Consider the following 576,716-nt stretch of genomic DNA (forward strand, 5'->3'; position numbering starts at 1 on the left):
GTTTCAGTGCAGAATCATTAATGGATTTGGGTAAGTTGTTGAACGCTGTGCTGACTGCCTATTTTTTGGGGGGGGGTGAGGGGTAGGGCTTGGCACTCCTTCCATGAATATAGATAGCCAAAGGAGAAACAGTCCGCTGAGGAGCACTTCTTTTCCATCCAGTCCAAGTACCGTAAAGAATTCAATATTTTTCCCCCTCTTTTCTGGGTATTTCATAATTCTTAAAGTGGTAACACTGCTTGGATCCATGGAGATGAGCCAAGACTTGGGACCGTCCTCCGTTTACAAGGGAAGCCAGTATCTTAAAGCTGGAAAAATATAAACTGGGCTTCTTTGTTTAAAAACATTTTAATTTCCCTGAAGATGAGTGTATGAACTGCAAACTAGTTTTTAGGTGCATTTCTATATATTTACTTCAGATACATTTTAGAAATCTACCTCTAAATCCAGCTCACCTTATCCAGTTTTTCCAACATTGGGTTTCTCCTAGGTAGACAGAAAAGTAAAAGAGACTTGGGTTTGTCGTGCATCTTCCAGCAAGGGCAGCTTCTTTAAGGTACAAGCTTGAAAGTCTCGTTCTCTTTTCTGTATAAAGTTGTTGTCACCCTAAAACTTGGGAACCAAAGTACAGTGACAATAGCTACGATTGATTAACGCTGTTCCAAATTAAAAGTCTGTGACTCCTTTAATCTCCACAACGTATGAGTTAGATACCTTTATTATTGTTCCCATTTTATAGATGAAGAAGATAAGGCACAGAGGGGTAAGTACCTTGCCTCAGACCTCAGTGCTAATTAGGGGCCAGACTGGGACATCCTCCAGGCAGTCTGGTTTCAGAGCCCAGAGTCCCACTTACTCTTTCTCCACACTAGACTTGCTCTCCAGTACAACAGAAAAATGCTGTGTGGCCACAGGCACGTTTCTAGCAAGTTTGTTGTGCTGTCAGTCATTTGCCAGCTTCATGAAATAATGAATAAATCCTTTGCTTGTCCAAGTTTGCTCGTTTCCCCCCCCTGGTTATTTATGTAACCAGGTGTAATTCTATTTGGGAATGAGTTGAAGTCTTTCGTTTTGGCGAAATCAGCCTTAACTACCTGATGCTTTTGTTTTGGTTCTTGGTGCTGGACTAAATGTTTGAGTTCTTTTCGGTTTGAATGGTTCATCCAGGTTGAGAGATAGAGAGGGGCTTCAGATTGCCAGCTCCCAACATCAGATAATTACGAGTTAGTGGAGGGCTCGTTCCAAACGTATGTGGGCGTCAGGAAGATAACACTGTACAGAAGGAATGTAATTTTAAGGTGCACGAATAGAATAATTTTTATAAGTAATCATTCAGATACACCAAGACCGTAGCTTGTATAGGTATAGGTATGTGTATGTATGTATATATATATATATTTGAGGCATAACTCACTGTCCTTTTATAAGCAAACATATCATTTTGGGTTTGTTCTGTATATAGCTGTGTTTGCGATTTAGACTGAGATTTCCCTTTCTCGTCATGGCGACGTTATAACATGTGTCTTCTGTACCAAATCACGCACCTAACATTTATGTCCATCACGAACTAATGCCTTTTAGTGGTTCATCACTTGTATCGTGATCTTCTAAAATACACTTGTGGGAAGGGGAGGGAAAACATTAAATGTCAGTAGTTATAGCAAGACAGTCTCAGCGAAGAGGGCAAAGAGTCTCTGTCTAGTTGCACGTTCCTGCGGCCCTAGTGGAAATGTAAAAGTGCTGGGTTTGCATTGGAATGAGAATGGGGTCACCTACCCTTTGTAGTCATCATCAAGGAAGCAGAACTTCCTTCCAGAGAGAGAGAGACCATAGGAAATCAATGATCACACTTTGCCACTGGAGAGGTAAATGTGGACAGCAGACGGCATTAAATGAAAGGGCAGCAGAAAAGTGATTTACTCAAGACGGCAGTGTGACTTTTTGGTCCCTTCAAAGAATTCACATTTTTGACATAATTATATTAACATCTTTCTTTCTTTTGGATTATATTTTTTTAAAAAAATGGGGAAGAGAAAGTACCGTTGGGTGCTGTTACTGTCTTTCACCTGAAGATAGTTACTTAAGGAAAGCAGTGTCTGGGATGTGGAACCACATCTACCCTCCCCTTCTTTTTTGGTTAATAAGAATCGACCTGATTTATTAAAGTTACCGGACTTCTGTTTGTTTGTTTATTCCATGTATTCCCTGACATAGAGGGGAAGCTTGCCAACCTCACCTTGACAAGAAGGTGCTGCAGAGGGGTGCTTATATGGGAGAGGCACGGAGAAGGGGGGCTATCGCTGGGGTAAAGGGCAGTGTGGGCGTGGAAGCTTAACGACATACGTAGATGCAGGCGTGCGGTTCTAATACCCTGGCCCTTTTTAGGGTGCGCTTCTGATTTGGTGCGCTTCTGATTTCTTTGTGAGCACATCTTCCTGTAGATTTGAAATATCCAGCTGCAGGTCGTAGCTATGGGGCAAAGAACGTCTGGCTTATATCTGGGAGAAGACAAAAAATCCATGTAATCTCTTGCCTGAAAGCGTGTTAGAAAGTGTGTTAATTGTGTGACGACGAAACCAAACAAGCCAAAAAAGCACAAACAAAAAGAAAAAGGACTTTAACCATCACCCCCTACCACATTTTGCTCCAATTTATTATTTCCAGTAGCAGTTCAGTCCCTAAAGTTAACAATGAATGATTATGATTCTGTAGTTTTGTTTACAGCATAAATTAGCATTTTGTTTTCTGTTACAGCTTTTGAATGAGGAATTATAATGTATAATTTGCTGAAAATAGATGTTATCATCTCTTAGGATGAGAACAACCCCATAAACTTGAACAAATGATAAAAATGGAATCAATTACATTTCAAATGGAAGTAGTTTACAAACCTCCAAATACAAAGTGGCAGTAGTAGCTGGTTATTGTAACAAATAATTAGTTTTTTTAAACAACATTTATTGAATTCCATTGATGATTTGGTAATTGTTCACAGTCGACTGTAGCCCTCCCTCTTCCAAAATGAAATGTGGCGTGGAATGACTGCATCTTATGGACTGCAGGTTGCTTCATTATTCAGTGTTGCAACCAGAATGTATGTTTATTTGCAGATGTAACCTTTCTGAGTAATAAGAAGACATCAAATTGACAAAAATGATGCCACCAAGGCTGGTTGGTGGCTTAAGATAAACACCCAAGGGCTCATGAGTGAGAGTGTTTTCAGGTTGCAAAGAAAGAAAAGAAGTATATTGTCAAAATGGGTGTGTGTGAGTGTGTTCTGAAGGGGGCAACATTTTAAATAATTTATCAAATAGATGAGTCGTATTTTTACATCAGCAAGAATTCATTTCTCTGTCCCACTCCCATGACTGTCTTTCCCATAATCCTTTCCATCCTGAGTTGTCATCGTTAATGTGTAAGTTTCACCTCCCCTTCCTACCACTTAGGAAGCTCCCTGTGGGAAGGAAGAGTGCCTTCTTCAGTTCAAGATCCCTCATCATGCCTGGCCTGTAGTAGACAGACAGAGGTGTTGGAAAATGTCTGAAATTTCAGAAAACTTTTATACCGTTATATGTGTCCCTTCGTTTATTCTTATTTGTTCCATCTCTTAGGATGATGAGGACAATTCTACAGTGTCATTTTTGAAAATGGGAATTTGACTTGGAGAGTAAATGAATCCTGCTTTCATTTAAGTGTCCCCAGGGAAGAAGATGATTGGTTTACTGTAGGCTCACTAGACCTCTTAATTTTTAAAATGAAAAATTATGAAGTGTATACTTAAATTAATAAATTCAGAAAGGATAAAGGAGGAAAAGTGGGAATCTGAGGGGTTGTAATTTTAATTTTAACTTTTTATTTTTTGGTAACTTCTACATGCTGAGTGGATCATTCATTTTTGATTATTTCTAAAAGATTAATCTATTTCTTTAAAGTTAATATGCAAAGAAATATGTTCAACATCACTTTATTTTTAGATCCCACGATTTAGTCTGAAACAAATCAGTGGTGCATTATAAACACACAAGAATGTATCTAATGACAGGAGTCAGGCTGAACAGATGCTAAAAAGGATGCTTCTGGTGAAGTTGAGGGAGCTGCAGGAGGGGACGGAAAAAAATCTCTAGAAGTTGGAGGGCTTGTGAGGTGAACACTATAGAGACTTTTCACCCATCAAATATGTGTTCGTGCAGTTCAGAGCAGAAGGGACTCCATTTGCTTCTGCATAAAAGTAGGAATGATGACATCCATCCCCTAGAATGGTTGTTAAGATCAAGTGAGACCTTGGACCTGGGAAGACCTTTGCTCTTGACTAATAAAGAGCTGAGTCAGTGTTAGGTCTTCTCCATCAATCCTCAAATATTTATAGAGTACCTACTGATGTGGCAGTCCAGCAGTGTGCCTGGTGCATAGTAGTCTCAATACATTAGACTGAGTCGATAATAATAGAGTTCTTGCATTGAACACTTACTATAACATTCCAGAAACCTTTTAAAGTGCTTTACATAGAACAACTCATTTTGTCATCAGAATAACCCTAGAGGTAGGTACTGTTATCAGTGTTGCATATTACCCTTTACGAATGGGCCGAGGCACAGAGAGGTGAACTGACAACCAAGGTCACACAGTCAGTAAGTGGTACAGTCAGGATCTGTATCTATCATGTCTGGCTTCCGAGCCCGTGTTTTAATATTAGCCACCATGCTAGGCTGCCTTCAGGTGGACGAACCGATGGGTGACAGGGAAATCAAAGATGGATAAAACCTGCTGCCTTCAACATGGGTGTGGGTTTCAAGTGGAACCTCACCTCTATGCAGAGAAGGTTAGAAAATGGGTAGTGCTTTAAGAAAGCAGTGGGTAACAGTGCAGTGGTCATTTGGATGATGGGGAGTTTCCTTTTGGCTGGAAGAATCACAGAAGATTTTAAAGAGGCAGTGACATTTGCTTTGGGCTTTGGAAAATGGGAAGAATTCGGGTAGATGAGAATGAGGCAGAGGGGGCATTCCAGGCAGAAGGAAAGCGCAGAAGGAATTTGTCAAGGAGTAGTTGTCAAAGATTGTTCTTTTTTTTTTTTGTCGATTTGTTTTTCATTCAACCAAATTTATTGAGTACCTACAATTTATTGTGCTTATCCCCACCCTCAAGGAGCTTTAATTTAGTGGGAGAGACATAGATCACATGACATATATATAATATATATTATATATAAATTCATTTGTATCCGTCTCCATGTGTTTATACATATCGTCAATCTATCATCTATTTGTCTGTCCTTCCTTCCTTCCATCCGTCCAGCCATCCATCCATCCATCGATCTATCCATCATCTCGTTCAAATTGTGTGAAGTACCAAGAAAGAAAAATAAAAAATGTTATATAGAGAGAAGAACAGGTGAGGGGGCAGGGTCTGCCCTACTCATTGTTTCAACTTTGGAAGTTTATAAAGGGTCTTCCAGGGGACGAGTTTACAGTCCTCCCACCAGCAGTCCCCCTCCCTCTCTCTTGCTTAGCATAGGGACAGAGCTAGCAGAGGTGGGATCATGTGAGTTAGTAATCTAAATAGGGGAGTTGCTTTCAAACTTAGTTGAGAGTTAAGATCTTTGCATCATTTAAAATCTGCTCTGTTGACAATGTCAAGAGAACAGTTTAATTAGTAAATCAAACGTAAAGTTTTATTTTGGATCTTATTGCACTTTAATGGATTGCTAAACATTTTCTGGATTAAAATTAGTCATCCGAGCTAGAAAGTGACATAGCCTCTGAAGTTGGGGACACGCTCTGAGGCCTGTGCAGCAGTGCTAATGAAATTATTTACTTCTTTCTTTTCGTGATGTCAGACTAAAAGGGTTACATAGCGTTGGGAAAAGAGCCAAAAAAAAAATTGTAAAGGGGAATGGAATCATCTTTACAATGTTTGTCGAATGCTTGTTTTTTAGGAAGTAGGACTCCATTGCTAATTGATTTTGTGACCCTGCTAGTAACAGTTGCATTAGAAATAGTTTTAGGATTATTTTCCCCAATGAAACTGGCCTTAAAGAACAAGTTTCTAAAACAAAACAAAACAAAACCAAACAGCAACCCCTACCCCCTCCAAAAACCAATAGGTTGACTCCTGTTTATGTGCATTAAAATAAATACTGGTTCATTTCCCCCAAATTTTGGCCATATTCATTCTTTTACTGTAGTAGTAAAATCGAGTATGATGATATTTTGGGGAATGTTTATAAAGTGCTCTCTTAGTCACTATCATTATGGTGGAAGGAGAGCTTGCCTTCTGAAACCATTTTTTTTTTACTACAGTAGCATCGAATACCCACCGGAAATAAAGTAAATGTTAAATAAATATGCATTATACTCATTTAGGTAGTTCTTTTTTAAATGCTTGTGACAGTGATATTAAACATTTGCATTGTGGGGTTGACGAAATCTTTATTAAATCTCTGCCTCCTCTGTAACTGATTCTGTCAAGTGACCTCTGAGAGCATCTCAAAAAAGCATTAAAAAAAAAAAAGCATAGACTGAGGTTATTTTAGGCTAATAAGTCTTCCCCAAGCATTACTTAATTGTTTAAATAAAGTAATTAGAGAATGTCCTGTAATATGAGAGCCTTTGAAGATACTTGAATATCCCTCTTTTTGGGAGAATTTTGGGAAAATGCCTGATCTTATATTTGGGTATATATGGTATTTAAGAAGTCGTCATAAATAGAAAGCGCTCCTTGAATGCTGTTGTTCTTATTAGTTCTTTTATATCTGTTGTATTTAAATAGTTACAGCTTTTTCTTAGTTGATTTATAAATGCCTTGAGGTTTTTTTTAAACATCATTTGCATGACTCACATTAAATACAGTGCAGGGAACAAAATAGGTGCTAAAATCTTTATTGATCATTTGAAAAGAAAAATAACGTTTGACTCCTTCTGGGAATACACAGGTATCAGCAGCCCCTGTTTCAAAAAGGATTAGAACATAGAGGTAGGAACATTCCTTTAAGCACCAACCCAAAAAGGACTTTTGCTAAAAAGGGAGTTTTCTCTTCAAAATTAGGACAAATACTTCTTTTGTTCTGCATTTTTAAGAATAGGGAATACTTTCTTCTTTTATACTTTACTACTTAATTTAAAAAATATATTTAAACCTGATTTCTAAGGTACTGTTTTGGAATATCATATACTAGGAAACTGATAAAAGCATATTATTAATTTTTCTTATTATAGATATGATACATTTTCATTTTGGAGACTTTTCTTAGAAAGGCTCAGAAAAAAGAGGAAAATCAAAACCATACATAATGCAAACATCTAAAGGTAATCACAGATACCACTCTAATGGATATCTTTCGGGTCTTTGTTTTAGGCCTACATAGTATTTCATTTTTACATTGCAATCACGTGTAAGCAATTTTATAACCTGATCTTAGCCCAATAAATCATAACTAACTTGCCACGTAATATTTCATATGCTTCTATATTCCTTTTAATGTCTCTGCAGTATTCCATTGTATGATTATAGGACCATTTATTTAACCATCCTCCTAAATGTTGGGTGTTTAGGTTGTCACCAATTATGACTAAACCTGGGGCATATCTGTGATTATTTCTTCAGGATCATACCCAGTAATAGAACTGCTGAGTTAAAGGGCATACAAATTTTTACGACTTTTGTGTTAATTGTTTCTTAGAAGAGATGTACCAACTTATACTCCCAGCAGCTACATGTCAGATGGAGGCTATTAGGAGACGAACCTCGTATTACAGTCTTTTCTTTGTCCATTTGAAAACTTCAAAATAAACCTTTATAATGACCTTATCAGTCAAGAGGTCATGCTTATATCAATTATGACCTTCTTTCGTCTTTAGTTTTTCAAATTCTTTGGGCCGCTAGAATAAAACGCTAGATCCAAGCAAATAGTTTACGTCAAGAGTTTAACTCTGGTTATCAAATGAGCATTTTTTTCCTCTCTTTCCAGGGCGTATTATCTCTACAAAACCTCCTGGCTTATGTTCTGTTGAGACCTATGGAGAGAAAAATCTTTCTTGTTCCACTCACAGAACTACTTAAACTTCAAACCAAGGAGTAAGTCTGGACTCTAAGCAGTATCTCTGGTCATTCCTGAGATACTTCCAAGGGAAGAGGAATGTTAACTATATAATAAGGCATCGTTATTGCTGGTCTGGTCTGGACCCAGATCTGACAAATCTTAGAGATATTTGTGCAAATAAAAACTTATACAAAAGTAATAATGATTCAATTCCACAATGAAGGGCATTCTCTTTTCTCACTGGCTTGCCCCACTTCCTTTCTCTGTTGACCTCCTCACAGCTTTTTCCATAATGCCTCTGGACCTTTGGTTTATTAACAGTATAAACTCCCTTTTCCCAAATCTTGCCTTTACTACAGTTTGATTCCTCCTTAGGAAGATACAGTGGGGCAGTGGCTGTTCATTTGTCCATACCCCTTAGACCCAGAGGAGCTGTGGTCATTGTTGCTTCCAGAACATTACTTGGCCACTATCACACAAAACCATGTGATTCCTGTAGCCCCCGGTGAAATTCCCAGAGACTGTATCCTACCCTTCCTCCTGGTCATCTTATCAGCTCCCTGTCACTTCCCCTTTTCCCCTGAGGGCCCAGACACTTGGCTTATGCCTCCCCTCTCCCCCAGCTGTCATCACCAGGGTGATCTTCAGCATTTGTGCATGGAGGATGGACCCAGTGGCTTAGTCTCCGAGTTGCAACACTTCACCTCCCACAGTGGCCCAGTCACCAGCTGACCTTATCTTTTGGAATGGCTCTGCTCCTGGAACCTTAAACTCCAGTGTCATCGTACATGACTACAGCCTCATAGCCTTTCTGCTCCCTCACCTATGTATTTCCAAGATCCCTGGTCCTTATACTGCTCTCCCTTTTTTCGCAGCTCATCAGTCATACTTTCCTCCTTGCTTTTTTAGCCAGCGGAGAACCTGATACATCACTTTAACCACTCTCTTGCCAAAACCTCAAAGCCCTTATTAATCCTTTGCCCTTTAATATCTGTCCACAGAATCCCAGTCTTGGGTCAGTCCAACCAACTGCCTTGTTTGCTTCTACATGCAAGCTGTTGCCTGCTGTTGGAAAAACCCAGTCATGCTAAAGAATGCCACTGTGATTTTATTGTCCCCAAACTCAGTGCCATTCACCAAGCTCTGTAGGGGTCATCAAGCTCACTCACTGTTCGTATCTGCAACTCCAGACATTGCCCACTGTCCTCAACTCCTCTGCCCACCACTGGCTCCCTTCCCAGGTGAGGATTCATGGTCACCCAGTGTGAATTCCCTTAATCTTTTGTCTCATATCTGGAAATCTCCATCTTTTCACCTCCGGCTTTTTCTTGCACCTGTGAATATCGTCCCCTCTCAACCTCTCCAGGACTTTGATCCATCATCATGGCTTCGTGACTCCATACACTTAGGAATAAGTGTTCCACTCCCATCTTGAAAAATTCCTCCATCAACCTTTTACTTCCCTTTAGAGGGTGCCTGTCTCCTTCTTTAGTTGGATGGCATGAAAAAGCCCAGCTGATGTGACTGTACATTTCAGAGTCAAGAATCTGCATGACTGTGAGGCTGGTCTCTCTCAGTGGCTCAAAGATTTCTGGAGCAAAGGGGCAGATAGTGATCCAGGCAGGTGACCTCTGTGCCAACCTCAGCAGGAAACTTGTAGATACTCACCGTTTACAAATCCTCCCCTCCCACTCGCTTTTTAATGAGCTGTAAGAAGGGTTCGCCCATCACCACCTTGCTGAAACTCTCCTGGCAATGGCTTCCTAATACCCAAAGGCTGGGACTCTTACTAGTTCTATTTTTTTTTTTTTTTTTTTTTTAGGTATTTCTGTGACTCTGTTGAGGAATTGCTTTGACTTCTGTGGCATCTTCCTATCTTTCATCACATCTCCTCTCCCTCATTGACTCTTGCTTTGCTTGACCTTAAATGTGATGTTCCTGGGGTCCCCACTCTGATCTCCTTTCCTTTTACTGTATTCCTGCTCTCCTGTGGCAGTCTCTTCACACATGGAAATCAGTCTTTCAGATTTGTATTTCCAGGCAAGATCTCCTTCCTGAATTCCAAACCAACTGGCTACTTGACAGTCCCATTGATATTTTAAGCACAGTGTGTCAAAAGACAGACTTCCTCATGCGTTGCTCTTGAATTCCTTATCTGGATGAAAGGCAACAATACTCGTCCTGCATATCAGTTAACATTTGCAGTATACCAAACCACCCAAAACCCTGTGGCTTCAAACAACAACCATTTTTAAGGACATAATTATACGGATCAGGAATGTGGGCTAGGATCAGCTGGGTGGTTCTTCTGCCGGTTCAACTAGGTTCACTTAGGTCTGCAGTCAGCTGGCCGTGGATGGCCTCACTCATACATCTGGCAGATGGCTGGCTGTTGGCTGGGGATATGGGGTTAACTGAGCCATGTATCCATGCATCCAGCAGGCTAACCCAGGCTCATTCACATAGTAGTGACCACAGGCTTCCCAAGAAAAGCAAGAGAGAGGAAGCTGCAAGGTCTCCTGAGGCCTAGGCTTAGAACTTGTAAAACGTTACTTCTGTCTTATTCTATTGGTCAGAGCAAGTCAGAAGGCCAGCCCAGATTCAGGGAGTGGAGAAGTATATTCTGCCTCTTGATGGGAGGAGCTGCAAGGCCACACCACAAGAACATGCATGTGTGTGCTGGGTGTGGGAGGTGGGGTGGGTGGGAGGGAATCAGGGGCCACTTTCATAATTAACTATACTCATGACCCAAGTCAGCCAGTATCTCTTGCTTTCCTTCTCCTATCACTTCAAGTCAGCCATCAAGTTAGGCTGGTTATGCCTTCATGTGAACTCTCTTATTCCTATCATCAGCCACTGGTCTGCATAATTCGTAAGCTTAACCTCTGTATGAGTTTGCTAGGGCTGCTGTAACAAAGTACCATGGGCTGGGTGGCTTAAGCAATGGAAACTTACTTTCTCACAGTTTTAGAAGTCCAAGGTCAAGCTGCAAGCAGGTTTGGTTCTTTCTGAGGGCCAGGAGGGAAGGACCCATTCTAGGCCTTTCTCCTAGGCTTCTAGATGACTGTCTTCTCTCTGTGTCTCTTCACGTTGTCTTCCCTCTGTTTGTGTCTGTGTCCAGCTTTTCCTTTTCTTATAAGGACACAAGTCATATTGGATTAGGCCCCATCCTAAGGGCCTCATTTTAACATAATCACACTGCAAAGACCCTGTCGTCAACTATGGTCACATTCTGAGGTCCTGGGGGTTAGGATTTCATCATGAACTTTTTTGGGGTGGGGGGGACACAATTCAACCCATGGTGATTCCCCCCAGCATCCTCTACCTCATCCTAAAACTATTATGATAGTGGTAGGATTGAAATCTCAGGCCCTTTTTTAGTGTTGTTAGTGCCAAGTGATAGTATATTTTTTGTCATTTTTTCATGTCTACCTTCCTAGACTGTAAGCTTCGTGAGGGCAGCACACTTTGTGTGTCCAGCACTTGGAACAGTAGACCCCCAATCAACAGTGGTTAATTTGAATGTATGACTTCCAGCTTATGAAAAAAATAAGTAAATTATCTTTTTACTTGAGGCCCTGGGGAAATGGTCCTCCAGAAACAGTGATCTCAGGATTTGTGATTTAGAAAATAGTGGCGAGTGATGTGGCCTTAGTGCCTTTTGGCTGACCATGAGCAAGGAAGTGAGAAAATTCTAGCCTTCACCCATTCCAAGTCATAACTAGTGCAGAATGACTGAAGGACGTGGTTGAGAGACTAGAACTTGTTAGACCCACGTGTGCAATTATAATACATTCTGCTAACTAAAGAAAGAAGCTGAGACTGTGATACAAATGACAGCAATGTTAGACGTTTCCGAAACAGCCTGTTTTAGGGTTTTCCAGAGAAACAGAACAGACATACTGTGTGCTTGTGCGTGTGTGTGTGTGTTGAGAGAGAGAGAGAGAGAGAAGTATTTTAAGAAATGGTTCATGCAAGTGTAGAGGCCGGGTAAGCCCAAACATTGCAGAGTAGGTCAGCAGGCTGGAGACCCAGTAAAGAGTCACCATTGGAGCCCCAAAGCCATCTGATGGCAGAATTCTTGCTCAGGAAGGTCAGTTTTTGGTCTATTAAGGCCTTCAATTGATTGGATAAGACCTACCCACATTATGCTTTACTCACAGTCACCAATTTAACTGTTAATCTCATCCAAAAAACACCTTCACAGAAACATCCAGAATAATGTTTGACCAAATATCTGGGTCCCATGGCCCAGCCAAGTTGACACATAAAACTAACCATCACCCGGTTCAACCCTCATGGTCCCATGAGGCACTTCATGGTATAGAATATAATGACTGAAATGTAGGCAGAAGGAATGGACGAAAATAAATAAGTAACTGACCTATGTACATATGTAGGAGGGACTCTTTGTTGAAAATGCCATTAGGGTCTTGCCTGATTTAGATGTTAGCCAGCATTTTCAAAAGATGTTCTGTAGTCTAAAAAGGAATAGTCATATGATTTTCTGTAGCTCGAGTAGAAAATATGATGAGCCCTGAGTGTTTAAGAAAACTTTAAAATCCTTATTTTATGGTGAACTTAATTTCAGTCGATAAACACCACACAAGTATGAGTACTGTATTCATTTTTATGCAAACATGAAATCAAAGTTTATGGTATATGCTGGGAAGGGGTGTTATAGATGAAACAAAGTCATGAAAATCAAAGAATTATTTGATTAGGGAGCCAAGCTGAAGTGCTGATTATTATAGCTTAGTTATCATCCTTACTGTTACTCTTAGATCTATTTGTACTGTAATCAAATTCCCTGTAGTTTCTTATCTTTAAGCAGACTCAGAAGCGTGATGAAAAGAAATAATTGTTTTCTTAGACAGTTTTTGGATTCTGAGAAAGTCTTTCACAACGGAAGAGGCCTTGTGGGTGGTCATTTGAGAGGTAATAACAGGTACGAAGCTGTATTTCTATTAAGTCTTAAAAACATTTACAAGGGTGAGGAATTTGGAACAAGCTATGTTTTTTCTTCAAATGGCCGAATATTCAGATGATAAAATACTGTCTTCAAAGATGTCTGTAGGCATCTGGCCCAGACTTAATATGCAGTGTTTATGAAATCAAGGGAAGCGAGAAAGGTTACTTGTAATGATGAATTCCACACAGCAGTTATTAATTCTGTCATCATTTTTACTAGTGAGTATAATTCAGCCTTCAGATTTCTCCATGTTTACTGGGAAGGAAAGAATCTCTGCAACATTTACATCTTCTCAGGCAGATTTGTATAAGAATTCCAGGTTGCTTCAGAGGTTTGACCTCTCCAAATTGAAATCTATCCATGTAGAAGTTCTAGAAGGAAATCCATGTATAGTGTGATGGTGAAGGTCTGGTGTTTTATAGTCAGCTCTGCAAGTTATTAACTTTCAGTTTTCTGATCTGTAAAATGGACATTGTAACATCTACTTTCTGAGGTTATTCTAGGAGTTAAATGAGATAATACAAGGGAAAAGCTTAGAACAGTGCTTGGAGTGTGGAAAGCAAACAGAAGCTTTAATGATGATGTTAGTATAAAAGGAAAAGAGGGAGACGGATGCAGCATATGTGAACAGATGCTAACCAGGCTTACAAGAGACAATTTTGGGGAAACCGTAATATCTATTAGACCCCATTTTCTCCACCCCCTTCTGTATTTGTTCCCACAGAACATGTTGGTAATGAGGTAAGCTTCAATAAAATATTTTCTAGGAAGAAACACGTTTAGTCTTTTGCTGAGAAGCCGTATGCCCTAATATATACTAGTCACGTCATTTCTAGAAGTTCTGTTGTCTGCTTCAGATTTTAATATTTTTTTTCTGGTTTGCAAACAAAATGGAAAAAATTGCCCATTTATTTGCAGGGAATAAAAGCATAATACCAAAGAAAATTAGAAGGTAAAACTCAAGAATAATGTGATTCTTCAGAAAATGCAGTCAAATTATAGGAGATGGGTAATAGCCAGTTCTTTTTTGGTTGACCTATAATAAATGCAGATTGCGTAGGTATTTAACATAGAGTGGTATTTCAAAACCAGATGGTGACTATTATTTCCATTATCAGTGGAAAAAGTAATGTTAAGGTAGAAATTAGTATTTTGGGCTTGTAAATGGGAAAAAAGTCTTTTGAGCCAAACTACCTGAAAAACTAACTCTTTCAATCTCAAGTTAGAGGATTGTTCTTTCCACAAATATTTTTGGAGGCTTGATAATGTTCCAGACACCGTTTTAGAACCTGAATAGACAGCAGTGAGCAAGAAAAAAAGGCCTGGGCTTTGGTGGCATTTATCGTCTTGCAGGCGGAGACAAAATAAAAACAGTACAATTAAATGCAGGCACAAGGTAATTTCTGAAAGCGATAAGTGCTATGAAGATGATAAAAAAGGATGATGTGATGGGATTGACAGTGATGAGGATGGGGTGTGTGGAGGGGGTGTACATGCTGGGGTGGTCAAGGGAAGACCCTGTGTAGGTCTTGTTGGAGCTTCTGTGGTCTGGCCGGAAGTGGACAGCACTAACGGTGTGGCTGCAACTGGGTGAGTGAGGGGATGTGGCTGGACATCAGGATAGAAGTAGAAGAGCCCAGATCCCACCAGACTGCAGCTGAAAGGTGAGGAATTTGGAGTTTAGAATCCATCCTCAGTGTTGCGAGAATTCATTGGAAATTTGTAAGCAGGGGAGAGACATGGCGTGATTTATGTTTTTTTTTTTTTTTTTTTTTGCGGTACGCGGGCCTCACTGTTGTGGCCTCTCCTGTTGCGGAGCACAGGATCCGGACGCGCAGGCTCAGCAGCCATGGCTCACGGGCCCAGTCGCTCTGCGGCATGTGGGATCTTCCCGGACCGGGGCACGAACCCACGTCCCCTGCATCGGCAGGCGGACTCTCAACCACAGCGCCACCAGGGAAGCCCGTGATTTATGTTTTTTAAAAGATCACTCTGGCTTCTTCGAGGAGGAGGATGGCAGAGGCGGGGGTGAATCAGGGGAAGAATAAACAGTTGGGGGCTCTTGTGTAAAATAGATGTGAGAGATGGTGGAGGCAGGGACTCAAGATGGAGAGTCATTACCTTAAACAAAGAAGAGTTTGGGCAGCTGCCTCTGTTTCCCAACGGTGTAAGGATGTCCGAGTGTCTGGTAATAGTGCAAATGACAAACCTGAAGTGGGCTCCTCAAACATTACATGGCGTACAAAGGTTAAGTAGCACATTCAGGGCAGATGCCCGTGGATCTCTGTGATTGGCTGGATTCCGGTGGGAGATGAGAAGGGTACAACTCCAGTGGGCACACTCTGTACCCTTGTGAACCCTCTGGGGTTTTTAGAAACAAGTGTTTAAAATGTTTAAAGGAGCAGCCCTCCGTTTTGTTGGTTTCTGTAAAGAGCAATCGCCCAGTTTAAAGAATGGCTTGACGCTGAAGTCTTTAGAAGCTGGTCATTGCCTCGGATATTCTGTGGCGAAGGATATCTTCTGGGTCTGTTTCATGCCAATGTTTCCTCCTTTTGTTTGCAAGGAAGAAAGCTCACTAAGAAAGCACACACACACATGCACAGACACACACACGGCTTTGATGGTTAGCAGATGTGTGGCAAGGATCCAGACACATCATGGGATTCAAGGTCAGAAAGTGAAGTGAAGCGATGTGTCACGTGAAGTAGGACTGGGTGCTGTAGAGTTGGGACAAGGGCTACATGCCCTCACTGTCTTAGGAGCCTCTTTGCTCCTGACTTATGTGGCCTAAGATTCAACCTAAATGGCTGCCGGTCCTGATTCCATGTCATCACTGCTCAGCCCCAGTGCCCCATCCCAACTGATGTTCCTTCTCTGTCTCTTTGTTTGGTTTCCCAGTGGGCAGTTCTGTTTGGCTCAGGCCCTGGAGTCACCTGCTTGGTCCTGGTTTGTGGTGGAGGCCAGGGTCTGGCTAAGATGGCCCCTCGTCCATCCACTCAGCGGTGCTGGGCAGGACAATGACGGGTGGGTCCAGTGTAGCATTTTTGTGAAGAAGAGCCATCTTTGGTTTCTCCACAGCCTTGGGCCACTTGGCAGTGGAGGGAGGAGAGTGTTTCTGGTCATGTGTTGGAGCGGGTGAGAAGGCATTCCTGGTTCTGGGATGGGCGGCTGCCTGTGGAGGTTCGGGATTGTCTCCAGGCAAGAGCTGGAGGAAGGTTATGGTGGAGTAGCCGCAGGCAGAGAAGAGACGCTGCCAGTGGCTGAAGGACCTGCTCTAGACGGAGGTGTTTTACATGCACTGGTCAGATTTTCACTTGTAAAGTAAGACAAAGATGTGAGATGGCTTTCTAGTAAGTTCAGCATCTCCCACCTGTTGTAGTGAGTTTGGGTTGCTATAATGAAGTACCATACACTGCATGACTTATAAATGACAGAGATTCATCTCTTACAGTTCTGGAGGCTGGAAGTCACAGATCAGGGTGCCACAAGGTTGGGTTCTGGTGAGAGGCCTCTTCTGGTCACAGACAGCTGACTTCTCAGTGTATCCTCACATGCCTGAAAGACACAGAACTCTGGTCTCTTCCTCTAGTTATAAGAGCACTAATCCCATCATGGGGGGCTTCACCCTCATGACCTAATTACCTCCCAAAGGCCCCACCTCCTCATACGGTCACACTGGGAATTATATTTCAGCAGATGAATTTCGAGGGGACACAAACATTCAGTCCATAACACCACCTTGTCTATTCTGAGAGTTTCACCTTCGCTTCTGGCAATACCGCCCTCTCCTTAGCACTCCTCTGTGTGATTATTATGTTAAAAGTGTCTTTGTCTCTTCCCTCTTCTTGAGGGAATTAAAATGTGTAAGGAACTCCTACAACTCCATAGCAAAAAACTGATAAGCAGATTTTAAAAAATGGGTTAAAGACTTGAACTGACATTTCCCCAAAGAAAACATACAAATGGTTAACAGGTACATCGGCATCACTAATCATCAGAGAAATGCAAATCAAAACAACAATTAGATGTTATAACACACTTTGTAGGATGACTGTTATTAAAAAAAAAAAAAGTGTTGGTGAGGATGTGAAGAAATTCAACTGTTTCCTTCCTTATCCTGTCTTTGGTTTATGGCAGATTCCAGAACCAGGTGTTGTTGGGTGATAGAAAGTATGTAAGAAGAAACTGTTTCATCAGTGCCATAGTCCATTCAGGCGGCAATAACAAAAATATCACAGAAAGGGGGGCTTAAACAATAAACATTTATTTCTTACAATTTTGGAGGCTGAAAGTCCAAGGTCAAGGTGCTGGCAGGTCAGTGTCTGGTGAGGGTCAGCTTCCTGATTCATAGATGGCCATGCTCTTGACATGTCCTCATGGGGTGAAAAAAGTGAGCGAGCTCTCTTTTATAAGGGCACTAATCCCATTCATGAGGGCTCCACTCTTATGACCTAATCACCTCCCAAAGACCCGAGCTCCAAACAACATCACGTTGGGGGTTAGCATTTCAATCTATGAATTTTGGGGAGACACATTCACATCATAACGATATGGACTCAGTCATTTCAGTGACACTGAACTAATATCGTTTAACCAGCAATGTTCTCCAGATTATCAGAATATATTTGGTAAAGGTAGGCAATCTTTTCCTGCCCAGTAAACTCAGAAATGCATAATGGCGGATTTTCTGATAGTTTCATGTCCCTTTTGCTCACCCAGATTTGAGGACTTTGGAAGACCTACAGATATGCTTTGACCTCTGAAACGCTTTAAGTTCAAGGCTTAACAAATACCCACACATGTCTTGAGAGGTTTGGAAGAATTGAATCCTGTGGTTGCAAATTGTTGTATGATTTTATAATAATAAAACCCACTGCTGGTATTTTGAACAGAGTCCCCATAAAACACAGTCGTCTAGTACCGACAGTCTGGTTGTGTTATCAGAGAAAAAAAGGAATTGTGGAGATATTGATTTTATATCAGCATGGGCCTACCGACACATGATTTAGGAAACATTTAAATAAACAGCTAGTGAGAGAAACGGGATTATGTGAATCTTCAAGCCAGAGAGACATTCAGTCTTGAGATCTTATTTAACGTTCACACCTGTGACTGCCACTGTCTGCACAGGGTCTGGGCCTAGACAATCGGGGTGAATGTCTTAACATGTATGGGGTTCTTGTGTAGAGCTGGTCATTTGGTCATGGGATGTTTTCTGGAGGGATTCTTCGTGGAGGCTTGCTGAGCTGACTGTTCTCTTGCATGCCTTGCTGCGGCCCCCCAGGACCCGGTTGGGTGGCCTGAACATTCCCTTCCCACCTCTCCCCACCTCTGCACTGGCTCTTCCCCAGTGCCAGAGCTGTTTTTTACTATTCCGGTGCAATGTGATCTCTTATTCCACTGAGCCTTTGCTTTTACTAGTCCCTAACCCAGACCTTCCTTTCCAACTCTTACTGTTCTGTAATTTTTAGCATATTATAAAAAAATGAAGTGCACTTTGCAAACTAAAATAGTGACATTAAAACTGAGGAAGAGAGGCAAAGAATGTATGTAATAATGAACATTATTTGACCAACCAGACAAATATATAATTTGTGCAGGTTAAAAAAGCATATTAATAACTTCATGAGGTTAACCAATTTAGGACTCAATTGGAAATGTGATCCCAGGAACTACATACAAATTATTATAATTATGGTGACAGGAAATGGCACTCCTAGGAAATGGAAGGAGGCAGAAATTTAAAGGGGGAATATATTATTTAAAAGTCAGGCAGCTTGTCTTTGCAGCCCTAAGAGTTGAATTGGGAAAATGAAAGATCTCAGATCATAAAACTACCAGCAGAATGAAGTACTAAGCTAATCCACTCAGCAGAAAGCAGTTCACCACCATAATTGGAAATACAGGCTTGTGGTTACTTAATAGAAGTGAACATTTAATCATGTCAGGGCCACTGTGTGCCATAGATTTAACATACCATCACTAACATATTTTGCAGCTTAGACAATTAATTCCACACCTGTACTGTCCCGTATCCAGCTTTATAAAACATGTCCTCCCCATAAAAATAAATGTATGTGGCAAATAGCCCTCTCCCTTGTTTGCCAAAAAACAGATTACTGACAGGAAGACCGGAATTATCACCTGCTGTCAACAAACGGATTACCTAAGTTAAGGTCATTATCACTGCTGTCATTACCTTACGTATTAAAGCTGTTATGGCTGAACGTAGGAACGAAACGGATGATCTGGAATTGGTCTGGGGTTTCCAGTAGACCTCTCTGAACTTTATTTTGCATGCTCGTAAGATTATGAATGAAAACTGTCCATGCAGCCCCACATTCTTTTAAAAGAGAAACTGCCTCTTTAAATAAAGCATTTTTTTCTTTACCTCTCACGTTTTTAGAGGAACTCAGCCTCCCATGAACCTTTTCATGTTGTCGTCTACTGACATTTTTCTTTCTGGATTTTTAGAAACATAATGCAAGATAAAAATTCACGTGGAGGGGAAACAAGAGGTAGAGATAACAAGAATACGTATTAAGTTTACTCTTCTGCTTTTATTTTTCCCTTATTATTTATGTAATTTGTTTGTACTCTTTTTCACCTCTAAAGTCTGTTTTTTTTTAACGTTGACTTCCATGATTCTCTTTTATTTAATTAAACTTTTGGAAGACTTTTTTTTCCACTCCATTTAAATGAAACATGACTGAGGAGAGAGTGAATATAAACATCTTTGCATAACTGATACGTTGAAAAATGCATGACCGCTTAAATGTCACAGCTCCGCCAAGCAGTTCTTTTTTGTTCTGGGGCTACTGAATTTTAAGGACCAGCTGAATTTTGCATTTGTAGCTTTGCTAAAATCAGGTAGCACCACACTCCTGGGCTCAGAGCTGTGTCTATGATGAGTATGTTTTTGGCATCTCAGAGTTTCTCCCTCCCCTCTCCTCCTCTTTCCTCACCTCTCACCTCCCTCCTTCCTTCCCTCCCTCCCTCCTTTCCTCCTTCTTCGCTTCTTTCCTTCCTTCTTTTCTTTGGCAAATAGCTAGGGCTGTGGGCATGACAGATGTGAGGCCGGCCTTGGGCTGAGGCAGCAAAATCCACGTTCAGGGCGGCTGTCCCTCCTCCCCTTTCCGCGGCCTCCTGGGCCTGTGATTGAGTAAGGCTCTGGTTCTGCCAGGTCCATCAAGCCTTAGGAATTAATTTTCTTCTGGGTGGTGTAGCTCTTCCCTGACTGGACTGCTCATTTGCTTGTGCTCCAGCAGTCAGGCTGCAGTAGCTTAGACTCCAAGAATGAGGTAAGGTCTGATTCCAGTGTCCTAGCAGCAGGATCCCACAGGCAGAAAGGGGCAGGGGAATACAAATCTGAAAGGGAAATAAAAGGGCACAGAGAAACGATTAGGTTGTTGAAAGAATAAATCAGAGCTAGAAGAGGAGCATAGGGGCAGGGGAAGTGGGGCGGGAAAACTGCTGTTTCCGAAGCACCTACTAGAGGTGAGACACACACGTGCCAGCGCCAGGGAGGGAAGCACATGAATGAAGTGCGCTGGGTGGGTGGTGACTGGGTGTGTCCTTGTCACACAGTCCCTACCGTTCCACAGTGCTCTGACAAACAAGCGATGACTGTTTTTAAGAAACAGGAATTTTTATGTTGTCTCAAATCTCCACTTAATGTTGTGTTAACTAGCTTGGGAATGGTGAGGACGTTGTGAACCAGAAAAATCTGTGCTTCTCCAGAGGAGACAGCTGCTCCCTAAGGCCCATCCATTGTTGCCAGGTAGGGATGCTTGTAGAGTGATGAGCTCTGATTTTTCAACAAAAGTAGGTGTTCCAAGTTTAATTGCTAGTGTGTGTGTGTGTATATGTGTGTGTTTGTGTGACATCTCCTGATTTTTCACTGTTGACAACAAAATTTTAAAATTTAAAATAAAAATTTAAATGTGTCTATGAGGTGAACGTGTCTGGGGCTGGTAGTTTCTGACTTGTGACCTGTGCTGTGCTTGAGCTGGCCGACTCACTCCTCGGCCCGGCCCCACCAGGTGCGTACTGCTCTTCCCTTTCACAGGAGTTAAAGGAAACTGGCAGTAAGCTTGGAAGCACATGGAATTCAGCAAATCTCTCCTGGGCACTTCCTGTGTGCCAAGTGCCGTGTTGTTCCCCGTGGGAAGATGAAAAATAGTTCCTGCCCTGCAGATACTTCTGGTCTACCTCGGGATACTGGAAGGACATATGAAGTTTACCACCATCACAGTAACCGTTGAGGTCAACAGTACAAGGTCTCTCAGGATTAATTGTCAGATAAATCTCACAGATAATCGTTGTTCTAGGAACTCCTAGGAGGAGAGAGACCTCTCTTTGCGTTTGCTATAGGGCAAGGAATTTGAACAGGGATCAGAAGATTGGGAGTATGCTCCAAAACAGGCTGGATGAGGAGGAGAGAAAGTCAGAGTGAGACACTGAAGCAACTCCTCTTTTAGAAGAATTCCTTCTGGGTAAAAAGTCTCCATGGAGGTATGGGATTTGACCCAGAGGGTTGGGTCACTTGCCAATGACTGGTTGGTAAATCCACAGCAAATCCAGGGTTAGAAACTCCAGGGTCTGTTGGAGTAAATGGGTCATTTTATTGGGATCATCTTGGACCTTTGATGGGAAAGATCAGAGCAATTACAACAGGAGTCTCTACAGAGTGACTGCGGGGTCCTTGTGCCTGCTGATGAGAAGCTATTTAACCCTGTCTTGGAATGTTTTCTATCTTCTTCTGGAAGTCTTTTTTTTTTCACGTGAAAGCATTTGTGGGAACACCCAGATTGTGGCCAGATCGTCTCTAGGTTTGAGTGTCTACTGATACCAGTTGAATCGTCATTGGAGGCTGCTTTAATGACTTCTAGCCTGGAACTTGGAAGAAGTCAAGAAGAAAACAGGAAGAAATTACAGCAAGTACAGAGAATGGAAAGGAGCACACGGATAACTTCTAACTGGTGTGCCCAAGGAGCCCTAGCTGCTCTGTGGAGTGGCGCTTCTCAAGCTTGATTTTATGAACAAGTCCCTTTGTTCAGTTAAACTTCTCACTCAAAAATCCCCCAATTTAAAATGGATGAAGCCGGTCCTTCCGCATCCCCTGCACCTAAGCCTTCCCTTAGGGTGCTGCATTTAGCCCTAGGGGGTGGAAATCCATGGTCAAATCAGTTCCCTCAAACAATGAGAAAGATGCATATGAATCAGAGACGGGGGGCGGGGGCTTGGGGGAGGACAGTATTCCAGGCCCATTCTTTCCAAACTGCTGGGCTTTTACTCAGGTGTTGAGGGCAGCGGGGAAAGGGAAGAAGATGTTAGAATTTCAATGTCTTTTTGTTTTGTGTCTCATCCTCTTAAGTTCTTTTTGGTTCATAGGCTATAATGCATATAATATATTAGTGCAGTAGAAATAATATATAATATGTATTATATATATATAATTAAATTATATTAAATTATATCACATATTAAATTAAATTATATCATATTTTATTATAAATTAAAAAAACATTCTGGGGATTTGTGCTTGGTTTTATTTTACTAATGAAGTACAGGATCAAAAATGTTTGGCAACCTCAGTTCTGGACTGTGAGTTTCAACCATTAGTATTTTAATTATCTTCTACTAAAGGGCCTAGATCCTACCGTGATACAAACATGATGCCCAGCTTTTCCAAGAAGAGAGATTAACTGCTCACAGGCACTCTGCAGTTTGTCATTTATGGCAGGTTTTGAGGACATCAACATTGCAGTGGTATTTTTGAGAGGAACTTTTTATCATTATAGCTCCAAAACACATCACAAGCAGAAACAATAATTTCATTAGCAGTCAAAAATTGTAATAATGCTCTTGAATATAAATTTCACTGCTCTGATAATTCTAAAACACAAGTATGATGAATTAAAAAATTGCAGCAGTATTATTGGGAATAAACTTTACTGCCATGAGTAAGACACAAGTGGGAGGATTGATGGAGACTAAAATCTTGGGTGACTGTTTTCAGCCAGTGGTATGGGTATTATCAGTAGGAATGTAGGTTTTTTTCTCCAGTATCATACCCTCATCTCTGGTGGAAAATCCCTGCTCCATAGAGAATGGGATAATGCTCCCTTCACTCCAACTCCAACTCACATCTGTTTCTTACTCAGTCTTTTATTACCTCAGTCATTCTATCCTGCTGCTTAAGCCAAAACCCAAGAATTGTCCTCTCTTCCCCTGTCCCTCCACATCAAATCCATCACCAAGTGCTATCAGTTCTACCTCTGAGTCAGTTTGTTCGTCTCCATCTTTGCCTCCCCCTGATCCCATCTTGGACCTCCTACTGAATCTACCCACCCTCTGTGCTGTTCCCTTCCAACCAGCTCATTAGCTGGGACCAGAGTGAACATTGACATATGGTCATTGGATCAACCATCTTCCAGCTAACTTCCTCTTGTGGCTTTCCTTTATTTACAGATTTCAATCCAAAGTCCTTACCATGGTCTTCAAAGTCCTACAGGATGTCCAGCCTCATCCCCTGCAGTCTTCTCCCTGGGTCACTATGTCTAACTACTCATGTCTTTCTTCTAATTGTTGGATGCTACTCTGGACTGAATTGGGCCCCCATGCCCCATGCCCGAACTCATATGTTGAAGCTCTAAACCCCCAAATATGATGGGGCCTTTGGGAAGTAATTAGGATTAGGTGAAGTCATGAGGCTGGGGTCCTCATGATGGAATTAATGTCCTTATTTAAAGAGACACCAGAGAGCCTGCTTCTTTCTCTCTCTGCCATGTGAGGACACAGCAAGAAGATGCCCTGCTAAAAGCCAGGAAGAGTGTCCTCATCAGGAACTGGTCAGCCAGCTCCTTGATTTTGGACTTCTCAGCCTCCAGAACTGAGAAGTACATGCCTGTTGTTGAAGTCAGCCAGTCTGTGGTATTTTGTTATGGCAGTCCGAGCTAAGACAGACACCAAGCGCTTGCCAGCCCTGGGGCCTTAGTTCCCTCAGCTCTGAGCTGACTACATGCACTCTTCAGGTTCTATATGTCCCTTCCTTAGAGACCTCCACCCTGACCACACCAGCTAAAGTGGCCACTCTGGGCCTCCGTTACTGTCCCTCTGCACACCTGAGCTGTGGCCTCCACTCCTCCAGGGGGAACTGTTCACACAGAATATGGGGCAAGAGGTGGCCCCGGAAGCTGTGTAGCAAAAAGGTCCTTCCTCATCTCCTTTCTTTCCTTCACAAGATATTGAGGCAATCTGACATCATCTCTCATGTTTGTTTATTGCTTTGCTAAACAAAAGCCCAGTCTTGAAATGCAAATCAAAATTACAATGAGGTACCACCATCATATCAGTCAGAATGGCCATCATTAAAAAGCCTACAAATAACAAATCCTGGAGAGGGTGTGGAGAAAAGCAAACACTCCTGTGCTGTTGGTGGGAAAGTAAATTGGTACAGCCACTATGAAGAAGGGTATGGAGGTTCCTTAGAAAACTAAAAATAGAGTTGTCATATGATCCTGCAATCCCACTCTTGGGCATATATCTGGAGAAAACTCTAATTCAAAAAGATACATGCACCCCAGTGTTCATTGCAGCACTATTTATATTTTTATTTATTTATTTTTTTGCTGTATGCGGGCCTCTCACTGTTGTGGCCTCTCCTGTTGCGGAGCACGGGCTCCGAACGTGCAGGCTCAGCGACCATGGCTCACGGGCCCAGCAGCTCCGTGGCATGTGGGATCTTCCCGGACCGGGGCACGAACCCGTGTCCCCTGCATCGGCAGGCAGACTCTCAACCACTGCGCCACCAGGGAAGCCCTGCAGCACTATTTACAATAGCCAAGACATGGAAACAACCTAAATGTCCATCAACAGATGAATGGATAAAGATGTGGTACATATATATGATGGAATACTACTCAGCCATAAAAAAGAATGAAGTAATGCCATTTGCAGCAACGTGGTTGGACCTAGAGATTATCATACTAAGTGAAGTAAGTCGGAAAGAGAAAGACAAATACCATATGATATCACTTACATGTGGAATCTAAACTATGATACAAATGAACAGATCTACAAAACAGAAACAGACTCACAGAGAGAACAGACTTGTTCTGCCAAGGGGGAGGGGGGAGAGGGGGAGGGAAGGATTGGGAGTTTGGGATTATCAGATGCAAACTATTATTTATAGAATGAATAAAGAACAAGGTCCTACTGTATAGCACAGGGAACTATATTCAATATCCTGGGATAAACCATAATGGAGAAGAATATGAAAAAGAATATATATATGTATAACTGAATCACTTTGCTGTATAGTAGAAATTAACACAACGTTGTAAATTAACTATACTTCAATAAAATAAATTTTAAAAAGGAGTCCAGTCTTTTAAGAGAGGAAGCTCTTATAACTTTCAGGTTTGTAGTTCCACATCTGATGGGGAAGACAGACACCATCGCTTATTGACAAACAAAATACCCATGTGTTCACGTTGCTCTGCTGAGTTCTCCGTAAAGCAAGTCAGGCAGACATTCCTCACCAGGCAGACACACTGGAGTGGCAAAGAGGTGTCAACTCGTCTGCCACCTCTGCTTACCTGTGAGAGTTGCAGTGAGCACTGCCTTGCCAAGCCACACTAGAGCCTAAGGTGGGAGAAAAATCAGTAATGCCCATCCCGCCTTGACTTAAGATTTTGACGTTCTGCTCGTCATCAATTTTTTTTGTGTCAGTTTTTTAACATATTGCATTAAAATATCTTGGTTAATGAGATTTTGATGTGTCCTTAACTTTGGCACCCAAGGCAAGTGCCTCGCTGGCCCTGCCCTAGTCATGGCCCTGTCTGGGAATGTCATATTGCTCATGAATATATAGGCACAGGTAAGGAATGGAAGGCTTTATGTTGCTCAGTAGAAGAGTGATTGATTTGTACCATGGGCTGTGGTGTGCATGGGGTTGGGTGGATGCACCCCAGGTGCCCACCCTGCTAAACTGACAACAGACACGTCAGGAGCTAGGAAATCACGTGGACTCTTTCACAGCCTAGCGTTGACTGAGACCTGGGAGCAAGGTCGTATAAAATGATGGGAAAGAGCAGGGCTTGGGAGCCTCATGGCCTTGGGTTCCAGCCTTGCTTTTGCCAACTTATTAGCTGTGTGGTTTGGGTCGAGTGATTTATCTTCTCGGAGCCTCCGCGTCCTCCTTAGTAAAGTGGAGATTTAAAAAAGCATCGGGTTGTTGTGAATGTTAAATGAGGTCATGGATTCATGGGACACATAACTTCTGAGGTGCCCACCATGTGGCAGCTCTGTGCTCAGTGCTGGGTGTGGAGGTGAGGAAGAGGAACAAGGATGCTGTCTTGCCCCCGTGGGAGTCTGGGGTCCAGAGTGGGAGGTGGACCTTAACCCGGGGCGTACATGTCAGTGGTCGTGCCGTGACAGGGCTAGTTGCCCTCCTCAGGGAGAGTAGGGGAGAAGCGGTGATGTGGGTGAGATCTGAGGAAAACACAGGTGTTCAGGAGGCATAGCAAGTGGGAAGGGCTTCCAAGGAGAGGAAACATCTCGTTCAAAGACCCAGTGTGGGGAAGGGCTTGGGCTGCATGCGGAAATGAACAAATGCTAGGATTGCCGCAGTACAGGACATTCCTTTATGTAATTTATGTTGTCATTTTTACCAGTATCAGCCGCTCTGCTGGCTCTGGGTGATACAGGGAGTATGGGATCCGGAAGATTCACTGGCCTACCCATGCCATCGGCAGAAAGGACCGTGCTGCCTACAAAGGCAGGAATTGAGCTCTGGGTCTGTGGCTGTACTTCTAGAGAAGGTTCCAGTGAGGGACAGGAGGAGGACGACATCTCAGTGAGGGTGAAGAAAGAGGGCAAAGAGTTAAACCCAAAAGAGCCAATCTTAGGATGGACAGTGGATAAACAAGAAGGGACGTTTCTGTGTCACCAGCCATATTACTTTGGAAATAAGAATTATTTTTCCAGAAATAACTTCAGTATTCAGCAAGAAAAGGTCCTGAGCTGTAAAGCACCCGTGCTGAGAAAATTCCCTGGTGAGTTAACATTTCTGAGCAGAATGTACAGGCAGTTCTCACGGGCTCTGCCCATTTCCCCCACGTCAGAGTTGAATTTTGGGGGAATCTTAAAAGTTTCAACTGCTAACCTGTGTCCACCAGCCTGTTATGAGTGGACAAAAATTAGGTGAGAGTAAAACTGTTGAACTTTAAAGTAATTTCAAAAATGCGTTGAGGGGGAATTTGCATTTATGATCATTTTGGTGGTGTTGGCAAAGTTCACAGAACAGGTGGAAAAGGGCTGCTATAGCCTCAGCTTTCCCAAGCCCGGTATGACCTCGGAGAGCGTGAGTTTCCAAGCTCTTCCTGAGATGCTGTGCAGTGAGTGTTTGTCACGCGAGCATCATTTGTGGCAGCTGATAGCGCCTGAAAACTTTCCCAGAGTCCACGGGAAGATAATGGCTCTCCATGGCCTTTTGCATTTGAACTAGTGACCTGGAGGTGAGAAATTCTGTATTCCTTTACTGACTCACTCAGCAATCCCGGGCACCCTGATGTAGCCTCGACACTTAGAGTAACGTGTGGCATGCTGCATCGGCTCATGATGAAAAACTACACCGATTGAAAGTGAGTCATCCATGCAGATCCCACGAGGCCAGCTTAGCAATTAACAGCTCTGACTTTTCCTGAGAGGGGCTGCCGAAAGCTTCATCATTGCCAAACTGTTCAAAATCCTGAAAGGGGCGGCGAATTCCTAGCAAAACTCCCTCTGTAGTCTGTTGTTTATGCTTCTCATTAGCTTTAGCCCTTGCTTTGGCTTTCTTTCCTTTTTGGGGAGAGAGAGCAGTTCTCATCAGTGCCCTGCAAGGGATCGGAGGGACCCAAGTGAAGATTCAGAGCAATTCGGAGTTCAAGAGATGTTTTGACAATGATGACAAGAATAGCAATCAACAGGTCATCCTCCCCATCTAGGGTCTACCGTGGGTGGGAAAAGCAGTCATTATGGAGGCCAGTGAGGCTTGGTGTCATTTTGTTAATAAAGGCTTTATAAGAACCAGGAGAACACCATCTGGTCCCGGGGCTCTGCCAGGTTGAGGAGACTTTAATAGCTTCTTGAGTTTCAGCAGTAAAAATTGGGCAATCCAGGGAACAGAACACGTGCTTGGGAATGGGAGGAGTTAGAGCTTATTTAAAAAGTGACGGGAGGTGGGGGGGGGGGTGCTTCCCTGGTGGTGCAGTGGTTGAGAGTCCACCTGCCGATGCAGGGGACACGGGTTCGTGCCCCGGTCCGGGAAGATCCCACATGCTGCGGAGCGGCTGGGCCCGTGAGCCATGGCCGCTGAGCCTGCGCATCCGGAGCCTGTGCTCCGCAACGGGAGAGGCCACAACAGTGAGAGGCCTGCGTACCGCAAAAAAAAAAAAAAAAAAAAAAAAAGTGACGGGGGTCTAAGATCACCCTCTACGTTGGAACAGGAGAGAGCTGGACTGTGTGGCCAGAGCAGCTGCTCCAGTCATGCAAAAAGGAATAATTTATGGCCGCAACTTAGCATCCCAGGTGACCCCATTGTCTGGGATCTGCGAATCAACAGAGGAGGAGACTCGTTATATAAAAGGCTATCCAGGGCTTCCCTGGTGGCGCAGTGGTTGAGAGTCCGCCTGCCGATGCAGGGGACACGGGTTCGTGCCCCGGTCTGGGAAGATCCCACATGCCACGGAGCGGCCGTGCCCGTGAGCCATGGCCGCTGAGCCTGCGCGTCCGGAGCCTGTGCTCCGCAACGGGAGAGGCCACAACAGTGAGAGGCCCGCGTACCGCAAAAAAAAAAAAACAAAAACAAAAACAAAAAGGCTATCCAATAATCCTTTAGGCAAGAGACCTCATTCATAAACTCAGTGCCTGTGGACAGATGCATTTAAGGTGAGGGTTTATAGGTCCCTTCTGCAGATGATGGTAATTAACACTGGTTAAAGGAGATGTGGGTTTTCCTAGTTTATGAAACTTATGGACCACACTGAAACCTAGAAACCTATTTCATGAAGTAAACTGTCAGAGTTGACGCTAACCCTCCAGAGAATCGCTTGTCCCCTCTAGAGAGAAGGCAGATAATATTTATTCATGGTATTAAAAAATTTAAATTAAGTTATCCAGTAGCAGTCTCCTGAGGAAGAAATAAAAATGTACAGGGACAATGGTTAGAAATGTTGCTATAGATTAAGACTATGGACGCAATTAATATTGAAAAAAAGTCAACGTAGCAAGGTAAGAACCTGAAACATTCATATAAAAAGTTAAAAAAAAAAATCCCACGAGCTGTTACCCAGGTGGACAGATCTCCATGTAATTATGGAGTCCGCTAACAAAAGCAAATTTCTCTCTCCTTGGTTCCATCTCTAAGGCATTAGAGTTGGCAGAAGTTCTTTTCATGGAGAAGCAATTTAAATAGATACTGAATGAATTAAGGGTCTCCTATGTAAATTGTCCTTATTCTGTAGGTCAAAAATGTGATTCTCATGGGGCAAGGGGAATAGTTGGAGAGAAGGAGACTGCCAGGTGCCTAGTAGGTGTTCAATACATCCTGGCACAACTGTATTAAAAAAAGATGGTACAAGACTTGTTTGGGAAAGCAGCAAGGTGGGTGACCTCAGTAGTACTTAGGAGTTGGCAAAAGTCATTCAAATAAATTGTCCTATTTGGGCCCCCGCATAAGTCAGTGAGACTAGAACAATATTAGGATCCACAGTTATTGGTAAGAAGCTCATAGAGTTATGATGACACGCTCAGGACCCAGCAACCTTGGTGGGACAGTGTTGCTAAGACAGGGACTACCTGCTCTTATTGGTGGAGAAGGAGGGTAGGCTTTCTTCCAGGACAATCCTCGTTAGACCACACTGTGGATGCATGGTAAACCCATTTTGTTTTTCTGCTTCTGCTCTGGGCTTTCAGTATCACTAAAGGGAGCTCCATAACCATGCTGATGGACACCACCATAACATTATGGTTTCCAGTTTTGGTTAGATCCTCAGTGCTTCTTGAAATCTCTTTGCTTTCCCCTAATTAGCCACCTTTGGATTCCCCATGGCAGCCCATTCAAAACAAGCTACTCCTCACCTTATGCAGGTTATGCAGGTAATTTTTCCTCATCTTTCACAAAGGAAAAATGAATCCATCAGCTGGGGATTCCTTCATTTTCCTTGCAAATATCAGAACATTTACCCATGACAATCCACTCCTCTCCTTTTCTGTAACAGACAAAGCTTATTAAAGTCAACTTTTGCTGTGGTCTGAATGTTTGTGTCCCCTCAAAATTCACATATTGAAATCCTAAAACCACTATGGTAGTATTAGGAGGGGGGACCTTTGGGAGGTGATTTGGTCAGGAGGGTGGGGCCCCCATGAATGGGATTGGAGCCCTTGTACCTGAGACCCCAGAGAGATCCCTCGCTCCTCCCACCATGTGAGGTCAGAGCTAGAAGGTGCTGTCTGTGAACCAGAAAGTGGGCTCTCACCACACAGTGAACCTGCTGGTACCTTAATCTGAAACTTCCTAGACTTCAGCACTGTGTGAAATAAATTTCTGTTGTTTATAAGCCACCCAGATTATGGCATTTTATTATAGCAGCTGGAATGAGCTAAGACAACCTCTTCACTTGTATGCTGGCCTCCCTAACCCTTTCTACCCTTTTCACTGGCTTATTCCATTGCTTTTCCCCTTCTTTATCTTCAGTTTCTTTCCTCAGGCTTATTCATCTAAGCCTATATGTGATATCAGATTGCGTTCATCTCTCCTCTCCCAGATTAACCTTCTCTTGACATTGCCTCCTATTCCCTTGCAATGAGTGCCCTCACCCCCATTTTCTTTGAAGTCATACCAATTTAGCTTTTGTCCCAACACTTTATCAAAAGGACTCTTGCTAAGGTTACCAATGACCTAATTTTCAAAACTAATGACCTATTTTCAGTCTTCTTCTTTCTTGATTCTTTTACGCAGTTGCCTGTGTTGACAACTCCCATATTCTGAGATCCTTTCCTTCCTTGGCTTGCATTCCTTTCTTTATTCATTCACTCACTCAGCAAATATTTCTTCAGTCCTACTATGTGCTGAGGGCACTCTTCTAGGTTCTGGAGATGCAGAAGTGTATCATATTTTAGTGGAGAGGCAGGCAATAAATAAATATGGAAATGAACATAAAGTATCATGTTGGATAATGATGAGGCCATGATGATGGCCAGCCTTCCATTGGTGGCCACTGATCTCTCTTCCATTGCCTTTGACAGTCTCTCTGGTTCTTCTGTCTGGTTCTTCAGTTTGGTGTTTCCATGTCTATTTCTCCTCTTTGCTGTTTCTATATGACCCTCTAGGAGAACGCATCCACCCCAAGGCTTTAATGATCATATCTCTGCTAATTACATCTCCATCCATGTTTCCCTCTTTAGACATATCTTCTGAAATTTGGAGTCATCTTTACTGGACACTTCCATTGGGGGGGATCATCCCATCAACCTTTCAATCTAGAAGCTTTTCCTTCGTTCCTGCTGTAATAAGTCACCCAGGGTGGTTGATTCTGTGACTTAAAGGCTCTAGAGCTTTGCCCTACTTTCCATCTTCAGGGTCATTACCTTAGTGCAGACTCAGATCATGTCTGTTATGGACTCTGGCTTCTAGCAGGCTTCCCTAATCCCAGGGTGCCCAACTCCAGTCCACCTCTCACCTTGCTGCCCAAATTATCATCCTAAAAATACCTGATTTTGTCAGTTCCCAATTTAAAAAATTCTCTTGCTTCCCTGTGGCTTGTAGCAGGGTTTAAAAACTGTAGGATAAAACTGATATGTGGCTCATGAAATCATTTTACGCAGTTTGCAACAAGCATTCAAAAATATGAAGAGGAACAGAATGAATTTCACGTAGAAAAGGTGAGTGTTATCTTGTAAAACATTTGTTTCAGCTGCAAATCTGGTCAGGAAGCGCTCAGTTATAATGGAAAATGTGTATCTTATCTGGGTAGCCCCTGAAAAGTTAAAAGGAAGCGCAGGCTTCTGGGGTATCTTCTGAACGCCTTCGCTTGGCATATAAAGCGTTTCTCAGTCTGATTTCCGTCTCCCCGTACAGGTTCTCACACAGGGCCTGTCACGAGAAAACCCTCCTCAAGTCATATGTAAGGAAAAATACATCTCACTGTTGCTGAGCAGGTCTGATTCTGTTGATATCATGCCTTTGCCCACGCTGTCTCTGTGCTGCTCCCCTTTCCCACAGGCAAACCTCTCCTTGTTTTTTTGTCCCAGCTTCCGTGTCACCTTCCCTAGGCAGGGCCACTTACTGCTTCCTCTGTGGGTTGATCCCCAAGCTTCCAGTGTGGCACTGGTCTCTTGGGAATGTGATTCACCTGTTGATATGTCTTGTTTCCCTTACTAGACCCTGTAGAGGATGACTGTCAGGCCAATTCATCTTTGTCTCTTTGCTACCCAGCACAGGGCCTGGGACACAGAAGAACTTGGGAGATGGAGGAAAACACATGTGTTTATTAGTTTTACGGCAGTTATGAATACATGTGTGTGCGCGCCCACAGCTGACTTTCCAGTTCTTTGATTATTATTATCTTTTTATATTTACCGCCTCGGCCCAGTGCCCCTGAGGCCAGACACCGACCAAAGGTGTACTGTGCCGCTTATCCAGGCTCAACAGTTGGGGATTTGCAGTGAAATTCCACGTGTATTTTGTCATGTCCGGCAGCAGTATGACACTAGGCTCTGCCCTTGTGTTGGGCCTCTCCTCACTGATGAGGTCAGTGGCTTGTGGCACTGGGTCCCATGTCAGTTATGCTTGGATCTCGTAAAGCCTGGGATTACCCATGGCCCGAGGCTCTTAAAATAAGGCATTTGTATAGCTAATGATAAGGAGGATACACTTCCATTTTTCAGCACCTGAATGCCTTTGGCTTACAGCCATCACAGGACAGAGGGGGGAGATGCTGGTCTGAAAGTGAAGTTTGTCTATTTCCTGTTACATCATTCTTACTGGCCAACTACTTAGGAATATTTTGGAGTTCATTTTAGAACATGGGTCAGCCACCTCCTTGCAGCACAAGCAGGTAATATCCCAGCCCGTCCTTTGCCAGGAGAGAACTCTTGGCCCTGGAGCTGGACGCACATCCGGTCTCTCCTTTACAGTGTAGTAACTTGGGTGACTTTGGACCAATTGCTTATATTGTGTGAGCTTCGGTTTCACCCTGTATTGAGTAAGGATGTAATATTTCCCTTGTGTTGTTTTGGAGATCACATAGGCTAAGCTCCTCGGAAACTGTGAAGCACTCTCCAAATGTAGCCTTTTGAAGGCAAAGAGAAAGAACAGAGAGTAGAAAAAGAGAGGGGGAATGGGACAATAGTAAAAGAGAAAGAGACCGAAAGAAGAAAATGGAAGACACTAGGACATCAGGTGGGATGGGGAAGTCAGGCCCACCCCTCTGCTCTCTTACCATGGACTGCCTGCATTTCCACCAGCACGGATTGAGGACCTTCTGTGAGCTCGATGCCGGGGAAGTACCGGGGATGCAGGGTTGAGTCGGGGGACACCTGTTCTAGACAGCAAGGCATCTAGACCTGGGTTTCTCAACCTGGGGACTGTGGACATTTGGGGCTGGGTAATTCTTTTTTTTTTTAAGATTTTTTTTTTTAATGTGGACCATTTTTGAACTCTTTTTTGAATTTGTTACAATATTGCTTCTGTTTTATGTTTTAGTTTTTTTTGGCTCTGAGACATGTGGGATCTTAGCTCCCTGACCAGGGATTGAACCTGTACCCCCTGCATTAGAAGGCAAAGTCTTAGCCACTGGACCACGAGGGAAGTCCCTGGGGCTGGATAATTCTTTGTTGTGTGTGTGTGTGTATGTGTGTGTGTTTTCCATGTGTTCCTTGGCCTCTACCCACTTGATGCCAAGAATCAAGCCCCCCCATCCCCCCAGTTATGACAACTCAAAATGTCTCTAGACATGGATCAATGTTCCTGGGGAACAGAGTCACCCCTGTTGAGAACCACTGTCCTAGACAGGTATTTGCCCACCTAGCTATGGCCTGTTCAGCTGTGAGGCAGCTCCGATGATGTTGGGCTGATCACCACTGGCATCGGCAGAGATCCTGAGCTCTCCCCCTGGAAAGATGAAGCCAATACATCTTCGAAAGAAAGTTGCCTCTCAGCTTCTTCAGTAAAGACCCCACCAAAAATCAGTTGAGTGAGATTGTTTTCCAGGTGGGCAAGGAGAGGATGAGAATGCTGGTAGTAAGAAAACTTGGAAAAGAAGGTTCCTGTGTTTAATTAGTGAGCCGGTTCTCAGCTTTAGACATGAACTTGTGATCAAGGCGTGAGAACTGTGGCCCAAAGGAACCCAGGCAGATGTCCACTCTGGAGGAACTAGCTCATTGGAGTAATGAAAAAGAGGAAGGAAGCTGGGGTCACTGTTTTCCTTCTTTTGTGTTTTAAACAACTGGAAAAAAAAAAGTAGCTGTAACTGGCTTCATTTCATCTGTATTCTAGGAAGTGCCCAATTTTCTGTACTCTCCCCGCTACTGCTTTGCCAAGAAATAACCAATGGTAATTCTTGATAAAGCAGTGGAACTCTTTTCTCGAGTCTTGGAATGGAATGTCCAAGAAAGCTTTAGTTAGACCAAGCATGGCTCCCAGACTGTACAGTTTCTTCCATGTTGGCCAGAGATGCATTTGCAAAGATTATTTGATGTTAAAAAAAAAATGGTTGAGCAGAAAAATTACAAAGAAGAAAACAGATGCAACATTCCCTGTACATTTGAAAAAAAAGTTTTTTAATGTGCGCAATCCCCTAGTTTACAGGAGATGGGAAAGAAATACAAATAGATTTGTGATGAAGGAATTTGAAAATTGTAAAGAATTTACCTTAATGTAGGAACCCAGGCCTGCCCTACAGAGAGGTTAATTTTCAGAGCCATTACCTTGCTTCCTCCCATAACAGGCCATTTGGTTTACCTGGGCCTCACTGTTTTGACCTGCAGAATGGGAATATTAATATTATACCATTTCGCAGAGGGGATTTATAAATTAACCAAGATCCCTGCAGCTTTCCTGACAGCTGAGGCTTAAAAAGGTCAGAATGTTCTCTCCGAGGCTTCGTGTTATAAAACATTCACCTGCATTACAGGAAAGCTGCTTTCTGTGTGTGTTTTCGATTACATCGGTCTGGGTATTTATCTTTTCAGTATAGCACTATTACCCTAGGTACATATTTTTCAGATCATTATAAGATTCCTGGTGTGATAATGCTGGGGAGGGAAAAAAATCCATGCATGCAAGCAGCCTTGGAACGGTTTGAGCATTTACTGTTTATTTTTAAGCTACACATCTGCAATGAGCACTAGACCATACTTTAACCATAATGTACGGTTTGAAGGTCACTGCCGGTTATTATCTGACCGGTAATGACCGCAGAAGTATACATTATTGCTATTAGGAGCCATTTTTGTACTATTTTCAGTTTTCCTTTTTATTGAGTAGATGCTGACACCCCCAGAGTTTCACAGAGTTGGATTTTGGTAGCTGAAATTCTCAGTCATTTCACTGGGTTTTGTTTTGGGGAGAAGCTGGTATATAGCTGCTCTTTTTGTTTGTATGCTGTCAGGGGGATTGAAGTTTATTTGAAGTGTTCCTTTTATTTTGGAATGGCACTTGGGACTTCTGATTCTATGAAGCCGTGTTTTCTGCTCCTTTAAATTAGGGATTAAGGTTGGAGGAGGAGTTGGATTGGTTTATTTTCTTGCTTTTTCTGAATAATTAGTGATTATGTCTCCAAAACAATCACAATGTCAATATTATATATTCTGGAATCATAAAGCATTATATTAGGGGCTTTACTTCTCTAGAAGACATAAGAATGGAGTCCAAAGTTAACTGACTGTGTTTCCCCAGAGTTGTAATTTTATTTTATTTTATTTTATTTTTTGGATGAATCTATGGGGTAGAATTTTATTTTAGATAGGAAAATGGGGTACAAAGAAGTTAAATCATTTGTGCAACATCATACAATGGTCATGTGTAGTAGAATTGCCAAAATGCTAAGACTGTGCTTTAAATATTGACGCCAGAGTTGTAATTTTAAATCATATTTATGATTGTTTGTGTTACGATCTTACTGAGAAAACTGTAGTTCTGGAGTTTGAACCAGTGACATCTTTATTTTTCCAATGCTTAAGCATTCCTTTTTGAAATATTTACCGTTAGAGAAAACACCACAGAGTGGCTTTTCTGCGTGTAAAAGCTTGTTATTTTGCAGTTAGCTTCAGTCAACTTTCATTTTCTGTGGAGATTCAAATAATTATTCAGAAAGTAATACCAGGGGAAGGAATCAGGAATGCGGCACCATGACAATTTCATCCCAGATGTGAATCCTCTCCCTGAAAGTACACAAGTGATATGAAAGATTTTATGCAGCCGAACAGTTGGATATAAAGCTCTTAATAATAAAACCTCATTTTGACAGCTTTTACTGTTCGACAGCAGGCTTCATTATATTTGCCATGTTGATTTATTATTTTAACTTCTTTTACATATGTATGCATGCTGTGTAGCAATTTCATCTTTATTTTTTTCCGCCATCACTATGTGGCCTTGTGAAGGGATATATTAACATTTTTAATGAGAAATTTTATGTAGGAATAAGAAATAACAAACTAACATTAATCATTATACTTGTCTAAAGTGGAGAGGAATCTCTACCATATATCTTTGTCTATTTATGTAACTGTCTAATGGTGGATAAATTATACCCTCGTTGCTGCAGTAAATTAAAAAATAGTAATAATCCGAGCTAGAGAAGCAGTTTTATAAATCTGAAATATTTCAGGAGATGATGAAGCTTCCCCAAGACTTTGTTATTATGTCATGTACAAACCTTTGCTAATGGGTGTCACTGTGGTCCAGTTATTGAGACAATAATTATGGTCTATGATATTTTAAGGTATCATTTATAACCTTAGCATCATAGCTTTTTCTTCCATGAGAGAAATCAGAGGGGTGGAAAGTTATGCTCTCTGTGATTCTTTGCCAAACTAGAGCATTTCTGAGTGTTCGGATGATGACAGAATGATCTCTTTTATACTCTTAAATACATAATCCCAAGAAGGTTTAAATTAGTGTGTTAATTGGTAAGTGATACTGTAATTATATGCATAATCAGGGAAATTTTGAAGCCAGATTATTTACTTGCTCTCAGGAAATTAATCTGCAGAGGTCATGTATTAGATTGCTTGTTTATTAAGTGGAACCCCTGTAGTTACAAAGTGCCGACTGGCTCTGCCCTTCGTGAAGCATTCTAGATGTTCCCAGCAGGTGTCGACGGCACAGAGCCTCGAGTGCTTATTGATCCAGATCCAAACAGTTCATTAATCTAAACGTGCGTTCTATAGATTTTTCAATGTAATTTTGAAAGGGTTGAAAAACTGTATTGAATGATGAGAGCTGATACTCATATTATGCTTTTTAGAGCACTTCTCCTTTGGGATGGTGGCATTCTAACTGGGATAGATACTGGAACACATGGTATATAGTTCCCTCTGGATTTAACATTTCTTCCGCTCCCCTATTACTAGGTGTTTACTTAAACGGTTTGCTCAGCCAGCACAGCTCTTTCGTAGTTTTTTTCTCTCCTTCCTTTCCTATTTGGCATAATCAGTGAGGCTTCTCCCAAAATACCCAAATTAAAAAAACCAGCTATAGACATGTAAAGGCTAGAAAAATCACATAGAGAACAAACGTTTTTTAGGATGTTTTTGTCTTTCTCATGAATACAGTAAAATTTTCCTTGAAGTTTTTCACTTCGGCTCCAGGTCTCTACTTCTAAACATGTACCACACAGTTGCAAATAATATATTATTATGTTCTGAAATAAACAAAGTGACTCTAAGATCTGGAAAGGATGCTAAAAATAATCATTGTATGTATTTCAATCCCCACCATTACTGCCGCCATTTTGTACATCTCTATTTGAGCCAAGGTAACTTTCCATCCCAACAGTCTTGACTTGTAGGCAGAGTTGGGTTGTGTTTGATGTTTTCCTTGGCCTGTTGCACATCCTTCTGGTTCCTTTAATTTGGGATAATGACTTTACTGCCTCTATTAGAACTGAGAGAGGTAACTGGGAGAGGTAACTAATTATCTTATTCATACTAATGTGCAAATGACTGATGCTGGCTTATTTTCTAAGAGAAAAAGAGCAGCAGTAGGCAGATGATAAGAACTTGACAGGAAGAGAAAGCATAGAAAATGGGAAAGGCTAGAGGTCATTGATCCACCCCTCCCCCAACACTACTCATTGTATGTCTTGCCGTGATAGGCATAACTTGTTAACCAAACTGGGTTACAAACAGAACGTTTCTTTGATTAGTACAGAAACATTTACTTAGTTTTGTTTTATTCTGCTACTTGTCATATTCTCCTTGGATCTCATTTGGAGCAACTTTGAGTGTTTCATCACTTCTTTTTGCCAAAACTTAACTAGCCCTGTCATGTGTTAGGCTAGAGAAAGCAAGTCAAACATAGGCCTGGGTTTAGAGGCAACCAGGTCAGTGACTTGTCACCAGGTACACAGTTATGGCATGTTGGTGACTACTGGACTTTCAAGAGCAACCAGAGTCAATAGATATTCAGAGGGAAGGGCAACAAATTTTGTCTGGGCCAGCTTGGAAAGGTTTATCAAGGAGATGACGTTGAGCTGGAATCCACATATCTATCTATCTATCTATCTGGTGTTTTCCAAGGCTGGGAAAATTTCTAGATATATTCAATGACTGTAACAGCACAATAGGGGCTGTATTTTAATTTTATTTTAAACCTAAGGTGTCTGTGTCTTCCCATCTTAGTGAATTGGCTTGAGATGCTGCAGTATTGCTGACCTGTGGGATCAGAATGCTATCATGCTTAAGGATGTTTAACTAGCGGGGTGCAATTATGCTTACTCAGACGTTTGCGGCTGATTAAAGCTTTATTTCCAGAGCCTAACCATTGTTTCAGAAGTAATTTGTGCATGATTATGGAAGTTACTGTGTTACCTATTTATGCTAACTTTAACATATTCTGTACTAAAGTATTGAGTTGTTTTGTTATTAAAAAGGCTTTGCCTCATATGGCCATACTTCTCTATAAGTACAGATTTTTTTTTTTCTTTTTGTATTTTTAAAGAGAACTCGATAAAAGCATGTTGGTGTATTTCACTTACTATCACCTAGTTCAGGGTGTAGGTGGATCTGAGTTAATAAGGGAAGGCTTACTGGAAGAAGCAGATATTATTCTGAATCTTAAGCATGAGAATGAAGGATGAAAGCCTCAGCAGATGCAGGCATGGGAAGGAGGTTAACAAAAAGAATCTGAAATGGGAAATGGAGGACCATTTCGGCTTTAGGCTGGGTTGTCCAAAAATATCTCTGTCATGGGGACTTTCAAAGTTCTATCTTTTCCTTTGACTAGCTTGGATGAGTGATGCTTTAGGTCAGGGGTCAGGAAACTTGTTTTTTTGTAAAGGGCCAGAGAGTAAATATTTTAGGCCTTGTGAGTCCTATGATCTCTTTTGCAACTACTCAGCTCTGCTGTTGTTGCATGAAAGCAGCCATAAGCAATACATAAACGCATGGTTGTGGCCATGTCCCAATAAAACTTTATTTACAAAAATGGGTGGGGGGCCAGATTTGGTCTGTGGGCTTTAGGTCATTGTTTCCTAAACGTCAGTCCTTGTGGTGCCACTGTCATGATAATCACTTTATCTGAGTAGCATCTGTGCTATTGTTTACTTACTTTTCTCCCTTATATTGATTCACCTTTTTTTTTTTTAAAAAAAACACTTAAATTTATTTTAAAATAAATTTAAAAATAAATTTATATCACTACCATAAATGGGAAAGCAGTAGTGTTATTAATGAGTAGAAAGTGTTATTATTGATCACCAAAAAAAAAAAATACAGTGAAAACAAAACAACAAAAAATAACAAAAGAATTCAGTCATGTACTACTAATTGCGCACACGCCATGTTTTGGGAACTATTGATTAAGGCTGTTGTCAGTTCCAAGAAAGAGAGCTTAACATTAGTCTCTCTGATTTGATGACTGGTCACTTGGACATCTGAAAAGAATGTAGACAGGTAGGCTTCATTATGGAGTCAGTGGCTCAGAAACGGATGGGAAAAAGACTCTTGCATTGAAGACCAGATCACCATGTGACACCCCAAGAGGGTTCCTAAGCTGGAGTTGTTGGATCAAATACAGAACACCCGTTACAGTTGAACTTCAGGTAAACAACACGTGAGTTTTTAGTATAAGTATGCCCCTATGCAATATTTGGGTCATACTGATGCTAAAATTTATTTGTTGTTTACCTGAAATTCAAATTTAACTGAATGTCTTACCCTTCTTTCCTTTTCCTTTTTTTTTTTTTTTTTCTGAATCTGACAGCCCTACTCTGGTCCAAAGCAAGGGGTCAGTGCAAGGCCATCCATGTGAGTGGTGGGGGATCGAAGGTGCCGGTGGATGCAGAAAGAGGGCAGGAAATCAGCAACTCATCCTACTTAGAATTTGGTCTGTTGTAGGTCTCAGCAGGGGACAGTGAGTAGGCCTGAGCAGGAGGTATGGGTCAGAAATTAAGTCAAGTTCTTGTGGGTTGGAGTCCCAGCTAAGAGTTTTACCCGATTCATCTCTGTACCAGAAAACCACTGGAGGGTTATAACAAAGAACACGTGAGCTACGACAGAAAATAGTCTTTCAAAGAACTTTATTGTTAGCTTATTTCTCTAGCTATATCATGCCTTCAGTGCTCGGGAAAAATAATCAAAGGAGAATTTAGAACTGTTTTTGGATTGTCAGTTTTTCATCTAAAAATGTTAATGTACATTAAATTTTTAATTAAAAAAAGCATACCCCATCACAAACTATTTTTAATATGGAATACTTAGCAGCAGTGCACACATTCTGTTCTGAGCTCCACCAGGCTATTAACTGGAATAATTTGGGTTTAAAATGAACTGAATTAGGTTGTATACCCCCAGGTTAAGTCCTAAACAAATTATGTTAGTTAAACTGCCATCTTTACAATGTACAGGCATGTTTTTGGTTGTTCTCTGCAGGATAAAGTTGCAATTCAGTTGTCAGTTTCTTATGACATCAAAAATGCCAGCAAGTGGACAGAGCAATTTGTGGAAAATAGAAAAGAGGAATCTCATTACAGGTCTTTAGAGACCTATTTTTCATCTTCCTTTTTGTTTTAAAAAGACTTTATGTATATAATTGCAGGCCTTGAAGACTTTACAGGCCACAAAGATGCCTGGATTTAGACTAAATATTTGTGTAAGTTTGTGAGTTTGTATGAGGATGCATTTGGACATGAAAATCTAATGATAGCAGGAATTTTCTATTCTCTTGTCTCTTCTCAGTGATTTGGATGTGATTATAATCAGGAAATAATTTGAATATGATAGAACCGTGGTGATTCCTAATTCTAGCTGTCGTGTGTAGCAACCACTTTTGTTTCTCTTTGGAAAGGATGGAAGTTGCTTTTTCACATCGATGAGAATGAGCGTACGCCTTGCTCACCTGGCCACTAGGTGGCGCTGCAGCCATAAGGAAGTGTGGTCACAGTTACATAGTTTGGCTGTGGCATTAAGGAAGTTCCCCGAGGCTGGAAGTGGGAGAGAATAGCCTTGGTACCTCTGGCTTCTCTGGGTTGTAGGGCACTTTAGGTTCTACTGCATACTTTGTGTATCTAGGATGCTGCTGAAAGGGGAGAGGAATTTTTTTTTTCTTTTTTTTTTTGATTAGGATGCAATGTTTCCTGAATTTGTGTTGTAACACACACACACACACACACACACATATACACAGTTGAAGATTTGTTAGAGATTGGTGTTGGCTGGGGAGTAGGAAGTGAAGGGAAATATCACACTTCCATGGTATCTAAGCAGTATGGTCTGTTCCAACTGAGCAACAGATGGTGTCCTGACTGATGGTCCCTGAGTGAGAAGGAATGCCCTTTTCTTTGGTGTTTATCTGCCTTAAGGGGGCCGTGGGAAGTGTTCTCATAGCAGAGACAACCCAACTTCTGGATGATGGCGAGTCTCATGGCATCTCTCTTTATACCAGCCTCCTCTTTTGGCTCTTTTCCCTCTGTTTTTAACCACTGGGGAAAAGAAATCATTGTCCAAAGGAATATTTTTTTGTTTTTCCTTTTCCAACAGAAGCCAAGTATTTGAAATCTAGACACCCTACGGCTGCCTCAAAGAAGAAAAGAAATCCTGGATGAATGTCAAAGAGTGAAAATTGAATAATACAACCCAATGCTCTCTAAATATAAGAATTCTGGCAAAGAATTAGCAAAACTATTTCCTACGTAGTAAAAGGTGTGGCATTGATCAGAATTGAAGTGCGTCTGGTGAAATAAAATTTGCTATTGAATGACTTAAAGAAAAATTTGCTCATGGTATATTGGCAGTTAAATCAGCAAACAATGGGATTCATAATGAAATAATAGCTATGTTTACTGAGGTCCTACTATGTGCCGGGTCCTGTGCCAGACACTTTTGTATAATCGCTTAATCTTTAGCACAGGTTTTTGAAATGGATATTAGAATAGGTTTTTGAGATGGATATTATCACCCTTATTTGGCACATAAAGGGTGGTGTGGATAGGTTAAGTACCTGACTTGGGTCCTAACACCTTTAAGAGCTCTAATTAGAATTAGGTCTGTTGGGCTCCAGCACTGTGTCTTGGTGTTTAGGGAATGACTCGATAATGGCACATAAAGGTGGACAGAATGTCTATGTCACTTCCCATTGCATCCCCAGGACCTGCCACAGTGCCTGGCACATAGTAGGACTTTCGAATACATTTGCTCAATGAATAGATAAATGCCAGAGGACTGAAAGTAGTCCATGGTGTTTAATTAGAAAACTATGTGTCCCTTGAAGTCCAGAATGTAATAATAACTTCCTATTTGGGTGGCCCTTTACAGTTCAGGGCTGGGTTGGTTCACAACCTTGGGAGATTCCCGTGGTGAAATCTGAAACTGGCCCTATATGCAGAGGGCGAGGAGTGATTGAAGAAAGAGGAGCCCACCCCAGATTGATGAGTGGAGGGTTTAATAAGCAAGGAAACTTACAAACGAAGCTTGTCTTGGGCAGTACAAGATGAGTAGATTTCTGCCCCCCACCCATCAGAATCTTAAAAGTTTACAAACAGGCCTTAATGGGGTTCTGTCACATACCCAGTCCAGAGGGTCTCAATGGCACCTTACCTTCTCAAGGCTGCATCCTTGAAACATCTCCCAGTGTGGGAATGGTGGGTGGAATGTATGTTCCAAGGACAGGGGAGGGAGTGAGGAATCTCTGATTGCCTGGGTCCAGCTCCAGGGTCAACCAGCAACACATCCTCTCAATGACCTCCTCCAACAGCCTGGCACATATTTTATTTCGCTCAGCTAATCTCAGACTCTGAGTTCACTGGGGTAGGAAGCATCATCAAATTTTACAAGATGGAGAAGCTGGATCCTTGGGGTTAAGAAAACTTCTTCTTGAGTTCAGGTTTTCTGCTTGTAGACTGAAGGATCTTGACTACAACTGCACACTCAACGGATGGCCACATAAGTTATTATAAATTAAAATCAAGTATAAGGAATAACATTTCTATTATTTTTTGTTATGTATATATGGTAAGCATTCATACAGAAAAACTGAAGAGAGTAGTCTGAGGGAGAAGGGTAGTGTTATAGCCATATAGAGGCCATTTCACTTGAAAAAATATGTTTTTTAAAAACTTTTATCTATAATAAATGTTTAGTCTAGAAAACTTAGAAAATACAGATAAGTAAAATGAAATATGGTGAAAATCATCCATCATTTCTCTACTTTAGAGACAGAGACAAACATTTATGTCATCTATACTTTTTTCTATGCATATGTTTTTAAAAAAGACATCATAATCTCATAATTTGCTTTTGAAGTTGAATATATTGTACACCCCTTTATGTGTCAATAAATTATTTCTATATCATAGCTTTTAACAGCTATGAAGTGATCTGCTGTATGAACAGACCATCATTTATTTAACCAATTCCTTATTGTTGGACATTTGGGTTGTTTCCAAATTTTTACCGTAACAAAGCAATACTACGAGGAATACCCTTGACTATATATCTTTGTGCAATTGATCTTGACTCATCATTTTATAGATGAATCTACAGAGACCCAGAGAAGTTATGAAATTTATCTGAGAGGCAGAATTTGGATCAGATATCAGGGCTTTTAGGTCCCTGACTAGGGGGGACCTGTTTTCCTATTACATCAGTGGAGGCCACTGACCTTGTCTGGTGTCTGTGGCTACACCCTCCTGTGGAAAGGGAGGAATCTGCCGCTTGTGTTGGGAGTCATCCAGCACCAGAGCTAAGCTACCCACAGAAAGAAAACGTCAAATTAAAAACCAACAGATAATGTTATTTTATTGCTTTAACACTGTTAGTACAATTCTTTCTTTAAATCCTGTCTTCCTTTTCTTCTGTAATGTTGTATTCCCTTAGTTTCTTTCCTTCTTCTCTAATCTTCAGTCTCCCTTCCTCTCTCCCTCTCTCCCTCCCTCCCTCCCTCCCTTCCTTCCTCCCTTCCTTTCTTCTTTCCTTCCTTTACCCCCATCTGCCAATTGTCAATATTACTCAAGTTTCTGTTTTCACATTTCTTTTCTCTCTACTATTTCCCTATTTTAATGGCTTCCAGACAAATCACTCAGAAATCTGAAACTGCACTCTTGATGTCTCTCCCATAGGCCAGTTCTGTACTTCCTACCGACTGTTAGAACTTTGCATTCCTGGAACCTGCACTACTGATGAATGCCACTCGTTTCCTCAGCCTGGAACCTTGAGCCATCCAATTCCTCCCTTGCCTTTGTCTAATTTCCCACATCCTGCCAAGTCTAGTCAGTTCTGTTTCTGGCACTTAGCCTCCCTCTGCATTCCCACTACCTCTGCCCTAATTCTGACGCGCATTACCTCTTGCCTGGACTGTGGCTGTGACATATTACGTGGTCCCCCTTCCTCTCTTCTCTCCCTGGCTAATTCCTTTTGCTTGGGCTTGGCAAATTAATCTTCCGAGGTCACTGCTCTGACCCACACTGTCTACTGAATAGATCCAAAACTGTTAGCCTGGCCTTCCAGACTTTTTGTAATTTGACCCTAAACTACCTCCCCAGCCTCATCTACCCTCTTTCTCTCGCACAGACATTGTGTTTCAGTCCAACTGGACTCCTTGTCAACACACCCACCTCGTAACTGCCTTTCAGCCTTGATCAGGGAAGTTCCTGGACCTGAAGTGCCTGTCCCCGTTGGCCTTTTGGGATCTTAAAACATGAATGCCACCTCTTCCGTGAAGCCTTCCCTGGTTCCTTAAGCCAAAGGTGATCTTGTCCTTCTTTGGTTGACCACAACCCTTTGCAGGCAGCACTGAGCGTCCACTATAGCTATTCGTGTACATGTTATATCCCACTCAGATTTTCACCTCCTCGTGGGGAAGAACACGTGTCTTTCTGTAAACCCTGCAAACTCTTTCTCAAACCCTTTTTCTGTAAAATTAGTGTCTCTTCCATACTAGGTTCTCAGAAAGTATTTGTTGAGTAAATAGATTAAAAGAATTTGGGATTTAAGAAATTTTACATAAATTTATCAGGAATACAACCACAGTATAAAGGAAATTTTAAGGGCATGCTGTTCTTAAAGCAAAATAAACTTCATATGTATTCGTAAGAGCTGCTACTTATCATATCTTCTCCTTGTTCAATGTTCTGGCAATACATATGAAAGGGATTCAAAAATAGGTGGTCAGAATGTCAGTAGAGTTGTCTGGGAAGATACACGTTTGTTAGTGAGAACCCTTTTCTCTGTCCGTAAAATATACTCTGCCCCATTCCTTCTAGCAGAAAGGTCGTAGGATTGGAGTCAGAACATTTGACTTCTGTTACTTAGAAACTGTGGGACTCTGAGCAACTTTTCTCATTTGTAACATAGTGATGCCAACTGTATTACTTAAAAATTGCATTTGGCTGTTGGTAACAGACATTTGGTGTGGTGGCTTGAAAAAAGAAAGATTTTTCTTCCTTGTTGATAAAAATCTATAGATATTCCATGGCTTTATAGCTGTTGATGACCCCAGCTTCTACTCTTTGTTTTCCCTCTTGGTGTGTGGTTTTCATCTTCAAGGTAGCCTCAGAGACCAAAATGGCTGCTTGAGCTCCAGCTCTCATGTCAGCATTCCCAGAAAGAAGGAGGAAGGGCCCAAGGCCACCTCCTCCTAGCTGAGTAAGCTCCCTTTACATAGTTCAAAATAATTTTTCCCGAAGTTACACCCAACAACTTTGGTTTAGAGCTGGTACAGTACTTTTAGGCTGCAGCTGCATATTTGAAACACATGAGGACTTTTTTTTTTTGCAGTACGCGGGCCTCTCACTGCTGTGGCCTCTCCCGTTGCAGAGCACAGGCTCCGGATGCGCAGGCTCAGCGGCCATGGCTCACAGGCCCAGCCGCTCCACGGCATGTGGGATCTTCCCGGACTGGGGTACGAACCCGCATCCCCTGCATCGGCAGGCGGACTCTCAACCACTGCGCCACCAGGGAAGCCCCACATGAGGACTTTTAAAACATACCTATGCTAGGGCCTCACTGCAAATAAATCAAACCAGAATCTACATGGTTGGGGTCGGACTCAGTATTTTAAAATAATCTCAGGTGATCCAGTTGCATAGCTGAGGTTGAGGATCCCTGAGCTGGGGTCACTATAGAATTGATAATTCAAATGGGCACTCTTGAGAGTGAAAGAGGGACAACGGACCTAAACTGGGCCTGCCTTGGGCAAACCCAGAGGTACAGTGATGCATATTATAGTTTATTCTCTACTCCTCTCCGTCAGGTGGCTAGGCACGTAGTTTTCTGCTGATCTGGAAGGAGATAATAGAAGGGGAGAAAAGATATTGGTTAAAGGCACTTAGGGTTTCCTTCTGTTCGTACTCAAGTTTTGGGGCAGAATTAAATTAAAGAGGTGTTTATAAATAACATTTTCATAATTTAGTACAAATAAGTATGCCTGATGGCCAGAAGGAACACAGTTTGGATTCGCTCAGAACATGTTTGATTGATTTAGTGCCTAAGGTAATTTTCTTAGCTCACTGGGAGCCGGTGCCTCATGGAGGTTTTAGAGTGTGGACTTTGGAGACTGATAAAGTCACTGTGGGTTCGAAGCCCAGCTTCTTCCCAGCCTTGTCGTTTGACTTCTCTAAACCTCTTCAAAGTCTCCAGAATATTACTTAGCTCAAAGGGTTGTTACAGGGATTAAAGAAGTTAATACGTGGAAAGGATTGAATTTGGGGCCTGGTTTATAGTAAACATTCAATAATTGACCATTCTTTATTATTCATAAGATTACTTTGGGGATGCAAGGGGAAAAAAAAGAGACTCATGTTTTCTGCCTTTCAAGAGCCTAAAGTATCAGGGGTGTTTTCAGGCTGACACTGGCCCTGAGTCCTTTCTCCCCTTTCCTCTGTCTGGGAAGTGAGCGACAGAAGGAAGGAATTGCAGATGCAAAATGTCTTTCCCCTCCCTGTGTTCCCCTGTTCTAACTGACCGCCCAGCAAGGGTCTGGGTTGAAATACCAGCAGGGCTCCCAGCCGACTAGAGAAGCTAATCGCCAGGATTAAATTCATTATTTCAGTGACTTGATCCACACGTTGGGAGATCTGTGCATTTGAAATAACCTTTGCCTGTGGCGATTTTGTCTCCAGTGATTCTTCCTTCTGGCCACTGTGTTCCAGGTGTAATCTCTCTTTCCATCCACTCAGTTGCTAACTTGTAAACTTTCTTCCCTGGGGCTCACTCCTCTAATCTTGCCTTCTCTGTGTTTTGCTGTAGCCTTGTCTTCCTTTATTCATTCTGCATTGCTTTATCTCCTTACCTTTCCTCCTGCTGAGTGTAAACAAACCTTAAGGCAAAAAAAAAAAAAAAAAAAAAAAAAAAAAGGGAGGCCAGGCAGGATGTTGCTCTCTCTCTCCTTTTTTTAATAAATTTATTTATTTATTTTTTAATTTTTGGCTGCATTGGTTCTTCTTTACTGCACACGGGCTTTCTGTAGTTGCGGTGAGCAGGGGCTACTCTTTGTCGTGGTACACGGACTTCTCATTGCGGTGGCTTCTCGTTGTGGAGCACGGGCTCTAGGTTTCGGTAGTTGTGGCACGCAGGCTCAGTAGTTGTGGAGCACGGGCTTAGTTACTCCGCGGCATGTAGAATCTTCCCGGACCAGGGCTCGAACCCGTGTCCCCTGAATTGGCAGGCGGATTCTTAACTACTGCGCCACCAGGGAAGTCCCCAGAATGTTGCTCTCTTGAAGGGAAAAGAGCCTAAATCTTAGAGACGGTGCACTTTACTGTTGGCAGTCAAAATTCAATACTTTCTACGTGGAGCATCACCACCTATACAATGCTAAGATGTCCGGAAAAAGTAGCAAGGAGAGTTCTATAAGGAGGGGAGCTGCATATAGAAACTACTTTTGTAAAAAAAATGGTACATATGAACTTATTTACAAAACTGAAACAGACTCACAGACTTAGAGAACTAACTTATGGTTACCAGGGGGGAAGGGTGGGGAGGGGCGGGATAGTTTGGGATTGACATGTACACACTGCTATATTTAAAATGGATAACCAACAAGGACCTACTGTATAGCACAAGGAACTCTGCTCAATATTCTGTAACAACCTAATTGGGAAAAGAATTTGAAAAGGAACACATACATGTATATGTATGACCGAGTCACTTTGTTGTACACCTGAAACTAACACAACATTGTTGATCAACCATGCTCCAATATAAAATAAAAAGTTAAAAAAAAACACTACTTTTGAATACATTTTTGAGTTTGTTGATAGAAAACCTTTACAAAGCCTGATTATCTTCATAGAGATGATACTTCTAATTGGGTCTGATTCTTCTGGGCAGAGCTTGGCAAGCTCTTTCTGTAAAGTGCCAGCTAGTAAATATTTTAGGCTCTGCAGGCCATATTCTCTCTCTGGCAACTACTTGACTCTGCTGGCAAGGCACAAAAGCAGCCACAGATAGGGGAAAACAATAGGCGTGGCTGTGTGCCAATAAAACTTTATTAAATAGACACTGAAATTGGAATTCCATGTAATTTTCACAGGTGATGATATTCTTCTTTTGACTTTTTCCCCCTAATTATTTGAAAATGTGAAAACTATTCTTAGCTCACAGGTTGTAGAGCAACAGGTGGCGGGTGGGATTTGGCCCTGGGGGTTAGCTTTTAGACTCCTGCTCCAGTGAATTGTAAAAAGCACAATGATTGTACTTGTGCTTGGTTCCAGTCACTTCATTTGGAGTCTAGACTCAGTTTCTTCATTAAAAAATCAGGTTAAGGGCTTCCTGGTGGCGCAGTGGTTGAGAGTCCGCCTGCTGATGCAGGGGACACGGGTTCGTGCCCCGGTCCGGGGAGATCCCACATGCCGCGGAGCGGCTGGACCCGTGAGCCATGGCCGCTGAGCCTGCGCGTCCGGAGCCTGTGCTCCGCAACAGGAGAGGCCACAGCAGTGAGAGGCCCGCGTACCACAAAAATAAATAAATAAATAAATAAATGAATAAATAAATAAAAAATAAAAATCAGGTTAAATGATACCACCTGCTAGAGAGGATGTGGGGCAACAGGAGCTCTCACTCATGAGAATGCAAGATGGTACAACCATTTAAGAAGGCGGTTTGGGCTTGTCCCAGCACGGCTGCTGGGTTCCAAGAGGGACTGTCCCAAGGCTCGTCATTCAAAAACCACCACCAAATACAAAACCTGATTAAGGTTGTTCAACCCAGCATTTCCCAAACACACACACTACTCCAGAGACCATTAACCAATCCAACACCAATAAAATTAGGTGGTGTGGGGATCTGCAGACATTCTTTGGGAAATGCTAGTCTAAGGCATTTCAGTTGATGCCATATGAAAGCTAAATACACAAAAAATTTACCTTCACAAAGCTTCAAATCTAGTAGAGGAAAAAAGGCAAGGAGTTGTCTTATAATAACATTTGTTTTATTGCTATTTTATATTACCTAACATGTTTATATTTTATTAGCAAGTTATGAGCCATTGGCAAATGTGTGGATTTAAGCTGCCTTTTAAAGTTAGATTTCATTAATTTTTTTCACAATTTATTTCAATAGCAACAGATCGTTGAAATGGAAAGCCGAGTTAACAGAGGAATCTGCTTCAGTTACAATATTTGGTTTCCTCCATATTCACTACGTAAAGAGAGATGTACATTGAATTCTATCTCAAGATAGCAGCACACATACTCGTGGATTAATTTATTAGTGGAGTTAATGACTTGTTAGCTTCTCTCGTGTTGTTTGGGAGAATAACCAACCGTCCTAAAATCGTTTCTGAACCGCTCACTCTGCAGGATGCTCTCTGGAGTTGCCCATAGCAAGAAGCAATTTGGTTGACCTGTCTTTTGCTGTACACCCGATTTTCTGCTCCAAGCATAGCACCACGTTTCTGATGCCCTAGGCGATGAATGCATATCTCTTCAAGATGTACCCCACCCCCAAAATGAACCTTACATACTCTGCATGACTTCTATTTTAACCAAATGCATCCTCCAGCATGAAGAAAGGTCTGTTCAGCTCTTGAATGTGTGATAAAAGAACAGAAATTTAATGTCATTTACGCTGGTGTGCAGATGATCTCTAGTGATGTAATATTGTCAAGACCTTGAGAATAATGATTTCCATCACAGCTGGCAACAATAATATCTATACTTTTATAGCACTTTATAGGGTACATTGCCCCTTTAACTGTTTAAGAATTGGGCAACTTCATTAGGAGAAGTGGTTTTTTTTGCGGAGCACAGGCTCCGGACGCGCAGGCTCAGCGGCCATGGCTCACGAGGGCCCAGCCGCTCCGCGGCATGTGGGATCTTCCTGGACCGGGGCACGACCCCGTGTCCCTGTATTGGCAGGCGGACTCTCAACCACTGTGCCACCAGGGAAGCCCCAGGAGAAGTGTTTTGCACGTGAAAGAGTGAAGCCCAGAAATACTGAAGAGCATGCCCAAGGACTCCCAGGAGGAGGTGGAGCTGGGATTGGAATTCCACTCTTGACTCCAGGTTATTTCAACTCTTCTGCCTTCTGAGAGATGGATGTCCTGTAGATGGACAGGTAACAATGAACTTATCAACACTACACGTTTAAATGGCATCTGTGATGCCTACCACATAGAATCACCTAATAGCTAATATTCTTTCCCCCTGTAGTCTCGGAACTGTCTTGATAAATCCAGAGCTCTTAAAAAAAAAACTTTCATTAGAAAACATTTCAAAAAAATTCAGAAGTAGAAAGAAGAGTATAATTACTCCCTATGATCCAATTTTTCCGTTTTAATAATTAGCAACACATGGGGCAAGCTCATTTCAACTATTCCCCCCACCTCAACTGGATTAAATGGAAAATCCTAGGTATCATATCATTTCTTCTGTAAATACTGAAGGGTACGTCTCCAAGAGATAAAGTTTTCTGATTTTTTTACTGCATAACAAACCACTTCTAAACTAGATGTCTTAAAACAATAGTTTATTGTTGTCTCTCACAATTCTATGGGCTCATTGGGTTTATTTAGCTGGGCAGTTTTCCTTTGGGGTGTCTAATGCCATTATAATCAGATCTTAGTTGGCTGCAGTTGTCTGAAGATCCGACTGGGCTGCATATGCAGGGTGGCTCACTCATATGACTGTCAGCTGGGGACTCAGGTGGGGCTGTTGATGCCCTCGTTTCTTTAGATGGTCTCTCCACGTGGCTTGGGCTTCTCCTAGCATGGCTGCTGGGTTCCAAGAAGGAATATCCGAAGAGTAAGAGTTTCAAGACACTTGAAAAGAAGCTGTAAGGCTTCTTATGATCTACCATCCGAGCTTACTGCCATTGCTTCCATCACGTTCCGTTGAAGAAGGGAGTCACTAGGGCCAGGGTCAATGGAGGGGAATTAGACTCTACCTCTCAGTGGGAGGAGCCGCTAAAAAATTCAGAATAATTCCTGAATGTCACAAATATGCAGTTAGCATTCAGATTGCCCCATTTGAAGTACTGGTATTTTACATGTGGTTTGTCCAAAGCAGGATCGAAATGAAGTCCACACACTGTACCTGGTGGATATGACTTTTATGTTTCTTTTCATTTAAGATGCTCCTCTTTTTATTCTTTGCTTGAAATGTATTTGTTGAATTTATTTGTCCTATTGAGTTTGCTACAGTTTGGATTTTGTTGCTTGCAACCTGATGTTCCTCTGTCGTTTTTGTTTTTCTCTTGGACGCTGTTAGATCCAGAGGCTTGATCAAGTTCAGGTTCACAATTTTGGTAGAAACACTTCATAGGTGGTGATGTGTACCTCTGATTGCATCACACCAGGAGACGCAAAATCAGTTTCACTCTGGTGGTGTCGAAATTAACTTGTGGGTTCAGGTGTTAAGCCCAGAGCACCTTACTCCAATTGAGCCTTTTTAGAAAAAGCTTTTAAATAGTTGCCTCTTGTTTTGCAGGCTCAGGAAAGGTAACGTCTACGTTTCTGTATCTATGTCTGCATTTACCGTGTGCTAACCATGTGCTGGACATCATATCAGATACTTTCTATGAATCAACTGATTTATTTTTCATAACAACCCTATAAAAGAGGTATTACGAGTACCCCTGTTTTCCAGAGATAGAAGCTGAGGCATATACCACGAGTGCCTGACATCCAGACAATGAATGCCTCTGATTAATTTCATTCTCAGGATTCCTGGGGGAAACCAACTTAGATCCATGAGAAAGAGAAAGGGATCAACGGGAGGACAAAATTAGGGAGTCACACATTTACTTGCTTCCTCTTAAAACCCAGAGTCCCCAGACTGAATTCTGAAGCTTGTGAGGCAAATTCTGACCCAGCTTCCCAATGTAGGAGAACGATTTATCGAACAATAACATTTCCCCCTTTTGCATTATTCACTGTGCAATAGGGTCAGCAGGGCGTGGCCTGCTACCTCCGTGAAGCATATGCCGAATGACGCCCCGCTTCATTTGCGCTACTTGCTTGACCCAGACACTAGATGCCTGCAGGAGGCTCAGAAATGACAATTTTATTTTAAAGAAAATATTTTCAAATGCAATTTGCAGTTTGTACATGAAGAGTAATGAGCAAAATGGATGCAGCTGTCTTTTAAATTAACCCTGCAGTGCCACCCGATTTGCTTTCCAACTGAAGTGATAATGTAGGCAGCTTTTGTGCCTTTTGTCGGGACGTTGGAGCCTTCCAGAGCTTCAAAGGGAGTGGAGTTGGGCTACAAGATAGGTGCGTGCCTAGTGATGCCCGGTATCTAGGGCTGCTGTAGCTGAAAAAAAGAGAAAGACCTCAAAAGTACAGAACCCAAGGAAAACGTAAAGAAATGGCTACCTGAGAATGACCCGCCAGGGCCGGACCACGGAGCCCTGTCGGGGAGCGGGAATGCTTCCCTTTGGGAACATTCCTGAAGGACACAGCAGCATTTCTTGCATCTCTCTGGAGATATTTAGAGCTGTCTTAGAGCAGCCTCACGTAGTCTAAAGCAGATTCCACTCTCCATCTACTTGGAGAGGTGTCCTCCACCACGTCAAGCAGGTACCCCTGCTCTACTGGGGGCTAAATGGAGCCCGCTCTGTCCTCCCTGGAGGACCCAACATTCCGGAGACTCTGACCCTCCCCTGTGGTCATGTATGCACCCAGCTGTTTGGGTCTGTAGGCTCATGGACAATGCACACTGACAAAGCCAATTTCTTAATAGTGCTTGAAAGGGGGAAACTGGTTCCAATTTAGAAGATACAATTTCTTGGCGTTCCTGGCATTGTGCTTGGTTATTTTAAAGGCTCCTGAGCGACTTAAATCAGGGTAAGTTCACACCCAGTTATAAAGAGACACAGGCACACATGCAGACAAACCCACAGTTTAATTTTTTGATATCCTGGCATCTTCCCAGGCAGACACAATGAGGGTGTGTTTGACTCAGAGAAAGAAGGAGGACACCTCAGATGTAACACAGGGATGCGGATTTCCAAGAAGTTTCTATGGTCCGAGGAAGGAGCTAGGATTCATTTTGAGGAATATAATGGCTTTACTCGTCTGCAGTGTAATTTCTTTCTGTGGGGTGAGGGCTGATGCTGCCGTGTGGTGATTTCAGGTTAAATTAGCCACTCAGGGCCAGGGTATTTTTAATGACCAAGCAGTTGTCTCATTAAGAGCGTGATGACATGTTATGTAAAGCCCTGTGGTGGTTGCTTATTTTTAAAACACTTTTCTGTCCATGTGCCTTTCCCATGGACAAAAAGCCCTTGAATAGCATTTCCTTGCCTGGTGACTTATGACTCAGGAATAGAGGCTTGTTCTCTGTATGAGAACAGCAGGGAGGGAAAGGAAGAGAGGAAGAGAGGAATGAAGGAGGAAAGGAAAGAGGGAAGGAAGGAAGAAAAGGAGGAAGAGAGGAAGGGAAGGAAGGAAGAAGGAAGGAAGGAGGAAGGAAGGAAGGAAAAGAAAACAGGCAGAAACCTTACAGTAACCCTAAGACTGGGCAGTTCATTAGAGTTGAGTTGAATAAATCACTGTGGAAAGATTTGTTTTTCCGCTCATGTTTTTTATCCAAACTAAGGGGATTGGCCACACTGGCTGGTTGGAGGCCACCATTAGGTCTGTCGTCATCCATCTCAGGGTCGTGGTGCAGAGTCTCTGGTGGGGCAGCAACCTCAGCCATGATGTAAGGAGAGTTTCTACCTCACACTTGTATGTCATTCACACAAGTGGAGCATCATGGGAGCTGGACTAGATTGATGTCCCCTCCAAGAATAGCACTGATTATAGAACAGATTTTCCCATATACAGAGCCATTTTTAATTCACTCCTACCACAGCTGCCAGGCTGCAGAGATAATTCCTTCTAGCAGAATAGCTCTAGATTATTATAGGGAAATCAAATTTGCATAAAAGAGCCCTCTCTCTCTCTGTCTTTCTCTCTCAAGTTACTAAACAGGTACAGTCACTTTTGTTGGGAGAGCTTTTTTGGAGGGAGGGAAAAATACATTGTTTCTTTGGAAAATGCCACATATAAACTTTCCGTACAATTTTATAAGATTTTGATGACTAGTATTTAGTGTGAAAGTTGATATTTGATAGATGTTTCACAGTTTTCAATGTACTTTTCAGTTCAACAGACTTTTAATATATATTTTATTTCGATTGGGCACAGGCCCCAGGGACATAAAAATAAAATGACCCTTGCTTTTGAAAAGCTTATTTTATTTGATTCATGGAAAATTATGTGAAATAAATAAGGGAGACATCCTTAGGTCCATTTTGCAGATGAGGAAACTGAGGCCCAGAGAAGTTTCAGTGACCTTTTGAAAGTGTGCGTAACTGGGAAGTGAAGAGCAGGTCTTCAGGGTCTCGTTTGGACTTGTTGTGGGGTACCATGATGTCACTCAGGAGGGGAAAGGTTGCAGTTGAAAATCTTGGCCAAAACTTTTAATTTGTCATTGAAAAGTCAGAAGGTTTTGCTCCAGCTCCTCCCACCCCCGTAAAGAAAGGACTTCCGGCTTCTTTTTAAAAATATCAATAAAATCTGGCAACACTAAGCCTGTATTCCATCAAGGTAAGACCGCTCCATCAGACTGGGTACAGCCCACATCCTTATGCCCAAGTCACTCATGTAAGTTGCCAGCTTTGGGCCCAGAAAGCTTTGAGTTGCCCCCTCTGCTGAATCTGGGAGAGACTAAGGATGTGGGTGCTCTGCCCTGGGAGCATCATTCTTGCACCTGGTTTTAAAATAATCTTTTCGTTTTTGCATTGCCTCAATTTTTCAGCTTTTAAAGAAAAGTTGGCAATTTTTCAGCCTTTTATAAAAAGATTGTCTTCTGTAGGTCCCCAATCCTGATGGTTTAGGATTCGGAGACTCACTAGAGATTTTTACTCTGCTAGCCGGTGTAGGCTGACATTCTACTTGTGTTCTTAAAAAGGCTTTTGTGGCTATTACTTGATTCAGTTGTGTTCTATTTTCTGATCAGATCTGTTTTAAGCCATCTTTTGGGGGATAAAGAGTGTGAAGAAAGAAGTCTATCTAGCCTTCAGTTTTGCATGTGGGCTTCAATTTTGTTGGGCAAATTTCTATGCTGAATATAGTTTCTTCTTATTAGGGAAATGATGATAAGGCTACTGTAAAAAATAAATGAAGACGTGACATGGTGTTGTACACTCCTTAGATATAAGGTGTTGCTAAATTCTAATTTACTGCAGAAGTGTAATTAAATCATTTGATTTAACCATGGAGGTTACAGGTTAGATGGATCACCCAGGAATCTAAAAACATCTCTGGCGCATGAGACCTTCAGGGAAGGGATTATATGCAGCAGGCTGAATAAATGCAGTGGGTTCTGAGCCACACCCCCAGTATACCTCTTCCTGCTGTGATGCTGTCACTTTTTTGTTCTATCATAGTTGAGGTGACAATCTGTTGAGGGTCCTGCATTGGGGAGAAGGCTGTTTGGGTGCCCTTTGCATAATTTTGCAACTCTGCAATTCCAAATCTGGGGATTCTGCTCACCGCCTACCTCCTGAGAAGGTGGCCGTGCGCATGCAGTGTGGTTGGATTTTAAAGCTAGCGACAGCTCTCTTGTCTCTCAAATACACCCATTTCTTCTCACTGCTTAAAATTCCACTTACATTGTGCTGTTTTGGCTTTAGGCTTTGATTCTGTGTTAAAATCAGTTATCAACCTTCTCAAGTGCAGAGTTTGCAAAACACACTCATTACACCTTATCCATTTGACCTTCACAATAGCCCTGTGGGGTAGGAGAGTGGCATTGTCTCCTCTGGGGAAAAAGAAATGCAGAGGAAAGACTATGATTTGGGAGCCAGAGATGCTGGGTTTGAGTCTCAGCTATAACTCAGAAACTGTGTGGCCTTGAACAGGAGTACGACATCTCTGAAATTAATTTCTTTCCCTATATTCAGAGGATTAAAATTTTACTTTACAGAGTGGTTATAAGGATTAGAGAGAAGATTTTCATCCATCCATCCATCATTTATTCATTCTGCAAATATTTTTCCGGCCCCTACTGATAGCCAGGCACCGTGCTGTTTCTGGGGATACCTTAGTAAATGCGACAGACCCCATTCCTGCCCTCACGGGGCTTACAATCTAACACTGAGCACAATGTGGGGCACATAGTAATTTCTCAATAAATGGTGGTGGTTACAAACAGTCGGTCCAAAGTTCCTTAGTGAGTGCAGAGCAGAGGAGGAGCTGAGCTCAGATTTTGGGGTCTTTGGCTCCAAAATCTTTGACTAGTGGGCTCTATCCACCAGTCCTCCGGGGAAAGGAGGCTCGTTGGGGCTGCAACCTGAGCCATTTTATTGCAGTCATCTCCCTGGTGTGCACTGTTGGAGCAGAGTGTCCTACTCTGTTTGGGCTGCTATAACAGAATACCATTAGAGCGGGTGGCTTCAACAACTGACATTTACTTCTCCCAGTGTTGGAAGCTGGGAAGTCTAGGATCAAGGCACTGGCAGATTGGATGTTTGGTAAGAGCCCACTTCCTAGTTCATAGACAGCCTTTCTGGCTGAGTCCTCACATCGCAGAAGGGATGAGGGAGCTCTCTGAGGTCTTTTATGATCTCATTCATGAGGGCTCCACTCTTATGACCTCCCAAAGGCTCACCTCCTAATACCATCAGTTTTCAACATATGAATTTCAGGGGTGGGGTCACAGACATTCAGTCTACAGCAGAGTGTAGTTAGATGGGTTATGACCGGCTCTGGGCTGAGCCTGGCTCTGCTGTTTAACTCTGTGCCCTCAGGCAATTTACTTGATCTCCAGAATCCTCAAGTTCCTCATCTGCAGAGAGGACAACGTGACAGCACCTGCCTCAGGAGGTTGTCATGGGGATCAGATGAAGTTCCTGGGAAGTACCCAGCTCGGTACCTGCCACATCCGGAAGTGTTTGTTAAACAGTGGATATTACTGTTGGTTGGGCTCTCAAACAGCATATGCATTGGTGGGGAAGACATACCCACTCCCGCCTCTCATTCTTGGCCGCCCTTTCTGTGGCTGGGGAATCAGAACACAGCAGCAGATGCTGAGTTTGAGAGGCTTGTGGCTTCTCTCTCTCCACCTCTCAGCTGTTTGTCCACATCGTCCGTTTTAAAACTGTGCTGGGCCGAGGCCGGTCAGGAGTGGGGCAGGCCAGGGGGACAGGCCTTCCCTTGGTCTATTCTGTTCCCTCTCAGCCAGATAGAGTTGTATTTGGCAGTCCTTCCCTTGGCTGCAGTGGGGTGAGACCACTTATGTTTGGGGAAAAGGCTTCAGAGCTGCCATGGAAAGGGTACGTACATCAAGCTTCTGCTTTTTGTCAAGTGTCTAAAAGTCAGGCTGCCTGGGTTCAAGTCCCAGCTCTTCCTCTTACGAGCCAAATAATTTGACTGCTGTCAACCCCAGTTTCTTCATCTGGAAAGTAGGTATAATAATAGCTAAGACTTACATAACATTTACTATGTTCTAGGCACTTCCCATATAGCAATTCATCCATCCCCACACCAGCTCTATGAGTACAGAGCTGTTTGAAGACCAGGAGGCTGTTTGCCTGTTTGAAGACCAGGAGGCTGAGGCTTAGAGAGATTAATTAACTAGCTTTGCTCAAGGTAAATGACGGAGCTGGGGTTCAGGCCCAGGCAGACAGATCCCAGAGATCCGTGCTCTTAACCACTCTACTATCTCCTTCCCTAACGGGAAGCATCAAGCTCGGCACATAGTATGTGCTTAGTAAATATATTTTTTTCAAGTGAAAAGTTTAATTTTGTGTTGTCAAGTATGCACTTCTTTACAATTTTTTCGTATCATTTAAGCTTATAAATCCATCACCCTTTTGCATTTCAGCTATATTAAAACATTTTTCCTAATATTTAAATCATGTGAATATTTATATTTAATTATTTTGGCCACAAAAATATATTAAAATTTTAATTATTTATGTGTTACTTTATAGTGGTAAGCACACTTAACCTAAGATCTACCCACTTAACAAACTTTTACGTGTGCAATATGTTATGGTTGACTCTAGGTACAGTGCTGTAGAGGAGATCTCTAGAGCTTAGTCATCATGCTTGACTGAGACTTTATGCCCATTGATTAGCAACTCCCCATTCCCTCCTACCCCACTCCCTGGTAACAGTATATGAAGAGTAGATAATAACCATCATTCTCAGCTGTGAAGGTGAGTATGGATCTCTCTTTCTGGAGCAGTAAGGAGCAGGGCCTTAGAACACTGGTTGAGGGGTATTCTTCAGAGATCTCAGACTCATGGGTACATGTGTCCATCTTGGCCTCATGCTAGAAATTTGAAACCTAATGCTCATGAGTTGCCTTCATGAGACGGTGATACCCTTACAGCAACACGAACATTTACCATAAAGATGGAATATTTATTAAGTATCTACTTAGACCTGATTCATTTTCAGATGCTCTGGATACAGATAAACAACTCTGAAGCATGCCCCTATTGAGGTTTTAAGACCAAAACAAAGAATGTTCCACTTGCTCTGCATTGATTTTAGTTTTCAGTCAGTTGGTGTATCTCCCTCACATTTTACATTGATGCTTTTTAAAATCATTACCACCATCATCATCCCCCCAACCATCATTGTAACAAACTCTTATTTTGTGCTAAGTGCTGTGCGCTTTGCCTGAATCATCGCATTTAATTCTCACGTTAGAACATAAAATGAAGATTTCTGTACCTACAAATTAAGGCAAATGTTGTGGAAATATTATTGCTTAGCGATGGTTACAATAGAAGGAAGGGAAGAGAAATGTATCTCAGCTTTTTGAATATTTAAGAATTGATCCATAGAATATTTGAAGAAATTCCTTTGATGTAAATATCTATATGCTTTAAAAAATGGGATATGGTAAATATAAAATTATTGACAAAACTTTGCTAGTACCCATTTCTAAAATACTGCCTAGTAGACATGGGTATTTTTATTTTATTAATATAATTATTTAATGAGCACCTACTATATTCTGGCACCTTGATGTTCTCTTGTACCTTGCTTTCTCTGCTCACCTGAGGAAGTTCTCGACTTGTATATAATGTCCTTTTATTTTGGTAATGAATTAACGTTAATTTCAGTCTCATCAAGGTGCAGAGATTTTCCTAGAGCTGCATCTCAGTGCTGAATAATTTTTAGCAACTTCCCCTGTAAGGGAAGTTTTCAGGATAGTCAATAGGCAAGACTCTCCCCATTTTATAGGGATAGGTTATTTTGTACTGAAATTTTTTTTTTTTTTTGATTATAAAAGTAATATCAGCCCATACTTCCAATTCTGGGTACATGGCAGGTAGACCAGATACTCTAATAAACCTTCCTGCTCAAATAATCTAAGAATGCTGGATAAAGTATAACTAACATCTTTTAATGATATCTGCAAAACAGGGAGTGGAGTTTCCAGGGCATAAAAATAAAGAGGGAAATGGAAAGTGGGTGTGAAGGAGAAACTGAGACTCTGCCCTGAGGGTGTTTGCTGAGAGCAGAAACTTAGATTCTTAAGCTCTGACTACTGTGCTGGGGACAAGAAACCAGTCTTTGGGCCCGTGCAATGTGGGAAGTTGAAAATGAGACCCTACTGTAAAGCTAGGGCATTCAAAGTACTACACTTTCCATGAAAAAGGGAGTTAGGTAAAAAAAAAAAAAAAAAAATCATCCTTTTGGCCAAGAGAGATATCTTAGACTTAGCTCTCATTGGGGGGAAAAATGTCTTCTTACCCAAATTTTAACAAGAGTTCTGCCCTCCTTTGGCTTTGGGGTTTGAATTTAGACTCCCTGAGTGATCTAGATGAGATCTTAACTTTAGAGGTCCTGGGCTGGTGGTGCTCAGAGTGCCTGGAAGATGTGGAGGCAGATGCTCTCTGGAGAAATGGACCTTCATCCTAGACCTTGTGGCATCGTCACAGTTTCAGGTTAGTCTCATGTGATCTCACAATCCAGAATTACAAACACATGAAGAATGTAGTTGTATTTAAGAGTCAAGGGAAACAACAGATAGCAGAATGAGACCCTCAAGTGCTTCAAATATTGGAGTTATGATGATACAGAAAAGATACAGAGATAAGTTAAAAATGTTCAAGGAAATAGTAGAACTGAAAACATGAGCAAAAGAATCAACTAATCCCAAATCATATACAATTATCCCCCCATCTATGGGGGATACATTCTAAGACCCCTCAGTGAATGCCTGAAGCTGCAAATAGTACTGAACCCTATATACACTATGTTTTTCCTATACTAACGAGCAGGAATCCTATACAGTGTGAATATGCTGGACAAAGGAATGATTCATGTTCTGAGCAGGACGGAGCTGGATGGTGCAGGATTTCATCAGGCTGCTTGGAAAGGCATGCGATTTAAAACTTACGAATTGTTTATTTCTGAAATTTTTCATTTAATATTTTTGGAGCATGTTTGACAGTGGATAACTAAAACCATGGAAAGTGAAACTGCAGATAAGGAGGGACTACTGTATCAAAAGTTTATTGGAAAGCCTAGAAATATTCAAAAAAGGCCCAAGTAGAACTTCTAGAAATAAAAATAGAATTATTGAAATTAAAAGTAAAACATGCTCTTTGTAAGAAATTTGGAAAGAATAAAGGACCCCCCATAAATTAACCATTATTCAGTCAGTAAGGGGCAAGTAATATTAGTACTCTTTATGTAATTCATTGAAGTCTTATTTTCTATGCATTTTTACAAAGTAGACATCATATTCCATATGAGTATAATTTTATGCTATCATTTTCTTTCTATAGGATAAGCATTTTCTCAATCATTGTGCTGTATAATATATACAAAGAGTAAAGAAATGCCATAATGTAGATGTTCCCCTATAGTGGGATTTATTTATTTATTTCCTATTTTTATTTATTTGCAAAGAACATCTTGGCAGAAGCTGCCAGGCTTTCTTAATGCTTAGGCAAGGAGCTGGCACAGTGTCACTTTCTCCACTTTCTGTTTGTTTAAGTGAGTCATATAGCAAGTTCAGACTCAATGTGGGAAGGGTCTATGTAAGGGTATGGATAATGGGAGGCATGGTTCTTTAGGGAGCTAGCTTCCACATACATAATGTTTTTGCTTTCCTTTCTTATACAATGGTAGCATAGTACACACTGCTCTGCATCTTTTTTCAATCAAATATTTTGCTGTACATTCAGTATTAATGCATATATTATTTGGGATTAGGATTGGCTGCAAGTAAAACTCCAAATTAGAGTGGCTTAAACAAAATAGAATTTTATTTGTCTTCTGAATTTAAAAAGTTTGGTAGTGATTTGTCCAGCTGTTTCTATTTTGTTGCTCCACCACATGTGACTTCCATTCTCAAACCGCCACAATATCTAAAATGACTGCTGGAGTTCCAGCCATCCAGCTGCATTCCAGACTGTAGGAAAGAAGGAAAAGAGAGGAAGAAAGTAAGCCTTTACTTGGAATTTGCATCAGTCATTTCCACTTCCATTTCTTAGGCTAGAATATATTTGCAGGACCACACCTAGCTGCAAGGGATGCTAGGAAATATAATCTTTATTACAAATGGACATATGCCCAGCTAAAAAAACTGGAGATTCCATTCCTAAAGAGGAAGGGGAGAAAGGATATCAGAGGACCACTGTACCTTAAGAATTTCCTCATGTTTTGTACATACGAGTCCCAACAAGACTTTTGATATATTCTGCTATATTGTTTTCAGGATGATTGTACCAATTACAGTATACTGAAATGCCCATCTTATGTCACCCTCATCAGCACTGGGAATAGTGAATTTTATAATATTGGCAGTCAGTTGTCATGTTTTAATTTATTCTTCTTTGATAACTAGTGTGGATTGGCATTTTATTTTATTATTTATTAGCGGTTTATATTTTATCTTTCCTGAACTTTTTGTTTATGTTCCAAGTCCAAGGAGTGATTTGGTTGTTTGTTTTTAACTGTTTATTAATCATTTATATTAAGTTATTGACCCTTTATCATGTTAATTATAAAGCAGAAATAATGTTTCTGGCAGTCCTGGAATAGGGGATATATGAGAATGCATGTGGTGGGTAGTCAAGAGCTCTCTTCATTATACTATATGGGGACTAGGATTTGCACAAGTTCCATGTTTGAGTTAATATCATTCTTCTGCAGTGTTTTAATTGCAGAAATTAGAGTATCTTTCTATGAAGGAATCAGAAGAACCAGAAAGGGCATGGAGAAAGGGGTGACACAGAGAAGAGTCACATGCAGTGTGTTTGAAGCACGAGCTGTGGGGAGCAGTGCAATGCTCTTTGACCTCTAAAACGATTGCCAGGGCTTCCTGAATCCTGCTTTGTCAGGACTCAGAGGGAAAAATATGAGACTTATACTAAGATATGTATTCTCTTGTTATTTCAAGATAGAGAAGGCTGTGATGATACCACCTATCCATTAGAGGGCGCGCTACAGACAGCCGTCTCGGCTCTCTATCAGTTGAGAGCATTTTGTAAACACTGTCTCGTTTAAACCTGCACAGGCACTTCACACTTAGTAAGAACGCTATCAGGGCTCTTTAGCGCTAGACTGTAAAGGTCCTGAGTCAACAACTGTTAAAGAGGGGTCTGCTCTTAGAGATTACTAGATCACCTAACAGGGGAAGCAAGTTGCCTAACATTCCCCAGCTTGTTGGCTGAGGAAGCAAATCTAGAATTCGTGGGTGCAATTCCCACATAAGCGACCACATTCTCCATGCCTAGCTGCCTCTGAGCCTTCACCATCGTCCTGCACTTGCCCTAAGGCTTTGGACTGTACCCTCGTTCTCTCCCAGGAATTCCAGGCGTGGCTGCATCCTTCGTCACCCTGCCCCCGTGTGGCTCTACCTGAGAACAGCAGTCTCCTGCACGCTTGTGACAAAGGTCCCAGTGTCTGCCCGACTCAGCCCCAGAAAGTGCGGGCACGATGAAGGGTTGAGTCTCCCAGAAACTTGTTTCATCTCAACGACACTGACAAGAGGTCAGCAAGAGATTTAGGGCTAGTGTGAGAGCTTGGAGGACCGGTGAAGAACAAGTACCGAGCCAGAAACGAGGAGATAGAATGTGGATGAACAGCAAAATGGTGTAATTACTTAAAAAAAATGTTTTTATGATGTGGAAGCATGGAGTGAGTGGAACATTTGGAGCCAGATTTGGGCTTCCTTCCATCTCCATTACTCACAATGGTGTGACCTTGGGCAAATCCTGTCGTGACCTCTCTGAGTCTCAATTTTGACTTCCATGATTTGCAGCAATAACGCCTGTCCTGTTTAAAGCCCAGGCTTGGTACAAGGCTCAGATTGTATCGTAGTGTGAAAGCACCTAGTACAGGTAACACACAAACTAAGGAGATGCTCCTCTGACAACAGGAGAAGCAGCTTGCTTTTCCCAGGGGTTGCACTGGGGTAGATCATTCCACATTTTATCTTCAGGACAATTCACATTGATAGACTTGTTAGTGTCCAGGAGGAGCCTTGGAACAGAAAGTCACAAGGAACTGGAATCTGAGGTGGTAAGTTGACCAACTCAAAGGAACCCACCTCTACGGGGTCTAACTCTATTTGTGACTGACTAGTCTTCAGGTACTATCCTATGTAAGTGAGCATTAGTAAAGCATGCAGTGATGATCTAAAACTAGTTGGCACTGTGGTTCTTTGGGTCTAAAAAATAAAAGAGGAAAAAAATTTTACTAACTATACTGCACTGGTACTAGTAGTTACAAATGATACTTAGCTTTCATTAAAAATCAGTTCTGACAGATCTGGGCAGGAAAATACCCAAGGTTCTTTTTTAGTTTTCCACTGGGGAAATGTTTAAATATTGAAAATACATGGAGTAATTTACAGATGAACCAATGGAGTTTGTTAGTCATTTAATGTGCCACTTCTAGTAAGTGACAGAAGCACGATTTGAACCCAGGGTCTTCCAGGCTCTGCTCTGAATCACTGTTCTATATTGTCTTGTCCTAAAAGGATGACAATTTACTATTCTAGTTATATCAAGTAGGACATTACACCAGATACACTTTTTCATTGTTTTCTGAAAACCAGTTAACTTCCAAGCTCTATGTTATTTGCTTCTAAGCAACAGTGATTAATAATGTGTCTCACTGATTCCAAAACAAGCATTTCCCCGCCACATTTTAACATCTCTGAAATTAGATGCTTCTTATAAGTGATGGTGTATCACAATTTAATTGGCAGCATTTTTCTTTCTTAATGGCACATAAAATAATGGTGCATCTCATAATTGATATTAACTTAGATTTGATGAAATGCAGTAATAATGACTTAGTTTATATAAAGGATAGTGTGATAGGGAGAAATATATATGTAATACCATGGTGCTTATTAGGGTGGGGTAAGGTCTTTGATCTATTTCAGTATTTCCCAGAGTGTAGGCCAATGATTCAGAATGACTTTAGGTTGTACCCTAACATGGCCTTGAAAACCCTGAGTTACCCCATGAGTGATTTTTTCAGAATTTAGAATTTTGAAGAATTTAGGGTTCTCTCTCAACCCTTCAGAGAACCCTTGAGGAGAAAGTCTTTGTTTGATGTTGGGATTTCTTCAGCATCTTGCCCCACTAGCTCCCCTTTGTGATAATGAGAGGGCAGGCTCCAACAGTATTTAGCTAGAATTTCATTGTTTCGTTTTCATTTATTTGCTTTTATAGTTATGTGGTGCTTGGGGCAAGCAACACTGGATTTCCATTTATAGTAGTGACAGAAATTTTTCCTTTGAAAAACTAAATTTATTTCAGTAAAAATGGAGCCAATTAAAGAAAGAATGTTAAGCAAATACTAGTACAGATGGTGTGTGGCTATAGCAAGAATTGTGAATGCAGTCCTCACATGACAAAAATGTGCGCAGGAGCCATCTCTTCTGATGACTTTACTTCTGTGTGAGTCTGTGCATGCTGTTCCTTAATTGTAAGTGCTCTTTTCCCTACGCACTAATAATGGATCTCCTTTGCTTTCTCCTCTTTGAAGCCTTCCCTGATTTCTGTAGTCACAGTTAATTGTGCATGCCCATAAGACTTTGCTTAAAACATGATTTAGTATTTTTGTTATTTTAATCTTGTCATAGATATTCACATGACCATCTCTGTTATAACTGGAAGACTTATGGGCAGGAACCACTTCTCAATTCATCTCCATGGTATCTTCAATGTCTTACATGTGGTTATAGGAAAGAATGAATGGATAGATTTGAAATTCAGGTTAGCAATTATTTTATGCAATTTCCCCCCCATTCTGCAGAGACCTTGCCTGGTTAGACAGCTCCTTTGTTCGGCCTACCTGTCGGCTTCACTGTACGTAGTAGTTACTGAGGCACTTGTAGAACCTGAATTGTTTTTCAGCATAAATATTTTGCAAGGAAGATCATAGCATCATCTGAAACTATTCATGAGGAAGTTAACCCTAGGGTAAAGCCAAAGGCTGGAAGGAGGCGTGCCTGTGTGTGTGTGTGTGTGTGTGTGTGTGTGTGTGTGTGTGTGTGTGTGTGTGTGTGTGTGTGTATGTGAGCCTCTGTGTGTATGTGTCTGTGTGTGTACGAGTGCTGATGGAGCAGTATTCCATTGGGTTTAGAGCTGTACCTTCTGGTTGACTTCGCTCTCCATTTGAAGCCCCAAAGACAAAATTCAGTGACCAGAGATAATGGTAATCTAAGCAGAAAGAAAGATAAATAAAGTACTTGCAGTTTTTATACTTGAGCAGTCCTGTTATCCTTTTCAGAGTCTTAGATAAGAAGCTTTGCTCAGCCTGCTTGAGCCAAGGCGATGGGAAAGTGTACAGAATTACAAAGATAGGTGCTGTTTCTGGAAAGAAGTCCAATTCTGCTACCAATGTTGTCTTCTGGAAAGAGAAAGCAGAAAAAGACCTGGTACCACTACACCATCAATTAAGTTGGATTAATGGTGTTCTAAACAGCTCCTAATAAAGCCCACTGTTTACTAATCTTGTCCCTGTGAAGGAGGAATGAGGTCGGAGTGCATCTGAGGAAGGGGAGGTCGATAAAAATGGGAGGCAGCTCTATGGCAACACACCTTTTATCTTCTAAGACTTTCAAAGCATACCTGGCTGTTTCCGTCAACAACAGCTCTGCTCAGTTCCTAGTATATTGTTAAAGAGTATCACGAGGGGGATCACAGGCCTCCTGGTTAGCCATCTGGCTTTTCTTTTCCTCCCCTTAGGCTTCAAAGGCATTGAGGTGCAATCAACATGATAGTTTAATTGTGCTCCAAGGAATGTTCTAGTACAATCAAGACGGACACATGATGGTCTGTGGAGTGAGAATCTTTATTAAAAAACAAAACTTCCTCTAGCTGTCAGTCATTTACAAAAGAGAGTCCGGTTTTCGGGATGGATGGCAATTGGACACATCTGACTGTCCTTCCTCTGCTGACTTTTCCTTGGGTTTTAGCTGGCAGATCTAGGGAAGAAGGGAATGGCCAAAAAAAAAACCTCTTATGCTATCAGGTTTTCCTAGGGTATCCCTAGTGCTCTGGCAAACCGAATTGGAATAGTAATTAATTGGATCAATTTTACATTAAAAGCTAATATCTGCTTGTATCTTCTGTATCCTTTGCCAGGGTACGACCCTGTGGCCTGCTGTTCTTTGAACGAATTTACAGCAGATCTGTTTCAGAGTCCATTGAAAGCAATTTACTATTCACACGTTAAATATATGGGACAGTTGGTCTTGCTACAGCAATACAATTATTCTGGAAAAGAATTTTCAATGATGAAAATGAAAAAAAGTTAAAACAGTCATAATTTACTACTCCGGAGTGCCGGGCAGCTGTTTTCTGCCTCGATCTGTATTCTAATAAGTCTTTTAAATGAAGAGATTTATGAGATTATTTTAATTTTGATGTCTTTTTAATGCTTCATGCATTTTAAATACAACCTTTTAATAGTTTTTGAGATTGAAGAATTTAATTTTGCTTTATACTGCAGAAATAAATATATTCTCAGGAGACCACATCATTATTGTAGTTCTTTTTCTTTCTTTTTTAAAAATCAGCATATCTACTACACACAGCTCGAATGCCAACCAGAACCGGCAAAGCCTTTCTTTAGTTGGGGAGCTAGCAAATTGGAAGAAAAGTGTTCATCATTGTGTTACAACATAACTGGTGCTAATAGAATTTTTGTGGGTTTAGATGTGTGTTTACCCCCTCCAGGGAAACGATTTCTTGGTGAAGGTGACCCAACTTTATTTGGATGAGTAGTCGGAGATATGTATGAACTGAATACCTGTGTAATGCCCCTCTTGTGATGAGGTATGGCCAAGTCAAACTCAGAGTTTAGAGAGATCATTGTTTTGTGTATATACCTGTTCACTGGTTTCACAGTACAATATTATGGACAATATTCACCTGGACACATATTTTTAGAAAAGTGGTAACAGTCTGGTGCAATTAATTTTTTAAGGCATTCAAGAAGACATAGAGAGATGGATTGAGAAGTGGTCTCTGCCCTTAACAAGGCTTCCAGTCACAATAGATAAGGGCATATGAACTTCATAATAATTTTTTACTTTTACCTTTACTTTCTAGGCAGGGAAAATCATAAAGCTAAGGAAAGCTGTTCTAGCCAAAAGATTTGAGGTACCCAAAAGAGGTCTGTTAAAATGCAAACACGAGGAGTTACCCCGAACTAAAAGCTTTTCCCTGATATTTTAAGGTAAAATTATTAAATTCCTAAGTTGCTTTAGATAATTTAACATGTGTTAACTGGAGTTAGCAGGGGGTCATGAAACTTCGATCTCTATATTATGTCATAGAGTTTTGAGTTGCAGAACATTCTTGAATCTATGTGCTATTTTTAAAAGGCGAGGTATCCAAATCTAAAAAGGCAGGAAAAATACCTTTTCAAACCATGTTTAATAACATGGGAAATGCTCTTGATATAATGTTAAATGAAAGGCAAGCCAGACAAAACTGCATATATAGTATCCCAACAACAGAAGAAGTGGTGTTTGTGTGACATTAAGAAGTTATGAGCTGCAAGAAGTTGGAAATAAAATTTTATATTGGGGGCATGTAAATAAGCGGTTGTACACATACACATATGACACATCTACAAAACATTACAACATTATTTATTTTGAAGTTTGTGGAATTTAGGATGATGTTTTCGCTTTCTTTTTCATAATTCTTCACGGTAAACATACGTTTTTATGTGAGACCAAAACTAATAAAAATACATCTGGTTGTGTAAAGTAATACATCAAAGGAGCCAGTATTATATAAATCGCTAAAAATCCCACCTTCTTGTTGCAAGCATGGGTATTTTCAAACAGCAGTCTTGTCTTAATTTTAATTTGAGGGGAAAAAGTGTGCTTACTTCCTGTCTTGTGACTCTGATCTTACTTTGAAGCTGGACTTGTCTGAGGCATAATCGTAGTCTGTGAACTCTTAGGATATTGCTGCTAAAATACAGTTTTTGTAGTGCTACTTTTGGCAGCTCTTTCGTTTTTCTGAAAAAATAAGGTACTTGTAATTCATACTGTGGGTCGTGATTAGTCAAGTTTTACTATACCGTTTAAAACTCCAAACCTATCCAAATTGCTTTGTCAGCAAAAAGGAAGGCCATAAACTCTTAACCAATCCTCAACCCCTCCCCCCACACCCCACCCCCTCCCCGGGTCCTGTCGTGAGGGTTGACACTTCTAATCCGTAGCTTTAGAGCAAAACCTACCTCAACCCTTACTAACGTCCTATTTGTGGGCAATCCGTCAATTGCATTGCTCTCCTGGACCTCAGTTGCTTGAGCTATATAATGTGTCTAAAACCTGTCTTACAGAGTCAGAGTGAAATCAGAAGAGTTAATACATGGAAATGATGACATGCCTGCGAAAGGTATAATAGTAGTTACCATTATGCTTATTTATGTCATTATTATTAATGTTAATAAATGCAGGCTCCCTCAAGGCCAGAGCGTTGATGCTTCTGTGTATCATTGCAATATCTAATAATAATAACAGCTCCCATTATCTGTGTGCTTATTATGTTCCAGGCATATCTCTAAGGACTCTACATACATTAATCTCACTTAATACTCACAAGACCTCATGAGAGAGATACTAATTTCATCCCCATTTTGTAAATGAGGAACCAGTGGCACAGAGCATTCTGGGAACTCACTGAGGGTCTCCAAGCTAATAATGTTGGAGCTGGAATGCAAACCCCTCTGACTTTGGAGTCCCCCTTCTAACTATTACAGGCCTTTGAAATTGTAAGCAAAATAACTAATTGTTTCCTGAAGCATTATTATAGACGTTAAGAAGTTCAGTTCTCATGGCAATGTTGAGAAGTAGCCTTCGTTAATCTAAATTGCTTAAAATTGAAGCAAGGCCTGTTAGCTACTTGAGGTTAACCCGATTCTATCTTAGTGTTGTTATTTGAGCATATTCAAAATTTTACTGAAAATATTTAAAAAATAAAATTAAGTTTGTTGTAAATAATATTCAACTAAGAATACAGAGAAACCTGAAAACTTCAGCACTACACCAACAGTTTACTTATGCTGGAACTGTCTGCCATCTTTATTTCTTTGTTTTCAGTAAACTCGGTCAAAAAAATATATTTAACATTAATAGATTCTGACTGTAGTGATGACAGGGTACTCGTCTGTATCATTTAAATGAGCCATACGTGCAAGTGGGTAACTCCGTTTAACCTTGTATCAGTTCTAGACAGGACTTCAGAATCTGCAAGTGAGTCACAGTCAACAAATAGTTTGCAAGTATGTCAACATACATTTTAGAATTCTTTTTTTCTCTTTTAGGACTTTTCTTTGCACTGGTTTTGATCTTCAGTTATGTTCTCCTCTTCCTTCTTCCTTCCTTCCTTTTTCCTCCCTCCCTCTCTCCCCTGTCTTCCTTTCTCTTAACTTCTGAAAGTTCTTATAGGAACGTTAAAAGAAAGTTTGAAAAAAGAAACAAAAATCTTTCTTATTTCTACAGCATAGCTGTGTGTGTGTATGTGTGTGTATTATATTACCTTTAAGAATTTTTTGGTTTGCACACATAATTTATAATTATATGATTGCAGTCAAAGTGAACAATCTTATTCAGCTTTGTTTCACGCAATTAATGACCGTATATGCTTCCATTAAGTAAATGTCTGTAATTGATGTGGTTTTCTCCCCATTGTTGAATTTTTAGGTTGTTTCCATGTTTTTGTTCTTCTGGATAATATCGTAGTGAACACATCTGTGCAAATAGCATTTTTCCCCTATTATATCATAGGATAAATTCCTAAGAGCAGAATTATTGGGTTAGAAATAATGAATCGTGAATCTTTGTGTGGATCTTACACATGGAGTGAATTTGATATTTTTAGGTGAATTGAAGGAAAGAATGGTATAGACTTTGACCCCAATATGGGTTAAAGTTCCTAACATTCAATTAACTAGCCCAGTAAGAACCACAACAAAAATGAAGTTCCTTAAATTTCTATGCAAACTTCTTCAACTAGTTTATACTAGACAAATGGATTTTTACCTAATCAAGCTTAGGTCTACTTAGTGTTGAAAGAGTTATTCAGTTAATTCAAAACAACTTTGTCATTCAGTAGATAATTTAGCCCCAAATGAATTCATTGCTGGTCCCAAATTATTTATAGCTATCAATTGTATTCCTCATATTAGCAAACTCTTTCAATGACCTGAGTAACAGAAAAATTTAAGGTGAGACTTTGGAAATGGAATCTCAGGATTTTTTCACACTGACAAAAGATATCTCCAGTGTGAATTTTAGCTGAATAATGTTGATGTTTTAGAGCAAACATTTGGACATGTGTTGTCATATCTTTGTTTTGTGGCTGTATGTCTATATATTTATTTATTAAAACAAATTTTTATTGACGTATAGTTGATTTACAATAGCGTGTAAGCTTCAGGTGTACAGCACAGTGATTCAGTTTTATATATATATATATATATTCCTTTTCAGATTCTTTTCCCTTATAGGTCATTACATAATATTGAGTATAGTTCCCTGTGCAATACAGTAGGTCCTTGTTGGTTATCTATTTTATACATAGTAGTGTGTATATGTTAATCCTAGCCTCCTAATTTATCCATCCCTTCACCCCCCTTTCCCCTTTAGTAACCATAAATTTGTTTTCTGCGTCTGTGAGTCTCTTTCTGTTTTGGAAATAAGTTCATTTGTGTCTTTTTTTTTCCTTTTAGATTCCACATATAAGTGATATCATATGATATTTGTCTTTCTCTTTCTGATTTATTTCACTTAGTATGATGATCTCTAGGTCTATCCATGTTGCTACAAATGGCATTATTTCATTCTTTTTTATGGCTGGGAAATATTCTGTTGTGAAAGTGTACTGCATATTCTTTATCTATTCATCTGTCCATGGACATTTAGGTTGCTTCCATGTCTTGTAGAGCTGCAATGAACACTGGGGTTCATGTATCTTTTCAAAGTATGATTTCCTCCAGATACATGCCCAGGAGTAGGAATGCAGGATCATATGGCAGCTCTATTTTTAGTTTTAGTTTCGTTTTTTTTTTTGCGGTACGCGGGCCTCTCACTGTTGTGGCCTCTCCCGTTGCGGAGCACAGGCTCCGAACGCGCAGGCTCAGCGGCCATGGCTCACGGGCCCAGCCACTCCGCAGCATGTGGGATCTTCCCGGACCGGGGCACGAACCCGTGTCCCCTGCATCGGCAGGTGGACTCTCAACCACTGCGCCACCAGGGAAGCCCTATTTTTAGTTTTTTAAGGAACCTCCATACTGTTCTCCATAGTGGCTGCACAAATTTACATTCCCACCAACAGTGTAGGAGGGTCCCTTTCTCTCCACACCCTCTCCAGCATTTATTATTTGTAGACTTTCTGATGTTGGCCGTTCTGACCAGTGTGAGGTGATACCTCATTGTGGTTTTGATTTGCATTTCTCTAATAATTAGCCATGTTGAGTATCTTTTCATGTGTCTTTTGGCCATCTGTATACGTATGACTATATGTTTATTAGGCGAAAAAAGGTGACTGTATTTCATGGGTAGTCATTACTGCGATTGTTGCCGGTCACCTATCCATAAATCATCAATGCCCTTCTTTTCTAGTTCTACGTTCATCTCTAATTTTAGTGCTTCCTTTCTTCTTCAGTTCATAGCTAAGTTTGTGGAAGGAGTCCTATGCTCAGGTTCCCCTTAAATCTGAATCATTCCGTGATCTCTTATAAGCTTCTGTTCATACCACCCACTGAAACTGCTGCAGCAGTTGTCAAATGAGCATTCTTATTGTCAGACCTAAATGATGCATTTTGGCCTTTATCTGTTTGACCTCCATAGCCTTTCACTCCCTCTTGAAAATCTGTGCTTCTCAGCTTCCATGACCGTTCCATCTTGGTTATTTTTGCTGGCTCTTTGTGCCTGTCCCCAAGTATGTGATGTTTCCCCAATTTCCAGGCTCCTCACTTTGCCCAGTCTTCTAGGGTGATTCCACCCATTTCTAATCTTTTAAGCACGGAGCTATAAGCTGAGTGTTCTCAAGTCTGTTCTTCTGTCCTTCACCTATGACTTGTGTACGAATCCATGGAGGCTTCTGTGTATTCTTATCTGAATATCTGGAGTCTCCTTTAATTCCACATGTCCCAAATCAAACTCACTGGCTTTGTGCCCAGATCCACTTTATTAAGATAATGGTACCACTCACTTATTCCATCTAGAGTCCTGGGAGTTACCTTGGACACTTTTTTTTCATTCATTCACATCTATCTGGCTACTAAATTATATTGATTCTATTTCCTCACTCTCTGTAGAACCCCTTCTCTCCTTTCTTCTCCACTGTTCTTTGAGGGAAAATCCTATCAGGATCTCCTACCCCGGATCCCTGGCTCTAGTATTGCCTTCCTCCAATTGTTTGCTTGCTGCAGCCAGTGACATAAAGAACTCCTCTCTTCTTATTGCTTTCTTTTTTTTTTTTTTTTTTTTTTGCAGTATGCGGGCCTCTCACTGTTGTGGCCTCTCCCGTTGCGGAGCGCAGGCTCCGGACGCGCAGGCTCAGCGGCCGTGGCTCACGGGCCCAGCCGCTCCGCGGCATGTGGGATCTTCCCAGACTGGGGCACGAACAGGTGTCCCCTGCATCCGCAGGCGGACTCTCAACCACTGCACCACCAGGGAAGCCCGTTATTGCTTTCTTGACTTAACCCCTCTCCACATCCCCTTTTCCAGCAGGGTCTACCCATTGTGTGTAAAGATTGAAGTCAGATCCTTTTCCATAATATGCAAGGTCTTCTATGATCTAGCATGTGCCATCACCGGCAGCATCTTCTATGATTCCTGTCCATATTCTTTGCCCCAGGAAAGCTCTTTATTTTTCTTGTTGTGTCCATGTGTCTCATACATGGGCCTTTGTATATGTTCTGTCTAGACTGCTCTCTCTGTTATTATTAAATACCTGCTTACCTTGCAAAACCCAGTTCAAAGTTCTCCTTCTATTCTGAACCTCTGCCTTGGGCTACTCCCATGGTCCTCTGAGCTCTCACTCTCAAAGAGATTATCACACTGACGGACATTTTCTACCTCTCCAGTAGAGTGTGAGTTCTTGAAGCCAAGGATTGTGGTTTTGTTTTCCTTTAAATAACATATATGTCCCATTAAAATATATATCTTATTGTCAAAAATTTAAATAATAAAGTCCAAGGAAGGAAATAAAATCACAATGCCCTATTACCCATATTTATTTCATCCAATTTGCTTGTGTGCCTATATATAATTATTTCTTTTATAAAATTGGCATGATAGGATATAGATAATCTTGTAGCCCTTAAAAAACTAATATATTGCACAGATTTCCTCATGTATTTAAATATTCTTCAAAAACATAATGTTTAATGGCTGTATTATATTTGAGAATATTATATCACATAAACATACCATAATTTAGTTAACCATTCTTCATGATGTGTTTAATTTTTTTTCAATTTTATCGTGATAAAGCTTTGTTGAACATCACTTTTTACTGATATTTAACAGATTTCATGAACTAGAAGAAGGGGACAAAGAAGATCTACCATAATACAAGTCTAATTTCTTCAAATTTATAAATTCCATAAAAGGGAGATTTTTATGGATAGTAATAGCTGCCTGGTATAGTGAAAGCTCTGTTAACCCTTTAGATGGTTTTGTTAACAGTATTTATAATGAAACATGTTTTAAATACATAACCTTTGTTGTAGATTAAACATATAGAATGTGTGAGAGTGACTGTTACTAGGAGAACCTTAGCTTTTCCATTTTCTGATTTTGCAGTAATATAGTTTTTTATGTAACTAGTTCATATTTGTGAAGTGCTTTGAAGATGAAAGCTATTATGTAACGGCAAAATCACTTCATAAAAATGTTACATATAAAATACGAAAATCCATAGACATACTTCAAGAATTTCAAAGTAACATCAGCCTCTTTCATGTAATCATTTATAACCACCATCTTTAGACTGGTAATCCAGGATTCATTTATAGATTATTCTTGGAGTATTTCAGTGCTATCTGTTATGGTGAAATTGTTTTTATAGTCAAAGGCAGTGGTTAGGAATGACATTATTCTTTTTAACCATGGCTATTGAAGTTGTAGCCCAATTTATAAATAGATGAGAATAAATAAAAATTGGCCATAAATATAAATCTTTCTTTCTGCCATCCAGCGTTGCAACCACACAGATGGATATTCTAAAGAAATAGATTTCATCACGTGTTGTTAAGGTTTTAAAGGTGTAACAATCATAAATTACAGATCATCTGATTCCTGTAGCTTATTTAAAGAAAGAATATACACACTGCTGTATTTAAAATGGATATAGCAAGAAGGATCTACTGTATAGCACAGGGAACTCTGCTCAATATTCTGTAACAACCTAATTGGGAAAAGAATTTGAAAAAGAATAGATACATGTATATGTATAACTGAATCACATTGTTGTACACCTGAAACTAACACGACATTGTTAATCAACTGTACTTCAACACAGAATAAAAAGTTAAAAAAAAATAGAGTGTACAGACTGTGTGAGAATTGGACCTGGAGAGTTAGCCAGGATTTTCCCCGTGTGCATCTTGAAACAATATTCCACATGAACAGCGTGTCCTGCCTAAACTCACGGTGTCCTGATATTAACATTTGACACTTTTATTCACACAATGATTTTTATTTCAAAATCTTGCCTGTAAATTTCTCTGGATCTCCCTATCCCTTCCTAAATACTTATTACTAAAATGAATTATTACTGCCAGTTCTGCAGCTGAAGCTGTAGATGTCCAGTGACTGCTTCCAATAGTAGTCCTCTTCACGTAGACACATCTCAACTGACTGAGTCCAAATGCTCACCAAACCATCCTATGAGACATGTTCTCTTTGGCCAGAATTGAAGTACAGTTATGCTGAGGTTAAGAACAGGAGCCCAGGACTGTAACAGTGCAAAGAACCAAGAATCAGACTGAGCTTTGGGTAGTACGGGCATGTCATGGTTGAAGTCCGGTACTTTTGCTTTTGCTTTTATGCCTTTCTGCTGGTGTTGATGTGTGTTGATGGAGTATGACTTCAACTTTGGAAATTGAAAACAAATGAAATATTTTCTATCTGACTTCTTTCCGTTACTCTTAGTTCTTACTTTTTCCTGTTCTGGGCTGCTTCTTCCTACCTTTCCCGTGCATCCCCACCACTCCCCGCATCTGGGTCTGGCTGGTTTCTAGGGCAATTTAAGCTCAGGCATACATGAGGTGTAAGAAAAGTAATGTTGTTCCTGAGATCTTTTTTTTTGGCTTCTTTCATTTTTGTGCACTTGAAATTGCATTTAATATTTCATTACTACAGGTCTTTCCATTTAATTTCCTGGAGTTTTTTCTACTTGAAAAAAATCAACAAATTTGGTTTTGCACTACAGAATTATGGGGTCTAATAATTCTCCAGGCTATGACAGTTTGCTAACAGGTACCCTCCAGCATTTTTATTGCATACAGTTTCATTGCTAAAAAGTTAGGCCATTTGACTATTTTTAAAAGACGTATCCATCAAACATTATTCAGAGAGAACTAAAATCATGCACAATTTAAAATGTAACCAACATTTAGTCATTTCTTTGAAAGGGTATCCTTAAATTCATTATAAGAAGAACCCCCCCTACCTAGGAACGTAACCCATGGGTTCGTGAACATGGAAGGGAGGGTAAGGATGTAGCACGTGTGTGTCTAGCACCTCGTGTAACTAACTGTGCAATAGTGAGGGTAATGAAAAAGAATTTCCCTAATAGTCTTCCCCTTTTAGTCACCCATAAATACTTCTAGAACATTGACCTTTAGTCATATGGTGAATTCTTTCAACCTGACATGACAAGGAAAGATCACTGAGCTAGTTAGGAAAACTCTCCTGCAATCCATTTTATTTTCCAAATAGCTTAAAAGCAATCAAGAGAACTATAAGATTGGAATTTCATAAAATTTACAACTTTTCTGGTGACTGGGAAATGGAAGGTTCTTTGTATAATCGGGCACATCCTTTTATCTCTCTGCGGATTGACCTGTATCCACGGAGCAGATTGGGTACATCTCGAATGTGACAAGCTTTCATGGAGATCCGATGGCTTCTGCAGCCCTACAGGGCTGAAGTACCCAAGAGCTATTTGCTCCGCAGGCCATGCAGTAGATACCTGACTGCTTTTGGAGTTAACTGATTTGACGGAGGACTCTTCCATTTTCTGTGGTGGGAAGTTTATATGCTTAGGTGCTAAATGCATTAAAGGGCTACGTATCACACTTAAAAGTTCCTTAGGGAGGCTGATGATAATATTTAATAGTGGTAATTTTCTAAAGAAAGTGAAATGTATGAGCTGTTAGGCATTATTTAATGTGTGAATGGAAAACACTTAAAGAGAAGAAAGGCAAAATGCATAGTTTCCTTTCAGGCACAATGTCTCCCATTTTGCATAATCCACACAAATGATTCTGACAGTGTTAACGTTGTTTTGTCTTTTTTGGCCGAGCGACCTGCGGAATCTTAGTTCCCCAACCAGGGTTCAAACCCGGGCTCCTGGCAGTGAGAGTGCCAAGTCCTAACCACTGGACCACCAGGGAATTCCCAGACAGTGTTACTCTTAATACCACTAGTAATCATTTAACATTGCGAGTCATGGTGGGCTTGCTCTGCCTCTCCTCCTCACCCTCCCATCCTTAGTCTGTCCATGACCACGACAGGTCCTACTTAAGACCTTGGGGTTTGCTGTTTCTTTTGTGTGGAGCACTCTTCCTGGGCTCTTAACGTGGCTGCTTCCATCCCATCCTTCCATGTCAACCTAAATACGTCCCTTTGGAGGAGGCTTCCCTGCAACCCTGTCTAAAGTAGGCTTTCCTTATTTTTCTCTATCATACCTTCCTTCTTAGTTCCATGATGGCTCTAATCTCAGTTTTTAGTGATTTTATTTAATTATTCCCTTACCTCCCCACCATAATGTAAGGTCTACAAGGGCAAAGACTTTGCCCTGTGATTTGCATATCCCTGGCTTTTCCTGTAGTACGTGACATAAAGTAGGTGCTCAATAAATATTTGCTAAATGAATGAGTAGACACAAAAATGAATTTTAATTTAAGCACAATTTAAGAACAATTCCTGCTTCAAATAGATGACATAACATTTTCCTTTTTAACTGTCTGTTTGGTCTATCCTGTGTTCAGCTGTTGAGGATGCTAACTGATTTTGATGAAACTAGGTATACTGCTCAGTATAAGTGTCATCTTGAATTGGATTTATAACTCTGTCTGTCATCTTGAATCCAAATGCTGGCAGATGAAACTTGACAAATGGGACTTGGAGCAGATTTCAGTACAGTTTGGTACATGGGTCAATGTACCATTTAATTGAAATGTGTGGAGTCTGAATTTCATGAACCCTTAAGCCTAACCTTAACCTCCCCCAACTCTATTTTCTTTTTTAATGAGACTGTTTTCTTCAAAACCTAACATATGAGGCTAGATTAGAAGTGTCTTGGGAGAGAAAATTCACAAGGAGTTTTTGTTGTTGTTTTTTTGGGGGTAATTATGAGTTATTTTTATTTTCTTCTTATTGGTTTTCTGTAGTGAGCAAATTATTTATAATACTGTTAATATGAACATGGTATATTTAAAAATTGTATTTCACTGTTAGAATTTATTCATGTTAAGAATACTTAACACGAGACTTTAAAATATATCGAGATTGGTTCAAGATGGCAGAGTAGAAGGATGTGCACTCAGTCCCTCTTGCAAGAGCACCAAATCACAACTAACTGCTGAAGAGTTTTCAACAGGAAGACACTGGAATTCACCAAAGAAGATACCCCACATCCAAAGGAGAAGCCGCAATAAGATGGTAGGAGGGGTGCAATCACAATAAAATCAAATCCCATAACCACTGGGTGAGTGACTCACAAACTGGAGAACAATTATACCACAGAAGTCCACCCACTGGAGTGAAGATTCTGAGCCCCACGTCAGGCTTCCCAACCTGGGGGTCCGGCAACGGGAGGGGGAATTCCTAGAGAATCAGACTTTGAAGGCTAGCGAGATTTGATTGCAGGACTTCGACAGGTCTGGGAGACAAGAGAGACTCCACTCTTGGAGAGCACACACAAAGCAGTGTGTGCATCAGGACCCAGGGGGAAGGAGCAGTGACCCCATAGGAAACTGAACCAGACTTACCTGCTAGTGTTGGAGGGTCTCCTGCAGAGGCAAGGGGTGGCTATAGCTGACTGTGGGGACAAGGACACTGGCAGCAGAAGTTGTGGGAAGTACTCCTTGGCATGAGCCCTCCTGGAGTCCGCCATTAGCCCCACCAAAGAGCCTGTAGCCCCCAGTGCTAGGTTGCCTTAGGCCAAACAACCAACAGGGAGGGAACTCAGCCTCACCCATAAGCAGACAAGCAGATTAAAGTTTTACTGAGCTCTGCCCGCCAGAGCAACACCCAGCTCTACCCACCACCAGTCCCTCCCATCAGGAAGCTTGTGCAAGCCTCTTAGATAGCCTCATCCACCAGAGGGCAGACAGCAGAAGCAAGAAGAACTACAGCCCTGCAGCCTGTGGAGCGAAACCAGCATTCACAGAAAGATAGATAAAATGAAAAGGCAGAGGATTATATACCAGATGAAGGAACAAGATAAAACCCCAGAAAAACAATTAAATGAAGTGGAGATAGGCAACCTTCTAGAAAAAGAATTCAGACTAATGATAGTGAAGATGATCCAGGACCTTGGAAAAAGAATGGAGGCAAAGATGGAGAGGATGCAAGAAGTGTTTAACAAAGACCTAGAAGAATTAAAGAACAAACACCTAGAAGAATTAAAGAAGAAAAAAACCAGAGATGAACAATTCAATAACTGAAATGAAAAATACACTAGAAGGAATCAATAGCAGAATAAGTGAGGCAGAAGAACGAATAAGTGATCTGGAAGACAGAATGGTGGAATTCACTGCTGTGGGACAGAATAAAGAAAAAAGAATGAAAAGAAATGAAGACAGCCTAAGAGACCTCTGGGACAATACTAAACGCACGAACATTTGCATTATAGGGGTTCCAGAAGGAGAAGAGGGAGAGAAAGGACCCAAGAAAATATTTGAAGAGATTATAGTTGAAAACTTCCCTAACATGGGAAAGGAAATAGCCACCCAAGTCCAGGAAGTGCAGAGAGTCCCAGGCAGGATAAATCCAAGGAGAAACACCCCAAGACACATAGTAATCATTGACAGAAATTGAAGACAAAGAAAAATGATTAAAAGCAGCAAGAGAAAAATGACAAACAACATACAAGGGAACTCCCATAAGGTTAACAGCTGATTTCTCAGCAGAAACTCGATATGCCAGAAGGGAATGGCATAATATATTTAAAGTGATGAAAGGGAAGAAACTACAACCAAGATGACGCTACCTGACAAGTATCTCATTCAGATTCAACAGAGAACTCAAAAGCTTTACAGACAAGTAAAAGCTAAGAGAATGCTGCACCACCAAACCCGGTCTACAACAAATGCTAAAGGAACTTCTCTAAGTGGGAAACACAAGAGAAGAAAATGACCTGCAAAAACAAACCCAAAACAATTAAGAAAACAGTAATAAGAACATACTTAATCTATAATTACCTTAAATGTGAATGGATTAAAGGCTCCAACGAAAAACACACAGGCTCACCGGATGGATACAAAAACAAGACCCATATATATGCTGTCTACAAGAGACCCACTTCAGACCTAGGGACACATACAGACTGAAAGTAAGGGGATGGAAAAAGATTTTCCATGCAAATGGAAGTCAAAAGAAAATTGGAGTAGCAATACTCATATCAGTTAAAATAGACTTTAGAATAAAGAATGTTACAAGAGACAAGGAAGGACACTACACAATGATCAAGGGATCAATCCAAGAAGAAGATATAACAATTATATGCAGCCAACATAGGAGCACCTCAATACATAAGACAAGTGCTAACAGCTGTAAAAGAGGAAATCGATAGTAACACAATAATAATGAGGGATTTTAACACCTCACTTACACCAATGGACAGATCATCCAGACAGAAAATTAATAAGGAAACACAAGCCTTAAATGACACAATAGACCAGATAGATTTACTTGATATTTATAGGACATACCATCCGAAAACAAGAGACTACACTTTCTTCTCAAGTGCACACAGAACATTCTCCAGAATAGATCACATTGTGGGTCACAAATCAAGCCTTGGTAATTTTAAGAAAATTGAAATCATATCAAGCATATTTTCTGACCACAATGCTATGAGATTAGAAATCAATTACAGGGAAAAAAACGTAAAAAACACAAACACATGGAAGCTTAACATCACATTACTAAATAACCAAGAGATCTCTGAAGAAATCAAAGAGGAAGTAAAAAAATACCTAGAGACAAATGGCAATGAAAAAATGATGATCCAAAATGTATGGGATGCAGCAAAAGCAGTTCTAAGAGGGAAGTTCATAGCTATACAATCCTACCTGAAGAAACAAGAAAAATCTCAAATAAACAATCTAACCTTGCACATAAAGGAACTAGAGAAAGAAGAACAAACAAAACCCAGTTAGTAGAAGGAAAGAAATCATAAAGATCAGAGCAGAAATAAATGAAATAGAAACAAAACAATAGCAAAGATCAATACAACTAAAAGCTCGTTCTTTGAGAAGATAAACAAAATTGATAAACCTTTAGCCATACTCATCAAGAAAAAGAGAGGACTCAAATCAGTAATATTAGAAATGAAAAAGGAGAAGTTACAATAGACACCGCAGAAATACAAAGCATCATATGGGACTACTACAAGCAACTCTATGCCAATAAAATGGACAACCTGGAAGAAATGGACAAATTCTTAGAAAGGTATAACCTTCCAAGACTGAACCAGGAAGAAATAGAAAATATGAACAGACCTATCACAAGTAATGAACTTGAAACTGTGATTAAAAATCTTCCAACAAACAAAAGTCCAGGACCAGACAGCTTCACAGGTGAATTCTATCAAACATTTAGAGAAGAGCTAACACCCATCCTTCTCAAACTCTTCCAAAAAATTGCAGAGGAAGGAACACTCCCAAACTCATTCTAAGAGGCCACCATCACCCTGATACCAAAACCAGACAAAGATCCTACAAAGAAAGAAAATTGTAGAACAATATCACTGATGAACATAGATGCAAAAATCCTCAACAAAATACCAGCAAACAGAATCCAACAACACATTAAAAGGATCATACACCATGATCAAGTGGAATTTATCCCAGGGATGCAAGGATTCTTCAATATATGCAAATCAATCAATGTGATACACCATATTAACAAACTGAAGAATAAAAACCACATGATCATCTCAATAGATGAAGAAAAAGTTTTTGACAAAATTCAACACCCATTTATGATAAAAAACTCTCCAGAAAGTGGGCACCGAGGGAACCTACCTCAACATAATAAAGGCCATATATGACAAACCCACAGCAAACATCATTCTCAATGGTGAAAAACTGAAAACATTTCCTCTAAGATTAGGAATAAGACAAGGAGGTCCACTCTCGCCACTCTTATTCAACGTAGTTTTGGAAGTCCTAGCCACGGCAACCAGAGAAGAAAAAGAAATAAAAGGAATACAAATTGGAAAAGAAGAAGTAAAGCTGTCACTGTTTGCAGATGACATGATACTATATGTAGAGAATCCTAAAGATGCCACCAGAAAACTACTAGAGCTAATCAATGAATTTGGTGAAGTTGCAGGATACAAAATTAATGCACAGAAATCTCTTACATTCCTATACAGTAACAATGAAAGATCAGAATGAGAATTTAAGGAAACAATCCCATTCACCACTGCAACAAAAAGAGTAAAATACCTAGGAATAAACCTACCTAAGGAGGTAAAAGACCTGTACTCAGAAAACTATAAGACATTGATGAAAGAAATCAAAGATGACACAAACAGATGGAGAGAAATACCATGTTCTTGGATTGGAAGAATCAATATTCTGAAAATGACTGTACTACACAAAGCAATCTACAGATCCAATACAATCCCTATCAAATTACCAATGGCATTATTTTTACAGAACTAGAACATAAAATCTTAAAATTTGTATGGAGACGCAAAAGACCCCGAATAGCCAAAGCAATCTTGAGGGAAAAAAATGGAGCTGGAGGAATCAGACTCTCTGATCTCAGACTATACTACAGAGCTACAGTAATCAAGACAATATGGTACTGGCACAAAAACAGAAATACAGATCAATGGAACAGGATAGAAAGCCCAGAGATAAACCCACACACCCATGGTCAACTAATCTATGACAAAGGAGGCAAGGATATACAATGGAGAAAAGACAGTCTCTTAAATAAGTGGTGCTGGGAAAACTGGACAGCTACATGTAAAAGAATGAAATTAGAACACTCCCTAACACCATACACAAAAATAAACTCAAAATGGATTAGAGACCTAAATGTAAGACTGGACACTATAAAACTCTTAAAGTAAAACATAGGAAGAACACTCTTCGACATAAATCACAGCAAGATCTTTTTTGGCCCACCTCCTAGAGTAATGGAAATAAAAACAAAAATAAACAAATGGGACCTAATGAAACTTAGAAAACTTTTGCACTGCAAAGGAAACTATAACAAGATGAAAAGAGAACCCTCAGAATGGAAGAAAATATTTGCAGATGAATCCACGGACAAAGGATTAATCTCCAAAATATATTAACAGCTCATGCAGCTGAATATTAAAAAAACAACCCAGTCAAAAAATGGGCAGAAGAGCTAAATATTTCTCCAAAAAAGACATATGGAGGGCCAAGAGGCACATGAAAAGCTGCTCAGCATCACTAATTATTAGAGAAATGCAAATCAAAACTACAATGAGGTATCACCTTACACCAGTTAGAATAGACATCATCAGAAAATCTACAAACAACAAATGCCAGAGAGGGTGTGGAGAAAAGGGAACCCTCTTGCACTGTTGGTGGGAATGTAAATTGATACAGCCACTATGGAGAACAGTATGGAGGTTCCTTGAAAAACTAAAAATAGAACTACCATACGACCCAGCAGTCCCACTCCTGGGCATGTACCCGGAGAAAACCATGATTCAAAATGACACGTGCACCCTAACGTTCATTGCAGCACTATTTACAATAGCCAGGTCACGGAAGCAACCTAAATGCCCATCGACAGACAGATGGATAAAGAAGATGTGGTACATATATACAATGGAGTATTATGCAGCCATAAAAAGGAAGAAAATCGGGTCATTTGTAGAGACGTGGATGGACCTAGAGACTGTCATGCAGAGTGAAATAAGTCAGAGAGAGAAAAACAAATATCGTATATTAACACACATATGTGGAACCTAGAAAAATGATACAGATGAACTGGTTTGCAAGGCAGAAATAGAGACACAGATGTAGAGGACAAACGTATGGACACCAAGGGGGGAAGGCAGTGGGGGGTGGTGGTGGTGGTGTGCTGAATTGGGAGATTGGGATTGACATGTATACACTAATATGTATAAAATAGATAACTAGTAAGAAAAAAAATAACCCATATTTATGGAATTTGTGGGAAAATTTTAAAAAGTAAATGATTTAAACAGAGATGGTAAGACTGGATTAAAAAACAAGACCCAGGGCTTCCCTGGTGGCGCAGTGGTTGAGAGTCCGCCTGCCGATGCAGGGGACACAGGTTCGTGCCCCAGTCCGGGAAGATCCCACATGCCGCGGAGCGGCTGGGCCCGTGAGCCATGGCTGCTGAGCCTGCGCGTCCGGAGCCTGTGCTCGGCAACGGGAGAGGCCAAAACAGTGAGAGGCCCACGTACCGCAAAAAAAAAAAAAAAAAAAAAAAAGCAAGACCCAACCATATGCTGCTAAAAAAAAATATATATATATATATATATACACACACACACATACATATATATTTAGTTTGTTACTGTTTTTAAAAAAATAGAATACTTAACACGAGATCTAACCTATTAATAGTTTTTTATTGAAGTACAGTGGCTGTACAATGCTGTATAAGTTACAGGTGTACAATGTAGTTCACAATTTTTAAAGGTTATGCTCCATTTATAGTTATTATAAAATATTGGCTATATTCACAAGGAGTTTTAATGGTAACTGTTTAGCTGTTTTGTCTAAAAGTCCCACATCCCCTAACTGGACAGAGTTGATGATAGATTTCTTCATGACAGGTTTCTTGTGGCAGCCAGGCCCCATCAGAAGACCTCTAAGGATAAAGCAACAGGGTGCGATTGCTATTCTGTGATCCCTGAGTGGGTCTGTGCCAGCAGACCAGAGGTAGAGGCAGACAGAAGAAAAGAAACACTGACCTTGGCCTAGTGAAAGCGGAGGCTTTCCTGCATGGAAAGCCTGTCCTTCCCCAGGGGTGTTAACTGTCATAGTTTTGCCATAGGAAGCATTTTGAACGTTGTAGGAAAATTTTAACTCTGACATCTGGGATCGCCTCTTCGAAATCCATGACATCCTGTATGAGGTTGCATGTATTTTTAGATTGGAAAAATACTGACAAGTGATGTTTTATGAAATATAAGCACCTCCTTGGTTTTGTTTTGGTTTCTGTAGGTCTGTGCTCAAAGCTAGGTTCTTTTGCTAGAGCATTTGCATCAACATTCCTTAGTGATTTATTTGTGTTTGCTATCACATAGCAATTCCCAGGCTCCAAAACACTGGAAAAGCCAGTGTCAACATTGCAAGCAAAAAAGGTTAAAATATAGACTGCAGCCTTGTTTGCTATTTGCAGTGGCAAATTCTGACCCCAGTCTCCTAGGAAATAGGGTCTCATGAATGGTTAACCCACCAAATTTTCATTTGCTCTCTTCTTAAAAACACAGCTCTCTTCTAAAAAATTAAAAAAAAAAATTATACAATTTTTAAAGGTTACTTTCCATTTACAGTTATTACAAAATATTGGCTATATTCCCCGTGTCATACCATACATCCTTGAGCCTGTCTTACACCCCAAAGTTGGTACCTCTCACTCCCCAGCCCTTATATCGCCCCTCCCCCCTCCTCACTGGTAACCACTGGTTAGTTTTCTGTATCTGTGAGTCGCTTCTTTTCTGTCGTATTTGCTAGTTAAAAACACAGTTCTCTTTTTTGATCATCTCATGTCCACCCCCACCCCTACCCCGTGCCTCTTTCCTTTTTTTCCCTGTCTGTCATTATAAACTTGTAGGACATGCTTCATTTATTCCTTCCATTTGTTTCCCTGAAAATAAAAGACATTCCTATTCATTACAGATTTGCAATCTGCAGACATGTATATGGAAGAGACTAGAAATGACCAACAAGTTTACTACTTCGAGACAAACCCTACTAACATTTTTGTGTTTCCTTCCAGTCTTTTTCCTCTGCCACGTACGCATGGGGAGGGTAAAGCTAATTTTTCACAGCAACCTTACTTACAGCAGCGCCGAATGTTTCCCTAGCTGTTTATTCTCAGGGATCTGGGAAATGTATTCCCTGGCCCTGCCAACGCTGCAAAGGGCAACTATCTTTTCTTTTTCTCATCTTTTTCCTCTTCCATCTGTTGCGGACGGCTCTTTGCCCCAGTATCAGTAGACTCCACTGTTTCCTCATTACATTCCTTTGACGGTTGCCTCTCTCTTCCTGCGCTTTTGGCGGCAGGAGTCCAGGACTGGCCTACTTATCTCATGGCCTGCAGTTCTGTTAGTTCACACTTGTAGCTTCCCCCTTCCAGGGCGATGAACCGGATTGTTTCTGCTTTTCTGCAGCTAACGGGAGGGAGGACGTTGCGGCTCATGGTGGGAGGACGTTGTGGCTCGTGGGAGGCCGGGCTTTGAAGCTCTAAGTGTCTCTCTGGCAGGTGTTGATCTGCTCAGCCAAAGACTGCTCTTGGGGTTCTGGAAATTCAGACTGGCCTTCATCCAGCTCTTTCCTCTGTGAGCACAGAACCCCCTGTCACCTCCAAATTTCAGGGAAGGAGGGGTAACTGACACTTATTCAGTGTTTACATCCTGTGTGCTTTATATATACATTCATTCCTCACAACCGTCCATGAAAGAGGTATTATCATCCCCATGTTGGAGATGAGAAGGCTGGGGCTTAGTGAGATTAAGAAGCTTGCTCAAGGCCACCACAGTAGGATTCAAAATCGAGTCTGCATAGCTGCAAAGCCAGTTTTCCACCAAAGTACAAAGTCCCTTTTGGGAGAAGAATAAACTTCACCTCTTTGGTGTTGGCAGTTCTCCCGATAAGGTTAAGAACTGCAATTATAGCAAAGGCAAAAGTGTTTATAGATAAAGGCTAGGTAGTGCCAATGGAAACCAGAAAAGGCCGCCAGCCCCTAAATGAGGTTCAGGGACTCCAAGAATGTCAGAGCTGGGATGGGCCCTCAGGGAAGCTCCATGCCAGGAATCCTGTAATAGAACCCCAAGGGCAGCTTTACAAATGCAAATGCATGGCGCAGTGCTAACCCGTTAAACACTTTCCAGGTGTGGGCCTGATTGGGCATTGTTTTTGAAGCTCTGCAGGTGGTTCGATTCTAATATGGAGCCAACTTTGAGAACCACTGATTTAAGTGCCAAGCTTGCTCCACTTACTGTGAGGCAGCAGCTACACTAAGGACACAAGCTACAGTCTCCTTCCCAGTCTTTTCCCCACCAACTTGGTGACCTTGGCCATGTCACCTTTGGCACTTAAGTAAACCCAAAGCCGACAGGTTCAGTGACGTGGCCAAGGTCACCAAGTTGGTGGGGAAAAGACTGGGAAGGAGACTGTAGCTTGTGTCCTTAGTGTAACTGCTGCCTCACAGTAAGTGGAGCAAGCTTGGAGCTTTGCATTAAAATGTGCTCCTCCCAAACTCTGGAGGCTGAAAGGGAGATGTAACTTTCTTAGGTTTCATAAGTAGCACCAGTGAGTTTCTGAAGAGAGGCAGCCGTTCGTAAAAATGAGCCCATCCTACTGACTTTCCGTGGTCTCCATATGAAAGGTGCAGGCTCCCGTGTTCACCCCTGACTCATGGATTCTCCCCCTTCCCCTTCCTTTTCCTTTTCCTTTTCCTCATGAACTTTTGAGATTCCTTCTTCCAGAGATGTTCCATAGCTTCTCCTTTGGAGAAGGCAGTGGGTGGGGGTTGGGGACAGTGCAGGTAAGGGTAGGTACCATCACTCGAAACTCTTTTCAGGACTCTAAGCAACTTGATTATTCTGGAGGAAGCATAGTAGGGACAGAAGAGTGTGTAAGGCATGGAGGCAGGATGAAATTGTTTCTGATAGATGAAAGGTGGTCTGTCTGTTTCATGGTGGTTTAACATAATTTCCATATTGGAGATGAGGGAAGGCAAGAGGAAGGTGATGAGAGAGAGTGGGTCGGGATGTCCTGTAGTCTTGTTTCTTCTGCTCTTTGGCTCATCTGCAGCACATGCTTCTCCATTGTGGCTGGCCCTGGGCCACAGTGAGGTCCAGTCTAAGTGAAACCAGAAGGACTTTGATTGGATCAAAAGCCACATTGTCATGGATTAAGGGTATTGCTATAGAAAAATGAGATTCCAACCTAATACGATGATGGTCCTAATAACAAGGCTTCTCAAGTTGAAGTCATTCATCTACTATAATTTTCAGTCATATCTAAATATGTCTCTATATATGTCATCTCTCTCTAAGTATATCTATATATTTGTCATATCTATAAACAATCACTATCATTTACTACCCATCTATCATATGCTATCCATTAGGCTAAATCATATGAAAGGGCCAATTTTTGACCATTTTTGATCTAAAAAAATGCCCCCAGTGGTTTCACATGGTTTAACCTAATATGTTTATCTCACTTTTTTGTTTACCTCCAGAAATGTATTCCTAGAAGAAATTTTATGTTACCATTTATATGGAAAACCAGTATCACTTGCTATAAACAGAAGGATACCTAATAAAGGTTAAGGGAACACCAAAAAGTTAATATATTTAGCTAGACACTGTTGCCCAAGGAAGGTTATGAGTCTGAAACCTGTTTTTCTTTTGTTAAAAAGCGGTAGTAGTCTGGGAGGGCTGAGGAAGGTGGTAAAGGTTTATTATCTCCAAGCCAAGACTTTCTCTTTGGTGGAATCACAGTGATTGAAAACAGGATTGAAAAGGAACTAGCACATTGTTTAATGCTGCGCTCGCCCAACTAACAACATCAGCCATCTCGCACAGGGGGTACCTTGAGCCATAGCACAGTCCCGCCTCGCTAAGCCCCTGCTAATTCGGTGGGTGGGCGGCCACAAAAGACGAAGTCTTGACTGCCTTTCTTCATTGTGACTGAATCGAAGGTGTTGACAGGGCACTTGTACCTTCTTGAATAATTATGCGACAGCAAATATGCCAAAATTATTCTTGCTGCATTTATAGCTACAGCTTTGCAGGGTGTTAAAAAAGCATGGCGTGCTACCAGCTATGGTGTTTTTAAAAAGTGAATGAGTTGGATGTTTTATATTTCTTTCTCTGTGTGACCCTGAGCAGTTTTTCTGTTTCCTCTGAGCTTCAGTTTTCTCATATATGACTTGGGGCTGATACGACTTCTCTTAACTACCTCCTAGGATTATAATTCGGACAAATGGGATAGTGATTGAAAAGTGCATCCAAGATGTAAGGTATTGGCATTATCTAACTCAAATTAATTTACTTGTAACTTTCATGTCACTGACAACATTCCCCCCACCGCCTGCCCTTATCAGTGAAAAGGAACTGTTAGAGGGAAACTGTTTCCTCCATCCCTATCTCAGAGTTTGAACAGGAGGTGGGGTGCTGTTAGATTTTCATTCTGTTTTTTTAAAATAAGTTTGATGGCTTTTTGTCTTGAGTGTAACAGGGATGTGCGTGTTCAATTAAAAGATTTACAGAACAGAAATATGCAAAAAGAAGGAAGTGACGATTATCTGTGCTCTGACCATGCCCTTTCGGACCTTTTTCTCCATCGATGCTGATATCAAATTACCATATATCTTTAAACTCAGTGGCCTAAGGAAGAGGTAATAAGCTTGGCCTGGCTTCAGTCCTCTTCTGAAATTGTGCTTGTCAGAGCCAGCTGGGGTGCTAGCGGGAGGTTGAAGATATGGCAGAGTGAGGACCAGGAATAAAGGCTCATCTCCAGTCCATCGCTGGAGAGTTTGCCCAGCTTCTCATTTCAAAGGAAAGAATAAAACTGTTTGAAAGAAACCGAGTTAACAGGCTACGAGAAAATTGCCATCTCCTGACTGTTCCCTTTCTGTTTCTTGTGCATCTCCTGGTGTATATGCTTCCTTCTAATTTTTGTTCCAGGAAAAGTTCTTCCTTTCATACATATTAAGTTTCAACTGCCTCCCTTTAGCTTAATGTTCAAGAAATTCATTATAATATGAATCAGTTTATTGCACAGCCTGTTGGGAACAGGACACTTAAAGGTCTTTTCAACATTTTGTGTGGTGTAAATTATATGATACGAATGCATACAGTAATATATGGATATTTTAAACGCCCTTGTTCAGAGGATCTGCCTTAAAATTACCAAGTTCCATGTTGAAGAGAGAAACTCAAAAATTAGATTCCATTATTGTTGGAATCTTAGTTACCCAGCTTCAGATAAGAATATAGAAAAAAGAAAACTAGAAGTGATATTGGGAGAAAGGGGAGAGAAGTCTTTTAAAATAAATGTTCTAAATTTGCATGCAGGTTACCATGACTACAAAATATCTTTATCACTTATTGGAAGTATCTGTTAACCTTCTGTGGCTGTCCCACCCATAGCGATATTTCAGGATTTCTACCCTCAAATTGCGCAGAACTTCGAAACTGTCCCTTTAACAGATTGCTGAGTCGAAGTTGGCCTGATTATTCAGTGTACATTTCTCTGATGATGGAAATCCAGGGTTCTCCTCTTTCCTTGTGATTTTCCAGAGGACTCCCCATTTCTTCCTCAGATGCCCACTTTTCCTTCCACAGGAGTAGTTACTAACCCTTGGGCTCTTACCACTGATTACCAACCATTAACGCAAATGCTTCTCTGGACAGCAATTGCTTTCTAAAAGGACTAAAGCCACATTTCAACAATTTTATCCATTATGACCTATTTTGAATGGCCACACCAGAAGAGAGCAGGGATCTAACACCTACAACCCTGTTGTTTTTCCACAAGTGTGCACATCAACTAATGATCCCTCAGGCACTGATTTCTCTCCCCTCCTAAAATGTTCCTGGATGGAATCCCAACATAGTTGTCATCTTGTGAACATGATCAGAGTTGGAAGGTAACAGAAAAGGGAGGAAAATACTTACTTTTATTTCAGAGGACAGAAGGTCCTACCCATGGCTGGTGCCAGTGGAATTCTCCTGTGAATGACCTCTAAGAAAGGCCTGCCCAAGTTAGGTTTTGCTGGCTCCTAATTCATCACAATGGGATGTTGACTGAAACTAGATCTGGGGGAGGGCAGAGCAGACTGCCTTGAATCAGGGTCAAAGTCTTTGGAGTAGCATCTGCTTGAGTAGGCATGGCCTTTGGCTCTTCCCAAACATTTAATGCTGCTGGTTTCATTGATAAGAGTTTTGTGTCACCCAGTTTTCCTGAAAACAGGAGAAAGATGTGTGCTGTTGGTTGTGGTGTGAGGAGGCTTAAAAAAGAAGTTAAGGGCAGTAAAACAAAATAGAACCAACAAGCTCCTTTTCTTAGCTCGATCTCTAGTAGTTGAGTCTAATGTTATAGTGGGAACTCATCAATCAATCCTTTCCGGGATAGAAAGCCTTCAGGTAAATATCAACTGTCACATAAATTGTGCAGAGTCAATAAAACTTGGGCTAATCATTTCAATAAACATGACATGATTTCTTTTCTCATTAAAGATTTAAGGAGTAATGCTACATAAATGATAACTCTCTTCAATGAATGAAACTGAATAAAATATGGAAAAGAATATTTTGGCTGACTCTAGAAAGGAGAGGCTGGTGTTTTGGTTTAAATGCTGAAGAATCATATTTTCAACTTCATGTTTTGATGGTGTGAATTTCAACTCTTGGTGAGGTGATTTCTGACTGATGGCTTTTTCAGACTGGTTCAAGCCCAGTGGTTTTCATCCAGGAGATCAGAGAGTGAGGAAATGTTCAGACCTGTTCTCTCCCTTCCCCCTCTCCCTCCCAAGTTGATGATTATGAGAGAAGCCAAATTGGAAAAGGGTAGCATACTAAGTGATCTGGGTGTTCTGAATTTTTCATTGTATATTCTCTAATTTTGAACCTGTCAAGTATTATCTGTCAATCATCTGCATATAGCTTGTTAAGATTACAGAGTCGTGAATGTGCATAAGAGACTGACTAAATCTTGTGATTAGCAACAAAACTTATAAGAAAAAAAGTTGAAGCATAGGTTAAAAAAATAAAAAAACCTATCGCTAATAAAGACCTCAGTGTTTACTTATGAGAAATAGAAAATAAGTGATTGGGGAGAAAAAAGTATATTGGAGAATGCAGCACAACTGAATTTATCTGATGTACATTTAATAATATAATAACAATGCTGTGTACCCACAATGCTTAAGAACAAGAGGGATTATTAGATTTGTGCATGGGAGGTAAAATGACTGCAAAGAATTGCTTTGGGGAATATATAAGATACAGGAAATGAAAGGAAATAAAATAAATACAGGACAGATGACTGGTTTCTCAGTATTGCTGGAGAGATTTAATTAATTGCTCATATAGCACTGAGCTATGAATTACTCAGTCATTGCCATTGTTTCACTTTTGGAATTTTCCTCTTAAGTACAGATTCATTAGAAAGAAGAAAATGTCACTGGGCAGGGAATAAGTTTACGATTTTGAGTGTTAAAACTTTTCGTAGTCATCTGTATAACATTGAGAAATCTTGTGAAATATTTTAAAATAAATTAGAAGATCCCTTTTCTTTATTTTGGTGGGAAGGTTTATCTTGTTTGAAGTCCCATTGAAATCTGAAATAGATCAATGAACTTTTCAATTATTCAATGCCATCTCTGCATTAGTTTGTTATCGTAGGTATTTGAGAATCAGCAGGATGTAGTGAAAAGGGCCAGGGTTTTAGACTCAAACAAATCTGATTCAAATCCTAGATTTAGTGTTTGTCAGAGGTGTGACCCTGCACAAGCTACATAACTTCTGTGAGCCTTAGACTTCTGTTATGTAGAGGCATACTACGAGGATTAGTAATTATTCATTCATCTGCTATATTTGAGGACTCACAGTGTACCAAGCATTGTGCTCTGGATATAATCCAAGGATTGTAATTGTGGCTAACATTTATTGAGAGCTTAGGTATTGGATATTGTGGTAATTATTTCATGTATACTATCTAATCCTCACAGCAACTCTATAATACGTGCATGTATATAGGTACATACATACACACATATATACAAAATATATAAGTAAATAATTACATAATAGGCCTGGAATGCTTTGCTCTCAGGAAGGATCAGTTTCCTTATCAGAGGGATGTTCGAAATTCTTCTTTGATTTTTCTATCTTCTTTTCTTATTATTCTTATAAAGAAAAAACTCTCAAATATTACTCACCTGAACAATTAGAGACAAAATATGTAAGAACATGATGTCATAAGAGTCGGGGAGAAGCCAGAGACCTTCACCTCTTGCAGAATTGGAGGGCGGTGGCGGGGGGCAGCTCTTGAGGCCACCTAACCTCCCTGCAAGCAACATCACAAGAATATATGGTTTAAGTGCTTGCAACTTTTAATGTTGCACTTTGTGTCTGAACATCCTTTCTGCTAAGGGTTTTGCCATTTGAAATGTTATGCAAACCAAAGTTTGCCATGTATTAATTCATAGAGAAAAGGGATGGTGTAATTGCCCACAGGAAACCCCTTCATAGAGTATGAATGTCTTTATTATAAATAAGCCTCAAGCACCTTCACTGGAAACACTTTATATTCATCTGAATGGCCTTCTTCCCTTTCCATTCCTGAAAGCTAGGAATGATGGATCATCCACTGTTGATATTTGCAAGCTGATTATTTTGCAGTTGTGGTGGTGGTTAAAAGAGGTGGACTTATTCTGGCGATCTTGGGCCTCTAAAGCTTAATCTTATACGAAAATCTTGAGCCAAGTCAGGTTTTTAATCGCTGTGTTAGTCATCCTACTGATTACATAAGGAACACGGTAGGAGCATTTCAAATGCCATCAGCTCTTGGCAGCAGGATGACAGTGAGGATGAAGTATTAAAAACTAGGTACCCATAAAGGCAGACATGGAGAGAGTGCCTCTAATTCCCTGCTCCTGAATATGCCTCCACATTAATTCCCCTCCTTTATAAGAGAACCCACTGGAAGGAAAGCATAATTTGAATTAATTATTTGCACATATGGTGTGTTCCTGATGTCAGCTAATGCTACATTAAGGACAGACATGCTGGGCACCCATTAAATAATCAAGTAAATATTTGTATTGTTTATGATAAACTGCTTCCTTCTGTGGGTATTTTCTGGATCTTTGTAAACATTCCTTTAGTAGGCAGACTTTGTTTGTTGGGGCTTCAGACCAGGCTCAAATCTGACAAAGAGCACTGTTTAAATTCCAAATCTGACCAAGAAACCTCACACCCACTGTGTTTTTGTTGGAGCTAAGTGAATATTTATAACACTTTAATATAATAGCCAGATCATTATGGTATATTACTGAACTGAATGCTGTGTTAATAACATTAATCACATGGGCTCATTCTTGTCCTAGTCTGAATGTTATAAGTACTCCTATATGATTTCCACTATAATTCAATAGTAATTAGTGATATGGTTACTTCAGGCTGGCACCAGATATTTATATTGAACCACCACGAATGTTAGGTCTAAACATATAAGGGAGCCCAGCCTCTGAATAAAAGATTGGGGCCGAGATAAGTCAACCCAATTTTTCTTTGGCAAAAAGTGTTATATAATTGGAATGTACAAAAGGTTTATACATGCTCTGAGTACGTGAATGAGATTGACTTTCACACTTTTCACCAAAAAGACATTCAAACTCTGTGAAGGGGTTTCCTGTGGGAAATAAAGGCATTGTCCCTGGTCACATTTCCTGAAAAGAATCCAGTGTTTCAGAAAAGCTTGAAGTGAGAGTGGGAAAGAATGACATCCAGGTGAGGAGATGCCCTAGGATCTGTACTCGGCAGTTGGCTGAATAGAAATTCCTAATGATTATTGGGGTCTTTTGGAATAAGGTCCTACATTGATTCTTTTTCAGTGAGCTTTGGGACATCTTGAGGTTTTTTTTTGCAGGCATGATATTTCAAAAGGGCCTCTGTGTGTGCTCTCTAGTGCCTCACTTTGTCTCATAAAAGGAAGGTCATCATATGCTGGGCATCGTTCTACTGAAATCCAAGTGTGGAAGTGAGCGGTAGTTGTTTAACCAGGATTCTTGGGAACAGACTGTGCCTGACTATGTCGGCTAAGGGAGATGAGTGTAACTGTTTGGATGAAGAGACTTGCAAACCACCTCTAGACATTTCTTGGAAAGTTAGAAGCAAGGATTGAGATTGCTTTCTGGATTGAGATTTCTGGAAGTGAGGAGAAAGGGACCAATAAGTACTTCTCTTTACTTTAAGGCAATGCAGCTTGTCATTGGCTACCTCTTGGCTGTGGAATTTAATTTGTGGAGGGAAAAAACCTAATCATTTCATCTTCCTCTGCACCCTGCTTAAAAAAAAAAAAAAAAAAACGCTCAGTGAATTTACTTATTTACTTCTTTACCCCAAGAAAAGCAGATCTTTGATCTTTTGATCATGAATGAATCCATTCATTCATTCACCAGTTCAGCACACTTCTGTTGATTGCCTGCTAGGTCTCAGGGATTGTGCTTGAGCTGGAATTGGCCTAGGAGTCTGGAACGACCAAATGAGATGGTAGGAGATATATATTAAAAAGAAAAAAGAAGATGATCATATCCAGTATCTGAAGTGGGTGAGCTCAAAGGTAGGCACTGGTGGGTGGGGACCCATGACTGGAGTCTCTTCAGAATACGACACCAGGGATAGGTCTGTGAAGAATATTCTGGGTAAATTGCAACCCTGAAGGAATATGAGTTTCACATGGGACTTGGTCTTACTAGTCTTAAAGTTTTATTATGACAGAAAAACTCCTTCAGAATGTCAGGGTTGGGCTGAAGTCCAGCTTATTGTTTTGTCTTTATTCCCAAGTGGGAAATTCTTCTGGACAACGCATTTGTGTTTGAGGAGACTGGTCCAAGGGAAGGGACATGCTTTATGTTCTTGCCACGAGCTTGCTGCCCCTTTCCCTCTTCTGCTGTCTTGACTTTCCAACAGGTCAGAACAGGGTTTCTCTAGCTGATGGTGTGGTCTTTGCCCGCTTAACAACAGGAGGTGGGCGTTGTTACATGGGATTGGATTCTGCTTCTTTCTTTTTGTTGGGGCCCTGGGTATACATTTCTCTAGCCTTCACCTGGGTTTCTTGCACTAAAAAATACTAGATTTTTCTCTTTGATCTTTTAAGCCGAAAAGGCATTCAAACAGAGGCATTCAAACAGGAAATGATCCAACTCAGGGTGTCACATGCACAGCCCATCTACAGAATAGTATATTGAGACAGAGAGGGAGAGACAGAGAGATAGATAGAGACAGAAAAAGAGAGAGACAGAGACAGAATGAATGAATCTCCTTTGGGGAAAGTTTATGAGATTCTTGCTGATACTGGTTGTGAAAGGAAAAAAAAAGTCTCCCTTTCAGGCCTTAGTGACTATATTGCTGTGGGAACTTAGCAGTTCGACTCTCAGAGGTAAACTGGGGAGTTTTAGGGTCTCTGAATCCCTGATGTATTTCGTATAAACTGTTTTCCCGTTTGTCATTTAAATCAGATTTTGTCTTTCCCCTAGAAAGCCTTTTGGGCTCTGGCGCCGGCTACATCTCTCATCGGCTGCCGCCTGCCCCCCACCTCCGTCTCTTCCTGTCCCTCCCTAGCTGCCTGCCGTGCTTCACTTGTGTTCCAGCCACACTAACTACTGGCAGGTGGTTGCCTGCACACTTCATGCAGGTCCCCGCCTCATTGCCCGCAATTCCTGCACTCCTCACCCACCAAGAGCTAGTTCGAGGGCTACCTCCTTCGTGAAGCCCTTGCATTCTATTGAATTCTTATCCTGCACTAGACACTGCCCACTAGACACTCCTTATCTGTATTTAAGCTCTATATAAGATATGTATTTATATATCCATATTTAAGCTATGTAATATAGCTGATTTCAACTGTGCTGTGGCTTATGCTATATTTAAGCATTGCATTATCCCAGGGGATAGATATTATTATTATTCTTCCCTTTTTAGAGGTGAAAAGAAAAACGGAGCTCTAGGGTGGAACTAGGTCCTGCCCCTTTGACACCACAGCTGCTGGGTCTACGCCCTCTCCAGCACTTTCCTGCTTCAACAGATGTACTGAAAGTCTTTGATGCACAGGGTACTGTTCCAGTGCCTGGAAAAGAGCCGTGCTGAAACACCACGCCCCTCTTCTAGGGAGGGAGCTAGACAATACACAGGCACATACCTAACAGCCAGGTGATGGTAATGGTGGTCAGCGCTCAGAGGACAAATAAGCAGGAACAGAGAGTGAGAGGGGTGCCATATAGATGGCCTCTGATCACATAGGACGTCAGTGTGGCTGGAGCAGAGCAAGGGATGGATAGAGGTGAGGATGTGTTCCAGGAGGGGATGGTGGGACCACGAGGAGGGCTTGTGAGCTATAGAATGGAGCTTGGATTTTATTCTGGAGTCATAGGATGGTTGAGCAAGGAGTGAAATGATCTGATCTACGTTTTTAGAAATGCATTCCAGCAGCACATATTCCAGTGTGGAGAATGGCCTGTGGCTGCCTCAGGGTGGCAGCAGGGAGGCCAGTTAGGTGGTCTTTGCTCTGATCCAGGGGAGAGTTGATGGTGGCCTGAATGAGTGGCAGCTGTGCCGGTAGCGAGATGGCGGATTCTGGATGTATTTGAATGTTGACATTCCTGACGGATTGAATGTGAGCTGTGAGAGGGAAAGAAGTGGAGAATCGGCCTGATCAATGGGAGGAATGGATTGACCTTCCACTCAGATGGAAGGTGTGTGTTTTGGGGGTGTGTATTCATTTCCTAGGGGAAGTTTTGTAAAGACACCAGGCATCCGTGATGAAAGGAGATGGTATAATTGAGGGGGCAGGAGTGTGGCCTTTGGCATCAGCTACCTTGGGTTTGGTTTCAGCCACGCCATTTACTGGTGATATGGCCTTGGACAAATATTGTAGGTTGGCTTCTCCCAGAAGCTGACCCCAAGTCTTAGACTTGAGTTGCAGTTACTTATCTGGGTGCACATTTATTTGGAGACCCTTGACTGTCTTGGGGGAGAGGGTCAGGAAGCCAGTGCAAGGTGTGTTAATGACCAGGAGACAGCTGTGGGCACCAGAAACCCAGTTCTGCTGGGACCTCTGGATAACCATACAGACCTTCCTCAGCCTGTCCCACCTGAGGAGCAAGGAAGCTCAAGTATTACCCACCAACTCCCATTTGTCTTTGTTTGAGGGATGCTCCTGGGACAGGGAACATCAACTCCTTGGCACTTGCATACTGCCCTACTAGTAAGGCCAGGTGCTCTTGTGAATAGAGAAAGCCCTGGGGCAGAGTCTGGGCTTTAGGAATAAGCTAAGGATGCTAACCTGTGAGTATGGAGGGTGTCTTAGTCAGCTCAGCTGCTATAACAAAGTACCATAGACTGGGCGGCTTATAAACAACGGAAATTTATTTCTCACAGGTCTGGAGGCTGGAAGTCCGAGATCAGGGTGCCAGCATGGTCAGGATCTGGTGAGGGCCCTCTGCTCGCTTGCTGACTTCTTGTATCCTCACATGGTAGAAAGAGGTCAGGAGAGCTCTCTAGGGTCCCTTTTATAAGGGCACTAATCCCACTCATGTGGGCACCACCCTCCCACCTGCTAGTTCCATTACCTTGGAGGTTAGGATTTCAACATATGTATTTGTTGGGGGGACACAAATATTCAGTCCATTGCAGAGCAGATATGGATGGATACTAACAGTATAGGCCAAGACAAGTCACTTGAACTCCCTAAACCTCGTTTCCTCTTCTATAAAATGGGCATGATAATACCGTATACCTCATAGTTCTTTGTGGGGATTCAGGGTGACAATGAACATACAATGTTTAGCTTAGACTGCTTGGAAAGCCAGCAAGGGTAGCTGTTACTGTTATAAAGGAGAAATGTATGAAAAAGGAGACTGTGCCTTTCAAAAGAGTGGTGCCCATAGACTCTACTGAGGAAATAAATTAGTAGAGGCAGTTTGTGTCCATTTAATTTGCTTGGAGAAATGCCCCTAATAGAATCTTTTACACTTGGTCACTTAAAAGAATTAGGTGTGGCTGACACACTGAAGTCACATTTATCCTCTTGGACAGAAGGTTCATCTTGAGAATAGAGCCTGTAATTTACTTACAGGTGTATATGGTGGGATAACTCAGGTTAATGTCTGTGAACAGAGACCAACAATTAGCAAGTTAATTAGGGCCTGATTTTAGTAGCAAAGGATAATCATTTATTAGCTTAGGTCAGACCCTGGGCCTTCCCGTGAAGTGACTTTCTATGAAAATATTGACTGAGAGGGACTCCCTGTAGCTTGCCTAGTACAATTCACACATGCTTGGGAAACTCATTATCTCTTACAGAGATAGTAGTGAGGATTGCAATAAGTTTAGGATGCCTTGCTGCAGCTGGCCTTAATTTGATGGCCAAAATATAAATAGGATTCTAATATAACAACAGGAATATCAGTTCTTCCCCACCCCACCCACGCTGTTCCAGTGCTGCTTTGCTGGTGCGTGACTGCCAGGTGCTGGCGCTTGCTCTTTTCTAGCCAATAATCTCAGATATGTTAACATTGTCATCTCATATGAGGCATTTGTTGAAAAAAATATAAAAGGTACTATTGTGCTTTGGGGCTAAAAAGCATTAGGAAGTGGTAAGCTTTTCTATTTCTTGTTTTTCACAATGACCGTCATTGACCCGTACCAGGGATTCTGTATCAGGGGCTGGAGATGATAAATCCAATTTGGAGAAGGGGAGAGGGCATGGATCGAAGGGGCATCTTGCCATGGATGAAGATATGAGTGGCAGGCAGCTCCTCTTTTTTTTGCCAATAAAAGGCACGGGGTTCATTGGGTTCGTTTTGTCTTCTCACTCGCCCCTTCTTGCCTTTTTCCGGCACCCACGCCTATTTAGCTGGGTTGGAAAGTTACTTAGAAGGTCCCTTGACTAATGAGGTGGAGGCTTGGCCATGCCTCAGAAGCTGTAGAAAGGATGATGGACACGGCTTTTCAAATCTGTTTGCCTCCCGTGTCCCATGCCATCAGTCACGAATTGTGAGTTGTTTCTGTGTGTTGTAAATAGAAGCAGAGATGAGGTCACGACAAATGTAGCTTTGGTAAGTCACTGCAGCCTTCTGAGGGAAGCTGATCCCGGGTGACGAAAACAGTTCCTGGCTTTTCGTTGCTGGGGGCAGATTCCCTGAACACTTTTTCCCATTTTGGTTTAAGCTGAACCTGCCTCCTGTGAAAAGTCCAAGTCAACAACAAAGGAACGCTTCTAAATGATAGGTTAGTGTTGTTTTTTCTTAACACGATCTGGGGAAACGTCATTTTAGCTAATTAGAAGAGAACTAAGTGGTAGAAATACCCACCAATAACCTTCCCTGACCAAGGTCCCGGCATTCTAGGTGTAAACTGGTGCACACTTTAATGAATTATGTTCAGCAAGTAGCCTGGGAGGCAAAATAAGGCTCCCGTCCCTCCAAATGTTCACGTCCCGACCCGCCAGAGTCTGTGAATGTTACCTGACATGGCCAGAGGCACTTTGCAGATATGATTAAGGTTACAGACCTTGAGATGGAGAGATTCTCTTGGATTATCCGAGTGGACCCAATCTAATCATGTGAGTCTTTAAAATCGGAGAACTTTTCCTGGCTGTGGTGAGAGGGAAAGGAGGATATGATGCCCTGGTGCTGGTCCCGAGGTGCAGGGGCTGTGTGCCAGGAACTAAATTCTGCCAACAACCCCACTGCATGAGGAAACGGTCCTCCCCAGAGCCTCCAGAAAGGAAGTCAGACCTGCCACTGCCTTGATTTTAGCCTGGCGAGACCAGAATTCTGATGGACAGAACTGTAAGGTAATACATTTGTATCACTTTAAATCACAGGGTTTGAGGTAATTTGTTGTAGCAGCAATAGCAGACCAATATATCTCAGTTTCTCTGGTCTAGAGTTTTCCTAATGATGAGGTACTTTCTGAACCCGGTCAGGAAGGGCCGTATCATTTCTTTTCAAAATCAAACGCTCTAGCTCCAGTGCTTCAACAAATTTCCACCTGTGGTCCTGGGTTTCTAGAATGTCAGAAGACTTGGGTGATGGAGAGACAAGAGGAGGTGAGTGAAGATTAATAGAGCATCTCCAGTGTTCCAAGGATATTGATTAACCTACTTAACCTTATTTCAATCTGTGCAGTACGTAACATAATATTGTACAGATAAGAGAGGTTCAACAACTTTTCTGAGCTTAAAGCAGTAGTAAGTGACATAGTGAGGTTCTGAACCTCCAAAAAATATGTTTTTTTTCATCTTCTGCCCCACTCTTGCATTGTCCTTAGCAAACCTCACGAGTCAGGAAACCAAAATTGTACTGGCCGAGTCCTCTACCCCAGTGAACGAGAGAATAGAACCACTTGGCCAGTTTCTGCTCTAGAAAACAAGAGAATAGAGCCACTTGTTTCTTTGGCTGATACAATATTGATGAAGATGGAGGACATCGTCCCTGACTTTTTAAAAAAAACCCCACAGTGGGACGGGGGGACCCAGACCGATTGGCTCATCTCTCAGTCTCCACTCAGGTTCCCACCTGTATACTTGGCTTCTCTGATTACTCATCGGCACTGCTTTGTGGCTTGCAGAATACACACCTAGTTTCTTAGGAAAGAATCAGGGTGGTATTTAAGAATGAGACAAAGGAATTGGCAAAGAAATCAGGTTGGTATTTAAGACAAAAGAGTATTTGAGAAAACGATTATTTTAAAGGGTCACTTGGCTTTGCCGATCCTACCGCACTAAGCCAGATTTTGGTTCTACTGCTGGCGATGCCGGTTGGATTAGACATGTGCAGCATGGCCCTGAAATCCCAAGATCCTCTGCCAGCCTTTGAACAGCCCTACACGTTGTCCGGAGAGAACACTGACTATCAGCTAATGAACCCCTGCCCCACCTGTGCTGGGAGACGGCTTCTTTCAATTCAGCCTTAAGGCTGGTGGAGACCTCCAGACAGGATTTGTTTAATGGGTGGTTTTAAAGCACTCACACGGCAGCATTAAGTTCCACAAGAGCAGGAAGGAAGCGTACAAAGTGCTACCTGCTTCTGAGGAGCATTCGGTCTAGAGGGAGGAGGAGGCTGTTTAAAAAGACCAACAGGGGCTTCCCTGGTGGCGCAGTAGTTGAGAGTCTGCCTGCCGATGCAGGGGACACGGGTTCGTGCCGCGGTCCAGGAAGATCCCACATTACGCGGAGCGGCTGGGCCCGTGAGCCATGGCCGCTGGGCCTGCGCATCCGGAGCCCGTGCTCTGCAACGGGAGAGACCACAACAGTGAGAGGCCCGCGTACCGCAAAAAAAAAAAAAAAAAAAAAGACCAACAGGTTTTGGTAAACAAGGAGTTCCGTGCTCCATAGGTAGGGGGAAAACTCCAAGGTCACCGGGCACATGCCCAGGTTTGGGGCTGGCAGTCGGATGTTGGTGACATGTAGTTGCTTATGGGTTGGTTGGGGAGAATGCCCAGCACCCTTTGCAGCTTGAGAATCAAGTCCTTAGACCTTGAGGGCTACAGCTCAGTGTGTGTGCCTGGCTAGACCTGCCGCTGAGATCTGGGGGGTGAAACTGGCACCTCTGATCACCCCTGCCCACAGGATGTAGAATCCTAGCTAGTCCGTTAACTCTTCTGAATTCCCTTCCCTAGAGCTTGCTTCTAGAACTTCCTCTTCTGTCACCTGCTGGAGTTCTGCCCACTCGTGTTGGCCATTCCTATCCTAGCTGCCCCCTCACCTAGTTCCTGGTTGGGGCCAGTGCCTGATATCTCTCTGCTTTCTGTCGGATTGATGTCTTTGTGTTATTTTCCCCAGCTTGTAACTTGCTCTGCAGATGCCGGGCTCTCTCCCCCTACCCAGTTCTGCCTCTGGGTCAGCTTCCATTCCCCCCGTCCCTCATATCCCAGGCTTCTCCTGACCTCTCCCCTCTACTCTCTGGTGACTCTGTATTGTTAAAGTCCCAGGGTACCTCATCTGGGAGTTGGAATAGCAACACAATGGACCCCAAATTCATCCCTCTGGGGCCTCCTTGATTTACGCCCATCAGGTTTATAACACCCTTCGAGGCTTTGACTTCGACCCTAGAGCCCAACCAATACAGTACCCAGCTCTGCAGCTCTGCACAGAAACTGCTTCCCAGGATAGAATAAACTCCTTACTGAAATAAAAAAAATTGAAAACCTCTTTCTTCTTTGTTGACTACAGGAGGGCTTCTTTTTAGAAGACCATATTAAAAAAAGAAAAAAAAACAACTGTGATTTTTTGGTTAGAAAATAGTCTCAGAGTACACTATGCCCTAAATCAGGATGCTGTATGTTTTCTGTACCATGAAAGCTTTTTTTTTTTGCCCCTCTCAGCTCAATTCTTACAATAAAATAATTTTAAATACTTAAGACTAAACACTTCTTACATTGGGTAGTTAGTGTCTTTTTTTGGAAAGAGTTTTGGATTATATCTGGGCTTATTTCTGTTAACTAATTTTTTATATTGAATTATTTAATGTGCATTGTGATGGCTTTTTATAAACACTCCATATCAAGCAAAACATCTGTACTCAGAATAATTTGCCTTAAATACTGCTTTCAGCACATCACAACTCTGCTCAGGAATTCTGGGTTTTTTCCTAAGCTCTTTGTCTTCTAACCTAAATTTGAGCATCTGAGTCTCCAGGTCTACTTGCTCCTGACCCCACCTGATCTGTTCTTTTCTAACAGCTCTTTTTGTTGTCCTCTCTCCATGTTCTGCTCATAATGAACTAGAGGCTGTGTTGTAGTTGGTGACAAAGGCCCTGAAGCCAGGGTTTCTGGGTTCAAGTCATATCTATTAGCTGTGAAACTTTGGCAAGTTGCCTAACTTGCCTGTTTCAGTTTCCTCATCTGTAAAATGGGATAATAATATGACCTGCCTATAGGGTTGATAGGAAGATTAAATATGTTCTCATGAAAGCATGCTTTCCAGCACCCAGGAAGTGCCTACTAAGTGTGAGCTATTATTATGTTACACCTTCTCCTGAGGGAATTGGTGATTTAGATAAGGGAACTGTTTTTGTCCCGTTCCTCCTTTTTTCCTTACATCTCAGGTGTAGATATCCTTGCTCTTGGTTTAACCTGAAATTGGTGTTTTAATCATTTGGAACATTTCATTATTTTTTCTTTATTTTTTCAGAGACAGGGCAGATTTCAGGACAGCTTTGCTTGTTCAGAATGTACAGACTAAATAGTTTTCCTAAAAGGTAGCATCGAATCTCTACCCACAGCCCTAACTATTTGCATATACATACAAGGCGTTATCTTTAATCCAGGCAGTCAAATAAGTTTTAGGTTTGCATCACTTTTTCTGTGTTTGCTGCCGTAGCGTTGAAACTTGCATGGGAGGTAAAGATACAGGATAATTCATCTGTGAATAAAGGTTTGGTTTGAATCAGGAGACTCTAGAAGCAGAGTGTTTTCATGGTGGTTTTTGCTATTTTGAAACTTTCTATTCTGGTTGCCTGGCCCCCCTTCCTCCAAATGAATCCCAGAAGCCAGTTGACCTTCAGAGCTCAGTTTGAAGTTCATTGACAGGATCAGAAAATGAGAATGCCACAGTGGGTCAGAGTCCTAGTCTCTCTAGCCCAGTTTTCTGTCACCAGTATGGGGGGAAGTGTTGTTTTTTAGGAAAGCATGTCAGAGTTCTACCACAAAATGATCTTCAGGAAGTCAGGGGCTTACTCTAGCAGCCCACAAAGCAAGGCGTCCCAGTGGATCAAACTGGGTTGGATGCCCATGAGGAAACCCAAAGAAATCAAGGCTCTGAGTCACGGAGTCTGTAAAGCTTTTGAATTGTTCCCAAACCTAGTGTAATTGGAAGAAATCTGCTTCACCCATTTACTTTAAAGAACAATCCTCTTCATTTTACCGTGCCCACATGAAGAAAATACATTTTGCGTCACACATTTAAATCTTGGTAATATAATAAAGGAAAGACTCCCTTATGTATCATCCGGTAGCCATTATGTATATTTCTCTTTGAAGGAGAAATCAGTGGAGTTGTCACCTCTAGAGTCTGGTTGAGGGAGGCAGCATAGGGTGATAGATAAGAGAACAGATTCTAGAGGTGAAAGATCTGGTGATCGTTAGCAGCGTGATCCCGGGCAAGCTCCCTAACCTTCTGTTAAGCCTTAGTTTTCTCACTTGCAATTGGAAACAAAAATAAGGAAAACCTCTCTCTCTTTTATGCACGTGCACACACGCACACACACTTACTGCAGATATTTTTGAAACTTGAGTGAGCTAATGCATACAAAGTGCTTAGGACACTACCTGATCTCTACCAAGGACTCCATGCATGGACTTTCAGTCATTAAGTACTCAGGTGCCTTTTATTCCACGCGTTTTATTCCATGCAAGTCACAGGGGCCACCAAAATGAGTAAGACATGGTCTCTGCCTTTGAAAACCACGCAATAAGTGAGTATTACAAGGCATAGGAAGTCCGTGGGTTTGATCAGTAAAGGAGGAAACAAGTTGCCTCTGGGTTTGTTGGGTGTTGTGAAGCAGTGGAGCTGTCTTCAACATGTTGGCAGTGCCCTCCATGATGTGGCTTCTGCCCGGGTGAACAGCCTCATCTCAGGCCGCTCCCCTTGTTGCGCACTAAACTCCAGGAACACTGGCCACATCTACTCACTTAACAACCATTTAGTAGATAGTCCGTGAGCGCCTTCTATGAACAAGACACTTCTGTGAGCAAGTGGTAACTAAAATGGATTTGAACCCAGCTTTCCTGGTACATGTGTACTGCCAGCGTGTCAAACACACTAAGCTCTTTCTCACCTCAGGGCCTTGAATCATGTGTCTCTTCTACCTAGAATGTTGTTTCTTTGATGCCTTCCTCAACCTAACTTCTATACGTCCTCATGTCTTAAATTTTGCTTCCTTAGACAAGCTGATCTCCTGTCTCCAATCCAATCTAAAGTAAATACTGCTGTTATTTTTTCTCAACGTACTCTTAACTTTTATTTCAAAACACTTATCACAGTTTATTTGTATCACTGTTTGTTTACTGCCTCGTCCACTAGACTGTAAGTTTCATAAGGTACCAGAGACTGTGTTGATTTTTTATTTCATTTTTTTTTTTTTTTTTGCGGTACGCAGGCCTCTCACTGTTGTGGCCTCTCCCGTTGCGGAGCACAGGCTCCGGACGCACAGGCTCAGCGGCCATGGCTCACGGGCCCAGCTGCTCCGCGGCATGTGGGATCTTCCCAGACTGGGGCACGAACCCGTGTCCCCTGCATCGGCAGGCGGACTCTCAACCACTGCGCCACCAGGGAAGCCCTGTGTTGATTTTTAAAAAAAATTTATTGAAGTACAGTTGATTTACAAAGTTGTAAATTTTTCTTCTGTACAGCAAAGTGATTCTGTTATACATATATATATATATTCTTTTTCATAATCTTTTCCATTGTGGTTTATCACAGGAGATTGAATATAGTTCCCTGTGCTATACAGTAGGACCTTGTTGTTTATCCATCCTATATATAATAGTTTGCATCTGCTAATCCCAAACTCCCAACCCTTTCCTCCCCCTCCTTCCTCCTCCCCCTTGGCAACCACAAGTCTGTCTCTGTAGTCTGTGTTGATTTTGTTTACTGTTTTATCTACCACATCTAGGACTTAGCTGGTTCACAATAGGTTCTTAAAATATATTTGTTGATTTAATAAAAGAATCATCTTAGTATTAAACCCTATTTTCATTTTTCAAGCACTGTTAGAAAAATCTGTGCAGATTTTTAGCGGTGATAATGCATTTAGATCAGTAGGCTTATTTTAGTTCTGCTGATTGTACGTGTATATGTATATATAATTTTTTAATTGCTAAATTATGATCCTGGGGAGCTATTCTTTATATTTGCAAAGCTTTCAAATAGTTTTCTTTTCCTCCCCACAGGATTAGCTTTTCGAGTGAATTTTTCTTGGGATTTTGTCATGTTCTTTAATCTCTGTAATAGCACGGGTTACTCAGTATGAACGTCCTTGGGTGTTTCACAGGCTCGTTCTTCCGATGGAAAATGTAAATCTGCTCCCTTGATTGCCTGTGCTGTCAGTGTAAGCCCAAATCTCTGGAGATAATGTTTAGAAGGAAATGAAGAAATGGATAATGCATCCAACAAATGTTACCTCTTTGTTTGCCTGCTGGGGTGAGGAGTAAATGAGAAAGGAAGTGGGGTGGTCTCTGGTTTTAAATGCCTACAGTTGATATTAGCCTGAAGCGTTGGTCAAACACAAACCTCTTCTTCTGGTAAAGTTGACTAAGTCAGCCCACCGTGTTCTCATCTATTTGAAAAGCGTTAGTTCAAGTTTCAATACTGCTACGAAAAAAAAAAATCTGCCATCACAGCAAATGATACTGTTGGACGTGGACAGAAATCCCATAAAATTGTATGGGTGATATTAATTTAGTCACCTAGGGCTTAATAGTCATTTTATGGACATTAAGAAACAGTTTTGTAGCCATAATGTTTTATCTATCTTTATGGTCTCTTATGCTGTGTTTAATCAGTGTAATTATGGCAGAAGATAATTAAATATAGTACTGTACAGTTCTTAAGATTTTAATGCTGTTATTACTAATTTAACCACACAAAAAAAGATATATAAAATCTGCGCCATTGTAAATCTTAAAGAGAAATATCCAGTCAGAATTTTCAGGAAGCAGTTTAAATAATAGAGGTGCAGTTGTTAAAAAAAAAGAGAGGTGCAGTTGTGACTTCTTTTTTTGTCAGTTTATTGATACCATTTAATATATTTTAATCTATAACTTGGAAGGGAAATCAAGAGGAGAAAATACTTGTACTATTCTTTGAACAAAAGTGATATCTGTCTTCAGTTCAAACCGGTTACATTAGAAATAGTCTACTGCCCCCAAAGGCTATTCAGGACTACATTGAAACACTGAGACTATACATGCAATATATTTTATTGTATATGTGTATTCAGTACACATTAGCCATATTATTACCTGGCATAAATAAGAAACGTTAAAAAATTTTTTTAACAAAAAGAGGGACTACCAAAGAATTGACGCATGTATTCTGAACTCTCTTGCTTTCAGGAAGGTACTTGAACTTCCATTTGCTGTTGTGAAAGCACACATTTTACAGCTGGTCTGACTGTAATTGAAGGGTCCTTAAGCTTAGTGGGTGCTTAATAGATCTCTCTTGATCCGTGCTCCCGTGGGTCTTTGTGGTGGAGCCGGTGTTGAATCGAGCTCATGCAACCACCAGGATTTAGAGTAGAGAAAGCCGGGTGTGGGGTGTGCTGGGATGGGGAACCAGTGTGAGCAAAGGGGAAGAGACTTGAAATTCCTGGGGAAGAGGCAAGGAACTCCTGACTAATCTTTTCTGCCCCAGAGTGCACAGAGCTATGTAACGGAAAATAAGTACGAAGAAGAAAAAGAAAAAAAAAAAAATCAGACCAGGATGTGGAGGCTTAAAATGGCATGCAAAAAATACTGGACTGAATACATGGTATATTATTTAGCCTTAAAAAGGAATGAAATTCTGATACATACATAACATGGATAAACCTTGAAGATATTAAGCTAAGGGAATAAGCCAGACCCAGAAGGATAAATATTGTGTGGTTCCACTTATATGAGGGATCTGGAATAGTCAAATGCCTAGAGACAGAAAGGAGAATGGAAGTTTCCAGGGGCTGGGAGGAGGGGGCATGAGGAATTATTTTTTCATGGGTACAGGATGGTGGTGATGGGCGCACAGCAATGTGGATGCATTTAATGCCACTGAGCTGCACACTTTGGTAAAAATGGAAAATTTTACGTTATGTATATTATTTCTATATATGTTTTACTATAATAGGAAAAAGTTTAGAAGTACTGGATTGAATTCTGAAAACAATGGGAGGCATTGAAGGTTCTTGTGGATGGGAGGATATGATCCAAGTGGCATCTTTGGAATTAAGCTATTGGCTCTCTTTTTTGTAAGCTTTGTACTTTTGTTGACAGGCTATGTTTGAGACCATTTTTGTTGCCATCACATAGAAAGATGAGTATTGAGTCTCTCTAATTTCATGAGAAAACTAACAGGGTTGATGGATGGAAGTTTCTAATGGAGAATGTATGGTTGACAGTGAAATTAAGGCAGCAATAAATGACTTGCAGCCGGAGTTGTACTCCATATTTGAAAGACTTCTTGGCAAACCCAAAGAAAGTCTGATTTGCCTGTGTGCTTCTAGGAAGCTTGAGTTGGATGAAGCACCGGGGCCTAACGCTGAAAGTTATCAGCCTGGAATTAATGAAAAACGTGAGACCAGCCCTTAGGTTTGAGAGTAGTTCTGTGCACTAAATTGATGTTGTGTTCTTTTCATTCTCCGGCAAATATATTCTCATTGTTGTGCTTGGGAGGAAATGATTAAAAAAATCATTAAAGCACTTCTCTTCCTTTCTTCTTCATTGGAAGAGGCCACAAGTGTCTGCCTTTTCAATTTGAACCAAACCCTCGCTTTTGCATTCTAATAGTGGCTATAAATGCTGATGGTGTGGTTCAGTGGCTCGTGGAATTTTACACCATGAGACTAGCAAAAGGGCTCACACATCATCATTTTTTATTTCTTTATAGATAAGAGTTTTTAAACATTTATTTTATTTATTGTCATTTTTGTTTTGGCTGCATTGGGTCTTCGTTGCTGAGCGCGGGCTTTCTCTAGTTGCGGTGAGTGGGGGCTACTCTTCGTTGTGGTGCGCGGGCTTCTCACTGTGGTGGCTTCTCTTGTTGCGGAGCACGGGCTGTAGGCGCACAGGCTTCAGTAGTTGTGGCATGTGGGCTCAGTAGTTGTGGCTCACAGGCTATAGAGAGCAGTCTCCGTAGTTGTGGCGCACGGGCTTAGTTGCTCCGTGGCATGTGGGATCTTCCCGGACCAGGGCTCGAACCCGTATCCCCTGCATTGGCAGGTGGATTGTTAACCACTGCGCCACCAGGGAAGCCCCACTCATCATCATTTTTTAAAAACATCTTTATTGGAGTATAATTGCTTTACAATGGTGTGTTAGTTTCTGCTTTATAACAAAGTGTATCAGCTATACATATACATATATCCCCATATCTCCTCCCTCTTGTGTCTCTCCCACCCTCCCTATCCCACCCCTCTAGGTGGTCACAAAGCACAGAGCTGATCTCCCTGTGCTATGCGGCTGCTTCCCACTAGCTGTCTATTTTATGTTTGGTAGTGTAGATGTGTCCCTGCCACTCTCTCACTTCGTCCCAGCTTACCCTTCCTCCTCCCCGGGTCCTCAAGTACATTCTCTATGTCTGCGTCTTTATTCCTGTCCTGCCCCTAGGTTCTTCAGGACCTTTTTTTTTTTTTTTAGATTCCATATATATGTGTTAGCATACAGTATTTGTTTTTCTCTTTCTGACTTACTTCACTCTGTATGACAGACTCTACATCCATCCACCTCAATACAAATAACTCAATTTCGTTTCTTTTTGTGGCTGAGTAATATTCCATTGTATATATGTGCCACATCTTCTTTATCCATTCATCTGTCGATGGACACTTAGGTTGCTTCCATGTCCTGGCTATTGTAAATAGAGCTGCAATGAACATCGTGGTTCATGACTCTTGTTTTTTTTTTTTTTTAAATTTTTTTAACATCTTTATTGGAGTATAATTGCTTTACAATGGTGTGTTAGTTTCTGCTGTATAACAAAGTGAATCAGCTCTACATATACATATATCCCCATATCTCCTCCCTCTTGCGTCTCCCTCCCACCCTCCCGATCCCACCCCTCTAGGTGGTCACAAAGCACCGAGCTGATCTCCCTGTGCTGTGCAGCTGCTTCCGACTAGCTACATGACCCTTTTTGAATTATCGTTTTCTCGGGGTATATGCCCAGTAGTGGGATTGCTGTGTTGTATGGTAGTTCTGTTTTTAGTTTTTTAAGGAACCTCCATAACATTTTCCATAGTGGATGTACCAATTCACATTCCCACCAACAGAGCAAGAGGGTCCCCTTTTCTTCACACCCTCTCCAGCATTTATTGTTTGTAGATTTTTTGATGATGGCCATTCTGACTGGTGTGAGGTGATACTTAATTGTAGTTTTGATTTGCAGTTCTCTAATGATTAGTGATGTTGAGCATTCTTTCATGTGTTTGTTGGCCATCTGTATATCTTCTTTGGAGAAATGTCTATCTAAGTCTTCTGCCCATTTTTGGATTGGGTTGTTTGTTTTTTTGATATTGAGCTGCATGAGCTGCTTGTAGATTGGAGATTAATCCTTTATCAGTTGCTTCATTTGCAAATATTTTCTCCCATTCTGAGGGTTGTCCTTTTGCCTTGTTTATGTTTCCTTTGCTGTACAAAAGCTTTTAAGTTTCCTTAGGTCCCATTTGTTTGTTTTTGTTTTCATTTCCTTTCTCTAGGAGGTGGGTCAAAAAGGATCTTGCTGTGATTTATGTCATAGAGTGTTCTGCCTGTTTTCCTCTAAGAGGTTTATAGTGTCTGGCCTTACATTTAAGTCTTTAATCCATTTTGAGTTTATTTTTGTGTATGGTGTAGGGAGTGTTCTAATTTCATTCTTTTACATGTAGCTGTCCAGTTTTCCCAGCACCACTTGTTGAAGAGGCTGTCTTTTCTTCATTGTATATTCTTGCCGCCTTTATCAAAAATAAGGTGACCATATGTGTGTGGGTTTATCTCTGGGTTTTCTATCCTGTTCCATTGATCTATATTTCTGTTTTTGTGCCAGTACCATACTGTCTTGATTACTGCAGCTTTGTAGTATAGTTGGAAGTCAGGGAGTCTGATTCCTCCCACTCCATTTTTCTTTCTCAAGATTGGTTTGGCTATTTGGAGTCTTTTGTGTTTCCATACAAATTGTGAAATTTTTTGTTCTAGTTCTGTGAAAAATGGCTTTGGTAGTTTGATAGGGATTGCATTGAATCTGTAGATTGCTTTGGGTAGGATAGTCATTTTCACAATGTTGATTCTTCCAATCCAAGAACATGGTATTTCTCTTCATCTGTTTGTATCATCTTTAATTTCTTTCATCAGTGTCTTGTAGTTTTCTGCATACAGGTCTTTTGTCTCCTTAGGTAGGTTTATTCCTAAGTATTTTTTTTAAGTTTTATTTTTATTAAAAAAATTTTTATACAGCAGGTCTTATTAGTCATCAGTTTTGTACACATCAGTGTATACATGTCAACCCCAATTGCCCAATTCATCACACCCCCCCCCCACCACTCCTATTCCTAGGTATTTTATTCTTTTTGTTGCAGTGGTAAATGGGAGGGTTTCCTTAATTTCTCTTTCAGATTTTTCATCATTAGTGTATAGGAATGCAAGAGATTTCTGTTCATTAATTTTGTATCCTGCTACTTTACCAAGTTCATTGATTAGCTCTAGTAGTTTTCTGGTTGCATCTTTAGGATTCTGTATTTATAGCATCATGTCATCTGCAAACAGTGACAGCTTTACTTCTTCTTCTCCAGTTTAGATTCCTTTTATTTCTTTTTCTTGTCTGATTGCTGTGGCTAAAACTTCCAAAACAATTTGAATAATAGTGGTGACAGTGGACAACCTTGTCTTGTTCCTGATCTTAGAGGAAATGGTTTCAGTTTTTCACCATTGAGAACGATGTTGGCTGTGGGTTTGTCATATATGGCCTTTATTATGTTGAGGTAAGTTCCCTCTATACCTACGTTCTGAAGAGTCTTTATCATAAATGGGTGTTGAGTTTTGTCAAAGGCTTTTTCTGCATCTACTGAGATAATCATATGGTTTTTCTCCTTCAGTTTGTTAATATGTTGTATCACATTGATTGATTTGCGTATATTTAAGAATCCTTGCATTCTGGGGTTAAACCCCACTTGATCATGGTGTATGATCCTTTTAATGTGTTGTTGGATTCTGTTTGCTAGTATTTTGTTGAGGATTTTTGCATCTATGTTCATCAGTGATATTGGCCTGTAGTTTTCTTTCTTTGTGATGTATTTTTCTGGTTTTGGTATCGGGGTGATGGTGGCCTCATAGAATGAGTTTGGGAGTGTTCCTCCCTCTGCTATATTTTGGAAGAATTTGAGGATAGGTGTTAGCTCTTCTCTAAATGTTTGATAGAATTCGCCTGTGAAGCCATCTGGTCCTGGGCTTTTTTTCATTGGAAGATTTTTAATCACAGTCTCAATTTCAGTGCTTGTGATCACATCATCATTTTTGATCTCCTTGCTTTAGAGACAGAGAAGCTGGGGTCCAGAGGGTCATCACTGATCCTTTTCTCATTCCATCGGTTTTCTGCAGTTAGAACAAATTTATACCCTAATGGCCAGGCTGGGCAAAGAGAGGAATTTTAGTTGCACCTAGCTTAAAAGAAAACGAAAGTCCTCCTGGGTGATAAGAGAGCTAAGGAGAGGACAGAGCAAGGGAGGTTGCCTGGGAGAAGGCAAGTTGGGGGGAAGGCACCTCAATCTGTCTTCACAGATGGAACCACGGAGTTGGAGCTCACGTCTCAGGAGCTTTATTTGGGCTGATGGAGAGTTTGTAGTGAGCCATGGATCAGCTTGATGTAGAGCTTTTTTTTTTTTTATTTGTGATCATTCCAAATTTATTTTAACTTGTTTACTTTTTTATGTTAACTTTGAGTACAACTTTCATTTCTTTTTAAAAATTGAGGTATAGTTGATTTACAATGTTGTGTTAATTTCTGTTGTACAGCAAAATGATTCAGTTATACATATATATATTCTTTTCATATCCTTTTCCATTATTATTTATCACAGGAGATTGTATATAGTTCCCTGTGCTGTACAGTAGGACCTTGTTGTTTATCCATTCTATATTTAATAGTTTGCATTTGATGTAAAGGTTTGAAGTTATGTCTAGCATCACATTTGGCTTCACCCTTTATTAGCTCTGTGATCTTGGACAAGTTATTTGTCCAAGATCACATTTGTGAAATTTGTGAAAGAGCAATAGTATCTCTTTAATGGAGGTGATCTGAGGATAAATGAGGAAATGCCTGTAAGTACAAAAGGAAGTGCTCAGAAAGAGTAACTATTATTACGTTGTTGGGGGAATGGTCAGGTGTCATCCCCACCAGGAGGTCTTTCTGACTCCCCCTCTCCCCCGCCCCCTACAGATGCCCTTGTGGGAGCACTGGGGCACCCAGGCCCACCTCTGTGGAGCCCTTGTCTCGTGGTGCTCTCATTCATTTACATGTCTGTCTGCCCCAAAACACCACTGTTCCTATAGGTTAGGGATGAAGTTCTGTTCCTCTTTATGTCCTCAGCACCTGGCACAGGGTCTGGCAAATAACGGCTCAACTACTCAACTAACGGTTCAACTGTTGGTCGGATGAATGAATAAGAGAATGGCTTCATTTGACTTGTCTTGCAAAAAACCTAGAGGGCAGAAGCTGTTGACCCTCTGTAGGTGGTGGGCGGAGAGCAGCTGGTGAGTCAGAGTGAAGATGGACCTGGATTTTTTGGGCCTTCTCCCAGATGACAATTCAGGAGGTGATTATTTTCTTTGTAAAACTTCTTTCTAAAATTTATAAAAAGGAATTTAGAGAGAGCACACATTTTTTGGACTGCAGTTAAACAATATAAAGAATCTTAAAAATGCTTATAACCTTTGATCCAACAATTTTACTTTTAAAATTATTTCCTAAGGTAATAATTGAAATGTTCAGAAAGAACTTTTTGCACAAAGTTGTTCATGGGAGCATTTATTTAGAACAGCAGAAAATTGAAAATAAAAAGCCAACTATTTTTCTTTGATGATTAAGTTATTTAGCATCAAAGGAGTATGATTCAGTATATTTTGGTATAAACATATATTGGAATAAGATGTAGCCATTAAAAATAATGTTGAGAATTGTAATAGCATGGACAATGTAGGTATATAAGTAAAATTAGTGATATATGCAAATTTATGATATGTGTTGAAATGCAGGAATAAAATATATGCACGTTTAACAATAATTGCTTCCATACTGCAATAATGCTGAGTGATTACTTTCTCCATACTTTTCTGTACTTTGAATAAATGTTTATTAATTTTATAATTAGAAAGACAGAACCCCTAAAAAAATCTGTTTCCGTAATCCATTTAAAGAGAGACGCTGGGCACAATTTTCAGAGTGATTTTCAGGAGGAAATAGCCTACGCCTGGACCATCCCCTTCTCCTGGGGGCAGGAGAAGCTGATAGATCAATGCGTCTGAAATGACACAGTGACACAAAGCTCTTGCCAACAGGGGGGTGGAAATGCTGCCACTCGGATATCTCCTCTTGGAACCAGACACAAAATACCAGGGAAAAGGCACTCAGGAGATGAGGACGAAAGAGTCCTCGAAGAGAGGGCCAAAAGGACAGATTGAGAGAAAGACAGATTGTGGAAAACAGAAACCATTAAGAGGCAAGAGGGATGGTGGTATAGGAATGGAAAAAAAATGGGAAAAAACAGAAGAGAAAGACAACTGGTGTTTTGGGGGGAATATAGAGAAAGTCCTCAATTAGTCCCTGTATTGCTCTGGACCTACATGTGTTCTGATCAACTAATAAATCAGTAGGTGCTTTACTTTTATTTATTTACTTATTTTTATATAGCGTGGTATCATTAGGTAATAAATAAATGGGCATATCCACCTGACTTCTTTCTCCAGGAAGCATTGGTGATTCAAATTGGAAACAAGACCAGTTTTTCCTGCCATGCATCTCTGTCACCTTGAGCAGCTTGTTCATACTGAGCTGGGAATCTCAGCCCTGGGTGATGGACTGTCGTGTGACTGTTGTCTACAAACAAGCACTTTGTTTTCCTAAATACAGGATCCTCTGAAAGTTACCCTAGTGCTTATGGCTGAGCACTGAGGGATCAGATTCAGAAATGCATTCCATATTTTATTCTGAGACCTTTCAGGGATGGCTTTGAGGGATCGCTTTTTTCCTACTATGAACCAATCCATGAAACGGGAATGGCTTGCTAGCATTTGTCACTGGCTGGCATTTACAGAGACTTCTGGTCTCTGTGAGAGGAACTTGATAGAGGTCAGGAGACAAAAAGGGAAGAAGGATAGAAGCAAGGAAGGAAATGGCTGAGTGTAGTGGAAAGAAAATTATTTTTGGCTTCAAGCACCTGTGGGCTTGCAGCTTAACTCACCTACTTACCTAATGAACTGGTGAAATCAGTTAACTTTTATGAGTCTCAGTTTCCTCATCTACACATGAACATAGTCATACCAAATTCAGGGGCCATAATGAAGACCACATGACGTAACATGTACAAACACCTAACACATACTAGGTGTTCATTTACGTGACTCCTGTTCCATTTATTGACTGCCTACCTTATGCCAAGAATTATGCTAAGTGATTTCCAGGGCCCCTGTCTAGTAATTTAGACAGACAGCTCCCATTATTTCCTCCGAACGCAATAAAGTTGTTTTGAGTATATCCTGATAAGTAATTGCTTCCCTTAATGATACTCTAGTGGAATACAATATGGAAATCTCTGAAGGTTCTTATTCTTGAAACTAATTTTTAAGTACAAGTGCTTACAATTAATCTTGCCTCAGCATGATTTGCAGCATACCAAAAAGCCCTGGATTTCTAAATATAGAAATCAAATACCTTGAATCCTCTGAAAGCCAAATCAGAAAACCTTATACAAAAGGAGGATATGCTCATACTATTCTTCAACATAACTGCGTGTCACAACCCAGGAAACATTGACTGTTCAGTAAAGAAGTGTCTTGGGGAAGTGTCCAATTTGTATATATAATATATACAAATTATATTATATAATGTATATATAATGTATAATAACTAACCCCCCATCCATGGCCCCCCACCCCCACACCCATTACAGCAGATAAAGAAATTTCTTGGAAAAACAAATTCAGTAATTAAAAAAAAAAAAAAACCAAACCCTGTGGATGGAAATGCTTGGATGGTGGAGTACTTTGTCAAACTGGTGGTTAAAAATTTCCCACGCAAATAGAAAATAGAGATTCCTGGAATTCTACCTTAGTTATTCTCCAGCAGGTCAAGTCCTGTGATAGAGGAGCTTTCAGGAACTGCACCTGCTTTTGACTTTGCTAAACACTTCTTAGACATCATGTCTTTTTAATCTTCACAAGATCTCAGGTAATATTTTTTCAGTAATTGAAAAATATGGGCCATGGAGAGGTTAATTGACCTTGAGAAGGCTACACTGATTTGGTTAATCAACAAGCTGGAATTAGAGCCAAGCTTATACTTGGGGCCTCAGTTTCCTAATACAGAAAATGGGTATAATTACATTTACCTTGGACCAGCAGCATCAGCATCATCTGGGAACTTGTTAGTGATGCAAAATCCTGGACCTCATCCCAGACATCGTGAATCAGAGACTCTGGGGGTGAAGTGCAGTGATCTGTGGTTTAACAAGTCCTCCAGGTGATTTTGATTCCCCCTGCACCTCCCCCCACCATCGCCTTGAGGACCACTAGGCCAGTTTCTTTCGTGCTGACTTCTCTCTTGGTGACTATTTGGTAGGCCCAGTGGCTTTCAGCTCTATAATGCAACCCACAGACTAGACGCTCAAGAGTTTTGACTTTTGTTTTGCTATTCTCACTTATCCTCAGCCTCTGGTAAGATTGAGAAGCTCTCTGTATCATAGGATCCTTTGCAGAAAAATGGGGAAAACAGAATCAAAGTATTTGTGAAGACTTATAAAAGGATTAGGAAAAATTTTGCTGACGGAACATTTGGAACAAACGTGTAATTGTCATTTGTGAGTGGATCGTGAAACTTAGAGAAAGCACATAATACATTAAATTGATTTTTAATATTTCAAAGGTATTTGAAGTCTTTGAAAAGTCAGGAAGATGAGGAGACAGGACACGTCATAAGCTCGTATCCCTACCACACTTTTAACTCTGCAAAGTATTTGTTTATCTATTATTTTATGTTAGACTCATTATGAATATTTCAGGTTGGTAGATAGGCAAGAGATGGTCTTCAGTGTACAGATGAGGAAACTGAGTCTCAGTGAAACTAGGCTAATTTCTGAACTTTACACTTGAGAAAGTTAATTGATGTTAACAGAGTGGCACATCTACTAGCCCCCCAGGCTACAGCCTGTCCTCTATAGACTTCACCGTCTGCACATTATGTCTTTTGGGTAGTATAGATGATAATTTATATTTCAGTTTTGCCTTGTGCCAATTAGTGTAAATAGTTTTACAACTCTTTAGCTACTATTCTTTGGTAGGTTTCACGTACACAAAATAAGAGATGCACTGTCGGTTCTTGTACATATTGAAATAATAAGTGGTAAGCGATAAAATACAAGGCAAAAATATTTCATTCATTCATTCATTCAGCAAGTGTTTATTGAGAGTTTACTGAGCGTTTACTCTGCTCCCGATACTGGGTTGAATCTCTGTGTTTACAGTTGTAAGCACAGCCAACCTCCATTGGGTTTAATATTGTCATGTCATCATCTCCAGTTATGTGGCCTTTACTAATGCATGAAGTGATGTGAAGTCGGTCTGCTCAGCCTCCCTCTCTCCTTGGAATCATCCTAGAGACACCTCTGAGGACTGGCTTTAAAGCCACTGATCCCCAGAGAGCCTCAGTCATACAGGATGGTCAGTGGTGGCTTGGATAACAAAGCATCATGTGAGCTACTGCCCAAAATCAACATCTGGCTAAACGTGGAGTTTACCTTAGGGCCACGTGGAGGTGCTTCTTAAATGAGAAATGGAAGGATGTATGTTATAGTAGAGATGCAACTGAAATGTTAGGGGAAAGTGCTTCATATACATTAGGAAGCCTGCTTCCTGATGGAATTTCCTGAGAAATGAAGATTAAGTAAACAAATATTTATTCACTCATTCAGCAAATATTTTTTTTGAGATGCTGTCCTAGTGTCGGGAACTACAGCAACGAGCAAGATGGGCAAGTTCATTGTCCTTCTGGAACTTGTTCTCTTCATAAGAAAAGGAATACATAACTACATAATACACTGCAGCGTTAGGAGATGGTGCGTGACCGTCTGGGAGTGGGGAAGGGTGACTCGTTTAGATAGGGGTGTCAGGGGAGGCCTCTTGAGGACGAGGGGAGATAGGAGCCGGGATGGGAATGCTGTAAAGGAACAGCTCAGGCTGACAGCCAAGAGAGAACGTTCCAAGTAAAGAGAATTGTAAATGCAGAGGCTACCGGAAGGCAATGGGCTTGGGCAGTGTGGCTGAAGAATGTCCTATCGTGTGTACATTGTGCTGGGCAGTGTGAGGATGGGCAAAGTTCTGTTGAAAGATGGGCAAAAACCAAAGACTTGGTTTCGGCCTTCAAGGAGAGTATGTAGCAGGAAGAGTAGTACCAGAGCAATGAAAGATGAGGCTACATGCTGTCTTGAAATGTGGCAAAGAACTTGGAGGAAGAGAACATCAGTGGAGGACTCAGAGAGGGGATCATGACGGAGGAAGGGGATTAGATAGGCGGGCAGAAGAAAAGGCAAGGGGACCCTTACAGAGGGGGGGGCAGCTGGAGACTATATCTAGCAGTCAATTGGAGAAGGTGGGTCGCTGTGGAGTGGTGTGGCGTCATGGAAAAGCACCCAGGGTCTGAAGCCAGGCTGCCCGGCTTGGACTCCCAGCCCCACTCCTTACCAACGGTGTGATTGTAGGCTTGGGTGTCTCACTGTCCTCACTTGTCGAGGAAGGGTCGTAATAGTATTCATGTGTTCTTGTTATCTATTTCTGTATGGCAGTCTTCCCCTAAACACGGTGGCTCAAGACATCAAATAATTATTCCCTCTCACAATTTTGTGGGCTCAGTGGGATCTGCTGAGGCAGGAGTCAAGTGAAGGCTCCACTGAGTTGAATGTGCAAGATGTCATCTTCATTTGGTTGTCTGGTACCTGCACTGGGATGAATGCAACAGCTGATGGCTGGCTGCGCATTCTCTCCCCAGGACCTCTTCCTGTGACCAGCTAGGGTTTCCTCCCTGCATGACAATTCTCAGGGGACTCAAACTTCTCACATGACAGCTAGCTTCCCCCAGAGTGAGCATTCCAAGACAGGAACTGGAAAGATGCATGACATCATTTCCCGTGCACTCTATTGGTCAAAACAGTCACATGCCCGCTCAGCTGTAAGGGGACAGAGACCCCACCTCTCAATGGGAGGCATGTTAAAGAATCTGTAGCCATCTGGAGTCATCTTTCATCTGCCACACTATTTTATGGACTGTGGTGAGGAGTGACTAGGTTAGGAGAGAGCACTTACCAATGCACATGGCACATAGAACACACTCAGTGTTAACTATTGTGGTGATGGTGGTAAAGGAGGGTCTTGAAAGCCAGGCAGCAGATTTGATAGGACAACCCTGATGGAATGGCGGGGTCATCTGAAATTCTTGTGTTGAAATGGAGGGAGGAGGAGGGGTTGGAGAGAAAACTCACTCCATAGCTTGTGCACACTTAAAATGAAGATTTTGTTTGGCTGTCTTTTTTTTGTTTCTTTTTGTTTTTTTTTAGTGGTACGCAGGCCTCTCACTGTTGTGGCCTCTCCCGTTGTGGAGCACGGGCTCTGGACGCGCAGGCTCAGCGGCCATGGCTCAGGGGCCCAGTCACTCCGCGGCATGTGGGATCTTCCCAGACCGGGGCACGAACTCATGTCCCCTGCATCGGCAGGCAGACTCTCAACCACTGCGCCACCAGGGAAGCCCTCGGCTGTTTTTTTTTTTGCTAGGTTCTCTCATAGGCAATCAGTAGCTCTTGCGCAACGACTTCACTCATTCATTCATTTGACCTTGGCGAGCATTCAGAACTTGAGCATTCAAATTTCTGTGTTGCACTGAGTGCTAGGTGAATAGGACACAGTCCTTTCCAATGGAGGAGCAAAATTTCAAACCGATAGTCACCAATAATTAATTATTTGTGATTGGGCTAAGGACCCCAGGAGATCATAATGGGGGACCTAGCCAAGTCTCTGCAGATAACATTCAATCTGGAACAAGAAGGATAAGGAGAAATTGCCAGGTAAGAGCCCCAGGAGGAAGGCCCAGCATCAGCTAAGGCAGGAAGTGGAGTGGAGCTCGGGTCACTCAGAAACCTGAGTGGCAGCCCTTGTGGTTGATGCAGTAGGTTGCGGGGACCAGTGGCAACAGTTGGAGCTGGCGAGGTGGGTAGGACCCCATCGTGCAGGGCGTCAAAGTCTGGTTAAGGACTGCAGATTTTATCCTAAGGGTAATGGGGTTCACTGGAATGATGGTATTTGAAGAGTTCCCAAAATTGCAAAGTCTTTTTGCCTGAAAAAATATCTTAAAGAGAGATGGGAGATGGTGTTGAAGGATGAACTTGGCTGGTTTCACTTGAACAAATAAATCACCGGTTGCCATTTATCCCCAATCAGCAGTAATCCTAGCATGCTCACCCGGGGTCACTCTGGACAAAAGCTGCCCACTCTGCTCCTTTCCACATTTGTCAGCCTGTAATAGCATCCTTATCTTAGGAAATCTCTAGATTGCTCCCCAATATAAACTGTTTGCTGGGCAGCCAGGGTTAGCTGTGCCTGCTAAGCTCGCAGCCTGACCCAGGTGCCCTGTTTGAACTGCCAAGGGTCCAGTGGAATTGTAGCGAACAGCCCGAGGCGGTGGTGTTTACTGATACAGGTTTGGGTCTGGGACTGTAATTTCCCAGTGCCCGTGAAAACCACCTGCTCTAACCAGTTCATGGGCCGAATGGCCAAGCAATGCAGGTAGCCAAAAGGATATTCCTCCCCCCGCGACTGCCCTCAAAGAGTCAGACCATTTAAAATAAGCTCCATTCATGCAAGGAGCGGGATTTCTCATAGATTGGGGTGGGTGGTGTGGAAAAAAATCCCTCGAATTACAACATAAAACCAAACAAAAGAACCTATACATGACCCTCACGTTTTCTTTTGTCAACACTGGAACACAAAAAGCCTCCCCTGGGAAGGGAGGTGATTTTAGTAGGTAAACTCCTGTAAACTCCTAGCTAGGGTTTAAAAGCTTTGAATATTGCTAATGAGAAGTCTGGGATGAAAAAAATCCTCCTTGCCCAAAGGGGTTAAAAACGTGCACCATGTTTCCTTGTGCCTCTTTTGTTAATGGGAACTGACGTTTCCTACAATCACATGGGACTGAGTCTAGTCATATTCTCCATGACAGAGGAAGTTAAGGTCTGTGGTAGAAGACATTGTAATCCTGGCAGAATTTTCATGCTCTCCAAAAGCCCAAATTACTCTGTTTACTAAAATCGCATGTTGGCAGATCTTTGTTTTAATGCTCTGATTTGGGGGACCTGCTAATTTCCATTTTGTGGGGAGGGGGAGTCTTCTGTGTTGTCAGTAACCTCCCATCATTTATCTTTCGATGTGCTTGAGCAGATGAGTGCTGCATTCGTTGACTAGAAAATCTCCCCCATGCTGGATGACTCCAGGGTTTGGGCTGGCCAAAGGCAGCAGTGAGAACTGACTCATTTTGTTTTTCTCTAAGGCCCAGCATGGTTTCTTCCTTCCCAAATGATCTGTTTGGGATCTACCAGCAGTTAAGCCGTCCAGAATTTATTCGACAATTACCTGAGGTCCAACCCCATGCTCAAATATATATATATATATATATATATATATATATATATATGTATATATTTCTGATAATGGATGCTGTGAGAGTATGAGCTGCTTTTCAATGATTACATCCAAAGAAAAAGTAGTCATTGCAACATTATTTGGTTACACGTGTATGAGGGTGATATTAAAAATGCTGAGTGTGGGCTTCCCTGGTGGGGCAGTGGTTGAGAATCCGCCTGCCGATGCAGGGGACATGGGTTCATGCCCCGGTCTGGGAATGATCCCACATGTCGCGGAGCGGCTGGGCCCGTGAGCCATGGCCGCTGAGCCTGCGCGTTCGGAGCCTGTGCTCCGCAACGGGAAAGGCCACAACAGTGAGAGGCCCGCGTACCGCAAAAAAAAAAAAAAAAAAAAAAAAAAAAAATGCTGGGTGTGACCAAAGTGGACACTGTAGTGGGTCAGGATGGATGCCTATGTAAACAACGGGCATAGCAGTGGTCAGAGGTGGGCTGGTGCATGTTTAACAACTGACTGTCCCTCCAAAAACTCCCAGGTTTTTGGAAGTTTTTGGAGGGAGCCCTGACTAAGTGCTGACTCATAGTGCATGTCGATTTCTGTAGTGTAAATACTCCCACCACAGTCAATTTCAAGCCACCCATATGATGTCAAGGGACTTGCAGAGTTCCTGCAAATTTAACAATCTGCTCTTGCAAAAGCGAACATACGCCAGTATACCGCAGTCTGAAGCAAGTACATGCCAGTTTAATATTATCTCTGCACACGCGCGTGCACACACACACTCACCCACACACACACACACAGTTACACATGCATCCAAGAGATCCTTTTCTCCCTCCAAAAACATGTGAAGTTAAAAATGACGTATAAGAACAAGTCAGCTGGGAATAAAGGGTCTGAAGTGTCACCAGATGAGCCGTCAGGGTTGTCAAGAGGAAAGCTGCAGTTTGATTATTTTCTGCTTCTCCATTGTAGTGAAGCTACCGCTCAAGCTTCGTTTTCAAAATGCATTTCTCACCAAATGTTTTTTTTTTAATACGCTTCACCTGAGGGGAGAAAATAATTTTGTACCCCGAACACCGGCGAAGCAAGCCCCAAAGTCACCAATTTAAAGAACCATTTGCAGATTTGGTATGTGGACAAAATAAGCGGAGGCTATAATCAGGAAATTCTGCATTAAGAGCAACTGGATTTGAGCTGATTTTAACTCAGTGGGTAAGGAGTTCTACAGCATTATAGTTGGAATAATTCCTTGTAAGGCTTCTTGGGGCAGCTATGTTCTAAAAATGGTTGATGCTCCTATTAGGTCATTGTTCTCCATTAATCCACCATCTATTTTAGAAGCAGAAACAATCCCGTGCAGGCCGTGAAATTTTTGATTTGAGCACTTTGTTGCTCTTTCTTTTATGGACAAGTCCAGAGTTGCTCCTTACAAAGAATTCTAATAGGCTTCCTGCTGAGTGTTGTCTGTTCTGAAGTCTCTTTTCATTTGAATTGGAGAGGAATAGCAGTCAGTTGAAATACTGGTCTCTTTGGCAGTGGCCTTTGTAGAGCTAAACAATACAAACCGACGTCCATCATCATACATTAAGACTAAATCATTTCAGTCAAGTTGTATGTAGCAGATAGAGGTGATTTTTACATTGTACAGCTGACAAATATTTCCCTATCCGTCCATAAACATCTTTATTGGTGCCTCTCTGGGTTCTGGAATAGTGGTTCCAGCAGGGTACTGCTGTGAAAAAAGTAAAGTCAGAGATGTACTTGTGTCATTCTTTTTGCTTTGACTTCTTTATATATTGAGATTAGTTTCTGTTTCCCACTTGGGAGAAAATAATACAGTAGTTCCTAGTGGAAAAACTATCTTCAGTTAAATTTAGCAGGAACATGAGTCAAACTACTGAGGGGCTGCCAGCTTCGTCATTATAGGATTATGCATTTTAATTGGACACAAGTTCGAAGAAGGCCTTTGGGTTTGATGGTTGCATCACACACATTTTAGTTTTCCAAGCATTCTGAGGCCTGGAATCTCCCCAGTTTTTAAAAGCCAGGTGTTGGGTGACCTCTGTTTCTTTTTGCTTCATTTTAATCACTTGATCCTTCTTACACAGTATCGTTTAGGATGAGGGAATCGACACCAGCAAATTTATTTCGAAGGGCACCTCTATTTTGGAAGCTTTACATGATGACTTAGCAGAGAAATGAATTTCCTCTTCTTCAGAGCTTGCTTAGATAATTCAGGCTTGCACAAAGAGGAGTCAGGCCCTACATTTGGCAACTCTTTGTTGGTACAGCTGGGACTAGGGGAGAGAAAATGGGGGCCCGGATGTCTTGGTGGCCTTGTAAGGCTGATTTCTGGAAACTGCTGGAATAGCGTTGTAATTTTAGAGGACTCTAAGGGTTGGCTCACTGGAAGTCATTTTCCGGCTACTGATACTGTTTGCCCAAGTGCAATTTTTGTCAAAATAGCAAACAGGTATTCAGAAGTTTATTACCTAGCTTCTATAGTTGTCTGTGCATGTTCCTCTTGGCTGCAATCTGTAAAATCTGGATGATCTCCACTACACGCTGAGACACATTCTTATGCAAAGCCTTTACACATATTCCCAGGAGCTCCTCTGAGCTTTGTGCAATGGAGACACATGTTCACCAGCCTGAGCATCAAACCCCATCTCTGTTTTTATATGAGAAGGCCTATAGCTTTCAAAGGATGTTCATTACCCGGCAAAATATTTTCAAGTTCCTAATGCTTAAATATACTTCAGGAATGTCAAAAAGAGTGAAAACCAAGTCTTCATTTTAAATGCATTGCTTTATGGAGAAAAGAAAGGGAGAAAGGGAAGGAGCGTATATATTGTGACTAATATTGAATGCTAAGGTTGTCTATTTTCCGTCAGAACTAAGGAAATGTAGATTGAGTAGAGTAGAATCTATGAGGCATATTAGTTATGGTGTTGTATTTATTTTTTGTGAAAACTATATTATTCATTCTAGAAGGTAAAAAAAATGCAATGTTTTCTTCCTTTTTATGATGTTGAAGATAGAGGATAATTTCAGAGAACATTGCTTAAACTTGCCAGAAACAAGATGTCTCAAGAAGGCTGGAGAGAGCTAGTGGCAGTGGTTCACGGCAAGTAAACATTTTCTAAGGAAAGCCATCATTTAGAAATTTAAGTTTACCAACTAAGTGAAGAGAAGTCCGCTCTAGTGTTCTGATGCCTTTTCCTGGTCCTCCTGCCATTCAGCATTAATCATTCCAGGTGTCTTGTGTTGGTATTTTCTGGAAGCCTTGCCTTACATGTGAGACACACCCGGGTCCAGAATGACTCTTAGAGAGCAATTGTCTCTCTCTTTTTTTTTTTTTTTTTTTGTGGTACGCGGGCCTCTCACTGTTGTGGCCTCTCCCGTTGCGGAACACAGGCTCCGGACGCATAGGCTCAGTGGCCATGGATCAGGGGCCCAGCCGCTCCGTGCCATGTGGGATCTTCCCGGACCGGGGCACGAACCCGTGTCCCCTGCATCGGCAGGCGGACTCTCAACCACTGCGCCACCAGGGAAGCCCCTGTCTCTCTTTTTGATGAGCCAGCTTTTTGGGCAACAAACATGAAAAAGTAACCGAGAAAAGAAAAAAAAAAAAAAGAATTGCTGTGAAATCAGAGACAGCCCTGTGGATAGAAACAGGTATTTTAGAGAGAAGTAACATATCCTTCTTGGAGTGCATTCAACTCATTTGGCAACAATTTAATGTGAGGGAAAAATTTCTTCTTGAACCCAAATGTCTGCCTTGAGTTATGAGTATTAATAACATTAGCCATAAGTGCAGATAGAACTCTTACTGGTGTGAACATATAATTCTATTAAAAATAAAGCTCACTAAGCTACTTGGGGAAGAAAGTTCCTATAGCAGTGAATCCCCAGAGCTAATTGTGTGATGTTAAAAGCGCTTCCTCAACCCATTAATTTTTTTTTTTCTCTTTAATTTCATGGAGTGTTTCCTTGGTCTTGCATTGTGGCACAAGGTAACTAAGAATGTCCATCTGGCATATTCATGAACCCTCATCTATTAATTACTTCATTTGTACTTTTTTTTTTTTAAATTTTTGGCTGCATTCGGTCTTCGTTGCTGTGCGTGGGCTTTCTCTAGTTGTGGCGAGCGGGGGCTACTCTTCGTTGCGGTGCGTGGGCTTCTCATTGCCGTGGCTTCCCTTGTTGTGGAGCACGGGCTCCAGGTGCGTGGGCTTCAGTAGTTGTGGCGTGTGGGCTCAGTAGTTGTGGCTTGCGGGCTCTAGAGCACAGGCTCAGTAGTTGTGGTGCATGGGCTGGGTTGCTCCGCGGCATGTGGGATCTTCCTAGACCAGGGATGGGACCCATGTCCCCTGCATTGGCAGGAGGATTCTTAACCACTGCGCCACCAGGTAAGTCCCTTCATTTGTACTTTTTATCTTTCCTGACACTTCTCTATTTTCACAACAATGTTAACTCTTATCTCAGGACAAACTAAGTCTTTTCTCAAATCAATGGCTTCATTTCTGATCTCTTCTTTTTACTTCTCTGCTCCAGATTTTTTTTTTTTTTTTTAAATCTAGAATGATCTCCCCGTTCCTCTCCATTCTCAGAAATAGTATTTATCCTTGAAGGTGATGCTCACATCCTACCTTATCTGGGAAGTTCTTCAAACTTTATTGGCTGGATTATCAATGTGGCAACAGCTAGTGATAACTTCTGAGTCATCTCTTTTGTGTTTGTAAATTCATCAACCAGATTGCAGTTTCTGGAGAGTAGGGATTCAGAGGCTCTCCAAATTACACATCCTCGGTGTAACCAGTAGTTGTTGTTTGGGCTGATTTAGGCCATAGCCTAATAATACTTTTCTGTGTATCTCTCAGTGCTTAAAAAAAAAAAATGCTGCATACAGTTTATTGGCACTTTTGATGATGCCGGACTAAGAATAGGCATTCTCATGAAGCTGTCCACTGGGATGCGCACAGCCTTCTGTGAAGAAGTTATCACTTATTCTGGACCAATCAAGACACAAAAATAGCAGGGCGAAAATGTTTCCTTTGCCTTTTCTGATGCTCCTTTTGATCATGGATTGCTCAACCTTTTTAATTCTCTTTTTTCCTTCTGGTTCGACCTTAACTTCAAGTTGAAGGGTTTTAACTATTTTCACAGGTCTAAGAGCCCTTAGGCCATATCATGTGTAATCTCATCATTTCACAGATAAAGAAATTGAGGCCCAGAGAATAGTACTAAGAGGTCCAGGCTGGGCCAGGCTCCCTAATACTCTACAAGCTGGGTGCTTTCTCTAATCTACCGTGCACTCTCTTGTCATTAGCCACCTGCATTTTTCTATTTACTGTACTTCATTTGACAAATCATTAAAAATAGATAGCACAAAGCTGGCCCCAGGACTAATCTTTGAGCAGCCCCATTATTTTTAGCATCCCATGTGGAGAATTGGCTATTTATTCCTGCTCTTTGTTTCCCCTAGCTTAAGAAGCCTTTAATCACAACAGAACTTTACCTTTCACCCTGTAGTTACCGACTTGCCTGCCTGGCCTTAATAGCCTCCTATCAGAGAGACCTTCTTCACAGCCTTTAGAAAATCTAAATAAATTATGCCCACAGATTCCTTTTTATCTGCTGTTTTTAGCACACAATTTTCCCAAACAAAAAACCAGGCCAGAGTGCACGTTCGTCTTGGTAGGTGCTTTGAAATGCTGTCCTGTGGAATTTATTCTTCTCTTGTACTTGGCTAAAGATGGGTGCTTGTCCGGGGCTGGGCTGGGGGCTGTGGAGTGTGGCAGCCAGCTCTGAAGGGAAAAGTCCAGCCAAACAACTGGTTTCTCTGTCTACAGGGTGCCAAGTAGCCATCTACCTGCAGGTTTTTCAGGGATAATTCTTTTGATGTTTGTTGTCTCCTCTTCTTGCTTAAGTCCTGCTAAAACTGGACTTCTCAAAGTCCCCTCTGCTATGAAGCCTTTCTGGACCACCATTCTTTCATCCCCTTCCCTTCTATCATGGAGCCACAGCACTTCTGGACATTTGATTTCACTCCACCAGACTGGCCATACTTCCTGCTGAATGTCAGGGCCTTGCTCAGTCAATACCCACTGAATGAATGACTTCTGTATCCCCAGAGCCTAGAATAGGGTTGGAATATAGCTAGATTCAGTACATGCTTATTAACCAACAAATAAATGAATGAATAGAGGTGAGCAGCTGTGGTTAAAGGCTACCCAACTAGCTGAGTGACCACGGGTGAGCTACTTACATAACCTTTTTAAGCCACATCTTCCTCATCTGTAAAATGGGGATAATATTACTTATCTGTAGGGTGATGGTGAGGATTAAGGCACAAAGTGCTTGGAACAGTCCTCAGCTACAGCTTGATACCTCTATTTCTTTTTTTTTCTGAATAAAAGTAAAGTAACTTTCTTCTCCCCCAATGTGCACGCATAGCAGAAATGAATGTGTGTTCTGCTGGAGGGTTATGGAAATGGTAGGAATGTTTGCAGTCATAACTGTACTGAATTAGCCCAAGACATGGTAGCTTAATGAAAGCCTACCTTTCCAGAAGACTTTTAAAAATTAATTTCCATTTTCAGAGTTCTTACAGTGTGTCAGGCAAGGTATATATGTGATCTCATTTCACTCTGAAAGCCAGTCCTTAAAGGTAGGCTCTGTTATTACCATTTTGCAGAAGATGAAATGGAAGCTCAGAGACATCAAAGGCAAGATCTTGCATGAGTAAATGGCAGAGCCAAGTGTGGACTTTGGATCTTGCCACTGCCCCTGTGGGAAGACACCGTTACAGAAACTGACATGGAGGGTTTCTGAAAAGTAGCCTTAGATTGGTGTTTGTGGAACAAGCTCATTTGCAGCGAAGGCCCCTCAGCAGCATAATCATGCCTCTTTCCTTTTGCTTCAAGAGGGTGACAGGACTACAGGTTATTGAATTATAGCTCACTAAATAACTATTGAAAGTAAAGCATTGGGACTTTATGCTAACTGGTTTAGCATCTTGACACGGATGCTAAGCTGACTCAACAGCTACAGAGATGTGGTTGGTTCATCTGGCCCTGGTATCTGTCTCTCCTTAGCCCTGCTATAGGTGTCTCTGCCCATCCAAGATGAAACCCCTTGTGGCAGAAACATTTGGTCTTGACAAGTGCAGCATCACCTTGGTTGACCCCTTGCTTTGGAAGAAATTGTGATCTTCGAGCTAGACCAAGACAGGTGAGAGCATTGATGATCCTGAAAATCATTCTGGATCCAACAGAAGGGACAAATGGAGCAAAGCCCCCAACCTCAAGGGTCGGAATGAAAAGTGCTGGCTTCAGAAGCTGCTCCCTTGGCCTGGCCTCTGGGGCATTGGGTGCATGCTGGCCTATGGCTCTTCATGCAGGCCAGAGCCCTTGGATATGAAGTGTCCTTTCTGAAGAGCAGGTCCAGGATGGAACCTTTAGAATGCCCCACTTTTGTCTGGCTTTGAATGCCCAGCAAGGCCCTGGCAGTGTAACCTGCAAATGTTCTGACCTTCAGGGAAGAGTTTCTCAACTGTGGCACTATTGACAATTTGGGCTGGATAATTCCTTTGGGGACTGTCCTGTGCATTGCACTGTATGATGTTTTCCAGAATCCTTAACCTCTACCCACTAGATGCCAGTTGCATCGTCCTAGTTGTGACAACCACAGTGTCTCCAGACATTGCTAGATGTCCCCTGGGAGTGCAGTAAAACTGGCCCTGGTTGAGAACCACTGCTGCAGGGTCATTGGCATGTGAAGACTTGGCCTGAGCCCAGCTGGTCAGTGAAGAAAGCCTTGGTTTATTGATGTATCTCGTATCCCAGGTGTACTTTTGAATGTTCAGCAGCTTATGCACTCTTGGGTGGAATTCTGTAAGATATTTGGGGCCTAATACCATAAAACACCATGCATTTTCAGTTTTAGCCTATCCAAGGCCATTTTCTTCAAGTGGCTAAACCTGGGAGAGCAGATGCTTGGTTTACAACCCCTCTTCCCCCACTCCTGTGCTCATGCAGACATTGCAAATCCATCATGACACTTTCCTACTGACCTTAGTGGCATCAGCATCCTTTCAACATAAGGTCCAGGAACCTATCATTGTTCAGAAGTAGTATGCAAGATGTCAGCTGTTTGTCATCTCTGGGCTTGACTCTATGAACTCAATTCAAAGAGAACTGCCAAATATTAAACATAGTGGTGGGAAGAAAGTCTTTTGGGCATAAGGGGGTCTGGACCCCTGAGTTCTAGTTTGTTTTGATTTCTTTTCTTTCCTTAACACCTAAGGCCTCTGTTGATTAGTCTTTAAAATGGAGTCAAACTTTCTGGAAAAAATGGAATGCCATAGAGCTGTTAATTATTCTTCATGAATTCTTGGATGGTGGAAAACAGGCAGCCTTAGGGACTGAAGAGATGCTGACTATAGTATCATGATCTAAGTTAGCAGAAGAGAATGTTTCTGCCTTCACCTTAGATTTCCAAGGCAAATTTTGAGTTTAGGTTAGTAATAGCTCTCAGTACATTCAGTAGTAAGCAATTGAATAAAGTTAAGCTTTGTACCCAGGTGATAGACAGAACACTTTTTTTTTTCTTGAAAATTAAAAAGAAAGAAAGAAAAGAAAAAAAGTGCTATAACAAAAATTCTATTACCACCACCCAGAATTGATAATTGCTAATATTTTGTCATATTTTTCTCAAATTTTTTATTAAAGAAATAGATCTTCAAAAGATAAAGTGAAATATTCACTCCGTCCCTAGTTCCATGACCCTCCCAAAAGGCCTCTGGAAAGCCAGAGGCATCCCATAATATGAATTTGTTGTATATCTTACTAGTGTATTTGTTTACTTACCTAAAATATGAATATGTAAAAAATGTATTCTATAATTTTAGGTGTTATTGACTTGCTTTTTTCACTCAGTGTTGTGATATTGAAGTATGTAAGCAGATACATATAGATCTAGTTAATTAGGAGTTGAAAACATCCTTTTGTATTTCATTGTATGAATATACTTTGTTTATCCATTCATCCATTTATGAACATTTATATTGTTACCAATTTTTCACCTCTAGAAATAATCTTTCAGTGAGTAATCTTGTAATTTCTCCTAGAGTTTCTTTAGCATTTGCACCTAATGTGAAATTGGTGCTTCATTTCGCATATACATTTTAAACTTTATTAGATATTACAAATGTTCTCCAAAGCTGCTGGTACCAGTTTATCCTCCTACTAGACATATATGACAATTTCCATTTCCATACATTCTGAGATGGGCTGGATTAAAGCTCCAGAATCTTGTTTAACTTCTGATCAACCAGCCAGTTGAGTTATAATATACTGGCTGGGTATTTTGCTGTTTGGAGATCACTCTACCACAGAAATCAAGTATATTTTCCAACCATGGTAGAGTGTAACTTGCCTTCCAGTTCACTGCAGTATGAATGAAGCCTTTTAAATGTTAAATGGTAAAGCTATAAGGAATCAGAGATTACAAACATTTTGCACTTCTGGATTCTCTGGTGAATGCCTCCTGCTTTGGCTGGAACATGGCAATACCTTCTTTTACTGTTTCATTAACTCATGGTTCTTTTTGATGTCTCAATCTAAGCTGGGCCTCTCTTTCACATAATAAGGTTTTTCCTCCCTTTCCTCTATTGCTTTATTCTCCAGTGTGAAAACGGATGCAAATTCATTATTTAGTTTCCCTGCAATCTCCTTATCCTTTTGAATATCTCCTTTGTGCACTGCTTGTCTAGCCAATTCACTGATCCCTTTGCAGCAGTCTTATTTCTGATGTGTTTAAAGAATTTAATATTATTTGTTGTTATCATTGGCTGTTTGTTTTCAAACACCATTTTTAATCCTCTCTAATCTTCACTTTACATCTCACCTGCTAAAGTTTGTTCTTCTGTAAGCCTCACACTGGAATGGATTTCAATTTCTTGAAATATCCGTTTTCTTTGGTCTCAATAAGCTTCTGAACCTTGCTGGTTTTCTGATTTTTTTTTTTTTTTTTTTTGGTCACTGTTTTAACTTTTGTGTGGTGTGAATTTTGTTCTGATTATGGATTAAAATTTGGAATCTCTTTTTCAGGGGATTTTTCATGGTCGAGTTCCTGGATGAATGTTATCCACAGTTTTATTGTGAGATGAAGCAGTAAACAAACTAAAAAAAAAACTTCTAGGAAAGTAAATTCCTTTGTGCTTTAACAAATCACTGTAGTTCACACTACTGGTTAGGTCTTAGTAACAGAGTAGAGACAGAGGTATTGGTAGTGTCAGTAAGTTGCAACTTCGGTAGATGAAAGTCCGTCCCCGCATCTGACTTGTTTTGGTTGCTGTATTTGTAGATATAAGACAAAGAGAAAAGCAAAACATCAAAGTGGATTTTCTGATAGATAAGAAAATTAAAGCATTTCTTCTCCATCTTCTTTGTTGATTCTTTCTACGATGGAACCCCCTCAGGGCATATTCCTTGGACCCCCCCTCCTTTTCTCTGTCCTCCTAGGTGATATTATTTAACATTTCTATTTATACATATGTTAGAGCTTTTGATATTGCCCCATTGAGGCTCTGTTCAAAAAAAAAAATTTCCCCCTCTGTTCTTCAGATTGTATAGTACCTATTTATCTATATTCAAGTTCATTGAATCATTCGTCTGGTCTGTTAAGCCCATCTAATGATTTTTTTAAAAAGAATTTCAGATATTCATTTTTAGTTCTAGAAATTCCATTTGATTTTTTTAAAATTTAATTTATTTTTTTATACAGCAGGTTCTTATTAGTCATCCATTTTATACACATCAGTGTATACATGTCAATCCCAATCTCCCACTCCCCGCCGCTTTCCCCCTTGGTGTCCATACGTTTGTTCTCTACATCTGTGTCTCAATTTCTGTCCTGCAAACCGGTTCATCTGTACCATTTTCCAGATTCCACAGATATGCGTTAATATACGATATTTATTTTTCTCTATCTGACTTACTTCACTCTGTATGACAGTCTCTAGAACCATCCACGTCTCTACAAATGACCCAGTTTTGTTCCCTTTTATGGCTGAGTAATACTCCATTGTATATATGTACCACATCTTCTTTATTCATTTGTCTGTCGTCGGGCATTAGGTTGCTTCCATGACCTGGCTGTTGTAAAGAGTGCTGCAATGAACATTGGGGTGCATATGTCATTTTGAATCATGATTTTCTCTGGATATATGCCCAGTAGTGGGATTGCTGGATCATATGGTAACTCTATTTTTAGCTTTTTAAGGAACCTCCATACTGTTCTCCATAGTGGCTGTATCAATCTACATTCCCACCAACAGTGCAAGAGGGTTCCCTTTTCTCCTCACCCTCTCCAGCATTTGTTGTTTGCAGATTTTCTGATGATGCCCATTCTAACTGCTGTGAGGTGATACCTCATTGTAGTTTTGATTTGCATTTCTCTAGTAATTAGTGATGTTGAGCAGCTTTTCATGTGCTTCTTGGCCATCTGTATGTCTTCTTTGGAGAAATGTCTATTTAGGTCTTCTGCCTACTTTTGGATTGGGTTGTTTGTTTCTTTAATATTGAGCTGCATGAGCTGTTTATATATTTTGGAGACTAATCCTTTGTCTGTTGATTCGTTTGCAAATATTTTCTCCCATTCTGAGGGTTGTCTTTTTGTTTTGTTTATGGTTTCCTATGCTGTGCAAAAGCTTTGAAGTTTCATTAGGTCCCATTTGTTTATTTTTCTTTTTATTTCCATTACTCTAGGAGGTGGATCAAAAAAGATCTTGCTGTGATTTGTGTCAAAGAGTGTTCTTCCTATGTTTTCCTCTAAGAGTTTTATAGTGTCCGGTCTTACATTTCGGTCTCTAATCGACTTTGAGTTAATTTTGTGTATGGTGTTAGGGAGTGTTCTAATTTCATTCTTTTACATGTAGCTGTCCAGATTTCCCAGCACCACTTATTTAAGAGACTGTCTTTTCTCCATTGTATATCCTTGCCACCTTTGTCATAGATTAGTTGACCATAGGTGCATGGGTTTATCTCTGGGCTTTCTATCTTGTTCCATTGATCTGTGTTTCTGTTTTTGTGCCAGTTTGTCTTGATTGTACCATATTGTGTTGATTACTGTAGCTTTATAGTACCATATTGTGTTGATTACTGTAGCTTTGTAGTATAGTCTGAAGTCAGGGAGTCTGATTCCTCCAGCTCAGTTTTTTTTCCCTCAAGACTGCTTTGGCTATTCGGGGTCTTTTTTGTCTCCATACAAATTTTAAGATTTTTTGTTCTAGTTCCGTAAGAAACACCATTGGTAATTTGATAGGAATTGCATTGAACCTGTAGATTACTTTGGGTAGTAGAGTCATTTTCACAGTATTTATTCTTCCAATTCAAGAACATGGTATATCTCTCCATCTGTTGGTATCATCTTTAAATTCTTTCATCACTGTCTTATAGTTTTCTGCATACAGGTCTTTTGTCTCCCTAGGTAGGTTTATTCCTAGGTATTTTATTCTTCTTGTTGCAATGGTAAATGGGAGTGTTTCCTTAATTTCTCTTCCATATTTTTCACCATTAGTGTATAGGAATGCAAGAGATTTCTGTGCATTATCAAGAGATTTCTGTGCATTAATTTTGTATCCTGCAACTTTACCAAATTAATTGATTAGCTCTAGTAGTTTTCTGTTGGCATCTTTAGGATTCTCAATGTATAGTATCATGTCATCTGCAAACAGAGACAGTTTTACTCCTTCTTTTCCAATCTGTATTCCTTTTATTTCTTTTTCTTCTCTGATTGCCATGGCTAGGACTTCCAAAACTATGTTGAATAATAGTGGTGAGAGTGGACATTCTTGTCTTTTTCCTGATCTTAGAGGAAATGCTTTCAGTTTTTCACCATTGAGAATGATGTTTGCTGTGGGTTTGTCATATATGGCTTTTATTATGTTGAGGTAACTCTCCACTTTCTGGAGAGTTTTTATCATAAATGGGTGTTGAATTTTGTCAAAAGCTTTTTTGCATCTATTGAGATGATCATATAGTTTTTATTCTTCAATTTGTTAATATGGTTTATCACACTGATTGATTGACGTATACTGAAGAATCCTTGCATCCCTGGGATAAATCCCACTTGATCATGGTGTATGATTCTTTTAATGTGTTGCTGGATTCTGTTTGCTAGTATTTTGTTGAGGATTTTTGCATCTATATTCATCAGTGATGTTGGTCTGTAATTTTCTTTTTTTGTAGTACCTTTGTCTGGTTTTGGTATCAGGGTGATGGTGGCCTCTTAGAATGAGTTTGGGAGTGTTCCTTCCTCTGCAGTTTTTTAGAAGAGTTTGAGAAGATTGGGGGTTATTTCTTCTCTAAATGTTTGATAGAATTCACCTGTGAAGCCATCTGGTCCTGGACTTTTGTTTGTTGGAAGTTTTTTTTTTTTTTTTTTTGCGGTACGTGGGCCTCTCACTGTTGTGGCCTCTCCCATTGCGGAGCACAGGCTCCAGATGCACAGGCTCAGCGGCCATGGCTCACAGGCCCAGCCGCTCCGGACCATGTGGGATCTTCCTGGACCGGGGCACAAACCCGTGTCCCCTGCATTGGCAGTCGGACTCTCAACCACTGCGCCACCAGGGAAGCCCTCCCTCTTTTTCTTGATGAGTCTGGCTAATTGTTTATCAATTTTGTTTATCTTCTCCAAGAACCAGCTTTTAGTTTTATTGATCTTTGCTATTGTTTTCTTTGTTTGTATTTCATTTATTTCTGCTCTGATCTTTATGATTTCTTTCCTTCTACTAACTTTGGGTTTTGTTTGTTCTTCTTTCTCTAGTTCCTTTAGGTGGAAGGTTAGATTGTTTATTTGACATTTTTCTTGTTTCTTGAGGTAGGCTTGAATAGCTATAAACTTCCCTCTTAGAACTGCTTTTGCTGCAGCCCATAGGTTTTGAATCGTCGTGTTTTCATTGTCCTTTGTCTCTAGGTATTTCTGATTTCCTCTTTGATTTCTTCAGTGATTTCTTGGTTATTTGGTAACGTTATTGTTTAGCCTCCATGTGTTTGTGTTATTTATGTTTTTTTCCCTGTAATTCATTTCTAATCTCATATCGTTGTGGTCAGAAAAGATGCTTGATATGATTTCAGTTTTCTTAAATTTACTGAGGCTTGATTTGTGAACTAAGATGTGATCTATCCTGGAGAATGTTCCATGCGCACTTGAGAAGAAAGTGTAATCTGCTGTTTTGGGATGGAATGTCCTATAAATATCAATTAAATCTATGTGGTCTATTGTGTCATTTAAAGCTTCTGTTTCCTTATTTATTTTCATTTTGGATGATCTGTCCATTGGTGTAAGTGAGGTGTTAAAAGTCCCGCACTATTACTGTGTTACTGTCGATTTCCTCTTTTATAGCTGTTAGCAGTTGCCTTATGTATTGAGGTGCTCCTATGTTGGGTGCATATATATTTATAATTGTTATGTATTCTTCTTGGATTGATCCCTTGATCATTTTGTAGTGTCCTTCCTTGTCTCTTGTAACATTCCTTATTTTAAAGCCTATTTTATCTGATATGAGTATTGCCAGCTTTCTTTTGATTCCCATTTGCATGGAATATCTTTTTCCATCCCCTCACTTTTAGTCTGTATGTGTCCCTAGGTCTGAAGTGGGTCTCTTGTAGACAGCATATAGATGGGTCTTGTTTTTGTATCCATTCAGCAAGCCTGTGTCTTTTGGATGGAGCAGTTAATCCATTCATGTTTACGGTAAGTGTTGCTATGTATGTTCCTATGACCGTTTTCTTAATTGTTTTGGGTTTTTTTTGTAGGTCCTTTTCTTCTCTTGTGTTTCCCACTTAGAGAAGTTCCTTTAGCATTTGTTGTAGACCTGGTTTGGTGGTGCTGAATTCTCTTAGCTTTTTCTAGTCTGTAAATCTTTTGATTTCTCCATGGAACCTGAATGAGATCCTTGCCAGGTAGAGTAATCTTGGTTGTAGGTTCTTCCCTTTCATCGCTTTAAGTATATCATGCCACTCCCTTCTAGCTTGCAGAGTTTCTGCTGAGAATCCAGCTGTTAACCTTATGGGAGTTCTCTTGTATGTTATTTGTCATTTTTCCCTTGCTGCTTTCAATAACTTTTCTTTGTCTTTAATTTTTGCCAGTTTGATTACTATGTGTCTCGGCATGTTTCTCCTTGGGTTTATCCTGTATGGGACTCTCTGTGCTTCCTGAACTTGGGTGGCTATTTCCTTTCCCATGTTAGGGAAGTTTTCGACTATAATCTCTTCAAATATTTTCTCAGGTCCTTTCTTTCTCACTTCTCTTTCTGGGACCCCTATAATGTGAATGTTGTTGCGTTTAATGTTGTCCCAGAGGTCTCTTAGGCTGTCTTCCTTTCTTTTCATTCTTTTTTCTTTATTCTGTTCCTCAGCAGTGAATTCCACCATTCTGTCTTCCAGGTCACTTATCCATTCTTCTGCCTCAGTTATTCTGCTATTGATTCCTTCTAGTGTAGTTTTCTTTTCAGTTATTGTATTGTTCATTTCTGTTTGTTTGTTCTTTAATTCTTCTAGGTCTTTGTTAAACATTTCTTGCATCTTCTTGATCTTTGCCTCCATTCTTTTTCTGAGGTCCTGGATTATCTTCACTATCATTATTCTGAATTCTTTTTCTGGAAGGTTGCCTATCTCCACTTCATTTAATTGCTTTCCTGGGGTTTTATCTTGTTCCTTCATCTGGTACATAGCCCTCTGCCTTTTCATCTTATCTATCTTTCTGTGAATGTGGTTTTTGTTCCACAGGCTGCAGGATTGTAGATCTTCTTGCTTTTGCTGTCTGCCCTCTGGTGGATGAAGCTATCTAAGAGGCTTGTGCAAGTTTCCTGATGGGAGGGACTGGTGGTGGGTAGAGCTGACTGTTGCTCTGGTGGGCAGAGCTCAGTAAAACTTTAATCTGCTTGACTGCTGATGGGTGGGGCTGGGTTCCCTCCCTGTTGGTTGTTTGGCCTGAGGCAACCCAACACTGGAGCCTACCTGGGCTCTTTGGTGGGGCTAATTGCAGACTCTGGGAGGGCTAATGCCAAGGAGTACTTCCCAGAACTTCTGCTGCCAGTGTCCTTGTCCCCACGGTGAGACACAGTCACCGCCCACCTGTGCAGGAAACCCTCCAGCACTAGAAGGTAGGTCTGGTTCAGTCTCCCCTGGGGTCACTGCTCCTTCCCCTGGGTCCCAATGTGCGCAGTACTTTGTGTGTACCCTCCAAGAGTGGAGTCTCTGTTTTCCCCAGTCCTGTCGAAGTCCTGCGGTCAAATCCCACTAGCCTTCAAAGTCTGATTCTCTAGGAATTCCTCCTCCTGTTTCCAGACCCCTAGGTTGGGAACCTGACATGCGGCTCAGAACCTTCACTCCAGTTGGTGGACTTCTGTGGTATAAGCATTCTCCAGTCTGTGAGTTACCCACCCAGCAGTTATGGGATTTGTTTTTACTGTGATTGCACCCCTCCTACAATCTCATTGTGGCTTCTCCTTTGTCTTTGGATGTGGGGTATCTTTTTTGGTGAGTTCCAGTGTCTTCCTGTTGATGATTGTCCAGCAGCTCGTTGTGATTCTGGTGTTCTTGCAAGAGGGAGTGAGAGCACATCCTTCTACTCTGCCATCTTGGTTTCTAATCTCCATTTGATTTTTTGGGGGTAGTATTTATTTTTCTTTGTGAGATTCCTATCTACACATTCATTACAAATATTTTTTCTTTTACATCATTGGTCAAATTTCTTTCTTTTTAAAAATTTTTATTGGAGTATAGTTGATTTACAGTGTTGTATTAGTTTCAGGTGTACAGCAAAGTGAATCAGTTGTACGAATACATATAGCCACTCTTTTTTTTTTTAAGATTCTTTTTCCATAAAGGCCATTACAGAGTACTGAGTAGAGCTCCCTGTGCTATACAGCAGGTTGTTATTAGTTATCTATTTTATATATAGTAGTGTGTATATGTCAATCCCAGTCTCCCAATTTATCCCTCCCTACATTATCCACTTCAAATTTCTAATAGTTGTTCTAAAATCATAGTCTGCTAATGCTAGCATCTGGGTTATCTTGTGGTTATTCTCCATTGATCGTTTTTCTTTTAATACTGGTCACAGTTGCCTAGATTTTGGTATGTTGAGTAATTTTATTTATTTTTAATTAATTTATTTTTTACATCTTTATTGGTGTATAATTGCTTTACAATGGTGTGTTTCTGCTTTATAACAAAGTGAATCAGTTTTACATATACTTTTTTTTAAATTTCTATTTTTTTTAAACATCTTTATTGGAGTATAGTTACTTTACAATGGTGTGTCAGTTTCTGCTTCATAACACAGTGAATCAGTTATACATATACATATGTCCCCATATCTCTTCCCTCTTGCATGTGTTGAGTAATTTTAGATTGTATCCCAGATATTGCAGATTTTGTCATGGAGATTCTGGATTCTGTTACAGTTTTCAAAGAGTTGATTTTTTTTGTTTTGTTTTAGTAGGCAGTTAATTTGTTTGAACTCAGAAAACTCTATTTCTTGGATAGCAGCAGCTAAAATCTCAGTTCAGGTATTTTATCTTTAGCTGAGGAGCTTTCAGTTGGCCTCATCAGTTGTGGTTCAGGGTCACAGAGATTTGCTGTCCTCTGATTTCTCAGGCCAGAAAGACAGGTTCCCCACCGCCCGCCCCCCCCAGCCCCAAATAAGCTAAAACCCATAAAAATGGGAAACGCATCTATGACAATATCTTTTTCCAAATATCAATTCCTTTCTAAAATCTAAAAATTCCTTTCTAGAATCTGTCTACTTTTGTTTACTTTGCAGAGCCTTATGTAGCTGTTTCTGGTATTTTGTCTGGAGTTTATAGCTCTTATCTGTGGGATGGTCAGTCTGACAGGAGCATTTTCAGCCATACTGGAGGTGAATCTCCCCAACTTTAAGTTTTTAAATACCATCTCCAAGTTACAGATGCCACATTTTCAACTTCATCCCTCAACACTCTCTTGAGCTCTATATGTGTATAGCCAAAGTCCTACTCATCATCTCCATTTGGATATGCAGTATACATCTCAAATACAATATACCTGAAATGAATACTTTGACTTCTCTATGCAAAATATCCCTCCCCTCAATCTCAATAAATGGAAATACCATCCCCCCTGATGTTCAGCTGGGAGCCACTCAGCACAATTTTCCGTGCTACTCCTCCCCATTCAGTTCATCAGCAAATCCTATTGGCTTTATATGGAACATATCCTTTGAATTCATACACTTCTCTCTGTCTTTAATATTACCACCTTTACCTTTACCTTTACCACCATTATCTCTTTCCTTGACTAATGCAATCGCCTCTCATTATTAGTCTTCCTTGCATTTACCCTATATCCCCTACAAACTAGGCATCACACACCAGCCAGAGTATTCTTCAGATATAAGTCAGATTATATGACTCTTTGTCTAAAAACTCTTCAGTGATTTAGATTCTTTGCTCTTAGCATAAAATCTAAGTATTTCACCATGGTCCACCTGGTCATATGTGATCTGGTTTCTGTTCACCTCTCCAACCTCATGTTGGCCACTGTCTCCACCAGGTTCCAGCCACACTGTCCCCTTATCTGTTTCTTGAATGAGTCCCAGTCTTTCTCACTTCTGGGATTTTTCACTTAGAGTTCTTTTTATCTGGAATGTTCTCTCTAACCCTTTTGTATTACTGGCTCCTTCTTTTCCTGCTGCTTAAATTCAGGTTATCAGCTCATTAAAGTGACCTTTCGTAACCAATCTGTAGACTTACCTACTACCTCGTCTTGTATATTTCCCTTGTGGCATGTATCACATCTGTAATTATTTTGTTTATTTATTGGTTTGTAATCTTTTCCTTTTCTTTCACACTGGAGTGTGAGCTCCTAGAAGACATCCTTTTCTATCTTGAATGTGGTTCTTCCTCAGTGCTTGGCACAGTATCTGATATATAGAAGGTACTCAATAATATTTGTTGAATAAATGAATGAAACCAGGAGTACTGGGCTTTTTTCTTCTTTATTATACTAACTCCTCAAGTCTTTTCCATTTTCTGATACCTCATGCTGAAAGGTTGAAAGAAGTCACTGATGTGACTGTGATTTTCTCTGTTTGTATCAGTCCTCTTAGAAATTTCACCTTCATTCCATTACCAGTTAGCTGGGTGATCCTGGGAAAGTCTCCCATTTTCTTGGGACCCCTTTTATTCCATCTGTGAAATGAGCAAATAGAATGAGAATCAGTGGTTTACAATTTTTTTTAAGCTACAGGAAACCTTCCCCTGTTTTATTTCCAATGAAATATTATGCAGAACCTCAAATAGCTCTGTTTAAAGTGAGATGGTCTACAGCCCTCCCTCTCGCTCTCACACTTGACCCCTGAGACACCTTGGTAGAACCCGAGGTCTTTGGATGCAGCTTGCAAGCCATTGTCTGTTCAGCTCAAGCAGCCTTTTACTAACACAGTCAATTTTTCTGAGATGAACTCCAAGGCAAATACATGGCAAACAAATCCCATACTGTCCATGTGGTAAAGAGTATAATTAATCCCTCCGTACTACATAAATCAAAAAACATTTGTGCTTTTTAAAAAATTAAGGCAAGAGAATATGACCCTAAACCTAGCAAATTGAAAAAAATTAACCTGATTTATTTTATTTTATTTTTTACATCTTTATTGGAGTATAATTGCTTTACAATGGTGTGTTAGTTTCTGCTTTATAACAAAGTGAATCAGCTATACATATACATATATCCCCATATCTCCTCCCTCTTGCATCTCCCTCCCTCCCACCCTCCCTACCCCACCCCTCTAGGTGGACACAAAGCACTGAGCTGATCTCCCTGTGCTATGTGGCTGCTTCCCAATAGCTATCTGTTTTACATTTGGTAGTGTATATATGTCCATGCCACTCTCTCGCTTCGTCCCAGCTTACCCTTTCCCCTCCCCGTGTCCTCAAGTCCATTCTCTACGTCTGCGTCTTTATTCCTGTCCTGCCCCTCGGTTCTTCAGAACCATTTTTTTTTTTTTTTAGATTCCATATATATGTGTTAGCATATGGTATTTGTTTTTCTCTTTCTGACTTACTTCACTCTGTATGACAGACTCTAGGTCCATCCACCTCACTACAAATAACTCAATTTCATTTCTTTTTATGGCTGAGTAATGTTCCATTGTATATATGTGCCACATCTTCTTTATCCATTCATCTGTCGATGGACACTTAGGTTGCTTCCATGTCCTGGCTATTGTAAATAGTGCTGCAATGAATATTGTGGTACATGACTCTTTTTGAATTATGGTTTTCTCAGGGTATATGCCCAGTAGTGGGATTGCTGGGTCATATCCAGTTCTATTTTTAGTTTTTTAAGGATCCTCCATACTGTCTCCATAGTGACTGTATCAATTTACATTCCCACCAACAGTGCAAGAGGGTTCCCTTTCCTTCACACCCTCTCCAGCATTTACTGTTTGTAGATGTTTTGATCGTGGCCATTCTGACTGCTGTGAGGTGATACCTCATTGTAGTTTTGATTTGCATTTCTCTAATGATTAGTTATGTTGAGCATCCTTTCATGTGTTTAGTTAACCTGATTTAAATGTAGCTTAGAGAAGACATGCTTTCAAAGTAACTTTTCTTTTTTCCTGGGGGAATAGCTGTACTCCCTGTTAGTTGGGAAAGGCAGGGAATTTGGGCATTGGAGCTCTGGAACCAGGGTCTGTGTCGTATCCACTCTCTAAAGAATGAGGCAGGGGATAGCACTGCTAGAGTACTGTCTTGGCTATTTGTTAAAACAGGCAGGGCAGGCTAGTGAAAAATGCCAGAACTGGAAATGAGGGTGAGCTCATGAGTCAGCTGTGGCTCTGGTCACTGTTAATTAATGGCTCCAACAACTTCATCTTCTGAACCAGCTCCTCTGCTGGTATTAAATCAAGACTTCCTTTTCCTCTTCTGTACCTGGGCTCCTCAGAGAATCTGCCTTTATCAACTCATGCTCCTTGTACTCTTGTGTTTCTCAATGACTCTTAACTCTCCTGATTTTTTTTTTTTTGAACCATGTCCAGTAGCAAAATAGAATTGTTTTCAGCTTCTTCCTTGCTTCCCCTTATTTTGGGGGAGAGTATAAGCTTCTTGAGACCAAGGACAGGTATTAGAATTAATTGCCTCAAATTCACAAGAGTGCCTACCCCAATGCCAGGCATATAGCATGTGCCTTTGACATCATTCAGTTCAAACAAATGTTTGGAGAAGACATTTTTCCTCTTTTTGAAAGTAATATATATTTATTGTAGAAAATTTAATATAAGCAGAAAGAAAGAACTGTATCCAAGTGTCAAATGGGGAGAGCTGCCTCCAGTGTCTTGACAGATTGGGTGAAACCCCACTATACAAGTTGTGGGAACTTGACACCCTTTTCATGGAACCACTGCCTCTGGATCATGGAGATGCCTCATGGGTGTCTTCCTACTTTAACTATATAGACCTGGAAGTGAACCTTTTGTTCCTTGACTCAATTTTCTCTCCCCTTTTCAATAAACAAACAAACAAACAAACAAACCCACATCCATGAATGCAAGGCATTTGTATATATAACAAACTTTACTTAAGGGTTTGGGAGATGGAAGATGCTTAAGTTAGAGCAAAACAAATCACCTCAAATTGAAGATAGAAATGCCTATTCTTATCAGCCATTTGACAGCCTTGCATATTACTTGACCATTTTCTTGATTCTTCTCTACCGCCACCTCTTTTTCTCTTTCCTAGGTCCCAGATTTCTCTCTTTTTTTTTCCAATGCAGAGCACACTTAACTAGGTTTTTTCCCCCTGTGTTTCCTACCATGGATGTAGTCTGAAAGGGGTCTTTCAAAATGAGGGTCATGAAATAAATTTTGATTATTTGGTGAGGCAGCATAAGGCATGGCCAGATAAAAGTTTTCTTGAAACTTTCAAGAAACAACTTTCAGGGGTGTGTGTGTGTGTGTGTGTACGTGTGTACTAGGTCACTGTACCAGTCAGACTCCCAAGAGGAAACAGAAGTCACACTTGGGTTAGACTAATTTGAGCAAGGTTTAATAGAGAGACTATTTACAAAGGTGGGAAGAGGGAAGCCACGAATGTCAGACCCGAGGCTAGCCGCAGCAGAGCTATTATTAACTGGTCCTTTTGATTTTGGGGGTCTTGCTTGTGCAAACCCTCCATGTCTCCTCTCCATCCCAAGAGACTTATCTAGAAATAGTCCCAAATGAAAACAGGACTCTTTCTAAAAGGAATCTTGAAAGTATTTTTTTCTACCTTGCTACAGAAGAAAATAAAACCCTCACAGAGTATCACCACTTGAATAGCCACTAACGTTTTGGCGTAGATCTTTTTTAGTCCTTCTTTTATAACTTTTTTTTTTAAGTAAAAGCAACAAAAATTTTAAGCACCTACCATGTGTGCATCATATTTGTTTTACAGTGTGGAAAAATGAATAAGGCAGTGCTTGAAAGCAGCTTTTGATTTGATAAGATGTATAACTGGGTAGAAAAAATGATAGCATAAGCCTGAAAATCATTCAGCACGTGCTACTGTATTAGTTTCCTATTGCTGTTGTACAAATTACCATAAACTTGATGGCTTAGGACAACACAAATGTATTACCTTACAGTTGTGTAGGTCAGAAGTCTGAGATGGGTCTCATGGGGCTAAAATCGAGGTTTTGGTGGGACTGTGTTCCTTTTGAAGGCTCTAGATCAGAATCTCTTCCCTTGCCTTTTCAAGTTTCTGGAGGCTGTCTGCATTCCTTGGTTTGTGACCCCGTTCTGTCTTTAAATCCAGTGACATCCAGCTGAGTCCTTCTCATGCTGCCATTTCTCTGGTTCTCTCTTCTGAATACCTCTTCCACTGTGATGAGTGATTAACCACAACCATATATATATAAAACCATTATATATAACCAGTATAATCTCTCTATTTTAAGGTTAGCTGATTAGCACTCTGAATTCCCTCCGAAGCCTTCATTTCCCTCTGCTGTGTAACCTCGCATATTCACATGTTCTGGGCATTAGGACGTTGACATCTTTGGGGGACCACTTTTCTGCCACCGTAGCCATAGTCACAGCTGTTGAGTAAGACTCTGAGGGACGTAGCTTGGATGCTACAACAACCAGAAGCTACAGCGTGCTATGACCAGTGAGCCTCAGTTGGGGGAAGGAGGTTGTTCTTAAAGGGAAAAGCAAGAGAAGTTGAACTCTGGGCCAACTTCCTGATCTACCTCTGGATGATGATGAAGAGATACACTTATTGCCTGGGGCAGGTATGGGCAAAGAGGAAGCCAATCCCCTCATTTCTATTTATTTTGCCATCAAAGGCAATGACCTTCAAACTGAAACTGGGTGCTCAGTGGTTTCAAAGTTAGGGTGAGTCATAGGGGTGACCCAGCCCTGAGCCACCCGCAGTACTGCAGGGACTTGGGTATATATCACGGGACCACTGTTGGTGGTTGTATGCATATTCCACAGAAAGGGAGCCAGGCCGGAGAGAGCATTGGAAAGTTATAGATGACTTAATTTTTAAGAAAGAATTAGATGGATTTTAGACATCCTACAAGCCAGTGACTACCAATCTTCAGAGAAATTCTAGTACAGTTTGAGAGAAGTAAATAGCTGGTTATTGAACATAGAGAAAAAAGAAAGACCACTAAAGTCAATGAAAAAGAAGCCAAGCTAACCTCTTTTCTGGTGGACTGTTAGACTAATAAATCAGCACATGTGCAGATACTGTGAATACTGATTTCATCAGTGTGTTTGACTAAGACTGAAGGTTATTTTTCTTCTGTTGGGAGATGGTAGCTAAGCTGAAGAACTGGGTGGGGGTGGGGAGGGTGACACTTAGTTGTTGATCAGTGATAAATTCTCCTATGTTCCAGATTTTGACATGTCAAATTTAACATGGTCACCATGTTATCACTCCCACCCCATAAGCCTTCTCTTGTTACTACCATCATTGTCATTCAAGATGCTAACACGTAACACCACAGGGTATCTTTAGTGTAAACTTCCTTCTTATTGTCTGTGTTCAATCCTGTCGATTCTATTTCTAAAATGTTTTTACTTTGTACTCTTCAACATCACTGCCACCACCCTAGTATAGGCCCTGGTTCCTTTTTGCCTGGATAGTCTCCCTGTTTTTAAGCGTGCTTCCCTCTTGTAATATATCAATACCTAAGAGTATTCTTTCCTTAATACTGACCTGATCGTATCACACCCCTCCTCAGAAGGTTTGCTAGCTTCCCACTCCCTATTTGACTCATACTTACCTTTTTATTGCTAGTGCTAAGTCCTGCTGACTCCTCTCTCTTGCTCTTTTCTCCATCATTAACCTGAAAATACCAACACTACTCAAAATAGTGTTACTGAGAGCTTCAACTTTGCTTTATGATTCATTTATTCACTCACTTATTCGTTCATTCAATGAGTTTGATTAAGCACCGAGTGAGATGTTGGGGAGATAATGATGATAAGACATAGTCCTAGTTTTCAGAGATCCTGCAGCCAGATTTTAAATGTATTGTCTTCGACTGCTTTTCTGCTACAATGACAGATTTGAGTAGTTGCAGCAGAGACTGTGTAGCCTGTAAAGCCTCAACTGTTTACTATCAAGCGCTTTTTAGAAGTTTGCCATCCTCTGGTCTAGATCATCACTCAGAAGTTGCAGATAAGGGAGCTAGAATATGGATGTTCACTATGTTGACCAAGGTCTTGGGGTAAATCTGTGACCCAGTCAAGAACCCAACGAGCATACTGCCCTTGTTCCCTTCTTGGTCATCTGCTCCTGTGATGACAGGAGTTCTCTTAACTTATGGGTACTGATTATTCTTCACCTCGTCCATTTTTGTGTCATTCGGATTTCTTCCATAGGTTGAGGACACATCCCTGATTTCACCATGCTTATCTCCTTTAGGCCCTTCAAATGTTGTACAAATTCAGCCAGCTAAGTATCCTTTAAATTCTCTATGCTTGTTGCGTTTTGAATCTACTCCAGTGTACAAGGACCCAGAAGACATCCCAGTAATGATGATGGCTACCATGTTTTAAGTGGTGGCAAACATTGCGGAAGGCATGTAACATACATTAAATACAGTTCTTACTGCCACTTTGCGATGAAGATATTGTTATTTACATTTTATAGATAGAGAAATGGAGACTCAGAGTGGTTTGTTAATGTGCCCAAGGTCACAAAGACAGTTAAGTGGTAAAGGCCAAATTAGAATCCAGGTCTATTTTACTCCCCAATTCTTATTCTTTCCACCTTAATGCCCTGCTTCTTAGTGATAGCTGGGTGTCCAGTTGATCCTTGAACAACATAGAAATTAGGGGCTCTGACTCCCTCCCCCTTTCCCGGGCAGTTGAAAATCCGACTTTAGCTTTACAGTTGGCCCTCTGTATCCTCAGTTCTGCATCCGTGGATTCAACCAACTGCAGATAGTGTAGAACTGTAGTATGTATTTATTGAAAACAATCCACGTATAAGTGGACCTGCCCGGTTCAAACCCATGTTGTTCAAGGGTCTGCTGTGTATTCCACTTCAGTGTGCCCTCAAACCACTGTTCTTGTGCATATTATCTCATTGAATTGATTTTGAACCTCACAACATCCTACTAGAATGTAAACCTCAAGGGGACAACGACCTTGTCTGACTTATTCTCAGCCATAATCTTAGCACCTAGCACAGTGCTTGACATAGAGCAGGGGCTTAATAGTTTCTAGAATGAGTGGGTCAGCTCACTATCCCCCTTTCTTAAAAGCCAGTAACACAGGACTTTTGCTAAAGTCTTCCTTTATCATTCAAACTCTCTTTATAACATGTGTACCTTCTTCACAATTAAGGGGGCTGTGTTCACCTATTTGCCAAGGACAGTTCCAGCTTGCTTCTGTTTTGGCACAATTATTAATAGAATCCCTTTTCGCTTTTAAAAGTGTTCTGATTTGGTCGATGAATCATATGGTCATCCACTTAGAACACTTAAAACATTGCTGAGCCCAGGAGGGTTGAATTTGGAAGTCTCGCGGGGAGATGGCTGCAAGGACCGACTCTGGAGTCAGACTACCTGGGCTTGGATCCCAGCCCAGCCATATTCTTGCTGTGCAAGTCGGACAGGTACTTAATCTCTCGGTGCCTCCATCCACTTACGGAGATAAGACTGAGACCTATCTTACGGGGTTGCTGGCGAGGATTAAATGAAATAATTGCGCAGAGTACTTGCAGCAGTGCCTGCGTCATAGTTCAGACTCTAAGTAGTAGCTGTTGGGAGTGCTTTGTCCTGTAACAAGCTATAATAAGTTTGGGGGCCCATTATTGGAAATCACTACCCTTCGGCATTTATTAGGAGCCAAGTAAAATGTAAAAAGCTCCCCTCCAAAAGGCTGTCCCATTGCAACACAAGCCGGTAACCAGCAAGCGTTTATAGATCAAAATACCCTTGTACTGAGTGAGCAATTTACTTCAAGCTCTCTCAGTCATCCCAGATTCGTCAACTTGTCCTCTGGTTGACTGAATCTTCCAGAACAGAAACTTGTCTTTCCTGATTCTCCTTACATTTCAGGGGGAGCTGGGGTGGGGCTTGTGGAAGGGTGTCCCCTCTCAAGGTCTGCCACTAGAACTGATTCATATTCCTTATGTACATTTCTTATTGGAACTAACGCCACCGCAGACAGCATCTCGCTTGTGCATTTCCCCACTTTCTGACATTTGATTTTAAAGTGAAAGCATCAGAACAATACAGGGTTCAATTAAGCTGGACATGAAGAGTCTCTGGTTTAAAAGGCACCAGAAACAAACAACAACCAATTTCAGCTCTCTTCCCTTCTTCTGTACAACACTGTTTATTAGACCAGATGATGTACTCGACTCCAAAACATTCATATGGAAAAAAATTGAAGAATTGTGATTAAAATTGATTTTTTCCCTTTGGGAAGTTGGAATCAAAAATGGTTACCTGCTCATTTATGAAACAGATTTATTCTGTTGACATGGAGGCTTGTTTGAAATGTAATTGAATTTCTGTTACCTAATGGAAAGTGACAGTTAACAGTATTTATTTTCCATTTGTGTCTCAGCAGATAACATAACACAATTTTGATTTGTAGTTAGCTTCGGAATCTGAGATTGTTCTATCTCTGTAATTGAAAAGATGGGAGTGTGATGGACCCAATACAATCCTTTTTTGTTTTTATACAACCAGTAAAGGTAGCTTTAATACAGTAAACAGCCTCTCTTCCAGGCTGCTAATGGTTATATTCAGTTGTACTGCGTGAAGCATGTGTTTCTTATTAGGCTCTAACACATATTTCTATGTTGATCATCTCTCCATTTAGAGTCCCATTTTTTTTTCTCTGCAACTAATTTCTGTAAATAACCTCTCCTCTGTCTTCTCCCCCTCCCTTTTGTGCAAAAATAACTTCTGTCTTGGAAATAGAGTGACGATTCTCCAAGAGGATTGCAACCGCTCCGTCTAGCTGACATTTCTGGGTGTCTGGTGGACGGGAGATGGAAGTTGTGGAGGAAGGGTGACTTTCGAATGTGGCAGGAGTTCAACCCAGGGGTCTGGGTTTTCATGGCAGGAAAAGGGAACCTTCCTTTGACTTGATGTTATTACTCTTTTTCTTTATCTGAGTCTAGACCGAGAGGTACAAGAATATAATGATTTCTGAAGTAGACTGAAAATGGGAAATAATGTTCATTAAGACGGTTTTCTTCTTCATTTGGAGGAGTTGGAATCCGATCTTGAGCCTGTGTCCCCAGGCAGAGATACATTTCTCTCGCCGTAACTGTATTCCTCCGACCCCCTGTTTTCCCAGAAACCCCTTTGGATAGATAATTCCTGACTGCTCTTTAAGAAACACTGAGTGTGCATGACAAATGGCAGAAGTGGAGGTTTCACAGCCACTGGACTTGATTATGGAATGCCCTGCCTGGCCCTTGACTTTTTAAGTGACCATGGGAAGTTCACTTCATCCACCTGCTGTAAATGAGGGCCTCAAAGGCCTTCAACAGTGGTTGGATGAAAGGTCTTCAGCGAAGCTACAGCATTTTGATTCAATAAGACCAGCCTTCTGCCTCAGGGCCACCTCCATCAAACACCCTGTCAAATTGCTCAAGTTTAAGACAAGTAGCCAAGATGGCCTGGAGGGCAGGGGCAAAGAAGAGATTGGCCAGATGTGACCGTTCATAACAGCGACCTGGAAGGGGAGAACAGACGTTTCAGCTCCTGCTAACTTAAAAGTGGCCCATCAGTCTCTGTGGGCAGTGCAGCTCTCCTCTAGAAATAAAGTATTCCAGCAAGGGTATTACTCGGGACATATATATATATATTTGTGTGTGTGTGTGTGTGTGTATATGATGTTTTGTAAAAAGTTCTGCAGCAGTGAAATCAAACCTTTTATACAACATCAGATATCATAACCATCAATTATTACTCTATAATCAAACCATTGCATTGTTCATGCTGAAGAATGAATCAAGAAGGAAGATGGATTTTCAGAGGTGGCCTGAATTTAGAGTGGTGAGGGACCCATGAGAATGCTGTGTCTGCCTCGAGAGGGACAACTTGGGGGCAGGGGGCATGAAGAGAATAGGGAGGGCTGCCTCTAATGTCGGAATAGCGTTGATTCAAAGTGAAGGTTGAATTTCACAAGTAGCGTGACCTACAGGATGATTTTAGAAAATAGCAATTCGTTCAGTAAGCATTTTTGGGGCACGTTTCATGTGCCCAGCCCTGTGCTAGGTTAAGGGGACAAGAAATGATAAAAAGACTTCAAGATCTTTGCATTTGAGGCAGTCACTGGTTCTAAGAACCAAGAAACCTTGGCTGCCTGCTTTGAACACATGCACATACTTCTTTTTTTGGATAATGATGGGTATGGGGAGGGTGCATTTTCAGTGTTTCATTAAATGCTGACCCTTAAAGAATCCTCTTTGATGGCCTAAAAACTAACTACAGTCTCTCTCAACTGATGTTGCTTATTTACTAAATAGACCCCAGGCTATTTTATGACTTGATGACTCAGTTTCTCTGTCAATAAAATTATGTCAGTAATTTTACCTACCCCATAGAGCTATTTGCAATTTGCTACAAATTTTAGGGATGAAAAGCTCTAAATCACTACTGGTGTTATTATTTACTTAACAGCTAGAGTTCAGTTCTCATCAACATGAACCTCATTAACCCTGGACTTGGTTGGTTTTGCCAGATAAAATCCTTCCAAATTATGGGGTCTGAAAGATCTTATGCTTCTTTTTAATGATAAATATTGAAAAATTAACCAGCTTTTATTAAGGTAAAATTTGAATTGTATTCATTTATTTGCCATTCATTGGCTCATAAATTATTATTTTGACTTTTAGTGTGGTGTCCTTTATACATACTGAATTAAGTCATAAATAAACAAATTAAGGGTGGGATTTTTCTCTTTATGAATGAAGACCAGAAATAGGCCCTTTAACACTGACATGGTAGCTCCAAAAATGTATTAGGGACCCAGGTCTTTCTGTCTTTCTATTCTTTCAGTAGTAGTGCATGGGTTTTCATCTTCAAGATGAAAGACAGTGGCTGAATTATTATTCCATGATGATGATGATTATGATGATGATGATTACTTCCATGTTTCGGACAGAAAAGCAAGGGCAAGGGCAAGGGCAAAAAAGGGGTGTGTTCCAGTTTAAAACTCCTTAAACTTCTTTTAAGGAGTTTCTTGGACATCTCAGTCAATGACCTCTGCTTGTGTTTCATTGGCCAGAACTTACCTCTCCACACGTAGCTACAAGGGAAGCTATGAAATGTAGACTCAACTGGGCACCTTGGTCCTCCAAATGAAACTGGGGCTTTATTATTAAGCAGGATGGGAGAATGAATTTTAGGTTAGGCAGCCTCCCTAACCGATATTAGGTAGACATTCTCTGTGGCATACGTATACCAGTTTATAAGCTGATGGGTCCATTTAATAACCAGTTTATTGCAGATGTCAGGTTACTGCCTGATGCAAAAGGTAAATAAATTTATCTAGCTGGAAATTTATATTGTGCATTTGTAGTTATGTGTTTGTGTGTATATACATACTTATTTTTATACAATCATGTATTTTGATATATGCTTTTGTCATGTTTCACACGAGTACGTATATATGCCAATATGCCTATACCCTGTGTTTTTAACTTATGCAAAAAATGCTATTGTTTAGAAAACTACCATTGCTTAAAGGAGAAAAAACCCATAAAAGCAGTAGTTAGTTTTGTCTTATTTCTAGATAATGAGGTCCTATATAGCAAAATGTGGCAAATTAAACAGTGGTATAAAAATATGAGGAAGAGGACTTCCCTGGTGGCGCAGTGGTTGAGAGTCCGCCTGCCGATGCAGAGGACATGGGTTCGTGCCCCGGTCTGGGAAGATCCCACATGCCGTGGAGCAGCTGGGCCCGTGAGCCATGGTCGCTGAGCCTGCGCGTCCGGAGCCTGTGCGCCGCAACGGGAGAGGCCGCGACAGTGAGAGGCCCACGTACCGAAAAAAAAGAAAAAAATATATATATATGAGGAAGATTCAAATAATTGATGTAAACTGTTCCTGAAGAAGGAGGTGGGAGTAGATACTGAAGGCAGGAACTCCAGAGTCCTCACCTAATCAGACCTGACCTTTAGAAGGCCTTGATGTGTGGGACCCTCATCAGATTGGAAATGATGAATTAAGTAAAAGCTTAAATTGCAAATATGAAAATGTTTAATTTTCACATCACAAATAAAAAGCCACATGATTTTGGATGCAGACTCTAATTTCAACACACATGGTTCTTATAGAGGAGGTTAACTGATATACAATTAACCTACAACGACTTTATATTTCTCAAAAAGGAATTTCTGGCCTGGATCTTGCCTCTAGTGATGCTATTCATATTCTAGTGTAAGATGTGTCTTTCCTGAAGGATGAAAACAGCCTAGTTAAATAGGCTTGTGATAGTCCCTAGGACTGAAATTACTTATGTGTTGGGTTGGGATGTCCTTTGTTTGTCTTGCTCTGTGCCACAGAGACTTGATTGGCAGTCCATATTCATGATCATAAATAAGAGTCGTATTCAGACTTATTTGGAGAAGGAAATAAATTGTAGCCCACGTTTTCCAAACAGTGAGCTAGCTCTTTAACCTCACCAGGGTTGAGCAAGGTGGTTAACCATTTTGGCCCCCTGAAGGGGCTTTATTGAGTAAAATAGTGCTCCGGGACACTGTGGAATCTTAAAAAATCCCATATACTTACTTCTGTGAACAAGCCTACACCCCAGATAGAGCTAAAAGTCCCTTCTGTTACAACTGCTTAGGCAATAATGCTCACGCACAAGACATAGACTTTTAACATTGTAATGTCCATATATTTTTTATTCCACTGGAAATTATGGCTTGAGTGAATAATTTTTAATAGCAAAAGTCCCATTTGTCAACTAGGTTCTGTGGTCGGCTGTGGCAATCCATGCTGACAAATGAGGAAATCAGTGACTGGATTTAAAATCAGGTCCTTAGAGAAGTTGTGTAATAAAGAGCATAAAATTTTCACCACAGCTTTCTTTGTGTTCAGTCTGTATATTTGGCTGTGACTTCTGGCAGCATTTGTGCATTGGTTTTGGTATAGAATATTTTATCCCCTTCTTGGTAATGAGACCTATGGATTTAGTTGACTCAATTCTGTACTTCTTTTTACTGCCCAGTCCACCAGTGGCCTATTAGCTGTTCTATTCCTGTAGTGAGAGGAGTTGTTTAGGTTCTCATCATTAAACATTCAGTAAGCACAGTTATTAAACACATATGTAGTATAAATGCTGTTTCACAGAAGGGAGGCATAGGTGCTTCTAGATGTTTACATTTTGAGAAGAGTAAATTTGTATGCGAGATACCAGTAAAACCCAGAACTTTATAGGAACTGTGTCTCTTGGACATCTGTTTCTAGGTTTTGTTTTTGGTGTGGAATTGAGCATAGTAAAAGCCATGTTTAATAGAGACACTATACATTTCCTGCTACATTTTTAAGCTCAGATAGTTCCTTTTTCTGAGTGTTCAATGCCAAACTCAGAATCTGATATGTGTAGGTGCTTAGTAGGTGTTGGTTGAAATGGACTAAACCGTTATGAAGGTGGAATCCCATATTAGTCAGGATAAGGTAGGTGAAGCTGCATTAACAAACAATCCTCAAATCATAGTGGTCAAGATCAGTTGTGTAGATCAATGATAAGAATGATGACCAACATTTATTGAGTAGTTACAACATAGTAAACACTATTGCAAATAGTTTACTTGGATTAACTCTTTGAATCCTCACAACTAAATGGGATATGTTCTATTATCATTAGCATTTTATAGTCAAGAAGACAGAGAAACAGCATGGTTAAACAACTTATCCAAGGTTACACAGTAAGTCTAGGAGCCAGGATTCTTACTTTGGGAAGTCTGATTTCATTGTCTGCACCTGTAACCGCTACATAATGTTTTTGTAACCATTTGATGTTTTTGCCTTCCAAAGCAGAAACATTATGTTTTCCCTGACCACCTCTCCTTTTTTTTTTATGGTAATAGCACATGGATTTTGCTTTTTTCTCTCCCAGGAATTGGAATATTGACTATAATTGGAGCTAAAATATGTCTCCATGGAGGTGGCTCCCTGCTCTCTGGGTCCCCTGTTATCTAGGTCTGTGTTCATTCTGAAGCCTGACTCCGTAGTCTTTCAGTTGGTCCTGTGGGTTATCATACGTCCTCTTATTCTCTCTTTGTAAAAAATTATTTGGACTTACATTAGCCAAAGCTGGTTTCTGTTGCTTACAACCAAAGGACCCTGATTGACCCAGAACATAGCTGACCGTAGAGTGGTTACATCTTAGTGACACATTTCTCTTTTGTCTCCATGTCTCTTGGCATGGAGCAGTAGAGGCTTTGGATGCAGGCAAACTAGGCTGTTTTGGCCACTTTTTTTTTCCTGTGTACAAATGGGATGCTCATTCGATGGTGACTGAATGGAATCAAAATATGAGGGGGGGGGCTCACTTCCTTTACTTCCCTCAAAGCTCATGATGAGCTCCAGGTGTTAGTTATTTTATGATTCCTGGGATGGGAACAAATGCTTGAGGCTGGCTTTTGTTGACCTTATGGTAATGAATCGTATTTTTGCAGTGACCCTTTTCTTCTAGATACAAAGATTACATATGGATGATTGAAATCTGTTCATTGGCTTTTATGGAGTATTTACATCCCCTTGATGGCCCATGAGGGTAAATTGTATGTTTGTGTTTTGCAGTGAGCTGAAAGCTGTGAGAAGCTCATGAAAAGAAAGGAGAGGCTTTTTAAAGTGCATTTCTGAGAAGAATTATATCAAAGCATCACAGCCTAGTGGTTTAGAGTATGGGCTTTGTGGGAGAGTGATCATAGGGATGTGGGTTTAATTCTATTAGCTCTACTACTTGGCATCTCTGGGAAAGCTATGCAGCCTTTGCCTCACTTTCCCATTTATACTGGTAAGGTTGTAATGCCTACCTTGTGCCTGGTATTTAACAGGTGTTTATTAAATGATGCTCATTATTAGTAATATTGATTTGATCCCCAGGACCCTTCTAGTTTCAAGTGAGAGTCACTTTGACAGTTGTTTACTGTCTTTTATTAATTGTACTTCAATGCATTTGTCTTGTCTTCTTAACAATACTCCAGTCTCTTGTCTTCTGTCTATTTCCCTTGCCATCAACCAGAATCAATCCCTAGTATTTAAGGCAGTCCTCCACGCATTGCACATTTGCAACTGAAAAAAAAATACTGTGTTGATTTGATTGGTGAGATAGGAGAACATATGCTTGGGGGTGGGACAGACCTTGATGTCCATCCTGGAATCTCCATTTACCAGCTGTGTGACCCTGGACAGGTTTCTGCAACTTACCAAGTAATGAATAATACCAACTTCACAGAGTTGTGAGGATTAAATTAGCTAGAGCTATAAACACCTAGCATAGAGCCTGGGCACAACCATGAAGATGCTTTTGATGATAACATTATTTGCTGTTTGAAATATGAATGGGTTACTATTTTAAAGCATGTGTCACAGGTACACACAGCTAGGACTGCTGAAGTGGTGAAATTCATAATGGTGATGGCCGCCGACCATGTTGCCATGAAGACTGCTAGGCCCTGAATTTGTGAATCATTCAAGCAAATTTTCTGCCAACCTAATTGATTTAGACAAAAGCATCTGGCCTTTGATTGAATTTGCCAAAAGGATTAACTCCTTGGCTTCTGAGGATCAACTTAAACTCTTTGGGGTGAGGGTTGACAGATGAAATACAGGACGATCAGTTAAATGAAATTTCAGGTCAACAATGAATAATGTTTAGTATAAGTAGATCCCATGCAATATATGGGACCTATGTATACTAAGAAATTATTTGCTATTTATTTGGCATTCAAATTCAACTGGACGTTCTATATTTGTATTTTCTAAAGCTGGCCACCCTACGTGGGACTGTATAGCAGCCACTCCTGTGAATCTTGCTGGTAAAGTCAAGAATAGTCCTTTTAGGATAAATTTGGTTTTCTCTCTCCACTTTCTGGTGCCTCTAGTGCAAGGCTCTCTCTGATGCTTTTCCCACAAACTCCAATAGAACCCTGTTTTACCTTAATTTCGTGTTCATCTATTTTAATCTGTTTCATCAGATGAACAGCATTAACTCATCCTATTTATATATAACCTATTTATAAGCACTAAAAAAGAGAGGGTATATTTGGCAGGAGAAACAACTTCTATTTAGCAACTGGCAAACGTCAAGAGAGGTTTGGCTTCGGTAAACATCTCTAAAAGTTGTAATGGTGGGAAGGAGATTATTACGATCCTCTTCCTTTTTAGATAAACTTAAAAAATGAAAACAAATACACAAAAACATCTCATGATAAGGACTAGAAAGAGGTTTTGCTTTTATCCTTAAAGAATATTCTTTGAGGCTGCTTCTCTGTCCCAACTCTCAAGGCACTAACTAAACAGCTTTGCATTAATTGGAGAGGCAGCTGGGTTGAAAGCAGTGATTGATGCCTCTGATGGACCACGGCATGGCCAGTTGCCCATGAAACTGCCTCCTCAGAAGCCTTCCCAGGGGCTTGCTGGAGCAGGCGGGGCCCAGGAAGGGCCAGGGGCCTGGGATTGTTCTGTGTTTCTGCATAGCCTTTGTAGCTAGAGCTGCCACCTTCAAAAAGCCTGATGGCAGTCACCCCAGAGTTCCAGATGTGATTGGTGCCAGAGAACTGGGAGCTCCTGTTGCCTTGTCATTGCATCTTTGTGGGATCATGGGGAAAAAGAATAAAAGGAAATCCTTTGCTTGGTTTCTCATCTTTCACAGAGAGAGATTAAACTTTGACAACATAGTGATTTGGCGTCCATGGGTGAAGAGACCCATGGCAATGCTGACTCTTGTTAGAAATCTCCAAAGGCCAATGAGGATCTGTCCACAGAAAGCTTGTCTGGGGGTGGTGGGGGAAGGTTTAGACCTCAGTGGGCTTTCTTCGTGGCAACTCAGCTGGTTTATGCTCACTGTCACTTATTCTTTAACTCGTGATCTAACTATACCTCTGAATTGCTTCCTATTTATTTTAGAAAAGAAAATTTGTAGCAGTCGATATGCAATATTTATTCCCAAAGAGTGACTTTAGAGATAAAACCTCAAAATAATTAAGCCTTCCACAGAGAAGATACAGTATACATTTTAGAGACCGTATATTAATTGAGGCATCATTCAAGTCATATTTTCTGAGCATCAACTATGTACAAGGCATGGCACTGTAGCCATAAAAATAATGATGATGATAATAATAATAACAACAACAACAGTTAGTGCTCATATGGGTTTTCTACCTGCCAAGTTTTTTCTAAAAGTTTCATGCATTTATATATTTATCTCCTCATTCATACTATAAAAGGAGCCTCAGTTTTGGCCCAGGCCTTCTCTAAGAAAATGCAGTAGGGAAGAAATAAGAGAAAATACAATTTCTCTACTCAGAGATCTGGGTTTAAGTTCAAAAGAGAAGACATGGTACCTGTAACAATCAGAAAACAGTTTAGGGTGGTTTGTAATACCTGAGTTCAGAGCAATAGGTAGGTACTTGGGGAACAAGAGTGTTCTAGAAAGCCTGAAGGAAAACTATAATCCCTGAGTTAGGCCTTGAAGAAAGGTTGGGCTTTGACATGGTAGCAAGGATACAGGAGGAGCACGGGCACCGGGTAGACAGGGAGCGGGTGGAGGTGACGGAGGGCGACTTGGTGAGGAAGAAAGGCAGGCATGGCTGGGTGACATTTCTACAGCTTCTCGGGGAAAGGGCATGTCTGGGAGATGGAACATCAGGTCTTGGCCACCTGCTTATTTGTAATTGACATTTTCCGTAGAATAGTGGACAGCAGTCCTGACCTCTTATCTCTTCTTAACGCCTCCGTTCTCGAAAGTAACCAGTATGGACATAATCAGGGCATTCAAAGCAACTCATAACAGTTCCCTCTTTCAGGGCAGGAAGTATTTTTTGAGTGGCTATTTTGTACTTGGAGATTTATATGTGTCCTCTGGGCTTCATCTCTAGGCAGGGGTGAAAATAGAGGTCAAACCCTTGAGAGCATCCCTGTGTAGGAGGTAAGTCTCAGAGAAGCTTGTGTGGTGACGTAGCTGTCTAGACATCTCGGCCTGTGTCCTCCTTTTGGTCTGTCTCCCTGCCTTCTCTCTCTCCTTCTTCTTCACCCACTTTTTTCCATCTCTGAGGAAGCCAGGCCCTCTTACCAGACTTCCGTGCTGCTGCCGCCCAGCATCCAGAGTGATACCCCTTTTTGTTCTACCTCTGCAGGAGCCCTTCTTAGTGTCTTCCAGCTGCCCTAGCCATTTCCTCCTCAGATTCACTTATGTCTTCATTTCTCACGTTCTCCGAAGAATTCTCTCCAGCTCTTCCCCTCGTCATTGATTTCATGCCAGATGTTTCTCTCTGACTTACTACTTGCTTCCTGCTCCTTTTCTCTTTTAATTAATTTATTTGTTCTTCACGTCCACTGATCTCTACCCCAGGCACCCTGGCCCCTGAGTTCAGCTTAAACGTTCAGGCTGTTCAAGTGCGTGGGTCCTGGGATCAGCTGGCCTTGGGACAGAAGCCGGTTCTACTGCCTCAGTCGCTGCGTGTTTGGAGACAAGTTGTTAGGTCTCTGAGCCTAAGGATTCTTGTACCTGGGGATAAAACTCCCTGCCTCCTAGGGTTTTGTGAGGATTAAATGCAGTACTGCAGGTTGTGTGTGAGGCTTAGCGTCATGCCTGGCAGAGAGCAGGCACCCAATGACTAGCAGCCACAGCTGTCATTCACTGTTTAAAGCCATCCTAGTTCAAGTTCAAGAAGTACTCTTTAACATTTACATCATATACACATTGACATAGAATGGCTGCACAGACCTCTTGTCCACTACAAAACCGAGATGGGGGAAAGGGTGGGAAGAAGTTAATTTATTATATCATTAAGAGATACTGAGAGAGAGAGAGAGAGAATTTTAAGTAGGCAGTTTTGTCAGGCTCAAGGGTTTGGACATGTTAGAAAAAGCAACGGAGACAGACTTCTTAAACAAAAGAGTGATTCTGGGCACCCATTTCCAGGGGATTTATCTAGCAAATGGGTGGGCTACTTTAGGGAGATTGGAGGTAGGTAAACCATGTAGGAGGTCACAGTGATGATCTGAGAGACAGAAAGGGGGGTAAAGACCCAGATTAAAGTGACAGCAGAGAAGGATGCATGGGATCCATGAAACAGTGAGGGTGCAACGGAGGGGAGGAGAGAGTAACATGTGAACCAAAATTTTGTCTGTAGGATATGGTGAAAACGGTTGTTTCAAATTAATAAAAATGAGGACTTTGCAAAGAGGAATCAGATGGAAGAAAGATATTGAGTTAAATTTTAGGCAGATTGTGGCTCTAGAGTCATATCAAATGTGTCTCAGAATTGGAATCAAATAGACTCAGAAATAAGGGGCTGTATTTGGGAGTCACCAGCATTGAGTCATTACTTGAAATCATGCAGGCATGATTCTATGAGCCAGAGATATAGGAGTAAGCCAAACCAAGTCCCTGCCCTCCTAGAGCTTCCATTCCAGTGTGAGGACAGGATGGGGATTCAAGGAAATCCTATTGGTAAATCACATTGACTTTAGGATGGCACCGTTCTCAGCACTTTACTTGGTTTAATTATGTTATTTTTTCCTCAGGTCAACTCAGTGAGATAGATACGGCTATAATCTCCGTTGTATAGATAAAGAAATGGAGGCGTAGGGAGGCTAATTCAGGAGGAGAAACAGAAGAGTTAAGACTGAGCTTTGCAGGCTGTCGACTAGTCAAGCTGGGAGAGAGAAAGGAGAAGTAAGGAAGAAGGTGAAGAAGGGCTCAGAGAAGTGGGAGAGAAATCAGAAGCGGCTGGTGGCAGTGATCAATGTCAAATGCCCTGGGAAGTTAAGCAGAATAAGAAATGAGAAAAGACTTCAGGGATTTGGCTGGAAAGATGCTGCTGATGACTTCCCAGTGGTCAGTCTCCCCAAGTAGTAAGTATAAGTAGATGATGCCTATCAGATGCTTCCCCAGATTGAGGAATGTCTAGTGAGAAGATGGGCATAGATCACTCATCCCAGGAGTTAGAGAGAGAAAGAAGTGAAATAAAATAGCAGTTAACAAACGCAACCACGTAAAGTTTTCTATGTGGGGAAGGTACAGAAGGTGCAGAGGGGAGGGTAGGCGAGCTCACGAAAAGGAAGGGTCCAGGTGGCTGGAGGAGGTGGGAGCAATGGTGGAGGAGAAGGCTCAGCTCTTAAAAGATGCCGGCAAGGATGAGAAAGGAGATGTAGGGTGTGGATTTGCTGAAATGGACCAATGTAACAGACAGGTGGGACTCTTGATTCAGACAACCTTTTCTGCAAACAGGAAGATTCCATGTTATCAGGTAACGTCTTGGTCAGCAGAAAGGATTGGCGACTAAAAGGAGGAAGGAATATTTTCCATATTTTCAGTGTCTCTCTGGGGAATTTATCATACAGGACTTGCTATTCAGTTGGTTGCACCGTTGATGTCTACTGCTGTTTATTTATTTATTTTGGATTTTTAAAACAGCTCTTCCTCTTATCCTGTTGGTGCATGTCTTGTTCTTGTACAAAAATGCTGGTGATATTAAAAGGAAATTTGTATTTGCACTTTCGTTAGTCTTTCACATCCTCTTCCTGTCAGCTTTATTAGTGTGAAATGCCGTTAATCATTACAGTGTCATAGAACATATTTTACAATAATGTTATTTCACCCCCAGGTTGATTTCTACCATTCTAAGAGATATTTGTGTTGGAAATAGGTTTCATTTTGAGCCTTTCATCTTGAACTCCATAGTTATTCCCGGGACTACTGCCCCTTAGTTGATAATTGGTTTCGGATATCTGTTACAGACTTTGTAATCTCCGGAGGGAGCTCTGGAAAGGGATGGGTTAGACCAGTAAAAAAGACCCTTCGTTTTTAAATAAAAATCGCCATATGGTCTTTCCTTAGGACCATTTGTTCACAGCCTGGGGCTTAAGAAACCCAGCCAGGGTCATCATAAGGCAGAAAGGAGCTCTTTGCTCCTGGGAGACTGTAAAGAGTGGACAGCTCCTGAAAGATCTATAGGATGAAAACCAGGGTTGTTGGTAAATTGAATATAGTGCATGTTTGAAGGTGTAACAGTGAGGTTAGCCAAAAAACTGAAATGGGTTGAGGAAGCATATGAGTGTTGCTAGGTCCCTAAAGAGGGTTTAACTTGAAGGGCACCCAAAAAAGATGCGGGGATGTGGTGAAAGGACACAAATACGAGAGAAGGTGCTGCAGGATCAGCTGGCTGTCATTCTCCTTTGCTATATAGTCCATGCCTGTGTCTTCTGAATGGTAGGTCATTGTCCATTTCAACTCTATACCCAGGCAAATCAGGAGTAGTCTTTTGCTGAGTGCGTGGCATTTATTAAATGCTTAAAAAAAAAAAACCAATTGGTATGATACGGGTCATTCCTTTTTTGAAGAGGTACCGTTTAAAACAATCGTTGTCCTTTGTATTCTGACTCTCAGGTCTTCTTCATGTAGTGAAAATGCATAAGATGGGGGCAGTTGATGTCTTTCCTTTAGAAACTTGTGTGTGCATGTGTGTGTGCACGTGTGTATGGTGTTGAACATTTTATTGGTCCGAAACGGAAGATAATGGTTCTTTCCTAGGACACTAGTGCTGAGTCACTTCATTGGTAAGCATGATGCTTTGTCTGATCTTAAAAGATGGGAAAAGTAACAGTATTATTATTTTTTTTTATTGAAATGTAGTTGATTTACAATGTTGTGTTAGTTTCTGGCATACAGCAAAGTGATTCAGTTATACATACATACATATTTATATGTATACATATTCTTTTTCATATTCTTTTCCATTATGGTTTATTACAGGATATTGAATATGTGCTATATAGTAGGACCTCGTTGTTTATATATTTTATATATAGTAATTTGTATCTGCTAATCCCAAACTCCTTATTTATCCCCTCCCCACCCCCTTTCTTCTTTGGTAACCATGAGTTTGTTTTCTATGTCTGTGAGTCTGTTTCTGTTTCGTAAATAAGTTCATTTGTGTCATGTTTTAGATGCCACATATAAATGGTATCATATGGTATTTGTCTTTCTCTTTCCAATTTATTTCACTTCGTATGATAATCTCTAAGTCCATCCATGTTGCTGCAAATGGAATTATTTCATTTTTTTATGGCTAAGTAATATTCCCTTGTGAATGTATACCACATCTTCTTTATCCATTCATCTGTCGATGGACATTTAGGTTGCTTCCGTGTCTTGGCTATTGTAAATAATGCTGCTATGAACATTGGGGTGCATGTATCTTTTTGAATTCGAGTTTTGTCTGGATATGTGCCCAGGAGTGGGATTGCTGGATCATATGGCAACTCTATTTTCAGTTTTGTGAGGAACCGCCATACTGTTTTCCATAGTGGCTGCACCAATTTACATTCCAACGAACAGTGTAGGAGAATTCCCTTTTCTCCACACCCTCTCCAGCACTAAGTAATAGCATTATTAATAGAGAAAATAAGTGGCTAGTCCCTCTGTATAGGTTAGGGAGCTCTTGGCTTCAAATAACCAAAGAGTCAACATTAAGTGGCTTAAACATTCAAGAAGTTGATTATCTTATAACGCAAGATGTGGTATGCAGGACCCAAATGGCTTCCAGTGAGTGATTCCTGGCGTCTGGTCCTTCATGTTCTTATGTAATCCTCTCCCCTTGATCTTGTGACTCATTATAAATCAGTGGTTCTCATCTGGGGGTGATTGTTTCCCATGGGACATTTGACAACGTCTGGTGGCTTTTTTTGTTACAACTGGGGGTGGTGATGGTAACACTGGCATCTAATAGAGACCAGGTATGCCACTCAACATTCTACAAAGCACAGGGCAACCTCCCAAGCAAAGACTTTTCCAACCCAAAATGTCAGTGGTGCCAAGGTTGAGAACCTCTGCATTAAAAGAATAGAATATAGCATGGAGTAATAGGATGCTACTTCTTTCTTTCTTTTTTTTAATGTATTTTTTTTATTTTTAAATTTATTTTATTTTTGGCTGCATTGGGTCTTCATTGCTGTGCGCAGGCTTTCTCTAGTTGTGGTGAGTGGGGGCTACTCTTCATTGCGGTATGCGGGCTTCTCATTGCGGTGGCTTCTCTCGTTGCGGGGCACGGACTCTAGGTATGCAGGCTTCAGTAGTTGTGGTGCTCAGGCTCAGTAGTTGTGGCTTGCGGGTTCTAGAGTGCAGGCTCAGTAGTTGTGGCTCATGGGCTTAGCTGCTCCACGGCATGTGGGATCTTCCTGGACCAGGGCTTGAACCTGTGTCCCCTGCATTGGCAGGCGGATTCTTAACCACTACGCCACCAGGGAAGCCCTAGGATGCTACTTCTAATAATAGGTTATAAAAAAGACCATGGCTTCCATATTGGGTACTCTCCCTCATTTTCTCTTTCATTGCTTCTTCTGGGAGAAGCCAGCTGCCATGGTGTGAGGCAGCCATGTGGTGTGGCCTGTGTGAATGAGCTTGAAAATGGATCTTCTGAGGCCTGTCAACTGCCATATGAATGAGTTTGGAAGCAAATCCTCCTCCACTTGAGCCTTGAGATGACTGCGGCCCTGACCAGCACCTTGACTGTAGCCTGTGGAAGACTCCAAGCCAGTATCACTCACCTATGCCACTCTTGGATTCCTGATCCACTGAAGTTGTGAGATAATGTTTGTTATTTTAAGTTGCTAAACTTTAGGGCTGTTTGTTACACAGCAGTTGATAACCAATACATAAGAAGTCTGGAGGCGAGGTGGTTCCAGAAGTGGATCAGAGATTCAGTAACATCATCCAGGCCCAGGTTGTCTTTGTGCCTTCACTCAGCCATCTTCTGTGCATTTGCTGGTCCCTGGGCTTTCCCTTTATGATCCTAAGATGGATGCCCTAGGTATCATACACTTAATTCCAAAAGCAAGAAAGAGAGTTTCTTCTTGGGTATCTCTTTTTATTAGAATTGAAAACTTTTCTCAGGAGCCTCTTATAAGAATTTCCCCTTACATCCCCGTGGACATGATTAGGATGTATGCTGATGTCCTAGTTGTAAGGCAGGCTAGGAAAGTAAATATTAGGCCTTCTTGCCTCTGTGATGGGAAGTGGTCTCTATCAACAAAAAAAGAAGAGCAAGGCTGAAGAAGAGACAATTCCACATCTTTCCCTCTGTGAGTAGAAGCCTGTAGCTTTCGGTAACTTTCCTGTGGAGGCAGTGAGCCCGAGACTCTAGTTAGATCTCCGGGTACTCACTGCTTGGGCAATTACATGTCCCATTCACCTCTACCCTTTCTGTAGCAGATGTTTTCCCACTGAGGTATCCTTGCATGCAGGGAATTAGTAAGGAGGGTGAGAAGGCTTGGTTGGCTCAGGTATTTTGCTCTTGGCTGCTGGTTGACTCTCAGGGGACTGCTGCTGCTGTAATAGTAATCATTGTTTCCTCCGAAAGTTTGGGCAGAGTTCTTGAAGATGGATGGACTGTGGTTTAATAGTTTTGCTTTTCCTTAAGCTTCAGTGCAATCCCTGCTGCTTCATACTATGACCATAGCCTTCTGGAGGAGAAATTATGGAGAGGAACAAAATCACATATTTTATTCTCATGACTGCATTGGAAGTGGTGGACAGATGAAGAATACATATGATGAGGGACAAGTTTGTAAACACGATGACCTGCAAAGGAATGATTGAGCACAAATTCTGGTTTAGAAATAGAGACCCACAGCCATTTCTGAGTTGCACCCGGTAGTTTAATATAGAGAGGCAGAGAGGACAGGGGTAGGATCATGGGATTTGGAGATAAATGTGTTCAAATCTCAGCTCTGCCCCTTATTAGCTCTGTGATCTTGGCCAAGTCATTTAACTTCTCTCAGGCTCAAGGCTGTAATCTGTGGTACATGAAAGCACCCAATATAGTAAGCACTGTATTTCCTTCTCTTTTATGAAAAGTTAAACCAGGTTGTTTCTGTTGGGTAGAATCTTGATGTTGGTTTCTGTTTCCCTTCTCCAAGCCTCTCTTTCAGAGCCCCCTGTCACTACTTTATTCCTCATTCCTCCCTGAGGACATCCATGTGCTTGTGTATTTTGCCACGTGGAAAGGGGATCCGAGGAACACAGGCACCACTGCGGGCAGGAATTTAATTTCTTACCCATCACAGGCATATTTGCATTTTGAAAGAGGAGGACTGAGTGGATACAGGCTAAATGTGAAAGCATAAATCACGAATAGCAGGACATCAGTGGGTAAACATTTCTTTGGGGAAGATGCCTTAGATGTCTTTCTATGACATCTAAGCCACCCTATTTAGGCATCAGACTCTCCTCCTCTGCCTAAGACTGACCTTACAAATGCAAGTTCCTGTTAATAGAAAGGGCTGCATACGACACGGATTATTCCCTCTTTACCTCCGCGGATGATCTGTTACTTTCTTCTTTCCTTTCTAACGGGTGGAAACTATTCTGACACATTCCTGCTTCAAGGCACGGACAGACCGGGAGGGTTCACTCCTTCTTTGTAGAGGGTTGGAGGAGATGGAGCAGAACTACAGAGCAGAGCTACAGAGCTGTCCCAAGTCCGTAGCTTTTGTGGGCAGCCCTGCACTGCTGACCAAGACGCTGGGAAGTACCTCCCTCCATCCTGGTCGTGGCTTTGGGCTGCCCTTGTGATCTTTCCCCCTTTAAATATCCATCTTTAATTGATATCACAAGGCTAATAAGGAAGGCTATGGGCCCAGAAACTCACAGCTAAAAACTGTCCCCATGAAGAAACTAAGGGAGTGATTAAGAACTTGGGCTTTGGAGTTAGACTGCCTGGTTCAAATCCCCATGCTTCCACTCAGTAGTCATGACCTTGAGCACGTCATTTAATTAATCTCCCAAAGCCTTTGTTTCCTCATCTATAAAACTGGATTAATGATAGTAATAATATACAGTGCTTACCTGAGCACGTACCACATGCCCAGACCTGGTCTAGCCCTTTATATGCATTGATTCACTTAATCCTTACAGCAGTCTTAAGAGCTGGGTATCATTATCCCCATTCTGTGTGTATGGGGCTGAGGCAGGGTTAGGTTAAGTGCCTTGCCCGAGGTCACACAGATAGTCAGTGGAAGAACCAGGATTTCATCCTGAGTAGTATGAGACCAGAGCCTCTGTTCCTAACCTGATTTCCTAGGAAACCTTTGAGGACTCCTTGAGATGTTGCAGGCAAAGTGATACAGTGGTCTCTTGGTTCCTGCTGTTGTAATTTCCTACTTATTGGGTTACTTTGTAGAGAAAATTTGAAGTGCATTCTTAAATGTTGATGAGGTTAAAGATTTATCTAACCCTTAGAAGTTGCCAGAAAAAGATTTTAATGAAGTCTTTTACCTTCTTTTGTCCCCTCTTTCAAATTCAAATGCTACCAGCTAGAAGGAAAACTTTAATGTTTTAATTATCCGAAGATGGGCAGGTAGGTTTTTTGACCCCCGTTTTAAGAAAAGGGAAGCAGTTATAGACGGCAGGGCTCATTAGATGGTACAGCAAGGACTGCTGTCCAGGTAACCTCCTGCCGGGCCTCCGTGGGAGGTCAGTTGGATATGGTGGGAAAGCAACTAACAGGGACCCTCAGTGGTTGAGAACAATCTTATCTGATGTTAGAGCATGAGTGTTTTGGATGCCATACCAACACTGCCTCTTTGTCACTACGTAACAAGCCTCAAGAGGGAGGAATGTGGTGGAGTCAGTCAAATGCCTTGGCCTTAAAATTGTTGCGAAGGAGAAGTGAAGGCCATCGACTGAGCTGGTTTGTAAGGACCATGGGAAGTAACAGCCATATTATTGAAGCTGACCTTCTGATTAAACCTGTAGCCATTTCATCAATCACCCACTGGTTGGGTCCCCTGAAGGTCAGTCAAATGATTCCGTTAATCACCGGCTCATTCTCAGGTTCTCGCTTCAGGAGTAATAAATTTTTAAAACTTTTTAAAAAATGAAAAGTTCGATGACAGGTGTGTATGGAAGAAAAATAATCAGATGAAAGAGCAGTCATTTAGGAGCAAGCAGTTGGAGCAAGTGCTGGACGAAGGTAGAGGTTTTCCACAGCTCAGGAAGACCTCCCTGCCTCCCAGACTTGAGCCTGAATGAGAGAGAGGGATGAGGTCCTTGCTTAGCCAATACTTAGTCTTTCCAATACTGATTAAGCAATGTACAGAGCCTGACGTGGAGACATTCCTTACAGAAGTAACCACACAGAGAAGGTCCTCATCAGTGACAAATTCTGATGGACAGGCTCCCCTGAAATCAAAGAGCTGCCTGACCCACTTCTCACTTGTCACCTATAATATCAGCCTTTCTTTTGTTATACAACTTATTGGGGAAAACAAAAAACAGTTGCAGACCCATAAAGAGATGTATCTGCTTTATCATAAACAACTTTTTTTTTTTTGGTTGCAAATATAGGTACTTTTCTTGATAAGATGGGGGAAATGGAGTCACTGAATGGAAGCACTGAAGAGGGAGTTGCTTGGTCGCATGGTTTAAAATACTACAGTTGTTTCAAGACCATGGGCCTCCATGTCAGAAAGACCCAAGCTGAGTCCTCATTCTGCACACATAGCTGTGTGACCTTGGGCAAGTTACTTAACCACTCTGAGTCTCAGCTGCCAACTTTGTAGATAAGGGTAGTCATATTTTCCCCTTAAGATTGTTGTAATGCTTACCTTAGAGCCTTCATTCATTTAAAAATTACTTATTGGTACAGTAAACATCCTGCAATAGCATAGAGGTTAAAAGCAGAATATCTGTGTTTGAATTCTGGTTTTCACCACTTACTTAGACAAGGTACTAAAGTTCTCTGAGCATCTGTAAAAAATGAGGATAACAAGAGTATCTACCTCATAGGGTTGTTGTGAGGATTTGATGAGTTTCTGTATTTACCACCCTTAGAAAGGTACCTGGCACCTACTTAGCGCTCTGTAAGTGTTCGTCATTACTATGTGGTGGGGACAATGGCAAACCAAAGGAAGAACAAAAAGAAAAAGGAAAACAACAGAGAAAAGATCTTTGCCATTTATAGAACTCCAGGTTTATTGGGAGAAGACAAGACACATAAAGTGCTATAGCACAGAGCCTGGCATTTAAGTGTTCAGTAGATGGTAGCTATAAGTAACATCATTGTTACCCAGATTACTTGGCCTGGGTCACTAGGAGCCAGAATCTGAAAGGCAGAGAGGAGCTGTAAGTCACATCTAGTCTATATATCATGCCTGCACCTCCTTCTGGTTTCTCATCTTGCATCTGGGATGGATGTATCCTTTGAGATAGCCAGGGAAATAGAGGTGGCTGCCTGACAGCCCACTTGTAAAGTATATTTTCCTCCGTGATGAGAAATGTTGGGCTTCTCCAACTTTGGTTGGTTGATTCCGTTGTGCATTACCTGTGCCCAAGAGAACGCAGACTGTGACATACCAGAGTATGTTGAGTGATTAACTCCACCCGCTTTGGCAAGGAGTTGATGTTGAGAAACATGTCCCATGAGGCCAAAGGACCAGGAGCGATAAGAAGGCCCACCCAGCAATGTCTTCATACGTGCAACGGGTCCATGCCTGAAAAGTTGAGTCAAGTGAAATGAAACCTGTTTTCTCATTGCACGATTGGAGATGAAGTCCATGGAAAAATTAACTCTTAAAATCTCTAATTTCCATAGAAATAGGTGTTATAAGAAATAGTAAGACTGTGTTTTGTCTTCCCAGCCAGCATTCTCTAAAGGCTTTTTTCCCCTCGGTAAAACAGCATTCAAGACACAGGAGAACAGAGATACACCCAGGCTGCCAAGATGCAGCTCTGAAGCAGGTCACAGCATATTTCTGAGAACAAAAACTGTGATCTCCTGCCCTTTCCGCTTCCTGGGAAGTTGGTTTCTTTATTTGGCATTTGTTTAGCATTTATTTACAAAGTTTAGGCAGCAGCTGCGACTTCAGGAGGTACACAAAGAGAAGAGCAAGCTGGTTGCCAAATTCCACGAGTACACATCAAATGCACTGCCACATTCCCGGAGTTCTCGGTATTATGTGAAATTAACCTCTGGACCATGAAGTTGCTATATGAGAAGGGATGCTTCCACTGATCTCTGCCAGCCAGTGGTCAGCATTAAAGATGACTTGTGTGTCTAGCTGGGATGCATCAGGACAGGCCTATTTGAAAGGGGGTGGGATGTTGGGGGCATTGTTGCAGGGGAAGAATGGATGGGCTAGATATTGGCTTTCTGGTTGAATTGGGCTGGGCCTCTCTAATAATAGCTCTCAGAGGGAAAGGCCAATTTGCTCTCCTGCTGTTTTCTAGAATGCTTAAATTCCTTTTTCTCAGTGGCCCAGTTATGTACCTTAAGCATATGGGACTCCAACAACTATCTGCCCCAAATCACACATCCTGAGGACATTTCTAACAGTGTGCCATTTTGATGGGACGCAGAGAGAATGGGGGGCAGAGATTGCCCCACGGCAGCTGAGAGCTGGACCCGCCAGCCACCCTTGCAGAGGGACTCAGAGGAAGTTTCAGTGCCTGAGGGCGCCGCATGTGTCAGAGCTTTGTCACCATCTGTGGTGGGAGTGTGGAGCGAGGAGACCATGTGTGAATCAAGGCGGGAGAGTCTGCCTGGCTCTGGCTGGTGCATTCTTTGTTTTGATTTTACTTTTTTTGGTTTAGAGAGCTAGACACAACGGTAACAAATGCTTGGCCTGACTCTACAGGATAGAAGGAGTTTTTTTTTTCTCCCGGTTACCTCTTTCCCCATCATCTTGTTCTTCCATGTTCTTTCTGCAGCTCCAAACTTCCCTCAGTGTGACCTAAGAATGGGATTACAAGGACCACTCAATAGATTCATATTCTTTCTTTCTCAAGATGCCTGTGAAATCATTCAACCTTGCTTTGATCTTTGCCCGACATTTAGTCGATTCAAGACTTCTTGTTCGTTTGCACCATATACTGTATGTATAGAGAAACAGTGAAACCAACAGGCTCTTGACTCACTCAAACCAAAGACCATTTTATTGTTCAAGCAAAGTGGAAAAGAGCAGAATGTGGTTTTCGCCTCGTGGTCGGATCACGGAAATATAGGATTAGAAGGCCCAGAAGATCAGCTGGGAAAAAGCCATGGCAAATTTTGCTGGACAGTTGGAGTGAGTGCTAATGCCAACATTTTTCTCAGCCTTGTAAACTTTTCTTCTTCTTCTAGAAAGAAACGGTTCCTATTTGTCATTTTTTGTTGTTGTGGGAAAATGTATCTGGAACGCAGCCACTTAAACTCAGGGACTGACTTTCTGGTCACTAGGAGTGATGGAGGGAAGGATGTTGACGGTGAGGCTTTCTGGTCTGGAAGCAGAAGCTCAGAGGGGCAATTTGAGTACTATGTGCAGACACTCTTCTGATGAGGGAGCAAATAAGACGTTAACACAACATTGTCCCTGTCCTTATAAAGCTCACAATGTAGGGATTTGTCACTTTGTTGAATCACAGTGGCAACACGATGTGGAAATTCAGAGATTGACCTTCACTCAGGAGCTAAGAGAACCCAGGGGGAGGAACTGGGCTGGAGATCTCTGAAGGCTTCTGAAAGGGCAGATGCAGTCTTCAAGATTCACGAAGGACACAGGGGACCGGGCCTGTGTGCAGTATAAGAATTTTTGCCCAAAATTATGATTTTCCCACCACCTGTTTTTTTCTTGTGTGTCACCTTAATTGTTGGTGCTGTCACCTTTTAAAATTGGAGGTCAAGCCTGAACAACTCCCAGGATCTAGGACAAAGCCTGATACCTAGTTGATGCTTATTTAATGTCTGTTAAATGAATAAAACCATCTTATGGGCCATCACTTGGTCTTGTGGGAAGAAAGTATGGACTTTGGGGGGGGGTAGCTAATTATTTTCTTTCTCTTTCTTGTATTAAAAAGAATTTTAAAGGTGGAGATGTGCTGTGTGTAACAGCTACCATCTTGAGCGCCTAATGTATGCGTGGTACATTATAGTCTATCGAATTTGATCTCATGGCAGCCGTGCAAGAGAGTTTATCCCACTTATTATAGAGTGACAAAACTGAGGCTCAGAGAGAATGTCACTTGCTGGTGACACACACTGAGGGGCTGGCACGGGGAGTGTTTGCTCTCCTGTTGGTCTGAGCCTTCCACCTGTGCTTTGTCCCCATCCCCCAACCATCTCATGTTAATGTTCCCAGCTGATTGGAAAGTCAGTCTTTTAAACAAGGGAATAAATGAAATGAGGGAATTTTATTTCCCATCAGATTTCATCTCTCTCAGAGAGATTTATGTCCCTGGATTGTATTTCATGGAGCCTTTTTATGAGTAGTGAGATTTATAGGTAATAATCAATAGAATGCTGAGCTGGGTTTCTGTTGCATGTGTGTACCTTTCACAAAGAGCAGGTAGGATTGTTCAGGGAAGAGGTGGTCTTCATAGTTCCCAGGCAGCCTCACTGAGCTGACACTAATGGCAGGAGGAGGAGGGAGACAGAATCCACCCTAGGAAGGATGCTTGGGAAATAGTGGGGGGCCAGCTCTATATCTGGAGAAGGCAAACCATCAGAGGAGGCCCATCTGTCAGGAGAGAGCGTTAACTCTCACACCAGAATCTCCATGTGTATGTTGTTGAAAATGGATACCCATGAAGGAAGGCCCGTTTGGACATGGGTACATTCTGGAACACACGAGGGACCTGAATGTGAAGTGCTTTTGATGTCAGACTGTACACAGCAGAACTAGAATGAGGCTGGGATGCCTGACCCTTGACACCCACACATTTTGCTCAGAGGTTATATGTGATCACACAACCCATGTGTGTTTATGTGTGCAGAACTGAGTCTAATCCTGTATCGTTGATATCCTCCTTTTATGGGGCATTTTCTTGCCTGTTTGTGATGCCTTGTTTAATTTCTGCAGGGCCTAAGTATCCAACAAGGCATCATCTGGTACAAGGACTTAAGCTCTTTTTTCTAGGTATTGTTATATTTGAGTTCAGTTTCCGTACCCGTGGAGACCAGAAAAATCTTTAAAAGGCAAAAGAATGAATTGCTAATTATGGAATTCGAGGATATTGAGAGAGCAGTGTTATAATTTCCAGAGCAAAGTGTTCTTCCCAGATGCCTTTCAAGTATGATCACAGAGGCCACTTGTTCTTAAACTTTGAAGTGCATCAGAATCACTAGGCGGTCTAGTGTAGGGCTCGTAATCCAGACATGCAGGTTTGGAACAGGACTCAAGGACCTCAGGGTTTGAGAGCCTGCAATGTAGACGGCTGCTGCTTCTGCCTTTTTGTGAGGATTGAAAGTCATCAGTGTGAGCATGGGGGTGCACCTGGGTGCGCACATGCTTCGGGACCTAGACCAGCGTAACTTGGGGCTGCTACTTACTAAAAACATGGCTCCTATCTCAAGAAAAAACAAGCAGTAAGCATTTTCCTTATTGACTGTGATTTCAGTTCTGCTACCCTTTCTCTGAGTCTTAGCAACTCCCCTGTAAATGTACTGTGGAGCCTCACTAAACTTTCATCAGATCATCCCCAGCTTCCTGGATGGCTAGGAGCATCTGTGGTAGGATGTCATTATCACCATTTCCTTTTCTTCCTTCCTCCCTGCTTCTTTTCCTTCCTTCCTTGATTCCTTCCTTCCATTTATCTTAAGATAAAAAAATCAGCACGAAACTTAATGTTCTTAGAAGCCTCTGTAGAGTTATTTCCATCAGCCGTATGTATTATAATATATACGGGCATCACTTGTGCATTTGTATTGGCAGGGCGTGCTTATGAACGCTGCCATAAACTTGGTTCTTCCATCTAGGATGGGAAAGGAGTTGTTAAAGACAGTTGATGAGGTGGCATCTGTTGGCCAACAGTTTTATGCTGCAGTAGCTCTGAGCAGATAACATTAATAGGAATCACATTTGAAAGTTGTAAATTTGATGTAAAATACTAAATTTGACAATAATTGCTTTATAAAGCAAAAATTCTATTTATTAAAGGGCTCCCGTCTCTGCCTCTCCTTTGTGTGAGGGGCTTGGAAATTCTTGCTCATACCTGCCCCTAGCAATTATCATGCCTTCTCTAAAATTCTGTTTTATTTTTCCATTTTCATAACAACTACATTATGATGTGACATATTTTTTCCAGATATTTTGCTTGAATAAATAAATAGGATATTAAATTCAACTGGGGTATTAGATTATAAATTAGTTCTGTAATAGGCGTCATAATGTTATTTAGATTTTCAGTTTACACAGACCTTGTAGCAACTCCCCAGAGCTATGCTACAGAATTAGAAGTAGATAGAAGTTGATGTAAGAAAATTGGTTTTTGTAATATGCTGATGCCAGTAGAGCTGTGCTGTGTGTAAAAGTATTTAAATGGAAGGTTCCTACTTACTTCATTGAACAGACAAAAGATTGATAATGAGCTCAGTGATTGATTTGTTGGTGCTAATATTGGCCATAGGTGAAACTAAAATATTTCTTTCTGAAATTAATATTTACATAAATAGCAATATTTATGTATGAAGGCTAAAAATCCAGTAGTAGAACAGATATCAACTGTCCCATGGCTGGATGTTTCTCTTTCATCTGATTGGTATCATAGTGACATAATTTCACAACTGTTTCTTGGTGATCAAGTTAGTCTTTTCAGTTGTATTTCCCATCGAGGAAGATACCCCACTCAGGAACACTGTGTGATAACTGAAGTTACTAGCAAGTGGGATAAAACCTTACTGAAATCATACCTATCACACACCAATGGAAGAACGTGCACATTTAATAGAAAATGTGGATGAGCCAGGTGAGTGCTGATAGCAAATTATAAAGAGAGCAGCTGGGTAGGAAAAGGAAGTTTTCTTTGCAGTGGGTGCTTTCATAACTCTAAACCAGGGGTTGGCAAACTATAGCAGGGACGAGGCAAATCTGGTCTGCTGCCTGTTTTTGTACAGCTCACGAGCTAAGCATGGTGTTTACATTTTTAAATGGTTGAATAAAAATCAAAAAGATGAATAATGCTTCATGATACGTGAAAGTTATATGAAATTCAGTTTCAACATAGATAAATAAAGTTTCATCAGAACACAGCCATGCTCATTTGCTTACATAATGTCTGTGGCTGCTTTTGCACTACAGTGGCTGACTTGAGTAGTTCAGACAAAGACCAAATGGTCTGCAAAGACTAAAATAGTCACTATCTGGCCCTTTACAGGAAAAGTTTGCTGAGCCCTGCTTTAAACTAAACCAGGGTAGATGACTGTGTTCTCACCAACTCAGAAAGCCCCAGACTGGGGATTGAGTAGGAAGTGGATATTTTCTGCCTGGGACCTCTGGTTACTAGTGAACAGTGGTGTAAGGGAGAAAAGGAGTTAACAAGTGAGAAAGATTGCACTCCTGGGCCTTAGTTAAAAAAATGCCAAATATAAAATCAATCCAACTAACTTCTATAGGGTTACCAGACCGAACTTGGGTCTGCTTGCCTGCTGTGCAGCAAAACCAAGTTACTGACACCAGATTGTGGCGAAGGAAAGTACAGCATTTATTGCAGGTTCCAAGCAAGGAGAATGGGCAGCTTATGCTCAAAAGACACTAAATCCCCGATGACTTTCAGGGAAGGGCTTTTAAAGGCAACATTTGGGTTGAGGGTTGCAGGGGGTGTGACTTTCTTCTGATTGGTTGGTGGTGAGGTAACAGGGTGGTGTTTCAGGTATCTTAATCATCAACCTTCTGGTTCCAACCAGTTTGAGGTCTACATGCTTGTAGTCACCATCATCCACCTGGGTGCGAGTCTTCGTTCCTGCAGAAGAACTCAAGAATATGTTTCAGACTATTAAGTATATCCCTTGAGGAGGAGCTAAGACTCTGTTTTATCACTGAACTATTGTTTCTTGACTCCTTTTCCTTTGTTCCTTCATCCGTCACTTCCCTAATTAATAACTTCTTGAATCTGCTCTTTGGAGCTCAGGGAAGGCTGGGCGACTAAAGCATTTTTCTACAAATAAGAAATGGGGGACACAGAGGGGCATTTTTTTACCACAGCGTCCTGTTCTATTTTAATCCCCCCTTTTCTTTGCTACTCCATAATCCCGAGGGGAGCAGGGGGTGGTACAAGAAAGAGAATAAAGTTTTGGATAGAGAAGTTAATGATGAATTTGGCAGGGGAAATCAATTTTAGGGGGACTCGGTTTCAATAGCATGACTAAAAATATCCTACTGGGATAAGCTCACTTCCAAGTTTTTAGAACTTTTATCTGAACACCAGGAGGTTGGCACCCCATGGGACTTACGAAAGTGCCCCAGGAGGGCAAAGTCTATTTTAGAGTCTTGTCAACCCTATGGCACTAGTGGAAGGCAGCCGTGGGATGGCCAGGCCAGACCTGGGCCCAGTAGTCTCTGCCCCTCACTAGCCCTAACACTTTGGACGAATCTTGTTTTCTCTCAGGCTTTAGTTTCTTCATCTGTGAGCAGAAGTGGCTCATCTCAATGACCGCTAAAGCCCCATTTGGTTTTGAGATGATATAGTAGGTTTTGAGATGATATAATATCTCTGATAATGAGAACTATCACTAGCATAAGAAAACCCCAGTCCCAGGAAAGGAGCCTCTTCTTTCTGGCATCTTTGTAGCTTCCTCTGTGCCTCTAAAATGCTGCATTTCATTAAGGGTTCACAAGTCTTGACATGTTTGTAAAGAAAGACACGGCAGGAATTCATATGCCTCGCCTTATAACAAACATGTTGTGAATAACTTATATTTGGAATACGGTTTGTCATAGGGGTGCAAGCAGAGTTTTAAATTTGAGTAGCTTCTGAAACGGGATGTTTTATTCTTCTCAAGCAGATCTGGGAGTTCTTCCACTTTACACCTTGAAGGAGGTCTTTATTGGAGAAGCTGCTCTCCATTTCTGAAGAATGGGAACATTTGCATTAAATGATGCAAGAGATGCCATTGTAATTTCATGAGAATTACCCTTTCCGGTGAATGTTAGATTAAGGACCAAGTAAAATCCCTTGAAGGTGGCTGGAAGATAAATTAGAGCTGAGCCGCAGTTAGGTAGAACTAAATTTTATTCCTTCCTTTTAAAGTGGTTTTTAATTGTTTTGGCATTCTTTTTAAGTTAATAATGAATACGGTACCTGGGTCTGCATGATCACTCCTGTGAATTAGATCTATTGCGCTTGAAACAGCTTTCCCTTGCAGAGAGCAGTGATTTTAATGAAGAGTCTTTACTTATTGCACCTATGGAAATGTGGTTCTTGGTGGTTTCAGACAGTTCTCTAATTAGCAGTCCAGTCTGTTCCCCTGAATATTTTCCCCGAAACAGTATGGAAATGTAGACAGGAAAGGTGCTTTATCATAATGCTGGGAGTTCTCCCCAACTTTGTAGGAAACCATGTAAATGCATGGAGATTTTGGAGGCGGGTAAGTCTGCACAGACGTGGCAAGGCCCCGAGATCTTTTTTTTTTCTTAAATTGCATAAATCAACGGATCTTTAAAAGTGGTAGAAATCGGTAACTCTGAATAAACAAATGGTTTTAATGTTAGAATAATGAATTTCACTTATTTTGGGGGAGGTTGCGTAGGCAGGGTGGGAGGGGCATTAAATTCCTAAATGAGAGCCTAGTGATCAGATGTCAGGTGTGGCAACTTGTAATATGAGTGAGATTGTGAGTCTCGTGCCTCATATACTTGCCCATCTCGTGGCAGGCGGTGGACTTTCTCAGTCTCTCCACCGTCATCATTAATGGAGCGTGGAGTCTGGACACTGGACCATGCTTAGAGGCCATGGCTTTGTTTAGAGGTCAATGTTAAGGACAACATGGAAACAGATGCCATGAAAGGATAAGCCAAAGCCAGACATTCCTGAGAGGTGAAAATATAAAGAATGGGGTCTTCCCATTGACTCACAAAACAGAGTGAGTAAAAAGAAATGGGGAAAACATGGAAGGAGAGAGGAAAGGAGAATGACTAAATTTTGAAGACTGCAGTGTCCTGAGAGAAAGAAGCTAACATTCAGCACATTTCTACTCTACATAGGACCTTTGGTCACTATTATTAAGCTTAGGAAAATGATTGATCTGGATATTAATATAAAATGATAATAACAACCACTATTATATATTGAAGACTTACTATGTTCCGGTTGCCAGTCTAAGTATTGCCCACAGAATGATCTAATTTAGCTGCTATTATCACTCTCTGAGTTAGGTACTGCTATGCTTTCCTTTTTTTTTTTTTTTTTTTTGCAGTACATGGGCCTCTCACTGTTGTGGCCTCTCCCGTTGTGGAGCACAGGCTCCGGACGCACAGGCTCAGCGGCCATGGCTCACGGGCCTAGACGCTCTGCGGCATGCGGGATCTTCCCGGACCAGGGCATGAACCCGTGTCCCCTGCATCAGCAGGCGGACTCTCAACCACTGCGCCACCAGGGAAGCCCTATGTTTTCCATTTTTAAGATGAGAAAACAGAGGCACAGAGAAATTCCCGTCAGTCAAATTTGTATGGCTAGAAAGTGATAGAATAAGGATTCTAAAACCCTGGAAAAATGGCTTCAAACCTCCTGATAGTACGGATTCTGCAGAGGGAATTGTGTTCACTATTTAAAGGTGGAGAAAGAACTGTGCATTTCCTGAACTCAAACCAAGGGAGTCAGAGTTAGGGCTGAATTGAAGAGCTGCTGATTCCCATAATGCACTTAGAGCCCTAAGCGCTGCCTGCTCTCTTGCTACCCAACTGTAATTAAAATTATCATACAGTATAATGATTTCTAATACATTTCAGAACAAATCACCATCTTATATCTGACATGTTGTTAATTTTTACTACCATAATTACTAATTTGAAATATAAGGCAGCAATTTTTATTAGTGTTTGGTTACATATAATTATGTCAAATATGAGACTGCAATTTAGATTGAACTGTATTAGCAGTGATCATACAAAATGATTATACTGTATATTTGACACCCTGGATTTTTATGTTTCTATAGATTTTTTCCCCCTCTAAACCATAAAGAATTATTTAAAGATCATCCAAGGTTATTTATAATGCTTTTCATTTAAGGATTTTTAGAGTGTGGGAATATACATATTAAAAATGAAATGAACCACGGTTTAACAGAGAGGGATGGAAGTTACCTATCAGGGAATATGTGTGATGTGCCAGACCCTCCTGGGCGCTTTGCACATCTAACTTCTAATCTTCACAATGAGTATGCTATTTTCCTGACCAGAAACCGGTGCCCAGAGAATTTAAGAGATGTTATTCATCTAGTGAATAGTGCAGCTGAAATTCAAGTTCATGATCTTTCTGGGAATTTTTAACCTGGGTGGTTAAAAAAGAGATCAGTTTATGGTATGTTATTGTCAGAATGTGCTTTCCTGTAAAATGAGGAGTGTCCTGTATATAATGAGATGATGTATGTGATCCTTCCTTATATATTATCTCATTAAATAAGTTCTATGAGGCCCATTTTACGGCTGGGGAAAATGAGACTCAGAAGTTTAAGAGTTTTATCCAAGTTTGCAAAGTTAGCATGAGAAGAGCTAGGATTTGAGCCAGGGACTTGTGATTTAAGTTCTAGTGTTTTCTCGGGATAGATTGTTACCTGCTTCCTTTGTGGTTACCACCAGGATAGTCTAAAGCTGCTCTTTTTTACAACAGATCTTGGGTTCTTTTGTGATGATGATGATGACGTGTTATGATGAAGGCAGCTAAGGATTACCTGCTAAGCTATTTACATTTATTATACTCACGTAGTTCTTGTGATATGCCCCTCTTATGGATAAGGAAACTGAGATGTGGAGAGCTTCTCCTACATAGTGGGAGAGCCGGGATTTGAAGAGAGAACTTGTTTGATCCCAGAGTTCATTCTCTTACATGTTCATTCCCCACAGAGATAATAATCAAGTTATTTCTTGGGAGAAATGAGCCTAATTCCTTATCCTTCCCCAAGAAGACCCATTTTCCACTCCTGAATATGTTTTTTGTTACGTTTCCCTAAACATTCTCTATTTTCTTAACATATTTCAAATATTCAATGGTCAAAGTTTCTTCCAAAGTTAACATTTCAATGAATAACATTTCAATAAACAAACAAAAAACAAGTCCAGAAAGATTACTTCCTGGTCCCAGTACATAATCAGATCACTTAAAATAAATGCTTCAGATTTTAAAAGCAATAAAACTATATTCAAGAGAGGAAACAGAGTACTTACATGTCTTAACTAAATCACTAATATGATGTGGTGAATTTCCACTCAATTCACACATACTTTTTTTAAAGACAGTAAAGCTCCAGGAGGGCAAAGACTGTCTGTTTTGTTCACTGTTCCCGATCCTTAATATGGTCCTTGATATTTGATAGAAATCCATGAACCCATACAAATTAAGGAATCAATCAATGAAGTATAAATATTAGTTTGTTTTTTTGCCTTTTTATTTTGTTGGTTAGTATGTCATATAGATTTTTAATCATAATCCTTCTAAATCTTGTTTAAAATTAAATTTACAAAGTAATTGATTACTAGTGGAGAAATTTGCATCCTAACCAAGAGTGAGCCTTTTGTCTTTGTTGATTCTCTCAAACTGCATCTTGCTCTTTGGATTGACTCAAAGCTGAAGTTAATGCACCTTTGTAAAACCAAAAACTCTTCTCTCTGAGGTCCTACTTGATAGCCATAAAAACTCTTTCAACAAATCTCTCCCTGCACCCATGATTTGTCATCTATGTATGAAGTCTGTGTCCAACAGAAGGGCTTCTATTATGAGTTTCTATTCCATTAGTGGTAAGGGGATTGCTGGCTCATTCCCACCAGCTTGACTAGCCATCATTAGGCCAGTGCCTTGCCCTTGCAAGGCTAGCGTTAAGAACTGGACAAGGCATGGTTTGATCATGTGTCATAAATGAGTGAACTAGCCTGATGCTGATTCAACTCACAGCAGCTACCGTGGCCAATACTGGGTTCTGTCTTAGCGTGCGGCATCAAATCAGATCACATTGAAAATTTACCTGCCCTTTCAGCCAAAATGGAAAAAAAATAAAATATTTTGTTTATGATTGTTTTACTGGACTTTATAGTAGGGACCCATTATGCTTGATTAAAAATATGTACGTGTCAGTATCCAGAACTTTACATTTTAATACATCAGAATTACATTTTGTTGTTTTTTTGTTTGTGTCTTTACTTCAAGTGCTTCTAACATCACAGAAATGTATGGATAAGTCCTTTTAAGGTTCATCATGAAAAAGAGTCTTATAAATCCTTTAACCCAATTCTAAAATTGATCCCTTAAGAAAAGTTAAATATCACCATTTTTTGTAGATTGCTAGATCACCACAAAGATAATTCTTTTTATAGATACAGATGGTGCCCTTATGGAAATTGCATGACAGTAAGTAGATGCCAATAGAAAAAAAAAATGACACGTTGATTAGCTAATAAAATGGTTTTCAGTAGAATTATGCTTCTTTGTCTAATTTATGGTTTATTTGAACTTGTGATGCCCTGTTTTCATTTTGGCTTTTTAATAAGTGTTCCTTTAAAAACTTTTAAAGGGTAAAATAATATGAATTTGATTGTCTTGAGCATAAAATGCTAATCATCGATTAGCAGTGAATCATGTCTATAAAATTTCCACCTCCTCACCCCCGTTCTCACCCTAAGCCATTCTTATGAATTGATGAAGCTGAACCAATTGCCAGCATGTTGGAAACATGGCACTAGACTGGCAGTTAGAAAAAAATGAGCCAATGAATATGCTATTGGCCAATTATTGATATAAAAATAACTGCTCAGGGTATACTCAGGCAAGGAGTATGGGGAGGGGAACCTATGTTTACTGAGTGCCTGGTGTGTGTCACGTCCTAGAAACAGCCTCATATTTGGGACCCTGTTGGTGCTTTTTTCTTTTCTTCTCTCTGAGCTGTATTGTACCAAAATAATTACTCCTCTCTCCCTCTTTTTAAAAAACATCAGTTAAAAGAAAAAGAGTGCAGAGGCATTTTATCATGGTATCAGGACATGGAAGGCATTTGAATCTTGGCATCCCATTTATCACGTTTACCACGCTGTTTGTTGGTGGGTGCGATGTTGAGAAATGTTGCCCAACCTCTTCGAAATGGCATGTGAATAATCCCGTAATCAGTGTAATATATGCTGTTATGGGAGTAATCAAGTCACTCAGCTTTGAAGTAAGATCGAATTTTTAAAGAGTGTCTGATGAATGCAGTTTCAGGTATTTAGAGGAGGCTGATGTTACCTGGACTATTTGGGTCTTCTGGTTGAACAGGGAAAAAAGTACTTCAAGAAACTGAAGTGGACCATTCTAAAAATATCCCGATTCAGGATAGATTTTCCTAGCAGCCATGGTACGCAATTTAAAATTTTAAAATTAAACACGCCTGTGAGCTTTTGAATTTCGTATTGCCGAAAGCTGAGTTGGTTGGAAGTGAGGGGTGATGGTGGCCTCTGCTTAGTCTGAGGGAGTATTTGCCCACTCCCTCCTCCACTGTGCTTTCCAGGTCTTGACAGGGTGGGGTCTACCTTGTTATTCGAGTCTTCACTTAAATGTTTCTTCTTCGGAGCTGTCTTCTCTGAGCACATTTCCCCGCCCCCGGGAGCCCTCTCTCTTCCTCTTTTATTTTTGATTTTCTTCATGTGTCTTATAACCAATAGAAATTCATATTTACTTGTTGGCTTTCCCTCTTCCAGGAGAATGTAAGCTCCTTGAGAGCAGGGGCTTTGTGTGGTCCATCCCAGTATCTTCAAGACCCCAAATGGCTGCAGACACCCTGGAGACATTGATGCAAGACTGATTGAAAGAGTGAAAGCTCCTTTCTAAACCCAGGGCCCCAGGATTCAGGCTCAGAAGGTCCCCCACCAGGTGTACCATTTGCATTACTGATGGATTCAGGGAGCGGCACAGTCTCCCTGCCAACACACACCAGCTCCTCCTGAGCTCACCGCTGGGTGAAGGCTCACCTAGTTGGTCCTGCCCCAGGTGGGAGGCTGCTGCTGATCGGGCAGCTCCGGTTCCCAGCCGGGCCACCAGCCGGCAGCAGTGACGCAAAATGCGGCGACTGTCCCTGCTAGTTAAGCGTCATGTTACTTTTTTTTTTTAAGATTTAAATTTATTAATAAATATATATATATTTTTGGCTGTGTTGGGTCTTCATTGCTGCGCTTGGGCTTTCTCTAGTTGCGGCGAGCGGGGGCTACTCTTCTTTGTGGTGCGCGGGCTTCTCATTGTCGTGGCTTCTCTTGTTGTGGAGCACGGGCTCTAGGCACACGGGCTTCAGTAGTTGTGGCTTGCGGGCTCCAGAGCGCAGGCTAAGTAGTTGCGGCGCACGGGCTTAGTTGCTCCGTGGCATGTGGGATCTTCCCGGACCAGGGCTCGAACCCGTGTCCCCTGCATTGGCAGGTGGATTCTTAACCACTGCGCCACCCCGGAAGTCCGAGCTTCATGTTACTTAGGACATTAATTTCACAAATAACTCCCGCATCTTGGTTATGTTCTGTACGTGATTTGCAGGTCTTTAATGGTCCAAATCCCATTAATACCAGAGTCCTTGCACAAAGCCTTTTGTATTGACATGGGTCAACTTCACCTGTGGGTTTGTGTTCCCCTCCCCCCACTTTAGGCTTCTCAACAACTCTTGCTTTTTTTCTCTCATTTGCTTTCTCTCTCTCTCTATTTCTTTCTTCCTCTCCTCCCTTCCTCCTTCCCTCTCTCTCTCTATCTTTGCCTTGGAGAATGGGAGAATGTGGGTGATTCCTTCCTCCTGAGATTGAATTCTAAGCATGTGAGGAACAATCTTGGCCCAGTTTCCTCCTTGCCTCCCTCTTTTGCTTCAGTTTTATTAAGTGTACTAATATTAAGTAAGATCTTCAGGAAAACCCCATATATAAAAATCTTCATGTGCAGGTGGGTAATTTTTGGACTGATCACTGGTATATCAACACATCTCTACAGAATTTCTTTTCCTTTTTTCCCCAGCATTGATCTTCTGTTTATGAAAGTGATGCACACTCACTGTGAAGCTTTCAGATGTTAAAGGAAACCCGGGGTGGCTTTAAGTAGCAGGATTCCCCGTGTAGCCAGAAGAGGATTTGGCTTTCAAGAGAATAATTAACGAAACTCATTTTTTAAAAAAATTTATTTTATTTATTTTTTTATATAGCAGGTCCTTAATAGTCATCAATTTTATACACATCAGTGTATACATGTCAATTCCAATCGCCCAATTCATCACCCCCCCTCCCCCCCCGCTTTCCCCCCTTGGTGTCCATACGTTAGTTCTCTACACGTGTGTCTCAATTTCTGCCCTGCAAACCGGTTCATCTGTACCATTTTTCTAGTTTCCACATATATGCGTTAATATACGATATTTGTTTTTCTCTTCCTGACTTACTTCACTCTGTATGGCAGTCTGAGCCCATTTAGTGAAGAAAATAGGGGAATTACCTGTCCTGGGGAATGAGAAGTGTTCAGATGTTGCCGACACTTCCCCCAAATGTGGTGTGGTTCCAGAATAACGACTTCTTTTCTAGGAAAAGAAGTTGCTGTGGTCCAGTGGATAGGAAGCACTGCCACCAGGCTTTCTTGGTTTGCAGAAAATATGCCTAAGTCTGCCTTTTCAAAGGAAGCCATCAGAAGCAAAGATGATATAGATTCCTCATCTTTTGATTCATTTATTCTTAGAGCAAATCTATATTTCCTGAAGCCGGTTCCATTGAATGACTGTCACATAGGATTTGCCAAAGGGTTCCAGGGTCATATAAGGTGGGAAACACTCATGCCATTGTTCACATTTCTTGGAGCTATGTGATTCACATCCGTGTATTACAGAACAGGAAAACCTGAAGTAAAGACCCATGTGGCTTCATTTCATTTGTTGTTTCTAAAACTTATTTGACTGTGGACTTTTTTTTTAAAGTACCATCTGGTATTCCATAGAACTCTTTGGGTCAAAGAACAAAGAAAACAAGCAAAAGCGTTTACTGTATCCTTACTCTAGGTGCACAGCCCTTTGTTGGGGGCTTTTGCATTTCTGGTGTGCGTGTTTTTCCTGGATGAGAAGATGAGGGAGGCACGGACTCATCTGTCAGTTCCCTTGTGCCGGGCACTGTGCTGGCCACTCTCCTTGCCTGACTGCATTTGAACTCCACAGCACCTGGGATCCTCACTTTGTAGATGAGCATCCTGAAGCTCAAAGCGGTGATGTAACTTGCTTACAGCCACTCAGTGAGGCAGGTGGTGGAGCTGAGGGAGGATCATGGTTGTGGACCCCGAACCAGGGCTCTCAATGGTTCCAACACCCATGTCCTTCAGCACAGCAGACACAGATCCCAGTGCACCCTTCCGACTCCGGGTACCCTTTAGAGGCATTCATCAGTTGCCCTTTAAAAGAAACTGCAGTCAGATTGCACCATTACACACAGACCCTGCTTGGTGAAGACTGTATACCCTTCACATGCAGATAACTGGAAATTAAGTGTGTGATGTGTATATATGCATATCCATATCCATTTATCCATCCAACCATCCATCCATCCACCTACACACACACACACACACACACACACATACATATATATATATATAGCTTCCCCAGAGCCCATTACCGGGCCTGAAACATAGTAGGAGCTTGGCAACAAATATTTAGTGACATGAAATGGAGAAATAAATGCTGTAATGAAGTATGAGTTCATGTTCTTACACTCCCTAACCTCCTCTGCTTTGTTTTTCTCTGAAGAATTCATCACCACTCGACATATGTTTACTTGTTTTACATTTACTTATGTATTTACTTACAGGGTATCTCCCTACCTTTGGATGTACATTCCTTGGAAAGTTCTATAGGTCATTTATTCACCACTGTGACTCTAAGGAAGGTGCTCAGTAAATATTTGGTGAAAGAATACATGGTTGAATAGAGGGGTTTTTTTTTACCATTAGTTCTACTTTTCCAAAATTTCTCAAATTGCTTTCTTTATTCCTCTGCTTCTTTCTCACGAGTAGTTAAAATCTACTTAGGGCTGTAAATAAAAGTCTACATTCTTAGGTAATTCAGTGGATCAAATACTGAAGGGCTCTGGGTTCATGGGCCTGGGTTGTTTGCAAGGCAGAAACAGCTGCAAAGCCTGTGTACAGGAAGGTGTACAGTCACGGGGACAGTATGCAAAGGCCACTTTCTGCTTTCTGCCACCGCCCGTCACTCTCCCAGCACAAGTCTCCAGGGCAGAAATCCCAAGTTCAAAAAATAAAAATCCAGACAGCATCTCTACTTCCCATCCACTAAAACCACACCCCGCTGGGCTTCTTAACTCAGGATGGAAAATGTTTCAATGTAATTAATCTCCTTTGTAATCCTTTGAAAACCGTTCTTCTTAGAAGGGGTCCATAGATTTCATCTGATAGCCAAAGGGATCTAGAAAGGATAAGGACCCCTGAAAAGCCTTGACTAATATAGAATGCGGGGAATATTTTTGGTTAGTGCTTAGGTAAGGCAAAGGGTTGAAAAATGGGTTTCCTTTAATCTTTAAAGTTAAAAAAACTATGTGTGCAGTATTTGCCCCTGCTGTCCCTGCTCCCCACCTGTAGGTGGGTGCATTACAATCTCTTTCTTTCTCTCCTCTCTCTCTCTCTTGCGCTCTCTCTCTCTCTCTCTCTCTCTCTCTCTCTCTCTCTCTCTCTCTCTCTCTCTCGCACACACACACACTCCACTCCTTGATGCCAGGAGTGCTTCTGATATCCTGCAGTTTAAGAAGGCAGGTGAAGCCCTGTTCCCGGGACAGGATGGCCCTTGGCTACGTTCACTTCTGCAGAGCAGAGCGGTCAAAAATAAACAAGGGACCAGTGCGGAATGCACAGTGCAGCTGAAAGGCATCCTGCCAAAATGTTTTCCAGCCGAATGGAATGGTAGAGATTGAAGCACGCCCAGCCCTGACTGGATTACCACAGCCCCAGAAGCACTTTAATCTCAACTGCTGCTACTTGGGGTGGGGAGGGAGCTGGGGGAGGTGAGGTGATGACTGGGTGATTGAGATGTGTGTGTGCCACGGAGGCCCTCAGAAGCTTGAGTCTCCCAGCCTTGGGGCTGGTGCTGGGAATATGAAACTACTTGCTACAGAGATAAAGTGAGGGATTCTCAAGTATGGGTCTGTTGATAACTTCCCTTTAATTTGGATTCTGTTGTGTAAAATCTTTGTCAAAACAGGCTTTTAGCACGCACAGCCTGGTGGTGGTAGATTGTGTATCAGTGGCTGATTGTATCCAGGGGATAAACCAAAGCTTTAGATAGGGATACATTTTCATAATGGGTGTGTGCTGGGATGGGGAGGTGAAGGAAAAAGAGAGCTGACTTGTTAAGAAGGGATCCTTTCATAGCTAGAAACAGCAAAGTAGAAGGAGAAAGAAATGGAATAGAGCATGAATGCTGTAGGACCACCAGAAAAATATTACTACTGTCAAAATGAATGGTGTTTATCCAATTATATACTCGTCTCTAACGTTAAAGTATCTGAAAAAATTTAAAAGCCCAACCTTGGAAGGAATTTATTTTCTTAGGCCACAGAGAATAAAGCAAACCACAGTAAGCAGTGATGAATTACACCCGAACTGAAAAATTACACCCAAACTGGGAATACACTAGATTTTCTGCCCACCTGGGGCCCAGAGTCCATACGTAAGGGAAGACGTCCTGTGATTAGATATGAATGTCATGGTCATGAGAGTGACAAGATGACCCCGCAGGAAGAATAGCAGGGGAGTTGAAGATTGAGAGGCATGTGTGGGTCTGGAGAGGTCCAGCCTCCGAAGGTTGAGCCGTTCACACTTTAGGCTGAGGGAGAAGGAGCGCCAGGGCAAGGATTCAGGAATGTGGTCCAAAGGGAGGTCAAGATCGATTTGCCTGGCGTTGGCATTTTAGAGGGATGGTAGTGATGAGAGATGAAGGAAACGGAAGCAGGAAGAGTAACAGTGGAAACATTCTCTATTACCCAGAGACTCTCCTGGTAGGATAAGATAAAGGGTGTGTGTGTGCTGATTTTGGAGTGATATTTGTGAAAACAGGTCAGAAAAACTGACCGGGAGGCAGGCATAGAGCTCGTTGGAATGGGAGTGCCCATGTCTTTCTGTGTACTTGGGATGTATCAACCCGTGTGCACGCAAGTAAGTGGCAACATTTATTGGGGAAGCGTCTAGGTGGAAATTCATAGCTATTATTTTTGTGGCCTCTAGCTACAAGAGCTAACAGGTGAAGATAGTCTAGAGACCCAAAGTGGGAAAAAATGACATTTTAACATTTTTGTCAGGTAGGCAATTTAAAAATAAACTTGAATTCAATATATACCATTAATGCTAGAGGTTGTGTTATAACAATGCAAAAATGTCTTCTCTTCGATAGCAGTTAAAAAAAAAGTATGTCGTAGGGGGGGCTGGGAACCATATATAGAGGAGGCATATGTGGCTCTGACAGCAGGCCCCACAAAGCTATTGAAAACATACCACGAGTCTGCCCTTCAGAATTAACACTATAACCTATGTCAGGAACTCACTATTATCCTAATATCTGCTTTTGGATTCTGTCCAGTCCCATTAGCGATTCCCTTGTTGATTACTCTGTTACTCGTGAATGTTAATTGCTTCTAAATCTCTTTGGATGTTCAGATGCTTGGGGAAGAAAATTGTGACTGGCAAAGGTACGAGTTTTGTTAATGTGCAAGTAAATAAGAAATCTGTTTAAAGGCCCCACTGAAGTGTCTGTAACTCAGGACGTCATAATCAGCTGATGTGGCATCTTTCTTTGCATGTCTGTTGTATGTTGGTGGCGTGATCATGCATGGTGGTGGGGAACAAGCTTTTGGTGATATCTGTGGTGTTTCTCCAAAATTGGCATGCTTGTAGATACGGTTAGATAATCAACTCCTTCCCTCTGGGATTTCGTCTTGCTTCGTTGCAATGACCTCACTACTTTTGAGATAAGCTTATACTTAGAAAGTGGTATGAAATCAGAAGATGTAAAAATATAATTTGGCCCATCACCTGTATGTTGATCTCCATAGTTTCCAAACCGGAAGGCAGCCTGGAAATAAGCTTCTTAAGCTTTCTTATTTTACCATTGGGAAACAAAGACCCTGGAGGGTGAAGAGCTCAGGGCCACAGAGCCGCCCACAGTGATGCTGGTCGGAGAGCAGGGTTACCTGACTCTTGGCCCAGTGCTCGAACAATCAAGTGAAGGGAAAATGCTAAAAATGGGTGTTTATTATATTTTTCAGAAACATTTCATTGACTATTTGTGAATTTTTTTCCCTTTAGGTGGAAAAACCTATTATGAGCCAATTTTGAGACGTATTTGTTAGTAATTACAACAGTATCCCAGTGAGAGTAAAACAAGATACAGGAGAAAGGCAGAGCACCCAGTTCAGCACTGTGATTCATTCATTCAGCCAGTATTTATGGGGTACCTTGACCTTAGGATTGATTTAGTGGTGAACAAAAAAGTCCCCACTCTCATGGAGCTTATATCCTAGTGGGTGAGGCATAGGGTAACAAAAACAGGTAAAGTCCAGTAATGTTAGGTTGTGGGGAGCCTCGTGGAGAAAGAGAAAGAACAGTAAGGGGATGGAGCCTGGTGAGTTGCAGCTGTTTTATTTTATTTTTGGTGTTTTGTTTTAGCATTTCATAACAGCTTTATTATGATTAACATGAAAGAAAATTCATTCATTGTAAGTGTACAGTTCCATGATTTTTTAGTCAACGTACAGAGTTCTGCAACCATCACCACAGTCCATTTGCAGTCAATCTTGGCTCGCTCCCTTAGGGCCAGACAACCAGTGATCTGCTTTCCGTCTCTAGGGATGTGCTTTTCGGGAAATTTCATAGAAATAAATGGTAACAGTGGAATTGTCGGGTGGTAAGTTTAGCTTCATGGTGAAAGAATGTTTCCCTCTAAGTTTTGGAATAAGACAAGGATATCTGCTCTCACCATTTCTCTTCAACAGAGTACTGGAGGTGAGAAAAAGAATTTAAAGGCACTAGACTGGACTGGAAAAGAAGAAATAAAACAGTCTTTATTAGCATACTTTTTGATAGCAATGCAGCTATTTTAGAGGAGTGTTCAGGGGAGAAATCACTGAGCAGGGATACGAACAGAGATCATGGAAATACCTGCAGGAAGCTTTTCCCAAGAGAAGGGAACAATTGGAGGGGCAAAAGACCTGTGATTAGGTATTTGGGGACAGGCAAAGAGGTCAGTGTGGCTGCGGACGTGAAGATAGTAGGAGAGATCATGACCCTCAAATCATGGGCTTGGGAAGACTCTGGGTCAGACATTTTTAAGGAGACACAGTTTTTAGCATTTCTGTAATCCCAAGTAGTATGGTTCATAAACAGAGCCCAAACTCATCTTGTTGGAGCACATTCCCCAAAGGAACCATCCTTCTGGGACTGGTGTTCACAGCTCACCAGGAGTGTCCAGAAACCATCAAATCTTTCCAGAGTGTTTTAGATCAGAGAGATTGTTACTGTTTTCGAATCACTGAACCATAAGATTATAAGTATCTTGATGACGGGACCTGTGTCATACACATTTTTGTGTCCTCCAAGAAACCACATGGAGTGCTAAACTTAAACATAGAACTCAGTAAATACTGATTATTTGGTCAATGCGTGAATAAATGGCCTGAGAGTGGTAGAAAGGATGGGGTGTCCTAGAAAGGGTTGTTAAAAATACACCCTTCTAAAAATGTTGTTAGCGAGATTACTTCTGAAGCTTCTGACTTCCTTGGAATAATTTTTAAAGACAGGTCCATATGCTGACATGTGAACATAAGTATGTATGTAACAAACTGAACAGTAGTAACATTATTTTCAGGCCAAATTTTACTTGGATGATTGTATTTTGTCAATCTAATTTTTCCCCCTGTTTAGACGGATATGGGAGGTTTTTTTAAACTTTTCTCTGGTATTAAAGGAATATTGGTCTCTGGGCTCTTTGGACCTAGTGCCATTTAGCACCGTCTTACTCTGGGTAGAATGTGTTTAATACTTTGAGATCGTGGTGGAAATTACATGGGAAATATCAGTCCCCAAGGAAAAGATGGGTGGTCAAATTGCCTTCTGACACGGAAGATGAAAGTTGTAATTCTTGTCCTCCTGTTACTGAATTCTCTCACTATAACAGACCAATAATTTATTCTCCTATTGCATTTCTATATCCCCATCTGCAAAGTGGGGGTAACACAAACTTACCCTCTGCCTTTCAGGTTTTTTGCGAAAATCAGTGAACTAATATTGGTAAAATTGGAGCCCCATGGATGAAGGGTACTTTGTAAGTATAACCACATTATTGTCATGTTATGTTCTGTTACTCCAAAGTGCAAATATCAGATGTCTGTTTTTTGCCATATTAGGGAATCAGTAACACCAAGTTTCACACCCAGATATTGAGAATCTGACTTCTTTTGAAGACTTTAACTTTTCTGAACTCTCTAATGGTTTGTCAATATGTTGGATGTAGAAGAGCCTGACCCACCCCTCAAAATATTTGGTTAATGTTTACTAGACAATTTGGAAGAATACATGTCTGCATATTGTGTAAAAATGTTGATATCAACCCTGGATATGAATGCAAGGTATCTGTATTTATCTTCCCTCACCTCTCTCTCCCTTTCTTTTTGATTTGCGTTTAACTCTGTGTTTTGATCAGTCCATTTGTGTCTCAAAGAAACAATTGGTTTCAGGGAGACAACTGCATGTTTCACTGAGGTCAGCGATGTTTTGTTAATGATGAAACTGGACAAGACATTCCTTAAGTTGCTAAGTATTGTGTTTTCAGACTTGGGTTTGGGGGAGGAGGCTACAGTGGTGAGCTAAGTGTGGATCACCCCTTTGTGACCCTGTGACAGCCCAGGTGACTTGTGAGTGGACTCCTGTCCATGGAATGGCCGAGGCCTGCAAGCCACAAAACCCGAGAGCAGGCAGAAACTGTATAATCCTATAGCAGCTGCTTCAACTGATTTTCCCTGCTGAATGGGACATATTTTTATCTTGTTAGGTCAAACAGTGCTCTGGTGTTGTGTGAACAACTGTAGATTGGCCAAAGACATGCCCAGCTTAACTCATGGTATATATTTTTTTAAAGGGTGGCTATCACCCTTTAAAAACTCCAGAGAGAAATTTTAAAAGGGTTGTGACTGCTTAGCGAAGCCCATTTTAGTGAGACCCCCTGGGATTTCCAAGGCTGTAAGATCTTATATCTGGAAGGGTCCATGCATGTCTCTCATCTCTAGTCCTATTTCTTGGCCAATTCTAAGTATTCCATCTGATGGGTACCCGAGCACCCCCAAAGGCTGACCTACTACCCCGAGAGGAAACTCTTTTCTGTTAGAGCATTCTTTCTTGAGTTGAACCCAAATCCACCTTCTTTGTATCTTCCACGCTCGGGTCCTAATGTTACTATCCATCCCTACAAAGAACCAGCCTTCCTCCTCCAAAGTGACACCATTTTTCAAGTATTTGGTGGTACTTATTGGGTCCCCCTGCCTCAGTTCCCTCCACAAGCAGAGCTTGTCTGCTTTGACTTCCCGACTCTTTACCCCTCTGGAAGCTTCTCATTGTCTACATCTTTCTTAACAAGCAGCACTGAGAATCTCCCTTCTGCAGGCCTCATTCTGCATCTCAGAGTCAAGAGATCTAATCAGAGGTCTGGAAGAGAATGACCTCGCAGGAATCGTCTGGAATCCCATGCGCCCATGGATTGGTTTGAGTAAGGACACAGCAAAACCCACGTCCCTCTGTGAGGTGCAGATGACTGACAGGGAGAACGTTGTTCTGGTTAATAATACAATCTGCTTGCCTCCTGGATATGCAGCAGTCGCCTACTAATTCGTTAGAAGTGAATTAAGGCTGTTTACTGATGTTTTAAAGTAACTGCCAGAGTGAAAAAAAAGAAAAGGTTCATCCTGGATGAGACCACTCACCTACTTGCAAGTTGCTGTTTATTTTAAGCCGAGTGCATAAATAATATATTGAGATAAGAAGGGTGATTTCAAGCATTAGAACACGAAGCCTCCTGTTTACTAACTGTCATTGGGCTGAAGAGAATTTAAACAGCTCTGAACCTTTTTGTCTGTGAATGAAAGGCATGAAATTAACTTTCATTTCGTAGTTAGCAGAAAGCATGATTAAGGCAGTCTTGTTGATGTGTCTTCTGCCGATCGGGGGCTCTTTTGCTATGCAAGACAAGCCTGGCGACAGAAACAGGGGTTTGAAACAAGACGCTCTCCCCTGCGCTGCCACCACCCCAAAGAAACATAAGCAGGGATCTGTCTGGGACACTGAGTCAGTGTGTTCTGAATGTAAAGAGAAATAGTGGAAGAATCCTAGGCTGGGTTCAGGGGCTCTAGTCCTGACCACCAGGAGCTCTGTCTGAAACTCACTCTCTTCCCCTGTAGAATGGGCATCATAGCATCTGCTCCCACTGTTTCCCAGGAAGACAGTGAGACCCCAGTGATGTCATCTTTGGGAAATGGCTTTGAAAGGCATCAGGTGTCATATCTGGGCAGGACAAGGCTATGTTTTAGGTGACTTACGTAGAGTGGCTCATTTCATCTGCCTGACAAAGCTATGGGAAAGGTACTGTGATTATCCCAATTTTACTACTGCACAACGTGAAACTCAGGAAAGCCAAAAGGACTTGCTCCATCAACTCGCAGCTAAATGATTGCAAATTGGGATTCAAACACCAGGCAACTGGGGGCCCGCGTTTGTGTTCTTCGCTATCACTTACTTGGGAGAAGGGGCCAGGTTTTCCTACGTAAGATTATGCCTCCCAGTCATGCTCAAGTAAATGAAACATATTCCTAATAGCCTGGACCAAATTTAGCTTGAGAAAATGCAGGTATGCTTCTCCATGAGTGAATATCAGCAAGGAGGATTCCCATTGGATAGGGGTGTAGCCAACGGTATGGATTAATTATATTTTATGTGTAAAGAGCCTGGTGATACTTAGATGAAAAGCCTAAAGTGAAAAGACCTATTACTTGGAATGCTTTCAGAAACAAGAAATTTGATTTACCTTTTGTCCCTGTAAACTTGAAAGTGTGATAGCCTATTTTGGAGTATAGGGAGAGTGTTAGAGAATGAATAGAAAATGTATGGAATGTTTAATTTTGCATGATTATATTTCATATTCGCTGAGGTGATGGTGGCAAATAGAAGTGCATGATGATATCACAGCATACTTATATTAGATGTTTTGATGAAATACTCTGGGTTTTACAGTCTGATACAGGAACCCTTTGGGATAGGTCCTTATTAAGCAGATGAATAGGAATGTATTTGTGAATGTATTCGCGTCATTGAAAATATGTAATTTGTATAACTGCTTTTTAATTTATATTTTACATTATATTTACTTGAATTTCCAAGGAGGAAAGAGCCTGAAGTGATTGGTGAAAACAAAAATGATGTGAATTTGCAGATCTTTTCCCTTGAAATATGCTCAGTCAGTAGCGGGGTCATATTTTAAGGAGTGGCAAAAATGGGGGTCCGATTTACTTTCGAGTTCTGAATGAAGCAGTTCAAAAATAAGATCATTTCCATAATCCCAGAAAAATGGACAGACTCATGAGAAGTAGTCAGCTGAGGGGAAGACTAAATCCTGCATTTCCAAATTGCAAAAATCTCAGCAATTGCTGTTGTGCCTTAGCTCTTGTTAATACAGTAAGACAATTGCATAATTAAATACACTGTGGTATTTCGATAACTGGAGACTCTGTCTTTTCATCCCAATATGCCACTGGCCGGGGTTGGGAAGCATCTCAGTGTTTTAGGGAGGCTGGATCATTCTTTCACATCACGTCCTCTGCAGTGTACTGCGGCTCCTCTGGCGGTTCTGAGACACTTCCCTTTCGGGTTATTTTTAGCTGGTTATATTTAGACAAGGTGAAATTAAGCAGGAAGTCCCCCAAAGTCTGACTTGGCCGTGGGAGTTGAGGATCATTTCACTAAAAGGGTCCCTGGTGCCCTCTAGATCTTCCTAGGAAATAGTTGGTGAAAAGTGAGCTGAAGATGAGTGCTGTTTGGGGTAGGGGAGCACCTCTTTGGGTCAGAATTGTGAGGTGACTTAAAAGAGTCACTGAGTGGGCACGCTCCAGAGCTGGGGTCCTGGGTTCAAACCCTGGTACAGCCTCTTACCTGCTGTGCGGCCCTTGGAAGGATACAAAGTCTCTCCTGTGTGCTTATTGGTAAAAGGAGACTCTTGGCCTTGTTGCAAGGCTTAATTGAGTTCATATATGGAAAGAGCTTAGGAAATATGAGGCAGTTTGTAAGCACCCAGTACATGTTAGCTAGTATTACAATATTAGGCAATCTGGGAAGACGTTTCGTAGTCATCTAAATGTGGCAAATCTTTGAGGAAGAACAAATAAGTAGATTTATGGTTTCATCCATTCAAGCAATATTTACTGAATACTTTATCTATCACCATCCTGGGTGTCAAAAAAACAAAGATGAATAATATTCATTCCCTACCTTGAAATAGTTCCATGGAATTGGGAAAATAGACATGCCAATAGATGATGATGATGATGAAAATAATAGCCTTAAAGCAGTGTCTGGCAGATAGTAGGACATTTTAGTAGGGACTGACCTGTCATCACAGTGTCTCTGGCACCTAACACATGGATGGATAAACGAGTGGCAGGAATTTGGTTTAAGATTCTTTTGTTCGAGTGTCAAAATGGTTTACTAGCACAGAATAGGTTCCTAGCTGAGTGGTCACTTAGCATATAGCTGGGGTGCGATACATGCTTGGTGAATAAATGAAGGAATCAATGCATACATAACATTGACTGTAAGCTTCTTCTCTTTAGGATTACTACAGTCAGTTTGAGAAAGCAGGTGTATTTGCTAAGGTTGAGTACTAGGGCCAACGCTAGGGTGATACAAGTGAGCACCTATGGTACAAAATTGAAGGAGGTGCTTACTCTCGGAGTTGTACCGGTGCCAAGGAGGCATTCACCCTCCGAGAGTCCTGCAGGTGCTTCCTTAGATGCCTCAATTTCCTCACCCTAGTCCAGGCCCCGATGACTGTGCTTCATTTGTACGTGTGTTTGAACATTCCCCCCAATTTTATTCTGAAAGATTTCAAAGCTACAGAAAAGTTGAAAGAACAGTAAAAGGAATGCTCTGTACACCTTTTACCTGTATTCATTAAGTGTCAAACTTTGGCCACAGTGATAATATCTCTCTCTCTAGACATGTCTTTGAACCTCATGCTAATTCACCAGAGAAATCATGTACCCTCCATGTGCCCCTGCTTATCATGCACATAATGTTAAATTTACTTCCTAAATTCTGCATCTAACATTATAAATTTGGAGGAAATATCCAAAAAGAGCATAAGAGAACTTCGCCTAAATATTTTTGCAAGTTTAGAAACTGCTGCTTGAAACTTATTTTTAGACTGTTTATACTACTGACTTATTTAGAACACGGCCAATGTAAGACGCCTAAAATTTTAAAAGGTTAGAAAGTTTTTCTGGATGCTCTTACATTCTCTTTCACAGAGGAGAGATTTTCTTGAAAAGGCAAATTTCCTTGACCATTATTTTTCTGAGAGCCTTTCAAAAGTAGACGATAGTCCAAATACTAATACAATGCGATCATCGTTTCCCACGTTAAGGATATTCACTGTAAGGGGTGACTTTGTAAATATAATATAGAGGCTGTTTATACATTTGGCGATATGATCTCCAAACTGTGTGTGGCAGGATTCCCCAGAAAGTTGCGTTATTTCAGTGGTTTTGGAAGTGCTTTCTGTGAAGCATAGGGAATCTGGGAGGGGACTCAGGACCCCCATGGATGGTGGCAAAGGGGGAGGGCAGAGGAAAGGGAGTGGGACCAGCATTGGAATCCAAGCCACTCCCCCCTGTTGCGTCCGAATAGCTCTGATATTATGTGCTTTACACTGGCATCTGCCTAAGAATCAGTTTTCAGGAAAGTGTGCTAAAAGTAAAAAGAAAGAGCTTGGAAACCATAGCACTGGCAGCTAGAAGATAAAATAGGAAAAATGTATGCTGCAGTGTTGGTTGGCAGTGAGAAACGATAGCTGTCAACTTGCAGGGTGGAAGAGGTCGGAAAAGCCATGAAAAACAGACACAAGATCTAAGATACAGTTGGTGTCTAGGAGTATAAACAGGGTCAAATGCCCATACATAGCCTGAGGCAGTGATTCTGAAACTTGAGTGACTCCTGGTCTTTAACCCAGAGATTTTGATTCAGTAGATCCAGGGAGGGGCTCATAAGTCTGATTTTTTTTTTAACAGTCACCCTGTACCACACAGATAAAAATTGCCCTAAAGTCACGTCTATAGCATAAGATATCATAGGGCTTGTCATTGATGAAGATGTCTGAAGTTGTCAAGAAAATGTTATATTCAGCCCAGTATAATGTAGCCCTTTTTCAACTTCAGGGACATTTTAGGATGAGTTCTTTCCAAAATGCTTAAAATAGAAAAGATTATCTTGAATAACAGAGGTGGAAAGACGAACAAGTAAGTAATTATACTGTAAAGTGGACTTTACTAAGTCCAATGGGAGAGGAAAGAAAGTTCATGTCTGTCTGAACCCTGTGGTGGGTTCTTGGAAGAGAGAACTTCATGGTGGGGCCTCATGGCTTAATGGGATAAGTGTAGGCTGTGGAGTCACATGGACCTGGGTTTGAATCCTGACTCTCCTATTCACCGGGTGTAGGACCTTAGGAAAATTTACCTAAGCTCTTTAAGCTTGGGCCCTCCTCATAGGGTAAAAAATGAAAATTAAATTAGATGATATATTCAAAGGATGGAGCACAGGGCTTGCAAAGTAATAGATGCTCAATAAGTGTTTGTAATTACTATTGTGTCTCTTCAAAATGGACCTTAAAATGGGTAGGCTTTTAAGAAGGCAGGAATGAGGGTGTGTTGTCTACTGCTTTTGTTTTTGGCTTTTGGATGGGATGGGGAGAGGAAGCAATAGAATATCCTCAAGAAGAGGAACAACATAGGCAAATCCTGAGGCAAGAGATGGCGTATACTTGAATGCCTTCAGTGTCCCCAGTAGTGTTTTTCATGTAGAAGGTTCTAGACAATACCAGTATTTTACAAATATTAACTAATTGAATCCTCAGAGTGACTCTGTGAAGTAGGTATTATTACTTAACAGACCATAAAGCTGGGACACAGAGAGGTTAAGTCACTTGCCCAGGATCACACAACTAGTAGTGGCAGAGCCAGGATTTGAATGCGGTCAGCATCTGTACTTCTAACCACGCTGCTGTGCTATTTTAACAATAATGATTTATCTCAATGTGTATGAGGAAAATACAGCTAGCACAATAAAAACCATGGTTTTATAGATATTACTGCCTAGAACAATAGTAAAATTTTAAAAAGTAACTTGATTTAAATGAGTCATATGAAACAATTAATAGTAGGGGTGACATCTAATATGACGAAAATCCTGTGTCTGGTTCCCAGATGATTTTGGCCTGAGAAATTCTGGGGCAAGGAGAGATTGGGGCTATGACAGGAGACTGTTGCCTTTAAATCATTCTTGTGTAAAACAACAACAATTAAGTTCTGGGGAAGAAGCAAGTCTCTTTACCCTCGGAAAGGAAGCATGGAGAAGGAAGTCCTTGTAGCTTGCTGAGTTCACTCCCATTTCTGGCAGCTCCTTTGGGAAGGGGAAAACATCTGCTCCCCCCACCACCCGCCGCCGAACGTCTGTGGAGTGGCCGGACTGAGATCTGGGCTGTTTGGGAGATTTTTAGTTTTTCCTCCTCTTCTTCCACTGCCCCCCTTCGTTCTCTTCCTTCTTTTCTTCTCTTCTCTACCTCTTCCATTTCTTCTTTTTACTGTGCATGAGACACATTCCAAAGAGGCCATGCCCCAAGAATGCAAATGTGTAATGCAATTCAATAGAAAAAGAGTTGAATCCTCTATATGGCTTTTTTTTTTTATCATCTTTATTGGAGTATAATTGCTTTACAATGCTGTGTGAGTTTCTGCCGTTTAACAAAGTGAATCAGCTATAGGTATACATATATCCCCGTATCCCCTCCCTCTTGATTCTCCCTCCCACCCTCCCTATCCCACCCCTCTAGGTGGTCACAGAGCACCGAGCTGATCTCCCTGTGCTATCTCTATATGGCATTTTAATTTACCTTCGGCTTTCCAGGATGGCACATGTGTCTGCCCCTGAATCTTTCTTTCCGTTGGATATTTAGATAATCCTAAACCAATCCATGCCTAGTGTTTATATTTGCAGCAGAGTTATCTTCCTAACAACCTGTGTGAGGCTAATATTAAAATGAGTTGGCATATCCTGGGCAAATGAGCACAGGAGTTAAGTCTGTAAGTTGCAAGAAACCAGTTATTTTTAGGCAATGCATTTTTGGATAATTCACAGCCCCCCAAACCTGGGTGTGGGTAGGATGGCTGCCCCTCAGTCTCCAGATCTGGGTCTCATATTTAGAGATGACTGGTCTCCTAATCCAGTCCTGTGTACTTTCTCTGTCTTATCCTGAGGACAAACATCTTACCTCTCTATTCCCACCACTTAGTGCTTGGCATATGGTGTGCATTCAGTACATTAAACTTATGCCCATTGGTTAAGGAGTGATATCAGTAATCCAGTATTTCTTGTTTCAGATTGTGTTTCAGCACATATTTACTGAGCACTTACTACGTGTAGGCATTGTGCCGGAGGCTTTCATACCCTTTGATTCTCTCACAGCCCCCTTCACCTGTTGACAATGGGAGATCGAGGCTCAGGGAGGCCAAATGATTTAAACAAGACCACACGTTCTTAGCTCTGCACGATTCAAGGCTGGATATTCTGATTTTCAAGCTCAGTTTTCTATTTTCTTTATGCTACTCTCCTGGGCCTTGCAAGTGTTGAGTGGGTTTCCCCACTCCCTATTAAACTGGACTCTCCTCACAACTGACTCCCCGGGATCTCAATAATCAACTCCCAAGTAGAAGGAAGGTTTCTCCCTCTCTGACTGTAAATAAAGAATCTTTCTTCATGGCATGAGACTCTGAGTGTCATCAAATGCCACTGCCCACAGTGAGTCCAGGAACGGAAGCTTCCCTCAGAGTTTCCAGTGGGGCCTGCCCGTGAAAGCACCATGGGATTAGTCCTGTATACGTGCCCCAGACGCTGTTCCAAGGATGAAAATAGTTGTCACAGTGACTAGAAAATTGAATTGGTTAAACCTTCTGGTTTTAGATTGTTTTTGGAGAGTGAGTAACTCTATGATTTTTTACTTGTCACAGGCTAAAAGGAAAAAAAAAAAGTAAGAGTGAAACTTCATAGCTATTTTTCTTCCCTGTATGTTCATAGTGGTTATTTATATCTGGGAAGTTTCCATTGGGATTTAGTTCAGGATATAGACTTGGCAGGGTGGCTTCTGCACTCCGTGGTGACATTTGACAGACTGCAGGCAAGGCAGGATGGATTTCTAATATCTAGATGGATGGATTTGGGAACAAAGTGTTGGGATTGTACTGTATTATGAAATGGATTTATTGATCTGAATATAAAAGTGGCCCATTGCCTGTCAATATCAGATCTGCATCAACACGTTTGATAAATAAGGGCTCCCACCCCTGTACTTTGTTTGCTTATCAACTGCACTTGGCAATAACAATAAAAGACTCCAGGTGGTGTGTTGTGAACACACACTTATTGCACTCGTCATGTGCGCTGCTAACCTTAGGGCCCAGTTTTGCGATCCTGCATATGTTATAACCACCAGGAGTGCACTGCTGTGCCTGACTTCTCCCCCCACATTAGACATTCCCCTGCAAGGTTGTGTTTCAATGTCAACCTCACCATTAACCTTGAAACGCTGTGCCTATGCTGTAGGTAGCATCTTCGTTTTCCAGATGAAGAAATTAAGACACTGAGTGGTTAAATGAGCTACCCAAGGCCACACGGTAAGTCTCGAATACAGCTGGGATCCAGGCAGAGGTGTCATGGTTCCTGGGAGAGGGTAGGACACTTTCCTTTTCTGTTCTTCCGGAGTAAAAGGATCTGAATTTGCAAGGAGCTTGCCCGTGATATACTTTCTGCCCAGGTGTAGTGAGGCTGCCATCTTATCTCTGACTCGTTTGGGGAAGAAATCCAGGTCCCTGTGTTGGAAGCAGAAGGTTCAAAATATGCTTTATTTGGTCTTGGTAACCACAGACCAAGGTTGGATGACAATACTCATGCGATAGTTCTTACCATGACACATGTATCTTTCAGGGGCAGCTATATGCCCAACTAGTTTTTAGGTGATTTAGGGGGACAGAGAAACAGAAAACACAGTTCTTCCCCCCAAGTGTGTACATTTGAGTTGATGAGAATGGTTGAATGCCAGTTTTATCCTCAGATACCTTCATTTGTGGGCTGGTGGGTGAAACAGACCCTGTGACTCCACTCACAGGACCACGGCACAATATTAATAAGTGATATTAATAATGATGGCAGTGATTGCACTGTTGCTACATGAACACTTTGCATACACTTACTCAGCCAGTCTCCGCAACTACCTGGAATAAAGTTAACAAAGATGTTTGAAGTCAGCAACCCCTGGGTGTGCTGTGTGGGTGCAGGTCTAATTCCAAAGGTAGAGCTGATCTCTTTGGTGTAAATTAGGTTATTGTCTTACTTTTGAGCCTCTTCTGGAACTTTGAATTAAAGTCACTTTACTCTGTCATCACAATGATGATGAGCTGGGATAGAAAACCAAAGAGATGATTGGTTATCAGGCAAAATATAGAACTAGAACTAGAAGCCTTGGGGGGTAAGTGGAGTTTTAGCTAGGAAAACTTCTTTTTAAACCTTCGCAGTTGAAAATTCATTCTAAAGGATATCATGGAAAAATGCTTATATCTCTGTTTTCGTGCCTCTTTCTTTTTGTGGAACCTCAGCGTTATCTTTCTGAAGACCAGATTTTTTTTTTTTTTTTTTTGGTAGGTTGAGAGGATGTAGGGTTGAGAGGATGTAGGGCATTAGCCAACTGATGATTTTTACTATGAAATTTTGGACATTATTTTCCTTCAAATGCAGTGAGTTAATGAGCACATTTCCCACAATCTCATTTGCATCCCTTGTTCCAGGGAAAATTGTTTAGTAATATGCTTTTGCTTTCTCTCCTCTGCCCCTCAGTCCATATTCCACAAGACTCAAAGAAGAAAGCCAATTTCACCTGCACGTATTGTTGAACATCCAGATTCCCCTAGAGGGTCAGCTCTAATCGGTTTGGCACGGCATCTAGGAATCACCGTTTCTAAAACGCACCCTGAAAAGCTGATAACAATCTTTACTTCTAACAGGCAGGTGTTCTGAGGCCCACACTTTGAGAAACAGTGTTAGAGGCAGAGGAGTTGGTACCTAGACAGATTCCAAGTGGAATGGGAGAGGTGATGTGTGCTGGACGGAAGTGTCCCTTCTCCCAGAAGATGGTTTCATGGTAGTTGGGTGGTGGCTTTTAGTCAATGACTAATTATACAACCTTGTAGGAAATTCAGAGCATGTCTATTACCCCAGATTCAAGTGTACAAACATATACTGAAGATAATTTCTTGAGGCTAGGATCTGAATGAGAAACAGTGTTAATACTGATCACTGGGAAATATATTTATTACAGGAGCTGATTTTTTATAGTAAGGAGAATTTATTTCATGCAGAGAATGTATTATTTGATTGATAGGATCAGATTATAGGAAGTCTGTGAGAAAAGAAAGAGTAACACCAGCAAATTATCACATTAGAGTTATTCATACAGCCATTTGTATACCGTGTGAATAAGCACTCTTGGAAAAGTTTTGTGATTCTGTCAAATAGAGGAATTATTCACAGAGAACATTTTCATTATTTTCAAAGCAACAACATAGCATGGCTGAGCGTCAGTGTGAGTGTGTGTGTGTGTTGCACACGGTTTGTGGGTAGATGTCGACAAACAAGCCATGAACTAACAATAAAACAACAAATTAGCAACAATTTAATTAAGCACAATTTATGTCAAAGTATCTGAATGGGGATATGATTACATAATTACATGTAAAACTTTGAGGGAAAGAATAGACATTTTTCTTTTCTTATATTCAACTCCGCATTCCGCCATGGTCCAGCAGCTGTGTTTTTGAGCTGCCAAGCTGTGTCATGAGTTGGGCCAAACGTTTTCCGAGGGAATGGTCTGTGCGAGCTGGCGGGCTGTTAAGCCGTCTGTGGTCCTCGTCCCAGCAAGTGAGTAAATCAGAGTTGTAAGTTGCAAATATGCCTCACGTTAACTTCTGCAGAGTAGGGAAGGAGCTGGGCATCACTGAAAATCTAGCTCGGTGACGTCTCTCGTGGCAGCTGAATCAAGGAGGTGATGGAAAGTTAAGACCTGATGGGCCATGGAGCTTCCACAGGGCATGAACTCGGTGTACTGTGCTCGAAATGTCACATTCCAAGAGGTCCTGGAATTAGCAGGCTCAGTGTCATATCGCGCTGTGGGCTCGGCTCACATGATGCAAGCTTTTGCTTATCTGACTGGGGCCTAAAATAAGATGCTCCAATGCTTTATTTATGAGCTCTGGGCCACCCAGGCCTGAGATGTAAGTAACCTTGGGGTACACAGCATTTGATCGCTTCAATTCCCATTAACTACCTGTTTCTAAATGAGGAAAAGCATTTACCCAGCACATTGCGTTATTCATGAAGACACAAAAGCAGCCTGTTGTGCTGTTGCTGCGGCAGACTTCCATGTAATGTGATCCAGCTGTTGAATGCTGCAGTGTAGGTGTCTAATGTTACGTGTCTCCTTCTCTTTTTCTCGTTCATTTTCTTTTTCTCTTTCTTTTTGTTACTTCTTCCTCATTTTTTTTTAACATTCTTAAAAAGAACCTTGGCCAATTCCAGACATCGTTAAACATGTACATCAAGAAGTTACAAACTGTTCCCCTGTTTAACACAGAAAGTCATGAGTTGGTGGTAGAGAACCATTTTACATAATAATGGGAGCATCTAGCACAGAGTTTCTCAGCTTTGGTGCTATTAATATTTCAGACCTGATCATTTTTTTTGTGGTGGGCGGCTGTCCTGTGGACTGTAAGATGTTGGGAGCATTTCTAGCCTCTGTTCACTAGATGCCAGCAGCACCTACCCATTGTGACAGCCAAAAAGTGTCTCAAGACATTCCTGAATATCCCCTCAGGAGCAAAACTACCCCTGGTTGATCTAGTATGACAGCTAACTGGGTCTTTGTTAATGAAAAATTTTACTGACTCTGAGATGTACGGATAGAGGTATCAGACCTGGATTTGGAGGCAGAAAACCTGGGTCTGAATCCTGGCTCCAACCCTAACTGTCACTAATTAATGTGACTCTGGGCAAGATAGTTAGCTTATTGAAGCCTAAAATTCTCCACCTGTTAAATAACAATAATACCACTTAACTTATAAGGTAATTGAAAATCAGTGAACTAATATGTATAAAGAATATGGCATATATACATGCTCAAAAACGGATGGTCTGATTATATGACCTGACATAGGAAATATTATGACTGTCAGTTTAGACATGCAGAGAAATAAAAGGCAGTCCTATGGGCCCCTTTCATCATGTGTTGCTCAATTCTGGTTTCATCTTTTTTTTTTTCCTCTCCCCTTCCATCCCCCAGCCATTCTTTTTTTTTTTCCCCCAGCCATTCTTATATTCCAGAAACTGACTAATTATGGCCAAAGGTGTGAAACAGGGAGAGTGGAAGGAGAAATGGTGAGGTGAGGAGAACAGTTTCCCAGTGGGACCTTTCTATTAAGGAGCCCCATGAAAAGGCATGGGCAATTCATTTAGCTTCTTGAATGTGAAAATATGGAAAGATTGTAAAAACAAAGAAACCCTCAACACACCATTAATCTGAACCCCACTCCATACTCAACAAATGTCAAATCCACCTTGTGGTTTTTGCTTCAGGAGGAAGTGAAATCTCTTTCCTTATTCCGGAATGAAGGTGACAAATGTTAAATCTGTTTTCTTAGGAAACAGCTGAGAAAACAGTCAAAATGATTCCATGTGACTAGCACAATTTTCTGCCTGGGTCTTCAAAGTCTGAGTCTCTTTTGAGCTATATCTAAATCTAGAAATAAGGGCCGGGTTAAGAATGAAGGAGTAGACATCAGACAGGGAGTTGAGACTGTAATCTTTGACATCTCCCTTCCAGCCATCACACGCATATTTTAACAGAGCCTCTCATATCTGCTACCTGCCAGCAATTAAGAAAACCTTGGCAAAAACCTGCTCTTCCCATTTGTTCTGAAACTCTCTTTTCTGGGAGGGAAGGAGTTGCAATTTCACTCATGTTCTGCGGATCTCTCTTCCTTACACCTACCCTCTTTCTAGTTGCACCATAGAACATGAGGGTTGGAAAGGATTTGAGAGATCATCAAGTCCATTGGTTGAATTGCTTCTAGACCATTTCTGATGTGGTCCATCTGTTCTATCCTTGAATGATTCTAGAGATGGGGAGTTCACGGTTAAGTGACGGAGGATGCTTAACTGCTGGTCCACTCTCTCTGATTGTTAGGGGCATAGAATCTGCCTCTCTATCTTCACTCAGTATTCCTTCAACAAGTGCATTCTGAGGATCCACCTGTGCTGGGACCCAAATATGAATAAAAGATAGCTTCTGCCCTCAAGGAGCGAATTATGGTCATAGTGATATGTTTCATGGATGTAAATCATTCATTTATTCATTCAACAAACATGAGCAGTTATGAGGAACCAGGCACCTTGCCAGGAGCTGGGGATGCAGTGGAGCAAGAATACCATCTCTACTCTCAATGGAGCTTGCAGCCTAATGGAAGAGAAAGACATTAATCAAAATTTCACCTTAACAAATACATAAGACGATTGCACTAACTTAAGTGTACTGATGGAAAGGGATGTGGTTTTGTGTGTATATAAGCAGAAAAGCTGACTCAAATTGGGTGGAAAAGGGGCATCAGAAAGTGTTTCTACGTGAAACAGACTGTTTTCTCTGAGCTGTGAAGGATGAGTGGGAATTAAATGTTCTGAGGTTGGAAGGAGAGGAGTAGGGTTAGTATCCCAATCAGGGCGATGGCAAGTGTTGAAACAGGAGGAAACATGGGGACCCAGGGAGTGATGAAGGCCAGCAGGACGGAGTCCAGGCAGCAGATGTGGATGCGATCAACAGGGCTTCAGGGGCTATCGATTTTGGTCTTTGTCTTAAGATCAAGGCTGTTGAAGGGACGTTAAGAGCTATTTAGGGGGTAAAGGGACAGACTTGGCCATGGTTAGATATGGACCAGATCAGATCAGTGGATGGAGAGAACACACTGAGATAAATGCTTCTTATGTGCTGAGGATGGAGCGAGCGACCCTGCTGGTGAGGCCATAGCAAGCTTTATGGAGAAGGCAACTTCTGAATCCTTATGAAATAAGAGTGGCCGTCTTCCAAGCTGGTGTTCCAGGTAGGACAACTGCAACTACACAGACAGGCAGGCATGAAGATTTACAGGAATCTTCCAAAGCACAGCAAAGTTATCCTTCGTGGGCTGGAGCACAGGGCTGGTGTCAGTGGTGAATATCACTGGTCAAGAGCCCTGTAGACTCTGCAGAGGTGTTGGGCTTCATCCTGGAATGAGGCCTTGGGGAAGACAGAGAATCTCGGCTGCAGTTTTAGAACAGTCAGTTGGCTGCTGGGCGGAGGAGAAGACCGGAAGCCAGAACATGTGACTGAAGGGCTGTGGGCTGGTCAGGATGAGGAATAAAGAGATCTTTCATCAGGGCAGCAGTGGTGAGCTGGAGCTTTTAAGGAGAGAGCATCAACAGGATTTTGTGTTGGGGCTTTGGCATTTCAGACACCCTGACTATTGCTTCCTTAATAGCTGGGGAAGTACTGGCTAATGGTATCGCGAATCTATACAAAATGCTGCTTGGAAGAAAACCTTACAGCAGAACAAAAGGACAGGAATAAAATATTCCAACACGTACAGAGGCAACCATGAGTTCCCGTTTTATCTGCTCTTTTGGATTGTTCATGCACCTGTTCGTTTTCTTTGTCAAAGGCAGCGTTTATAAAATGCTGTTCTTTTTTCCCTCGAAACATCTGGATACTCGGAGCTGCACAGATGAAACATCTGGAGTTAGGCCTGAAGTTTTACCTCTTCTTCCAGCTGTTTGGTGTCCTGTTGACAAAGCCTGGGAGTCTTTGTGAAGAGCCATCCATAAAACTAGGTGCTACCCAAGGCTTGAGCTTATAGATGAATTTTAAGAGGTGTAAGAGTGAATAACCCCTGCTTCAAGGTGCTATAAACTAAGCAACCAAATTACAGGTCCAAGGGAATTGAGAATATTTCTGGTTGACGAAAAGGGATATAAAGTAGTGTATCTAGGCTTTTTAGGAATATACTTTCAGGTGAATGTTTGCTGGAAACAACTTGGGGTGGAGAGATCGGGGGTGATAAAATGTTATGTGTCTGGAGGGGTTCCCCAGCTGAATTAAAGTCTATCATTGAACTTGGCTGGCAGACAAAGAGGCAAGAACTTGAAGGTTGAGTTCATTCTTTCCTAAATAGCATTTTTTGGGGGGCTACCAAAGTATTTTCTAGACTTTTTGATTAACCTCTTGTAATCTTTTATAAAGGGATGATCCACAAAGGGTTTGGACAATTACTTACATATAGGAATTATACACAAACTTTAGAATAGTGCAACCCCATTACAATATCTGGGGCAGGAGACACATGCAAGAGAGAATACACAGACAGTGTTAATAAATTGTGAATAAACTATCTTGGCCATTCTGGAACTAGGGGTAGATGAGTTCATTTTCTACATCCTCCTCCCGCCACCCCTCAGCATCCTAGTTTCTCATGTATCCTCATGGCTTTTTCTTTGGTTGGGAGGGGGATGTGACCATGACAGGTCATGCCATGGATGTTCCATGAGCTGGATGAGGCTGCTTCTGGGGACTGGGGAGGGGTCCCCTTTCTCTCTCACCCTACATGATGTGTGTCTCTCCGTAGAGGTGTCTTTGAGAGCTGCTCTCCGGCCAAGGGTGTATCTGAATAGCTACATTCCTCTGCTAGGAACTGCCTCCTTTTGAACTACTGTCAAGGCAAAATTGCTTTATTTTCTAATTTTGATGATATTAGCAAATACATGTAATGGGAAATAAAATTAATCAGTTTGTGCTTGTGCAATTGCCTCCTGTTTACCTCAGCCTTGTAGCGATTTTTTCCCCCTCCTACAGGGGTTATTTTAATTAACAGCGTGAATTTTTGGTAGTTTAATTTATTTTATGATTGTGTAAAAATACTCCTTTGTAAGGGTTTATATATAACTAGCCAGCTAATTAGCAGTAATATTTTAACAACAGCTGTAGAAGCAGGGAGTCCCATGAAACATAGCTTCTCCCTTCAGACCGCAGGATATTTATTGGTGTCTTTCCTTATCAGCTCAGGCTGAAGGCAACAAAGGAGGGGGGTGTGAGCATCAGATAATTAAAAGAGAAGTAAGCTTTCAAGTCCTCCTCTCACCTGACACACAGAACTTCCTAAGGGCTTCTGTGTCTCTAAGCCTCTGATTTAAGACTCCTTCTCCTTGGCTTCTAGTTCTTCTGAAGTCTATTATATCTTCCTGTGGACCTCAGCATAAGACATACCTTTCTGGAAAATTACCGGGAGGCTTTTAACGGCATTAACGTGAACTAATAAAAGTCACCAGCATTTGGACTCCACTTTCCATTGATGCAAAGCATTTTAACATAGAGTGACGTTCACCTTCCATTCGTTGAACTTACTGGGATTCAAGTATAAAACTGGGGAGAGGCGGGTGCAGGGGGTGAGGGAGAGAGTCTGGGGAGATGATGCAGAGAAACGAAGACATTGAGAATCAGAGGGAGCAAAAGCAAGACAGACAGACAGCCTTTCCCTAAACATCTTACCCAGACCCGCAATCTGCTCCTTTCCACTCCTCCGTCGTCAGCCAGCACCTCTTTTGCTGCTTTGGGTTTGGGTTACAGGAGGGGCACAGGAGCTGCGAGAAGGCTGCACGTGGAGAGGATGGTGGAAATGGAGACGTAGTAAGGGGCCAGCAGACTCAAGCATCCCCCTGGTGCCCCATTTCAGGGTGTGCAGCCAATGGCCACCCTGAGGGAGAGTCCAGAGTTCAAAGAAAAGTGGTTTGTTTTTTTGTTTGTTTTTTGCGGTACGCGGGCCTCTCACCGTTGTGGCCTCTCCCGTTGCGGAGCACAGGCTCCGGACGCGCAGGCTCAGCGGCCATGGCTCACGGGCCCAGCTGCTCCGCGGCACGTGGGGTCCTCCCGGACCGGGGCACGAACCCGCATCCCCTGCATCGGCAGGCGGACTCTCAACCACTGCGCCACCAGGGAAGCCCCAGTGGTTTGTTTTTTGCACCACATTTTTTACTCCCAAAGGCAAGGCAACTACTTACTATGGAGCCTGAATTCTGCCTGTAGAACGCTTTCCCCGTTTACATGTGTAGATATTCTAACTCCTTCAGAAGAGGGTCATCCTCATAACTGTGCGACGGTGGGTACCCTTAGCCTTCTTCTCTATCCCTAACCTTGCTTTAGATGTAGGGACACTAAGGGCAAGAAAGTCAGGTGACTTGCCCAAGATCACACAGAAAGTTAGTGGTGAAGAGGCGAGTAGGATCACACCCAGCCCTTAAATGTCTGAGGTCTGCTTTCATAGAGAAGGCTTATTTTCTACGAGAGAGCTCACCAGTCTTTTCTCTGTGTGCCCTACAACACCTCACCTCGAAGATAGCACAAGCCCAGTTTTCTCATCATGGTTCATTTGCATATTTGTTCCCCTTCCCAGACTGTGAGCTCCATGAAAGCAGAATGTCTTTGGGACAGTTAGGTGCCTGGTCCATGGTAGATGCTCAATAAAAAAATGATTATGTGGGTAAAACAATTGTGTAAGTGGAATCTGACTTTCCAGTGCAAACTTCTTTAGAGTCAGGAGTCTCAATTTCTGATGAAGTGCTTGATATTCAAGTCCTTTTGCTAGTAGCTGTATACTACAGATAGTACATGTGCTGTGTTAGTACAGTGCCTGAAACATAGTCAGGGCTCAAATGTTAACTATTAGTTTTTCCTCAACTTTAGTAAATTAGAAGAAAAGTATCTATAGAAAGTACGATAAAATTTTCCAAAGAGTATCTAAATCTAAAAGTAGGGGGAATCAGTAATCAGAGACACACACGTACACACACACACACCCTTGGTCTGACTGGATTCACTTAAGAGATCTTCTGGAGAGGGAAAACGCCCAGTGGTGGACAGGTAGAAGGTTCCTAAGAAATGGAGAGCTTCTTGTACTATATAATCACTCCAGTGACTAACATAATGACTTATGTTTGTAAAGCTCTTGTATTTCACGTAATGCAGAGAAACAGAGACATGGAGAGTCAGAGAGAAAAAAACAAGACAGACAGAGACCCTCTCTCTCTAGCTAACACAGACCAACCGTTTGCTCCCTTCCCCTCCTCCATTGCTGTCAAGCACCTATTTTGCTGCTGTGGGTTTGGGTTCGAGATGGAACACAGGAGTGGTGATGCTGCATACCCAGCACTTTAACAGTGCCTGACATATAGGTGGTGCTCAGTATATGTTTGATGAGTGGCTGAATGACCTTATTTGGCTTTCACCATAACCCTTCGAGGAGGTTATTGTTATTATCTCTATTTGGTCAATGAAGTACTTACTCTCAGGACGTTGATGATCCTGATGAAAGTTCCCTAGCTAATCAATGACAGAGCCAAGAGTCAAACCCACACCTTTTCATTCCAAAGTCTGTGCTTTATTTTATTTACTGTAAAATAGCACCACTAATGATGTTTTTATTTATGTGGATATATAATAACCAAGGATAAGGGCAGTTCGTGGTAATATTGAGAAGATGGTCCTGTGTAGTGTTTAGAGGTAAGTCTCTATAATTAGACAAATTTGGGTTCGAATCTTGAGTCTGCCACTTATTCTCTGAGTGTCTTTGAGCAAATACCTAACCTTTCTGTGCATCAGTTTCCTCATCTCCAAAATGGAAGCAGTATTAACATCTACTTCATGAGGTTGTCTTGAAGATTATGGGAGATGATGCCCTGTCTATTGGGCACAGAGTCAGGACTCACTGGTAGCGACCTAAGAAGTGGGAGACAGGTCCTGACTTCTGTCCTTAACTAACTGCAGTGTGATCATCCTGGGTCGCGCCATCCTCATCTGGAAAATGAGAGTTTGGACGACACGATTTATAAGGCCCCTTCCAACTCTAAAATCAGTGATCTGAGCATAATTTTGTGGTGTCTCACATCTGATGTGATTCCCTTCAGTATTTCTAAAACGTTTTCATTCTCTGATGAAGAGAGAAAATAATAATGTGAAGTGGAAAGAGAGAGGAGAAAAGAGGAATTGTAAGAGCATCGGTGAGGGATGGATGAAGAGTGGGTATCGTATGACAAGTAGCTAAATTGACCATTACGGGTATTGAACTCCATTTGGTGTGTAATAGTAGGTGAGCACTTGGCCATATGAAACTCGCATCAATATATCAGCTTTCCCCAAACGCCATCTCAATTAATGAGCGCTGAATGAGGAATGGAGATTTGGCTGGGCAGAGATAACGGTAGAAAATATGAGAAATATAAGTATAATACTGTAATTAAAGGAAAACCGTTGTGACTTATGGCCTCCATCTCAATTCCTTTTTCTTTCTTTTCCTGTTAAGCAGCACAAAGCAAGAACGATAATGGAAATAGATAGAGGAAGAAACGTTCCTTTAAAAGTCTAAAAAAAATCTAAACTCGGGATTTCTTTTGATGGGGAAACAATAAACTGGTAGATAATTCTGAGGTTCTCACTGCAAGAAAACAATAATTGTATTTTGTATTTTATTATAATAATAGGTTCCCGGCTAAATGCACAAATCTAATAAAACCATAATACCAAGCTACAATGGGCTTCATGAATTAGAAATGGAGCGAATTTAAATGTTTTTGGCACCTGCCACCCAGTTCCCCAATAATAAGATCTATAATTTCCTGATAAGGGCGTGCAGCACTCTTGTGAATTTAGGTCTATAGAAGGGCCCAAGTCTGTCTCAGTGTTCATGTTAATTTCTTACTGGCCTTGCTAGGCGTACTCCTTCATGGCCAACCCTTTTGCCATTTAAAAGCATTGAGAGTACCAAGATAGATTTTGTGACTTTTAAAGGGATTTTTGAACATATAATTAGCAGTATAGGACCAGAAAATGGTGAGTCATCTTGGGCTTATTTAAGAGTGTTTCAAAAGTACTGAGTGTCACTTATACACATTTAAAGAACACTGTGTGTTTGCAAGTGGATCAGGAAGTGTTAATATATGTTGGTAAAGCTCAGGGCACTGTGGAAAAAGGATGGAGTTTTTCTGATCTGAGTGTCTGCGTGAAAGTTGAGGGCAGTTTTCCTTAACTCAAGTTACAGGGGTCACTAGAGGTCAGTGTGGACGTGGTGAGTGGGGTAAGAAAGATGGGATTTCATTTCTTTGCTCAGGCTCTTGGTCCTGACAAGGCCTCTAGGCTAAAAGCAGATGTTAATTGGGCTGTCAGACACAGCATCTCCATGTACAGCTCAGGGTACTGCATGGAATCCTTGGAAACCCCCTTTCTTCTAAAAAAAAAAGGGTGTCATCATTGGTGGGCAGTTGGATCCCATTTTGTGACTCTACTAGTGCCAAGTCCACAGAGAATACGTGAAGAAACCACCAGGAGTGTCTTCGGCCTTTATTATTTATTTATTTTTAATGGAAGTAGAGTTGATTTGCGATGTTGTGTTAATTTCTGCTGTACAGCAAAGGGATTCAGTTATACATATATAAGCATTCGTTTTTTAGTATAGTCTTTTCCATTATGGCTTATCATAGGATACTGAATATAGTTCTCTGTGCTGTACTGTAGGACCTTGCTGTTTATCCGTCCTATATATAAAGGCTCACATCTGCTAACCCAGACCTCTCGCTCCATCCCTCCCCCACCCCCTCCCCCTGAAAACCACAATCCGTTCTCTATGTCCTTGAGTCTGTTTCTCTTTTGTAGATAGGTTCATTTGTGCCCTATTTGGGATTCCATATATACGTGATATCATATGGTATTTGTCTTTCTCTCTCAGACTTAACTGCACTTGGTATGATCACCTCTAGTTGCAGCCGTGTTGATGCAAATGGCATTATTTTGCTCTTTTTCTCCCAGACTCACAAGGCACCACGTGGGTGGCTGGTGATGGTATAATCCAGGAGTCTGGGAACCGTAGTTTCATGACAGGCTTCCACGAGCATGACAAAGCGTTCACCACTAGACCTAGGTTCACTACTAGAAATCAATGGTAGGTATACCTCGCTGGTTCTCTCTGCCTGCTGCATTCAGTTCATATGCCAGTCCCACACAGCAGTGGTTTTGCTCCTTTTTCCTCCTGTTGAACCTTTGGACATTAATTGCTAGTGGTGAGAGTTTGAGATATTTACTACGTACAGTACCAGGATGAGGGAAAATACCTTCTGAAAAACTTGCAGTTTCCTCCCTGTACGCCCCACCTCCTCCCATCACACTTCCTGCTCTCCTTTCCAGTTTGGAAACTGCGGTTCAGTCGAGCTGAGTCACCTGCCTCTGATCACTTCCTTATCAGCTGCGGATGAGTCTACCTTGACTTTGCCCCCAGTCTCATTTAATTAGATATAAGCTTACCTCAAAGTCAATTCATTCTGTTTCTTAACATTGACCGCAGTTTCTCTTTTGGCTAACTCCTTGCTTTTCCCTGTGATTGAAGCAGTGGAGGTTGCTAATTCATTTTGTTCCACCATTATTGATTTGGTGGCTCTGGTCCAAAATTTGAAAATTTCTCTCCAGGTTGTTCTTGCCCTTGGTTTTTACAAAGACACTGCATAAAATGAAGGGTGTAGGTCAGAAATAGAAGCATCAGTGCTACTTTAGGGTATGAGGGTCCACTTTCAATTGTGAAAGAGGCTTATTGTTAATTACAGAGATTTCCAAGGGCATCACACACTTCTCATGCGGTGGCTGGGAAAAAAAATCCTCCTTACAAATGCTTTCTAAACTGAGAATGGATTTGAAAGACCATTGTCTGCCCTAGCTCAGAAATTATTCCCTCATAAAGAACTTGTGTAAAGGTTTTCAAGATACCTTTATGTGAAAGATAAACTATATTAAGGGCCCCAGAGCTTCTGCTCACCACATTTTACTGAAGGCTTCCTTTCTTGATTCTTATAAATGTCAGTTTCACCAAAGAGTTTCTTAAAGTCACCGCCTCCCTTGGATTAAGAACTCAGAAGTGGATGCTTCTCTGACATCCTTTCTTTTTTTCTGGGTACCTTGATGGGTGTCAAGTAGCCAGTGGAGTTTTTCTTGATGGAGATTGCTAATTTCCTAATGAGATTATTGAAGGGCTCTTATATTGTCTTAAAAAAATCTTTCCTGAATGAGCGTTGCATTGCAGAAACTGCAGGAACCAAGAATTTGTGCTGTGGGGCTCTCGTGAAGGCTTACATTTCTTCATGAGTTCTCTAGCATGTGATGTTTTATTTTCACGTTGCAACTAGTTGTAATAAAGGCCTATCCTTAAAAAAAAAACAAAACAAGAAAAACAGGAAAAAAATCCTATCTTTCTTTGTTTCATTTTCCCCAATTAGTGTGGCAAGCTGAGTCAGTGACCCCTAGGGTCTATTTATTGGATTGTATGAAAGAGCAGTAGAAATGGACAAAATGCATTATTTTCCTCAGGTTACTTTACTTTCATATGAAGATGGGTCCTTTGAATTAGCTCATAATCACAGTAGTGTGTAAGCGTTTTACTTTCCTCTTCCGATTTTCCTAAAGGCAAAGGCAGAACCCATGGCATTGTCTTATATCTTTAGAAAACTGGTGGTGGATGCCTTCCAGAGACACTTATTCTAAATAAAGCTAAATTCTTCCCTCTCCTCCTTTCCATCTAATTTGATATCACGGGTCTCTATAAATAAAACGAGCCCGTAATGCCAGTTTATCATTGGCCTAGAGATCAACTCAGCCTTGACCTCATGCCTGTAATGAACTCAGTTTCCTGTGATCAGATGGTGAAATCATAACCCCAAAAAGTGTTTTCCTGAAGTGAGATAGAAAACTCAAAGATGAAACCATCATGTAAGGACTTTTAAAATATTTCCCTTCTGTCAGTCACGATTGTTACGAAACAGGTAGCGCAAGGATGTTTATAAGCCTTGCTGGCTGTCAGCTATGAAAGGATGTAGCCAAAATCGGGGAAAACTCTTACTGCGTTAAGTATTCTGGCTCCATGCAGCAAAATCCAAGTCTGCCCATTGTGCTTTCATTTCAATAGGCCCTCTAGATTCTTAATTACAACGTGGGCCAATTATGACGTCCAAGTTCTAAATCACACTAGATTTGCACAGCACGTCTCTCCTTCGCCTCTTCTTCTCGTTGGCATTATTGTATTGGTTTTCCCGACCCCGTCAGACTGAGATTTAAATCCTTAGCCTGACATTCATTGTGTTCTGTGTATCATCCTTTCCTGCCTTTCTGAATTACGTGCCCAATAAAGTTCTCATTTCTGTCATAGGTCAGGACTTGGTCTTTTATAAATTCTTAGGCTGGGATCATTTAAATTCTGTTTTTGATTTTATCCTGCCTCTTCAAATTATTTGCCTTGTAAGCGCTTTAACTTTTTGGTCTTTTGCCCCAGCTTCTTAGGCTATTAATTCTTTTTTTTTTTTTTTTTTTAACCTATGTGACCGTTGAAGCAAATTTATGCTTCAATTTTATTTAAAATCTCATTGACAACGAGGTAGCTTCATTCAGGAGAGAGAAGAGAAATGTTTGGAAGGTCTTCAAATGGGTGTATTTGCCAAACTCTGTGTGTGTGTGTGTGTGTGTGTGTGTGTGTGTGTGTGTGTCCTCACTGCAGGTCACTGAGGGAGTCTCCAGCTATTAGAGCCTCTTGAGTTGGCACATGTAGGGTATTCTCCATCTATGCATTTCCTCCAGCTACTTTGGGTTGGAATTTCACTGGGACCATTGGGACAATGTGTTAGTTTCCTCTGAATCCAGTTGAGAGAAAGAAGGAGAGAGGAGGGGGTTGTGTGTGTGTGTGTGGGAGGGGCGGGGAATGAGAGAGAGAGAGGGAGAAGGGGGGCGGGAGATGCTCTTTAGTACAATGTGTATGTGAAAGGCTTATGACACACGAATAGGCCAACATATCATATTTGCTTGGTTATTGGGTGACTTGTCAGAATATTTTTGCTTCTTTGTTTTGCCTTGGAGAGGAAATTCTCCAATCGCATCTTATTTGCACATACCTCTAAGTGAGACCTTTTGAGCTGTTGCTACAAATTCCGAAGATACACTGGAGATACACTGTTTCTAGGCTTTCCTCAAGAAGAAAGGGGGCCCAGGGCAATATGAAAAACAGACAATGCTGCGACTCTACTGCACCAGAGCCCTGATGCAGCCTTGGGGCACATTTTGTGGCTATTCTAGCCACTACTGGACATTCTCAGTCATGCCCTGGGTTCTTGCTCCGCCCATCTCTTCATCACACTTGTCTGTCTTTGATCCCTATCTTTAGGGATTTGCTTTCTGCCATCTATGTTAATAAACACATCCATGCAAATGTGTTAGAACCTATTAATTACTCAGTATGTTATCCCTTCTAGATCAAATAGTTGTATTTTAACAGACTATTTCTAGAGACAATGCCCTAAGTCAAAAAGATGGTGTACATGGTAGGAATTTCATTTGATCCTGTGGGTATTCTTCAGTCAGGCCCGGCTGGAAGCCAGCTTCTCTGTACTAGCATAAGAACAAAACCAATTCTACTTGGAGTAGCAGCAAGTCTTTGTGAATTTTCTTTTAAAGTGCATTTATGTATTATATATGTAATATATATATATATATTTTTTTTTTTTTCTGAGTGAACAGGTTATTGATCCCAGCAGCTGTTGAATTTTTCTATGCCATTTATGATTGTTCCCGTGATACAGTGAAATAGTCAAGGCAAATTTGATCAGTATTTCTTAAAAAAGGTCAAGTACTCCTATATAACTTTCATCTGAAGACATTCCAAGGTGTTCGCTATCAGTCCAAAAGGAGTTGGACAGGTATGTAACTAATGGAGTCACAAATTGGAGGCTGGCAAGGTGGTGACAGAAGACTTTAAGCAAACCTGTTTCTGTATCAGTAGTTCTCTAGACCTGAGATCTCTAGGAGAACGGAACGGTGTAATTCCACAGGGTCACTTCCCTTGTACAAATAATCAGCTGTGATTCTGTTCCAGGGATTTTCAGTGATCACCCCCCGCTCCCCCGGCCAGGAAGTAAAGAATGGAGTATGATGATGATAGCAGTTGGTCAGCTACAGCCTAATTCAGTCATGTCACATGCTGAACTGACTGGTAATTTCATTGTCACACTGAAAGACAGATTGAGACATATTTCAGAAAAGTGTTTTGTGATGACCTGAAAGGTTATGTATTTGAAGATAGCCACAGAAAAGCAGACAGGGTATACCATTTTGTGTGAATTTGAAAAGTTTTTCTCTTAAATTGAGGGGAAAACAGGAGAAAAAAAAAAAAAAAAAAAAAAGAGACCAAATACAGGGCTATTTTCTTTGCCAGAATAGTTGTTACTTTTTTTCCTCTGGAAAATAAATAGGTTACTATCTAGGTCTTTGTGTTTCTCTTCCTCAACTTTATTGTATGTCTTGTCACTTTCACTCTGGCAATATTACATTTGACAAGAAAAAGACTGGAATTTGAGTTGGCAAAAAATAAAAAATAAAAAGCACATGTCCCAAATACCCAAATAATGTTTAGTGGCACCCTCATTCTTTGTGTTCCCTTATGGAAATATGATTTCTTCCTGAGTGGAAGTTTCTGGAAATAGGTATTTGAACTCCCTTACAAATTGCCGTTTGACAGCTAATTTGGGGAGGATTACAGTTCCCTCTCCAGAAGCCTCTGAGCCTGGGTAACGTCCCCCCATGTGAGCTCCATCTCCTAAGATTTCTGGGACTGAGCCCTTTGGGGTCGACCCCTCTGGGGAGCATGGCAAATCCTTTGTACTGAGAACCCTTAGGAGAGAGACCGGACCAGACTGGAGAAGGCCTTACATCTCTTTGAAATGTTGGCTATCAGGGCTCTGAATGGTCCAGAATTTTTAGTGGAATTTATAGGTCAATATCCCAAGGCATATGATGGGTAGGGAAATGAAGTCGCCACCCTGGTGTCACAAAATGAGTGAATGGTGGAACTGGGTTTTTAGCCCGGGGCTTTTGCGCCAGACTCTTGGCCTTATTTTACTAGTACAGCCCACAGCTGCAGAGAGGTCTTTGGTTGTGGAGTGTCAGCACCTGAGACTCAGGACACAGACAGTGGCTGAGTCAGACAGGGACTTGGGATTTAGGCTGTGGACTTGGACTTTCTCTTGGAAGCGCTTTGGAGCCCTTTTTTCCTACAACTTCTCATCTACATCTTGCTTTGGATTGTTCGCTATTTGTTCTCTGTTCCTCTTCCATATCTCATGAGAGCTTTCCAATTATAAAGTTGCAGTGACATCATCCCTTGTTAAACAATAAAACCTTTTCTTCTTTTCTATAAGTTTGATCATCTGTCTGGTTCCTTACTCTCCTGTGCCTCTCACTGAGAGGTATAGCCCTTTGATTGTCACCCCTCCTCCCCCTGACCCTTGTTTCTATATCATATCTGGAAATCCATACTAGTAGAGCTCATTTTACTTGACGTGCACAGTTGGCAGTTATCTCTGTCATCCTGCCCACACTTGTCTCAAGACAGCAAGGTGCAAGTGGCCTTCTTCGCTTTTTTCTACTTTTAGATCTTTCCTAACGTCTGCCTTGAGTTTTCTCTCTCTTCTCGCACTGCCCAGAGTCATTCTACCCTGGAACCCATCCTGTGGTCCCCAGATTTCCTCTCTTCTCTTGGAGGACTCATGGCTGAAGTTACAGACCCAATATTGAGGCAAAGAAAGGTGCCATATGGGCTGGGTCGAAGAGTACCAGGTGGGGATTAAGAAAGAGTATGTTCTGCTCACCGCTCCACCGTTAACCAGCTGACGACCTTAAGTTAATTAATTTATATCTCTTGTGCTTGCATCCTTCATCTATAAAATGAAACAGTTCATAAAATGGGAACTGACTCCCGTTCAACTTGGTCTCAGATCCTTGTCCTACCCATGCTTCTCCCCAGAAGGAAAATCTAGAGGACCGAGAGAAAAGTCCCTGAAGTGGGGGCATTTATTGTTTTGGGTTCATTTCACAGGCAGGTTTAGAGATTTGCAGTTGATCCTTTTCATCCCCAACTGTGTGCTGGTTTAAATACCAGAGCTTGTTTCTACATATATACTCATGTAAGAATGACTAAGGATGATAAAATTGGAATGTGTTGCTAAGAGCAGCACTTCAATCAATAGGATTGCAATGGTAATAACACCAATACATCTAGTTAAAGAGATGTAAATTGCATTTCATCTGAAAGCAGAGTGGTATTATGCTTTGATGCTGGTGCTGGGACTTTGGGGATTCAGCTACCATGTTGTGTCCTGCAGAGGAAGAGGAACTCCAGACACCAGTAGGCATTCAGTGAACAGAAAGCCTTTCCTCCCATCAACAACAGCAAAGATCTTTAAAAACAACAACAACCCTTAAAGAAAGATTTCTTTTGAGGGGCTATACCAGTGGGTCTTACCCAGGTTGCATGTTAGAATCACCTAGAGAACTTTTAGAAGTCCACAGAGCCAGGTGTCATCCCTAAGCAATTAAATCTGAATTTCTAGGAGTGGGATTTAGCTAATCATTATTTTTAAAAACTTCTCAGGTTATTTCAAAGTGAAGCCAAGATTGAGGACCACTAGTTATACACCTTGCTTCTCAAAGTGTGGGAATACCTTGGGAGTGCTTATAAAAGACACAGTTACTGACTCAGAATCCCAAAGGTTAGAGCCTGGGCATCTGTATTTTTAACAAATTTCCTAGGTGACCATGACAATGACAGGAGTTGAAAGATAAATCCGCTGGCAAACAACGAAATGAACTGTGGTGATAAATATCTACTTCTGATGACATGAATAATTACAGCCTTAATTAGTTAGTGATAATAGAGCTGCGTGCAGCTAGAGCATTAAATCAAAGACTAGGGCTCATCTTCATCGTCGGGGGCTTCTGAGCAGTCCTACCTTTATTCCCTCCCTGGGTTTTGAACAAATTGAGAAAGAAAGGAGTCAAAATAGAGGCCATCTTCATTTCCACTGCTGCTGATACCGGGCTTGGCCAAGAGAGGCAAATGGCCCATCACTATGACTCAGGGTGAAGTAGACTGATCTACCTGGTCACTGAAGGATAGGGCCCCCGTCGCCTCTGGCACTTGGTGGAATAACCAGCTGGAATATGCCAGCTCCCTGAGGGTAGCTCATGCTGAGGATGAGAAGTGTGGAGCTGAGCTCAGCGTACTCAGTTGTTTTCCCTAAATTCAAGTTAAGGGGATCATTCCACTGCCCCATTGTAACGGGATGGGGAAGGCAGCTGTTTCCTAGGGAAATCTTTCCTGCATGGAAACAGAGAAAAGAAAAGTTGCTTCTCTCTCATTAGGCAACCCTATAAATTATTTTTGGCCTCCCACCTCCATTTGTACTTCCACGATTTAGATTCTCACTGCCCTCCTCTTTGGAATCTGCCCTTAGATTTTTTTTAATTCATGCCCAGTTTTCTCTTCCAGATACAGGGGACCCTGGAGTGTAGGATCAAGGCTGGGGTTTGGAGGTCTGGAGACTGAGCTGAGGTTGGAAGTGAAGGCATATTGGGCTTTCTTCCATCTCTGCAGTAACCAACCCTCTGTATTCAATCCTTTAAATACCTAGAGTGATCTCTGTTGTTATGACTGGACCACGACTGATAGAGTTAGTGTTTTACATTTATCATCATATTTAATCCTCTCAGCAACCCAGAAATCTTTGCTTTCTCCTATATTCATTTTACAGATGAGTCCACAGAGACGTGCAAAGGTTAAATACTTTTCCCCAGGTTATAATTCTAGAAGTGTTGGAACCAAGAATTTAAACGCAGTTCTGGTTGAATACAAAATATATGGTTTTCTCACAGAATAAAGAGCCAGGATAGGGGTTTTCACTTTCTGCTGAAGATGCCATAAGAAGTTCTACTGTGAGAAGGAGGGTGACCGAGCACATCTGTTCCCTGCACACATCTCTAAACTCCTGCCCTTGTGCATTTCACTTTCTATAACCATCACACAATCATAGACCTTAGAGCTGGAAGGGCCTGAGCCAGATCATCTGGCCCGTCATCCTGCCTTCTGGCAGGCAAATGCTAATTATCTTTACTTTTCCAAGTGAGCTACCGAGTCCTGGGAAGTTGTGTGACTCGCCCAAGATGACACAGTGAGTGTTAGCTGAGACCTGGGCCCCAGGACTTCTGGGGGCGACTTCAGCTCTCTCCAAACACGGAGCCAAATAAATCAACTCGGAAGGAAAGGCTGGGAGACACTTTTCCCAGGATTATTCCAGAGGAGCTAATTCTTTGTTTTACATCAGCATTTCCCCTTGACTCTGAAGACACAGCTGCTGGCCAGCGAGTTCCTGCCTCGTCATCCTCCCTTTGCCCGTGTCTTCCTAACCCTCCTTATTCACGGTGAACCGCCTTTCCCAGCCTGCCCAAGTCAGGAGTGCAGAGGAAGGGCCTGGAACCATTCCTATTCCACGGCAAGCGAGTATTAAGAAGACCCAGGCAGGGTTGACAGCATGTGATGCAGAGGGCCGGGTGCCTCTGTCCTGCTCCCAGATTTCCAATTTCCAACCCTCCTACAGCCCGGGTGGAATGAGCACATTTTAGACAAACGTGCGAGAAATCATCTTGTCACTGGTATTTACAGTGTCAGACAACGGCAGATTAGGATGCAGGCTCTTAGGAGTGGTGAAAGTGGGGCTGGGAGGAAACTCAGACCTCCACTGACAGGAGATGGAGGGTTAGAGACCCCTGTCAGCACAGGCTCAGCACCGGCGCTCACCTCTCCTCGCTTGTTCTCTTCCCTGTTTCAGACGCTGTTCCTTCTCTTTGCCTCCCTCTCTTTCATTTTGTTTTGTTATTTTTATTTATTTATTTTAATTTAATTTTTATTTTATATTGGAGTATAGTTGATTTACAATGTTGTGTTAGTTTCAGGTATACGGCAAAGTGCTTCAGTTATACATATGCATATATCCATTCTTTTTCAGATTCTTTCTCCACAGAGGTTATTACCGAATATTGAATAGAGTTTCCTGTGCTATCCAGTAGGTCCTTGTTGATTATCTGTTTTATATATAGTAGTGTGTATATGTTAATCCCAAACTCCTCATTTATCCCTCCCCCCACCGCATTTCCCCTTTCGTAACCATAAGTTTGTTTTCGAAGTTCTTTTATTTTATCAACAGCATTATATTTTTTACCTTTCTCTCTCCTTTCTTTCTGTTTTCATTTTTCACTTTTCTGGTTTTGAGCATTTGTTCAGATATCGGTTCAACCTAAACACCAGTCAACAGGACAACTCTGCTGGACTATCTAATAATTTTGCAAACTTACAGTGTCCCCAAAGTGGACTCTTGGCCTTCTCCATCCAAACCTACTCCTCTCACCACTTTTCCCATCTCAGCACACAGAAGTTCCATTTTCCATCTGTTCAGACCAAAAAACCTGGGGTCACCCTTGACCTCTCTCTTTCTATCACACACCGCATCCAATCCATTTGCAAACCTCTTGGGGTCCATATTCAAAATATTCCCAGATCCAATCACTTTTTAGTACATTTCAATTATCATTTTGGTCCAAGACTCTTAGCTGGGTTATTAAAATAGGCTTCAAACTGGCCTCCCTGCTTCTTTCCTTTCCCCCATGGACTATTCTCAGCACAGCAACGGATCCTGTTAAAATTGGTCAGATCATGTCACCCTTCCGGTCCAGACTCTTCACTGGCTATCCACTTCACTCAGAGTAAAAGCTTTTAAGATGGTCTCGGAGGCCCCAACCTGTTCATTCCTTCTCTGAGCTCATCACTCTGCTCCACCCACACTGACCTCCTTGCTGATCCTTGAACAGGCTTTACACATTCCCACCTCAGGGCCTTTGCATGTGCTATTTCCTCTCCCTCAGGTATCCACATGGCTTCCTCTTATAGTTCCTTCAGGTCTTTTCTCCAGTGTTACCATCTCAGTGAGGTCTTCCCTGAATACTCTATTTAAAGTTGTAAGCTTCTCCCTCACTCTCAGGCACTCTCATCCACCCGGACTGTTGCCTTTCCTCCACAGCACATATCATGATCTAATGTTTTGTGTGTTTTACAGTCTTGTTTATTATAGTCAGTCTTCTCTACCCACCTTTCTACCTTGCTCCATCCCCACCAGAGTGTTAGCTCCCTGAGGGCATGGATTTTTATCTGTTTTCTTCAGTGCTTTGTCTACCTTGCCTAGATAATTGCCTGCCACATAACAGATGCTTAGTAAATATTTGTTAAATGAATGAATGAATAGTGGTTGAATAAATTATTGAGCAACTACTATGGGTCAGACATGGCATTAGCATTTAGGCATATAGAAGTCATTCATTCCCTTATTTATTCCTTTAACAAATACTTGGTGAGGGCTTACACCATGTGTCTTTGAGGATGTTCTAGTTCATCCTCTCTTTTCTTCCTAACTTATTTCTCCTTCCAGGGCTCTCTTTATTCCTGCCTCCACATCAACTTCCTGACATCTGTCTCATTTTTCAATAACAGTTGTGTTCCTACTGCCTTATCTTCATTCTCCTCCTCTAGCTATGGAGCCCAATTCTCTTTGGGCCAGTGTGGCAGTAGGTGTGCAGTCTGAACAGGTCCCATAATCTACCTTAGGGGGTTTGGTTTTGTTTTAGGCTTCCTGACAACCCACTGTAGCTTGCAGGGGTAAATGTCCTCAGGGGTCACCCTGCTCTTCTCCCCAGCCTGCTCCTACACAACCTCTCCTGGAATGGAAGGAGGAGGTAAGGATTAAAAACTCTTTTTTTTAATAGGATTTTTAAAAATATTTATTTATTTTTGGCTGCGTTGTGTCTTTGTTGCTGTGCATGGGCTTTCTCTAGTTGCGGCAGCAGGGGCTACTCTTTGTTGCAGCACGCAGGCTTCTCATTGTGGTGGCTTCTCTTGTTGCTGAGCGTGGGCACGTGGGCTTCAGTAGTTGTGGCGCACAGGCTTAGATGCTCTGCAGTATGTGGGATCTTTCTGGACCAGGGCTCGAACCCATGTCCCTTGCATTGGCAGGCAGATTCTTAACCACTGCACCACCAGAGGAGTCCCTAAAACCTCTTAGGTTTCTGTTTCTACAATGAATAGGGCATTTAGGTGGCTTTTATTCCTATCTTGTTCATGATATTTCTGCCCAGGATTTCATGGGAAGTGAATATCAGTGAAGGCATGTTTCTTTCTTAAAAAAAACGAAGAAGAAATGTTAACACATGCATAATATCATAGTGACATTCATGCAACTCTAAGTGAAAGGAAGAAAAATATTACTTGTAAATCAACCTGCATTTGTCTACTTGCTTTCTACTGTAACCCCCAATCATACAAAATTTAATATGGTTGTATTCGATATTTTCATGTTTTTAAACAACATCTATAGTTACTATTTTTAATGACCACAGGCTACTGCATTTTCTTGATCATAAGATGCTACCGATTTTAAGATGCACCATTGCCTTCATAACAGCTTTTCAAGGAAGAGAAGAAATATTACCACTTTAAATGTATACAATGAATGTAAGATGCAGTCTAATTTCAGAAATGTTGAAAATTTACCAAAAAAGGTATCTTAAAATTGAGAAAACAAAATAGTTCATAGTATGTATATTTATTTTACACTTACGTTTACTTTACGTTTATATTTACATAATTTACTTTACTACAAATAACCCTGCTGTGAACGTCTTTGTGCCTATAACTTTTACCTTCTGAATTGTTTCCTTGGTATAAATTCATTGGGATACAGATACTTAAAAGCTTTTGAAGCATATTGCTATGTTTTTCAAAAGGATTACAATATCTTAGACTGTTACCCAAAATATATGCTTGAGTATCTGTGCTTAATTGCAACTCTGCCAGCATTAGGTCTTATCAATTTTTGTTTGGTTTTGCTAATTTTATATGCATAGCAGGTTTATATTTGCATTGTTTTGATTATTTAGAAGGTGGTATAAATTCCATTAGTAGCAAATTGAGTGATGTGTCTAAACTGCTAGTAAAACGTGTTGCTATTGACAATGTGATGTAAGATTATCTTACTCAGGTGACAGAGACTGGAATTGTTCTTCAAATTCTGGTCTTTGGCTGGAGTGAAGGAGAAGATTCAGTTAATAGAATTATTGAAAAAGAAAATCAATTTTTGTTTCTAAGGACAAATCTAATTGACTTTTGCCATTTCCCAAGGATTTTTTAAAAAAGGTATTACAGTCTAACCTTGAAATTTTCAAGAATTTCTGTTGGGAACTTTGACACTGCTTGTCTCTGTCACAGACTATGTAAGGAAGAATTTTTTTTTTTAATTTGATAAACAGTTTTATTTATTTTTAAAAATTATTTTATTGAAATATAGTTGATTTACAATGTGTTAATTTCTACTGTAAAGCAATGTGATTCAGTTATACATATATATTCTTTGTCATATTCTTTTCCATTAAAGTTTATCACAGGGTATTGAATATAGTTCCCTGTGCTACACAGTAGGACTTTGTTGTTTATCTATTCTATATTTAATAGTTGGCATCTATTAATCCCAAACTCCCAATCTATCCCTCCTCCCCCAGCTCCCCCCAACCGTTTTATTGAAGTATAACATATGCCATAACATTTAAGCCTTGTAAGTGTGCAAGTCAAGGATTTTTTTTTTTTTTTAGTAAATTTCTATAGTTGTGCAACCACCACCATAACCCAGTTTTAGAACATTTACATTTCCTCCACCAGTTCCCTTGTGCCCATTTGAATAAATCCCTGCTCCCACCTCCAGCTGCGGGCGATCACTAATCTACTGCCTCTAGATATTTTAGGAAGGATTCAGTTTAATCACTTAGAACACATGATAATAATAGCAACAAACATTCGTGTATAGCATTTACCATTTGCTGGAAAAAGATCCAATCACTTTGTATATTCATTGAATTCTCACAATGACCCCATGAGATAGGTATTATTATTATTATCATTTGCACTGATGGATGTGGAAACTGAGGCATAGAGAAGCTGTTGTATCTAGTAAGTAAAAACACTGGGATACCAAGCCAAGCAGTCTGGCTTAGAGCATATTTTGTTAACTACCTTAAGTTACCCCCTGCTACCAGTGTAACACACTGCAATGTACAGGAGGTTGCAGAGGTGGATGGAGATGTTAGGTTTTGGAGGACTTTCTACTCTATGCTAATGAGTTCACTTTCCACATCTAGGATGGGAGGATGAGATTTACTCTCTTGCCAACTGAAAGCACATTTTCCAGCCACCTCTGCCTTTTGACTCAAGTCCTGAGCCAAACACCCCGATGATATAATCGCCCTTGGAGATGATACCCTTTACCATCTCCCCGGTGTTATCAATGGGTGTCTCTCAGTGAGGCAGATGTTCGAAACACTGGGACTTGCTAAAATTAATGCAAATGTTCCAAATGCCGCAGCATCTGGGATGTTTCTAGAACATTTTGTTTCTCTTCCGCCCAGAATGGTGAACTTTGAGCAAAGAAAGGTCTTACTGTTATTGGAACAAACAAATCATTTCAACTGGCTAATTTAATTACACTTGTTCCATTGCTCCTCCAACTTTACCATTTATGTATTTCCTCTGTGCTTCTACATCACAGGCAAATATCTCCTCTGTGTTTTGTTGTCAAGAATTAGTATTATGTTTTATTTATATGAAATTTTACTCTTGTTTGGAAGATAATTTTGCCCAGTGATTAAGAGCGCAGGTTTCAGTGTCAGAAAGACCTGGATAAAATCCTAGCTCTGCTATCACTTAGACAGGTTGTCCGATTTCCTCAGGTACAAAATAAGGATAATACCACTCTACCACATAGATTTGCTGTACAGATTAAATAAAATTAATGAACTAATGCTTATAAAATGCACATCAGTACTTGGTGCATACTAAGTGTTCAATAAATTAGCTAGTACTACGTAAGTAATAAATTTTTTTTTTTTTCGGTACGCCGGCCTCTCACTGTTGTGCCCTCTCCCGTTGCGGAGCACAGGCTCCGGACGCACAGGCTTAGCGGCCATGGCTCACGGGCCCAGCCGCTCCGCGGCATGTGGGATCTTCCCGGACCGGGGCACGAATCCGCGTCCCCTGCATCAGCAGGTGGACTCTCAACCGCTGCGCCACCAGGGAAGCCCATGTAATAAAATTTTAATAAAATGTAATAAACATTTAGGTAAAGTCCAAACTCAGAAACTGTTTCGGGAAGTTGTTCCATGTTTTTCCTGTTTCTCTTTCTCCAAATCAATGACTCCCAGCCTCTCTCACTGTTTAATTTTGTGATCTCTCCCCTCTAAAATTTTCCTTTGGAAAGTAGAATAAATTAAGATTTAATTTATCTATGGATTAAAAAGAATAATGTCACAGTATTTTGGTAAATTTTGGAGACATCCTCATTTTCTTTTCCCCATCTGGGGATAGGATGTGCTATTTCTTATGGTAGTTTCTGGAGTTCTACAAAGGAACTGTAAAGTAAGTGGACTTATTTCTAAGAAGTGAAAATTTTAAACGCCTTGTCTACAATCGGTTCAAAGAGAGAAATCCCTTCTTAAAGGTAGGACCCTGTTACTTGATGTTATCGTTAGGAAGGGCCCTTCCAAGGGGCTTCTCAACAGAAGGGATGGGATGGTGGATGATTAGCACCAGAGTGGGGCAGTGGCCTTTATGTTGGCTCATGTCTGAATGGCCTCCAATACCAGGTCCAAGGCACCACTCACAGAGCATCAAATATCCAAACACCATTCCTAACCACACATTTTTAACTAGTCTCCAGAATGACCGTATTTGGGGGAGGGGAGATGGGCCTCTGGAGTCCAGCCAGTGGCTGTAGGTGTTTAGTGAAGATAGGTAAGTGTTAAGGGAATAATGGAGACAACTCATTGATGGATTGATTGTGAACTGAGCAGGACCCTTTCCCTGAGACTTTATCTTGATGGTTGCTCTTATGGGGTAGAGGCAGCAATGCAGATGGTGACAGGAAATTGACTCCATCCCTGAACAATTCAAGGGAAGCAAGAGCCCGGTATGATGGAGCAGATAACCTGGTTGCTGTTGTTTGTAAGATTCTGCCTGGGAATGCGGCAATTCCAGCCTGCAGGTGTTGGTCTGACAGCTACTCTCAGCATCGTAGAGAGATTCTGGATGGCTGCTGCCGGATAACAAGAGTTCAGAGCACACTGGCCCAGGTGTGACTACCCCCAGCAGTGTGCTGGCGCTTGCAGAAGAGCAGAGCGGTTTCCCTGGCTCCATCTCCAAGGGGCACAGGGCTGTGAAACATCGCCAGGACGTTTGGACTGGTACCAGTCACCCTGTCTGTTCACCTTTCTGCCATCACTACTTCTGAAGCAGCTGAAATTTGAACTCTAAGGGGAAATTAAGTACCCCTCTCTCACTCCACCCAAACAGCACTGTAGTTGTTTTAATGGGAAGAGGATTGTGTGTTCCCCATCTTGGACTTGGTGATTGCCCTAGAAGGGGACTGAGACTATACATGTGTCTCCTTAGAGTGGAGTCAAGGGTGGGCAGCAGGGCAGGTCATTGGGACACCAATCTCAAAGGGAGATTTAAACAGCACTGGGGGTGAAGGGAAGATGATGTCTAGCTGCCAGAACTCCAGTCCGGACAAAGGTTAAAATGTGGTTGGAAAGAGTGCCATGATTGTGCTGCTTGGGGCCCATCATCTCAAGAGGTAGATTGGGGAACAATGGATGTTCCCTAACCTGGCTTCCAAGGAGGATGGAAGCAGTTAACTGGTGTGTTGGTAGGTTGGGGAAGTTTGGGCCAGAGCTGAATTGCTGGGGACGTTACAGAAAGGATTGAGTACTGCTACCTCTTGCCCTCTTCCTATCTGAAGCTCTCTGCCATTCTTCTAAAGAAATATTTAACCATCACTTCAATGCCTTTTGGAAGATATGACACATTGTCAGCTTCTTGGGGGACCCACATGACTTGGTTCAGCCCTGCATCCTGGCCGAGGTGACAGGGGCCACCTCCTTCTTTCCTTGCACTGCCAGTTTCTCTGTACCCTCCAAAGTGGTAAAAAAAACTGGTGTGAATGGTTATGTCTAGGATTTTCCAAACTCATCATGGAATCTCTTTTTCTGTGACAACAATTACGACTTAGTCTTTTGTGTACCAGGCTTGGTAAGAGTCTGCTCTAGCTGTTCCTTAATTCCCAGAGCAGATGGTCTATGTCATTTATTTATTCATTTGAGAAGCATTTATTGGGCATATGCTGTATGTCAGTTGCTGCTGTATGCTCTACCAACATTTTAGATTCAAGATGTCTCTGGATAAATTTCTCACCATTCTCCAATCCATACTCTGGAAACCTTATTTATGGTGATTTTCTAAGTTTGTATCAGTGACACTAGCATTTTCTCCCAGGCACTCAAGATTAAAGCCTTCTCGTAATCACTAATGCCTTCTTTTTTTTGAATATGACATTGACTTTAAAAATTTTAAAAATAAATGTTACACATTCCTTGTAGAAACATTAGAAGAACACACCTTAGCTAAAAATGGAAAAAAATTTACTCGCCATTTCAAATCAGTTGCCAGGCTCTGATGTTTCTGTCTTTCCCTGTTTCCTCATATGGGGTCCCTTCTCTTGTCCCCATGAACACCATCTAACACCCTCCATGGCTCAGCAATGGCATGCCTGAACAATGGCAATAGCCTCTACCTAGGTCTCTCTAGGTCGACACATTTCAGTGTCCCCAAGGCCTACTTCTGTGAAGGTGTGGAATGGTCTAGAGAAGAGAATATGATCAAGAATGAAGGTTAGGTTCCTACATTTTATCAACAAACTGTTAATACTACCTTTGCATCTCTGGTAGTTAAGGCAGTACTACTACAGTTCTTTAATCAATTTAATGATCTACTATTTCTTATGAACATGGATGTGCTACATGCCAGTTGAAGTTTTGCTTGAGATCTCTGGGAGGAAATACCTAAGGGACAAATAAATTCTTCATTCCCTCAGATCCCTAACTTACGTTTCTCCCAGCTTCAAAATATCATATGCATATATTCACACACGTTACCTCCGTTCCGGAGTCTGCTAAGGGTTGCCCCAGACTCTGTGGGATGGAGCCCTAATGTGAGGACCTACTGTGTGTTGGGCACATTGCATGCATTATCTCTTATGTAGTCTTTACAACGGTGGTAGTTATATTACTTAGTTCTGTATTAAGATGAGGGATAAAAAGAGGAAAAGTGTGTGTGGGGGGTATAAATTAGGAGTTTGGGATTAACATATACACACTACTATATGTAAAATAGATAATCAGTAAGGACCTACTGTATAGCACAGGAAAGTCTACACAATATCCTATAGTAAGCTATATGAGAGAAGAATCTGAAAAAGAATAGTTATATGTATACGTATGACTGAATCACTTTGCTGTACACCTGAAACTACCACAACATTGTAAATCAAGTATACTCCAATATAAAATAAAAATTAAATTAAAACAAAAAAGATGAGGAATAAACACAAAGAACTTAATGTACCCAAGGTCACAGTTTCAAAATCAAGTCTTGATGCCTGACAAACTCTCTGGGTTGGGAAGAATCTCGGATGATCAGAAAGTCCAAGGGGTGTTCCTAACATAATCCCTTCCTGGGTAAGATTTTCTTTCTACCCTTTTTTTTTGGTAGTAAGTTTCATTTGTAGCTTCTGGAAACTGTCCCTTTAAATCCACTCAAATATTTGAATAATGAAGAGGCTAGGGCCTCTGAGTGTTTTTTATTTAAAGCTATGTTTCATGGAATAAATAATTTGGGCCAGAAAAGAAACTGAAGGGCAACATAATTCTCAGTGGATCTTTTCAATTCTTGAAGAACCTCATTATCTCCTCAGAAAAATCAGAAGAGCTGATTTTGAGTAAGTCAGCCCAATGATGTACCATCTTATGAGAAGTTAGCTGCAAAATGGATAAGCCTTCTGTGCGAGGTGGTGCTATACAGTAGGGTGGTCTGGTCAGATTGGATAGATGATACCCACCTGAAATATAACTGGTGAAAATACCAGCCTCACAGGTTTCTTTTGTTTTTGTTTTTTTTTTTTGCTGTATGCGGGCCTCTCACTGTTGTGGCCTCTCCCGTTGTGGAGCACAGGCTCCAGACGCACAGGCTCAGCGGCCATGGCTCATGGGCCCAGCCGCTCCGCGGCATGTGGGATCTTCCCGGCCCGGGGAACGAACCCGCGTCCCCTGCATAGGCAGGCGGACTCTCAACCGCTGCGCCACGAGGGAAGCCCCCTCACAGGTATTTTAACGGGAGCTGGAAAAAGTTGATTGAGGTGTACTCTCCACAGCACCTAACCCCATGCCTATGACATTTGTTTATCTCACTGTCTAGTCTGGGATGGGCTATGAGAACAAACAGGACATGGGCTTTGTCCTTTCCATAGGAAAGCGCATTTTTACAGAGCTATCCAATGTATGACAATCCAATCCGTTTAGTCCAGTAAATGCTCAATACATGTTTCTTACGTTAATTCGATGTGGACACTTCCCTACTATGGCCGTCTTGGTCATTCCCTGTGGACCTGCAGGAGAACCATGGGCCACCACGTGGTGTTATTTCATTTTTCTCTCCCACCTCTTCCCTGACAAACCTCTCTGTTTGAAAAGTCTTCATTTGTATCTCCTTTTTCTTCCATAGTAAGTGTAGCATTATTTTATTTTATTTTTTATTCTTTTAAATTAATTTTTAACTGGAGTGTAGTTGATTAACAATGTTGTGTTAGTTTCAGGTGTACAGCAAAGTGATTCAGTTATACATATACATATTTCCACTCTTTTTTAGATTCTTTTCCCATATAGGTCATTACAGAGTATTGAATAGAGTTCCCTGTGCTATACAGCAGGTTCTTATTAGTTATCTATTTTATAAATAGTAGAGTGTATATGTCAATCCTAGTCTCCCAATTTATCTGCTCCCCCATCCCCCTTGGTAACCATAAGTTTGTTTTCTACATCTGTGACTGAATTTCTGTTTTGTAAATAGATTCATTTGTACCATTTTTTAAGATTCCACATATAAGCAATATCATATGATATTTGTCTTTCTCTGTCTGACTTACTTCACTCAGTATGACAATCTCTAGGTCCATCCATGTCGCTGCACATGTAGCGTTATTTTAAAGTTGCACATAAACTCCTTCAAGAAGACATCAAACTCCCATGAATAAAAAAAGTAAACTCAAGGACCAGTTACTCAAGATTAAGTAACTGGTCATTAACAAAGGTAAGATTTACTACCAGGATTGTCTGATTCTAAACACTTTTTTTTCCCTCTTAAGAAAGACCCTCGTACATTCTTGTAAAACTTGTTTAATGAGGCCAACAAACCATTATTTCCAACAGTGAAATTCAGCTTGGGTCTTCTTAAACTGACCAGGTACCAGCATCCTCTGATCAAGTACCAGCATCCTCCACGTGCCATGCAAGTGTGGACAAGCCGTTCTCTCTGGGTGTGGCTCTGGCTCTCTGTTGCTGTGTGACATCTGAACTGACAAGATGGTGGGGAAAGCACAGGAGGGTCTGAAGCCATTTGTTTAACTGAGAGCCTGGGCATGTCCTGGGGAGACCGACTCCCTCTATTACCAGACTAGAGCCAGTGCCTCTGTGGGGGAGGGCCAGGGCAGTGAATATTTCCTTCTCCCTCGGCTCTCGGATTTGCTGCTAACAGAAGGTGCACTTGGAGTTTTCTGTGATGGTGACTGGGATCCTTTTTCTCCTCTGGGCCTCTGGGTTGAAGCCACAGACTTGAAGACTCATGGTTCAGACCCATTCATGTATGCCGCTTACTCAGAGTGAGGGGCAGCCTGCCTGGGGTTTTTCTCAATCCTGAGTCCCCTGACTCCTGGGTCATTTCTGCCATTTAGATACTTTGCTTTTTCCCCTCTTTGCTTTTCTGCTTTCAAAGCTTTACCTTCTTGGTCAGTTATGGCAGGAGAATTAAGGATTAGAGTTTCAGTACTTCCTCTCTCTCCTCCTGTACTCCTGCTTCTTGTCCTGTAGCCAACAGAAATGGCCTTGGCTGAATTTCTGATATATACGTCCTGCCATATTTATATGACTTAACTAGTATTTTTTTGCATTATTAAAATTTAGTTACAATTCAAATTTCAGGAAGATATTGGCTTAAAATAAATAAAAATTAATTTTCCACAAAGAGAAAAAAAGAAGAAATGACCTGGGATGGAGGGGCCATCCACACGCTATGGACAGCTGGAAGGTTTGGAGGGCAAGACTGAGAAGGCAACACACTGTAGTCAAGGGAGCGATTGCAGAAGAGTCTGGAAATCTTTATCTTCACCATCGTGTAGCTGTCAGCTGGAGTCTCTCTCACGCCTCTTGTCTCACGTGGTAATGTAACCCATCTCTTAGGTTTTGCTGCTCTCCTCCTCTTCTCCATTGCCCAAATCCTCCAAAGACCTTTCTAGAACACCCAATTCTGTAACTCTTTCAGCTCAACTTATGTACACAGGGTGAGGTTTAGAGGCATGTTTAACAGCCCCCCCCCCCGCCCACACACCCCCTTCAGCTTTCCTAAATCCTTTGGAAAATAATGTGAAATAATGCTGTTGTTTTCGGGGAGGCGTGTCATTTGTTTTACTGGTCTGTAGTTGATTAATTTGCAAATGATATTCTCAATAAAGTGCTTAGAAGTAGATAATTACAACTATACTAACAGTTCCCAGGGAAACAGATGGTATTCCGAGGAGCTGCCATGCAGCATTACTGCTGATGCTCTACTGTAATGTACCATCTACCCCCGAAAACCACAAACAACGAGTGCAAATCCTGCTGATATTCCAGATTGGGAGGAAATTGTGCTTTTGCCTCACATTCCGTTCTTATCGGAATTTTTATGTGTGTTTTCTTGATCGCTACGGTGCTCAGTGAACTGGTACATTTTATCTTGAGTCCCATAACTCTCCAGCTCTGTAATTCTGAATTAGCCCCATATTAAGCCCGCACGAAGCAAGTGTTTTAACTTGCTTCATCAGTGTTCCTCCTACCATGCCAGACATTTTTAAGCATAGATTATCTCTGTACAAACATATAATTTCAATTTCCTAAATTACCTGAGCCAACATGCCATGTTAGATAATCAATTAAGAATTTTTGGGAACAGAGGAATCTCTTCCTTTTTCTTTCTCCTTCTGTGTCATACACACACACTCGTGCACGTATACACACACACACACACGCTCTTGTCTAGTTGCATCATATTTTCTTCAAGCTACCTGATTAAAAAAAGGATCATTTTGCAACTTCTAGTTCTCAGGAGAAAGACTGCAATGTCATGCATTTCTCTCTGTGCAGCTATGCATCAGGAGTTGTCGCTCCTAAGTAGGCTGGAGTTATATAAATGTTATGTACACAAGGTTATATACACAATAGGTCATGGGACTTCTATTTAAATATTCATTTGTGCTCTGGTCAGCTGAAGACAGTTGGGCCACGGAGAAGAGGCTGTGTGTCACCCAGAGCAGGACGTAAGTGTGACATGGAGCCTCTCTGGGGACCACTGGTAGATCTTTGCTGTAGGTCAGGCTAGCAGTGGACCACCAGCAAGGGCTCTACCTTCAGCTGCTGTCATCTCTGAATCACCGCTGGCCTGGAGAAGCTCTGGACAGGCCATTGTCATAGACTTGGAATGACCACACTCTTACATGTACAAGGCCATAGTCATTTCTGCTAAGAGAAGAGGAAATGATGGTGACCAGTGTTTTCTCTGCTTTCCGTGGGTGAGAACGGGCTTGGAGAATGTGTGTGGGCTGCTGAGTGCTTTGTGCTTATTTAAAGCTGTCTCAGAGCATATGTTCACTGGCTTTTCTAGAAGCAGGCCTTGTGGTTCTCACCGGGGGCTTACGCATTAGGGGGCTTAGTCTGATATGCAAGTAGGCTCCAGGATTCTCAACAAGTTGCCCAATTATCACCATAAGCCTTTTTACTCTTGATGTACACTGGAAACTTTTAGTTTTAGCTGCCATTTTTTGAGAGTGTACCATGCACCAGGCACTGTGAGAACTAACTTGAATTACGTTATGCCACTGAATGCTCACAATATTCTCTACAACAGACAATAGCTGTAGTTCACCAAAGAAGAGATAGAAGCTCAGAGAGGTTAAGTAACTTGTTTAAGGTCACAGAGCTAATAAGTGTCAGAGTTGAGATTGAAACTCTCATCTGCCTGCCACCAATGCCCAGGCTCTTAATCACGATATTCCTCAGTATTCAGTTATTTTATGAAGTTAATTCCGTGAATGTATGTTTAAATCACCTAAAATGTTTTTATAGTTCTGTGCAGGTGTCAGAGGTGCATGGATAGTCAAACAATGCGCGTTCTTGGTTTTACATAGGCTGTGCTCAAGGATCAAGGAAGTAGAACATGAGAAGATGTGGCTTGAATGCAGGCTTGGAGTTGGATTGGGAAAGGTCTTGACAGCCATATGAAGGAATCTGGGCAGCCTCTTAGCCATTGGTGTTCAGGCAAGTGAGTCACATGATCAGAGGAGATTTTTCAGAAAAAGCTTAGAAAGAAGATGCTTCAGGGCAAGGTGGGGCCGTAGGCAGGCAGTGGAGTAACACCAAGGTGTAGGCTGGCATAGGTGATGAAACAAGTAGGAAAGAGCATCACAGAGGTAGAATATGCCAGTGCAAGCATAACAATAGCTAGTATTTCTTATCCTATGACTGTGTGCCTCTCGTTGTATTAAGCATTTAAACAAATGGAACTCATTGGGCTTCCCTGGTGGTGCAGTGGTTGAGAGTCCACCTGCTGATGCAGGGGACACAGGTTCATGCCCTGGTCTGGGAAAATCCCACATGCCATGGAGCAGCTGGGCCCGTGAGCCATGGCCGCTGAGCCTGCGTGTCCGGAGCCTGTGCTCCGCAACGGGAGAGGCCACAACAGTGAGAGGCCCGCGTACCGCAAAAAAAAAAAGGGAACTCATTTAATCCTTGGAACATCCCTATGAAGTAAGTTATATTACTTCCCCGTTTTACAGAGGAGGGGATGGAGAGACAAGGAGTGCTCAGGGTGACACCCTGTGCAAGTGGCTGAGCCTGGATTCAATCTCAGCCCCTTTCACTCCAGAGCTTGCGATCTGGGCAGCATGGTGTCAGACCTTGAACGGAGGTGGGGTGTTAGGGTCCAACTCATCATCTCCTAGACGTGCCAGCCATGCATGCACCCAGGGCCATATACCCCTATCTCCCTGGGACAAAATGCATGCAGGGCACACGGGAAGAGAATTGGCATAGTGAGTTCGATGATTCCGTTTGTGCCCACTCCTATATCCTGGCAGCTCGTTCAAGGCTGTACTCTGGAAAGCAACATTCAGGTTTTTTTCTGTTTACCTCCCTAAGGTAGGAATTGCTTTCTATATTGATGTCTGGTGAAAATGAGGTCAGAAGACCTGGGTTTAGGACTGTCTCTGTAACTTAGAAAAGCATGTTTTTGAGCACACAACGACTTATGGTCCCTGGGCTTCAGGTTTCTTACAGTTAAGGTAAGGATTATAATATTCATTCATCTAGTTGTGCTTTCAAGGAATGGAAGTGGAGCACCTACTATGAGCCACACACATGCTAGGGGGGCCCTGTGACAGAAGCAAGTCACAGGACATGCTCTTAGGAGTTCAGAATCTAGTGGCTGATAAGTAAGTAAAGAAGCCGTTGCAATTCAAAGAATTGAGGAGATAATATTCATTACAGGTTTTTAAAATCTAAAGTGCTTTGAAATGGTGTGCTATTATTGTTATTAACTCTATGAGGGAGGGTGGGGGGAGAAAGTCAGAAAATGCCAGCAAGATCCAGGTTGAGTTCCCAGCATCTCCGAGGCTCCCACTGGGAGAGGTTCCAAGAGCTCAGGCTCCTCCAATGAGGATGCCATGGCTCCCGCCTGCTTTTGACCTTTGTGAAGAGTGCTTGCATGAACACACTTCACCTTCAAAAGTTTAAAAATACGCACTTGGAATTGTAGGTGATGGAGCACGAATCCCAGGCCGTAGGCATGTGGGAGAATTGTGCTGAGCTGGGAGTCCACGGGGCCATGTGCCCTGCAATTTGACGTCAGCACCATCCGGGAGGTACACAGCCTCTGGGCCCTTCTGCGTGGTCAGTCTGTGATGCAATGTGCTTTCACAGCCTGTGAATCAATTCCCTCTAGAAGAAGAAAAGAAAACAAAAAACAAAAAACCAACAAACACCATGCTGTTGAACTGAATATACCACTGTTGAAATTCCTGATTTTGCAATATTTAAGCACTCTCTCAGCTAAGATGGTGAAATAGTGTAAGCAGAAAAGAAAAAGCCACATGGAGTTATTAGAATCAAGCCCTTTCCTTTCTGAATGTTTATCTTTGAGTTTCCAAATTGGGCAAAGGAGTAATTATCAGGAATACCCTTGATAAAAGGTTGTACGATCACAATTTAGGAAAACAACTTTATATTTATAAATCCTTTGTATTTTTGGTAGCACTTTAACACCAATTTTCTAATTCAATCCTTCATGCCAACTCTGTCAAGTAGATGGAATATTCATAATTTGATTATAGATGAAGACACTCAGGACAGGGAATTTGTGACCTGTCCCAGGCTTTTATACCTGAAACACAGGGGAGGGAAAAGAGGGTAAAGGAAATGAATATTCATTAAGCAGCTACTATGTGCTAGATGTTCAATACACAGTTGAATTTAATTCATCACACAATCCTGGGGTGGGGGGATGAGTATTCTTATAACTATTTTACAGACAGTTAAACCAAAGTCATACATTTAATATTTAGAGGTTGAGTTGGGAATTGGATCCCGGATCTCCTTGATTCCAAATCTATAGCTCTTTTCTCTACATTTCCATCCTTGTTGATTATGTGTTTTTACTGTTCTGCTCATTTACCTCCAATAAATATGTATTTGTTTATACACAAATTATTTGCATGTACTATTGTACTACTATTTTAGGAACATTATAAAACATACACAGGAAATAAAAACATAAAGATGTATACAGATGAATGGAAGACATACTATTTTCTTGCTATACTCCATTTTGAAGACTGCCGTCCAGTCTATACTCCTTTTTTGGCAATTTAGGGGCTCAAAGTTCATTCCTACGGCTCATTTTCTTAGAAAAACCCACTAGGCAGCATAGGGATACTTTAGGGTGGGTTCCTCAGCAGAGACACTATTGGCATTTTGGACCAGGTAATTCTTTTTTTTTTTTTTGTGGTACGTGGGCCTCTCACTGTTGTGGCCTCTCTCGTTGCGGAGCACAGGCTCCGGGCGCGCAGGCTCGGCGGCCATGGCTCACGGGCCCAGCCGCTCCGCGGCATGTGGGATCCTCCCGGACCGGGGCACGAACCCGTGTCCCCTGCATCGGCAGGCGGACTCTCAACCCCTGCGCCACCAGGGAAGCCCAGGACCAGGTAATTCTTTGTTGTGAGGGGCTGTGCATTATGGATATTTAGTGGCATCCCTGGCCTTTATCCACTAGATGCCAGTAGCACACCCTCCCCAGAGTGACAAAGAAAAATGTCTCCAGACATTGCCAAATGTGCCTTGTTGGGCGAAGGGGGAGCAAAATCCGCCCCAGTTGAGAACCACCATTTTAGGGTAATCGTTAGGAATGTTGTCCTCCTTGCTAATGTCAAAGAAGAAGGCATCTGGCAGCACCAGTTTGAAGATGTTTTTTCTTGCCCTTTGAAATTCATCCAGAGGACCCTTGGGCTTGGTTCTAGCCTGTGTCCAGCAGCTCCTGAGACTGGCCAGCCAGAACAGAGGTCCAGCTGTTCAGTGATGTTATCAGCCTTGGGATGTCTCCTGTCCCCAGGCATATCATGTCTAATTTTAACATCTTGCGCTTCACTGCCAATGGACTTTGACAAAGCCCAGTGTGGAAGACCGTGGTGGTCCAGTGTGAGGTGGAATCAGGTAGACCTGTGTTCAAATCTGTCTTCTGCCATTATTATCTGTGACCTTGAGCAATTCCTTAGACCTCCCTAAGCCACTCTTTCCTCATCATGATAAGACATACAGGGGAGGAGAACTCTTGTATCCTAAGAATGAAGAATTTAGCACAATGACTGTTACTGGCTCTTAATAAACAGTAGTAGCTGTTATTTTGATTATGATGATGTTTGTATAAAACATTCAGACTCTTGCCTGGCACATAGTAAGCTCTCAATGAATGATACATATTATCATAATGTATATTGTAAGTATAGATATTTCTGTGTATGTATATGTATATGTTTGGTGAGTTTGACTAGGGATTCCATGAAATAGGGACAAGACCTGTCTTATTTATCACTTGATCATCATTGCCTAGTTCAGCCTGGCATGTAATAGGTGGTCAATAATTGTTTGTTGTGAAGCCATGAATGCATGTGTTCTTCCTTTTAAGCCATCAAAAATGTGGGATCATTATCATTTTTGGTCTGCTTTAGAATCATACCTAATGGTCCTTGCCAGGTAACACTCCCAGAAATTCTCCTTCCCCCTTCACCTTGTGCAGCTCAGTGTGACTGCATACGTTTGGAAAAAAGGGAGGAAAGGGAGCTCAAACTCTTCTTAAGGACCTGAAGCTTAAGGAAAGGGAATTCATCATAATTTGATCTAGTCAATGGAAATGCAGAAACTTAATCATCAGGATTGTCTAACTGTTCCCTTGGAATTGACTGAGATGCTTGCTGTCATGATATTTTCTCGAATTCCATTTCATAACGCAAGTTTGCTTATCTGGTTTCAGGTTTTTGATTTATTCTTTGTTTCCTCTGGCTAGTTTTAGAAAAATTAGAATTCTTCTGTGGCTTTATGAAAAAAAGATAACTTATGAGGTTGAGGAAGTTTTTTTTTATTGGGAATACATCAAAAATCATCAATAAGCCAGGCATAACAATGCTTGATAAATTTAAGAGAAAATTGATCGCAGCAGCGATATCTGATTTAAACTAATGCCTGCTTGCGTCATTACTCAAACAAACACAGGAGCTACATCAGTTTTAATTTCTGTCTTGTTTAAAAATGAGCAAGTTTCTTTTCAGCAAATGACTGTTGATGATCTGGATCTTAACACTAAAAAAGGGGAAACTTTTCCACCATTTTATGACTCGTTGATGTGTTATGTTCCTCAAATTTTCAGCACCTCAAACCTATAATTTTCAGAATATGTTTTATAAAAGCAAAATTAACAGTATAGGCTTGTTTTTGTGTTTGTATGGGTATTGGGAGTGTGTTAGAGAGGTGTGAATGTAAGTAGGCATGTGGCTTTTCTCGTTTAACCTAAACGAGATATGAAATTGGAATGTTCCTTTTGTTCGAAAAGCATATATTCAAAAACATTTTGCCTCTCAACTTCATTGAGTAACCTCTCTTTAGCTATTAATGGAATGAGTGAATAGAAGCTTCCATTTTGCCTTGTCTGGTATCATTCAAAGGCTGATTTTATGTTAAATTATATGTAATTGCCTAGCCACATCAAAATATTAAAAAAAAAAATTGAAAGCGAGAGCAGCCAGCCTTTTTATTCCCACTGTGTCTAGGAAAGGCTGTTGAGATTCAAAGGAAGTAAACACCTGAGGAACTGGGGGTTTCGATTTTTTTCTCCCCAATTATGAAAATATGTGAAAAATGCAGACAAATTTTTAAAAAGTCAAAAGAAAATATTTAAAAGTTACATAAAGTTCTGTCATCTAATTGCAACCACTGTTAGCATTTTTTTAAATATGGTCTCAGGCTTTTCTCTATAGACAGGTTCAAATGAAAGAGTTGAGATAATATTGCACATAAATTAAAAAAAAATCTTATTGAAATATAGTTGATTTACAATGTCGTGTTAATTTCTGCTGTACAGCAAAGTGATTCAGTTGTACATATATGTATTCTTTTTCATATTCTTTTCCATTATGGTTTATCTCAGGATATGGAATATAGTTCCCTGTTGCACATACATTTTTGTATCCTAATTTTTCTTTCATGTAACTTATACCCATGCTTTTGTGTTATTGCAAATTTATAGCAGTTTAATATCTTCCTTGGTGAGTAAAGCATCTTTGACTCAACTGTTCTTCTATTATTAGATATTTAAGTTACCATTATTCTTGTTACACAAAACTGTGGACCTATTAATTAGGCGAGAGTGGTGTGGCCCAGATATATATTCCCATTCTCATACTTCTGTGATTTGCTTATACCTCCTTCTGTGGTATCTTAACTTGGCTTTTTTACTAGGCCAAATGGCCTTCTATCTTTTAAATAAAATTTCCACATCTTTACCAGGGGATAATTTCAGGCATAAAGAACCCAGGTGATTTCCTGTAATTGACTTCCAAATCTTGCCTCCAGTGTGAAAACGTTATTGCCCTGAGCCCAAAGGATGGAGCTATAGTTGCCTTCAGCCAAAAGAGAAACTTGGCTGAACTTAGCCTTGACTTTTTTTTTTTTTTTTTTTTTTTTGCGGTACGCGGCCCTCTCACTGCTGTGGCCTCTCCCGTTGTGGAGCACAGGCTACGGACGCGCAGGCTCAGCGGCCATGGCTCACGGGCCCAGCCGCTCCGCGGCATGTGGGATCCTCCTGGACTGGGGCACGAACCCTCGTCCCCTGCATCGGCAGGCGGACTCTCAACCACTGCGCCACCAGGGAAGCCCCTAGCCTTGACTTTTAAAGCTGAGTTTTAATAATTCAAGGTTAGCTTCCCCCAAAACCTACTTTAAATCTCTAATTGTTAGAAGTTTCTTGTGTTTAGCCATACATTGTTCTTATTGAACATGGGTTACTTTATAACAAAAATGCATGGTTTATTAGCCATAGTAACAGACTTTCCAATATGAACCTGCAGCAGAAGGATTCCCAAATATCTTGACTCTGACTTCAGTGTTTTCTACATGTGGCTTGTGTTTAGAGCAAAAACTGTACCATCCATTGATCATGTTTCTGTGAAGAAAAGCCTCGATTGCTCTTATTCGTGTTGGAAGCATAGAATCTGGACATGTGTGTGCTGATCTACCATGTGGAGAGGTCAAGGGTGAACATTTTGAACATCTGCTTCAAGTTACTTCTTTTACTAATTTCACATTATAATTTTCAAGACAGATATCATTTGCTAAATGTCTGTAGGTTATACTAAATCTCTATCTGTCTTCTTTATGGTTTCCTTTGCTGTGCAAAAGCTTTTAAGTTTCATTAGGTCCCGTTTGTTTATTTTTGTTTTTATTTCCATTTCTCTAGGAGGTGGGTCAAAAAGAATCTTGCTGTGATGTATGTCATAGAGTGTTCTGCCTATGTTCTCCTCTAAGAGTTTGATAGTGTCTGGCCTGACGTTTAGGTTTTTAATCCATTTTGAGTTTATTTTTGTGTATGGTGTTAGGGAATGTTCTCATTTCATTCTTTTACATGTAGCTGTCCAGTTTTCCCAGCACCACTTATTGAAGAGGCTGTCTTTTCTCCACTGTATATTCTTGCCTCCTTTATCAAAGATACGGTGACCATATGTGCATGGGTTTATCTCTGGGCTTTCTATCCCGTTCCATTGATCTATATTTCTGTTTTTGTGCCAGTACCATACTGTCTTGATTACTGTAGCTTTGTAATATAGTCTGAAGTCAGGGAGCCTGATTCCTCCAGCTCCGTTTTTCTTTCTCAAGATTGCTTTGGCTATTCAGGGTCTTTTGTGTTTTAGTACATATTGTAAAATTTTTTGTTCTAGTTCTTTGAAAAATGCCAGTGGTAGTTTGATAGGGATTGCATTGAATCTGTAGATTGCTTTGGGTAGTAGAGTCATTTTCACAATGTTGATTCTTCCAATCCAAGAACATGGTATGTCTCTCCATCTATTTGTATCATCTTAAATTTCTTTCATCAGTGTCTTATAATTTTCTGCATATAGGTCTTTTGTTTCCTTAGGTAGGTTTATTCCTAGATATTTTATCCTTTTTGTTGCAATGGTAAGAATGGGAGAAAATATTTGCAAATGAAGCTACTGACAAAGGATTAATCTCCAAAATTTACAAGCAGCTCATGCAGCTCAATATCAAAAAAACAAACAACCCAATCCAAAAATGGGCAGAAAACCTAAATAGACATTTCTCCAAAGAAGTTATACAGATTGCCAACAAACACATGAAAGAATGCTCAACATCATTAATCATTAGAGAAACGCAAATCAAAACTACAATGAGATATCATCTCAAACCAGTCGGAATGGCCATCATCAAAAAATCTACAAACAATAAATGCTGGACAGGGTGTGGAGAAAAGGGAACACTCCTGCACTGTTGGTGGGAATGTAAATTGATACAGCCACTATGGAGAACAGTATGGAGGTCCCTTAAAAAACTAAAAATAGAACTACCGTACGACCCAGCAATCCCGCTACTAGGCATATATCCTGAGAAAAACCATAATTCAAAAAGAGTCATGTACCACAATGTTCATTGCAGGTCTATTTACAATAGCCAGCACATGGAAGCAACCTAAGTGTCCATCAACAGATGAATGGATAAAGAAGATGTGGCACATATATACAATGGAATATTACTCAGCCATAAAAATAAACAAAATTGAGTTATTTGTAGTGAGGTGGATGGACCTAGAGTCTGTCATACAGAGTGAAGTAAGTCAGAAAGAGAAAGACAAATACCATATGCTAACACACACACACACACATATATATATATATATATGTATATGGGATCTAAAAAAAAAAAAAAAGGTCATGAAGAACCTAGCGGCAAGATGGGAATAAAAACACAGACCTACTAGAGAATGGACTTGAGGATATGGGGAGGGGGAAGGGTAAGCTGGGACAAAGTGAGAGAGTGACATGGACATATATATACACTAGCAAACGTAAAATAGATAGCTAGTGGGAAGCGGCCGCATAGCACAGGGAGATCAGCTCGGTGCTTTGTGACCACCTAGAGGGGTCAGATAGGGAGGGTGGGAGGGAGGGAGACACAAGAGGGAAGAGATATGGGAACATATGTATAACTGATTCACTTTGTTATAAAGCAGAAACTAACACACTATTGTAAAGCAATTATACTCCAATAAAAATGCTAAAAAAATAAAAACAAAACTCTGTCTGTAAACTTGAAGTCTCTCCTTTTGGTTGGTAATTCTAGGTTTTCAGCTTAGAGTCTCACTAATTATGTCTTCCTTCTGGTTTGGTCAACTCTTTTGATAACACTGTTGATAACCACTGCTAGTCTGGTCTGAAAGGAAGTTTTCATGCATTTAAAAGGTACATGTTGAGCTCTTGCTATGTTCTAAGGGACTAGAAATATGAGCAAGAAAATTTAGTACGGGATATGCGGGCTGGGTGACGCCTTGGATTATCATCACTAAGGTGTACACGTGGCTAACCCCTTCGAAAAATAAGGGAAAACATGGTGTCTGCTGCACGGCGTTTTCTGTGGTCAATATTCAGTTTTGAACTTGAGAGCCCCCTGTGTACGCCTCTGTCAGGCCCATTTTCTCAACGGGCAGGATCAGGTAAACAAACTCATCAACAAATAAGGCAGAGTGGTGGTAAGTGCCGGAGAGGAGTTGTGAACAAAACATTATGGCATTGCAAAAGAGGAATTTGGTGCTCATACATACACTGACATTCACAGCTCTCCTGCTGGCTCTTATTCTCTGCTTCTGTCTTTCAGGATGCTGTGGGGTATGTGGATATAGGAAGGGATAGTTTCCAGGGAAATTATCCTAGGAAGGCTGTTCACCGAGGAGTATAGCCTTCTCTATCTTCTTTTCTTCGAGTCCTTCCTTCCTCCGTCTCTCCCTTCCTTCCTTCCTGTCATTTATTATTTAATTTACTCAATAAATGTTTCTTAAGCAGCTGCTATTTACCAGCATGGAGATACAGTGATGGTGAATATAGGCAAAATTCTTGCCCTCAAAAAGCTTATATTCCAGTGGGTCAGCCTATTGGCACTGATTAAAGGACCAAATTACAGTGGTCCATATTGCAGATGTTTCTGCTGCTATCAAGCCATGCTGTCTTAGCAGAAAAGCTCCTGCTGGCTCCCTGAGTCCTTTAACTCTTTGCTGGCCCTGTGTGAGTTTTGCTGGCCCTGTGCTCATGGTAGGCCCTCACGATGTGCTTGTTGATCAGTACTTGGGTGATTCTGCCAGTTTCCTAATTATATGCCATTTTTTTCCTTTTAAAATTCACTTTCCTACATCCTTGACTTATCTCATTTCCAGGCAGAGTCTCTGCAGGAGTTGACTCAAGGATGGTTTTGGTTCGACATCTCTAATAAGCAGATCCCTAAAGCATTTATTTTTAGAGGTAATGCTCTACTCCAGCAACTTAATTTCACAGTAACAATGAAAAATACATACTCCAGTGAACACTTCAGAAGTACCCATAAGCATAGACAGAGTCAAGCTCCCCATATTTAAGTTATCCAGAATTTAAACCACTCCTAAGTCAGTACTTTGGCTTATTCCCTTTCTTTCAAAGAGCTCAGAGCAACTTGTCTGCTTTATCTCCTTGATCCTCACATTATCCATCAGACGTTCACGACGGGGTTTCATCATTGCCTCGCCCTCTGTGAGTCTGCAGGCAAAAAGACAGATTTTTGTATTCAAAAATGTTTTATGCTTTTGTATTTTAAAGCCAAACTTGTAAATACTTCTTTATTCTTTCTTTGTTTTCTCTTTCTTTTTCTTTCTCTTGTCTATCTTTCTCTAGTTATTTCTTCCTTCACTTTCTTTGAATGGTTCATTATTTCTGTATTGAAGGGATGAATCTCAAGTACTGTCCATTCTTAGTGGAAAACAGTCCCGGGAGGGATTTCTGTGCTTCCACTGGTCGGCGATCTGCTCCCTTCCATCATGGAGTCTTCCTGCGTGTGGACCACGGGTTGGATTTTAAAAGCCGTGCCCTGTTAAATTGATAACGGTCCATTTTCAGAGCTGCCTCTGTGGTTACGGATGCGCATTCTCTGTTGTACTTCCTTCCTGGGCCACAACCCTGTTTTGGAGAGAGAACCTTTTCCTGCTGAGGGGCAGTCTACTCCTCAGCCCCTCCCTGTCCATTTGATGACTTGGCTTCTCAAAAGGCCGTGCACATGGTGGATTCTTTAAAGCTTATTTATCTGGGAAAGGGCTTTAGAGGGGAGGTCGAATCCCTGCTGTCAATGACTCTTTTCTGAAACAGGGCCAGGGAGATAAGGAGAGTTCATGTTGCCAGGTAATGACCTTGCCTGGACCCACTTGAGAGAGGAGGCTGCAGGCATCTTGTTTGGAGGGGCCTGGCAGAATGATGAATGGGCCCACTCTCTGTCCAAGGCGGAGAGGGCTGTGTCCTCTCTGCTCCTAAAAGGCCAAAGAGGACGAGAGTTGACCCACATGGACAGTTTTCAACTTTCTGGCACAATCCTTTGGTTTATTCAAGTTGTTGGGGTCATTTAATATTTATTAAAGTGTCTCCTCTGCATAAGGTACCAGTTGTCAGCTTTCACCCTGGTACACTCCACTTAGAGACAGTGAGGGCACCAAGGTCACAAGTGCACTCAGTTCATGAGCATCTCTTGAGAACATGCACATGCCTGGCTCTGCATTACATTCAGAGGAACCATAACAAAAAAAAAAAACGTGACATAGTCTCTCCCTCCCGACTGTAGTTTGAGTCATACTGGGGCCCGAGGCAGAGATATACGAAGCGGCTAGAAAACAGTGCCTGGCTGTGTAGAATTGAGCTTTACAAGGAAATTAATTGCAGCATTATTCGAAAGTGCAATGAAATTAGAAACGCTCTTGATGTCGCTCAGTATGGGAATGCTTACCAATGATGCTATAACCATACCGTAGAGTATTCTGCACCTGTTTAAAGGAAGGCAACGACATTGAAAGATTGCCAAGACTATTGTCAAATGAAAAAATATTTTACTTTCCCCATAAGCCATTTATATTAAAAAGTATATATTCGTGGATGTAGATAAATGCATTGAAGAGAGACTTCCATGATATTTACATGTGGACTTTTTTTTCTGTTTCATAAGGTTAATGTATTTATATATTACTTATATAATTTAAAGTTAATAAGGAAGTAAGTGCTAGATTATATGAGATCGGAAGAGAGCAGGGACAGAGTGAGCGCCCTCTCCTTCTTGACCCTAGAATATTGAGCCGCGGTCTTATTTGAGCAAAAGACCAGGGGCCTGGCTGGAGTTGCTTCTTCCCAGGACCAGACCTAGAAAGTAGCCGCAATAATCTATATGACTTTAAAAATGGCTGACTCCGCTTCTGAACACAATGCAGGTTGGGGGGACGCACCATTTGTCCTCCTTTTCTCTTCACCAGCATGTTCGTGCTAGTGGGGGTGAGGGCTGGCAAAGTAACTTTTGACTCCTTGTCATCAAGAAGGGCATAAGGTCCTTATGCCTTATGGCATAAGTCCTTATGAGTGTGTAAGGTCCTTTTCTGCCATCGCTTCTTTAGATCTTGACAACTGCCGAGACGTGATATTGTATTTATGGCTCCAAGTTTGTTTTACACTGATACCAGCCACATACTAATAAAAATAAAGTGCATTATGGTGATGTAGTTTTCTGGCATATAATTTCTATATACTGAGGTGTTTGGGAGCTATTTGAATGTATATGTCTTTTGACTCTAGACAGATTATGTACATGTTGAAGTTGAGGATTTTTGTCTTTTGGGTCACAGGAAGTCCCTAAAGTTATGGAAAATGATAGCTTTTTACATAATGGACACTGAATAAATGCTTGTTGTTGGGGTGAATGGTTGAATTTATGAATAGAGTAAATAGTCCCTGACTTTTTGTTTTCATATAGAAAACAGAGTCAACACAATAAAAATGAGGCCAAGGAATGAAAACTATATAAAATAAGTCTATCTTTCAAGTGACATTCCTTTGGCCATTTTAAAAACTATGAAATCTTTCTGAACAGTAAGAAAAGCACAGAGATGAATGTAACAAACGCCTAAAAACATCCGTGTGTCCAAAATCCATATTTAACAAATGCTCACAGTTGGGCACGTTTGCATCGGATTCTTTTTCTTAAGAAATAACATATTTCAGATACATTAAAGCTCCATTTGCCTCCTGTCTAATCCCATTAGCCTCTCTCACGTCTCAGAGGTAACCACTAAGTCTACAGGATCTATACATGTTTTTATCCTTTGATTTTTTTTATGTGAGCATAGACTCCACCAACAGCCTAGAGTTTTGTGAATTTTAAAATCTACGTGATGGTATTCTGATACATGTATCCTTCTCTGACTTGCTTTCTTTTCTCGATATTATAATGGAGATTTCTCTGTGTTGATGATGTAGATCTAGTTCATTCATTTAACGCCTCTATACACAAATTTTGTGGTGTATTTATTGCTTATTCATAGGTAAGATATCTGTTCTCCTATAGATGGAGACCTAGATTTGCCCCCAGTTTTTCACAGTTATCAATGGCGCTGTTAATGACATGCTCAAGGATGTTCCTCCTTTTGTTTGTGAGCACGTCCCTCTTGGGCAAGTACCGGGAAGTAAAATGGCTCAACAGTGAGGGAATTGTATTTTCAGCTTTGCTAGATATCAATAAATTGTCCTCCAAAAAGGTTGTACTAATTGACATTCCCACCAGCAGTGTAAGAAAATGCCTGCTTCTGCACATTTTCACTAACACTTGGTATCAGAGTCTTTCACTTTTGATTTTTTAAGGGAATTTATTTCTGGCTGATGAAGGCTATGTTACAAGTTCAACCCCTGCCAACCTGCTTCATGCTCCAGATTTGTGTAATGTCACATGCTATCTGAACATCGTAAAAGCCATCCCCTTTGCCAGGAATGCGTTTATTGCCTTTGAGTGGCAAACTCTTACTGATATTTCAAGTCCCAATTAAAATATCCCTGCCCCTGGGACACTTTCTCTGATTCCCCCAGATTCTTTGTTGTTCCCTCTTTTTGTTCTCATGGCTCTCTGTATAGATCTCACTTGTTGCACTTACGACGTTATATTATTATTACTTTCTGTGGCTGTTTCCATGGCTGGACTGTGAGATTTTCCAGGAAAGGGATGATAGGCAGGCAACTCAATTCATGAGCATCTCTTTTTTTAAATTTTTTAAAAATTATTTATTTATTTTTGGCTGTATTGGGTGTTCGTTGCTGCGTGCAGGCTTTCTCTAGTTGCGGTGAGCGGGGGCTACTCTTCATTGTAGTGTGCAGGCTTCTCATTGCAGTGGCTTCTCTTTGTTGCGGAGCACGGGCTCTAGGCACGCGGGCTTCAGTAGTTGTAGCACGCGGGCTCAGTAGTTGTGGCTCGCGGGCTCTAGAGTACAGATTCAGTAGTTGTGGCTCATGGCCTTAGTTCCTCTGCGGCATGTGGGATCTTCCCAGACCAGGGCTCGAACCCGTGTCCCCTGCATTGGCAGGCAGATTCTTAACCACTGCGCCACCAGGGAAGCCCGAGCATCTCTTGAGTACCTTGTTTGTGCCTGGCCTGTGCTAGGTTCTGTAGAACCACAACCACAACAAAAAAAATACTTGGCATTGTCTCTCCCTCCCGAGTGTTGTGTGAATCCTGTTAGGGCCCAGCTGTGTAGTAGAACTGAGCTCCTGTCACGTCTGACACACTAACACTTAGCCCAGGTACAGCCCAGTCAATGGTTATTATATAAATGCATGAACAAATAAATTAATTCATCCAACAAAATCTGCTAAGCACTTGTCTAGACATTGGAGATGTAGCAGATAACCAACCTGTGAAATGTCTGTTCTCCTCGAGCTTACATGGATGTGTTTGTTGGCATGGGAGCAGGTATGGAAAAGGGATAGACAATAAATAAATCAACAAATCAATGTATACTACATCAGGGGATGAAAATTGCAGGGGAAGAGATCCAAGTAAGGCGAGGGAGAGGGAGTGGAGGCTGACGTTGCCTTGCATCACGGCCCTTCAGCCCACCTCTGACTTCAGCTGCCACTGAGCGAGATTCCTTTGCTAATGACAGCCCTCCACCTGCAGCACTTTCTCCAAAGCTGAGGAACCGGCACCTCCTGGGAGGAGCAGCCTTCCCTCCAGCAGGATTGAGCTCCGGTTACCCACAGTGGTCACCAGCTTCATCTTCGCTCTGCACTGGCTTTCTCTCCTGCCACTTCTTCACTCCAGCTTCCTAGCATCACCTTTCAGATAAACATTCTGCTCACAAGTCCTTGCCTCTGGCTGGAGGAACCCAAACTAAGACAGAGAATGCTAGAGAGGTTTCCAATCAATAACGGGGAGTTAGGAGAGGACTCTTTGAATGGGGGACCTGAGTGTAAAGAGAGTACGCTGTGGACACCTGGAGGAAAGGTGTCTCAGCAGAAGGAACAGCAGGTCTAACCCCAACCCTAACCTTGAGGTGGGCGTGTGCTTGGCATTTTTTTTGAGGAACAGCCAAGAGAAGCAGCTGGAGCAGATGTGAGCCGGGGAGGGATCAGGAGATGATATTGGAGTAGGAGCGGGGACGCTGTAAGCCAAGGTAAGGGGTTTATCACTCATTCTCGATGAATGAATTGGATGCCTTTGAACAGAGGAGAGGTAGGATAAAACTGAGGTTTTATTTATTTTTTATTTTTTGCGGTACGCGGGCCTCTCACTGTTGTGACCTCTCCCGTTGCGGAGCACAGGTTCCGGACGCGCAGGCTCAGCGGCCATGGCTCACAAGCCCAGCTGCTCCGCGGCATGTGGGATCTTCCTGGACCGGGGCACAAACCCACGTCCCCTGCATCGGCAGGCGGACTCTCAACCACTGCGCCACCAGGGAAGCCCAAAACTGAGGTTTTAAATGAATGCATGCATGTGTACTTAGGATTGAAACAGACCTCACAAATACTTTGGTTGTTCAGAGATGCCAATTCATGCAGATCTGAAGGGCAATTGTATTTCACAAGACAGTATTGCATCACAGCCAACTCTTCTAGTGAGGACCAATTGGATTCCACACTTCGATAGTGCTGAAGTTAGCTATGGTCAAAAGTTGCTAGGCTTGGTAAGTCTGTGCGGGAGGGAGAAAGTGGGAAGGGAGCAACAGGAATCTGAGGCCGTTTAGAATTCCCCTGGGCACTGAGGATTTTGAAAATGATGTTCGAGGTCACACACTCTTGCTTTGTGATGGGGGTGGCTTTAAGTCAGAATGCCCTCTGCTTAACCATGTTTTCTAGCAGGTGAGCTGCAAGTAAAGGTAAGCTTCCTTCATAAAATCCAGTTCTACAGCTAAGGGGGACGTTAGCTAATTCATCAGGTTGGTAAGAAACTGCTACCTGGCAGCTCAATTACTTTTGCGTTCCCTGCGGCGAAGCCATGCGGGGTTGTTGGGTTCCATAGTAGTTTCTCCTCTTCAAGGCCGCACCTTTCTGCTTCAGTGCTGGGGTTTTTGAAAGAGGTGTTTATGGGATTTGTTTACTGCTTTGTTGAAAAAAGGAGCACCCTGATCAGATCACAGAATGAGCTGACTCACAGAAACGATGACCCTTCCCCTTTAAGTGTTAGGAGCAAAGGGCCTAGTGGTGTAGGAACGTAGAAGGGCTGTGTGCGGACTTACTCAGGCCAAGTGGTCAAGATGTGGGCACCGAGTGAGGACGCAGAAGAAGGAAGATGACAGAAGTTCTAAGGGGAGAAATGCCCCTTTGCCTTGTGGAAACTCAGCAATGAAGAATCCCACTAACTGACTCTCTCTGGGCCTCCTGTGCCTTTGCTCTGCACGCATTAAATTTATCCTCACCAGCAGAGCTGGAAAATGGAGGTCAAATTTCCTTTCGGCCTGCAATGTGATAAAAATGACCTGCAAAGGGTAGATGACGGGTTGTTATTTTATGCCCTGGAAAATAGCAAAGATCAGATAGTGCCTCCTTTTTTTCCTTCTTGGATGGCTGCTGCTAACTTTCCTTAGGAATGCATCATAAATGCACATCCTGATTTGTTAGATGGGTGGCCAAGGTTTAAAAGAGGGACGATCTATTTCTAACTGGCAATTTCAATCAGTCCAGGTTGACTAGGCACCTTTTGCTGTGCGAGTTCTTTACGGAACCACTGACAAGTCATAAAACTATCCGGAGCACAGATGTGACATTCAAACACGTTGTGTCTTCTGCTTATAGTTCATTGACTCCCAGAAGTCATCTATTTATAGCAATTAATGATTTCTAAGCAATTAGATCCCCCTGTTTCAACAACTATCATGTTGTAGGATAACTCTTTCCCCACAGAAGTATGTGTGGCAGGCAGTTTCTGATATAGGAATCAGGGCCAAATTTGGCATGCACGAGGCAGGGGAAGAAACCTTTTCCATTTGAGATGGGTAGGATTCATGGCAAATAGCGGCTCTCAGAAATTATCTGTCCATCAAGAATGGTTTAAACTTAGGAAGTGCTTAGAGCCTGGCTCCTGCATTGCCACCTTCTCCACTGGAGGTCCTTCATGAGTCAGTACTACCTCTGCTGTGCTTTGCTTTGCTTTGTAAAGATCATTGCAAGGGCTTATCTTGGGTAATTGTTATTACTACCATCTGCATTACGGTATAATTACCTTTCCAAAACGCTAGATCTCTTTAGCTGATATTTAAAGATAAGTAATAGCCAAATAATTGCAAAGCCTTTGGATACCCAGCAGAAGCTCTGCAATGAAAGGTGGGCTGTGTTTACCACGTGTGTTTCTCTCTCTTGTTTTTATTTTTATGTTTTCTTTCTCTGGGAGTGGTAGAGGGATGACTGATTTTCCTCCCTAGCTCTCCCTTTATTTTTACAAAGACTGATGACTCGGTCAACGTTGTAGAATTTATCCTTACCCCAATCTGGTATCTATCCGATGCAACCACTGGGATATAGATTGTGGCATTCAATAAAATTAACTTTTGATAGTCAGAAGTTATGATGGGTAAATGCTCTCTCTATTTCTGAGGACCAAAAGTGAGAAAACAGATGAGATGAATTAGAGAAAAGTCCCCTGGCCTCTTTTGGATCAGACAGGCAGATTTCGTGTCATCTCATCCTGACTCCTCAACTTTTAAATAAAAGATTGGAACTCCTTTCTTTGTGATCCTTGATGCTCTGAAGTTCGGGCTACACTTGGTGATTAAACCTTGCGTGTATTTCTTTATTAGCATGATCAAGCAGCAGAACCTTAGCTGCGTGTGAACTCGGTACTTTTGCTATAAACCCTAGAGTATCTAAGACACAAAACTATGGATGGTGTGGGATAAAAATTCAGAGAATGAGGAAAATGAAGACAATGAGCAGAAAAGTATGGATTAATTGATAACAGAGAAAAAAGCATGATAATGTGATGTTTTGCATAAGGAACAGTATCGAATTAACGGTTTTAAAATTGCTGTTTTCAATCCTGCTTCCTTGATCTTTGACATTCCCGTTTTTCTGGAAATTCATTTGATTAAGCAAATCTGGCCCAAATATTTACCTCTCTAAATTCTTAAACAAGTAAGGCAGATGAATTACTTCGAGCCATGTGGATTCAAGGAGTAGGTACCATATGCCTGCAAAATTGGGGGTAAGTACTAGCTTGTCAAATACCATCAGTCCCCAAACTCATCTGTTATAAGCCAGGATTTACACTGGGTGAACCAGGAAGGATGCTAGTTTTTAAATCTCAACCGCTAGCCATATTCTCCATTCCACTGGAGAAAGTATGCTGGAAAAGATTTTGATGTGGTGGTATTTATTTATTAGGCTGAAAATTAGCTTCTCCCAGTTGAAAGAGCATCCTTTCTCTTGCTCCATTCCCACCACCAATTAAGCAGTCATTTAAAAAGTATTTCGTATAGTCCCATTTTGAGAAATATCAGTACCCATCAAAGCTGACGTTCACACAGGCAAACCATGTAGCTCCCTGATTGTGCATGCATGCGTGTGTGTGTGTTTTAAGGAGGACTAGAAATGTGCCTTACTCCTTGCCCCACCAGTGTCTGAAATTCCTCTGCTACATCTTGGTTCTTTTTATTTCTTTATTTATTTAACATCTTTATTGGAGTATAATTGCTTTACAATGGTGTGTTAGTTTCTGCTTTATAACAAAGTGAATCAGCTATACATATACATAGATTCCCATATCTCTTTGCTCTTGCCTCTCCCTCCGTCCCAGCCTCCCTATCCCACCCCTCTAGCTGGTCACAAAGCACCGAGCTGATCTCCCTGTGCTATGCGGCTGCTTCCCACTAGCTATCTATTTTATGTTTGCTAGTGTATATATACACATGCCACTCCCTCACTTCATCCCAGCTGACCCTTCCCCCTCCCCGTATCTTCAAGTCCATTCTCTAGTAGGTCTGTGTCTTCATTCCCGTCCTGCCCCTAGGTTCCTCATGAACCATTTTTTTTCTTTTTAGATTCCACATATATGTGTTAGCATATGGTATTTGTTTTTCTCTTTCTGACTTACTTCACTCTGTATGACAGACTCTAGGTCCATCCATCTCACTACAAAGAACTCAATTTCATTTCTTTTTTATGGCTGAGTAATATTCCATTGTGTATATGTGCCACATCTTCTTTATCCATTCATCTGTCAGTGGACACTTAGGTTGCTTCCATGTCCTGGCTATTGTAAATAGAGCTGCAATGAACATTTTGGTGCATGACTCTTTTTGAATTATGGTTTTCTCAAGGTATATGCCCAGTAGTGGGATTGCTGGGTCATATGGTAATTCTACTTTTAGTTTTTTAAGGAACCTCCATACTGTTCTCCATAGTGGCTGTATCAATTTACATTCCCACCAACAGTGCAAGAGGGTTCCCTTTTCTCCACACCTTCTCCAAAATTTATTGTTTCTAGATTTTTTGATGATGACCATTCTGACTGGTGTGACGTGATATCTCATTGCATTTTTGATTTGCATTTCTCTAATGATTAATGACGTTGAGCATTCTTTCACATGTTTGTTAGCAGTCTGTATTATTTCTTTGGAAAAATGTCTATTTAGGTCTTCTGCCCATTTTTGGATTGGGTTGTTTGTTTTATTGATATTGAGCTGCATGGGCTGCTTGTAAATTTGGGAGATTAATCATTTGTCAGTTGCTTCATTTGCAAATATTTCCTCCCATTCTGAGGGTTGTCTCTTTGACTTGTTTATGGTTTCCTTTGCTGTGCAAAAGCTTTTAAGTTTCATTAGGTCCCATTTGTTTATTTTTGTTTTTATTTCCATTTCTCTAGGAGGTGGGTCAAAAAGGGTCTTGCTGTGATTTATGTCACAGAGTGTTCTGCCTATGTTTTCCTCTAAGTGTTTTATACTGTCTGGCCTTATATTTAGGTCATTAATCCATTTTGAGTTTATTTTTGTGTATGGTGTTAGGGAGTGTTCTCATGTCATTCTTTTACATGTAGCTGTCCAGTTTTCCCGGCACCACTTATTGAAGATGCTGTCTTTTCTCCACTGTATATTCTTGCCTCCTTTATTAAAGATATGGTGACCATATGTGCATGGGTTTATCTCTGGGCTTTCTATCCTGTTACATTGATCTATGTTTCTGTTTTTGTGCCAGTACCATACTGTCTTGATTACTGTAGCTTTATAATATAGTCTGAAGTCAGGGAGCCTGATTCCTCCAGCTTCGTTTTTCTTTCTCAAGATTGCTTTGGCTATTCGGGGTCTTTTGTGTTTCAGTACAAATTGTAAAATTTTTTGTTCTAGTTCTTTGAAAAATGCCAGTAGTAGTTTGATAGAGATTGCATTGAATCTGTAGATTGCTTTGGGTAGGATAGTCATTTTCACAATGTTGATTCTTCCAATCCAAGAACATGGTATATCTCTCCATGTGTTTGTATCATCTTTAATTTCTTTCATCAGTGTCTTATAGTTTTCTGCATACAGGTCTTTTGTCTCCTTAGGTAGGTTTATTCCTAGGTATTTTATTCTTTTTGTTGCAATGGTAAATGGGAGTGTTTCCTCAATTTCTCTTTCAGATTTTTCATCATTAATGTGTAGGAATGCAAGAGATTTCTGTGCATTAATTTTGTATCCTAACACTTTACCAAATTCATTGATTAGCTCTAGTAGTTTTCTGGTAGCATCTTTAGGATTCTCTATGTATAGTATCATGTTATCTGCAAACAGTGACAGCTTTACTTCTTCTTTTCCACTTTGGATTCCTTTTCTTTCTTTTTCTTCTCTGATTGCTGTGGCTAAAACTTCCAAAACAATGTTGAATAATGGTGGTGAGAGTGGGCAACCTTGTCCTGTTCCTGATCTTAGTGGAAATGGTTTCATTTTTTCACCATTGAGGACGACGTTGGCTGTGGGTTTCTCATATATGACCTTTATTATGTTGAGGTAAATTCTCTCTATGCCTACTTTCTGGAGGATTTTTATCCTGAATTGGTGTTGAATTTTTTTGAAAGCTTTTTCTGCATCAATTGAGATGATCATATGATTTCTATCCTTCAATTTGTTAATATGGTGTATCACATTGATTGATTTGCATATATTGAAGAATCCTTGCATCCCCGGGATAAATCCCACTTGATCATGGTGTATGATCCTTTAATGTGCTGTTGGATTCTGTTTGCTAGTATTTTGTTGAGGATTTTTGCATCTATATTCATCAGTGATATTGGCCAGTAGTTTTCTTTCTTTGTGACATCTGTCTGGTTTTGGTATCAGGGTGATGGTGGCCTCGTAAAATGAGTTTGTGAGTATTTCACCCTCTGCTATATTTTTTGGTTCTTTTGACGTAACATTTTATTTCATGTTCAGAACAAAACTCCTGGAAGGGTTGCTATAGTAAATGCTGTCACTTATTGTGAGCAATTTGATCAGATGTTTTCTAGAGAAGCAGACTTAGATGAGGGCAGGTAAAGAAAGCATGCAGAGAATGGAAGTCTCATGGGAGTTTCTGGGGGAAGTGGTGTTGGAGAATAGAAAAGGGATACTAAGGGTGAAGGTAAACTTCACCTTCTTCCCCATTTTTCACTAAACCAGCTTGAATTCTGGCTATTTAGTTGGTTTAACCAAGGAAAGAGTTGAATCAGTACTGGGTACTTTAATGAAAGTTTTCACACTTAGCGCTGACAGAATACATTCTTCCAGGTAGAGGGTTGCCCAGTCTTCTTCTTTCCTTTTGTTTATTGGTGTACTCTTGATCCAGTGTCTGCTTTGTAAGAGTTGCTGTGCCTCCCTGGAGCACAAACAGAGAAAACGCACCGTACCTGTTGTCACGCTGCTCCTAGCCTGGGGAATGGACACACTAAGAGTCACAGTGCCCTAGGCTTCATAAAGCTAAGGCAGGGAGCGACTCTGCTTGCAACTGCTGGGGTAGATTTTATAAAAGATGATGTTGAACTCTGGGTCTTGACAAGTAAACGGCATCCCTACGTGTGGAAAAGAGGCAGAGCATGGAAACTTCGCGGGAACAAAACATTATGGGGTCAGAATTTTCAGATCCTGATGAAGCCTCATATAGCTTGCATTTAGTTAGGGTAAAACCCATCAGTTGCCAAGGAGGCTTATTGAGGACTTTCCAAAGGGATGTACTTTCCTGGAAGGCTGGGTAGAGGTGAGCTGCTTTTGATGGAGTCCTCTGTCTCTTTCCCTTGCATTCCTCTGGCATCTCTGTAATTGATGCTAATTGAATTTCAAAGCAAAGGTAGCACTCCTCTGTTACTGTGGTGAATACCCCTGTCATTGAAAACTGGCATCACCTTATACAATCCCAGCCTTGTCTCTTGCAGTTTGTTTGGGAGTTACAGCTAGGGGCCAACTCAGGCAAGAGCAAATACATCCCAAAGAGATAGATTAATGCATTTTAAACAAAGAAAACCAGGAGAACCTCTAAAATGCAAAAACCAAATAATTTGATATTTTTGAGAAAAGTTACTAAACGTTCTTAAATTTGCCTTACAACTTAAATATGCTAAAGCCTTTGCATTTATAGACTCAGTAATTGATCTAGAGATCTCTTCTTGCTTCTTCTTTTCTAACGTTCTGGTACTGAGAAAAAACAGCATTTCTAATTTACATGTCCAAATTAGTTTCAACTTACTTATATTGAATGATAATAGATTTCTTTTCCTTATAATTAATGTTGTCTGAAAACATAATACAGATTTAACTTATCATTGTAAAGATCTTAAGATTTTAATATTTTTGCACAGGCATAAATACAGTGTAGCTATAATTATTTCATTATGTAGGTATAAAAATAGGGTACGGCAAAAAGTACATGCTTTCCCTCACTGATTACTCTTAATGTCTCCCAAATTTCCTGATTTACAATATTCTCTAAGGATGTAGATTTTTCTAATTGAAGTACAGTAATTTGCATATTTTTAGACCTTGTTGACACAGTTAATTGATATGTCATTACTTATATCATGCTGAATATAATTTACACTCTTTATTCACGGCAGACTTACAATGCTGTCCTTTTGGGGAAGAATTCACAAAACAGCGTTCTTTGTCTGGCTTTTCTTTTTTGCTTAGCCAGCCTTTGCCCAAGGAAACCCAGAAAGAATGACGGCCAATTGGCAGGGCTTTCTGTTCAGCTGAATATTAACCATTAACATAAATAATCTAATAAATCTTAGCATTGGTGGTAAAAGTGGACATTTTTTTCTAGCAGTTTGCTATTTTCCAAAGGACTTTTACCTATTATTATCTCAATTAATCCTCACATAACCCTTGAAATAGGGATTATTACATTTCCTTTACTGATGAGCCAATAGAGGTTCAGGAGACATAAAGACTGATCCAAGGTCACATAGCTAGAAGATAACAGAGCTGGATGGACACTTTTTATCTCCAGGACAACTTTTTTCCTGCACTACACATTCCACCAAAGAGGTAAGGAAATAGAACTAGAGGAGTATGAAAGAAAGAAAGGAAAATAAGGAAGAAATCCTACTGGAGCCATGGACCAAACATATAAGCTTAGAGACAGGGGAAGAGGTTCATATCAGAGGTGTCTATCTAGGTATGTCTGAAAAATGTAATGTTCCTCAGTATAGATGCCCATTTTCATGTCTGAGAACCTGAATGGGAGTACTGTGTACTCCCTGTGGGTTGGGCCCAAGCTTTTTGCTCCTTTGTCACTCCCACAGTGCTTTGCTCTGTTGAAATGAGGCACTCAGAAATCATTGTGGAGTGAACGAATGGCATTCTTCAGAAGTTGGACTTATGGCTTCATTGTTCTGACGATGGGCTGTGATTATATCTGTGCCAGCTTCGGCCACCCACACCCATCTGAATCACACAGGCCTCCTCTGCAAATTACTTTTTGCCTTTCTCCTTTTCTTTTCCTTTTTTTAAAAGCCCCATTACTCAGGGTGGAGAGTTCTCTTGTGAAAAAGATGGTTGGAATTTGGCCTAGCATTTATGTGGATTGCTAAAGATGTAGGATCTGCTTTTGGTGGATTTCCAAGTGTGCGATCCATCCAAGCAGCTGAAAATCACAACAAATGGAGTTCAGAAAGCATGCAAAGGCGAGACATTATGGTATAATGGAAAAAGCATCAGCCTGGGAGCATCAGCAGACGCGGGCATGGAACCAGAATCTACCATTTGCTAGCCATGTCAGCCTTTGTAAATCACCTCCCTGAGCCTCAGTCTCCTTTTCTGCACAGTGGGACTCTAGTTAATACTTCTTCTCTCGAGGCAGTTCAGAGATAAGGAATATCAAACGCCCAACCCAGTACCTGGTGCCTACTGGATGTTATTTCCCTTCCCTCGTTCATGTTCAGGCTGACATTGACCCCGTTTTGATGAGTTTTAACTTCTGCTCAAAGAACACGTGGAGCTCAATTCTTCATTCATGGATGTTGGATCACGTGACAGTGTCATGCCTCGTTAATGTCCCAGGTTGGTGTTGAGAACTGTGGAGACCTGCCTGTTGTCCACTGTGAACACAGATAGAGGGGCTGCAGCTTTCTTCACCCAGCAGCGGTGGGATCTGTTCCTCTCATGGCATCTGGGGGATTGGCTGTGCCGCCCTGTTTCACGGAAGCGGGCAGTGCTGGGCTCTACATAGCTCCTTCTGCGCTCTTCTCTGGGAAGCTCTTTTTCCAATGAAAGGCAGACTGATCTTCCTCTGGAGGATGCTGCAGCTGTTCATCACTTTCCTCCAGCAGCAGGAAATATGCTGAGCTTGAGAAGAGAGTGGGGGTTGGCCACTGGCTGTAGTTTTCCTTTATTTCTAGAGGCATGAGGAGGCAGAGTAGAAAGAGCCCAGGTGATGGAGAGTGCAGCTGAAACCTGCCGTGGGATTTCAGCTGCATGGCATGCAGAAGTCACTTCATCTCTTTGAGGCTAAGTTTCCCGCTTTGTAATGTGGGGCTAATAAAACCTAATTTATAGGGCTTGGAGAGGATTAGAACCTGAGAGTTAGTAGGGGTTCGGGAAATAATGGAGATAATTATTTTTATTGGTTTCATGAGATTACTTACAGGTCGGTTGTAACCATGGGTGGAGTTGGTAGCCACCCATGTGTTGTGATTTGACCAGAGACTGGCCTGCAGCAGAGAACCCCCATTATCGTCCAGAGGTCCACAATTCTTACAAGTTTTCTGTAACTCTGGACATCTTGATTGCGTTATGGTATGAGATTGCCTGGGAGGGAACCTCCTTAGCTGAGTACCATATTTATTTATTAGATCAACCAATTTCCATCCCTTGTAACCTAGCAGGCAGTGGTAGGGCCTTGAAGAAATGGGACACAGAGCAGGTGTGCTTGGGAAGGGGCTGCTGAGAAATGGTGGAAGGAAGAGAGTTGCCAGGTGAAATCATTTGGTGGCGTGCTCGGGGCAGGCTGGTAGGGATGGGGTGTAGGAGGCAGTGAAAGGTTTAGGGCTACAGATGATTAAATCCATTAAACTAAATGCATGGAGCATGAGGGTCTTCTCTGTGCAGCCACTGTGCCAGGTTCCAGCAAGGAGACCTTTGACTAAGTCAGACTCTGTTCTCAAGGCGCTCACCACCTAGTGAACAACTTGTGAGTGCAAGTCAGAGTAAGATAACCACCTATGCAGGTGTGATGCAAGAACTATAGTAGTCAGAGGAGTGAGTTCAGAGGGGTAATTAGAGAAGGCTCCCTGGAAGGGGTGACGTTAGAAGGACCTGGAAGTCTAAGAGGACAATTACCAAATGCCTCCTATTTCATAGTCTTGCCAGAGGGTAGGCTGAAGCGCTTAGGTAGGGCTTTCTCGGGGCACAGCAGAGCTTCTTGATGGGTTTACAGTTGTATCTACATATATGGAGTGAAATGGAGAATCCAAGTAGCTATTTGGATCACTCAGGTCAGTTTTTGAGGCAGTATTGGAAACTTGAATTATCCAGGTAGTTGTCCATTTTCCCCTTCTTTACTCTATTTCCCCCAGGACCATTCCTGTTGGTGAAGAGAATAATATAGGTAAATGTTGTCAAAGCACTAATGGTGCCTGGGAGTTCCTTAAAAGTGAGTGCCTCTGCCTGATCCCTAGCTCAATATCCTTTTCCTTGGGGAAAGCCTGATATTGACATGGAGGGCTTGGAGACGGGAACGGGGAAGACTTCTCTACTGTGGCAGTTATTAGCATTCTGATGTAGTCTTAGGATACAGGACATGGATGGACAAAGACACCAATGGTCTGCCACCTGCCTGCTTTACCAGATCTGTCTCGTACCACTTTTCTCCCCTATTCACTATGTCTTAGCTACAATTGCCTTTTCTTAGTTCCTGGAATACACCATATTTTTTCCCATCTCAGGCCTTTGCATATGCTGGTCCCTCAACCTGGAGTACCTTTGTTGGACTCTTAAACTAATCAGCTTCTACTGCCTTGAAGTCCTTATTTTAAATATCACATCCTCAAAGGATCCCTCAGTCTAAATCAGGTTCTTCATATTATCCTCTTTCATGGGGCCCTGGTACTTGCCCTTTAGGGCACCTATAAAAGTTTGTCATTATATATTTACTTGTCTGCCTACTTAACGTCATCTCCTCTTCTAGACCATGAGCTCCAGAAAGGTAGGGAACATCTGTTTTTACACCCCTGTTGCATAAGGACCAATACAGTGCCTATAACACAATAGATGCTTAATGCCCAATTATTATTTACTAGATGAATGAATAAATCATACAATTGATGATCTGGAAGAGACCTTAACAGACATTTAATGTAAAAACTACTCTTTTTTAGAAGAAGATACTGAAACCAAAGATGCAAAGTGACTTAAGCCAGGTTAGTTAAATAGGTGAAAAAGTAGTTGGGCAGAACCAGAACTAGCAATTGGATTTCCCAAACCAGTGATTTTTCTATTAGATAATTTTAGAGGTAGCCTAATATGGTGATTAAGAGTGAAGATTCTGGAGTCACCTGCTGTATGACCATGGTCAAGATACCTAACTCTTCAGCACCTAAGTTTCCTTATCTACATAAATGGGTATAAAAGGCTACCCATCTCCTAGGGTACTCTCGAGAGGTAAATGAGATAATCTAGGTAAAGCATGTAGAGAAGTGCCAGCTCATGGAGAGTGCTCAATAAATGTTATCCGTCATCATCACCACCACCATCATCACCACCATCACCACCACCATCGTCACCACCGTCACCACCACCATCGTCACCACCGTCACCACCACCATCACCACCACCACCACCACCACCACCACCACCACCACCACCACCATCACCACCACCACCACCATCACCACCACCACCACCACCACCACCGCCACCACCACCATCACCATCACCATCACCACCATCATCACCACCATCATCACCACCATCACCACCACCATCACCATCACCATCACCACCACCACCACCACCACCACCACCACCACCACCATCATCACCACCATCACCACCACCACCACCACCATCATCACCACCATCACCACCACCACCATTATCACCACCACCATCATCACCATCACCACCACCACCATCACCAACATCACCATCATCACATCACCACCACCACCATCATCACCACCACCGTCACCACCACCACCACCATCATCACCACCACCACCACCATCATCACCACCACCACCATCATCACCACCATCACCATCATCACCACCGTCACCACCACTACCACCATCATCACCACTATCACCACCACCACCATCACCTCCATCATCATCACTGCCATTATCATCATCTTGAGTCAAGGAGGGTATTTCCAGATGACAAGTGACATCATTTTAAGGTGCATAGCAAAGAGGACTAGTATTCATGGAATTTTATTGCCCTAAAACCCCAAAGTCCCTGGAGGTGATGGGAGCTGCAGTTGCACTGTCCTCTCTCTAGGTGGTGCAGTGTTTGGCAATGAAAAAATAGCTGTATTTAAAGGAAAGCACATTAAGTTTTTCACAAGTAGATGCTCGTTTGGAAAACATCTCTGGCTGCACATGCAGAAGCCATTTCAATGGTCAAGCAGGTACACAAGTTTTTGCTGGTAATTAGTGGCTGTCTTTCCTTGGCCGTCCCGCCCATGGTTCTGGTGACCAGTGGCACTGAATGGTGTAGAAGAGCCATCATGCCCCCACGCAAAGGAGCACATGCTCCAAGTGGCTCGAACTGGGTAGCAACCTCTTTGCGACCCACCTTCAGAGATGATAATGTGATGATAAGGTGTGAGTAGCAGCAGCAAATGTGTACTGAGTCCTTCCCTCCCACGTGCCAGGCAGTGTTCTAGGTTCTTTACCTGCATTCACACTCATTTAATTGTTCCAATAGCCCTGCTGGTGGGCTCCATTTGTAGACTGAGGGCACTGTGACACAGAGAGTGTGCATAAACTACCCAAGGTCACATGTGACATAAGCATGTGGCACATGATGGCCCTGAACCCAGGTGTCTGATTCAGAAGCACCCACACTCTTAATAACTGGTGATCCTGCCTCATGAGGCACAGATGTAGGAGGTGACAGGTGGGGTTGTTTGAAGCCCAAATACTCACTCTGAGGTTGTTTGACTGTAACTTAATAGTTGCACAGAAGGGTCCTCTTTGCATTCTGAGGCATTTGGCACTATATGTGCCTCCATCTCCATCTGTCTGTCTGTCTCTCGTTTATGTGTCTCTCTTATCTCTCTCTTGCTCTGTCTTGCCCTCTCTCCCCCTCTCTGCCTCACGCAGGGCTAAAGGCTCCAATCTGCCAGCAGTCTGATAATTGACACGTTCAGCAGAGGTATCAACATGCCACAAATTCATGAACGTTCAAATCGAACTTGCTGTACATGAGTAACCAAAGATTGCTTTAAGAAATGTTTTCCTTTTCCCCCCTCCCCCAATTATCTGTAAATAGAATCTGGCCCAGGGATGATTCCTCATACATGTAACGCTTTTGCTGCTTTAAAGGAGAGGAAGAAGGTAAGAATCCCGAAGCCCTGAAAGAAAGTAATATTCTCAACTAAAAAAAACTTTGTTCTCTCCAGCTATAAACATGTAATAAATCACCCATACAAAGAGCCTCATCTTTGAACTGAAAGTTGTTGGCTGCTCTACCTTGCTTCTTAGGCTGGCATGGGGAGAACTACTACACTGATGTCACTGTCTTTGAGAGGACTGGGGGTTACATGTGATTGTGTACATTTAAAATGCTGCAGGGACTTCCCTGGTGGCGCAGCAGTTAAGAATCAGCCTGCCAATGCAGGGGACACGGGTTCGAGCCCTGGCGAGGAAGACCCCACATGCTGCGGAGCAACTAAGCCCGTGCGCCACAGCTACTGAGCCTGCGCTCTAGAGCCTGCCAGCCACAACTACTGAGCCAATGTGCCACAACTACTGAAGCTCCGCAACAAGAGAAGCCACCACAATGAGAAGCCCGCGCACCGCAACAAAGAGAAGCTCCCGCTCGCCCCAACTGGAGAAAGCCTGTGCTCAGCAACGAAGACCCAACGCAGGCAAAAATAAATAAATAAATATTTTAAAAAATGCTGCAATTTCATTGATGAGCGTTTCCAGGGTTGTGGAGGCATGCTCATCCTAGCTCTTTTGGAGAATTCCAAGGTTTGCTTTGTCAATATGTGGCTGATCTAGTTTTCAGTTTTAAGATGAGAAAATCATCCACCTCTTGGTTTTTCTCGGTTTCTCTTGGTTTCTCAAGTATATAACTTAACAATTTTAATGATTTTGGAATTATATTGTGACAGGCTGAGATTTTTAATTTTTTTTTTTGTGGAGGGTGGTGAAGGACATAATTACCTAAGTTTCAGGAAATATCTGGTATTTCATGAGGGAAAATGTCAACATTTGGTACATCTGATGATTTCATTTTATATGTGTGAAAACAGAGGCAAATGTCTGTATTTGAGGAGAGTAATTGTATAGATCAGTGTCTGTACTTTTCTCGAACACACTGTTAAAATAATAATTAAGCCTCCACACCTGTTAGACTGCGAAAAAAATCCTCTTCTCAGAACACAGGGCCTTTTAAGAAGCTCGTAGTATCTCTGAGACAAGGACAGGAGAGGTACATAGCTCTCTTGTCTCTTTCTCTTTTTCCCATCCTATTCTTTTTTCTTTCTTTCCTCTGGTCTTTTGCCTTCTCCTTCTGCCTCTTCTTATCACCCTCTCCCTCTTCCTCATCATTTCTTTCCTGGCGAAAAGCAGCTTCTTGACTCTAGAAAATTATTTTAGCTGGGGTATCTCTGAGTCAGACTGGGATTCAGCCCCTCCATCTGTGTTTCTTGAGCCACATGGAACTTCAGTTGGACCCTGAAGGACAAAAAAAGAGCAAAAAAGTAATGGTGGATAAGGAGAGAAAGCCATCACCAGCACCAAGAATAGCATCCTCAGTATCATCGGCCCCAGGCAGAGGCTGGGCCTAGAGGAGGAAACTAGTCAACCAGCAGGTATTTCCTGAGCACCTACTATGTGCAAGATATTCAGCTAGGTCCTTGGGAGGCACCCTATCTGCCCTTGGCGACCTGATGGGGTTGGTGGTTGCAAAACTAAGAGACCACCCACATACCAGGTATGGACTAAACACCTGGTAAGAACTGGCTGATTAATTGCTCAAATACCTCTTCAGTGTTAGTTTCAGAGTTCTTTAAAGACCCATGGGAGGTGAGGAAGAAAAATATAGTTCAGTGCTCACCACTGGACCATCTGTTGTCTCACCAGAAAATAGAATATTCTTTTTTTTCTTTTGGTAAATTTACATACTCTCCCTAAGAAGCCAGTTTTCTAATTTCCAAATTGGAGATAATAAAAGTACTGAACTCCAGGTGAAATACTTAGAACAGTGCCAAATACGATATTCTGTTCAATAATTGTTAGCTACTATTATTGTTGTTGTTATCGTCCATTGGCTTCCTAGAATTTGTATCTGCAATTCCAGGTAGCTCAGCAATACTTTTATTTACAACTCCGCACTTCCTCTAATGATGGCTGAGGAGAGAAGTGCAACTAAGAAAGTTGGACACAGGACGTCAAGGCAGTGCATTATTTTAGGAATGCAGCCAAGGAAGATTCAGTAGGCAATTTTTTGGGGGGGGCCAGGTAAGCAAGTATTTTTCACACCGGTCTTTGTGTCCGTGGAGTTTTATGTTTTTTCTTCAACTTGCAAACTGATTATTTCCCAGAAACTAGACTCCTGTAACATTTCATTAAAAAAAATCTCTACCAGGCAAGGCACTAAGTCAAATCTTGCATTTTTTCTTTTATCACTAGCATATCCTTTTCAAGATCAGATGTTCCTGATATAGATAACAGGGTCTTGAAGGGAGAATGAAAGAACAGAGGGAGGAAGGGAAACCATTGCCCATGAGAAGATGATTTTATATTACAGGAATGCCGATCCACTTGCTGCAAGTCTATTCTGAATATAAACGTGGTTTTCACCAGTCTCATGCCTACCAAGATGAAGGAAACATGCCGGTGTGCAAGGACCATTTGTTGATTCATATTCACAAGGATATTTTTCAAGACCTTAAAGAAACTCCCTCACTTTGGTTCTATTTCTGCCCTCTGTTCCAACTCAGTACCTAGACAATTCCTTTCAATGAGATTATGAGTTGATCCTTCAGTATTTGGACGGCATGGTAGCCAAGAGCCTAGGCTTTGGAGTCAGGCTGCCTGCTCCAGAACCTGGATCTCATTAGCTTGTGACTAGTGTGATCGTAGACAACTTACTAAGTGCCCTGTGCCTCAGTGTCTTTACCTCTAAAATGGGGTAATAAGGATTCCTACCCAACAGAGATGACTTAATGCATGTAACGAGCTTAGAGCAGTGTCTGGCATTCAGTAAGTGCTGCAGAAATATTTGCTGTTGTTATTGTTGATGCTACTACCGGCGATGGAGTCTTGTACCATGTGCCAGGCACTTTGATAAATGCTTTACATCTAACATATCGTTTTCTCCTTATTCCCATCTGGTTGTCTTTATATTATTTCCACTTGGAGCCATTTCCTTAGAAAGGCATTGCATAAGCTATTTTATCTTCTTTGCAGCACTTCTCAGGGCCTAAAGTAATTTTTGCTATTTCTTTAATTACATGTTTCTTGTGTCACTCTCTGCAGTGGTTGTAAGCTTACTGAGGGCAGAGATGCTGTCTGTCTTGTTTACCATGTGATTCCTGGTGCCCTGGCCTGGCACATAGTAGGTGCTCATAAATATTGACTGACTTGATGCTCTTGCCCAAGTGGAGATACCCCTGAGGCCATTAGCCATTCCGCAGGTGACTTGGTTTCAATACTTTATCCAGCCTGCTATTCATTTTATTCCTCTTAAAATATGGCACCAACAACAAAGCACCTTATACCAGATGTGATCTTGTCGGCCCGAGGGCTCGCAGAAACGTTTCTTCTCGGGAAAATGGGCCTCCGTGTTGTTTTGTCAGGGGAGACATCAATGGTTCTTTACATTTCTGCCTCAGTCGGGAGCACACATCAGCTACTGGCCAACCAGACTTTATGAAGCAAGGTTTTCTTTAGAGTTGCTTCAACTATAGTTGACCATGCGGGACTTTACTTTTATCCTTGTTGAGTTTTCTTGGCTCCGTGCCCAAGGTTCTGTTTGTCAAGGTATCTTAGAACTTTCGTTCTGACATCTATTGTATGAGCTCTCTTTCTTTTTTTTTTTTTAATTTATTTACTTATTTATTTATTTTCATCTTTGGCTATGCTGGGTCTTCGTTGCTGTATGTGGGCCCCTCTAGCTCGCTGCGGCGAGCGTTGTGGTGCACAGGCCTCTCATTGCGGTGGTTTCTCTTGTTGCAGAGCATGGACTCCAGGCGCGTGGGCTTCACTAGTCATGATACGTGGGCTCAGTAGTTGTGGCACGTGGGCTCAGTTGCCGTGCGGCATGTGGGATCCTCCCGGACCAGGACTTGAACCCGCATCCCCCGCATTGGTAGGCAGACTCCCAACCACTGCACCACCAGGGAAGCCCTGAGCTCTCTTTCTTATCTTCAGGTACCCATACATAGTTAATCAGCATGATCTATACACACTCCTTCAAGTAGCTGGCAAACATGTGGAGCTGGATAGAGCGTGTGACACCCAAAGTAGCTATCCCATATTGACGTAAAAAGGAAACTATCAGAATTACTTACAGCAATAGCTAGTGTTAAGTACTTAACTCATGTAAGGTCTTGTTCTAAGGGTTTCGAATGAATTAGCTCATTTAATCTTCACAAGAACCCTACAAGGTAATGACCATTATTATCACCGTGCATACATGGAGGAAATAAATAACTAATAAGAGAGAAACTAAATAATTTACCCAAGGTATTTAGATAGAATTAGGATTCAACCCAGAGAGGATTTGAGCCTGTGTTTTTCATTCTAACACCCTACCCTATGATCCCTCCTGTAGATACTAATCCATTAGTCCATACTTCCTGATTACAGTGACTTTTGGCTGTTAGTAATTCACTTAAGTCCACCAGCTTATTCTCAAAGAAACCATGGAGGCTTTTACTTAATGTTTTTATTACGTTAAGGTTTACTCCGTTTTATGGCATTTCCTTGATATTGTTTGTGGGCAATAATTGAAGGGGCAAAAATATGTTCCCAGGGCTGGAGCTGGTTTATTGTGGACTGGCAGGTGCCTACTTGGATGAATCAGAGGCAACTTGTTTAGTCCCAGAGAGGTCATTTTTTGAGTCTTGATTTTGTAAATGACACAGGAACCACGACTTTAAATGCTTCTACTTAAAGGTTTATGTTGAGGATCAAAAGTATTAAAAAAATGATGCAGAGGGGCTTCCCTGGTGGCACAGTGGTTGAGAGTCCGCCTGCCGATGCAGGGGACACGGGTTCGTGCCCCGGTCCGGGAAGATCCCACGTGCCACGGAGCGGCTGGACCCGTGAGCCATGGCCGCTGAGCCTGCACATCTGGAGCCTGTGCTCCGCAACGGGAGAGGCCACAGCAGTGAGGGGCCCGCGTACCGCAAAACAAACAAACAAACAAACAAAAATGATGCAGGGCATTGGGAATATTCTAATACTTTTGCAAACCCATCTTCTAGTCCTCATGGATGGGAATGAACAGTTTCATGGCCTCAAAGCCATCTGAGGGCCTGTTGATAGCTTATTCAGATCAAGAGTGCCTAAAAGAGTCAAAAACTCAGTTGAGACCAAGGAAATAACATTCCTTGCTTGCTGGGCCCAGGGCTAGAACATTTGTTCATGGTTCTTCAGATGGCAGGGTGTTGGTCAAGTAAGTGACCAATGGAATTGTCATCTCCATCAGAGTTCCCTTGGGCCTAGAAAAGCCTTGTAAGTTGCCCTTCCCCTGTAGCTAATAGTCAAAGGTAAAGAGTTGAAGTCAATCAAATATGGGTCATGCAATATTTCTCGGAGTATGGCAAGCAGGATGATTTTAGATGGTATACAGATGAATGTATGCATTTTTATTTTAACAGTTATGTAGAAAAATATATCATTAGTTTACAAAACAAGTGATCTCATGGTTATTATCTCAGGATTAAGCAAAGTAAAAAACGTGAGTCAATTTGAATTTCATTTAAAGAAAAATATTCAGTAAATAACAATATTGGTAGTTTGCAGATTAGCAAAGATTGTGAAAGTGATATGTAAATGAATAAGATTTGGAGAATATTGAGCTAATGCAATGTTAATTAAAAAGGTAATTTTATGTGTGTAAATACTGCTAAAAGTTTTTCATGCTCATTATATTTTCAGAGCTCAAATTGGGCATGTAGTCACTGTGGATACAGTCTCTCATGGCAGGAAGAAGCACTGATAGATTGGAGATGTAAGGCAATAGCTATGGTAAATCCTAGGGAGACATCATTCCTTTGTAGCATGGTGGGTATGATCTGGTAATGAAACACACACGGAGGATTAATTAACCCCTACTTTTTGTTTAAATCAAATAATTCCATGTTTTTATCTTTTATTGCTACTTTAACCCTCCCACACCCGATATTTATTTTTTAATTAGAAAGTAATCTAGTTTTTCTGTAGCAAATAAAAAACATTGACTTCTGAACTCTGTTTTCAGCACTGCCACTGTGTCAGTCAGCTCTTGCTATGTAACAAAGCACCCCAAGATTTAAGGTTAAATATAATGATCTCTTTTTTTTGCTCACAGTTCTGTGGTTTTGTATTTTGGGTTTGTCTCCTCTGAGGTCACGCACGTGTTTGCAGTGAGTTGATGGTTAGGCACTAAGCTAGGCACTTTGATTTGGGGCTCATTACCTGGAATGAGGGGGGTGGCTAGGCCATATGTCTCTCACCATCCATCAGGCTAGCTCAGCTCATTCTCTTGGCAAATAGAGCACAGAAAAGTGTAAGACCTCTTGAGCCTGAGAACTGGCATGTTGCAGCTTCTAACGCATTGGATTGGTCAAAGCAAATCCCAAGGCTAGTTTAGATTCAAGGGGAAAGAGACTCCTCCTCTTGGTGGGAGGAACAGCAAAATTACATTGCAAAGGGGAGTAGTTACAGGGAAGTGAAGCATTGTGGCCATTTGGTGTAGTCTATTACAACCACTTGGCAAACATGTCACCTTGGACAGGTTACTTCACTTCTCTAGGTTGTGGTATTCTTGTATCTAAAAAAAAAAAAAATCTAAAAAAAGATATGTACACACACACACACACACACACACACACACTAGCCCCTCAGTGCTCAAAGTTACAACCAGGCCACATGAATCAGACCAACTATGTCAAAACACTTTGAAAGCTACAAAGTTTCTTAAAAAGGTATGATTTTGTGCTGACTTTGCACAAATTCCTCTGTAGAACAGAACATCATAACAGAACTTGCCTCATAAAGAGATGCAAAGAGTCAATAAGATAGTGACTGCAAACTGCTTAGCCCAGTCCTGGCACAAAGAAAGAGTCCATAAATGACAGTGGCTCTTTTTATTATTAATAAAAAAACGAAGATAAGCTATAGGTGGAGAATACCGAGTAGGTTGTGATTAAAAAAGAAAGAAAAACAAAAGACAAAACAAACCCATTATAGTGAAATATGAGCTGACCCACAAATCTCCAACGGCTTTACTATAAAATATATTTTTTTCATCACCCGTTGATGGCTTTTGAAGTCATTTATTTTTATTGTCTAACAAAGGGCACTTTGTTGAGTGCTTCATCATCTGTAGAAATGCTTTAGCATTTGCACCAAAACCCTGTGCTCAAATGCTGGCGCTGGCAATACCTCTTAGTGATAATTTTCAAGTTAAGTATTATGCATCAGGTAAATGATTGTGCATATAAATGGTCATTTTAGCTGGCCCATTAGCAGGTAGAAATGGACAGTCTTTTCCGAGGAATATTCAACTCCCCCCCACCCCACAGTTAACTGCTTCAAGTAAGATTGTAGAGCATGCTGTGATGTTGTACAAAGTCAGATTTAAAAAAAAAACAATAATGAAGGTCTTATTGTTAGCTCTTCCAAGAAAGGACTGGGTACATTTGCTGTTTCTTTTCTTCTGCTGTGCAGTCTCACGTGTGTTTATGATGTTATTTGAGTAATGCTTCTAAAAAACCACTAGCAGCAACATGCCATTTAGTACTTGTGGCCCTTATTCATTACAGGCATTGCTTTAAAGTACAGACACCTAGATATCATAATAGCAGGTAACCCCTCTAGCAAAAGTGTTCCAGCACTAGATTGTATGACTCTGGAAGGCATAGGTTGGAATTTACTTAAATCTCAGTGAGTTGCAAATACTAGTTGCTAAATAATCGTATATTAAAATGAATATTTGGGTGCCATCATGAGGGCATTCTCTCACATTTCACCACCTTTTTGATCCAATCCCACTTAGGCTTCCAACAGAGAGCCTAATGAATAAAGAGATGCATTTCAGTTCAAGAAAAAATAGGGCTTCCCTGGTGGCGCAGTGGTTGAGAGTCTGCCTGCCAATGCAGGGGACACGGGTTCATGCCCCAGTCCGGGAAGATCCCACGTGACGCAGGGTGGCTGGGCCCGTGAGCCATGGCCGCTGAGCCTGCGCGTCCGGAGCCTGTGCTCGGCAATGGGAGAGGCCAAAACAGTGAGAGGCCCGCGTACCGCAAAAAAAAAAAAAAAAAAAAAAGAAAAACATAATGGTGGTTTATGGAGTTCTATTTCATTTCTTTTTTTTTTTCTTTTTCTGGAAGGGAGGGGCAAAGAGGATTAAGGGGGAATCTCATTTCCTGAAGGCTATCTTTTAACCAGAATCTCATATAGTTGATTAAAGACACGAGACATCCCACTAAAGATACTTTCAGTTGTGCTGTTCCCCCCATGCTATTTGCAGTATACTACTGTAAGATAACCTGTGTATGGCATAAAGAGAAACCTGTTCCCTTGTAAGGTAACCTTCAAGATTGCAGATAATTTCCTGGAAATGGAATCTGTATTATTACATATAAGTGGTGGTTGACTCATTACACGTGTCTGCCCTAAGATATCCCAGATGTAATTAAAGCACCATGTTTCCTATTGGTTCCCTACTTTTGATGGTAAACTTCTTGAAGACAGAGCAACTGTGTTTTGTCACTTGAACTCCTGTCACCCCTCAGAATGCCTGGCATCTACTAGGCACTAAGAAGCCCAAGAATTCTTCCACGGCTTGAAGACACTGCCCAAGCCCTGCCCTCAAGGAGCTTCCCGTCTAGTGTTAAGACAGCAGAGAGTCCTAAAGACTGAGTTTTAAGACCTCTTTCCAAAAATCGTGAGGACTTTTGACTGACTTTTGTGCGGAATGTGAAAAATAGAGCAAATGGGCACTCTACCTGTGGTTTGAGGTATGTTGCTTGCACTCTTCACCTTTGACCTTTCCTCCTTGGCACTGCCTTCTTGTCTCTAGTTCTCTTCCACGTGGTTCTCTGAGTTGACATTACTATTATTATTATTGTCTTAACCTGGGTTATGCTTTTCTGAGGAGGTTGACTCTTCTCTGATGAGTGCTGTGGGTCTTTGGCTAAGAAGCGATAGTTGTTCTTCATGCCTCTCGGGTGTCTTTAGCACGGTGCTTTGCACACTCTGCATGGTCGGGAAATATACAGGTGCCATCTTCTGTTTGTGTCTCTTTTCTGGTTCCTCACTAGCCCTCCCTGTTGTAATCTCCACTATCCTCTTCTGCCTTTGAACATCTCTTTGCTGTCCTTTTCCCCATTCTGCTTTCAAGGATGAGTCTTGTGTCATGTCCCCATTCACCTCCTTCCATTACAGTTTTTCAGTGTGGGTGGGACAGTGGGGGATGATGGAGGCTCAAGAAGTAAAGGCCGTGTTAATACCGCAGTTGAGGCATGTTGCAAAAAGGAAAGAAACATCACCAGCTAAAAAGGTGATTCTGCTTTGTGTCAGCACTGTTCTAGGTGCTGGAACAAAGCAGTGAATAGAGTGACTAAGTTATAGGATGTTAAAGCTGGAAGAAAGGACTTTCTCATGCAATACACCTTTATCGCAGAGCCTCAGAATGCCAGGGACCATGGTAGGTCCAGGGGATACAGCCGTACTCCAGTCTAAGGCTCTGAAGAGTGGCTTTTTTGGGAGGAAGCAAAGTCCTAGCCCAGTGATCCTCAAGATTTGAGATGATGAGAGTGAAGGTTAAGTCCTTGTTATTCACTGTGTTTCTAGCTGGAGTCCCCAGAGTGGTTGCATTTGAAGAGTCAGCTGACTCTGGGCCTGTGGCTTCTAAGCTTCCAAAGGCCCTGGGAGATAAGAGGATGCCATATGCTGCCTGTTTAAGTGGTCATTACCACAGTTGTGAAATAAATGAGATTCCAGAGGATTTTGTACTCCCTTCTGCTAAATAGAGCTATGAATGGGATTACAATGAAATTTTTAGGTATTTTATTATTTATGGTTGGCTTGGAGCTATTAGCCATATATATATAAAAGAAAAGCAACAAAAGGATGTTTGAAAAAAGCCCCAGAAATCAGAGTAGGTTCAATGGTTGTTATCACAAAATGAGATCATCTATTTATGACGAGCGAGGAAGGACCTTCATGCCCTCCGGAGCGGCATTCCTTTTTCTCCGGTAGATAATAAAGGGTTTACCCCATAATTACCTGATAGACTGGAAGAGCTCTTTGGGATCCATTTCAGTCTATTGGGTAAATGGTATATTTTCTAATGGCATTTTTACCCAACAGTGAAGCTTGTGAACTAATGATATATATAGTGAGGCCTCTGTAGGGAACTGTGTAGGGGCATTAGTTACTTTTATAAAGTTATACGTAGGCCCCAAGCTACCAGATTCCAGGGAGACAACATTTGTATTTAGTATTACCAGAGAAAATAAACACTTTGCAAGAGCATTCTTAGGACATTTTCACAGGATGTCTAAAGAGGCCATGCATTGGGCGGCGTGCCATTTCCAGCCAGTGACATCGTATTTGAAATGCAGCTGCTCTTTGTTGCTATGAAAGACATGTCAGAATTAGTCTGGGAAGATCCCATGACTAGTCCCATATGGCTGCCCGCATCATCAGTCTTGGAGTTGTTGATAGAGGAGTGATTTAGGTTACTGAGGCACCATGAGATCATGGAAAAAACACCCTGGGCGGCAGTCATAAGATGTGAGTTGGAACCCCAGCTCTGACGCTTAATGGGGCAAGTCACTTACCTGACTGAGCTTCAGTGTCTGTCTTTAAAATGGGGACAACTGTCACTGTGTCCCATGGAAATTGAGAGGACTGAGAGGCATGTCTCACGTGCATTACTACAGCAAGTTTCTGGCATGTTCCAGGACCTCGATGATGAGTGCTTATCAAGGAACAAAGCCAACAATAAATGGCTTGGCACTAAGACAAGTATTCTGTCCTCTGTTAAATGCAGATCCCCAGGCCTCCCAACTGACCTATCAATTGAGAATGTCCAGAAGAGGTTATATAACTTGCATGAGGTTGCTGAGCTACCGGAGGGAATGGCAGAATGAAACGGGAACCCAGTTCAGCCTCAAACCTCGACCGTCATACTGTATTATTCTCCTCATAATGTATCCCAATATTTCTGACTTTTCCAGCTGCTCTGTGCAGATGTAGTCCCACTGATATTAATGCACCCAGGCCCCACCTCCTTGACTTGTTTCTCTGGTCTTTGACGATCTGCTTCTCTTCAGATGTTTCTAGAAATTTCTGTGGGGATGGGGCTTCTTTGTCCAGCCCAATATCGACCACGGCTATTTTGCTTTCATAACATATGGATCTATGGTGCCCATTTAGAATAACAAAATCTCAGAATCAGAAGGACTATAATGGTCGTGTAGGCCAACCTTGAACATCGTCAGAATGTTGACTCCAGGATCTCTGACACATCCTGAGCCCTCCATCTGAATGGCTCCCGGGACAGAGAACTTTCTATGATCATAGGCCGTCTCTGACCACTCTGGGCAGACAACACAATCTGTCCACATTTACTTCCATCTTCTGTTGGGCTGATGGGAAAGCTTCAAGGGACTAAAATACAATGTGCAGTTCATAGTGGTTGACTGAGTCCAGGACACAGAGTCCCTGGGTTCCTTGGATAAACAACAAGGTGACTTCATATCAGAGCCGAGGAGAACGGTAAGATGGCAAAAACTGAAGAGGCTTTTGAGGCACCGAGGGGGCCGACGTGAAGGAAAGGCTGCGGTGTTTTCAGGATTGAAAGGAGAGAGTCTAAACCGGCAAGGGTAAAGTGCCATGTTTGCATTTTATTGATTTCCTACCTATTGATTTCAACAGATGAACTGTCTGCCTGAGAAAAAGAGACTGACAGGGAAGCAGAAACCCAGAAGGCCTTGCCTTCGAGGGAGGGAGGGAATTACATATAAAACACCCCAGGCCCTCTCTTCTTTCTTGGTCAAGCCGGGAGCACATTAGGGCTTTAATCCTTCTCTTAGAATCCTGGAGAGAGATATATTTGTGAGCTTGCCAAAGCCCTGTCTTCTATCCTCCCAGGAAGTCTCAGCTGTAGGGAGAGAGAACTGGGGGTTTTCTTTTGGAGCTTCCTGAGCCTTGAGTGACAGTATCAGAGCTGTTCTGTGCTTCATTGTGTCAGATGCATCTGTGTGTCGCCAACACCTAGCAAGTGATTGCACAAAGTAAATGTTCACTATATGTCTTGAAAATTGAACGACTAAATGCTTGATGAATTGCTCTCTCTTTGGGGGCTCAGGAATTAAGATATTCTTAAATTGGGAGTTTATCTGAACATCTTATTTCTTTCAGTTGAAAAATACCCAGAAGGGCAGAGACCACTTTTAAACTTCTTTTTCAATGCTCCTCTGTGATACTGTAATATATCATGGGGTTCAGTGTCATCAGTATTTTCTCACTCTGATAAAACTAGAGTTAGTTTTTGCCCTTGTAGAGAGCCACTGTTTGGGGCTGTATTTCCTGTCTCTGTCCAATGTATTGACTTGTGACACAACGGTAACTGTGAGACAGTGCCTGGCTCGTTCCTGAACAGTTTTTTTTTTTTTTTCATTTTTAAATACCTTTAAGTACGTTTAACACTCAATAAAATTCATCTGTTTTCAGCATACAACTCAATGATTTTTAGTAAATTACATAACTGTACAACCATCGCCACAATCCACATTGAGAATGTTTCCATCACCTCAGAAAGAATCTTCATGTCCATTTGCCCTCAAGCTCCCATCCCACCTTTAACCCCAGGCACCACTCGTTTACTTTATGTCTCTGTAGGTTTGCCTTTTCAGCATTTTTTATATAAGAGAATCATATACGATGTGAATTTTGCTCCTTTCATGTATCATAACGTCTTGAAGGTTCATCCATGTTGCAGTGTGTATCAGTAGATTATTTCTTTTTATTGCTTAATAGTTTTCCCTTGTATAGACACATCATACTTTGTTTTTCCATTTACTAGCTGATGGACATTTGTATTTTTTCTTTTGATTCTTATGCTGCTATGAACATTCATGTACAAGTTATAGTGTGGACATATATGGAAAGTAGTGGGCTGGGCTTTGTGTAAAAGAGAGGAGTGCAGAGATGAGAAGTGAATTTCACATGTATTTGTGAATTTCCCCACTCACTACCTAAGTAAGAAACAAAAGAAAAGGGCTTTGGGGTTTTTTTTTTGTTTTTTTTCTTTTTTGCGGTATGTGGGCCTCTCACTGTTGTGGCCTCTCCCATTGCGGAGCACAGGCTGCGGACGTGCAGGCTCAGCGGCCATGGCTCACAGGCTCAGCGGCCATGGCTCACGGGCCCAGCCGCTCCGCAGCATGTGGGATCTTCCCAGACGGGGGCACGAACCCGTGTCCCCTGCATCGGCAGGCGGACTCTCAACCACTGCGTCACCAGGGAAGCCTAAGAAAACGGTTTTAACATCACTTCTAATACATAAGGTGATTGTATTTTCTACACCGAAAGTCTTAAAAGACATGTTGATAAAAAGTTTATAATACCATTAAAGTGGAATGTCGTATATATGCATATCATGGATTAACTTTTTTAATAGGGGTGGTGGATAAGGTTTCTATAGATGTGAGCTGCTCAAACAAATAGAAAGTTTTGCTGAGAGTTAAGCATTTATTCATTCATGAATTTGTATGAACTTAGTGACATATGCAAACCACAGTTCTGAGTGCTGGCGGTACAACAGTGAACAAAGAACCCTGACCTCAGGGAACTTATATTCTAGAGGGGAGACTAAGATGATAAAGAAATAAACAGGAAAATATATAGTGGGCTAGATAGATAGATAGATAAATGCTGTAGAGAAAAATTAAGCCATTAAAGAGTGTTGGGGATGAAGGTGGGAATGGGACAATTTAAAATGAGGTGGTCAGGGAAAGCTTCATTGAGAAGGTGACACTTGGGCACAGATATGAAGAAGGTGAGGGAGTAAGTCATGTGAGTATATGGCAGTATTGCATTCCAGGTAGAGGAAGAGGCAAGTGCAAAGGCCCTGTGGCAGGAGTGTGCATGGAGTGCACAAGCAACAGTGAGAAGATCAGATGGCTGGAGTGGGGGAGTAAGAGTAAGAGAGGATGTCAGAGAAATGGGATCAAGAAAGGACAATGATGCCCTCGGGACATGCCCTGAAAGGCAGTGAGGTTCTCGTCCCAAAGAGAGGCTGAAGGATCCTTTGGCAGACATCCTATGGTGATGCGTCAGGTATCAAATGGTCTGCTGAATACAAGAGTTTTTCAGGTTTCTTGCAAGACTGAGACTGCACCATGATTCTCTGAGACAGGAAAATGCTGTTCGGTACTAAAAAGATGGGATCTCAGAGCAGATGTCAGAGGGCCTCCACTCCGTCAACGAGCTGATGGGTTATTGCCCGGCGTTTGCTGGAGGTGGGTGATCTGAAGTGACCAGGCTCAGAGGAGCTCAGCACAACATCTCATTTCACCGACTAGAGTCTCGCTTGGGCCCCACTCCCTGCCCGGGCATTGCAATTTAGCTCAATTTAAAAATCAAGAATTCTTGTTTTCCCCTCAGTAGATTATATCCTCTTGGTGTATAGGTGGGAGGGAAAATAACTTAGTTTGTGAGGTTCCGACAGGTACTGTATAGTACATTAATGTCCACTTAGCCACCACGTGGATTGCTCTGTCAATACCCAAGACATTTAGCGTTACAATTTTCCAATCTCTTTCACACCGGGTACACACACACTCCAGCTGAACTTGTTTCCTTTTACTCCCCCAGCTGTGAGTGACTCACTGATTTTTCATCTTTCACCACCACTCAGTAGAGTCCTGTTGGGGCTGGAATCAGGGAGCACAGTTGGGACCACCTGCAACACATTTTTTTTCACAAGCTACCCTTGTTTCCTTAGCAGCTGTTGCCTCTGATCTTTTACGAGTTTGCTCAGTGGTAAAGAAGGATGACCCACAGATTATGGAGGATCTTATAGATTTAAAATATTCATTATAAAACATTTAGATGCCTGAAGGCTTAGGGCTGCCATTAGGGCCAGTGTACAGAAAGCATAGTTAAGTTTCCTTGTTTACCCTGAATTAAATCCCATCCTTAGATCATGTAAAATGGTTTGTGTATCATGTATATGGCTTTGTTGCAGAGGCAACACACACATCATTTTTTAATCAACATTTAATTTTAGAACAGTTTTAGGTTTACAGAAACATTGCAAAGGTAATACAGAGTTCCCATATAATCCCACCCACCCCCAGTTTCTCCTATAATTAACATCTGATGTTAGTATGGTACATTTGTTACAATTAACGCACCATTATCGATACTTTACTACTAAGTCCGTGCTTTATTCATATTTCCTTAATTCTTTACCCGATGTCCTTTTTCTGCCGCAGGATTCCATCCAGGACACCACATTACATTAGTGGTCACGGCTCCTTAGGTTCCTCTTGGCTGTGACCGTTTGTCAGACTTGCCTTGGTTTTGATGACCTTGGCAGTTTTGAAGAGGATTGGTCAGGCCTTGTGCAGGATGTCCCTCAATTGGGATTTGTCTGATGGTTTTTTCTCATGATTAGATTGGGCTTATGGGATTTTGTGGGGGAGGTGGCAGAGGTAAATCACATCATGTCAAGGGTGTATACTATTAACATGACTTATCACTGCCAATGTTCAACTTGATCTGAAGGAGCGTTTGTCAGGTTTCTCCACTGTAAAGTTATTCTTTTATTTTTCCTTTTCGTATACTGTACTCTTTGGAAGAAAGGGATTCTCATTGCACTGCTCACACTTAAAAAGTTGGAGCTACTCTCCACCTCTTTGAGGGTGGCGAATGTGCAGACATTATTTGGAATTTTGTTGCGTGGGATATTTGTCTCCTCTCTTTCATTTCCTTATTTATTTCAATTATTTACTTCTATCAGTAGGGATTCGTGGATATTTATTTTATAATCTGAGTTCTAAGAAATAAGTAATCTGTGTTATTTATTTCGTTTCAGCTTTGGCAATTGGTAACTCTTTTGGTTGACTCTTGGGTTCCTTTGACATGCTCCCATCATTGTGCATGTGTGTGTGTATGTGTGTATGTGTGTTTGAGCGCTTCCTTACTTTCTGGCATTGCAAGATACTCCAGAGTTTATTTCTTGCCCCAGTCTGAGAATCAGGCATTTATGTAAGGGTCTCTGGTTTCTTTTATTGGAGAATGGTATTGGAAACCAAAAACTAGGTTCTAGGAGTCCTCATTGTTACTGGGATATAATTGTTCTACACCCAGAGGGGTTATCTTTAACAAACATTTTTTTGAGGAGACAGAGTTGTGGTATGGTGGAAGAGGCTGTGAACTTGAAGCTGCTATTTGGGGCACTGGGATACACTCGTTCATGTTACTGTATGTTTGAATGCAAGCAATCCATTTCACTTGTGAGCCTCAGTTTCCTCTGTGATGTACAGCGTGGGTATATTGGTATCTTGTCCACCTCATTTACAGAGTTTCAACAAAGATCCAGAGAGTTCATATTATTTGAAAATGTTTCGTGAATTGGAAGTTTCTATACAAAGGTTTTTAAAATTTTCATCGTAATACTTTTGCATAAGTCGTGCCTGTTGTCATGATTTTAGTTTGATCAAATTTCATGCATTTTCAAGTACAGGCTCCTAAACACCAACATCCAGTTATTTTTTAAATGAAAAACAATTTATAATTTTTAATCTTAGAATTTATTTGGTAATATGTCCATTGGAAATTTCTGTTGTAAAAAAGGAAAGCTTCTGATATTTTGGTTAAATTATTTTCCTTTCCTCAAATGCTTCCATGTTTTAAGAGGTTTAAAAAGGAGTCAAGTCAGATACTAACCAAGAGACAACTGTAGTTACTCCTAGTAGGTATATCAGAGTAGCTCGGAGAGACTTGGAGACTTCCCCTCGGCAGGCTCCCCTCGCACACCAAATGAATCTGCTATGTCAAAACAATGCGCTTGCCATGCAAAATGTCACATTGAGACAGGTTCCCTCAGCCCCCATTTCAACCTGCTTGCCCAACCTCTGCCCGCCCAATAGAAATTCTGGGTCTGCCAACGTGCAGAGTCAGAAGGTTTATTTACCTTCCAATCTGTGCACTGGGAACAAGGCATAGACTAACTCGTGCTTTCCCCATGTACTGCAAACAATGAAGGCTGTGCCTTGTAGGTAATGTGGCGAAGCTCTCAGTTATTTTAAAACAGATCCTCCAAAGCAGCTCATTTGAAAGGGTACAAGAAAATCACATCAGGGCTTCCCTGGTGGCGCAGTGGTTGGGAGTCCGCCTGCCGATGCAGGGGACGCGGGTTCGTGCCCCGGTCCGGGAAGATCCCACATGCCGGGGAGCGGCTGGGCCCGTGAGCCATGGCCGCTGAGCCTGCGCGTCCGGAGCCTGTGCTCCGCAACGGGAGAGGCCACCACAGTGAGAGGCCCGCGTACCAACAACAACAACAAAAAGAAAATCACATCAACCTCTTTCTGTTTGATGTCCCTTGTATAAACCAACTAGATGGGATTCACACACAAACACACACATATATAAAATGGCACCATGGAGATACAGTCAGTGTTTGAGGACCTGAGGCTCAGCTCAAAGCTGTCAGTCTCTGGGTATTGCTCCCTGGCCTGGCGACCCTGTGGAATAACCCCCAGCTGTGGGCTATAAATGATGTAGAGGAAGCAGTGAACCGTCTCGGCATGAGGGGAGACGCATTTTGCTGGCATGTGCTGCTTATTGGAATTTCAAAACGTGGTCTCCTCTAGGAAAAGGAGTCCCTGCTCTGTCCCCACAGCTGAGGATTCTGAGATTTTGCTTCTGCTCCGGGTGCCAGCTCAACTCCGCGACCGCCTGACTCAACTTCGTTTTCCTCTGCATGAAGCTCATCTCACTCATGACACCTGTTTAAATCTGTTTGTTTGCCTTTTCATTAAGCACTAATGTAAGAGGAAAGAAACACACAAGGAAGATAGTTGCCTATTGTACTATGGACACAATACAGAGATGCGTATTTGGAAAATGAGAGTTATTTGGTTCAAATAGGATTTTCATTTTGCTGTAAATAAATCAGCTTAAGGTGAAATGACCGAGCAAGAGAGAAGGCAGGGCAATGGAAATCCAGCCTGCTTGAAAATGTGTTTATTTAAATGAATGAACAGTCATGGTATTTCTAGTCTGATGTGGGAAGGAGGTCTTGTTGGTTTGGAAAAAGCTCCCTATGGGCTGTTTGTCTTAAACACAGCCTAACAGAGTGCTACTTAATGAGAGCCATGCAGATCTCAAATTCAATTTTGTTTCTAACTGGCTAAAGCACGTCTTTAACTTTGATCTGTAAGTAGGAGTCAGGAGCATGATTGGCTAATGTTTGACTTCCAGTTGGCCTAATGAGATTTTATGAATATCAATATTGCTACAGCATCATAATGTATTTGCCGGCTTTTTGTGGCAGTGAAAAAATATTGCTGTCTATTGGTCAAATAAGTTGGTTTCATAACACCACAGTGATTATTCCGATTTCCCTTTGGTGAGCGTGGGACAATGGCTTCTTAAGTTTGGGGGAGGTCAGCATATTTTTTTAATTGATGCTTAGTTTGACCACATCTAACGTCAGTCAAGTGTTGTTAATAGGCTCTATTATAACACAAAAGTGCTGATATTTTCAACGTAGCTGGTGAACCCCAGCAGGGCTGCGTATTCAGGCCTGCTCTACGGGGTTGCATTAGTCATTCAGCAGCGGTACCAAATTTATGTTGTTAAATTCATTTCAGCCATTGAAACTTGACAACTAATTTTGGATAAGAATGATTGGAATTGATAAACTCTCTTATTTTTGGAAGTGGCTGTTTTTCAAAACAAATCTTTTATCTAGTATGGCACATAATTTAGTGGAAACGTACACAGATCAGCATTGCTGTTGATCATGAGGGCGGGGGAAGCATTCAAATCATTAGGTCCTTTATTTTTCAGGAAGAAGAAAAGAATATTGTATGAAGACCACAATGCTCATTCAGACCAATACACATAGGGCAATAGTTTGTACACTGGTAGTTTTTTAGAAAGGGAGATGGAAAAAAATACACTTGGTGTCTGTTTTCCACAAATCTTATATTATTACCTTTATGAAAACAAAACGCTTGGATGTTTCTGGCATGGCAGAAAACTCCAATAAGAAGGAAATAAGGAAAGTCTATGCCTTCTCCTGTAGGACTGGCTCTTACGGAGGTATCCCACTTAATCTCTGGAAGAACGCTGTGAGGGGGCTAATATTAACCTCATCTTCAGCTAAGGAAGTAGCTTGGGTGAATTTGAATCACTTGCCCAGGACCAATTGTTAGAATATGGTTGAGCTGGAATTCACTCCCAAGTGGGCCTGGTTCCAAAGGCCACTTCTTTTTCATTCAATTGAAGGCTCTTGAGTGAATGGGTCATATTTTTGCTCACCTCTGTATCTCCCAGTGCCCTATGCAATGGCTGGTCCTCAGGGACATGATAGCTCCCTGCCAATCCCTTCCCTGACCTCCAAATTTACCATCTGAACCTCTGCAAACTGCCTCTTTCCCTTAGCTACTCTTTCATATTTTACTCTCAGTTAAAACCCCCTTGTAGTGCTGATTTAGAATCTGCTACCTGTCCGCCTCTGTTCCCCTCTCTAATTCTCCCATGGTATCTGTAACCCTATGAATGAAACAGATGGTGTCAGCTCCATTTTCCAGGTGAGGAGAAGGGCTTGGGGCAGTTAAGTGGCTTCCCATAGGCACAGATCTCATGCGGGATGGACCTCGTATCAGATTCCTCATGTGCCCTGCTCCGAAGCCTGGGTTCCTTTGCATGGAATCTGAGCTGGGTCTTGAAGGAAAGGATAGAATTGTGTTTTTAAGTTGGACATTCTAGGTGGGAACAGGCTAGAATTAAGAAGTACGAGCAAAAGTTCAAAGGTGTGAGAGCATGTGGCTGGTCCTGAGAAGACGGAATAAAGTCGTCAGGATTCTGGTGTTTTAGATTTGTTCGCTAAGGGAGGACCTGGGGCATTTAACAATGCTGTGTTCTTGCTTCTTGACCATTGTAATCCTCAATCATGCTCTTCCTTATTGCAGACCAGCCAGTAGAACTTGGGAAGCATTTAGTTGGAGAGTAGCTCTGGCTCTTTGACAAACTCCTTTTCTAATCACTCATCCTGCAGCCAGCAGCCACCGCCCTCACGTTTTGAGGACTCCACGCCGTACCTTTTCTGCGATTGCCTTCCTCCAGGCCTGGAAGGAGATTTGGTTCTGTCCCCACTTTGGCTTTTCATTCTAAGGGCACAGCAAGGTGCACAGGTTAAAACATCTCCGCTGTCTCCCATCACATCGTCCATAGTTACTCCTCCCAGCAAACACCTGGTTTTTGGCAGCAGGAGGGAGAACATTTGACAGAGCCAGAGATTCCAAAAAAGCCCATTCCTGATGAAACGGTTTCGATTTTTCTTCTCTTGTGCTGTTGTTTAAGTTTCAGGTTTCTGTCTGGGGAGACTCTTGAAATTAGGAAATTAGACCGTAGACAGTGTCACTGCTGAGCTCCAGTGACAATGTGGTATAATTTGAAAGCCCAGTGATATCAAACTTGTCAAATGTTTGTTTTAGATCATGCAACAAAGGAAAAGCCTTAGCTCTTCAGATCTTGCATTGCTAGACCGAGGGAAGCAGGAGAGTCTTGATTTTCCAAATGTTCTCATCTGACAGAGGCTTCTTGTGTTGGCCATTTTGTTCAGGCTGAAAATTACCCACCTTCTTCTCTCTGTCCCACTTCTTCTCCCTTGTCAGGAGAGTCAGGGGTCTTGACGGTTGCACGGTCAACCCATTGTCCGCTCAGGTCTCAGGAATGAAGAAACAAGGCTGGCTATGAGTGCAGTTTTAGCTTCTCCTCCTCCTATCCAGTGCCTCTACCCCACCTATGCCTTGAAATCCAATGGAAGGCATATCTTAGCTGTCTAGTGCCTTCCCCCCTCTATTTCACCAAGTTAGCACCTGTTATGTCTTAGGTTCTGTATGCAGTGACAAAGAAGATAGATAAGGCCCTTGGCCTCCATAACCTTTCAGTCTACTCTCCCTAGGGGGGCAGGACTCCTGCCTGTTCAAGACAGTTTTCTGCACTCACAAAACTCCTCCTTTGCTATTCTTTCGTGCATCGGGTAGCATTGTGAACTCCTTCTGCCCCTCTATTCAATCAGCTCAGTATTTCATTAACCTGAAGAGTTTGTTTGTTCAGCAGAGCTGGAGAATTGGGTGCATACCACTATATTAGATCATTTATAAAAATATTAAAGAAGGCTAACGTCAGTGTAGCCTCTGGGGCTCTCTCGTTGCATTCTGTCTTTAAGCCAATTCACTTGATGCAGGTTAGGTATATAGTACATGTTCAATAAATTTCTTGTGGATTCATTGATCCCCTTTCCTTGTCAGGCTAGTTCCCGGAATCCCAGGATGACTCAGTGTTGTAATGGCCCTGGACTTGAAGTATTGTCAGAAGGTTTTTTTTTTTTGAGGCTAAATAAACGATAGACGTTCGTTTCTTCTAGTTGCCACACTTGCCTTCTCAGAGGAGTTCCATGATCAAGCAGACCTGAATTCATCATCTCCTACCTCAATCCTATTCCTATGCTCCCATTGGTTTTGTTGTCTTCAGTGTGCAATGATTTGAACACCTTGATTCTAAGAATCTGCAGGTCTTGGAATGAAATGAAGTGATTTGTCTTTTCAGGGTCTGGAAGCCAGCCTCTGTAGCATTCTGCTAACTCTGTATTGCTTTGGCTGCTGCGAGTAAAGTTTGAGTGTTTGCTCCTGAGGTCGCCAGCTTTATCCTTGACTCACCATGTATATACGTTACAGCTCTTTTCTAGCAAGGCAAGGTGTATCACTGATGCTAATTCATACCAATGTTAAGTGCCAGGGCCTGTTCTAGGTGCAAAGAGCATGGGTCTCTGTGCTCAGGGAGCTCACATCCTAGTCGGAGATAGGACAGTAAATACGTAAACAAGCAAACACGTTTAAAAATGAGAATTTCAGATTGCGGTGAGGGCTCTGAAGCAGATAACTAAGGTGAGGTGATAGACACATGGGGCTGGGCCAGGAAGAAGAGGCTGGTTTAGGCAGCGTCTCCTCTGAGAGGTGACCTCGGACCAGATATGGCATGATGAGGAAGAGACGTGTGGTGATCTTGGGGAAGAAGGCTATTGGCAGAGGAGACCTAGGCACAAAGGGCCCCGAGATGGGATCAGTTTGGCACTTCATTAAGAATTCTTGGGCAAACTTCAACTGGACAGCAGTTCTAATCAAAATATCAGGTGTGAATACTCCTATATAATAGTTTTAATAATAACTTTTATTTACGAATCACCAAGTAATATGCTGGACGCTCTGCATCCATTAGCACTCATTGCTAAAATGTAAGCCAAATGAAGGCAGGGATATTTATCTGTTTTGCTCAATGATATATCTCACATGCACATAGAAAATGCTCAATAAACACTTGCGACCTAAACAAATCCTTATTGCAATCCTGTAGCGGAAATAGCACCTCCTCTCATTTAGAGATTAGAATACTAAGGCCCAGAGACATTAAGAAGAAGAGTTAGGATCTGAGCCCAAGACTGTCAGACTCAAAAACCAATGCATTTCCTACTGTGCTCTACCTCCTATGCTTGTTCTAGTACCTCTGACCCACCTGCTTCCAAAGCCTAATCTTTTTAGCATCCCACTGAGGCAAGACTGAGGCAGGGGGTTAATTTGGCTGTTCTGCTCAGCCCTGTTCATCAGGGAGTGGTCCTTCAGCAGCCCAATCATTATATGGTCCCACTGATTTCCAAGCTAACTTCCTGCCTTTGATATGGGTTCAGATCTTTTCAAAAAACTGGACCTCAGGCTCTGACTGCCAAAGCTTGCCCTCTAAGAGGTTTTACGTAAATCATGGAATCGGAGCACAGTTCGTGCTCTCACATTCAGGCAAATGTAGAAGAGCAGGGAGGAAGGGAACTAACATGAATTGAATACCTGTTTTGTGACTCATTTGTGAGTTTGCATTTTATGTACAGAACCTAATTTAACAATTAATAGTTATCATAGTAGAGTGGTGATGAGAATTGGCTTGAGGGCTGGTTAGATCTGGATTAGATTCTAGGCTCTAGCGCTTAGAAGCTGTATGATTTTAGAGAAGTTACTTAATCTCCATGTTCCTTAGTTTGTTAGTTATAAAATAAGTCTAATGTTACCTATTCTGTAGGCTTCTTGTGAAGATTAAACACTTGCAAGTGCTTGCCCAAAGCCAGCATTCAATGAACGTAACTTATAATAAATCACTATACTTTATTGAGTCTAAGATGCCATATGTTAAGTACCATCATTTTACATACCACTAAGAAAAGATGCTGCCAATTTAACTATCATGCACTATCAATTGTAAGATACATTCTGATATCAGAGATGGGAAAATGTGCATCTTAGAATGGATGAAATATGTTTATGTTATGTAGCCTACTAATAATGACAGTAGGCTACATGACATTAACAAATTACCGAAGCATTGAAGGCAAATCACGGGTTATTGTTTGTCAAGTGCTTTAGGAATTGAGTGCCAGCACCTTTCTTCGTTTCCTCTCTCAATTATTCATGACCCTCAAAATCAAAAAGATTTTTCTTACATCAAGTCAAGTTGTCCCACAACAATTTCAGCCAGATTTGACTTGTTTATTTCACCCTGCAGACAATGTACAAGTGGCCAGTGTCCTCAGAACACTCATTCATCTGCTTGTTAATTTACAACGTAAATGCCTTTCTTTCAGTCTAATTACAATATAATTATCTAGGCCTGCAAAACATCTCACCAGTGTAATGTGGATGAGTTCAGGGAATTAAGAGATTTTAAAAGTTCATTCATTAATTCATTCATTTAGCCAAGACATGGAGAGCATAACATGTACTTGGTCTTTTTTAAATATTGGAAATAGGATTGTGAACTAGACAAGATGCCTACTTTCATGGAATTTGGGAGGATAACAGGTAATACATGAATAACAAAGAAATAATATTTCAGATAGTGATGAAGTTTATGACAAAAATAAAGCTGGATAATGACACAGAAAGTGACTGCTTCAGAGGCTATTGTAGGTAGAAAGCAAGGAAATTCTTTGGAGATGTTACTATGAATAGAGACCTGAATGATTCTGGCGTTGGGTGGGGAGGAGGTGTGGCCGAGGAGAACATTCTGGTCAGAGACCGCTATTGCAAAGACCTCCTAAGGTAGAAATGGGCTTGGACTATTTACAAAACAGAAAGAAGCGAAAAATGTAAATGTAGGGGGAGCAGGGGAAGAAAAGTGGAGAGGTCGGCAGAGGCTCACTCATGGTGGTCATTGACAAGGTCAGGGTAAAGAGACAGGAGTTTATTCTAAATGGGAAAGCAGACCAGTGGACAAGGGCAGGTCATGAAACTGGGAACTGATAAGATCTAATTTGCTTTTAATTTTTTTCTGAATTCTGTGGCTGCAGAGTAGAGAGAAAATTGTGGGGTGGGGTACAGGGACAAAAAGTGAGAAGACAGCACAAAGATCCAGACCAAATCTAAAATGGCAGCGATAAAAATGGAGATATGTGGTCGGATAGGGGCAGATTTGAGAGGTGGAGGTCTTGGGGTAAGGATTTGGGAGGGTGAAGGAAAGAGAAAAATCAAAGCCGACTCCTAGGCTTTGGAACCAAGCCACAGAATGGATGGTCATGCCACTTACCGAGGTCGGAAGGAGCCTGGAGGAGTGCATTCAGGGAGATATCTAAGGTCAGGTTACCACTGAGACGTTTGTTAGTTGTCCAAGTGGAGGGGCACAGGAGGCAGGTGTGTGAGCCAGGCGTTCAGAGGAGCAATCGCTGTTAAAGGTATACATTTAGGGCACCCCCCTGGTGGCGCAGTGGTTAAGAATCCACCTGCCAGTACAGGGGACACAGGTTCGATCCCTGGTCTGGGAAGATCCCACGCGCCGTGGAGCAACTAAGCCTGTGCGCCACAACTACTGAGCCCGTGAGCCACAACTACTGAAGCCCACCCGCTGTAGGGCCTGCGTGCTACAACTACTGGAGCCCACGTGCCTAGAGCCCGTGCTCCACAACAAGAGAAGCCACCGCAATGAGAAGCCCGCGCATCCGCAAGGAAGAGTAGCCCCTGCTTGCCGCAGCTAGAGAAAGCCTGTGCACAGCAACGAAGACCCAGTGCAGCCAAAATAAAAAAAAGTTATACATTTAGGATATTATTTAAAGCTCAGGTGAGGTTTTCTAGGAGAGAAAGGAGATAGAGTTGAGATGTTTAGAGGAGGGGAGAAGGAGCCCACAGGGGGTGTTGCTAGGAGGAGATGGTGAGTTTTGCAGATCAATTAAGAGGAGAAAAATTTTTAAGAGATGAAAGACACTGACAGCTGGATCATAGCTGCAGAGTAATGGGCCCATTTTGGGCTAGGAGTCTGGTAGAGAGAGTTTTCCTGGGAGCAATATTGATGATGATCAAAGGAGTGGCTACCTCTCATTTTACAGAAACTGAAACACAGAAAGGTTAAGTGTCTTGACCAAGGTGACGGAGCTAGGAAGCGATAGAGCTGGGATTTAAATTCAAAGATCTTGGCTCCAGCATCTGGATTCTTTACCACCGTACTACACTGCCTCTATGTGGAATCCTTGAAAGAGTTTAAAATAAATGAGGGGAGGGGAAAGAATGTTCTGTATTAAAGGAGGAGCGGAATTGGCTTAGTGAAAAGATATTTTGGTCAGCTTCACCATTTGGATGACGGTGCCATTTTGAAAGAGGCTAGAAACAGTCATAATGAAAATAAATCTCATTTGGAACGGAGACAGCAAGCAGAGCTCATTCCCTCCCTTTCCTTTTCAGATAGTTCTGAGCAATAAAGGCCACCAACCACTCTTCATATCTGATTAAACAAAAGTTAAAAAAAAAAGAGAGAGAGAGAGAGAAAAGACCTCCAGAGCAAGTGGCAAGCTTAATCTTTGGTATTTAGAATGATGAAGAGAAGCAATATGTGAGATCCACTTAAAATATGATTTCATGTTCTAATATACATTTTGAATTTATGGGGAACTGACTTCTGCCATTTATTCAGAGAGCAAAAAAAAAAAATGCATATGCTATGCAGCTGAACTTATCACACCATAATGGGACACCTAGCATTTTTCACAAGTGATTGATCTTCCCCACCCCTTAACAGTTCTCTCCTAACTGTTACGAAAAATGGAATACATTTCAAGCTTCTCTTGAGTTGAATTGAACAGAAAGCCAAAAAGGCACAGACACTTGCCAGCTTTAGTAAGGAAAAAAAAAAGAGATGGGGGGTTGGTGGGAGAGTGTCTCCACTTTATGAAAAAAAAAAAGGAAGAAAATTTTAACTGGGAGAAACACCCTAGGGGTGGATATGTTAATTGGAATATTCCCCACTAAGGTTAAATAGAACTTAAACACTGTTTGAAGCCTATGTTATATATCCCAAAATACATACTGAACCAGGAGGTAAAGAAACTGGGTTTTATTTCCAGCTGTGTCGTTGATTTGAACAGGTAGTTTAACGTGTCTGTGGAGCTCAGTTTATCCATGTTCAAAATGAGAAAAACAGTGTTTGCCTATATCCAACAGAACCTGAAAACCAGGTTTCATATTCAAAGCTCAGGGTCCTGTCTAAATTTGAGTTTTAAGGTGAATGGATCTTCTTTCCAAAAAAATGTTCAGAATTCTGCGAACAGAAAGATGGAGAAATAGCTGAGTGTAGGGGTCTAAAAAGTCCTTATTTTATGAAGTCCCCCAATTATATAAATTCTAGTACCAGTTCCTTTCTTGGAGCTCTTGCAGAACTTGTAACTTGCATGTCTCCTGTAGGGTCACCAACTCATGATGCTTTGCCCAGGACTCCCCCGGTTTTAGCATGGAAAATCCCAGGTCTTGGTAGCACACTCCCTCTGGGTCAAACCTGGACGATTGGTCACCCTAGTTTCCACTGAGCCCTGGGTCACACTTGCCTTGGTGTTTTTGTGTTGGCAACTAGACTACAAGCTTCATGAGGGCTTTCACAGGAAGTGAAATATACTGATTGTTTATATTCTCCTTGTGTTTTGGCAGTGAGTGTTGGGTCCATAGTATGTCCCTCTTGCAAATACTTCATTGATTGATTTGTTTCCCAAATACATCCTGAGACCTTTAGCCTTTGCCTTCTGCAAAATATTTTGCTAGGCAGTTTCGCATCATCACGTTTATTACAAGAATCCACTGAGGTTGGCAGCGAACCTTCCTACTTCAAGATCAACAAACTGGGGTCCAGAGAAGAGAGTGATTCACACAAGACCATCCATCTTGTAAGAGGCTGATATCAGACTAGAACCCAGATCTTCACTGAACAAAGCCTGGACTCTTTTCATTACGTTGTGCTTGTTCTTGCTTTTGCGGCCTGGAACACCCTTGCCCCTCACTTGGTGGGTGGACTCTGGTACACGTCTCAAGACTTAGCTCAAGACATAGCAACTACTCCAAGAGGCTTTCCCTCATGCCCTTACCTGTTTTATTTGAATCAACATTGTTGTTTTTTGCTTTGGAACTTAATCTTACCCTGCCTTTCACAATATTGGTTTTCATATCTGTGTCTTACTTTATATTTCCTGGGTGATTGTGTGTTTCATGAAGGCAGAGATGAGAGCTTCACTCAGTTTTGAATTCCCAGCTCCCAAGTGCCTGCTTATTCGTTCATTCACTCATTCATTCAAGGTTTGATGACCCTTTACATTTCCATTGTGAAGGGAAAAGGACATGCACTTCACCTTGTTTGATGTCAGTGGGAAAATCTGATAGTAGAAAGCAGAGAGGAAGTTCTTTAAGCAAGTTGGCTGGCCATATATTTTGAGTTTTATTTAAATGCTGACCACCACGACTTGCAGAATACTCTTCCCATAGTATTTTCCCCAAGTTTTCTCGTAATATTTTAAGTTCTGCCATTCAGACAATAAAAGCGTTCAGATTCTACGACTATTAGAAGAAATTCATGGAAGCAACCTTAATGTCCATCAATAGATGAATGGATAAAGAAGATGAGGTACATATATACAATGGAATATTACTCAGCCATAAAAAATGAACTAATGCAATTTGCAGCAACATGGATGGACCTAGAGATGATCATGCTAAGTGAAGTAAGTCAGACAGAGAAAGACAAATATCATATGATATCACTTATTTGAGGAATCTAAAAAAAGTGATACAAATGAACTTATATACAAAACAGAAATAGACTCACTGACATGGAAAACAAACTCATGGTTACCAAAGGGGGAAGTGGGGGAGAGATAAATTAGGAGTATGGGATTAATAGATACACACTACCATATATAAAATAGGTAAACAAAGACCTACTGTGTAGCACAGGGAGCTATATTCAATATCTTGTAATAACCTGTAATAGAAAAGAATCTGAAAAAGAATATCTATATATATATATAACTGATTTACTTTGCTGTGTACTTCAAACTAACACAACACTGTAAATGAACTATACTTCAATAACAAAAGAAGAAAGTCATTTGCTTGATTAATTTATTTGACGAGTGTGTTTTTGAGCATCTGCAGTGTGAGGGATGCCATGTGCAGGTCCTGTGGGGAATTTGAAGGTTGTGAAGCCCAGCTCCTGCCCTCCAGAATTTCACAGTCTGGCTGGAGAGGCAAGACAGCACAAGAATCACTGTGGTAGAATTCAGCTTATGTGTTCACGAGATGAAGGGAAACACATCATGCAGGAGGTGACACTGGACAAATTCCTAGAGGAGATGGGATTTAAACTGGGCCTTGAAGTTTGTAGAACATTAAAAGTAACAGCGATTATCAATCTCAAGTGTCTTAATGGGAAAGGTGGCTCCTGAGTTTGAGTTTGTGGATTCCTGTCTTTGCCCCATGGTCCTCTGTATTTCTTTGTAAGAAATTCTGGCTTTCCTGGGATCTTTTGTCCTGTGTTCACTTCTCCCTTCCCTCCCTCTCAAGTGTGTATGTTCCCTACTGTTCCTCCCCTCCCCACCCCGTCTGTCATTTGGAGGAGTCTGTCTTTGCTTGGCAGAGAGTATTCCTCTCTTGGGCCAATGGCCCAGTTTGATTTCAATTTGATCTTATTTCCAGGCTTATAGTGACAGGAAACCTACAGCCCAGCCCATAAAAAGCAGATCATACCACTTCATTCATCAACAGAGTCACCATCAGCCCCCATTAACATGGCACAGGAAATAGTATCATTATGTTTTCATGTGAATGAAGAACATGCGGAAATGTTTACGGGATTTTATGAAATTTTTATGGACCAAGCAGTAATTGACATGTTAATAAACAGCAGAAAAAATACTTTGGTTTGCTTTCTAGTTATCCTCGTATTTCCTATTGGAAACCTGTTGTCAACCAGCGTATGTCTTCCATGTCCAGTGTACATATGTCTGCTGATAATTGCTATTTATAGTTCATTTATAAAGAAATCCTGGGAAATGTTGGAACATCAGTCTGTACCGTCTAGTTTCATTTTTATTCAGATCAAATCTTCCTGTTGCTGAAAGGAGAGGAGGGTCTAATGCTTGATATTGTTTTCAAAGCATGGCATTTTTTTGGAGATATTATCTAAATTTCTTTATTTCTGAGTGCTGGGAGCCTGGCAAAAACAATTGAATTGTCAGTGTTTGGTGCAAATTCTCATATCCATCGACTAGGTTATTTTTGTTTGACCAGTATTCCACGTGACTGTATAAACAGAGCGATCGTACAGTTGGCATCTTCAGAGAATACTCTGTGCTCCTTTTCAGCACCTTGGCCACCCCTGAGCTCATTTCACCTTCTGTATCCAAAGTGTCTCTTGGAAATCAGTCAGCACTATTATTACTGTTGCTAACAATAGCTCATGTCCACAGCGGGGAAGAACAATTAACAAATTCATCAATTGTGTTTGTTTACATGTCTGAGCTCAGGCTAATCATTTAATTAATGTCTTCTGTCTTGAACAGCAGTGTTAGCACATGGAAGTGTTGCTGAGTGGCAAACAAGGTGGGATTTGAGACATTCCAACTGATTTGTGAGATGTAAATAGATATTTATTTGTTGAAGACCTAGAGTTAGGTTAGGAGTGCTTCAATCTCAACAGTTAACTTTAATGCTTAATAAAGAGTTAATGAATGAACTTAGCTAATGCCTGTTGCAATCATTGGAAGGTACTTCATAGCTATGACTAATAATAATAATAATAGTAATAATAATAAATGGCAAGCTATTCAAATATTTCGACAAAGGCTTCATCACGTTTCATGCTGTGGTATTGGAAGAAGGTAGCTACTGATTATTCTCAGCCTCAAAGTCCCAACTCCATCTCTGATTCACTTGTGTGCTCCCATAACTCCTTATCTCTATATTTCATGTGGTGGTATACTTCGCATTGTGTGAAAAGCTACCCTCCCTCTCCGCAGGTGTTGACTTACATCATGGTGTCCACGATCACTCACTGTGTTGCACACATTTCAGGTGCTGCGTAAATGTTTGCATGAATGGAAGGCTGATTTTCAGCATTTCATTGATTTTAATACCAATCAAGGAACTAGTTTGCTCTTAGAGCTGCTTCTTTTTAAATATGTAAGTACAGATAGAAAAGAGACATAGTTACAAGGCCTTTGTAGTTAAGAAAAAGCTTCTTTTAAAATTTACCTTTATGTTTTGGGGGGATGTGGCTTAAAAAGAAGAAAGAAAAACCTTGAAGTAGCTAACAAGTCCCTCAGTTGAGGAGCCATGCTTTTCTTCTTCAATTTCCATAACAAAAGACCAGCTCTAGCCCTGCATTTCCCCTCTCTGTGCCTTACTGTTTAAACATATGAACCAGATGCTTCCTGAGACCACAAACTCTGAGCTTGATTGTTCCAACCGCTCTGCAATGGTTTGGTTTTGCCTATGTCTGAGGCACTTATCTAGGTGCTCTTTTAGCATAGACATATATGGGGATGCTACAGTGTCAAAGTTGAGAGTATGACCTCTGGAACCACAGGCCTGTGTACGTTCATTAACTCCATGATGTATGAGATCTGTTACTAAACACTTTGTGCCTTTGTATTCCCATCTGTGGGATAGGGGTAGTGATAGAACCTATTCATAGGGTAATTGTGGTGAATAAATGAATGAAAACGTCTAATCAATATAAAGAGCGTGGAACAGTGCTTAGCACAAAAATATGCACATTCAATAGATATTAGTTAGGTGCTATGGACTGAATGTTTGTGTTCTTCCAAGATTCATATGTTGAAGTCGTATCTCCAGTGTGACAGTTTTGGAGGTGAGACCTTTGGGAGGTGATTAGATTTAGATAAGGTCATGAGGGTGGAGCCCCCATGATGGGATTACTGTCCTCTAAGAAGAGGAGGAAACTAGAGCCCTCTCTCTCTCCACCATGTGAGGTCACAGCAAGAAGGCTGCCATCTGTAAACTAGGAGGCAGGCCCTCACCAAGAACTGAATCTGCCAGCACCTTGATCTTGGACCTCCCAGCCTCCAGAATTGTGAGAGAATGTCTGCGGTTTAAGCCACCCAGTCTATGGTATTTTGTTACAGCAGCCTGAGCTGATTAATACACTAGGCACACAGTTTCTGCCCCCAGGCAACATATAATGTGGGGGCCCAGAAGGAGAGGTGATGTAGAGAAATGAGAATTAGATGGCAGTAGAAATGCTTTGTTGGCAGCAACCAGAGGCAATAGGAATTTAGGCGAGACAGTGCTTACAGTAGAACCTTGAGGACTGGTAGACTTTAAAAAGTGGAGGGGACCCCAGAACAGGGAATTTCATATGGCAAACTATAAAAGTGGGAAAGTACAAGGCATATTTGGGACATAAAGGAGGTGTGTGAGAATAGAGAAGAGGGGGGTATGTGGGGAGGCAGTGGAAAATTAGGTTGAGCCCGTTACGGCTATAGCAGTGTCATGCGTGAGAGAATTTACTTTGGATTCAGACTAGCTTGATATGAGTCCCAGCTTTGCCTCTTTCAGTTGTACAACCTTGGGCATGTCATTGTACCTTTCTGAGTGTCAGAGGCCTCATCTATAAAATGAGCACCATTTACATAAGTCCTAATGCTCCATGTACTCAAAGGATGGCTCCGATTAGTGTATCTCCTGTGTGCAGTGCACACTGGAGTTTTTGCAATTGAAGAGTTACACTCCAAAAACAATCTTTTAGAGTTAACTGGCAACAGAAAAGAAAGGACCTCTTCATTGTAAAATTTCCAGGGATTTGGGCTAAATGGGGTGGGTCAAGCCTTCCAGTTTTAATGTGAAGTGTTTAGTCTATGCTGATAGGTTTTCTTCTGAACATCGTTTAATGAAAAGCTAAAGCAAGAAGTCTCCCTCTTGCTCTCACGAGAAGAACAGAGGCTTTAAAGCCACCAAAATACTTGCTGAAGGAAGTTTGTAGACGAATAATACATTAACTGATATGTATGTAGTGTGCCCTTTTATGTTCCACCCACTTGTCCTTTCTGCATTGCAGATCCCAGAGGGAGTTGGTCTCCATTGACCTTCTTACTCAATAGTTCGCAAGCACTCCATCCCGGGAGCAATTTTTAACCACAGGACACAGCCCGGTATATCTCTTCAGTTCATGACTGAGGATGAAATAAGATTCTCTCATCCTGTTTACACTGCTGATTTGTTAGCTCTTTATTGATTAACGATTGCAATGCACAATTTGTTTTTCATCTTAAGTAAGGATATTCGGTATAAGTCATACTGTCTATGAGTTATTGATTTACTATGATCTGTAAAAACTCTTTTGTCCCAAAAGTTGGGGATACTCCACCTTCCTGAAGGATAATCGTCCATCCTATTCCAAATCAATGCATTTCAAATTCTCCCATGGGGTTTTCTGTAAGTTAAGGAAAAATTAGATTTAGATTTAGATGAAAATAGTTCAGGCTAGGAAGGACCCTCTTAATTTCTATTATTTCACATCTGGTTTATTTAATATATACCTGCTGAACCAAGTTTCAACACTGCTCAGGATTTTCTCCCATTTATGGAGAATGGTAGGCATGGTGGCATTTCCATTCTATTTGCAAGTGCATTTTAAGAACATGTGCATCTATTGGACCATTAGAGGACAGCTTGTCTGAGCTCCTACAAACTGCATAGCTCTTTCACATCAGGAAATGTGTGTAAATTGTAAAGTATATGAAACCCAAGCCTTTAATGGCAACAAATTGATTCCCTAAATGAACAAAGCAAATTAGTAATACAAATGGTAACCCAATAGGCCTTTTTGCTTTAACCCCAGGCTAATTCTCTAGACCCAGCTTCTGTCTTTTCACTGCCAACTTATTTTTTTATTAGCAGCTTGTCATAAAAGTTGCTAGATATTAAAATCTTCTTAAAACTTCTAAATCCAACAATTCATTAATACTGCTTACCTTGGTTTTTCCTTTTAGGAATATTGGCTTTAGGAGCAAATAATGAATTATGGAACTCTACATAGATAGCATATCTTCATTATTCTTGATTTACCATGTGAGACAGATAGTGCTAATAATAACTGTACTCATATAGAAAACTCTTGATCAGAACTATTTTATCCTTTAATTCCATGCAGTTATGAGCATTCTCTTTGTATTTTGCCAATTTTATTTTTGTCATTCATTTAAGTGTCCTTCCTCATTTAAAGATAGATGCAATAATAGTTTTAATGGGCATGGTGAAAGGGAAGACCATTCAGAGATTAAATTTGGGGCACAGCATGATTTGAATACAGCCTTTGATGCCACTGAGCAGGTTAAGATATTTGACTGATAAATCAAGCACATGTGTTTACATTGCATTTAGAGCGGCATTTAGTCTTGTGTCATTAATGGGTTGTCTCAGATCCTGTTTGTGAATGTCCTTACTCACGGAGAGGAAATATTTTTCATCTGCCTTGACAAACATGTATCATGTCCATGTCTACATGACAGGAGCATTTCTAAGTGTATTTATTTTGGTGTTGGGCATATACTTTTAGCTTTGATATGATGAGCAACTAATCCTTTCCCTGGACTTGGCCTGTTTGAATGTGGGATTCATTACAAACACAGAGGCACTAGTTTTTTTTTTTTTTTTTTTTGGTTGTTTGTTTGCTTGTAATGTGTATCAGTGTAGTATCTTTGGGTTGATCCTCCTTAGGATTTTTTCATAATTGCTTTACAATGGTGTGTTAGTTTCTGCTTTACAACAAAGTGAATCAGTTATACCTATACATATGTCCCCATATCTCTTCCGGCTTGTGTCTCCCTCCCTCCAACCCTCCATATCCCACCCCTCTAGGTGGTCACAAAGCACTGAGCTGATCTCCCTGTGCTATGCGGCCTCTTCCCACTAGCTATCTATTTAACGTTTGCTAGTGTATATATGTCCATGCCACTCTCTCACTTTGTCCCAATTTACCCTTCTCCCTCCCCTCAAGTCCATTCTCTAGTAGTTCTGTGTCTTTATTCCCATCTTGCCCCTAGGTTCTTCATGATCTTTTTTTTTTTTTTTTTTTAGATTCCATATATATATGTGTTAGCATAGGGTATTTGTTTTTCTCATTCTGACTTAACTTCACTCTGTATGACAGACTCTAGGTCCATCTACTTCACTACAAATAACTCAATTTCGTTTCGTTTTATAGCTGAGTAATATTCCATTGTATATATGTGCTACATCTTCTTTATCCATTCGTGTGTCGATGGACACTTATGTTGCTTACATGTTCTGGCTATTGTAAATAGGGCTACAATGAACATTTTGGTACACGACTCTTTTTGAAATATGGTTTTCTCAGGGTATCTGCCCAGTAGTGGGATTGCTGGGTCATATGGTAGTTCTATTTGTAGTTTTTTAAGGAACCTCCATACTGTTCTCCACAGTGGCTGTATCAATTTACATTCTCACCAACAGTGCAAGAGGGTTCCCTTTTCTCCACACCCTCTCCAGCATTTATTGTTTCTAGATTTTTTGATGATGGCCATTCTGACTGGTGTGAGATGATATCTCATTGTAGTTTTGATTTGCATTTCTCTAATGATTAATGATGTTGAGCATTCTTTCATGTGTTTGTTGGCAGTCTGTATACCTTCTTTGGAGAAATGTCTATTTAGGTCTTCTGCCCATTTTTGCATTGGGTTGTTTGTTTTTTTGATATTGAGCTGCATGAGCTGCTTGTAATTTTGGAGATTAATCCTTTGTCAGTTGCTTCATTTGCAAACATTTTCTCCCATTCTGAGGGTTGTCTTTACGTCTTGTTCATAGTTCCCTTTGCTGTGCAAAACTTTTAAGTTTCATTAGCTCCCATTTGTTTATTTTTGTTTTTATTTCCATTCCTCTAGGACGTGGATCAAAAACGATCTTGCTGTGATTTATGTCATAGAGTGTTCTGCCTGTGATTTCTTCTAAGAGTTTTATAGTGTCTGGCCTTACATTTAGGGCTTTAATCTATTTTGAGTTCATTTTTGTGTATGGTGTTAGGGAGTGTTCCATTTTTCCCAGCACCACTTATTGAAGAGGGTGTCTTTTCTCCACTGTATATTCTTGCCTCCTTTATCAAAGATTAGGTGACCATATGTGTGTGGGTTTTTCTCTGGGCTTTCTATCCTGTTCCATTGATCTATATTTCTGTTTCTGTGCCAGTACCATACTGTCTTGATTACTGTAGCTTTGTAGTATAGTCTGAAGTCAGGGAGCCTGATTCCTTCAGGTCCGTTTTTCTTTCTCAAGATTGCTTTGGCTATTCGGGGTCTTTTGTGTTTCTATGCAAATTGTGAAATTTTTTGTTCTAGCTCTGTGAAAAATGCCATTGGTAGTTTGATAGGGATTGCATTGAATCTGTAGATTGCTTTGGGTAGTAGAGTCATTTTCACAATGTTGATTCTCCCAATCCAAGAACATGGTATATCTCTCCATCTATTTGTATCATCTTTAATTTCTTGAATCAGTGTCATAGCTTTCTGCATACAGGTCTTTTGTCTCCTTAGGTAGGTTTATTCCTAGATATTTTATTCTTTTTGTTGCAATGGTAAATGGGAGTGTTTTCTTAATTTCTCGTTCAGATTTTTCATCATTAGTGTATAGGAATGCAAGAGATTTCTGTGCATTAATTTTATATCCTGTTACTTTGCCAAATCCATTGATTAGCTCTAGTAGTTTTCTGGTGGCATCTTTAAGATTATCTATGTATAGCATCATGTCATCTGCAAACAGTGACAGCTTTACTTCTTCTTTTCCGATTTGGGTTCCTTTTATTTCTTTTTCCTCTCTGATTGCTGTGGCTAAAACTTCCAAAAGAATGTTGAATAATGGTGGTGAGAGTGGGCAACCTTGTTTTGTTCCTGATCTTAGTGCAAATGGTTACAATTTTTCAACATTGAGGACGAGGTTGGCTGTGGGTTTGTCATATATGGCCTTTATTATGTTGAGGAAAGTTCCCTCTATGACTACTTTCTGGAGGGTTTTTAATCATAAATGGGTGTTGAATTTTGTCAAAGGCTTTCTCTGCATCTATTGAGATGGTCATATGGTTTTTCTCCTTCAGTTTGTTAATACAGTGTATCACATTGATTGATTTGTGTATATGGAAGAATCCTTGCATTCTTGGGATAAACCCCACTTGATCATGGTGTATGATCCTTTTAATGTGCTGTTGGATTGTGTTTGCTAGTATTTTGTTGAGGATTTTTGCATCCATATTCATCAGTGATATTGGCCTGTAGTTTTCTTTCTTTGTGACATCTTTGTCTGTTTTTGGTGTCAGGGTGATGGTGGCCTCGTAGAATGAGTTTGGGAGTGTTCCACCCTCTGCTATATTTTGGAAGAGTTTGAGAAGGATAGGTGTTAGCTCTTCTCTAAGTGTTTGACAGAATTCGCCTGTTAAGCCATCTGGTCCTGGGCTTTTGTTTGTTGGAAGATTTTTAATCACAGTTTCAATTTCAGAGCTTGTGATTGGTCTGTTCATATTTTCTGTTTCTTCCTGGTTCAGTCTCGGAGGTTGTGCATTTCTAAGAATTTGTCCATTTCTTCCAGGTTGTCCATTTTATTGGCATATAGTTGCTTGTAGTAATCTCTCATGACCCTTTGTATTTCTGCAGTGTCAGTTGTTACTTCTCCTTTTTCATTTCTAATTCTACTGATTTGAGGCTTCTCCCTTTTTTTCTTGATGAGTCGGGCTAATGGTTGATCAATTTTGTTTATCTTCTCAAAGAACCAGCTTTTAGTTTTATTGACCTTTGCTATCGTTTCCTTCATTTCTTTTTCATTTATTTCTGATCTGATCTTTATGATTTCTTTCCTTCTGCTAACTTTGGGGTTTTTTTGTTCTTCTTTCTCTAATTGCTTTAGGTGTAAGGTTAGGTTTTTTATTTGAGATGTTTCTTGTTTCTTAAGGTAGGATTGTATTGCTATAAACTTCCCTCTTAGAACTGCTTTTGCTGTGTCCCATAGGTTTTGAGTTGTCGTGTTTTCATTGTAATTTGTTTCTAGGTATTTTTTGATTTCCTCAGTGATCTCCTGGTTATTAAGTAGTGTATTGTTTATCCTTCATGTGTTTGTATTTTTTACAGATTTTTTTCCTGTAATTGATACCTAGTCTCGTACCATTGTGGTCGGAAAAGATACTTGATACGATTTCAATTTTCTTAAGTTGACCAAGGCTTGATTTGTGACCCAAGGTATGATCTATCCTGGAGAATGTTCCATGAGCACTTGAGAAGAATGTGTATTTTGTTGTTTTTGGATGGAATGTCCTATAAATGTCAATTAAGTCCATCTTGTTTAATGTACCCAGTTAAAGCTTGTGTTTCCTTATTTATTTTCATTTTGGATGATCTGTCCATTGGTGAAAGTGGGCTGTTAAAGTCCCCTATTATGATGGTGTTACTGTTGATTTTCCCTTTTATGGCTGTTAGTATTTGCCTTATATATTGAGGTGCTCCTATTTTGGGTGCATAAATATTTGCAATTGTTATATCTTCTTCTTGGATTGATCCCTTGATCATTTTATAGTGTCCTTCTTTGTCTCTTGTAATAGTCTTTGTTTTAAAGCCTATTTTGTCTGATATGAGAATTGCTACTCCAGCTTTCTTTTGATTTCCATTTGCATGCAATATCTTTTTCCATCCCCTCGCTTTCAGTCTTATGTGTCCCTAGGTCTGAAGTGGGTCTTTTATAGACAGCATATATATGGGTCTTGTTTTTGTTTCCATTCAGCCAGTCTGTGTCTTTTGGTTGGAGCATTTAATCCATTTACATTTAAGGTAATTATCGATATGTATGTTCCTATTACCATTTTCTTAATTGTTTTGGGTTTGTTATTGTACTAGCTTTTCCTTCTCTTGCATTTCCTGCCTAGAGAAGTTCCCTTAGTATTTGTTGTAAAGCTGGTTTGGTGGTGCTGAATTCTCTAGCTGTTGCTTGTCTGTAAAGGTTTTAATTTCTCTGTCAAATCTGAATGAGATCCTTGCTGAGTAGAGTAATCTTGGCTGTAGGTTTTTCTCCTTCATCACTTTAAATATGTCCTGCCACTCCCTTCTGGCTTGCAGAGTTTCTGCTGAAAAATCAGCTGTTAACCTGATGGGGATTCCCTTGTGTGTTATTTGTCATTTTTCCCTTGCTGCTTTTAATATTTTTTCATTGTATTTAATTTTTGATAATTTGATTGATATGGGTCTTGGCGTGTTTCTTCTTGAATTTATCCTGTATGGGACTCTCTGTGCTTCCTGGACTTGATTAAGTATTTCCTTTCCCATATTAGGGAAGTTTTCAACTATAATCTCTTCAAATATTTTCTCAGTCCCTTTCTTTTTCTCTTCTTCTTCTGGGACCCCTATAATTCAAATGTTGGTGCATTTAATGTTGTCCCAGAGGTCTCTGAGACTGTCCTCAATTCTTTTCATTCTTTTTTCTTTATTCTGCTCAGCAGTAGTTATTTCCACTATTTTATCTTCCAGGTCACTTATCTGTTCTTCTGTGTCAGTTATTCTGCTATTGATCCCTTCTAGAGAATTTTTCATTTCATTTATTGTGTTGTTCTTTACTGTTTGTTTGCTCTTTAGTTCTTCTAGGTCCTTGTTAAATGTTTCTTGTATTTCTCCATTCTATTTCCAAGATTTTGGATCATCTTCACTATCATTATTGTGAATTGTTTTTCAGGTAGACTGCCTATTTCCTCTTTATTTGTTAGGTCTGGTGGGTTTTTATCTTGCTCCTTCGTCTGCTGTGTGTTTCTCTGTCTTCTTATTCTGCTTAACTTACTGTGTTTGGGGTCTCCTTTTCACAGGCTGCAGGTTTGTAGTTCCCGTTGTTTTTGGTGTCTGTCCCCAATGGCTAAAGTTGGTTCAGTGAGTTGTGTTGGCTTCCTGGTGGAGGGGTCTAGTGCCTGTGTTCTAGTGGATGAGGCTGGATCTTATCTTTCTGGTGGGCAGGTCCACGTCTGGTGGTGTGTTTTGGGGTGTCTGTGGCCTAATTATGATTTTAGGCAGCCTCTCAACTAATGGATGGGGTTGTGTTCCTGTCTTGCTAGTTGTTTGGCATAGGGTGTCCAGTAGCTTGCTGGTCATTGAGTGGAGCTGGGTCTTAGCGTTGAGATGGAGATCTCTGGGAGATTTTCGCCAGAAAATCTGATTTTTTTCTGGCGAAAAAAATTTCGCCAGAATATTTGATATTTCGCCATTTGATATTACGTGGAGCTGGGAGGTCTCTTGTGGACCCGTGTCCTGAAGTTGGCTCTCCCACCTCAGAGGCACAGCCCTTACAGCTGGCTGGAGCACCAAGAGCCTGTCATCCACACGGCTCAGAATAAAAGAGAGAAATAAAAAGAAAGAAAGAAAGAAAGAAGATAAAATAAATTTATTAAAATAAAAAAATAATTTTTTTAAGTAATAAAAAAAAAGAGAGAAAGAAGGAAGAGAGCAACCAAACCAAAAAACAAATCCACCCATGATAAGTGCTAAAAAGTATACTAAAAACAACAACAACAGGGCTTCCCTGTTGGTGCAGTGGTTGGCAGTCCGCCTGCTGATTCAGGGGACGCGGGTTCGTGCCCCAGTCCGGGAAGATCCCACATGCCGTGGAATGGCTAGGCCCGTGAGCCATGGCCGCTGAGCCTGCGCGTCCGGAGCCTGTGCTCTGCAACGGGAGAGGTCACAACAGTGAGAGGCCTGCGTACCGCAAAAACAACAACAACAACAACAACAACAAAAAACGGACAGATAGAACCCTAGGACAAATGGTAAAAGCAAAGCTATACAGACAATATCACACACAGATGCATACACATACACACTCACAAAAAGAGAAAAAGGGAAAAAAATATATGTATCATTGCTACGAAGTCCACCTCCTCCATTTGGGATGATTCGTTGTCTATTCATGTATTCCACAGATGCAGCGTGCATCAAGTTGATTGTGGAGCTTTAATCCGCTGCTCCTGAGGCTGCTGGGAGAGATTTACCTTTCTCTTCTTTGTTAACACAGCTCCAGGGGTTCAGCTTTGGATTCGGCCCCGCCTCTGTGTGTAGGTCGCCGGAGGGCGTCTGTTCTTCGGTCAGACAGGACGGGGTTAAAGGAGCCGCTAATTCGGGGGCTCTGGCTCACTAGGCCGGGGGGAGGGAGGGGCACGGAGCGCGGGGCGGGCCTGCGGCGGCAGAGGCCGCCGTGACGTTGCAGCAGCCTGAGGCGCGCCGTGCGTTCTCCCGGGGCAGTTGACCCTGGATTCCGGGACCCCGGCAGTGGCGGGCTGCACAGGCTCCCCGGAAGGGGGTTGTGGAGAGTGACCTGTGCTCGCACACAGGCTTCTTGGTGGCGGCAGCAGCAGCCTTAGCGTCTCATGCCTGTCTCTGGCGTCTGCGCTGATAGCCGCGGCTCGCGCCCGTCTCTGGAGCTCGTTTAGGTGGTGCTCTGAATCTCCTCTCCTCGCGCACCAGGAAGCAAAGAGGCAAGAAAGAGTCTCTTGCCTCTTCGGCAGCTCCAGACCTTTTTCCCGGACTCCCTCCTGGCTAGCTGTGGCGCACTAGCCCCTTCAGGCTGAGTTCCCGCCGTCAACCCAGTCTTCTCCCTGGAATCCGATCTCCGAAGCCGGAGCCTCAGCTCCCAGACCCCGCCCGTCCCGGTGGGTGAGCAGACGAGCCTCTCTGGCAGGTGAGTGCTGGTCGGCACCGATCCTCCATGCGGGAATCTCTCCGCTTTGCCCTCCGCACCCCTGTGGCTGCGCTCTCCTCTGTGGTTCTGAACCTTCCTCCCTGCCCACCCCCTGCCTCCGCCAGTGAAGGGGCTTCCTAGTGCGTGGAAACTTTTCCTCCTTCACAGCTCCCTCCCAGAGGTGCAGGTCCCATCCCTATCTTTTGTCTCTGTTTTTTCTTTTTTCTTTTGCCCTACCCAGGTACGTGGGGAGTTTCTGGCCTTTTGGGAGGTCTGAGGTCTTCTGCCAGCATTCAGTAGGTGTTCTGTAGGAGTTGTTCCACATGTAGATGTATTTCTGATGTATTTGTGGGAAGGAAGGTGATCTCCACGTCTTACTCTTCTGCCATCTTGAAGCTCCAAGGCACCAGTTCTGACCCTGAACCTACACAAGCAGTCTCAGGGCTCTCAGCCCTGTTGCTCTGTTTAGTTCTTCACACCGTGTGCTGTAATTTATGTTGATGTGCTGGTTCCTTTTCATCCTACTAGGAGCTCCTTGTGGTCAGAGACTGTGTCTCCTTCCTCTTCATATTCCCAGAACCTGACAGAGCACATAGTAGATGCTCAACACCTAGGGGAGGAATTTCAGTGGGTATCACATGGAGTCAGAGAGCATGCCTGAGTTTGTAAGGGGTTGTGTTCCTTCTACTAGGGCTTAAAAAAGACGTTAAAGAGCAGTTCAGAAATGACAAGTGCTGGAGAGGGTGTGGAGAGAAGGAGACCCTCCTACACTGTTGGAGGAAGCGTAAGTTGGTGCAGCCACCATGGAGAACAAAAACTAAAAAATAGAGGTACCATATGATCCTGCAATCCCACTACTGGGCCTATAACCAGACAAAACTATAATTCGAAAAGATACATGCACCCCTACATTGTTCACAGCAGCACTATTTACAATAGCCAAGACATGGAAACATGTCCATCAACAGATGAATGCATAAAGAAGATGTGATATATTATCACACACAGAATGAAATATATATACGCGCACACACACACACACACACACACACTGTATATATATATATATACACACACACACACACACACACACACACACACACACACAGTGGAACATGTATATATATATACACACACTTATACACACAATGGAATATTAGCCATAAAAAAGAATGAAATAATGCCATTTACAGCAACATGGATAGACCTAGAGATTATTATACTAAGTGAAGTCAGAAAGAGGAAGACAAATACCATATGATATCACTTACATGTGGAACGTGAAACATGGCACAAATGAACTTATCTACAAAGCAGAAACAGACTCACAGACAAAGAGGAGAGACTTGTGGTTGCTAAGGGGGAAGGGATGGGGGAGGTATGGATTGGGAGTGTGGCATTAGCCGATGCAAAGAATTATATATAAGGTGGATAAACAACAAGGTCCTACTGCATAACATGGAGAGCTATATTCAATATCTTGTAATAAACCATAATGGAAAAAAAAATATATATGTATGTGTGTATATATATATATATATATATATAACTGAATCACTTTGCTGTACAGTAGAAATGAACACAACATTGTGTATCAACTATAATTCAATAAAATAAATTTTAAAAAACAACAGGTAGGGTTATAGCAGGGCCATGAAGGAAGGGTGGAAAACAGAATTTATGGGGATAGTCCTGAGAACACAGATAAAGGAACAAGCTGTCAAATGCATCTTAGCCCCAAAGCATGTGTTCCATCCAAGATCTGATTGCGAGGTAGGAAAGGCCACACAGGCTACTTGAAGTGAAGAGGGTATATGTGGCTGGATGAGGAGCAAACTCACAGATAACAGGAAATGAAAGCTGCTCAGACCTCAGGTGAGTTGGAGTTAGGCATCTGCTAGGAGTGGAGAGCATCTCTTGTCATGTCTACAAGGGTGGGGCCTGGCTTTGCAAGTTTCTTAACTACAGAAGCCACGCACAGTATCTCATTCCTGCTTTCTCCATCTCCATTGTATTTGGATTGGTTTGCTTCTGCTCATTTATCAGCCAATATTGCACGTCCTGATTTGTTAAGACCTCACAGTTCTATTGCCTACGACCTGTGGATGATGGTCTCTGTGGCCCTTAAATAATCTCTCAGGAGATTATGAGCTGATCGGCCACTGGTCAGTCAGCGGTTGGCCGTCTGTGACCTTGTGGCCATTTCTTTACTCAGCTGGCCAATACTGGGTGAGGGGGCAGTCAGACCTTACAGGGTGTTCGAGCGATTCACATTCTTTAGAAGGGGCTTTGGGCAGGAATGGCCATAAAGTATGCCCAATGCAAGAAAAGGCACAGAGAGGGGTCGTCTCCAATGTTTAAAGGCTTTGACAAACTCCTTGTGGCTGGAGGGCTGGTACAAATGCTAGGCATTGTCTGCTCTGATGTAAGAAGCTAGGAAAGAGCTCCTTTCATAGGGTGTGTTACCACTGGGTCCATCTTGAAGCACGTGACCTTCTGCATAGGGTATGAGCCCAAGGGTACATGTGATGTCATGTCTACACCAGAGCTCTGCCTCCTTTACCCTGCCCCCTTTTTTCTTTACTTCTTTTGCCCTGGGTTAGGTTGGGGCTGAGAGGAGTGTAAGGAGGCATGATAACTGTGTCAAGGTGGGACAGGAAATTAAAACAGGACTGTCATTCCCCAAGGCAGGGGATCTGGTCCCCTGAATCAAGGTTTCCTGAAAGCAGAACATTCATTCAGTGTGCAGCAGGTATTTGCTGAGTGATTGCTCTGTGGCAGGTATTGTTCCATGGGGGCTATGGTGATGAATGTGACAGATATGTCCCTGACCTCATGCAACATATAGTCTAGTGGGAGGAGACAGGCAATAAAAAAGAAAAATAATAAGACAATATTAGATAGTAAGTGCTGTAGAAGACAGCAACAGGGAGATGGGCTGGAGAGCCACGGGGAGGGTAACCTCACGTAGGTGGTTGGGGAGGACCTCTCTGATGTGGGGACACTATCAGAAGGTGCTTAGGTCTGTCATGTGAGAATGTCCTAGTGCCCCATTCCAACTGGCCCCATTTTGAGCTGCTCGTAAGGTCCAGTGTTGGCTGTTGTGTTGATTATCTTTCAGGACTCATTGAGGTTGCATGTAGCTTGTCTGCTAATGACGTGGTTCATCTCTGGGCAAAATGCTGATGGTGACTGGAATCTTTAATGTGTACTTCCTTTTAGGATCTAATGATGCGGTGCTTTCCTAGTCAGGGGGTAAAGGTGTAGGGATACTTGAGGTTACGTGACACTTCCGGCTCACACTGACAGAGGGGAAACACTCATGCAAAGTTCTGAGGTTCTTTGCTGAAGCTTTGATTTTAACTTTATTGAGTCCTTTTCCGTTGGGACTTTACATTTGCAGAAATGTGCATTCTTGGTAACATGCACATCCTTAGGAAGACCCGCACATGAGGACAGATAACTTGGCCAGGCCCAAATATACACATGGCTAATGCCAAGTGATGAACCAATGCATATTTCTGTTTCTTCTTTGCTATACTTAAATACTGGCTTTGCTACAGTTCTTTGATTCGACATCCATTACACTGGTGTTTCAATAGACTAATAATCAGATAGGTCCTCTTTTGAAGCAAATTTCTTTGGTCAGTGTTCAGAAAATGTGACATGATGTGTTCCATCTTGGAGAAAGGACGTATTACCGTTTTATACTATGTTACAGATTTTGAGGTTAAATACATCTGTTTTGTTCTCTTTAACTCACATTCCCAAACTTGTTTGGCCAGTGCGCTGCTTTCTGGGGCATAATACCAAATAGTTGTGCTAGATGCTCGTATGCAAATACTCACTGGCCCTGCATCTCCCAACATTGAAATGTAGGCTCAGAGAAAGCCCCACGTACTTGTGGAAGTTTCAAGCACATTATCACTCACTTACAGGCACTAATGACTCCGATAATGTAGTGAAGTTTAGCATAAATAGGCTCATCATTAAAGTTGATGGCAGAAGTATAAACAAGGCCCACACTATGAAATTTACTGTTTGTTCATTATGCATCTGGAATTATCTTCCTGTCTCTAGCTGTCTCATACTGGGTGTTTATAAACCTACGTAGAATGTAGTATTACTTTGTTTTTCTGTGAATGAGTTGATTTTTTAACATCTCCTCTCCTACACAGGGGATGACCAAGGCTGGGAAGGGCAGTTTTTGGCTTTTCCATGGTGATGTCTGCCATTCTGGTCATAAAGCTTTTCAGAGTACCATGATTCCACAGAAAGAACCAGCAGTAGATTGAGGGAAGTTAAGGGTCTGATGGTGTGACCTTGGCAAGGCACTGAGACTTGCTGGATGCTTAGAGCATGATCTACCAGGGAGGATGGCGTGAGGCACCCTGCTCTCACAAGTGCAGAATGGAGTTGGCTGGTTGTGCCTGCTGGTATAGGCTGAGGGACTTTGGGCAACGTACTTCGTCTCCTCCTTCCTCTAAAAGTGGAGGTAATTGTAGGGAAATTGTGAGGATTAAGTGTGTAAATACTTGTAAAGTGCTTGGCGTATACACATGTGTATATATATATATATATATATATATCCTCAACAAACACTAATATATGTATATGAATATAATATATTATTATGTAATAATATATTATAATTGTTTATAATATATTATTGTATAATAATATACATATGTAAATATATATTGGTATAATGTAATATATAACTTATATAAATATAGGTTTGAAATCTATATATTCAACAAACACTAGCTTTAACATAAAACAGATGCCCTTGGATGCGTGGGAAAGTGGGGAGTCATCCAAGATATTAATTATTCCTGGCTGGCAAGCATCCAGAGACCAAAAGTAAAAAGACCCTGAAACATGTTTATTGCCCTCACAGAGCGTGAGCGTGAAAGCATGCTTGCCCCTGGCTGAGAAACAAAATAACACTTCAGTTATTTTGCCAAATGTCAACATCAGAGGAGGACTAACATTTATTCGAACAGTGCATCAATTTTGTAGGGAGGCTGGCTCTATTCTTTTACTGTCTGGATGAGGTGGCAATGAAGGTTCAAAGGAGGACCGACAACCAGGGAGAACGTGGAGGGAGACAGACCAGAAGGGCCACAGGAGGAAGACTGCTGCCCTTTCCCAGGAACTCTCATTCTGCATCCGTCTCACCATCTGCCAGGAGCTCCGAATTCCCCTCCATGCATGCTAGTGCCAGCTTGCAGATTCCTGCAGTCAGCCCTTCATGTCCGTGGGTTCTGCATCCAGGAATTCAACCGACTGAGGATAGAATTTCTGTGAATGCAGAATCCGCAGATACGGAGGCCTGACTGTACTACGCCATTTTTTAACGTGATCTGAGCAACCGGATTTTGGTATCTGTGTGTGTGTGTGTGTGTGTGTGTGTGTGTGTGTGTGTGTGTTTTCCTGGAGCCAATACCCTGTGGATACCCAGGGACAACTGTTTGTGGTAATTCCAAGGCTCCTATTCACTCTCACTTTCTTTTAAAAGCCACCTCCAGCATCAGTTCCCCTGGGAAGTTATCCTTAAAGCTATTGAACAGGTGTTTCCCTATTTCTTAATCACAGACCTGCATATTCCTACACCAGAGTTTTCTTGGACCATATTCACCTTTCTGAAGTTGACATCATAAACCGTATGCGATGGCACTGGGTGAGGGCTCTGAATATTTGTGACTTTAAGGTAATCAAAACAGTTAGCATCTATCTATCCTATTTGCTACAAGTTAATCATCACATGACTAAATTGTGCAGGCACATTTTTGGGACACTGTATACTTGTAATTGTTTGCAGTCTATCTCATTAAATAGGAAGCTCCTTAAGGGGAAACTTTCTTCCACCTCTACACCTTTACCTCTTAGTACTGGGTCAGCGTAGGGCCTGTGGTCAGTAGGGCTGGTTGAATGTATTGATAAATATGAATGCAAATAAGTGAAAAGCACACAGACTCCTTGTTCAGTCAAGAGCGTGCTAAAGAAAACCAGTTTACCTGCTATTTTTGCTTAACACTTGTGGAGAACTTGGGGTAAGACTGCGTGGTTCCTGAAATCCATTGCTGGCTCTTTCCCAATTTGCTGTAGTGCCAAGTGGGAGTTCTGAGATCTTGGTTTTGCCTCTGATTTGATTTAAGCCTTCCTGAGAGCAGGGACCAGCGTCTGTTTTATTTACAACCTTATTCCTAGCACAGTTGCTTGCGTATAATAGATGTTCAGTAAATGAGTGATCAAAATACTTGGCACAGTCATATAACTATGTAAGACTATATGTATACACATATGTGTATATATATATATATACACACACACATTGTATATGTATACCTGCATTATAATACGTACACATTATAATATACATCTTTTGTGTATATACATATATATATACACATGTAATCTATTCATATTCACACTGTCTCATGCTATTCTAATTTACATATCCTCACTTACCATACCTTTACTATACCTTTGGTTATTCAAACAGGCCTCTTTCCTGCCTCAGGGCCTTTGCACACATCTAGGAAACTCTTACTTTAAATATCTACATGACTGATGCCCTCATCTCCTTTAGGAGATCCTGACCACTCCCTCCCCTTTTAAATTGTAACGCCAACACTCTTCTTTCTCTTTTGCCTGCTTTGTTTTTCTCCGTGGTATTTACCACTGTTTGACAATATATATTTTGCTTATTTCTTACTGCTCCATTTCCACCCCTCTTCAAATGTAAGCTCCATGAGAGCAGGGCATTTTGTCTCTTTTCTTTTTTGCTGATTCCCAGGGCCTAGATCAGTGCCTGAAATACTTTATTGAGGTTGGTTTCAATAAATCTTTGCTGAAGGGATTACCCCTCAACACGGTTATTTTAGGTGGTTGCACTGTGTGGGCCATGACGATTTAGTTTTGAGTGAATGTAACACTACGTGCTGACTCTCTTATAATAGAATAATATTTTGAAAGTTAAATAGTTCTTTGAGCTCCTCAGGAAAGGGTCATAACTTTGTCTTATGGGTGATCATTTTTAGCATGATGCCAAGCTTTTTGAGCCACTGTTTGGTAGCAGATTTTGTGCCCTGATTAGAAGCGTGGTCCCTTTTCCCTGGTAACTGTTCTTAGAACCTATCAACCTGCAGTGTCTTATTTTCACTGGAGGAAACTGAGTGTTTCTTTCTTTGCTTCAGATGGTCACATCTTTAGATCCTGAAGCAAGAGCCGCAGCCCATTCTCTCAGGAGTCCAAATTCAGCAACAGATTTTGCCTCTAAGCAAGTAAGATACGCCATAAAAACGAGCAACCTTCCTTACCAGCCTGTCTCTCATTTGAATTTTTGATGCCTCGGTGGTCAGTTGGAGATGATAGCTGGTTATAAGAAAGTCTCTGCATTGGAAGGGGGAACACATACACCATTTCCCTCAGGGCCTCCTGCTTTTGCTTAATAAAGTAACTCCTTGGAGTCCGTGTTCTCTACCTCTATCCTCTTTGCTTGGAGGCCCTGCTGGTTCCTCTGAGAAATGCATAATTTGACATAGCTGGTTAGTAAAACCCAGATCTGGGGTCAAACTGTATCAGCCCAGCAATACTTGAGCACAGGGGCAACGCTGAAGATGGAAGGACTTCACAGCTGCTGGAGATAGGTGTGTAGATGCTTCTAGCAATGCATTCCTTGAGGGGTGGGCAAGCTCAGGATAGGCAGGGGACTGAATGTGTGGACTGGAGGCCAGTCGCTGTCTGGGCCTCTTTGATGTGCCCGCCATCTTGTGAACCATAGAAGGCATTTTGTCAGAGTTTTGTTGAAATTCTTCTGGAGTGAGGGCTTTTGCCTGCTCCAGGCAAAAGAAGTGGCTTTTCCCCACTTCTCTCCCTAAGTCATTGCTCTAAGGATCCTGGCTCAGCATCTTTTGGTACCTCTAATGGCTGTCTGAAGCCTGTGTTTAGTGATTAGCCTTCCCTAGAGTTCTCCCACCTCCTATTAGTTCTTCTGTTATCTGGAGAATCGTTCAATATGGTTTGGAGGAGAAGAAAAACAGATAAATCTGTGTTGCCAGGAACACCCATCATCATTTTTGGTTGGGACTATCTATCTTTGGTTTCTTCTGGGGGTGGTTCCAGGTGGGATGGGTTGGGGGCAATGTCTCCTACAAGCCTGAAAACCTGGTGTTACTCAGTGGTTTTTGAAGATGTATATTCATCAGGGACTGATGGTTTGAAAGAATCCTAAGTCACGCTTCTCTCAGCTATGTGAGCACAAAGAAAGAAATTCACCTTTCTTTGTCTCCCTTTTCGTCAGCAGAATCCTATTTTTAAGTCATTGGCGTATAATTCAGCTTCCCTTACAACCAGATCCTGGCATTCCTTTTAGGAATTTCTAGAGCCATTCATGGTATGTGACTAAGTTAGGGCAGAGTGTATTATCTCAGTTCTCTCCTGGCAATACGTACATTTGAGGAGCGTGCTATTTTCAGAAAGTTTCCAGTGTAGCATTGTCCAACGATCAGGCCAAGAAATCACAGATCCTGGGCATTGTTGTGAACAAAAGAAATTTCTTGTTCCTGTCGCCAGGCAATGTGATTACAGGGCCCGTGATCAGGTACGTGACCCAAGATGGATGCCTTCCTGAACGTGACTCAGGTCTATCTGTATCTGTCCCCACCTTTATCTCTGAGCGCGTCCTTTGCATTTGAAGATGACGTGCCTGTTGGATTTATTTCCTGTTCTGTCCTCCACCAATGGTGTTTACCCTTGGTGCCGTGCTGAGGGTGAATCATTCCCTCACCTATGCCTTTGTGGTCTAGTGTCTATACAGCCAGGTGCCAGGCAGGCATCTCGGGCAGCTTTTGGCTCCTGGCTGAGTGATGATCTCCTTGTAACCTCTGGAGTGATGGGGCAGAAGATGGGTTCACCTCTGCTTGGTACCTGGAGATACCCCAGCTCTTCCCCATTCTCTGCTGGGAAGGAGCCAGCCTGTTTTTGTTTGTTTGTTTTTTGGAGAGGCTTCCAGTTGGGTTTGCAGATGAACTTGTTTCAGAGATGCTGCCTTTCAGGTTGAATCCTGTGGATAATTGAGCCGTAATGGACCAGAGTTTTACATACCTCCTCTTTGGTGTGCTCATTTCCAGCATTTAAGCCCACAGGTGAGCACTTCCCTTGTGAGCCGCTGAGTGTGCTGCTTGCCTGATGCTTTTGCTCAAATGCTTATTAATATGTGGGAAGGAAGGAAGGATGGGCACCCTGGTGTGGGACACGCACAAGATCCTTTCATGCACCGTCAAGAATCCTCAGGTATCCTCAGGGCCATGAGCACAGGAAACAAGTCAGGGTGACAGCAAACAATAATCTTCATGTTGGGATTGTGTTTATTTCTCACTAAACAGGATCATTTGGGTGAAATTGCACCAATTAATAGCAAAAGTCTGTTTTTCTCTCCACTTACACACTGTAAAAGAAGAGAAAGCAGTGTTTACTCAAGCAATCTGTATTTCACACTTGGAGCCATTAATGTCAGTTGATTTTTTTAATAACCATCTAGCAAAAATTTACTAGTAAATATATGTAATTAAAAGTTTCTGATGGTAGAGAAAAACAATTTAGTAACTCAATTTTTTTGAAATAGCTTAACCCACTTTGCATCCACCATTGATTCAGAGGAAGAAAAACTGTACCGGAGAACTGCACGGAGTTTACACGGAGATATTGCTGATGGAAACAAGCTTCCCTTGGTGGATCACAATATAGGGCCCAAAACACAGAAGTTAAAAGAGGTACTGGATATGAAGCCACGGAGTGTTTTGTAGGTTAAAGAAGCAAGTCTCAAAATCAATACTCTCACTTAATAGACGGTCCCCGCTGTGTTTCCAGGCAGCGTGAAACGTATTCACATGCACACACTAGGATCTTTGCATTTACACGGATTTCTCCTGATGTTTCCAGTTGAATTGAGTTGACAGGCTAACGGGAAAGCTGACCATTCGAATGGTCAAAGGCCTTGGCTGTTCTGAGAAGAGAGACAATTCTATTCTTTCGCTTCTTAGCGAGAACAAGCAGGAACTGCATGCTGTTAGGCCTGGTAAGACTTCAGTGATTTGCAAAGGAGAATGCATTTCATGTGACCAAGCTGGTTAGTCCCAGGCATATACTTTGGGATTTCACCAGGAACAACCAGAGGCCCCAAAACAAACAGCCCTAAAGGATTTGTGAACAGGAAGCATTCCTTCCCTTGTTGACCTTAACTTATATGTTGAGTAAGCAAGCCCCTGCTCTGTATACCCTGGTGTATCTAAGGCAGCTTCGAATTTCACTGCAATTGGACTGTGTCCAATTGTCCCTTTGGTTCTGGTTCTGAAAACTGCCAAGAAGTGGAGGTTGAGAGAGACCTGACTTAACGAGAGAAACTGACTTGGAACAGGCTGTGGGTGGATATGCATATTTCTCAGGTTCTCCGTATGTTACCTGACCCCCAGTAGGGGATTAAGAGGGGCACACATGACTAGGTGGCCCTGTCTGACTGCAGTTTCACTGCAAACCTGGCAGGGTGTTTGTTGTTCTAACTTTTAAATGTCTCATAGCTAGTTTAATCTGGTGAGCACACAGACCATGGGTGTGGAGAGTTTATACTCAGAATCTTGGGTTCCACAATAACCCTGGCCTTCTGGGGCCTCGGTTTTCTCTTTGGCATGAAGCTCTTCAAATGCTTGCATGACAGTCTGTGAATATTACTGGAACGTTTTTCACAATCATGGGAGATGGCTTTTTGGGGGGGGCGGTAGTTAAGAATTGGGTTAATTTCATCATAGACTTGTCAGGCAGTTCTGTCTAGATAGAAGGGGAAAAAATGGGTTAGACATTGCTTGATTATTTGGCTAGCACTTTGGGGAAGGGATTTTTGGAAAAGCTGTTTGCTTGTACACAGTGATCTCCCTCTGACCCCTTGTTTGTAGCTTAGAAATATTGAAGCTACATTGAGATAGGAATCTGCCCTTGGCTAGAAGCCAGGAATGTCATCTAGGGTTTTGTTTAATGTGTTTCCCTATGCCCACTGTGCTTCCATTTCTTGCAGAGGCAGAATGGTCCAGTAGATGAGGTGTGAACCGCGAGGCTTGGCCTCCGAATTTTGGAAGGTGACTTCCGCCTTCTGTCCTTACTATATCACATCAAGGCAACTCATCCTAATTGATCTGTTTCTATTTGTGCATCTCGTGTAGTGTAATCGGACTGGAGAGACTGGAATGGGAACTAACATTCTCTGAAGGCCTGTGCCATGCTGAGCACCTATTGTATCTGATGGCACTGGAGACTCAGAACAGCCTGTATGAGTTTGCTGGGGCTGCCAAAAAAAAACATCACAGACTGGTTGGCTTAAACAACAGAAGTTTATTTTCTCACAGTTCTGGAGCTTAGAAGTCCAAGATCAAGGTATCAGCAGGGTTCATCCTGAGGCCTCTCTCCTTGGCTTGCAGATGGCTCTCTTCTTCCTTTGTCTTCTCGTGGTCTTTCCTCTGTGTGGATCTGTATCTAATACTTCTCTTATTATAAGGACACCCGTCATATTACATTAGGGTCCACCCATCCGTCCTCATTTTACCTTCATAACCTCTTTATAGGCTTTATCTCCCAGTACAGTCACATTCTGAGGTTCTGGCGGTTAGGACTTCAACATAGGGATTTTGGGGTGGGACACAATGCAGCCCGTAACACAGCCCCTGTGCATCGGTTCAACGTCGCGATTTTTAGGTGAGAAAACAGGCTGGAAAAGGCTGTTTAACATTACACAGAGAGAAGCAGGGCCGCCAAGGCTAGAATCCTTCTCTGGTTCTACATTCTGTGCTCTATTTCGTTTCTCTATTTCTGTTGAAGCAGACCTCCCTCCCGGAGATAGTTGGTACAATGACTTCACAAGTGCAGCGTTTCCATAGCACTGTTCTTGTGGTTCTTCAACTCTGATTTTGACTTTCTGGGGAGGGTTGGTAACTTAGAGTCTGCTTGTGTTACACTCAAACCGTAGGGTCTTATGACACCCGTCCACGTGTTTCCTAATGCACTGTAACTCGTAGACTTCCCATGTGCTTCATCAGAAATCCAACTACAGGAACATAGAATCTAGACTTTAAAAGATCATTCTCAAAAAAAAAAAAAAAAAAAGATCATTCTCTGTGAAAATGGCAAATGGAGTTGTTATTACCTGTGCATCACCTCTTCAGAGCCCAAGTTCACAGAATAAACACTCATCGACCCGGTTGACTCTACCCTTCATAATCTTGAATGAGTTCAATTAAGTGTCTGGACAGTGGCTCCATATGTTGGCTGGATGCAAGGTGCCAATATTTTGATGCTGCCTTCTCATTAAAATGATCAGGGCATAAGCCTGGAAGATTCCAGTGTGCATCTCACCTGGGACCTCCCCAAGGGAAACGTGACTGCCAAGCAAACCAGAAATAGTGTCAGAGAGGAAGCACCCCCTCTGCTGGCTCCCCTCCTGGATTGAGTCATTAACGAGCACTTTTTCCCCTTGGCAGGACCAGGTAAGTTGAAGTGTACCTCCTGCGGTGTTTAAACGCATTCTGGTTACTCCCATGATAGCGATGCATGAAGAATCAACATATTGGACCCCACCCCCCAGAGTACGTATTAAGTTCTGAAGGATTCATCAAAACTGCACCATGTTGTGTGCAATTACACCCTTGAAAGGCAAAATAAATTTGCTGGAGCAGCAGCAGCTCTCGTACCACCTCTAGCTGGAACGAGGCATTTTCCAGTTCTATTACCAACAGATGAGTTTTTGCTCGGGCACATTTTTCAGGAGGTGGGATGGGCTAGATGGAGACATCTACAAAACATTTTATGGATGGGAAGAGAACAGGGAGTCAAGCTCTTCTTGTGTTACCCTTTGGAACTGGGTAAATACCAAGCAAAATCCTTCCATCAGAAGGAGCACTGGATTGTGTCATTTTTCTTATTCAAGGAGAGAATGCCAACGCGTTGTCTTGGGAATAATGGAAGGAGTAGAACCTCTGCTGTCTGCCAGGGTCCTCTGTGGTGATGGGCGTGCCCTGCAAAGGGGGTTTTAGGGAAGGATTTCTCTACTCACTTAGCCATGCTCCTCCATTCTTGAAGATGAAGAGCTGGTGTGTATCTCCATTTCAGGTGAACAGAAACAAGCAAACTTGTTTCTCCCTGACACAGCTATGCTTGAAGTCACCCAGGGTGGCTCCTTACAGCGGTACCTCTGCCCTGCCATTTAAATGTTCTGGTGGTGCCGAATTGCACGTTGTCTAGTCATTTTAGTTTATTATATTATTATTATTTTTTTTGGCGGTACGCGGGCCTCTCACTGTTGTGGCCTCTCCCGTTGCGGAGCACAGGCTCCGGACGCGCAGGCTCAGCGGCCATGGCTCACGGGCCCAGCCGCTCCGCGGCATGTGGGATCTTCCCAGACTGGGGCACGAACCCGTGTGCCCTGCATCGGCAGGCGGACTCTCAACCACTGCGCCACCAGGGAAGCCCTATTGTATTTTTTTAAGAGTCAGTTAGAGTGTGTTGAAAAGAGCTGGGAAGCTGTATATTCAGTTCACCAAGGAGTGAAAGAGGAAAGGTTTGGCGTTGGATTGCTCTGCAGTGACACACGATAGCCAAGCAGTCACAGAAACTGCATTTTGGAGCTAGCCCTGTGAGCTAAAGGAGAGTGAGAGCATTGTGAGGTCTGCTGGAAGGGAGTTAAGAAGTTAAAAAAAATCTTAATGAAGGCATGCATGAGACCAGAATTACATTTTTCTTTGTCCACTTTTGACAATAAACTTCCTGCTTCAGCCAGACTGCCAAGGCTCAAGAGAGGCTGGTAAGGATGGAGAGTGTAGCATGCTGCTAATGGCATAAATTTGTCTCCATATCTCTTGTTCCACCAGGGGTAAAAAAATTAGTGAATCAAAATGCCTAAGTCATTCCCATAAATAATCCAAAATTGTCTTCCTTGCAAGAAAAAATATTATATAGAATGATGTGAAATTCTTGAATTCATAAGTTCAAGCCCTGACCGTGTTAAATGTAGCAATTAGAAAAATAAGGATAATGTGTTTAATTTATACAAAGTACATTTGTTTTTTTTTCAAAGTTCAGAAATAAATTTTATTGGGCGATGCATTGAAAACTCTCATGACATCTGGAATATGGAGATCTAATTGCTGATTCAATGGCATTGCGAACACGCAAACATATTTCCTTAGTGAAATGTCAAAAAGGCGGCAATCAAAATGAAGCGTTTCAGCATTAAAATGAAGAAATGATGACTGGGTTGATTTGTAAACATTTATCTCTAAGCTTACTTTATGAAAAAGAAGGAATAAGTTTGGGAACATGATGGCAAATTTGCACATTCTCAGTCCTCAGTGTCGTGAGGGCATAGAAGTCTCAAGATGCATGGTGGGTTCAATCAAAATTTGTATTTCCCCAAATTCTGATAATCCCACTTGACTTTTTATGTGAGGTTTACTGCACTTTAATGAACAGCAAGAGGTTGCAAGGGGATTGGGGAAGGAATGGGTTTCTTTTTCACCTCCAGCTTAGTTATTTTAAGACAGAAGATTTCTCTATCTTTGCAATAATCACTTTTTAATGCATTTTGGAGTCATTTACTTATGCTGTGATGTTGGTAGGTGGCAGTGGTTACTTTCACTTGTGTCACTGTGTAAGTAAGCTTGGTAGGGAACCTCTGGTTTTGGCATCATCGAACTTTGGCCTGTTTGACCACTACCACTTCTTAGAGCTAGCTGTCCTGAAGGCCAGTGTTTGTTCACTCTGATTACATTCTGAAAAGACAGATCATGATTTAGGGGTATACCTCAAAACCAAAATGTGTTAGGCCACCTCACAGAGAAGGCAGATAAACTTGTTTCTGAAATAATGTTCCTTTGTGCTTGTTTATACAATCTCTACATTCTAGAGAAGCAGTCCAGAACGAAGTTTCCAATGAAAGGGGGAAACTTGTTAAATCGATGAAATCCCCCATGTATGGAGGGACTCACAATTTCTTGGCCACGAAATGAATAATCTCTCCCCAGTGAGCATGTTTTCGGGTTCCCAAATTATGCCAGTCATATACAATGAAACCTTTCTTCAATGAAGACCTGATAAAGAAATAAAAATCTGCTTGAGGAAAGAAGTTGCCTTCCCCAGAGGCAATGCATTTGTAAGGTCTCCACTGTATTGTGCTTCCAAATAACATTTATTTCTGTACTGTAAATATGCAAGAGTTCATTTTAATAAAAAGTAAGTCCTAACATAAGATAAAACCCATGACTAGACTTGCATTTGAAGATTTAGAGTGTATTCATCTGCTGGTTTTCGGTATAAATATTCATTGGTTTTGAGCTCTCAGGTGTTGGAACTTTTAATCTGCATTCAGATGGAGGTACTTTAATCAGAGTTCATAAAAGTCTGCAACTCTCCCCCCAACCAAGGAAAAAAAGAACAGAGTAACAGATAGCGTAGAGGGTGCTAGGGCTTCAAAATAACCCACCAAGCTGAACTGCATTGCTAAAGGGGGGGGGGGGGATAAACATCAAATGCCATTTTGTACCATAATATCAATATTCTATTAAAAATAAATCTCTTTCTGTTAGACCGAAAAGCCTCAAAAGCCTGTCACTTGACTGCAATCTTTGGAGATGACTGATAATGGGTAAAAAACCCCACAGCATCTGTTTACCATGTACTCACACAAACTGTTAGGAATGTTTTTAAACGTCAGCAGTAAGTATGCGTGTGTATTAGCTATCACAGAGCCATGTCGCCACCATAATGGCACCAGGGACAGCTCTAAATTAGGTAGGTCAGGTGAGGAAGGTACCAGAGGAGCCCTTTGAAAGGATGTTGTTTGTCTGGGAGAAAAACAAAAAACAAAACCTGAACTGCAAATGTTAATACGTGAATACCTGGGAAACCCCCTCCATCTGATTTTGAATCAACCTTTAAATCAAGGAACGTTGGGCTTCCCTGGTGGCGCAGTAGTTGAGAGTCCGCCTGCCGATGCAGGGGACACGGGTTCGTGCCCCGGTCTGGGAAGATCCCACATGCCGCGGAGCGGCTGAGCCCGTGAGCCATGGCCGCTGAGCCTGCGCGTCCGGAGCCTGTGCTCCGCAACGGGAGAGGCCACAACAGTGAGAGGCCCGCGTACAACAACAACAACAACAACAAATCAAGGGATGTTTATCAGGATCCCAAGCATAAGGTCAGTTTTGGGAGAGCAGAGGGTAGAGGGAAAACATTTTGCACTAGATGAATTTTGCATTAGCAAGTTCTCAGATTTCTCTTGGTAACCTAAGCTCAAATCAAGAGAAAAAAGTCATTGAGGTACAGTCGCTGACTAAACAATGTAATGGTGGTTAGCAGCTGCTGGATTACTTGAGAATTCTGTGCCATTTAGCTACGTAGAGGGGAAACACTGCATATTGTCCCAGCAAAGTCATGGGGACTCCAAGCCGTCTTCAAAATGAGCTTTATAGCAGTTTTCACTTTCTTCAAAAAGCAATAAGAGGTTTGGTAATTTATTTTGTTAATGGCTTTTATTTTTTCTGGTCTGGTAAAGCCCCATGAAGGTACCATAGCTTATTGATGACTAGGGAGTGTAGGGAGTCCAAAAGGACTGAAAATGAACTTTGGCTTCACCTCTTGCAAATTGCAACATTGGACGTGTTTAATGTTTAATGTCTCTACCTCAGTTTCTTCTTTTTCAAAATGGGCTTGATAATAACACCACCTACGTTGGGTTGTTGGAAGGATTCGATAGATGATGCATGAGAAGTGCCTTTCTCAGCACTCAGTGAATACTTCAGACAAATTCAGAGGGAGGCCAGTGTGAATTAGTGAAAAGCCTAAACTGTGCTATGTTTTCTTTTTTTAAAAATTTAGTTAATTAATTTATTTATTAACATCTTTATTGGGGTATAATTGCTTTACAATGGTGTGTTAGTTTCCGCTTTATAACAAAGTGGATCATGTGCTGTGCTTTAACGTAAATGTGGGTTCGTTATTTTCGGGTGTGTATGAGAATCATGCCATGCTGTCTAGAGAGTTGTGCCTTAGTGATTTGGTGGTATGTTTCGAAATTTACGAATCAGGGCTTCTGACCTCTGCTTATATCGTGAGAGGTGTGTTTGTATACAAAGTGGTTCCTTCTCAAGTGCTCAGAAGAGTGGGCATCCTTTCTGATCTGTTTTCAGCATTAACTGGTGTATTAAGCTCCTTTTTAAAGAATAGAACCAAGGTCACCTTTAGAATACCTCACATTCTGGTTATTATTTTAAGTAGTGGTGTTTTAACTAATGTGGTTTTATTTTGTTTGGCAAATCATATAAATTGCAAAAGGGAAAACATATAAAATCAAAGTAAGTGGCTTCTTTTCCATTTGTCCAATCTAATTAGTTGGGGAAATAGAAGTATGCTTAACCTTCTCTTTTTTGTGGTCCAGCATAAAATTTCCCTCTCACACCACGTGTCCTATTGCAGTAGTTACTGATGTACATTACATACCTGGCTTCTCAGCTAGCATCTGAGTTCTACCAGGGCAGGGACTACGCCTTATTTATTGGTATGATATATACTCCCAGAACAATGCTTGGCACTTGTAGACCTCGTTTATCTTTTGTTGACTGATAGTAGTTGTAATAATAGAGTGGAAACAGAATTAGTGAAGTCAGTTCTTAATGCTTTCAGCACAACCAATGGATTATGTTTTGGGTGCTAGACAGAACCTTGGCACTCAGATTAAAACCATTTTCAGTACTTCAGATGACAAGTTTTTTGTCTGCTCATTCAACATGTATTTCTCCCCCAAGCTCTGTGTACCTGACACTGTGCTAGGTTCTAAAGGTAGACATGTCCCTTGGGTGTGGTCAAGGAGGGTGGGCATATAAGTAAGGAAGTGCAATAAAGCGGGAGAGGGGTTGTGACAGAAGGGTGGTAAAGGGTCCGAGATGAGGAAATGGTCAGTTCTATCTGAAAGGGACAGGAAGCACTTCCTGCTGGAAGTGGGAAGGGAAATCTCATCAGATTTTGCTGGGAAAGAAGAGTGGTGGTGGTAGTGATGGTGAGGAGAATGTTCCTGGCTGAGGGAATAAAAGTACAGACCACCTGGCTCAGCAGGCTGGATCTGGGCAAAGAAATGGGGTCATGCTTGGGAGATGAGCCCAGAGAGATGAGTGGGGCCTGTCCTCTATACAAAGGAGCCTGGACTGTGTCTTGTAGGTCGTGAGTGGCTGCTGATGAGTCTTGAGTAGTTTGTGGCATGAGTTGATTTTCATTTATAGAAGCATCAAATGTTAGAGCTAGTGGTAGATTTAGAATAGATTTAGAATAAATATTTAAGATATTTACAGATGAGGAAATTCAGGCCTGGAGATGTGAAGTAATTTGGAGGTCATGGTGCATAATAGGAAGATGAAAGAGATTTCTAGGTGGACGAGTTCATGGTCCAAATTGGATCTGGCCATCTTATGGGATTGCATTTCATTGAACAAGTCGCTCAGACTCTCTGAACCTCAGTTTCTCCATCTTTAAAATGGAGATAGTAATTTTACCTGCCATGCAGGTGAGTAGGCAGGTATTGCTGTGGGGCTCAGGTGAGCCACTGCATGTGAAGGCCTCTGAGAGAGTGACATGCTGGAGAAATATGAATGTTTTTTGTTAAAAGCCTGAAGGTAGTGGAAAGTTGTCATAGAACTTAAGTTTTTATGAAGTTGTATCTTTATCTCTATATGTTATATAATATTATATATATCCATATACATGCACCATATGTGTGTGTATATATACATAATATTATATATATTTAAAAATATATATATATCATATGATCCTTGAGAATTGCTGTCTTGAAATTTTAATTGCCAAAGAATGATCCACCCCCAACTCCGTCCTCTTCCCCACCAGATAAAAATGTTTTTAAACAAAGACTTTGTTGTGATAGAAAATCTTCAAATTTGGAAGAACACGTTGAGGTTTTGGTTTTTGATGTAAAAAAAAAAAGAAACAAAAAAAAACCCAGGAAAGACTCCTGATCTCTCACACCCACCCCAGGATTTATTAGTTGAATTTTCTAAGCACAGGGCACATTTGAAACTTTTCAAATACTCTGGCCATGACAGCTAATGGTGGAGGGTGCCATGGTTTGGAAGTTTCTCAAGGCTAATCATTTTTCAAAGGGGGAAAAAGAAAAAGAAAAAAACAAGTAGATTGATAAAAGGGCATGGTGTTCTTGATGAGGCAGGAAAAATCTCAGGCATGGCTCATCCCCTCCTTTAATTATCCAGCTCATTTAGTCAGCTGTGACCCAGGACTTTGGGAGGCGACCACAGTGTGAGGAAAAGCATGGTTGCTATTGACCCAGCGTTCGGTTCAGGCATGGAAAATGGCCACACCGGCTGATTCGTCCTTTTACAAATGGAACCTGAAGAGAGGAGCTCTGGGTGTGATGTGTGGTGCCCAGAAGTCCTCTTGATGCCCTGAGTTTTCTTGAACCTCAACATAAAAATGTAATTGTATCCAAGAAATTGGCTGGTCAGCCAGCTTCTGTTGCAGCTCCTTCACTTGAACAGAGAGAGCACCAGGATTGAAATTTTCAGGTAATATACCTGGAAGGAAGCCCTTGGGAAATCTAATTATTGTCAGCACTGCATGCACTCCACCTTTTCCCCACCTCTGCTGATGGTTTTATCCACATGGGGTAACCTGTGGGGCTTCCTGCTTTCATGGTACGGCCGCCCCTAGACATCATCTTCAGGCAGGGGAAAAAAGCCAGGAAAACTCACCTGGTTCCTGCCTCACTACCTCTGAGACACACTCGTCCTGGGATGACGAAGGAGAGTACCCATCTCTTCTTGCTACCAGGCTTCTACTCAGTCCTCTTGAGGTCACACATCCCAAACAAAACACTCACCGTTTCTTGGTCCCTTTAAGGTATGTTTCATCCGAGGAACTACAGAAATGACTCTGTCCCTTGTGTAACTTTAGAGTGCAAAGGGCATTACTGCTTAGTTAACTTAGAAGACCTTTTGGGTCAGTTTACCCACGTGAAAAATGACTGTGTCTGTGTGTGGTGAGAAGCCAGGCCCAGTCAATGATTTAAATTACTGTGTCAACATTCACCGAGGGAGGAGAAATTAGTCATTGTCGAATGATGCACTGTTGGCATCTACACTGGGCTGTAGAGCCAGCGAGATCTGGATTGGAGTCTTGTTCTGTCACTTACAATGGGCAGTCACTACAGTGGGCATGTCACTTAATCTCGCTGATTCTCAACATTCTTTCTCCTACCTGTGAAAGTGAGGGTAATGATGACTCTTCACAAGGTCATCGTGAAGATTAAAGAGCAACATTCATTTCATAGCCAAGGGTTTAGAAAATTACAGTTCGGAGCTTACCCTCTTCTTGTTTTGGTCTCACTCTCACAGAGGCAAGGAAAGCTATTCACTGATTTATTCAAGGAGCCCTGTGCCACCCCTCACGGGAGGTGGGCAGGTGAGATATGTGAGACATAATCCTTTGCCTCACCTCAAGGAACAAAGGAGCCCGTTGCCCTCTGTAGAAATAAGATCACATTGAATAAATTTGGGGTGTGAAGTCTTTCTCTCTCAACTCTTCTTACATGAACTTCTAATAATCTCTAAAACTTGGGCAACTTTGTGGGTTTGATGCCATTATTTATAAATTGCTGGTCTCTCCTATAGAGATAATTACAAATAAAGCATATTAGGGAGTAGGGAAGGAGAAAGGAGGAGAGCAGGAGTGGAATTTTCCACTGAAGTCTGGTAGCATCACCAAAGTAGACCAGTAGCTGGACTTGCAGAACCGCTTCTATGAGAAGAGTGGGTGCTCAGCATTGTGGTATCTTCCAAACTAATGGCAGATGCTTTGGGGGGTGTGTGGCTTCTCTGGAAGACTCAGAGGCCAGGAATCCACAGCTCCATATTATATATTATATAATCAGAAAGGCAGTGAATATTTGCCTGGAGACCACCTTGGGGAAGGGGATGGGGAGGAAGCTTTTCTGTGTGCTCGCTGTCTGTGACAAGAAAATATATTTACAGGCATTTTGTCGGCACTCTCGTGGAGGGAGGACCTGGCAAGTTTCTCGAGAGCCCAGAATGATAATGATAAGAGGGGGTTAATTATGTGATCCACATCATGATTAAGATGTGTAAAGTACCATCGTTGGCCTCTATAGAGCAGGGGATCCTTATTCTGCATGCAGTTTGTGTTGGTCATAGAGCATATTTTGAACTTTCCATAGTGCTGCCCTAACCTCAGGCTGTCTAACCCAATATTTTCTATGGAGCCTTAAGTTTCTAATTGTGAACTTCAGGAGTTTTTCGGACTCTCATCCCATGTTTCCTTTCATTCAAGGAGGGAGTGGAAAGTATTTACTCTGAGAAATTGCAAGACCCAGGGAGGTTTTCTGAAATTCTTGTGCTCTCCTGTGTTTACCATAAATCTGAGACAGTGATACGATCAGCAAGCTTATTTATATCTGAGTACAAAACACGAATACAATTTAAACAGAGCAGGCTCCCTTTCTAGCAGCTCCCGTTATATGCTGAATATGACTCTTACAACCTTGGTGGACAGTCTGTCCCACCATCAGATATTGATTAGTAATTTAGTTTGCAGTAAATTGTTGCCTGTGCTAACATTTGCATTTCCTTCCTAAAAAAATGGGTTTCTACCTTCAGCTACCTCTCCAATGTCATTTGAAGACTGTATCTGGCTAACTACTGAGGGCTCCCCCTCCCCGGCTTTCTAGAAAACTAGTCACTTCCGGTAAAGATGTGTAGCTCAGGGTTTCAATGCTGCTTTGACGTGACACCCAGACTGCAGGTCATGCCACAGACTGTCACCGTAAGGTGTCTGTTGGCATCCAATAGGATGACTCTTGAGGAAGTGATAACTTTAAAAAATGTATGATGAGTACCACTGAATTAAGACAGATGGGCTGATTTGTGTTATTCCTGAAATAACTGGCAAGTAGGTGTTTATCTCATTTTACAACAGGACAAAATTGCTTTTAGAGTGATTCATTTGTGATCCCAGCTAAGCTGTACTATCAATTTACTTTACTTCTGACTGGTGTATTTGCCTCGGTATTTATTGTGTTTCCCATCAGTATTGTCAAACTGTGGTGCCGCTCTGACACCTCGACATTTGCATTTAGATTATGGGGTTGTGGGTTAGCATTGTAAGATGGTATATGCAGCTACAGTGTGCTTATTGAAGGTGTAGTCAGAGCCATTTCTGATATTTTTCCTTGGGTTCTGCATGTGAAACCTTGATGATCACTGTGACCCTCTGACAGTTTCTTCTGCCTCCAGTCCCTCCCCATTCCTGTCACCTACTCTGGACACTGATGCTCGAGTGAGTTTTGTAACATGCAAATTTGATTCTTTTAAAGCTTCTTCCTCTTCTTCTTCTTCTTGTTTTTTTTTTGAAAGAAAACCCAGGTTCCTGAAGGGATCAGTTTTACCAAAGGCATGAAACTGATTAGGTATGATGGGGCCTATGGTGACTAGGGGAGTGTCTCCTAACAAAGAGAGCACTGCTATTCCGGCTAATGAGAAAGTCAGCCCATCTTCTTAAGGAAAAATCCAGGTTTATGCAGAATGTCTTGATTTTTAAAACTTTGTACAGGCCAAACAAATTGCATCTGTGCACAGCTTTTGAATCCCTGGCTTATAGTCACTCGCTGGTCCCCCCCTTGGACCTTAAGATAACTCCAAACTCTTCGGCATGGGATATGCAACTCTTAATAATCAGGGCTTTGTTTCTATCCTTATCTTCTACCCTGCACTCCATTCCCACCAGTCCCAATGCTACTCACACTGAACCCACTATAGTAAAACCTTCCACAATGCAATCAGTGGATTCCCAAAAGTCAACTGTGCGGAATGAGGGGGTGGGAGCTATGAGGTGGGCGGAATGACCCGGGAGAGCCAGTGCAGTGAGCACACAGGTTTCAGGGATTTTGCTGCAAGACCCAAATCCATCCCAGTCCCGCCTGTGGTTTGGTACAGGCTGGTGGTGGAGGTCTACTCTGGCTTAGTTCTTTTTTTTTTTTTTTTTTTTTTTTATGGCTTAGTTCTTGATGGGAACCATTCTGGTCAGGATAGCAGCAGTGATTCTGAGAATCTTAGCTGGTTGTCATTCTTTGGCCCACTCTGGAGCAGTTGGGATGGGAGGTTACTTGGCATGTGGGATCCAGCATCAGCCTTCCTTTATGTGCATGAGCGCCATTTGCACGTGCATGCATACAGGCAGACGTGCGTGTGCACACACACACACACACACACACACACACACACACACATAGCAAAGAACTTTAGCTGTCCCCATTTAAGAACTGGGACTGGAGAGAGGGCAAGAGCTGAATCTTGTATTCAAATTCACATTATTGCACGACTTGTTATCCTGGGGTTTTCCTGTACCTGTAGTTCCTCAGATGTCAGCACTGGGCTGTGTTTAGCCTCTGGGCCTCTGTAAGGGCTGCTCTGTCTGGTGGCCTCATTCTGGTTAACTCCTCTTAATTTGGGAGGATTCAATTTCTATTTAACCACCTCTTTGAAGACCTCTCCGAGTCCCTGTGAGGAGTCACTTACTTCCTCTTCAGAATTCTTGGTACGTCTGAACAACTTATCACGTCTCTGTAATTGGTTCCTTCTACTGTGTGTCCCAGGCTAGTTCTGGGTTGCTCGGGGACAGGGACCATATTCTCAGTACCCTTTTCTTTTCCCAGTACCTAGCACATGCTCAGTAAGTGTTTGTTGAATGACAGAAGAATGGAAATGAAATGTAGCCAAATGGCTACAGAAAAGTTTGCCAAGTAAGAATGAAGCAGTTTGGTTGGAAAAATAATATATATTAGTATATATATTTTATAGAATATATTTTATAGAAATATATATTTCATATAATAATATGTACAGTGTATAGTAATATATAGTATATATATTATATATATATAATATAATATATAGTAATATTTATAATTTTAAATATAATCACACATTATAAATATATGTAATTATTAATAATATATAATTAATATAGAAACATGTAATCAATATAGAATTGATTATATATTATATTAATTATGTATAATTACAAATTATATATATAATATTACAAATTATATATAATTTATATAATTATAAATTATATATAATATGTATATATTATATTCTGGCTCCTACAGAGGAGCTAAGAAGTGAGCATACCTTTCTCTCCCTCCCGTCCACCAGCCACATTATTCCACATTTTAGTTTCGCTCTGAACTTCCTGGCCCAGAACAAAGGTCTCCATGAGTGAAGCCTTTCTTGCTGCTTCCTGGCTTGGCCTGAAGTCAGATGCAGCAGAAAGGAACCTTACAAATAGATCTGCTCTTGCCAGGTTGCCAGCCAAACTGCGAAGACTTGACACACTCGTTGAAGTTCTAAGCACACTGTCACACCGACCCCAGACTTTCTGCCACTTTCTTCCCCTCCTCCCCCAACTCGAGAATTAAAGTTCCTCAGCAAATTTCCTCCCCCTTCAACTTTTCCACTCTTTGAGTCACCGTCAGTGACGTGCTCTTACCCGTCACTTCAAGTCTTGCTAAAACGAGGTTCTCAGGAAGAAAGGGAATTCAAGTTCAGGGTTAAGATGCTAAAATCAGATTGTTCTCATCTGGCAGTAAATTGGTATGCCACGCTCACCACTGCTGCAGATGAAATTAACCATGCATTGAAATTATTGCAATAGGCAGTGTCATCAAAGCTTATTTGTAATGAAAATATGATGTTTCAAACCTAAACTCAGGAGTATAATGAATGTAGGACCATATGTTTCCCTCCCACGTAGGACTGCAGAGAAGAGATGCTATTTAAAATATGTAGCTATGGATGGGGCTTGTGGTTTTCTCTGTAGTCCTCACCTCTGGTCACCCGTGCGGGTGGTCCAGGAGTAGGGGGAAGATCAGGGCGCCCAAGCCTGGCAGGGACGGCTCCTGAGTCTGAGTTGGTGGCCGGTGGGGTCTCTGGCTGGATCTGCTTCTCTCCTTCAGTGGCAGTTGTCTGAGTCCTTAGTGATGCCTCCCTGGTTGCCAGCAGTTGTGCTTAGGCAACTGCTGTAATGACGACAAGGAGAATGAAGGGACTGGAGGTAAACTCTAGTGAGTGGGACCCCTGAGACTGATGGTCAGGCTCAGAGGTTCCTGAGGACAGTTAGTTGGTGTTCTCACTCATTCGAAACAGAGGGATGGCAGAAGAAGCCTTCATTCCAATAGCCAGAAGCCTGTGTTCTTTCTCACTGGCCTTTTCCTGGCCAAAGCTAGCTCTCTGAAGGGGCCGCAGACCTTTGTCCCATGACCGTGAACCTCAGCCACCCAGGTGCTTGGGCTCTGATGCAGCCACCCTGGAGGGCCCGGATGTGTAATCCTAAGTCTTCACAGTAACTCTGACTGGTGGTTATTACCACCTCTGTTTTTTAGGTGAAGAAACTGAGAACCAGAGAGGTTAAGTAGCTTGCCAGAATGAGACCAGCAATCTGAATTATTTCCTGCTTGTTACTGCTGGAGAGCGTGAAGCAGAGGGGTCTAATGAGCTGTTTTGCAGCCTGGTTTTGCCATTAGTAGCCGTGAGACCTTGGGCAGGTTACTTATCCTAAGTCTTGATTTTCTCATCTGTAAAATGGGAACAAAGCTTATCTCAAAATTCTTACGGGAATTAAATGAGAGATTGCACATATGGACAGGAATCAGGACAGTGTCAGCGCACATTAAATCTTGGTTGTGAATATCATGCTGTTGCCTCTGCCAGGGTCCGTGGAGGGACGCTCCGTGCCTGCTGTGTCCGAGCCTCTCCTACCCATATCCCTGTCGGCCTGCCTGGCTGGGGTGGGACCAGACGGTGGTGTTAAATGTCTACTTTTTTTGCAAAGGTGACATGAAACAATATAATGTAACGTTGCTGGCGCATAGCGGGTATTCTACGCCGGTACATTTGTTCCTCTCCTGCTCTCAGCTGCCTTCCTCTGTTACTTACATTGCTTTCAGGCCTTTTACAGTGTCATCCATCTGGGTATTCTTATAACCTACGAAGGGGACTTGTGAGGACCAGGAAAGTGTTTAAGACTCAAAGGATATGTTTCCGGTGGAGGAAGTTCAGGCCCCTTTTATAAGTATAAGATGATTTTGGGGGTGTTTGAGTGAGGGAAGAGGGGGAGGGTTTTGGTGGGATGGATTTGTTGGGCCAAAAGGATGGCTTACGCGGAATTCACATCTCCTGAACTTATCCCAGACACAGAAAAATGGATCAAAGCATCCACTTCTTCGTTTCTTGCTGTCCCTATGAAAACATGCGCCATATTACCCAAATTAAAATCCTCCAACAAGTTTCTAGTCTGTGATTTTCTTTTGCCAAGTGTGTATACTATATTATTGTAAAGTCGGGCAGGTCTTCAGCTTTTCATTTGGCTTGTTCAGATAACGAGGTGCAGATGAAGAGGTGACCCTTGTGGATGGCTCTACACGCTCCTTTGATCTCCTGACGGTTTGCTCGGTGGCCACAGAGCAGCCCCTGTATCTTTCCTCCCTTCAGTTTTACAACCGAAAAATTGAGAGGGCGCGTTCCTACCTTCTGAGCCCAGGGCTTTCACGTCTCGGGAAATAATTTGGGGGGAACATTCTGTGTGTTTCTGGTGAAGCAGTGGCATTGAAAGCCAGAAGGGGTCCTACTTTGGACTTAGTGCTTCGACTGAAAGGTTCTCATACCCAGCAGTGGGAGCAGCGCTTGAGGGCGGCAGGAGGAACACGTCCGGGTCTCATCTTCTTGGTTTTGATCAGTCGTCTCTTTGAAAGGTTTCCTGACAAAAGAGCCTCCCTCACGGCATCGGGGAAAGCAGGCTTGGCATTCCATTTTATGTTGAGACAATGCAAACCAAAATCCCTCCCTGATGACTGTCTGATAAAGGAATAAATTGACTGGACAAGGTGATGCGTTTGCTAGGTCATTCTCACCAATGCACTAGAAACACCTTCTATTAAGAGCAAAATGAGGACAAATTTGTTATGCACCTTTTGTTATTTTTAGATTGCACTGACTTTTTTTTTTCAGGTTGGAGCCTATTATCCTGAACTTCCTAATAAAGAGGAGTGACTTAGAAAACGTTTCATTGTGTTGACCTTTACTTAATTTTCTATGCAAATGAAAAAAACCTATTCCAAGAACCAGTCCATGCTTTAAATATCCCATGTGTATATGTTGTACTTATAAATAGATGTAGGTATGGCTTTGGAGTATATTTTTATCAGCTTGTGTAAGGGTAAAGGGCTTATTTAAATATATATATATATATGTGTGTGTGTGTGTGTCTATATTTATCTGTTTCTGGGAATAGGGTAAAATGGTTCATTTAGGACCATTGTGGTTCTAAGAGATCATGTGGCTGCTAAAATGTTAAAACCGGGTAGTGTTCTAAAAATAATAATATTCCACTGTGGCTTGCCTTTGGTGAGAGCTCTGCGTAGGGCAATTAGACAAAAATGATATTCTGTTGTCAATTTCCTCTTTAGCAGAAGACAGGGGCTGGCAGTGGAGCTAAAAGTGTTTGCAGGGCCGCTGCGAGGAGAAGCCGGCATCGGGAAGCAGCACCTTTTAACGTTTGGGGATTTTTCTTTTAATTTTCTTCAAACGTTCCAACTGTAGGAGGGTGGGTAACACAGCTGTTCTTTGTAGCTTCTCTTCTGGCAGGCCGACAAGAAAATCAGAGAGCTGCTGGAATCCCTGACTTGGCCCATAAATAGCGGCAAAGTGTTTGGTTTTGAAATGCCTGTGTAGCTCATTGACCACGCGCGATGGCTGGGATGCTAATGGTTTATGTGGCCTGCAGGTGACAGGAAGATTTCTGCAGGCAGGGCTTTGTTGTAAATTCAGTCTGCCCGGCCGCCTCCTACCGTCAGAGCTGGTTTCCAAGTGATTACAGGCTTTTTGAGTTACGGCGAGGGGCACCAAGATGAATGATGGGTTGGCCTAACACAGCTGTTGCTCCCGTCGTGAGGAATTCCAACGGACACATAAAAAGAGATGGTGCCGGGGAGATGTGCGAATTAGAAACGAGGTGCAACTTGTGTCACAGAGCGGGGACTTTTGTGATGACGCTGGAAGAGATGCTTAGAACTTTTATGTTATTGTTCCATTACGGCAGTGGACGCGGGGATAATTCATCCAACATGTATTGCTCTTTCTTATTATGACTATTTATTATTAATAGCAATTATGTCTTGTTCCTACAAGGGACTTCCGTTTCACAGTGTGCCCTTCTCTGTCATCTCATTTTATCCTCATACCAAGTGGCAGATATTTATAGAGGGGGTGGTGCTCTTTTCGGGGGAGACACCGGCTCCTGTTGTGTGCCAGGCGCTGTTGTAAGTTAATTAAAAAGACACATTCTTTGCCCACTAGGCACTTCTAGGCAAAAGAGACGAGAAAACCGCAAATGCTAAACATGTCATAGCTGTTCTCCAAAAGGCCCTCTACAAATAAGAAAATAAGGGGTGAAAGGGTTTTTTCTTTTTTGTTTTTGGTCTGTTTCTCATCTTGGTGGACTTGTTCCTAGAGAAATAATGTTGATAAACAACAACAACATCTAAAGACATTAGTACACACTTGGCCCTGTCCTCGCTGGTACCTCACGTGGATTCCCTCACTTAATGCTCACAGCAACTGGACAGCGTTGGTCTTGCTATTAGTTTTGTTTTACTAAAGAGGAAACCGCAGCACAGAATGAGCCCAAGGCCATGCAGCTGGTAAAGGCATTGGCAGAACTCGAATCCAGGCCATTTGGTCTTCTTGGAAAAGTATAAAGCTCTCTATTTATGAGGAAGTTATTACTTTATGGTTTCAAAAAGCTTTCTGAGAATTCCCCTGCTCAGTTCAGATGTAATCCTTTCAGAGGAATCTAAAACAATTTCTTTCCAATGATAATTTACCTACTTCTCTGTGTAGTCATCATTTTTTTTTTTTTTTAACTTTATGAAGTCTAGAAGAGAAGTCAGTGGGAAATGCAGCACAGTTTCTGAGGCTGGGTTCCCCAAGGGCCATTCAGAACTCTGTACCAAAGCGTGTGACAGAACGTTTTAACCTGAGAAGTGCAGGACTGTGGCGTCGGGGAGAGGTTGAGGAGGTCTGAGTTTGAGACTGCAGTGAGTTTTCGCAAAATCCTGTCTGGGCTTTCGTTTCATCCCTTGTGAAATCGGGACCATCCTACTCATCTTGCCTGTTTCATTATGTTCCCGGACCTGCCGAGTCATTCTCCCCTCCGAGCCTTTGTGTGTGCTGTTCCTTCTGCCAGGAGTGCCCTTCTCAGATCTTTGCATTGTCTAGCTGTCCCTCATCACACATCAGCTTCTGGAAAATTCTTCCTTGACCACAATGCTAAAGTGGCAGCCCTCTACTCTTGAGCTTCTATTGTATTATTTTCTTTCATATTTTTATTATTATTATATTCTTAGTATACTTACTGCTTTTAGAAATGATCTCTTTATTTGCTAACTTGTTGATCATCTGTGACCCCAGTGTGCTAGTGTCAGCCCCCGAAAGTAAGGATGTGACCATCTTGTTAACGACGTAAGTCCAGTGCCCAGTACTGTGCCTGGAGCAGAGAGGGTGCTAGATAAATATTTGTTGAAAGAAGGAATGAGCAGATGACTAAGTGAGTTACTTGTTGGAGAGTTATTTGGGATAAAGTAAAGGAAAGTCCTGTATACAAATTGCTGTAAATATCAAGCACAAAGCCAGTGACAACAAAGGGGCAGATCTGCTTAGGATGTTTACATGCAGCTAGGTGCTCCATCAGAGAATGTGCTCGGGTGACCTGCTTGTGTCAGTTCCAGGAACTGGAAGGCAAGATAATAGCTAACTTAAAATTAAAAAGCCTCTTCCCCCCACTCTCCTTATCATAATGCTGGAATTGAGTAAGTAAATTTCTTGGGTATGTTCTTGATTGGAATTGAATAAAAATCAATGTAAAGTGAAGCCCGAAGCCTTCCTTTAGATCTTCCTGTAGACAAAGTTTCATGTCTCTGATCTTATCAGGGAGGACAATCAAAGGGAGGATGTGTTGGGTCAGTCTTTGGATAAAAAGGAGCTCAAGAATAGCCCTTAATGATTTTCTAATACTTGGTCAGCATGAAAGTGCTCCATCGTTGGTCTATGAAAACGATAGCCTTTCTGATAACATAGTGTTCTCATTTCACCGGGAGCTGTTTCGAGAGCCTCTTAGGTGCATTGGCGCTTGGCATTTCATTTTAATTGGAATAATGTGAATCCTGGTTGCTAATACTCAGAATCAGAAGACCCTCCAAATATGGGATACACTTTCAAAAAATATTGAAATTGAGATGTTTGTCTCCACGTATCACATGGGCAGAATGACGTACACCAAGATACTCCATGTTGTTTTGCAAGCCTCAGGGTTTTCCTAAGCACATCTGACTGTCTTTGCTACCTACCCTTTACCAGAAAAATGTTTATTTAAATATTGTACCATCCCCACAAGCACTTTTATTATTTACCGATTGAAAAAAATGACATCATTACTTTTCTTTTGAATTTTTTAAAGCGACAATCGTGCAATTAAATTACTGACTTCATTTATATTTAATTGTGCTTTTGGTTTTAATGTGCTATTAGACGACGTTTCTTTCTGAGGCTGTTAGTTTTCCACACAACATGGAGAATCTAAGGCTATATCAAGGAAATATATTACACGGGCAAGACAAAGTCTCATTAGTGTTATTTATAGCATGCTGAAACCTCATTAGGGGAAGGTATGCTGGATTCAAAAATGCATTACCGGGAATGCTTTATTTTTTGTACTGGAGAAATTGCTTTTATTGTGTTTCTTTGTCACAAGCATAGTGGCTACTGGACATTTTGGTTTCTTAAAGTATGAAATAAATTAAGTTAGAAGAAAAGAGTAATTAATCCACTAGCAAGTATAGCCTCATCATATTAGCAGAATGGCCTACACATGGTTCTAAGGAATTTCTATTTATCAACGCACCTTACCCTCACCCAACGATTCACTTATAACTGGTTTCACCTCAGGTAAAAAGTGATATTTTTCAGGGCAGTAGTTTGCATCTTAAACAGGAATAATGTGCTTTTAGTGCATTTCAAATCAGGGATGAGTGAGTGAAACTTGGGGTGCAAAGTCACAAATTGCCCAATTTAGGAAGTTCTATTTGTTCTAATGTGAGCTATATATTCAAGCCTGCATAAATAGTGTCCAGGAGGCATGCCAAAGGACTGTGATTTGAGGCAAATGGGAGCAAAAGAATGAGTCCCTGAGTTGTCAGTCTCAGGAATGAAACTCATTTGGTGTGTGTGGTTGCCTGATGGGATGGAGTAAGGAGGTGCTCGACTATTATAGTTAAAATTCTGCTCTTTTTTCCCCAAGACTTTGCCTTGCTGCAGGGTAGGTTAGTGGAAATCGTTCAGACCTGGCCACTCATTTCTCTGCTCCGTTATCATCTTGGCTGTCGTTGTTTATTGTCATCTGTCTTTGAGTGAAAGGCTGTATCAGTTAGGAATAATTTCTACTGTAAAATTCAGAAAAACCAACTGATAGTTGTTTATGATATTAAGGATCTACTTCATATCTATTATTTACTTAACAGGAGAGATAGGTGGTCTCAGGGCTTGTTCATTAGCTCAGCAGTATTATAAAGACAGGTTCTTTCCATCTCTCTTCTCTAAAGCTCTCAGCTTTTTCTTTTCTTTTCTTTTCTTTTTTTTTAAGCAGAGGTCTTCTTAGAAGCCCATATGATTTAGATTTATTTATTTGTTTATTTATGACTGTGTTGGGTCTTTGTTTCTGTGCGAGGGCTTTCTCTAGTTGTGGCAAGTGGGGGCCAATCTTCATTGCGGTGCACGGGCCTCTCACTATCGCAGCCTCTCCTGTTGCGGAGCACAGGCTCCAGACGCGCAGGCTCAGTTATTGTGGCTCACGGGCCCAGTTGTTCCACGGCATGTGGGATCTTCCCAGACCAGGGCTTGAAACCGTGTCGCCTGCATTGGCAGGCAGATTCTCAACCACTGCGCCACCAGAGAAGCCCGCTCTCAGCTTTTTCTTCATGACTGTTGCCACATGGTCTCAAGATAGCTGCCACAGCTCCAAGTATCACGTCTTTACACTAAGTATTGCAAGCAGAAAGGGACAGGCACAGGCAAGTCTTGTAAGTTTGTATCTTTTTTTTTTTTCCATAGCGAGGAAGCTCCTCCCTCAACCTCTGCAGGCTTCATCTTAAATTTCATTGATCAGAACTGGTCCACTTGACCCTCTCCTCCCCCAAACAAATAAAATTACCAGGATTGGACTATGGTAAGGAGAGGGATCCCTGTTCCCTAAGATAAAGGGTTCTCTCAACAAAGAAAAAGAGGGCATATGGCTATTGGGTAATGAATATCCAGTATTTGTTATCTGCCTTGTTGGTCACAAAGCAGTTTATAAGGTTTGTTTGCTTATTTGTTTGTTTGTTTTCGCTCAGTAAATATTTCTACCAGTTACACTTGTGATATTGTTCTCTCGGTCAAGATAGAGATTTTCCCATCTATCCTTCCTCTTTCCTTCCATTTATCCATTCCCCCCCCATCAACTTACCAAACATTTGAATACTAGCTTCTATGTACTAGGTACATATTAACTACTTTGTGGAACAGAGAGATAAACTAGACATGGATTCTGCTCTAAAAGCAACCCTGCTATAATTTGGAAATTAGACATATACCTAAGTAATCATAACTCAAGACAGAAAGTATGAATTGACCTGAGAGTTCAGAAGTAGGAGAACCAGGGACGCTTTCTGGAATAAGATTGGATTTGAGCATTTTATTTCTATCTAATACCTATATTAAACATAATAGCCCTTCCTGTATCTTTGTCATTGGAGAAAATGTCCATAGTTCTCTCAGAAGTTATTTTTGACAGCTTCTCTTGCCCTGGCTTCCTGTGACACATCTTGGGGTGGAGTGGTCTCTGGTTAAAAAAGGAGTGGAGAAGGGCAAGGGATGGGTCTTGATGTTCTTTCGCCTCACTTGATAATGAGTGTATTTGAATTTGTGGATGAATTGGGTGGCTGGTTTTGATGAGATTTCTATTGGAATTATGTCACCAGTGACTCCAAGTGGTGCATGCAGGGCAAGATCACTACAGCAAAAACCTAGAGAAGAAATAGCCATCATCAGCCACGTTAACAGTGATGAATGATCATGGCACTGATGTGGTCTTTTTTTTTTTTTTTTTTTTTCCTCTTGGAAGCAGACAGCCCTCTACCTGGCTACATTTCCAAGGCATAGTGACATAAATAGCTTCTGGATATACATCTAGAAATGTTCTACCTGCTAACTTAGACTTGAAGGCAGAAAACCACTAAGGGCAGACGGGCACACTTGAGGCTCATGTGTCAAATCCAGCCTGTGGTCATATTTTGTTAGGTGTACATGGTGTTTTAAATATCATGAAATTAAAAAAAAATTCAGATTTTGGGCCTAAGAAATGGAACTGTGTATAAATTCTGGGTCCATATTCCTACAGGGCAATATTTGCCTAGAACTGTGAAGCTCCAGCTGCCTTGAACAGGGCATATTCCCTTCAGTTTGCCACATTACCTCCCATTCTCTGTTGCCTCACACTGGCTCTACTTGATTCACATGTAGTCCCTGGTGGACAGTGAGTTTCAACACAGAACAGGTGACTCTAGTCATTTAGAAATTACTGACTTTTCTTATCTTTCAAAGTCCTCAGAGAAAGCTCACCACTATCTTCTAAAGGTTTTATTATTTTGTTTGTTTGTTTTCTCTAAAGTAATGAATAACTTTATATTTGAATTGCTAACAGCTCTGTTTATAATGTGTTGACATCTCAGTTAGTTTTAGAAATGGAGTAAAACTATTTGGAGTTAATCAAGCCAAGTGTAAATTAATACACTTCTTCAGAGCTGTTTTATATATATATCATATATGTATGTATAATATTCATATATACATATATAATACTCATATATACATACAATATTCGTGTATAGATATATTACTCATATATGCCTAGACTATATAGTCATATATGCATATCTCATTCATATATGTATATATTATATGCATATATTTATATATTCATATATATGAATACATATACTATTCATATACATATATATACATATATATATATATATATATATATGTGAACTTTCTCCACTGGGAAGCATTTGGAAGGCAATTAACTCTTTCAAGAACTGTCATTAAATGATCCCAAGTGGATTGAAAGGGTTAACTCACCTTCCAAGTATGCAATTAACTTCTTCAGGGCACTGCGAATTACAATCTTGGAAAATTTGGTTGAGTTATTGTGGTTGTTACCATTGCTGTTAAATAGTAGTAATAATGGATTTATGTACTACCTTGACACCACAGAGCTAAAAACAATTACATTTAAATATCAATTTAATTTAATGTGAAACCATGTTTTGTCTAATCATTGTAGCTAATTGCCAGCTTTTAGAAGCCGTTGCCACGACATTTTTATTAATGGTCTGGTAGCAAGTTAACTGTTTGGAAGTTTCTTCCATGAAGTATCATGCAGTGTGAATTTATGTGTATCAAAAGTATCTTTTTAAATGTATTCACTAGCTGATGTGTATACAATATATGACCTACTGAAGATTAGAAACATCAGTGGAGTGAACATGTCTTTGAATCAAATATGTCTGGAGAACGTTCATGAGGGTAAGATGAAGGCTTCAGATGATGAAGTCAATCTACAAAACAATGAATAAAGAAAGTTGGCTCTCCCACTCTTTCTGTCACCTAGGAATCCCTATTAACAATCCATAGGTGTTCAATAAATACCCAGAGATCAAACAGTATTGTAACAAACTATGTTTGCAGTCATCTCCCCGGGGGCAGTGCAAATGGTGTGATGTCAGAGTAACACCAAAGAAAGATTAAGTGCCTTAAATGCTTTCTCCCTTAAGCTTTTAAAACAAGAAATGATCAAAAAGTTAAAGTCGGTGGGAAATAAAACAATATTTAAATTGTTTATATATAATGGGGTTGAAATCAGAAGGCCTGGTTTTCAGACTTGATTCTTCCACTTTTTAACTGTGCACCTTAAGCAAGTTATTAGACATTTATGAGTCTTTTCCCCTGTTAAACGAAGGTATACCTTCATGAGATGTATGCTGTACACCTCATAGGATTCTTGAGAGGTGAAAGTAAGATGATTTCTGTGGGCAGCTTGCATAGTGCTGGACACATTGGAGATACTCAACGTGCTGGTCAAGTGTTAGTTGCCTCTCCTTTTACATGAAGAAAGGCTTTTTTTTACACAATGTATGTTAGAAATTTCAAAGAAATGGCCAACATTATTGTACTAAGTTTATGAAAATGATATGGTTGTTCCTATCTGTGTTTCTTGCCTCATCCAGAAATACCCACCGGACTACCAGACGCCTGGTCCTCCTTTCCTATTGATTATTTTCCTGATGATTTGGTGATGCTTGTTGCTGAGCTGGAAGGGTGTGGTAGGTTAGGAGCTGAGGCTTTAAGTCCTATGGTACTCAATTAAGTGATTTAGACAGGTGTTTGTTTAATATGTACAGTTCAGGGAACATATCAATGTCCACGTGATTCCATATTCAGGTCAACCTCTTCCTGAAAGCCAAGGGGTTGAGATATTTGGAAATGAAGCAGGGCATATCGAGCTCTTAGGTTAAAATCTGGTGGTTTGTCTTTTACCACTCGGGTCATCTCTACACATAAAGTGTCCCATTGGTCTTCCCACCTAAGGCTAAGTCACGTGGCTGAGATAGGTGGGTAGACCAGATGGCTGGGGGAGGGCACTCGCATCCAGGCCCAGGACCCCAAGCTTGCTGTGGTAGGTAGCAGAGCACCAAGGAAGCAAGGAAGTGGTGTGGAAAGATGTTCAGTCTGATTGTCACCTGTGAAAAGGATAGAGAGTTTAGAGGGCAGAGGCAGCGATCCCTGCTGGGAGAAGGTTGCTGGGAGGCCCCCCTTCCCTCACGCCTCCCCTCCTCTCTAGGCTCCTGGGGCTTCTTCCTTCTCCTTCTCCTCTGTGGGGATGCTGAACTCATCTGTAGCAGCTGTAGAGGAGGATCTCTGGCTCCGTGCCACCACTTCTTAGGAGGCCAAGTTAGACCAGGGAATGGAGTTTCAACAACTCCTTGTGCCTCGCATCCCTGCCCCTTCCCTTTTCTCCCACATCCTCGAACTTGCTTTTCCTTCCCACTCCATTGCTCACATCTGTTGTGAAGGCCTAGGAAAGAAAAGAGGTGTGGGCTACACCACTTGTCAGCATCTATTTTCAAGGTCGATTGTGGGGATCAATAATTGAAGAGTGAGTTTTAGATACGAAGTGTCATATAAATGCTAAATAGACTTGTAATTGATGGGGATGCTAACGTTTCAGATACCATAAGGTGGGGTGGGAATGAGTAGATATAAATGCTTATTCCATAAATATCATGACAAAGTAACACGTTAATTTGTTCAACAAATATTTATTGAGGGCAGACTGCCTCGTAGGAGCCAGACTTTATGGTAGGTGCTAGAGATACAGAGGGAGCAACCACAGAAATGACGATAAACCTCCTTTCCAACTCCTGCCCAAGGAACTTATGTCCTGATGAAGAGAGATAGGCAGTAAGCAAAGGAATAAGATACATAGTGTCAAAAAATGCTGTTAGGTCCTATGGAGAAAAGTATAAAGCAGAGAGGGGTATAAGGACTTGGGGAGAGGTGCAGTTTTAAATGGGATCAACTAGACAAGGCCTCATTGGGGCTATAGTATTTTAATAATTAATTCTTACCAAGGAGTTTAGATTTTCCAAATTAAAATCTAATTCAGAAAAAAATCTATTTCAACCTAGGGTAAAGAATGCCTTTTCTGTTATGTAGATATCCTTTCTAGAAATGGCATTATGGTTGCAGATAAGGATGTGTGTGTGTGCGTGCATGCGTGCGTGTGTGTGTGGTTTTTTACAGCTCCAGAGTCAAGGTTTTTGTTGTCACCAATACTTCTAGATTCCACTAATGCTCGAATCTTGTTTTTTTCCAATTCTTTCAATCTTCCTCTTCCTATCTCTTTCTCTCAATATATCCCTTCTGTTTCCTAAGTTTAGTAGCGTCTTCTGCCCAAAGTCACCCCTGTATGTTTTCCTAGAAATTCAAATTCAGAGGCCCCTGAGAGCTCGTGGAGGAGTTCCTGGAGCCACTGGGTGTGCGTGGAAATGTGTACAGCTGTGGTCAGAGCCCAGGCTCGGAAGTCAGCACTGAGATCTTGGGCAAGTTATTGGATCTTTCTGGGCTTCAATTCCTCATCTGCAGAGTGAGGCTAATGATTCCTAGTTTGGAGATCTGTGGTGTGAATTAAATGAGAGGACCCAAGGAAAGTGTACAGCACACTGCCTGACCTGCAGTATGTTCAAGAGGTGTTGGGTGCTTACGTCCTGATTGTTTTCCTCATTCTACATTTTGGAAGCTAATTAGTATAGATTTTTATCTTAGAGCCAGGATGGATCATGGAAATCATCTGGTTTAATGGTTTTCAAATTATTATAATTTTTAAATCAATAGAAGGAACCCTATTTTTTCCCGATGAAATTCTGGCATGGAACCTCAGAACATAAGGAAGATAAATGAGATGAAGCTTGTTGAAATGGGAGCAAGAAATCAGGATCCTGCCCACCTAGCCTGTACCCCTTGACACCTCAACCTTCCCTTCTCTCCACAAAACAGCCTGTAAGGCACTTCTGAGAAACGCTAGGGTTTCTTAGGCCTTTTAGACCAGCCAAAGCCATTTATCAGAGGGAGGCTGACTATAATCTTCCCTCAAATGCTCTGCATCCTTAAATACTCTCAATCAGTCAACCTTGTCTCCTCTCTGGAAGAATTTGGGATGGGAACTGGCACTTTGAATTTCTCACCTACCTACTCCGTCCCGTTCTTTTTTTGTATTCTATTGAAGTTTTCCTTTCCAAGGTCACCAGACTATCTGCCTGGCAAACCCAATGGATTTTTCATCCGGTTTTATCTTTATGCAGAACGTGCAACTAACCGTCTCATCCTCTCTGAAACTCCATCATCCTGGGGCTTCCATGATCCTTAAGTAAGGGCCTGAGGCATCTTAATAACACTTCCTGAATGATAGCTTTGATTGTGTCACTCCCTTTCTCAGAAGCTCTCCATGGCTCCCTATTGCCTGTAGAATCAAGCACGTACTCTGCAACCAATCTTCAAGGCCTTTCGTGATCAATCTGCTATAAAGCTCCTTTTTTAACCTTAAATTTTATGACTTCCCTGGATTCTTGCCTGAACCTGCTCTATGCCTCCCAAAATGTGTTTTGAAAGTTCAGAAACTTTACTTATGGCTGGGGAAGGAAAAAAATAAGGGTAGGATTAGGGAAGATGAAAAAGAGAAAGAACCACTTCACCTGGACTTGGTAAGATGGGTAAGATTTAAAACCGTAGAGATGGCAGCAAGAGCATAACATGTTCCCTGCAATGCGTTAAGGGTGAATATGTGCTTTTGTTAACCCTGCTAGATGGAAATTATTTGAGATCAGGGACTAATGTGCTATTAGAGCCTCCACAGTACACGACTCTCAGCTCTGCCCACCATAATCCTCAACAAACAAATGCACAAAAGAAGGAATGACCAACCAAATGTGTGAAAAAATCTGCACAAGTTTATGTAGTCTATTAATGAATAGATGAAACCCTTTGAAAAATGAAAACTAATATAGAAATGTGTTTTATTATCTAATCCCCTAATGTGCTTTTTGTTTTATAAATGATGCAGTTATGTTATTATAATTTGTTTATGTCCATTAATAGTTTTGTCAGAGGAAAGCCAGTGTCCTGTTGGAATTATTTATATACCTGGACTTTTTATCATGGCTTTTCCAAAGGATGCAGTATCGGTTATTTTTATTTTTTAACCCAACAATGCTGCATCACCAAGCACTCCAAAACTTGGTGGCTTCAAACAACCACTGTTTATTATTTCTCAGAGGTCTATGGGTTATCTGTACAGTTCTTTTGGTCTGAGGCGGGCTCAGATGATCTCAGCTGGGCTCACTTTCGTGTCTGGGCCAGCTGGTGGGCCAGCTGGGGGCTGGCGACTCGGAGGATAAGCTTCACTCTGCTCTAAGTGATCATGGGCTAGCCCCAACTTGTTCTCTTGGTGAAGGCAGAAGAAAAAGAGAGAGAATAGAAGTATGCAAGGGCCACTAGCCTCAGATCACACACTCACACTGTTATTTCCATCATATTGTATTGGCTAGAGCAAGAGACAACGTAGCCAAGCTTCAAGAAATGGGGAGGTGTTCTCCACTTCTCAGTGGAAGAAGCTGCAGAGATATGGCAAAGGGCACAGACACAGGGAGAGACAGAGAGCTGGGGACATCCATCTCTGCAGTCAGTCTGCCATGGCAGACCTACATGCTTCGTCAGTTTTTCTTGAGATTAAGAAGGAGACGAAGGAAGATACACATTACTCTAACTTGAGGGACCATGAACTTCCTTTTGCCTCGTTGATACTCAAGCTGCTGCTTCATGTGCTCAGAGTATTACTACGCAATCTGCCCCTGCAGCTGATTTGATTCTTTAAAGGCTGACTCTATATTCCGTCTCTTTCGTGCCCTCTTAGTTTCTTATCTTCTAACACAGGAAATGATAGATCAGTTATTTGTTGCCTTTGTGTCTCTAATGAGTAGAGAAAAGAAAAGACATTGGGAAGTTCCTAGGAAGCAGATATGTAGAGAAATGAGAAGAGATAGCTTTGATTTGCCTCTTTCTTGGCGGTTTTTTCAAAGGTGAAATCTAGAAGAAAGTAGAGTGAAGTCTCGGGGGACATCTTTGGGTCTGGGAAGGATCTAACCAGGTGTGGAAAGGTATCTGTGTGGCGGGAAGCACATAGAAGTGCTGATCTGGAGTATTGGAAGGCATGAGAAAGAAGGGGCTGATCAATAGCTGTTTCTCAAGTGCGGAGCATAATTTGTGTCAGGCTGCTGAAATGAGTTAGTGCTTCATAGTTAATGGCTGTGAGCACATTTTGTTATCGCTGCACTCTCTAAAATGTTTGCCATCCACAATTTTAAAAGGCTGTGAGTGACTCACGGCCAATGTGAGTAATGCACTGGAGCTCTGTGAGCTGGAGCCTCTTCTATTCTGAAAACCTTCCCCTTGGACATCGTGTCTCTGTATTTACCTCTCTGGCTTGGCCGCCTCTCATATCATCTGGTATTCTTGCCATCTTGTTTGGACATTACTCTTCCTCAAGTTGCCCTTCTTTCCTTGGGGGCTGTCCTGGTTCCCCCACTCAGTCTTTTCTTGAACCAGGTGGAAACATCTTTCCCTTGACATTCAAAGTGTGGTCCATGGACCGATAGCATAGATATACCCTGGGAGCTGTGATTCAGCCCGACTGAATCAGAGTCTTCATTTGAACAAGATCCCCAGGGGATCCGTGGGCACATGAAAGTTTGAGAAACACTGCACTGTTCAACAAACATTGATCTTCACCCCTGCTATTTCTGTTCCTTCACTGTTAACCTCCCCCAGGCCCTTTCCCGCCTTACCTTAGCTCAGAAAATGCTCATCCACTTTTCACTAAACTCTGTATGAGTGATTCCAAAGTGTGATGAGTTTCCCTGCTGTGGATTGACATAAAGGCCCATCAAAAAGACCTTTTCCCCCAAGGTTGCTTCTTTGCTTGGGTAAGTGGAAACTGGTGGCGGCTGTGGGGTCTTCTTCCTTTGTAATGTGGTGTGAGCCACAAGGTAGTCCGAAATCAGACATTTACGAAAGCAAAGGACACTCTGTCTTACTCTCGCCATACCCTGATATTAATCAAGGCTTCCTGCCAGGAGAGTGGGTACTGTGTGTGATTAGAGGCATATTAGAACATGATCTCATTTATATTGCTCCCAATTGAGTGAGTTATACCCATTCCTTGAGTCTTTTCCATGAACCCTGTGCCAAATCCTGAGCCAGGTATCTATTCATATTATGATTTAATCAGCACATCAGCCCAATGGAGCATCATCCCCATTTTACAGATATGAAAGTGAGGCTCAAGGAAGGGAAGTAATTGCCCAAAGTTGCATAACTGGTGAACTGCAGGATTTGAAAGAGGCTACATTCTTCAGTTCTCTGTGATTTCTCCAGCTGGAACTTCCTTTTTCCGCTTCTAGAAAGCTTTTTCCTGTGGGTTTACTAGGCATATATTTTTGAGAAGCGTCGTTACACTAAGCTAATTCCTGATCTTCGCCCGCCCCTGGGCTCGCGTATTTCGAGTCCACATCCCCACACTGTCTTCATTTTCTGTTCCCCGTGCTGCCTCCAGAAGAAGGTCCGTTCTGATTCCTTCCAACGAGATGGCAACTCTCTCTTCTTCGATCTGTGTTGCCTGCGGTCCTCTGAAAGCTTTCCTTACTCAGGGAATTACCTGACGCTTTCTCTAACAAGGACGTTCCATCCTTTGCTCCCCTCTGTCCACTTTGCCCTGCCTGGCACTGCGCCTGGCACATCACAAATAACACATATTTGTTCAGTGAATTGAATCTGAGCTGATTTCTCTCTGACAGGGACCTTGGGAGTGTCAGGACTTCGGGTGGAGGGAAGGTTGTTAACAGAGGAGAATTTCTCTACACAGACTATTTCACACTTTTTGCCAAGGGCCGGCCCAGATTTCTCTTAAAATCCAGTCCACAAAGAACCGAAGCTGAGGGGATGATGAGCTTGCCCTCCTAGGGAGAGGGGGGCCCACACCACTGCTTTTGCTCCTTAAGAATCTCAACGAGAAAGAAAGCAGAAAACATTTAAAACTTCCTCTTGGAAAGCTCTTCTGCCTCTGATTTTTTCAGAATGTCTTCAAGTGATTTGGGTCTATTTTTAATACCCGTGAGACATGATGTTGTAAGGAGAGCTAAATATAGGGGCCACATCCCCCTTTCTTTTATTCATTGGCCTTAATCTTCCTGGGAGGAGAAGAAAATGCACATGATATTTCACCACAGAGTTGTGACGTTTGCCCTGCTGGGCCTTGCTGCGAGGAAATTCATAAATACCATGTCGGAAATAAAGATAATGAATGGATTCTTTTTGGAGAAGATGTGAAGTGGGAGTTTATTTATGTTAAACCTCCCCTGTCTGCTGAAGACGGCGAGATAGTTCCTCTCGTTTTCCTCAGGGTCCTCTGGGGACAGCAGGCAGCCTGTGTTACTGGAGCGAGCTGCAGCACCCTACCAACAGAATCGAGAAGAGCCGGACAGTCAGCCAGAAATAACACACGGCATCAGAGCAGCAGCTATAATTCCGGTTTATTATATACTTACGAGCTTCCTTCTTCTCTCTTTTGAAAAAGAAGGCATTAAGTGGTTGTTAAAAGCAAACAACTTTGTGAGTACCCGTTGGACCAGAAGGAGAGACCGGAGCTTACTGCGGCTGCCCTAAGCCTGAGGGATCTGGGCCGGAGGGCTCTGCTCTCTGTCTTATGCCTTCTTTGGGGCCTTTGCGTTTCCCACACACCTTCAGGATCCATTGTTTCCACTTGTTATGGGTGGATCCCTACATCAGCATCAGCATCTGGGGATGTGGCTGGGATGCATCTTCAATCTGACGCTGGTGCCATCGTTACCTGTGGTTGCTTTGGAGGCCGATTAAGAAGGGAAGCAGTCGGGGGTGTGGCTCCCAGGATGGGCTCTGGAATCACCCATTTGGTCGTGGATTCGCTCCCTTAAAGCCATGAGAACTTTGCAAAATTATTCGACTTTTTCATGCTTCAGTTTCCTCATCGGTCAAAGAGAGATAATGATAACCTCATACAGAATTGTCTTAAAGATTGCCGTGCATGGCGAGTAGTAAACACTCAGCATCCTTTAGCCTCTAAGTCTACCCTTGTAACAAAGGCTGGGCCCAGTGCATCTTCTAGAGCAGAGACATGATTCAAGGTCTGATATAGTTACTGTGTTTTAATAACCATCTACAGGATGGTCTTGCCTTAATTTGGTTTCTAAATCTGCTCACTGTCCTGATTCCTAGTGTTGTTCTAGGTAGAGTGGCAGCCTTCATTTCAGAGAAGTTGCATCTATATTAAGTGCCGTATCTGTGCTTCACGTGGGCTGCCTCTTGGGGAAGAGGTCTTCCCCCTGCCTCCTCTGTCATTCCCCAGGAAATAAGAGCGGCCCACAACTCTGCCTGAGAGACGGAACTATGGCTGGAAACATTGAAGGATTTCTTCTAATGGGGTAGAAATCAAAAGGTCCTGAATGGCACTCTTTCTGCCCAAGTCCAAGAAATACAGTCCCCAGTTACTCCCTAAACCTTCCAACAGAAGCTGCATGTTTAAATCTCTTTGCTTGTGTGTGCTCCTGTCCCTCTGTCTTCAGAAAGGCAGCTCTCCAAAGGAACATCTTTTGTTAAATGACATTCAAAAGACTTAACACCTCTGCTGATCTCTAGTTGGTTGGCCTCTGAGGGGACTTTTGGCTCTCTTAGATAAATCATGGCTGTTCAGACAGAAGCTAGAAAGTACGAATTTAGACACCTTGGGGATATTAGGTCAGAAAACCCCTTGTCCCCAAATTTCTCTGTTTATACAAATCATTGACTGGAATCTAGCAGAGGAGAGTTTGTCTGTGTGGGCATCAGTGTCCTGTAGGTGTCCGTGGATATTTGGATTTGGAAATCAATCTAAAAAGAAAAAAAGAATTCATGGGTCAGAGTGCTGTGAAGTCTTATTGGTTCTGTGGTCTGTGTTTCTGTAGAAACCTTTCAGAAACTATTTGATTTAAAAACATCACCACCAAAAACCTTAAGCCTAGATTATATACTCAGATTTGGGGCGGGGTCTCCACATTGCCTTCTCCAGGGACACGGCAACAGGAGCGGACCTCCTGGCATTGAGCTAGGTCGGCATAGGGGGTTGGGATGGGTGGATCCCTGGGGCAATGCCAGCATCCTTCCTTCTCCATGTTCAGATATTACTGTGGCTGAGAGGATTTGCTTACCTGACTGTCTCCCTCACATGAGGGCAAGGAGTGTGTTCCTCATCTCTCATCTCTAATGCCCAGCACTGTTCCTAGCACATATTAGGTGTTTAGTTCATGATCTTAGAATCCACGAGCTATAAAATAATGTGAAAAACCACTTTACATCTGTGTAGTTATAAAGAAAGACATTTATCTTGATTTCTGTTACAGGCCTGGATTTATCTCTGATGCCAGTTTAGGAAAAATGTTTAGGAAAACATTTGGATTTGAATTCTGACATTTGGTCTGTCTATTAATTTATGGTTTATTTGATAGCTCTAAGAGGCATGTTTGAAATCTAAAATGAATTAAATAAATTACAGAATTTGTCTCCCTACCTCTGTCCCCTAGAACCCAAAAGTGTTAATCAAATGTGTGCTCAATTTCATGGTTGCTAGGTTATCGCATGGTCTGCATCTGCAAATTGGAGTTTATTTGTTGTAGAACGTTAAAAAATTATGGCTGTTCAGACAGAAGCTAGAAGGTACAAATTTAGCTCTTATTTTGTAGTTCCTGTCATAATGCTTTCCTGGAAAAAAAAAATGAAGAGCATGTTTGTCACGAGTGGTCTTACCTCTAAATTATATTGTTTTTTTTGTGGTTTTAAGCCAGATTCTTGATGTTACTTTAACTTGCTTTTCCTGGTTTAATTTATTTTAGTTGGTAAAGATTATTCATCACTCATTCAATTCCAGGGTTATCTATTGATTCTTTTCTCCCCATTTGGTATTTTCTGACATTTTGTGGCACTCAATATTGATTTATACAAAATCAGTCATCTAAATGTCCAGAGGAGGTGTCATTCACTTGTCATCAGCTGTTTTTCTGAGCTAGTAAGTAGAATAGTCACGTACACTGAGGTTGTTGAGTGATTTAAGGGCTGGAGTCCCGCCCGTCACACCTGCTGGATCGTGCTGATAAAGATCCTTACAGAATTTTGAAAGTGAGATCACTGAGAAGATTCTCCAGAGGCAGCATCAAGCAGTTTCTTAGTAGGGGGCTCAGTTCTTCCATGTAACATTTATCAGTTATTCTGTTCCTCAGTTACTCTAAGCCTATGCTCTAAGTTAAGAAAAAAGAAATAAAATAAATAAAGCTTGCTATGCAAATACACCTTCCAGATAATTCTTCCTTTGTTTCCTAAATTTAATGAATCAGCCTTGATAAAATGCAAATAGATTCTGTAGATCTGGAGTGGGGCATGAGATTCTGCATTTCTGCCAAGCCCCTAGGTCATGTTGGTCTGTACACTTTGAGTCCTTAGCCCACCTATTAACCAAATTCCCATTCTGATTCCTTCGTATTTTGAAATTCTTGAACTGTATCTGAGGTTCCCCAGGCATTCAGATGTTAGTATTAAATGAAGAGGGAAGAGATGGACCCCCTTCCTGCCCCCACCAAGTTATATCGGCATTATATTTTTCCAACGTTATATTTTTTAACGGCAATGAGAACCTAGGTGTATGTTACAAATCCCTAAACCAATTGGATAGCTTCTAATAATCTTCCAAGAATCTGGTGGTTAGTAAAGTCAATTTTCGTGAGTCTTTGAATTTATATTTCTTAAAGTTATTTGTGCCTGAGGGGCTCTGGCAATCCCTCACTTCCTCGGTTCTAAGCCCTTCTCCTCTTCTGAGGTTCCTCTGGCCTCCATCTTCATTTCTTGCCTGGTGGCAAAGAGTCTTACTCTCTAAGCTGAACTGAAAAATAACTTGTGACAAAGTGTTAGGAGATAAAGCTTTAGGTGGCCCCTCCTAGGAGTATGTGCAGTTTCATAGACAGTGACAGAAAAGTTTTTAAAATCAAAAGATATGACTCGTGGGATTTTAGCCCCATGGCAGTCTACTGGAGGACCCTTTTTGGGGGGTCAGGAGGAAGAGGGAATGATGTTTCCAGCCTCCCACATAACCTATTTCTCATTCATTCTTCCTACTCATAAGATCTACCTTCCCACTCTACTCATGAGTCCATTGGTTATGACTTCTGGGGTAGTCTTTAAAGTAATCTCTTTCAAGGAAGTATTCTGTAATTCATCTCTGCTGTGCGTACCATTTGCTAAGGCAACGCTCTGTGTCTATGGGCTCTCTCGATGTCCAGGATCTCACAAAGTCCGGAACAGTATATAAACATACTGGAAGGGGAAATATTATTTTTATATTGAATTGGAAGGATGATGTATGGAATATCTTCACCTGGTCGGACTTAGATTTGATTCTTCTCAAGTCAGCGACAGATTCATATGAGGTTCTCATCTGTATGTTGCTTTTTATTACATTATTTTGCTTCGGGCTCAAACATATCAAAGTGATTCAGACACTGTGGATGAAATCATCTGATTTCCATCAATAAAAGTCTACTAAATCCTTTCGATTATAGGCAGTTGGTATTATTACACGGTTATAGGAAGACATGGGGATGCTATGCACTAATTAATAGGAGTCTACGTGGCCCAGATTTATACAATGATAAATGTTTATAGTTATAGCCAGACTGTTTCTCACTTAAGCGATATAAGTAGATTTAGGTATTGAAATGGATTCTGTTTCTTGGTTTGAGTATTTGAGTCTATTGCTTTCTATCTCTGTTCACTAGGAGTCGATTAAGAAAAGGTCCTTTCTAGTTTACCTTCTTATTCCATGATTGAAAATGGTTGTTGACTGATTAATCATGTAAGTTGATTAAGTTGGGGGATCATAAATCATATACCTACACAAAAATTTGACTTTTGCTTAAAATCCATAAATGCACATTTATTCATCAGGGTATTGCTGTGGAGCTAAGGCCTTTTCTCTAAGTAGGGGTCCACAGAGTGGAATTTTGGAGTCTTTTTTTTGTGTAAGCTATATCCCTAGAGGAACCTCTACAAATTCCAGTTTCAATGTCTTTAAAGGAAATTAAGAATTTTAAGGCAGTGACCAGTAACTTAAGTAGAATCTGGGCAGACCTTTATAATCCCTGCCCCTGCAACGACAATATTTTTAAAGCAACTTTTCTTTATTGGGTCTTTCCAAAGCATTTGACTTGTTTCATGAAAGCAACAGCTCCCTTTCCATTGAAACTCATATTTTATAGCTATATTATTTAATTAAATTATGTAATTACATTAACAGGCACAACTGGTATAAATAGGATTGGGAACAAACACAAATGAATCTTGATAAGCTTACAACTCAGCCACATGGGAGCCAAAGCACATAGGTGCACAAGAGAATATTCTCCTAGCCACAGTGCTTTATTGTCCACTGTCCTGTGGGCATCACTGTAGTTCAGTTTAGATATTTTACAGAGGGAATGATTAGCATTAATTATTCCAGTGAAACAGTGAACTGGAAACCAATGTTCTATTTTTTTTTCTTTCCAAATTACGGCTACACTGCCAAAGTTCATCCTTTTCAGATTTATCACTCTTAAGCCACCTGTTTTCGTTTGTTTGTATTTATTTTGTTTTGTGAGAGTTAATACACAGACACCTCTGGTGTTGTGGATTTCATACATTATTGTAGTTTTTCTGTGAAGCCAAGTTCTGAAGGTAAACACCTTACTATTAGCTTCTAATAAAAAAAAGAGCAAAAACAGAAGTAAAAGTTTGTGGGAAAATGTCTTGGAAAATTTCATTGAGAATGGATTTAAAGTGAGAATGTATAATAAAATGGATGGTAGGAACTCATAAAAATTCTAGCCCAGGTGTTAAGTGAAAGTGTGTACAAAATCCTATTGGTGGGTGAAAGACCATCGGTTCCTTCCACACCTGGGTACTCCTTGGCTCTGTACTTATTTTCATCAATGTCCCCCAACTCTCCCCACCCAGGCTTTCTTTGATTTTCTCCTCTAGACCAAATACCTGCATCCCATAGAGCAGGTTAAAGTGTCATGTTCTGCCATCATAGAACTCTGTGGAATGTATGGCTTAAGTCACTTAGAAAACTTTATTTTCTAGTCCTTTGATTCTTAAAAATGAAGTATTAACCCATATTTATTCTATAAGTTAAAGGAATTTTCCTTAAAATCAAGGGAGGACTGACTGATGCATTTTGTACAGATATTTCCCTTTTTTTTTTTAATTTTTATTTATTATTATTATTTTTTTGCGGTACGCGGGCCTCTCACTGTTGTGGCCTCTCCCGTTGCGGAGCACAGGCTCTGGATGCGCAGGCTCAGCGGCCATGGCTCACGGGCCCAGCCGCTCTGCGGCATGTGGGATCTTCCCGGACCGGGGCACGAACCTGTGTCCCATGCATCGGCAGGCGGACTCTCAACCACTGCGCCACCAGGGAAGCCCTCCTTTTTTATTTTTTTATATAACTTAAGGAAAATGTTACAAATTCTAAAACTCTTTCTATTTCTTATTAGTTAGCATATTCTCAATAAGCTGCTTATATTGAAGGAAAAATAGTGATTTGCCAGCAATCCTCGGCATGTAGACACATCACCCCAATATCTGCCTTCATTTTCATGTGGCTTCTACCTGTGTGCATTTGTCTTTGTGTCCACATTTTCCCCTTTTTATAAGAACACCAGTCGGGTTGGATTAAGACCCACCCTAATGACTTTGTTTTAGCTTGATTATCTGTGTAATCCTGTGTCCAAATAAGATCACATTCTGAGGTTCTAGGGGTAGGATTCCATCCTATCTTTTTGCGAAGACACAATTCAACTCATGATGCAGGGCATAGTTTTTAGCGTTTGCATTTGCAAAACATTAAGAAAAAAAAAAAAAGACTCTCCCAGCGGTGTCCCAAAGCAGGTTTGAGTTTGTGTCTTGAAATGTCAGTGTTGCAGTTTGGCTAACGTGTTATATATGCTTTCCTTACACTTTATTTTCATAGTTGAACCTTCCTTTAATGAAAATATTTACAAAGAAAGAAACAAAATGAATTCTTTTCTGATTGCTTGATTTAAGAATCATGAATAAAAGCTATGCTATTTTATAAGCTCCCATATTCCTGTATGTTCTCATCATGTTTACATTTTGAAGGCGTGTACTTTATTTTATCAGTAGTGAATTCATACTGAGCTACATTTAGTATTTGAGGCTTCATGTTGCTTTCGTTAATTTCCTTGCTAAATGATAAGTGGCATTAAAGTCATGCTATTCTGAGTTTGCTTTCCGAGACAGAGTGACGCTGCATTATTGAACACTTTTACCCTTCCTTTTTAAAATTCATATTTCTACATCATCTATGGAAATTGCCACACTTAATGCTACTATCTTATGAGCAGGAAAAACCCAGGCTGTAAAAGAAGGAGGAAATAGTGGATTATGTGGGACGTGGGTAGAACAGACTGACTTGTAATGGAATTTATTTAAAATAAAATAATACTGCAGACTTGATGCTCATGATAATGCTGTAGTGAGATTATTTCATTTGATTCTTATAATGACTCTATGGTAAGGACAGTGTATTGGTCAGGGTAGGCTAGGTTATGTTGTGGAAACAAATAACCCTGAGGTTTATTTCTTGTTCACATAATGCCTGTTGTTGGTCCAGGTGACTCTCCAGGGCAACTGTCCTCCATGAGTTGGCTCAGCGTTCTAGTCTGCTTTGATGTTCAGGCATGTCTTAGCAACATATGCAGTCACTGCAGTAGGGGAAGAGTTGGCTAGGAGTCAAGAGCTGGTGATTAAGGTCTCCCCTTGAGAAGTGATAGCCATCACTTTTCTTACATGTTATTGGCCGACACAAGACATGTGATTGATTAAGGCTAATTTTAGGGGGTTAAAGGAAATGCCATCTTGCTGTGTCCCTGGGACAAATGGGAATCAGATATTGATGAACAATAATATGCTTGAGACAATAATACTTCCCTTTTACACACATGGAAACTAGGGTTCAGAAGTATTAGGTGACCTGCCTAGGGATATAGAACCAGATAATAATGGAGCTGCTACTCACACCTTGGTCTGTCTGACTCCAAAGGCTATCTGTTCAACCACTTTGTGTACTGCCTTCCATAAGAACTGAGTCAGCTACCTTGAAGATGATGTGATTCAAATGGTAAAGCTAATTGCCCCCAGTTTTCCTTATGGAGTGCTTTTGATAGAATTTAGAGGAAATGGGGAAGAACAGGTGATTGGTGAGGCTTCCATTGAGTCTAGTCTCTGGGGAAATTTTCTGGTCCCTTTCTCCTCTGGCCTTTCTCTCTTACCCTTCAGGGTAACCTCTGAAGAAGCATCTGAATATTATGGATAAAAGAGAGGAGCTGAGCAAGTAAAGGAGCGATTTTGCATTTCTCTGCTTTGCTAGAGGTGGAAGGTATAGTCTTGTAATTATTAAAGGGATAACAGTGTCAAGGTAGGCCTGTACGGCAATTTGTAGCCTACATAACATGTCCATATCTAATCTGAAGATGAGAGCAAACCTCAGTGTACTAATGGACTGTGACCCATATCAGTGAGGTGTGGTTGTCAGAATAGCCAATGGGACCTGGGACTGCATCACTGAAAGGAACTGACTAACATGAAGTAGAGGTGGAGAACGCAGGCCTTGGGGTCACATCTGGGCTACCCTCTGACCCATCACCTAGGCAAATACCTTTGTCTGTCTTGGACTTTTCACTGTAAATCAGGAGCAAAATGATGACTTCACAGTATACTCATAAAGGATAAATGATGTAAGGTTAATAAAATACTTGCAGTACCGTGTGTATAGGTCCATGCTCAGTAAATGCTGGCTGTTCTTCTTATTATGTTGGTTGTTAGTGTGAGGATTTTTAAAATAAGGCATGTGATTATTAGGCTCTACGTGCAATGATAGACCATAGCGGGGATATTACAATCACTTCTGGAATATTAGAATCACTATCACTAGAGATAATGAAATATATTTTGAGGCTGGCATCCAGGTTGGAGAGTTTACCTGAAACCATCTTCCATGGTTTGCTGAAGAAACTAGCAAGACCTAACTTGGAAAAGAGATACTTTAGCAGTGGTTTGAGGGCGTGGGCTGCTACTGTCTTTGGATCTCTGAAAGGTTGTCCTACAGAATAGGCTCTAGTATTCTTTATGGAATTAAGAAACAGTACAGCCATGGAAGTTGCAGGGAGAAGGATATCAGTTCACTGTGGGACAGAAGAATCAACCATGGAATTGGACTGTCTTGGGAAGTAGTGAGTTTACTGTCATTGGTGGTAAGAACATGGTTCACATGGGTATTGGCAGGATCTTGGGCATTCAGGCATCAGCTGAGTGATTAGATTAGAGAAACCTTAAATGATACTCAACACTGAGTTTTGTGATTCTAATCCTGGGCACTCAATAGAATCATCCAGTGGGATTTAAAACAATATAGCAGTGTCTTGGGCCCTACCCTAGACCAATTAAATCAGAATCTCTAGGGGTGAGGCTCCTGTAACAGTATTTTCACAACCTTTCCAGTTGATTCTGTTGTGTAGCCAAGTTTGATAACCACTGTTTCAACAGAAAGAAGCAGGTGCCATTGGCAGTAGCGCCTCTCTTAACACTGTAGGTGATCAGTTTTGAATAGCAGGGGAGGGTATCATTCTGTGTGAGAAATAGTAATGGAACAGGGCAGAGTCTGATTGGGTTTGACTTCGTTGAGCCCCCAGTATTGAGGAGTCCATCCAAACTGAAGCCTCTGGTCATTTTGGCTAATGGTTTTGGTAAAGGGTTGAGGTCCATGTTCAGTTTAAACACACAACCTCCTAGAGAGGGGAAACCAGAGACTGTAGACACTCAAGATTCAACTATAGGAAAAGTCTGTTTTCTCCCAAAGGGACTTGCTATTATTCATGTTTACTGGCTGCTGAGTGATTCATCCGGTGTCGAGGGAGATGTGCTCAAATGAAATGTGTTGCTTCTATGTAAAGTAGCTTATTTCTTCTAGGATACTCCGGCCCACTGATGCAACCCTGCAGAACAATGCAAATCCCGCTGTGAGAGAGTGTCTGTGTGTGTGTGTGTGTGTGTGTGTGTGTGTGGTGTGTGTTTGGGGATGAGGAAGAGACAGGTGCACACATAGATATGCATATTTCTAGGTCATAGAGCATGCCTTCACACCTCCCTCCTCTGACCTTTATGCCAGAAACGTAAGAATGACCCATTGTCCACTGGCCCTGGAGCTTGGTTGTTCCTAATCTCTGGATGCTCAGTGGCTGAGCTGGCCTCCTGCCTGGCCATTTGGCAGCCGTCAGGGTAGCCCCGTGTATCCCAAATTTGTTCCCGCGTGGCTTCTTCCTGCCTGATCCCTCATCCTCTGGCATGGCATTTTCTCCATGACAGTCTGCCCCTGAACTGCCCTCGCTGCCGCTTTGGTAAAGGCTTGCAACGAAAGAGTAACAGCCACTGGCGAATCCAGTTTGTGCAAGCAGCATCAGCAATGGATGAGACCTCCCCCAGGCTGGAAGAAGACTGGAAAAAAGGACTTCAGCGAGAAGCGAGCTGGCAGGTAAGTGACGTCCTTGGCCCCAGACGGACCCAGAGCTCTCGCTCAACTCTTTTAGCCCAAGTCTGGGTAATTCATATCAGTCTGTTTGCACAAATGCGTTATCTGCAGACACATCCATTTGGGGAAAGTCATCATTAGTTTTCATTTCTTTGTAAACCATGCAAATAAGATTCCAAATGAATTTCCTCTAGATTCTTGAGCAAGCTAATAGGGTTTTACAAATCTATAGATGTTGCTAAATTTATACTTTCTTAATAAAGCCCCTTGAATTAACAAGTTGCAGGTGTATGTCAAAGGAAGCATGAAGATTTGGTTTGTGTGAGTATAAGTTCATTGCAACATAAAAATTTAATACAACACCTGTCCCCAGACTTACTTTATAGTGTTACAGTAGCTTGGAATAAGGGGCTTGGTTTTAACCTATTTTAATGAGGTGACCATTCTTTTAATGCGGCTTGCGTGCCTTTCTTATTTATGCTGAACTCATAATAGGTGGAAGCTCTGTGGTATGCAGAAAGTTCAAGCTAAAGGATTCATTTTGGTGTAGAGGCAGTTTTCATTAAAATATGCAAAGCAATAATGTTTATACCTTACAATACCTATTTCAAATTAGCAAAATTATATGCTCCTGTCTCATAAGCTGCCAGCTGAAATCCCTTCCTAAATCCTGTTGAATGGCTTTGATTACTCTTCTTCACATCACACATTACACCTCTAATGCATATTTTTACGCAGCCACTCCATTGCCATTTAATTAGACAACAATATTGAAGAGTGATGCCAGAGGTTTGGTTTTTTTTTTTCTAATGCTGCTCCTTATGGAAAAAGAACGCTTCCGTGCATGAAGCATTTCTTATGGGTGGTGTTGGATAAAGTGCAACTGTGATTTTCCATTTTGTCTATAGCAGACAGTTTCCTACAGAAATGGTGATTCAGGATGAGTTGATTTTCAACATCAATTTTTAAAAATAATTGTCCCTTTTTATGAAAGGAGGGAAACTTTTCATAAGAGTCTCCTTTGCTATTGAAATTTCAGTGAAATGTAATACTGGTATTGACAGGTATGTTCTGTTCTAAGCCATGTGATGTTAAGTAAGGAGCTTCAGAAAAAAACCTCCTCCAGCCTGTCATGAAATTGGAGTCCTTCCACTTTGAGTGGGAGTGTTATTTAGGAAGCAGGAAGGCATACAAATAAATCTCTGCATGCTACTTTGAGAATGTCATGTGGTAGGTCCCCAGAGGTTCTAAACAAATATTCAGGTATGTTATGGTATATTGATGTGACTTTTGGATATTTGTCTTTTGTTTATGTGTTTTCCTTTAGAGAGTTGGCATCTTATATATAGTCTTCATTTCAAAGGAGGATGAAGGAAGGAAGCATGTGAGGAGATGACTCAGAGATCTCTGTGGACAAAATATTTAAACTAGGAACATGAAATCCAAATGTTTCTGTAAAAAAGCATGTGTCCTATCAATGGGAGCGTCCCATGAACCTTTAGCTTAGTCATTATCCAACAGGCAGATAATGAAAATGTTCTCTCTGCTCCTTGCCTCCAAAGATGTGATTATGTTCAAGTTGACCCTTGCCATTTCCATTATGGTAACCGAAGCTCTCCCTATAGCTCCTGGAGGTCACGGTTATGGGATGGACATCCCAGGCTCCCATTTGACCCTCCCTGACTCTTGGCCATGGCTACTCTGCTTCTGGGCTCTACCCCCAGTGAGGCCTGCCTGCTGCCCACACTGTACAGCCATCTGTGTTGCCATGCTGGGTCCCCACATGCACGGAGTCACCCCACTTCAGCTGATACTTAAGCTGTCCCTAAAGGAGGCAATGAAATCTGATGGCATTAGATGTAAGACCTTTGTCGTGAGAATGACTTCTTTTGACCCTGCATGGTAGTGATGGAGTTGGGGACAATTTAAAAACAAACTGTGATTTATACTGAAACTTTAATTTAGCTTTAGTACTACATTTCTTGTAGAAACTGATTCCATACTTCTTTACCTAACTAACCACTATTTACCAATCACAGTGCCAGGTGTGTGTGTGTGTGTGTGTGTGTGTGTGTGTGTGTTGAATAGGATCGCATCTTTGGAGGCAAGGAGCAGAGAGAGCATTTTCATTATCTGCCTTTTGGGAAATGACTAACCTAAAGGTACATGGGACGCTACCGTTGATAGGACACATGAGTTTTTACAGAAACATTTGGATTTCATGTTCCTAGTTTAAATATTTTGTCCACACACACCACTCCAACATTCCTAAGAAGCCTAGAAGGTACATAAGATTACCCCCTTTAACAGATGAAGAAATTAAGACCTAACCTGTCCAAAGCCATCCAGTATTCAAGTCCAGTCCTGTTTGACTCCAGTGCCTGTGCTCTTCCCACTTTGCTGTACCATCTGAATTGAATTTTATCTCATTTTTTATCTCATGGAATAATAGCTTATGAGCAGCTGTGATGTGGGCAGGCAGGAAGAAAGAGAAAGAAAGGGAAAAAGTATGACGATCTTCTAATGGAATAATCAATCTCTGAATCATTAAGGCTTTAATAAAATGTTTTTCAATAGTTGATTTTTTTAACCCTTACTATCTACCAGGCACTAAGCTGCATTTCTAATTCTTACAAGTACTCTGACAGATATTATTTATTCATCTTATACAGATGGGGAAACTGAGGCTCAGCTCAAGGAAACTGAGGAACATGCTCAAGGTTACATACCTACTGAGATGATGAAAAGAGATGTGGGCCCACTTAGACTGGCCCCAAATCCTGTACTCTTATACAAGACTGCCTCTCAGAGTGTATTTTCAAATTACATTTTGATCATACATATTTTAACTATCTCATCTCACAATGATGTGATGGGATTCAGTCCTTGAGAAATCCCGATAGTTTTTTTTTTTTTTTTGTAAATAAATGAGTTGGGCAAAAATGCCTTGCTCACTCATTTCTCCAGAATGTATTTTAATTGGATGCTGTTTGCCTTAAATGAACCAGCTTAACCATGGAGTTGAAAATGAGCTAGATGCAATTTCTAGAATCAACTGTAAATCTAAAAATCCTTTCAAGCTTATAACCTGTACTGGAAAACCAACAGTAGCTGTGTCAGGGTTAATGCTCCTGTTGCCCATGGCCCACTTCAGCTCTGGGAGAAGCTGGGAACCAAGATGGCAGGGGCTGCGGCCACCAGGTAACCGTCGGCCTACTGGCAAACTTACTTAAGGCAGCGCCTTTGCTTCTTCACTTGTAAACCGAGGTGATTATGCTTGAGTGGGGCATTGGAGAGAGGATGGGCGGAGACACCAGTGCTTCATTGCTCTGGTCAATGGTCAGTTGAAAGATATTATGGAGGGGCAAATGGCTCATTTCTGGGTAATGTTTTATCTTGCGGTGGTTCCCTTGAAAATAACCAATGTAATAGTGGTGTGGCCATTGTGAACTCCTCTGTCAATGTTGTCTGTCTGTGTCCATCTCCTCCACAAGAAGACAAATTCCTCGAGGGCAGAGACACATCTCATGTGACTCTGTGTCTCTGCCCTTAGCACTGAGCCTGACACACACTTAACCCTGATGATGTTTGCCTAACTGAAGGGAATTGCAAATTTGATCTGGAAAAATGCTAAGGTGTAATGTGGCCCTAAGGCCCTGATTGGACACGTGAAGAACCAAGGCTGAGCAAGGCTGACTGCGCTGAGTTCTACTGCTGGTTAGTGAGTAGCAAAGATGGTAATCTCCCTGCTTAGCTTTCTTCCGTTTCCCTGGATCGCTTCTCCATGAAATTCCAATGTCTCAACTTTCCCACCTGTAGAATTGGAACTAGAATATATTATCTGTGTCTGTTTAGATATCTTTATTTATCCTGGTACCCATATCTGACAGGAACAATGGCATAAGGGTTAAGAACATGGGATCTAGAGTCAGACTTCTGGGTTCCAACCTTGGTGTCATCAGTTTCTAAGTATGTCACACTGGTAACATTTCTAACCTTTCTGTGCTTCAGTTTCCTCACCTATAAGATGGAGATAATTATCCCAGCTACGTTCTAAGGTTGTTGTGAGGATTAAATGAGTCAATTCAAGAAAAGCCCTTAGAAGAACCCTTCAATTAAGTACTGTTTAGTGCCCCATAGTGTGCACTGTATGTGTCATCTGGATCTATTACCTTTTTAATGAGATCAGCCATTTAGCATTTTTTTGAATAGGTACTGTGTGCAAAGCACATCAATACTTATGTGAGTGAGACAGTGACAGGAGACATTGCCCTTGAACTTGAGGTCATGGTGGAGAGAGCACAGCAAGTCATCACGATTATAGAATAGCCACAAAACGCTCCGTGTATCACGGAAGCACTGAGGAGTAGCCTCTGATCCGTCTAAGGGTTCCATGGAGGGGGTGATACTGGTGCTAATTAAACAAAGAGAAGGACTTAAGCCAGACAAAGAACTCGGAAGAGTGTTTAGGCCAAAATAAAGAACATATCAGAGGCGGGAGGAGCCAGTTGTCTTCTGGTGCCAGCCTTTCAGGGTGAGGCAGGAGTGATGCAGATGAGTCTGAAGGGGCAGGAAGGAGACAGTTCCTGCATGGTTAGACCAAGCAGCTTCAAACTGCAGTGGAGAGCCATCGATGGGCTTTAAACAGAGGCATAAGATAGGGATCAACATTTTTTAAAGACATCATTCTGGCTTCAGTGTGGAAGATAAATTAGACTAACAAGACTAGAGGCCAGAAACCCAGTTAAGAAGCTGCTTCACCACTTTAAATGAGGGCTGGCAGGACTGTGGAAATAAGATGGAGATGGAAGCGTAGATGCGGAAAAATCTAGAAGACAGGGGCCTCTGGATTTGGTGATCGATTGATGCAGGGAATGAGGGTGTGGAGAGTCCAATGACTCTTTAGGATGGCTAAGTGGATATCAGTGACATCACCTGAAAAGAGATTGCCAGAAAAGAAGGTGGTCTCTCGGCTCATGGTGGGCTGGGTAATAACTAACAAAATAGTGGAGGAGAGTTATAAGAAATATGAATAATATAGTGTTTTATACCAGAAAGGTAAACAAAACCTCGTGAGGACTCAGAAAACCCAGAGAAGGTAATAATATCAAGACTATTGAACAATTACCAAGAGCTTACTTTGTGCCAAGAGCTGTTTTAAGCATTTGTCCTGTTAACTCACAGAATCTTCACCATCACGGCATTAGAGAGATACGAGTTGTATCCTCATGGTGTAGGTGAGGAAGTTTCAGAGAGGTTAAGATCGATCACTTAACCAGTCCATGGAGCCTAGGTCAAAGCAGCCTGGATCCAGAGCTTGAAAGCACTTAAGATTATGTCCATTTGCATGGAGCTAGGAGCCAGGGATGAGTTCACAGAGTAGATGACATTTGAGCTGGGTTTTTTAAGGAGTGCAATTTGCAAGTAGTGAAACCCTGAGTTAGAATCCGGGCTCTGCTGCTTCACTGGCGGTGGATATGCTCTACTCGGGGCAGATAGAACAGTCTCTTGTGTGTGTCTCTGGGTTCAATGGGTCTCCTAAGGTTATTGGCCTGAGTTTCTCAAGGTGGGACAGGCCAACTTCATAGCTCCCAAAAGAGGTTGCATATGGTGAAGGAGGCCTCTAGCAAGGCCAGTCCAGTGCCCAGCAGTCCATGATGTATGGGAGATGATAGGCCTGGAAATTAGAGGGCCTGACTGGGGAAGGGCAACTAGACTTAGATGTGTGACCTCAGGCAAGTCCCTCTTCTGAGATGTTTCCTCCTCTGTAAACAAAACAAAATACCCACTTCCCAGGTAAAATAATGTGTGTTTAAAAGAATTTGTCTAATGTAAAGCATTAGACAGAATGTAAGATTTTTGTCTCTAATAACAGAAAATAAAGTAGAATTGTATCTTTGAAATAATACCAAATACAAAAATAGTTTCGTGTTACTCTCTACCTTCCCTTCCAATTCCATTGCTATTTTGTGTTTCAGTTTCCATGTAGGAAGGGAAAAAAGTATGTGTGAGGTTGTTTCCTCCTCTCAGGAAAGGATTCATTTCTTTATATGGGATACACCTTACATTGGTATCAATGGAATAGTGGTTCGTATTTTGAGTTTACATGATATTTAGAGAAATCTGCTTCAAGATACTAATGTCATCTATCAAATGAGCAAATTGTGATGATAGAGTAAAAGCAGTACCCGAGGATATAGACTGACCAGTTCTAACTTTATGTCAGGAGTATGATGGACCTAGCAAGAAATGGTTTGAATGTAGAAACTGTTAAGAGTTTAGGTTTCTCAGAAAACAAGTTCTGTTTTTCTTCTATTGTTACATTTCTGGCACAGTAGTATGTTTGAGAAGCCCTCTTTTTCTGCTTTCCTGTTAAATTATTTGGAACTCATTCATTCATTCATTCATTTGGTCCAGGAAGGTAAAGGGACGTATTTCTTAGATTCAAATGTCATCGACTTATAAGGCTCAAAGAGACCTTGAGATGACATGTCATTGTTTGTTTTCACCCTCTGTGTTCCTCACTCTGAGCAGAAGCAAGTCCAAAATGCTGAAGACAGATGACCTTCTGTAGCTTCTGTCCATAACTCATCCCTGGGCCTAACAAATGATTCTTAAGCTAAGGGAATTCTTCCTTGTGGTGGATTTAAACCGCTCCCGTTGCAGCTGAGGACGATACCTGCTCCTTCATCCTCCCTGGAGGTGGAGAAAAACAGCTCAGTCACTGTCCTCAGGAATCAGCCTTCCTGGCCTTGAAGATCATTATGAAAGCAGCCTTCAGCTTTTGCTTCTCAAGGCTAAGCAACTTAAATCCTTAGGTTTAATTCTTCATTTCCATCTTCTTGAGTTTCTGTGAAGCTTCTCCAAATCCGCTCATTACCTTTAGCTTCTTTTTTTTTTTATACAGCAGGTTCGTATTAGTTATCCACTTTATACATATTAGTGTATATATATACACTAATTACCTTTAGCTTCTATAGTCTAGAACTTTTCAAGAGGATCTAGCCAGGGCTAACCAGCAGGGGTCACCTGCTCATTTATTTAATCAGCTACTGCATATTTACTGAGCTCCACGTTCTAAATACTAGACCTCTGGGCAAAGTCCTGAGGGTACACAGATAAGTAAAAACAGCATGAGGTAGCGCTAAGAGCCAGGCTGTATCATGGATCACTGCTTACCAGCTGTATGACCTTGAGCATGTTACTTAAACTCTATGTCTCACTTCCTTCATGGGCCAAATGAGATAATGATAGTATCAATGATCTATGTCATTGCTTTGTTGTGAGGATTAAATGGATAAGTACATGTAATGCACTTAAAAGTAGTGGTCGACGCATAGTTATGGTCATGTAACTCCTTGTTAAAGAAAATAAAAATGAAATAAGATGCGGGTCCTGCCCTCTAGTTGAACCCACTCTACTTGGAAGGATGAACGAATAAATAGTTAATGACAGTTCAGTATGTTCGATGCTCTGGTAGCAGTTTGAGCATGTGGGATGCAGGTTCAGAGGTGCAAGAGGAATCATGCCCCAGGGCATCAGGAATGACTTCATGGTTCAAGGAAGGTGGACTGTTGGATGCACGTCTTAAATTCACATATCGTTGACATAAAAGGCTGGGAGAGACCTTGGGATGACATCTCCTTGTTCATTTTCACCCTACAGATGACTGAGTTGGATCTTAGGGGAAGAGTAAGGGCTTTCTAGGTGGTGAAGAGGGTGAAAAGGCACTCTGGTCACAGGGAGGCTTTGTGAACAAAGAATTAGAAGCGTAGACGTTTGGCACATGTTTGAAAGATGGAGGGTGGCTTGTTGTGTCAGGGGGTGTGATGGGCAGTGATGCTGGGAGAGGCTCTTCCATCTGGGTAGCTTCAGGTTGTGAGTGGAGCAGGGGGCCTTGCTGAGGCATTTGCCTTATCCTTAACCTAATCCGTGCTCCTGGGGCTTTATTTTAAAAAGCTGTAGATGTGTTAGGGAGGCTGCCACAGCATTTGATGTCTCTCTTCTAGGAGTTTTCTTACATTGTCTTGGATCAGAGTTATGTATCAATCCCTAGAGGCCAGAATCTGAATCTTATTCATTTTCCTATTTCTCTCAGGGCCTAGCATAGTACCAGGCACGGGGCAGGCTTAAGTCATGTGTGTTGAAATCAAGTTCGCCGTGTATAACCAGTGCCCTCATCTGACTGTTCAAGGACAACCAATTGTGCTTATGCATGAATGAACACACGCTAATAAATGCATCCAGGGATTTTACAGTTTTCAAATTTGATTCAATTTCGAGCACCTCTTGGGAAGGGAATAGTTTTGTGTAAAACCCAAAAAACCAATACGAGAAACAAATTCTCCCTGTGGTGTCTTTGCCTTTTACATTCGGCTTCCTGTGCTCCTGTGTGCCACATTCACAGCTGATTATTCTGATGGGGGCCCAATGAGCATCGACTTTATGTCTTAGACTCTTCCCTTCTCGAACTCGTTCTTGAGCATTGGCTTACATAGGTCACAATCCACGCTGACGTTGGCTACAGAACATTCGAGCTGTAAAGGGCAGATCTTAAAAGAAGGTTGAGGGGGAAAAAGCAGCTCTGGACTCTAAAGAGACAAATGTGTTTTACATCAAGTTCCGCTGTTGAAAAAATGTCAAAAGTAAGTGAGAAATACTCAAGTTGTACCAGCTGGTTGAATGCAGTGATTCTCACTTAGGGTGCAAAAGCTCCAACTTTCTATCTAATTCACTCCTCAATCACTCCATGGCCCCTGTCTCAAGCTCAATTTAAGTTCAGTCCCCAGTACACGGAGCCACTGGACAGTGTATAAAGAAATGACTGGCCAAAAGGGACTGAGGGGAAGACGGAACCACGTGGTGACCAAAGCTAAGTTACCAAGTAGTCCTGGGATCACGCAGCATCTCTCCCTAGCGCCTCTCACAAAGTCCGTGTAAAATAGGTCATTTCTCCTTTAGCCTTTAAATGGTAATTATCTCCGCCTGATAGGCTAATCTGATCAGACATAGCCTGATGCTTCTGGTCAAATGCTCACCACATATACTGGGGAAACAGACAGATATACTGGAGACTCTGGGGTAGTGCCTGGATTGAAAGTTTGCTGCCTCCAGGGCTTTGAATCGAAATGGAAATGGGCCGGCTCTCTGCAGAACCCCATTACTGTTGATGACCGTTTGTCTTTTTCAGAGGAGTTCGGGTGAGCGATAAATAGGACTGCTCTATAGGGAGCGCGTCCTGGAAACTGTTAGATCTTTCCTTACACATGTCAAGTGTATTTCAGTTTTCAAAAGCGCATATCCATTTATACTCCTTTTTCAATCTCATAGAGGCCCTATGAAGGAAATGGCAACCGTGTTATTATAACCAATCGTCAAATGTATAAACTGAGGGCTGACAGGTTTAAGAGCCTTGCCCAGCAGGGCCAGGACTAGAACCTGAGTCGAAGTACAGTCCTGCGCTTGTGTGCTCAAATCCAGCTACCTCTCTCTTCACTGGTCAAGGGTAAGCTTTCCAGAAGCTTGTAAAAAATTGTTATTAAATTAATACTTAACCTCAATCAATTGTCCCCTTCCTAAAAAAGGGTGACATTTAAAGCTAAAAACTTTTATGTAATCATTTCTGAGGAAGAGTTCCCCTCCCCAACCCAACAATGAAAATGTCTGGTGAGAAAGCAAGATGTTCGTGTTTCTCCATGCTGCTCCTCAGGCTTCAGGCATGGGCTTCTCGCAGTGGTGGGAGTCCAGCAGGGCTATTACACAGTTACCACTATCTGGGGATATGCTGCAGAGACATAATTTTGTGTCACACTCTAAAGACTTTATTTTGAACATGGCTAAATTCCTTTTTTTTTCTCATTGGAGAAGGAGACACACCATTTCCTGCAACTTAGCTCCTTGCCAAGATGTGACTTAAATAGCATCAATCACCTCAATCCCACCTTTTGGATGAATCAAAATTTCAGTGAAGCAAACATCTGAACTAATGAAACCAAATGTTTTCTTTAGAAATTTTTGAAAACTGAAATGGTCAAGAGGTTACACAGTACAGATTTTGTTATTTTTGTGGGAATAATAATGAACTCTTAGGTTCATTGGTCTTCGAACTATACTATGTTTATTAGTAATTGGTTTTGGTGTTCACACGTATCTTGAGGAGCTGTGGAGAAGCATCTTATGTTGCACTTTTCTTGCACTGTTATTGTACTTTTTATGTCTATGTTTCATCTGCGTAAAATCAATCCACTCTTCTCTCTCCCATCTCCTTTCTCAATCAAAAATTAAAAAAAAAATATCTCCTAGTCATCCTTAAAAACTCCTATCAAAAACTCATACTTGAAATTCTGGAATATAATATTAGTTATACCCAAACATAAGCTCTGAAGTCAAACCAATGTAAAGTTGAATTCTGCTTTGCCATTGACTAGTTGGATAACTTTGGATATATTTCTGCTTTAAAGCCTCAGTTTTGCTACCTTTAAAATGAGATTACAATAGTAACTTTACTCTAAAATGATTATGAAAATTAAAGGAAATAATATATCTAAATCCTTTGGCAAAGTGGCTAGCATGGTGTTTCCATTAAGACCAGGATTATGACAATGTTGTTCACAATCCCATTTATGCCAATTTACTCATGTATGGGACAGAAGTAAGACATAGAAAAAAGAGACAAAAAAGTATATTATCAGCTAAAATTACTGTCTATATAGGAAAGCAAAGATATTTAGAAAAACTGGAAAATTATTTTAAAAAATGAGAGTTGAGTTAGTTGATTCAACAGAAAATAAATATACAAAAATTAATAGCTTTCTGGTGTAGTAGTGATAGTTAGAAAATATGAAGATTAAAATCATTCAAAATAGCACTAAAATATATAAACTATCTAAAAATAAATTCATTGAGTAATTCTGTATGAAGAAAACAGTAAAATTTTAGCAGGAGACATAAAAGAAGACTTGGATAAATGGAAAAGGAGTCATTTTCTTAGAAAGGAGGAATGAATACTGTCAACATGTTAGCTCTTCTCAAATGAATATACATTTTTAATGTAATTCTAGTCGAAATCATTTTGCTGCTGTGGTTTTCTGGAAACTTGACCAAGTAATCTAAAGTTAATCTTGAAGAGTAAATAGAATGAAAGAGCTAAAAAATATTTCAGAACAAGAGCAGTAAAGCAGGCTTTTCTCTAGTGGATATTGTAATGTACTGTAAAGTTATGATAATTAAAACAGGATGCTCTGGAGTAAGAATCAACAGACAAATGGGGTTGAAGTAGACCAGAAACAGACTCTAGTAAAAAAAAAAGAGTTTTAGGAGGTGGATGTGGTCAAGGCTAGATTACATATTAGTTGAAGAACTGACAATTATGCAATAAAGGGTGTTGAGCCACCTGGTTAACTAATAGTTGAAACAACTACATATTAAATTCCAGGGAGAAAGAGTAAAATGTAAAAAAATTCAAAACATACAAATGAAAGGAGAAAATATAGGGTAATATTTATCCGATTCTGAATGGTAAGGCTTTGTAGGCTTAAAGAAAAAGAGTGATAATTTTGATTATGTAAAAATTTAAAAATTCTCTATGTCAGAAACGTAATAAACAAAAACCCAACAAATAATAAAATGGAAAAATATTTTGACAAGTCTGGTCTAAACGGCTTGATATCTTTAACAAATTAAGAGATTATAAATAAGAAATAACCTAATATTCCACTTGAAAAAAAATGAGTTTGGTCCAAGAACAACTAACAAGAGATATATGTTACCAATAAATACATGAAAAAATTGTAATCATATTTGTCAGTAGAGGAATTCAAATTAGAACAACAGTGAGACACAACTGGTAAAGATTTTGAGAAACAATTATGTTGGTGATGATGTTGGTGATGGTGGAATGAATCCCATGTAAGTACTACCTCTGCCTTTTTGGGGAGAGTGTGAATTATTGCCACCTTTCTAGAAATCAACTATATAATATGTATCAATAGCTTAAAATTATTTAAAAACTTGACTGAATGTGATTCTAGAAATAGATCTTAAGGAAGTTATCAGTGACAAAGATAAAACTTCATGTAAAAGGATGTTTATTTTGATGTTGTTTATAATAATAAAAGTTTGGCCCATTCTAAATTTCCAGTTATAGGTTGCTGGTCAAACACACTATGATACAGCCATCAGAAATTGTGTTCTCCATATTTACTGTAGGGAGAGAATGCTTTTGATAGACTATTAAGTGAAAACCATGGACAATATACTTTGGATTAAATATGGTAACTGAAACCCAGCGAAAGACAATAAAGACATAAATAAGGTTTAAACAATGAAAGACAAAGAGAATGAAAGAGGAGATGACATTGGTGAAGAACTGTCTACTGGAGTCTGAAGGCTTGAAAGAGAAGAAGCAACTAGTAACGGACTTGGCACGTCATTAAAATAATAGTGAAATTTTAGCTTCCAGGGGGAGAAATCAGCAAACAGCAGGCTGTTTGGCATTGCCCAATTTTGGAAATGCTCAGGAATTGGATGTGCCAAGTGTCTTAGAAGGTGAGGGTGAAAAGCAGAATGGAAAATAGGTGAACAGGCTGAAGATATCCAGAAAGAGCAAAGAGACCAGATCTCTTCTCCACTATATGAAGGCAGAAAACAAATAGTTCATATCCTAACAGAGTTGAGAAAAGATCTGAGTTTTGAGGACAGTCAGGCACCGTGGTGGGACAGGTAACAAGCAATGTGAAAATAAGAAGGTTTCAGGTGAGAGTCTGCCTACTGAACAGTGAGACCCCAGTTCTCTCTTCTCTTACAAAGTGTTGGTGCCTTGCTTCATTCTCTGCTGGAGAGGAAAGTGAAGGGTTCCTTTCTGGGGAAACTGACCAGTCCAATAAAAAATGCGTACTGTGAAAAGATAACTCTCCTCCAATGCCATACTGCGGGAAAGCCCACCACCTGTAACTCCTTTCCATGCTCCTGGAACTTCCAGTCAGCCTTGGATGTTTTACTCTTGAATGACCAGATATTACTGGAAGGCATTCTAATATGAAAGAGGCTAAAACAGAAACAAACAAACCGAAATAATTGGAGCAAATGGAGGCTATGCAGGCCAGAGGAAAACATTTTAAACAGTCTTAAATTTATTTTGAGAGGTAAGAGAATATATTTCATTCGAGTTATAAGAACAGGCCACTATAGGAAGGAACATTCTGAATACCAGAATGAGCTCTTGGAAATAAATATATGAATGCAGAAATTAAACTTAATAGAAGAGTCGGAAAACACGTTTGAAAAAAATCTCTGACAAATTACGTAAAAATGAGAAAGAGAAGGAAAATACAAATGAAAAAAAAGACAAGAAAAAAAAAAACAAGAAAATTTGATGAACAACTTAGGAAGTCTAAAATCCAGAGGAGATTCAGAAAGTGATACCAGATAAAATGGAGGGACTGCCACTCTCTTTTGAACCAAAAGACATGAGTTTACAAATGTAAGCATCCATTTATTTAATGCCAGCATAACAAATGAAATAACACACACACACATACACGTAGACATATCACTGAAAATTTTCAGAACATTTGGAATAAATAAAATATACTAAATGATTCCAGAAAGAAAAAAAACAAACAGGTCACATACAGCAGACTAAGAATAACATTGAAAATTACCACTCGAAGCTAGAAGAGACTAGAGTATTATATTCAAAATCTTAACTGATTATCGACCTAGAAGTCAATATCCTGCTACTGCCTCTCACTGCTATGGGAATAAACTTGGAAGCATCTCATAGGATTAAATAAGATAATGAATGTAAAGTTGTTCAAATAAGATATTTTCAGATTGCAAGATCTTTACAAATGTCTCAGAAAGCTACTAAAGGATGTGCGCCATTAAAAACAAGAGAGTGAATCAAGAAGGAAGAAGATATGGGATCCAGGAAATAAGAGAGGCAAAGGATATTCCTGGGATGATGGCAGAAGGGAGCTCTAGGATGTCAGCTGTGCTGAATGCCTGAAGAGAAGCCAGTCCAGATCAGAGCAAGAGGATTAAGGACTCCTGGAGGGATGCCTTCTGGAAAAAAATGGAACTGAACATCTGTCTGAAGTGAACATGTTGAGAAGTTTTTTTCAGCTCTGACAAAGAGTTTGTCACTGAGTGAAAGAAAGAAAAGGGAAATAAAAAATGCAGACAACTATTAACTCCAGGGAAAACAAAAAAGTATGTAAGAAAGAAAATTTAATTATGAGACACTACATAGCTCAGCAGTGAACAAAACAGTTTTTAATAACGTAACATAACATGAATATAATTTATTTTACAAAACACTATGACATAACTGTACTGGGAGGGTGAGAGTAGAGGAGGTGTATGTGTCAGTAGGGGTGGTGTAAGACCTAATCCTCCGCTTCCATATTTAGACATCAGTAGATAATATCTGATGCAACAACCTGGTTAGAGGGACTGTTACAATTTACAAACAAGGAAATGAGCCTAAGGGTTGGATGATTTGTTCAAGGTTTTGCAGCAAGCTCATGGTAGAGCCAGAACTAGAACTTAGCTATCTGTCTAGTCTTGGTCCTGACTGTGGCAGAAGGGTCTATCAAAATACATCATCTGCCTTTCTCTAGCTCTTCCCATACCTCCAAGTTGGCTGACTCAATAGAAATTCCTCTCTCCATAAACTTGTATTGAATTAAAATAGGTAACCAGTGATTTTTATCACGTATTTTATGTGAGTTTCACTCTGAGATGCGGTAATTGTGCTGTTAAGGAAATTATTTTCTAAGAATAGGCAGAATTTATATGTAAATTGTGATTTGAATGGGCTGCCTTTGTTGTTACTCTGGGTCTGGGTTTGAGGGCTACCTTTTCCGTTGATTAGCTGTCTGATCTTGGGCAAGCTAGTTCATCTATCCAAGCTTTGGTTTTCTCATCTGTAAAATGGGAATAAAAACAGCAGCCACTTCATAAGATTAAAATAGGTTATGAATGTAGAGGGATGAACACAGTGCCCAGGTCACAGAAGACCTTTGATATGTTAATGATTGTAATAACGGCAGAAGCGTAGTTGTGGGGTGGGGAGCAGGGGGAGAAGTTGATCCCAGAAATCACTACAAATATTGTACCTTTTTAACATATTTATAATGTTAATATTATATTACATGGTTGTTGTGAACTATGACATAAAAATATAGGAGGAACAGGGAGATCTGTAGGGAATCTAGTCAAGGTGGTATGGTACCAGTGTTAGGTCTCCTGCCTTCACCAACCACTGGCATGGGTTAGAAAAAGGTCTGACCTTTGGTAGTGGTTATTTGACAACTGGAGCAGAACTGGTAGTAATAATATATTACAGGTTTGTTATTCTCTCAGTAATTCAGCATACTTCTCCATGGGACATCTCTGAATATGAAAGTGGGCTTGAGAAGTATTTGAAAATTTCATGGATGATAGTTTCAAGAAGTTGCTAAGCAAAAGGGAGATGCTTAGCCTTGATACCTATCTTTAGAGCTTAGCCCTGGTGGAGACCACAGCCTATCACACATTTTCACAAGGAAGCAAAATGGACCACTAGGTCGCTTGGTCTACAGTGTGAAGCCCATGTGGCAATTTCTTGTTCTTAAGAAACACACCAGTTGCGGTACAGAGTATTTTCAAAACATGATGTATTATTCGATGACAAGCCCTGTTCTCTGATATATGAGGTGGAGAGGGGCTCATACAAACCTGAAGGATTCTGCAGCAGGGAAAATATTTGTCTTCACCTCTAGGGAAATGAGGCATTTGTCTCTCTCACCTGAGACTGCCATTGGCATCTGGGGCTTGAAGGGAAGAGAGGGGATGCTTAGGGCACCCTAGGTATCTCTGGAGCACAAAAGCTGGAATCTGTGAGGGGTATCAGGAGGATTTTCCTTCCCTCTGCTTTAGGGAAAACACACTCTGCCACTTAGGGAAGGTGGGATCTTTCATTCATTGTCCTCTGTTTATGCTTGTGGTTCAAAAAAATCTAAACATATCTCTGTGCAGTTAGGGATATAGGAAACACTTGGTCGGGCAGACGCTTACAGACCAAAACATCCAATTATTTGCATCTCACTGCACTGGACAAATGTTTTCAGTCAGTGGGAGTTATCACAGGGAGAGTACTTTATCCAGAATTTCAGAGAATTCTATGAAGGAATGAAAGAGCAAGGCCGATTTTACAGTAGAAAGATTAGGGCACGTAAAGGTAGGCAAAGGAGCATGTGGGAGAAATGACTTCTAAGGAGAAGGGAGTAATTAGGAAGTCGGGGGAAGGCAACTTAGGTAAAACGATGCTGATGTGTATGGTAGTTTATGTTTAATTCTCATGTCAAACCTACAGATATATAATTTTATAATGATTCCCATTCTCAGATCAGGAAACTGAAGGATGGGGATGTTGGTTCTCTGGAGGGTACCCAAGCCCACATAGGTAGTAGTAGGTAGTGACTTCTCAGGTCTCTCTGGCCCCCAAGACTATCATTTTCCTTCCCCCTTTCTTTTCTAGGTATTTTACAGTTACTGGAAATCCTATTTGTTGGGGTCCTCCCTTCCCAGTGTTTGCTAGACCAATCCCTTTTCCTTCTGGTGATGACTTCCCTTTACGAGACCCTCTACATGGGTGAGGAAGATCTGGGCATCCAGGCTTAGTGCTGCCTTTGGGTAGTGGGGCTAGATACCCACCAGGAGCCGACAAGGGGTCCAAAGACATCACACTCTTCCCTATCCTCTCCCCTCCACCCCAACATGCTCACGTTCCACAGATTGAGACCGGCAGTTGACCAGCAGTTCCTCGTGCTTGCCTGTAAAGGGGAGAGGTCAAGTTTAATGCTGGTCAGTAGCATTAAATGGTCCAAATCCTGGTTAAAAACCTCTTAAAAACTGTGAGAACTTGACAATTTCCTAACCTCTTGGTGCTAATTTCTGTGTTTCACCATCTGTAAAATGATGATAGTAACAGTAGCTGCCTCATAGGGCTGCCATGAGGATTAAACAAGAAAATAACACGATCATCATTGTCGTCATCATCTCACTACCACCCCCAAAGGGCCTGCACATACAAGGTGCTCAGGGCTTGTGGCTCTTTTCATCTGAGATTGGTTTCAGCTGTTTGAAGTTTGGATTTGCAGGAATAGGGGTGAGATTTGGGGAGGTCCAGGGTTCAAGAGAAGGAAAAGCAGAAATAAGAACAAGGTGTATGAACATAAACTCCCTACTGTCCTTAATGTTTCTCCTCTTGACTCTTACGAACGCTCCAGCCACTTCCCTCACACATAAACATACACACACATACCTCTACATTTTTATTATGGATAAAGTTCACCAGTGGTCAGAATGCTCTGAAGACTGTCTCTTAGAAAAACTAAAACTTTTCTGGATCACCTTGCTGTATTAAATGAAGGAAGACATCAGGGAGCATTTTAAGACATCTAGACTTCATGCTATCCTGGGAGCGCTTGTTGATACATCTCTTTAGTGTAACTCCAGTTAGACTTAATTTGTGACTCAATGCAAGTTAGTCACTGTGACTCCGAGTGCTTCAAGCAACTTCCACCCAGTGACTTTCCTTTAGCAAGTCTCTCTTGGCCAGCGATCCCCATGCAGTTGCATTGCGCCAATGTTTCCACCTGGTTTGGTCTCCCTGGCACCAGTGGGCCTTTCTAGGAGTCATTGAATTGCTGTAGCACCTCTGAGCAAGGCTGAGTCACCCTCAGTCCTTTAAAATACCAGAGACCTTTCAGACAGTCGTGGTTCAAAATACTGAGGCTGCTTGAGGTTGCCTGGAGAAGTTTGTATGTGCATTTCAGGAAGGGTAGCTTAGAAATCTTTGATCATTGGGTGCACAGGGCCTGTAGATTCCCGCTGAGGGGATGACAATGCACTGGGGAAAATGGCTAAGCCGTTAAGAATCAGGCTTTTCTTTGTTTGTGTGTGTTTGAATTCCTAATTTTCAGATTTATAAGAGCAAGTAATTATATCACCAATTAAATAAGTGAAAAAAATCTATAAAGCTAAAGAAATGCTATTCCTGTTGAAAAATATATGTACATAAAATTAGAGCAATTCACAAATGCAGAATTCTAATGTTATATTAGATGGTTGCAACTGCAAAGCCTGCATTCATATTTCCATTACAGCTCTGTTTTCTTTCAATTTGAGGAAATGTTTCTCTTAACAAAAAACTCTAATGCTTTATTTTAGCCTCAAGGGATAAATCTCATACAAGACCTGTTTTAAATGATTTTTTTTGAGCTTTTGAAGCAGTAAAGTATTTTTATTTTAATCTCATTAATTTTTTTGTTGTTGCTCTGGGAGGACTCACACATAAATCAAGTTTAAAAGCTGAAACTTTCCACCTGCCTAGTTCCCAGGGAGAAGCTTGCTCATGAAATGAGAATTGTTCAGAGAGACAATGAGAGCATTGAGGGGAGGTCGAAGTATAGGATCTGGTATTGGAAGGGACTTTAGGGTCATTTAGCCCCACGTGGTCCTCTCAGTGACCCTTGGGAAATGTGTGTAAAATCCACATGCATGTCTAAAATTCAGTAGTACGTCTAGCCCCGTCCATCAAGGTGTGAATTACAAGTAATCTAAAGTCTCTTCTAGGTTTAATTAAAATTTTAAAAAAAATTATATATTTTTTATATGTGCTTATATTTTCTTTAAAAAATCAAATGTTTCAAAAGGACTTGTAATGAAGAACAATTGGCCTACCTCTCTTCACTTAGAGCCCTGTTCCTTAGTGGTAAATACCATTACCCGGTGCTGCTTCTCAGGCCCTAACATAACAGAACAAAACAAAAACTTAAATACTCTGATTCAAATTGCTATTTAGTATTTCAAATTCTTATGTGATGCTAAATGACAAATTAGAATGTATGCGTGAGTTATTGTCCTGGAATTAGGGAATGTGAGAATGGGAAAGCCCCTCAGGATCTGAAGTAATTCACTTGTAAACGAAGACAACCAAGTCTAAAGAGTGACTTGTCTGTGACTAGTCCAAGGTCAAGCATTTAGTTTATGGCACTCTGTGAACTAAAACTTGGATCTGTTGCCCTTTCCCCTCTACTACACTGCTTCTCAGGATGTGTTTTGATACAATTCAGGTACATCCTGAGTAGTGCTGTGATAAACTAGGTCTCTTCTTTAGATAGTTAAGACTATTTTAAAATGCTAGTTAACGTGAATGCAATAGGAGCGATGCATTTGTCATTTAGAGACTAGTGCAAATTATAACATACCTATGAAATTATAATGTACCTGTAAAATTGACCCAGTTTGGCAAGAAAAAAAAGAAAGAAACAGGCAATTTGGAACAGGAAAAATAAAGCATTATTGATACAGGGAACTATGTAATGTTAGAAAGCATAACTGGTAGGAACTTTCTAATGTTAATATTAAGTTCCGGTAACATCTTTCCATACCTGATGGTTCCTTCAGTTTGTCATTTGATGAGAAACAGAGTATTGATGGTTCAGGAATTATCGAAGACAGTGTAATAGACAGAGGAAATCAGAGCATAAAGAGTGGGGAAATAGAAACCAGAATTTGAGGTCCATGTGTTCATGGAGGGCTATCTATATAAATGGAAGTGGTGATGGTAAATTAGAGGCAAGAGTCAAGAAAGTGTTCTGGAGTTCTAGGAACTATCTTGAACAGAGGCTGACACATTTGAAATCCAGTCTTAAGGTCAGAAAGAGTTTGATCAGGTAGCAGCCAGGCTAGATAGGTTAGTTTCACCCACTGAAAGAAAACATAATTGGCCTAGACAAGTAGTTGGCAAAATTATTCTATAAAGAACCAGAGAGTAAACATTTTGGGCTTTGCCAGCCATAAAGTCTCTGTTGCCATTACTCAACTCTGCTGTTGTAGCACAAAAGTGGCTACAGACAAGATGTAGACGAGTGAGCATGGCTACGGGCCAATCAAACTTTATTTATGGTCACAGGAATTTGAATTTCATGTAATTTTCATATGTCACAGAGTCTTCTTTTCTTCATATTGTTTGCAACCATTTAAAACTATAGAAACCATTCTCAGGTCACAGAGCTGTACAGGAATAGGCGGTCAGCTGGATTTGGCTCATGGGTCATAGTTTGGGGAACACTGGGCTGGGCTGACAAAGGGTTAAGGTCTAGCACTTAAGGAATGATTCTTCTGTCCCAGCAGAGGAGTGGAGAGGAGCTGCCCCTTTTCTCTAATTCTGTGGTTTCTGGAATCTAAGTACTCTCTGTTTTGCTTTGTTTTCCATAGACCAGTGGTCTCGACATAAGACAGAGTAAGATCTATGTGTGATCTTTTCACTCTAATATCTCACTTCCTGATCCACAAAGCACTCCAGCGGATAAAACAAAGAGGTTCTTTACTGCATTGTACAGACCATTTGCTGAATATGTTTGCCATTGTGACTAAGGTGTAGCACTTCTGAAAAAGTTTGTTGTTCTGAAGTGCATCCTGCGTACGGATATAGTTCTGTGTGGCGTATATGCATGGGAAAACCTTTCCATGCGTCATTTGGGTTCTGACGTCCTCCCTTATGTCAGGGGGGCTCTGCCTTGCTAGCCACCCCCAGAAGTGCACTCAGTGAAGCGTTCCGGGCTACATCCCTCACAATCATTTGTACCTAGTATGACTCATATTTCTAATCCCTACACTTTGGATTGGTTCCTGGCCCTTTTTATGACTGTAATACCATATACGCGTGGCATGCTTTCAAGGTGACAGGTTTTTTCCATCTAAAACCCTGATGCAGATGGCAGACTGGCACTCAGGGAAGTCACACAGGTAGAAAGTTGTGGAACCACCGCTCAAAGCCAAACTAGACTCCCGATGCATTTTTCCTTCCGCTCAGCCACCCAGCCTTGCCCCTAGTTTAGAGTTTATAAGGCTTGGGATCTAAAGCCACTTGTAAACTTTGATTAGATGAGGTCAATTATTCTTAAGATTTATTGCCATTAGAGAGTGTTTATGTATTTTATTAATGTGTTTGCTTCCTCCTAAGTGAAAGTCATTGACTTGAGTGTAGGAGGGCATCTCATGCTTTAGAGAGTGATAAATGAATACCCACATTCAAATTTGTTGAGCAATTAGCCCCTCTTTCCCTGTGTTGACCTGGGGATTTTTGCCTTTGGACAGTAGAAGAAAAAAGGTACTTAAGGAAGCAAGAGAATTTAAATTAACGATTAGAACATAACTTGAAATTTAAGTTCCTTGGAATCTGTAGGATGGATGGAGATATGTACAAAAACCCCTATCTCAACTAATTTATAAATTACTTGATTTCTTTTCCAACGAGTATTTATTCCACATGTGGATGCCTGTAGTATTTACTTATTCTTTATTCTGCCAGCCCACCTTGAAAACCCATGCACTTAGCAATGCCCAGGCTCCTTGGGGAAGATAAGACCTGATTACTGACTCAAGAAATGTATGATGTTGGAAAAGCCAAGAAATCTTGAAATAATTCAATAACAATACATAACAGTATGACCAGTGCCAACATTAGTGGCAGACATGCTAAGCTGAAGGAGATTTCAAAGAAAGAACAGGTCAATATAGACTCAATGTCTGGGAAAGACTTCATGAAAAAGCACAGATTTGACCTGGCCTCTGGAAACAGGGAGGATTGAAATAGAGGAAATCAATATTTTTTGAGTGTGTACTGTGCTGGACACTGAAGTTACTCATTTATTCCTCACTGAACATCAGTATTACTAGATCCACCTTGAAGTTGAGGAAATCAAGGCACCCAAGAGAGGTAGTCTAGCGTGGTTAAAAGTATACACTCTGGAGCCAAAGTTCCTGGGATTGGCTCTAGGCGCTACCATTTTACTAGCTGTGTGACCACAGGCAAGACACTGAACCTTTCTTTGCCTTAGTTTTCCTCTTTGTAAAATGGAGATCATAAAAGTACCGACCTAGGTAGCATTACTGTGAAGTTTGAATGGGTTAGTGGAGTTAATGCATGTCAAATGCCTGGCGTATATTAAATGCTCAATAGATCCCAGGTACAGGGCTGAGATCAGAACGCAGGTCTGACTCTACCTCCGTGCTGCTCATTTCACTGCAGCCCCGTTGTGGAAGGTGGTCCTGGTGGATCCAGCACGGGAGAAGGCTGGAGTGCAGGATGAGGTACCGTGATGGTACATGAAGGGCCGTGAGGAGAGTGCTGTGATGAAGTAGAGGATTTGGGGTACTGAGTGGTGTGAGAGAAAGTCGGGTGTGTAGGGGGCAGTACTAGTGTCCCCTTCAGGGTAGGATGCACTGCTCACTTAAGGCTGTGACTAAGTGAACATGACTACGTACCTTTCCCTTTGACTTCAGTTCAGGCCAGGTGTGTGTGTCCTGTTCTGGTACCACACTCATCCCACAGTACACTTGCATATGCGCACATACACACAGACACAGTGGCGCTGGGTATAACATCTAAATCCTAAACGTGACACGGATTAAGCCATGCATACTGCCCCAGCTTCTGCTCTCAGCCCTCATTCTCCCCACCCCCGCCCCTCCCACACACTCTGCGCCAGTCACACAGAATTAATTTGTAATTTCCCAAAGCCGCTTGAAGGCAGGGCCCTGTCGGTCACCCCCCACCGTAACCCAACTGCCTAGGGTAGCGCCTAGTGTATAGCAGATGCTCTGTGAAGGATGGGTGCAAAAGTGAAGGGATAAGTAAAAGAGGGTTCTCTCACACCTCTGGACTTTTGCACATCCCGTTCCCTCTGACTGGAACAATCTTCCCACCTTCTGTTAACTTAGCTTTGTCAGTCACCTCTTCCAGAAGGCCTTTACCGCGTCTTCCCTCCTCCTTTATTAAAACCTGAGTCACGGGCTTCCCTGGTGGACCAGTGGTTGAGAGTCCGCCTGCCGATGCAGGGGACACGGCTTCGTGCCCTGGTCCGGGAAGATCCCACGTGCTGCGGAGCGGCTGGGCCCGTGAGCCATGGCCGCTGAGCCTGCGCATCTGGAGCCTGTGCTCCTCAAGGGGAGAGCCCACAACAGTGAGAGGCCCATGTTACCGCCAAAAAAAAAAAACAAAAACCTGAGTCACATGTCCATAGGAACCATAGTCATTCCTTCCCCAGCATTTATCACTTTGTACTGCAGTCCCCTTTTTTAGAACTTTTTTTATTGTTCTATATATATATATGTATTTTTTATTGAAGTATACTTGATTTACAGTGTTTCAGATGTACAGCAAAATGATGCAGTTATGTATAAATATATATGTATATATATATTCTTTTTCAGATTCTTTTCCATTATAGATTATTACAGGATATTGACTATAGTTCCCTGTACTATACAGTAGGTCCATGTTGTTTATCTGTTTTATATATAGTAGTGTGTATCTGTTTATGCCCAATCCCTCATTTATCCCTCCCTGCCTTTCCCCTTTGGTAACCACAAGTTTGTTTTCTATGTCTGTGAGTCTATTTGTTTGTAAATAAGTTCCTTTGTATCTTTTTTTTTAGATTCCACATACAAGCGATATATGGCGTTTGTCCTTCTCTGTCTGGCTTACTTCACTTAATATGATCATCTCTAGGTCATCCAGGTTGCTGCAAATGGCAGTACAGTCCCCTCTTTATTAGTCTTTTTACCTCATTTAACTGTGGCTTCCTGAAGGGTAAGACAGAGGTTTTCTTCCCCAGCACCACATGCCCTAGGCCTAGCCGAGTGTCAGACCCCCACGAGGGCCCAGGGCCTGTCTGTAAACATAGGTGAGTGAACACACACACACACACACACACACACACACACACACGTTCTTTCGGGAGCCATTCTGTTCAGGCCCCTCAGAGAGTGAGTCACCAAGGTGAGTAACAGGTGACTCAGGACAGTGGCAGATGTCTCCCTCCTTTTCTGGCAGCGGGGGTGGCATGGCTCAGCCTCCACCGTTACTCTGGCAGTTGGAATTCAGTGAAATCAGCCTCTGACAGCAGCAGTGAGTGCCCGAGATGGAGGTCCGGAATCAGCCTCAGGCCTTTTAATGAGTGTTCTCCTAAGCAGAGTTGCTAACGAACCATCCTGGACTCCCTTGATCAGTTTAATTGGAGGACAGACGGTCTTAAACATTTAAAAAAGCTGACAGAAGGATCCAATTCCCAAGGCTTCCCCTTGAGCTAAACCTGTTCTGGAAGCTCACTTTCTCGAACACATGCAAGGCTTGCATTTTGACCTTTAGTGGATTCTAGATCCTTCCACGCCCAGCTCTGTTTCTGAGCGTGCTCTTCATTTTTGTCCTTTTGAGCACAGACAGAACTATACTAAACTCTCCATTCGTTCTGATGGCTTGCTACTGGAAAGAAGTTTGAGCGAGGGGTTGCTTTGGGAACATTTTGAGGCCTGTCTACACCCCAGATTTTGTTTATCTGTTTTCATAAAGCATATTTAAAGCTAACTCTGTCTTTTCACTCCCTGACTATTTCGGAATCATTATAGAATTTCCTAGTCATTGAGATCCTTCTTCGCACTGAACGTGTTTTGTTTTTCTTAGCACATTAAAATACTTGGAAAATTGAATTTTTGTATTACTGATATGTTTTATAGAAGCTGATAAATGTGAGATTAATGGCCAAAGAGAGACATTTCAGATGGATAATTTAGATTTTTATCATTTATTAATCATGGAAAGTAAACCTGCTATATAAGTAATTTTAGTTTTATCAAGAAGACAAATGGTTCTGGCTAATGAATGTATAGATAGTCTATGCCAAAGGCATTTGGAGTAATCTGTTAATCATTTAACTGTGTCAGGGCATATGCTATGTCTTCATAAAGCAACTAAAACACATAACTTTCTCCACTGAAATGTGTATTGGCCTTCACCGCCTAAAGCAAATTAAAATGGCATTTGTCTCAGACTAGGCTTCAGTGGCACAAATATCTAAAGGCAAAAGGACATGGGAGGCTGTAGATGTCACAGCAAAGAAAGACTCTTTCAATCCCTTATACTTGGGGTGAGGTTGCAAATCACTCCCAGAGTGGGGCTGGGCTGATGAGGACTTTCTGGTCCCTAAGTACCTGTCACACTGGATGGGTTATTGGTGGAAAATCCTAGGGGACCATTTCCCCTTCCAGTGCCTGGGGATTTACATCTGTGGCTCCCATTAACACTAATGGGTGCTCCCCACATACAAACTGTCCTCTCCCTGATGGAGGAACAGACCCCTGAATAATATTCTTGCTCCCTTTATCTGGTATTCGGAGATGGACAGAGGGCTGCATGATCAGGGTTTTGATAGCATTGTGCTGCCATTATGCTAATAGAGATTTGTGGCAGCTCTTTTTTAAAGGGTCATAATTCTACTTTTAAAACTCTCTTTCGTCTGAAATACATTTTTAAATATTAGTTTGTTTTTTTTTGCAAACAACCAATCACCATCCCTACCACCCCCACCGCCCCTCCAAATAAATGGCTATTTTACTCACTTGGCAAGAGTTTGTGGAAGGCGATTTTCCCTCCGCTTGTTTTCCAGACATCCTTCCATCTGATTTGCCCTGAGCTCGGGACTCAACTTCAGTCATCCTCCCCGCTGTGGCTCTATCAGTCACGAGTCTTGGAGGACCCCTGAGGGGGAGGGGCTCAGTGGAGACCAAGGCAGAGAGAGGTGAAGTTGTAGTTTGAGATTTTGTGGAAACCAGAGGCTGAAACCCATTTGCATTGGAAATCGGATTTCTGATTCCTAGGGTGGGTAGGTATCTAGTATCCTGCAGGAAAGTTCCTCCAGAGCTTCTGAGAAGGATGGAGGTGCTCATTCCAACCTGGGCTTGGTCTTGCAGAGGGCACAGCACACAGTGGTTTCTCAGTAAATGCATGATGAATCAACAGATGTGTGAATGGACACGTAAGATTGATGTTGGCTTTTGTCCTTTTCTCTTACTGGCTTCATAACCCTCTCAGGTCTCAGTGTCCTAGGAAAGGGAATTTGCTCAGACCTTGTGGTGCCTTCTTGGGAGTCAGGGAGGTAAAGCCCATGGAGGCTGTAGCTCTCAGACTGAGGGCTGTTCTCAACAGGGACAAACGGTAGCACTGAACTGGCCTACGAGCAGTCCAACAGAAGCAAGGGATGGATTCTATTAAACACACCCTTTTTCTTTCTTTTTTTGTTGAAGTATAGTTGATTTATAATGTTGTGTTAATTTCTGCTGTACAGCAAAGTGATTCAGTTATACACATATATATATATGTTCTTACATATATATTCTTATGTATATATATATTCATATATATATATACATATTCTTATATATATATTCCTTTTCATATTCTTTTCCATTATGGTTCATCCCAGGACGTTGAATATAGTTCCCTGTGCTATACAGTAGGAACTTGCTGTTTATCCATTCTATATCTAATAGTTTGCATCTGCTAATCCCAAACTCCCAATCCACCCCTCCCCCTTGGCAACCACAAGTCTGTTCTCTATGTCTGTGAGTTTGTTTTTGTTTTGTAGATAAGTTCATTTGTGTCATAGTTTAGATTCCATATATAGGTGATATCATATGATATTTGTCTTTGTCTGACTTACTCCACTTAGTATGATAATCTCTAGGTCCATCCATGTTGCTGCAAATGGCATTATTTCATTCTTTTTTGTGGCTGAGTGGTATTCCACTGTATATATGTACCACATCTTTATCCATTCCTCCGTCGATAGACATTTAGGTTGTTTCCATGTCTTGGTTATTGTAAATAGTGCTCCTATGAACATAGGGGTGAATGTATCTTTTTGAATTGTAGTTTTTTCCAGATATATGCCCAGAAGTGGGATTGCTGGATCATACGGCAACTCTATTTTTAGTTTTTTGAGGAACCTCCATACTGTTTTCCATAGTGGCTGCACCAGTATACATTCCCACCAACAGTGTAAGAGGATTCTCTTTTCTCCACACCCTCTCCAGCATTTATTATTTGTAGACTTTTTAATGATGGCCATTCCGACTGGTGTGAGGTGGTACCTCGTTGTAGTTTTGATTCGCATTTCTCTAATAATTAGGGACATTGAGCATCTTTTCATGAATGCACCCCTTTTCTTAGCCACACTGAGGGCATGGCAAAACAGAGAAGAAGCTGAGTTGCATTGGGGTTTGGGGATCACTTCTCCACCTGAGTTGGGTAGGCATGGGGGGCAAAGAGCTGAAGATCAAACGGTCGGTGCTATTGCAGATAAAAGCTTGAACAAAGGACATGCCGTCACTCTGTGGGGGATAGTCTTTCTAAAGTCTGCACACCAGAGTTAAATTGACCACCCAGACACTGGCAGAGCAAGAGTCCTGCCTGGGAGAGCAGATGCAGGTAAGGCAGGACCTCATGAGAGGACCCAGAAGGGGCTCAACTACCCAGGTTGGGTTCCTTCTTCCAAATTTGCCAGTCAAGTTAAGTCCCTTCTCCTGCCCTGGAAAGGAGGGAGGAAAGGGGGGGAGGGAGGCCGCTAGTCTTTAAATGACAGCTTCCCCTGTGGAAACAAGACAAGTGAGGAAAAACCATTCCTCCTTAACAGGTTGTAAGGTGTTCCCAGAATCCATTCTTTAAAGGGCTTGATGCACTACTTTCTTAATGATGTGTTAGGACCAAGTCCCCCAGCTTTTATGTTCTAGATGATCATCTTCATTTTCCTTATTTTTTGAAGCCCAACATCCACTAACCTGGATCGTATGTGAGGACCACGAGGGGCAGTTTTCATAAGGCAAGATGAGCAGTCATTTCATAGTTAGCAAGATGTACATGCTGGCACTTAAAAATCCAGAAAGGACAGGGTTGTTTTTTTGTTTGTTTTTAATTTATTTATTTTTGGCTGCATTGGGTCTTCGTTGCTGTGTGCAGGCTTTCTCTACTTGTGGCAAGCGGGCGCTACTCTTTGTTGCGGTGTGCGGGCTTCTCATTGTCGTGGCTTCTCTTGTTGTGGAGCACGGGTTCTAGGCACGCAGGCTTCAGTAGTTGAGGCGCTCAGGCTCAGTAGTTGTGGTTCGCGGGCTGTAGAGCACAGGCTCAGTAGTTGTGGTGCACGGGCTTAGTTGCTCTGCTGCATGTGGGATCTTCCCAGACCAGGGCTTGAACCCGTGTCCCCTGTATTGGCATGCGGATTCTTAACCACTGTGCCACCAGGGAAGCCCTGGGACAGGGTTTTATATAGATGAAATCTGAAAAAGGAAGGTGCAGAGGGAATTTTGAAGAAGAGCTGTTACAAGAGGACAAGGGGCAGCAGAGGGGCACGTCAGGAAGGACAGCTGCCTTTGTGTATGTATACGAGCATCTTGAGTGGGCTTTTGATCACATTTTTGTCAGAGTCTAGTTCCATGGCATCTTCTCCAAACTTTGGCTTCCACCCTCTGCTCACTGACAGCTCTAACCAGATCTGACAGTCCTGAGTTGCCAACTCTTGGGACAGCTCTGGTTGCCTCACCCACAGCCGGGAGATGAGGGAAGAGTTACTCCCATTCCCTCCTGCCTTGGACTCTTTCCCTCTTGGTCTGTGGTCCACGTCCCACACAATGAACGACTGCAACTTAGCCCTGGACTCACTACCCCTGATCCTCCACTGCGGCAGGCCCCGTAGTCCTTTTTCCTCAACCACGTCTCCAGAGACCTTGTGGACACATCAAGAATGAATGATCACTGACCTGCTATGCAGCCAGGGCATCCCATTGTAACAACCCCCTTCCATCCTCTCTTATGACCATTGAATCATCTTCCCCGTTCTTTTGTCCTTACTGGATTCCTCTTCTACGTTTTTATCCGGAAATAAAATCAGCTACTTTTCTGGTCACAGAGTTCTCTGCACAGCAGTCTTCACTTCGTTTTGGTGCCTGGGGGCCTGGAAAGCCTCTGCTGGGAGGGGAAGGAGGGTGGGGGGGTGAGGCTTGGGCAGGTGGGATGTGGGCGTCTGGCCAGCTCTGGAAGGCTGGCCCACTCCAGAGCCTCGAGCACAGATTCCCTGCTGAGGAGCATATTGATGCCAGCAGACTGCTGGGCAGGCCCCCTGATGTTGGGAATACACAGATCCATATCAGGGTTATGCAGTTCCATATTAATATGATGCTAAATAGGGATTCCTATGCTTGCCAGAGGCAGGGATGGGGAAGCAGTGAACGAGGTCACCAGTAAAAATGAAAGCCCCGGGACTGGAATAGCAGCAGACTTGCAGGTGACTGTCGTGATGCATTAGCAGCAGGGGAAGCTCCACCAGCATCTGCCTGTGTTAGTCTTAGTTCCAGCCCAGTGCCCCCTCTCTTCTCTTTCTCATTGAATTTGATGCTTTATGGAAGCTGCAACGTCATAAAAATAACACCCTGCTGCATCCTTCACCGCGGGATCTCAAAGCCCTCTACGGACATTAATATTTATCGCTAGGGACCTGAGATGTCAGTGGAGAAATATTATCCCAATTTTACACATGAGGAACTAGAGATTGGGCAGTTAAGTGACTTGGCAGAAGTCGTTCCCTGCCTACTGAGTGGTGGGGCCATGCCCTGGGCCAGATCCCAGGAAAGTCTTCGGAGCCCTTGGCAGAATGGGAGAAGGGCCTTTGTTTAAACGAAAGAAAACATGGTGTGCCCTGAACAAGCTGGGGGGAGACAGGGCAATTAGTCTCGTCTCCTCTCTCTGACTTTGGCTTACCTCTTGTCAGGCTTGAGGGAGTTGACTCTTACGGCCTGTTTGGTTTTTCACTTCTCTGCCAACCTTGCCAATTATATCTGCCAGCTCAGAATCCATGATTGGAGAGTAGTGAATGGTTTCAGTTACAGAACTTTCAGAAAGTATGAAAAAGGCCCACTTGGGAGGACATCTATAATGGTCAAGGAGAAGGGGCCCTCGCACAGAAAGGCAACAAAAATCTCTCTCTCAGTCTGGAAAGATGGCGGCCAAGAGGAGAATATCATCTAAAGCGAAGGGGTCCTGAGGATTCTGGTGGGGGTAGACCATCAGTTATAAGGTCCAGAATTCTAGGACTATGGCTGTATTTTCTTCTTTACTTTGAAGTTGTTCAGGAGGAATAAAGGGTAGTTCTACGTTTTTCTGTGTAAATGGGAGGACTTCTATGTCTGGAAAAAAATACATGGATTTAAAAAAATGATTGAAAGACACTTATAGATGAGGCATCCGTTTTGAAGGCATGTATTGGACAATTTGGGTTGATACCAGGAGACAATGCTGCAGTTTTATTTTCCAGCACTTAGTGTCTGGCTACGGAAGAAAACTGAAAAAATGGCTGGGGCGGTGCTTCACTAAGCATTTGCTAACCATTTGTAAAGCTCTGATGATGGGCCATAGACTGTGTGGCACCAGGGATACAGAGCAGCATAGGATGGAGCTTCTGCCCTGCTGGTGGTTGGCCCCAGGCTGGACGGGGGAGCAGACCTGCAGATGAATTATCACAGGGCTGTGAGATAAGCTGCTATAGAGATTGGTCCATGGTGCTGTGGGAGTACAGAGGAAGAGGTGATTCATGTCAGGGAAATTCTACTTGCAGATTATATTCTTCCCAAACTAGCCTTGATGAGGCTGGCACACTTTACCTATTAGGAATTAGACGGTGACTACCTGGTTCATTTAATGGGTAAACAAAAGCTGTTCTGAAACACTTGATCTAGTTGAATGCTAGTCATGTCCTATGGGATTTTAGGAGGTATCAAGAGTCAAGAGTCTCCTGCAGGCATGAGAACAGTATCCTTGTCACCTGTAGTGCATCCCCAGTACCATTAGGGAAGGACATCAACATTGCTGTCTCGGGGCCAAGTCATGCCATTTCCCTGCTTCTCAGGTCTTCAATGTTGGAATAACATCCTGGGATGGAGTTGGTGAGGGGCTTTGTTTGTTGCTTGGAGTATAAGTAGATGGTAGGATATGTGTTATGGCATGGTGTACTTGGTAGGGTCCAGGGTTCCGTGTGTGAAAGGCTTGACCAGACCTGCTGGAGCCATGGTCACTTCTTCCCATGAAGTGCCTGAAGATTACATGGATGACAAAGTACCACATTCAATTAGTAACTGAGACTCTGGTCCCCCCAGACTCTGTCATGGTACTGTGTGAAGGCGTGATGGAGGAAGAGACTTGAAGTGGTTGAGTCAGCTTGCTGTGGGCCCTTGGAATCCAAGCTCTTGGGCATCCTGGTCTCTGTGGCCTTTCTCTTGGAAATGTTGCTCAAAATTGATGCTCACAAGTGGCATCTAAGACAGGCTTGGAGTTGAAATAAAACCGAGAGAAAGGAGGCCATTTAAGTCTCCGCAGTGTGAGTATGTCCTTGACCACCTTCTCTTGGCCCAGTCAGCTGACCATGGTCCAGTATATGATCTTTCTCCCAATCCTGACTCCTCTCTGAAGGACAAGCAAATATTTCTTGGGTTGAGGATAATTCTCGGTGCTTGGAGGGAAAGGGGATCTTCATCTTCCTCTGGATGTCGGTGTGAGCGCCAAGGAAGCAGCGACGGGATGGTTGTGGCCGTGAACTTTATGCAGTTTCTAAGACGCTTGTCCAGCCTCCCTTTGGCCAAACTTACCCAGCTCAGTGAAGCCTCTCCCAAGTTGTCTGCACGCATGGAATCAAGTCATCAGGCCAAACCCGGATCCCAGCCAAGGTGGCTGTTCTTCAGCATCGTGAATCCAACCACCTTCATCCATTTAAGGCTGGAACAGTGAAAACTGGGTCAGTTTGTAGAGAAGGTTTAACAGCACTCCATTAACATGGTGATTAGGAGTGTGGCTTCTGGAAGGAGTGGCTCTGGGCCGAATTCCTTTATGAAGTTTGGCACATCCTACAAGTCTTTGATCTACTTTTTCTTCATTTTTTTAAGGCAAAGATGTTGATGGCATGAGGATAACCTTGAGAGTTGCAAGGATGAAAGTAGTAACGTATGTAAAATAGTTAGCTCTGTGCTTGGTATGTGGTAGTGCCTTAATGTCCTCATCTGTAAAATGGGGATACGTTTAATTTGGATCTTACAGGATTTGTGTTAGGATTAAATGGGTTAATTCATGTAAAACCCTGGCATGTAGTGATCACTCAATAAATGTTATTTTTACTAAAGTGTACTCGTTGCTATTATTTTTATGCATTTATATTAAGATTTCCAAGGAAGACCTCATGAAACACTACCCTTTCCCCTTCACCTGGCAAAAAGAAGGATTTGATTTGAGAAGTCTAAGTGGCAGGGACATTGTGGTCAATTAACAACCTGAACGCGTCTCCTTAAAATCCCTTTTTAAAAAATACATCTTTTCCTCAACCTTAGAAAGACTTAAATATTAAAATGCAATGATTGGGTGCTTTTTTTTTTATATCTATATAGTGACTTTTTGTTTTTGTTGTTCCACAAAAGTACTTTTAAAAATAGCACAACCCAGTATTAGACAAATGCTTATCCGATTATGTAGGCACGTCAACCAAGAGAACATCATAAGGGAGAGTTTCTAGAAATTCTAAACGTGAAAAACGGGCATATTAAAAGGAATGAAAGGGCTTCCCTGGTGGCGCAGTGGTTGTGAGTCCTCCTGCCGATGCAGGGGACACGGGTTCGTGCCCCGGTCCGGGAAGATCCCACATCCCACATGCCACAGAGCAGCTGGGCCCGTGAGCCATGGCCGCTGAGCCTGCGCGTCCGGAGCCTGTGCTCCGCAACAGGAGAGACCACAACAGTGAGAGGCCCGCGTACCGCAAAAAAAAAAAAAAAAAAAAAAAAAAGAATGAAAAATTATCGGTGTTACTGCAGTGAGCTGCTTCTAATATTCTTTAATGGCATATATTTCCTGAAATTGTGCTCCGTGGTGGTTTGCTTACAAAATGAAAGAAAGCCAGTTTCCAAGGTCTGCTTGTGTGGCAGTATGCAGACCAGCAAATACTTCCAACTTTTGTGCTTGTTTATTGTATTATATCTTTGTTCATTTGTTTTTAACTTCCTGGGCTTTAGTCAGATGAAGTTCAGTCTTTCTGGATTTGGATCTTCAGAGCTCAAAGCCATGTGCTGCTGGTAAGCTCAAGAGTCTGGAAAAAATAGCTCTGTGATGAACCTTTGTGGAAGGTAGATGCTGAGAGCTCCCCGGTGCCAGGTGCATGAGGCAGGGTCGAAGGTGAGCTTGTGTGTGGTGGAGCTGGAGGTCAGGGAGGCAACTCCCAATTCACTCCTTCTAGAATAGCGTCATGAGAGACGGGGACCTGGGTGGCTTTGGGATTGCTGGGACTTTGAAAGAACGATCATTTAGGGTCATGTTGCCCTGGCTTTTGGTGGGTGCTGGGAGTAACATGGAGAAAAGGGATCATTGTTACAGGAGTTGAAAATAGCTGAGGACCCCACAGTCGGGGATGGGAGGGACATCCTCCCGCAGGGTGCTGAACCCAGACTGTGAAGGCAGTTGGGAAGCTGGCAACATTTGGCTGTCGTTCTGCATGGGAAGTTGTCTTGAAGATGCCATCATGCTTTTCAGGGAAGTGACCCCTGTCAAGAATGTGTGGCAGCCACAGCTGTGCCCAGGAAGGGGGGCTGGGCAGGAATGAGCATGGGTACGGAGTCAAATGCATCTGGCCCTTTGGAAGAGGAGAAACGGCTGTGGCTGTCCTTTCTCTCTCCCACACCAAAGAAAACCTCGGGAGACACTCAGGATGCTTGTCAGTAAGATGCTAAGGATGAAGCTTGAAAACTGCTGGCTGTTTACGGTTCGAAAGCAGTTCACTTGGCCTTGTCATGGGGACAGTGCATCCCGAGGTTCAGGTGGGTGAGGCTTAAGCCTCCAACATTGCAATTCCCACCTAAATAAAAGATACTTTGGGTGGATTTGCATCAGTACATTGTATAAATTCTGAGGAAAGTCCTGTAATCCGTGAGTCTGGTGAGGCCAGCTGCTGTTCCCCTTGGAAAGGTCAGGATAGCATTGCATTAGAAAGCACATTGTTACTTTTTGCTCCTGCTAACTTACTGTGCATTTCGTTCAGATTTTCCTTTTCCGATAGTGCAGTATTGGCACGTTCTCTTTGGTTAAAGTAGTGCAGCTTGACTGAAAGAAACATGGAAAAGAGCTTAGGAAGAGATCTTTTGTTGGGTTTTATTGGTAAAACACACTAAAAAACCACGTCCAACACCACGCCCCTACCCCACACACATAGAGTTATTTTTCCTTCTTCTCTTTCGTCAGCTGTATCCTAGAAATTCCCAGTCCTTAGCACAGACTCTTACCTGCAGTTTTATCTCTATCTTCTCAGCTGTACTTTTCACTAGTTGCCCTGCACTCATCCCTTTGTTTCCTTTCCCAAATTTATCGTTGATCTCATCAACAAGAGGAGAGGGCTGCAAAATCAATGTCTTCCCAGCACGGTGGTGGGAAGAGGGGCCCCTAACTCGGGCTCCTTTGCGAGGATGTTGGCAGCAGAAGTGAATTAGCCCGCCGATGTCAGGAGAGCCTGTTTTCAGCGTCCTCTGCCAGAGAGCATGCAGAGTGCCAATTACAATCGATTTCTCACTAAAATTGTGTTCAACCTTCCCCGGCATAATCCGAGACAGAAATGACAGAGAACCGTAGAGAACTGTCTCACTTTCAAAATTTTATTCGGTGGAGTCAATTACATTCTTGCAGGTTTATTATCGTTATTAGCCTTGGACTCTGAGACGCTCACCTCACTGGCCTTCGTAGTCGTCAGAAAACAAGCAGAGTCAGCTGAGGAAGTGGGAGCGATGGCGCAGCCACCCAGTGCCCCTGCCATCCCTTTAGGGCAGGGCTTCTCACCAGGTGCCACAGGAAGATGCCACTGGCCCCTAAGATCCAAAAGTGCAGGAGTTCGCTCTCTTCGGTTCAAGTCGCACACTCAGAACCTAACGGGCTGTTTACAGCAGATTGTGCCCCTTCTCCCCAGTCAATCATTCTCCTCTCTCTCTCCATCTCTCGCTGCTGTCTTGCGCTCATGTGCATGCACACTCTCTGCCTTCTGCTCCGAGCCCATTGCTTTTGGAACCACCGACCAACCAACCTAATTAAAACACGTTGTAAATAGAGCTGCAGTGAACATTGTGGTACATGACTCTTTTTGAATTATGGTTTTCTCAGGGTATATGCCCAGTAATGGGATTGCTGGGTCGTATGGTAGTTCTATTTTAAGATTTTTAAGGAACCTCCATAGTGGCTGTATCAATTTGCATTCCCACCAACAGTGCAGGAGGGTTCCCTTTTCTCCACACCCTCTTCAGCATTTATTGTTTCTAGATTTTTTGATGATGGTCATTCTGACCAGTGTGAGATGATATCTCATTGTAGTTTTGATTTGCATTTCTCTAATGATTAATGATGTTCAGCATTCTTTCATGTGTTTGTTGGCAATCTGTATATCTTCTTTGGAGAAATGTCTATTTAGGTCTTCTGCCCATTTTTGGATTGAATTGTTTGTTTTTTTTTGTTATTGAGCTGCATGAGCTGCTTGTAAATTTTGGAGATTAATCCTTTGTTAGTTGCTTCATTTGCAAATATTTTCTCCCATTCTGAGAGTTGTCTTTTCATCTTGTTTATGGTTTCCTTTGCTGTGCAAAAGCTTTTAAGTTTCATTAGGTCGCATTTGTTTATTTTTGTTTTTATTTCCATTTCTCTAGGAGGTGGGTCAAAAAGGATCTTGCTGTGATTTATGTCATAGAGTGTTCTGCCTATGTTTTCCTCTAAGAGTTTGATAGTTTCTGGCCTTACATTTAGGTCTTTAATCCATTTTGAGTTTATTTTTGTGTATGGTGTTAGGGAGTGTTCTCATTTCATACTTTTACATGTACCTGTCCAGTTTTCTCAGCACCACTTATTGAAGAGGCTGTCTTTTCTCCACTGTATATTCTTGCCTCCTTTATCAAAGATAAGGTGTCCATATGTGCGTGGGTTTACCTCTGGGCTTTCTATCCTGTTCCATTGATCTATGTTTCTGTGCCAGTACCATACTGTCTTGATTACTGTAGCTTTGTAGTATAGTCTGAAGTCAGGGAGCCTGACACCTGCAGCTCTATTTACAATAGCCAGGACATGGAAGCAACCTAAGTGTCCATCAACAGATGAATGGATAAAGAAGATGTGGCACATATATACCATGGCATATTACTCAGCCCTAAAAAGAAACAAAATTGAGTTATTTGTAGTGAGGTGGATAGACCTAGAGTCTGTCATACAGAGTGAAGTAAGTCAGAAAGAGGAAAACAAATACCGTATGCTAACACATATATATGGAATCTAAGAAAAAAAAAAAAAAGGTCATGAAGAACCTAGGGGTAAGACGGGAATAAAGACACTGATGTACTAGAGAATGGACTTGAGGATATGGGGAGGGGGAAGAGTAAGCTGTGACAAAGTGAGAGAGCGGCATGGACATATATACAATACCAAACGTAAAATAGATAGCTAGTGGGAAGCAGCCACATAGCACAGAGAGATCAGCTAGGTGGTTTGTGACCACCTAGAGGGGTGGGATAGGGAGGGTGGGAGAGAGGGAGACGCAAGAGATATGGGGACATATGTATATGTATAACTGATTCACTTAGTGATAAAGCAGAAAGTAACACACCATTGTAAAGCAATTATACTCCAGTAAAGATGTTAAAAAAAAAATCAATCAATACAATTCGTCATATTAGCAGAATAAAGAAGAAAAGTTATGTGATCAAAAAAAAAAAAAAAAAAAAGAAACAAAAAAGCCCCCACGTTTTTCCAGTTGCTGGAACAGTTCCCCCAGTGCTATGCTCTGTCACCACCATGCTGGGCCTGCTCAGTTCCTACCTGTATTGGGCTCTCCCACGGGCTCATCTTGTGCAAGAGAAGTCAGTTCATTTCATGTTGCTTTGCATTCTGAAATGGAGAGTGTGCCTCTCTCTCTGAGGAAGCCAGCCTCTTCTAAGGAGGAAAGGTATGCACACGCTGCATCAATACCCCATGCATCAGTCTCCACCACGTCATCCCCACTTCACCACCACCTTCCCTGACATCTTTACCAGTGGTTCAACATTCACTCAATAATCGCAATGGGCCAGCCCTGTGCTAAGTACTTTTTCTGTTTTCATTGAAGGCGTTTAAAATTTGTGTCATTGCTTCCCCTCCCCCAAGTTGGCTGTCCTCCTGCCTTTTTTTAAAAAACTATCTTAACCGTTTTTAAGTGTAGTTTAAATGATATTAAGTACATTCACGTTCTTGTGCAACCGTTACCACCTTCCATCTCCAGAACTCTTTTCAGCTTGCAAAACTGAAATGCTATACCCATTAAATGATGATTCCCCATTCTCCCTTCTTCCAGCTCTTGAGAACTACCATTCCACTTTCCATGAATTTGACTTTTCTAGGTATCTCGTGTAAGTGGAATCAGTACTTGTCTTTCCATGACTGGCTTATTTCACTTAGCATAATATGCTCTAGGTTCATCCATGTCGTAGCATGTGTCAGAATTTCCTTTCTTTTTAAGGCCACATAATATTTCACTGTACGTGTATACCACATTTGGCTTACCTTTCATCTGTTGTTGGACACTTTAGTTGCTTCCACTTCTTGGCTCTTGTGAATAATGCTGCTATGAATATGGGTATAAAATATCTCTTTGAGGTCCTGCTTTCAGTTCTTTTGGGTGTGTACTCAGAAGTGATAATTATCATATGATAATTTCATTTTAAATTTTTTGAGGAACCTCCATACAGTTTTCCACAGCAGTGGCCCATTTTACGTTTTCACCAACAGAGCACAAGCGTTCCAATTTCTCCACATCCTGGCCAACACTTGTTATTTTCTACCTTTTTGATTGTAGCCATCCTATTGGGTGCAGGGTGGCACCCTAACTATTTTATGCCTCACAACACCCTGTGCAGTAGGCAGTATTATTTTCCTCATTTTAAAGATCAGAAAATTGAACTCAAATGTTCTCCAAAAAAAAAAAAAAATCAGTAAATATGTAAGGTGATGGATGTGTTAATTAACTCAGTGCAGTGGGGAGGGGGGAATCCTTTCACGATGTAAATGTATATAAAATCATCATGTTGTACACTTTAAATAACTTGCAAATTTATTTGCCAATTATATTTCAATGAAGTTAGGAAAAGCAAGATCAGGAAATTGAGGCTTGGGGATGTCAAAGAGATTGTTCAAGGCTACACACCTAGTTAACTCCAATCTAGCTGCCTCTGGAATCATTCTAGGAAAAATAAGGTCCCTGTTGTGTAAGGTCCCCTGTACTGGCAATATTGACAGCATATCAGCAAAGAATTGGGGGCTTTTCTTTTTCCAATTAATGGCTAAAATTGCCAGAAACAGAGCTCTGCACATTGCATATGAGCACAAAGAAGACATTCTTCTTTTATTATTCTAAGAAAAACAAAAGAAATCTGAGCTAAACAACAAGGGGGTAATTTATGCTGTATGCCATAATACTTCCCTAATTGGGCCGGTAGGAACCGACCTGGTGACTCCTCCTAGGGTCGGAAGGAGAATGGCTGTTTTCTGTCAGCCTAAGCAGAACATGCCTTTAGGAAAAAATGGGGGACTTCCCTGGTGGCATAGTGGTTAAGAATCCACCTGCCAACACAGGGGACATGGGCTCGAGCCCTGGTCCGGGAGGATCCCACATGTCGCCGAGCAACTAAGCCCATGTGCCACAACTGCTGAGCCCGAGTGCCACAACTACTGAAGCCCCCGTGCCTAGAGCCGGTGTGCCACAACAAGAGAAACCACTGCAAGGAGAAACCCGCGCGCTGCAACAAAGAGCAGCACCCCTGCTTGCCACAACTCGAGAAGGCCCGTGCACAGTAACAAAGACCCAACGCAGCCATAAATAAATAAGTAGATTAAAAAAATAAAGAAAGAAAGAACTGGTTGCCTGGAAGGTGTTTTCTTAGATCCAAAGTGAAAGGCATAGACATAAACGTATGCACTTCATTGCCACCGGTGAAACTTTTGTTCAGCAATCCTATAGCTGGGCAGTAAGTCTGCCATTTCCAAGATAAGTAACTTTAGCCCAATTTATTCACCTCTTTGAAACTCAGTTTTCCCATCTATAAAATACAAATATCTGTCCTTTTCTCCCCAAAGAAAGAGGAAGAGCAAACAGAACCTTTTATATATGTTAGAAAGTCAAGCTTGGTACCCACCACTGCTCCCTTTTGTCCCGTCTGACAAGGGGTATCCCTGATTCAGATTGATGACTTTGTCACTAATCAATACTGGGGATAGCGTGTCTCAGCTGAGATGTGATCTACTGCCAGGCACCAGTGGAGAAGTGGGAGGGCACAGCAAAGATACCCCCTTTGAGTTGGATGCAAACATGGAGACTGGGGCCGAGGGAAATCCAGTGGACCGGTCCAGTCTTGGATTTAGTGTTAACTTAATGTGTAACTTGGGGCATGGCACTGAAGCTCTCCCAACTAAAGTTCTCTAATGTGCAAAATAAAGAGCTGACTTTTTCCTAATAAGTCAATCTAATTTTCTTAATTTTTCTGTAACTTAACATTGGTCTTTTGATCATTTTTGTGGCTCTTTTTGTGAATTCTGTGCTTTGATGAAATGGGTTCTTATACATAAAGTGCTCAGCACTGTTCTTGGCACTTAATAGTTGTTTAATAAAAATTTTCTCTTTCCTTTCTCTTCTCTTTTCCTTCATCCTTTCATCCGTCCCACTTTCACTCTGGAAATGAACAAGGTTCTCAACTAAGGCCTATGGAACCACTTTTCTGATGCACATTCGTTTTAATTTCCATCACTATCCAGACCTAATTCATAGCTGCTTCTTGGATGAAGATGGCTGGTCATATACTCTGAACTCATGAGACAGGTCCCTCAGGACCGTATTTGCCCAAAGGACATGGGAATCTCCTAAGAAACAACTGAAGTCTTATAATCAGGGAGTACATTCTGTAATCACACAGACGTGGGCTAGAATCCAATCTCACCTTCCTTGTAGTCATGTAAGTGAGGTGTGCTCCAGAGAAGTGTAAAAAATCTCAGGTTCTTGAGTCTTTCTCAGTTTAAATTCCAGCTCTACATGATCTGGGGCAATACTTAACTTCCTTGTTATGCCTCAATGTCTTCATCTGTAAAAAGGGATAGTAATAAAAATTCATAGGGTTGTGAGGATTAAATATGATAACACATACGACACGTTTAGAGCAATGCCTGCAGCAATTTAGTAATATTGTAACTATACTATTACTACTGCTACTATTACAATTACTGCTGTTACTTCTGAAGTTACTACTTATGCAACAATGGAGTCATCTGCCTGCTTAAAAGCATTACTCATTTCATGACTGTTTCTTGCATACAGACATAGCTTGTGAAATACACCTTAAAGCACAATTGCTAGATGCTATGTACTGACTTGAAGTTCTAAAGAGTTTCAATTTCTTAATTTAAATAGGATTTCTCATATTATTAATAAAGTATGTTAATAGTAGCTCATTTGCCAGTTGAGTGAGATTATGTTTTTACCATGAGAGTTAAATATGTATGTAAAATGTAAATTATGTAAATTTTTGCTCAGTTGAAAGGATATTTTCAAGCACCCACCACACTACAGTGTAACTTATTTCAGAGTACAAATAAGATTAGCGGCAGTGAGAAGAGAGTAGTATTTAAAAACCCTAAATAGACATATGCAAAACATAAAGTTGAAATCTCAAGTGGGATAAACATCTCCAAAAAACTCTCCTTTTTCGCAAGACATCAGTCTTAGGTTGTTATCTCAGATGGTTTACTTCCTTTAACGAACACGTGTTTTATGTGCCCAAATAATTTTTTTTCAAAGAGGATATTAAGAAATGTGTTTCATTCCCTCCCAGAGACCCCTCCCCCTCCACAGCCTCAGGAGCAAATAATACTATGCATCTAAAAATGAGCATTTTTTTCTCCTTAGGAGATCTCTTCTTAAAATCACGTTCAGATTCTTATAATTCCAGTACCTCAAACAGCTGGTTCTGTCCTCTAATCCTTTCTCCATTAGAGAATTCAACACTGCTTTGAGCGACACTGGTTAGCGGATGACCCAAATCTCCTTAATCCAGAGCAGCGGTAATGCTAGACCGGTAACCAGGGTATATTTTTCTCATCTACTCCACACACTTTCTTGTTCCCTTTACACCTTCATGGTGTTCTGATGATTGAAGCAGTGTTACAGTTAGAGGTGTAGTTGGCTGAGACTGGTGGGGAGTGGGGCTTTGAAGGAGCAGGTCTTAGATTTCTTTGGATTTGCCCCGGTAGGTAGCACAGTCTGGTAATGATGCAAATTACAGCCGCAGTTTACGGAGCTATTTGCTGTGCCCCAGGCAGATGCTGAGTTTAAGCACATTATCTGATTTAATCCTCACAACTAACCCGAGGCTTTATCTGCATATTATAGATGAGGAAACTGAGGCAAAGGGAAGTGAAGCATCTCACACAACGTCTCTCGGTTAATGGCAAAAGTGGCTGAGATTCAAACTCAGATCTGTGTGACTTCAAAACCTTCATTCTTATTCAATATAAATATAGCGTTTGGATGGATCCACCTGAAATGGCATTTTTTTTTCTTTAGTAATTTTATTTTATTTTATTTGTTTATTTATTGACTGCGTTGGGTCTTTGTTGCTGCACACGGGCTTTCTCTCTAGTTGCGGCAAGCAGGGGCTACTCTTTGTTGCGGTACAGGGGCTTCTCTTGTTGCTGAGCACGGGATCTAGGCACGTGGGCTTCAGTAGTTGTGGCATGCGGGCTCAGTAGTTGTGGCTCGAGGGCTCTAGAGCGTGGGCTCGGTAGTTGTGGTGCATGGGCTTAGTTGTTCCACGGCATGTGGGTTCTTCCCGGACCAGGGCTTGAACCCGTCCCCTGCATTGGCAGGTGGATTCCTAACCACTGTGCCACCAGAGAAGTCCCTGAAATTCCATTTTTAATGGTCTCAGAAATTTAGGATTGATGAACCCCAAGTGACTATTTTTTTTTTCTTGTTGCCCTTCATCTTTTATCTTTTATTTAACTAGACACATTGTGCTGCTCCTAAGGCATGTTGGTGGTGGTTATCAAAGCTGGTGCCTAGGCTTTTATGAATGTGACTTTTCACCCATTTTATTCCATGTCCTCTTCTATTTTGCCCTTTTCACATATGCCTTGTGCCAGTGCATGACATAAGACTGATTCCTTAGGTTATTGGGTAACCCTTTGGGTCCTCTATTTGACTTATATTCTGAAGGAGAGTTACAAAACCTTGCATTCACTGAATAGAGGTATTGGTTGAGTCTCTTGTTCCCAGAGAACTCATTCTCCGAGAATGAGAAATCCTGCTGGATTAAAAAAATATATATATATCTTGCTGCATGACAGGAGAGTTTCTCAGGAATTAGTTCTATAAATTTATAAATCTGACTATTTACCACATTACCTAAACTAACTCAGAAAAGAGTTTTAAAGAGAATACAGAGGTTTGACTACAACAGGGGCAAATTAAAAAAAAAAAAAAAAAAAAGGAAGGAAAGAGCGCAGGGAATGTACATTGCTTCCAGGAACAATTCTTTGGGATCTGACTCTACTTGGGAAGCTCTGCCATTCCCTCAAACTCAGCTTCTCAAGAACACTTCATTCACTCATTCATTTACTCATCTGTCATTCATCCTTTTGTTCATTTTAAGAACGTCTGAGTGCCTACTATGTACCCATTGTTTTGTCAAGCCCAAACTGACACCTATTCCTGACTAAATGATTTTCGATGAAAGCAACAGTTACTGGCTTCAGAACCTCAGAATCATTGTTTACACCCTACAACAAAGTCTTGAGGCCTCCAATTTTCAATTCCCTGTGCACATCACCACTGAGAACAGCTGTCCCTGGTTGACACATTCGCCAGGTTTCTTCCCTGTTCAGAAGTCTTCAGTGCCTTCCCCTTCTCTGCAGGTTTCAGAGCTCACTCTACAACCTGGCCTCCAAGAGGAGGCCAAGGCCACTTCCTCAGCCTGCATGTCCACTTGCTTCCATTGCTCCTTGACTCAAATTTGCTGTTTAAGCCACACCGTTGTCCTCCCGGACCCTCTTCTTACTAACAATTAACCAAACATAGACTGGGTGCCTACTACATGCCAGACACACTCATGCTCATGCTACGTTTTTAGAACTTAAGAAGGTAGACACTGTAGATATGAATTATAGCTCTGCCACTGGTAAGCCATATAATTTGATCTAGTATCTTAATTTCTTTTGATCCTCTATTTTCTTTTCTGTAAAATAGGTGGTAACAAGAGCACTTAACTCATAGGGTGTGGTGAGAATCAAAAAAGAGAATGAAGATAAAACTCTTAGCACAGAGGGAGCCCACATAAAGTGCACAGTAAATAGCTGTTATTACTATTGAGATCACTTATGATAGAATGTAGCCTTTAAAAGAATGTGTTTCATCTTTTTTCAAATATGAAGATATTTCCTTTGAAACTCCTTTCCAAAGAAAGGAACCACATCTTTTATCATATTCCCTATTCTTAGTACACTACCTGGAACTCCATAAAATATTTGAATGAATGAGGTTCGAAGAATAGACTATGTTCTAAATAAAATGTCTATTGGATTCGGCAAAAAGGCTGATAAAATCACTTTTGAAATAAGCTAGTTGTCAATGAGTGTTTAAGGATCAGACTTACCTCGGACAATTTGTGTTTTGCTGTAATTGATTCCACAATGCCAAGAACAACTACAACCAAAATATTTCTCCTAAGCAATGGAATTAGAAAATGAAGGAGAACGGGAGGCCAGACAGGCCACTTTATGTGAAGAGGAAAGCTAGACGACTAGAGAGCTGCGATGTGAGGAATTAATTAGCAACTACTTGGCCTCCGCCTTTAACTAAATTATACAGAGGAGAAGCCTAGAGGCGGCAGTCAAGGAGATTTTTGGTGGGAGAGTCAGAAAGCTACATAAGAGGCTAAATAAAAGAATATTCTGGTTGCTAAACTATACCATATAAATCAGTAAGATCATATTATCTATTCCAAGGGTTCTTAAAGAGCTAACAAGGGAGTAATTTATGAAAAAAAATCTTCAGAAAAATCAGAGTGAACATTAGAAACTATGGAAATATGCAGTTCTCCACACAGTCAGTCCTTGATTAAACACTAATGGAGGAGAATTCAGATAAATCACATTTCTGGATAATCCTTAAACTGTTGGTTTGGTTTTAAAGTGCTTCTGTGCTTGTCCCCTTCACAGGAGGAGAACGAAACTTCTAATTATATTTGCTACTGTCATTCCGAAGCCCCTTGGTAGACATTGACTAGGGATGACTAAGGTTGGGAGCCAGTGTCTCAAAAGGGCACACAAAGGTTAAAGTGGGCCATTCTGGATTTGGGAAGGTGGAACCAACCATGGCCTCGGATAATGGAAAAGTGAATAATCTATATACACAGAACCTTTATAAAGCCAAAACCTCTCATAGCACAGTCTTGGCAAGGATCAAGTCAAAGGAAAATAGTCATTGACATTGATTTAAGTTTTCATTGTTCTCTCTCCAACAAACGCTCAGGAAGTAGGACATTTATAACACCCACCACTTCTTTCCTCTCTTCCTGTCTTGTCTTTTAGATAGACAATAACCATTCCCCCCAATACTCACTCCTCTCCATTCTCCCCCAGAATTCCCCCATATCCATACCAGGAAGCTACTGACTTATTCCTCTACCCCATTCCTGGGACTATTAGTTTTGATCTTTTTCGGAGTAAATCCTATCTTCGGACCGTCTCAGGTTCTTCCCTTCCCTGATTATCCTAATGTATATATTAAGGCCTCATAGGAGGAGAACATACTGATACTAGAATTTTTCTTGGGAGTGGGAGGGTTAAGGGAAGAGACTGTGAAAATTAATGTGTTGTCCCTATAGCTAGCATATGAATAATTGACAGTTCCCTACATGTGGAAATACAGAAAGCAGAATATCATCTCCATTTTACACACAAAGAAACTGAGGTTCAGAGAGGTCATATGTTGCTTAAAGAGAGGAAGATTTTTCCTTAATTTCCATTAGTTAGCATTAATTTATCAAATCAGTTGACTGATAGGTTGAAAGAGTTTGGTGTCTAAGATTAGAGTGTGAACACTGGATGATTGGGTGGAAAATAAGATCTGTGGACAGCTTGGAGGAAGTTATAGAAAGGCATGAGAACAGCAATGCAAAAATTTCTCTCCTTCATAAATTCTCTAGGCTCAAGTTGGGTATAGACAATATTCTCCGAAGCACCGTTTGGGATGAGCTGCCTTTCATCAGTATTGGAAAGACTGGCTTGAATCCCGTCTGAACTCTGATTTTCACAGGGTGCTGCAAGGGTCCATTTATAGTTCCTGACGTTCATCACTCTTTGGAATACTTGAGTTAAAAAAAAAAAGAACCACAAAATGTGTTTACTTACGTATATTATAGCAGATCAAAGAGCCACTTGTGACTGTTGAAGAAACTTGGGCAAAAATGAGAAGGACAGATCTGGATAAAATAGTGAAGTGTTGACCAAAGAGCAGAGGGGAGGAAGAGGCAGGCCAAAAATTACATCAACTGTTGTCAAGAGAGGATTCTGATGGAAAGACTGGTTCTGGAATGCCTGAGATTTTGTAGTGTGTGTTTGTATAAATGTGTTTATTAGGGCACCATTTTGCTTTCAAAAAAGATGAAAAAGGAATACTGCAAGCCAGGATGACGAGAATGATAAATGGATTAGAGGGCGTGACTTACTGTACGAAAAAAGATGGAAGTAATATAGCATAGATAGCCTAGAGAAAAGTCAGCAGAGGAAAAGGGAAATTGCTAATACTTCTGAGCACCTGAGAGGTTGTAACATGAGTGACGTTCATTTTGGAACTTGAGCACATCCAGTGCATTTGGAACTTGAGCACAACAAAAGACATGCTTAGTATGGTCTGGAGATACATATTTGCCCATTTACCAACTAAGTTCAATGACACTGAACCAGAAAAGGCAGGAAGGGAAGTGTAAAGGCAGAAGAGTTGGAAAGAAAACATTTTAAGTGTTTATGTTACCTTCAAGGAATGATATTATTAACACTCTGCTCTGTAAGATTAAGAGTAACATTAAGCATGGGAGATTATATAGCTTCTCTAAGTGTGTTCATGAACAGAATCTCTGAACCGTGTCTGAGCCTTCCAAGTGGGCTGGGATAGGCCTGGCGATAGCTAGACCTTGAGTACTTTTCTGCTGTTGGCTGAGAAGGACTCATTCCAAAACACTTACTGATTCATGAACTAGTGGTTAAGTGCAAGGGTTCCATAGCCATATGATTAGGTTCAAATCTTGACTCAGTTACATACTAGCTGACAATCTGGCAAGGAACTTCACCTCTCTAAGCCTTAAGTTTCCTTATATGTAAAATGAAGATAAAGAATAGTCTATCTTATAGGGTCCTTCTAAGTAGAGAGAGCATTGCTCTAATGAAACCAAAGTCAAGAGGGAAGTAATGAGTTTGGAGGACCGTAATAGTTCACTGAGGCAGAAAGATGGTATAGGATGGAAAGGAGTAATGAATCAATGATGAGATGGGAGAGGTAGGTAGGGGCCAGAAAACTGAGAGCCTCAAATGGTATATTGGTCAAAGTAGGCACATGGCTGTAATAAACAACTGTCACAACTCAGCAATACAATACAATAGAAATGAATATCTTAATATAGTGGGGTAATGAGATCTTAATACGATAGAAATGAATATCTCATTCATGTAGCAGGTAGCTTTCTTTCGGTATTATTCCAGGAGCCCAGATTTCTTCCATCTTATGGATCTACTGTTTCCTAAGGCCCCAGAGCCCTGTAGTGGACTCTCTGCACCTAGTAGCCAACTGGGGAAGAGAGAGCATGGAGGATGGCATGGGAGATTTTTATGGAGCAGGTTGGGTATAGCACGTGTCATTTTCTTTCATGTTCTATTGGCTAGAAACCCACTGACATGGTCACAACTAACTGCAAGGATGGCTAGGCAATGAACTCCAACTGTATGCCCAGGAGAAGAGGAAATGAGTTTTGATGAACACATAGCCAGCAGGATCTGCCATACATGGCATGCTAAGAATCTTGGATTTAATCCTAAAGGCAGTAGATAGGCACTAAGGTAACTGAAGCCAGTGAATGATCAAGTTTGCGTTTTAGAAAGCTCAGTCTGGTGGGAGTATTGGTGAGGCCCAAAATTCAAGTTAACAAAGTGAAAAATCTGAGACATAATGAGTCCTCAACCAAATGAGTGGTGTGGGGCTGGGGAAGAGGAGGCTGATTTGAGAAATGTGGGAGAGTTTGAATGGACAGGGTTACAGATTAGTGGATGGGAGTGAAGAAGACAGGAATCGGTATAGAAGGATTAAGAACCCCCAACTTTGATTCACTGAGAGAAGAAACATAGGGGGAGAAGAAATTTGTGAAGGGAAATGAAGGTTTTGAAGAACAAACCACCCCATTGTCTTTTCTTCTGATGCCCATATTTTAGTGAGCCTGGTTTTGAAACCAATATTGGGGCATATATTCTGACACGCATAAGTGAAGTTGTAGGGCCAGCACAGGAATATCTTGGAAAACCCAGGCTGTTATATATATACATTGAAAGAGAGAGAGAGACTATAAGGAGTTGACTCTTGTGATTATGGGGCTGGGAAGTTCCACAATTTGCTGTCTGGAAACTGGAGACCCAGGAAAGGTGATGTGGTTCTGATCTGAGTCCAAAGGCCTGAGAACCAAGAGAATCAATGATGTAAGTTCCAGTCCAAACTTGAAGACCTGAGGGCCAGGAGAGCTGATGATGTAAATTCCAATCTGGGAGCAGGAGAAGACCAATGTCCCCACTCAGACAGGCAGAGAGAGCACATTCTCCCTTTCTCTGTCTTTTGGTTTTATGCAAGCCCTCAATGGATTGAATGATGCTCACCCACATTGGGGAGGACAATCTACTTTACTCAGTCTACCAATTCAAACACCCTCACAGATACACCCAGATATTTAACCAAATATCTGGATACCTTGTGGCTTTGTCAAGAGGTCTCATAAAATTTACCATCACAGAATTACTCTCCTAGAGCCGTAACAGAGGCCATGGCCCTGTTGACACCTTGATTTTGGACTTCTAGCCTCCATAACTATGATAGAATAACTATTGTCTTAAGTCACCCAGTTTGTAACACTTGGTTATAACAGCCCTAGGGGACTAATGCAGAGTGTGGGATCTAAGGGCACCAAACACAGAGATATTTTGACAGAGGGATGGTCTATCTTTGCTCAGCATTAAAATTAATCCTTAATTTAAAAATATCTTTATATTACAACATAATTTGTATACATATTCTCATTCTCATAAAACATAATCTCTTCTGTAGAGGAGAAGAAACTAAGGCTTAGTGAGTTAAGAAAATTGCCCAAGTTCACATGACTAGTGAGTGGTATTGAGGTCCTCTGGCTGCAGTACTCATGCCTGGAACTAGGGTGATCCCTTCCATGCAAGAATTAAGATGTAGACTCTTGCTGAGTCATTAGGTACCACCCAGGGAAATTAGGAAGCAGTGACCCTTCAGGCTGTGGGTAGTTGCCCTGAGAACTTCTATGCTCAGTAGGACTTAAAATACTTGCCTGTATGGAAAGGGCTTACCTTTTCCCCTCCAAGAACACAAAGAGTACAAATAAGGAGGAGTTCTTGGTTGTCATGTGAGCTGTATGCAGTTTTGTGACTCTTGCCCACTTAAAATGTTTCTTTCGGTGTTCCTCAAGTGGCCTCCGGCTTCTGCAGAGTGAAGTGTGCTTTCTAGTGACCAGCCTTGCCAATTAACTCAGTGCTCCGTGCTCTGGTGGAACTCTATGTCACCATGCGTCACTTTGCGATGCACCCAGTGCACTCCTGGCTCAGAGGTGCTGCAAACTGAGTGTGTACGATGCCTAAAATGTCTCAGAGCCATTGAATATGCCTCAGCTCATATTTTCCACTCCAAGCTCTGGATTAAAGAAGCAGTCTTTTGACAGGATGAAACCTGTTTGTGCTCAGTCGTATTTCTTACTAAAACAAATCCAACATGGCCGCCCTGCTTCTATGTCAGGTGTCTGGGAGGTGGCCATGATTTTGACTAATGAGGTTGTATTTCCTAATACTTTCTGCTGTGCTTGCAGGCATAGAGTGGTTCTTTTAAGAGACTCATCACAGTACAACTCAGATTAGGATCTGACCCTCAAGGTCTTTTAAAAGAGGAAGGCTTTGTGCGAAACTGCAGACCAAGATGACAAAGTGGCATCTAATTTGCTTTCTCTGTAAGTGAGAGCTCAGGAAAGCTGAAAGGGAAGAAACGGCCCGACTCAAAGACAGACTCAGTTCTTTTGGTAAGAGCAGCAGGGGTCCTTGTTACACTCAACTGCCATCTTTCACAAAGGAGCCCCAGCCTAGGAGTTATGCTTGACATCTCTTAGAATTCAATTAATGATAGTGCAGTGACCCAACTTTAATACTTTGTTAAGCGAAAGCCAGGGTACACATATGGTGTTTCCAGGCCAAACTGATCTACATAGACGATATACTCAGAATCTGAAATTGTTGGTTCTTTCTGTGCCCCCAAATTGAGGGCATGTAGTTTCTTTCATATGTCCTTCCTCTGTTTCTTCCTAAGTTATTTATACTGTGGCGGGGCAGTGGAAGGTACAAAAATCACGTTCAGTTTTCCAATTCCTTACTGTATAGTAACTGTTTGAAGACAGAAGCAATAATCACGGCCACCACCACAGAAACCATAACTGTGCTTTAAGTATTCTACATAGTTAGTCCTCAGAATTACTTGGCATTATTAACCCCATTTTACAAATACCTAAACTGGGTCTAGTAGTTTACAGAGAGGTTAACGACTACCAGATAAATCCCTGGGGTTGGGCTGGTGAGCAGTGGGCAGGAAGGTATAGAAAAGATGTCATATGTGTTATAGATGGGGTAACATTTGAACTGCCTTGGAAAAGCCATTCTGTATTGGTAGAAGGGAGAGATGGGCAAAGGCATGATTATAAAGCACGTGGTACCTCCAGGGAATGGTGATGTAATTCATTTGGAACCCACAACAACACAGAAGAAAGGAGGAAGGTCAGGGTAAACCCAGTGCCAGATTATTAAGGGTTCTGAATCCCAGGCTATAGAGTTCAAACAATTTCTTCTTTCAGAAAGACAGGAAGAGCCCTTGAAAGGTTTTGAACAGGATGGTTGGGCAGTGGGGAACAATTGAGGCTGTGCTTTTAGGAAGATTAATTTGGCAGCAATGTATTTGACGGAATCAGGGGTAGGATCCCTAGGTGAGCTGGAGACGACAAGGAGAGAAATCTTCTTTGGACTTCCGAATCCAGTTGCATGTTTATTCTTTTTAAGATTAAACGGAAGTCATCTCCTGATTCAGTAGGAGAGGATCAGTGTGGGGAAAGGATGAAGGGAAGACATCACAGTTCTCTGACCCCAGAGAGCTGCCTATAAGATTGGTAGCTTCATGGCAGATTAGAAAATCATGAGGACAAAAAGACCATTTGAGGATAAGGGCACTCTCTCAGTACTGCTGATGACTGGTGTTGAAGATTGTCACCAAAATAGTCAAGGCAATCTTGGTTAACAAAGAAAATAATGTAGAATAATAAAAAGCGGTGCTCCACTACTATCAAGGATGTGAACTGTAGAGCTTATGTATCCACATATTCTTTGATAGACATTTTTTTGTTAGACTTTTTTTTATAAACAATATTTCACCTTTAATACAAGTGATGCATTCTGGTACAATTTGTTTTATTCCATTCCGTTTCTTTTTAAAAAACATCAGTTGCAGCCAACTAAATATCCATGTATTCTTTAAAATTATGAACACCAGTGGTGTCTTTTATGCTAATCTTATTTGGGGGCTGAAAAAAGAATAATGTGTATGCCCATAGGACTCATACAAGTTTATATACACTATATCATGGTATTTAAACTGGTTTATATAAAAAAGGTGACTTTTAAATTCAGGGTCATTAAGATGACTGCCATTGGAAGGAAAACATCAACTAAAGTTTTTGTTCCCATGGTCTTCAGTTGATATTTATATGGTCCAATGTCTGTTGCATTGGTTCTTTTGCTCCCCTCCAAGCCACACAGAATAACTTAAGCTGCCAGTAGCTTAAGGAATATAAGTAGCATGTGCTTTTTGGAGTCAAGGACTATGCAGTGCACTTTAAATTTTAATAGCCACTGATAGAGACCTTAAGAGATTCAAGCACTCTGGAACATTGGGCTTCAGCATTCATTTTTTGATTTTCCTATAGAAAGATGCTCATCCTGGACCATGGGGAAGGCGTATAGGCAGAGAGGGTGACTATTTGAAGTGAAATTTATTTTTCATCACAATCCGTGCATGTTTCCTATTGGGGTAACTTGGTGTATACATTTTTTTCCATTTAATTGTTTTTGAAGTATGGTTCATTTACAGTGTTGTGTTAGTTTATTTTATTTTATTTTTGGCTGCATTGGGTCTTCGTTGCTGCACACGGGCTTTCTCTAGTCGCAGCAAGCAGGGGCTACTCTTTGTTGCGGTGCGCGGGCTTCTCATTGCGGTGGCTTCTCTTGTTGCGGAGCATGGGCTCTTGGCGCACCGGCTTCAGTAGTTGTGGCACGTGGGCTCAGTAATTGTAGCATGTGGGCTCTAGAGCACAGGCTCAGTAGTTGTGGCGCATGGGCTTAGTTGCTCCGCGGCATGTGGGATCTTCCCAGACCAGGGATCGAACCTGTGTCCCCTGCATTGGCAGGCGGATTCTTAACCACTGCGCCACCAGGGAAGCCCCTGGTGTATACATTTTTAATACTGTGAAACCACCAGTGTTAATAAAAAAACAGCTGAATACATATCGGCATCCTTGGAGATCAGGCTTTGGAAGGCTGAGTGGGTCTGGTAGATGGTAAAACTTCCAGAAATCACTTTCAGAGATTTTTAAAGACATTTACTTATCAGTAGTCCAGATGGCACTTGAAGTGATGAACAATCAGCTTTACAAGTAAATAAAACATTGGCCGATGGAAAAACATTCTAAGGGTATATGTGATAAATACTTAAATGATGTGACAAGCAAGGAAAGTAGTAAAATTAAAGATGCATTATTGAGCAATATCTTTTATAGTTAGTCTTTATTTGGATGTTTTTAGGAGTGGGGTGCTTTCTTATACCTTAATATTCTACAATCTGATATCCATTTTGGACTCTTTAAAAAACAGCATAGTACCCATATAATTCTCTTCTGAATATAAAAACTGTTTTCTTAAATATAGTAGGGGTTCATACTTGGGGATCCAGGGATGTGACTCAAGGTGTCTGTCAGCTCTTTGAAATGGTATCAGAAAATTCACATGTATGTGACTGTGTGCATTTTGGCAGAGAGAGGTCTCTCTAATTTTTTTTTTTTTTTCATTTAGGCTCTCAAAGGGGTTTGTAACCCGCAACAGGCAGAGGACCACTGTGTTAATGGAAGGTAGACATCTCAGACAGGGTTCTGGCAGATAACAGATGGCACATTCAAATGGGATTAGAGTTTAATGAAGAGACTATTTTCAAGGATGTGGGAAGGGTTAAAGGAAATCAACAAATGATGAATCCCCAGGGTTAGCAGCAGTGGAAGGCCAAGACCTCCCCTAGACCTGAAGATGCCAGGAAAGGGAGCTTGTTTTGGAACCCAGAGACCTGTAGCTATAGCTGGTGGATAGCGTACATCTCAGCAGTGCAGCCTTTGGTGGAGGAACGAGGTCCCTTTCAACCTGTGCCCAGCAGGGAGAGAGTTGTAAGGAAAATACCCACCTCCTTTTTCCACTGACCTTAGATCTACTGTTAGTGTTTCCCCATATCTCAATCTAGTCAGAAGTGAAGGGCAAGGAGGCCCAAGGACACAATTGCTAAAGGTCAGCCTCAGGGGTCACAGGAATAGAGATGGGTGAAGCAGAGAACTAAAGGAGCAGATAGAGAATGTTCAGCGCACTGAAAGTTAGCATGCTTTATCATCATTCCAATGTCTGTTTTTGTATTGCCAACATGAGCTGAAGTCAAGTTCTGCTATAATAACTTACTCAGTTTAGGAATATTCACAACCTAGACCAATGCAGCTTTATTTTCTGTTAAATTTTTTTCAATCTTCTACTTTTTAAGCATGGTTTCTGACTGAGCCATGTGAACACTAGAGGATCAGCAGCTTAAAATTCATTTTGTGTTAAGATAAGTATTATGGATGTTGGGGCAATTTTAAGGCAGGTAGATATCATGTGAGTATATTTTGCCAGAATGCTAGAGAAGCAAAGAAGACCATAGCCATTTATTCACTCCCAGTGAAACAAAACTATGATGGTCCTATATTTAACAGAATTTGTACTTTGTTTTTCTTGCAATAAGAGACTCAGATCTATAAGCTTCAGCATTGCATTAACTTGTTGTACAGAGTTCATTATTGTAATTAGATTTCTTTTTAAGATTATTAGTGGACTCACGAATGTACTCTTAAAAAGCTTTATTTGGAAGGAAGTAAATATCCAAAGCCAATAGAACCGACAAGCTTGTGCCACGCGCTCTGTTGCTGAAAATCATGTTATCAATTTTCATGTGACTGTTAATCAATTAGAGTGACAGAGAGATGATTTGAAGTCAATTTTCTGTTTATTGCTAAATTAGCATTTGATCACATGTGCTTATTTGGGGTTTCAAAGAAGCTATGGTTTCTTTTGTCAAGAGAAAGAATGGAGGTCAATGATGGGAATAATCATTTGTGATTTTTTAAATATTTACATATTCAGATGCAACTGTTAGTTACAGGACTAAAATGGCAGATCAGTGCATGTGTTTGAGTTGAGACAGCTGGCATAGGAAGCCTGATTGGATAAAGTGTTGCACCTGACACAGACATACCTCGTCAGTGTACAACCCAAGAAATGAATCGAGCATTGGAGGTTTAGTGGTTGGTTAGCATGTTGTCCTCAAAACAAAGGGGGATCCAGTTGTCCACATTGGGGAAGTATGCTGTAAGGCGTACGGTCTTTGGAATAGAGCAGAAAGATATTCTGGCTAAATGTGGAACAGTAACTGCAATATGTTTTGGCCAAATTGTTGGTTAGATATTGAAAGTAACAATAGGATTTAAATAAAGGACTATGAAATGATACAGTGACTGGGACTGGACATGATGATGGTGATGGTGGTGGCTGATTTTTTATTGAGTACTTACTGTGGTCTAACATTATGCTAAGTGTTTCAGAAAACATACTCTGTCAGGAACTCTAGGAGTTGTTCTCTATTTGTGGCTAATTGCTTTAGGAGTTATCATCTCTGTTTAATAGAGGAAGAAGCAAAGGCATCTTTATTTAACTAGATAATAGTATCTAGTTGATCTAGGAGTTACCATATTCAAGAAGAAGCAACAAAGGCATAGAAAGATTAATTGGCTTGTATAGCATCAAGGTTGAATCTTGTCCTACTCCAGAGACTGTGAGTTTGACCATGATGCTAGACTTTCTGAACTGGAGTCAGAAGGCCTCTCTTTGCCTTTTATAAGCTGACCGATCTTTGAGCCTCCATTTCCCATACCTAAAACAAGGGGTTAAACAAGATGAGCTCGTAGGGTCTTTGTAGCCCTAAATATTCAGATTCTAGAACTATCCAGAAGGGAGCAGTTCCTCTCAAATGTAGAATATTATGCCAATATTCCAATTATAAATAAAATACTAGGGAATCTGGAATGCAGACATTATGTTTCTCATAAGAACCTCAACTCCTTGTAATTGCATATTTTCAATTACTCAGTGGTGTAATTGAATCACTAAAGTATGGCTCCTTAATTTATGTTCGATAGCAGGTGGACAAGTTTACTGTCAGAAGTGTTGCACATTCTGACTTTTCTTCCTTTAAGATATGCTTCCAATTGGAAAGCAGAATAAATTACTGAGGGTTTGTCGATGATTCACAGTTATGGAGGGAACATTAAAGCTTTGGGATGACAGAATGTATTTTGTCCGTATATTTGGACAAGTGAAGTTGGGTTTAAATTCCTTATGATAATATTTAATGGTGGGCCAGTAAATGCACTGTTGTCTACTTGGTGAGTGTAATTAAATTGTGCAAGACAAGATGTCACTGTGGCTCTTTGTTCTTAAATCTCTGTGGCGACATTAGGTGAGGCTGTCCAGGTTCTGTGGGGAATTACTAAGCCCGAGGAGTTAAGAGGAAGGATTTACCAGCTTCTGCCGTATATCACTTGCTCTAGTTGGATTCTGGAATGCCCATTTCAGTGCAGTGTCTGGGGTGCACTTACAAGGTGTAAATAGAAATTAAACGGGAGATGGGTCCACTGCTGAATATAGCCGTTTGCTTTCATAAATACAACCAGAGGGAGGGAAAAAAAAGAACTGAAAGGAAAAATCCAAGCCAGCAGCCCATATAGAAAGACTCTTCTCTTACATTGAAGATCCCAGAGGGAATATCACCCTCAGGGAGAGCAGTTGGGATGGTGACTTGGAATGTTCCTGCTTTACACTCCCTGGGGGAGAGAATTAGAAGAGCAGGCTAGATCAAATAACCTTGGAGGGTCAGAATCAGGGCAATTACTCTGGTACCTGGCCCTTGAATTTTAAATATCACTTATAGACTTTTTCCAACCTTGAGTTAATTGCATTGGCTCAGTAGGTACCTGAGTGCTACTGATTCTCTCATTTAAGGAAGGTTTGGGCCACCGCTATTGCACCCAGCTCAACTACTCTTGGGTACCCCTAGAGTTGAAGTAATCTCATCTAGAAGTGACAGAGACATCCAGACTAGGTTTATAGAGGGGACTGCTGATAATCCTGAAACAGAATTATGCACAGTGAAGCCATCGGCCCTTTATTTTGTTTTGTTCCACAAGGTCATAGCATTCTCTTGTTCGTCCACTTACGTTTGGGCAGGGTGTTTACTTCACAAGGGAACTTGACTTGAGAGGGCAAGTGGGGGGCTGAAATCCAGTCCATTCTCAGCTTGCTAAGCTGTGTGTCCTGGTGTGGGACCTCTTGTGATGGAAGAAAAAGGTGTCTTTGATTTTTTCAAAAGCTGCCGTTTAGGCTAGCAGCAGCCTGGATCATTCTAGACATTTAGGTCAACACAAATTGTTGAGTACCTACTTTGTACCAGGCACCACGCTAAGTTCTGGGGGGTATGGGATGAGCAAGACGTGGCTTCTGCTTTTTAGTAGTTTGTGGTCTCGTGGGGCCGGCAACCGGGTAAATGGATAAAGGCACTGTTGTGGAATATATGCAGTGATAAAAGTATTATACACACAGCATGTCATAGATACAAAGAGGAGAGAGGCTGAGGGTGGTTTGGAAAGGTTGAGGAAGGGACATATACAAATACGGGTGCAATACATACTCACATACGCAGTAATCCAGAAACGAATGCAAACGTACAGCTAGGGATGCCCTGCTTTCTCTGCTGCTAATAGAGATAATACTTAAAATCATAATTGACTGCCATATTGACAGGTTTCCACAAGCATGTCTGTAAATAAATTGGAGTTGAAACTCCTCTGTGATCTTGAAAGATCATTTAGCCTTTCTCAGGTGATGTCTATATAAACATTCGGAAATAGTTCAAAGGAAGGTGAATATGGGAACACAGCTATAACTCAGTTGTAATTAATGCCTCTCAAATATTCAGTTTTAGCCCTGATCATTTTTTTTTCTGAAAATTAAAGATGAAATTAATCTAAAAATAGTAATATTAGCTAACTTTTTATAAGCATCTCACAGCAATCTTATGAAGCAGCTTCTATTATCAGCTGTATATTAAAGATAAACCAAGACTCTGGGATGTTAAGAAACATTGCCAGGGCTTGTAAATGGCAGATCCAAGAATCAAAGGCAGGTTTTTCTGGCTTCAGAGACTGTGCGCTGAATTGCTAAGCCATGACGATGCTTCCTGAGGAGTGACTGGAACTGGTTAACAGGGTTCCTCAAATAGCTTGTCTCCTCGTTAAAATGGGGACTGTATTTGGTAACTCTTGTACCATCATAGAATACTCAGGGTCTCAAGAAATTCTGTAGACTCTTTGAAATGGATAGATAACTAGAAGATAAGAGTAAATAATAATAGCAGAGTACTTACTATGCACCTGACATTGTTCTAAGTACTTTATATTACAATTTACTTTTGAGCCGTGTACAAAAAATACAGTAAAGTCTGTAAGTGCTTTAATCTTGAGTGTACAGCTCAATGGATCTTTATATGTGTATACAGTATTTCCAACACTCCAGAAGATTCCCTTGTGCCCTTTTCAAGTCAATACCCTACCCAAGGTGTTACCACTCCCAGAGGTTCCTTCTATCATTATCAGTTATGTCTGTTCTTGTACTTTGTGTAAATAGAATCATACATTATTTATTCTTTTGTGTCTATCTTCTTTTGCTAAACAAAATGCCTATGAGATTTACTCATGCTGTTACACATATTAGTAATTCTCTTTATTTTACTGCTGTGCGGTATTTCATTTTATTAATTTACTGCAATTTATTTAGTCCTTCTCCTGTTGATGGACAGTTTGAGTTGTTTCCAGTTTGGGGCTAATATACTTAAAACTGCTAGAAACAATTTCATACATGACTTTTGGTGGGCTTATACACTCAGTCCTCTTGGATGTGAACCAAGAAGTGGAGTTTCAGGGCCATAGAGTAGGCATGTGTTTGGCTTTAGTAAATATTTCCAAGTAGTTTTCCAAAGTGGTTGAACCAACTCACACCCTTCCCAGTAATATATGAGACTTCTAGTCACTCCACATTTGTGCCAACACTGGGTATTGTCAGTCTTTTTCATTTTAGCCATCCTGACGGATATATACTAGTATCTTTTTTTTTTCTTCTAAATGCTTTACATTTAATCCACAAAATAAACCCTGGAGGTAGGCACTATCATTATCCGCACTTCACAGATGAAGAAACTGGGGGCACAGAGAGGTTAAGTAACTTGCTCAAGGTCACACAGCTAGTCAGTGGCAAAGCCTATATTTGAACACAGGTAGTCTCGTTCCATAGTCCACATTCCAAAACATTTTGCTAACAATGGGGCACTTATGAGAGGTAAACAGGTCGATGTTCTTTGGGATTCTGCTATTTAAACCTATGAATACTACCTTCAAACATTTTTGCCATGGCTCTTTGCCAATAGTATGAATATTTACTAAATTTTATTTAAAATAGAAATCATTGTAGCCTCTTCCTAAACTATTGCATCTATGTAAACACCAAGTACTTTCATCTTAAAAAATATTAAAAGTAAATACATAACTCCTCAATAAAAGTTGTTTGTGAACCATATAAAATCACCTTGCATACATATCACTATGGTACTATACTTTGGGAAACACTGATTTAAGCCGTGTGATGATCTGCCTGCCCAAATTCATCCATTCATTTCTCAGAAGTTTTAAAAAATTTTGTTGCTATATATTTTGGTGCAAAAATTAACATTAAATTCAATTTATCGGTCCTGTAGAGGCACAAACACTGCCTCAATACTTTCAACAAGTGATTCTCACACATTTACTATGTCCTAAGTGTTAGGTATGGCTCTCCAGGAGGCAGAGTGATAAGCAAGATCCAGTCTTTGTCACAGAGGTTACAATCTAAGGAAAGAGGAGGGGGAATTAGGTACATCTACAAGTAATAGTATTGGAAGGCAGAATATGCCACATTCTATAGAGCCGTTCAGAGTTCTCCACGTGACTGTCTTTCAGACAGCTCTGTCATACCATCCAGATGCTTCCCAACACACTGTTGAGACAGCAGTTGATGATCATATGTACCACTTTTGATCAGAGGCAAAAAAAGCCATTCTATCTTTGTCTTTGATCACTTCCTTTTTAAAATAGTTTTTCTTGCTCCTTTAAAAATTAATCTATTTCATTTTTTAATCACAAATGCATAAAAAAGAGACAAAATAGTATAATGAACCACTGTGTACCTGTAACCAGCTTCAACAATTAACAATTCATGGCCAATCTTGTTTCTTTAAGAGTGCTTCCTCCTCTCATATAACTTTGAAGCAAATACAAGATATTCTTTCTTCTGTATTTTAGTGTGTATGTTTAAAGAAAAACAACCACAATACCACTGGCAAATCAAAAATTTAACAAGAATTCTTATTATCAAATATGCAGTCAATATCAAAACTTTCAATTATTTTATAAATGCCATGTTTTAGCAGTTTGTTTGAATAAGGATCTAAATAAGGTCCATGTGTTGCTATTGGTTGATTTGTCTTTTCAGCTTCATTTACTCTATATATCCTCCCATCTCTTTTGTTTTACCTTTTAATGTATTTACTGAAGACGGTTCACGTCCAACTTCTGAGTTTAGAGTAACACACCGGAATATGGATATTGGAGTTGCTTTTCTCTCCATCTCCAGTATCTTGAAAGAAGAAGACCTTAGGAATGACTTCTGAGTTACTCCTTGGGAGAAATAATGAGGCTTCTTTTTTGCTGTTGTTTAGAAATATATTTTTTGCATGTCCAGCAGATATCTACATAATTATGTATTTATGATGTTATGGCAACGCTAAGCTGTCCAAGACTCTGCTTACCCACGTGTTTAGGAAGATGAAAGCAAAATGGATCACTCAGCATTCTAAGGCTTCAGAGCCAGAACCTTGCCATCTTGATATGAAAGGTATTTTTGAGAGAAAGGCGGCCTGAAAGCAGACTAAATGTAGCAGTAAATGAATATGAGTTGGAGTTAAGCGCCCCCATCTACCGGCCCCCATCTACTGCCCCCATCTACCAGCCCCACCCTGATCTCTTCCAACCATCTGAAGCCATTTCTGCAGAACTCTGCCTAGTCAGTTTCACACAGGGTAGCAGCATGACACAGGAGTAATGGCTTTGGTGTGTTTGTGCGTGAGCCTTTTCTCCTTTATCATCCACTCGAAGGCATTTTGGAATAGTGGAATAGTCTCCCCACAGGCAAAATCTGTATTGGGTTGGATGAGCTCCAAGGTCACTTTTTACACTGGGATTCTCGGATGGCCTTCTAAGATTGGACATTTGACTGCTGGAGAGCCCCAGAGGGGTGGATTATCAAGAAAGCTATCATCTGTAATGGTTTTGACTGTCCCGCAACCCAGGGACACTTGGCCATGTCTGGAGACATTTTTGATGTCCCAGAATGGGGCATGCTACTGGCATCTTGTGGGTTGAAGCCAGGGATTTTGCTCAGCACCCAACAATGCACTGGACAGACCTCTACAGCAAAGAGTGATCTGGGCCAAAGTGTCCATAGTACAAAGGTTGAGAAGTCCTTGTGCTTTCCGAACATGGGGGCTTGGCCACGTAGATGCATCCAAGCCCCCATCCACAGTTGTTTTACTAGGCATCTGGGTCATTTGAAGGGACCACATACAAATTTTGTCGTTAGGGAGTCTTTTCCTCTCATGCTCTTCTGTCTCTTTGTGACAGGAAGTTGGGAACAAAGAGGAGGTGTCATACAACATAAGAAATGGAATCAGAGACCCCTTAGAGAGGAGAGCCTGAAACAACTTCTGTATTAAAGGGCCACAAAAGGAATGGAAAGGGGTCACCATCTCTCTTGCTAAGGGACTGATGGGGGCAATGAATGGTAGATTCTCGTGGGAATCTTTGTGCCGTTAGTTCATTCCCTCACTGTGCATGGAGTCCCTATTGCTTGCCAGGCTCTGTGCCATTGCTGAGGGTACGTAGCCAAGGATAAAGTGGCATGGCTCTGCTCTTTTATATGAGCTTTCCTGTGTCTTCCCCCTTTTCATCCACAGGCAAGTCCTCCTGATCCTTCCAGACCCAGCTCAGAGAATCTTCCTTCTCTAACTCCCTCAGGGTGAGCTGGGTGCCCTCCTGTCTCTTCCCACTGAGCCCAACACTTACCTTCTTACTCAGCTGCTTATCTGTCTGCTTCCCTGCAGAAATCAGATCTCATTATTCTCCATATCCTGAGCATCTTGCATCGTGCCTGGCGCTGAGCAGGTACTCAAAAACTGTTCAAAAGATGAGCGAGAGGACAAACAAATGAATGAATGAATGCGACAGGGCTTCATAAACCAGTCTTCATGCAGTTTTAAGACTCCACCTCCTTTTCACCTTCATCCCAGGCAACTCTGTGAATCCTAGACTGAAAAGAGAGAGGGGAGAGGTGCGGAGGACAGATTTCCGGCCGAGGTCTCACTAGGGCTGCATAGAGATGACTGTCGCTTGGAGAAAAGGAGGCTAGTGGGATCTCAGGGCAATTGGAACACAAGCGAGAATTGTGGATAAGCCGGTGTTGCAGGTCAGGAGTGCAAAGGTGATCAAGGGAGAGAATGGGACCGGTAACTGCTCTATTATGGGGAAATATTAACGATCTCCATAAAGATGGTATATGACTCAAAAGGTGTTATGTTTAGTAGATGTCTTCGAGGTATATGAATTAATAAGGAGCTTGGGTAGTGGAACTCAGTAACTTCTCAAATCTACCTTATTTACACCGAATGTAAACCTTTCTCAGGCTGGTGGCATCAGCCATTATAAATGATGTTCCCAATGTGAACTGTATTTTCTGTTAGAGACAGTAGTTTTGCCTTACGACGTGGGAGTGGGGAGGCAGCTTTTGGATGCACTGGATACTTTTATGTAGGTGACTGCAGCTTCTGCTACCCGCAGCCCTTACTGAAACCGAAAGTTCGGACTCATTGCAAAGACACTTACAACCAATCCGGTAGTGACTGTGTTTGTTAAACTCTGTTGTGTAGCAGTTAATTCCCTTCTATTGGAGTCGCTTAAGTTGGTCAATGGTCTGTTGTCGCTTAAGTTGGTCAATGGTCTGTTGTCCTCGTCAATAGGTTATTAGTGTTAATTTATAGTTCGGTTCCTCCCTTTCACTTCACCAGCAAAAGCACTCTATCTGCACGGCGGGTGGCTGATTTTTGAGTGAAGAGCCTCTTCCTCATGTTGGTTTCTTCATGTAAATGCCTTTCCAGACAGCTCACCTCCTTTGTACACAGGCTCCTGGGCAGCTTGTACTTCCTTCAGCAATTGTTTAATATAGGACGTTTCGCTTAGGTTTTCAGTCAATGGCCTTGTTCACTGAGACTTTCTTTTTTCTGGCAATGGTATGAAAGTGTTGGATTTCATATTTATTTATTTTTTTTCCCTGTGGTCTAACAGACATTTTGGAGTCTTGGTTTTAAATAAATAATAAGAGCAAAGTGACTCTATCGATGTAGTTCTCAGACTTTATAATTTTCCTCTCCCCACCTACATCTACCAACTGCTGCATTACCTGCTTTACAGAGGAGAGTGGAGAAGGCCAGTGGAGTCTGTTGGGGGTTTTCAATATGGCGCCCCCTTTAACCTTCCTCTAAGATATACATTGTCATCCCAATTATTCAGATGGGAAATCAGGGCTCTCAGACACTAGGTAATACACCTAAGATCACAGAGCCAGTAAGTGGAGGACTGGGATTTCCAATCAATATTTATCTTTGCTCCAATGTTCTGGTGAATCCCGTCAAATACTATCTGTAAGGGGAAGGAGAAGACCAGGGAAAGGTTAAGGCAAAGGACTTTATAACTGGAAAATAAGAGAACATTGGACACGGAATGCAGGGGAAAAGTTGAGGGATTGAGTTATTTTCTACCATTTCTACTAATGGGCATCTTGGAAGTCCACTGAGCTGATCCAGCAAAATCCTCAGAACTTCCTCATGATTTCTCCCCATAGATCATGAACCAGGGCTTGGAAAGAGTGAAGCTCTGGTCAGTAAAGTTACCAGCATCCTATGTCTTAGAATTTATCTTCTTGATGCTGCTTGAATTTTTGGCTCCCTTTCTAGGAAGTGAAGAAACAGTGTAGCAAATAATGATATTAATATTGATAGTTAACATTTATTGAGAACTTTCTGCATAACTAGTAAGCATCTAATCTAGTGCTTATCAAACTGCTTGTGGAGAAGGACACCCCTCCCTTCCTCTTTTTTTTTCCTTAAAAAATTTCAATGTGTCATGGACTGTTGCTCTATTAAAATCTAACAATTAATACAAAACAATTTTGTAAAATGGCATAGAATATACAAGCCCCATTTTTTATTATTATTGGAGTCAATGGCCATAAAAATTATTTTTTCAGAAGCTCAATTTCAGTATTTGTCTGATCATGAAGTGATGAAACACAGGATGAAGACTGGTATAGTCCATGGATCACACTTTGAGTAGCCCTTCCCTAAGCAACTTACATGTAGGCAGTCTTGGGAAGATTGTTTTCCCCATGTTGCTGGAGAAGGGATGGAGGCAACACGGGGGGATTAACTTCCCAAGGCTACAGAGCTAGTGAGATGAGGAACCCGCATTGGAAGGCAGGCAGCTGGTTCCAAGACCTTGCCTGTGAACCTCTTGCATTCTGTCTTGACACATAGTGCGTGGGGTTTGGGCTTAGAATGAGATGGACTCCAGGCAAGTCCTGACTTGATCTTTTAGCACCTGTATGACATTAGGATGAAATGACATCTCAAAGGCTCATAGATGGCCCCTGGCATGATGTAGGTGTTTAACAAAGAGAAGCCGTTCATTTCGACAAAGTCAAAATTCCAAGGGGCACTTTGATAATGATTTAGGGTAGATTACTTGCAGTTACTGTTCCGCATACCAGTGTGTCTCAGCTGTCATGTTTGTCAGAAGGCACTTGGTATTTTTTTATTCTGTGAACGAAATTAAGTTTAACTTCATCATTTTACTATCTTTGCCCATTTATTTCTAAACCCTATGCAGAAGTGGCCAGCTACAAAACTTATTAAGAGAATGGATTTTGTTTCCTTGGGGAGCCAGTAAAACAACTGCAGGGGTCTGATGCCTGATTTTAAATTCCAGCTTTTCCAATTACTAGACGTGTTCTCTTTTTTTTTTTTTTTTTTTTTGCGGTACGCGGGCCTCTCACTGCTGTGGCCTCTCCCGTTGCGGAGCACAGGCTCCGGACGCGCAGGCTCAGCGGCCATGGCTCACGGGCCCAGCCGCTCCGCGGCATGTGGGATCTTCCCGGACCGGGGCACGAACCCGTGTCCCCTGCATCGGCAGGCGGACTCTCAACCACTGCGCCACCAGGGAAGCCCACTAGCCGTGTTCTCTTGACTAAGTTTATTTTTCCAAGCCTCAGTCTCCTCATCTATAAAATGGGGATGATGATACTATGACCTATTTCAGAGTGTTGCTATGAGGATTCAATGAATCAGTACATGCAATGCACTTGGCACAGTGCCTTGTAGATAAATGCACGTAGCAGATGTTAGTCATTATTGTGGGTGCTGATTTGTGGGGAAAGGGGGGTGGATTCCAAGATTAACTCTATGTGGCCTCTAACTGAAAAGTTTGCAAAAATTAATGATAATATGAACGGTCAATTATTGGAACTACTTGTCCAGCATCTATGGCATGCTGGACCTAGTACTCGTCATTTCCATACACATTATTCATGTAATTCTCAGCATTTTGCTGACCAGTAATTAAGTCTCAGGGTGGTCAAGTTACTTGCTCAATGTTCCAATAGTGAGTGCATAGAGGCTCCCCAAGTCGAACCTAGGATCCACCTGGCTGCACCCCACACTGTTTTCCACTTAATTCTACTCAGAAGCAACACTGATAATAAATAATGAGTAGCATTTACTTAGTTCTAATTGTTGGGCCCCGTTCCAAGTGCTTTACATGAATCATCTCATTTTATCCTCACAAAATCCTATAAGTATACCATTATTCCAACTTTTATAGATGAAGAAAGAGAGTCAAAGGAAGCAGGGGACTCAGGTCATGAGAATGGGACCACACTTTGAGCTCAGGCAGTCTGTTCTATAGGCCACACTATGCTAAAAGTGGGGAGAGACAAACACACACATACAGCAGCCTGGGACAGGGATGCATTACCCTGTTTCTTGAGTTAAGTCTTTTCCCTTCCCTGTAAAACTAGAGGCTTGCATTAGGGCCCCTTGAAAGTCCTTTCTGCCACTGAAAGCCTGTGACTCTGTAAATAGGAGGACAAAATACAGCTTTCCTTGTATGTCTCCGTCGCAATACTGACCCGCTAGAAAATGGCCATCACGTGAATGGCTTCATTTGTACTCAGGCCCTGTTTATACAATTTTGGGGAAAGCAGTAAAGATGGAGGCCCAACAGAGCAATTTGAAGCACGTTATCAGCTTCTCACTTGGGATTTAGTCCTGGAGTGCTTATTCTCTTCCTACACCCATACAACTGCGCTGCGGACCGAGAGATTTCTCAGGTTGGATTTCTTATCCCACAGCTTTCCTGTACCCCCTGCTCCTTAGAGAAACTGCATGTGATCCCTTGTTGTGCAGAATGGACCCTCCGTGACACGGAGTGAAGGATGGATGATTATTTGGAGCAAGAGTTGTGTGTCTGAAGATTTGCCAGTTTTCCCCACGGAGTCTTTGAACGTGCTGTTGGTAGTGGCTCATTTGTTGGTCTACAGAATAAAAAAAAAAAAAGATTTTTGAAACTTTGAGCTTTCCATCATGAGAATTCATTTAAAAAGTGGTTTTGTCTTTCACTTCAAGGGACCTAAAAGATGATCGTGCACACTCTTATGCTGCAGACAAGGAAGCTGAAGATCAGAGAGGTGGCTTGGCCAAGCTTAAGAAGCTCTGGCTGATGGATAATCTATATCAAGGGCTCTATCCACCCCTGAACCTTTACTCTGAATTTTGTGTGTATAAATATTTCTTGGAAGAGAAGGTTTATGGCAGGCATTGGAAACTCATGGTTCTACAGATCAGGCACATGAGTGATGCAGTCAGGTGGAAGGCAGTTGGGACTGGTAGAGAGTGTGGCCAACCAGACACTACCTACCCCACTGAGAGGAAAAGTTGCTACCTGGCATCGGTCAGTTGTTACCGTGGGGTCACGCTGGCGTAGTATTGTCAGGCCTTTCAACTTTTCAAGAGAAGTACATTTTCTGGACTTTATGTAAAATATTTCAATTTTATATTGTCAATTCATTCAAAGATTAAGGTAGTGCAGGCCAAACACAACACGATGTTGGGTTACATATCAACTATGGGCCACATGTTTGCAAACACGGATTTATACCTCTTATCAGATTCTAGAGAGAAACCATGCTGCAAAAACCTGGGGAAAAGCCAGCTTTGCTAATGACAGTTACAGCACTAGGTGACAGGTTTTCTCCTGCTTCTTTTCCCATTGAATTACATAATGATCTTTAAAAAGTCATCTAAACCTGGAGTTGTATTTAAGTCATTTGAGAGCAACTCCTCCTTTACTGAACATTACATATATTTATGACAATGTCTCTTATTTTATCTGCCTTAGTCTGTGGCACTTGGGGCCTTGCTGACTTCTGTATGAATATCCGTACTTTCTTTCCTGGTGACAAATACCCCTCTGTGAGGGTGTGAGGCATTGGACAGAGGTGACTGGCAGCTCTAAATAAGTATTAGAAACATGTCAAACTCAGTTAAGTAAGAGAGATTGGACATGGAGTCCGGGCAGGAGGAACAGATCTGTGATTACTGGGGAGGGAGGAGAGACTATTCCTTCTAGAAAGATGGGAGAAATGAATGTGAATTGAAAGAAACTGGAAATTTTATCACTGCAGATAAATCTCTACTGCACTCTCCAGTCCAGGGCCTTAGCTGTGACATAAAGATGATGGTGTGTAGTCAAGTGTATTGAAACTCACACAGATGTTTATTTGAAGTTCAGTGTTAATAAAATACATAGATGCTCCTCTTTATTTCTCTTTCCCTCATACTCTCCCTTTCTCTTTGTCAATTTGTCTCATTTAGCACCTGAAGAATCCCCCTTTTCAGAAAAGACACTGTGTGACTTCACTGCTCTAGGTGTACCATATGTAAGAGAGTCCAGGGACTAGAGATCATTTTCACTTAAGAAATGAAGTCCTGCGTTTAGGGACAGGGGCATTTGTATCACAACTTTGTAAATGGGGTAGTTTTCAGCTCCCTTGTCAAAAGACTTTATTTGTCAGTCTTAAAAGTACTAAGTAACTTGTCATTACTTCTGTAACAGTGGGAGATAATTAAATCCTACATGCTTTAAGGAGCCAAGCCAGGGTCAGAGCTGTTTTGCATACAACATGCACAGATGAGGTGACAGTAGCCTGTTTAAGCTGTCACTTGATATTATATATTAGCTGTTAGATAAATGGTACAAACTGAGCAGCACAGCAGATACTTGGCAGTGCCTCTCCACCCTTGCCTTGTGCTGTGGCAGGACCTAGGACTAGCTTCTTTGGGGGTAACTTGATACTCTTAGGCAGTCGAAGAGCTTGACCACCGGCTGATCTGTTGAAATTGCCATCAAACCATAATGCTCGGTGCTTTCCATTTCCAGGGAACCCTTGAAGTCAACCTCTGAGAAAGAGCTGGACAGGATGACGTGGATCTAAATTACTGCCCATCAGAATTTGGGGACTGTCACGCTGGGTTTTTTTTTTTTTCTTTGCGATACGCGGGCCTCTCACTGTTGTGGCCTCTCCCGTTGCGGAGCACGGGCTCCGGACGTGCAGGCTCAGCGGCCATGACTCACGGGCCCGGCCGCTCCGCGGCATGTGGGATCTTCCCGAACCGGCACACGAACCCGTGTCCCCTGCATCGGCAGGCGGACTCCCAATCACTGCGCCACCAGGGAAGCCCCACGCTGGGTATTGAGCAGCTCTGTGACAAGGCTGTTGAGAAAAGGCAAAAACAGAAATTTAGTTAAGTAGGAGGATGTGGGTGGACAGTGAGAGTGGAGAGAGAAGCTGCTGCTTGTGAACGAAGCCAGGGAAGAGCTGGCTATTGTTGCAACAGGAAGATCCTGTTCTATGAAATCACACACACGTGGATCAGAAATCTGGTTCCATTGCTCACTGACTGTGTGACGTAACCTCTCAGACTGTTTCTTTGTAAGTTACCTGGGTCAGTGCTTGGAACATAGAACATGCTTTATACATGCTGGTCCTGGCACAAGTCTGACCCTGAACTTAGTAAGGTGTCTGTTAGTGAGTTAGGCTCGAATACTGATTCAAACCCAGAGAGGATGTTTGTCATTACTTATTCTAGTCTGTTGGTAGGTGCAGGTGGGCTGTGGTCCCCAGGTGTTGATTATACCCATAAAGAAAGCAGAAATAAGTGAATTATGCCATTGTTGCAACAGGGACGTCCCAGGATAGCATTTTAGCTATAAAATTCCACTTAAGTTGGCTGCACTTTGGAATGTTCTCCAAAGAGAAGCTTGATTCTACCTGCTTTGGAGGTTTGTAACCTCAGCCATCTGCTGTCAAGAGATGCCCCCTGCTCTGATCAGCCCACGTGCTTTATTTTGACTTGCCTTATGCCACTTTGTATTTCTATCTTGTGTTACAGTGTTTGGGTTTTTTAAAATCTCTTCTACACCAAATCACGGTGTTATCCAGATTTGATGCCTCCAGAACATCCTCTAACTTCCACTTCAGAGGTGATGAAGCTGTGGTATAGTAAGGTTAAGAGACTTGCCCAAGGTAACCAGGCTTCTAAGAGCAGAGCAGCCTGCTCTTCTAACCTCAGCAAATACGTACACGTCACTCATTCCTAACACCAGATTTATCACCATTTTTGTGATGTTTCTGTGCCTCTCCTTCCCTCCCCTCCCCCAGATAATATATACATACTCCTGGATGAGGAACTGCTTGAAGACAGGACAGGCATCTTTGGTGTGTAGCTTAGCACGTGACAGAAAGTCAGCTCTAAATACATCCCTGAGGAAGGAAGGAATGCAACGTGGTTAGAACATCCCAACAGAAGAAGGGTTAGCAAGTGACCTGTGGGCTTCTTAGTCATGGCTTTGGAAGACCTGTGTGACATTGTGCAGGGTCAGCCTGTCTGAGATAGCACAGGATGCCAGAGGAGGGATATTCCTGGGTCAGGAGGACTTTGGAAGTGGATGGTCTGTGCCCTCTGGAGGTGGCTGCCCGGCCAGCAGACTCCCTATAATTTTTCATGTGCCTGAAAGAGGCAAGAGGGCCAGATGAGGGGAACCCTGCTTCCCTCCTATGGACCAAGAAGCCTGCCTCCAAGCCAAACCTTTCAGGTGGCATCTCAAAGGTTATAGAGGTCTCTGATTCCCCAAGGACCATTCAGGTCTTTGCCAAGAAACCTGGGTCGTTGACTGGAATCACTCATGTTCTTGCAGCCTCAGAGCTGTTAGACCAAACACTGATGGATGGCAGGAATGGTGACCAGGCCACACTGGCCCGAGCAGAGCCATGGAGGCCACAGTTTAGCTCTTGTCAGTCAGCACTTTGGTGGTGTTTTCATAGGGATTCTTGAAAGAATAGAGGATTTCTGAAAGAACAGAGAGAGAACACGGAATCAAACTATCCCTAAAGTATTGATGTTCCCCAGGGGGAGAAAACTACATCCATGTCTAGATGTCCACATGCTCCATGGGGGCTTTAAAGAGACAGGGGGTGAATAAGTTCATTTGTCATTCTACATATAAGTGATATATGATATTTGTCTTTCTCTGTCTGACTGACTTCACTTAGTATGATCACCTCTAGGTCCATCCATGTTGCTAAAAATGGCATTATTTCACTCTTTTTATGGCTGAGTAATATTCCATTGTATATATATACCACATCTTCTTTATCCATTCCTCTTGTCAATGGACGTTTAGGTTGCTTGCATGTCTTGGTTATTGTAAATAGTGCTGCTATGAACATGGGGGCACAGGTGTCTTTTTGAAGTATGGTTTTCTCCGGATATATGCCCAGGAGTGGGATTAACATATACACACTACTATATATAAAATAGATAACCAACAAGGACCTACTGTATAGCACAGAGAGCTCTACTCATTATTCTGTAATAACCTATATGGGAAAAGAACCTGGAAAAGAATGGATACATGTATACGTATAACTGAATCATTTGCTGTACACCTGAAACTAACACAACATTGTAAATCAGCTATACTTCCATATAAAATATAAATTAAAAAAAAAAGAGAGGGGATGTAAGAAATTGAGCTCTGGGATGCAGAAGAAGAGAAAGGGGTGTGCTTCTACCCCCTTTTTCCCCCCCCATCCCTTGTCCTCTCTCTACTCTCAGCACACACTCCCCACCCCCTAGGACTGGGGATCTGGGAAATCAAAGCGTTTTACTCACGCATCCCGGTCCCTCCAGAAAGATAATGAGAGCCCATCTCCTTACTAGTATCAGAGTGACTTTCTCTAGTAGCCGCATGCCTTAAACCTGTGAAGTATTGTCTTGTGGCAGTAGAGAACACTGAATGCAGAGGGAAAATCTAAAAGAAATAAGAGCTTTGAAGACAGTCTGTATTGATATTATACTTATAAAACCTAAAAGCCCCTGATGACTGTGGAAAATTAATGATAGGTACAGTCAATATTAATTGTCTCTCCAAAAAGCAGGGGGAGCGGAAAGCCTCCAAAATGAGGATCAGTGTTATGCCCTGCCAGTACAGTATTGAGCCTTTCTTCCAAAAATACATGTATTTTTTCAACCATTGACAGGATTATTTAGGAAAGCGTTTACTTAGTCCTGTTAATGGAAACCCATGATCATGATCTCTGAACAGCAGGTTTTAGACACATCAGCTCTTGGGTGGTAGGCCGGCCTCCCACCCAGTCAAGGCTATAGTTTTTCTTTGAAAGGGGAGCAGCTAGGACTCAGGGGCATGGAAGGAGTTTGGATACCTGATCTCCCCTGTAGAGTTTTTTGGGGTTTTTTGGCATCTCTTTTGAATTATTAAATGCAAATCCAGCAACACAGGGGAGGAAAAAGCAGATGAATTCCCTTTGAGTTTGCTGATTAGCCAGTTGCTCTGTTCAGGGAAGACTCCACATATTTCTACTTTCTATATACGTCTGTAGAAATGGAGCGTGATCCTGACTGCATCTCAAGTGAGTGATTTTTCAATTGCCTGTAGTTCCTTGGTGGCATTTCCTTTGAAGTCCTATGTGGGTAATGGAGAACAAAGGTTTAAGGGGTTTTGGACAATTTATGTGGTTTGGAGAGGCTGTTTGTCAAGAAACAATATCTTCAATAACTTTCAGGTTCAATTTGAGTCCCAGGTCTTTTGCTTATTTTTATAGCACCATTTTCTGAGGTGTTAAAGATAACTTACAAGCAGTGTTTAAGTGGTGGTGTTGGTGGTATTTCTGGAGGGGCTTGGAGAGCCAGGAGGACTGTTCTCCTGGATCCAGAGAGACAGTGGACGTTGTTATAATTGGAGGGCTGTTTGTCAAGTCTCATTGAAATGCTTTGAATAATGAATATTGTTTGAGCTGAAAATTTCACCTCCAGGGTGGTAGAATGGTGTGGGTGGGAAAAAGAATGGACTTTTTAAATATATATATCTTTATTGGAGTATAATTGCTTTACAATGTTGTGTTAATTTCTGTTGTACAACAAAGTGAATCAGCTATAAGTATACATATATCCTCATATCCCCTCCCTCTTGAGCCTCCCTCCCACCCTCCCTATCCCACCCCTCTAGGTCATCACAAAGCATAGAGCTGATCTTCTTGCTAGCTATTTTACATTTGGTAGTGTATATATGTCAATGCTACTCTCTCACTTCATCCCATCCTCCCCTTCTCCCCATGTCCTCGAGTCTGTTCTCTACATCTGCGTCTTTATTCCTGCCCTGCCACTAGATTCATCAGTACCGTTCTTTTAGATTTCATATACGTGCATTAGCATACAGTATTTGTTTTTCCCTTTCTGACTTACTTCACTCTGTATGATAGACTGTAGGTCCATCCACCGCATTACAAATAACTCAAGTTCGTTCCTTTTTATGGCTTAGTAATATTCCATCGTATATATGTGCCACATCTTTACCCATTCATCTGTCAATGGACATTTAGATTGCTTCCGTGTCCTGGAAATTGTAAATAGTGCTGCAATGTGGGGAAAAGGGAACCCTCCTGCACTGTTGGTGGTAATGTAAATTGATACAGCCACTATGGAGAACAGTGTGGAGGTTCTTTAAAAAACTAAAAATAGAACTACCATATGACCCAGTAATCCCACTACTGGGCATATATTTTGAATTATGAGAATTCATAGTTTGAATTATGAGAAAACCATAATTCAAAAAAGATACATGTACCAAGAATGGATTTTTGAATTCAACCAAATTTGGGAGATCTGGGAATACTACTTCCTAAGACAAATTACTTATACTTATCATATCTTAGTTTTCTAACCTGTAAAACTGGGATTGGTACCATGGTTAAATGAGATAATGCATGAAAACTGATTGGTCAGAGCCTGGTATAATAAAGTAAGTCCTCATATATATTATTATTTCTATTGTTATTGCTGCTGTTGTTAGGAACCTAGCCTAAGACATATGTAGGAACATGTACAAAGGTTTAGTTGGAAAGATGTTCCTCACAGCATTGTTTATAATAGTGAAAAATTGGATTGGCCAAATATATCATGGCAAATATTTAAATACATGACTCGTGGTTATTTGGCTATTAAGAGCCATGTGGTTGATATTTATTGACAGAACAGTATTCAAAATAATTCAAGTGAAACATTAGGTAACAAAATTAGTATCATCCTATGGTTTGTTTAAACAGTAACAACGTAAGTATATACTCACACATCAAAAAAATTTATCTAGGTGTATCTCTAGGTGACGGAATACAATTTTTTTATGTTTTAATTTTTGTGGCTTCTCTGAGATTTTTACAATATTCACACTCTATTCTTGATTTAAATCTAGTTTTGATTGGAAAAAAGAAAACATTAAAGCAGGGGTGAGGCTCCCAGTTGGAGACTATCTTGTTTAGTGGTGAAAAAACAAGTCACCGTGTCAGTGTGGCTTTATCAGAGAATTCAGGATGTAAACTTGGGTGTGCTGGTGGTGTGTCACTCTATCAGAAAACATAAACAAAGGATGAAAGATCAGGAACATTTGAAAATGATATCTTGAGGAATGAGAACTACACAGTCGCTTGGTCCCGTATATTTTTTTTTAATAGGAGACTTACTGACATTTGAAAGATGGAGGCCTGTGCTACTGACTGGAGGTTGATTGGCATTTATGGGCCGTATAAGGCATTATTTGCCCGCCATCCAAACCCTCACCCATCCACCCTTTGAATTAAATTGGATCAGCTATAAAACTTTCTAAAATGGCTATGTGCGGAAAGACTCGTTGTGGCTTTCAAAATATGACTTACCTGGATAGAAATTTGAAAAAGTAACTTGTGACATTTTAAACACTTTTACTGACTCTTGTTAAAAAAGAAAAAAAAGCAGAAAAAATAAAATTGTACCTGTTCAGAGAGGAAAAAAAAAAAAAAAAACTGAGAAGAACTGAGAATAGTTTCATATCAAGTCTTTATTGAAATAGTTGGATCTAAATCCCAATGGATTTTGTAAAAATTGAAATAATGTTTGGAAGGGGCACATGATTGCTATAAATATCTATTTATATTCATACCTCAGGAGTGGGCCAGGTCCCTTAATTTTCCTCATAAATCGAAAATTATTTTCACGCATGGAGGTTTATAATTTTTATGATGCTACAGCTTGACCCTTAGGGTTCTGGAATTTTCAGGGCATCCTGCTGAATACATAATTTTAGAGACAGGTGCATATGTGCTCACATATAAGATTGTACCCTAATGCTTATTAAGCCTCTTTTTTATTCTCCAAAGGGTTAAATCATATTTCTGAATATTTTGTCTTTTTAACTCTGAGTTTTTTGCAAGGGAAAAATTATATTTTTCTCAAAACCATCATACTCTCAGATATGTCTACAGGCACTTTTTCTATCTGTTAAGAATTCAATTCCAGGAATAATGAGTTTTTTTCTGGGGCCTCACTCTCTTGAAGACAACCCAAAAGTTGAGCATCATAAAGAATGCTGATTGTTACAAAAAAATGATGACATTGTCAGTAAAAATTCCTAAAAATTATTTTGCTAACAGGACTGTTCTAAGTGAAGATTTAAAGGAATTATATTTACTTTCCCCAAATGCCCATTTCTGCCCTCTTTCCTTTTTCTTTTGGGTCCTGTGTGTTGGCACTTTCTCTCCCTCTCTCTTTCTCTCTCTCTTTCTCTCTAAGCTATCTGTCTTTCTCTGTCTCTGCTTATCTGTCTTTTCTGCATCATGATGTACACCATTTTTATTTTTTATGTACAAAACCTTCCCCACTGTTTTAATCCCATCTCCTACCATGGAGATCTTAGCTTTCCCAATAAAATTTACCCTCATCATTCATTTCCTCAGAGCACTTTTAGCCATCAGGGATTATATTATATATTATTACAATTTCATGCATAGTATTAGGAGATGAAAATATTAGTGCTTTATGGTCTACGGGTAGAGGTTTCAACTGGCTAGCTGGTTGTTTGCTTTGATCCAGATGCTGTTCAAAAGTTTTTTGTTTGGTTGCTAGGGCTTCAAGATTCTACATGGAAATTTGGATCTTCTTAAAAAGATCAGAAGATTTAACCATCTTGGGTACCTTACCACATGGCAATAGTGAGCTGAAGTGGAGAGGTAGCAGCCTCTTAATACATCACAGTCTTTCCCACCCTTTGAGGTCTTCATTCATCTCTGTTCCTGCCCCGCTCTCTGGAGGCAGTGCTTTGCCACTCCCATTCCCTTCCTTCCTGGTCCTAGAATTTCCTCTCCCAGAACTCCCGTATCTCCTCCCCCAAAAGATGTGCAAACATTGGGAACTCCAGTTGTGATGGCTGGACCAATAAGAGAGGATACCTTTGGTTATCCCTCAAATGACTCCTCAGCTTACATATAGGCTGAACTCAAGACAGAGAATGTTCATAACTGTTATGAACAGCTTCTAATGTTACTTGAGGTCACTGCTATCTGAGTCTATCAGCCATTTAGACTTATTGGTATAATTTGTTCTCTGGTATTTTTCAGATGTGTTATTCATCTTTTTAAAGATATGGGGACATACAATGAACTGAAATATATTTTATCATAATTTGAACAGAAACAAAAGTTGAAAGAACTTTAAAATTCTATTGGTGCATGTCTAGCTTTCAATAATACACATATATTCATGGTTCTGGGATTTGGAAGGGGTCTATCATGGGGTCATATCTGAGTTTTCCTTTCCCCCACAAATATTTGATAATTTTTCCCTGGTGTTGCCCCTTGTGGCTGTACTGATCTCCCTGAATATGCCAAGAGCACACTAGTGCCCAGCCTATGCTTAGCATTCAATAGATGTTCGTTAGATGAATGAACACTTTTATATATGTCTGTGAAAACGAGACAGAGAGAAGGGAAACAACTTGCTTTTGGTCATACATGAAGTCACTGAGAAAACTGGGGTTAGATTTGGCTGTTTAGTTCAAACATTTAGTTACGTGCTGCCTTCCCCCATTTATTCCGAATGCCCGTCACATGGCACTGTAACCCAGCTTTTCAGGAAAGGCTCAATTTTCACTTACCATGAGCCTTTGAAATGGCCCCAGGTATTGGTGATTCTTATTCTAATTTACGCTTCCAGCAGAATTGAACACAAATAATAGTTTCTGATTTTCAGAACATTGACAAACCATTTCCTTGCTTAAATGATCGGTGACATTCTCACATTTGTGTTCATAATTTCCTATGCATACTGTAAACATCACAGCCTGTGGTACCACTCTGTTGGCAGTGGGTTTATCCACCGAAAGTACACACAATCACATATTTGTGTGTGTCTTATCAGTCTGCAAACAATTCATGCCTTTGTGCTGTCCGGCTTGTCCACAGATGCCAATCTCACTTCTTTTATCAACTCTTGGCATTGAACATGGAATGTTTACTCCAAGTTCATTTATGATGTCTTCTTGAGGTTTTGCCACCTTACAAAATGACCATTGGTTTAGTTGAGTTTTGCTTTGTTTTCCTGCTTTGGGCAAGGCCTTCTCTGTGCAGCTTTGTATGAATTGCTTGTTGGACCCGACTTAATTCATCTGTCAGAAAAGACAAGTACTTTGGAGGCATTTCCTTCCAGAGTCTCCCAAGTGTATGCACACATGAGGACACCACACTCAGGCACACACGGGCACACATATGCCACCATGAACTGAGAATAGCTCTGCATTGCTGAAGATCTAGGCAGCCACGAAGAAAGCTTTAACAAGAGGTGAAAGCCTGATTTGGAATGAGCTTTCTCTTGTTTCTCCTTTCCTTGAGACTCCATGGTTGCTACAAAAATGAAGGTGAAGATGAAAAAGAGGGCTTCCCTGGTGGCGCAGTGGTTGAGAGTCCGCCTGCCGATGCAGGGGACACGGGTTCGTGCCCCGGTCCGGGAGGATCCCGCATGCCGCGGAGCGGCTGGGCCCGTGAGCCGTGGCCGCTGAGCCTGCGCGTCCGGAGCCTGTGCTCCGCAACGGGAGAGGCCACAACAGTGAGAGGCCCGTGTACCGCAAAAAAAAAAAAAAAAAAAAAAAAAAAAGATGCAAAAGAAAATCTGTTAGAAGGGAGAGTAAATAACAACTCTTTTACCCATAAAACCACTGAAATCTTAACTTAAATACACATATATACCAAACTGAAAAGGGTTTTCTTGGCTACCCCAGAGGCAGAGTGGTTTGGAAGACCTGACTTTATGAAAAAAGGGTGATTCACATCTATCTCTATATTTATCTGCATCTACATCATCTATACCGATACCTATATATCTAGTAAATAGATTATACCTATATCTAATTATATCTGTTAATGTATGTTTACATATATGCATACACACACACACACACACACACACACACACACGTATATCTCATACCTACTGTTTCTATTTCTTTGGCCAAAAAAATGGTGAGTTATTGGTGATTTTGTATGGTTCAGCCCAGTAACTCTGACCATAAAATAGGTTCCTGCCTGCCTTCCCTACCACTTTTCTCCTATTTCCTCCCATGCTAGAGAAATGACCAGGAGCTGGAAGTGTCAAGAGAGAATTGCAACCTTGTGGTAGGCAGAATTTCACAAAGCCTCCAAGATTTCTACTCCCTGGTATATGTGCCCTGTATAATCCCATCCCCTTGAGTGTGGTCAAAACTTGTGCATATGATGCTGTGTCATTCCTGTGATTAGGTTACATTATAAGACAAAGGTGATGGGATTTTAGAGATGTAATTAAGATCCCAAGTCAGTTGGTTTTGAATTAATCAAAAGAGAGATCATTCTGGATGGATCTGAGTCAGGTGAGAGCCTTTAAAAGAAGGCCGGATCCTTCCTCAAGAGACAGACACCCCGTCAGTGCCGTGATGAAGCGACCAGCCGTATTGTGAGCCTCCTGTGGAGGGGAATGACCCCTAGCAACTCAGAGTCTCAGTCTTACTATCCAAGGAACTGAAGTCTGTCAATAATCTGTTGGAGTTCAGAGGAGGACCTTGAGCTCCAGATGAGGACACAGCCTGGCCAGCACCTTGACTGCAGCCTTGGAAGACCCTGAGCAGAGGGCCCAGCTAAGGTGTGCTCGATGTGTGCCGTTTTAAGCCACTAAAGTTTTGGTCACTGGTTATGCAACAATAGAAAATGGGCAAACATAACATAACAAGATCTGCATGTTCAGATAGAGGGTCTGACGGCACCCGTGCCTGCTACCATCTGCACCTTCACCCTCTTGCTTCATCCACCTCTATCCCATCCCAAGGAAGAGATGTAGGTGCAGAGAGACCTTTGTGTTCATTCTGGCTTCAGCTGGTGGTTTTGCTCCCATATCTGTGAACTCAGCTTTATTATTATTTGTTTCATTCTGTTACTGCAACAGGGAGCAAATTCTCTTTTCAGGAAGAAAAATATTTAGCTTGTTCTTGGTTTGGAAACATCAGACACTTGATGCTAGGAATGGGGTCTTGGACTGTTCCCTGCAGAGACGTCATCCTACAGCATTGCGTGCGGAAAAAGGCGTGTGGCTGCTGTAATATACTTTTTTTTAATTTCCTTACTCTCTTTTTAAATGTTCTTTCCTGTTCAGGCTTCTGGGCTTTTTCTTCCTCTTTCCCTTTGTGTGGTGGCATCCGTCTTGAATGTTGATGTGGGAAACTTGGTCCCTCCCCAAGAACTTATTTGGGGTAATTAATTCTTGGCACCCTAACAGTACTTCACAACTGTGACTTTCTTAGGTACGAACTGACTGACTAAATGTCCAAGCATGGGACATGTGCAATTATTGCCTTACCTTTTGCCAAAAATTAATCATTTATTGAACTTGCTCTAGCGGGAATGGGAATGGTGATTGCATGTGTAAGAGGGTAAGGGCAGAATTCACAGGAGGACAGTGAGGGAATCCTTGAGAACATGGGCTCTGGTCTCTTAAGTCATTTTATTTGCAATTTTATGCTCTGGAGCCCTGGAAGAGGACCACCCGTGGTTCATGGAGGCTGGACCATGCCTCAGGGAGATTACAGTCTGTCAGGGTGGCAATCATGCAAAGAAGATCACTCATGAACTTTTGATAGACGGTGCAACTACATGTACAAAGACATGAAAGAGAAGAAGATAGGGAGATAAACTGTGTCTGGCGGGAAGGAAGGCATCTGAGACGTGGTGTTTGAACTAGACTTGGATGATGGAATTTTTCAGAAGAAGAAGAGTATGGAGTGATGAAGAACTTATTGGTTTTTCAGCATGCCTTGAACTTGAAACTGGGTGTACTTTTAGGAAAGTTTTGTACTACCCAATGCATGGCAGCATGAAAATTAATTAACTAATACTCTGCCAATTTAGAATTGGTGAGAATTGGGAATGTCAATTCTGCCAGGGCAGGAGCCATCGCCTTCTTGTTCTCTGTTGCGTCCACAATGCCTAGCTCAGAGTTTGGCCAGTAGGGAATGCTCAAACACAGCTGGAGGCTCAGTGAGTGAATCTCACCACTGAGTAACCCATTAAAAGGGTTTCCTAATAAGATTGTGTGATTGCATCTACAAAAACAAAAAAGTGGGAAGAACAAACTGTTAACATGGAAATGATTGCTCAATCACAAAACATTGTTTCCCATTCATTAAAGCAGGGCTCCAAGGGAAGGCTGTAAATGAATTCATTGAGAGTCCAGTGGGATTCACTGGCTATTTTGAATGTACAAAATATATATATTTTTTCCAAAATAGTGTCTCATTCACTAGTCTACCTTCCCATCTGACCTTCTGAATGAGTAAAGATTTCATGAGGCTTTGGCAGGCTCTCCATTTTGATATTTTACCAGGTTTAGGGATCATAGTGGGCTTTGGAGGCTAAGTGGGCAGCCAGGCCTGAGTTCAAGACATGTGACTCAGATCTTGAAAGTGTTATGAAGCGGGGCTGCAGAGCAGAAGAACAGGGTGGCGCCAGGTCATCAAGAATCTGGCGCAGGGGAGAGAGTCCAATCCAAATGGGCTGGCGATGGCCGCAGAATACTCCAAAGGTGGAAGTCCAGGGAGATGCTTTCTGTGGAGAGGAGGTAAGATTGAACAGCAGAAATCCTATGTCCCGTCTGATTAATGGGTCAGGAACGTAATAAGTTCAGGTCAACCGCTAAGAGCTGAGCTATACTCCTTGACAATTGGCTTCCCTAATATCATCCTCACCTAGAAATTACCAATACTATGGTGGCTCAGTGAGGTTGGCTGGTTCACAACAGACTTTTTCTCCCCAAAGGCTCACTTCTATATATACAGGCAATTTTAGCTTTAACCGCTCTGGACACTCTTCGCAAAAATATTTCACTGGGCACACGATGGCAGCTCCATTTTGTGAAGAGTTACTCTATCACTGTTTTCTCAGTGAACATTGTAAGTGTTCTGATGAGTCTGAAAGGTACGATCAGAACCCAGATTTCTATTTTAGGGAGCCAGAGGTTATGTGCACAAAAGGCCTTTTGCTGGATTGCACGTTAGATACCTCATTAACTTAAAAATGGAATCTGAATGTCAATTATCACCTTGTTATTACTCATAACTGCAGTTCAGGTGAGTTGGCAGTTTTCCCATACTTTCACAAACCAGTGACTTCCAAAATAAATGATATATTGCGCCTAATTCCAACTGTCCTCAAAGAGGCAATCTGTGCACAAATGGTGTAGGGTGCCACTGATTCTCTGGAAGCTGCTGCCACAGCTTGTGGTAGTTTATCCTCTTTCTGCCATTTCCTCGTAGGCTCTGAGATGACCGAATTCAGGTACTGAACACAAAAGGGCTAGAGTTGTTACATTGGGTTTTGGTAACTGTGGGTCAGAGAAGGTTGACGGAAAGGAAAATCCAGGACCTTGTGGATACAAGGGAGTGGTCTCTGTGCAGCCTTCAGACGGTCGCAGGTGACTGTCCCAGAGCCCACAGACTAGAAAGCCAAGGGACTTTGACGTGTTCCCTCCTGGGCTCAAACTGCCTTGTTTATTCTCCAAGCATGGGAGTGAAATGCTCTATAAACTTGAATGAGAGTCCCCAGTATGCACTTGCACCTATGAGTGTGTATGTGTGAGTTATATGTGCCTGAGTCCATGAGTGTGTAATTGGTCCTGTATATTGTTTCCGTCAAGACTTTAACATGGGAAGCCAATGTCCTGATGGCAGATGGTAAAGTCTCTCCGTGGATACATTTGCGCATGAGCTTCAGAGAGAAGGGATAGTTTTGACCTTTCTTAAAAAGGAGATGCCCCTACTTTAAAGTCTATTTTTATTCAGTTGCCTTATTTCACAGTCGAAAGAAGGAGTGGCCGCCTAAAGTTCTGTCCTCCCCCAGGATGATGGTGGCCACTTCTACTTGCTCTTGAAACTGCAAAGTCCTACTACTGCTACCGGCTCTTCATCCGTCCCAGTACATGCCTCAAAGAAACCCACTAGCCCTCATCATCATAGTTGAACAGATGGTTGTGAGCAGTTCTCTGGATTTCCACATGATGCCAAGTGAAAATTAATACTCACGGGGACCCTCTGTTATTCTAAAACCAAGATCTTAGTTTTGGTATTTGGAGACACTGCCCCAACCTGGAATGTTCAGTGGTCACAATAGTCAGTACTTCTCTGCCCCTTAAGGCAAATGTTATGGGGAAGCAGTCTGCTCTGAGGAGGCTGTGTGGACTGTTCTAATTTCTTATCAGTCTCCATTTCTTGATATTTTAGGTACATATTTATCAAAAATTATTATCCTGTGATCAGAAAAAAATATTATATACACTCAGTGATTGAAGAGAGCAATCCTAAATAAATATACATGAAATGAATGAATGAATAATTATTGGGCATCAGTGCTTTCTGACACGTTACAGATTTCCTGATGTTTTTTTTTTTTTTGCGGTACGTGGGCCTCTCACTGTTGTGGCCTCTCCCATTGTGGAGCACAGGCTCTGGACGCGCAGGCTCAGCGGCCATGGCTCACGGGCCCAGCCACTCCGCGACATGCGGGATCCTCCCGGACCGGGGCACGAACCCGCGTCCCCTGCATCGGCAGGTGGACTCTCAACCACTGCGCCACCAGGGAAGCCCTCCTGATGTGTTTTTATCTGCCTTCCTCACTAGAATATAAGTTCTATGAAAGCAGGAATCTTGTTTGAGTCAATACAGCTTTCTCAGAAGAAGATTAGGCTAGGCATTTAATAAATACTTGTTAAACGCATGGCTCAGCCGTGGGGACTGCCACTGAACAAGTGGCGGCAGCAACGTTAAATTCCGCTTTTCAGGATGTTTCTTAGCTGCTTCTCCTTTAAATCCTCTAGCCTGCACAAAACTGCCTTGAAAGTTAATATTTACTGAGTGATCTGCTGCGTTCCAGGTGCTGGGGATAAGTAGTTTGTTGACATATGAATGAATTTTCCATTTACAGTTCTGTGAGGTATGTACTATGATTACACCCATTTTGTAAATGAAGACACTAAAGTGTACAGAGGTTATAGTTGTGCCCAAGAGCACAGGACTAATATGGTGAGTGATAGCAATTCGACTCCAGGTTTCCCTAACGCCAGAGCCATCATTCCTTGAATCATCATTCCAGTGTCTTTTTATGACTTGCTTATTCAGCCAACGAATCAACTAACCAACTCTTACTGAGGGTTCTCTATGTGTCAGGCACTAAGCTGGGTGCCTGACAGAGTGGTCCCTGCCTTTTCTACCTGCTAAGGGGGAGAGGAGGGCAGGGCACAGATTGGGGGAAGAGGTGTAGGTGGCTCTGTAAGCACTGGTAGGATAAATTGACAAGTTACAGGCTAGTTTACTTCCCGGATATTCCCGATGGAGGGGGTAGTAATGAACAGTGAAATTCCCCGTTGCTGGACCAGAGTGACAGTCTGTTTGCAGGAGGTGCCGGCAGCTGCTTCCAAAACAGACTCGAGTGTTGTGTTCTAAAACAGAGATCTTGTCAGTTTCTCTCCGGTCAAGTTAAACCCAGAGCTGTCCCTTAAAATATTGACCCAGTCAGTGTTTTACCCACTTCACTTCTTCTCAGAGTGGAAGTTTACAGAGAGTTCTTTGTAGTTAACAGGAAGGAGAGCGTGAGAAGAAAAAAGCCAGCAATACATTGTCCGCCCTAAAATGTGCAGCATCTCGCTGCTAGTCATCCTAGCGGGCTGATTCTTCAGAACCGCTTATTAGTTTTCATTTAGGGCTGAATTATTTTAATGTCACTCACAGTGCTTCATAATCCTCATACGGTTGCCAGAAGACACCTCTAGCCAGAGCAGGATCTGATCCTGTTCTCAGAATAAAGGTTGTGTTCTACTCCATCACTTTCCTAGCTGGCTTCCTTTACTTGCCAACACAGTTTCAAAATGTTTCTGTTAGCTTACTGATGCAAGGCTGTAATGGGAGAGGCTCTGTGCTTTACAATCAAACTCTCCATTAATTTATGTAAAATTCTTGTAACATAGTGAATAATCATCAGAAGTGTTTTGCTTTCCATTTTTTCTTTTCCTTCACTGTATTTTTTTTTAATAGGCTGTGGGACACATTGCAGCAAATATTTCACACAGGAGTTTGTGCCACCAAAATAATTAATGTCAAAAAGTTATGTGAAGGTCTTGCTGTATTAAGTAAACTAGCCCTTGCAGAAAATGGAAAGATAAATGGTGGGAGAGTTGAGAAGAAAGCTGCTGTAAAAATGACGTAAGATTTAAGACATATAAACTGTGGGAAAAGAACCCACATATTTTTATCTTTGCCGAGAAAGGTTACTATTTTTCCAAGACAGTAACAGAATAATACCATCTTCAGTTAGCAAATAATTGCACAACTGTGTGATCAGATGCTTATAGAGGTTGCAAGGAAAAAAAAAAAGCAACATGGAACTGTGCTTTGCCCAGCTTTTGTTTGCTGCCCTTCTAGTGATTAGATTCTGTCAATCAAAGACTGTTTTTTATATAAAAAGCCATTAGGAGTTAGATCTTCAGTACTTCTGAAGGGCAACCAAACTTGAAGGCAGCTAGAGATAGCAGTTACTCTGTGGCTAACATTATCATGGGGGTGAATTATAGGTATTGGCATTTAGCTTTGTAAACTGTGCTTACCTAGGGATTTTAATAAACCACGGATTGAAGTTTTACGTTTTCCCTTCCTAAGAACATCTAGCGTTTTTACAGTGAGGCTTTATTTGTTGTTCATATGGCTTCATCAAATCGCAATTCATAGGGTAGAGGTACAAGGACTGGAAATAGATATATTCCAACCAGTGGAGTAAGATTGGTTTTTAAGTCGATATCTGCCAAGAAAAAAAAGCTCCTAAGGACCCTTTGTGTTCCTTTAAATAAAGAGCTCTTTTTCTCCAGGCTTCAAATAAACTTTTATCTTCCCCAAGTTGGTTGTGAGATCTTCAATGCATCTATCTAATGAGGACCATGCTAGTGATACAATAGGTTGACTCAGAAAGTTCAGGAGTGTCCAGGCTTGTTACATAACGTCCCAGCTGGGGGAGACCTGGCAGACCATATGGGCTACGCTTCCTTCCTCTCCTCGTGCATTTCCAAGCCCCCACCCCTGTCCTGCTTTGTTCACAGTTCTCTGCCATCTGTGGCAGGAACCTCTATTGAATATTCTGACCTCAATCTATGGGTATTGCTCCCAGGATGTCACTGCAAGGTCTGTGCACAGAAGAGGTGACAGGAGGGCCTGCACTGCAGAGCTGAGGACTGCATGGCTGAACTGGTGAAGAGAGTAGCCCTGAGTCCACTTTCCTCCATCAGTTCTTGCCTGGACCACTAGAACGGTCTCCTAGCCTGCACCCTTCAGTGGACCCCATGTGGCAGCTAGAATGCGGTTTTTGATCTGAACATACTGCCTCTCCCACCCTCCCCATTAGTTTTACCTCTTCAGTGCCTTCAGATTCTCTTAAGACGAAGACAGAACCTGGCCGCAGTCTTACTCCTGACCCATTTCACCCCATATCTAGGCCCCCCTTGTTCTCTGGGCTCCAGTGACATGGCCTTCTCAAAGTTTTACTTCTGTCTTACCAAAGGACCTTTTGATACGAAATTCCCTTTACACAAAAGCCTCTGCCTGTAACCTTCACCTTTACTTATTCTCAAGCAGGATATCCCAACTCATTCTTCATTTCTCAGGGGAGTCTCCCCAACTAGGTCATTACCCTGTTCTGTACTCCTTCGTGGCACTAGGCACCTCTCCTTTCAAACATTTACGATGCTTGTAGCTTTACATTGGTTCTTGTACTATTTGTTCAATATCTGTCTCTCCCTAGTAGCTGGTAAGCTTCATGCAGGCAGGGGCCACTTCCGTTTGGACTCATCATTTCATCTTTAGTGCGTAGCATAGTGCCTGCTACAGAAGAGACAGCTGATAAATCTAAGTTAAAACAGGGGAAGGACAAGAGAATGAGAAAGAGTGGTAGGGATAGAGCATGTGCACATACACAAAAGAGAGAGAGGGAAGTGAGAAGGGAGGGAGGGAGGGAGGGAGGGAGAGAGAGACATAGAGACACAGAGAGAGAGAGAGACAAAGAGAAAAATGGGCAGTTCACTCTCCTGTAGCTTGCTGAAGAGAGTGATGAAATGGCTCTCCATTTATGCTTTGAATACTACCTTTCACTGAGTCTAAGATACAAAATTGTATGATACATGATTACTTTCTTTATCACAAAGAAAGAACAAACACTGCCCATTAAACTATGAGATACTATTGATTGTAAAATGTCTCCCAATTTTTAGACATCAAAATTTCAGATGGCAAAATGTGAAAAGATGAGCATCTTAGAATTGATACACATTAGAGTTGGATTACATTAAATCTAGGGAAAATGAGCTCAATCAATAGTCACATGGATGTGGGTTGAAAAATGATGGCCTTGAGGATTAATGCTACTGCCCACCAATGTTGAATATCAGAATGCCACTGCTGACCTCAGCAATGTTTTTTCCTTTTTTTTTTTCTGTAATGTGACACAGATTAGGCTACATCTAGTCACACAGGTATGCCTTGCTCATCTAGTGAGAAGTAGCATTTGAGTTTCAGGTGGTTGGGATTATGAGGGGCAGTCTTCAGTATGGCAAGAGGAAGACATCACGGCTCTCAGTGGACTAACCAATGGACTAGCAAGTTACAGACAGTACAGAGTGTAGTCCAGAGAGGTGCCCAAGCATATCTTTTCCCTAAACGACTAAAGCATAGCATAGTTAGGCATCTTTCTGTGATTGTTTTGGAACCAGGCTACTCTGAAGAGGAGTAACGGATTAACAGTGGTTTCAATCAGTATTTAGGGGTAAACCTATAAAGTTGCAAAGCCATCGGTCTTGCTGTCCAGCTGGAGAAGGAAGACCGACTGGTCAGGAGTCAAGAGTCTTCATTCTGGTCCTGAGTCTGTAACTAGCTGAGTGACTATGTCACCCCTGTGAGCTTCAGTGGGATTACATGTCTCCAAGACTTTTCCAATCCCCACTTTCAATCTGAGTCCCCCTTCCCATATGTTAATGAAATTGTAAGATTTCTAGGCTTTGTGTAAGTATGCACTCCTCCCATTGATTCCTCTCCATCTTTCTCTTTAACCAGTCAACATGTTTTCAGTGCCAGTTACTATGCCATAGTGATGTCTTCTGCCCTTCTCTGCTTCTGTTGCATGTTTTCCTCATTTCTGGTATTTGTTCTCTTCATAGGTTTGACCCTGTGTCCTTCCCACCAGTTTATGTGTAGCAGCTAAAATCCAGAAACCTCCAATTTTATCTAGAAATGAAAACGTGAACAGTATAACAGTTAACACTGCCCTCCTGGTCCCCATGATCTTAAGGGCCATAGACATAAACTATGAAAAGGCTGTATCTGACAGGATCTGTAGGGATTGTCTTAGCTAATTGTCTCATTTAACAGAAGAATGAGGGGGATGAATTACCAAAGGTTACCCAGAGCTGGTTCTGGTAGACTCAGGACATGATTCTCCATCACATGTGTTCTCCATATACCAAGCTGACTTCATTCTTAACAATACCGAGCACAATAGTTTCCTGTACCCTATTTTAAGTGTCTATTTACTTTGCCTTCTGAGTTTTGCAAACCTGTTTTGAAAAAGAATATCTTTTTTTCAAAAGCTCTTTTATTTCACATTTAAAGAATGTGAATATGAATTCCTTTATAAGTTTAGCGCTTATAATTTTCTTTAAATCACAACTTCAGAATGCTTTGTTGCTGCCTTTTGAATTTAAATCTTTTTTCTTAGGAATAACCTGGGGACTCAGGACATTTCTTCATGATCCTATCTTAAAGATTCTCATTCGCCTGAAGACTTCATCTCTGTTTGTAACTAGATTGTCTTATCTCGGGCTGCTGTAACAAAAATATCGTAGACTGGGTGGCTACAACAGCAAACATTTATTTCTTACAGTTTTGAAGACTGGGAAGTTCAAATCAAGGTGCTGGCAGATTCAGTGTCTGATGAGGGCCTGCTTCCTAGTTCATGGTGGAAGGGCAAGGGAACTCTCTTGGGTTTCTTTTATAAGGGCACTAATCCCATTCATGAGGGCTCCATCCTTATGACCTAATCACTTCCCAAAGTCCCCAACGCCAAATAGTATCACACTGGTGATGAGGATTCTGTATATGAATTTTGAGAGACACAAAAATTCGGTCAGTAGCACAGATGGAGTCTTTCTAAGTCATGAATGCTGTTGGAAAGTCCTCAGGGAGATAAGGGTGGGCGAGCTGTACTGTGACGAACATTTCTTACGTACCTTCTATGTGTCTTACCTACTATGTGCCTTACCAAAATGACCTCATTTTAACCCTCCCAACAATCAGCTGTCAATGTGACTTTCACTTTACAGATAAAGAAACTGAGGCCCAGAGAGGTAAAACATAATGGATTGGCAAGTCACTCAGTGAGAGGTGGAACCAGGATTCAAACACAAACCTATCTCTTTATGAAGCCTGGTGTTCTTCTAGTAGTTTGTCTTTGCAGATCCAAGAACTTCAATTTTTCATAATGTGTGGCTAGTGTGGTTCTTGAGCTGTTGATTTAATTTTTTATCTTACTGAAGACCAGTATCACAATCAGTGATTTCCCTAGAGCTTTATAAACCATCCCTTTCCTTTTTTTTTTTTTTTGTCTTATATGAACATCCCTGGGAATTTGTCATCAACAGGCAGGACTTTAGAGGTGAACTCTACCTTGGGTTAATGGTTCAAAGTTACTACCCAAACTAAAGGGAGTTATGGTTTTCTCAGGGTATATGCCCAGTAGTGGGATTACTGGGTCATATGGTAGTTCTACTTTTAGCTTTTTAAGATGAACCTATTTCCAGGGCAGGAATAGAGATGCAGACGTAGAGAACGGACATGTGGAGACAGGGCGGGGGGGGAGGGTGGGATGAATTGGGAGATTAGGATTGACATAAATACACTACCATGTACAAAATAGATAGCTAGTGGGAACCTGCTATAAAGCACAGGAAGCTCAGCTCAGTGCTCTGTGATGACCCCAGATGGGTGGGATAGGGGTGGGTGGGAGGTAGGTGCAAGAGGGAGGGGGTATATGTATACATATAGCTGATTCACTTCATTGTACAGCAGAAACTAACACAATATTGTAAAGCAATTACACTCCAATATAACAGTGAAGTAAGTCAGAAAGAGAGACACAAATATCATATATTAATGCATATATGTGGAATCTGAAAAAATCGGTACAATCTTATTTACAAAGCAGAAATAGAGACATAGACGTAGAGAACAAATGTATGGATACCAAGGGGCAAAGAGTGGCGATGGGATGAATTGGGAGAATTGGGCTTGACACATATATACTACTGATACTATGTATAAAATAGGTAACTAATGAGAACCTAAAACAAAAACCAGCAAACAAAAAAACCAAAAGGGAGATTGGCAGATGAAATTGATCGGTTTGAATTTAGCTGTGGGGCAGGACTTGACTACTCCTTTGTTGTCGAAAATCACCAGTTGTGTTTTAATCACCCCAACTGATCTGGTTCTTGATCCCTGAAGTCATAAGGTGTTGACTCTTCTCAATGCAGAGGCTGCCTTCCTGTCCCTCCGCTCACTCATTCTACTTCTTGGGGTTCTTCTTTGTAAAGAAGTATCATTTCCCCTCTGTTCAATTTGGAATGCTTAGGTGACAGAATTCTGAAATTCTGAACACCTGAGACTTGCCTGTGTTAGGTCTGAGCTTTCTCAAGCTGCTGTAGCAACGCAGGTGGCTTGAATTCCAATGACGACCCGGCCCAATGAGGCCCAGCATCAGTTTCATCTTTGCCTCTGTTTCAGAGATCTATCACTCTGGGTTTTAGAACATGGACAAACCATATACTTTGGCTAGTGCCGGAGTTTAAGACATTCTCTGAAAAAAATCACTGCATTATTATTTTTGAAGATTATGATGCTGTTTGTATAACGACAGCCACTGCTTCCATTTGGATTTCTCCTTAACTTTTTTTTTAAAGGAATTTATGTATGTTGTTTCAATCCTACATTCCATTCTTCACACTGCAGCCAGTCATCTTAAAAAAACAGAACATCAATGTGATCATATCACATCCTTAACTTAAAATCACTTCCTGTTGCCATCAAAACAAATGCCAAATTCCTTTCCATGGTTTAAAGGTTCCTATAGGAGCTGACCCCTGCCTACCTCTTTATCTCCTGCTGACTCAGTTGTGCACGCTTTGGTCTTTTTCTTATTCTTGGGATTCATTTTTGCTTCAGGGTCTTTGGCCTTGCTGTTTGCCATGCCTAGAATGCTTCCGGTGAAGATGTCTGTGTGGCTGTCTCCTTGATGCCTGAAATAGGTGTCAGCTTATTAATTCTCACGGCCTGGGTGATTCTCATGGGTGTTTACTATTTCAAAGCCCACCCTCCCACCCTCTTCCTCACTCAGAACTTCTTTGACTGCATATTTTTTCTATTTTAATTCTGTTCTTCCATCTACTGGACATCTGTGTTAGGTCTTATGTACCATTGAAAATATATTCAACTTAGTTCCCAGAGGTTGAAGTAGCATATCTTTGATTTTTCTGTGATTTCCCCCTTCGGTGCTGTTCACTAGAGGGTAAGAAGGTAAGATGTTTGACAGCTTAGTGGAAAGAGTATTGGATTCTGAGTTCAGGGGTTTGTGTTCTAGATTGGCCGACTTGATAACCAGCTGTGTGGGTGTAGGTAACACATCCACCTCTCTGGGTCTTAGAGTTTCCTTCTGGAAGATGAGATGCTTTTGACTCCATCTCGTTCTTTTTATTCATGGACATAGCTTTCAAACATGACTCTGATTTTTTGTGTGATCATAAAAATGGATTTCTCTGTGGTAATCAAGAGACGATCAGAGTAAATAAATCCAACAAGATTGAAATGAACACCGCTGTCCGTTTCAAATTATTTCTGTGTTTTGGGAAGGATTTAAGACCCCACGAGGTGGACTCAGTTCCATATAATGAAGGTCCATGTTCTTCCTGTAATTATGTTTAGTGTGTCGGGCTGCAATAAATCACAGCAACAAAAAATGGGACATTTGTAGGTATGTGTGGAATGCCTGGTAGCTGGAGCCAAACTGTGAGATGATAGCATATAACGAAGGACACTAAGAGGTACATTTTCTAGTCCTTTATCTTGAGGTTTCTATGGAGAGCTTGCCAATTCAATATTGCATCTAGTTCTTTTTGTTTGTGTTTTTGTGGAAAACAAAGCTAGGAAAATATTGTCATGATGGTTAAAAGTAAAAAAGAATAGCAGCGTGCACTTTTGAGAACCACAATTAATGCTGGGATTATGCCAGGATCTCTTGCTTGATTTTTTTTGTAAAACCCTTTCCACCGTCTCAATTGCAAGGAGATCAGTGACTTCTGCTCTCTGGAAGTGACGAATCAGGTCAGACTGAGTTTCTAAAGCATAAAAGTATGTTCCAAATTTCTAGACACTCTCAGAAGTGTGTGTCTTTCTCTCTTTTTTTTTTTTTTTTTTGGTTGTTGTTGTTTTTATCATCCAGTTTGTGTGAAACTGAACAACTAAATACCAGACCACATTGCATGACTCTCTTCCTGATGGTCATGATGTCTGGCCAATGGTGTGACCCTCCCTCCTTCACTTCTTGGTATGTTTTGTGATAGATGTAGGATTTGGCAGGTGATATCTTCTACTTCGTGAACTAATAGATTCATTATACCTCTTCGGATACTTGAAGAACGTCTGTTTCGGTGCCACACTCTAATTAAAGGCGGGTACCCAGCTGTAGGAGTCTACAGTTCTTCAACGGCTTTTCTCGTGTTGTCACAAGGAGTTAGCTCTCTCTGAAGACAGGCTGAGTTTGCAGCCTTGAAGGAGATTACCGTAATTACCAGTGATCAGTGTTTAGTGCCTTTCCATCCAAACCCACCTTCGGCTCTTTACAAGACAGTACTTAGAAGGAAAAAAATATCAGATCTCAGCTTGACAGTGAGCTTGATTTAGTTTATAAGAGAACTGATTCTGGTCTGGCTTTTGAAATATACCCAGGCTCAAAAATGCACTGAGTGTGCTCTAGGATGCCGGTTGTTAGATTGTTACTATATTCTTACACAATGGATCGCGTTCCTCTTGAAGATATACCATGTTCTCACTTAAAAAAAACTACCTGGAGAGAAAAATCGTTTGATTTCTCCCTCTCTGCTTCTTGGAAGGGCGACGTATATAGTTCAGTAGGAGAGTTTGTGATTGGGGCAAGCATTAGCTAAGCCCTCAGGGTACTGCAGAGATCCAACACGGGAAAAATAAAAGTCCATCTTGGAGAGATAAATCATTTCCCCTACTCCCAGTAATTAATAGTGTATTACAACAAAGGGAATCGTGAAAACGTGAAGGTGTGTTTTTTCAAGTCACATTTATCAAACGTGGTAAAGTAATCCCGAGCCCTATTAGTTCCTGTGTACTTTTAACATGATATATGGATTTTCCTTTTCAATTGTTCAAATGTGAAAATATTTTAAAAAGAAAAACATGCCTTTATTGCCATTTTAAAAAATATTGAAGGGGATAAAAAGGAAAGTGTAACAAGAACGGTATGTTTTTATGTCAAAAGTAACCTTTCTATAGTACTCTTTAGATGAATATTGGGAAAGGAAGGGAAAGATAAGTAGTTCCCTTATTCATCTTAGTCCAAAACCTATTTTACTCACAGCTGGTTGTTGGCATTGTGTGATGATGTGACACAGTACCAGAAGATCAGATTATCAGAGAAGAAGGAGATTCCCAATTTAATAGTTACTCACCAAAATTTTCCCCTTATCTCTACATCACAGAAAAATAAGTAGTTGTTAAATTTCAAATCCTGCAGTCTTTCTGATTTATCATCAAATTGTGGATGCACTTAGCTGCCTAGCGTCAGGGAATCCAATAAGTCCTGTCACATAAGAAGAAAAGAAAATATTCCACCGGATAATGGTTTACTTCTCCCCCACAGTGATTTATTTCTGTCACAAGACTTAATTTTATCATGAGGCAGATGCCTCTGTCTGTATCAATGTATTCGTTTCTACATTTATCTGCTTCATTAAAAAAAAAAGCACCTGCTGCATTGGGGGGATGTATTTGGCTTCTTTATTCTATGCCTCGATGACCCGATTACGTGCTACTTCATCACATCTTTCATTTCTCCTTTTTTATGATTTGAAAATCCTTAGCTGTTTTATCAAGTGAGTCTGATGTGAAGGGGTGACACGGCAGATGAAATTGCACGGGGTAACCGTTACAGCGACAGAAGGTGTCAACATCTGAGCTCTCTGAGATTCATGTCAGAGGGAATAAGCAGAGCTTACCGGGGTTATCAGGTGATACCTGGGATGAAACGGTGACAGCCTCTGTTATGAATTAATTTTGTTGGCCTACATGTGGAAGATGTTGCCTTTTACAAAAGGTTCCAGGGAGACTTCAAAATATATGTAAAAGAAAAAAGAAGGGGAAAAGAAGGGAGCAGGGAAAGAAAAGAATAAAGCAGGGAAGGGAGGGGGGAAGGAAGGAGGGAAGGGAGGGAAGAAGGAAGAAAGCAAGGAAGAAATGAACTTAAAAAAAGAAAGCGCATCATTTTTATTTGGTCTGCGTCACCACACCTCGCCGCAGAATGTTTTAACGACGTGCTTGTGTCTCATCAAGTCGACCCTCCCTCCAGTCTGCCACTTAATATAGATTCTGCACCTCTGAATAATCATCCCGGTTCTTGGGGCAGCTGAGGTCTACAGGTTGGAATTCTTCGCCAACTGTCGTCATTCCAGAGGAGCAGCTACATCTGTCTCGCCACACTGCTCGTTTTTGGTTTTTGCAGTCTCTCTCCGTGACAGACTGCCTTTCCCCTCTAGTGCAAGGAGGTCCCAGGGAGAGATTGTCAGATAGCTGAACTGTTCAATAAGCTTAGGATAGCTGCCCTTCCATTTTGACATTCAGCCCAGAGGACTGTCCTGTTGTCAGCTGCCAATGACAAGTGACAAGACAAACTGGGACTTCTAGGAAGTTTCGAAAAATCCCTTCTTTACCTTCTTATGCCTTCTTTCCATTCCTGTTTCCTCACTGGATTCTGGATTTCCCTCAAAAACAAATCAGCCCAGACCATTCACTCCTTTTTTTTTTTTTGCATCAAAGAGGACACAGAGGTTAAGATGGTGATGCTGAGTTTCCCAGATTTGCATTTTAGTGGAATCGCTGCAAGAAAGCTAATAGACAGGAAAGGAGACCAAGTTAATGACAATTCTCTAAACAGCTGTTGTACGATTCAGCTTCACTACTTCAGTTAATTAATCAGCACCTTGCTGGCAACTCTGGGGGAGAGACTCGTTACATACTGGTAGCAAACAGACAATGCTTTCATATCAAATATGTTCAACAACATCTAATACAGCGGTAACTTCCACAGAAGAGGGTAGGGAATAGCGTGGCTTATAAAGGCACTCAGGAAGAGGCCCTTGGTATTCTTGTAGATACACACTTGCTAGAAGTGCTACATATGCTGTTTCCTTTGTTGTCTGTAACCAGCCCAAATAAAACATGGGCAAAATAATCTCCAGGGTTCCCTGTTCTCAGGCATGCCTCTTTTTATTGTAATAAATAAATATGTATTCATAGGTTGATAGCAATGTTCATGGTACATAATAAATCAAGCATCTTCATTTCTGATTTTAGTCGCGGTATTTCATTTAGAATTTTAATCGTTGAAATAGTCCTTAAACTTGACAACAACTGAGGGAGATCAAAACATTCAAATATAGGCCACTCACCAAGCTACCACAGCATTTCGTATGAGAGATATTGACTCTCAAGCTTCTCTTTGACTTTTTATATTCTAAAGGGAAGCAACCTCTTGTTCTCACTAGGAAGTCAATAAAGCCATACATATTTTATGAATGGTAATGCACAGAAACCTTAAACAGACAAAATAATATCTGTCTCTGGCCAATGTACTCTGCATTGTCTTACTCTTCCAAAATTGCTCTCAGTAAAATTGGTAGTGAGTTTAGTAAAAGTTGTGTTATTCTAAGTTTCCTGCTATCACACGGCCTTCCCATTGATTAATTAAGAGGATATCAGTTTGCATAGTTCTTACTTTACTTTCTCTTTGTTACTTCATGTCTTTACCATATCATTATACAGAAATCATGTAGAAATACGACAGCTAAAAAACATGCCTTCAAATGATACATAACTTTTACAGTTAAATTTTTCATTATTGATATAATGAGAAAGATAGTACTGATCACAATCAACAATTACATTAATTACTATATAAATCTTAAAAATACACATGTATGCATTAGTTTCTTATGTCATTTTCCATTTTTAGGAATAAAATTGTGAGGTAGCAATTGTCTTATGTGTGTAAAGACTGTCATGCTTTGGAAATGCCCTTTGAATTTCCTTCTCTGATATTCTCCCAAGTAAAATTCAGCCTTGGGTTTCCTGCCCACCTGCCAGGGGTCAGATGGAGAACTTCACACCAAGGACTTGAGGTTGTATTAACCAATTCATTGGGACGATTTATCTGGTTGGCGGCCTGTATGTACTGATGGAGAAAATTATAACTTTAGTTCTTTAATGAATCCCACATTATAGCAGAAGAATATCATTGAGTCCATAATACTCCAGGGAACTATAAAGAGAAATGTCCCTTTTAAGTTAGCTTTATGGCACTGAAGCTTTATGTATTTAGTTACAAGTTCAATGTTAACTCAAAGTGTGATTCTTGAACCATCTCTGTTGTCGACGACAACACCGCTTATACAAAAGGTTGTCTCGGCAGTTATTAATGGTGAGTCTCTTTGAAAAAGAAAAACAGTTCCCACCTGCTATGGTTGCTTTTGCTACAGAGAGAGTAGGATGGTTTGTTAATCCTAGGTAATCTAGGGTACAAACTTTAGATAAGAAACGACTTTTGCCTAATCCAACTTCTCAAAGTGTGATTTACCTTTAGATTTGATCTACAGGTAGATTTTCTAACTTTCTTATTTTTCCAAATCATTGGTTCCTGAGTTGTGAATCATTTAGAATAGAAGCTAGGTGAAATTTACTAGGGAAAGAGGTGGTGGCAGAGTGGTGGCTTGGTGATCACTCAACTTTGGTGGGTCTCAGGGTATTTGAGAAATATACATTGTTTCAAGGCCTCTTTATAAACTCATTTGTGTACTCAGAGCTTAACCAAAGATGGCAGATATGGCACATGTCCTACCATGATCCTTCTGACACCTATAGCAGACATCAGTAATGGATCACAGCATTTTTCCTATTAAGCCCATAGATAGCCTTGGAGTCTTTGTGAACATGGAGCTCCAGGAAGCCAAGTACCACTCATTGATCAAAGCTGGCACATGAGATGAAATTTATTTATTACCCTTGGTCTAGACCAGGGGTTGGCAAACTATAACTCATGGGCCAAATATGGCTGGCCACCTATTTTGGAAAATGAAATTTTATTGGGATACAGCCATGTTCATTCATTTACATGTTGTCTATGGCTGTTTTCATGCTACAATGGCAGAGTTGAATAGTGGTGATAGAGACTGTATGGCTGTCAGAGTCTAAAAGTATTTACCCTTTGGCCCTTTACAGAAAAATTTTGTTGACCTCCGGCCCAGGTCTTTATAGGTTTCCTGGGTCTAGGCTCTCCTTGTTTTGCAGAAATAGAACATGTTAAGAAGTTTCTCAGGGGAAACACGGTGGGAGAGAGGGATGGAGGGAGGGAAGATAGGAAGAATGGAGCAGAGGGGGAAGCCTAGTGTCCAGCCAAGCTTCGTGAGCTGATCTCTAGGTATTGAGCAGGTCTGAGTGGCACTTAGAATGAGAAGCAGTGAACTTGCTTCATGAGGAAGCCTACTCTGCAGTTCTGAGTGGGAAATCCTTTTTGACTGATATAGGTTACGACCAATAGATAGGAGGATTCTTCTCTTCTGTGGAAGCTGAACTATAGTGGAAAGATCTTAGGTTTTCCCATCATCATACCTGAGTTGGAGTCATGACCACTGCTCACTTCCTGGGTGACATTGGGCTTTGCATAATAAATGGGGAAATACTTAACCTCTTCAGGTTGTTACATGGTATAACACATGAAGAGTACTGGTAAAAGGTATGGGTACAATCATTGTTCACCTCCATCACCTCCATTTCATCAAAGGTAGAAAATGCTATCATAGCTGTGAAAGTGCTTGTAAATACAATGTCTGAGCAAACTGTGCACAGTTCTCTTGCTTTTTCTTTATTTTTTCTTTATTTGTTGTTTTTGGCTGCGTTGGGTCTTAGTTGCAACATGCGGGATCTTCGTTGAGGCTTGTGGGATCTTTCGCTGCAGTGCAGGTTCTTCACTGTGGCGCGCAGGCTTCTCTTTAGTTGTGGCATGCAGGTTTTTCTCTCTCTAGTTGTGGCGCGTGGGCTCCAGAGCACATGGGCTTTGTAGTTTGTGGCACGTGGGCTCTCTTCTTGAGGCACGTGAGCTCAGTAGTTGTGGCGCGTGGGCTTAGTTGCCCTGCGGCATGTGGGATCTTAGTTCCCCAACCAGGGATCGAACCCACGTCCTCTTCATTGGAAGGCGGATTCTTTACCACTGGACCACCAGGGAAGTCCCAGTTCTCTTGCTTTGTCATACAGATATAAGTCCTGCTGAGGATGAGAAGCACATACTTTCTCCTTAGCATCTCTGAGAGTTTCTAGACTTACATTCTTTCTCGCCTTTGAGGATCTTCTGGATTTGGCCCAAAGTCAGGTTCCCTTTGGAAGGCTGACTAGAATTTACCTCACCGTTTAAAGTGTTCTCTGTTGCTGAAAGGGATTGTTCATTGTTTCATTCAGCTAATCAATGAACATGTGAAAGTGAAAATGACTCAGTAGATGATAATTAGGATGACGAGGGAAGGGGTAGGGCCATGGCGATGCTCCAGGAGGGTCTGGCTCCTTCCCTGGAAAGTCACTTCCCCACAGAAGGGACTCTTTAGCCAAATCTTGAGTGATACATAGAATGTTTAGAATGCAGGGGAGGGGTGGGGTGAGGGTTCCAGACCCGTGGACAGTAAGGTGAAAAAGTCGAAATTAAAGTGAGAGGACCTCCGTGCAGTTGGGTGCTGCTGGAGGGTGCTGGGAAGGTAGTGGAGCTGAGGGAATTAAATTCTCTCTGCCATCCCACAGAGGACCACTGAGCAGGGCAGTCATATCATCAAATGGTGAACAGGTCTTTGAAAGAGGATAGTATTTCGGAGGTCAGAGAGGTTCTGTAAACTGAAATACGATACTTGCAAGGAGAATAAGCCCATGGCAAGATGGACACATCTAAGCAAGGGATGTGTGTGTGTGAGTGTGTGTGTGTGAGTGTGTGTGTGTCTCTTTTTCATGGAGTCAATCTACATGACTTTCCCATGTTATTTTCTATCGTGTAAGCCCAGGATGCAGATAGGACCCATGAGAACCTGCCATTCCTCGTCTGGGTACTGTACTACTCTGCAGACTTTGCTCAGACCTAAGGAGTTTTAATATAATCAGTACCATTGGGAGTTTTAAACTGGAACCTGTCACAGAAAGAGATTGATTATACAACCATGATTTAGACTCACACTAAATTATATTAAACTGCTAATGTAGGTAGGGCACGATCAATTTCGAACACGCTCTTGTAAATGTGAGTTTCTTTTAGGCCAGCCATCCTTCATGGAGGGAACTGGTAAACATTTTCAATCTGGGCTGGTCGGGCTCATTCTTGCTCTGGTGATCGTTGCTTCTAAGCGTCATCTGCTTTATATGTTGCAATGACCAAATCCATTCCTTGGTAGTATCTGGTCACTGTCACTTCTGATAGCACTCATCTGTGGCTGCCCTTCTTGCAAAGCCTTTCCAACTTCCTTTCTTATCCTATCATCTTCTTTCTTGTATTTCATGCATTGAAAAATGTGTTTCTTTCTCTTGCCTCCTTCTGGATTGCTGCTGCTTCCCTGGTCTTGAGGGAGTGGGGCACGTGGGAAAGAATGCCGCTTTGAATTCTGACAAACTTGAGGTGGAAACCTGGAGGTGTCACTTAGTATCTTTGTGACCTCGGAAAGAGTTTGCTTAAGTTCTCACATCTTCCGTTCCTTCATCTGTAAAAATGAAATTACTAGTACCTACCCCATAGATGTTGTCAGGTTTAGATTAGACCTGAGGAATGTACCTAGCATTTCGCTTCCTGCAACTTACATGCCTAGAAAATGATGGCTATAGGGCTTTATTAGTAGCGGTGTTTTTCTCACTTCCCTTCTCTGCCCAATCTGGGTGAGTGTTTATTTCATAAGGAAAGACCAACTTCCCTACAGATCACTTCTCTCCTCAACCCCCTGGAAGACTTTCGCCCCAGGAAACAAAACAGCCTTTTTCTATAGTACTTTCTGACTGGTATACTTTAAAGTCTTTCTGCTGAATCTTCCAGGCAGGATCAAAAGAACTCTGTACTCCTGGAGCTTCAGAACGTTTTAAATCTGCTCAGGAGCCTTTAACTGGTGACTGCCTACACACAGGGATTACATAGATGGGGGCGGGATGGGTTTAAGCCGAGACAGAGTGAAAATAGCCAGTATGAAGCGTGTTTGTCAGGAAATGAGATGACCAGGGTTCTAAACCTCAGCGTATTACTAGCTCACAGCGTGGGTATCTGAACAGACTGAGACATTTTACCTTCAATTCACATTACCTGGAAACGCCTACTCTCAGGAGAAATTGTCAAACACAGATGACAGTCTTTTAAATTTTGAAGTCCCTTTAGGAAGGAAGAAGTGTCCAGTGGATTGTTTGAAGCCCCTAGGATACTACTGAAAAAATTACTCTTAAATTATTTTAGATGCTGAGTTTTAGGTACTCCTAGGTACTGAATGGCATCCTAGTCATTCAGGAAATTATTATGCCTTTGCTGTGCTGTTTACAAAAATCCATTTCTTTCCTTCTCTCCTCTAAATGCTTGCTGACTTTTCAATAACCCAGAGACCACGTAGCCAGGTACTTTTAGCTTAGTAGTCAAGAGCTTAGACTGGGGAGCTTGGTCCAAACCCTGTCTGTAGCCCTGAAAAGGTGTGTGTCCTTGGGTAAGTTCAAGCCTCAGTTTCAACATCCGTAAAATGAGGCTGGTGACAGTAATCCCTGGCTTGTAGAGGTAAACTAGGATCAGAATATATAAGCAGCTAAAGCAGGTAGAACATGGTTAGTTTCCAACACGCTACCCCAAATGGGAATCTACATTTTGACCATCACTCCTTCATGGAGGAAGTTGGCAAACACTTTGTGACTGGGGATCATTTGATATCAGTGTTTCATTCCTGCTGTATTGGTCCAGTGAACTTTCTCCTCTGTCCCCATGTGTTATCTTCTCTATACATTGCGGGGGTTAAGTCTACTGCTTTTGCAGTGACTTGGTGTCTGACAGGATTCAGTGTTGAAGGAAGAAATAATCTGTGTAAAAAAATCATCTGTGGAGAGTTAGCTGGCACATAGAATGTATTCAATAATTGTTAAATACCATCGTTATTCTTACTAAGCTTCTATAGAGTAGAGCTTTTCCTTAGTTATGTTTTATTGGTATCTACACACCATTTGTTTTTTGTTTTGCTTTGTTTGTTTATTTGTTTGTTTCAGTGGCTGTTGTTTTTTAAGGCAGGACAGAGTAGGATCAATTCCCTTCAGATTCTAGGATTAGGGGATGAAGCTAATTTGTCACCTAAAGGGGACACAATTAAACTTAAGCAATCATTTAGGTACCAAGAGACTCTGATTAAAAGCACCTAGGGCTCTTTGAATTTTTCAGAAGGAAAGTGCTATGTGAATTAAATATTGTTTAATTGAAGGTAGAGGGTGTGCTTTCATTGGCTCTTCAAATGTTGAAAGACTTGGGCTGGAAGGAGCCTCCAGACTTCATTTTGATGCACAAGTGGAGGGCAGGAGCAGTAGAGGGAAGGGGAAGAGCTTAAAATGGAAGCAGGAAAAGCTGCAAAGGGAATTGAAGAGATTTTGATACAAGTGGGTATAAAATTAATGGACTATATCGAGCCTTTCAATCACTCTTTTAAAATGGGAACATGCAGCTTGTCAAAAGGTACGATTAGCAGTCACAAAGCCAGGCATCCTTCATTTAGCAGTGGTTAAAAAGATGGGCCTTGGGGCTTCCCTGGTGGCACAGTGGTTGAGGATCCACATGCCGATGCAGGGGACACGAGTTCGTGCCCTGGTCCTGGAAGATCCCACGTGCCGCGGAGCGGCAGGGCCCGTGAGCCTGCGCGTCTGGAGCCTGTGCTCTGCAACGGGAGAGGCCACAACGGTGAGAGGCCCACGTACCACAAAAAAAAAAAAAAAGAAAAAAAAGATGGGCCTTGGCTTCAAACCATACTTGAGTTCAAATTCCAACTCTGCTGTTTTCTGGGTACAACTCCGTAAGCAAGCTGTATAACCTTTCGACTCCCAGTTTTCTGATTATTTTAACAGGAGACATATAATACCTGCTTTATAGGGTTGTTATATGAATTAAATGAAATAATGTATGCAAAACAATGCTTAGAACAATGCCTGGCACACATTAAGAATGGAACATAATAGTCATAATATTACCTGATGGTAATTATAACATTAATAGTAATGCAATCAGGTGTACTCCTGCCCTCTGTGCTAGCACAACAGCATCAATGGAACTACTAAGAGAATTCTACCTTCCATGTGACAGAAACAAGGAAATATGATTGAAATTTTCTTTTCCAAGGACTTGAAAGAAGGGGAAAAAAATCACCAAGCAGTGGTTGATGCAAGAATCATTTATTACGTTGTTCAGTGAATGTTATAAAAAGAATACCACAGTAAATTCCCTCGAAAATACAGTGCCTGGAAAACTTTATTCTGTTAACTACCATGAGACAGAGAAAACTTGCTCGATTCCAGGAGACTCAGTACCAGTGATTTTGCGCTCTGCCGTTGTAGCATTCCTTGGTTGAGATTTCTTGCTGTGGTTTTTTCCATCCCTTTTTCTTTGTCTTGGCTTTTGGCCTTTGTTACATGTTAATTTTTTATCTAATTTATTTTAAAAATTTTATTTCATTGAAGTATAGGTGATTTATAATGTTGTGTTAGTTTCTGTTGTACTGCAAAGTGATTCAGTTATACTATTCATTTTCTAGTCTAGTTGCTGAAACTCCTGGATAGGTATAGAGGAGAGAAAGTGACAGTGGGTTTCAGAAACCTGGGCTCACGTTACTGCTGTCTTTTGTCTGTGGGATGTTTTGAGCTGCTTTAAGCTCTTCCAGTCTCGATTTTCTCATTGGCCAAAGGAGGCTCTTAAAAACACCTTTGTTTCTAGATTTTTTGATGATGGCCATTCTGAAATAAGAAATGCTGGAGAGGGTGTGGAGAAAAGGGAACACTCTTGCACTGCTGGTGAGAATGTGAATTGGTACAGCCACTATGGGGAACAGTATGGAGGTTCCTTAAAAAACTAAAAGTAGAACTACCATATGACCCAGCAATCCCACTACTGGGCATATACCCTGAGAAAACCATAATTCAAAAAGAGTCATGTACCAAAATGTTCATTGCAGCTCTATTTACAGTAGCCAGGACATGGAAGCAACCTAAGTGTCCATCATCAGATGAATGGAAAAAGAAGATGTGGCACATATATACAATGGAATATTATTCAGCCATAAAAAGAAATGAAATTGAGTTCTTTGTAGTGAGGTGGATGGACCTAGAGACTGTCATACAGAGTGAAGTAAGTCAGAAAGAGAAAAACAAATACCGTATGCTAACACATATATATGGAATCTAAGAAAAAAAAATGTCATGAAGAACCTAGGGGTAAGACAGGAATAAAGACACAGACCTACTGGAGAATGGACTTGAGGGTATGGGGAGGGGGAAGGGTGAGCTGTGACAGGGCGAGAGAGAGTCATGGACATGTACACACTAACAAACGTAAGGTAGATAGCTAGTGGGAAGCAGCCGCATAGCACAGGGAGATCAGCTTGGTGCTTTATGACCACCTAGAGGGGTGGGATAGGGAGGGTGGGAGGGAGGGAGACGCAAGAGGGAAGAGATATGGGGACATATGTATATGTATAACTGATTCACTTTGTTATAAAGCAGAAACTAACACAGCATTGTAAAGCAATTATACTCCAATAAAGATGTTAAAAAAAAAAAAAAAAACCACCTTTGCAGGGTTGCTGGGGAGTAAGCCCTGGTGGTGTAGATTTGGCTCCCAGAGTAAGGATTTGACTCTTTGTAGGCTCTCGTATGTCACTGCCTCTGCAGCCCAGGTTTCCCTTTCACACGCTCTTTGAAGGTCTTTCTGGGGGGTAGGTCCTGCTCCCTAGATGGGATCAGAGTGGAGGAGGCCCCAGCCCCAAGCGGAAAGCAGCTTTGCCTGCCTTTGTCTGAGTACTTTCTCAGGGTCAGAGGCTTCTCTTACCTGGTTAATTTTTGTTAGTTCCAGGTTAATCAATTGTTTGATTCATTCAACAAATATTTATTAAGCAGCATTGTGTTCAGCACTGGGGGTTACCAAGGTGGAGAAGACATAGTTCCTAATTTCATAAAACTTTCATTGTCTTGCATTCCTACTCCTCAAGACAACGAAGCAAACCATCTGCCCGCCCGCGTCTCTCAATTGGCCTTGACTCTGGAGGAATGGCTTTGATTTCAGAAAGCGGGGTGGCCCTATCATTTGTAACTGACCTTGGGGGACTGGCCTTGTCCTTCTGGGTCAACAGTATGATTCTGGAGAGCTCTTTTATTTCTCATTTTAAATGGATCAAAAACTAAATTTAAACAAGCCTCCGGCTCATAAGGATGCTTTGATTGCAGCTGCCAAACTCTCACGGGGTGAGATGTTTAGCTACTTTTATTTTGTTTTAGCCTTTCTGGGAGCAGTTTTAGCAACAGATGTCAATTTCTGTATCAGATGGTGATGCTTCTTTCTCTCTCCTACTTGACTTTTTACTTTGTCAGGTGGCCATGGTTGATTTCCCTCAATTACAGGAATTGATCACAATTGTGCCTAAGTCTTCTGCGCTCCTCTTTTCTGTTGATCCTCGGTGAGTCGGTGACGCCTGCAGAAGCCCTGCAGGTCAGGACAGCTGATTCCACCTCTGAGCTGGACCTGAGTGCAATAACTCAATTCTCCAGTGATCAGGAAAGGCCAAGTGTGTTTCTCAGCGAGAACTTCCTCTTCAGAGAGGCTGGCTGAGTTCTTCCTTCAGTAAAACAGGAGATGCGTGTTGTTCTTTATGTTTCTTGAAAGCACATAACAGCTTTCTTATGGATAATGCAGCATCTAGTAATTACTGTAGGGAAATGATCTATCCTATGTGTATCAGTAGAATACTTCTTGCTACATACAATCTATAGGACACTTAACACTGTGGTAAGGCGAGGAAGTGTAATTGCTACATTAATACCTACGAGGTACATTGTATAGTGAATACAGTATTTATATAACATAATTTACTGTTGTTGGTATTATTATGCTGTGCATTCAGAGTACCTGGTAAATTATCAGCAAAGAGGCTCAGTTCTTTTTTATTATTATTATCCACAGGATATATATATTAGAAGTGAACATTAATTGTAGGGACAAATTATTTAAGGAAGCTAATCTAAAAAAATCTTTAACAATTGTTTTGCCTTTTGAAGTGGGGATAAAACTTATTAATGTCTTTTAGAATATATGCAATTATTTTCTTTTAAATCATTTTTAATCTTTTTAAGGGATAGTCTGAGAACAAAGGAGTTCATATATCTGGGAGCTCATGAGACTGAGAGTCAGGAAGTTGGAGTCGAGGTCCTATTCTTGCAGCAAATTTTAGTACTCATTTACTCATTCATTCATTCACTCATTCAATATTTAATTCACTAAGTATTTATCGAGCAACTACCATGCTAGGAGTAAAACCAGCAATGAACACGAAAGCAGATAATGCTCCTGTTCTTGTGGAGTTTATGTTCTTAAGTAAGTTACATAACTTCTCTACATTCTGGTTTCTACAATTTATAAAACATATAGAATAGCGTCTTCCAGCCCCTAAGTGTCCATCAACAGATGCATGGATAAAGAAGATGTGGTACAGATATACAATGGAATATTACTAAGCCAAAAAAAGAATGAAATGATGCCATTTGCAGCAACATAGATGGACCTAGAAATTATCATACTAAGTGAAGTAAGTTAGGCAGAGAAAGACAAATATATGACTTCACTCATATATGGAATCTAAAAAAATAATACAAATCAACTTACTTACCAAACAGAAATAGACTCATAGACATAGAAAACAAACTTAGGGTTACCAAAGGGGAAAGGGGAGGGAGAGGGATAAATGAGGAGTATGGGATTAGTAGATACACACTACTATATATAAAATAGATGAACAACAAGGATTTACTGTATAGCACAGGGAACTATATTCAATACGTTGTAATAACCTATAATGGAAAAAAATCTGAAGCTGTACACCTGAAAGTAACACAATATTGTAAATCAACTATAGTTTATTAAATAAAATAAAAAGTAAAAAAAAGAAAAAAAGAATAGTGTCTTCCACTCTTCTTACCTGTCCCTCTTCCATTCACCTCAATTTCCTTGCAGGATTTTTGTACCTATCAAATGGGATGATATGTAAGAACACTTTAGAGCACAAGTTAAATGAGTAAATCCCACAGTATGGCCTCATGCCACACCTCCCTATTCCCCTCCCCACTTGTACTTAGTTATGAAGGCAAAGCCTACATTTAAAAAAATCTGTCAAGGAAGTGATGCAGTGTCGAACCGCTACAGAAACCATTAATTATTGACATGACCTCTCGTTAACCAAGGATTGAAATGTGCATTATTAAAAGAAACTCCACCCCCAATTCTAAAGCCATTAATCTGAAAGTTTAGAATTTACTAGATCTTGTAATGATGGGGCCATTAGAAACACTTTGATAAATACATACTTGCTGGCAACCTTTCCAACCTTGATTTTCTGCATAACCATGTCTGCATCAGCAAATGTTTTTCAACATAAGATTTGTTCCCTAGAGATCAAGGAGTTAGTATATACAGTTTTTTAGTATATACATTTTATATACTAATTTTATATGTATACAAATAAATATATAAACTTATGGTACAAATTATTTTTACGGTTAGAACTCTCTTTATGTGTTTATGTATCTATTCTGCATATATATATATAGAATATGTATGTATATGCATATTTATATGAACATACTGTATGTAACTTCCTCTATAAAGAGCAGTAAACCCATATATACTATTGGGATGATTTCTATTATACTAATACAAAACATAAATATAATCTAAAAACATAAGAGAGCAAGAAATGTTATTAATCTTCATCACACTAAATGTTTAACATTTGTCTTTCAAAGGTTTGTTTATCTGAGGATAGTTTTTGCATTCAGGTATTCCCAACAGTGTTGAACACCAGAGCTATTCATTCTGATACTTTTAACAAGTATTTATAGGTAACCTACGAGGTGCTAGTGTTGAGCTGGGAGCTGTGGATACCGTGATAAACAAAATAAGGTTCTACTCTCTTGGGGCCTATAGTTGGGGAGTGGGGAAATCAGTTAAAGAACAGGTGGTTATTACTTAGAAGTGTGATGCTGTGGAAACATATAGAAGAGGCCCCTCTCATGGGCGTGGTGGGTGAGGTGGGGTTTAGGAAGTGCTTCCAGGAAGTGGTGACACACTGACACCTACAGGAAGAGAGCTGGGTGGGCGGTGGGAGGGGAGCATGGAGCAGTCTGGGCAGAGTGAGCATGCGCATTTGGGAAAGCTCAGAGGCAAGGAATACCATGATGGGCTTAGGGAACCAAAAGTAGCTCTTGAAGGTGGCAATGTATTTGGGAGGGCAGAACGGTGAGGAATGAGTGTTAACAACATGACTGTTAATAAGCAGGCAACGCTTAGAGTCTATAGTGAAAGAAATCCCGCTGCTATGAAATCACTTCCTGCGGTCCTTTAGGTGTGGAGGGAATCGTGTGTGTGTTTTCTGTGGCTTAAATGTAGACCTTTCTGAGAAAGAGGGAAGTGGACAAACTCCGTATTCTTAATATTGCTTTCCACAAGTGCTTTTGTGATTCTATGCCTTTGGTTTGATGTTTTTGCTCCATGGGCCAGTGTAAGGAAGATGCCATTTTGCACCCATCAAATACCTATAATGCGTACCATAAGACATGTTATGGGACTTGAGAGTTACCTTTACAACCAGTTCTGTGTTCTTCTTGGTAGTAAAATTACTACTGAAATACACTTTAACAACCTGTAATTGCCAAGTTACGTTGGAGAATTTGAAGACAAGAAAGAGAAATAATATTCTTGATGACGTTTGCTATACAACTATACATTTTGTGCTATTCCCTCTATGAGAACATCATTTATGTAGCATGGAGGCTCAATAATGTCTCATTGTTTATGAGTACACTCTAGAGAGGTGATACCTTAGGATGGAGAAAACTGGCATGCCTGAGTTTGAATTTTGTTTTTGCTGGATGCTGGGCTACATGACTCAGGGCAAATTTGACTTTTCTCAGCCTCAAGTTCATCATCTGTAAAACATAGATGATACTACCAACTGTTATTGTGAGATTGAAACAGTGAAATGAGATCATGATTATCAAATGCCTAATATAGTCTGGGTTTCTGTATGTTTTCCTGCAAGAGTTGTCCCTACCTCCTGAAGGGAAATTCAGTTGCTCTGAACTTGTTGAGAAGCTAGGCAGGGCTGTGTCCACTTGGTAAATACTGCCCCGTTACTCTTGCAAGTAGAGCCTTATTAACTATTTCTTTTAACTGAATGTTACCTGGAGTCATATACAAATCATTTTAATCTGAGAACTTGAGTCAAAATGTCATTACAGGGGATTCCCTGGTGGCACAGTGGTTGAGAGTCCGCCTGCCGATGCAGGGGACGTGGGTTCATGCCCCGGTCCAGGAGGATCCCACATGCCGCGGAGCAGCTGGGCCCATGAGCCTGCGCGTCCGGAGCCTGTGCTCCGCAATGGGAGAGGCCACAACAGTGAGAAGCCCGCGTACCGCAAAAAAAAAAAAAAAAAAAAGTCATTACGTTTAGGTTTAATTGATGAAGAATTCCATGAACCAAAGTAAGGGAAAATCTTCTTATTTTTCCCTAGCTAATCTCGATTAAGTGTATGTAAATATTTTAGACTTTTTAACTCTGCTTTAAGGCATTTCAATTAATACTGAGATGCATCCCAGTGAACACTTTACTTTTCCAGATGTTTACTAGATATTCTCTAATTTTCAGATTGACACAAAGGAGGCCTTTAATACATAGCTTCCTTTGAATAACTCTTCAGAGATTTAAAACCAGAGAGCCGGTTGTTTTAGAACTGGAGAAGGCTTTGGGCGGTGTCTTCTCATTTTACAGACAAGGAAACTGAGGTCTAGAGAGATGAAGCCCAAGGTCACAGGGCTGGACCCTTTGGCATTTACTTGAGGTTTAGTCTCAGAGCTGAGGCTTGTGGGCAGGTCTTCTGATTGCTTGACCAGCACCTTTCAAGTTAGTTTACTATTTTCTACCATCATTTTCTCGTTAAAAAATTGGTTGCGGTGTGATATATAACATGCTTTTGGCATGATTGGCCTTCATGAGAAACAGTCCCAATGAGACCATTCTATTTTTTGGTTGTTGTTCATTAACTCGAAGATAAAGTAGAAACATTCAGATTTCCTCTGTGCTCTCTGTAATCCCTTGCGCATTATGATTTGTGTGTGATTTTATATTTAGTTTTCTTTTAATTCTTTCTTTTAATTCATTCTCAAATTTGAAAACACCTCCTGCACAGGCAATTGTTCAAAATCACCGTACTTGCTAGATGTGCATTTACTTCTGCTTCCTACCTGTTTAGCCAAAATATTTGCTTTTAAAAAAGCTAAGCATCAATGTCTACAGTTCAGAAATGGTCAGCAGGAAGAATTGCAGGGATGGATCTAATTTTCCTGTTTTTTCCTGCTTTGTGTATAGCATCCACCTCTGGACATTGGATGGTGCTGGTCAGCAGGAACCAGCACAACTTACCTCTTCTACTGACTTTCCATCAGATGTTAGGTGGGGAGTCCTCTCAGCCCTCATCATCAGGGAATGATATTCCATACCCGGGGTGAATTCTCCAGTCTAACATCCGTTTTGCTCACCCAAACATCTGTGTAGTGAATGGAGAGTGCGTCCTCATCTAATTTAAACGATTTCCCATTTCTTTGGTGGTCTTTGGAACTGGAGAGCAGCTGGCTACCCACCCGCCACGTAACAAACATTGATGAACTTGAAGACTGTTAGTAACTCATCTCTTAGTTTCCATCCTCCAAACTTTCACCATAGCCCTGTCATCTTTCTGTGTTAATTCCTGGGGCTTTAATTATTTCCATTTCTATCTCCTGGCCACTCTGAAATGTTTGTCAGTGTTCTATGGTATTGCATACAGTGGGTTCTTCTGACAGCTCGAATTCATATCTTCCTGAAGACATGCAGGAGTTTCCCACTGCCTGGGCTCCCTCATCCTCCCTGACTATGGGCTGTGTGGACGGGGGGTGGGAAGACTTGAGTTCAAGTTCTTGTTCTGCTACCAACAAGCTGTATAGCTTTGGGAAAATCATTCAGATGCTCTTAGTTCCAGTTCTCTCATCTGTAAAATGGGGATAAAAATGTCTGACCTCATCTACCTGAAGAGGTATTGGGAGAATCTGATACGATTACAGATAGAAAAGGCTTTTTGAGAAATGAAGATGCCCCAGAAAGTGATATGTGATTATTCACTCGGCCTTATCTTGTCAGTGACCTTCTTGATAAGACATTTCTTATTTTCTAAATTTATCCTTTCTAAGCCTTTTTTTTTTAAAGCATGCATTTCCTTATAGAATGGTTCGTGTGCTGGTTTAATCAATACTTAGTCAGATCTACAATGTGTCAAGTGATGAGGACATGTGGTTAAGTAAAACAAATGCGATCTCTACTCTCACGAGGGCAGAATAGACATTTGAATAGATATTACAATTGGTGGGAGTGGGGCTGGCAGGGAGAGATGGAGAAAGACATTAATTGAGTAATTACAAACGAGCGTGTAGTTTAAGCTGTGATAAGTACCCTGAAGGAGAAGTAAAAAGAGTTATAAGAGCAAAGAAGTACTTCATGGTGTGAAGGTTTCTCTGAGGATGGGCCCTTCGAGATGAGACCTGAAGTAAAACGAGGGGGAGGGCAGTGGCTGGGAGAGAAATGCATGTCCTGGGGTTGGGGGAAAACATTAAACATTAGCTCTGTCATAACTTTCTATCTAGCCTTTACATTTCTATTTTTGTCATTTTAGAGAAGAACATACATATACAATTTGTATAAGTATGTGCACATACAGATATGTATACATACATATATGTACGTGTAATTTGTAAATGACTAAATATTCACGTGTTTGCATGGGCACTAAAATGTTTTTACTAATAGAAACATACAATCAAAAAAGGTAGCCAGACAGAAAAAGATTCACAAAAGTTCTGATAAAAGGAGGAGGAAAAAGATTCACAAAAGTTCTGATAAAAGGTGGAGGAATGTGGACAATTTTAAGAGACTTCAAGAAGGGCCGGGTGGTTGGAGAGCAGAAAATTCGAGGGGCTGGTGGTGAGTGAGGAGTCACAGAGGGAGATAGGATAGGCCAGTTAAGAACCCTCTTTTCTTTTCTTTTTTTTTTGCGGTACGCGGGCCTCTCACTGCTGTGGCCTCTCCCGTTGCGGAGCACAGGCTCCAGACGCGCAGGCTCAGCGGCCACGGCTTACGGTCCCAGCCGCTCCGCGGCATGTGGGATCTTCCCGGACCGGGGCACGAACCCGTGTCCCCTGCATCGGCAGGCGGACTCTCAACCACTGCGCCACCAGGGAAGCCCAAGAATCCTCTTTTTTGTAAGAACATTGGAAAACCATTTAGGGCTCTCCCCTCCTCCCTCCCCACTCCCTTCTTTCTTTGCATTTAATAAATATTTCTAGAACCAGGCGCACTGCTCCATCTTCTTCTATATTTTTTATTTCTAGAAATTCTTGACTTAGATTTAGCATCTTCCCATTCAAAGCTTTGCATATTTTGGCCACATATAGATAAGAACTTCTCCTTTCTGTGATGTGGACCCTGTTTTTCCCACATGGACTTAAGATAATCATTAAGGGTGCACCCGGCTCTCCTTGGCATAACTAACATGAGGTGTTGCTGCCCTGGGTGGCGATGCTACTGTTTTATTTTTATTTATTTATTTATTTATTTATTTTTTGCGGTACGCGGGCCTCTCACTGTCGTGGCCTCTCCCGTTGCGGAGCACAGGCTCTGGACGCGCAGGCTCAGCGGCCATGGCTCACGGGCCTAGCTGCTCCGCGGCATGTGGGATCTTCCTGGACCGGGGCACGAACCCACGTCCCCTGCATCGGCAGGTGAACTCTCAACCACTGCGCCACCAGGGAAGCCCAGATGCTACTGTTTTAAAGGCACCTGAGTTTAATATATGAGCACCCCAAAGTGAGGCATTGTTTTTTTTTGTTTGTTTTTAAGGAAGCTTCAAACCAAGTGCAGAGGATATTTTTTTAAATTCATTCATTCATTCATTTATTTTTGGCTGTGTTGGTCTTCGCTGCTGCACACGGGCTTTCTCTAGTTGTGGTGAGCAGGGGCTACTCTTGGTTGCGGTGCGCAGGCTTCTAATTGCAGTGGCTTCTGTTGTTGTGGAGCGCGGGCTTTAGGCACGTGGGCTCAGTAGTTGTGGCTCATGGACTCTAGAGCACAGGCTCAGTAGTTGTGGCTCGCGGGCTCGGTAGTTGTGGCGCACGGGCTTAGTTGCTCCGCGGCATGTGGGATCTTCCCGGACCAGGGCTCGAACCCGCATCCCCTGCATTGGCAGGTGGATTCTTAACCACTGCGCAACTGGGGGAGCCCCTGAGACACTTGTTTTTGTCATGTAATGTCTTGCATACATTTAGGAATGTTGTTGTGGGACCGGTGGTAACCATATATCAAGGAAAATAAAATAGGGCTAAAGGTTATAGAGCGTTTACTATGTGCTTGGCACTGTGCTAGGTGCTTCACATAGTTTATTTCTTTCATTCTTGAAATGATGCAGTGAAGTATGTTTCATGACTTATTTGCAATTGAAGAAACAGAACATGTGACTATAGATCAAGGGTTAGCAAACCTTTTCTTAAAAGAACCAGAGAGTAAATATTTTAGGCTTTGCAGGCCGTAGAGCTTGTCTCAACTACTCAACTCTACCCTTGTAGGGTGAAAGCAACCATAAACAATACACAAGTAATCAGGCATGGCTGTGCTCCAATAAAACTTTTTATTTATGAATTTGGCCCTCCGTCTATAGTTTGCCAACTCCTGTTAAACAATAAAATAATAATAACTGTCATTTATCAATTGCCAATTCTGCGGGTCAAGTACTTTACATGCATTATCCCACTGAATCTTCATAACTCTTCTGTATGGTGAGTGTCTTTATGCTCATTTTGTAGATGTGAAAACTAAGACTTATCCAGGATAAGTAACTTATTTAGGATTAAGCAGTTGGTCAGTGACGGCACCAGGATTTTATCCTAGGTCTTTTTTATTTCTAGCCTTTTTAGCAAACACTGCTGGTTGTCCTTCAATATCTACCATTTCTTCTTTCCTTTAGTATAGCAGCTATAGTATAGTTCTAGCTGAGCTCCTGACTGCCTAGTAACAGACTGCATATCCTTGTCTTTTTTGTAGTGGGGCATGGTTGTAGTCGAAGGGAAATAAGTGAGCATGATGTTTTCAACTTCCAGGCCTGCCCATAAAGAAAAGGAGCATGCCTACTCCATTGTCTTGTTCCTCTTCCCACTGGCTGGAATGCTTTCATGATGGCAGGAGCTGGGGCAGCTCTCTAGATCAGGAGTTGAAAGTAATGTGTTGAGAATGGTTAAGTATCTACCATTGGGGATGAGGACTTGAAATGGACCTAGCATGTCAGCCTAGGACTGCATGTTATTTGAACTGCTGTATGAAACTTTTTTCTTTTTAAACCACTGTTATGTGGAGCATCTTTGTTATAGCAGTATATCTGTATCCTGACTAACGTAAACACCCATACTGGGGACAGAGGGCATATTCCGAGGAGTTTCCCAGAAATCTCTTGCTTATGAGTAAGAGTGGATACACTTTCAGTGTCTTGCATTTTGTTTCTTGCCTTAGGGCCCTTTTGTCATAGAAGCTCCTCTGCTTTCCTTTTCTTTAATTCAGTCACCCTCATCCATCCCTGAGCTCTCTCTTCCCACTAAGGCCAGCATTTCCTTAGCTTTCCCGTTCCTTGTGGTCTCAAGGAAAAGTACCATGGCTGATCACTTTGTGATCAAACAGACCAAGGCAAAAAAAAAAAAAAAAAAAAAAAAATGCAGAACAAGGAAAGACCAAAACCAAATAGGGAATAATAATAAAAGTAACACACATGGAGAAATTGCAAAGCTTAAAAAGCTAATGCCATTTCTGCATTCAGGTCCTTGGTGTCTGGTGGTTGACTTACCTCTGAAGGCTTTGGGACTGTCACCTGTTTCTGTGCAGTGAAACTCTCTTCCTCGCCCTGACCCCTTCTCTTTGATAGGTGATGCTGATCCCTTTTCCAGCCCACACCTAATTTCCCTCAAGTTGCCCAACTGGCTTGTGCAGCTATGAGACTTAGAGGGGAATTTCTACAGCAGTGGTATCCTGGAAACATTTCTTTCTCCTCTTCCTTGGAAATGTGATGTCCCATGGTTGGTGAGCTGTTGAACTTTGTTCTATACGTTCAAGAAAGAGAACACACATGCAGAGTGGTCTATGCTTTTCTAGATATGAGTTGGGCGATTTGAGAAGACAGACACCCAAGGAAACGCTGGCTCCTGACTTCTGCCCTCATGGTGTGTTTACTGAGGGTAATGTGGAGAGCGCATCTTAAGTAGGAAGTTGGGCAAGTCATTCAACTTTACCAAACTCCCCTGCTTCATCTAGAAAAGGAGAACACTAGGGAAACCCAACTGACAGAGCGTTGGGAAGATCAGAAGAGATGATGTGTGTAGAAACACTCTTCAAATCATAGTGTAGTTTAAATGTGTTTAATCAAGCTGGACATTTGAGATATAGATAGTAAGTTAAAAGGAGTTCAGAGACAAGCGAAACCATTACATATTAAAAGCTTGAAGAAGGTCTTATGGCGGAGGTAGCCCATAAGGGCTAGTATAGTGGATGTTTGTCAAGTTCACGGTCACCCAGCACCGTATGCATTTGTGTCTCCCTGAAGGCAGAAGACAGAAACTTCTTCCCAGGGACCTTCCTAAGGGGCAGGCATGTGATCTAAGTTCTGCACTCAGATTTTAGCTTGGAAACAAATTATGGGAAAAAGTAGGCTCCACTGGGCACCCACTATCAGAGGTGGCAATGGGGAGAATTGAAAGGAAGCCTCCCGTGCCAGCCTCTTTCTGGGTGATGGGAAGTCTATGGCCTGCCTCAACTGCCTTGGGTCCCCACTGGGCAGCCCTGGGATGTAATCTGTTTGGTTGCTTAGCCTCTGGCCTAAAGCTCTTAGAGTTTCTGGGAAGTACTTTACATCCTTTGATAATTTCTTTTTTCAGATGAAACTGGCACACATGGGTCCTGTTGTTTCCAACTGAGAATCACTGCTCATAAAGACTGGGAGATTTGTTAAGTGAAATGACCAAGAGAACATATATATGCTCAGAATAGAGCATTAAGCAAGGAAAATGAATTCACACAATTTCTGTGGATTCCTTGTCTTGGGAAGTGGGAGTTAAGTTTGGATAGATGGAGTAAAACCAGTTGACAAGAGCCTTGAATGCCTTGCAGAGGAAGGAGAATTTTAAACCATCGAGAAGGGGAGCTACTGAAAATATCTGAACAGATAAATGGCATCAATAAACATGACTTTGGAGGAAAGTAAAGACCAAGCTGCTTATCTCCCCTTTTCTCCTGGCAGATAGTTTCAATTCAAGCCACAGGAAGTGATGCTAGCTAAATGAACTAAAACAGAGAGGAAAAGCTATGGGGTAGGTTACTGAATCAGAGGAAATCCTGAAGAACCAGGTTTTAGTAAAGTTGGGGCCAGCGCATTCCCGAAACCCTAGATACTAGGAACTATAAAGCAGTCTTTTCAGTGGGCTGTGCTTACCCCATGGCTAGGAGAGAGCCATGTACCCTGATTAACAGTCCCAGTAAGACCACCCATAGAGAGAAAATTGGTTCTCCAGAGAGATCAGGCACTGGGAGCAGATGAAAGAGGAGATGTCCACTGTACCTGTCCTCAGCAATGGCCCTAAAGACATTGGACACAAAGCGAAAAGGCATAAAGCACGTCTGAGTCCATCTGAGTAGAGGTGAAACAAAACCATCGGAGTGGTTATTTTCCCTCCCTGTATAGCAAGGACCCATGATAACATCCCTCAGTAGGTTTACAGCAGCTTCTTCTCCCCGCTGCAGGGTTGTGAATTGGGGTCATTAAGTTTTAAGTTGTTCTGCTGCTTCCGTGTAAGTGGTCATGTAAATATCAGGATGCTGGATGGGGGAAGCAAGTAATGGCATGACTCTCAAGATCTTGGATTATCGCTTATTAACTTACATCCAGAAAAACCTTAAGAATAGCACCCCATTCCCCCAGTCATAAGCCGAGCATACTTTATGAGCGCTGCGTTAGCAAAGCAAAGCTAATAATTGTAGCCATGTAGATGCAGAAACCATTAATGTTTCTCATGCCCTGTGGTAGGAAGAAATATATTAAAAATTGATTTTTGGTTTCTGCCTGTGTCTGTGTAACATTTATAATAAAGGATATAGGAGAAAGTATCCTTTAAAATTGATATTTTAAAGCATTTTGGGGTTGTTGGTGTTAACATAAATTTTTATTAATGGCTTCATATTGCATGGTAAAAGGTCAGCATCTGAATATGACAATTTTCTCTTCTTAAAAAAAGATGGTGCTAGGATTCTTCAATAATTACATATAAGCCAGAATTTTTGCTACATTATTGGGTTAAATCATTTTTAGACATGAAATTATTCTTTGAACATAACGGAAGCTTAGTGTGCATTTTCTTCCTCCATTTTCTCTTTTTTTAACTCTTTTTCTTGCCTCTTTCTATGTGCAATAGATGTAACTTGTTTCCTTGCTGTATATACAGTAAGCACTGAGCCATGTGTTCATATTACTTCTTTGTCTCTGGGATTCTATTATCAGTGTACTCTTTTATAATTGAAGCAGCTTTTGTTCATTGGCAAAAACACATTGCATTTTATTTTGTTCCTGTTTCAGCGTCTTGGACATGATGTGGTGAATATACAGTCCTGCGGGTGTTTTTTTTCCCAGTCACTTTAACTAAAATATACTTCTAAAAAGCCTGCCCCATTTGTTCTGAATGTTTTAGCATTTATCTTAGCTGTAATTCCCCAGAAATTAAATGGCATGGTGCACTTTCTGATGGGTTTTCATTAATCTGGTATAGTTTTGCTGCTGATTTGAGTTTATCAAATAGGGTTATAACCGGATGGAAATAATGCTGTCAGATGCTTGGATTTATCATATGTTTTGTAATTCCACAGATGATATGGGCAAGATGGATCCGTATCAGAAAACAGCCTTTGAGTCAGAAGAGCTGCAGAGGCTCAACGTGTTAATTGCCAACCACCTAAAGTTTATAAAGAATGACATTTTATGCTACCTTGTTCATCATAGTTTTAGAAAGACTATGTGATAGATTAATAAAACATAGCAAATCTTCTATGCAAACCAAATGTTTATAATAAATGGAGCATAATCTAACTGTTCTGCTATAAAATGAATTAAAGTAGTCTCTAGCCAGTAAATGCAAAAAGAATAGAGTAGGATGGTTAGGTGACCTTAACAGGCAAGCATTTTACTATTGAATACATAATTGCCTTTCAAATGGTCCTCCCCTGTCAGGATGGAGTGGGTTCAAAGTAACACTGGAGTCTTTTCTTTAGCTAGTAGTAGCAAAACTGGCTGCAAATTGGATACTTAGTGGCTGGGGGATGGGGGCTAATTATAGCCACTCATATCTGAATGGAGACCTCCTATAAGTCCAACTGAAAATACTGTCGTTTTAATGTAGTTCTCTGCCGTGTTGTACTATGCACTAGCAGTTTTTTAAACTTAGTTGGGCACCCATAGTATGTGAATAGAGAAGGCAAATTAATATCAACTGCAATAAAAATCTATCAGGAGGCTTATAATACAGTCTCAAAATACATTTACTTTTTATTATTGACAAACAGGTACCATGGTAGCCTTCAAAGTCGGAAGAGAACGGGTGATGATGATAGAAGTTGAAAGTGAAAAAGTGCTTTTCTTTTCCCTATTTGTATTTATCTTAGAACTATCCTTTTCTTAGTTTAACTTTTCACTCTTTGTAGCTATATACAAGGTGGAAAGCTTCTCTGAGATTTTGCTTATTATTTTTATTTTTTAAAACCAGGATAAGTTTACAATGCGCTAAGCTTCCACTCTGTTCTTCTCTTTCGGGTGGAGGTGATCTTATTTAAAATATCATTTTGGAGCTTCCCTGGTGGCGCAGTGGTTGAGAGTCCGCCTGCCGATGCGGGGGACGTGCGTTCGTGCCCCGGTCCGAGAGGATCCCACATGCCTCAGAGCGGCTGGGCCCGTGAGCCATGGCCGCTGAGCCTGCGCGTCCGGAGCCTGTGCTCCGCAACGGGAGAGGCCACAACAGTGAGAGGCCCGCGTACCGCAAAAAATAAAATAAAATAAAATATCATTTTGCTTTGGGCTTAATTTCAGAGAAGGCAATGACCAGGGAAGCTACTGGATGACAGAGCCTCGTGGTTTTGGCGCACGCGCAGAAGGCGGTAGGAGCCAGGCAGCAGCTCTCGTGCGGCTGATTTCTGTAGACAGGCAAACTCCATCATTAGCAGAGGGTCGTGGGAAGAATTTTCAGCAATGATGGTTTTACATTGTGGTCCAGAACAGACGCTGAGGAACATTGCTCTTCTCCTGCACTTCTTCCTCCTCCTTCTCTTCTTTCTCCTTCTATAATTCCTTCTAGCTTTCTTCTTTAACACTTAAGCAGAGGGACTCTTCTAAGCCTACATGTTCTTACAGCTACTGTGTCAGTTTGCTCTAGCCAGGCTTAACCAACAGAAACTTATTTCCTCATGGTTCTGGAGGGTGGAAGACCAAGATCAAGGTGCCAGTAGGGTGGGTTTCTTCTGAGGCCTCTCTTCTTGGCTTGCAGGTGGCCGCCTTCTCCCTGTGTCCTCATGGTTTTTCCCCTTTGCGTGAACGTATTTCTGGTGTTTCTTCCTCCTCGTATAAAGGCATCAGTACTATCAGATTAGGGCCCTGCCCCTATGATCTCCTTTAACCTTATTATTCCCTAAAGGCTCTGGCCCCAGATACAGTCACCTTGAGGGATAGGACTTCAACAGGTAAATTTTAAGGAGACACAATTCAGTCTATAATAGCTACCATAAAGGCTGTCTGGGTAAATGATTCATTTAGACCATGATATGAAATATACATTAGATCTTTTCTGGTGAGTGAAAGTTGTCCATCTCACATCCAAGAGAGAGCTATTTGTGAAGGAGTTAACAGCCCAACCCTCACTCCCACTCTTTTTTTAATACCTCACTTCTCCTTCAGAGCATCTCACTCTGGAGAACAACCATCCTTCTCTTCAGGGTCCCAAGCCCACATTATTGTGGGGTTGTTTTTAGCAGAACCATCTTCTTTGCTTAATGACTAAATAAAAGTTCCATGGTTCCTCTTTCCTGCCTCACATCAAAGCTTACCTACCCTCTTGTTCAGCCATTCCAAATTCTGAACTTCATTTTTTTGGACGTCTCATACCTGCTTAACCAAACCTGATGTACGTGTATGGTGAGAATTTCAAACTCCAAAAGCTGTCTGATAAAGGACCGTTATCATCTTTGTGACAAACATCGTCACTGCTAACATTTATTTGATCCTCACAGCAACCATACCCAGTAGTCACTGTCATTATTCATGTGTTACAGCTGTGGAAACTGAGACTGTTATGTCATTATTTGCATATTAGAAATTAGAAATGAAGGCCATTAAGAGGTTAAGCACAAGATTGTGCAACTTTTAAGTGGCTGAGCAAGAATTTGAACTTGGGAAGCCTGGCTCTAGCACCTGCACTATTAACTATGATGCTGTTAGGAGTGAATAGCACAGCTGAGATCAGGAAGAGATTCTAGAAACCCTTCATAGTTTAACTCAGTATTTGAAACTGATGAAGAAACCAAGGGCCCAGTGGTTCTTATTTTCACATGGTCATACAATGAAATGCCACCCAACAAACTCCAGGCGGCTGGGATTGCTATTTTTATTACACAGAATATAAATAACGTTTACCAGCTTTGAACACGTAAATACCACTTTGTCTGCATAACCTCAAACTTTCACAATTGAATAAGATGGACTTCAATTTCCCCATCTTGCAGATAAGGAAACTGAGGTCAGCAGTTAGTTATAACGGACCGCAAAATCAAACTAGTGATTCTTTGTCCTATAACCATGCTCTTTCCTCTCTCCTGGCTTTGCACTGTCTCTACAGCCATGGCTCCAGGTCCTGAGACCCCATCCCCCGTAACCTTTGTGAGGAAAGATTATGTGTGTCTCTGTCCCAATTTAGGCAGTATCACTGAAATAAAACATAGACAAAGACAGTCATGGGTGCAAGACAGCCTCTGCAACTACTAGCTGTATGGTTCCCTCACCTCTTCAAGGCTCTCTGAGACTTGATTTTTCTCGTATGTGAAAGAGGAAGAATAATGGTAACCACATCAAGGCAATATTTATTAATTCAATGAATATTTATTTAGCACCTTTCATGTGACCACTAGAGACAGGGTTTTGGCCTCAAACGTTGCTGAGAGAATTTAAAAATACATTACAAAGGGCTTAGCACAGCTTCCTGGGACATAGTAAGTACTCAGCAAATACTATGAGGTGGTCCTATTATTGTTATTATATTATTGTGGGTGCCCTGGCAGTTGTCTGTTCTGCTTGCATACAGCATTATCGCAGGTGTTTTGTGGGGAAACATACACACATACACACACACATTAAGCAAAGAAGTTTTTTTCCATGTTATCATTATTGGATCCTTGATAATAGTGGTCCTGATGCAACTAGTTTTTCCCTCTCGATCTATCTAATACTTGGGCCTGCTCTCCACAGCTTTGTAGTTATTCTTCTCCCTTTCATCTTCCAAGCCATTAGAAGCCCTTATCTTTGATCTCCAATAGCTTTCAAAGAAGCTGGAGAAATCTTTTCTACCAAGTAAGACAGCCTTTCCTCCTCTGCATTCCCCCCATATGCTGCCCTTTCTGTGACTTGGCGATGCAGCGTCTTCAAAGTTACCAACCCAACCTGGTTACCAAGCCACCTCGGCACCAATTTTGTTATTTTATTTTATGGATATTAGTGTCCTTTACCAATAATGTCCTGTGCTTTCCCCTGAGCCTTTGATTTCCTTTCAGAAGTAGATCCCTTATATTCAATTAGTAACACTTAAAAAACTTCTTTCTACTGGTTTATAGTCCCATCTGGAGGAAGGGAGTTACTCTGCAGTATAAATTGAGTGTAAAATTTGGCTATGAAATAAGGATTCACTTCCGTTAAGGCAAAAAGAAGAGATGCATAAAATTCAAATCATGCATAGAATAAATGCTTTATCTTTAAGAAACATAAAAATAGGCATCAAACACCATAAAAACATAGAGGGTTTCCTCTCTCTGTCTCTGTCTCTGTCTCTCTTTTTAGAAACGAATTTGTGTGCAATTTCATAGCAAAAACTTTGCAATGAAAGATTATGTATGTCCAATGCTGATAAGACTGCCCAAATATAAATTTTATGATGCGTTTCCTTTAGAATTCCATCTTTCTACCAGCATAATCAAAGAAAGGAAAATAAAGTTTAAAAGCCTTTGGAGAGCCAAGCACAGGCACCTGAAGAAATTGGGAAAGAATGAGAACCTGTAAATTGTAGCTAATTTGTAACATTTTTGCTAAGGCTGCTCTCCTTAAAAGAAGGCGCTTGCTCTATATTTTCTCTCCTCCTTCGGCCACAGGACTGTGCTTCCTGCTAACACCTGCCAGTGATAAAAATGCAGGGTAGGAAGTGAGGGGGGTGAAGCTATTAGGGAAGCTTGCAAGCCAGCATCCTGAGCCCAGGAAGACCACAGTGGGGGGACTTATCTGATCCTCTAGGGAATTGACAGTGGGTAGAATCACTGCAATTGAGTAATAATGCAGTTCATCTTCACTTAACCAGCAGCTGAAAGACCCTCAAACCTATCTGTATCGCTGATACAGATAGGAAGTCACAGGTGAAGCCTGAGAGGGTGCCTTTGAGGACCCTTAGGATCAGACACCTGAAGGTGTGCACAGAATATTTGTGTTTCAAAAATCTTCCAGTAGCAAAATGATAATTCCTTATATTTTTCTAATGTAACAACCCCCAAATTGTGACAAATAAAAATGGTGTCTCTGCTCAGGTAAATTTGGGAAATATTGATTAAAGAGAGGAAAAAAAGTTAAAGGAATTTAAAAAAATATTGCAGGACTTTTCAGAGCCTTTAATAGATTCATGAGCATTGTGAATATCTAACAGAGAAACAGTGTGAAATAGTAGTTTGATTTTTCACTAAGTGTCTCACAGGTCTGATTCTTTGCAATCCACTTGAAGATACACTGGTTTAGTGCTTCACAAAGCACTTTCATACAGATTATGTCTGAAAAGTGAGCACATGTATATTTCATCAGGGATGTATTAAAATATAGTCTGTCGGTTTAATAAAATCTCAGTTACCTTCAAGGTTGCAATCCCTCATCTGTAATTTCACAGAGTCACAAAAAAGTCATACTTTGACCATCACTACCTACGATCCCCTGAAACTTTCTGGCTTTCACATCTGTGTTTTCTATTTTTAGAAACCACTGTTTATTTGCAGGAAATATTGAATTCATTTTCCTAGACTAGGTTTACTCTACTGGCAAGAGATTTCAGATTTTCATTTTTATCATTATCTCTTTAAACCTGATTGTGTTTAACTTCTTACAGTTTCATTATTCCTAAGCACCACCTCTGACGTTTTACATTTCAAATTTTACTTTATTTCTTTAAGTGTCTGTGCCTTTATTCCTGTGTCATGTGGGGAGGATGAATTTTCGCTCTTCCACCTTGCTTAACCACATCATTGGAGATCAGCAACTCAGCAGGCCTAGCATGCTGTTTCTAAGAATATATGATGGTCCAGATGACGGATTTTGTATTTGGTGAAAAAGTCCTATTTTCTGCTAAAAATATGAATTAGAGAAAAGCTCGATCACTAAAGTCAAATGTCTGAAATGCAGGTCCAAGGTGCCGTCCTCTATATTGTTCGAGGAAAGGTCCTTTGCTTCAGTCGATCTCCCTGCAGAAGTGGGTTAACCTTGAGTAAATTAGCGAATTAGGTCATTCTGAACATACTATGCCCCAACCGTATTGATTACATGAGTTATTACTATAATACTATCTTAAATTTATATGGAACCTTGGAACCTTGCAAAAATCTGTTAGGATTCTTGCATCTATTATCCCATATATCCTGAGATACTATTTGGAATAGATAACCACAGGTACAAAAACTAGGGCAATGACCAATCAAAATGGACCCAGGTCCAGCCCAGAGCAGAATGGTGGAGCCCCCTGCACTGTGCTGCGCTAGGCGCCCCCCTCTTAGCTGTTGCATCCAAGAGAGGTTGCATCACGTCATAGGGTGATCGATGCTGCACCCAAGTAGCCAGCATGGAAGTGTCTTGATGTTTTAACAGCCAGTGCAGCTGTACTATGCTGCAGGTCAGAGCAGAATATATCATGAGAAGGATACTAAGAAATAGACTGAAGTGGTACCATTTTTCTCATTTTGGAAAAATTACAAAGGAAAAAAAAAACACCTGGGGTATAAAAGCCTTTTGACCCTTAACCAAAATCGTAGTCGCTGACACTAGACCAAATAGATACCAATCTGCTATTCTTTCCATTGAGCCAGGAAGAAAGGATGTACGTAAAGTGGTGACCCGAGGTCCCTCAGCTGCAGGTAACACATTTTGTATGGATTAGTAAACACTTGTGAAAATAAGTTGATTGAGGGAAAAGACACAGCATATGACTCCACGAATTGTATCTGCCATTCTCCGAGGGTCAAATCAAGCTTGTTAATTGAACCTCCAGGTAGTGTTTCCCCGTGGTTGCCTACCCCCTCATATCAGCACACATTACAGTGCCTACCCCAGACAAAAGCAGCCAAGCATACAAATCATGATTTGAAAAATTGGAGGGGCTAGGCCAGGACATGTGGCTAACAGCTTGCTTTCTGTTAAGTTGCAAAATAGCAGGTTTGGGAGTTGCCAGGTTCATCTGACTTCAGGGTCCATCATTAACCCATTAAATCTCAGCTCCGGTAGCAAAGGCTGAGGGATTTGCAACGGGATCACCTCCGCCCTTTGCAGCCGTGGGAAAAGGGTTGAGTGTATCGTTTGGTTTCCTGTCTTATCGAATGATGGCTGCTATGGTGAGTTGGAATTTGTTGTACTTAAGCTTTTTCTCCAGTCTGCTGCAGACTGATGTAGGAATTCTTAGACCCAGAGGTAAAAGGATATCTCGTAAAATAAGAAGTCTGTCTACGTGTTCCTCAGTCCACATTGCTTTTGGTCAATGAGAAGTGGGACAGTCACACACTAAACAATCCCATAGAATATTCACGGTAGCCAGCATGTATCTATCTGTATCTTGTGTCATGGTTTTGCTGTCTGTTGTTTGTTTTCAAAAGGTTAAGGAGAATTGTTTCCTCATCTCTGTGGGAAAAGAAAAAGGGAACCAAGGAAAGTCCTTACCCTGGGGGGGGCGGGATTGATTAAGGGACATAATGGGCTGTTTTGAGCAAGTGGTACTGAAAGTGCCTCCTGCTGAGAGTGTGTGATTTATGCTGAGAGGCTGCTCTTGAGGCAGGTGTATGTCTGGGAGAGCCAACGTGGGTGGGTCCGATGGGTGACCCAGCAGCAGAGAGAAATACAATAGCAGAATGTCCCCAGTCCAGGGCTGGGAATGCATGTAAAGAGATACCAGAGAAAGCTGATTCACGGGCAGCTGTGATCGTTATGGGAATTTGGAAGAAATAAACAATCAAAGCCTTCGAACTTGTCAAGAAACTTTTAATTCCTATAAGAGAGTAAACTGTTTTAAAGATAAATAAATAAATATTCATTGAGCCTCTTCAGCGTTCATGGTGTTCTTCCCAGCACTGGAGGATTCCTAACAAGCGTAAAAGAAATTTTGTCATCAAGAGAAGCAGAGTGCCTAGAGGCTCTGGATACGTGCTGTGGGGTGGATCTAGGCGTGGGTCACAGCAGCATCGCTAGTTTAGTGAGCCTGGGCAAACTGTTTAACATCCTTGTGGCTCAGTTTCCTTGTCCGTAATAAAGCACATAATGGTAGCCCTCGCCTCATACAATGAGTTTAAAGTTCAATGTACTCCATACATACAACATTTTTAGAACAACATACCCAGTAAGCACTTAAAATGTCAGCCATTTCATGTTTGGTAAGACTCTTACCAAACATTTATCAAGGATCTAATCTTGGCTCTAGGGCTTGAGTCCTCGTATCAGCTCAACCATGAAGCAGCTGTGTTGCTTCAGATACGTCACATAGCATCTGTGCTTCTCTGAAGCACGGCGCTCTCCTCAGTAAATTGAGGATCTTAACACTTGCCCTACTGACTGAGGGGATTACGCTGCCGATCTCTATAACAATCCCTCCGGTGAAACCCCTTTGCAAGGTACAGAGTTCTGGGCAAATGCAAAGTCGCAGTAGTTTTTACTTTAAGAAAGGCATTTATTATTAGGAATAAGTTGTTATGATCTAGTTGCAGAAATAAGGTATGTAGAAGAAAAAGATGACTGTGTATATAAGAGAGTGAGTAGAGAATGAATGGGGAAGAAAAAGAGAGCTGAAGGTACTCCAGGTGAAGGCGAGATCTCCAGTGATCTGAGGGGGCTTAGAAAGGGAAAGTCACTTTCTGGAGGACAAATGGCTAACAAGTGGTGCTTAGGGGCTTTGGGGACCGTTCTGCTTCCTGCCTGATTTGGAGGGGGAGGCTTTCAGCTGCTGGGGCTCTTCCGCTTGCACCTGCGAGGGGGCGGGGCTAGAATCTGCAGCCCTGGTGGAGGACCACCTCCTTCCACCTCCGGTTCTTCTCTTCTGCTGTTCCCACGGCCTGAAATATTCTCTCCCTTCACCCATTTGACTGTCTCCTGCTCTCCCTTTAATTTGCTTTTTCTAGGAAGGCTTCTTTGGTATTATTCCTCCGCGTCTCTGGGCTAGGGATTCCTATACACTTTCATACGTAGATCTTGTCACACTGTTGTGTCACATACTGTTTGTGTCCACAGCTTCAGCTGGACTGTGAGTTCTGTGAGAGCAGAGACAGGTCTGCCTTATTCCATCCGGTATTCCCAGTGCAAGGAAGGAGGGAGGATGGAGGGAAGGGAAGAAAGAAGGAAGGAAGGGAAAGAGGGAGGCTTTGCATAATAAAAGATAAGCTTGGTAAATGACTTTAGAGGTTCAGACTGTGGAATGATTTTTAGAAACCTCTTTAGGGGAGGATTCTAATATCTCTTCCCCTCCTGATACACACATATGGGAAATACATTATTATTTCTCTTGAACACGAAGCTCTCAGGAGCCAGTAAGGGGCCCAGGTCCTGGGGTAGGCAGACGCATCAGAACTTGAGCCGCTGTTGCCTGCATCCATCTGCCTTACCTGCTCAGCTGACATGTGGGCCCCATTGCTCAGAGCCATTGCAGCCAATTTGGTAGATAATCTGCAAATTAAAAATTCAATAAGTAGTTCCCAGAATCATTTTCGAAAGCTGGGACATAGAAATTAACATGTTAGTAATCAGTGCACGGTGGGGTGGGTTTTCTGCTGTGGATAGCCATTGCTTTAATTTGGTATAACAAAAAAGCCACAGGATGCATTCCTTTAATTTTGCTGCACAGGATGTAGGCTTTCGGGGGTGTTCAGTAAATATCGATGTGGGTAATGATATTGCACATGGATTTTGTGGCAACTTAGGCCGGAAATAAATAGGGTGCGGTAGGATTCATCAGAGTTTCCTTTAATCGCAAGGCCTTATATTTGTGCAGCGCTTTTATTCTTTAGCACATCCTCAAATGGATCTCTCAAGTGCTCCCAGCAAACCTGTGAGGCAGCCACAAGCCTGTACACACACGGAGAGATGTGTCCAGAAGTGCATGGCCTCACACCTGCAGCTAGTGGGCGGTAGGGTGCGATGAGAAGCTAGCTCTCTCCATCCCCGGATAGAGAGCTCTGCAGAGCTAGGTATTGAATCCTGCAGTGGTAACAAATTCATACAAAGGTTGCCCTAATGATTCAGTTATAATAACCTGAAGTCAGAATGCCTGGTCTGAACACCACTCTGAGGGCAGCAAAGCTTTGACAGACAGACCTGGGTGCGTGTCTCTGTTCCATCACAGAGAGACTTCAGACTTGTCACTTAAAATCTCTCAACTTCAGGGGCCTCCTTTAAATGATGGAGATCTTAATAACTACCCCACAGGGTCACCGTTAGGGTGAAAGCAGAGCAGCCACGTGAGAAAGTACTCAGTGGATACGAACCATGATTCCTGGTGTTTGAAATTGGAGAAGTACGGAACAAGGTATCTGAAAAGGAACACAGGTCAAACGATCTTTGCCGTGCTATCCCTATGGTAGCCACTAGCCCCATGTGGCTATTTACTTTTTTTTTTTTTGAGGTTCGTGTAATCTTCATTCAAAAACTGTATAAGGATAATACGAGAAAAGTAAATTATGTATCATTTCACTTATAGATGCACACATTTGAAATGAAGTATTAGCTACATCAATCCAACATTGTATATATTTTCAGCTACAGAATTATCAGGTGGAGTTTACATTTAAATTGACTACACTCAAATTGAAAAATCTAGTTCCTCTGTCTCACAACCCACATGTCAAGTGTCCAGTAGCTGCATATGGGGCTTGTGGCTGCCATCCTGGATGGCGAGCGTATCTGTACAGAACATTTCCATCATTGCAGAAGGTTCTACTGGATGTTGCCGCTGTAGGGGAAAGGACCTCTTCAGGGAAGCAGGCAGGGGAGATGCCATGCAAAGTCAGGATTTCACGTTGCCACTGGGAGAGGCCGGCATGAAGACGCCGACCAGTGGGTCCTCTCTGTGTTGTGTGACAGTGTTGTTTACAAGGGCTATGCAAATCATGCGTGAGGAGGACAGAGCGGCACGCTGAATAGGCTCACTCCACAGCATCCTGCTGGTAATTGTGTGCAGCACTGCAAATGGCGGGTAATTTCCTCTCAGGTGCCTGTTCTACACGCTTGCTTGGCATACTTTATTGCCGGGTGGATTTACACTGTGCATGTGCCATAAAAACTGTTTCCAAAAGAAACAAGGAGCGTGGCAAGATAAAAAGCGATAAAAAAAGGGTATTTTGTGATTTATTTATGTCAAATTTATGGAAGATGACAGGAGGCATTACAGTTCCAAAATTAGCTGTCACAGTCAGGCTATAAATCCTACAGGACAGGAGTTAGAGGAATAGGTTGGGAACCAGGACCCCTGGGTCTGTGAGGGGCCCACGGGAAATCCAAACACAGTAAGGAATTTCTAAAACCCTCCCCAGAGGGGCTCGGCCGGTCATTGAGCTGAGAACCTGGCACTTAATAGCTAACGAGTATTGGATGCTTGCTATGTTCTAAGTACCTTCCGTTTATAATCTCATTTAATTCCCACTAGCTCTATTTCATTAATTTTACAGATATGGAAACTTGATACTGTATTTTTGCACTGAGGTACAGTGCATAAAAGGGGAAGCCAGAAGCAAGATGGTGACTGACTTGAATGTACCCGTTAGGCTACATTCACTAAAAATTTAAATTCAAATTTATAAAAAATAAAATAAAATAAATAAATAATTTTTTTTAAAGATTTAAATTCATTCATGGCCCACAAGCATTTATTTAGTACCTACTATATGCCAGACACAGCATCAAGCACTAGTGATACAGAAAGGCTGAGATGTAGTCCTGCCATCGATTAAATTTTGGTCTAGCAAGTGATTGAACTGTTGTGCGAACAACTGTGACATGAATTACACCAAAAAAATGTGGTATAGATATGTCTGGAATTCTCTAGAACCACAAAGGAACATGGTTTAAATTCCAACTAGAGTACGTGGGAGAGCTTCATGGACATGGCAGCCTTTGAGATGAAGAATAGATGAGTCCTTAACAGTCAGAGATGGAGAGAGGGATGGACAAGCTGACCTCCCCTTAGCCCGTGATGTGAGTTTTTTATTTTCCCAGGAAATGAGCTGGCATGGCACGAATCCATCTACACTTAAATTCTTTGTATTTGGTTGGGGAGTGGTACCCTAAAGAGGTAAGTGGGGAAAGATAAAATATTTTCCCTAATTAAAAAAAATCTAGTTTTAAATCAGAGAAAGACTGTTGAAACCCTCTTCCTTCTTGGCTTTCAGCAAGCACATTCCTTCTCCACCCACTCCTTCTTGCGCTCCTTTAAGGACCCTTCTTTGTTCTACCCTTAAATTTTGGAGCCCCCCTGCTTCCCTCCAAAGGGATCCTCTTTAGTCCTCTTCTTTTCTCACCCCATACGCTGTGTGTGTGATCTCACAGGACTCCCGTTCCCAAGTATTTTCTGATGACTCCCAAATTTATAAAACCCACCCTAATTTCTGCCTTGGACTCTAGATCCATATATGCACCCGCCTATTAACCATTTATATCTGAATGTTCTACGGGTATATAAGACTTGTTCCTCTTTCTGTATTCCCCACCACCCGCCACTGTGAGAGATACCATGGACCATCGCTCAAGTCAAAACCGCAGGGAACCAGTCTGGATCATCCCTTCTCTTGTCATCCCTACGTCCTGCCAGGGACGCAGTCCTCCATCTGTCTCCGTTCCAGATCTAGGGCCTTAGTAATCAATACTAATTGCTATTATTAGAGGAGTAATAAGCAGCACAGATTCTGGAGACAGAGTGTGTGGGTTCGAATCTTGGCTCCATAACTTAAGTTACAAATCCTCTCTGTACCTTAGTTATTCACCTGCAAAATGGAGGCAAAATATAACACTGTCTCTCAAGCTGTTGTGAGAATGTAACGAGTAACAGAACAGTGCCCAGCAAGTGTAAGCATTATTTCAGTTTTTGCAATTATAACTGAACATTTTTTGCACTGAATATTGTGCTGAGTGATTTACATTTATATTATAGAATCTCCACAGCCCTATGGGGGACTTTTGTTAGTCCCATTTTACAGATGAGAAAACAAGAGTCTTCAAAAAGGGAAATAAATTGCCCACACATCTGGTGAGTAACAAAGCCAGCATTCCAACCCATAGCTGACTGATGTCAAAACTTGTGCCCTGAGGGACTTCCCTGCTGGCGCAGTGGTTAAGAATCCACCTGCCAGTGCAGGGGACATGGGTTAGAGCCCTCGTCTGGGAAGATCCCACATGCCTCGGAGTAACTAAGCCCGTGCGCCACAACTACTGAGCCTGCGCTCTACAGCCTGTGAGCTACAACTACTGAGACCACTCACTGCAACTACTGAAGCCCCTGAGCTCTAGGGCCTGCGTGCCACAACTACTGAGCCTGCACACCTAGAGCCCGTGCTCTGGGACAAGAGAAGCCACCACAATGAGAAGCCCGCCACCACCACGAAGAGTAGCCCCCGCTCGCCGCAACTCGAGAAAGCCCATGCGCAGCAAGGAAGACCCAACACAGCCAAAAAAGAAAAACCAAAAAAACCCAACTTGTGCCCTTAGCCACTGTACTTTCTGGATTCACTCTATAAAGACATCCTAACTGGGCCCCTGGCCTCCATCTTCATCCCTCTCTAATGGCTTCTTCACAGTTGCTTGACCATGTTATAAAGAATATTTGTTTCAAGATCAAGCCATCAAAAACTTCAATATTTCCTCCCTGGCTGGCCCTTCCTCACTCTAGCCATGCTGCAATACCCTCATCTCTTTGGCCAACTTTCCAAGAGCACCCAGGAGTGAATACAGAGCTGCCTGGGTTCATAAATGCAATTATGTGGTTAGTAGGGACTTAATATTATGGCCACACATTTATGGACAGTTAGGCTGCCTGGAGAGGTTGGGAAATGTACCAGTCTCCCTCTAGGGCTTGAGTCAAGACTGTCTCCACGTGGACCTGCAATCCTTCCAGAGTTTCTCCATCTCTACAAAGCGAAGAACTCTGTTATTTCAAATGGATTTGAGGCTTAATTAATGATTATGAAGGGCTTACAGGTGCTAGAAGACAAAGGCATTACTTAAATACACATGTAATATAAATCATATGTGGATAAAAGAGACAAGTAAATTAGATCAACCAAAGGTCACTCCTTTACTGAGCTGGGCACCCGAAAGTTCATCCAGGACTGCTTCTTGCCAGGAGTGAATGGATTCGAAAGTAAAGATTTTCAATGGTGTTTTGCTCACAAAAGATTCCTGCAGTGGGTAAAGAATGATATTGCACATGGTAATAGCAATAAGAGCAGGCTAGCGAGGGAGAATAATTTGAAAACTGAATGTCTCTTGTGATTTTCCTTTGATGAACAATCATGAAAGATTGTCTAGGTTTAATGCTAGGCCCCAGTTTCTTGAGCCTGTGTTTTAGAAACTGACTGATTGTAGTTTTTCACTGGGTCTCCACCAAGTCCTGATCACAAAATGTCACTTTGCAGTTAGATGGCCCCCATCTGAAAGGCACCGAGAGATGCCAATTGCAATTCAAAAATCTCAGTTTTCAAATATACCTTGCAGCTTATTCCTGGTGAGAAACACTTCCCGCCCCCCGCCACCCCCCATGGGCATGCTAAGTGTTGTGCTGAGAAAAAAGGTGGAGATCATTCTTTTGAATGAAAGGAAATTTGCGGCTAGGAGCTCAAGTCCCTGGAGCTTAAGAGACCTCCCTTTTTTTTTAGTGTTTCTTGCTGTGCAGCTTTCCTGTGGGTTCAGGTAAGAGCAAGAGACGATTGAAATGGAAGAGGTAAAAGGCACAGACTAATGGCGATGGCCTTTATCACCTCCTCTACTTGGCCTTCAGTCAAGGTTATAATCTATATGTGCAGGTGCCCAGCAGGCCATATGCTCTCAGTGGACCAAGTTCCTGCGGTAAGCCCTGGGCAAATAGAAGTCTTGTATTGACATTTGGGATTGCTCGGAGTCAGAAAAAATATCTTCCTGGCTAGGGAGAGCCAACCTCAAGTTCCAACTCCCAGTTTGGTTTTGGGAGTTGGGAAGCATCGGTTGCTTTAGACTGTCAAATTGTCTCGGACAGCTTTGAAGTCAGAGATGGTAGACTCGAGAGAGGTCTAAGCAATGGACTTGAAAGAGTGGACCAGTGAGGGGAGGCAACAGGATGAAATTGGAAGTTTCGCTTCCTGGTGTTCTTACTAGAGAATTGGTTGAGTGAATCATTCACCCTCTCTGAGCTTCGGTTTTCTCCTCTTGGAAATGAAGGTGTTGGGCCAGGTGACCTCATGGTCCTAACATGCTATGCTTAGGTGACAAACCTAGCTTCAGTCCCTTTCAGCCATGCTCTGCCTCACCCCCAACATACAGTAGAATTTGACAATTGTTGCCGAATGGATATTCAGAATTTTCTGTCCTTCTACATTTTAACTGGAAGAAAAACTGCCCCCACCCCTGCTACTTCTGCTTTTCTTCCTGGTGCTATTCAAAAAAAAAGCCAAAAAAACGGGGGAGAGAAGGGGTTGTGAAAGGCGGACCCATTTGGCTTTCTCAGCAGATTTGCTGTTGGATTTTTTTTCTAGCCCTTTTCTTACTGGCCAGAGGGTTTGATTTAGTTGGAAATGGTATCTAACAGTGCAAATGCTCATTATCTTTACTGGTCAGGATCCTCACACCTATTTCTTTGTCCAAAGTCCTCAAAATAGCCTATTAGTTAAAGTATTCACTTGGACACCTTTAGGGCTGGTGTCGCCGTGTAGGGAAAAGGATGATTTCGGGAGAGTCCTCTGCGATGGGCATCTCATCACTGCATAACAAGCACAGGGGGCCTTTTGATAGGCAGGGAATGTGGCCACTCAATGCCTATCCCAATCGCCATAGTGAAAAAGGCCAGTTCTTGTTCCATGTAGTTGTAACACAGTAACAGGTGACATGAAAGGGTGGGGGGTCATGTGTCCTTGTCAGACAGCCTAATTGTCACGTGTTGCTCTAGGGATTGGATTCATGCTGAAATTACCCACAAGTGCCCTAACCTTTAATAGGAAGTGTAATGGAGTCAGTTAGGGAGATGGCTGGTCTCCCCAATAGGTTCAGTTGAGCGTGCTGAGAACTTCCAGGTACCATATGGTTTCTATAGAAGCATAAGGATAAATCACATCATATACTTTAGTTGAATCCCGGAAATCCTCCACGAGTGGAACTGTCCTGCCCTGGGACTTGAGTTAGGGTATTCTGACCCTCTTCCAAGTTTGATGAAATTTTGCTCAGGGGGAAATTAAATCTAAATTGCTCTTCTGTCATCAGAAGATCAGAAGTTCTGCTATGGCGGCAGATCTTTCCTGAAGAGATAGTATTGTTATAAGATGAAAATAGTAAAATGGTGTAACTGCCCCATTCTTAAACTTTTTTTTTTTAAATGTTGGGGGTAGGAGTTTATTAATTAATTAATTAATTATTGCTGTGTTGGGTCTTCGTTTCTGTGCGAGGGCTTTCTCTAGTTGTGGCAAAGCGGGGGCCACTCTTCATCGCAGTGCATGGGCCTCTCACTATCGCGGCCTCTCTTGTTGCGGAGCACAGGCTCCAGACGCGCAGGCTCAGTAGTTGTGGCTCACGGGCCCAGTTGCTCCGCGGCATGTGGGATCTTCCCAGACCAGGGCTCGAACCCGTGTCCCCTGCATTAGCAGGCAGATTCTCAACCACTGCGCCACCAGGGAAGCCCTGCCCCATTCTTGACATTATTTTTAGCTGCCTAGATATATGATTTTTTTTAAAAGAACTATCTAGAAAAACTACACACACACACACACAGATGCATGCTCACACGCACATGCTTTTAGCCATTTTTTGGCTTTTTCCACCAACATGTAGACTTAGCTAAATTGAAACACAGAAACATAATTAAAGCAACTATTCATAGATGATTTCCTTGATATCTGGAAGTGAGAGCGCTCAGTGAACAGAGTTGGTAGTTAATCTAACTACCATTGTTCTGTCACGTGCTTATAAGCCCACTAGTCCATCGGGTTCCCAGAGAAAGTGGAATGACTTACTTTAGTGATGCTTAATTTTGTTATGAATTGGGGCAGATTAAGGGGAGCTTGAAGCCTCAGGCACTGAAACAATGTGATGACTTTCACCCTAGTGGAGGCAATAGAGCTAATTGGGCATGCTCGTTAAATCTTACCCATCTGCAGGACACATTGCACAATTCAAGATGATGGGGCTCTCTGCCGGAAATAATGATAATTTTATTCCTTTTTCCATTTAGTCATTTTCACAGGACAAGTTCATTACCCCAACAGGACTTCGTAGTGGATTTACTTGACCAAGCCCTGCCCAGTGGAACGCAAGTGGACTTACATGTTTTGTTTTTTTTTTTTGCGGTACGCGGGCCTCTCACTGCTGTGGCTTCTCCCGTTGCGGAGCACAGGCTCCAGACGCGCAGGCCCAGCGGCCACGGCTCATGGGCCCAGCCGCTAAGCGGCACGTGAGATCTTCCGGGACCGGGGCACGAACCCGTGTCCCCTGCATCGGCAGGCGGACTCTCAACCACTGTGCCACCAGGGAAGCCCGACTTACATGTTTTGTTCAGTCCTGCCTCTCAAATTAGGAGCCAGAGTTTGCCAGCTCACTCTTGTTGGTTAAACAAGCTGTGGTTTACCAATCTGTGTACCCTCTAGAGAAGGATTCTTAATACTACCTCAGTACTGTTGATATTTTAGGCTATATAATTTTTTTTATGGGGAGGGGTACTGTCATATGCTGTAGGACGTTTAGCAGCATCCCTGACCTCTATTTACTAGATGCCAGAAGCATCCCTTCCCACCCCCTCCCCCCCATGCAGTCACAACTAAAAATGTCTCCTGACATTGCCAAATGTCCCTGGGGGACAAAATCGCTACTGCTCTAGAGATATTTCTGACACAAAAGGATGAAAATTTAGGCCTTCATATCCAAAACAGAGGCTGAATCTATCGGGCCACCTTATTGGGAGATTTCAAATCAGTTTTTAAAGGTTAGTCTAGATTGCTACCTGATCCAACTCAGCAGGAAAAATCATACCATGTTGCGTGTGAAGTGACTATAATTTATTAGCTCATTAGTCTGGCTTTGAAATTGCCATTTTGAGCACTTGCCCAGGCTGACCAAGCTTAGAGGCTGGGTTGCTTTTTTACACACTCAAGGTTTCCCCTGTGCTCTTGGGCACTCATTACAGAAGCTCGCTGAGCTTACCATGGCCTGGTGCACTTACTGATAAGCAGCCTTTTACTGGTGCTTCCAACGATTTAAAATCTTCTGCTGCCATCATCTTCCCGGCTGATATAGAAGTTCTGCTGTATAAATGAGAAGGACAAAGAACTGCTGATCAGAGAGAAAAGGAGAAAGATTGACCTGTCACATACACTCTTCTCTTTCTACCTTCACGGGAGAGTCCAAGGCCTCCCAGCCACCTGAGGGCTTAAAAGGGCAGCCAGCAGCCCGGTAGTCACTGTTGGCATCTTTCCAAATAGTCAAGACAAAGCTAGGGAGGGTGGTGTTCCCCAAAGCCACACTGGGCTGGTCTGTGCCCGCTGAAGAAATGGCAGGGTGTCTCCATTTCTAATCTCTTAAACTGTTCACCACACCTTATCACCACCTTCTGTGGAATTAAAAGTCATACTGGCCAGTTGAGAAGGTTTTTCCATTCAGGGATATCTCATGCACGTTCTAACACCAGAATAATTACTGAAATGTGCGAGAGGGGCACATTTCATTTTACCTCGGACTTGATGCCTACAAATAATTTGGAGACTGGGCAGCCGATTCAAATATCCTGATGGATTTTTATCTGACCAGGTGTTCACCTTGTTCCCTGCTTAGTTGTCTGTCAGCAAAGAGCCCCTCCTCATGTTGAGTCTGTTGAACAGGGCCATATGGTGTGTAATGCCCACCCTCAGTCAATGTAGTCACATTTGCATTCACTCCCTGATGAGACAGTAAAGGGGAGACTCCTCTCCAATGCCAAGGACCTTGTGCTTGGAGCAGGACTGAGCATAGAGTGATAAAAGGCTTCATTTATTTCTAAATCAAGGGTACTAGCTAAAGCCATTTATTTGCATATTGAAGTTCTAGGATATCTTCCAAATTCTGCTCCTTATGTTAATATTAGTAAATCCTTTGGGGGTAAGTCATACTAACAAACACACTCTTTAAGAAATAAAGGCAACTAGGACTCTGGGTGTATCTCTACTAACATTTTCTAGCCTTCCTTGGTGGGAAGGGCATAGTGATCTGTTTTCATTTTATGTCTGAGACCACGCTGAAGACAATTCCATTTCATAAATACGCTTAAGCACTTTCTAGAAATAATTTTACTGTAAATATTGCAAGTACAAAACCTTTGTTTTCTATTACCTGTTTTCCATTAGCTATGTTTTCTATAAGAAAAGATTTCTATAAGAAAAGTATTATATATTTCTAGGTTTTCTTATAGAAAGGGCAATGAGTTACAATCACAAACGTAGGTATTGATAGCCACAGAAGACCATTTATTTGAAAACTGCATTGCACTTGAGCAAAATTGATACCATTAAGGCTAAATGAATTGTTGGAGTAGATTACAGTTGATACAGATACATTTACTTAAAGTAAAGCAGAATTTTAAACAGGGTAAAGAAAATTCTGAGTTATAAACTTGAACACTATGCTTAGGCCCCTGGGTTCATATCTGTTTTTGTTATGAATTTGTGGTTGTCAAGTTATCAGCTGTTTTAAATGTCTGAATACTAATTTACAAGTTTATCTTACTGTGGTTTTATGAAAATTTTACAAGGATTTCAGGTTATATATTTTTTTTTCTATAAGAATGCTTCTATTTCTATTGTAACTACAATTCTATGTGCAGTAAAAATGACCAGTAAGTAAAATGAAAAGTAAGAAAATGATGATTATTGTTAAAATAATCCAATACTTGGAACTTAATTTAAACTTAAATAGAATGAACAAATCATTTGTGCTTTTCATATGCAATTCAACAAGTATAACTTTCCATTTCTCCACAAGATAACTGTTTCTGAAGCCATGGAAAGTTGTTTCATATCTCTTTACTTTTCTTATTTGCGGTATCCTTCTGTAAGTGCACACTCAGGAATGGGTTGCTAGCAACTAAATACATCAAATGCAAAACTACTGCAATTTTGAGGCCCCAAATGGACACTATAGTCAACCTAAACTCAAATGCCCCTCTGTCCTTTTGTCAATATCCCATATTCTTGCCATATCGGCAATACATATTCTTTGAAGACCAGAAGGAACTGATTCTTACTTGTACATATATGAGTTGATTAATGCAATTATAAATGCCACCTGTAAATAGCTGTCTTTTTTGTTATGCATATGTGTACATCTGTCTAGAAGAGTGCTCCTTAAGTCAATTTTGGCAGGGACTTTTCTCCCTCTGCTACTGTCTATGCTCAGGATCTAGAACTGTGCCCGGCAGGCTGTAGGCATTTAATAAATAAGGGCGTGAATGAATAATAAATATATGATGGGTTTTGACGAAAATAATTTAGAACTTATCTGATTCAACCCCTTCTTTATACAGATGTGGAAATCCAGCTAAGGATGATTTGTTAAATTGATTGCCCACCCATTCATTCATTCCTCAACCCTCTTGTTCATCTGTCAGATATTTATTGAACACCGGCTACGTCCCAAGCATAGTATTAACTGACGGGGGTACCAGAAAAAAATAAACAGAGATCCTGCCTTAAGAGAGGTCAGTGTTGGTAGGGGAAATGGACACAAGAAAAATAATGACTCTGCGGGCATCTCTGCACCATGAGGAGAGAGGGAGACAAAGGAGACTTTGAGAGGGGTGACCTGTGAGTTGAGTGCTGAGTGAGGAGGGGGCAAGTGACGATGGCAGTAAAGCAGGTCATAGGCAGAGATGAGCCACCGCAAATGCGTGACCTGCATTAGGAACTCAAGTAGTTCAGCGCGATGAGCTTGTGAAATGACCTTGGGAGGGAACACACCTTAGCGGTTAGGCTGCGGGCTCGAGTCAGAAGGCCAGGGTTCTGGCTTCACATCTGTTGTTTGGGAGCTCTGCAGCTTTGGGCGCCTGAAACTCTTTATGTCTTAGTTTCCTTATTTATAAAATAGGAATAATAGAACTTACTTCATACAGTAGTCTGGAGCAATGGTTAAAAGAAATGTATTTGTGCCTTCTACGTGATAAGAGCTTAACAAAAGTTTGGGGCTACTGTTATCATGATTATCATTAGGAAATGATGCGAGACGAAATTGGTAAGGTGGGTTAGGTGAGACTGTGAAGAACTTAACATTTGAATCTTATTCTGTATGCCCTGGGCCACAACTGAGATGAGTGCAAGTCAGGAAGGGAAATATTCGGGCTTTATTTTATTTTAAAGAGAAAGAAGTCCCATGTTGCCAAATAGAGGAGAGGCTTCAGAGAGAAGGGACTGAAGACTAGGGAACTGTTTGGAAGATGTGATTGGCAGTGGAATTGGGGATGGAAAGGAGGCAGAGCCTCTGGAGAGATAAATCAGCTATGGAACAATAAGAATGGGGGCGGGGGCTCAAAGCTTCCCAACTTTGACAATTGTGAGCTTCAGTGAGGTCGTTACCCAAAACCCTGGGTGTCGGAAAATGAGCATCTTTAGAGACTGCTTAGGAGAGCATTACAGTGTAGAGCTTTGTTCTTCAGAGCGTGGTGGTCTGTGGCCCAGCAGCGTCAACATTACCTGGGGGTTTGATAGAAATTCAGAATTTCCAGACCTCACCCCAGACCTCCCAGCTAATGTGTGTGTACATTAAAGTAGAAAAGTACTAGTTCAGAGCAGGTTTTGCACACTACAGCCCCTTGACCGAATCCAGCTCACTGTTTTTGTTTTAACCTGAGAGCTAAGAATGTTTTTTTTTTGGAATTATAGTTGATTTACAATATTGTCTTAGTTTCAGGTGTGCAGCAAAGTGATCCAGTTTTATATATATATATATATATATATATATATATATATATATTCTTTTAAAATTTCTTCTCCAATATAGTTTATTACAGGATATTGAATATAGTTCCCTGTGCTATATGGTAAATCCTTGTTGTTTATCTATTTCATATATAGTAGTGTGCATCTGTTAATCCCCTAGTCCCAATTTATCCCTCCCTCCCTCACTTCCCCTTTCCTATGTCTGTGAGTCTGTTTCTGTTTTGTAAATAAGTTCATTTGTATTATTATTTTTAGATTCCACATATAAGCGCTAGCATATGGTATTTGTCTTTCTTTGTCTGACTTACTTCACTTAGTATGATAATCTCTAGGTCCATCCATGTTGCTGCAAATGGCGTTATTTCATTCTTTTTTATGGCTGAGTAATATTCCTGTGTGTGTGTGTGTGTGTGTGTGTGTGTGTGTGTGTGTGTACATACACACACACACGCATGTATATATTACATCTTCTCTGTCCTTTCATCTGCTGAATCATTTTTATATTTTTTAAATGGTTAGAAAAAATAAAGGAAGAATAATATTTCATGACATATAAAATTATATGAAATTCAAATTTCAGTGTCCTTAAGTAAAGTTTTACTGCAACACAGCCATGCTCATTCCTGGACATGTTGTCAATGGCTGCTTTTGCTGTGCAACTGTAGAGTTGAGTAGTTGCCACAGAGAAGATATGACCCACTAAGCCAAAAATATTACTACATTGCTCTTAACAGAAAGTTTCCTGGCTTCTGATCTACAGAAAGAACTTGGGAGTTAGGAAGACCTGAGTCCTAGTCATACTGATGCTATTTGCCCACATGCGGTTACTTAAAATCTCTCCGTTTTGATTTTTTTTCCACTTATAAAATGAAGATATAATTTTACCCATGAAATAATAAGAATAAATGGGAATAATGCACCTATTGTACTTACCCCAAAGACTAGTGCATAGTAAGTGCTCAATACATATCAGCAATTATTCTTATTACTCCGTAAAAATATTAATAAATGACTGAGGTACATCCCAGGGCTTTTCTTTAATCCTGCTTGCAGATTTCTTTTCAGACACATGCAGATTTCTTTTCAGGCACCAATGCAGATTTCTTATCAGGCACATCTAACACAGCTTTTTTTAAATATTCACTCTAAGTTACCTAGATTTCTGTCCTTGTCCAACTAACCGATTTTAGAAGAACGCATAGTAATAAAGAAAATTACTCCTTTACATCAGTATTTAAGCCTGTCATGAATAATGATATTAATAACTAATAACCTACAATGTGATATAGATACTAGGGAGTAATTTATTTTGATATTTTTATGCCATCATAATGAATTTGTTTGTTATTCATTGTAACCCTACATTCAAGGCATAAATCAATGTTGTTTTATATTCTGGGCAGATGCTGTGTGTATTTCCAGAGGTTTTCTAGGGTAAAGAATTAACATTTATTAATAGTAACACAAGCATGGGGTGTTTTGAATACATTTTAAAAGCATCAATAAAAGAAAGTCACTGTCATGGATTTTTTTCCCCATTTTGAGGGAATGCTGCAAATAACCATGCTGGTATTTAATACTTGGACCTTGATTTGAACTTAAATTGAATGTAGATCAATATTTTGGTTATCTCCTCAATTGAAGTATAACTTTTCCTCAAAAGAAAGATACAGTTTCAAGAAAAATGGAATGTTCCTGCCTTTTTACCTCTGCCTTTTCTTACTAGCTACACTCTGATATCTCTTTTAGCAAATACTGATATCTGGGGACACTTGGTGCAAAGAGCGAGGCAACAGCAAAACTGAGAATTTATGTGCAGCTATTTCCTGGTTGTGAATATAATATTGGGCTGTGGTGTTAAGTATCAGATAATTTTCTTAGATCTTCCATTATTGTAAATATCTTCTCTTAGCACAGCCTTTAGGAGTTAGGAAATAGAGAAACAGACTCAGATTTCTAAGATGTTATAATTATTACAAATAAAAAAGAGCGGAGTGTTGCCTCTTAATATGAAACAGTCTATTTCTTTACAACTTGGTAGCGATAAATACATATATGTTTTCTGTTTATATTCTTATTCTCCATCTTAATTTGGTTTGTTAATCAACATTTATATTTCCAGTTGGCATCTACTAGAATTATGCCCAAATTATTGTTATATAATTATTGAGAATATTTCAAACTTTTATTTAAACTTGTTCACATTAAACATTTAAATGTGAGCTCTTTCTAGAAGATCTTAGGTTGTAAACAGTATGAAAAAATTCTCTAGAGTTCTTTTAAATATAAAAGAACATATATTACATTTAAGTTACAAATAGTACAAAATTGTCAAAAAAGCGTTTAAAATGACCACTGCTTAAAACAAATATGTACTTGTTTACTAACATATTAATAAATGTGTAATTTACTCTTAGTAAATATGCAATATAAAAACTGGTTATTCCCACAGTTAGCATTACTAAACTGCCAGAGTGAAAAAAATAAGCCTGCTTATTTTCTGTGCCACATTTAGGATGGTGAACTTGCTATGAAGATCTCATCTTCTTGTTCCTTTCTTTTCCATCCTAGAAACACTAATGTAGTAAAAATTTGATAATGTAAATTTCAACTTGGTTGAGCAAGGTAGCCAGCATCCATAAACAATTTAAACTCTGAGTTGTGAAGTTGCTACGAAGAGTTAAAAAACAAAACCAAAGACTGACGGTAGAGAGTTAGGTGGATAAGTGATGATATGGAGGGAAAAAAGCCATGTTTCAGAGGAAATTAACTGAATATCTCTTAGTGGACAGTGTAGTCTTATGAAACATCTTCCTAACAATGAATGTGTTGTTCTAATTTGAAGCACTTTTATCATAGGAGGTGACTCGAATACCATTGTATATTTCCACGTGTGACAATGTAGCCTTGTGTTTTCTTCTTGGTATGTAGCTCTTAGAGTTTCTAACTTTGGAAGGTGAAGTTGTTTGAATCAGTTGTAAAATGGTCACCATTTCTTTTACTACTGAGTATTCCATCTGTAGACATTAGGAATGCCATGGTTCTGAAAATTAAAAAGAAACAACAGGCTTGCAATACACCATTGCAGGCTTAATCTGAGTGGGCTTTGGATATCCAGGGAACTGAAGCTCTCACCACTTTACTGGGGATTTTGCTCTATAATCTAATGATGCAGACCCTGGATATTATAGTAAAAGCAAGGGGCTAATCAATTCAAACATCTGCATCAAATACGTGCAGAATTGTGTACTCTGTATGGTTAGAGCCAAACCAACATGGTTCCATAATAAAGTTCTTCTCTCTGTTTATGTAACATAATAATGCTTTGTTTGGGGTGTTTACTAAGATGTTTATTCAAAAGGAGCAGCAAGAAAAACACTGGATAGCTGCACTGCAATTACAACTGCCAAAAAGTAGTTGACCAAACATATCTTTAGAAAGGTGCCACGATATTTCTTTTATGCATTTAGTGAGGATAGACCCAATACATTTCGCTCGTGGCCTGCTTGGAAAAGCTCATAAGAGAGTAAAGTATTTCTTCTAGTCCTGCCTAGTTTTATTTTTTCATGACTGCTTTTGGAAAGAAAGTCTCAAAATTTAGACTAAGTTACAGGAAACTTTCACGTCTCTCAGGGTGGTAAGCAGAAGGGGAAGAAAGTAAGGTTGTCTATCACATCTTCACTTAATACATTAGAATGGGCAAGGATTTTTGCAGGACTCAGAATCAACACAGATTGTATACATGAAGAAACGTTAATGAAGGGTTTCCTTATAGAGGTGTGACCTTATAAAGAGAACAAACAGGCATGCTGGGGCACCAAGAGACAGGCCAAAGTGGGAAGTCTTCAGCAGAGAGGGGACTTACCATGAAACAAATCAAGTTTAGGCTTCAGGGTTTCTCATTCTATAGACCCCTTCCAAGGCCCCAAGAGGGGTCAGGGATATGTTTCTATGGTCATATATTTTTATTTATTTATTTACTTTAAATTTTATTTATTTATTTATTTATTTTTGGTTGTATTGGGTCTTCATTGCTGCGCGCAGGCTTTCTCTAGTTGTGGTGAGGGGGGGGCTACTCTTCACTGCGGTGCACGGGCTTCTTCTTGCAGTGGCTTCTCTTGTTGGCGGAGCACGGGCTCTAGGCGCGCAGGCTTCAGTAGTTGTGGCACGCAGGCTCAGTAGCTGTGGTGCATGGGCTTAGTTGCTCCACGGCATGTGGGATCTTCCCGGACCAGGGCTTGAACCTGTGTCCCCTGCATTGGCAGGTGGATTCTTGTGAGCCTGGGAATGTGCGGGGTGTGGGTTCTTATGGTAGATTCTGAGAAGGATAATATGCAATATAATGTTTAAAGTTGTACTGCAGACTTTAGTTTGTACAAGAGCCTTGGTTAAAACAAGTAACAGAACACACAGAACGACCATGGGCCAGTGTGTCCCACATGGTAAACTGTGATGGGGAAGTGGAAGGAAATGGCCATGAATTATAAACAGAAGTATTCAATCTACAGACACTTTCCAGATGAGCAACTACCTTTCAGCCTGAGCTTTTGTTAATAACTGTTCAGATATTTACACATACCACTGATGAATGGATAGGAATGTTAGACTTCTGGAGTGTTGTATTGGAGATGACGGCAATGACTCTTCTGGCAGGGCAAGGGGGAGAGGATTTAGTTTTCATGAATGGGTTCTAGATTGAGAGACTGCAAATTATTCTAGTCAATAAATGGAGGAGGTTAGAGCAGGATTGCTAAGATCCAGGTTTTTCCTTCTAAATTCCCAGGTAGTTTGGGGTCTTTGTTTGTTTGTTTGTTTTTGTGAGTTTCAGTCAAGGGAGTCAGCTTTGCAGCATCCCGGAGACTATTGTCTCCATCTTTTTATGTATCCCACTGTTCCTTATTTGGGTAAATAGATGGTTTCTTTGGAATCTATTGTAAGACTGTGTCTGATAAACACGAATGCATTTTGCTTGTCTATTTTGATCTTCATTTTAAGAAAAGCTGTGTGATGTTTGATGGTAAAGTAAAGAATCCTTTGATAGTGCACGGCACCATTTCTCCTCTTCTTGGGTTATCTGTTTGTCATACTCCCTAGCCTCATGTTCCAGACCTTGCTCTTTCATGTCGATTTTCCAGTAAAAAAGCACGGCATCTAGCTCCCCGTAAGGGTTCCATGTAGGGTCTTGTCTGTGCTCTTCCCTCTGCCTGGCATCCCTTCCTGGGACTAGTCACTCATCTAACTCTTATTCATCTTGACTCAGACATGACATCCCTTACAGGAAGCCACCCCCTGATTCTCTGTGTACCTCTGTCTCCTAATTCTCATATCATATATCACATCATATCTCTGTGTTTATCTTTGCCTCCTAGACCACATGGTTTTCCAGGTCAGGAAAAGGGTCGAATTCCTATCTGTGTTCAGAGTGTGTAGGATCTGGCATGAAGCGGATCATCAATAGGTATTGGTCGAGCTGAACAATTGTATAATTGTACGAATTTCATTTTCCCCAGAGCAGGAAACACTATGTAATCCTCAAGGTAGCTCTAGTGTCCTAGTTAAAACTTAGTCCAATGTGTAAAATTTAATTATCTCTCTCTGATTAATTGGATCCTGAGATGACTTTTGGATTTTCCCTGTGCTTGGGGTAAAATTAGACCAGTAATGTCTGCTTCATCACACTGAGCTACCTGAAAGAGTAAGTTGTACTTCTTTTAAGACGACATTGCAGATTAGGTAATACCTTTTATATGAAGTACTAGAGAAGGGAACTAACCTTGATTACCACTCTATGCCAAGTCCACAGTGAGTAAGGTGATAATGACAATGTCCATTATTACGCTGGATCTCATGCTAACTCTATGATTTGGAGAGAATAGGGATTTTATTGTCATTTTTAGCCAGGAGAGATGAAGTAATTTCCCTGAGGTCACCATTCTGGAGGCAGCAGGATTTGAACCCTGATCCTCCTCAGTCAGGTTCAGTGCTTTCTGTTCATTATTCTAAGATGTCTCAGCACTAAGAGACGTTCCGTCATGATCAGGCATTATTTTTACTTTCATTTGACCAATACTCGAGACCTTTTATAACTTTGAGGGAGTTTTGGCCTCTTCCTAAAGGAAGAGGGCATTGGGAAAATGGTGTACATTTTCATCAGTTTAATGAGAATTGGCTTTGGAGGTAGTGTTGAAGAGGAAAGAAGTCTATGGAAGAGGTAGATAAAGAAATGCTAAAGATTAATGATATATTGAATATATGACCTTTCTTAGGGTAAGAAAAGAGACTCTTGAAGATAAATTTCTCAGGGAAGATGTTTACCAGCGTTTCTAAAAATGCATGGTCTATATACCTTTCTAGGACGTGGATTGGAAATCTACTTTGGGTCTAGACCTATAATGAGTCAATTTGCCAATGAAGTGTTTTGAGGTTGGACTATTTCCTCTCTGCTTTTCTAAGTACCCAAGTGTTTTATACCTTGCTAGGCATCATCCATTTCAGAGGAGATCACTTTTAAAATGGGTTTCTCCCAAACATAGTCACATTTTTAGTGCACAGTGAAATTCATTTGAATAACAGGGCTTTATTTTCCACGTGCTTTCAGCAGCATTGTGAGCATGGAAAGAAAATAAGGCAGATTTGTTGGGTAGCTGCAAAGTGAAAAATACGCATTTGAGTGAGTGATGGCATGTGGTTGATTTTATCCCCCCACCTCTTACGGATACTTCTCCAGGATTTCATGGATGGGGGGAGGGGTCGCTCTTGTCCTTGAATTCACATCAGGACACTGTCACACTTCACACTATAGATTCTAGGGAGAAAAACACCCCGAGATTTGCAAAGCCTAAAGAGGCCTGGCAAAATGGAATCATTTGCTTAAAATGGTAGGGAGTTTATTTACTGGATTAAGTGTGAGGTATGTTGATAACAGATGGAACGAATGATCACATGACATATTTAAATAGTCTAAGGATAACCTCGATGTCCTGGTCAATGTTCCTTCTCTCGATTCATGCCAGTGCTAATTAACTGGCGCAAGCGCTCCTAGCCATATGGGGGATGTTGCTAAAAGCCGGCTGGCAGCCTATATCCAGCCACTACCTGTACGTAATTTAGTGCCTTGCTTGGTGCTTTGGGACTTACACAATGGAACAGCCCAGCACAGAGAGAGCTGATGGTGGCAAGCATCATGATGTTGTCTTTGTTTCTTTTGTGCGTATCATTCCATATGTGGTTGACAAATCAGACATCGTATTGACTTTTTGCAGGATGAGTGATGCTGTGCTTGGCCCACGTCTGCATGTTGGCTCCTTGAGTTTCTGACTGGTCTGTTCATTAATCTTATTCTGATTTTCTTATAATGGGCAGCTAATTCAGAAATGATCTTCATTCAACCAGTCCTGTGCCATTCAGCTCTCTATCTGCCTTAGGACTTGAAATATGAAGGGAAAAACTAGTTTAGGCCAAGAGAGTAATGTGGTTTGGAAGTTAAGTTCTATGTCCATCTCTAGCTATGATTCTCCTAGGAAGCAAGAGTACTAGGGGAAAAAACAATGGATTTGGAGTCTCATAATTTGGGGAAGAATCCTACTAGGGTTGGACATGAACCTTTTGGCTCTGGGTGCTCCAAAGGGCTGGCTTGGGAAATAGAAGATTTAATCCCAGCAATGTCCACCAGTCTTCTCCAAGCCGATTCAAATGAGTAAAGTTGAAGTGAAAATAGGATCCCCAGCATAGCACAGAGAGATCAGCTCGGTGCTTTGTGTCCACTTAGAGGGGTGGGATAGGGAGGGTGGGAGGGAGACGCAAGAGGGAGGGGATATGGGGATATATGTATACGTATAGCTGATTCGCTTTGTTATACAGCAACAACGAACACACTATTTATTGTAAAGCAATTATACTCCAATAAAGATGTTAAAAAAAAATAGGATGCCCGTGTCATTTATCATCACCATGGAACACTTACAAATGAAAAGAGGAGTTTAGTTCATGAATAATCACTCAGGGACCCCGGCATAAAGCAGGACGGACCTGGAGACACTGAGATGTGCGGTGACCCTAAGTCAGAATAACGCACTCACTTTGCAAATGCAACTTCAAGACAAGCCCCCTAGAGCTCCCTAGTCCAGCTGGATTTCAGCCCCTCAGGATCTCCCAGACAGGAGCTGTGAAGCCTTCACTGTCTAGGGAAAAGGTGTTTTTGAACCTCTCTGTACCTCGGTTGGCTACGAAATGGGGCTCAGGGTACTTGCCTCTCAGAACTGGGGAAATAATTAAATTAGATGTGCATAAAGCTTCTAGGACAGGGACTGTCACACAGGAGTTGCTTGTCCTCTTGCCTCCTTCCACCGCCTCCTCCCTTCCCCACGGAGACAGTTGCACTCTGTAGCATGTCTTAATATACATTTTTAAAGGAAGGGACCAGAGTTTTGTATTCCCTAATCGAGGCTGACCCCTTTGAAATTAGCCATTGTGTGTTATTAATCATTTATCCCAGTCACATGGTGCCTGGGACAGAGTAGTACTCAGTAAACATTCGTTGAATAGATGAATGAATTAAAGAATAAAAGAATCTCGGTTGTTCCACAGCAGAGGTTTCTCAGACAGCGAGGAGTATGACTGTGTTCTTGGCTGATAAGAATTCAGGAAGCACGAGAACACAGAGTGGTCTTTCCCCAATGGAAACTTACGCTGAGTGGCAAAATAAGAAGGCTCTTCTCGAGGGTTTGTCATAACCAAGGAAGAACTGGTCCTCCTGTCCCCACATGGCTCCCCAGATCCTGCTGAGTTTCTGAGATGGAGAGGAAGCAAATCTGGAGCTCGGCACAGCAGGGAGGGAGAAACACATGTAATTTCCTTTGTGCCCGCCCTCTGCCCCCCTACCGGACTGGAGAGGAGGTGGGTGTCCACCTGGAATGTCTGTGAAATCTGATGGGCCCTGTCTCGACTGGGTGGCTTTTGTTTCCTGTCTGCACTAAGGGGTGGTAAGCATAGCTTTGGGGAGGATATAGGTATGATCTGAGCAGTGGACCAGAGCACGGGCTCTGGGGTGACACTGCCCAAGTTCAAATTCCAGCTCCACTGATTACTAGTGTGAGCCTGTGCAGACTGATCAAATTCTTGAAGTCTCCATTTCCCCATATATTAAACAGCGATAATGATTCTATGTACCTTACAGGCTTAGTTTGAAGGTAAAATGAAAGGATCTGTGTAAAGCATTTGGTTTCGTGTCTGGCACACAGTAGGCACATGACCATTATTAGCTGCCATTTCCCATATTAATGCTAGTAGGATTGCCACCGTCATTATTAATGGGTTTGAACCTCACCCTTCGTTATACCGAATTCTCTCAGGTGATTGCTCCCAGTTAGCTGGCATCAGGGAACCTCCAGGGGGAAAAAGCGGATACGGTAAGACAGGGAATTGTCACATCTAGTATATTACATGCTTCAACAGCCAGGGGCTGATTAGTACAAATTGAATTTTGCACTAACCTGCCAGAGGCTGAATGCACAACTGGGTTCTTTGGGTTCGGTTCGATTGTTGTGAAGAGATAGTTACATGAGAGGTACCCTGTGAATATTAAAAAATACTACTTGGTAGCAGTTAATAAGAGAGCAAAATACATACATACGAATGTTAAAAAAATAATTTTTAACCTCCCCACCAGGAAAGAAATATACTGAAACTACTCTCAGACTTGAAGCTTGAAGGGCACAATCCGCCCTGGGGAGAAAATCAAAGAGATCAAAAAAAGCACCAATCCCCTGTGCTTTCGGAGCAGGCTTTATCCGTGTTCTCTTTTCGTGCTTGTATGCCTGGGTTGCGCTGTACCTTTGCTGCTCTAGCTACTAAGACTCTTCCACTGTCAAGTTCCTGGCACGCCAGACTAGGAAAGAATTTTTCTGTACTTTGAGCTCGAGCTGGGCGCTGGGAAATCCTCCTGTCCTGGATTTGTAGCTGCACGATGCCATTCTTCAAGCAGAAGCTGCTGTTCCCCCCACCCCACCCCCCCTACCCCCCTCCCGCGCAGGGCGTTTTGGCGATTGTTGGAGCCAGCCCCGCTTTGGCTCGTGAGGGGCTCTGCTTGATGGAGATGAAAAGTGAATTTCTCCTTTGTGCCTCCACGCGCGGCTCTCTCATGATGAAAATAGAACCTGCTTTCATCTTGCTGGGCCTGACGAAGAGATAGCTCCCAGACTGCAAGTCAGCATTTGCCCGTACGATTGTTTGGCAAAATCTATTTTTAAAAGTCCATAAGTTCTAGTGGTAGACAAAATGGGTACTCTTTTCTGGGGGAGATGGGAGAGTGTGTACTCCATGATGTGCTGTCAAGTAATGGACGAAATTAGCTCCCCACTTCTTTTCACTCCCTCTCTGTCTGGAAGCCTGGCATCCTAAAGATACCCGAGCCAAGTTATGATATGGACGGGGTTGATTCACCCCTGGGAGGAGGGAGGGGCTGGGCTGTCACTCTGTGTCCGCTTCCAGCTGTCCTGGGTTGTGCCCGCTCTGCATCTCTTTGTGACCCACATCTGCAGGTCACGCGAGGCTGACCATCTTGACACGTGCGTGAGTCACTGGCGTTGGAACTGTAAATTCAGAAATGAGGTTAGGCTTCTTTTGGTCTTTCGTTCTTCTTTCTACGTAATGGGAGTGGATTAGGAAGGCTTGATGAGGGTTAATTAATCAGGAGTTCTTAAAAAAACAAATTTGGGGACTTGGGGACAATTCAAGAACCTGGATTGATGTAAAGATATACAAGGCAGGCTTGTGTGTGAACGGTGGGTGTCTCTCACACCTGAGCTTCCCTAACTGTGCTTTCGCTGCTGCTGTCCCTCCGGCTAGGACCACCTTGCCCCCAACTCTGTCCCCAGCTGGCATCTCATAGCATCATCCTTTCCTTTCTCTCAAGTTCTGTTCTAATGATAGCTTCTTCTGGTCACTCGCCTGCTCCTCAGAGGTTACTCTAAGGCATCTTTTTTTTTTTTTTTTTTTTTTTTTTTGCGGTACGCGGGCTTCTCACTGCTGTGGCCTCTCCCGTTGCGCAGCACAGGCTCCGGACGCGCAGGCTCAGCGGCCCTGGCTCACGGGCCCAGCCGCTCCGCAGCATGTGGGATCTTCCCGGACCGGGGCACGAACCCGTGTCCCCTGAATCGGCAGGCAGACTCTCAACCACTGCGCCACCAGGGAAGCCCTAAGGCATCTTTTATATTGCTTTACTGTTTCTTCAACTTTTCAGCAGTGGTTTTGTCCCTTGCCTCTTCAGCTAGATTGTAAATTATTTGGGGGACAGAACAATATTCTATGGATCTTTGCTATGTCTCATTGGTGTTATGTGTATGTATGTTGACTTATTTTCCTTTTATTAATATTTTTAACGAGTGTAATATATTTTCATTATCTAAAAATTATGAACAGAGCTAATCAAAAATAAATTGAAAATACACATCTTAAAATGGCAAATATCATTCACTTTAGATATGTAGCTTCTAATATACATAATTTTTAATCACTCCATCTGGATGATGGAGAGATGGGGGAAGAACAGTGTATTTTATACATATTAACCCTTGAATCCTCAGAACAAATCTATGGGATATGGGTGATGATTATCTTTGTTTTAAAGATGCAGAAACTGAGGCTCAGAGTTCTGAACTGACTTGCCCAAGGTTGTATAGCTAATATGTGATAGCGCATGCTATACAGAGTGCTTTGTAATTTATTATGATGATGATTTTTTTACTTGGCAACGTGGTGATCCATTCATTTATTTACTAAGTTCCTGCATAGTCTTGGGAGAATTTTGCGCAGCACAGAACTAGCCTCTGCTCTCATGAAATAGGAAAGAGACAGTTGTGCTGTATGATAGGAGAAGTTCAGGGTACTCTGGGGCACGTTGGCAACACCTAATTTAATCTGGAAGTAGTGCACACATTTATTTATCATCGCTGTTCATGACTGTATTATTTCAAATAGTCTTTTTATTTTAGAATAGTTTTAAATTTATGGGAAAGTTGTAAAGATAGTACAGAGAATTCCCATATACCTTGTAACCAGTTTCACCTAATTTAATACCATATGACTATGGCACACTTGTCACAACTAATGAACCGATTTTGGTACATTGTTATTAACTAAACTCCATACTGTAATCAGATTTCATTAGTTTTTCCATAATATCCTTTTTCTGTTCCAGGATCCCATCCAGGAGCCCACATTCCATTTAGTTGTCATGTGTCCTCGGGCTTCTCAGGGTTGTGACAGTTTCCCAGACTTTCCTTGTTTTTGATGACCTTGACACTTTTGAGGAGTACTGGTCAGGAATTTTATAGAATGTGCCTCAGCTGGGATTTGTCTGATGCTTTTCTCATGTTTAGGCTGGGGTTATGGGTTTTGCGGGGGAAGCCCACAGAGGTGAAGCGTCATCCTCAACACATCACGTCCAGAGTACATGCTATCAGCGTGAATTGTGATGATGTTAACCTTGATCATGAGGCTAAGGTCTGTGTGTCTGATTTCTCCACTGTGAAGTTACTCCCTACCCTGCGTTCCAGATTGTGCTTTTAGAAACAAGTCACTATATACAGCCCACACTTAAGGGATGGGGAGTTAAGTTCTACTTCCTTGAGCGGAGAGCATGATGGCATTTTTACACTGCATGGGTGTTCCACCGCTGATTTCCCCAACTCCCTATTGATAGACTCTGAGGTTTTTCCATTTATATCAACTTTTAAAGCAATGCCACATGAATATTCTTTACAATTATCCTTGAACCCCTCAAATTATTTTCTTTAGAAAAAAACCTTTTCTATATAAATTTGGGTCGAAGAGTAGGTATTTTTAAAAGACTTTAAATTTTGGTGGAGAATTACTTTATAGAAAGGTAATACCTATTTACACTGGTGAATGCTATCTTTACCAAACCATAGCAAGGTTGTATATTAATCCTTTTAATCATTGATGATTTGATAAGCAGAAAATTTAAGCATGTAGTAGATATACTACTAAAAAGAAGGATTTAAAGTCAAAGTCCTGTTTTGACTGAAAAATCATAATCACTTTTTTATCAGGGAAATAACTCAGATTATCTAAAATGTTAATTCAGTGGGTATTTGCTGGACCGTGTTCTGGATAGGTAGCTAGTTCCCACTCCCAAGGATATTTTAATCTAGGGATGGAGGTAACATTAAAAAAAATAAACCCTCAAATTATTCCTGCAACTCAAATAGTACCTACAGTTCAAATTGTACTTATATTTATTCCATTAAAAATCCACAAAATACCTCTTTAGACTGTCTACATTACTTTTCATGCTGAAAAAAATGATGAAGATTGCTTGAAGTATTTCTACAGTGCTAAAATTTATTTAACATGAAATTTAGAGAACTACAGAGATGGAGAGGTTATTGGTGCATGAAAGAACCTACACTCCAAACAGAAACTGTTTATGTAAATATTGGACTCTGAACAGATCTTTACTGAGGAAACCTGCCTTTGTGATTTCACAGATGCCAAATGGGAGATGATTATGGAAGAATTATGAATTCCAAGACGTAGCGTTACGTGCACCTAAGTTTAGATTCCCAAAGGGACCAATTTACTAATACTAAGTGTATGAGCACAATGGGATATGTTGAAAACAGAGCTGCACAGATTCAATAAGTGTGGAGGTGAATTTTAAATAAATAACAATGTGGGTGTTTCAAAGGACTGAGATTTTTGTCCTAAACCCTATACTTATTTGGAATGATCTTAGCGTACTATATTTAGATTGGGAACTGGAGGAAAAGAGGAAAAATTCTGAGATTACTAACGGCAAAATCCACTGGTTCTGTGAAATCTGACTGTGTAGAGTGGATCAGAAATTAGGAATCATTTAGATACAATCAAAATCTAAATATGGATCCTAATTCCTTTCTCAGAGGGACATTTTCAGCTGTTCTTCAGTGAATTCAATTACTTTTTTTCCCTCACTGCTCATCAGTTCCTTGTTTATCCCAAGAACTGTGCTGCTGATGGTACTGTTTTAGAACACACTTGGATCAGTAGGGCAAGAGGTGAAATTTGAAAACTATTTCATTAAGGTCAAAAATCCATGAAATTGTACTTCTTCCCCTTGCTCTTCTCCTTCTTCTCCTTCCTCCTTTTCCTCTTCCTCTCCCTCCCTCCTCCCCTCCCCCTCCCTCCTCCCCTCCCTCCCTCCTCCCCTTCCCCTCCCTCTCCTCTCCCTCCCTCCTTCTCCCTGCTCCTCCTTTTCCCTTCCTCCTCCTCCTCCTTTTTCTTCTTCTCCTTCTTCTTTTGCTTTTTTGCAATCCATCATCTCCTACAGTGGAAAGACTGTATCTTCTCACATTATATGGTATTCTTGGGTCCTTTAAGAGCTAAAGTCTTTGCCCAGCTTAAAGTACAGAGGACCAAGAGCTCTGACCATTCTCTGAAACAATGGTGGTTTTTTAGTCTCCAAAGCCAATTAAAATCATTCTTAGTATAACGGGTAAGCAGGAAAAGGAAAGACATTATAGTCATTCATAATGTAATTGTAGCAGTGGTCGGTGCTGTGGCTTGGATTCATGCAGTGCGTTTTTTTTTAGTGATGATACTCAACATGTATCCAGGGAAATAATACCTAGAAGGATGGGTGGATATGAAGCCATCCAGTGGTGACACTGTGCCCTAGGACGGTACATGGCCTCATAAAGCTAGAACGGTCTTGCATCAGAATTCCTACTCCAAAAAGCAACAGTAGGTGCCCTGTGACATGGAAATACGTCACCAGAGCCATTCTCCTTTCTAAATGGGTATGTGTGAAATGGAGTTTATATATTCTGTCTGTGGAATTTATAAGTCCCTTCAGGGATGAGGTTAAAGGTGGGCTATTATTTCCATTTTAGAAAGTAATCCTGAAATTCTTTGTTTATCTCAGTTGCCCATCTGATCCAGTCTGATGGATATTACATTCTAATCTAGAAGTTAGATTTTTACTTTCTCTCTTACAAAACTATATGAATTGGTTAATCCATTTTAGAGTTAAGGCATTAAAAATTATTTTCAGTGATTCAGAGTTCTGTTTGCCAAAGTCTCTGTTTAACAAACATTAATTTCATAAGGCATTCTACATTTTAGCCTACAGTTTAGAGACACTACTTTACATCTGGGCTTTCAAGTTCATCTATTTCCTACGGAGCTAAGTGGTGTTCTAGAGTCAGGAGGGGAATGATCTTATGCTGGGGCTTTAAGTACCAAGCATCCGAGAAGGAGCCTGGAAAATTAGAATTGGATCTTATAGATTCCAATAGAATTGGATCTTATAGATCCAATAGAATTGGATTCTTTGTGAGGCCCAGGTCTAGTTTGTCAGAATGCCCACCAAACGAGAGAATTCCATGATCTAACTACAAAACAAAACCAAAGCAAAACCAATAATAACACACACATACACTTGAACTAATGAGATAAAAAGATCCCATGGATTAATTTCGTTGATGTCATCTGGTTTCATGCTTCTGCTTCTACTGACCACATAGTGACTATTCATTTGCTATTATCATAAGCATGTAGAGTCAGTGAAAATTAGTTGTCTCTTTTTTGTTTTTAACATGACAGTAGAAACCATAGCATATTCTCAAATGGAAATCTAGAATGTGCTTCCACCTGTCCTCTCTCCTTTGACAATTGCTTATTTAGATCACCTGAGAAATTTCAACTCAGCTTTTAAGACTTAAATGAAATATCACTTCCTTCTGGAATTTTCCCCGGAGCTAACGGAAGAGTTGGCACGTTCTCTTCCATGTTCCATGTAGTACCTTCCATAGTTCTCTGCTATAGGATGGAATTTGTTACATTGCTGCAACTATTTATTGCATGTCTCTTGAATTCCTCAAAGCAGGAATGGTATACTTTCATCTCTGTGGATAAAAAGAGGAGTGTACTGCAAGAGAAGGCACTTAATACATATTTGGTAAATTAATTGCTGGATGAACTGAGATCAACACAATTTTTATATGTTCTGGTAAATTGCTGATTACATTTTAGAAATTTGGACCAATAAGGGAATGCTTGAAAACTCAGTGTTCTGGAAAAGATTTTAGGGATGCAAAACGATTAAAATATATTTTCAAATACATACAGTTAATTATATGCAGATTCTGACCACTTTCAAGCAAGTGAAGATGAGAAGAGATAAATTAATGAGAATGATTTTTCTTCCTTGTTAAGAGGTAACATGCTATTTTTAAAAAAAGATCAGACTTCGAAGGTTCTTATTATGTTTCTCCCTTACAAGCTTTGTCTTCTTTAGCCTCAGTGTTCTCACAGGTAAAACTAAGGTCATATCAACTTCTGCAGAGTAATTGTGAGAGTTAAATTATGACGTTGCATGTAAACTTCTCAGCATTAGTGTCTGCACATAGCTGGTTAAATGGTAGCCATCAATAGTGTTAAAGTGAGGATCTCTCTAACTCCTAGGTTTGTGGCATTTACTAGTGTGAGCTACCCTCTAACGTTTTCCCTCTGTAATAATCAAATGGGCTAGAAATTCATTTCGCAGAGAATGTTTACACACAGGGCAAAGACAGCAAAATCTCTAAGAGTCCCTACCACTGTAGATTCCTGTGACTATGATCATCTTTGAAATGTGTGTTGAATTCTTTAGAAGGAGAGAGTATTGAAATTTTTTAAAAATGTTGTTATATTTTAAATTATTCTTTGACCTAGAGGGCAATAAGGTGAGGATGCTCATTGCATTTATACATTATTTTGGCCCATCTGGCAATGAATGCGCCTTTAATTTGGGCTGAGCCATTTTGGTATTTCAAAACAAACAAACATATTTTGAAACAGTGCAGAAAAAGTGTCATTATGGATTTTAATATGTTTACTATGCTTTATCTGGGGGGATTTCGATATGCAAAATTTCTATCGAAATGCAGAGGATCTCGCCACCACTGATTTGAGTACTAAAAATAAGATGTAGTCATATTCTTCTTCCCTTTCTTTTTTTTCTCCTTATTTGAGTAATTGTATGGTACAGAGCTAAATGACAAGGAAAACAGAATGCTAAAAAGTAACATTGGGTAAGCTGCCCTGGCCAGGCGATCATCACCATGGACCCCATCCAGCCCAAAACAGCCTTGATGAGCCTCTGAACAAGAGCAGCTGTGGAGGCTTCTCCCTGACTCCAAGGGGGCACCCACCAGGGCAGCCACAGGATGCCTTCTAGCTGCCAAAGGCCAACCAACCTTTGCTGGGCAGGAGACACACTGTCTCCTCACAGCTCTTCTTCGACATGGAAGTAATGTCCTAGAGGGCTGGAAGGAAGGTTCACTTCCCTGATGCTGTCTCTCATCAGTTCTCTGGCTTTTGCTTTTAACCTCTTTTTTTTTTTTTTTTAAGTGATCCCTACTTAATGAAAGGGGTGATGATATTACCACTCCCTGAGTGTCCTTCTCTGACTTATTTGCCTCTTGCACTTGCACCTTCATTGTTCACGGTGCTTTACATCACATCTTCAAGGAGGTCTTCCTTGTCATCCTTAGTTAGTCATTTTCTCCTCTCTACTCCCTTAGCATCTTGCATCTTCATCAGTCTTTTAGAGTCTGTTTTTCTGACTCTACTGCAAGTTCCTCGAAGGCATGTCTTATTTGTCATTGTATCCTCCAGTGACTACCTAGCACAATGTATGACATGTACTAAGTGTGCAGTAATTTAATGAAAGGATGAATAAATGATTGACCTAGAGAGTTGTTGGACCAGGAAAAGATGTGCGTTTTTCTTTTTAGATGAAGAAGTGTCATATGGTGCCTCTACCTTCCAAAGAGGGACTTTTCATTGTTCCTCAGACTTTCTCTGCAACAATTCTTACTCAGGAGACTTAGAGGTGCTGAAATTAAACCCATAGCAAGGACCAGAAACCTTTTTTTTTTTTTTTCTGGTTTTCCTGTCTCTGTGCGACTCTTCCACCTCCTTGGTTTACTTATTTTCGTAACCTCAACTCGATCTCATAGGACCCGTTTTGGCCACTCCAAGCCTCCCGAGGGCCACAGTATTTGCTAGTTTCTTTTGGACTTACCTCCAAGCCCAATTGTGCTTATGCGTATTATTCTGAGTTTGCTAAGTTCTGTTGAGATGAATGGGATGTTTGTTGAGGCATGTTCCTTGGGGACACTGTGAAAAGGGACTGACCCTAAATAATGAGAAGTTGTATAATTGAAAGGACTGTGATGATGAGGCAGAAAATGCTACCACATAAGGCTCTGTTCTTCCTCCTGGGGAGAAAGACAGAGGGATCATTTCTGTCTCCGGTAGAAATCTATTAAGCAGTTTGGACTTGCAGGGTACAGAATGGGAGAGTGAACACCCAACAAGTGAATTTATGCTCAATGATCAGACAGTTGGCAGTACCTTCTCACCTTTCTGGTATAAGTATACCTGTTGAGGACAGACAGAAATTTGGTTTATTTTAATAGAAAAAAGGTGAAGAGAGTCAACAGAGATTATATTTGGGTTCACTTTTTTTTCCAGTGAAAGGAAAAGGGAACTCGTGTGCTGGGAACTGGGAGTCAGTTATGACCCACGATTCTACCTCTGGCTTAGCGCCAAGTTTTAACTTTGGGCAGAAATGGTGGAACTTTCTGACTCCCTTTCCTGGTTCAGAATGGGATCAACAGCACTTTTGAATGCATCATCCTGCATTGTATGAGCTCCCTATGTTGGTGGGAAAAAGACCACCCACATAAATAAAAGATGAATTTCACTTGTAAAACTACCATAGAGGCAAGGAAAGTAGGGTACATCAGTGCACATTACACGGGGGATATTGTTATCTTATGGTTTACCCTGTCTTCTCTTCCTCTCTTTTCTATGCAAAAGAGATGTGATTGAAAGAGTTGCATCGTCCTGTGGATCATGAAACTTGGGGTTTGTCACTGTGGCACCCTTCATGGTACCACTCTTGGTCACTGCACAGAAAGTGCCCCCTCATTCTTGGGCATTATGGTGAAGTCGATGCTTTTGATGTCTCGTACATGCAGGAGCTGGTGCTTTACCCTGTTCTGGGATCCTGTTTCTTTCAGTTTTTATATGATTCCCCTTCTTGGCTCCATCTGCTGCTTTCTGTATCTTATGATCTCTATCCTTCAGATCTTTGCGTCAGTGAAATAGAACCCAGAGCCAGACTGCTGCCCAGTTCATATTCCGATTCCTTAAAATATCTGTGTAAAGTAGGCCTAACTATAGTATTTGCATTATAAGGGTGTCTTGGGGATGAGACATGCTATGGAAATGACTTAGAACTGTTAACATAGTAGTTACTCAACATGTGCTAGCTTTTGTTATTAGCTCTTGAAATCATAGTGATAGATCAGTTGTATCTAAAGGCTTTGTGATGATATTGGCTTACTTTAAATGAAATGAAATCAGTTAAACTTTTTTTTCTGGACGTGGGCATGAATGAATGTGTAGTAATATCAGTACTTAATAGTCACTAAATTAAAGAGATGTACTGAAAAGTTATTACATGTTAAGAGGACAAGAAAACTTAATCCATTTGTCTTTTTGAAAAAATAGAATTAAAAGTCTGCTTATATATGGAGTTAGCATTTAGATACTAACCAGCTTTGTAATTCTTTCTTAAAGGTTCATGTCTAACTGTTATACTATGGCATCAGCTAGGATAGTGAAACAATTAACAATATGAGTTTTGGACTCAGATAGTTCTGAGTTTGAATCCTGCTTCTGCAACTTACTAGTTGTGTTACCATAGGTAAATAATTTAAACTTTCAATATTTGTTTCCTTGTCTATAAAATAGATACTAATGCCTACCACATGGTTTGTCATTATATCAAAATGAGATACTACATGTAAATCATGTTGGTGCCTGGCATAAGGAAAGTAGTCTATAGAAACAGCCATATTGCACACCTCTAGGGGGCACCATTCAACACTGTATTCTATGTAAATGCCACCCATTTGAGTTGTGCAATAAGTGGCTCTGTTATAAAAATTGGTAACTACTAACATTTTCATTATGATGATACAACTAGGAAGAGTACCTGTGAATCAGAAATGCATCATTATCTGCTCTTTCTCTGCCACATGTGTAAGGAGCAAAAAAGTGGCCAACATTGGTATATTAGCAACTACCGGTGTTGTTTCTCTTTAAGTTCATCCGAGAGATTTCCTGAATGTGTGTTGTATTTATCAATGGTCGAGTCTATGACTCTTAGGAAACTTACTGGGGGAAAAATAGTCTTTTCTCGCTGAATGTTCTGGTTGCCAGTGCTTGATCCTGCCCACCCCACCTCCCGGGCATGTGGGTATTGTAGACGACGGCTCTTTCAGGAGGTGGTACCAGGACACAAGTAGTATTTTGCAAGAAGAATCCTTGGCTTTGCCCGTGGAGCAGAGAATGTGATCCCTAGCTGGCAGCCAAACCACAAGCATGTGAGCAGGACCGCGAGCTTGGTTTCTGCCCAAGTACATGTAGGGGAGTGGAAAAGACAGGGAACCTTTGTGAAAATGATGCAGCCTCACATGCAGAGACAATTCCACAGTATCTGGTAGGATATTCCACTTTTGCCCCAAAGGAGAGACATTGTTTCTTGTTTACCTAGAATCATCTTCGTTGGAAAGGGAACCTCCTCATTCGTTTCCTGGAACTGGGGTCTTAGGAAGCCAGTCAACCTAAATGAGCCTCAGTTTCTTCATCTATAAAGTGAGACAAATAATAAAACTTTTCTGCCTATATAATAGTGTCTGGCCCAGAGTTTTTGCTCAACCAATATTTGCTGTAAATGTAACCAAGAGGATGGGCTTCACCAGCGTGGGCCACCCAGTTATGTGTCTTCTTGTTATTAATCAACAGTGTCTCAGCTGCCATTGTTGCAGGAAGTTGAAATAGCCTTCCTGAAGTCTCTCCATCATCTCACAGATCACAATCCTAATTGTTCCCAGTAACTAGGGTTTTATTTAGTCTAGAGGATCCAGCCTTTTTTCTTTATTCCTTCCTTCCTTCCTTCCTTCCTTTCTCTTCCTTCCTTTCTCCTTCCTTTCTTTCTTCCTTTCTTTCTTGCTTTCTTTCTTGCTTTCTATTTTTCTTTCCTTCTTCCTTCCTTCCTTTCTCTCTTTCTTTCTTTCTTTCTTTTTTTTTTTATACCATGCTAGCGGGACAAGTGGATGCTATGCTTTCTACTGGCACCACTGCTTCTGTTGCTACCACACAGTGTCACTGTTCGATGGTGGTCCTGCATAGCACAGTGAAGGCTGGTCCATTGCTCTGCAGGGACCTTTGCTGCTATAGATCTCCAAGCAGACGCACTGATGTCCCTTGGCTTGGGCTCCAGCTTGCCACGTTCTTTCGTCACACTCACATGCTAAGTTAGTGTTCCTCATAGCATTATACCAAGACAGGGTAGCAGGCTCTGGGTGGATTTCCAGTCTCAGCCAAATCCATCCTTCCCCATGTCACCTTCATATGGGTCCTCTTTGGGACCTGAGTTGAGACTGCCTCATTCTAATAGCGAGATTCCAATAACATTGAACATTAAATGAGACGTTCCAATTTCTCTTTCCAGGAGTCTCCTTATCCCCATGACGATTTGTTTGTAAGTCCATCCTTCAGTGGATGGGTTCACATAGCAAGCGATATTGGGAGACATCTTTGTTAGACCACACAGGATATAGTACCTCTTTCCCAGAAGGAATTGGTACTCATCTTTACATAACTAAAGAAAGACTTGTTTTGCCCGCTCCTGGCAGATGAGTGGTCAGCAGCTGCTGGTACCTGGCGTCAGGTGAATGATTAAGTAATGTATGTGAAAGTGCCTCCTAAACTAAAGCCCTATAAGAGTAAGCTCTTATGATTATTATTAAATGTGCAGAGATGATTTATACACATGGCAAAGGCAAGGCTAGCACTCATGAACTTAGATGATAGCCAGGAAGCTCTCTGAAATAAAATGCCTCTAGTGCCTCAGAATGCTGGGCCAGTACTATTCTACTTAATACTGAATTGTGTTTCTTCTTTTTCTCCCATTCTTTGTTATCCATTTTCATATTCGTTTCTTTTACTTAAGCTTCATAAGCCTCCAGCCATTGTGGGGTGAGCAGGTGAGAGTTAGTCTACCCAAGAAGCCAAGCTTTTGTGTGGTGGGGAAACATGTGCTCCTGGATGCAAAGGAAAAATGATAGTATTAATAACTTATAATGTGCCAGGTGCATCCTTACTATCTCATTTAATCCTTGAAACAACCCTGAAGGTTTTCTTCTCATATCTGAGGAAAGAAAGATGGAGATGTTGAGCTTCAAGGACAGGCCCAAGTCCACCTGGCTCCTGAGTGGCAAAAGCAAGAGGCACAGTTCATCATCCGTGACTGTTTTCTGCTCTAGTGCACCCCCTGGCTTCCGGAAAGGGAATGGGCTCCACTTGAAAAATGTTCACAAGCTTTCAGACATTTTGGTGTAGGAATAATTAGGCAATGGCTCCATTCCTTCCTGCTGAGCTTCACCTTTGCTTTGGAGTCTTCTTATTTTTATCCCCTTAGAGCCACCACTTGTAGGGAAGAGTGTGCAGTGTCCCCACCTGGCCAATGCAAGTCATTTCTTCTTCCTGCAGCAACTAATGTTAACAGCCTAGAACCAGCAAGACTAGGATTCCTAGACCCCATATGTTGGTGGCTTTCCCTTTTGCAGAGCAAGTTGCTGTGGCCTTTCTCAGGGCATTAGCACATGCAGCGCCCTGAATAATCAGATGTGGGGACATTAGCAGGAGGGGGTCTAGCTTTCCTTCTTCCCACTGGAATTCTTCCTACTTATGTTTCTCCATGAATTTCTAGCTTCCTTGATTTATCTTCGATAAGTTGTCCTTCTATTAAATACAATTTTTATTTCTCATTTTTAAAATTTTCATCTTGTCAAAATACTGTTTGTGTTTATTAAAAAAAAACAACCACCCTATTTTCTATTCCATTTCCCGTCGTGTAAACAGGAATTTTTGCCCAATACCATTTATTGCCTTTCATTTAGTTGCTAACGTTTCTCTAATTACATGGAACTTTTGTCATGCTTTTTGATACTCACCTGTCTTTCCTAAAAGAGCATAGTAAGGGTGCTAGCTGCAGGTTAGGTCCCCTTATGCTACTTACTAGCTGCGTGATCCTAGAAAAGTCATTACGTATCTCTGACCTTCAATCTATAAGATGGGAAGAATAACATGTTACCTCCCTAAAGGCAGAAGGAGGGTGGACTAGGTAATGTCCAACTAGGAAATATGATTAGTCCTACTCAGAATGTTCTCTGTCTCTTCATGTACTTGTGTCCTTTAAAAAACCTTCCTATCTTTACTGACCCTTCCCTTTGATTTTTAGTTATGTATTCCCTACCTTTGTATAAATTTTCGTTTGCTTCTACTTCTTGTGACTTCCATCTGCTGAATAAATGAATGGATTTCTTTTCTACCTGCCTACCTACCTACCTACCTATGACCACCACCACTACTACCACCACCGTTACTATCTACTGAATATCTACTCAGTGCCTGGCTTTGTGCTGAGTGCTGAACATTACCTCCATAATTCCTTTCAATAACTCTGACAGTTGGGTGTCATTATCCCCATTTTATAGATAAGAAGACTGAGGCTCATGGAGGTGAAATAACTCGACTGAGGTCACATGCCAGTAAGTGGTAGAGCCAGATTGTGGGCTTGGGTAGTTCTGACTCCAAAGATCACCACAGCTTCTGTGCCTTTCCAGTAGCTACTAGTTATCTAGCATCTACCACATGTGCCACTTAGCATGGATCACTTCTTTTTACCCTCACAGAAATATTGTAAATTAGGTATTATTATTTCATTTTACTGCTGAGGATAACAACACTTAGAGACGTTAGGTAAATATGCCAGAGGCACACAGCCAATAAATGTTCTCAAATCCAATGTCAGATGACCTCCTTTCTCCCTTCTTTTCTGCTCTCTCCTTTGTGAATGAATCAGGGAGTCAACGGGTCACCTCCTTTCTTCCTCTTTTCCACTATTCTTTGCTTCCTTTCTTCTCCTTGAAAAAAAAAAGATATGACTTTACTTTTCAAGTTAAAAATCTAAAACATGCCAGAAGCCAAAAAAACAGGGAGGAGGCAGTAGTAGCAGAAAAGCACAAATAAACCAGAGTCAGCCTATAATAACCTTCCACCCAGAGATGACCACTTTCCTTCTTTTTTTTTTTTTTTTTTTTTTTTTTGCCTCCTTCTTTTCCTGCCCTTGCCTTGGCGTCCGCAGCCACATTCCTTCTCCATCTCTTCCGGCACAAACTCCCTGTGGGGTTCCGTTTCCCCGCTGCGGCGCTCGGCACAACGGTGTGGCACACACATTTGCAAAACTAATCAAGTGTGGCGGGGACAGGGAGTCCCAGCCCAGGCTCCGAAAGGCAGCCGCGGCCGCCCCGCCGCGCTTCCCTCTCCCTGGCCCCAGAGGTCGGGTGAGCCGGCGACTCCCTGTAACTGAGCCCCGGCTGCCCCTCACCGGCTCAGGAAGCAACAGAGGCCCTAGCAACGGAAAATGCCACGGGACCCTCGGGGGCATGTGCATGGGCCGCCTCTGGGAGTCTTTCGTTCTAAGCCGAAGTTCAGCTGAAGGGCAGCAGCCGAGCCAGAAAGTCATGTGGCTCTCATGTTGGTTAGTGTGTCACTTTGAACAGCTCTTATCTGATATTATTATGACTAACCCAGTGCTGACAGCATGGGACAGATTATAGGGGCCATGTGACAATTATTTAAGGCATCACAGAGGGCACTGTATGGCATGTATTAACCCATTCTTTCCAGGATCACTTTCCCACACGAGTTTGTCCCCTTGAGAGTCTGGGAAGGGAGGGGGGGAGGAGAAAGAAACAAAGAAGTCCATTGGACCTCAAAGGATCCTACTGGTTCCCATCTGGTTGGCCCCTTAGTAGCAAATTATTTTTGTCCCTATAGCTTGAATGGTATATGCTCTTTGGGCTTAAAAAAAAAATCAATGGTGATAGTTGTTCATATTTCAAAACCTTTCTTTTCTTACACGTTGTACTGATAAAATTCTATGCCTTTGTTGTTGTTGTTGCTAAGGTTGATCTTTAAGATATTAGAGAACTCCATGGAAATCCTGGCTAGAGAAATAGTCATTCAGCGTCGTACCTAAATGTCAGCAGTGAGAAGGCGTTCCTCCTCACGATACGATTGATGTCTCGGAGGGTGCAAAGCAAACATAAGAAATGCTATGATTTATTACTTATATGCTGCCCTGAGTGTCCATGGAAGGGCACAATGGTAGCCAACTGCACGAGGGCTGCCATGCCAAAAATCAAATTCACAGCCACTCTTAGCAGATGCAAACTATTACATATAGAAAGGGTAGATAACAAGGTCCTATTGTATAGCACAGGGGACTCTAGTCAATAACCTGGGTTAAACCATAATGGAAACGAATATAAAAAAAGAATGTATATATGTGTATAACTGAGTCACTTTGCTGTACAGCAGAAATTAACACTGCATTGTAAATCAACTATACTTCAATAAAAAAAGAAATAAATAAAAATGTCACAGCCCCTCATGTGGAGAGAGGGATTTTGTCCTGCTTGAAGCCATATGAAGCAATGTAAATGATCTTTATGTTTGAGTGAAAAGAAATTTCAAACCTTATTTGGGGACTTAAAAGTAAATAAAACAGAGTGTTTGGAGCAAAATTTGGATGACATCATCTAAATAATGTCCTGGGTGCTAAAATGTAACTATGCTCAGTGGGGTACCCTGGAGGGACAAACAATGGGATCTCAAAGCTTTAGGAGATGTTGGAAAACAGCCGTGTTTTGAGGATTTCCTTGGTGAGTTCAGGCACTGTTAACATTTGGCTATAAAATGGAATAATAATAGTACCTTCGTTATTGGATTGTTAAAAAGATTTAATGAGAAGAGGCTTAGACAGGCTTAGCCTAGGGCACAATGAGTGCTCAGTGAAAGCTGACAGGTGTTGCTCTAGTTATTATTCTTGTTATTGTCATTGTTTGCATGCTCAGCAGCAGAAGGCAGAAGACTTTGAACACAGACTTGAAATGTTGACATTTCCAGGATGATTTCAACCTTGAGACCACTTCAGTCTTCCTACTGAGGGTCAAGCAAGTTCCCAAATCCTCCCCCCATATCCCCATGAGTGCCACACTTCTTCCCCTCAGTACAGTGCCTGCCACTACCTTTGTCACTGACATCCAACAATGTTCCCACTTTGTTACTCCAAAGGGACCAGGACCACTTCCAGTAAAATGATAGAGTGAGTGGGAGGACCCCTGCAGGCAGCATCAGCCTCATCCTATTGCCCAAGCAGTTCAGCTCTGGCTCCAACTTGCATGTGCCATTCAACCGTACAACAGGCCTGTGGTTCACAGGGCCTCCATCCTTAGATAGCAGTTTAAGGAACATCTGTTATGATGTGAACACATGCTGGGGGGTTTCATTCTTCCGTCTCGAGCAACTTATCAAAGTTTTCCTTCTACCACATCTAGCGCCCTCTGTCTCACTTTGTCACCAGCAGTGCTTTAGCATCCTTTGTAGATTAGTGCTCTGTGTCCCTCCCCATCTGTCCTAACATTTAATCCAGTGTTGGTGAGTTACTTATCCATTTATTTAACAATAATTACCGAGTGCCTTTTTTTTGTGCCAGACATTCTTCTAGGGCCCGGAGATACAAAATTTAAAAAAAGAGCATAGAAGCCCAGAATAACTTTGCTGCCTCTATCCTTCCACCAGAAATTGTGGATTTTTTCCCTCTAAGGAAATTCTACTCAATGGCGGCTGCATACAAGGGTGGTGACCCTTGGGAGGGTAAACCATCAAACCTGAGAATAGGCCAGACATTTTTTCTTGATACCTTTATTCTGATGAATTAGATCAGGGTTGATATTCATTTGATATTATCAGTTGTCAAAATAGTGAAGTGGTCATCAGTAAATAGCTGCTGCCTGAGCCCTCTGAGTGGCTGCCCCCCCCTCACCTTGGCTTCTGCTCTTGGAATCCCTCGGTTGCCTCATGATACAGGAACCAAAGAATTAATTGTTATAGCAGGACCCTCTAGAATGTGTTCTGATTGGTGATGTCCATTTCCATATAGGCTGTTATGCCTATGAACATTTTTGAGTCATTGTACAATTTGTTTCCATGATGTAGGAGTCAATCATCATGAGCTGAATTTTGATTGAGGGCAGTGTAGTACACAGTTGAAGATCTTGGGCTGCATCAAAATTCCACCCCTTCTGATTGGTGTGGCTTTAGATGAGCTATTCTCAATTCTTTAGTTATCCTTTGTGTAGATGGGGAGAACAGTAATACCTGGACCCAAGCTGCCTAGAGCTACAGCAAGGATAAATTAATTCAGACATCTACAGCACCTAGAACAGTGGATTATTATTTATTCTTAATGTTATTAGATAGTTTGGCAAAACTCATGTTCGAATTTAATTTCCTTCAAGAAAAGGTGAACGAGCTCGGATTACACTCTTCTCTAACTGCAGAACAAAACAAAACAAAACCAAGAAAGAAACCATAAACCTTTTCTTAAGGGATGTAAGGAAGTAAACATATATGAAGTTCTTTTTTTTTTGGCGTGATTAGATGATAGTATCTTCAAAATATCTGTGTGTGGGGTATAGGTGTATGTATATGCATTTTTGTGAGAGATCTTGTATTCAATAATTGTTGTCTTGTTTGTGGTGGATACAGAGATGGATCAGAGTGCCCTTGCTGTCTTTGAGCTCATTGTCTGTTGGGGGAAATGGGCATATAATGTGCTGTAACAGATGAGTATACTAGGCACTTGGGAACCCTGAGCAGAATGACCTAACTTAGCCTCAAGGGGTCAGCAGGATCTCCCAGACAAGCTGACATCTTAGATGATTCTTCAAGGAAGAAGAGATGTTAGCTAAGGGAAAAGACCTGGAAAGGGATTTCGGGTAGAGCTTGGGCAAAGGCATGAAAAAGATCATTCTTTTGGAAATTGGAAGGTGCAGGGGTGGTTGGTAAGAAGTCAGGCTGGAGGCATGGGCAGGGGCCAGCTCAGAGAAGGCCTCCCCGCCATGTTCAAGAGCTCCCTCTAGGTCAGTGTAGAGGCCCTGAAATGAGGTAACAAGGTGGGTGTGGCCATCATTGTGTCTTAGAAAGAGTACTGGGATGAGGTTGGTGAGGGTCTGAACTAGCACCTTGGGAGTGGAATGGAAATGAAGGGCCACATTTAGGAGTGATGAGGGGTTAGAAGTGATGCCTGTATCTCTGGTTTGGGTGGATCTCACAGCTACTTTCCAAGTGATACAAAAAACACAGAGAGGGCTTCCCTGGTGGTACAGTGGTTGAGAGTCTGCCTGCCGATGCAGGGGACACAGGTTTGTGCCCCGGTCCGGGATGATCCCACATGCTGCCGAGCGGCTGGGCCCGTGAGCCATGGTCGCTGAGCCTGCGTGTCCGGAGCCTGTGCTCCGCAACGGGAGAGGCCACAACAGTGAGAGGCCCGTGTACCGCAAAACACAGAGAAGCAGCTGGGTTGGGGAGAGGATGTGAAGATATAGGTTGTACACTTTGAGTTTCCCTGGACTTGCAAGGTGTCTGTGGTTGGCAGCTGGCTGACTCAAAGGCTGAGGGGAGGCATTCTGGGCTGGAGACATGGATATGGGTATCATTATTGTAGTGATGATACCTTGAGAGGCAATGACATAATCCAAGGAAGAGTACGAAGAGCAAGCAGAGTGGGCTGAGGACAGAATTATAGTGAACACCAACATTATAGGGATGGAGAACTGTGGAGCACCATTTGGAAAGGTAGAAAACCCAGAAAATATAGCATGACTACAATCAAATTTGAGAGGGTCAGGTAGACACACCGTCTTGCACAATTAATACTCCTCTGTTATTAGACTTCTTTGGTAACATGTTGGGTTCAAAGTCTTATAAGAACTACCTTGACTTCCTTGACTGAATATATATATTTATATATATATATATATATTTATATATGTATTTTTCTTAAATATCATGTTTCATGACACGTAACTTTAAGCATTAAACGGATTTATTTTCCTTTTTGCCTGTAGACTAAAACCAAAGTATAAAGTGGGACATAAAAATGATCTTCCTATATCCTCTCATGTCGCACCCCTTTCGGTGAAAACTAGACTCATAAAACCTTTTGTTTGAGTCCTGGACTGAGTTTAGGTCAATTCTTCTTTTTAACTGAATCCATTCCATTTTCTCTCATCATCCTCAAAAGATGGTCCCTTCACTGCTTTTCACATTCTTTCATGAAATGTTTGTCCTAAATCTCTTTTATTTTGAGTGGCACTTATAAACTACAGTCTAGCATGGAGCAGATGTACTCATTTAATAGTTCGCTTTGATGGCTCCTTTAAGAGGCTTTATAATCTTTATATTTTACCTTTGGGTTTGGAATTTTATGCTCCTTTAACAGGTGTATTACCTTCATCAGATGTTTTCATTTTAAGCTGTTGACTTATAAACACATAGCCTGTGGGGATTGGTGTGCAGAAAATTTATTCACCTACAGAATTATTCTCCTATTCATTTTTGTATTTATTGCCGGGATATGCAGAGAAGCTTAAATTCATTGATAATGACGGTTCATTGGTAAAAATGACTCTTTTGATGACCAAATTAATTGTTTCTTCCAGTTGACAATGGGTTGGTGAAAGATCACTCCTGTTGAGAGGATTTTTAGAAAGTTAATTAAAAACAAAATGCTTTCAGGCCCATATTTAGTTCTCTGGGTTTTCATTTTAGGAGAAAATTGTGCTTACACATCTCTTCTGAGGACACTTGAAGGCTTGTCTTTTAAGCTATTTAATTGTTCAAGTAGTTCACACTTTTCGAAACATAATGTGTTTTGCTCGACACTGATGTGTTCTGATCTTCTCACCATGAGCCTATCAGGTTTCTATAAAAGAGAGGAAAGGGGGAGAACACTGTCCTTCTTCTGTTTGGTGTGTGAAAGAGATGGAGCAGGAGAGTCTTAAATGAAAACAGCGTGTGTCACCAAAGGGTTAATTAGTTCAGGCGGCCACATCCCTCGTGCCCTTTGGTGATGTGAGTGAGGATGGAATTCAGTGAGCATCTATAGTGAGGAAGTTGGTCCTGCCTGGGCTTGGTGCTTCATGGAAGTTTGTGCCTGCAAAGGCTAAACTGTCCCACAGCCTTGTGATTGGAGTCCTGTCTGAGAAAACAAATGGAATAAAAACTCTTCCTTTACTTTTTGCCTTAGAAATTTGGACATGTCTACTGTGGACATTAATTGAGCAACGCTTCCTCTAGATAGCACGGCTGGCCCCTGAAAATGGGGTAGGGAGTCTCCAAGGAGAGGTAGGGCACTTGTTTACACAGAGAGGGAGGCTAAGAAGTTTAGGACTGGCCCATTCAGTGTCCAACCTATTTTTCAGTATTACAAAATGGAGTTGATGGTCAAGTCGATCTTCTATGCCTAAGCGTCTTCAGCATAAAACCACTGTAAGTGATTCAGCATAGTTTGGTATCACTTCTACCTGTGCCCAGGAGAGTCCAGGACAGAGCCAGCCCTGAAATTGATTTACCCTTGCTTCCCAGACGCAGAAACGGCATCTGTCCTTAGTAAAGAAGGAGAGTGTAGGCCAATCCTGGAAGGAGATTTCATGATTTCTTCTTGAGTTCTGGGTTGTGTCCTCTTGAAGAAAACTATGTGGCTTCAACAAGAGCAAAAAGAATGAAAATATGAAGAAAGTGTTCAGGGTGGGTGTAGAATTAAGGAAAAAGAGGTGGAGAAATTATTTCAAAAGGAACTTTTTTTGGAAATATTTTATCTCAGGGGAAAGGTAGAGGGTGGATTTGATTCCTCTCTCTCTTTTCCATCTCAGGAAGTCAAGTTAAAATTTTGCTTCGGGTATAACTGGAGCATTTTTGGAAACTATTTCTAAATCTATGTTGATCAGGTTATACTCCTTTCTCCCCTTTATATTCTGACAGCTCTTTGATGTACTTCTTTTCTAGTAGTCACTTCTTTTTTTTTCGCCTCAAGAGTATTTGTTGATGATGCATTTTCCCTATGGGACTGTGGATTCCTTGAGAGGAACATCCATATCTTCTTCAGTTTTTTGTTTCCATCACTAGCATTTAGTCATTACACAGTAATCTTTCTCATATTAAGATCACTAAGTTCATTTGTTAAGTGAGTAAATAAATGAGTAAATAAATGAGTGATCGAGCAAGTGAAGAAGTTATAAAAGTAACAGATACTGGAATACGGTTGTTTTCAAGGGGGTGAGTCAAGCAAACGGCCACGTTCCTCAGTTGCCTCTTTTGACCTGTATATAATTTCAGGCTCTTGACTTAATTCCATACATCAGTCTGCCCATTTATCCAGCGTCTTCAGAAATACTCCTCTAATGCTCGAAACCATGGTGAGACTCAGTTGTTAGGAGTAAGGAGCCTCCATATCTTTTTACCAAAAAACCCTGCTGTACTGGAGGTGCTTTTATTTTCAGAAAAAACAACCTGCGGTTGTACGGCACTGGAAGAGTTAACGGCAGCCACCAAAATGAAAACCAGGAGCTCCTGGGGAAAAGTCAAGAACTAGCAAACGCAATAGTTAGCTGATAAAATGTCTGCTTCAGTTTTGGCCACCTTCCTTGAACCTTGCCCCATCGCAGTGGCCCCCAGTTGAAGTGGCGAAGAGGTGTCAGCGATAAATCATCCTGCCAGGAAACAGCACAAACTTTAGTAAGTTACATGCGGAAGCCAGAGTGGGTACAATCATGGTGGAGCATGGACGAGCCAGCAGGCTTCCAGTGGGGTCGAATAGCCACGGGATGCCTTCGGTTCATTCATAGATCGAACATGAGTTGGGTGTTTCTCATTGAAGCATTCCACTGTATCTGTCAGGAGTAAACCAGACAAACACATGGCGAGCTAAAATGCTGGTGGACTCCTTCACCTCAGACCCAGAGAGTTAGTGCCTTGCTGGGGATGACTGAAGTCAACTCCTGCTTTTATTCTCGGTTTGTTTTTAACATTAAAGAAAAAAATCAAAGGAAAGGGAACTAACTGCGCTAATAAAGCTAATCCTCTTAAAACATGACAGAGTTAAAAAAAAAATGAAGCCTAGCCATTGTGTGAACACGTCTACTCCCTGCTGTTACTAGGGGCAAGAAAGGAGGGAAAACCCCTGGATGGCTATAGAAATTCAGACCACACATGGATGTGTACCTGCATATCTTGGCAAGAAAGTGAAGTCGTCTTAGAGATGCTCCTTTCTTTCTTTTTTTTTTTTTTGGCTGTACACAGGCCTCTCACTGTTGTGGCTGCAGAGCACAGGCTCTGGACACACAGGCTCAGCGGCCATGGCTCACGGGCCCAGCCGCTCCGCGGCATGTGGGACGTTCGCGGACCGGCGCACGAACCCGTGTCCCCTGCATCGGCAGGCGGACTCTCAACCACTGCGCCACCAGGGAAGCCCCAACAGATGCTCCTTTCCTGATGTGATGGGATGTTGAGGGCTCCTCCCTGTCTTGCATTGCATACCAAAGCTAAGAAATATACTCTGCCCCAGCTAGAATCAATTTCTCTTCAAGTGCCAAACACCCAGTCCATCAGGGGCCAATTTCTCTCATGCCTGATATTTCTTCCTTGCACTGAAAGATCTTTAGTGTTTGTGTATTGTTTCTCCTATCAGACTGCAAATTCCATAAGGTCAAAATCCAGATCTGATTATCTGGGTATCCTTCCGTGCTCTGCCTACCTTCTAGTATGATAAGAATATTTCACAAACATTGTGGATAGTCAATAAATATTTGTGGAATGAATGAATGATATTATTCCCTGTCGATGGGTCATAAGCAAGGCTCACACACTTAGAAAGTGCTCTCTAACATTTCTAGCATCACATTATAATTTGGGGGCTGGCAGAGGCCTTCTGTTTAGGCGAAGGCCGTATTTTCCTTGAAACCACGGAATTATTATGATTGCTTTCAGGATTTGCAGCAACATGGGTGGACCTAGAGATGGTCATACTGAGTGAAGTAAGTCAGACACAGAAAGACAAATATCATAGGATATTGCTTATGTGTGACATCTTTAAAAAAATTAAAAAAAGGGTGCAAATGAACTTATTTACAAAACAGAAATAGAGTCACGGATGTAGAAAACAAATTTATGGCTACCAGGATTGAACTTCCTTTTGAAAGCTGAGTCCAAATAGCGTTTCACCCCAACGAATACGTGAAATGTGCCCCTGTAAAACTGTGCTTGGATTCAGTTGGCTCCACGTTCCTTTGACAATAAATTCCAGAGAAGCCCCACACAGAGTGTGCTTATCTTGTTAAACCCTCCCCTCCCACCTGCCGGCCTGATGGGATCTGAGCACTTTCAGACGGTTCCGTGGTCGCCAGTGAAATGTCAAACAAACTGGTGTTCAGGGTGCCCCGGGGGACTTTTCATGAGTTGCTGTCTGGTACCCCGGAGTCGGCCCAGCAGTGTGGTGTTTGTGTTTAATGCAAGGACAGCCAAGTCGGATCCCACGGCCGACCTGGCTCAGGCTGAGAACTGCAGATGCCAGGAGAAACATAGTTTTAAGTTACAAGGTGTTTCACTCTCATGCACTTCTCCGTGTGAAGACCTTCTCAGGAGTCGAAGAATCCCTTCTCATGCATTCACTGCAAATCCTTACACACTCCACTCCTGTCTCCCCAACACACACACACACACACACACACACACACACACACACACAGTTGGTTATCTGAGGACAAGCCTTGGGTTGTTTACCGGTTTCCCAGAATACAAAGTCTTGAAGAGTTGAATTGTGAATGTAATCTGATGAATCAAAGTCAGCCCCATTCCTCGGAAGAATGTGATGAGTGGGAGACAGGAATTGTTCCTTTGCCCGAAGCTCAAAGTGGAGTACCCCACTCCCTCCCCTCTGAGACGCAGGGTAGGAGGGGTGTGGGTGGGTGGCGTTCTTTTTATAGATGAACCCCTAGTTCTCCGGGCTGTGCCTTCCTGGTTGTTTACTTGGTGGGCAAGCCCGGGCTGGGTGGTGGAGCTGATGAATCCTCAGCAGAGCGTGAGTTCTGCCTGGGACAGGCTCCCCATTGCTGGGACTGGTTTGAACAACGGGGAGGAACCTCTTTATTGTTTCCAAACAGGAACCTGAGTCTGGTCTGGCTCTGGTCATTTCAATCGCAGGGCAAGCAGGAAGGAGGATTTTCGAGGCCAAGTTGTAGGATACAGAGACTACATAAAAGAATTCCAGCCAAACTTGCCCCAACGTACCCATTTCTGAAGTTGAGGGAAGGTTGCTACTGAGGAGATGGGAAGAGGAGAGTTGGGGTGTAAGAGGAAAAGATTAGAAGAATGATTGCAGCGTCCTTCATTGACAAGTTTAGGGTTTGGGGGAAAATGAAGATTTGGTTTGTCCAAGCACTACTTAAAACGAAAGGATTATGGTATTTATGCCTGAATCAGATTCCCCGGGGGCAGGGGGCACTGCTTGCTCTCTCATGGCTTCCATTTCCTTAGTGCACTGCCAAGCTGCTGGCTGAGTAGTGTTTTCTGCATTTTGTAGTTTAGTGTTGAGGGATGGCAAATTAAAGTCTTGACCACAGTAGAAACAAGTTACCATTATGACGATTAACATCAATATTAACCTTGGTTGCATTTTCATCTTCTAAAATTTAGATAGATCAAGACATACTAGCCAGAGGTGCCTTTCTAGGTAAAAGACCTGAGAGATTACTGAGTTAGTTCATCACCTGCCACAGGAGAATACAGTCCCACCGGCAGAAGCTTCTCTGCCCTTGATCTTAACCCATTCCATTACACTTACAAAGCTGCTTTGAACATTTTATGTTTTATCTTTTAAAATCAATAGTTTTTGACAGATTGCAATGGGATTTCCTTATGCATCCCACTCTTCTGGCTGAGTTAAAAATTATGGTCTCGAAATGATTTCATTTACATTTGATCCTATGTGGACCTCAAGGGTCAAAGAGAACAAGTCGGACTTCTGGATCTTCGCTCTTAACCTCTCACCCACCACTGGTGATGCTCGCTTTCCTGTTTCCATTGTCTTGTTGAATACGTTGGCTTCTGTTACGTCCTCTTATCAGGGTCTCTTATTAGCAAGCACTTTACAGTGCTGACTTGATTCTTCCAATCTGACTCAAATCTCAGGTACTTTTTCTTTGTCCTGCATTTACTCTCTATTCCCTCTGCTAAGCCACTTTATCAGTGCATGAAAAAAGAGAACATTCTGTCAATAACAATATTTTATCTAAGCTCCTGACCAATTAGTATAAAAGCCATCACTCAAAGCCTATTTTCTATTAGTAAGAGGGTGGACTTTTCTTAAGGGCTGAAGCAAGAGGAGAAAATCACCATTCATTTATTAGGAAGTTAGAAAGAGAGCGAGCGAAGGCTGAGCTGCCTGGCAAGAGGATTCACAATTCACTTCTTTTTCAAAGAAAAAACAATATCTTCCTTTCTTAGATGAAAAGAGGTATTTCAAACAGCAAAAGTTTTCCTTCAAGCAAAATATCCTCTAAGATACGTAGAATCGTTGAATGCTAGGGTGATTTGGGAAGTTAGAGATTTTCTCTTGCCACCGCTCTATTTTAGGGATGGAAAAACTGAGGCTTACAATAGTTACATAAATGTATACAAAGTCTTGTATATGGTAAGGGGAGAATTAGGATAGGAAGCCAGGTTTTTAGGGCTCTGAGATTGATCCTTTCCTCATGCAACCATACAAAAAAATAATTGAGTACTTTTGACATAGCCAGCAGGGTGCTTAGTGCTGTAGGGCAACAGAGAATGAAGATAAAAGGTTGCTGCTCTCAGGGAGCTTTATGATTTTAGATAAAAATTAGATATATTCAAATGAAGAAACTGGAGAAGGGTGAAGCTCGGCATAGAAGCAAGTGCTAGATGGTGCAGTGTGGATGGGGGCAGCACTCAATATTAACCATGTTGGGTCATGGTTTATTGAATAGATGAGTCCTCAAATAACTCACAAAGAACCAATAGAATAGTTATCCAGAGAGAACAGCCCAGAACAGAGGAGCAGGGTCAGCATGATATATATGGAATAGGAATGGCAAGGACTTGACACACAGGCCGCTTGCCCCACTCTTTATTCATGGCAGACATTACTCATTGATCGTAGAAATTTTCCCAATGCTTAGACATGGTTGAATTTTTTTAAGCAGTGAATTTCTGGTAGCCATTATGAAATAGGCAGGAGACAATGAAATCTATTTGTTAATTTCCACATTAGGATAGAAATATCTTCCTGGTTAGAGTGATGAGCTCCTATTTTAATATTAGGAAATAAAAACACACAATCCCTGTCTTTGACAGTCACGAATAATACTTGTCATGATGACCCATTCATTGTTAAGGGACATGGAATGTTTATGTATAATCTATTTGAATTTAAATCATTTTTTGGTCATGTTGGACCTTTCCAAATCTAGTGCTTACTGCAGTGCCTGGTATATATTGGGCATGCAGTAAATATTTGTTGAATGAATGAAACTCACAGTGAAGTTAATTGTAGCCTTGAAGAGGTGAAAGACCAGAGTTTTATGAGCTGAATCCATCCAACTCTTGCTGGGACCTGAGCTAGGACGTAGAATATTCACAATATATCGCAATGCACAGCCACTTTCTTCTGTAAAATTGGTATAAATACGGTCCTCTGTTTCCTGCCATGCACATTTGCTCTAAGTCACAACATTAATTAGTGGAGAAAATTTATTGTAAAAAAAGAGTAGCAATTCTAAATTACTTGTTTTCATGCATTTGGATGCCCTATCCAACTCCACTCTACCAGAAATAATTTGGCAGGTTTTATTTTCAGGGAATACATTGGCACTTTTATTTTCATTTCAGTTATTAATCAATGAGATTGTAAAATACATGAGATCAAGGACTTCAGACATTATTTCAACTGCTCACCCACAAGTGAGCAACATTTATTAAGCATCTACTCTTATGAGGCGTTCTTTTAGGCAAAGATGAGGCTACATAGAAGGACAGGACATAGTTTCTAATCTCAAGGAACTCAGAATATAGGAGGGGCGATGATGTAAATTAACATAGCTACAAAATCTGCCATTTACAACATGGATACTATAAGTTGTAGCTACGCAGTAAATGCTGGTAGATATCACTTTATATCCTCAACTTGGAGTGAACAAATATATTTCATCTCTCTTGTCTGTTCCAATTGTTTCATAATGTTTTCTTGGAATTCATTATCAAAAAAGATTCTGAAGCCATGGGAAGATTCTGAAAAGGGTGGCAATCAGTGAGCAGTGTCAGTCTATGAGCAAAGGAGAGTGAGGTGGCAGGTGCCAGGAAAGGACACAGGCTTTGTACTGAGAAGTGGGCTCTTTGGGACATTCATTCCCTAACGTCTCCCCCTACTTCTGATTTAGTAGTTGTTGATTTTCCTGTTCAGACATAGGATCCCTAAATGCCATGCTTTTTTGAATGATGGTGTGAATACAATTTGATCAAAGCATCATTTCCAGGGGGTTAAAGAAATAGTGAAAAAAAAAGACCTTTCAAAAGTTTAATGGTGATGTCTAGGGCTTCCCTGGTGGCACACTGGTTGAGAGTCTGCCCCGGTCCAGGAAGATCCCACATGCCGTGGAGGAGCTGGGCCCGTGAGCCATGGCCGCTGAGCCTGCGCGTCCGGAGCCTCTGCACCGAAATGGGAGAGGTCACAACAGTGAGAGGCCCGCGCAAAAAAAAAAAAAAGTTTAATGGTGATGTCTAGATATTTATTTTAAAAATAATGATAACGATAGCTAACATTTGTATATTACTCTGTAGTTTACCAAGCACTTTCACAAAGTGGAAACAACCTGTCTGTGAATGGAGTGTTGGCTAAAAAAATCAAGGCACTTTCATACAATGGAATACTAGGCAGCTGTTATACAGAATGATGTAGATCTTTATCTGCTGATATGATATAACACCCATGATAAGTTTTAGAAAAGCAGGTCTATTGTGCGTGTCTAATGCTCTTTAAAAATTATATTTGCACAGACATCTATATTTGTATGTAGATGCAGCATTGAAAGCAATCTGGAAATTTATACAAGAAAATGCTAATAGTGGTTGTCACTGTTTACTGGGATATAGAAGACTTTTGTTTTCTCCTTTCCATCTTTCTGCATTTTCTGAAAAACTTACGATGAACATGTGCTACACTCATGAAAATAAACAATAAGTCCTCCATTAAAAAACAAGCACATTACCATATATTAAGGTCACTTGATCCTTACGACCACTCCAAGGATAGTTATTATCCATGCTTTACAAATGAGGGGCACAAGTTCAAATTAACTGCCAGTACTTAGTTTTACTGTGTCAGGCAATATTCTGATTGATTTACACATATAAACTCATTTAATTATCACAGAAATCTTTTGAGGTAGGTCCTATTATTATCTGTATTTTACAGATGAAGAAATTGAGGCACAGAGAGGTTAAGTACATTGTCAAAGGTCACACAGCTTATAAGCTTATAGAGCCAGGATTTCAAACGAGTTTGCTTGACTCTAGAGTCCACGTGTTTCACAGTGATGCTGTGCTGCCTGATAGAAGGTGCAGGGTGGGAGGAGGTAGCCTTGGTAGCTGAAATGAGCTCTTCTGGCTCCAAATTCTGTTCCCTTGTCACTACACGTTTGCATGTGCCTCATTTTATGCTTGCCGTGGACTGTCAGCCCATTATCTCCCCATCCCAACGTGGCCTCATAGCCTGGTATAATTTATTTAGGGGACCTCATGATAAATTTCTGCTGGAATTCAGTATTGAGAAAAAAATCACTCTTGGCTACATGACAACACTTATCCATATATAACCTACTATGTGCCAGGCACTGTTCTGGGAACTGAGATAAAATAGTGAACAAAAAACTCCTGTCCTCATGAACCTTACATTCTAGTGGAAGGGGACAGAAAATAAGCAAAAGATACAAGTTTAGAAAATTGATAAATGCTATGAAGAAAAATATGGAAGGAATAGGGATAGTAATGGCTGGGCAATGGGAGTAGGGGTGAGGTTACAATTGTACTGGAGAGGTCAAGGAAGTCCTGTTTCCTTTTGTTGAATAATGAATGTTTATCTAACCCAAACACTTTTTGATTTTTGTCCAAATGGCCAGGAAACTCAGAAGTAAATTCAGAACTCAGTTACAAAAAAAGTAGTGCATTCCAAGTATATACCTAATGTTTAATTCCTGACTCCTCTTAACCTGACTTGATGTGGTTTTGATTTTTATAGTCTTGTTTTATGTGTCTAACTTCATATGTAATCCTGAATCCCATTTTTAGAAATAGATAGGATATACATTTTAAATATCAAAGAAATGAATAGAGTCAATGAAAAGTACAAGAGAAACCAAACAACCAATTTTCCTTGAGTTCAAAGGAATCTCCCCTTCTTTTTTCTCATACTGACTGTTGAATAATCTCATTTCTGACTTGATTGGGGACTCTTCGTTTATTACTTTTATTGCTTTCTCCCCAATGCCCATGACCCTCTCTCTCTCTCTCTCTCTCTCTCTCTTTCTCTTTCTTTCTCTCTGACTCTGTCTCTATCTCTGTCTCTCTCTCTCTTTCCAAGAAGGTTTAGACTTGTGTTTCTTGGCTAGAATTGGTCTTTTTCTTTTGAGATACAAAAATCTTTCCTCTTTTATTACTATAACCTTTTTAAGTGACTGTGAAACTTCCTAGGACCATGGTGATACTTGGCAGGAGTTGTGGATGCTGGTGGATATTGTAGTTTCCTAGAGTAATTAAAACTACATTTATTTACAAGGCTTCATTTAGGAGCTGTTGCAATCTATAGTTGGTGTTAATTGATGACAAATTCAAGCTATTTATCAATAATGTAAGATATTTATGTCAACATCTTCTGTTGTTATGCTCACACCTTTAACTTTGCGATCTTGAGAAACAAGACTTTATGTTAACATTAGTGCCTGGAAGGTGACTGAAAACACTGGTGTTGACTGACATCCCAGGCGTCTATGTTTGGTTCAGGCAATGTTGACCTGCAGTTAACGTGGTAACTAGTCCTTAGTCACGAAAAAGAGAGAGTTTTGTTTTTAAATATAATTTTGAAGATCTGTCTATCATGCATGTTAACAATATTTTTCTTTGGTTATTTTTCTGGCTTAAGGATAGGATAAAACAACAAAGTGTTTGGGATTAACTGATACACACTACTTAAAGTAGATAAATAGCAAGGACCTACTGTATAGCACAGGGAACTATATTCAATATCTTGTAATAACCTATAATGGAAAAGAATATGACAAAAAATAGATAATGTATAATTGAATCACTTTGCTGTATACCTGAAAATACCACAACATTGTAAACCAACTATACTTCAATTAAAAAAAAGCAAAAACACCCCACTCTCAACACATTTCTGTTGGTTGTGTTCATAATCATATTCCCAAGTTTTTGTGAAGTTTTGGAGGTGGCATCTTTATGCTTATGACAAGGCCTTTGCAAGACTGTGGGTGTCACGTAGCCTGATATTGTAGTTGTTTGTGGATATGTCAGTGTCTTCCACTAAATTTAAGGCAGAGATTAGGTGTTAATCACATAAATTGGTGCTTAACAGAGTGCCTTCTAGATGGTCGGTGATCAACAACTCTTTGAAGAGTAAATATGAGAATTTATGCCCATATGATTGTCTTATAGGAAAGATATGGAAAACACATACCTGATTCCCTACTGGTATAAGGAGAATCTGTAAATAAAGTAAAAGGCTTAGAACATGCCTGAAATACAGTAAGTGATCAATATAATTTACCCATTATTAGTATTATTTATTATACTATCTGAGTATTCCCAGGGCATAGCAGAATGTATGGCACAGAGTTCACCTTAATAAAGATTCATTTAAGAAAGAACACAATGAATGAATGAATGAATGAATTCCAGAAGAGGTTTGGTATCCATTCTGTGAGCTTGCCCAGCACCTCCTGCATTGCTTAACTCCAGTATATTTTACTAACATATTATACATGTTTATTCATCGGCTCACTTACCAGCCTGTGGTGCTCCAAAGGGAAGATATCTTCTTTATCTCAGTCTGAAGGCCAGCACAGCCTGTGGAATGTGGCAGGTTCTCAGTGCCTGCTTTATGAACGGATGCCTGTGAGGATGGGTGCTTGAATACATACCTCCTCCATGATGTTCTGTTAGCTCAGAAGAAAAAGAGTTTGGGTGGATACCAATAGGAAGAAATATCCTACCTTGCTGTACATAGCTATAGAATTCTAGCATTCATTCCTTTCCAACACATGTTTTTTAAGTTGTTTAGTTACCGTTTTAGACCTATGGACATAATTGTGAACAATTGTCTTCATGGAGAGTGTGTTCTAAATATCTCTGTGCTTCAGTCCTAATTTACTTTTGAAATTACATTAAAAATTATATTCCTGAGCTTTTAGACATTTCACCGGTTGGTCTCCTACTGTTGAAGGGCCTACATTCTATATGCTCATTTATTACATGGCAGAGGGGAGAGAGAGGTTGAGAGAGATAGAGACAGAGATAGGGGGTGGGGGAAAAGGGAAGTCATTGACTATTAGTCATTGACTAATTATAGTTTAACATGTGTTTCTTGATTAAATTAGGAGGGGAGGGGGACGGAAAGAGAAAGGCATTTGAAGAAATTGGTACACACGATCGGGAAGGTTGTCAGCCTAAAATCTACAGATCTGTTGGGCAGGCTAGCAGGATGGAAACTCAGGCAGGATTTTTTAGGTTACAGCCTTGAGGCAGAATTCCTTCTTCTTAGGGCAACCTCAGTTTTTGGTCTTATAGCTTTCAATTGATTGGATGAGGCCCACCCACATTATGGAGGGTCATCTGCTTTATTTAAAGTCAACTGATTGTAGACATTAGTTACATCTACAAAAGAACTTCACAGCGACACCTAGATTAGTGTTTGAACAACTAGGCACCATAGTCCAGCCGAGTTGACACACAGACAATCAGAATATGATCTTTTATGATCCTGATAGAATCCTCCTCAAGAGCCTAGGCACAGTGAGCCCTGCTTTACAGAAGGCACAGAGAGCCTTCCAACCTTTCCTCAGGCCATGTGGCTCTGAGCCAAGGTCAGTGTCAGAGTCGAGGGTGTGAGGTTCTGTCTGTACCATGTTGCCTCTCAGCCTGGCCTAGCAACCGAGAACCCACTTTTGAAAATGCCATCTCTTCACCTGGAATTCCCTCTCCCTCTCTTTGTTTAAATCTTTTCTAAGACATTTTTCTACTTTAAAAAGTAGTTCTGGGGCTTCCCTGGTGGCGCAGTGGTTGAGAGTCCGCCTGCCGATGCAGGGGACACGGGTTCGTGCCCCGGTCCGGGAAGATCCCACATGCCGCGGAGCGGCTGGGCCCGTGAGCCGTGGCTGCTGAGCCTGCGCGTCTGGAGCCTGTGCTCCGCAACGGGAGAGGCCACAACAGTGAGAGGCCCGGCCAAAAAAGAAAAAGTAGTTCTGCATACTGGGTATCTTTTCAAATGAATCCTGATGACCTCTTTGTGGTTTAGTCTTTCCATTTTGTGATTATGCAGCTTGTGATTGTGTACATTTGGGGACAGGCAGTTCCTGAACAGCCCCTAGGATTGCATATCTTTAAAAATAGATGCTTTCCAGAATCCATTCCTATGCATTTTAGTATATATTTCTTTCTTTTTTTTTTTTAATTTTATTTATTTACTTTATTTAGTTATTTTTGGCTGTGTTGGGTCTTCGTTTCTGTGCGAGGGCTTTCTCTAGTTGCGGCGAGCGGGGACCACTCCTCATTGCGGTACGCGGGCCTCTCACTGTCGCAGCCTCTCCCGTTGCAGAGCACAAGCTCCAGACGCGCAGGCTCAGTAATTGTGGCTCACGGGCCCAGCCGCTCCGCGGCATATGGGATCCTCCCAGACCAGGGCTCGAGCACGTCCCCTGCATTGGCAGGCAGACTCTCAACCACTGCGCCACCAGGGAAGCCCAGTATATATTTCTTGATGAAATAATTTGTATTCATGTATCATAATTTCTCTAGTCCACGGTGGACATTGTCAATCTTTTGTCCAATTGGAAAATCATTGATTAATTATAGTTTAACATGTGTTTATTGGTTAAATACATGATCATTTATCCCAGTTTATCAACAGTTAACAGCAGATTTTGTCAGACTGATGGCCTGTTAGGAAGATCATCAGGTAACTATCAGAACTTGTTGGTGTCATTATTTATATCAGGACTCTAATTGTATATCATGTCTGTCATCTCAAGATTTCACTGCAAAACATGTGAACCCATATTAGAATTATTTAAGTTCACATCTCTATCCCCACAAGATCATAAACTCCTTGTGAGAGGATAGATTGTATTTTATTCATAATTGTGAGTAAGATCACTAGAAAATATTATCTTGATAATCAGAAGAGGACAGAGGCGATGATTTCCACTGGGTGTGCCCCACACTGCGCTAGGCACACAGAGAATGATTTCACAGAAGGGAAGATGGGAGAAAGGCTCCTGATGACGCCTGCTTCTCCTTCCCCACTCTCTTCCAGGCAGCCTGGGTTGCCCTGTTCTTTGTCCAACAGATTCCTCTTGTACAGCTGCTCCAGACTCAGAGATTCCATCATCTCTATTAAACTGTGGGCTCTGTGAGGCCAGCAGCCAGATCTAATTCAACTACGTAGCTGTAGCGCATCACACAGCTTTAGTTAGCAAAGATTAAAAACTTTGTCAGGCAGCAGAGGGAGGCAATTTAGTGTAGAGGTTAACAGGCTGCCCAGGTTCAAGTTCCAACCTTACCATTTATTAGATGTGTAGATGTATTAACTTTTTGTGTCTCTTTCTCCATCTGAAAAAAAAAGGATAAGAATAGTTCCTATTTCATAAGATAATATGTATAAAGCACTTAGAATGATAGTGGGTACGTGATGGACCTTATACATTCAATTGTATTTTTTAAGAAAACCACTTATTTCCGTTTTAAACTACTTTTGATTTTCTATCTCTGGTCTAGTTACTTCCTAGAATGTTGTGGGTTAAAGACTGATTTCCAATAATATCACATAAGCAGCTGTGTCCTACCACCTGCTTGAGAGCCAGATCTTGGCTCTCACCGCCTTTCGTATTTCTTTGTATTTCCCTTAGCAGTTAACACTGGACTTTGTATGATTTATCATTTGTCACCAGGACTTTTTATTTTCTAGTCCCCTTAGTTTTGGGGAAAACTAAAATTTAACCAAATATCTACAGATGCCGCTCTAGGTATCTGATCCTTACATTCTCCATGAGGGCATTGGTGTCATCCTTATTTTATAGAGACCCAGGGAGATTAAGTATCAATATCTTGACTCATTTCAAAGAGTCTGGAAGTATCAGAGCCTGGTTCTGTCCTCAGGTCAGCCTTCATTTAAATCTCTCCTTCATTATCCTTCCTCCTTCTGCCTTTCACCCTTCTGGGGTCTCAGCAGGTACCCCCACCATCCCAGAGCTAGAGGAATCCACATGCTCTTTTCCGGCCACGTATGCCTCTTGCAATCATTTATTCGGGATCCCAGAACTTTTATTGGAGGGCCCACGAATGGACGGGCAAGGTCCTGGCAAACCACATCTCTGTTTTCCTTTATTTGCATGTTGGCAAGCATACAGGATTACCCAATACTACACTAAGCTAGTGAGTAGGGCACTCAGCAAAGCAGGGCACACATGCAAGGGCACCAAAATGTCTCCTTTGAAAGATTATTACATTTGTTTAAAAGAATGAAATAGTGCCATTTGCATCCAACATGGATGGGCCTAGAGATGATCATATTAAGTGAAATAAGTCAGACAGAGAAAGACAAATATTGTATGATATCACTTATATGCGGCATCTAAAGAAATGATATAAATGAACTTATTTACAAAATAGAAATACACTCACAGACACAGAAGACAAACTTATGGTTACCAAAGGGGATAGTGGAGGTTGGAGGTGGAAAGGGGGAGGTAAATTAGGAGTTTGGGATTAACAGATACACACTACTATATGTAAAACAGACAAACAACAAAGACCTACTGTACAGCACAGGGAACTATATTTGATATCTTGTAATAACCTATAATGGAAAAGAATCTGAAATCACTTTGCTGTACACCTGAAACTAACACAACATTGTAAATTAACTATACTTCAATTTAAAAAAATGGTTAAAAAACTGATCATTGGAAACAGCTATTGTGACAAAGGTTAGAACCCTACTAGGCTTCTCTATACATATGTAATTTAGTAATTAGTCTACTTTTTATTTTGAATTACATGTGGGGCAGGAGCCTCTAAGGTCTTCACAGTTTGGATGTTTATAAAGTGAAATAGATCTGTTTTCAAGTCCCTAACTGATCACTGTCTCTTCTCCCTCAACACACTTTCTATTGTTCTGTTCACATGTGAGTGTATTAATTGATTGTGAGTCTGACCTTCCACTCACTCTTGGACTATAAGAAGTTTCAGGGCAGAGAGTTATACAGTCTTATACAAGTTAAGTACCTGGCATATTGCTGGACCATCTTTTGGATAGTAGTGGATACTTACTGATTTGTTGACTTGTAACACCTGGCTGTTTCCCCTTTAATCTTGCATTCTACATGTTTACAGATATGTATTTTCCCAGACAGGTGGCTAGGTGTAGAGAGATTGGTGATGTGTGTCTTCCTCTTTGCCTCGGCATCATGACACTGACATTGTCCTTTGACCCCAAGTCTTTGAGCAAGGATTTTAAGTTTTTTAATTTTTTGCGATACGCGGGCCTCTCACTGTTGTGGCCTCTCCCATTGCGGAGCACCGGCTCCGGACGCGCAGGCTCAGCGGCCATGGCTCGCGGGCCCAGCCGCTCCGCGGCATGTGGGATCTTCCCGGACCGGGGCACGAACCCGCGTCCCCTGCATCAGCAGGCGGACTCTCAACCACTGCGACACCAGGGAAGCCCAGGACTTTCAGTTTTAACTGTAGCCTTTAGGATCGACTTTATCTACCTTTACAAGGTGGGAAGATTGTGAACAGTTAGTATTTAGTAGGCAGAATTCCTGTGGAGGAGAAGGAAGTCCATCTCACACCCTTTGACAAGTCTCAAGTTACTGTCTGAGACTATAAATAACGACTATGGACATGAATCGCAGAGACGAATCCTTTGTGGATAATTTTCCAAGCAGTAGGGTGTTTTCTTTCCACTTCCCTCTTCCCCTTTCAAGTGGTGATGGTTACTGATAATATTTAGAAAAACAATATATAGATTCTGAGAATACATTTCTTCTCTGCTATATCACCAGTTTAATTTATTTTACTTATTTTAACCTCTGGGCATTTCTACGGTAACTTTATGATGCAGATATTCAGAGAGGGCTTTGGTGCATATGAGTAATCCAACTTTCACGTTTTCCTTGTTTTTGTTTGTTTGTTAGTTTTTATTTTCCGCACTTCACCTATTTCTGCATTTTCAAAATTTTGATTTTTCATATTTAGTCCTTAATAATTTTGCCTATAAATAACAAAAGAGATGCTTGGAGTTGGAAGATGTAGACATTGTCTGACACTCGTTCTTTTATTGCAAGTGACATTTGGTAGCAATTTGTACTATCTCTTTCCTCATACATTTACCCAAACTGGTAATGACTAAAGCATCGGCGATAAATCCAAATATCAAATTTTTTTCCATTTAAAAGTTTTCAAGATTTTTCTTTCACAGGAATCTTTGATCTTTAAAAATGCCTCTCTTTTATACATTGAGTTGGGACTTACTTTATCCTCCAAGCAGAGTTGTCATTTCTTCTCTCCCTTCAGTAAGTGGGCAAGGCACCCCAGAGAAGGAAGCATGAGTCCTGGTTCTTATACACCTTTGTGTATTCATAAATCTCAATCTCTACTCCATGGACTAAAAGGTACAAAAACTTTATTGCATATAATTTACTTTAAAATGCTTTAGGAAAGGAGGGAGAAGGAGTGAGAGGACAGAGAAATAGCTGAATCTGAGAAATCTGAAAAGTGAGGCAAGTGGGCATTTGTGTAGCTCCCCCTGTAGGTGAGGCATTCATTTTGTATGCCCCTTACTTACACCCCTTCAGCTTTTCCTGTTGAATCCCTGTGATAAGCCTGGGAGGTAGGCATTATGTCCATTTTCTAGATGGGAAAATGAAGGCACAGAGAAAATAAGTAGTTCGGCTCTTGGGATTGAGATGAAATGTTCTGAAGTGGCTTCGTACTCATGTTTGTGTCTGGTGCGCCTTGCTGAGGGCACAGCCTTCACAGCCAATGTATTCTGCGTCCATCGGAATTAGATTTTGCTTCCAAGTGTTTGTTCTTAGCAGCATAACTTGCATGCCTAGAAAGGGATCACGAATGTGAACTTGGCTTAATGCTCTTTTAGAAAGTGAGTTTCTCCTTTTTAAATCATCGCATTCAGACCAGACCTCAAAATATTACAAAACCAAAACATGCAACTTTCATTCCTACTCAGTTATAATCAGTGTGGTTTTGATTTTTTTTTAGGCGTGGTGGTGACGGTAGCCATGGGGATTTCAGAATTAATAACACATGCCTACCTCCCCAAGTGGCCATAGGCCATCCCTGTTTGCCTCTGTTCTTCTAGGCTCCAAGAGGTGTGAGCGTATCAAAGGACACAGTCTCATTCTGGCTTTGAATTCTGGGCTATTTACTTGGGAACCTGCCCCATTGAATGATGGCCCTCTAGTCCACCAGGTGACCCAGGTACTTTGGATCTTAGTTATAATTGTTTTAAGACCAGAGCTGCAAGGTTCTACAAGCTTACATTTTTTGGGGGTAAATGCATTCAGTGGAGTTTGTTTTATTTCTTTTTCATAAATCAGAGGAGATTAGAAAACCATATTTTTTAGCTCCCGTTTCTGAAGACTAGTACCGTGATGAGTTTTGAATGGCCCTGACTCATGCTACCTTTCTGTATTTGGCTGCACTTCCAAGCAAAGGCTATAAAATTGTAAGTTTATTCAATTATTGGTATTAAGAGTCAAGCTTAAGGTGTATTTACTGAGTCCTGTTCTAGAGTGAGATAAGCATATTGTTTGTGCTTCATGGGATAGATTTGTATAGGAACAGATATGTGGCATGGAAAACATTTTTGTAATATGGTTTGCCATGTGGTCCTAAGATGTGTTCCAATCTGACTTTCGTTTGCAATTGCCATCTTCAGAAGGAGTCTAAATTTCATTTAGGGAGAAGAGTGGCATTATAATAAGGGCTCCTTTTTCTCTGGGGGTGCTGTCAGTGATCTGAATCAGACATCTCAAGTTAACTTTAGAGGTTGGTCCACAGAGAAAGGGACGTTCTTTTAAATGATTTGTCAAATCACATTCACAGAGACCTGTGGTGTGCCTACTTTTGACCAGAGCAGGGTGCCATGTGTTGGCTGTGATTCTGTTTGAGTTCTGCCTTTTCTTAATTTCCCTGGCAGTTTTAGCTAGATGTGTGTGGTGTTTTTACTTTCATTCTGAATGGGAAGCTATGGTTCCCTTCTGATTCGTGGAGAGATTCCTAGATGTCTAACTTACGTGACTTTGGGGCACAAGCAAAAATGCCATTTTTCTGCACAGTCTGCAGAATGTCTGGAGTCAGACAAGACTGACTTTAGGTCCCAGGTCTCCTACATACCAGCTTTTTGTCTTTAGAAAAGTTACTTAAACTTTAAGATTCAATTCCTAGAACTGACATAATAATAGTACTTGCTTCTCCTGTTGGTGCAAGAACTAAGTGAGATAATCCACAAAGCTTCTCGGCACAGTGCTTGGCATAATAGCAAATATCACCAAATGTTGGCCATCGTTTTTTTTTTTATTGCTACTATTTTGACTCTAGCTCAAAGAGGTATGGACTGTGAATGTTAGAAGTAGAACGTTCTCTAGAAGTAGAAAAGAGTGTTCTTTGAAAGCTGAAGAAGGAGAGGGGGAGAAAGGAGCCCCGTGCTTCATTTCCCATCCTTCAGACTTGTTTATTACAGTGGTAGGTTACCATGGAAACTTTTGGGATTAAGATGGCATTATTGAGTTAAGCATTCAATAAACACCTCAGGAAAGCAAAGCTAAGACATGTATGCCCGCCATAAGTAGTTTTCAAATAAAAGGGTTATTTGGGGGCAAAGATGGGATGGCAGCTTACTGACTTTCTTATCTCATGGAGTTTCCCGAGAGAATGATGATCAAGAGTTGAAACTGTGATTGTCACCTTGCTTCTGCCCCTTTGAGGCCATTCCGTCAAGTTGTCAGTAGTTACAGCCAGAATTTCAAAATGGGAAGCTGCTCTTTACGTACCAGGGAGTGTGGCTTTCCAAAATAGATTCCAAAGTCGAAAAGAACTCTGAGTGTTTTTCGAGAAGGGTTGACCTCCTTTCATGCCACTTACTGTGAATTAAAGCTGCGAGGGAGAACTAGTTTGGGCATGTGGTACAGCACTTAGAGCCGCCGCTGCCAGGGAACAAGATTTGTGTTTCTAAGGAGATACAACAAAAAGGAGAATGCTTCAAGAGCCAGAGGCTGTCAGAGTGTAAAAGTATCTATGTTCAGAAAGGGAAACAGAAATTGAATTAAGTAATTTTATACACAAGTTACAGGGTGCCCTTCTGCTAATAATTCTTAAATGCAAAAGCAAATAGTTGTGGTCACAAAGGGCTTAGTACATCTCAGCTGATTTGAGTTCTCAGACTTGAACTGGATGTAATTGGTATTAACCTGCTCTGTGCATGTGATTTTCAGATGGCCTGACTCTTGTCTGTCATTTTGTTGGGCTGTATTAGTAACAGGGACATATTCCAGCAGAGGTTTAGGCAGCCACTTGACAACGAGAGGAGGAGAACTCTCCAACCAGAGCAGCAAAACAGAATCCTCAACCAGTGTCTCGAATGCCAATTTCAGCCCGTTTGCCAATGTTTAATCAGTGTTTAGCATGGAAGGATGCCCTGGATGGGTTCCTTCGATAAAGTATCATCACAGGACAGAAATCACAGGGAGAGTGCACCAAAGAAAAATTACAGTACAGCTATATTTACTTAGTGCCTCTGCAATGGGGTTTTATTTTCCACAGTTGGAAAGGGAACCACCTGTCTCAACTGCTGATGTCAGAGAGCTCCCTCGAGACACAGGGCTGTTGGAAAGCACATGATACTGTATATATTTGCTCTTACGTCCGTATCAGGCTAAGGCTGGGTTTCAGATTTGTGCCCTATTGTGGAGTTCATTGAGCAGTGACTCTGAGGTGCCCTCCCACGTCACCATGCCCTTGTGAATTAAAAAGTAGCGTGTGTGAGCCCCCGTCGTGAGTGTTCCCTCAACTTGCCATGCAAGTATTTGCACTGCAGTAAAATGAATGACACGCATCTTGGGGGTTCGCATTTATGGACTCGGTTCTGAAAGTGAGTATCAAGAGGCATGATCTCTGTCCCCAGACTCCTTCTGGTGTCTTGGCTTTTGTTTTCTTTCTACTTATCAGGATTTAAAAAATACATATATAGATATCTGTCTATCTATATCTATCTATCTGTCTCAGATTTGGAGGTTTTATGTGTAGATTGTTAAAGAGGCAAAAAAAAAAAGAATAGGATGTGCCTATCTTTTTCATTTTTATTTATTTATTTAACTTTATTTTTTGCTTAGAGCATGTCAGTGTGGGGAAATTGTTATAGAATGAATGAATGCCTAATGCCTGATTTGGAAAGGCTGGATAGTATGACCGTACAATTTCAAGGCATCTGTTGAATTATTATTATTGTTTTTTAAGATGTTCAAGAGTTGTATAACCACTGCTCCAGTCCTTTGTACTTAGGGGATAATCAGGCCTTTTAAACATGGTTCCTTAAGGCAATGGAGGGCCACCATATTGCACAACTCCAGGGGGCACCATTCTGTCGTAGTCAAGGACTCACGCTTGTACTATCCTGATGACTATATGTCCAATCCCAGAAAATATGATGCTATTAACATTACTCAGACATTCCATAAAAATAGAATTGTTACCAACAATTGCAGAAGGCATGCTATTAGTGAAGTTCATTATTTTATTAGTGTCACGCATCTGAATTTGACTGTCTTTACCAACTTGCAAATTATATGGTTGTTACACAAAATAGATGGAAAACAGAATTTCTGAGAGTGTAAATTACATTCTTGGACCACATCAAATCAATGTCCTATTAGGGATAAGAACGAGGTTTCTTAATTCCCAGACTTCTCATGATGCACATCTTCAATTAAATTAATATTTTAAGTGATGCTTGGTACCTTTTGCTCAAATTCTAGAATAGAGTAATAGGATGGGCTAAGACCCCCGGTTCATCTAATCTTTCCCCTAGTGTAAGATTTTCCTCTGAACCATTAAAAATGTTATAATATATGATTGATATTAATTAGTTTTCTGTAAAGTACTGCACTCCTTAATACGAACTGAACTAGAAATAAATATATTACCATGAATTAAGATTTTATTAGTTGCGAAGAAGAATTGGATGAAGGCACCTATGTGAAATCCTAAGTACAGGCATCAAATTGAATTCATGCCAGCACTGCCTTGAGATTAATTTGAGCACTGAATAAGAATAGTATACCATAACATAACTGTGTTTACTGAATCATTTTTGGCACCGAAAACTAAAGCTACATTATAGATGCAACAACGGGCTTTTCTCCCTTGGAAGAGAGAGGCGGGTGCATTTGTAATTCAAGTGAATGTTACCCTCTGAAAAATGCCTCTAGTCCCCAGGAAGAGAACAGTCTTCTTGAGAACCTTGCATACTCATCCCTCAGACCTTGCATACTTTGTGCTGCTCTGGCCTTCTCCTGCAGCCTGTTCGAGTTCTATAATATGATCAGCTCTATTTTCTATCCACACCCCCCGCCCCCAGTCTGGAGTACCGGTTAGACCTCATTTTAAAAATTTCCATCGCGTTATTATGTATATGTTTTGAAAAGGTGTGGAAGGTGTTGAAAAGATAATATGGGGTTGCCTCGAGGATGTTCTAGAAGGACTTCCTGATTATGTAAGGAGGTGGATTATACAACATTTAATACAGGGCTGTGTGAGAATACGGTAAAGATCCAAGGATCACTGTTCACTGACGGGGATGGGAGTGATGCCCCTAGAGTTGTGTACTGCTGGGGCCCTGCTCTAATACCCCTTTTCTTCTGAAATTCCCTGATTCTGTGTTCATTCATTTAATTTGCATCTATGATATCACTTACTCGAGAGTGAGTGCAAAATTTCAGGCCACCACTGTCAAATAGGAACATTATGTACATCGCATATATAATTTGGAATTTTCTAGTAGCCACATTTAGAAAAGGTAAGTTTAATTTTAATAAAATCTTTTATTTTTCCCAATATGTCCAAAATATTATATCAACATGTCATCACTATAAATTATTAATATCTTCCATTCAATTTTTCACACTTAAGACTTTGAAATCCTCTGTATATTTTGCATTGACAGCATGTCTCAAGTTTGACTAGACACATTTCAAGTGCCCAGTAGCCATAGGTGGGTAGTGGCTGCTGCATTGGACAACACAGTTTTTTAATGTATATGCCAAGGTATATACTTTAATATATACAATATATACTTTAATATATAATAAATATACTAAATATATAAATAAATATATATAACTATATTAAATATAAATATTTAATATAGTTATATATAAATATATTAAATATATATTTAATATATAAGTATATGCCAACTTTTTAAATGTATATGCCAACATAGTTTTTTAATGTATATGGATATCCTTACACAGAAAAATTACTTGAAATAAAAAAAAGCCTCAACTATCTAAAACAAAATATAACATACCCTTTATGTCACTTTATCAATTTAAAAAGTAATTGTATGATTGATCACAAATTCGAGAAGAGTATGAATGCTAAGACAATTTAGTTAATGGGCCACTGGTGGCAAAATTGACTTTATATTGAATTGTTTTGCTCCTGCGGCTTTGTTTTCCACTTTTACCCCATAGATATCATCATTTTAAAACATGATTTGCTACTTGGCGGATCTTCTCGAATTTGCAAACTCATGGTGTCTTGTCAGTTTTCAGGCACCATATGGATGTCTTGTTTCTTAACAGAGAAACTCTTGAAAGACTTTTGGCTCAGATCACTTTTGTGGACAGCAACATGGAAACAAAAACTGTTCTCTGCACTTACTCCTTCTGGTCTCTTTAGAGATAGAGCCAGGTCGAGGCTGGTCTGAGACTGCTTTTCCCTTCCTCAGGTACAGGCACTTGGCATCCCCATAGTGTGTACACTCGTAGAGAGTTGGCTTAATGTAAGACTTCGAAAGAAAGTCTGCTCTGCTTTACTTTCAGGACTATTTTTAGATGGGGGAGCCAGGCAAAAAGCAAACCTATGTATTTATTCTACTGGTGTTTGATGTTCAATGAGTTTTAAGTATTGGTATGTGAATGACAGGTATCATTACTGTGTACTTATTATATGCTAAGCACTGGGCTGGTATACATCTCATTGAGCCCTAACACCGATCATGTAAAGTAGGTATTTACGTTGCCATTTTCACAGCTGAGAATGAGAGGTCTGATAGTTTAGGTAACTTGCTTGGGCTCACACAGATAGATACCCAGTGGCACATCTGCGCTGACTGATCCCAAAGCTTATGTTCTCACAGAAGGGGACCATTGTTTTCACACCAAGTCAGTGACCCCCTTCAATAACAAATTTTAAACCAACGGCAAAATACTAAAGGTATAGAGTTGGAAGTTTCCTTCACTTCATTCATTTAGGAAATACATTCAGAGATACCTAATCCTATCCCACCTTTTGATAGAAGATAGATCTAGAAAGGTGAAATGGCTTTGTCCAAGGTCAACAAACAAACCTACACATCGGATCCCTTGATTCCTACTCCACTCTGGTTGTCTATGTGATTTACTGGATTTTTGAGATAAATTGAACATTCAGATTTTTTTTTTTAACAGAAAGGTAGCAAACTTTAAAACTTGGGAGTATAGAAAGACTTCTTTCTCTTTCTTCTCTATGCTTTTTAGACTTTTTATTAACATATAATATGAATACCAAAAAGTGCATATATCATAAGGGTTCAGTTCCATGAACTTTTACTAACTGAACAGACCCATGGAACTAGCACTGCCAACAAGAAATAAAAAACCATAACTAGCTTTCTGGAGCCCCTTCCAGCCTCCGACCACCACCAAAGGCAACCTCTATCCTGACTTCTGGCTGCATAAATTAGGTATATCTGTTTCTGTACTTATTTGTATAATGACTAGCGTAAGTACGTATGTACTTTTTTGGTGTGTCTGGCTTCTTTTGCTTCACATTCTGTTTGTGGAAATTATGTACATTTTGATGTGTACTAGAAGTTTATTCATTCTCATTGATATACTTGGCTATACTTTTGAAGTAGAAGGACCTCAACAACCATAATATTGTCAGTGGAATTAATAAGTTTATTGAACATTAATTATTATTTAAATTGCTTTTTAAAGAACATTATTAACCACAGTTTCATTTGATTCAGTCTAAAACAAAATCACAAAGCTCAAATATGGAGCCTTAACGGTTGCAGTGTAAGGTACCTCCCAGCAAACCTCTCTTGTTCTGTGTTTTTACGCAATATTCAACATAGGGTAATACAATAGGGAAGGCAAGGAGGGCACAGTCTGAAAATACCCACAGGAGATTGAATAGTTGGAGTTCCCACTAAGGAGCTTTGTATGGCTGTGCAAAAGGTTAGGTGTGGCCTATTTTTAGGTACCCTACATGGAAATGGATGTACTAAGATGGATGGTAGGAACTTACACCTCAGGAGTTGTCAGAGATTTTTGTTTTGAAAAGAGGTAGGAAAAGACTCCTTTCTGATCTTCTGCTTGGGGCAAAGTACAATCTGGGCTCTTTAAAGAATAATCAAGCTTCTGGACTGTTGAAGAGGGAAACTTGTAAACTGCCTTTTGGAGACTGTTTCACAGGCCCAGAAATCAAGCTTTCTTATGTTAGTTTTCTTGTTGTTTCTTTTTTCTGGGTGCAAGAAAACAGGAAGTTAAATCTGTCCTGCTGGAGTGTCCAGCACTGTTTGAGCTGGTGGTCTGTCAAGGCTTTGTCCTTATTGAGTTTATCATTCACCTGGTCTTACTTTGCTTACTCCATTGTTACCAGGGCTCCCTCTCCAAATGTCCTATTAGGGAATCTAGTGTGGCTGCAGCTGGGCTATTCATTCAGCGCTAAAGGAAGTTCTCTAAGTTGGTGATATTATTTGGCTCTGAAGCACAGATCTTCCTCCTGATAAATAGGGTCATATGTACAAAGAACAGAGCTAAACAAGAAAACTCGATAACTCCCAGTGATGCATCAACTATATACCTTGTGTTACAGAGTTGGTTTAATATATTTGCTAATAATGCCAGGATAACCTATGTTAGGCATTTGTCCTTCTTTTCTGCCTCCACACCCTAAAGTAATATCTCAGATGATCCTTCTCAAATTACAAAAAAAAAAAAAGGTAAGGTCTTCTTTGACCCAATACCATGAGCTGTTTATTTAACGGGGGGAGTGCTCTGGTATTAGGAGGCAAAAGTGTTACTCTAAGCTCGTATTTCCCTAGACCTTATTCCTATTTACAAAACCTGAATTTCGGATCCATCCTCTTTTCTATCTTCTCTCTCTGGGTAACATCATTTCTTACCTGTTGTAAAACCAAATCACATGTTAGTATGTAAAATTGCATCTATGTGCAGGCAGAAGTGAATAGTCACTATCATATCAGCTGTGTGTTTTTCATCCTTACTATGCAAGCAGGGACTTGATCTTCTACGTGACTTGTACCATTTAATAGAATTAATGATAAACAAGATGAAAGCTTGCTGTTTCTCTGGGGCAATGACCTGGGCTTTGTAAGAAATCCAGGTCTGTAGAAGCTGGTCTTCTTAACAGCCAATATTCATGAAAGTATTATGTTTCACCAGTTCTCATCTATTCTTTTTCTGGAATGGTTAGGAAGTTAAATATCCATATTGCTATGAAAGTGATGAAGCTGTGGTTTTTCAGCAAAGTTGAGCACTGGATACCTTTCCTGCACACCCTCCCTGATTTCTAGTGCCTTTGTACAATGAGACATTTGGATTCACCCCGTGCAGAGAAGTCTTCCCAGGTTGCCTGTGTTTGTCAAGGCAGATACAGCATTGCGTTTGAGAGTTGACAGGGATCTTAGATATAATTGAATCCGGCCATCTTTGTTGATAGATAAGGAAACTGAGGCGCAGAATCATTAAGTGAACTGCCCAAAGTTGAATTGCAGGACCCATGTCCTTCCTACGATCCTTGTCCTTCTCTTTTGGGCTAAATCAAGATCCACAAAGTCACTCTACTTATCAGGAAGACCTGAGCCTCATGTAATCACTTGATATCTCATGAACTTGGCCTTGGTTCCAGCCCCGTCAACCATCTTCTCATGAGAATTCTTAATGGTCAAAATAATGATCACCCAAGTGTAGGAACAGTGATTTGCAGGAAAGGCCCATGAAACTGCAAGGATGCTAAGTCGAAGAGACTCATAATACAGCTTCCATTCCTGTGGAGATAGTCAGCCTTCCAGGGGGAAGGAGATGGGTCAAGGTCTCATGTGACATTTGGAGAACCCAGAATGAGCTTCTTGCCCAGGAACAGGGCTGCAACATGACAGCATTTATACAGGTGGCTCCCCGTTTTGGAACAGATTGTGGTCCAGAAGTTCACTTGCAAGTTATTGGTTTGAAACGTGGACTGCATTTTCCCCATCCAGTCAATTTCCGTGGTCTCCAGTAGAAGCCACATCTCCAGCACCTCTTCCCTTCTTCCTTCTAGAACTGCCCCTTCCTATTCCCTAGTCAGTAACAATCCCTTCTTGAGAAATTTTCTTAATACTTTAGTCATAACATTCTGAAAGCATTTACTATTTTTTTTCTTGGTATGTGCTTCTGAGCTCCATTAGATGCTAGAAGGGAATAAAAAATATGATTAATGAATAGCTGCTTTTGTATAAATAACTGAAATCCCCTTAACCCTACCAAGGATAATTGCAGTTTAGAATGGAATGTTTGTTTCACTTAATTGATGAAATTTCAACTTGAGAAAGAAAGTGAAGATGGCTGTGGCATCTGGGTGTCAGTGGTCTGGGCCCACCTCTGAGGCAAGCTAATAGTGGATAGCTTTCCTCTCCCTATGATTCGGAACTCAGAGGTTTCTCAGGGTGCGAGGTAGTGACTTCTCTCAGCTTTGCATCCTGAGGGGAGTGGCTGTTAGACTCGATTTGATAGACAGAAATGGCTTTCTTTTAAATATATGATAAATATTGAGGCTTATATTGGATGTCAGGGGCTATTTCTATTTGCTACATTCCCTGTATATTAAGAAGGCACAGTTATAAGTGAATCTCTGTGTTTCTTTTTAAAATGAATAGTTTTTATTCTTCTTCTGAATATAAAAGCTATACATATTTAGCATAGAAAATTAAAAAAATTACAGAAAGGCACATATACCCCCTTACATAAAGGCACATGTCTATTAAACACAAATTTAATAGAACTTATGTGATCGGCCACTATTAACACCTTATTATATTTTCTCCTTATCCTCTTAGCTCTTCTGTCTTTCTGAGCGTATATTTATATGTAAATTTGTTGTGATTATAGTTTTTTCAAACATAATTTTAAACCTTAATATTTTTTGAACATTTTCTCATTATGCCACTAATGTATTTCACAACAGTTTTTAATGATAGCATTGAATATATATACATAATGAATATATGTGTATGAATATATATGAGTTTATATATATATAGTGTTCCATTATTTATTTTGCTAGGCCATTATTGTTGGACATTTACACTGCTTTCAAGTTTTCAATAGTGTAAATTATGTAGCATTGACTGTCTTCACACTAAAAATCTTTGCACATATCCCCCTGTTTTTTCCTTAAGATGAACTTCTAGAAGTAGAATTTCTGGATCTATGGGGATGCCCATTTTTAACGTTTTTAACACATACTGCCCGATTGTCCTCTAGAAAAATTTGTACTCATTTATAATCTGACCAGTAGTATTTGACATCTGTTTTTGATTGAACTGCTAAATGTGGAGGTCCGTCTTAGAAGTGGTCTTCTTGATTAAGAATATTTCCTCAAAAATCCTGTGTTTACTTGGGCTAGCAAAAAAATAAGATTTTATATAAGGTATCACAAAATTTAGCTAGACCTTAAGCTAATTGCTTCCTAAGATGAAAATTTATTTCCTTTCTACATCCCCACATTTTTAGGATATATATTCACTCCGCTAGAGTAAAATTCAAATACCAAAGCACTGGAGAAATCCACAACAGAAACAAAAGCAAAATAACTAAAACCCTTCTGAATCTTACCTGGTGGGATTGAAAAAAAGAAAAAGAAAAAAAAAACTTCACTTATTTAATTCTTCCATTTCAACAATAGTTGAAAATACAATTTTTTCTCTACAATCAAAAAAAGTTAGGCTCATTAAGACCCCAGCTCTAGAAATAAGTACCAAACAGGGGGAACTGTTTGACTAACAGTTTTATTCCAATTTAATAATTTGTGTTTCTACCTGAGGTTACTCTGGCCTTCAGTAACTTCAGTTAGGGGATAAAATATCTCTCTTACCAAGTGAATTATGTTATTGAGTTTCGATAGGACTTTAAAATTTTAAATAATAACAAATTTAATAAGATATGATGTGCTTTATTTTCAGTTTCAGTAAAAGAAAATGCTAAATAATCCTATTGAACATTTCTTGTTTAAATAGTCAGTAACTCGCTGCATTATAAATGAATTAACCTGAAATAATTAAGGTAAATGAAAATGTCTATAAATGCACAAATACAACAGAGTTAAGCATCAGACGAAATCAGATTTTAACCATCCTTTTATTATCTCTTATCTGTGGGCCTAATAAGCATACTTCTTGCCTTATGTTTAGATTAGTCCAGTTGATTGCAATTTGGATTAATTTGCACATTATTTTTTACTTTAATGTGAAAAATGCCAAGAGCAGATTTTGAGATCCACGTTAAAATACAGGCTCAGTTGCATAGAGCTGGTCAGCAGAAGGTTTCGCTGGAGATGAGACAGAGGTTGCCGAAGTTGTCTAGTTTATTAGAAGATAAAATAAACAAATGCTAGGAGGCATTAAAGCCGACTACTGATTTTCCTCTGTTTCCCAAATATGCTTAGTTCACAGTGCCATCACCACGGTGATTTTGTGTAAAATAAGACTTCATTTTAGAGTGGGTATAGGCTAGAGGCCTTTGTTATACCCTGCCCTGCTACCACCTTCTGTGCCCTGCACAGCAGCCGCTTCAAACACGTCCCAGGGGCTCAGAGCACGTGCTCAGACTGATGCGGGGTTTCAGGATCAGTTAGCCCCTCTAGGAATTAAAAGCCAGCAATTGAATGCCCGTTATCAATGATTAACTTTAAAAATATTAGGCATTCTGGGCAGATCCCTTTCCTTTCTATGCAGGCAGCATTCCCAAGAATGTTGGTTTCCAGCTACGTAGACAGTCTCTAGGTTATTAAGTTGCCTCGGGGGACTTTGCTGTGCTTTTGATTTGGGAATGAATATTATTCTTATTATGAAACTTTAGTTCTTCCTAGAAGGGTTTTCAGAGATCTGTATGCTCTTTTCAGCTGTTATCTAAATCCTGGCTCTGTCTTATTTTTCTCAGTTATAAAATGGGTACACAGATCATCTTTATTGGGTAGTTTTGAGGACTAAATTGATTGAAGTGTGGTATCTAAAATGCTAATCTCAGTGTCTAGCCCTTGTAAGCTCTGCTGTATATTTTCCTCCCCATTTTTCTTCCTTATAAACTTTTCACCTTAAATTTATTCTTATGTAGTTTATTGTAAGCTTAGAAAAACACATGAGCAAAGATATTTATACTAGTAGCTCTTCACTTCTGAGTTCTCACCTATGTTCAATAATGAGATCAAAACCGATTGTCTCTGCTGTTGTCTACTTGGGTATTTGGGTTTGATGGTGTTTATTTTTTATAAGTGGCAGATGTCTGAAATAGGCAGGGCAGCAAAAGCCTTGTAATCTGGGGCAGGAGAGGGGAAGGAAACTCAAACATCATGTACTTTGTCAAATTTTTTTCATAGAATTGAATTCTTCTCTTGAAGGTTTAATTTCTCTCTTGTTATCGACTTTAAGGATAGATACTCTTGCCTCCACCAATGTTGGAGTCTTGGGGAACAATGACAGAACTACTGAAGGGAGAAATTCCATTGGGGTGGAATCCAGGCTCTGTGTAGATACGGAAAATTATGAGCACTCAACAGATGTTAATAAATACCTCCTTCTATTGTTGAGACAAAATGGGGTTGATTGGGTGTGAATTTAATGGTTAGTGAAAGGACCTTGTACATAGAAAGGGTGTATTTTAAGGAAGACAGGAATCGGATATTGACCAAAATAGCATTGTGTTTTTCATATCAGATTATTCTGTGTTTTTAAGGTCTGTCATCCCCCCAAATTGTAAATTCCCTTGTGTTCATGACATTTACCTTCTTAGCAGCCCTTGCAGTACATTGCTGTGGACACAGTAAGGTTTCAATAGATTCTTGTTGATTGAAACCAAACATTTGGAAATCTTGGAGGCAGAGTTGATGAAGGGGTGAAAAGAGGGCTGCAGGGAGAAAGGAAGAGAAACAGTCAAGGCCTGAGGGAGAATCAAATATAGAAACATCCTGGGAAACCAGGAAAGACCAAGGTTGGTGAGCAACTAACACTTTATGTTCTCCTGAGAAAAGAAAAACTGGACAGAAGAGAAACTTTAATCTGAAGAGCTAATTAACCAAGTTATAAGACCTCTAGAGTATCCCTCTCATTAGAGTTGTAATTTTGAGACCAAAAAAACAACAGTGGAAGGTACTCTAATTTTCCCCAAGAATCTATTTAAATTTTTATGTGGACAATAATAGAAATTTGAGGGAAAAATTGCAGTATGCTGGAGTTTATAAATCATTTCAATGTTTTGACTCCTAACTAACCCTCTTCGTGATGGTAAGAAGAAAAAAAAAATGTATGTATATATAAAACCACCTTTGCTTTCAGAGGATGTGCTGATTTGATTAAGAAAAAGTGGAATTAGGCGGCAAAAAGACAAACAAGAAAACCCCGATAACATAATATGAACAGGTTAAATATTAAAAATAATAATACAGAATGTTCCAGTGTAAAGAACATCTCTAAAAGATAGGATTAAAAATTATATATATATTCACATAAATATAATGGATGCCTAGCATTCAATGAACACAAAAGTATCAGAGAATATCACGACACAGGGATCACCTGATAATAATGAATAAACATCAGTCTTCTCGGTCAAGTGACCAATATTATTTCACAGTTGACTGTGTTGAGCACAGAGCCAATGACCTTTGCCCTGCATTTTAATAATTTACTGTAGTTTTACATTAAATCAGAATATAATTGTGAAGAAAATTAGTGTTTCTTTGTGGGGAGTGCAGAGTAATGCCACTAATTGCATGTATAAAAGCCTTCCTGAGGTTGTATTTTCCTGTTCTTTCTTGATTTGGAAAATTAAAACTATGGTAATTTTCCGCTATTTGTAAGAGGGAAAATGTGCCAGTGAAATGTATTCAGCTAACTTAAAACGTCAAAGCTTTTGGCCATCGTTTTATGTCCAGTAATGACAAACTGTCAATTTCCTCACATTATTCAGGAATATAGTAGCAACTTGTTGCAGATCTCAGAGTAGACAAATTTCTTAAAATAGATGTGATCTGAAAGAAGAAACAGTCTGATGTTTTTTGGTTTGTTTTTTCTTTCACTTTAATATTTGAGCAACTTTATATTTAGAGCAAATCACCATTCTTTTCCTGATAAAGGAATGGACAATAGTGAATTCATTACGTTAAACTTAGTAGAATAGGAGATTAAATGAATAGTGCTTTAGAACCATTTTTAGATACCTGGGGAATTTTTTTTTCAGATGAGTAATTATCAAGTAAAAGACTGAGTTGATTTTTAAAATATATGGGGTTTAAAATTTTATAAAAACATGTATATTCACAAATATATGTCCACGTGAACATCACTCTGGAACTTGGAAGGGTTAAATCCGACCTCTGTGGTGTTATGGGAAGTGTTTCCTGGCGTTGTCTAGTACCTTGAGTTTGTTATGGATTCAATATGTAGTGTCATCATAAAACAGTTGAACCTGCATTAGCCCTCATTGTCTCAGGCTAGAAGCTGAAAAATTCAAAGAATGAAAAAGCTCAAGAAATGAATATTTCTGCTAATAGCATGTCGGTATTTTTCCCTTACTCCATGGACATTCTTGATCTCAAAGGTAAACTGCACAACCCAGGGTACTAGAGTTGGAATCCAGTGTTTATTCAAAAAGGCACCCTAAGGCAGTTGCAGAGGAAATGCTACATGTATGAAAAAAAAAAAAGGTAGCCGGGAAACTAAGCTGATCTGGGCAAAGCGGCAGCGACTGTCTTTACTAACACTTGTTTTCTGAGAGCCTATGAGAGAAATGGAAATAATTAGAAGGACCCTGAAAGAGTGGTATTTTGTTGCTTGTTCTCCTTATATGGAGCAAAGTAAACTGCAGTAACACTTCTCGGGAGCTGGTATTCCCTACTGCCACAGGGACAGCAGATTTCTGGGTAGAGGAGTTTGTTTATACCTTAACAAATACAGGCTGTTTTGTTGATTAAATAAGCAAAAAAAAAAAAAAAGAAAGAAAGAAAGAAAGAAAGAAAGCATGCCCCATTCTCTGTTTTGAAACACTTCCCCCAATTAGAAAATGTCTCATAAAAATCCATCATGTGATAAGATCTTGCCTTAGTCCCAAACCAAGTCCACTTGGATGTCTTCAAATCTGAGTTCTGAGGGAGTCCACATTTTAGCTCAGAATGTAGTTACTCTGTCATGAAACAGAGAGCTTTGCCACTTGCTTGTTTTGGAAGGAAAATAAATTAAAAAAAGATTGCAGGGGATTTTAGTTATTATATGGCCAGGGCTCCATTTAGAGTCGGTGGCATTCAAAGCTGGCTTTAGTCACAGCATGATGCTCCAAAAGTCCAAGTGTTTCCTTTCTTTCTTTCTTTCCGTTTTTTTTTTTTTTTAAGCGTTACTTCACTGAGGCAGAGGGCTGCCTTTGAGTGACGTCACGAGTTTGAGCAGCTAGCAGCACAGGAGAAGGGAGGCTGGGTGAGTGACAGCCCAGCCTACTTTTTAATAGCTTTGTCATGTGACTGGGGACTGTAGTAAGACAGGTGCCTTCAGTTCACTCTCAGTAAGGGGCTGGTTGCCTGCATGAGTGTGTGCTCTGTGTCACTGTGGATTGGAGTTGAAACAGCTTGACTGGCGTCATTCAGGAGCTGGATGGCGTGGGACATGTGCAACCAGGACTCTGTATGGAGTGACATCGAGGTGAGGTGGGGCTGGGCTCAGCACTGCAGCCAGGACGGAAGCTTCCCTCGCAATGCAATTATTCCTGTAAGAGGGGGAAGGGCTTGGGCTTGGGCGAGGAGAGGAGGCAGCAGAGTAGCCCCGGCAGGAGCTTTGGGAAGGGAATCTCAATCTTATCTTAACTCCAATAAGTTTGCTATTTTAAGGTGGCTCTGAGATACCGTGAACAAATCAAAGCTTAGCTGCTGTCATCAGGATCTGTTGCAGTTAGAAACTCTTTCCATGTGCCTTTGGCTCTGTTTCTACTCATATGCAATATTTATGCCCTAAGATATTGATATGAATCAGAAGCTGAAGTCTTTCCAGTGGTGTTTAGTGGCCTGGTTGGAAAAATGCCATTTCTATTTATAATAAGATGAAGAGAAAAATATTAAAATAGATGGGCTCAAATCTAGTCAGTTTTGACTCTAGTCTGGATTTTTTTCTTCTTCCCTCTCTGTTCATCAGAGAACCCACAGAATCCTAAATAATCCTGCTGGGCTATTTTAGATTGCTTTTCCCACAGAACACAAAACAACAAAGCTGGTTCCTTTAAAACTCCTCTATGTGGTTGAAAGCTTTGGCCAGTAAAGAAAAAAAAAAAAAAAAGCCTTACAGTGCAAGGTTTTCCATCAGCGTCAGTGGCAGGGAAGCCAATGGTTAAATCTCTCTGTACCACGGAGAGCTGCCTGAAGCCGGAGAGAGAATAGAGTTTATGCAGGACTGTGTGTGGAGCTGCTCACTGCTTGTGTAAAAATAGATGGCAATACATCAATTCCACAGTCTCTGCTGGCTACAATTCATACAGGGGGGAAAAAAGCGAGCTGGTTTCCTCGTAATCTCTGGAGTCTAGAGTGACTAGCGGGGGGGACGGAGGACCGCGGCATGTTCGCATTCAACACAATGGAATGTTCTCGGGAAGTTTGGCCAACTTGGGAAACAAGCAAAACTTTCTGTGGACTCTGGTGAGATGGACCCGAATTGAATTGCAGGGAGGATCTGAGCAGCTAACAATGAATCTGGCAAAGGGCTGGGAGAGCTTCCTCTGGGAAGCTGGGGGCACGTAGGGTAAGGGGAGGATCAAGGGCTACACGTGATTTGATTAAATAAGATGTCCATGTGGTGCTGCGATACACATCTAAAGTGAAAATAATTTGGCCAAGGCCGTCTGCGAATGCATTTTTCCTCTCTAGTGAGGCATGCCCTGGATCCTTAACTCTTCGCTGGGCTGGCAAATGCTGGCTCCGTTTGCCCTCTCTTGCCTTGGCAGATATATATTTGCAGATTGTAACTGTTCTTCTCTTGTTGTGATTTCTTGGTAAGGTGGAAGAGTTATGGATAATTCGTACGTCCTGCAGCTCTTACGACTCAGGGCTCTAAGTGGCTTCAAAGTCCTAATTGTCTTCGAGTAGCTGGAGTATCCTGCGGGCGGTTGTCTGGCTGGCACTGTGGGTCTCAGCTGCTGCAGTTTCATTTTTCCATCATGTATTCTTCCTGATGCTGCTAGGAGTTGATTGAAGAACTAGATCATATGGAAATAGGGAAGATTTCCTTCCTCGTCGGCATTCCTGCGGTCATTTTCAAATAAGCGTCAGAACCGTTTAGGACACCGGCTTTTTAATTTTGTTCTTAAGGAGGTGAGGTCTCGGGCTAATTGTCCAGCCGTGGATTGAGTTGTCGGTCAGCTGAGACGGGCCAGTCGCTTCTCTATCGCGCTGGAGGCAGCAGGCTGCTAGCAGCCCAGCCTTCGTGGTGGCAGCCCTGGGAATCACCTCCGCCAGGCTCAGATATTATGAGCAGCAGGTAGCGTAGGCCGCTTTCATTTTTTGAATCATTAATGTTTGCTGTCATCCTAAAACATATTATGCCCTTTTGCACATAATGACGGGACAGTACGTTGGTTAATAAAGGCCTCTATCACTATAGCTACTCAGAGTGCCCCGTGTTTCACAGTTTAATGAAGGTGATGTCCAGTAAGCTTACCAAGATTGATAGAGACAGTTCCGATGACATACACTCTACTAAGACTGTCATTCTTTACTGACCCCTGCCCTGCCCCTTATCCCCTGTCCTAATTTTTTTTTAAGAAGTCAAGTTCTTTTTTCATTAATGTAATTAATGTGGCCAAGTCCACTCTTTCTGCTCTCTCTCTCTCTTTAAAATTTACCATCAATGGCACAAAAACCTCCAAAAGGTTAATGGAGAATTATACTTAATTATAATGTTTCATTATCATCAGTGCAGTTAAGCTAATTTATTGTCTGCTCTTTAACTAAGAGAAAAGTCTGTTGGGGTGAAATAACGTACAATAATTAGCCTTTTGTGTTTAGTGACTGCTTTATCCTCTTAAATCTTATTATAAAATTAAGGCTGTGGTTGTGAAATAGCTGTCATAGTTGCGAAGAGGCAGTAGAATGTGTCTCTGTAATTGCAGTAAAGCACACCTGTTACAGATGTATAGGGAAGCAGTAAATATCAGAGTGTCAGATGAGGACAGTTACAGGGCTCGGACTGTTAAGTCTGGCATCATCCAAAGGCCAAATATAAATTAATAACAGGAACACTTGCTGCCACTAATGTGTTTTAGATTATCAGGATAATGCCACGTTCAGAAGCCCTGATTTTATTAGCACGTCAGCATTGGCAAGAGCACATGCACATTTTTCAATGATAACAGAAAAGCAAAAATGAGAGAGGCAGACAGAGAGAGGAAAGGAAAGAAATATGTGAATTACAGCAGAGTAAAATACAAAAAATTGATCTGATCTTTTGAATGGTTTTCAAAAGTTACTGAAAAATACATATTTCTGAAAGGTTAAAGGGTTTTGGAGAAGTCATGCCTCGAGAGGGCTGTTAAAGAGGGAGACAGCAAGAAGTTGTCCACCAGTTGGTATCAACATTCCCGAACACGGGTTCTAGAGTATGCTGTCCACAAAAGGAATTTAAGCCAGATGTAGAGATCCTACATTGTCTAACTTATTCTTTTTTGTCGTCATTTTTGTTGTTTAGGCTTTTTATTTTAAGGACTCTCCCCTAATCCTAGTGGGTTTTGCACCAGTGAAAAAGTTCCCCCCTTGTCTCTGAATTGGTCGTGTTGTGGAAGAGTTAACTGTGTGTGGGTGTGTGTGTGTTTGTGTTTGGAGGACAAGCAGTGGGCAAGTGTGGAGACTGGGAAGTGTTATGCCTGTAACAAAATCCAAACACTGTCCCAGAACAAAATCTTCTCTTCAGCCCAGCCTCCGCTCACTTATCAATCTAGTCAAGTATACGGATCTGTAACTTTGGGCTAACTCCAGTAATAAAAGAGAAAGACCGATAAAATGATAAGGGAAGAGTTGAGATGAAGGGGGTTGCCCTTTCTTGGCATTACCTTTGTGCCTGCAGTTTGGGATCTCAGTGGGGCCCAGTGGTCTTAGGGAGGAAGTGCAGGAGTTTTCAGCCTTCTCCCAGCCTCCCCTTACCAACTGCTGGCTCCATTCCCCAGTACCTACTTCTCAGCGTGCTGCTTACAAACATGCTGCTGCGTATGACCCGTGTAATGTAGCCTGCCAGGGATGACAGGGGTGCTTGAGAAAAAAAATCTGCGTAGAACTTATTTTATTCAAAATCGAAATGTCAAGCAGTATCTTTAGCTTCATGCCCAACTGCTGCCTGGATGGGAAGAACTCCCCAGCATCTCTCCTGGCCTTGGAAGGGAGGGCCATGAGGGTACCACCTCAGAGAGTGTGCCTTTCAATTGAGACCCCTCGGCTTGCAGACAGATAAAGTCCTTATGGCTCTGGCATCACCAGATCCCTTCCAAAGGAAGTTTCTGCAGGGTTCTTCACAATGGGCAGTGATGAAACAGCAGTCAGATAGCCAGTTCGAGGTTAGAAGCCCACCTTAGGAAGCGGGTCCACTTTCCTCAGAAACCCACAGTGCAGGAGAGTTAACAGACCACTTACTCTGTGCAAGGAGGTGACAAGCAGCCCAGTCCCAGTAGAGGGTATTTTAAGCCTCTCAGTATATTGAAACCATTTTTAAAACTCCAAATAAAAAATTGTTCTTTTGAATTCACTTAGAGCATAGTTTAGGAATATATAAATGATGAACAAAAACATAGTTGTGGTGTGCTAGAGTGGTTTTTCTTTTCAGACTTCAGGTGATCCCAATGGTATACACAGACGCACACACCAACACAGAAGACTTGCAAGTTACACATAGTGGAAGATAACAAAGATCATAAAAAATATGATTTTTGTCCTTCATCTCAATGGATTTATTTTTGACCTGTTTGAGAAGTTCAGAATCTCATGAAAAGTCAAGTAAAAGATTTAAATAACAATTCAAGAGAACCATAGACATGTTAAAGGACGTTGCATCATTAGTTGCTAAATGAATTTTATGGATTATAATGGTTAAAGAGAGAGTAAATGGAGAAAGTCTTCCTGGTATAGTTCTTATGGGTTTTTTTCCCTCTCATTTAGTAATCGTTTGTCTCTCCTACGTGTGATGTAATTCCAAGGTGAAATCAAATCCGTATCCTTCCCTCAAAGGGCTTATACTCTAAGAGTAGAGTGAACTTTTGCATATAGTTAACCAGAAAACAATTTGAAACTTGGTAAGTGCTAACTGTCGAAGAGGTACCAACAAATCTAAGTTGATTTCTAACTGGACGAATCAGAGAAGGCTTCCTGGAAGCATGGCATTTACTATGGATTTGGAGGTAGAATTTGGGATGGAATGGTTCTGGCAAAGTATCCTTTGGGAGCAAAGTGAGTTAAAGAATTTAGGATGTTTATTCTGGGGACTAAAACCCTGGAAACCAGCTTTGGTGGTGTCGTTGAATTAACCAGGCTTAATTCCTATCACATGCTATTGCAGTTTAATAAATTCCTGCAGTTAATGAAAGCTTTTTTCTTTCCTCCCCTGCCCCCTGCAGTGTGCTGCTCTGGTTGGTGAAGACCAGCCTCTTTGCCCAGATCTTCCTGAACTTGACCTTTCTGAACTAGACGTGAACGACTTGGATACAGACAGCTTTCTGGGTGGACTCAAGTGGTGCAGTGACCAGTCAGAAATAATATCCAATCAGTACAACAATGAGCCTTCAAACATATTTGAGGTAAGGACAGCCCTTGGTGAAAATTAATTTCTCATTGAACTTGGCTTATGCCACACTAAAATATTATTGGCCTGAAAGCATAATGAGTTCTTACTTTGCTGTCACCAAAAGACTTTTTATCATACTTAGGCACTTCCTATTTTGTGGAAAAACGATTTTGGAAAACAAATTTTTTTTTTTTTTGTGAGAATTAAGGCCCTAAGGACCCACAACAGAGTGCATCAAACTCTGTTGAAATACTAAGGGACTGTGAAAGAATAAATGACAAAGAAGAACAAACGTCTACACCTGTTTATCCCTGTGTATTTCCCACAGAAAATGGTGCCTACTGTAAACTAACGTAGAATGTAAAAGAATACATTTCTTTTTAACCAAGGCATGAGGTCTACCTTTAATTATTTTACAAAGTAGGTGAGCAGTTTTTTTTTTTTTACTGTCATTGTCATATTTATAATCGTACCTCTGATTTCTTTATATTATGGGAACTTCTAAGCCCAACTACTCTGATATTTACTTATAAATTAGTCAAAGTTAATTTACTTTTGAGTAGTGAGAATTACCTCCCAGGCTCTAGACTCTTTATTATAAGCCTACCCTGTAATAAAGAATGTTAATCTGCACCTATTAAACAGTTACTTTGAGAAAAGAAGTTCTTTCTTACAAGATCAGTCCTCATTTACTTGAAAATAAATGGTTTCTTAGAGGGACAAACTCTGGCAAGTGAATTGAGTAAAGATTATCAAATCAACGAGTTTTCAATATCACCAGCACCAGCACCACCATCATCATGTAACATTTTCTGTCTACCATGTGCCAGCCTCCAGACAAAGCACTTTAAATGTATTTTTTTATCCACCAGAAGAGACATTTCTTATACTTCAGTGTTGTTTGGTTGAAATCTCAAGTCATTAAGAAAGCCAATTTTACAATATTTATTGAGTTTTTCCAGCACCCAGCACATAAAAGGCACTGAATAAATGTTTATTGAGTCATTAAGAAAACCCATTTTACAATATTTACTGAGTTTTTCCAGCACACAGAAGGTGTTGAATAAGTGCTTTGTGAATAGTGAGTGAGTGATGAATACGGTATGTTCATAAGAGTAATAGTAATAACAAAATGGCCAACATTTGGGCACACTTTTGCTTTACGTATGTCATCGCACTCATCCCTCAAAACAACCTATTGTTTAGGTACTATTATTATCATTCCCATTTTACATATGCAGACAGTGAGTTTCAGAGAGGCTAAGTGATTTTCCCAAAATCACACAGTTGACAAAGACGTGGGATTTGAACCCCAGATGTATCTGACTTCGAAGTCTATTATCCTTGATTAAAAATAGAATAACAGTGAATTTGGGTGACAGCCATCCTTTACATACCAAGCTGCTTCTTTGCTCAATATATTTAAAAATAGAACAGAATCTTTCCTTTCAGTGTTGGTTGACTTGGAAGCAGGTATATAGCTGGTGAGCTGAGATGGCTGTAGATTCTGTTGACCACTAAGGTTTTATAATATGCCTGGAGCATTAAGTGGGTCTTAGAAGAGTGCTTAAGGTAATGGAGTGAAAGCTGGGGAGAAGGAATCAGGTGGAGGAAACACTGAGGGTTTGTGGTTAGTTATACTTTCCCAGGCTTCTCAGCCGGGTCTCAGAAAGTTCATGTGAGGACTTGGCTGGTTCGAACTGGTAAATTGAACATTCCTCATTCGGTACACTTGTCAGGTTACAGGCCCATTTTAAGTCATGCTGCATTAAGTAAACAGTACTTTTAAAAATGTCCATCTCCATAGACCTCTTATCTAAAAATCGACTATTTCATATTGGGTGAATGCCATGCATTTTGTAGAAGATGGTTAGGGAAAAACTAAAAGGTGGTTGGGGCGATGGCGTGGTGGTCAAGGCCTCCCTTGTGGGCTGGTTGCAAAAAATACACCTTTTTTCCATGGCTGGTGTCCCTGTATTTCATGTCGTGGCAACTGCATGAGGTACTTCTCATTTACACTTCCGGGAGACTGGGTTTGGCAACCAGTTATATATCTATAGATGCTTAATCTACACAAAGACACCCCTTTTGTTTTCCTATATAACTTTATACTACTGGTGGAATTGTTTTCAACCCTCTAAACACAAGGTTTATTTCATTTAATCTCTCATCAGTTCATTTTAAACCAGTGGTTCTCAACTGAAGGCAACTTCGCCTGCCTGGGGATATTTCGCATTGTTTCGAGGGATGTTTGATTTTTAGGACAGGAGGCAGAGAGATGCTGCTGGTATTTAGTAGGTAGAGACCAGAGATGCTGCTTAACATCCTATAATGCACAGGACAGCTCCCCACAGCAAATAATCACTTGACCCCAAGTGACCATACCATAGTGCTGAGGTGAAGAAACCCTGTTTAAAAAAAAAGTCGCTGCAATTTTTAGAAAACACTAAAGATGAATCCGTCAGATTTCTGAGAGAGAAAATAGAGTTAAGATACAGGATATGAAGACTTAGAAGCCATATAAAATTATCGAGATGCCCAGGGCCCCAGGACTGATATGTCAGGACTTCTCTTAGTGGCAGACAGCAAAAGTGACTGTATCAATAAGTCCCCATAACAGTTTTCTCTGACGTCACAAAGCCCATTCTTCTCTGTTGATGCCAAGGGTAAGGCCAAATGTGGCAATATTGTTACACACAGCAGCGGCTTCCTCAGCATTTGCATACAGAAAGATGCCTCTACTCTTTGCCCTCTAGCGTTAAACTCAGACATCTTTTCTATAACGAAAAAAAAAAGTGTGTTTTGAGCATAGGTGGAATTCTAAAATTGTGTCCTCCCCTGTAAAGAAACTCCATAGGCAACAGAATAACCCTTGAATGGCTACAGCCTTGCACATTGCTTCTACCAAAGCTGCATTACCCCAAAGGCATTTCCCAGCGCCTGTGACTTTAAACCTCTCACAGCGGACTTTCACCTGTGCTCCCTTGTTCTCCTCCAGTTCTCAAAACCCTGCCTCATCACATTTGTGAAGGCCTTGTACTTGAGCAAGCCCAACAGTCACGGTCTCTGCCACCTCTGATCTGCCAATAACAAGCATTATCTACCTCGGATTCCCAGAATAAAATAAGGCACCGAGCAGTTCAACACTTTTCCCTGACTCAAGTATCACATTGATGACACTGCTGGAAACTGGCCACGGGATTTCTGAATTCTCATCAAAGCGGGAAGAAAGCGGGTATTTAGAGTTACATTTAGTATTGCAGAATGTTTAAACGTTGGGAATAAATAGAAATTTCTTCCTTTGACCTCTTCCATAATTTGAATCTTAGTTTGATTTTTATGTATTGAATAACTTAAGAAGAAGAAGAAAAAAAAGAATGGAATTGAATGTCCCAATTGGGGAGACAGTGAATTCCTGAGTGGGAGAAGAGTGAGCTGACACGTAATTGTGCATGTTGGTTGAGTAACTGGGCACACAAACAGCGCTCTCTGCTTGCACAACCTATGTTTGGATGTGTAAATGCAGGTGACCACATATGATTCAGAAGCCACTTAGCAAAACAGGACTCAAGGCCTATAGGTGCAGCACCCAGTTTATCTTATCCATGTGTCAGGAAAACAGGATGCTGTCCCTGGACCGGCTGGTAGCAAGATTTATGTTTCAGAATATTGCAACACAACTTCCTTCTCTCTGTTGCTTTGTGCATTGTTTGAAGGAGGAGAATAAAGAAGTACTTTTAAAGCATGGCAGTGTGTAAAGATGGGTGGCATGGGTTAGGTTAAATAGCACATTGGCTCTTCTGGGACATTGTGGGCCACCTTGTCTCTGCTTTATTTTAACCTCTGCTTTGATGCCTCCTTGATTCCACTGAATGGGCATCTTTCATTTGTTGGTCTGGTAACTTCTGAATGCAGCTACTTGGGGTTCTTTAGTACGTGGAGAGTGAGGATGTAGCTGCCTCTAGGTCGTTGCTCAGAATACGTACTGAAGGCTGCCTTTGCTAATGGGGAGGGAAGGTCTCTAAGCTGTGGCCAGTATTCACGTTGGGTAATTACTGAAACTTGCAGGAAGGTCTGATACTGTGAACTTTTGTAAAAGAAAACGGGTGGTTTCCTGCTATCTGTCTGTAAGGTGTCCTGCTATATGCCACCGGGGAATGGCGGATGGAAACTTTCAAGAATATTCGATCATTATGGTAGGAATATAGATGACTTTACATTTTTTCCTTCGACTTTCAGTTGTATTCTAATTTTTTTCTACGATGGGCATATATTATATACTTATGAAAAAGTTAAAAACAACAGATCTTGGCTATTCAAGAGACTGGGAGCATTCTGGGAGCAGGGAACCAGCTTGTCTTGTTCACTGAAGTTTTTCTAGATGTTTTCTTAGAAAGCAGGAGAAAGTGTGTACTCAGTAAATAGTTGCAACCTCATGAATGAGTGAGTTAACCATCATATATTTATTGATGGCGTGAACTGTGTTAGTTAATGTGAAAATTAAATATAAAGCTCCAATAGATCTATTTCCTAAAGGACCTTAAATCTAGTTGGGGAGGGTGAAATCGGAAACCATTAGCAAATAATGGAAGACTGTGTATACAAATATACGTATATATGTACGTGTTCATATATATCAGTAATTGGAGAACAACGTAACACTATGTACATCCATGTATATGTGCACATGTATATTTATATGCATGGGATTATATATTATATATATTAGCAAGTGGCAAATATGGCAAGACTGTGTGTATTCATATATACATGTATACATGTATATATATGTATACATGTATACATGTATATATATGTATACGTGTGTGTGTGTGTGTGTGTGTGTGTGTGTGTGTGTGTGTGTGTATCCTAGCTAAGGAGGGAATCAGCAAGAATAACATCACCAAGGTTAATAAGAGAATAAGAGTGAAGTCTTTTCATAGACAGATTATGAAGGTGAAGAGTTTGGTTTACTCAAAGTGAAAAATGTATTAATGGGAGCACAGGAGTAAGATAGGTAAGTCTGGATTTAGGGTGGGTACAAAATTATGCCAGGCCCTGAGGACCCAGTTGCAAGTGTTTAGAGTTTCCACGATAGGAATTAGGGTGCCACTGAAGATTTTTAACAGGAGAGCAACGTGACGGGGATGGTATTTAAGGGTGATCGTTCTGATCGTTTTAAGAGCTATGGACAAGCAGAAAGTAGAGGAAATCCGACAGCAGGCTCTGCTGCATTCCAAACCCCATGCGATGCAGGTGCAGGGAAGGGACAAGGTGACAGCAGAGGGGATGGCGTCCAGGGAACAAAATTTAAGCACCTCAAAGGAAAATTCCATCAGTCCTGATAAATATGGGTTAGGTTAGGGAGGGAGGTGGCGAAGCACACTAACTCGAAAATATTCCAAAGGGAATTGGAACTTTACGGGTATCTATCTGGTTAAGTTTCTGCTCACCTTTAGGAGCTGAAGCACTTTATTGGACTGTGAGTCATTTTACAAAGGGGCTGCCATCTCCCTGCTGCATCAGGGGCAGAACCTATTTAACCCAATCCACAAATTCATGTGGTGTCTGCTTTTTCTCACTTGTCTCCTTGCAGGAAATTCTGTAGCCTTCCATGGTAATGAATTCCTGCTTCTGCCTGTGCCTGAGGTCAGGCAGACTTTTCTATGAATGGCAAACCTCTTGGAATTTTAATAAAACAAACAGAGAAAAAAATGTGTGTCCAAACCACCTCCCCTTAATTTAATCATCAGGAGAATAAATTCTCCTTTTTTATGTGGAGAGACCGAATTCATTTACAATAATCACTTCTTGAAGATTTCTGGAATTTCCAATTTGCAATCAATAAAAGTTTGTCATTTAAATTCAATTTACGGCCCACAACCAGATTTTTGCCACACTTGGTAATGACGCTTAGGGAGAATATAGACTTCAAGTAAGAAAATAATAGCCATTTAAGTGGGGAGATAATTGGCTGTAACATAAGAACATTGAAGAATGTTGAAACTCCTGGAGACTTACGGAGTATTTTAAAAATTTATGTTGTACTTCTCTTTGCATTTGTAGTCTACCGCAAAATTTCAAATTCTGGGTATAAATCAGTTAGATGTTCATCTCGGAGAGTCACAAATCAGGAAGCAACCATCTGACCCAGCCTGTGTGCTGCTTTATTTTCAACCTCTACTGTGGGCTTATCCAGCTGGGAGACTGAATAGTGTTCACGTGTGTGTGTGTGTGTGTGTGTGTGTGTGTGTGTGTGTGTGTGTGTGTGTGTTTCTCTACACACCTCAGTTAAAGACTGTTTAGACTTCTTGTCTTGATAACATCTGCCTTATCTTGGGAACATCTGGTTTATCACCCTGTTTCTTCCTCGCCATTGTGCTGACCACTGGGAAAATGTGGCTCAGGAGCTCTGACCCATGGGGCTATGTCTATTGGCATCAATCCCTACTAATAAATAGTAAGTCAAAGAATGCCAGTTAAATGACATCCTTCACCACTAACTTTCCTGATGGTTGCTTTTGTTAGTGTAAGTTGTGGTTACAAAAGATGAGGTCGGCTGCTGTTTTTCAGGGAAGTCAATCCAGTTCTTAGCCATTTGCAATGTGCAAAGTGAGGATCCATATGTGTAATTGGGCACAGTGATTGTAGAAGGTGCTAGTTTGTGTTTTGGGGATAGAGACCAACTATTTCGATACTGTTGGCACTCCAAGAAGGAGGTGAGACATTTCTTGGGCTCTTCCTACCTCCTGGACTCTCCAGTGGGTCATTGAACTAAAAATTACTCCCCCTGGATATCTTGGGAGCCAGAAAAGTGGAGACCCACACTCACAAGGAGGAAAACTTGGGGAGGAATCAGGAAGAAGTGGCGCACTGCCTCTTAGATTTATTCAAAGATATTAGTCGAGGTTAAAGTCATTAAGATTCAGGATGCTGCAGTGGACAAACTGTCTCTTTGTATAGCAACGATGTGTGCTTGCATGGTAAGCTTATACATAGTGTCTGTTTGTCCTCCTCCCCCCATCTATATGAAATGTCCTGGAAACACAGCCCAGCAGATGGCTCACCTCTGAACGAGATCAACACACAAAGCAGATAAAAAGATGAACATTAAAGACCGACAGCCAAATTGTTCTTCCACTGTTCTCTACCCCAGACTTCACATTTTTAACAAGGTTTATCTGTCCCGATAATTATGTGCCTATTCTTTTAACAATGAAAACTTTTATTGTGTGTTTTATAAAATGAATTGCCTGTGATGTAAAACAATTTTGTAAGGACCCTTTTTTTTCTTCTTCTTTAACCTCTCAGGTTACTTTCAAGATTGTGCGCTCTGAGGTATAGTTTGAAAGCAAAGCAGGGTACTGTGTTTTACTGTAGCCTGCCAAAGATGCTGAATTACAAGCAGCTAGAATGAGAGCAAGGGAAAAGGGGAGAGAGATACACAGGAAATACACACTCTTACTCTTGGCAAGGGCAAATTTTTACAAAGATAAATGACTTCTTATCCATTACGCAATTTACCCCAAAATGATAATAGGAGATACTTTCGTGCCTTTTCTCTTCCAAAATGATAGAATAATTTGCATAGTTTCAGATCCTAAACACTGATGCTGTGTAGACCTGCCCATCTCCATTACTAGAGCAAGTTATTCATTCAAGGTTTGCAGCCGGATAGATTAATGAATTACCAGATCTTGCGTAAAATGACTTGGCTTGACTTTTAAACAAGTAGGCTTTTTTTTTGGGTTTTTTTTTTTTCTGTTTTTTTTTGGCCAGTCTTGTGATTGGTGTTAATGGGCTCTTTCAAGCCCCCTCTAGAGTTGTTTTTTTGGTTTTTTTGGTTTTTTTTTTTTTTTAGAAGTCTCTTTGTTAACTATTTCCCCCACTTTTTCATTCTCTCCCAAACTGCTGCTCAGAAGCAGTTAGTTCAAGGAGGTAAAAGCAGGCCGGTCGGGCAGGGAGGAGGGAGGAGACTTAACAGCCAAATTCTTGGTGGCCGATGCCCTGCCCTGTGCCACATCAGCATGATTTATTGGAGCCTTGTCTTCGGCACAACCAAGTTTAGTGTGAGATCCTTGGTGTTTCTCACACAATGTGCAGGGCTGGAGCTCTGAACTTTGAAGGAAAGCCTCAGAGCTATTTGCAAAGTGCTGGTGCTTCGTGAATACTAAATTACATTTAGGAAATAGTCTATTGCTACCAGTTATACTTCATTTTTATTCTTGACACAGACACCTAAATCAGAGAATAGTAACATTTCAGAGATTATGGAAGCAGTTTGGGTATGTTCCAACACTATAATAGGATCAGAATTTTAAGGCCTTTGTACTATTACCAATAGTCACTTAGTTTCTACTGCAGTGTACTTTGTAGGGAATTACAGCTTTTACTAAAAAGATTAAAATGCTATTATGCAAATGATTGCAGTATGTTATTATGTTTACAAATTAACATCCATGGCTCAACACACAAATTAACTAACTATTCTATCTATGTTATTAAGGATTTAATAAAGTAACTTAATAAAAATGGGGAGCTTGGAACACTTAATAGGAAACAATTGTGATTTAACACAGAACTCAAGCCTTGTGTTTAAGGTTCTAGGTGATATAGTGGTAAAATAAAGTTGAGCAAAGCACAAAGAAGAACTGGGACCATGAGAGCCACAGCACTGCTTGTCTGAGACGCTGATGACCATGAACTAAATAGCATCAGGCTACAATATACAGTGGGCAGCATATCAATAAATCTAAGCAAAGCACACACACCACCTTCTATTAATAAATAGTTCATTGAAATGATAATCGCCCTACACTGCATGTTTGATATGTTCCATACACACAGAGAATACTTAAATTATTTGAAAATGGAGCTCAGAGCAAATTTTGCTATGGCGAGTGGGATTTAGCTGCAGAATATCGCCGTGTGATAAAAGAGGGGAAGGCTAGGTTCAGACTAAGATGGCTTTACAAACAGCCTGCAAATTGCTATTCCTGGCTGTTCATAAGAGATCATAAAAGCAAGGAGATAAGAACCACCAAGGTCTCTGAGAAATGAATGTATGTGATTATGTTATCTTGTGGGTTGGATTTACTAGACAGACTGACAACACCTTCACTTCAGTCCAACAGGAAAAGTAGAAAGAGATGTAGATTCTGAATAACAAACTTTGTTGGAGTGGGGAAGTTCCGAAACACTAGAATTAAAATCTTTCAAAAAAGATCCACGGTTCCGGTCACTGACTGCATTGCTAGATCTCAAAATGAGAGCTAAGGGTGTTACTTACTTTTAAGCAAACAAACAAAAAGGAAACAGAAGAATTACTAGAAAATCCTGCAGCAACGTAATTCATATTTCAAATATTTTTTATTTATTTTTCTTAATAGTCACATACAGATGTTGAAGACTTCTAGATAAACAGTAAGATTTTTAGGTCTACCTAAAAACAAATAATTAAATGAAATAATAAATAAACTATTATCCTTTTAGATCTACCTACAGAGGGCCACCAACTTGGGCTTCTTAGCAGCAATATCAGGGTGTACTTAAAGAAACATAGGAGCAGGGAAGCAACCACAAACTTGGTCAAGGTTTGTGCCCTTGCATACAATACAAGCAATTTATTTTGTTCCAAATAGCACTTCTGTCGTTGGGAAACTACTTATGCAAATTTGTGATATCTAGCTTTAGCAAGGCACCTGGTTCCCTCATTTCCTTCCACATTTGGATAAACTGTGTTGTTCTTCACTCTTCCAAATTTGTCCTTGTGGAAGTGAACACTTGCAAATTGGTTGAAGCTTTCTAAGAGAAAGAAAGAAAGCGGGGAAAGAAAGGAGGAAATGATTTGACCAAAAACAGTGTCTGGGACAGCTTATGATTTGATGATTTGTGGCCTTGTCCCGTTCCCAGGCACCTGCTCGAGAACGTGGTACGATTCTGTTATGCAGACGTTCCAGAACTCTTGCCAACATTCACCTGACATGACCAAGGTTTAAAGTACTGACTGTAACTTTACACAGCATAGTGGAACTGTGTGCCTGTGTGTGTGTGCATACACATTCACATTCTTTCTTTTTTTAAGGAGAAGAATGGGATACTTGCCAGGGCTGGGTGGTAAAATAATTAGTCCAGCAGACAAATGTCTTGGCCCATGTTTAAACAGAGCTTTAAGAACACAGTGTTCTCACCAGTCACATATCTAAATACAAACCAGTGTCAGCTGCCATGCAGACCAAAATGTAATAGCCTGCTTTCACATAGGTCATCGTCAGTCCATTTTGGTCAGAGTCACACTTCACATCTGTTTCTGTGCGCTGCAGCCCCTTAAGGTGGCAGTGGGCTTCGTAAGAGCACAAACAACCCAGTTATAAATTGCCACTGCTGGAGTTACTTTGAATAAGTGTATACTGTTTCATATTTATAACAGTGAGGCTTCGTAATATGCACAGTGAATATATAACACCGATCAGTTCAACAAGCATGAAATTGTATGTTGTCAACTTGTCACATAAATAGAGTCATATTCTGGCTTGCGATAATGTTGAACTAACACTTTTTCCCCCAGAATTGTCAAGAGGGTCACAAAAAAAATTGGGAGGTAGCACTTCCTTTGGGTAGATAAACAGTCAGGGCTATTGTAAAGTTGATATTACCGTTGATGGGTTCCTTTTCTCCCTTCTCTCCAAAGTGCTTACTTTTCTTGGGTGAATGCTAATTGGCTAATCTGGTGTGTTTCTTCTGTCATCCAATGGTATCATTTTCAGTCAGTGCTAGAAGGCTTTTTTTGGGTTATGTATGTGTGAGAAGCTGTTTTTGTTCTCCTTTGAAACAATTTTTTTTTTTGTATTCTTGTAGCGCAAATCAGTGCTAATTGTCATGAAATTCTCTAACCGTCTTCTGGCAAGCTCTCTGTTTCATGTGCACTCCAGTTAACTCTTAATTCATTACCAGAGCCCTGGGTCATAGTGAAGGCTGGACATTTTGATCAGA

At 41.4% G+C, this 576,716-nt stretch overlaps 1 protein-coding gene across 2 annotated transcripts in view; it reads left to right on the plus strand.

Annotated features, from left to right (window-relative positions):
• Positions 1-547,408: 547,408 nt before the first annotated feature.
• PPARGC1A (PPARG coactivator 1 alpha) overlaps positions 547,409-576,716 on the plus strand; it is a 115,729-nt gene continuing 86,421 nt past the window's right edge. The window contains exons 1-2 of one of the 2 annotated variants that reach the window (XM_082653225.1): positions 547,409-547,535; positions 565,558-565,737. In XM_082653225.1, coding sequence (XP_082509351.1) covers positions 547,518-547,535; positions 565,558-565,737 — 198 coding nt within the window. In that variant the 5' untranslated portion in view covers positions 547,409-547,517. Of the gene's footprint in view, positions 547,536-560,482; positions 560,619-565,557; positions 565,738-576,716 lie in introns of those variants that run through there. The other variant, XM_082653224.1, reaches the window with a different exon arrangement.

The sequence above is a fragment of the Grampus griseus genome (genome assembly GCF_964374135.1).
Source record: "Grampus griseus genome assembly, chromosome: 4".
Lineage (NCBI taxonomy): Eukaryota > Metazoa > Chordata > Mammalia > Artiodactyla > Delphinidae > Grampus > Grampus griseus.